Source organism: Pinus tabuliformis, chromosome 5_1 (assembly GCF_031772625.1).
Source record: "Pinus tabuliformis cultivar Carrire ecotype Pingquan chromosome 5_1, CPIR1, whole genome shotgun sequence".
Taxonomy (NCBI): domain Eukaryota; kingdom Viridiplantae; phylum Streptophyta; class Pinopsida; order Pinales; family Pinaceae; genus Pinus; species Pinus tabuliformis.
The window spans coordinates 92,716,324-93,293,039 of NC_142305.1; the positions used below are offsets into that span (position 1 = coordinate 92,716,324).

Genomic DNA, 576,716 nt, shown 5'->3' on the forward strand with positions numbered 1-576,716 from the left:
GGGTCTAGCAACAATCAAACAATACTACCATGCAGGCTCCTAATTGCAAATTAAAGGTGGATTACGAGAACCTACTTGGATTCCAACGCTAGTGTTGTAGGAGAGTTGACGCTCCCGTTCCTTTGCTCCAGCCGGTCACGATCCTCACGATCTTCGTGAATGGACACCTGTGGTGGGCCCCAGTATTGCAGCAATAATGTTGCAACTCCTGGGACTCCCTTCTTTAATTTCATCAACCCGGTAGTTCGTAACAAACTTGGAAGCGGCGGTGTTGTATGCACAAGTACTAGCTCTTGCCACAGCTGTCACTTGGTCAGCTGGCACAAGTCCGCTAGGAGCCTAAGCCAACTTCTATGAGCTCTTAGAAGAAGCTTTTTAATTGATGGATGAAATCTAACTCGAAGGAAGCTAATCTATTTGCGAAAAGAGATTGAAAAACTGAAGGAAAACGCAAACCCTAGCAAACCCTAATTCTACCAGCTAGTCCTACTGACGCAAAGGAGAGCATGCAAACTACTAAAAGAGATGTTATTACTTCTATGAAGGTAAAATACATGTGTCTAGACTACCTCTATCTGAAGAAAACATCTTTTTGTATTTTTGTTCAAGTTGTTGGAATTATCATGCATGTGCTTCTAACTGGCTTTTTACTGTGCAGGGGTAGATCAAGGGGAGAAATGCTTGGGAAAGGTTGGGAAGGTTCAGAGAGGGTCTAAGGGGTCCCTAACACCCTTCCAGAGAGTTTCACAAAGTTTGGCTGCCAAGAAACCGCGTTTATGAGCTTCTACAGGAAGTCTGCAGGGGTTCTACAGGATGTTTTGGGATTTCTACAAGATGTTCTGTAATTTTTCTACAGGATGTTTTGTAATGGAATTTTGGAGCATGGATGGAGGGAAAAAGGTGGAGGAATGAGTATGGAGGTGAAATAGGGGTGTAGGGGAGTTCAAGACTTGGAGGATGGGGTTGAGGAGAAGGTGTAGATGGCTGGACTTGTTCCAAGAAGGCTGGAATAATGTTGCACAAAAGGTAGGGTTATGAGGGCAATGTGGCAACGTGAGGCAAGAAACCAAGTTAGGAGATGGAGAAGATGGGTTTGAGGGAGTCTGGGCAGATAGAGAAGTGGTATAGGTGCTCTGCAATTTGTGTTTCCAACTGAACCAACAAAGACATGCAAGAAAACAAAGATCTAGCTATGCTACCCTAATATGATCTGGCTAACAGTAACGAGAATGGACAACAGCTTTATTTGCAAGGAAACCATGTATATTAACTATGAAATGAAGCATTCAAAGATTTGAACATGTAACCAACCTCTGCAAATGAAAACAACACACTAAGGATTGCATGGTAAAGCAAACTAGTGTTTTTGTTTGGGACAGCACGGTTATTCCAACTCCAGCCCCTGATCCAATAAGGAAGAGTTGAAACAAAAAGTGTTTGCTGACCCTTTTTTGGAGCCTTTTACTTGTTATTATCCTACCAATCTATTCTAAACATGAGAAGCTACTTTAACCATCAAAAGAAATCTAAATAACAAAGCAAGATTTAAATGTAAATAGCAGATTTTATTCTAAGAATGCAGCAAAAACACATAAAGATAAACAAAGGAGGTACTGGGCGCTTGAGATGGGCCCAACCGCAAGAGCTATAGCCCCCTAAGAGAGATTTAGAGCTGGTGCAAAGCTGGATTCATCTTTATTGAGAAAGAAAAGAAGAGTTACATCAAGACTGTCCACAAGGAGAACTTGAAAATGAGCTGAAAGCAAAGCTAATCTATTGCCTAAAAATTGAAATACAAACTAGCTAACTTCTGCCTACAAAATGACTAACCATTGGCTACAAAATGACTAACCACTAGCTAACCCAAAATGAGGCCCTAAGCCTTCTTATTTATACAAATTGAGGACCCCAACAGTCCTCCTAAACTTTAGGGACTCGGCTGCCCAAAACTTGTAGTTAACAACAGTCCTACTTGACTTGCTTGGCTGCCCTTGTGCTAATTGATTTGGTGGCCCTTGAACTCCGAGCTGATGGTGGAGAATTCGAGGTAAGGGCCCATAAATGAAGGGGACACCTTCCTACAAATCCTCTCCCTTGTTCTCCCACGAATTTGGCTGCCAAGTGCTCATTAAGACCTTCAATTTTGTCTCCAAATTGACCAAAAAGGCTACACAAAGCACCCATTAGACTTGTTGGCATAATGACTAACCCAATTCACTCTATTAACATAAATATAATCAAAAACATGCAATAAACTAATGAGAATGGTGGATTAAGTCGAATTAGGAGGTTGAATGAGCCCAAATAATTATCCATTTTTGGGGCTCATCATCACCCCCTACTGAAAGTGTTGCTCATCCTTTGAGCAACCAACCTATCTCCTCATCTTTGTTGGCCCTGGTGGCCTCCTTGTCATGCCAAGCTTCTGAAGTGATGTCCCCTTCTCTGTCATGAAACCATGCTTTTCTCTTTGCTTCTTTTCACTCCCTGTGCTTCTTTTCCTAGAGAATTCTCAACTTTGGTATGATTGTGCAAGTATATTCAATATGATGGTGGAAATGGCGGTGAAACGAGATGAAACCAGTGGAGGATGGAAGAAAAAAGTGGTTGCATGCCTCCTCAACAGACTTCAAGCTTCAAATCCCTCTCCATAATTGATTCTGGCCTGCCCAAAGGCTTCTACAAGATGTTTCTGGTAAAAATACAAAACTTCCTGTAGAAAGTTCTGTAGCTTCCTGTAGAAGCTTGAACCGTGACTAAATTGTGTCTGAACCCTGAAAAAAATGAGTGTTCATGGAGGGGATGGATGTGCTTAGGGTGGCTAGCACAGGTGCTGCCTCCCTAGCTAAAATCTCGGTCAATTTCTCCTTCTGCTGCCCTCTCCCCAAACTTCCTATAGTGGCCTTTTTTGGCTTCCTGTAGAAACTGTTTCTGTCTACTGTCACTAATATCTCATGGTGTGTCTCTTCCCCCTTTTTTTATCTTCTTTGGTCTTTTCTGCCTCTGTTAGCTTGCTTCCTCATGCTCTGTTTTGGCTTTCTTCTCATCTTGTTTAGCTTCTGCCTTCTCTACTGTAGCATTTTTTCTCTATTTTGCCTTTGTTTTGCCCTCTGCTTGAAAGATTTGTGCTCCCTCATCATTGGTTTTTTCACATTCTCCAGGCCTGATTCTTCCCTAGAATTGCATCGCTGCTTTTGCATAAACATGCAACAAATAAAACTATTTGTTTTCTTCTTCTCTTGAAGCCAAGAATTTTGCAAAAACCTGTGTTTTCTTCTAAAAAGATAGCTCATTGCCCCTCTTGTAAACTTGTTATTGCTCCTGGAATTTTCGTGTTTTTCACAACAACAACTTCCAATTTTTTCTCTCTTCAAACTTTTCCAACCTGAATTTGCTCCTTAGTTTTTGAAAAGAAATCAATTTTTTTTTGACAAAACAGAGACCAAATAACATAGTTTTCTTTTCCTTCTAGAAAGTGGTCAGTCTTGCAAATTCATTCTTTCACACAAGCCTAGTTCCTATGGTTGCATCTCTCTTTTCAGAAGAAGGTGAGAAGGAAGAAGCCAGGCTTCGAATGCAGAGGAAAAAAGTACTGTGTAGAACTCAGAAAATATGCAAGCAGACTTTTCACATTTTTTCAATGTGCAGGCAGACTTTTCCTCTCATTTTTAAAATTTAATTCCATGTTCAATTCACCATTTTGCACCAACAAATCATGCACAACGAAGCTTCCCCACTCCTACCTTGTTTGGAGCTTGAAATTCGCCGAAAATCCCAGGTTTTCTTTTTGCATGGTTGTTTTCTGCGTTTCCTGTAGAAGACTTCCTATAGAAACGCCTGTAGGATGTCTCTGCGCCTTTGAATGATCTTGGTATGCGGGAGAATTTTTAACAAGCCGAAAAACTTGGCGAAGGACGTTAGTTTAACATAATTCAGAGGCAGAGGATTCAGCCAAAGAGGTTTGCAAGTGTAAATGAACAACAGTTAACGTGAGTCTTCAGCCGAGCATTCCTTTAATTACTGCGTGATTTGTGGTGAGGTGGCAAAAACGTGTGCTGTCTTCATTTGAACTACAGTGATATTATAAACTGTATGTTCTCCTCTATCTGTTAATTATTTGACGTCCTGTGCACTGGAGTTCAACGGATCTACCACTAACTATGTTTTTCAAATTTCTCATGAATGACCATACACGTATGTTGCGTGATTTTTCCTTGAGCACTAGAGAACTGGATGTCAAGTTAACCTTGCTATATTCGTGGCTTAATTTCACCATTCCATTTGTTCATGCATTTCTTTAATTAGATTCATGCAATAGAGGAACAGGTTTTAGTCAAGTACCTGAAGTCAAATGGCTGTTGTGAAGTGCTTTTTGCTGTTGCATGCTCATATTCTGTTGCTGCATGCCTGGATCCTTTGGTTGCATGAGGGCTTGGCTGATGATTTTTGGTTGTTTTTCCTTGTGCAGGTGTCCTCTGACCAGATCTAAGCTGCAAGCATTTGTTTCCACGTTCAAATCTGCACCTTCAAGCTGCTGCTGCTGAATTTTCACCGGACCAGGACTTGTTTTCGCCATTGCTTCCAAACGGCGAACCGGATTAATCTGAAACTTGCTGAGCATGTTCCTATCATCATGATGCACCTCCCATAGCAAAATCGTGATCAATGGATGCACAAATTTCGAGAAAAATGGAAAATGGCTGAAGATTTCAGAGATCAATTTCTCAGAAACCGTGCATCGGAATTGGCTGAAACTGCTTGGGTAGGTTACTATCACCCATATGCATCTCCCCATGAAACAGGTTTTGAAACGGATGCACGGATATGGAGAAAATGCAAAAATGGCTGATGGTGATGGAGGTTGATTTCTTGGAAACCGTGCACCGAAATTGGCTGAAACTGCTCAAGCATGTTTCCATCACCCCTGTATGATTCCCCGTAAAATGGTTTTCCAAATGGATGCATGGTTTTCAAGTTAGGGCAAAAATAAATTTTGTTCTAGGTATTTTTGCTTCAAGGCATTCTGCAGTTTTGTTGCATGGTAAGAGAAATGAACTTGGGTTGTGATGCAGGTATGGAGATGATGGAGGAGGAGTTTGAAAAGTGTAGGAGGACTTCTGAACCCTTGAGGAAGCTACCATGTTCGCCAAACCACCTTTTTGAAATCCATTTCTAGCTTCCTACAATTTCTACAGGAACTTCCTGTAGAAGCACAATGAGGTGGAAAAGATGATGGAAAAGGGTGAGGAATGGGAACATGGATGCTTGCAGGCATAACCAATGGATTCCAAGCTTTAGATCCCCTTCCAAAATCGAATCTGGCTCGCTTGAAGGTTCTACAGGATGTTTCCTGTAGAAATATAGAACTTCCTCTAGAAGGCACAAAAACTCCTTTGTCTTTGTTTTGAGTGTTCCTCCTGAACTGCAATGTCATTGCTGCAACTTGAGATTATTCAATGGAAATTAGATTTATTTTTCTTTTTCTTTTTCTCTTTTTTTTTTTGAAAAACAACTAGGGCGCCTCATGGAGGTCTTCACCCTAATTGCCTGCCCTAGGCGCCTCCAAGGGAGGTTTTCACCCAGAGATCTTATTCTCTTTTCTCTTTTTTCCCAACCCATTGACCGCCTCATGGAGGTTTTCAATCAATGAGCCAATCTAAGGCGCCTCCGAGGAGGTTTTCACCTTAGATTTTTATTCTCTTCTTATTTTCATTTTTTCTCTTTTTTTTCTTTTTTTTTTTTACCCTACCCTACTTGAAAAACAAAATCATTTTCAAGTGTAAGAATACTTTCAATGGAGCCATGTGCACATCGAGATTAGAGACAAGATGATGTGAAGGCTCGAAATGCATGCTTTGACAGGTACCCAAATTTCAGAGACCAAATGATCTGACTTTGAAGGGATCAAACATAGCTGAAGAAGATAGTACCGCTGCAACTTAGTGACCGTCTGAAACCATATCTCAATATAGCTCTGATATCCTTGGTCCTTTTGATGATCTGGATCATTCTTCATGTCACCTTCTATCATGACCTTCTCATCTTCCTCTTTTTGCTGATCTTTCTCTTGAGTACATGGAGGATTTGATGGTAACCATGAGGGAACTCTCTCGATCTCTAATTCTGATCTCTTCTCTTCATCAAGTGCAGCCCATGGTTCTCTGATCTTTTCTTTTGAATCTTCTTCTGCTAGATGTGGTCCTTTAATGCTTGCAATATAGTCTCTTTTTTGCAATACTCTTCCTGAGCTATGGTGAAGATCATTGAGCTCAAGAGGAGTTGTTCGGACATGTTGTGCCTCAGCTTTGCAATTAGGTTGAGCTATTCCAATGTGCGGGTTTGGAAATGGTGGTATGGGTAGCTGAGTGGGGGTGTATATTTGAGATGGATGTGGATGGGGTTGTGGTTGGGCAGGCATTTGGGGGTGCCTTGGTGGAGTAGGAGGTGATGGTTGCGGTTGAGTAGGTGGTGGAGGAAAAGAAGTGGGAGGAGTGTTGTACTGGGGCCTCCACCCCTGATGAGGTGCATTCCACTGAGGTTGTGGCTGAGCATATGAGTGAAACGAATGAGTAGCTGGTTGGGCATAATATGGATCTATAAAGGAACAAGGAGGAGGTGTGAACCAGGAAGGATGAGCAGGGGGACCCCAAGAAGGCATGAAAGTGGCTTGATATGGGTCATAATAGGTCTCAGATGTCCCTTGCAGTTCCTGTTGATAAGATCTAGGTTCATGTGGCCTCCTTTGGTTCATATAATAGAGTGATTCAGTGGCCCCTTTGGCTCTCTGATATGCAGCTTTGATTCTGGGTAAGGAGGGGCACTGATCTGTAGGATGGTATTCTTCACATACAAAACACACTTCTATGGAGTACAATGGACATTCGTTCCTAGGATGCTTTCTAGCGCACCTAGGACAAAAAATGACCAAAGCCCTCTTGGCTTCTTCTTGCTTCTTTTGGATCCGCAAAGTATCCAGTTGCATGGCAAGAAACTGCCTTACCTCGCACTTGAAATCTTCCATCTGATTTGCAAATTCATTTTTGGATAAGGTATTGCTCCCAACATTTCTGCTTGTAGCCATTTGCTCCAGAGGAATGGTTTCTTCCTCTTCTTCCCTTGAGGTTCTTCAAATATGTCTTGCTGTCCACCTAAGGGTTCTTTAATCACAACCATCGAAGAAGAGAGAATGTTGGCTGTGTGAAGTAGTGGGGGCGTTGTGCAACCATTTTTCTAACTTATCTCTACTCCTACAAGGCATGAAATGAAATCTTTTTGGTTGATTTTTGTTTTTTTCTACTTCTACCTGCAAAACTGAAATAGATTGAACTGCAACTAACTATCTTGCGAAAATGAAAATGCGGAATTGAAGAAGGAAATGACTAATCTATTTTGCTCAAATGAAATTGCAGGAATGAAATGCTAGGTTACGCTTGCGGAATTGAAATGCTAATCTACGCTTGCAGAAATGAAATTGCGGAATTGAAATGCTAATCTATGAAAGCGAGAAATGCTAATCTATGAAAGCGGGAAATACTAATCTACTTTTGCAGAAACGAAATTGCATAATGGAAATGAAATAAACTACTTAGCAGAAGAATGTAGTAGAAAATAGAAGAAAAGCGGCAATCACCAATACTCTGACGCTTCCCCGGCAACGACGCCAAAAAGATGGTGGGCCCCAGTATTGCAGCAATAATGCTGCAACTCCTGGGACTCCCTTCTTTAATTTTATCAACCCGGTAGTTCGTAACAAACTTGGAAGCGACAGTGTTGTATGCACAAGTACTAGCTCTTGCCGCAGCTGTCACTTGGTCAGCTGGCACAAGTCTGCTAGGAGCTTAAGCCAACTTCTATGAGCTCTTAGAAGAAGCTTTTTAATTGATAGATGGAAGCTAACTCAAAGGAAGCTAATCTATTTGCGAAAAGAGAATGAAAAACTGAAGGAAAACGCAAACCCTAGCAAACCCTAATTCTACCAGCTAGCCCTACTGACGCAAAGGAGAGCATGAAAACTACTGAAAGAGATGCTATTACTTCTATGAAGGTAAAATACATGTGTCTAGACTACCTCTATCTGAAGAAAACATCTTTTTTGTATTTTTGTTCAAGTTGTTGGAATTATCATGCATGTGCTTCTAACTAGCTTTTTACTGTGCAAGGGTATATCAAGGGGAGAAATGCTTGGGAAAGGTTGGGAAGGTTCAGAGAGGGTTTAAGGGGTCCCTAACACCCTTCCAGAGAGCTTCACAAAGTTTGACTGCCAAGAAACCGCGTTTATGAGCTTCTACAGGAAGTCTGCAGGGGTTCTACAGGATGTTCTGGGATTTCTACAGGATGTTTTGTAATTTTTCTACAGGATGTTTCGTAATGGAATTTTGGAGCATGGATGGAGGGAAAAAGGTGGAGGAATGAGTATGGAGGTGAAATAGGGGTGTAGGGGAGTTCAAGACTTGGAGGATGGAGTTGAGGAGAAGGTGTAGATGGCTGGACTTGTTCCAAGAAGGCTGGAATAATGTTGCACAAAAGGTAGGGTTATGAGGGCAATGTGGCAACGTGAGGCAAGAAACCAAGTTAGGAGATGGAGAAGATGGGTTTGAGGGAGTCTGGGCAGATAGAGAAGTGGTATAGGTGCTCTGCAATTTGTGTTTCCAACTGAACCAACAAAGACATGCAAGAAAACAAAGATCTAGCTATGCTACCCTAATATGATCTGGCTAACAGTAACGAGAATGGACAACAGCTTTATTTGCAAGGAAACCATGTATATTAACTATGAAATGAAGCATTCAAAGATCTGAACATGTAACCAACCTCTGCAAATGAAAACAACACACTAAGGATTGCATGGTAAAGCAAACTAGTGTTTTTGTTTGGGACAGCACGGTTATTCCAACTCCAGCCCCTGATCCAATAAGGAAGAGGTGAAACCAAAAGTGTTTGCTGACCCTTTTTTGGAGCCTTTTTCTTGTTATTATCCTACCAATCTATTCTAAACATGAGAAGCTACTTTAACCATCAAAAGAAATCTAAATAACAAAGCAAGATTTAAATGTAAGTAGCAGATTTTATTCTAAGAATGCAGCAAAAACACATAAAGATAAACAAAGGAGGTATTGGGCACTTGAGATGGGCCCAACCCTAAGAGCTATAGCCCCCTAAGAGAGATTTAGAGCTGGTGCAAAGCTGGATTCATCTTTATTGAGAAAGAAAAGAAAAGTTACATCAAAACTGTCCACAAGGAGAACTTGAAAATAAGCTGAAAGCAAAGCTAATCTATTGCCTAAAAATCGAAATACAAACTAGCTAACTTCTGCCTACAAAATGACTAACCATTGGCTACAAAATGACTAACCACTAGCTAACCCAAAATGAGGCCCTAAGCCTTCTTATTTATACAAATTGAGGACTCCAACAGTCCTCCTAAACTTTAGGGACTCGGCTGCCCAAAACTTGTAGTTAACAGCAGTCCTAATTGACTTGCTTGGCTGCCCTTGTGCTAATTGATTTGGTGGCCCTTGAACTCCGAGCTGATGGTGGAGAATTCGAGGTAAGGGCCCATAAATGAAGGGGACACCTTCCTACAAATCCTCTCCCTTGTTCTCCCACGAATTTGGCTGCCAAGTGCTCATTAAGACCTTCAATTTTGTCTCCAAATTGACCAAAAAGGCTACACAAAGCACCCATTAGACTTGTTGGCATAATGACTAACCCAATTCACTCTATTAGCATAAATATAATCAAAAACATGCAATAAACTAATGAGAATGGTGGATTAAGTCGAATTAGGAGGTTGAATGAGCCCAAATAATTATCCATTTTTGGGGCTCATCAACCTGCACATGCAAAGAACGATACGAATACAAGCATAAAATCCAATAGATGCAATTATATATCGGTCAGAAAACATATAATTCAATCATCATTATAATGAACAGCAAGAATGGAACCATAATTATAGTCATCTATTATTGATAATCAACAAAGGAGTATACAACCGAAGTTCTGACATCAAATCCTCCTTTGGCTGGGTGATCAGCTACACATGTCTTGCAAAGCTTGTCGGGATCAGGAACAAGCCTCTCTCTCTCTTTGACTATGAATGCAAAGAAGACTCAACAACAATCTCTCAGACTTCTGACAGTATCATTCTCCCTCTATTCAAAACTAGCTTGTCAAATGCACCAGAACAAGCTTTTATAGATGGAGGAGGAGGAAGAGATACAATGAATCCAGACACTCATGGGATAAGCATTATTCTCGAAAAGCTATTGTGGATGATGATTCTCGACATCCATGAGATTGACATTATCCGTAAAAAGCCACATGAGTCGAAAGGAAAAAACTCTCGAGCGTGCGTTTGTTAACAAACTTTTCCAAACTTGGTTGGCGCAGGTAAGACTCTGAGACAGAGCGCCAATGAGCGCGCCCTCTTTGGAGAATTTCCTTCATTGGTGCGGGTGATACACTGTGGATCCGCGCTAATGGAAAAAGGGGACTTTTAAAGGATATTTTGCAGGAGATGTCTTCAAGGCATATGAAGTCCATACTTAGGGGAACATAATGCAAGTGTTTTCAAGTTATGTCACTGCTCACAAGTCCCGGAATGAGTCCTCCAAAGTGCGGGAAAGGGGTAACAGGGACGGTGATCAATGGTGACAAATTACTGTGTAACAAGCCAATGAAATATGCAAGTTCAATATTTTTCATTTGATTCCTTAAATACTTATTTTAACCCTGGTAGCAATCTTACTCACAAATGTTACAAATTGCATTTCACCTATTAAATGATCTTTCCCACAAATGTTACAAACTCCCAAATTATTAAGTGGGCACTCTCTAAGGGGGTGCTTCTTCCTATGGTTGGGGCATAATATTGACAAATTTTTTTCAACTTTAATATGCTTATGTTTCACCTATAACATATCTAATTGAGAAGATAGAGAACTGATGATATAAATTTTAAATTTTGCAAATAAATTGCCTATTTTTCCCCTATCACCATGTCGTTAGTTGATTTATGTATTATAGTAGAAACATATTGTGCTAAAGTTTTGTTCCTTGTTGATCCTCTTGAGCTCCTCAAATCGAGAGCAACTATATCATCATAGGGTTCCTTTGATATGTCCCCTTTCCACATGAGGTTCAACATGTCCAGATAATCATCCTTCATTTCCTCGATCATAATTTTCTTTAAGATATCTTTATCCAAATCACTATGGCTAGAAATATTGAACCTTTGTAAATTATATTGGAGGTGTTCAATAGAAATATTTTATTCATGTCATCCCATGAATAAATAGATGCACCACCAAGTCCCATGAAACATCTCAACGTAGCTAAACTTCAAAGTAGTAAGGAATTGCTTTAGTTTCTAAGCATCTGAGGTGTAGTCATAACTATGGCATAAAACATTGAATTCAAAGAAAAAAATATTTATATCTTCACTGGTCGTGCCTTGAAAGTTTGGGAGGGATGATAAAGAAATGTTCTTTATGAGGGCTTACCCTTAAAGGTTCCCAATAGAGAATTCAAAGGTAGTAATCATGTCATATGCATTTTCATTTTCCATTTGATTGTTCCACAAAAAATGAGGGTTTTGCAAAACTAATTCAAGTACTCATTATTCACCTAATTATAAAAGGTTTTTTAATGCTCATTCAAGTTGCTTTACAACAATCCCTCAATCTAGAATAAAATTATCGAGTGGTTACTTGTTTTCTAGACAAGATTCTCGATGTCCCAAATTATGTCCATTTGTATCTCCTTGTCCTTCTAAAAATTCATCTTATTCACCTTCTATTGATGTAGATGATTCAAAGATTTTTGGGCTTGCTTCTGAGGCAGAGGGTTCATGATATTCTTTCTCCAAAATATTTGCTCCCAACACAGATAACCCTCGAGATTTCATCCTTTGAGGGATTGTCCCAAGAGTGGATGATTTATGAGATCCTATTTTATGAGAAATTACTCTTAGGGCAAGTAAGTTTTCCTCCACTTTTGAGGTCAATTCCCTGAATAAATGTCGCCCATCTTAAATCTTGAATTTTCCTTCCTCCACATCCCCTTCTTCCTACATGGTTAGTATAATTTTTGGGGGCACCATGTTTCTCTTCTTCTCTATTCATGCAACCTATGTGTCTGGAATCTTTATGAGGTTAGGCCCGCCTAAGTTTATCAAAGTGATGTGTAAATTATTACATCATGTCTTACCGTCCTATCACCTCAGAGTAAGGAACACTTCTAATGCACTCCAGTACATCTATAAAAAGAAACAATGTCAATTATTCTCTTTCACCTTTAATTACCTCCCCTATAACGGTTCCAAATGTTGAGGAAATTAATTGTCTTAATAAACAATTGAATTTCTCACACACAAACTATTGAATGTTTTAACCTTGTACAAATAATACTAGCAAACAAATTCTTAAAAGATAGAAAAATATACAATGGCGAGAACATAAAATATACACAGAGATTTGTCTCCTATAACCCAACATCGAGAAAACCATATTGATTTTTCATTATTTTCCTTTCAATGTTACAATACATCATATACATTTTGAAGCATTCATAAACACCCAATCCACTAACCCTAGATTCAAACATAACCATAGTTCCTTTGATGAGATCTACAAAACCATGGGAAAAATGACCATGTGTAAAACCATGGATGGGTCCACCCAAAATAACAATTGGGGCATTGCCTCGAACCTCGTTGCAAAGGGGCTACTTCCCCTTTGCAACCCCCCTAATGCAATTTATTATGCATCACCCTAGTCGTGCAAAGAGTATAACACATACCCAACATTCTCCCACTTGTTGTTTTCTTTGCACATAGGGGGCCATAGAAATACACAATCATCGTTCTAGGTCTACAATGCCCATTGTTTATTTACCAAGAAAACTTCTTAGTGCTCATAGATTTTTTCAATGCATTTGCAACATTCTTCAAAGTGTCCACCTCTACCAACAACACCTTTTTGTCTTCAACCTCATCCCTCACAAAGTTATACTGAACATCTATATGTTTTGTCTTTGAATGATAAGCAAGGTTCTTTTCCAAGAAAAATGCACTTTGGTTGTCACAATCTATCCTTATATATTGTTTTAAAGGCCCCATACTTAACAAAATATTTGTAACCAAAATTCTTCCTTGCTTGCATTAGTGACTGCCATATATTCATCTTTTGTAGCTTAAAGTACCACTACAAACTATCTCTTGCTCATCCAATTAATTGCTCCTCCAAATAGGTTAAACACATACCCAATTGTAGATCTTCTCTGATCCAAATATCCAACGTAGTTTGCATCAACAAAGTCGCGTATGTCTAAGGATATATCCAATCTTGGGCTTCCCTAGTAGCACAAACCATAATCACAAGTGCCACATAAATACCTGAAAACTCTCTTTATTGTTGTCCAATGCTCCTTCCCTAGTTTTGACATAAACCTATTCAATAATCCCATTGCATGTGCAATATCTAGTCTAGTATATACCATTGCATACATTAAATTTCCAATTGCAATCACATGTGGAACACGAGACATGTCTTCATCCTCTTCCTATGACTTGGGTCATTGTTCTGCAAATAACTTTACACCTACAGGAATAGGAACCTTTACATTTTTACTATCATGTATATTAAACATCTATAGTATTGTCTCTAAATACTTCCTCTAATTTAACCAAAGTTTCCTCTTTGCCAATCTCTTTTAATTTCTATGCCCAACATAAAGTTTGCAACATTAAGATCCTTCATGTCGAATTTAGAGGACAATTGGATCTTCACATCCTTGATAATTTATGTCATTTCCAATCAACAACATATCATCCACATACAAGAGCAAATAAGTAACATGATCAAAAATGAATTTAAAATACACATAGTGATATAGTTTGCTCCTTGTGAATCCAATTCCCTTTATATATAGATACTTTTTTAATTTGCACGCTGGTCCTTTCTTACCATTCACTGCAAAGCCTTATGGTTTCTTTATGTAAATATCTTCTTCCAAATCCCCATGTAGGAATGTTTTATTCACATCCATCTGTTCCACCTCAAAATAAAAAATAGTAGCAACAGATAAAAGTAATCCAAAAGAAGCTAACTTGGAAATGGGAGAACAAATATCACCAAAATCAATTTCCGAACACCTAGTAATACCCTTTTGCTACTAGTCGAGCTTTGAATTTCTCCACTTTGCCTTCAACATTCATCTTCTTCATAAATACCCATTGTTGCTAGTGAGTTTTCTTCTCGTCAACAACTCCACCAGATCCTAAGTCTCCTTCTTGTACAAGGAGGCCATTTCTTCAACCATGACCTTTTTCTAGAGTTTTCCATCCTCTTAATCCACTGCTTACCTGATAGTTATAGGACAAGCATCAGTAATAGTTAAAGCAAAATTTGAATGGAAATAAGATGGAATAGGCATCTATGGCTTCCTTCTTTCTCGAACCGATCCCCTCAAAACTAGAGTGTGTGGTTCTTATTCTTCTGTGGTTCTTATTCTTCTTATTCGTGTTCTTCTGTGGGGTTTGAATCTCCATCCTTCATATCAAAATTTATCTTCTATGGGTCCTTTCCCTTGGTAGGACTTCCTATTTCATGACTTCCTTCACTTCTCTAAATACCACATCTCATTTTTACACAACATTCTTTATTTTTAGGTTCCGAAACTTGTAACCTTTTAAACCATATTTATACCCAATAAATATGCACCTTTCAGATTTATTATCCAACTTGGCTCTTTTCTCTTTTGGAACATTTACATATGCATCATAGTCAAATACCCTTAGATGTGAGAAACGAGGTTTCTTACCAATCGATACCTCATGTGGAGTCTCGTCCTCCAACATTAATGAAAGTGATCTATTAAACATATAACATGCAATATCCATTGCCTCTACCCAGAATTATTGTCCTAACCCATCACTATTAAGCATGCTCCTTGCCTTTTCCATCATCGGCTTTTTCATCCTTTCTGTGACTCCATTTGGATGAGGTGGCTGTGAGTAGTATTCTTCCATGCTATACCAAACTTCTTACAAAACTCTTCAAATTATTTCTTGCAGAACTCTACACCATGATCTATTTGTGACAACCTCACCCATGGTTCTCTCTTAAAATACATTGTAAATATTTTACAAATATCAAAATTTAAAGAGGGTACTGAGTCGAAGGGACACAAATTCCAAAACTAAGGAGGGGGAATTGCTTGCTTGGGATGTTGATGTTTTATTGAGCAGAAAATTTGAATTGTTGGATATCCATTAAAGGTTGGGTGGTGCATGAATTTAATGGAATGGTTCTTAGATTGAATGAACTATAAAATAAGGTACACAGGTTGATCCACTTTACAACCTTCATAAGGAAAATAGGACATGAAATTTATGGAGAACAAGACTAGGTGAGGCAACAAGGATGAGGACGGAACATCCATGCAAAACAACGAAAATAAACAACAGAGAAAAAGAGGGCATGGACCCGAAGGGAGGGGAGACTCTCATTTGTTCCTGCAAGAGTAGCGAGCATAATAGCAATCATCAAGCATCATTGAGTAAAGCAACAACTCACAAAAAAGAACATAAGAGAAATGAAGGGATTGGTCTTTGGCTCCTTGGAGGCTATGGGTTGGGATACTAGTCTCTGGAGCCTTGTAATAGCTTGGGTACCTTGAAGGCTGTGGGTTGAGATAGGAATATCTGGAGCGCTACAACATCATGGGTACCCTAGAGACTATGGGTTGAGATAAGAATCTCTGGAACCCTATAACAACTTATGTACCTTGGAGGATATGGGTTGAGATTAAAATCTCTAGAGCCCTATAACAAAGTGGGTTCCAAGAGGCTATGGGTTGAATCCCTTGAGACATGGACAACTTGGGAGGAGATCAATCTTGTGTTAATGTTTGCAATGGATTCTAGACTTCCTGGAGGAGGTGAATCATATGTATTATTCTTGAGGGTGGAGGTGGTGAACCTTTGGATTCCCTGTGCATTTTTTATTACAGAAGGCAGCTGGTGGGATTGAGGAAGAGGTACTTTGGAGTCCTTGTTTTAGCTGACAAATTTGTGTTACAATCCTCCAAGCAAATCCCCCCAAGTCTCTAGAAATTGGCTCGAGGGTGGCAACTGCAAGTGAGCTTGGTTACAATTGTCTATGGTTGGGTGGAGAGTCTTTTTCCTAGACTTAGTTGCCCTGCAAATTCGAAGATAAGTATTTTTTTCTATATTTGTTTAAATGGTAATGAAAGTATGATGCATTATGGTAGAATTGGCTCTGGATTTCTAGATTGTAACAGTGCTACTAACTTTATGAGTGTGTGGTTGCACTTTTTTTATCCGAATTGGATCCTAAAGAACTCTCTAAGTTTTTATAACTCTGTAAAATTCATGCCAAAGTTTCAAAGACTTACAAAGGTCGAGCTTATCAGAAATACCCTCGGAACAGTTGTAATTTGTGAGCAGTGCAGAGCAACGAGGACCCTCGGTCAAGTGCGCAAACCATTGGCCCATGGTAATGCGCGCTGCCACAAAACAACAAAACGGGAGGTCTTTTTGTGAAACGGGGGAGGTTTCTGATATGTGATTAGCAAGTCGCTAATCACATATCGCTCGGCAAACCCCTCAGAGAAGAAAAAGACCTGAGCGACCGAAACCGAAAATTCAAAAACCATACAGAATTCGTCGATTCTGTCAGAGGCAGGTCCCACGTGAAAACCGATAGGATATCGGAAGGGCTTCGAGCGATAAGCGGTTTCAACCGAGTCCCGCCCTATGCCACGCACTGGGTGCCACGCGTTCGACGGAAGAGAGAGAAAACCGCTCACATCAGACGGGTAAACGGCATGCAACTTACTCGCCCGATATGGACGGAGATTGTAGGATCCGGAGGCTCCAGATCGATGGCAGACATGCGATTCGACGGATGACCAGATTCAACGGGGTAAATAGGTCGAGTTATATAAAGCTTGAAGTCTGGCATGAATGATGAGTTAGAAGAAGAATCATGTTCACGGGCAATCTGGGAGTTAAACGGAAATAATGAACGTTCGAACATTTCCAAGAGAACTGACACTCAGTTCGTTATGAAACAGGTGGCCACCTCCCTGTGAAGCGTTACACAGTGATGATGACACAAAACAAGGGAATTCAAACGAACGGAGGTAGAAGAACAAGAATGCCGGGAAGTAGAAACGAACAGTCAGAAAGTAGATTGGCTTTAAAGCCACGAACTGACGGAGACAAAGTAAGTAGTAAAGCAAGTAAGAAAGCTAAGAGCAGAGAACAGAGAAAGTAAGTCGAGCTGACCTGTAGAGCAAAGGCAGCATCGAGACAGAGCCATAGAGAGTCAGAGAATCTGTGCACTCCATAGAAGGCTTTAGAGGTTCAAGCGAACTCCTCGACATAGGCCTGTCATGTATGAGTCTCAGATTGGGCTCATACTACTGTGACCAGTAGAGGTTAAGTTTCAGTAAGGAGAGTCTGTGTACTCTAGTCCTAATGATTTATATCTGTTGAGTGAGACTCAAATTGAGCTCACTGTTGTAAAAACTCTGCTTTGAAAACATAATAGAGAGGCCACCACTGAAGGCTGGACCAGGAGATGTAGCCCAGGAGCATTGGGTGAACTCCTTATTAAAATTGTTGTATTTACATGTTTTCCTGTTGTGTTTTCTCTAACTGCTTCAGTGTCTATGTATTTCGCAATCTTATCGATCCGTTGCATAAAGTAACATAGGCACATCCATGCACATGAGTCTGTAATACCTTTAATTCTTTGTCCTAGATAAATTCCAGATCAAGTGGTATTAGAGCTCTAGGTTACTAAGGTGAGACAAGATTGTGCTGGATTTTGTTGTTGAATGCTAACTAGATCAAAGATTAAATTAGGAGAAGAAGAATTGGTTGAAGCTAACCCGGAAATTGGAAGAGTCTACCCTAAGAGGAAAATGTCAGAAGAAAACCCCTTGGAATCAAACTCCCAGTTCATGGATGGTTTCATGACCATGAAAGCCATGGTAGAGGAAATGTATAGAGAATTTAAGAAAGGTAGAGAAGAAGATTCAACAAACTCCAAACGAGATAAAGGAGCAGAAGAATCTCTCCTCCATGACCACTCTAAAGGCAAAGGGAAAGAAGAAAAACTTCCCACACCTCCTAGTAGCCCTGAAAATAAAAAGAAAACATCTTTGATTAAATTAGATGTTAAATTTGATTTGTCGATATATGATGGAGAGTTGAATGCAGAGAAGCTAGATAATTGGATTAGACAGATTGATGTTTATTGCAGAGTGCAGAGCATTGATTCAGACAAAAGTAAGATTCAGCTGGCCAGCCTACGCCTTGGAGGCACTACCTTGGTATGGTGGGAAGGCAAGGCAGAAGCTGACATGAAGAAGCATGGTAAAATCTTTCTGTCTGGAGTGAATTTGTTTCTGCAATTAAAAAGAAATTCTATCCATTAGCCTATATGCAGCAAGCCATGATGGCAAACTCTTTGCCAATTAAAAGGGCAAAGTGTACAAGGGTATACCCAAGAATTTAGGAAAAGAGCTTTGATTCTAGGAATTTCTTTAGACTCACCTGAAACTTTGCTGAAGTATATAGCTGGTCTACACATCTACTTAAGGCACACTATTCTCATGTTTAATCCCGCTAGCATAGATGAGGTATCCGTTAAGGCTACACATCTAGAGGCTAGAGGCAAGAATGTGAACCCAGAAGTTGGGGGATCAAAAAACCCACTGCAAGCAAAAGCAAGGGAAAGAGAAAACAGAAATGGAAAGAGAGGAAGACAAATAGTGTACAAAAGACCAAATCTTCATGCACTCACTGTAAGAAGGATGGGCATGATGATGAACACTGGTGGATCTTGCATATGGAGCTGAGACCCAAGAAGTTCGAGGGCAAAAAGAAGAAGACTACTGCAACTATTCAAAAGGATTTGGGGTCAAACTCAGGAGATGAAACAACAATCGCAGCCACAGGTATAAAAGGTAAAAATTTTGAAGCATCTACTAGCAATTTTGCACAATCTGCTGATAATGAAGAAAATGAGAGGAAAAGACATGAGCTTTTTCATATTCGAGTTATTTCCAAGCATCAAAAGGTTGATACTTTGTTTGATAATGGCTCACAAGTAAAATTAATTTCTGAAGCAATTGTAAAGAAGTTGGGATTACTAACCACACCTCACAAGAAACCATATCCATTAGGTTGGTTATGTGATAAAGCAAAGCTACAAGTGACTAGACAGTGTAAACTTAAGTTTTCTTTTGGGTCAGTATTTGTAGATGAGGTTGAGTTAGATATAGTTCCTTTGGATATATGTGGAATTGTTTTAGGAAGTCCTTACTTGTATGATAGGAAAGTTATTTTCTATAGAGCTGAGAACAAGTATCAACTCGTTAAAGATGGAATCGAATATATTGTAAGAGCTCATAAACTCAAGAATAATTATACTGTCATAAACTCAGAGCAGATGAAAAGAATTGTAAATTCATGCAAAAAAATTTTACTGATGGTTGTAAAGGAAAAGAAACCTGATAAAACCAATGTATTTGAGAGCTGTGATGCTAAACAGCGAGCTAATTTAGAAAAAATTGTTTCAGAGTATGATATACTATTTTAAGAACCTAAAAGTCTGCCACCCAAAAAGGAAATAGTACATGATATTAATTTGCAGCAAGATGCTCCATTGCCTAACATTGGAATGTATAGGTTGACCGCTTTAGAGAATGCAGAAATCAAGAAGCAGGTACAAGAGCTGCTCGAGAAAGGGTTCATAAGACCTAGCACATCACCATGTGGGTTTCCAATTGTCTTGGTGAGAAATAAAGATGGCTCATGGAGAATGTGCATTGATTACCGAGCACTGAATAAGATAACGATAAAAAATCGTTACCCTCTTCCTCGCATAGATGATCTATTAGATCATTTGAAAGAAGCTGTTTATTTTTCCAAGTTGGACTTGCATAGTGGTTATCATCAAGTCAGAGTTGCAGAGCAAGATGCATGGAAGACTACTTTCAAAACAAAGCAGGGATTGTATGAGTGGTTGGTTATGCCTTTTGGCTTAACTAATGCTCCTGCTACTTTCATGAGAGTAATGAATGATGTACTTAGACCTTTTCTTGATGATTTTGTCATTGTATATTTGGATGACATTCTTATATTCAGTAAAACATGGGAAGAACATTTAAAGCATGTCAAGCAGACTCTAGATGTTTTGGAAAGACAAAATCTTTATGTTAAGCTCTCAAAATGTGAATTTGGCAAAACATCTTTGAATTATTTGGGTCATATTGTAGGGGGTGGTGAATTGAAGATAGATCCCTCTAAGGTTGCAGTCATTGTAAACCGGCCTAAACCCAAATATGCTACAGAAGTTAGAAGCTTCTTAGGAGCAACACAATATTGGAGAAAGTTTATTTCTAACTTTTCCTTAATTGCATCTCCCTTACACGCTTTAACAGGATTGAACAAGGTGTTTCAGTGGGGAGGCAAACAGCAGAAAGCCTTTGACACCTCAAAAGAAAAGATTAGTACAACACCAATACTAGCACTGCTCGGTCTTCAAAGACCGTTTGAGATTGAAATGGACGCCAGTGACTATGCCATGGGAGCAATGTTGATGTAGCACGGTAAACCCATATGTTATCATTCTGAGCCATTTAATTCTGCAGTAGTTAAATATCCCACATATGATAAAGAATTGTATGCATTAGTACAGAGTGTGAAAAAGTGGAAACATTATTTAATGGGCAAAGAGACAGTTATACATACTGATCATCAACCACTTCAATATTTACACTCCCAAACTAAGTTGCAGCAATCAAGGCACTATAGATGGATGGGTTTTCTACAACAGTTTCATCTAGTCATCAGATATAAAAAGGGCATACACAATAAAGTTGTAGATATGTTGTCCAAACCAATCATAAATGCATCTACTATGCTTAAGCATAATTCAGTATTGCATGAAAGCTACATTAAACAATATGCTCAAGATATAGATTTTAAAGATGTATATGCAACTTTAAGTCATAGCAAACAAGTAGAAGAATTGGATTATCATGTTAAGGACCAACTCTTGTATCATTTTGGAAAGTTATGGATTCCACAAACTGAAAGAGTAAAGATAATTCGAGAAGCACACACTTCTCTAATATCAGGTCACTTTGGTGTAAGTAAAACAATTGCACAGCTGCAAAGATTTTGTCGTTGGCCAAAAATGAATGAGACAGTGTCTAGATACGTAAGAGGATGTACCATGTGTGCTAAAAGCAAGCCCAACAATAGAAAACTAGGCTTGTACACTCCACTACCAGTTCCTTCTCATCCATGGGAAAGTGTTTCCATGGACTTTGTTGGGGGACTGCCTAAATCTAGAAAAGGTCATGACTATTTATATGTTGTTGTGGATAGGTTCAACAAAATGTGTATTTTAATACCTTGTAACAAACAGATTACAACTGAACAAACTGCAAAGTTGTTCTTTCAGCATGTATGGGTTCATTTTGGATTGCCCACTTCCATTATATCTGATCGAGATACCAAATTTATTAGGAAATTTTGGTCAAGTTTGTGGGAATTGATGGACACCAGACTGAAGAAGAGCACCGCTTTTCATCCGCAAACAAATGGCCAAACAAAAGTGGTCAACAAGACAATGATCCAGTTGCTCAGAGGCTATTGCAGCAATCATCCCAAGCTTTGGGATGAACATTTATGTTATGTGAAGCATGCTTACAACCAAGCTTCTACACAAAGATCTCCTTTTGAGACCTGTTTTGGTTTCACACCAAGGTCTCCCTTGGATTTGACACAGTGATGTGGACAAGGTAACCAAGTTCATTGAACAAATCCAAGAGATTCACCAGGAAGTACAGGAACAGCTGGAAAAGAGCCAAGCCAAGTACAAGGCAAGGCATGATAAGCATCGGATGGAGCATAGTTTCCAAGTTGGTGATCAAGTCTGGCTGTATATCAGCAAAGACAAAATGCAAGGTGAAGGTAAGAAGTTGAATCCAATAAGGTATGGACCTTTCAAGATACTTGAGAAAATTAGTGAGAATGCCTTTCGCCTTAATTTACCAACTTACATGTACATCTACTCAGTTGCCAATGCATATAGCTTGAGACTATTTGAACCTTCATTGATTGAAGATCCTGAAGAGCAGAGTCAATTGCCTTCTATTGATGATCTGTTGCCTGAATATCTTAATGAATTGCAAGAAGATATAGTTCTAGACCGGAGGTGTTAAATTGGCAACTAGGGCCAAACTCCATGTGGGTCGGCTTATTTATGGCATCTGATATTTTTATTGGATCCCTCTCGTCGAGAGGTGTAGGATTGATCCAAAGATCATCCGATTTCGATAAGTATTCATGGAGATATGAATTTATTTTGTTTATGTAATTATTATCAAGCCGACCAGCTCTTATGTAGGCTCTAGAAGCCCATCCGACGTGTCTATTCATCATCCTTATTTTAGTATAAATATAAGAGGATTTTATGTCATTTAGATACACTCTTCACGTGATCTCTTCTCCACGTCTGGGTTTTTGGAGAAGGAGAAAACGCCAAGAGGATTTTCTATGATGCCCTAGCCGCAGTAGCATAATGATCTAGAACTAAACACTGCTATGGAAGAAACCCTAGAAGCTGTCACTAAATACGCAGCAACAGGAAGGCTCAAGATCTCATAACGCAGTCCAAGAAGAAACAACGTAGAACAACAGGCAGCGTGTAATTTGGGCAACCGTGGCATTATGGTGAGTGATGAAAATACCGCAGATAGCATGGTAAGACCTATACGCTGTAACATATGTATGCAAACGTTGTTCTTGTTATATATCAAACGTTGTTCATATAAGTTGTTCACGTTAATTTATACATAGTCATATGATAATGGAATCACGTTATATGAAACCACGGAACCACGCTATACCCAATCCATACAGCGCACAACACTACCACGCAGTCTCAACGTTCACGCTGGATAGCTGTACGCAGTCATCACGCTGTCTGCAGTTAATGCTATACGCAGCCCTAGCTCATACACTGTAGTGGATCTGGCAGCACAACACTTATACGCAATATGTGAGGTCATATACACAATGTATGTTATACGTTGTTCATGTTTGTGGATGATTATACACTGTTTTCATGCAGTCATGAGATCATATTGTACATGATACGCAACCCTAGCAATACGCAGCAATTAATGCGATGGAACGCAACAATACAAATAGCCCTTAACTCAGTCATAAACGGAGGCATAGTACACTATCCAAGCAGCCCTTAACTCTGTTAATGAAGGCACTAAATATGCACAGTCATGGAAACTCATACACTGTTATGCAGAGGCTGATATATAACACTGTCATGGCAGCAACATTCACTCTGGTCAATATGCAGCAAATATATATATATGCTGGCAAATATATATGTTGTAAACATCTAGAATGTATTAGGTGTAGTTATAAGGACACATTTGTGAGCTATGTATGTATTGGCTCAATACTCTCATAGTCTAGGTCGTGGATGATATATATGGGCAATAAGAGCAGCATGATTTAGAGGGGCAGTGTGAGCAGCATGATGCATGATGTATGAGATCATGAGCATCATGATGAATGAGATCATGGACATATAGGACAGCATAATGATGATGCATAGGTAGCATTATAAGATCATAAACATGAAGGGCAGCAACATGATAAGATCATGTGCATGGGCAATACAATAATACATTAGCAGGGGCAGCAGCATGATGATGATGCACATTAGTTTGAGCAGCATTATGATGGATAAAATCATGGACATGGACAATTGCATGGTGCAGTATGCAGTGGTGCAACTAGAGAACCAGATGCAACATGATGATTGGTATCAGTTGAAGCAGAATGTCTTCAACTGATCTCATCGTTATAGGAGATGATCTATGCTTAGATCTAGATAAGTCAAAGTGTTGACTTTTGTTGTAAATGTACTCTCTCTCTCTCTCTCTGCTGAACTTTGAAGATAAAAGAAGATTTGATCAAAGGGTTTCCCCAAACATTGTGGGGTTTGTCCCTGGCTCGCGCCATATCTTGTGTCCTCTTGTCTTGGCTTGTCTTCTGCGTATTATATTTATGTTCTATCTGCAGTTTATCTTTATGCTGATGTGATTGCTAATATGGAAAAGAAATTAAATAAATTGCTCCAGCATAGAACATACCTAAACTTAACATGGTATCGGATCTGAGGTGAAGACAATGCCCACGCAAGAGTGAAAGAACTATCACCGAAGACAGTTGGGACAGGACAAAAGGATCAATGGGTTCCTCACAATTCACCTAGGGTGAATTCGAAGTAGAGAATGTTATCAGAATGGCGCAGCGGAAGTTTTTGATGGCCCATCTAATGATCACTTTATTGGGAAGTTCGGATCTACGGGTGATGACTTATTGACATAAGTTCGGTCGTTATGCGAAGGAGTGTCCGAATGGCAGAGACACATCTCTTGATGAAGATAACAATCATTCCTGGGACATTTTCAATGATCAAAGGAATGACTGGTAATGCAGGTCATTAAGGAAATGGTCGACTCTTCCACGAAAGCAAGGAACGCCAAAATCTCTTTTATGTACCTGATCGCAAGAAGAACCTGATGTCCATATTGGAAATGGAAGACAAAGGTTACAGGATGGCACTTATCAATGGAAAGGTACGTATCTGAAAATAGATCTCTCAAAGATGTTTTTGAGTTTAGGGTTGTATCAAGTTGCAGGAAGTCCACTAGGGACCATGTCCATTAACTCAGCACCGGAGGTCTGTGAGTCAGATGGTGACTTGAATGCCTGCATTCAAAAAGGAGCATGAAGGTACATAAGGGGACCATTCCCCTCATGCAGCAGGTCCAGAGGCTTGGAACAACCCTAGGAGTTTGAGATTCATGTTCGGGAATCTCATGTATACAGGTGGAAGAAAGCCCTTTATGGCTTGAAGCAAAACACCTCGAGCATAGTATGAGAGAATTGATAGCTGTCTAATGCAGCTGAGATTCACTAGGAGTGAAACCGATCCAAAACATTACTCGAAGGTTGTGGATGATAAACCTCTCGTACCAGCACCTATGTCTGACAGGTGCAAACCCTCTCATTTATAGGAGACAGAGGGAGTTGGATTCAGAATGTGGGAAGATAAGCTGCAAGCTTGTGACTGCCTCGAGGATCTTAACTTTCAGAAGTTATATGGTAATGATGTCGGACCAGATTTGGGAAATACATTTGAGTTTCATAAACTCATTCGCATTGATGTTCTTGGAGAACCTCCGTTCGAACATATGTGTTGCAGTTAGCATGGTGAGCTCATATTTGGTTGAGCCTCACTGGATTGGTACCAAGAATCTTTTGAGATATCTTCAGGGGCACAATCTCTCATGGATTGATGAGTGGGCAGGCAGTGTGGAGGATCACTAGAGCACTTTTCAGTGTTGGTTCTCTTTGGATTCTGCTTCGATGCAGAAAGCAGAAGTCGATCACTATAAGCACCGCCAAGACCGAATACATGGCTACGAGTATGATCTTGTATGAAGCTGCATGGTTGCGGAATTTCTTAGCTGTTTTCGATTATTGAGGAATCCTGTATTCGACAATTGCTCCAGCGGACAGACATCAGATACTGCCTTATCTGGGATATGGAAAGTCGACGAGCAAGGAGGCTCCATCGCACTGAGATGATATACAGGTCGCTAAAGCCCCGGGGGGAAAGATCAAATTTGTGATTTTCTCGAATGACTTGGAATCATCAAGAGACCTTTGTAAAAGGGTCCTGCATGTTGCATACATTGAGCTCTGGGAGCTCTGTGGGACTTACAGAATCTACTGGAGCAACATACGACCACAGGGTGACTCACCCTCCCCTGGTGGTGCGCACTGGAACAAGATGATTCGCTCTCTTGTGGAACAGGATGATTTGCTCTCCTGTGTAGCAGGATTGACGTGTTCTCCTGTGAGGCCTAGATTGATGTGTTCTCCATGGCGACCTGGATTGATGTGTTCTCCATGGCGGCCTGGATTGATGTGTTCTCCATGGCGATTGTAGTAGGATTGATGTGTTCTCCTGTGAGGACAGGATTGATTAAGTTCTCCTGTCGAGGCATCCTACCCATGCAGTCTGGGACTCATGGGAAGTACCTATCATTTGATCAATGAGCAGGGAAATGAAGTTAGGGACCATAGTAGTACCGATGGACGCATCGTTGTATCTACCGTACTCCCTACGCTAGGATGTCCTCCATTGATCTGGGATCAATAGTACTGGTCTGGGACCAGTGGTAGGAGTTGTACATACTATGACGCTGACTTCGGGTTGGTTGAGACTGGTCTAGGACCAGTGGTACATACTCCGAGACTGACTTCGTGTCAGTGTAGGACAGGCTGGAACCAGTGAGAGTGGTACATACTATGACGCTGACTTTGGGTTATTTGAGACTGGTCTGGGACCAGTGGTACACACTCTGAGTCTGACTTCGGGTCAATGGAGAATGGTATGAGACATTCTCGATCAATTCTTCTTCTTCATAGTTCAACAGAGCCAGCAGAGTAGAGCTAGCAGAACCAGCAGCGCTGAGCAGAGCAGAGCTAGCAGAGCCAACAGAGCAGAGCTAGCAGAGCCAGCAGAGCTGAGCAGAGCTAAGCAAAGCCAGCAGAGCTAAGTAGAGTAGAGCAGAGCCAGCAGAGCTGAGCAAAGATGAGCAGAGCAGTGCAGGGCACTGATGGCAGAGAGTACAGTCGGATATATGGATCAGCAGATGGAGTTCCCCCTAGTTGAGAGGGAGTGTTAAATTGGAAACTAGGGCCAAACTCCATGTGGGTCGGCTTATTTATGGCAGCTGATATTTTTATTGGATCCCTCTCGTCGAGAGGTGTAGGATTGATCCAAAGATCATCCGATTCCGATAAGTAATCATGGAGATATGAATTTATTTTGTTTATGTAATTATTATCAAGCCGACCAGCTCTTATGTAGGCTCTAGAAGCCCATCCGACGTGTCTCTTCATCATCCTCATTTTAGTATAAATATAAGAGGATTTTATGTCATTTAGATACACTCTTCACGTGATCTCTTCTCCACGTCTGGGTTTTTGCAGAAGGAGAAAACGCCAAGAGGATTTTCTATGATGCCCTAGCCGCAGTAGCATAATGATCTAGAACTAAACACTGCTATGGAAGAAACCATAGAAGCTGTCACTAAATACGCAGTAACAGGAAGGCTCAAGATCTCATAACGCAGTCCAAGAAGAAACAACGTGGAACAACAGGCAACGTGTAATTTGGGCAACCGTGGCATTATGGTGAATGATGAAAATACCGCAGATAGCATGGTAAGACCTATACGCTGTAACATATGTATGCAAACGTTGTTCTTGTTATATATTAAACGCTGTTCGTATAAGTTGTTCACGTTAATTTATACATAGTCATATGATAATGGAATCACGGTATATGAAACCATGGAACCACGCTATACCCAATCCATACAGCGCACAACACTACCATGCAGTCTCAACGTTCACGCTGGATAGTTGTACGCAGTCATCACGCTGTCCGCAGTTAATGCTATACGCAGCCCTAGCTCATACACTGTAATGGATCTGGCAGCACAATACTTATACGCAATATGTGAGGTCATATACACAATGTATGTTATACGTTGTTCATGTTTGTGGATGATTATACACTGTTTTCATGCAGTCATGAGATCATGTTGTACATGATATGCAGCCCTAGCAATACGCAGCAATTCATGCGATGGAATGCAGCAATACGAATAGCCCTTAACTCAGTCATAAACGGAGGCATAGTACACTATCCAAGCAGCCCTTAACTCTGTTAATGAAGGCACTAAATATGCACAATCATGGAAACTCATACACTGTTATGCAGAGGCTGATATATAACACTGTCATGGCAGCAACATTCACTCTGGTCAATACGCAGCAAATATATATATATGCTGGAAAATATATATGTTGTAAACATCTAGAGTGTATTAGGTGTAGTTATAAGGACACAGTTGTGAGCTATGTATGTATTGGCTCAATACTCTCATAGTCTAGGTCATGGATGATATATATGGGCAGTAAGAGCAGCATGATGTAGATGGGCAGTGTGAGCAGCATGATGCATGATGTATGAGATCATGAGCATCATGATGAATGAGATCATGGACATATAGGACAACATAATGATGATGCATAGGTAGCATTATAAGATCATAAACATGAAGGGCAGCAACATGATAAGATCATGTGCACGGGTAGTACAATAATACATTAGCAGGGGCAGCAACATGATGATGATGCACATTAGTTTGAGCAGCATTATGATGGATAAAATCATGGACATGGACAGCCGCATGGTGCAGTATGCAGTGGTGCAACTAGAGAACCAGATGCAGCATGATGATAGGTATCAGTTGAAGCAGAATGTCTTCAACTGATCTCATCGTTATAGGAGATGATCTATGCTTAGATCTAGATAAGTCAAAGTGTTGACTTTTGTTGTAAATGTACTCTCTCTCTCTCTCTCTCTCTCTCTCTCTCTCTCTCTCTCTCTCTCTCTCTCTCTCTCTGCTGAACTTTGAAGATAAAAGAAGATTTGATCAAAGGGTTTCCCCACACATTGTGGGGTTTGTCCCTGGCTCGCGCCATATCTTGTGTCCTCTTGTCTTGGCTTGTCTTCTGCGTATTATATTTATGTTCTATCTGCAGTTTATCTTTATGCTGATGTGATTGCTAATATGGAAAAGAAATTAAATAAATTGCTCCAGCATAGAACATACCTAAACTTAACAGAAGGTGAGAACTACGCGCAGAGGGGATGTTGAGTACCTCAGGATTGGACTCAAAGGCCAAGCAGTTCAAAATGGATAGAAATTGGGCAAGTGAGGAATTAGTACCCTCACTTGATGGATGCTTAAAAACCAGCTTTTGGTGGTCCAAAAACTTTTTCAGTGGGAAGGTTGTGATCCTAATTGGATCCTAAAGAACTCTCTAAGTTTTTATAGCTCTGTAAAATTCATGCCAAAGTTTTAAAGACTTACAAAGGTCGAGCTTATCAGAAATACCCTCGGAACAATTGTAATTTGTGAGCAACGCGGAGCAACAAGGACCCTCGGTCAAGCGCACATACCGTTGGCCCATGGTAACGCACGCTGCCACAAAACAGCAAAATGGGAGGTCTTTTTGTGAAACGGGGGAGGTTTCTGTTATGCGATTAGCAAGTCGCTAATCGTATATCACTGGGCAAACCCCTCAGAGAAGAAAAAGCCCCGAGCATCCGGAACCGAAAAGTAAAAAACCGTAAAGAATTCGCTGATTCCGTCAAAGGCAGGTCCCATGCGAACATTGGCAGGATATCGGAAGGGCTTCAAGCGGTAAGTAGTTTCAACCGAATCCCACCTGATGCCACACATTGGGTGCCATGCGTCCGGCAGAAGAGAGAGAAAACTGCTCACATCGGATGGGTAAAACCCATGCAACTTACCTGCCCGATATGGACAAAGACCGTAGGATTTGGACGCTCCATATCGACGGCGGACATGTGATCTGACGGATGACCGGATTCAACGAGGTAAACAAGCCGAGTTATATAAAGTTTGAAGTCCGACATGAATGATGAGTTGGCAGAGGAATCATGTTCGCGGACAATCTGGGAGTTAAACGGAAATAACGACTGTTCAAACATTTCGAAGAGAACTGACACTCAGTTCGTTATGAAACAAGTGGCCACCTCCCTGTGAAGCGTTACACAGTGATGATGACGTAGAACAGGGGAATTCAAACGGACGGAGGCAAAAGAACGAAAACGCTGGGAAAGCAGAAACGAACAGTCAGAAAGCAGACTGGCTTTAAAGCGACGAACTCACAGAGACAAAGTAAGCAGCTAGAAAGCAGTAAAGCAAGTAAGAAAGCTAAGAGCAGAGAACAGAGAAAGTAAGTCGAGTTGACTTGTAGAGCAAAGGCAACATCAAGGCAGAGCCAGAGAGAGTCGGAGAGTCTGTGCACTCCATAGAAGGCTTGAGAGGTTCAAGTGAACTCCTCGGCATAGACCTGTCATGTATGAGTCTCAAATTGGGCTCACACTACTGTGACCAGTACAGGTCAAGTTTTAGTAAAGAGAGTCTGTGTACTCCAGTCCTACTAATTTATATATGTTGAGTGAGACTCAAATTGAGCTCACTGTTGTAAAAACTCTGCTTTGAAACCATAATAAAGAGGCCACCACTGAAGGCTGGACCAGGAGACGTAGCCCAGGGGCATTACGTGAACTCCTTATTAAACTTGTTGTATTTACATGTTCTCCTATTGCGTTTTCTCTAACTACTTTAGTGTCTATGTATTTCGCAATCTTATCGATCCATTGCATAAAGTAACATAGGCACATACATGCACATGAGTCTGTAATTCCTTTAATTCTTTGTCCTGGATAAATCACTGATCACTTTTGCTTGAAATGGCACTTATTGCTGTGTTAAAATCTTGCATATGAAACACTAACAATGGTGTGCTTCTGGGCTAAACATAACATGGTGTGTCATATTTGTACTGGTGTTGTTTACAACATATAATAAGCATTAAAACGTGTCTTGATTTACATGATAATAAGGACCATGTTATGGCCATGGGCTGAACAATAATATGTTTGAAACGTTCCCCTATATTGCTAACAACGCGTGGGAAAAATGATACAAAAATATTATGAAATACTACAAGCAGTAGATCCATAAGGAAATTGGTTTAAAAACCCGAAAACAATGGATTTGTAACCCTTTCTATTAATATGAAATGATTACATGGAATATTGCTTGCTTAACAAGGTCTATGTCTAGACATGAATAGTTATTCACATAACAACAAGCCCATGAATTTATACGAGAGGCATAACATTAACTCTGGAAGAGTTATTCTCCTTTAAGTATAAGGATAGTTGAAACCCTAACTTGCAATCTTAGTTAGCCTTACATCTTAAGCAACCTATATGTCTTCCACTAGCCTCCAAGTGTAGCTAGTTAGGTCCGGGAAGCCCCTGCATAACACCATGGAATTGCTCACAAACATGCTTTAGAGTCTGGAACCCTAGGCGTGTGGCAGGAGAGGTGGAGCTCTTCGAGAGATCATTGCAGGTCCATGGTAGAGTGTGGTTGCACGAGCACCTACACCCACACGTCGGGAAATCCCCTATTTTGTCGCATGGAATGTCCGAGATCTGGGAACTAGTTGAAGAGGCCTTTAACCAAGCTCAAGAGGGGTAGCACCGTGGAGTGCGTTAGCAAGCCACTTTTGCCATCATCGTCTATAAGCGAAAATGTTATTCTCGATGTTTTTTGATTCCCTATGACAAAACCCTGATCAATATAACGAGTGAGAAGAGATTGGTGAGGGGTTAAAGTAAGCTCTTGAGGAACTTGTCGAAGTCAAAATTGGGCTCATCGCACAAACCTTGACAAGGTTTCCTTGGTCGTGCCATGGAAAGGATCAAGTGTAAGCTCTTATGTGGTGCACGGAGGAACAAGCCACATACTTATAATATAGACTAGGGAAAACTTATCTATAACTAGGGGAAACCCTAGTCATGGAGGATTCTCATTGGCGCGACTTTATTTCCCTTTAACACGAGTGAACAAAGTTGTAATGACGAAACCTAGAATAATTAGTTTGCGCCATAGGAGGGTTGGTGGGTGATGTAAGTAGGGATGAATTGGTTGACAAGCCAACTTACCAACCATGCTATTGGCTAGGGGTGGACTTCTGGACAGGTCATCCCATTGGGCTCACTCCAAAACATTTACAAGAGTGCAAGTGGAAGAGAGTAGGATGAGCAGTGCGAGATGACGTGGCAAAGCTTCCACATGCACCAATTGGAAGCAAGGGGCATGTGAGGGGGTGACCTCACCTGACTTACTCAAAGAACAACGGTCTGAGACACCGACTCAATGTGTCGGGATGATGTCGGTGGGATGACATGTGCCCGATAGTCACCCCATTGGCTGGAAGGGTGGCCTATAAGATTTAGCTCGGAGGAAAAGAAGAAGGCACAAAGGAAAGCATTAGGATCATATGTGCGGGATGACGTCACCTAACGTCACCCCAGAGATTTCATCGCGGAGGAATCTCGGGTGGAGGAAACAAATGTGTTCAGAGGGTCCCAACAAGATGACGTGAGATGACGGTGGTGGAAAGACACACAAGCCCGACAACATTCCCATTGGGGTAGGTGGACCCATGGTCATGTTAGCTTGTAAGCTCTAGTCGGAGTAGCAAGTGGAGCAACGTTAGGATGGGTGAGGCAGGTGACGTGGTATGGGATGCGGTGTCAACTAATGGTGGAGTAGCAAACTAATAGGAGGAGGTCGTGTGACACCACTCCACACATAAGCCCGACATTGAAGCCCTGGTGGTAAACAAGGTGAATTCTACAAAGATCGTCGAGAAAGCCAAAGAAAGATGACGTAAGGAGGTGTGGGGAAGTGACCACACAATATGGATGGCCATCAGTGGGAAGGTTGTCCCACTTGATAGGTTAGCCCGTTGTTGAAGCCCCATAAGTGCAAAACAATCTAAAAAGAAATGCGTCGGGCGGGTAAGTTGTGGAACTAACCTGAATGGTCCAAGAGTCGACAACCACGTGAACCAATGGTGGACTGTCACATGGCAGAGAGATGATGTGGTAGGGCCTATTCTTGAGAGGTGATATCTCCCAATCCAGATGTCGACTTTAAGTAAAGTTTATATCACAAGATTCTTTTTTATGAGATGAAGCTAATTATGGAGGTTATTATGACTTTAGCGAAGTTGGAAAAAAAAAAGTGTTGGGTAAGAAGTGTTGTTACAGAGTGGTATAAGAGCATCCAGGTTCCACACTTGGAATGGATGGGCTCTATCATGAACAAGTAATGATTATTAGAAGGCTAACCAATAAATTATTTAGGTGTTAAAAGCTAGTTTAACTAATTAGTTGCAGGTCTAATGGGTGCATTAACTTCGCAAGCTATGAGCCAACAATACCCTGTTGATTTGAGATAGCAGGCTTGAATATGCAACTAACAACTGCTACTTATTTGACAACTATGCACTAATGTGGACTATTTTATTGCAAAGGTGCACAATTTGGTTGCTTGTCTGTTAATCAAAATAAATGTTGTGTGATTAATGCATATGATCAGTAAATACAGTTAACTTGCTAACATGGTCATTGTGTCGTAGGTAGATTGTTCGGGAAACACTATAAGAGCAGAACCCTATGTTAATTAGCTGATTATTTTATTGATGATGCACTAACAATTTAGATGGCCGAATTACAATTGGTGCATCTCATGAATATGCTAACATAATTGCTCAGTCACAACATAATTCTCCATGACAATTCCATGAATGCAAGGTTCATGATTATTATGATGTTTAATTGATTATTACATGAAAAATATAACATTATGTGTGATTGACATCATATCACAAGCAAAATAAGACAAAGGCAAGACATGAATGGTGACGATAATGGTTGAGTATAGTTATGATCCATCACATCATGGAAGTGATTGGGTCAGAGTTAATGAAGAAGAAAGATTAGTGGGCCAAGGGGGAGGGAATTGCTCCCCAGATTGGATGGACACCTTGAGAAGCCTGTGGGCTGAAGTGAGAAGCTTCAAGGTCGATAATGAGAGGCTAGTAAGAGCTCAAGAAAGGCAAGATGAGATCAATGTAGTTATTCTGCAAAGCCTCTCGGATTGACAAAGGCAGAGACAATCGGAGATGAGGTCCAACCACCAGGATAGGGAGAGCCATCATGAGTCAGAAGAGAATACCAATGGAGCAGATGGTGGTAGGTCTAGGAAAAGGCACATGCGAGGAAGTGAGCATACAGTTCTAGGAGATGTACCTTTGAGTACCCCAAGAGGAAGACCCAACACATAGGTGCATCATTCTAACAGACCATCTAGTTCTGTTACAAGGAGGAACCACCACCATTCTCACCATTATCATCACCATCATTCAGGAATCAAGGGAAATGATTACATGCTTGAAGAATTTAAGAAAGCTAAGCCACCCACATTTGATGGGGATATGAAGAAAGTAGAGGATGAAAAAGCTTGGTTGTTGGGTATGAAGAAGTTTTTCAGAATACACGAATATTAGAATTTCCACCTATAACTTGAAGACAAAAGCAGATATATGGTGGGAGGATTTGAAGAACATTAGAGCCATTGTTGAAAAAGAATTGATCTAGGATGAGTTTGAGAAGCTCTTGAGAGAACAATACTTGTTTGGATGTTATTATGATAGCAAGGAAAAGGATTTTTAAGAAATCAATATGGGGCAGCTATCATATGAGGAATATGTCACCAAATTCCTAGGTCTATTGAGGTATGTATCATATCTCAATGATGAGAAAGCTAAAATTCAAAGGTTTATCAGTGGGATGCCTATGGCATTCCAAAATAAATTTAAGTTGTTGGAACCACCTATGTTGAAGGATGATATTGAAAAGCTGAAGCACTGCTATGAGAAAAAAAAATGTTGGCCAAAAATCATAATCAACTGGCAGACAAAGAACAATTTTGGACATAAGAAGAATTGGCTCAAGAAAAGCTCAGAAAAGAGAGAAGGTAAGTAACCAACTCATGCAAGACAACCTCAACAAAAAACTATTGTTGGTGTTAAGAAAAATGTGCAACAACCAACATCAAGACAACCTAAGTTAGAAGGCCAAGAGCCACTCAGATGTTGGATTTGTGGGGAAAACCATAAAATAAGGGACTGTCCACATTAGTAAAATGTGGGAACAAAGATATACAGTGTTTAGGAGGCTTGCATGGTGGGTGAGGTAGATCAGTGTGTGCTAAGAATTTACACAGTAGTGGACAGCTGCCAAGCAGATCACTAGGAATCCATCATTGATATGGAAGGTAAGTTACATTATCAATTTGTTCCATTTTAATCAATCCAGGTTTTAATTATAGTTATGTCAACCCAGAACTTGTTGACAAATGCAACCTAGTTAGGGAATTACATGAAGAAACATGGCTAGTTCAGCTAGCAACTGGAACAAAAAGGAAGATCAACCATTTGGTAAGGTCCTGCGTATTTGAGCTTAGTGGCATGCCCATAAAATCCCACTTTAATGTATTTCCATTGGGTGTGTATGGCATCCTCATGGGCATGGATTGGTTGTACTTACATCAGACCAAGGTAGACCACTATGAAAAATTAATTGAATGCTTGGATGAGAAAGGAGTGAAAAGAGTGTTGCAGGGTAGGTAAAAGCCCATTTCAGTAAGGTTGATCACTGCTATGCAAGCCAAATGCAACAATAGAAAAGGATGCATGTTGTATGCAGTGCAAGTTTCCAAGAACAAGAAAGCTGGAAGTGAACTTGAAGGTGAGGAAGTTGAGCTGCTAAAGAGGTATCCTATTTTGTATTAGTATGCATATGTCTTCCCAATGGAGGTTCCTGGATTACCACCACACAGAGAGAGAGATTTATCTATTGAGTTGGTACCTGGAGCAACACCAACATCTAAGGCATTGTATAGGATGAGCACCCCATAGTTGGTCGAGCTGAAATTGCAGCTAAAGAAATGGTTGACAAGAACTACATAAGACCAAGTATGTCTCCATGGGGAGCATTGATGTTGTTTGTAAAGAAGAAAGATGGAACCCTAAGATTATGCATTGATTACAGGAAACTAAAAATGGTAACCATAAAGAACAGGCACCCACTAGACAATAATTGATGATCTTTTTTACTAGTTGATAGGTAGCAGTTTTCTCCAAGATCGACTTGAGGTCAGGACAACATCAAGTAAGAATCAAGGAGGAGTACATTCATAAAATTGCTTTCAAGACAAGATATGGGCACTATGAGTTCGTAGTGGTACCTTTGGGGCTTACTAATGCCCCTACCATATTCATGTGCCTGATGAATAGTGCGCTTTGTCCATATTTGGAAAAGTTTGTCTTGTGTTTGTTGATGACATATTAGTGTACTCAGTGATAGAAGAAGAGCATGAGAAACATCTAGTTGCAGTGCTACAATTGTTGAGAGAGCACAAACTTTATGCAAACCTCAGTTAGTGTGATTTCTTCCAATCACAAATACATTATTTGGGCCATATTGTCTCCAAGGAGGGGACCTCAGTTGATCCTGAAAAGATCAAGGCCATAATGGAGAGGCCAACTCCAAAGAATGTGAATGAAGTTAGGTCATTCATGGGATTGGCAGGATACTACAAGAGATTTATTAGAAATTTCTCCAAGATAGGCCATCCAATTATAGCTTTGTAGAGAAAAGGAAAGAAATTTGAGTGGACTGCACAATGTGTCGAAACATTTAAGCAGTTGCTCACCAACGCACCAGTGTTGAGAATTGTAGATCCTGACAAGGATTTTGTGGTGTGTACAGACACCTGCAAAGAAGGGCTCAATGGAGTCTTAATGCAGGAAGGGCAGGTAGTATGCTATAAGTCCAGGAAGTTAAACAAATATGATGTGAATTACGTAACCCATGATTTAGAATTGGCTACAATCATCCATGCGTTGAAAATGTGGAGGCATTACCTCCTCGGCAGAAAATTTACACTCATGACAGACCATAGTGGACCTAACTATTTATTTGGACAACCCAAGTTGAATGCTAAGTAAGCAAGATGGTTGCCCATGCTTAATGAATTTGAATTGGAAAGTAAGTACATAAAGGGTAAGTAAAACAAGGTTGTCAATGCTTTGAGCCAAAATTCAAGTGAACCACTTAATAGTTGTAAGTTCCTATAAAACATACTTGATAGAAAGGGTCAAAAGTGTTGGGGAGCAAGATGAAAAATATCAACAAGTGAAAGAAAAATTGCTACAAAGCGGTGAGGATGAAGAATATCACCTTACTAAGGATAGCCTAATTAGGTTTAAAAACATAATTTATGTGCCAAACATTGATGAAATAAAAAGGATGGTAATGAAAGAGTTCCATGTTAAACCTTATTTAGGCTACCCGGGGTATTAAAAGATCCCTTGAGTTTGTGGTAAAATGCATAGAATGCCAGTAGGTAAAGGTCAACTACAAACATCCAGTAGGTTTGTTGAAGCCCATTCCCATTTTGGAATGGAAATGGGAGGTAATTTCGATGGACTTCATTATAGGATTGCCAAAAACATTTAAGTTGCATGATGCAATCATGGTAGTGGTGGATAAGTTGAGCGAGGTAGCTCATTTTGTAGTAATCAAGTCCACTAACTCTGCTAGCAACACAACACAAATCTTCATAAAGGAGATTGTGAGGCTACATGGTATCCCTAAGAAAATTGTGTCAGACAGAGATGCTAGGTTCACTTCTAGGTTCTAGAAGAAATTATTTGTCGGATTGGGGGCAAAATTGGCATTTAGTACATCATATCATCCACAAACAAATGGGTAAACAAAGAGGACTATTAGAATCCTCGAGGGCATGTTAAGAATGTATGTGATGCACCAACCCAAGAAGTGGGAAGAATGTTTTCCACTCGTGGAATTTGTTTACAATAATGGATATCAAGAATCCACAAAGATGAGCCCATTTGAGGCATTGTATGGTAGGAGTTGCAACACTCCTATTAGCTAGAGTGATCTAGTGAACAAGGTCCATGTAGGAATTGATATGCTCAGGGATATGGAGCAACAAATTCATATCATAAAACTTAATTTAAAAGTGGCATAATATAGGCAGAAGAGCTATGCAGGTCAAGATAGGGTGCACAAAGAGTTTTAAGCTGGGGAACATGTCTATCTGAGAATTATACCCAAGAAGAGTTCCTTGTTGGTTGGGACATTTGTCAAGTTGGCACCACAATATTGTGGGCCTTTTTAGATCCTAGAGAGGATTGGACCAATGGCATATAGGCTGGCTTTACCTCCATTAGTTAGAGTTCATGATGTTTTCCATGTCTCTTAGCTTAAAAGATATATGCAAGAATTTAATCATGTGATTGATTGGTCTGTGCTACAGGTGGAGCCAGAGGGAGAGTTCCAGGCAGAGCCAATGTCCATTCAAGACCGGAGGAGTCTCATGCTCCGAAATCAAGCCATAGAGCAAGTCAAAGTGTAGTGGAAGCACTTTGGGTTGGAGCAGGCCACGTGGGAAATGGCTAATGCCATGAAAGCTAATTATCCCTTCTTGATTGTTGGTTAAGGTAATGTGTATATGATTGTAAATACTGTATAAAGTTGTGTATATAAAGCTCCATAAAATAATGTGTTGTGTTTTATTTCTGGTGTTGCATATGGGCAAAAGAACACTAACTGCAATGTTCTCTCAAGGGGGAGGGTTTTGTTATAACCCCACCCATGGTTCTCTCATAAAATGCATTGTAAATGTTTTACAAATATAAAAATTTAAAGAGGGGATTGAGTTAAAGGGACATGAATTCCAGAGTTAAGGAGAGGGGATTTATAAGTTAAGTCTACTAGTGATTAGGTTTGGCTACCTTAACTCTTAACCATAGTTACAATATGGATTCTTCTATAATCTTCTTTATAATAAGCACGTGGCTAGCCCCTTTACTATGAATGGTGGGGCTTGACTTGGCATCCTCCTGAATTATGGTGGTGAAAATAGGAAGGTCAACTTTTGAGTGGCATAACTTTTTCATACAAATTACGATTGACATGATTCTTGCATCGTTGGAAAGGTTTCTGTGCGTATAATATGAAAAAAGGTGTGACGCTTAAGCGGCAAAATTTTACCCAAAAGAACATCATTTGATCTCTCAAAATGCTCCACGAAGGTTTCAAACCCCAATTTGCTAAGCTGAATCCTACACATAAAAATAGTCTACACGTAAAAATAGTCTAGTAAGTTGATTCCTACAATTTTTTCTATTGTAAAAACATTAAGACGAATATCAAACAATATAATGATCCAATCTGAATTACCTAAACACAAATTACTTTGAAAAAGCCCAAATAATAAAAACACTTTTATATTGAAAATTAAACCTAAAACAAAAATAAGAATATACAAACTAGTTATCACTTTTTTTTTCTCATTCGGAAAAATTTAAAACCATAAAATATCTTCTAATATCATAAAAATATATAATAAATAAAATATATAACTTTTTATCATAAAAATATATAATAAATAAACATATATAACTTTTTATTGTAGAAGTACATAAATAAAATCCCTTCTCACAATTTTTTGGTACAATTTAGAGCTCACAATTAAAACACATCTCTTTTTCGACCACCATTTTTTTCATACACAACTCATTAAGAGAGGCTATTTTTGGAGAATCCCAAATAAGTCTAACCATTTGACTTTGGAAACGAAACCTAAAACAAAGAATGTAGACTAAAACTAGCAGTAGTTTACCAAAGTGCAACTCACAAACAAGTATCTGAACTCTGTACACCAATGCCTAGGATAGATTTCTCTAAATTAGCAAAGTTAATAACGCATGCATAAACCCCTCACCCATGCAAGTCTCTCCTCAAGGAAGTGTCGAGAATACGCTATTTATATTTGAACACTTGCATCCTTCGTTCCATTATTTATTTAAATTTAATAGAATGGAGTGAGGTGCCTCCTATCATTCCCCAGAAATTTCTGCTACACCAATTATCTTGGCGAGCGTTCAAGATCAGTAGGGCGTGAACTCTTGCCCTGAAACATCCAAGGATTCAATGTGCGAAACGGCAGTTTCCAAGTAAGTAAATTTCGTTCCTCGTTCTTCAGAGATTTTTATCTTTCGCCTTTCTGGAAATAATTTATGCACTATATCCAGCTTCATGGCTGGTTTTACAGAGATTATTATACTTTATTTAAACTGAACTCCCCCTATGAACACAGCGTATATATTGAGAAAACATTCAGTGATTCTCAATTTGTTTCCTGTTTAACAATACCCCGTTCCTTGCCTGTCCGAAGGATTCTCGAATTCAAGTAAAACTGAGTACCAGATTGTAATATGCGGCCTTCAAAGGGTTTTCGGGATTTGGTTTTGGCGTAGTTGTTAATGTGTAGCATTTGACAACAGATGATTGTTAGATGGATTGCCACACACAACCCTAAATATAATGGTGGGTTATCATGGCTGTATTATTCCATTTCACGCGTGTTGTATAATATCATTTCTTTCATTGATGGAATGGATGCAGCTTTCCACTACATTGGGTTTCTTCTAGGTTTTAGCACTTTTTACCTCTTGGCTTGCCAGTGCAAATTCAGCTTAAAGTCGTTTTAAATTAAATTCATGGCCATTTTGGGCAGGCTTATCTTTTAAATGAAATTAAAATATAATATCTGGAGCCGTAGTGTTGGGGGTGGGGGTGATACGTCAACTCTTGGTATTCCGTTTAACAGTGCTCTGGAAGCCTTGAATATGGACAGTAGCACATATCGATTAAATCTGGGTCTGATATGCACGTCGAGGTCTCGAAGTTTGAGGATACGGGTATTGAATTCTTGAAATGGCTGACGTATCAAATATTGGAAGTCTGAGATATGCGTTCTTGAGCTGTATATATCAGACCTGCGTTTAGAATGGGTTTGTGCTAAAAAGTAAAGTAAAATGGCAGGAGCAGTAAAGTAGAATTTAATTTTTTTGAGTACGGCAGCAGCAATTATAGAGAGAAGTAAATTGTGTAGCATACAGTTGACCAGTTCACATTAACATTGACAAAAAATATGGATAACATGCTATGCAAGCTTGATACATTTTGCTCAGGAACATTTTTCATTTCATATACCTGCGTGTAGTGGCCTTAATTTAATGATTTTATGGAGAGACTGATATGGAGAGTGATCAATATTCACTATATGTTGATCTGTATTGTCATAATTTGTTGTTTTTTTGTTGTGGCCAGGTCCCGTATGTCTTTTTGACGACGTCGGTGGATGTGAAATGATATTACATCGCAGCACGTCATCAAAGCCCAATTCAATCAAAGAAGCTGCAATGTATGCAAGAAGATTCAGATGTAGACGTCAAAATGCAAGTATAACATTTCATGAAGCTCATAATTTGATTCAAAATGCCTTAGACACAAGGGCCTGTAGGCAATTTCATGGATCTTATAAACATAAACATAGGCAAGGAGCTCCAAAATTTCTGTTCCCAAGATGCAATAGCCAGACAGGGTTAGATACCCCCAATCGGGATACAGAACTTTCCCTGGCTTCAAAGGAAGATGGCTCATTGACTTCTGTCAATCCAAGTTTTAGCTTTGGAAGAAATACATTCTCCAGTGGTCCGTGTGGAACCTATTTCTTAAGTAAATTATTTGATTGTGGGTTGAAGCCTAGGTTTATTTCATTTCAAGAGATTCAAAGACACACCCACAATCGACATCTTGTTAGACACTTTAGTTCAAAAGGCAATGGCCGAAATAGCAATGAGGAGAAACATGTTCCTGTAAACAATGGCGGGGAACCAGATAAAAATAAGAGAGAGGTTACTGCTGATTCTGTTGGCAAAACACAAATCGAGAAATATGAATTGACTAGTCCTGGATCAAATGATCATGCTCGTTTGGGGGAACAAGATCAGCAGGAATGGCTTCAGAACGAGAGACTCTTTTTTCAAACCAAGAAGCGGGAGTCACCCTTTCTATCCAAGAAGTCAAGGTTTCGGAAGGAAATTTTGCGCAGATTGGTGCCCTGGCAGAATATCAATGTGTCATGGGAAATGTTTCCCTACTTCTTGGAGTAAGCTATCCTTGTTATTTTCCCTTTTCTATACTTTCTTGAGTGTTATGAGTTTGAGAAGAAATGGGCTTATGAATTACATAGTACTTTCTCTCTTTTATTCAAAACAAATCTTCAAGAACCAGAATAGTGAATTATCAGGGAAAAGAGCGCTTTGTTCAAGTGTGCTTTATACTGTTGGTAAATATAATATTAGTTGTTTTGTATTTTTGCAGGGGACATATTAAAGATACTTTAAAGGAATGTGCAATGGCCCATTTGAAACGTCACAAATTTGCTGCTCATTATGGTTCACGTTTGAGTTCTTCAAGCTGCAGGATCCTATTACAGAGCATACCAGGTCTTCTTCTAGTATCCTCAATATTCTAAGTTTCTAACCTTCACTTTTTTCCTGTGCGAATGTTGGCATCAGCGAAATGGGAGAACTAACAGAAAATTTCTATTATTGCTTGCAGGAACAGAGCTATATCGAGAGAGATTAGTGAAGGCCCTTGCACATCATTTACAAGTGCCATTGTTAATTCTTGACAGTAGTGTCCTTGCTCCCCATGTATGTATCTTGCAACATACCCATGGTTTGTATGGCATGTCATTATTTCTCACGTATTTGTGATAATTGTCGTTTGCTAGAAATGGTTGTTTTTTCTTTGTTTCTGTTTGGTTAATTTCTTTGCCGTTTTCTATGGATTTATAGCACTTGTAGCATTCTCCTGTGTAATGGGCTCGATGCTTCCTTATGCATAGCTTTTCCTTAATATTTGTTTCAAAGTCTTATGTGCATTATTTTGTTTAGCAATATAAAGTTATAAACTATATGGCAGTAGGCTTTCCTTCTCTCCTTGTTTATAATCATATAGCGTATCCATCTTGACAATGCTTTCTGTGTTTTGGTATGTTTCCTGTTATGAGATGCAGGATTTTGGTGAAGAAGGTGCATCGGAAGCTGAGACTGATGATGAAAATGAAACTGGTGAAACTGGGGAAGAATGTTCATCAGAGTCAGAGGTAGATGATGAGAATGATGCAAGCAATGAAGAAGACTGGCCAAGCAGTGAAGCAAAAGAAGATGGTAGCGATGTAGATGACAATGATCCAAAATCTGTTGTCACAGCTCTGAGGAAACTTGCTCCTTATGGATTGGAAGATTTTGAAAAGGTGATGCAAATGCAATCCCTGTTTCATACTTCATGCTTTGTCTTACCGCCATGGAACCAATGACGAAATCCTATCATCGTGAAATTAATGCCATAATTATAAATTGTAAGGTAGAGTTACACAAAAGTTATTAATGCCATTTTTGTCATAGTTGGTAACTTTACTTGGCAGTGCAACTTTGTATTCTCTTGAAGATGGAACATATGACTATATTTTCTCTAGATAAAACAGTAATATGACCAGAATTGAAGCTATGCTCAAGTATTTTCCCCATTCATTCGCAATTGCCATTTTCTGTTGCTTAAGAAGTTGGTTATATATGTTTATTTTTTCTGTGAAATACACTCTCTAGGGAAACCCACTGGTTGTTGATTTTGGGTAGCATCGGATGTGCTCTAGCTTTGAAATTTTGTGGGGAGCCTAGAATACATAAGATCTCCAAAACCCATAAATCGTTTGGAGAAATTCCACCCGGGTTGTGAGTTATTAAAATAATTAATATTTTTAATGGGGTTCCTAAGTCTAAACTTAGGAAAATAAAAATATTAATGAGTATTAATAAAAATATGGTCGAGAAGCTTCTAAGAGACGAGGGTCAAGTCTGCTTTAATCTTAGCCATTGATTCATCAACAAAAAAAGTATAAGAGGAGGCTTGAGGGTCAGTTGGAGAGACACCAAGTTGATCAGCGAGTTTGATTTTTTTGGGGCGTGGTTTGTTGAGAAAACCTAACAAGTGATCTGAGTTGCAGTGAGAGGGAGGGGTAGAAACAGAGATTTGGATCGGAATGGAGTTCCGAGCCAAAGAGTACGTAGCAGAGAGGTAGCAGTAGCATCAGAGAGGCAGCGCAAAGGCCTACACAACCCAGGAGGGGCTCATGCAATGCTGACGCATGCCAGGAGGGTCTCTTGTAGTGGCAGTGCAGAGTATTTGTCAGAAGTTTGAGATTTTGCCAAAGAAGCGAGGTTTTGAGTCAGGAGGGTTGAAAAACAATCTTCCTTCAACAAATCGATCCAGCAGAAGGGGTGATGTAGTCTCCAAGAGGCAAGACACTGGCCCAAGCAATGATTGTTCTGGGATTTCACATTGTTTGCCAGGAGCTAGATCGCTCATTGGATCAGCTGTGACTTAGAGAACGAAGTAAACCCTCATATGTATTTCTTGCTGCCGTGATTTCTCTGTAAGGTTAGTGGTGTGAGAGACAACCTGTTGTACTCAGATTCTGCTTGCTTAAATAATAAAAACCCTTTATTTGCTGCATCAGTTTTCCCGCATTGGGTTTTTCTGGGCACGTGTTGTCCAAAAATAATGGTGTCCCTTGTGTGTTTGTCTCATCTATTGTTTCAGTTTATGATCTGTATGTCAATGTAGTCTGTAATAGTGTTTTTCATCACTGTTTGTAAATTAAATAACTGTTGAATGAAATAACAAGTAGGAGATGCTAAACCATAACCGTAGTAGGATTTCTGTTTGCAAAGATTCAAAAATTTTCACATGGTATCAGAGCATTGTAGATCATAGGACACTGAGGCCATCAACCGGGAGATTCAGCAAATCTGCTGCAGAGCGGCAGCTGTCCCGAGTAACAACGCTGTTTCAGAGCCAGAGGAGCATCTGAAGGAGTGATGCAGAAGCTCACCTTTATGTAATGTTCCTTCCTAAATTAATTTGGAACAAGACTAATTATTACATTTTGGGGCCAATTTTGGAGATAGTGGGGCCCATTCGATTTTTATTAGGAGATTAGACTTAGGATAAGTTATTTTGTTGTGGTTAAATTACACATGGGGGCCACCCACACTAGGGAAATACGCACTCCCTAGTTCAGTTTGCATGGAGGTGGTTAAGTGAGGGCCCACGATGGAGGTAAAATTGGAGGGAAAAGTGCTCCACGAAATCTATATAAGGAAGGCAACTCTCCTCATTTCATTCATCTTTGGCATATCGAATTTCTCTTTGGTTGCTCGAGCTGCTTAGCCGAGTCACTTGCTGTTTAGCAAGAGTTCTTCAAGCGAAGAGCTCACCCTTTCTTTGGGGGACTTCGAGCGCCACACTAGGAAGGTTTTTCTTCATTTCTTCAGGAGGAGGATCTCATTATGATTGCCAGTGATTGCATTAATCTCTGGGTGGTGCGTATTACCCGAGGGTGCTGTGAAGAGGAGGTTGATTTTGCTTGTGGTGTCTTGTAGTGGATTTTGGGTGAGAGTTTTTTTGGAGAGGAGAGGCATCAAAGGATTGTTGGCATTTGGGAGAGTTTCAGAGGTGGAGGAGTGTGCTACCTTGCAGGGTGACTTTTGCACTGCCTGGCTAGCGCAGAGGCAACACTGGGTGCTCACGTGGAGGCTAGAGTATCAATATTTGAGGTTGAACTTCATCGTGGAGGATAAGGGAAATATTTGGAGAGGTGATTGCTGCATTTTTGGAGCTTTGAGGAGGATTTTGTTGGTGTTCCTTGCAGGCTGTTTTCCTTGAGTAGTTTGGAGGGTGTAGGGCCTATTGAAGGCCGAATTTGGAAGGTCAAAAGGTGGCCAAACCACTTCTGAGTTTTTTTGGGTTTTTAACAAGGATCCTAGATATAAAGTTTCAAAATTTTCTGAGCATCGGAAGTGGGGTTTCTAGCTGTATCTTTGCAGCAAACAGTGTAGAATTATGGGGGTTGCACAGTGCCTTTGGGGGTTGATTTTGGGAAGTCAAAATCGGGCCAAACCATTATGGTTTTTTGTGGGTTTTGGTCAAGGAGCTTGGGGTTGAATTTGTAGCATTTTATGAGGAGCGAAAGTGGAGTTTCTTGTAGTTCCTTTCCAGCCACCAATGTAGTTTTCTGGGCAACGCAAAACATTAGAGGAGCAGACGTTTTCCAGTACTTGATATCATTGTCTCATCACCTGGATTTTGTCATGCTTACCACTGAGGCAAGCCCAGGTGCATTCATCCATACTATTTTACCGCTCCATTGATTAATAATATGGCTCAGCTGGTTCTACTTCTGGAGTTTTTATGAGCATGTGTTGTTAAATTTTTTTGTGTTGAGAATTGTTCTTGCTTTATATATCACTGCTTGTTTAAGTTAGGAACATTACATTGCGTCAGCTTTCTGAGCCAGGAGGAGGAGACGCAGTAGCGCTAGGAGCTCACATAGTGACTGCGTTAGCTCTCTAGGCTAGCGCAGGCCCTGAGGGGCTTAGGTCAGTCAGTTGCCAGGGCAGAAGGAGCAGTATTGATTTGATTTGTGGTGCTAGTGGGACGCTGTTGCTGTTGTTGCAGAACAATGTTTGTGGAGAGAAACCGAGGTAGAGGGAGTCACTGCCTTGACATATTTCTTGCCAAAGAAATCTAGATCCAGGTTGTTGAGCAACAACAAATGAGGATCGAGAGGGGTGATTCAACATTATTTGGTAGAAGGATTTTCGTGAAGGAAATCAAGACTTAGAGGGAGTCTAGAGGAACTTGTTCCTTAGAGGATTTCTAGCGCCAAAGAAATCTAGATCCGAATTTTGCTGGGCATCAACGAAAGAGGGAGAAGAGAACCCGTTCGACACTCATTTGAGTAGAGATGGCAGTTAATGGACTGAGGGATCATGATAGATTGGATAGAGCATCTAACTTTGTTATCTGGAAGGCCAGGATCCTCGCAGTCTTGGACAAGAATCACATCAAGGATTATGCCTTGAAGGTGGTTGCTATTCCGGTCGATGCTGATCCTCTCAAGAAATACGAGGAGGCTCAAGCAAAGGTGAAATGCATGATCTTGGACGGGGTCAAGGATCATGTGGTCCCACATATTGCTGAAAAGGAAACAACAAGGGAGATGTGGGAGGCCTTGACCACCTTGTATGAGGGAACTTCCGTCCAACGGAAGATGTTGCTTGAGAACCAACTAAGACAGTATCAGATGCAGAAGGGAGAAGAAATCGATCCCTTCCTTCTCAGGTTGCAAGGGATTCGAGACCAGCTGACTTTTGTGGGGTCCACACCAGATCCTGAGTTCATGGTCAGGATTGCCCTGAATGCAGTCATTGAAGACTGGGATACCTTTGTCCAGAGCATCTTGGGCAGGGCGTCTCTCCCGAGTTGGAAGGGGATGTGGGCAGCTCTTCGATAGGAAGAGATCAGGCGGTTAACCAAGGCAGGAAGTAGCGGCAAAGGAGTCAGAGTCAAGAAGGAGGAAGAGGAGGATGTAGCTCTCGCATCAGCGGGACAGCAAGGGCAGTAGAAGAGGAAAAATAAAGACATATCCAAAGTCAAATGCTTCAGATGTGGGGAACTGGGACATTTCGCCACTCAGTGCCCTCAGAAGAAGGGCAAGGAAGAGAAGTCTGACTCTAAGGTTGCTCCAGCGAAAGCTAACAAGGAGGACGATGACGAGGATTGCGCCATGAGTTCTCATGCACCTCTAGAAAAGAGGTGGGGCGATATTGAGCTATAGTCGGGAGAACTACACTAGGGCAGGATCCTTGAGGTGCCCAAACTCTTGGATCACATATGGCTACGAGAGCCCTTAATGACAGTAGTAGAATGATGGGAGTCAGTTGTGCGAGGGATGATGGATTGACAGGGGCAGAGCTAGAGTGCCAAATTCTGAAGCAACATAGTAGAGTGTTGAGCAGATGCAACAACATCGTAGAAGCATCAGAGGGTCAGCACAAATTAGCAGCAGAGGTAGCTTCAACATCACGGAGTATCTAGACTGACCAACATTTTAGCTTTTGGGTGACTTTTTTAGTCGCGTACTTTTCAGCAATTGAGTTGCATTGTAGCAGTTAGCAGTGGCAGTGCTATGGGCAGCATGATGTAACATATTGAGAGGGCGGTGTAGTACAGATGCAACAGTGGCAGTGTCATAGGCAACAATACAGGGTGCAGTAGTGTAGTGGATGAAGGGCAGCAGGACGAGCATTAGTAGCACAGAGGACTGATGCCATGGATCAGTGTGATACTTCTGTTGGGAAGTATTGCTAGAGCACATTCCTCGCTACGAGGGAGTGTTGATTTTGGGTAGCATCAAATGTGCTCTAGCTCCGAAATTTTGTGGAGGGGCTAGAATACATAAGATCTCCAAAACCCAGAAATCATTTGCAGATATTCCACCCAGATTGTGAGTGATTAAAATAATTAATATTTTTAATGGGATTCCTAAGTCTAAACTTAGGAAAATAAAAATATGGGTGAGGAGTTTCTAAGAGACGAGGATCAAGTCTGTTTAAATCTTAGCCGTTGATTAGGGACTTAATCTCAGTTGTTGATTCATCAACAAGAAATGTATAAGAGGAGGCTTGAGGGTCAGTTGGAGAGACACCAAGTTGATCAGTCAGTTCGATTTTTCTAGGGTGTGGTTTGCTGAGAAAATCGAACAAGTGATCTGAGTTGCAGTGAGAGGGGCAAAAGCAGAGATTTGGATCGGAAAGGAGTTCTGAGCCAAGGAGTACGTAGTAGATAGGCAACAATAGCATTAAAGAGGTAGCGCAGAGGCCTACGCAACCCAGAAGGGGCTCACGCAGTGCTGATGCAGTCCAGGAGGGTCTCTTGCAGTGGAAGTGCAGAGTATTCATTAGAAGTCTGAGATTTTGCCGGAGAAGCGAGGTTTTGAGTCGGGAGGGCTGAACAACAGTCTTTTTCTAACAAATCGATCCAGCAGAAGGGGTGATGTAGTCTCCTAGAGGCAGGACGTTGGCCCAAGTAGTGATTTCTCAGGGATTTTGTAGTGTTTGCCAGGAGCTAGATCTCTCATTGGATCAACTGTGACTTAGAGAATGAGGTAAACCCTCGTATGTATTTCTTACTACCGTGATTTCTCTGTAAGGTTAGTTGGTGTGAGAGGCAACCTGTTGTACTCAGATTCTGCTTGCTTAATAATAATACAAACCCTCTATCTGTTGCACCGGTTTTCCTGCATTGGGTTTTTCCGAGGACGTGTTGTCCAAAAATAATGGTGTCCGTTGTGTGTTTGTCTCATCTATTGTTTTAGTTTATGATTTGTATGTTAGTGTAGTCTGCAGTAGTGTTTTTCATCACTATTTATAAATTAAATAACTTGTTGAATGAAATAACAAGTAGGAGATGCTAAACCAGTAACAACAGTAGGATTTCTGTTTGTAAAGATTCATAAATTTTCACATTGGCTACTTCCCTTCATTCCGATTCTGTGCCCTCATTCTGCTCTGTGGAAGCTCAATGCTTTGTTAACAATATACTTATTAAGAGCTCAGCTTGTCAGTTGCAGGAGTTGACCCTGGGCAGGGAGAATAACAGTTCTAGTCTCCTCTCAACCACCCTCGCTAGACTCATTTGACACATACATACCATATCTATATTATAGATAGCAATATCTATAGTATAAGGTGGAAAATTTTGTATACTCATAAAGGACACACTGTAGGCAGTGTTATGCTTCTTATAACTGATAACTCTCCCACTGTTACAAAATACTAAATTTCCGCAACCACACCTAGAACTTGAATAATTAATGTAAGTGTAGTAAAAACTAGCTTTCTCAACAGATTTTCACATTTGAAATTTGACAATATGGTTTCTTGTGATAGTGACATGGTAGTTTTTTGCTTTTTCAACGCATTGTAACATTCAAATTTCTGTGGACAGTTGTTGCCAAGCTTGCCATATCCATTCGTGGATGCTTGAACCTAAGATCATGAAAGCACAAGCTCCACCAACTATATCACTGTTCCCAAAAGGAATGAGGATGCTTGAACCTAAAGTCTTGAAAGCACAACTATATGAATATCACAGATCCCAAAAGACCTTTTATGCTTCCTGTATGAGTTTTATTTGGATTTGGGGATGGACAATTATTCTGCTAAGGGTCCTTTCTTGTTATGGCCGACAACCCATTTAGTTGCAAAATTGCTGCTTGAGCTCTATTACACCTTATATTGTATGAGGTTTCGCATTGTGATTTTCATGACATTGATGGAGATTTGCAGCTGGTATCATGGAGCATTGAACTAATTTGGGTGGATACATCTTCATGGCATTTGATCCTTTTATGAAGGTCTTTGGTTGGGGGAGTGTCACTTCTCCTTGGTTGGATTATTATGCTTGTTGGTTTGGTGGTCTTCTCAAATGTGTTTGCCTTGTATTTTTTGTTTGTTTGTTAGTGATTTGCAGGATTAGCTTGTGGCCTAAGAAAACCTGATCCAAAGGCAAATAACCCATCAAAATCACCCGGGGATCCTACTCAACTTGGGCCACACCAACCATTAACATGGTTGGATTTATGTCTCTCCCTACTGCGGAGTTTTGGACTTGGGTCACCATATAGAACAAGGCCCTTAGAAACCAATCACGCTAGCATGATCTAACTAAAAAGTTGAAGGACATGGGGGCAGGCTTTGATCCACTTATGCATGCACAGGTAAATGTGCTTACCTTATTGATCACCCCTTGGTTTCATATTTGATGGTTATGAAGCATGCTATCTCATTATGGTATGCTTATGGAGAACTTGTTTATTTTGGATGTGCTACATGTTGTTCTTCGAGAAATGGTGTAGCATCCTGTAATGTCCCTTCCTAAATATTTTTCAAGGTAAAGAGCCCAATTTTGTAAATTTTGTCATTTTTGGTCTAAAGGTAAATTTTGGAGGCAAGACTTAGGAAAAGTGGGTCAAAGAGCTTTTTAGTGGAATGTGGGGGCCACCCACCCACAAATAATCCGCACCACTTAGTAGAGAAATCGAATTCCTAAGGGAGTTCAAAAGTCATAGGAGGGACCCACATGAGACCAAGGGCCAACAAGTATAAATAAGTGGAGAGAAGCATCATTTGGTGCTTTTTGACATTTTATTATCCATTGTTACTCTAGCTATTCGGCTGAGTTACAAGTGCTGCTTAGCACAAGAGCTTGCTAAGGAGTGAAGCTCAACCTTCTCTTCGATGGACCTTGAGTGCCACCCTAAGAAGGATTTCTATCTTATTTGGAGGCTTGAGAGAGGAATCACACAACACTACACCATTCTGGTTCAACTGGGATGTAGAAGGAAGAGCCACGTAGTCATAGAGGTAGATTGGTGCCGGAGCTGGAGATTGTATTGTTGTTGGGGTGTTTCTTGGCCAAATTCGAAGTAGAGGATGATTTGCAGGTGGAGAGAGAGTCCCTTACGCAGTACGGAATTTCTGGGCATGGACACTGCGTCATCACCTACAGACTTGCGCAGTCACTTGTGGGGGTCAAGTGAGTGGAGTTTGTTGGAAAATGTAACTATGTTCGGTCTTCAATAATGTACTTGAGTCATTATGTAATGTAATTGTCAAAAGAATAAAGAAAATAATTTTTATTATTATTATTGTGACTTATTAAAACATGGGTTTCATGCTTGGGTCACCATGTTTTAGGTCAAAGTCCCCATTGAGGACTTCTAGGATTTATTCTGAGTCTATAGAATTATTGTCCATTAAAGAGACCCTTCTTGGGCTTTTGAATCATATAAAAGGTTTAGTATTGAGTCAAATATGAATTATGTAACCTCCACACCATGTTGGCCTAAGGGAAGATCAAGTCGGCCTAAGACCCTATTCAACCCCACAAGAAGCCTATAAAAGGAAGGACATCGAATTCATTTGGTGCATCACTTCTCATCAAGTTCGAATTCTCTCTACTGGGTAGAAGTGTGAAAATCTTGTTGCTGGGCAAAAGTGCGAAGTGGATAGCTGGGAAAGTCTGTTGCCGGGAAGCCGAAGTGAATGCGAGTTTGGGTGAGTCTAAGGAATCAAGGAAAATCGAAATATTGGTGGTGGCCTCTCTCTATTTCGTGCTTTGGATTGGGAGATTGAAGTCTTCCAAGTTGGATTGTTGCTAGAAGCTGTTAGCTGTTGTATAGTCGAAGTTGCTGGGAAGAGGTCAATCTTCTGGAGGCTGACTTGGTGTGGAGGGAAGGTCTAGTCTTGGTCTAGGGTGAAGAGTCTCAAAGAATACTATTGAAAGGAAGAATTATTTTCATTGGGTTTTCCCCTCGAGGGGGGTTTTGCCCTGGCATGTGCCTACGTCTTGTGTTCATTGTTTTATGTGTTGTTGCTTTTGGTAATTGCTTAATGAACTAAAGAAAGAAGATATAACGATTCATAATAATAAGGAACATCACAAGTAATTATCAAGATTGAGAAAATCTTTATTGCCTTTTTGATTTTCCAACACGTTATCAGAGTTTTCGTGAAGAAGAAAGAGGCAGATCCATTCATAGGCACTATCTCAGGGAAGGAGTCTATCATATTCAAGGAAGATGTCTAACTCTATCAAGGCTGAGAACAAGCTTGAAGGAGCATCAAACTTCAGATCTTGGAAGAAGAGGATTGACCTAATCCTCGAGAAGAACAAGGTGATGGATTTGGTAAAAGGAAATGTAAAGAAGCCTACAGAAGAAGCCAGTGATGCCGACAAAGTGAATTTCAGGGATTTAGAATTGGTGGCTATGACTCTGATGGTAGAAGTGATAAAAGACAATCTTGTCCCATTCATAGCTAACATCGATCATGCTGAGGAGATGTATGAAGCCTTGTTGAAGTTGTTCACTATTAAGAACATTGGTCAAGTAGCATTTGAAGAATGAGCTGAGGACTACGAAGATGACTAAAGAAGATACTATGGAAACCATCTTTGTGAAGATAGCTAGACTCAGGGATGATCTTTTGGCCATCGATGAGATTGTTTTAGACAAAGGATTGGTGATCATTGCTATATTAGGATTACCACCCTCTTGAAGTGCATTTGCTTCAGGGCTCAATAGTTGGAAGGTAGCTCCCACCTTTGAAGAATTATGGACCACATGTAGTCAAGAAGAATTAATGATCTCTCTAGTTGACAATACTGAAGGAGTATCAAATGCTTATGTTGCTCATCATAAAGGAAAGAGATCGAAGGGACCAAGGAAGAAAGTTGACATGTCTAATATAGAGTGCTATCAATGTCATAAGAAATGTCACTACAAGAGTGATTGCCCTGAGAATCCATAAGAAAAGAGGAAGAGATCAAGCCAACTTTGCTGAAGAAGGAGACAGAAAGAAAGTCAAACCCGAAGAATCCGACGTTAGGGACTTACACTATTAAGTCATTTGCTTTACATAACTTGTTTTATATGTTTTAGAATTTATAGGTTTTTAACATATCTTTGGAAAAGACATTTTTGTATTGCTTTAAGTTTGTAGGTTTCCCTCAAGCTTTGGAGGGAGCTCCCAACAACTCTCAAAGATAAGTATCTAATGTCTTTTCAGTTTTGGGTTCACGTACTCATTTAGTTTTGATTATATTAAATACTAATCACCTTTCTCCCTCTATTGTCTTGTTAGGAAAAACATCTGCAAGGAGGAGGATCTCTCAAGACAAGGTTAGTCAAGAAACAACGGTATGCTTTGAATACATTGATTATTCATTTGATGATCTATTACTAACTTTGTTATGACTAGCTGTTTTGAATCTTAGTGATTCTTGTTCGGGTGATTCATCTCTCGACGAATCTACCCACCCCACTCATATTGTTGATTGATTGTGAAGAACCCTAGACAGGTTCTGGAAAACCCTAACCGAAAGGTATGCTAATTTGAATGCTTGAAATCCTAAGCTGCTTAGGGTGATTGTGAAATGATAGTTGAAGTTTTATTGATAATGTATTGTTTGGGATTTTGGTGTGATCAGGAAATCCTAACTTGTTAGGGTTGATTGATAAGGTCTAAAATCCCGGAACCCTTGAAGTTTTGGTAATGTTGGGTTTGCTGTGTTCTACATTGGAACCTTAGCACATTAAGGTTTGGTGGAATGTGTGTTCTACAGTGAAACCCTAGCTCATTAGGGTTTGGTAGAATGTGTGAGCAAGACCCTTACATTGTCTTAGAAATGTTTTCTTTAGTATGTATGTGTTTGTCTGGTCAAACCCTAGTTTAATCAAAATGATTGTGTGTCTAACTCTTATTTGATATTGCTATGAAGTTGGGTTTGACTAACACATGATATGAAATATAGTTGCATGATGATGAAATCTAGGCATATATAGATATGTCCTTTTGGTTGAAATCCTAGGTTGGTCTAGGTCAAGATGTATTAATGATGTTGAACATATGATATGCTTATGTATGGTTATGAATTCCTAGATATGTGTTAACCTAGTCATTGATGGTCATGAGTTTTTAGGATTTAATGAAAGTCCTTGTCTGAGATTCTAGGATGATAGTCTAGCTAAGTTGCAGGAAACGTGGCCCTAGGGGGCGTTTCGCCAGGGGAAACGAAACGAAACGCGTTTCCCCGTACCGTACGGCCTGGAAACGCGTTTCTGGCCGTACGGCCACGTTTCCCGAAACGGAAACGTGGCCGTATGGCCAGAAACGCGTTTCCAGGCCGTACGGGCCACGTTTCCCCCAAAAAAACATTTGTTTTTTTTTTTTTTTTTTTTTTTCTAATGTAGATCTCTTACATTTGTTTGCCCTAGTGTTGATATGCAGTTCATGGTAATGTTAAATTCTTAAAGTAAAAGTGATATTCTCCTTTATTTTTCATTTTCATCCTTTTACTTAAATTTTTAACATTACCATGAAATGACTCAGGATGTTTGAGAGTGGTTTCGCCGTCATTGGATTTCATATGGAGAAAGTAGAATTTTAGATCTTATTCAAAATCCAACAGACTTATCTGTTTTTCAGGATTTCAGGATTGGGGGGATTTCAATGTTTCCATTGGATTTTATCATGTACTAGGGTATGGAACTTGTATTTAATCGAGAGAACAAAGCCCTCTATGCAGGGGAGACTCCCAATAATCAAGAGAATGTAGGGTACTAGGGTATGAAACTTGTATTTAATCAAGAGCACTAAGGTCATTCGACTATGTAGGAGGAGACTCCCAATCAACAACGAGACAAAAAATTAGAAATTTCTCGTGGCTGATTTTGGATATTTCTATTTTCATTATGTGATTATTCATGAGTAAATGTGATGTAAATTTAGATACTTATAGTCTATGCATTGACAATTGACAATTTTATCATAATGTAATAAATTAGAATGTATCATATATGCTTTATGATTGCACATATTTCTTAAATTCCTAATATATATATATATATATTCGCGTTTCCCCGTTTCCAAAATTTGGGGAGGTCGCGTTTCGTATCGCTTCCTGTTTCGGAAACTCGTACCCGTTTCCCCGTTTCGTGCAACCTCTAAGTCTAGGGTGTTATAACTAAACCCTAGTGAAGTTAAAATTGTCTAGTATGTGTGATATAACAATCCAAAATCTATTAGATGATTATTGAAATTGAAAAATGTAGGGTTTGGCAGTTAAATCTTAGTAGTGACATTGTCTAGTGTGAAATGTAACAATTTGAGAGCTATGTATTTAATGCTTGTTGAGATTATGAAAATAGAATTCTAGGTTTTGGAGTTAAACTTTAGTCAAAGTGAAATCTCTGAAATATGATGATTTGAGATTTGTAAAGAGATTGTTGAAATTTAAATTTTTGGTTGAGTTTGATGATTGCTCAAAAATCTAGGGTTTGCAAACTAACCCTAGTAGTAGCTGGTCATGTTAGTGATCGTTTAATGGTTGATTGAAAATCTAGGGGTTGGAACTAACCCTAGTGGAAGCTGATCAAGTTGTGATTGACTTTGATTGATTTGTTTGCATGAAATCTAGGATTTGTATGAATCCCTAATGAGAAGTCTAACATATGTATTTTTGAAAGGGTGATAGATGCTTTATAGATCTATCTGTGTTGAGAATTATTTCTAGGGTTTACTATATGTTGTAGTAAGGTATGTTATACCTTTGGAAGATACATTGAAACCCTAGATGGAATGGATGTTGTTATGAAGTAGTCTAGGTTATATGACAAAGTCCCTAGTGAGATGTTGAAGAGTGTATGTCTCTTGTTTGTAATTGAGTTTGGGTATCTGATATAAATAAAGTTGAAATGTTTTCGTGATTTTGATATGGCTAACATCATGCTTCTATAGATTTGGTTGTACTTGCTATTGAAGTTGTGCGGGTACACAATCTTCAACTTGGTGAAGATGCTTATTGATGTGATAAGCATGATGGGGATGATGATAACTCTGATGAAATGGTTGGAAGCTACGAAAGATTCTTCGATGTTGAAAAGAAGAAGCTGATCTCCCAGAGGAAGCATGAATAGAAGAGATCTCCCTAAGATTAAGAGGGAGTCCAGATAAAGAGGTGCTTCCTGGGCCCAGGTTGACTTCAAAGGAGAAAAAGGCCACAGACTTGGCTCATTATGCACTAGAAAACTTGTGTGTTTAGCTGAGCAGGAAAAAGGTGTTCAATTCTGTGCCTAGGGTTTTCAGTTCAACACAACTAGGGCAAGGAAAGAGAGGTCAAACAACCCTAGAATTTTCCAATGAGTGTTCATCGTCAGCCAGACCGATTTCAGCAACGCAAAGGGGCCATACTAAAGATGTATAGACCTGTATGATTTTCTTACAGTGCGCAGGCAGCCGGGCCGAGAGGAAGAGAAGGGCACAAATTAATTTGTGTTGAGGGATTTGCTGAGTGAAGGGAAGTTGTAATGGTCTAGGATAATTTTGCCCTAGAGATTCTTAGGGCCCTTGGGTTTCAACATAATTTCTTTTCCCAAACAATAGTTAATTCAATACAAATGATGTCTTCTTCAATGGACAGTTCCAACTTCTCAATAATTGAACAGAACAATGTAGCATTTAATACATTCAAACTCCCAACCAATAAATGAAATAATCCCAACAGTACAGTGCATTGTTCATCAAGTCCATACAACAATATAGTTATAGATCCACACAATATGGTCCACGTTCAGTTATACAATCTTCATTAGATTCATAAAAAGTGATCTTCAGTAGATTCATAAGAAGTGATGTTTGCATGCCCCAACATAACTAGACCATGATACCACCATTCATGCACTTCTCCCTCTAGATGTAGTGTGGCAAATTGGATAGCGTCTGCTTCTAACATAGGGTTGAGCCTGAAGTAGATGTCCAATTTTTGCACCCAAGCTCTTGTCGTACACTTAGGTGATCCATCAAATGAGGGAAGTGGAAGTTTACTTACCTTGCATATTAGATCAGAATTAGGCTGACCTTTGGGTCTATTTCTGAATCTGAAGTTATTGTGTTCATTGAAAGTCATGGTTGCTTGAGTCTTTTCTTCTAGTGTTGCATATTCTTGGAAGTATTTGTCAAGGAGTCTATTTAGCTCAATTTCTTCTTGGGCTGCCGTTGCTTGATTATTCATGAATTGAGGAAGTAACTGTTGGTGACTTCTTCAGCTTCTACTGGTTGCCCTGGAGTTAGTAGGATCAGGGTTATGACTCCCGCTACCTTCAGTGGTGGTTCTGTTGTTGCCAAGAACATTTTGATTTCCTATGAGATGAGTCAACAATTGAGTAAGTTGTTGATATCCTTGAGCTAATGTATGAATCATTTGTTGTCCTTGCTGTTGCCCTTGTATTAATGCATTAGTCATGTGCTCTTGTCTCAGAAGTATCGCTGTTAGCATGGCGCTAGGATGCTGTGGAACCACTTGTTCTCGTTGACCTATTCTATCCCCCATGGCTGAACAATGGGTATCCGTTTTTTCTTACTGTGATGTTGCTTGTATCTTCAGGAAGCATGCTTGGCTCATGTACTCACAAGCTAGTAGGATGTTTGCTCTAATACCACTGTAATGGTCTAGGGTAATTTTGCCCTAGGGTTTCTTAGGGCACCAGGGTTTCAACATAATTTCTTTTCCCAAACAATAGTTAATTCAATACAAATGATGTCTTCTTCAATGGACAGTTCCAACTTCTCAATAGTTGAATAGAACAATGTAGCATTTATTACATTCAAACTTCCAATCAATAAATGCAATAATCCCAACAGTACAATGCACTGTTCATCAAGTCCATACAACAATTTGGCACAATATTATAGATCCACACAATATGGTCCACATTTAGTAAACATTTAGTAGATACAAACATAACCAGTTTGATAACGAAATGATACCGTAACTTGAGATTTCAGATGCTACAAATTGCTAAAACCGTCCACGAGGTCTTATCTGCTCAAAGTATTCAGGTTTTGCCTTAGGTACATACTTTGTTCTTGCCTCTGTCTACTCCAATGGGCTTGACTCTATTTCAAGAACTTGTCACACGCTGTTACAGGATCCACAATTTATTGAAGGACCTTGGATCTGCTGTATGAATTCCGAAGTTGTCTCTGAGGGTAACTCGACCTTCAACTTCATTTTGAACACCCTCAGAAACATTGTGGAAACCTAGACCTGTCACAGAACCCCTCCAGGAGCTTGGGATGGAAACAAATGGCGTTGAACTCATATGATGCCCTCAGATTGGTTGGATTTGATCTTTGATGGGCTTTAGACACTTCTTTTCCTTAGCAGCAATGTCTCTTGCTTCAACGGTTGCCTAAGAAGAATTATTTTGACTTGATTTCCTCAGACCATAACTTCTTTAATAATCTTGTGCCTGAACATAGTAGAAAGAATAGGAAAAATAGAAAAGAAAATAAGTTGTCAACTAGGGTGGAATCTTTTACCACCGAAATTGATGAGAGAAGGGGTCTTCAAACCCTTAGCGATGATTTGATCCACAAAATGATGATGATGATTTGATCTCAACTCCTCTCTATTTATAGATTTCTCCATGGGCTTCAAGATGTGAGGGGTTGTGGGTGCAACCCCTAATTTTGGGTTCTTTTTCCCCAACTGACCCAACTTTTGCCCCAAATTGGGAAAAAATGGGTTTTTTACTCCTTTATCAAGACTATAGCCTATGGGGCTAGAAAGGCTATTTCGTCCCTCATTAACCTTCAATTTGAAGAGGACATTACAAAAGTCTTCCCTCTTTGTAATCATTTTTTGAATATTTCATTGAAGCATAATAAGAACACATAAGTTTGCAGGTTTTCCCCATTTGGGTTTTCCAGGGTAAATTTCTGGTGTTGAATATTTTATGGGCTTGTGTCTTCAAGTTTATTTTTCCATTGCAATATTCAGTTAGGAAACTCAGTATATTTGATGAATCCTTTTGAAAGTTCAGGTTTAACTCTTTCATTTTTGAAATTTCATTAATTTAGTTGCTGGGTTTTAAAAACTAACATGGTGTTAGATATCAACCTCTAATTGAAGACCAAAAAGTGTGTTTACTTCATCAGGAACAGGTTTAAAGCTAGAGAAAATGCAGTTTATTAGTGAGCATCTGCGCTAGGGCTTTCTAGATAGAGCTTTGCGCAAGGATTTTCTCCAAGCAAGTTCTACGCTAGGATTTTTGAGCAGATCGAATTACGGCATGGCATATTTGGGGCTGAGATTTGAGGACCTCCTTGATAGAGCCTCAAACTTTTGTTCTTGGAGAGAGATGATTGATGTAATGTTGGAGGAGCAAGAAGTTTGGGAGTTTGTGGACAACCCAACAACCCAACCTACAGACCTCAACAGTTGGCCCAACACAATAAGGACGCAAATTCCAAAAGAATTATCCTTGAAGGAGTCAAGTATCATATCATACCTCACCTCTCTGGCGAGAAGATAGCTCAGGCTATGTGGGTAGCCGTCATAGCACTGTACCGAGGTTCAAGTGAGGCCAGGAAATTGGTACTCAGAGACAAAGTCAAAAACATCAGGATGGCGAAGTTTGAGTCCGTGGTCTCATTATCTCACCAAATTCACCCAAGTTAGGGACGAGTTAGCTGGAGTTGGGGAGACAGTGTCAGACAAAGACCTGTTAGTTTTGCACTGTTGCGTTTTTCTAAGTCATGGGAAAACTTCACTGATGTAATGAGCGACAGATAAAAGCTTCCAGATTGGGAGCGTGTATGGAGTGATTGCGTCCAGGAGGAGATTCAAAAGCATACTAGATCTGGTTTTCATGTCAAGATAAAGGAAGAGGAGAAGTTTGCCCTAACTTGCAAACGGGGCAAGGCCAGGGGAAATAAAGGCGTAGGAGGGGTTGAGTCTAACTCCAAAGAAGAGAAGAAGAAGAAAGATCTCAGTAAGATAAAGTGCTTCTCTTGCCATCAGTTTTGACACTACTACACCAAATGTCCAAGCAGGAAGAAGGGGTCCAGGAAGGACCACTTGGCAGCATCAACAAAGGTGGAGGAGTTCACTTCTCACTTTGAGAGGGATTTCTCGTTCATAGCTTGCATGGAAAGCTCAGTGGCCCATTGGCCAATAGCGTGTAGTATGTTGACAATGGAGCATCCTGTCACATGACCGAGAATAATGATTATTTCAACCAATTGACCGAAAAGGACATGTAGTTTCACATAGAGCTGGGAGATGATGGTAGGTACCTAGCCAAGGGCATCGGTATTGTCAAGTTTGAGAGGGAGTCCGAGATTCCTCTCTACCTCAGAGATGTCCTCCATGTCACAGGTTTGAAGAAAAAACCTTGTTTTAGTCTCAACCTTGGAGAACAAGGGTTATGGGGTTATCTTTAACAGAGGAATGGCCTTTATCAAGCCTTTCAACTCCGGAGCAGCTAAGCAGATTGGAGTTAGAGTGAAGAACCTCTAGAGGCTTTAGTTTTAGATAGTCGCAACCTTGAGCAACAAAGGAGTTAGTGAGCAGAGCGGTGACTTTGGGGAGCTTTGGCATAACCGTATGAGTCACATACACCATGGAGTGCTGAAGATTCTTAAAGATATTTCCACGGGATTGCCACAGGGCAGTGTTGACCAACATGACGTGTGCAAGGGTTGCACGCTCGACAAGTATGCCAAGACATCCTTCCCCAACAGAGACAACACGGCTGAGAGCATCTTAGCGTTGGTGCATTAAGATGTCTGTCGACCATTTTCCTCTCCATCTTTTGTGGGATACAAATATTATGTCACCTTCATAGATGACCACTCGAGAAAGACGTGGATCTTCTTCATGAAGAAAAAAGATGAAGTCTTCTTGGAGTTCATGGAGTTTAAAGCCTTGGTGGAGAACCATACAGGTGAAAAGATCAAGGTGCCGAGGTCCGACAACGGTGGGGAGTACATCTCCAATGCCTTCAAGGACTTGTGTGCCAAGGAGGACATCAAGAGACAACTCACCAAACCCTATAACCTTCAGCAAAATGGGGTGGCTGAGCGCAAGAACCAAAGCATTGTTGGAGCGGCTAAGGCCATGTTGCATGACCGGGGATTGCTTATGTTTCTTTGAGCAAAGGCATGCAACACTGCAATCTTTTTGTAGAATTAGGAGCCGACACAGGGTGCTAGGCAGAGTCACACTAGAGGAGGCTTTCATAGGAAAGAAGCCTAACGTGTCTCACTTTCGGATTTTTGGCAGTCTTGTTTACTGCCATGTGCCTTATGATTACCAAAAGACGCTAGAGTCCACAACAAAGAAGGGCATTTTCGTGGGCTATAGCGAGACATCTAAGGCGTACAGGGTGTACATCCCAACACTCAAAAAGATGGTGATCAAGTGTGATGTGAATTTCAAGGAAGAAAGGGCTCTTAGGAAGTCCTTGGAGCGTGAGCAGGGTGCATCACAGGAGGAGCAACAGTATCCCAAGCTGGAGGCCCAATCAACTCCTTAAACTTCATTACAACCGGTTATTGGGCAGGCTGAGCAGCACACAGATGAGGAAAAAGCGCAGGAATAGGAGGAAAGAGTAGAGCGAGAGGGGTCCATTCAGCCAGTGACTTCCAGTACAGGGAGAGGACGAACCAGTGGGAAGACTAGTTGATCAGAGAGGCTCAGGAGAGAGTTGGAGCCCCCAACTCCACATTCAGATGGAGTAAACAACAAAGATACACAGGGTACATGGCATTGATGATTGAGTTAATAGACTTAGAGCCTTCTTACTACAAGGAGGTAACCTCTCGGCAGGTATGGCGAGATGCCATGGTGGAGGAATATTCCTTCATCATGAACGATGTTTGGGAGATAGTGCCGAGACCAGTTGGAAAATCAATGGTTGGTTCATGTTGGGTGTATAAGATCAAAGCACGCAACTGATGGGAGTGTGGAGAAGCGCAAGGCTAGATTTGTGGCCAAAGGGTTCTCTTACGTTGAGGGTATAGACTATGATGGGACGTTTGCACCCATGGCTCGGTACTCGTCCATTAGGATCATATTGGCGATTGCAGCGCATATGGGGTGGAAAATCCACCAAATGGACGTGAAAACTGCTTTCCTTAACGGAGTTGTTGAGGAAGAGATATATGTTGAGCAGTTTGAGACTTTCAACAGAGACACACATGTTCGCAGGTTGAAGAGAGCTCTTTATGGGTTCAAGCAGGCAACGAGGGCATGGTATGCCTGGATAGATAGCTACGTTCTAGGATCTGGCTTCACTAAGAGTGAGGCGGATCCCAACCTGTACTACCTTCTAGGATTGGGCTTCACTAAGAATGATGCGGATCCCAACATGTACTACATTATGGTTGGAGGCTAAGTAACCGGATTCGTTATATAGGGGCCACGTGTCTGAATCCGGCATGTCGGACATGATTCGTCCCAAAAACATGTCCCAAAACAGGATTTGTTGAATCCTATCAGGATTCTTCGAATCTCCAATGTGTCTCGATTTTTGACTGCGTGTCCTATTTTCCAGGATTCGTATAGCGGAAAAGGGACTCCCACGGGTTAGAAAAGGCCGCATTTCCTCATTACAGTCACGCTGTTTATCATTTGGCAAGCATTGTTTGAGCTGTTTGCAAGTGGAGAAGGGCTTGTTTCCATAAAATTGTCTTGAAAGTGAGGGACTGACCAGGGCAGCCAAAGAAAATGCTTCAGTCTTTTAGAAGTTGCTGCCTGAGAATGTTTGAATATGCAAGATTTGGATCAAGGAGGAAGTTCCACATCATCTCTGTATTCTATTATTCTTAATACGAGAAAGGAGCATACCATAGAAAATTGATTTTCTCTGGCAGCTTTTAATCGTGTATAAATATATGGCCCCTGTTTTGGGCTAAACTGTGGCACACAAGAGCAAAATGCAGTCTTGTGATGCAGTGAACGCGAAAGACCCATATTTTTTACTGGGGTGTTTTTTGCCAAGAGAGAGTTGGTATAGAATTTGAAATTTTGATATTATCATTCAGAAGTTGGGATATTTAAATTCCCAGATTTGATGCAATCTATGTCTGTTTAATGAATTATGAATCATGATTTATGTGACCACTGACATGTATTTGAATTTTGTATGTACTATGCATGCTATAGATGAAGATCTATGTTTGAAATCAATAAATTTGTATCATTATTTAAAATTTGTGTAAGAAATATCTAATTTTTAATATATATATATATATATATATATTTTAATAAAATAATATATAACGAATCCTACGTGTCCTGTTCCGGGGGGTCAACGTGTCCGAATCTGACACTATGAATCCCGAATCCCTGTGTCAGGTAACTTAGGTTGGAGGTGTTACGCTCATTCTAGTGCCGTATGTGGACGTCCTGATATTGACAGGAGCAGACAACCTGATCTAGGATTGCAAGAAGGACTTAGGGCTGATGCACTATTATCTTGGGTTGAGGTATGGCAGGGTGATGGTGAGACCTTCTTGGGATAGGTTAAGTACACGTAGGAGATTCTCAATAGTTTTCACATGTAGGATTGCAAGCCCATAACCACGCCTCTAGTCACAAACTGGAGGAAGGTGGATGCTACCAAAGCAGAGCGAGTTGATGCCACTCTTTACAAACAACTTATTGGGTCGTTAATGTATTTGGTGAATACATGACCTGACATTTGCTTCGCAGTTAACCAATTGAGCCAGTTCATGGTTGAGTTGACCAGAGTGCATTGGGTTGCTGCCAAGCACATGTTGAGGTATCTTAGGGGCACAATAGATTATGGGTTGTTGGATAGGTAGGCTGATGGTGTGAGCCTTCAGGGCTTCACAAATGCAGATTGGGCAGGGGGTTCAATGGACTGGAAGAGCACTTCAGGCTGTACTTTCATTGTTGGGTTTGCAGCTGATTCTTGGTTTAACAAGAAGTAGAGATCAGTGGCACTCAACTCAGTTGAGGCCGAGTACATGGTTGCCTGCCAGGTAACCTACGAGGCCATATGGTTGAGGAGACTAGTTGCTGGGTTGTTCAATAAGAAGTTGGAGCCCATAGTCATACACTGTGACAATCAGAGCTGCATCAAGCTCGCTGAAAATCTAGTGTTTCATGACTGCTTCAAGCACATCGAGATTCGGTACCACCATCTTAGAGATTGTGTTCAGAGGGGTAAAGTCAGACTCTAGTACGTCCCTATAAAAGAGTGGAAAATAGATATTCTGACCAAGGCAATGCCAAGGGGCAAATTTGTCTACTTTAGAGATAAACAGGGTGTAGGACCGAACACCTTCCTGTCTAAGAGGGAGTGTTAAATGGAGTTAGAGGAGGAAGGGTTCAGCTAAATTTAGAGGTGCGCTAAATTTAGCAAGGGGACCCACAGGTGGGCCAAAGGTGTAGTTTACACTTTATCTCATTATTTTGACTTAGTTAAATTTTAATTTAACTACAGTAAAAAATTAAATGATCTCAGCCATCCATTGAGATCAAATCTCAGCCATTCATGGAAATGGTGGGCTCAGGTCGACTTCGAAGGAGAAAAAGGGCGCAGACTTGGTTCATTATGCACTAGACAACTTGTGTGTTCAGCTCAGCAGGAAAAATGGTTCTCAGTTCAGCGCGTAGGGTTTTCAGTTCAGCACAACTAGGGCAAGAAAGAGAGGTCAAACAGCCTCAGAATTTTCCAGCCAGCGTTCATCTTCAGCCAGGCCGATTTCAGCTGCACAGAGGGGACATACTCAGGCCGTATGGACCTGTACGATTTCTGTACAGTGTGCAGGCAGCCAGGCCGAGAGGAAGAAAAGGGCACAGATCAGTTTGTGTTGAGGGATTTGCTGAGTGAAGGGAAGTCTTCCCTCCTCTTTGTAATCATTTTCTGAATATTTCACTGAAGCATAATAAGAACACACAAGTTTGCAGGTTTTCCCCAGTTGGGGTTTCTTGGGTAAATTTCTGGTGTTGATTATTTTATGTGCTTGTGTCTTCAAGTTTATTTTTCCGCTGCAATATTCAGTTAGGAAATTCAGTATATCCTATGAATGCTTTTGAAAGTTCAGGTTTAACTCTTTCGTTTCTTAAATTTCATTAAATTAGTTGCTGGGTTTTAAAAACTAACAGTTTATGTTTCCAGACTTTGTTGTTTGTTTCCCAGCAGGTTTATGTTGTCCAACTTTTTTCTCTGTTGTCTTCCAATGAGTTCATGTGATCCATTTTCTTTGTTGTTGTCTCCCAACGGGTTTTATCCCATCCAACCTTGTTTTCCTTTGGGTTTGAGGGTACTAAATAGCTCTTACTCCCACCATTCCTTAATTATCTTACCATCTCACTTGATCATATTAAAATCACCTCCAAGAATTCAGTTGGCTGTTGGAATCACTGCATTTTACCAGCTAGAGTAACCATCATCTGTTATGTTTGGTGATGGCATTCTTTGGAATGTGAGAGCAGCCTCTGGGGATTGAAATTGCTCTCTTCTAAAACACTATCCATTAGCTCAAACCAGAAAATCACTGGTTTTTTCAGCTATGATCCATATTGAACAGCTGTTGGAAAGGCGATTCTAGATATAGCACTCATGAAGGGGGGAAGGAGGGGCAGTGTGTGGAGTGGCTGTCTCCATTTTGAGGTTAGACAACATTATTTTGTCATGTTTCCTTTCACATGAATTTTGTTTTTGAGTTTACTTATCTGAACTATTTCTAATATCCTTTTTTCTATTAAAAGTTTGAGCAAATGTTAATAAATTGTCTTAACTGGGATAGAAATTCATATATACTGATTTCTATTTATGGTCATGGCATATTTATAGCCATGTGAAAGCATTAGTATATACAAGGAAAATCGATTTTCTTTTTCTTTCAAATCTGTAAAAGCTTGGTTTGAGATTTTCAAAAGCCTAGAAATAGTTTGGTCATCAAGTCTTTTCATTTTCTCTTAGTGTTAAAGTAACCAAAAACACACTCATAATGTTGACTTTTTCATAACCAGTCATATAATCTATTTACTGTAAATTGTTGTTGCAAATTTGTTTTGTAATATTTTTATACTATCTGGACCATAAAGTTACAATCTGCAACTTAATGTAATTGTTGTAAATCCTGTAGAAGTTTTCAGTATAATATTTTCTTCAATGGTCAGTTACTCTGTAGTCTTTCATATTCCTATGAGGAAGTGGGAAGATGGTGAACAGCCTTTGCTAATAGCTGTTTTGAGTTCTAATAATAGCTTTGCATTTGCTTGCAGAGAGTTTCAGGTGAGGATTGTGAAGATAAAAAATGTTCTTCAAAACAAAATGACGATACAGAGTCGTCGCAGCAATCAAAATGTGCTTTTAAAAAAGGTAGATCTGCATCAGTGCATACTTAAGTTTGTTTTGTCATTTTCATTTATTGGATTATTTTTTGAGCAAATGGTAGGAGCTTGATTTGATAATGGTCCTGCAACATTTTTGGTTGCATTCTGTATTCTTTTATGTAATTGCCTCTTTCTTCAAATCATTCTCATCACACTAATGATCTTGACTATTCCTCGTGAATTCTCCAAAATGAATATATGTGTGTGCGCATGTATTCTCATTGTTTAGATTTAAAAGAGAAGAAATTTCATTAAACTTAAGTGATTATAGCTCATCAAGTAGACAGTAAAAAATAGTACAATGGGAAGCATTCAATATCTTCTTTTTGGTGCAATGAACCTAATTGGGTCATTGACTAAATATCCAAAATAAATAGGATAACATAAAGCAACCCATACAGATAAAAGTAATGTTATGAATTTAAAATATGAGAGATGATTATGATAGTAGCTGATATGTGTACAATTATACATTGAATTATTAATTGGGTTCATCTCGGGTGGTTGAGTGGAATGATTGCTATCCTATTCCTACCCACCCAGGTTGAAATCCCTACTAGTGACACGTTGAATCTTGATGCCTTGAAGAATATGATTGTAATGGCCTCGAGCTTGAGAAAAATATAACTGTGGGCTGGCCTGGTACCAACAACCTCACTCTTGCCTTCGGTCTGAAAGGAAGGCCGATTTCTTTCCTTGGAAAAGAGAAAAACATATACATTGAATTGTCACATATTTGAATGGAGATCTTTATGGACATGTGACCCTTGGTTATTTAATACTGTTAATTTGGTGGTCATATTCATCGAGGGCCATGCGCTAACTAGTCATAGTTTGATCAGTGTCAATGGGTATTGTTACCGAGGGGTAACAATAGGAGAATTTTCTCCCATTGATGAAAATTTCCAGCCAACAACCTCATATGATCCTCATGTTGTAGAATGTAGCTAGGTTCAGTGTTCATAATGACTTGTAATTATGAATTTATGTAATGAAGAAGACAAGATAATAAAATGAATTTTGTAATACTTGCATCATGGGTTTCATGAGCAAGGAGTTTTTATTATAGCTCAAAGACTTCTTCCTGAGGTCGTTAGGAATTTGTCATCTTGTCATAAATGTATAATACAGAGTCATGTATATGAAGTGTTGGTACACTTGTAAGAGTCCTCCAGAATAGACAAGCACAGTCATCCTATGTCAGCTTCAATATACACATGACAGAGACTTCATGTCGGCGTAAAATAGAGACAACCTTTGATAAATACCGACCTCAATAAATATATATATATATAACTCATGTCGGATCAGAATAAAAGACACATCGGTTCACTGATTCATGTCGGCTCCAATATAGGCACCAACAGCTATATAAAGGCAGCTCGGATCACTTCCATAGAATACAGAACTCGGAAAACTTCTCTGAGATTTTCAGAGGTATGGTACAGGAAGGCTGAGGCTTCAGATAGTACATGTGAAAGGGTCAGCAAGTGAAAGGGACAGCGAGGAAGTGAAAACTGAAAACAGTTTGGATGCCAAGATAGGTGCAGATGTCTCTGCCATGTCGGGTGTCAAGACAGTGGACTGGTTTCGATGGAGAGACAGATCGTGGATCAGATGTCTCTGCCAGTTCGGGTGTCAAGACAGTGGATCAATTTCGGATGGAGAGACATATCGTGGAAAGGTGACTTGGTTCAGCGGAAGATGAGCAGTTATAGAGATATCCTCAGAGCTAAGGAGAAGTCAAGCTATCAGTGCTACATGGTGCAGAATGAGCAAGAAAGAAGGGTGACTGTGTCTTGGTCTAGGAGAGGTAGTTTAGGTCAAGGTTTTGTCATGGTCTTTGTACTCATCTTGTGAAGAATCTATAAGAAGAGGTTTGCGGGTTTTCCCCTCAAGAGGAGGGGTTTTAGCCCTGGCTTAAAGCCTAATTATTGGTTTGATTGCTATTTTGATGTATCGAACATGAACAATAATAAGGAACAAAGATAATGTTAAGAAGTACACAAGTAGTAATCAATGAAAGAGAATTTAAATTAAATGTTGCCCTACCTAATTCTCAACATGGCATTGGAGCTATGGTTACAGTCTAAGGAAAATAAGGGCATCAAAGTCAAGGTAACAGTGATATCAAGCTCAGATCACAATATTAATGTCTCGGCACAATCACAGGTAGGAGGACCTCAGTAAATCTCGGATAGGAAACTCAGTTTTTGTTGGGCAAAACTGCAGTGATTATAGTGTCACTCTATGCAGCAGTTCGAAGGCTCTGCAATACATACCTTTATAATTGGATGACATACCACGGATGTGCCAAACAGTGATTGGTTCAACCTAGATTACAATACACAAAACTTGGACAAAGTTTCGACGCTAAACCACAGTGCACAGAAGCGGATTACAGTAAGGATAATAAAACAGAGTTTTATTGACAGATTATAGTATGGTTCAGTGCTGAAGTTATCAACACAGAAAGGACATCAATAGTATGGTTCAGTGCTGAAGTTATCAACACAGAAAGGACATCAATAGTATGGTTCAGTGCTGAAGTTATCAACACAGAAAGGACATCAATATCATCATAGTCACATGTTCTTGATCCTACATTTTGGTGATACAATCTTGATGGAATCCTGGTAAGAGTCTCAATGCTATCTAAGTCAAGCATAAGGGCACAAGTAATCTCGGTTCAGTGTAGAATGGTACAAATAATGCCACAGTAATATGCCTCAAGGATCTACAAATCAAAGTATCTAGGATTCTATACCAGCAAGGAGGATTAAACTCTATAACAAGACCACAAGGATCTACAATGTATAGAGAAACAAAATCACATCAACTTGAAGATCACCCGGAGGAAGCATCAGTGCATCTTCAACGTGATCAAGGTGAAGATTTCATCTTCACTTGCCAAGTAAGTATTTTTCATTCTATAATCAAGTTTGGTTAAATGACTTCGTGTTTGCAAGGAGATCTATAAACTGGTTGGGTCATCAAAATTCCTTGCATGAGAAAGGAGGATAGATATAGTCCCCAAAAGAGAAGTCATTGATATCTATGGAAAAGTCTCTGAAGGTCAAGCATTGTTTGAATGCATGGAAAAGGATCAAGGGACTCATAGGATTCTGATGAAATCAGTCAAAGGTCCTCTCATCCCTATGTAGCAGGAGAGGAGACATCAAAGAGATATATGAAATGCTAGAAGATATATTCTCTGGAAATGCAGAAAAGAAGGTCATATCTTCTAGACCTGATCTACACAAAAGTAAAGGCATCAAAGAATGAAGGGATATCTTCACAAGATCTCAATTGGGAGATCTGGGGTAGATGATAAGAAGATAATAATCATTGTTCTTAAATACACCAACTGATAAGCAAGGTAACAAGTGTCCTTGGGACAAGAAAGTTACCTCATTTATCAACTTGTGGTATCAATGCAAGATAGAAAAGGGAAAAATTATGGGCAAAATTGTTAAAAGCTAAAGGACTCGAACATTTGTAGAAAGGAAAGGTAAGTTTCGTCCTCAAGCAAGACAGAACAGTATAGCTAAGATTCAATGCTATGGAAAGATTGTGGAAAGAAAGCTCATATCACCGAAAAGATGGAGGTAGCTGAAAAGGACCAAGGAAAGAGGGAGTAAGAGATCTCTACTAGGTTTGAGATGGTCTCCTTCACAAAAGGGTCTTATCATAAGCTCCTAAATATTTTGTTATGGATATGACGATGATAAATAATAAGATGCATTACGACACCATGAAAGCATTAGAAACAAGAGCTCGTGACATCAACATGGGAATCATGAAAGACAAAATCCATGGTAGGCAAACATGAAGAATAGAGCTCTTGGGAACCCCATTGGACATTGAAGAAAAGGATGAAGTCATCTAGGACAAGGCTCATCATACGTCAAGTCAAAAAGGAAACATCTGCCAGATGGAGATATGCAAGATCCTCAAGATTCTCTGATGGAATCCTCATCGAAATGTTCAATAATCTAGATTGAAAGCAAGTGTTTCATCAGGAACTCCAACTTATGAAATTTATGGGATGATGGTATGATGACATGAGAAATGAAGCAGATCAAGGGATTGAAGATCTTTTCAATCAAGGAAGCTGCTGGAAGAAGCCTAGATGACCTAAAGGTAAATGAAGTATGTATGCTTGTATAATATTATAATGTTATGTCGCATGGTTGCAGGTAACATGGATCACTACTTCTATTTTGAGAAGCATGATCAAAGGAAAAGGATCTCCTCCTCTGAAAGGATGCATGAAGGCATAAGTCACACTAGATGAAATCAACATAATATGTCCTCATATGAAGTATGAGGTGGTTGATTATAATTAAGGAACTCTGATTGGAAGCTCCTGTGAATGGAATGTGTAAGAGGAAGATATCATGAGATATGCAACCATGATAAAGGCAATCAACATCCAAAAGACCAAGAAGATTTGACTAGGAAATCCCCTGGAAAGATATGAACACTTTGATGAGAGTCTGAAAAAGATGGAGACCCTTGACAATGGATATCTTTGGGAGATGTCTCTGTTGAAAACTTGACTAAACTGGGGGGGGGGTGAATTAGTTTAGTATATACATGGACATTAATTTGCTTTTCAATAATATCATTAACTGATAAATAACATGAGCAGCTTAACAAATAATAACCAGCATATGAATATGTGATCAGCAAGTAATAAGCAAACCACACCAGATACATGAGCACATAATAACAACACACATTGACACCAAATATATGTGGAAACCCATAAAGGGAGAAAACCATGGTTTTATTATTAATGTGATGGAAAGGCAAGCTCCTACTCCTTATTACATCTGATTTTTTGTAGGCCCCAACTTACAGGAGGTTGCTACCTCCATTTTTTGCAAGCTGCAACATGCAAGGAAGCTCCAACTTCCATACGTTTTCTGTAGGCTACAACCCATAGGAGGGTCTTACGTCAACCAGATTCAACTGGATATTTGTCAAACTTCAACTTGAAAGGAGACTATCATCCCCTTATGCAAACACGAAATAACAATGTACTGGTTTACCTGATCATAAACTTTACGTATCTCCGTCTTCATTTCTGCATCTTCTTCCCTTTAAATGTGCTTCACATCAGCTTCATAAATGCTTGGTAACTAATGCATAATAGTTCAATAAGCTCCCCCACATTCATCCATTCTCTAACATCCCTTATGCCTTCCAAAATCACATATTTTATAGAGATAGTTTTCTGGATGTTCGTATCCCACATAGGAATATGAAGTGAACAGGCTTGAATCTTTGCCTTCCACTCATTCGTTTCCAAACTCTTCATATCTTGAATACTATAACAAAAATAATTCATCAAATATTAATTTTAGCAACATGTAATCATTAAATGAATCAACCTAATGCCAACATCAAATACCAATCTTTGTCATTACTGCATCACAACAATCTTTGCCTTTGCCTTGGAGTCTTGCCTTTGCATCACAACAATTAAGCTTAATGAACAGTTTTACATCACAACAAATTCTTTAATATAGTAACATCAACAACATTATCAAAACATTTTAATGTATCAAAACTCTTACTCCTTCTTCTGCTCCTTTGCCTTCTCTTGCTGCTTGCTGCTCCTTTGCCATCAATGACAATATTGCCAACATGTTCAAGATGTATGCAGGATGCTGATACCCACAGGAAAATGTCATGATGAAGAGCCATCTCGTAAGGTACTATGTGATCTAATGTTATGTTTTGTTTTCTTGAATAATACTTGGACGAGTTCATGCAGGGCTACTGGAACAAGAGTTGTAAGCGCAAATACAACTAGCATTCATGTGGTGGATGGAAATGCTTGAAAGAAGCATGATGAGAAAGAAGTAGCCATATGAAGAAGGTTCCAAATATATACCAATAAGGCCACTTTCCATGAAGAAAGAAATGACATGACGGGCCAAGGAGGAAAGTGGTTCATGGCTAATGCCCTACAAGGAAGAAGCTCGATTGAATTTCATGACATCAAGAAAAGAAATTGATCAAGCAGCTGAAGGACCCACGAAGAAGAAGTTGTTGACGAAAAGGAGAGTCCCTAGTTAAGAGGGAGCTCTTACAAGTCCCTAATTAAGAGGGAGCTTGGGCAAGTCCCTGGTCAAAAGGAGCTTGGGTACATTCCTTTATAGGAATGGTCATATCTTCCCTAGTTGAGAGGGAGAGATAGACACAACATTCTTGTCTTCATTTTTCATTAGGTCATATCATGTTGATTTCATCTTGTCAATATGTAGAAGAGTTGAAGGTACATTGTATTCATACCTTCATATAACATTCATAAGGAATATTCCCTTCTTCTTCAATCATGCTCATAAGATAGAGCATTCAACTATTTTATCTACAAGTATATGATGACATGACTTTACCTATCTATTACCAAATATATACATACCTCTTTATTCATGTGGTCATCTAGACTTTCTTCTAGCAACTTCCATTCCTTGGTTGAAGATGAAAATACTTCGCCCAATTGACATGCTGCACATCTTTGTCATCATACCATCATCCTTCTAAACTGTGGATCCCACACAAGGTGGATTGTGACATTTGCTTCTTCTAAGTAGAGATGAATCTCCTAACAAAGATTCCAATGGAGGATCTTGATGATCCTCATTTTGCAAATGCTTCTTCTTAATGATGATGATGCATAATGATCTCTTTATCTTTCTATCTTGCTAGATGACTTTCTTCAACCATTACTACTTCATTTATCCTTCTATGCTTTTAATGAAGATACCATGAGCCACTTACATTCTATCATGTACTATGACTACTTCAACCATATAGACTTCTACTGCGATTATCCTTCCATGCCTTTATGATGATGTCATCTCAATATGATGCATTCTATCATAATTGTGATGCTTTCCATCATGATTGCTCTCTTCTTTAAACTAAAAAGAACTAAGCAAAGGAGGTTATCTCAGTCATAATAAAGGTCTTTCACTTCCTCCTTTGATTTCTTCTTTTCTGGTTCTTCTACTTCTTTAGTGAGACAAGCTTCATTTCTTTCCTTTCTCTTCTTGTTGTCCTTCTTGAGTTTAGGACAATTCCTTTTTAAGTGCCCATATTCATTACATTCATAACATTGAATCTTAGACATGTCAATTTTCTTTCGAAGTCTTTTTTGAGACTTCCCTTTCTTCCTTGCCATAGCTACATATGCTTGAGTTTATTCACTTGATCCGACATCATTCTTTATCTTCAATCTTGCATAATGACCATCGATCATTGAATGTAGTTTCTTTCTTTCCATAATTACTTGATACAAAGTTGCCCCATTCATCAGGTAGTGCATTGAGCATTATGGTTGTCATTTCTCGATTAGACGTTACTTCTCCTAGCTCTTGTAGTTGATCTCTTATTTGAGATACCTTCATACGGTATGAGGCGACCCCTTCTTCCTTTGATACCTTCATGTTGTATAGTTCAGTTCTTAACAATATAATTTCTCCTTCAGTATTTACAGAGAACAATTCCACCAATTTTTCATAGATCTCTTTCGTTGTCTTCAATTTTGTTATGAATATAATTTATATAAAAATAATGTAAATATAGTAATGATTAATTAGTGAACATTAACTGGTGATTACTATCGAAGAGGCATGTCTCTAAAGACATGACAATTCGTGAAATGTTACCTAACTAGGTATATATATGGGACCCTAATTTGTAATCACAAATATCTCATTTATATTAAAATATTCTAATATATCATTACTTTTCCTACAATGGATGTCTTTGTCTTTGAAGTTTTCTGAAGATTATTGCAGAGTACGAACTTCATTACATTGGTATCAGAGCTATTTGATCCTCTGGCCTCTCAACCACTACGTAGAGCCAGTCTGATTTGACCTTTGGCCATCAAGTCTTCATCAACTTTGTTGCTGTCAGATTGAAGCGTTTCACTACATAGTTTTGGAGTTTCTACATTCTGCCATCAGGCCTTTGGCCATTAAAAAGAAAAAGATCATATATATATATATATAGATATATATATATATATAAAATAAAAAAATTCCAAAAAAAAGTATATATATGAAAAAAGATATAAAAAAAGAAAAAAAAATACAAAAGAAAGAGGAAAAGATATTATATATTAGAAAAAAAATTATTTGAAAAAAAAACAAGTCAAGATTAAAAAAATTAATAAAAAATTATATAATTTTTTTTATTATATATATATATATATATATATATCATTAGAAAAAAATCAAAATATATACATTAGAAAAAATTCAAAGATATTTAAAAAACAAAGACAACAAAACAAAGTGTAAAGACACATCAGTCGAAGCCACCTTCCTAGCCACCATGTCTTTCTGAGTTCTGCTCAACCCGTGCAACCAACAACAACCGCTGTTGCATTGTCCCTGCGACACTATACAAGCCACCAACAATCGCCTCAAGGAATGCAACTGCAACTGCATTAGCCACAATAACGGAAAAGAAAACAACAACCGCTTCAGCGATCACAACCACAACTGCATTAGCGACAACAACTTGCGTCGATAGTCTGCGACAAACAATAACCTCTGCCATTCGAACAACCACGTTTGCCTCCACTAAAGCTGTTCGAAACCAACGTTGGCAGCCGCTTGTAATCCTCCACAATGTCCCAAGGCTTAGAAAGGAGATTGACAGAGGTAACCTCAAACCACTTAGGGTTCAACAGCTAGCCCTGCTAAACCAGAGAGGGCTCTCTCTATAAAGCTCACAACCAAATATGATTGAAATGGGAAAAATATATTAGGCTAGGTATGTTTAGCTCTAGGGTTTTGAAATTTAGAGTTTGCTGGATCAAGAGTCAAAATCAAGGAACTAGGTCAGGTCTCAAGGGTTCAGTTGCAAGAGATAAAGAGGAGCAGGGTAGGTATGCCTTTGTGATACTTTGGGGTTTTGTCGATGTAGTGTAGGGTGGAAAAGCAAAGGTTCAAAATGAGCATGGCAAGCATGAATTCATTTGTTAGAAGATAGATAACATAAACATGAAATTCCTAACAAAACAGAGCTTAAGCTTAAGAATTTTGTTTAAAACCTCCTAGGAAAATCACTGAAAAGCATAGATATGGAAAGGAGATGAATATATCATTCATATAAGATATTAACAGAAGAAAAATATTATCACAAACCCATACCACAAGAATTCCTAAATAATAGCTACAACTGGCCTTTGATTTCCTATAAAAAGATAATGAATACAAAGCTCCAAGCCTTTCACTCTCTAATGTCCAATGCCTAATACTTCGAAATTTGAAGTATTTATACAATGGTTTACAGAAAAATATCTTGAAACAAATTTCAAGATTTATTACAAATATTCACAAAAATAGTTCGACACTGCTAAAAATATCCTTGGGCTGAGCTTTGGTGCTATTCTGGGCATTCTGGTGTAACTGAGGCCTTGAATAAACACTTCTGTTAGTCCTGCTGATTGATTGATGTTCTATTTTTTCTGCATTCTGTTCTGAAAGCTGTTGTAATGAATTTGCAATGTTGGCTCCCTTTGCTGCTTAAAACGTGTTGAATAGGTCTTCATTGTCCTTCAAGCGGTGGTGAAATGTGTGATCTGGTGCTCTATGAATGGAGGCCGTGATCTTTCAGTTGAGAAATTACATAAAAGACAATGAAAAATCGTGGCCGAAGGCGTGAAAAACTGAACTGATATTGACTATCGGGAAGAAATATGAGTCGTTGATTTGAATTGTTTGATCCAGGCTGATGAGATCTGGGCCGATTATATATCGCAATCGCAGCAGGGAGAGGGGTTCTAAACCATTTTCCATAGTGTTTTGCCGATGGCCTGGACCTGATACTTTATAAGAACCATTTTATAATTTATCGCATCTGGCCGGGGCTTAACCACAAATCCGGACCCATAGTTTTTCAAAATACAATTAAATATCCTGGCAGGTCCAGAAAGGGTGCTTTCACCATATCGCAATCGCAATCGAGAGAAGGGCCTGCGGAGAAATTTTTTTAGATGGGTGCGATCACCGGGGGTTGAGACCTATCGCAATTGGGAGCTAGGACCTACCGCCAGGGGCTGGGACTCATAATTGGGACTTATCACAATCGGGGGAAGGACCATGCGGGAATAGGGACTTAACGTTGGTGCGATCGACGATTGTGGGGGAAATCAGCGGGATTGATTGGAGAGCGGGACCGATTGCGGGATGCGGGATATCGCTGCGGGACTTAATGGTGAGACTTAATGCGGGATGCGAGACTGTTGCTGTGGGATAGGTCGATTGTGGGATGGGACCGATTGCGGGATGTGGGACTTAATCACAATCAACAGACAAGAAGGGGTGAGGAGCGTTATTTTGTAGTTTCATGTGATATACGCCGACGCGGGCTCCGACCTTTAAAGAGATTTCAATATAGTTTAATGGGTGCGGCTAGAGTTACTATAAATGGACTTTCGGCTAGAGTTTTGGAATTTAAAAGGGATTTTGGCTAAGTTTCAATGTATAACAATGGAAACACAGTTAAATGAATATACAAAGGATTTTTGGGATAAGGCTAGAGTTTGGGAATTAATATGAAATATGAGTGTTTCCAAGGGAAAAATGGGTTTTGACTTAGGATTTAAGGATTTTCTCAAGAAAAAGGGGTTTTGGATGGAATGAGGGGATTTATGAGGGAAGGTTGAGGGAGGTATATGGAGTATGAATGGCGATGTTTAAACAAGCTGAAATCTCCTTGAACACATTATTTCCCCTAATTAATATTCCCATAATGATGAACCATAAGTGATGTCAGGACTCTTTTGACCATTTTGATGACTTGACCTATTGATGACATCTAATGGAGTATGAAACCGACTATGGGATGAGATTGAGATGGTGATCAAGATATTTACTGATGACTCATCATAATGAGTGATGACACGACCAAAATGGCATTGGACCATGAAATTGAGGGAGGAGTAACATACTTAGACATACTAACCAGTGATCAAATTTTATTTGAAAATATAACAATTTGACCTAATAACCCTATCAACAACTTTGAAAGAGTACATTTGATCACTGGTGACTGGCAGGACTGGAAGACATTAACATTGGCTCTAGCTGGGGATGGTAGCTCCTTTAGGAGGTGCCAAGAACACCGTAGACCAAGTAGCCTGATCCATTGGGCATAGAGTTAAAAACAAGAACACCAAACTCAAAACTGAATATTGACAAACTGAACTGACTTCGACAATAGAAAACAAACTGAACCTTTCAAACCAATAGCTGGTTAAAGAAACCTTAGGGCCTTCTCCTCGGGCTTCAAGCTCCCATGATAGTTACTTCACACTCTGATAGGAAAGTAAACTGGTATTTACAATGATAATGATTTTTTTTCAGAAATTCATCAAGTAAGGTAGTGCTTGAGAAGCCTACCATTGATTGCTTCCCTTGAATAATCTTGTCCATTCATTTCTTCTAGTAGATAAGCATTCTTGCCTCTCAAAGCTGAGATTTTGTATGGCCCTTTCCACAGATTTTTAAACTTACTGTGCTTGCCCTTCTCTTCATTCCGTGCATCCCGACGAAGAATTATATCCCCCATATTGAAATCATCTGCTTTAGTCTTGCGGTCATAAATCTTCTTTATTCTTTTCTGAAGTTTAGAAGTATTCTGAAATACTTCCTCCCTGGTTTGTTGCAAATGAATCATCTGATTTATTCTTCGTTGTACATCATTTGGTTCACTGCCAACTTCCTACAAAATCTTCATGACTGGGACAACAAGAGAAGAAGGAAAGACAATATCAATCCCATACACCAACTGAAAAGGTGACATACCTATGGATTTCTTGTTACTTACTTTGTCCGTCGATAAAGCATTGATAATATTTTTATGCTAGTTCTTCATGTTGACCTCCAACATCTTCATAATTATATTGACCAATGATTTATTGGAAGATTCAACCAGTCCATTACCTTGTGGGTAATAAATAGTTGAATTCTCCAATGTGATATGATACTTTTCGCAGAATTCCATCATCTTTTTAGATTTGAAGGCAGTAGCCTTATCGATGATTATCTTTTTGCGGGCAACCAAATCTTGACAAGATATTAGATTCAATGAATTGAATGACTACCGAATCAGTAGCTTGCCTGGTTGGGATCGCTTCAATCCATTTTGTGAAGTAATCTGTGGTTGTTAGGATCCATTTGTGCTGGGCTGAAGATGAAGGATGGATCTCCCCAACAAAATCAAGACCCCACTGCTGGAATGGTGCTGAGACTGAAATGGGCTGCAATGGCAATGGTAGCAGTTTCCTTTTCCCCTGAAAAATCTGACATTCATGACAACTCATCACAATTTTATATACGTCAGCAAAAAGAGTTGGCCAATAAAAACCAACCCTCAAAATTTTGTTGGCTGTGGTTTTCTAGAAGAGGTGACCGCCACAATCTCCCTTGTGAAAGTCATTCATCACTTCTTTTGCCTCACTTTCGACAAGACAATTCAACAACACACCACCCGGATCCTTCCAAAATAAGACACCATCAAGGATGCAGTATTTTGAAGCTTTTAATTTCAATGATCTACTCTTACTTCTTGGCACTTCTGGCGGAGGATTCAAATGCTGGAGTACATAGACAATGTCAGAATACCAAGGAGATGAAGTAAAAATCTCTTATATTTGTATCAGCATGTCTTCCACTTCTTCTTCAAAGATGGAAACAATTAGATTGATATCCAATGCATGCAAGTTAGATTCGGCCATGAGCTTTGCCAAGCCTTGTCCCTTGATCAACTTTGTTGGTTTATCTCCAGATCATATTCTAACATCGCTGCGATCCATGTTCCCCACCTACCTTCTGGATTTGTTTGCGTGAAAACATCCCTCACTGCTGCAGTTGGAACATAATTGAAAATGTGCGAATGAAGAATGTATACCCGAAAGTCCTTTAGAGCTTTCACCAAGGCTAAATCTTGTTTGTCAATAATGTTATACTTTAGTGTTGCATCTCTTATAGGTTGACTGATAAAGTCTATGGACTGTTCAATTTTTTGGTCCTTTTTTTGCATTAGGACAACAACCAAAGTGTGCTTAGAAGAAAGTGAAAATATGATGAAATATAAAGTATAACCAGGGCTGATCAAGATGGAAGCACAAAACAATGAAAAATTAACTGCATTGAATGATTTCTTTGCATCTTCTGACCATCTTACGTCACTGTCTTTCTTCAGCATATTAGTCATCTCTCTCAAGTGTTCACCAAGATTGGGGATGAATCTCCTCAAAAAGTTGATTTTTCCATTGAAAGATTGAATCTCTCTTTTGTTTCTTGCGAAATCTAACTGTTGGATTGCTTCCACTCTTACGGGATCAATGCAAATACCATCTTTTGAAATAATGTGCCCCTTGGCAAATAAGCTCTTCTTTGGATTCAATGAAATGCCGTACTTCCTGCACCCCTGAAAAACAATCCTTAGATGATGCAAATGCTCTTCATCAAATTTGGAAAAAACTGTAAGGTCATCCAAGTAAATAACTAGAAATACACCTTTTTCATTGGCAAAAGCAATGTCCATTGCTCGCTAAAATGTAGCCCCTGCCTTCTTCAACCCAAATGGAATCTTGGCATATATAAAAGTAGCCCACAGTGTTGTAAAGGTTGTTTTCAATTGATCATCTTCATGCACCAAAATTTGGTTGTATCCAGAGTATCCATCAAGAAGTGACATCCTTGAAGCCCCAACTACCCTCTACAAAATATGGTCCAACTTCGAAAGAGGATAATGTCCTTCAAGGACACTTTGTTCAAATTCCTGAAATCAATACAACGACTTGTCTCCCCCGTCTTTTTCCTTACCGGCACAAGATTTGATATCCATTCAGAAAAACAAATAGAACTATGATACCAACTTTGTAAAGTCTATTTACCTCTTTCTCAATGGATGGCAACAATTTGGGATTAATCCTTCTCAGCTTATGGCGGAATGGCTTCTGATGAGGCTTGACTGGCATAGTATGCTGGATGATGTTCTTGTCATACACGTTTAGATCTAAATAGTCCCAAGCAAATACATCAGAAAATTTTGCCATTAAAGCAGTGTATTTACCTTTCATCTCAGGGAATAGAGACTTCGACAACTTGAATATTTTTGGCTTGTCAACTGTGCCAAGGTTTATATTTAAAACACCTTTTTTTGTGGGGACCATTGTTGTCTTTTTGGTGACATCATAGCGATCAAATAACTCTTCCAAAGGTATGAGACATCGTGGAATGTTATTGTGTTTCAGTTGCAACACTTCAACCTCGGTGGCTTCAATTACCCGATCATTCTCATCATACACATCATCAATATGGGAATGCAAGAATTCATCCTCCATTTGTAGAAAATTATTAATTTGCTTATCATCCCAAAATACCTGCCAATATCTCAGATTGTTAGGGACAGCTGGACGATGCTTGACATGAATTGAAAACTTCTTATTAGAGTGGATGGGGATCTTAAACATACTTGCTGCAGTGGCAAGGGAATCAACCATAAAATTCTGACTTTTAGGAATCAAAGACAATGTATATTTTGAAAAAGTTTTGAGAATATCAAGGACAACATTTCGATAAGCTCGCATCCTTGGATGCTTGGCCTAGTACTCCCCTTTTACTTGTTTAATCACCAACTCGGAGTCACCATAAACTGAAATCTTCTTTGCTCCCATCTTTTTGAGAATTTTAAGGCTGACAATCAATGCTTCGTACTCTGCCTTGTTATTTGAGCAATCAAAAGCCAACTTATATGAGCTTAATCTTACATTGCGAGGGACTTTACCTGACTGATGCAAGGGACCATGAATCCACATGCCAATCCCAACTCCTTCCTTTCCCAATGCTCCATCAAACTGTAGGGTCCAAAGACCATCTTCTTCATCAGAAAACTGAAATTTGGAGGGCTGATTTATTTTACTTGTTGGAGGATGACTCGCTGTTTCGACAATATCTGTTTCTTGCACTGATTCAACAGTCTTTTCAGGTGAACTTTCTCGCTGTAAACAGTGTACATCTTGTTTCTCTTTTTGTGCAATCAAATCCTTATGCACACTACTTATAACTTCTGAAACTTCTAAAATTTCAACAATCTGACTATCATCATTGACTGAAGTCATTTATCACTATACAAAATAAAAGTCTCTAAGTCGGTATGTATTAGGTCTCTCTTTGCTACTAATCATAAACTTCATCTTTTTCTCTCGTTACAGTTTTCTAAGTTGCCCAAACACCGATATAGTAGTGTAAGAGAAATCAAGTAGTAGGGTGCCTTTCAACATTGCTCCCCAAGACCGAGAGAGCAACATGCCAAATTGTGGAGGAATATCAGCAACAACCACATCCATCAACACATTCTTGGCCAAAATCTGGTCTAGAGACACTACCCAGTCTTTAATAAGACTGAGACACTTCACTCTTCTCGAATAAAAAAGAATAGAGGTCATAATATGGTTGGGTGATATCTAATCCCAATTTGTCCATAATGGCTTTAGGCATAAGGTTGTGTGAGGCCCCAGAATATAACATGGCGTTATGAAGGATAAATTCACGAATTTTCAGACTAAGGTAGAATGGTGGGACTTCACTATCTTCTGGACTCCCATCTACGACTAGACCAAACAGAATTGCGAGGTCATCATTGGCGACATTAACCATATTTGACATCTGATCTACCTTTAACATCTTGGGCAATCTGAGACTTATATTTATCATTCTTGACTAGTTCAGTTAGAGGGATAGAAACTTTCAACTTAGAAATTTCATTCTCTAAACTAAACAAGTTAGATTGCTTCTCTACCTCTTTTGAAGTGGTATCCTTCTTTTCGGGCTATCCTTTGGTATAAGACTCCTTTCTCTGACCTTCACTTTGAGTCTCCTTATCCTTCCTTGCATTGCTGGTAGAGGCTTCATTGGTCTTTTATCGACTTAGAATAACAATCTCCTTTTCTTTGTTTTGATCCCTTTGAGCACTTTGCTTCTTTTGATTCAATGTAACAGGCACATTTCTGCTCCTCAAATTGTATTGCTTTTGCATATGGCTAAGAGCATTCTGATAACCCCTTTGATATTCTTCGGTCTGCACTGCCCATACATCATCATTTGAGAGGACAAGTTGCTAATCACTTGGTGCAAGAGAATCCTGAGAGAATTGATCTTCCTCAGTTAGAAAAATAGGTAGTTGAGCATGCTGATCCTCCTCAAAGAAATGGTTTGCTTCAACAATCTCTTCTTCTTCTTCTTTTGGACCCTGAGTTTAATTTTGCTGAAATGAGTTCTAATTTGCTGCTGTCCCTGAGAATCTTGATTCTTTTGCTCTCTCTGCTTATTTCTGAATTGTGACTGTTGCTGACCCCTATAATTTGGATTCCTTATTAAAGGCTGTACCTGTCGGTCTGCAATGGTCATTCTCTCCATCATTTTTCCATGATTTTTATAAGAGTGTCAAGTTTACCATTAGAAGACGAGGATGACTCCTCCTTTATGGTAAGTGTCTTCTCCGACTTTATCTTGGATTTCTTAATCAACAAATTAGCTTCAACACTCACTACATTTCTCTGCATGTCTTGTAAGGTGGCAGGATTTCTCTCCCCAAGCTTATAAGCCACGTTTGGGTCAAAGGCATGAGGATAGTGGAGGAGTGCTAAACCAGGGGGTGGTTTCATGTCATCAGGGATATAACTGTACCCCTTATTGAATCTGGTTGTGAACTCTTGCGTTGTTTCATTTGGATTTCTCTTCATGGAGTTGTATTCAGCGAAAATCTGTAATGTATTCTTCTTTTCTTCTCATCGGGCTAAAAACAAGTTTGTTAGCTGCCAAGAGATGTTGATGGAACCAATTGCCAAACCACGAAACCACTTCTTAACCTCTTTGAAAAAGCTTTGTGCTATAATTCTCATTTTAGCATCCTCATCATCAACTTCTTTGAGATTGATGAAATCCACTAATTTGTCAATGTGTTGTTGAGCTGTGATTTTTAAAGTTCCATCAAAAAGAGGAAGCCTTTGGCCATAGTTTTGAGGTAGGGCAACAAGTTGACCAGGTAATGCTAGAGGGGCAAACCTTGCCATGACTGCTGGAGGAAGTTGTACGGGAACTACAACTGGTTGTGTTGATGGGGATGATGATATCAATGGAGGTGGTGGTGGATTAACAATGACAGATGATGTGGCTGATGTATTTGGAGGTATGGTAGAGGAAGTAGCAGCAGACAGATTCTCAATTTGATTTTCGATGGTGATTTGAAGCTGGTCAGCTAGACTTTGGAGCTTATTAAAGTTTGACCAAAGCTCATGATCAGATTTAGAAAACAGGGATTTAGAAGAAGGAAGGTAAGAATCAAACTTGATAGGGTCGAATACTACTTCTGAAAGGAAAGATTCAGACTTTGATCGGAAAAGAGATAGCTCAAAATGGATATCAAAAGAAAGATCTTCGACAGTAAGCAATTGATCAGGCAAAGAAGTAGTTCTTACCAATTTACGAGCTCCACTTTCAGGAAGAGGAGATTTGAGTTTCCTTAGCAGTTTCTCCGGATCATCAACAACAAGAGGTGGATTTGGGTCAGGGTTTGACCTCGTGTGTCTTTTAGGAGCCAGAGTTTTACACCTTAACTTGATGTGATTTAGATCAACCTTCTTCGAGTACTGGAACTTGTCACCCACAAGACTAGCCTTGAATGCACTTGTAGAACTAATCCGAGGGAGGATACATCACTCGTTTCCCGGGCAATGGCACCAAAATGTTATTCTCCATAATGCCCCAAGGCTGAGAAAGGTGATCGATAGAGTAACCTCAAACCACTTAGGGTTCAACAACTAGCTATGCTTAAACTAGAGAGGGCTCTCTTTATAAAGCTCACAACCAAATATGACTGAAATGGGAAAAAGATATTAGGCTGGGTATGTTTTGCTCTAGGGTTTTTAAATTTAGAGTTTTGTTGGATCAGGAGTCAAAATCTAGGAACTAGGTCAGATCTCAAGGGTTCAGTTGCAAGAGATAAAGAGGAGCAGGGTAGGTATGCCTCTGTGATACTTTGGGTTTTATCGATGTAGTGTAGGGAGGAAAAGCAAAGGTACAAAATGAGCATGATAAGCATGAATTCATTTGTCAGAAGATAGATAACATAAACATGAAATTCCTAACAAAACAGAGCTTAAGTTTAAGAATTCTGTTTAAAACCTCTTAGGAAAATCACTGAAAAGCATAGATATGGAAAGGAGATGAAATTATCATTCATATAAGATGTTAACAGAAGAAAAACATTATCACAAACTCATACCACAAGAATTCCTAAATAATAGTTGCAATTGGCCTTTAATTTCCTGTAAAAAGATAATGAATACAAAGCTCCAAGCCTTTCACTCTATGATGTCCAACCCCTAATACTTCAAAATCTGAAGTATTTATACAATGGTTTACAGAAAATATCTTGAAACATATTTCAAGATTTATTACAAAAATTAACAAAAATAGTTCGATTCTTCTTAAATTATCCTTGGGCTAAGCTCTGGTGTTGTTTTGGGCATTCTGGTGTAACTGAGGCCTTGAATAAACACTTTTGTTAGTCCTGCTGACTGATGAAATGCGCTGCTGTTTCATTTTTTCTACATTCGGTTTTGAAAGCTGTTGTAATGAATGTGCAATGCTGACTCCCTTTGCTGCTTAAAATGTGCTGAATAGGTCTTCATTATACTTCAAGCGACGGTGAAATGTGTGATTTGGTGCTCTGTGAATTGAGGTCGTGATCTTTTAGTTGAGAAATTACATAAAATACAACGAAAAATCGCAGCAAAAGGCGTGAAAAATTGAACTGATATTGACTATCGGGAAGAAATATGAGCTGTTGATCTGAATTGTCTGATCCAGGCTGATGAGATCTGGGTCGTTGATCTAGGCTAATTATATATTGCAATCGCAACAGGGAGAGGGGCTCTAAACCATTTTCCATAGTGTTTTGCCGACGCGCCGGACCTGATAATTTATCAAGAACCATTTTATAATTTATCGCATCCGGCCGAGGCTTAACCACAAATTTGGTTCCGAAGTTTTTCAAAATCCAATTAAATATCCCGGCGGGTTTGGAAAGGGGGCTTTCACCATATCACAATCGCAATCGGGAGAAGGGCCTACGGGGAAAAAACTTCATATGGGTGTGATCACCGAGGGTCTGGACCTATTACAATCGGGAGCCAGGACCTATTGCCGGGGGTTAGGACCTATTGCTGGGGGCCGGGACTCATAGCCGGGACTTATTGCAATCAGGGGAAGGACCATGCAGGAAGAGGGACTTAACGTTAGTGTGATTGCCAATTGCGGGGGCAATTAGTGGTATTGATAGAAGAGCGGCACCGATTGCGGGATGCGGGATATCGCTGTGGGACTTAATGGCGGGACTTAGTGAGGGATGTAGGATATCGCTGCGAGACTTAATGGCAGGACTTAATGTGGGATGCGAGACATAATGGTGGGACTTAATGCGGGATGCGGGACTGTTGCTGTGGGATAGGCCGATTGCGAGATGGGACCGATTGTGGGATGCGGGACTTAATCGCAATCAGTGGACGGGAAGGGGTGAGGAGCGTTATTTTATAGTTTCATGTGATATACGCTGATGCGAGCTTCGACCTTTAAAGAGATTTCAATATAGTTTAATGGGTGCGGCTAGAGTTAATATAAATGGACTTTCGTGTTGAAATTTGGTACCGGAGGACAGGTGGTTCCCTTAGGCTTTGATCTTTGGCCTAGGGAAAAGTGTCCAAAAGAATTTAATTTTTCTCCTAAAGTGACTTTATAATTTTATAAAGTTAAATCTAATTTAAAAGTGACTTTAAGTGATAAAGTTATTAAGTCTAATTTTAAAGTGACTTTTATAAAGTCAATGAAAAATTAGAAAGGAAAAGTGACTTTGGAAATAAATGACTAAGTGGGTCTTTATTAAAGTGGGGTGAATTAAAAAATAAAAAGTGAGATTTAAATGAGCATTTAATCTCAACCATTGATCTAAATCTATTTCAGCCATTGGATTTAGAGATCACCCAAAAGTCACTTGGATCACCCAAAAGTCACTTGGAGTTATATTAAAGGAGGAAAAGGAGGAAAAGGTCATTCATTCTTTCATGAGCAGATTGGGAGAAGGAGAGCAAGAGAGATTTCTGAGCAGGAAGGAGAAGGAGACAGCAGCTTGGCACACATTCCAAGGCAGCAATTGAGCAGATTTGTACAGCTGATTCAGCACATAGTGAAAGGCAGATTTTTGCACAAAAATCGAGGAGCAGTTTGCTGATTTTTCTGCACACAAAACGGAGGCCGTACAGCATTTATTGCTGTCCTGTTTGCTGTAATTTCCAGATTGCTGTGAGGCACGGGAAAGGAGATAAGTTGTAAATTTGCTTGCTGATTTTTTGCTGAATAATTCTCACTGTAAAAAGACAATTTTCAGAAATAAAGAAGAGCTCTCAAACTGGTTTTCCCCAAGAGTTGTAGGGGGTTTTTCCAAGGTCAAGTTGACCAAAAATATCAGTGTTTTAATGGCTGTTTTTGATTGCTGATTTTTAATTCTGCAATTTCCAGCATTCTGAAAAATTTCCAGAATTTGTGTTTTCAGCCATATTTATTTTTTTCAGTCTGTTAAATGTATGGTTATGGGAATGGGCATTTAACTACATGGGAGAAATAAGGTGAAACTGAAAACCGGGGTGGGAAAACAGAAATTTTTACATTTCGGCTAGAGTTTTGGATTTTAAAAGGGATTTCAGCTAAGTTTCAATGTATAACAATGGAAATGTAGCTAAAGGAATAGAAAGGATTTTTGGGGTAAGGCTATAGTTTGGGAATTAATATGAAATATGAATGTTTCCAAGGGAAAAATGGGTTTTGACTTGGGATTTAAGGGTTTTCTCAAGAAAAAGGGTTTTTGGATGGAATGAGGGGATTTATGAGGGAAGGTTGAGGGAAGTATATGGAGTATGAATGGGGATGTTGAAACAAGCTGAAATCTCCTTGAACACATTATTTCCCCTAATTACTATTCCCATAATAATTAACCATAAGTGATGTCATGACTCTTTTGACCATTTTGATGACTTGCCCTATTGATGACATCTAATGGAGTATGAAATCGACCATGAGATGAGATTGAGATGGTGACCAAGATATTTTCCGATGACCCATCATAATGAGTGATGACGCGACCAAAATGGCATTGGACCATGAAATGGAGGGAGTAGTAACATACCTAGACATACTAACCAATGATCAAATTTTATTTGAAAATATAACAATTTGACCTAATAACCCTATCAACAACTTTGAAAGAGTACATTTGATCATTGGTGACTGGCAGGGTTGACAGACACTACCACTGCTGACACCCAAAGTAGTAGCCCGACAAGTGTTGCCACCATCTAAGAATAGCTACACACCAACAACCAACCACTATCGAATTGTTGCCCTGAAAACGATCCATTACCACCACCGCTGCAAATTTGCACTTGTCGTATATACCTCGCGCATTGTTTTGCCTTGTTTTTCTTTGTTCCATGTCCATTAGCTTTCCACCACCAACGTTGTTAGATTGCTGCCACGTGACTTGCAAGAGTCGTAGCTCTGTGTTATTACACCCCTTCGGTCATAGCCGTTAGCCATGTCTGTACAATTTTTTTACTACAATCCAATTCTATCATTCAAGATAATTCCAACTGCTGGAGTGGACGCGACCCATCACGAGAGTCACATGTCATCATTTCTATTAAGTTTGGAGAAAACGTGTAATATTAAAGTTGCCACTAAAATAAGGTGAAGATTACTAGAACTATTTACTAAGTACACAAAATTAAGAAGTATTAAAGAGAATTAGTTAAACATATATATATATTTAAAGTTAAATACATTATAATAAAAAAAATAGGAATAGAGGAAATTCGATTAAAAGAGAATATTAAGGTGTTATATATATATATATATTAAGAGAGAATATATCTCAATTTTTTTATTATAAAAAAGCAAAGAAAAGGAAAAGAAAAGAAAAGGGATTAAAATAGAATGGGGTCAATCTCTGAAGAAATAATAATGGAGTCTAATTCAGAATTGAGGGAAGGAAGATTTTTAGAAACCTCACTCGACTATGCTAAAGTGATATTTAGAATTAAGGGTATTGTTGCAGGAAAAGATGTTACTATTTCTATTTCTCTTGTTGAAAGTAAAAACTATATAAACCCTAAAATTGCAAACTAATTGGTGATTCCTAAGTCAAATATAATCGAAAAATTAGACTTGGACAAAGAAATTACGAAATAACTGATTTACAATTAAACATTGGGGATTATACATTTATATTGCATTTTTTTGTTCAATCCCTATGGAATGATCAAGATGACATTATTTTGGGATCACCTTGGATGGAAACACAAGGATGCTTTATCCTAAATGTGAAGAAGTTTTTAACATTTTCCTATAGGAAGAAGAAAATAACACTCGACGACGTTACACTTAAGCCAAATTTAGTAACACCAGAAGACATACAAGATATCCAAAAGTAATTTTTCAAGAAAATAAAAAGGCAATACAAAATATGCAAAGGGAAGTTGACAAAATCACCGTTGACAAAAATAAAGAAGTTTCTCTGCTTAAAGACCATAGTGAAAAATCACTAACACAAATTAAGAAGTTTAAGAAGGACAAGAAGTGGTTGGAAAACAAGGTACAACAACTTACTCAGAAGGAAGCATTGAAATTTTCAAATGTGAAAATTCAAATTGAAGAGAAAAGAATAAATACCGATCCAGTGAATATCACAACTCAAGAAAAGACAAGCCAGTTGAAAAAAAGACACTCAGATGTTGCAGTTTAGATGATGAACATTACAAGTGAAGGTTTTGTAACCAACTCAACAACATTGTCACCTAAAGTAAATCCAGAAATTGCAAAACACATGATAAGAGAAAATCAAATCACCAGTATTCCTTATCGACATCCGAACCACACGAGCCGACATCCCAATCAGTCTGCATATTTGTATCACTCAAAACAAAAACAACAAACTTATGTTTTGAAGAATTGATGTCGGCACAATATGTACTGGCGATAACAAATTATTCCAAGTATCAAGTAATTGCCAAGTTTCACAAAAGATTAATTGGGGATGGTCTGATCCTTTCTTAGTACGACAATTTATTTTATCACTTAGAGGATCCTATCATCTTGTATCAACAAAGATGACAACTCTGAGAATTCTTAAAAGATGCGAACAAATTACAAGGTAAGAAGCATGTCTTGTCAACAATAAGCTATGAGGACAAAGCTTTTTGAAGAGGAAGGCAATGTCATGAATATAATTTATATAAAAATAATGTAAATATAGTAATGATTAATTAGTGAACATTAACTAGTGATTTATCGAAGAGGCATGTCTCTAAGGACATGACCATTCATGAAAGGGTACCTAACTAGGTATATATATGGGACCCTCATTTATAATCACAAATATCTCACTTGTATTAAAATATTCTAATATATCATTACTTGTCCTACAATGGATGTCTTTGTCTTCGAAGTGTGTTGAAGATTATCGCAGAGTACGAACTTTGTTTGTTACATTGGTATTAGAGCATTCCTTTGAGTATACGAACTTTGTTCATTAAATTGGTATCATATTATTCCTCTGAGTATACGAACTTTGTTCGTTACAAATTTTATTGAATAGGGAATGAGGGAATCCTTGATTGACTCAATAAGGATTCTTTGAGCCCTTATTTCTCCTTTCATGTACTTTGATAGTGCTTGAGATTGCTCTTGTGAAGGTTTGGAGATTGATCCCGTGACATATTCACTAACTTCATTTTCTATGAGGATCAAATCTATTCTCTTCTTCCATGCAATGTAATTCGATGACCCAACAAGTTTGTTGTTCTCTTTGCAGAAAGAAGTCATTGTAGACTGAGACAAAAATATAAAATACTTACTTGTCAAGTGAAGATGCCTCCTTGATGGTGATTGCTTGATGATCTTCTTCAAGGATGATTGAGATGTGATCCTTTCTTCAATGAGAGGGAGATCACCTTGATTTGATGATGAAGTGCTCTTCTTGCTTCCTTTGATTGATGATTATTGAATGTGTAAGCTTCCAATAATACTTCAAGTGTAGAGTCCTTTGGATGGAGGTAGGGTCTTTGAGATCCACTTCTTCTTAAGAGTTCCTTTGTTCAAGATGATATGTAGACTAGATTTCTTTGATGCTCTTTAGCTATTCCTGATGACCTCCTTGTGCTCGGTCCTTACGTATCCTTCTTCAATTGGATGATCTTCAAGCCGCCTTTTGTTGTCATCGTAGCTCTAATACCATGTTGAGAAATCAAGTCTAGCTAGATTAGGGTGATTCCTCTTACTTTGGTAATTGCTTGTGATGTTCTTTTACTTAATTTTATATACTCGTAATTAGCTTCTTGTTTCCCTTGATTATTATTACGTTCTTATCATTAAACAACTATGAAACTATGAAGATCAATGAGACAAGAGGACACAAAAATGTAAGCTGCTAGCCAGGGCCAAAACCTCTCCTCTTGAGAGGAAAATCCACAAGAATTCTGCTCTTCTTATAGAATCTTCAAATGATGAATTCCAAGACCTAAGAGTCTTGTCAAAGACCCTTCCAAGACCAAGTCAAACCTCTTCTTGATGAATTTGCTTCTTCACTAAGTCAATCGAAGTTAGATACCTCCAAAACTGCTTCAACTTCACATATTCAGACCTGCACTTCTTGGACTGCAATTTGGGCCCTTACTGCAACAACTCTAGCTTGCACGTGTGAGGGAAATCTGGTATAATAGGTCTCTTTCCTCCTTCGCTGGAGGATCTCCTTTCTCCTTAGTAACTCGACCTTCAAACTAATTCTTTTGACACCTGATTTTGGTCTCCCAAGATGACTTTAATATTCGGTCTTGCTATAGTAGAATGGTTCTCTAGTTTGCTTGCATGTGTGAGATAAATGTGGCCGAAAAACAATCTTTAAATTGTTTGACTCTTCTCCCTTTGCTTCTCATTTTCTTCACTTGCCTTGTAGGTCTTCTTCTTGTCTTGATCGAACTTGATTGATGCCATCTTCAAATGAGGTCGAGCTCCTATATATAGGCTTCTTTGAATAGCTCTAGTGAGGTTGACTTGTCCTTTGCTTAGGTCAACTTGTCTTGGAGGGAGTCTTTGACACATTTATGACTCAAATAAATTCTCTAAACATAATACAAGATGCCCAATGGGGTCTTTCATTATATGACAATGACTCAATTGACTTCTTGACTCTATGACAAACCCTAGAAGCACACAATGGGTGCTTGACCTATAAATAAAATTGATCTTGAGCATGAAACCCATGCTAAAATATTAATAATAATTTTTCTTTCTTTTTACAATATACAAGAATCAATGGTACATTTCATATTTATGAAGATGGAACCTAGTCACCTATTTCAGCACTAATGCTATGCAATTCATGGTAATGTTATATTCTTAAAGTAGAAGTGACACTCTCCTTTCTCTTTCATTTCCATTCTTTTAACATTACCACAAAATGACTCAAGATGTTTGAGAGTGGTTCTGACCTCACTGGATTTCATATGGAGAAAATAGAATTTTAGATTTCACTCTTTTAAGTTATGGTATGTTCTATGCTTATAACAGTTTACTTCTTTTCCTTATTATATTCCGCAGATTAGCAATCACATGTACATAAAGTAAAGTGCAGATAGAACATTAAACGATTGACAGAAAACAAGCCAAGACAAGAGACACAAGATGTGGCGGCTAGCCAGGGACAAACCCAACAATATGTGGGGAAACCCTTTGATCAAATCTTCTTTTATCTTCAATAATTCAACAGAGAGAAATAGTACAATAAATCTGATTCATATCAGCAGCAGCAAACCCTATATCAGCAGCATCAGCATCAGCGACTTCATCATCAAACTAGGGCAGACTATATCTCACAAACCGACCGTCGAATCGGCTTGATTCCACCACCAAAAGTTGCGGCTTTCAGAGGAGGTTCAGATGAACCTATAGCGCAGTTTAGATGAGCAGATCTTCTAGTCCACGCAGGTCAATCTTTACTTCTGCAGTTGCAGCTTCAGTTTCAACAGCTTCCGGTTTCAAACTAGGGCAGTCGATATCTTGCAAACCGTCCATTGGACTGACTTGATTCCACCACCAAAAGTTGCGGCTTTCAGAGGAGGTTCAGATGAACCTACAACGCAGTTCAGATGAGGAGATCTTCTAGTCTACACAGGTCAATCTTTACTTCTGCAGTTGCAGCTTCAGTTTCAGCAGCTTCCGGCTTCACATGTGTGAGGGAGAGAGCCTTTTCTGCACAGTAGAGAAGAGACTGTTTTTTGTGCAGTAGAGAGAGAGATGTGATGAGATGAGTGAGTCCAAATGAGGAAAAGTCCTCCTGTATTTATACACAATGTTGGTATTTGAATAGATGCGACTGTTGGGCTTCTGAGCCTACATGAGTTGTAGGTCGGCTTGATAATAATTCCATAATCAAAATAAATTCATATCTCATGAATACTTATCGGAATCGGATGATCTTTATATTAGTCCTACACCTCTCGACGAGAGGAATCTAATAAAAATATTATCAGTCATAAATAAGATGACCCACATGAAGTTTTGTTCTAGTTGCCAATTTTAACACTCCCTCTCAACTAGGGAGAACTTCATCTGCAATCTATCTGTCGGTCATTACTATTCATCCATCAAATGCATTGCCCTGTACACCCTATCCCTTGCTCTGCTCTGCTCTATTTTGCCTGTTTTGCTTTGTCTTGTTCTGCCTTGTACTGATCTGTATTGGTCTGCTCTGTTCTGCTCTGCTCTTGCATTGTTCTATTCTGCTCTGCTTTTGTCCGAATTATGAAGAAGAAGAAATGATCGAGGATGTATCATACTGACTCAAAGTCAGTCTCAGAGTATGTACCACTGGTCCCAGACTGGTCTCAACCAACTCGAAGTCAGCGTCATAGTGAGTACAAATCCACTGGTCCCAGACCAGTATCATCCTCCACTGACTCAAAGTCAGTCTCAGAGTGCGTACCACTGGTCCCAGATCAATCTCAACCGACCCGAAGTCAGCTTCATAGTAAGTACCACTCCTACCACTAGTCCTAGACTAGTATCGCAGTCTCAGAGAGTGTACCACTGGTCCCAGACCAATTTCAAACGACCCGAAGTCAGCGTCATAGTGTGTACTACTCTCACTGGCCTTAGACCAGTACTGCACTGACACGAAGTCAGTCTCAGAGTATGTACCACTGGTCCCAGACCAGTCTCAACCGACCTGAAGTCATTGACATAGTATGGTACAACTCCTACCACTGGTCCTAGACCAGTATCATTGATCCCAGATCAATGGAGGTCATCCTAGCATAGGGAGTACGGTAGATACAACGTGCGTCCATCGATACTACTATGGTCCCTAACTTCATTTCCCTGCTCATTGATCAGATGAGAGGTACTTCCCATGAGTCCCAGACTGCATGGGTAGGATGCCTCGATAGGATAACTTAATCAACCCCATCCTCATAGGAGAACACATCAATCCTGCTACAATCGCCACGGAGAACACATCAATCCAGACCTCACAGGGGAACACATCAATCCTGCTACAATTTCCATGGAGAACACATCAATCCAGGTCTCACAGGAGAACACATCAATCTTGCTACAATTGCCATGGAGAACACATCAATCCAGGCCTCATAGGAGAACACATTAGTCTTGCTACAATCGCCATGGAGAACACATCAATCTAGGCCTCACAGGAGGACTAATCATCCTGCTACAGAGGAGAGCGAATCATCCTGTTCCACAAGAGAGCGAATCATCTTGTCCCACAAGAGAGCGAATCATCTTGTTCCAGTGCGCACCACCATGGGAGGGTGAGTCACCCTATGGTCATATGTTGCTCTAGTAAGAACCGCAAGCCCTCAGAGCTCCCAGACCTCAATGTATGCAACATGCAGGACCCTTGTACAAGGGTTTCTTGACAACTCCAAGTCGTTTGGGAAAATCACAAATTAGATCTTTCCTCGGGGCTTTGACAAGGTGTATCGACCTGTACATCATCTTAATGCGATGGAGCCTCCTTGCTCATTGACTTACCATATCCCAGATGATGTCTATCTGTTGGAGCAATTGACGAATACAGGATTCCTCAATAATCGAATCCCACCTTTGGTTGCTATAGAGAATCACAATGGTATGTGTTCAAACAACGCACTGAAGAGCTTCCCCAACCAGGCAGCTTCATACGAGATCATACTCGTAGATATGTATCCGGTTTCGGTGGTGCTTATGGCAACCGACTTCTGCTTCCTGCTCATCCATTATATTGAAGCAGAATCCAAAGAGAAACAACACTAAAAAGTACTCCAGTGATCCTCCACACTACCTGCCTAATCAACATTCGAATAATCATGCAGTTTCATATTTTTGGCAACGTATCTCAATCCATGAGAGATTGTGTCCTGAAGACATCTCAGAAGATTCTTGGCACCAATCTAGTGAGGCTCAACCAAATATTAGCTCACAATGCTAACTGCAAAACATATGTTTGGACAGAGGTTCACCAAGAACATCAATGCAAATGAGTTTTTGAAACTCAGAGGCATTTCCCAAATCTGCTCCGACATCACTACCATATAACTTCTGAAAGTTAAGATCCTCGAGGTAGTCACAGGCTTGCAGTCCACCATACCAAATCTTTTCAGAATCTTCACCACATATTTTCCTTGAGATAGGAAAATTTCCCTTGGCTTCTGCCACACTTCAAGTCCTTGGTTGTTCATTTCAAATTCAGAAGCCAACTCCCTCTTACATTTGTGAATGAGAGGGTATGCACCTGTTAGAAAGAGGTCATCCACATACAACACCAGTATGAGAGGCTTGTCATCTTCAACCTTATAGTAAAGGTTAGGATCGGTTTCACTCCTAGTGAATCCCAGCTTCATCAAGTAGCTATCGATCCTCTCATACCATGCTCGGGGTGCTTGCTTCAGCCCATAGAGAGCCTTCTTCAACCTGCATACATGAGATTTTCAATCATAAATCTTAAATCCTTCGGGATGCTCCACATAGACCTCTTCTTTGATCAAACCGTGCAAGAACGCGGTCTTGACATCCATCTGATGTAGGTTCCATCCTTGTGAAGCCACAAGGGCTATGATCAAGCGAATGGTCGTATATCTGGCAACAGGTGCAAATATCACATCATAGTCTATACCTTCCTTCTGGGAGAAACCATGAGCATTAAAACGAGCCTTATACTATTCCGTACTTCCTTCTGCTGTAGCTTTATCTTGTAAAGCCATTTTGAAGTAACAATTGTCTTGTCCTAGGGTCTGGGAACTACTTCCCAGGCATCATTCTCCATAATGGTCATAGCATCCTTCCATACTTGATGCTTGACGGCATCTGAGAATGATGAAGGCTCATTTTGTATGATTGTGCTTATACTGGTCAGGGATCCCTGATACCTGTTAGGTTTCTTACTTTCACAGAAGGTTCCTCAAGGTGCAACATGTCCTTCAGCATCATCAAGTATCCCCCTAAGCCATGAAGGCCTCTTCCTAGAAGAGGAAAGCTCAGGTGGATAAATAGGATCCATGGGTTCCTCCACATCAGGCATTGTTACATCATCTACCCATAGAGACAACTTCTAGAATCGTACAGTTCTTCCTTTTCGCCACACCATTATGCTCAGGAGTATGTGGTGTAGTAGTCTCCCTCTTAATGCCAGCCTCAGATATCCCTGAGTGAAACAACTGTAATATATCGAAGGTCTTGCTTTGGCTTGAGGGGAATGGTCCCCCTTTTGAGCTTTCCTTCGACACATCCTGGACATGCACCTTCTTTCTCTACTTGGAATTTGGGAATCCCTGTCACCATTTTTCTTATACCGAGTAGAGCTTTATAATGAAGGTGGGAAAATCTCCGATGCCAAAGTTCAGACTAAAGAGATGTGTCATAAGACATGACACCTAGCGGACTTCCATCGACATGATATAATGAATCAACACGAAACCCATGAGTAAAGGCATCTTTAACATTATTTTTCGATACATGTACTTTGCCATCGTTGAAGGTTACCTTGTAGCCTTTGTCTTCCATTTCCGAGATGGACACCAGGTTCTTTCGGAGGTCAGGTGCATTTAATACATCTTGGAATTTCTAGCCTTCTTGAATGGTTTTCCTCTTCCTTGATTTCTAGCATTCCTTTTACCTTTGCTATTGAATTTTCCATCCCTTCGATTACCATGAGAGGGATTTTGATCATCATCACGGTGAGAGTCCTTTCTATCAGGGCATTCCCTTGCATAGTGACTTGCTTTATTGCAAATGTAACATCGTCCTTTTATTTCACCCCTAGGTCCAACCTTTCTTTTTGATTTATACTCGGAATTATTTCTTTTCTTAGCATGAGAAGAAAAAGTAGCAGGAGGACCTTTAGGCAAGGGCATTTCTTTCTCTTCTACCCTTGTTTCTTCTTGAATGCATCTAGCCATTAATTCCTCGAAACCAGGAATTACATTATTGTTTAGAAGAGTAGTCCTGAACACGTACCATTCGGATGGTAATCCTCCAAGAGTTGTGAGTGCCATTTTTCTATCAGTAATAGTCTTCCCAATAGATCGGAGATCGTTCTTGATCTCGGTGATTCTTAAGAAGTATGCTTGCATACTCTCATCTTTACCCTTCTTGATTTCCCTTAGCTTATTTCTAAGAAACAAGACTTGATTTGCATCATTAACTTTAAATAAACTCACCAGTCTATCGTAGATTTCCTTGGAGGTGTTTAGTTCAGAGATGTAGGCCACCAAGCGCTTGTCGATAGAGTCCCAGATCATCTTCTTCGCTTTAATTTCTCCGTTCTTCCATTTGTTCCTGGCAGTAGGAGGTGCATTTGATGGAGGCTCAACAATATTGCCTCTCACACGATCCAACACTCCTTGATCCTCAAGGGTTAGATCGATAAACATCTTCCATCCGTGATAGTCAGCTTTCTTACGGAGCTTGTCTTCGGCAAGAAAGAGTGTTGAGGACTCCATCGTTCTTTTAGGATAGCCTTGCCAATCTTCTCTTCAGTGATTGCTCTTGCTCTTGCTCGGGGTTTGTCTTCACCTCTTCTCTGATCCCATGTTAAGTAATGGTATGTTCTATGATTATAACAGTTTACTTCTTTTCCTTATTATATTCCACAGATTAGCAATCACATGTACATAAAGTAAAGTGCAGATAGAACATTAAACGATCGACAGAAAATAAGCCAAGACAAGAGACACAAGATGTGGCGGCTAGCTAGGGACAAACCCCACAATGTGTGGGGAAACCCTTTGATCAAATCTTCTTTTATCTTCAATAATTTAGCAGAGAGAAATAGTACAATAAATCTGATTCATATCAGTAGTAGCAAACCCCAGATCAGCAGCATCAGCATTAGCGACTTCATCATCAAACTAGGGTAGACAATATCTCACAAACCGATCATTGGATCGGCTTGATTCCACCACCAAAAGTTGCAGCTTTCAGAGGAGGTTCAGATGAACCTTCAGTGCAGTTCAGATGAGGAGATCTTCTAGTCCACGCAGGTTAATCTTTTACTTCTGCAGTTGCAGCTTCAGTTTCAATAGCTTCCGGCTTCAAACTAGGGCAGTCGATATCTTGCAAACCGTCTGTTGGATTGACTTGATTCCACCACCAAAAGTTGCGGCTTTCAGAGGAGGTTCAGATGAACCTACAACGCAGTTCATATGAACCTACAACGCAGTTCAGATGAGGAGATCTTCTAGTCCACGCAGGTCAATCTTTACTTTTGCAGTTGCAGCGTCAGTTTCAGCAGCTTCCGGCTTCACATGTGTGAGGGAGAGATCCTTTTCTGCGCAGTAGAGAAGAGACTCTTTTCTGCGCAGTAGAGAGAGAGATGTGATGAGATGAGTGAGTCCAAATGAGGAAAAGTCCTCCTGTAGTTATACACAATGTTGGTGTTTGAATAGATGCGACTGTTAGGCTTTTGAGCCTACATGAGTTGTAGGTCAGCTTGATAATAATTCCATAATCAAAATAAATTCATATCTCCATGAATACTTATCGAAATCGGACGGATGATCTTTATATCATTCCTACACCTCTCGACGAGAGGAATCTAATAAAAATATTATCAACCATGAATAAGATGACCCACATGAAGCTTTGCCCTAGTTGCCAATTTTAACACACTCAAAATCCAACAATCTTAATAGTTTTCTGGGATTTTAGGATTTGGGGGATTGCAACAGTCCAATGGATTTTGTCACATACGAGGGTATAGAACTAGTATTTAATCAAGAGCACCAAGCCCTCTATGTACTTTGATGTTAGTGGCATTGGTTGTCAAACTCCTCTATCATGAGCCAACTAAAAAAAGTACCCATCACTCAAACAAAATCTTGAGGGTGATAGAGGGTGCATCATGCTTTTTCTATCTTATTTCAATGCTTAGAGGGTGACATTGATGACGAAGATCCCAATATAGGCAATGATTTTGATGATATGTAGGTATTTGTTGTAACATGATTTTTTTTTTGGATGCTAGAGGTCATGTGGAGCTTGGTTGGTGATGTATTTTCGGTTTAAAGATGGATTGCACAAGGTGCTATATTGTTTATGTGCACCCTTAGATGCTATATAAATGAGAACTTTTTCTTATTTGTGTATAGAGTTTGAATACATATGTTTTTCTTTAAAATTTGAATATTTTATGTGTTTTTGGTTGACCCTTTTTTTGGTTCGGTTTTTTACCGATTCTGATACATTCTTGGACTGGGGGGTCTACGAGTCCGGTTCTGATAACATTGTTTTAGACTTCAACATAATGTCGTTGTGATATGATGAATTTACTTTTAGATGTTCATTGCATAGTTTCAATTGTCAATTGATGAATTTAATTTAGATGTATCTTGCATAATGCCAAACGATAAATTTAGATGGCACATTGCATAATGTCAAATGATGGATTCAATTTACTTTTAGATGTACATTGCAGAAATGATAATTAATAATAGTATAATACGAAATGATGAATTTCGATTTAGATGTACATTTCATAATTATTAAGATTTACTATTTAGTTACTGACATATTGTTGGGATTTTATATTTTATTTTTATATATTAATTTTTTAATAATTTTGTAATTTTGATGGCTCCAATGTCCTCCCGTTTCCTTGAAATTTTCCTAAATTTTGAGGTTTCTTATTTACACCCCCCTTGTGCATATCCCCACTCCTGCAGTTCCCTCTCCTGGAAACTCGGTGGAACAGTTGGAGAAAATACACTAGCTCTGACAACATGTTGAATTCATAAGCTAGTGGGTTTATTTGAATTCTTCAATCAAACCTCCATCTGATTATAACAGAAACAATAGAAATATAAAGCACTATAATGATGAACTTGAGAGGGACAAACCTATCTTCCAGTGTCCTTGAGCAAGAGGTAAACACCAAAACATAGGTAGAGCAAAAATTTATAAGTGCCCTATTGACATATTATTCTGTTTTGAACTCTACATGCCATTTGGCCGTAGTTTTAAAAACCGGCCAGTCAGATGCAAAAGCTTGCCAACTGGAGCAATAAACCCGATTCATTGCTGGTTAGGACTGGTTAGGTACCATACCGGCCGGTTTAGTACCTAACTGGTCCTAACTGGCCGGGTTTGTAAAAAACTGGCCACCTTAGAATAAGCATGAACTGGTTTTGTAATTCTGAAGCAAAATACTTGTTGGTGAGAGGGATAACAAGTCTAAATTTTCCACTCCCAAGGTGCTCCCTCACACTTCCTAGATACTCCCTAATGGTAATGTTAAAGCAAAAGTGACATTCTCCTTTATCTTTCATTTTCACCTTTTTATTAAATTTTTAAAATTACCATGAAATGACTTAGGACGTTTGAGAGTGGTTTCAACCTCATCAGACTTCATATGGGGAAAATAGAATTTTATATCCCATTCAAAATTCAGTACAGTTAATGGTTTTAAGGATTTCAGGATTAATGGGATTGTGGCATTTCGTTAGATTATATCATGTGTGAGGGTATGTGGTTGACATTTAATCAAGAGCACCAACCCTATATGTACCCCAGTGTTGATGATGTTGATTGTTGAACTCCTATGTCGTGGCCTTAGCAAAAATGTTATTATAGGGAAACTCGATGAGTTTTTATCAAGCAATCAAGTTAATGTGGAAGCCTGAGTTTGATTAGTGATCATGTTGATCAGTCATTTGTAGTAGGGTAGTGGCCTATTAGCTTGAGTTGTAGCATTGTTTTGGGACTCTAGAGGCCATTTAGAACCTCATTGCTTATATTTTTTTTTGATGATATTTAGTGCAGTCACTGCCATTTTGATATATACACCCGTACATGGTATATAGATGAGCAGACTTTGCATATTTTCTCTAATGGTTTGGAATCATGGTTTGTAATCATCATTTTTTTTCATTAAAAATTAATTATTTTATGTATTTTTTCAATTCTGGTTTATTGGATCCGGTTCAATCCGGTTTGATCTGGTTCCTGTTTGAATCACGGTTAGATAGGCAGCCGGTTCGAAACCCGGTTGCGGTTTTTAAAACTATGATTTTGACCCTTATTGTTTATGTATTTGGATTCTATTTTTATTACATTTGATGCCATTTGGTTATATTCACACTTACATGCTGTATACATGAGCAAACTTTGCATATTTGGTGTCTAATGGTTTGGATTTACAGTGATGCATATATATTATTGTATCTATTTTTTTGTACAAATGGTTTTTTCTTGGTTCTGGTTTGGTTTGAGATTCTCACAATTCTAGTTCTGGTTCTGATAACATCGCTCCAACCTATGACTTTGGACCAATGTGTTTGATCATAGTGAATTCATAGTATAACAGCCCTCTTAAACACTCCTTCATCTTATTTGTAACAGAGATGGAACAAAGTAGCCTTTTCCTAGAGTCAGAGTCCCCTTGAACTTACAACTGGCAGCAGTAGCAGTCTGCAATTCTGAAATTCTAATTACATCGTCACTAGCCTTATATGCCTGGATCATAAACAACCTTTTGCAAATAGCTCTTCTTCAGGGCCCGTGGAGCATATGCTTCCCTTTGTTTTCTAACTAGTTCCAAGGTCTTCAAACATGTTGTTGTGAAACCTTTTACAAATCTATCAGGGTTTCTAATTAGTAATACTCACCATTTTCCATCAGTAAGCATGGATTTAGAGATTTTGATAGGAGAAGCACTCCCCACTGTGTGCTGTGCTGCAGCTTTAACAATAGTGCAATCATTGGCATGCAAGTTATAGAAAATTGTTGAAGTTGTTCTGAAGTTTGACATGACAATAAGTTATAACCCTTCCAAGCTGCCCCTTTTATGACATACAGTTGAATAATCTGCTTGTTAAGCATAATGGATGATAATGTGCTGCATGCTACCTTTGAAGCAAACTTTGACTTGTCAGTTAGATTGTAATCCAGCGTGTCAAGTGGGGGTATGAACTACAAATGGCAAGAGTCTGCTGTTTTCCTTGCTTGCTTGGGAGCGGACATGGGAATTTCATAAATTTTATTAATGTTCTGTTCATTCTGTTGGTAGATTTGTCTAAGATGATATAACATCAATATTGACACGAATACTTAATACTGGCCAGTTAGCTTTTCATATAGGTGCATAAGGTTGATCTAATTGGGAGAGGTTGTTAGCAAATTTACTGTGTTTTACATTTTTGAATGCGGATTGCATTCCTGTAGTTGCAACATTGCAATAAAATAGATGGTAGCAACAAGTATCTTAGCTTATGTAACTAGCAAAATATTAAACACACCTTTCAATAATAAATATCTATATCATGGAAAATATATGGTGGTTTCTGTCAACAAGGAAAACAACCATGTCAAGCTGTTGTTTCTGTACTATTGTGTATTACTTTAATATCAAGTGATTACATTGCAATTTTATTTGTCGTTACAGGTGATCGAATAAAATATGTTGGAGTGCATGAACATGGCAAAGAGAAGAATAGGTATGTTCCATGTATTCGACATCAGTTGTAAGAGTTAATTGATTTTTGATGATCTTATAACCTCAGCTGTATAACCCAGATTAATTATGTATTTTCTTTCAAGCCTTATAGACTGCACTATTGGCTTTTGTCTTCATTTTTTAGAGATTGTGTCCACAAGAATACGATTATCAACTGTCACAGGGAAGATAGGAAAACACAATGGTGAAAAGAAAGGTACAGGGAGTCAGTTGTAAAACTTGTAAGTTTGCCTTAGAATTGCTGAAGGCTTGGAAGCCAGTGTGGGAACTACTGAAGTAGCTTTGTGACATGAACCTGTCTGTTATATGTCAATCTACAGTGAAGGATGTCACTCTGTTATTGTGCAAATAATCCTATAGATGATTATATCTGACGTGTCAGGATTCATATGTATAAAAAGATAAATGTCTCATTTAATGCAACTAGTGATATTTCTGCTTGTTCTCTTTGGAAACCTCTTTTTGGCACTTTTGTGCAAAACATATAATGCTTAATTGTAAAGGAGATTGACCTGTCCCAGAGGAAAGCTCAGTTTTTTTCATCAGGAAGTTGTTGCTATCTGGTCCAGAAGGCAACTTAAACTGACCCCTCAGGTGATACCTGGGCTTGTATAGGCAATTCTGGTTACCCCTGTATCCTAGTCCCGTGGGATCTCCTTTACTGGCCATTAGCTTTAGGGTTGGCACTACATGGGAAATCCCGTTTTTGGTTTCGTGGTCCCGCTTCTCGTCACCACTTACATTGCTCATTTTCCATTCATTCAAGCCCCATTCATCTCTTTTCCCATCCAAGTCCATATGTGTTCATTGGGTCCACATAGGGTTAGAACTTAGACTCCCCCTCCCCGTGTCCACACCTTGGGTTGGGCTTGGGACGATGCCTCAGAGGTTGATGCAGCTAAAAAGAAAATAAAAAAGCATATTTTGGCCCCTCTCAACCAATGTTTTAAAAACCGGAACTGGTGAGCGGACCGGTCCACCTAATGAACGGGTTTCGAATTGGAACCGGTCGAACCGGGACTGGTCAGGTCTAAATGAACCAATTTAAAAAAATACATTAAATAATTAATTTTTAATGAAAAAAACTATTTTTAAGATTTAAAACCATGATTCCAAGCCAATAGAAACAAAATGTGCAAGGTTTGCTCATCTATATACCATGTAAAGGTGAATATATCAAAATGGCATCGAGTGCAATACATATCTGCAACAGACCGACGGATTTGACTGGTTACTGGTTCAGACCGACCAATTCTTAAAACACTGCTCTCAATAGGAAATGTACCACAAAATGCAAAAGATGGCCGGGACATACAAATTCAGCACATGGGCAAAAGCCAAGCATGAGCTCTACCCCTTATCTATGGCCATCACCCTGGTTCCTATGGGCCCGAGATGAACCCCCTCCATCATTAAGGAACCCATGATTGTCCCAACCGTTGGTGGACGATGAAATGCCCCACCTCAAAGGGGGTATCCACTGCTACATATTTCACATCATGCTCTCCATCCCTTGGAGCCCTGAGCAGTTATGAAGAAAAATCAATCAAAGGAAAAAGGCATATGAAGAAGGGTGGTAAAACAAAGGTCGGGGTAGCTCATGTACCATGATTTTCTCCCAACTACACTCATGTACCCAGTTGTGGGCTTCCCTTATCATATTTACCCAATGCACCTTGACATGTGGTCTGGATGATTCCCCTGATCCCCACTCCATTCCATCATTATATCATTTGCCACCTACCTCTTAAAGGATGTACTATGGACATGCCACCCCCTTCAGAGGTTGAAACAACCTAATAGGGTCTTTGTTAACCCCCTTTTGAGCTTGGAGACACTTGTACTTCCCAAAGCCCACTATGGAAGGGCATGCCACCATGAAGTGCCCCATTGATCCCATGACTTGTAAGCATTATTACTTGATTATTCTAATGATTTGTTGTATTGGAGGGCAAGGGGATGCATTGGATCTTATGCAAGATTGCAGGTGGGTTTTCATTTAGGGTATGGTCTCTTTATACGGGGTCCTCACCCTCCAGAGGGCCACATTGGCATTTGTAGGGTGAGCGTTGAGAGCCACGGGTCTCCATCATAGTAGATGTTACTTCATGGATCCTCAATAATGTTTATTGGTTGCTCGTGTCCACCTTTGGATAAGGATGATGCACTTGGCCCACCATGCCCAACCGACTCCATAGTCGTACCATACATTTGACAGATGTTCCAAGATGCCTCCCACTGTAGAGGGAAGGCTTATGTCATTACTGCAACCCTTATAGATGGCCTACAAGCATATTTGACCCATTTGGAGACCCATGAGGATGTCCTTGTGCCCCCACACCCACTTGGGAGCACCACAGGTTCTTGATTGGATAACACGGGGCCAACCCTTTGTCCACTATGTTGGGAGTCGATTTCTTTATCATGGCACCCCTTGGACTTCATCAAGCCTCCTCAATGGCCCAACGATTACTTTGTTGATCATTCAACCCTCTTGAAAGTCTTATCTTTACATTACTGAGCTATTTGGTGGGCTTGTCACCAAAAGTTTGTCACTATGCACATTATTTTATTTTAGGGGCTTAATTAGGCCTAGTTACCTAAATCGAATTCATTATGAAGTGTATAAATAGAAGTGAGATGAATCACTTTGATTATCATCACTTGGATTTGATCATTCTTTGTTGTGAGATTTTCGCTATTCTTTTTGGAGGACGAAATTGGATGAATGGAGGAATTTTGATGTTTGGATCTCTTCATTTTTGTCGTAGAGCTTCACTATTGGCATATAATGATGATTGGATATACTTTTTCATACATGTAAGTACTCTTTTAATGCTATCTTGTCATTTTTCTTATGTCACATGCATGTTGCTGGGGATTTTCATTATACTAGGCTAAAATTTGTTGCTTTTGTTATGTGAAATTGTGGAAGTTTTTCTTTTTATAGCGTTACATTATGTCATGGACCATGTATGAATAAGTGAATGTTCCTAGAGATACTTTATTGAAATTTTATCTTGATAAGTCATCATATATTGCATATCGAAGTGTAAAGACCTTGAAGCAACTGTCCCATGCCATAATTTCCATGTGAAATTGTTCTAGAGGCCTTCTTGACTAAGTGAATTCATCTTTACATTAGAATCTTCTTGACTCCATTTCTCCTAAAGGATTAGGCACTGATCCTTTATAGGTGATCACCTTAGAGCATATTTTTCTCACCCTTCTCTCTTCTTTTCTAGGCCTAGCCTACATAGGTCACCTAGGCCATCAATTATATCACAATGTAGCCATCCAAACACTTGATTTTTGGTCCACAATTGCACTGGAGTTTGCTCTAGAGGCACTCCAAATTTGAAGCAAATCCGACGGCGGGATCTCGAGATATTGCAAGCACTAGCTCGAGGACCTTTTATTGCCATAGGTTTCCCTTGGCTAGTGACCTCATTTGTGTAGAAATTCTCACTATAGATTAACCTGATAATGCAATATAACTAAAGAAAAATACTTGATCTACTTCTACAATCAAACTTTGCGGAAGCTTAATCAATTTGAGCAAGTTCAATCAGAACACATATAATAGAGAATAGGAAACCATACACATGAAACATGGAAGAATACTTTGGGGAAAGCCTCAGCTAAAAACCCCACTATCTGTATTATCATACAAGTGGAAATATATCAAGATTACACACAACTTTAGCTTTCACAGCTATCCAACTCTCAGTACAATCCCTCACTGTTGCTCATAGACAGAATAGACACATATGCCTTTCCTCTGTCCTCCAAGCCTCCTATTTCCTTGCGCAGTTTTCCCTAGGTGCTCCAGCTGTAACCTTGTGTGACACTGATCTCACACATTGCTCCAACACACTATAAAACTGTGCAAATCTCAAGGAATGAATTCCTTTTGCATGCAAGAGATTTTCTTATAGGAAAATTCTTGCAACTGATAGTACACTGTCGCTGCCTTTAATCTCAACTGGGTCTTTGTTTGTACTGACATGCATGAGTTATTTATGAGAGAATATTCAATTATCTAGAGTACACTAGTTTCATGCATGCATGCATTAACTAACTGAATTCACAATCAATTCCACAAACTGTTTGGAACTAATCTAACTGGACTTAACTCAGTTAACTGAGCTAACTAATTACAACTCAAATACAACTTATCCTTATCTTCTTAATTTAGGGAATAACTGTTGCATGACTTCACAAAGACTTCTAGCTTGAATTTCTCCAACTAATTGATCCAAGATGATTTAATTAATTATTTTTCAAACAGCTAGTGAGACTAAATTCGAATTTAATTCTCAATTTTAATTCAAGGACAAACTAAAATTGGAATATATTGAATGCTATTTTTAGCATTTCTTGTTCCTATTTTCAACACTCCCTCTCAACAAGAAAGGTATTCAACTCGAACCCGATCTTGAACCTTTGGAATGTTCTGCATGCAACACTTCTCTCAAGTGTTGTTGCTCCAGCAACTCCAGAAACAAAAAAAAAAAAACATCCAGCCTGAATCAGAATGATGCCATTGTCATCAAAGTCTCTGACTGCTATTGCCTTTGTTGATTGAAAAGCCTGCACTTCTGCTGACTCAGCCTTTCTGCACTGTTGTCAATCCTTCTCTGCGCTTTTCAGTATTTGACTGCTCTAGCCTCTGTCACTTTGATATCTGACAGCATCAATCCCACTGATTCCTCCTGCCACTCTAAACTTTGGGCTCCCGTAGCAAGATACGATCCATGAGATAAAACCTCTCCATGGACCTTGCCCAATTTCAGTATTCTTGAGACTATCACTTCACATCGCCCCACCTCACACCTGGAGGTGTGGTTGCATGTGATCCCTCTGCTGATTTCTCCAATTGTGGCTCCTCCACAATTGTCTAAGACTTCTTATGGTGTTGCATGTTGAGAGGTAATTTACTCTCCCTCTCAACCACCAAGTCTTCAACATTTGCCTTCATCCTCAAGGCTTTGTATGCATCTTGAACCTCAAGAGCATATAGGTTCTTGATTCGTGAATTGATCTGCTTCATCTGTCTCATGGTGATGTGTCTAAGGAAAACCTTTCCCTTACTGAAGACAACATTGTAGCCTTTGTCCTCCAGCATCGCGATCGATACCAAGTTCTTCTTCAGTCTAGGCATATACTTCACATCTGTTAAGGTAATAAGAGCTCCATGCTCCCTCTGAAAAACAACCATGCCCACTCCTAAAACACTATACCTTTCATCATTACCCATCTCTATGCGAATCTTGAGGTCTTTCTCCTCCAAGGTACTGAATAAACTTTTTATCGCCAGTCATGTGGAATGAGGTTCCACTGTCAAGATACCAACCATAACCCATCATTGCTGACACTATGCATGCGATAAGGGTAAAGTCCATCTCGAACTGAGAGGCTAATGCCTCACCTTCCGATCCTACCGAGGATCCCTTCTTGGACTTCTTCGATGGGCAATTAGTCTCATAATGACCCATCTCGTGACAATTAAAGCATCTCACTTTAGATTTGTCACCCTTCTTTCCTCCATGAGAAGAATTCGATTTGGGATGAGAATCCTTCTCCTTCTCTTTACTTGCCTTACTTGCTAAGGCCAGATTTTCTTCATCCTCCTTGGATGAAGAACTATCTCGTTTGCTCCTCTTGATCTCCTCCTCTATGAGATCCGACCACAGTCGATCCCAATCCGACAGTTTCTCCCTTCCATTCACAGAGTCTTGGTAGCTATTCCAGCTCTTTGGAAGGCCAAGGAGAGCGAGGCTCACCATATCATGATCGACAGTAGTTATTCCCACACTGCGAAGCTCATCTCTACAGGTGGTGAGCTTGTTCAGATATGTGGAAATAATATCACCGTTCTCCATCTTGATTCTTCGAAGCTTGTCCTTGAGCGCCAATTTCTAGTGGTCGCTACTGTTCTGGTAGAGGTCTTTCAATGTCTTCCACATTGAATATGGAGTATCCTTCCCATGGAGACTCGAGACAATATGGTCTCGAACTCCCTCAAGGATGATCCGTTTCGCCCTCGTGACGCACTTCTTTCATTCAACCAACTCTTGTGCATTACTTGAAGCTGGCTTTGGGATTTCTTGGTCAATGAAATCCTTCAAACTGTTGTCTTCTAATGCAGCCTCCATGCGATCTTTCCATGCTATGTAATTCGAGCTGCCATCCAAGGCATACTCAAGTCTCAAGCCATAGAACGCCATTGGTGAACTTTGAAGTATGATAAGAATTCGATTTTGCACCTGCAACCAAGAACTTCAAACTTCGAATTTTCCTTTTCAATATACTGTTCACCGCTTTGATCACCTTTGCTCTGATACCATGTAGAAATTTTCACTGTAGATTAACCTGATAATGCAATATAACTAAAGCAAAATACTTGATCTACTTCTACAATCAAACTTTGCGGAAGCTTAATCAATTTGAGCAAGATCAATTGGAACACGTATAACAGAGAAGAAGAAACCATACACATGAAACATAGAAGAATACTCTGGGGAAAGCCTCAGCTAAAAACCCCGCTATCTGTATTATCATACAAGTGGAAATATATCAGGATTATGCAAAGCTTTAGCTTTCACAGCTATCCAGCTCTCAGCACAATCCCTCACTGCTGCTCATAAACGTAATAGACAACACATATGCCTTTTCTCTGCCCTCCAAGCCTCCAATTTCCTTGCACAGTTTTCCCTGGGTGCTCCAGCTGTAACCTTGTGTGACACTGATCTCACACATTGCTCCAACACACTGTAAAACTGCGAAAATCTCAAGGAATGAATTCCTTTTGCATGCAAGAGATTTTCTTATAGGAAAATTCTTGCAACTGATAGTACACTGTCCCTGCCTTTAATCTCAACTGACATGCATGAGTTATTTATGAGAGAATATTCAGTTATCTGGAGTACACTAGTTTCATGCATGCATGCATTAACTAACTGAACTCACAATCAGTTCCACAAACTGTTTGGAACTAATTTAATTGGACTTAACTTAGTTAATTGAACTAACTAATTACAACTCAAATACAACTCATCCTTATCTTCTTAATTTAGGGAATAACTGTTGCATGACTTCACAAAGACTTCTAGCTTGAATTTCTCCAACTAATTAATCCAAGATGAATTAATTAATTATTTTCAAACAGCTGGTGAGACTAAATTCGAATTTAATTCTCAATTTTAATTCAAGGACAAACTAAAATTGGAATATACTAAATGCTATTTTTAGCATTTCTTGTTGCTATTTTCAACAATTTGGATAATTGCATTCTATTCCTTGAAGATTTGTCCATTGATCCTCTTCTCTTCCACAATTAGGTCAAGCCCCTCCTTGAGTGACCAATTCCTCTTACTTGACCTAATTTTGGGTCCACTTGGTCCCGTGTGTTCCCACAACTTTTCGAAGATAATCTCGCAAAGACCATTTGGAAACCAAGTTTTCACAAGGGTTTTTACGACTAGGTCCCTCCTTTACAAAGCTTATTTGCAAAACCTAGCCCTTGAAACTCCCTTGGCCCTTCTTAGAGAGCCGTACACCTTGCTTCCCAAGCAAGCAAACCATACAATTGAGTCTCTTTCATGAATAGGCCTTAAGAATCACTCCTTGTCTCTTCATTGATTCATCCTTCTAAGTGATTCCTTTTATACTGGGTATCCTCCCATCGGTGAAAGTCTGTAAAGAGCAGGGAGCTTTAGCTGAGGTGACAATGGGCTATTGCTCCATTGTTTCCCTTGACCCAATAGTTTCCCTTTTAAGATCCCCTCCTAGAACCCTTGCTAGTTCGAGCGGTAACAATATGTTTACTGTGCATGATCTAATTGCTGGTTTTATAAGTTCCTTTGTGCTAAATTTGTTTATGGTTAGATACATTTGTTACTGGATCTAGTGTGGTGTGTGTGGACTGAGTTTAGTGCCCAAAATCTAACATGGTATCAAAGCTTGGTCTTTGAGAAGGGCAGTTGGATTTGAGATTTGCACAAGTGACAACTTTGATAGGGAGTTGTAGGTAGCAACAATGGTTTGAAGAACCATGCCAAGAGAGTTGGCTAAGTATGACAAACTACTTGTATGGGCCGTGAAGGCTAGGATCAGCAAACCTAGTGAGACATGGAGTAGATCGTTCAAAGTGTTGAAATATGTAACTAGGTTTGGTTTTCATAATGACATATGTAATCATGATTTTATGTATTTAATGAAAAGAGAAAAAATAAATTTATTATTGTTATTCTTGAGGCATGGGTTTCATGCTCAAGGGAAATTTAATTTTAGGTCAAGCAACCATTGAGTGCTTCTAGGGCTTTTCATCGAATCTACAAGTCAATTGAATCATTGTCATGTATGAAAGACCCTTTTGGGCATGTTACATATTGTAAAGAAAATTTATTTGAGTCAAAAGAGAGTCAAAAGACCCTCCAAGACCTCATCATGATGCAAAGATCAAGTTGGCCTACATGAATGGACAAGTCGGCCTAAAGATAACAATTCGTACCCCTCAAAAGCCTATAAATAAGAAGGAACTTGACCTCATTTGGACACACTCTCAAGCAAGTTCGATCTCCTCAAGATAGAAGCTGGAAAAAGGACGAAGAAGAAGAAACAAAACAAGATCAAAGTTTTGGGCCTTTCTCTCTCTCTCTTTTGTTAAGGTTTCTACAGGTATTAGGGCAAGACGAAATCTTAAAGCTGCATCGATGCTGTGAAGCTGCATCGAAGTTGCATCAAAGTTGTGAATATCTAGGTGGAAGCTGTGAAGCTGCAGCTAGGTCGAAGCTGTGAATCTGCTGGAGAGGTCGAAGTTGTAGTAGAATCTACTAGTCGAAGATGCAGAAGAATTTGATGGAGGTCGAAATTGCAGTGGTTGTTAAGGAACTGCTAGAAGGAAAGCTTGTCATGGGACTTAGTCTTGGAGGGTCTTGGTCAAGGGTCATAGGTCAAGGGTCAATGTTTTAAAAACATTTTATGGCTCAATGCATTGTTTCAGTTTTCTAATTCATGCCACTAGGATAACCATACGCTGGCCTTGTAATTTTCAAAACTTTCTCACAGTGATAGATTACTTTAGGGCTATAAATATGCAATAAAAAACAGCCCAACCATTGATATGTCGGAGGCAAAACAACTTTTGAAAAATGTGCTTCAGGATTTTTGTCAAAGAGCTGAGCAGGCCGAGTTGTTACTGAGTCGACCGAGTCAATGACTGGCTCGGTAACAACCTGGCCAACCGTTCCGTTTCAGCCACTGAGTCGACCCGACCAGGCATTGGCTCGGTCTGACTCGACCGAGTCAGAGTCGACTCGACTGTTGTTTAAAACAATGATTATGAGTACAATAATTTAGATGCCCAACTGGCAATCTAATTTGAGGAAAACACTGGCAAAAATATTGTGAAAATTTTCTCTCACCCCACAACTATTTTCTGCCTCCAAAATCGCCTCCCTATCCTCTGCGCTGAGCTCCTTGCGTCACCGTTCGCGCAGAGCTTACGCTGGCCCTCTGCAAATTTCACCTTTCCTTCCTTTGCCTCTTTCGGGGATTGGAAATCTTCCTCCCGAAATGCTGCTGCCCTCCTCTTCCACCTGCTACTCACCCTCTGGCTCTATCTTCTCTGCTGAGAAAATTGAACTGCCCAGGCAATTGAGTATCTACACTGGTGTCTTCCCCATCACCACATTGACTTCCTCTTATAACCCAATGTTGGAGCACCAGCGACCAAGATTAAAACTTAATCAGTGGCTAGGATCATCTCTGGATCGATTGGTGTGAGTTTCTAGATGATTCTCACTTTATCTCAATTAATACTGATTAATTAACCATTTTCCCTAAGTTTAGACTTAGGAAATATTTAAAAATTAGTTAATAATCTAATTGAGACACTTCTAGGTGGAATTTCTAGAAATGATTTATGGGTTTTGGAGATCTCAAATGCATTCTAGCCTCTTTATCAAATTTCATTACTATAACACATTCGATGCTACAAAAACTAACACTATGTTTTAGCGAGGAATGTGTTCTAGTGCTACTGCACACCCTGTCTCTGCATCATCTCTTGTCACACTGCTAATGTTTGGCCATACTACCCACCAACCACTGCGCAACTTTGATATATGTTGCATTTGTGCTGCTGCTGACACTGCCATACTGCTGCCAACACTACATCTGCACTGCAACTCCCTCTAATCTGTCGCTGCTGCAACTGCAACTGAAAAACATCCAAAATAACCTGCCTCTGCTACTGAAACAGGTGCTCCACCATACTCATCTGTTCTCTAAAATAGACGAACTTAACTCTCCCTAGAGATTTCGTGAGTATATCTGCAACCTGCTCTTCTGTGTGAACATATTGTAGCTGGACTACTCCACGTTGTACACAATGTCTGATGAAGTGACACCGAATATCAATGTGCTTCGACCTGTCCTGAAACATTAGATTTTCAGAGAGCTTTATGCAACTCTGGTTATCACAATAGACATTGGTCGCCTCCATCCTTTCTTGAACAAGCTTACTAGCAGCTTCTGAAGCCATAAAACTTCGCACATCGCTGTGGTGGCTGCTTCTGCAGAGCTCAGTGCTATTGACTTCTGCTTCCTGCTACACCAAGAAACCATCCCTGATCCAACAATAAAGCAGTGCCTATAGGTACTTTTCCTGTCCACTGAATTGTGTGCCCAATTTGCATCTGTGTACCCACAAAGTCTGACGTCATCCCCTCGAGTATATTTCAACCCATACTCGACTATGCCGTGAATATACCTCAAAATATGTCTTGCTACTGCCCAATGCACCCTCTTCGGTTCTACCATGAACTAACTAAGGGTATTCATTGCGAAGCAAATATCTGGCCTAATGTTGACCAAATACATGAGAGACCCAATGAGTTGTTTATACAAAGTGGGGTCAACATCCTTGTCATCTGATGCATCTATCTTCTTCCAGTTGGTAATCATGGGCGTAGACATGGGTCTGCAATCTTGCATTCTGAACCTCTTTAGAATATCTGTAGCGTATCTCCCTTGCCCAAGGAAGATCTCTCCATCCTTCTGCCACACTTCCAATCCTAGGAAATAGTGCATCAACCCCAAATCCTTCATGTCAAATTCTATTGCCCGGTTCCTCTTGCAGTCCTCTATGAGCCTTGATGATCCTGTCAAAAAAATATCATCCACATACAAAACTATAATGAGTGGCTTACCCTCTACCATCAATTAGTAAAGGTTGGGATCTACGTTACTCTTGATGAATCCCATCTACTGCAAGTAGCTGTCAATCCTACCATACCATACCCTGGGAGCCTGCTTGAGTTTATACAGAGATTTCTTCAATCTGCACACGAGTGTGCCTCTCATGAGTCTCAAAGCCCTCGGGCTGTTTTTGTACACTTCTTCCTCTATCACCCCGTTCAAGAAGGCTGTCTTGATGTCCATTTGGTGAATCTACCATCCCATCTGAGCTACTAGAGATATAACTGAATGGATAGAAGTGTATCTGGCAATTGGGGCGAAGGTCTCCTCATAATCTATCCTTTCTTTTTGTGCATACCCCTTTGTCACGAATCTAGCCTTGTACTTTTCCACACTGCCGTCTGCCGCATATTTGATCTTATAGATCCATCTAGAACCTACAATTGATCTATCTTCCGACCTTGGCATTACCTCCCAAACATCATTTGTCATGATAGAGCTATACTCTTCTACCATGGGATCTACCCACACATGATGTTGTGTAGCCTCCTGAAAGCTAGAAGGTCTTGCAACTTGAGCCACCAATGCTTGGTCCTTGTCAAGCTGTTTGTGCTGTCTTTTTCTCGTCCTAGGAGTTCCAATAAACTCCTCTGCATCTCTCAATGTTTGACAAACCTCTCTGCTGGCTCGACCACTAGTCATTGGAGGCTCTGCAAGCACCTCCTCATTCCGTCTCGGCTGCTCCATCTGCTGAGAACTCCCTGGATTTCCTACACCTGAGAAAATACTGGTACTCGTCACAGTACTTGATCCTTGTGACGGTCCTCCTTCCTGTCCCACTGGCTGCCCCTAGTGCTGGACTAAAGGAGCTTCTGCTGATTGATTCTGATCACCTGCAGACTGTGAAAATTCCTAATCCTCAAGGAACCCCAACTGCAACAAGTCTGAATCTACTTCACCTACTTGATTTTAATATACATTCATCAAGTTATTCTCCGAATACTAAAACAAATTACTTCTACAACGTACACTACTTTAAATTTGATTACATGAAAAAAAATGAGCAAAGAACAAGATACATAAGACAATTATTTTTGGACAAAATAGTCCCCGGAAAAACCCAATGCGGTAAAACCGGTGCAACAACTCTTAGGGTTTATTATTATGCAGGAGAAAATTCTGAGTACAAGTCTAGGATGCTCAACTAGCAATCCTTTACAGAGAAAATACTGGACAAAACACTGGTGAAATGATCTCACCCATCACTGGAGAATCATTGACTGATCCTTCAGCTTTGGAGGCTCTGCATCACCCTCTGCGTGGCCTCTACGCAGAATTGCGCCATCCTGGGCAGCTTCTGCGTCACTCCTCTTGGATATCACTGTTAAATTATGGTATGTTCTATGCTTAGAGCAGTTTACTTCTTTTCTTCTTATTAACCATTGATTAGCAATCACATATACATTAAGTAAAGTGCAGATAGAACATTAAACTATCGACAGAAAACAAGCCAAGACAAGAGACACAAGATGTGGCGGCTAACCAGGGACAAACTCCAATGTGGGGAAACCCTTTGATCAAATCTTCTTTTATCTTCAATAGTTCAGCAGAGAGAAATAGTACAAAATCAGGATTCTGTAATTTTATATCAGTAGCAGCAAACCCTAAATCAGAAAAGCCAAACTGAGTCAAACGAGATGAAATCGACCTCAAATATTCTTGGTCAATTTCCCGGTCAACTAGACTTCGAACAACCTGAAGAATCAGCTCTTAAACTGCCCCAAATACACAGTGAAACTGCAGTTGACTGAAGTCAACTTGTTGCCCCAAACTAGGGCAGTGAACGCTGGTCAAACATGAGGTCAGATTGCCTCAATTTTCGTGCCAAAAAATGCGGCCTCCCTAGAAGAGGCAGCCACACCAAAACCGCACTCTTCTAAAGTCAACGCTTGGTCAACGTTGGTCAAAGAGACCTTTAGTAGCTTTTGCGTCCTCCTTGCCCTAATGTGTCCTCCTTCCCACATGTGAGCTGCTCCTTGTGTAACCCAAAGCTAAGGAGAGAGAGAGAGAGAGAGAAGAAATGAGTGAGATGAGATGATGATAAAATGAATCAACCTCACTTGTATTTATATGATTCACTAGGCATGTGTGCCAAACATTTAACTGCTGGCCGACCTTTACAATTTGTCAAGTAAATACAAATAAATTCATATCTCCATAAATACTCATCGGAATTGGATGATCTTTAGATCAATCCTACACCTCTCGACAAGAGGAATCTAGGAAAAATATCAGCTGCCATAAATGAGATGACCCACTTGGAGTTTTGCCCTAGTTGCCAATTTTAACACTCCCTCTCAACTAGGGAGAACTCCATCTGCTAATCTGTCTGACCGTCGGTACTGTCCCAGGATTCAAATGCATTGCCTTGCACTGCTGGCTCTGCTCTGCTATGCTCTGCTGAACTATGAAGAAGAAGAAATGATTGAGGATATGTCATACCATCCTCCACCGACCCGGAGTTAGCTTCAAAGTGTATCATACCACTCTCACTGATCCCAAATCAGTATCATTGATCCCAGATCAATGGAGGTCATCCTAGCATAGGGAGTATGATAGATACAATGATGCATCCATCAATAGTACTCCTAATGGTCCCTAACCCCATTTCCTATTGATCAGATGAGAGGTACTTCCCATGAGTCCCAGACTGCATGGGTAGGATTCCTCGACAGGAGAACTTATCATCCTGTCCACAACAAAACGAATCATCATGTCCAATAGTTGTTGTAGGAGAACTAGTCATCCTGTCCACAGTCGCCACGGGAGAACTAATCATCCTGGCCCACAGGAGAACTAATCATTCTGTCCCACAGTCGCCACGTGGTGTCATAGGGGAAGGTTGAACCTTTCACCCTGTACATAGTGTAGCACTAGGGGATGGTGAGTCGCCCTGTGGTTACATGTCGCTACAAGAAGTACCCCTCACCCCCCTGGAGCTCCCAGAGCTCAATATATGCATCATACACGACCCTCATAAGAGGGTCCCTCAACGACACCAAGTCATTCTCGGAAAGTTAAGAATTTGACCTTTCCCAGGCGCTTCGTCAAAATGTTGGCGACCTCTTCATTTGTACCGATATATTGAAGCCTTATTGCTCCCCGTTGTACCATATCTCGGATATAGTGGTACCTGATATTGATGTGCTTGGAGCGATCATGAAATACAGGATTCTCTGATAAACGAATCCTGCTCTGGTTGTCACATAGGATCACGGTAGTATCCAATGTGAATCCAAACAGCTCACTGAAGAGCTTCCGCAACCAGACCGCCTCACAAGAGGCCATACTAGCAGCAATGTACTCTGCCTCGGCGGTGCTCAAAGCCACCAACTTTTTCTTCCAGCTCATCCAGGATATCGAGGTAGATCCCAAAGAGAAATAGCACCTGGAAGTGCTCTTTCGGTCCACCACACTGCCTGCCCAATCAACATTGGTATATCCAAGTAGTCTCACATCTCCGATAGTGTATCTCAACCCATGAGTGACTGTGCCACGAAGATATCTCAACAGATCCTTGGTACCAATCCAATGTGTGTGGTGAGGCTCAACCATATGTTGACTCAACGTGTTGACTGCAAAGCATATATTCGGACAGGAGTTCACCAAGAACATTAATGCTCTGATGAGTTGATGATACTCGGTAGCATTTCGTAAAACAGGTCCGACAACACTACCGCTTAACTTCTTGAAGTCAAGCTCCATCGGGGTAGTCACGGGCTTGCTGTCCACCATACCGAATCTCTCCAATATTTTCACCACATATTTTCCTTGAGATAGGAAAATCTCCCCTGGTTTCTGCCAGACTTCCAGTCCTAGGAAATAGTGCATCAGCCCTAGGTCTTTCATCTCGAACTCGAAAGCCAACTCCCTCTTACATTTGAAAATGAGAGGGTCTGCATTTGTTAGAAAGAGGTCATCAACGTACAACACCAGTGTGAGAGGTTGTCATCTTCAACCTTAAAGTAAACGTTAGGGTTGACTTCACTCCTAGTGAATCCTAGCTTCATCAAGTTGCTATATATCCTCTCATACCACGCTCGGGGTGCTTGCTTCAACCCATAGAGGGCTTTCTTCAACCTACACACATGAGATTCCCGATCATGAATCTCAAATTCTTCGGGTTGTTCCACATAGACTTCCTCTTTGATCGAACCATGCAAGAATGTGGTCTTGACATCCATCTGATGTAGGTTCCATCCTTGCGAAGCAGCAAGGGCTATGATCGAGCGGATGGTGGTATATCGGGAAATAGGTGCAAATATCTCGTCATAGTCTATAACTTCCTTCTGAGAGAGGCCACGAACGACAAAATGAGCCTTATACTTTTCAACACTTCCATCAACTGCATGCTTTATCTTGTAAAGCCATTTCGAAGTGACAACTGCTTTGTCTTGGGGTCTGGGGACCACATCCCCAACATCATTTTTCATGATGGACTCATATTCCTCAGTCATAACATCCTTCCATACTTGATGCTTGACAACGTCTGCAAATGATGAAGGCTCATTTTGGATGATCGTGCTCATGATGGTCAAGTATCCTTGATACTTGGCCGACGTTTTACTTTCCCGAAAAGTCCCTCTAGGTGCAATGTGTCCTTTAGCATCATCCAGTGTTCCCCCAAGCCATGAAGGCCTCTTCCTAGAAGAGGAAGGCTCTTGTGGAGGGGGATCAATAGGATCCATAGGTTCTTCCACATCGGGCATTGTCTCATCTTCCTTTTCCTTCGGTTCCCTGGTGTCAGCTTCTTTAGATCCCCTTTGAGTAGGAAGATTGTCAACTTTGCAAAGAGGCATATCTTCGTCAAAGTGACATCATGGCTAATTTCGATTTCCCTTTGACCAACCACATAGATTCTATAGCCATTAGTATTTTCGTTATAGCCCACGAAGATTCCTTTCTTTCTAGATGCACCCAATTTATTGCTTTTCTCCTTCGGCACATGAAAATATACAGGACTTCCAAAGATTCTAAAATGAGATACGTTAGGGTTCTTACTAGTGAACATCTCTTCGGGAGTCTTGGAACCCAATGCTTGGTGAGGGCATCGGTTTTGCACATATACGACGGTATTCGCAGCTTCGGCCCATAGAAACTTCGCAAGTCTTTGATTATGGAGCATAGCACGGACAACTTCCACAATCGTACGATTCTTCCTTTCCGCCACACCGTTCTGCTTAGGAGTATATGGTGTTATAGTCTCCCTCTTAATGCCAGTGTCTTTGCAAAATTCATGGAACTCATTGGATTCATACTCAGTCCCATTATTAGTCCTTAAGATCTTGATTTCCTTTTCGGTTTGATTGTTGATCAAGGCTTTGAAGTGACGAAACCAAGTGAACACTTCATCCTTCTTGTTCAAGAAGTATATCCAAGTCTTGCGAGAATAGTCATTTGTAAAAGTGAGGTAATATAAATATCCTCCCAAGGAGTTCACAGGCATCATACTAGATATGTCTGAGTGAACCAACTGTAATATATCAGAGGTCTTGCTTTTGCTTGAGGGGAATGGTCCCCTTTTGAGCTTCCCTTCAGCACATCCAGGACATACACCTTCTTGCTCTACTCGAAACTCGGGCATCCCTGTCACCATTTGTCTTGCATTGGGTAGAGCTTTATAATGAAGGTGAGCAAACCTCCAATGCCATAGTTCGGACTGAAGTGATGTGCCACAAGACACGATACCCAACGGACTTCCTCTGACCTGATATAATGAATCGACTCGAAACCCAAGAGTGAAAGCTTCTTTAAAATTCTTTTTCCATTTACTTACCTTGCCATCGATGAAGGTCACCTTGTAGCCTTTGTTTTCCATTGCCGAAACAGACACCGGGTTCTTTTTGAGATCAGGTACATATAGGACTTCTTGCAAATGAATTGTATTACCTTGATTCAATTTAAGAGTGACATTCCTTATGCCTTTCATGGGATATTTTACGTTGTCCCCATGAACAATTTCCAGGTTGGTCTCCTTCTCTATCAGATTAGAGAGAGCTTCTTTGTAACTAGTGAAGTCCCTTGAGGCACCACTATCAATAAACCAATTTCCCAGCGAGTCCGGGGTAGCAGTAGTAGAGAGGGCTACTGGTAGACAATATTCATCTTGCTTACTGTTAACAATGTTAGATTCATACCTGGAGTTTCTTGCCTTCTTGAAGGGTTGTCCTCTTCCTTGATTTCCGACATTTCTTTTACCTCTGCCATTGGACTTGCCATTCCTTTGATTTCCTAGAGAGTGATTTTGATCATCGTCATGGTGTGAGTCCCTCTTATCAGGGCACTCCCTCGCATAGTGGCCCATTTTGTTGCAATTGTAACATCGTCCTTTTCTTCCACCCTTTGGTCTAGCGTTTCCTTTGGATTTAGCCCCATAATTGTTTCTTCTTTTAGCATGAGAAGAAAAGGTAGAAGGATTGCCTTCAAGTGCGGGCATTTCTTGCTCTTCTATCCTTGTTTCTTCTTGAATACATATAGCCATCAATTCCTCAAATCCTGGGATGACATTATTGTTGAGAAGAGTAGTCTTGAATATATACCATTCAGGTGGCAGTCCACCAAGAGTCGTGATAGTCATTTCCCTGTCAGGAACTACTTCCCCGATAGATATGAGATCATTCTTGATCTCGGTGATCCCTAAGAAATATGCTTGCATACTCTCATCTTTGCTCTTCTTAATTTCCTTCAGCTTTTTTCTAAGGAACAAAACTTGATTTGCATCATTAACTTTAAATAAACTCACCAGTCTATCGTAGATTTCCTTGGAGGTGGTCAGCTCGGAAACATAGGCCACCAGGCGCTTGTCGATAGAGTCTTCGATGATCTTCTTTGCTTTGACTTCTCCCTTGGTCCACTTGCTTTTGGCATCAACGGATGCATTTGATGGAGGCGCAACAATATTGCCTCTCACATAGTCCAACACTTCCTGATCTTCTAAAGTCAAATCGAGAGACATCTTCCATCCGTGTTAGTCAAACTTTTCACGGAGCTTGTCTTCGGCGGGGAAGAGTGTTGAGGACCCCATGAAGTTTTTAGGATAGCCTTGCCAACCTTCGGTGATTGCTCTTGCTCTTGCTTGGGCTTTGTCTTCACTTCAGCTTTGATTCCATGTTAAATTATGGTATGTTCTATGCTTAGAGCAGTTTACTTCTTTTTTTCTTATTAACCACTGATTAGCAATCACATATACATTAAGTAAAGTGCAGATAGAACATTAAACGATCCATTGAAAACAAGCCAAGACAAGAGACACAAGATGTGGCGGCTAGCCAGGGACAAACCCCAATGCGGGGAAACTCTTTGATCAAATCTTCTTTTATCTTCAATAGTTCAGCAGAGAGAAATAGTACAAAATCAGAATTGTGTAATTTTATATCAGCAGTAGCAAACCCTAAATCAACAAAGTCAAACTTAGTCAAACAAGATGAAATTGACCTCCAATATGCTTGGTCAATTTCCCGGTCAACTAGTCTTCGAACAGCCTGAAGAATTCGCTGAGTAGAAAATCGACTTCCCTTCTCTCACTGCGCTCCCTCTACGTCAGCATTGCGTAGGCCAGTGTCAGCCTTCCTTTGGATGTCTTCTGTCCTCTCTCTGCATTGTTTGGGGAAAAGGCACTGATTCACTCATTTCCAGATCTGTGGATCACTTGAGGTAGTATCAGTGATTATCAGCAAGTTGAGGGTATTTTTTGTGGGTAGTTTAGCCCAGATTTTGCTGCCCTATCTAACACCATTTTTTTTCTCAGCAGTTTGAGGCATCATTGATTGGGTTGTGGCATCAAAAGGGAGGGTTATACAGACCATCAAATCTGCTCTAGTGTAGTTATTTACATGAGTGTAAGGGGACATTTTAGTGCTATCATCATCTCTTATTTGCCCAACAAATCATGCCACTAGCCATGGCCGCTTATGGGCTTCCAAAAATCTATTTTTGTTACTCAAAAGGTTGCTCCAGCATGTAATTCCAAGTTAGATTAATAAAACAGATCAGATTATATGGGCTGAGTTTGTTCTTGTGGTATGATGGTTGAGTTATTTGTTTAGCAAGGAGGGATTTTACAGAGGTATTAATAAACATATTTATTATATTGGTTGAATTTATTTTCCGTGTTATTTTTTTTTGGGATGTTGGTTGAGTTACTTGTCTAGATAGGGGGGATTTTACATTTTTCTTTTTCAAGTTTTCCATTTCAAAACTTGTAATCTTTTATTTATAACATCCCATTGGTGGATAGATTGTGGCGCTAAGGCACCACGAGTACAAGAATTTGCCACCAGAGTTCTAAGTGAAACCTTACAATGCTTTAGATTGTGAGTGCAATTGGTTAATGTTTGAGGGCATCTATTATGAATAATTCGTAACAAAATAATAAATAAAAATAAATGTAAATATTAAATAATCAAAATAAGGATTATGTTCATTGTTAAGTAGTCATTAGGTTAAGTGACAAGGCATGTCTAAAAAACATGCCCAGTCATGAAAGACCACCTGCCTAGATATATAAGCAGGGTCCTCATTGTAACATTAAACATCACTTGTACATTTTTTAATATAATATATTATTACAAATACCTTTGTGTATTTTTACGTTAAAGACAACAAGCTATAAGTTTTGTTGCTTCAGTTGTATCAGAGCCATGCCACACAATATAAATATGTGAGTCCTTGAATGTTGTTCGCCACACGATATGCCGTTAAGTTTTCACGTTGAATACATTGAGCAATTTAATAAAATTCAAGAAAAGCTTCAGCAATGGGAAAAATCATATGCAAAAGTTAAAGCATGTCTAAAGGAAATCAATACTAAGGAAGATGATAGCGACAATAAAGAAACATAACAAGGTGAAGTAGGAGAAGAAGATTTTGATCAGAATGATGATAATGAGGATGTGGATGAGGATGATCTAGATCAAGATAATGATTCCGATGAAGCTGATATAGATCAAGATGAGGATTTCAATGAAGTTGGTGTTGATATGGATGAGAATGATATACATCAAGATGATGATCCAAATGAAGATGATGTAGATGAGGATTCCAATTTCCAATGACGCTGGTCTTGATATGGATGAGAATGATATAGATCAAGATGATGATCCAAATGAAGATGATGTGGATGAGGATTATCTTGAGAAACAAGGAGATGTACAATATCATAACAATGAAGAAGATGCTGTTAATGAAAAATTACCATTTGTGGCTTTGGAGAAAGAGCAGGCTGTTGTAGATATTGACAATGAAAGGATATTAGATTTGTCCTTGTTGAAAGAAGATGTCAATGAAAAATTGCCATCGGCGGCTCTTAAGAAAAAGCAGGTTGTTGGAGATACTGAGAATGAAAATTTATTAGATTTACCCAAGCTGAAGGAAGATGATGTTGTCAATGAAAAACTGTGATCAGTGTCTATGCTGTCCCAAGAGTAAAAGCAGGCTTTTGAAGATGCGAAGATTACTCATTATGATGATGAAAAGAAAGTGAAAATGGCTAATTCTGATAATAGCAAAGGCTCCTGTGTTCTTCTTCCCCATCCTCCTCTGAAGCTACTCAATCCCTCTGTATGGTACTGCAAAGTTATCACCCTTGGGCAAGGTACCTATGGGACTGTCTACAAGGCCTTCGATACTGTGACAAACAAAACTGTGGCAGTAAAGAAAATCCATCTGGGTAAAGCCAAAGAAGGTGTTAATGTAACTGCTTTAAGAGAAATCAAATTATTGAAGGAGCTTTCGCATCCAAGTATAATTCAACTAATAGATGCATATCCACACAAACAGAATATACATATTGTCTTTGAATTCATGGAGAGTGATCTTGAGATTGTTATAAAAGACAAAAACATAGTTCTCTCCCCAGCTGATATAAAATCCTATATTCAAATGACGTTGAAGGGGTTTGTTGTTTGTTATAAAAAATGGGTTTTGCACAGGGATATGAGCAAAAAGTGCAGTGTGTTGGAGCATGAGCAACTGGGGAAGTTGGTCTTCATCAACTACAACATTTGGATGCTCACAAAACAATTGCAGGCAAAGGATCTAGATCCATGTGTGGTTGTATCTTCCGGATCCATCGCATTTTATTGTTTTTATGCGTCGACGTTTCGAACCATCCTCTGTGGTTCATCATCAGGATTTATTTGATAAGGTCCAATTTTATTTGATAAGGTTGATCTAGTCTTTCATTGGGTCTTGGAGGATGAATCTCCTACTAATGATTTGAGTTGGCTTGATTGAAAACTCTTGGGATTTCTCTAGTGTTTTGTTATCTCAAATAGAAACACCACATACATTTGTATTACAATTGTTGCTTTTGTCTAGCGATGTGGTCCGTAGCTTCTTCTTGAGGACTTATTCATGCATGAGACTCGAGATTGGACTTGGAGCGACTATTTATTTTGATTTTCTAATGTTATGAGACTATGAGTTATGTAGTTGAATTGGGCACTATTGGTTAATTTTATTCTGAAATGATATTTTAGTTCATTATTTTGCATATAAATATTGAGTGTCAAATGTTGTATTATCATGCTTTATGAGATGATCTTACGGATTTCTTCAGACTCTGGTTTTGTAACTTATATGTATTGGAAATGTCATTAGTATATTGTTTGTGCTCAAAATCTACCAGATTTCAAATCCTTTTTTCTTGTTTATTTATCATGTCTTTGCCAAGTCCTTGTTAGCGATTAAATCAACAGTGTTGCTAAGGCCTTGACAACCTTCTTGATGGGCACACATAGGGAAGGGACTGTCGAAGTTTGTATCTTGGGCAAGTACTTCTACACAGGCCTTGCGTCTAGGTGTGCAAAAGTCGCCCACATATTCTCTTAGAACAGTTGCTCTAGGTTGAGCAAGTTGTTGATGTAAGTTAGCCTATTACTATGTTGGCTTATTGAGCTGAAATAAAACTTAGATGAAGTAAATTATTTACTTTAGTGAATAAGTTTTAATCTTAACTATTTATCTCAAGTGAGGTGAGATTTATTCTCAGCCGTTAATCACTTCGAGATTAGGGTTAGGGTTAGTATTAGGGTTCTGGCTAAATGTAAGGTTATAAAAGCAAGGCTAAGGTGATGAGAAGACACATAACATCAACACGAGATTGAGAGCGTCATATTAGTGTGTGTTGGGTCCGAGCAAGTGCAGAGAGGCCGAAGATCCAAATCTCCGAGAGAGAACAAATTTGCTGGATCAGATCCAGATTTTTGTAACCTGTATTTTTTCAGTTGGGCCGTTATCCCAGGATGAGAGCCTAAGTAAGTTCTGTTTTAATTAATGAAGAACCGATTTATTTGGGCAGAAATCTGTTTATAATTATGTGATTTAGATCGAATTTTGCTTCCGCTGAATTTTTTGTGTTAGGAACTTAGCTTTGTATTTGTTCAATTATTGATTACCGGGAATTAAATACTGGGTGTTGGGTTCGGGATATTCTAACAAGGACTCATTGTCACCTCGGCCCAAGCCCCCGCTATAGTATCCCTAAATTAATTCCAAGTAGCTCCAAAATAAGATCAATGCTTTATATGGAGTCACCTAGAGTGGAGGTGTTTGCTTCTATGAGCTGTCTAGCTGTAAAATATGTCTATGTCTACTATAGCAGCCGAAAACTAAATAGCAAAAATTAGTAGCACAAAACCATTGAAAGTATGTCCTGTAAACTATGGATTGTGGTCTACACAAAAAATCCTAACTGGAAATGTGATTATCTTCTGATTTGGGTCATTGGTTAAGGAACTATGATTCAAAACATCTTGCTGTCGTGTGTATCAAACTGCAAACTCTGCAAAAATGCAGGGACAACAGTCTGATTTGGTTGTGGCAACCGTCCTACAAGTGGCTGAGCATTGCTAGATGATTAGACTAGGGGTGGAGAAGGAATGAGGGTGAATATAGAGGCTTTTGGGACCACCCCTCAACTTAAATTGATAGAAAAATGGATTTTCAGCACTTTTTAGTTTTTTTAGGTAAAACCCTCTTAAGAAATTCACCCATAAATTTTCAGATTTAGATTTGCATGTTAAAGATGGTTGGGTATCTAAAATTTACTCTAAACACAAGAAAATGTAGAATTGAAATACAACAGAGTAAATGGAAGAGGTTTGATGATAGATAACCATAGTTTTAAAAGTCTGGAACCAGGTTTTTATCCAACCACATAGCTAACTGGAATTGGAACTCGAAGCAAATTCAATGAACCAGATTTGAAAAAAATACATAAAATAATTAATTCTTAATGAAACAAATTATTTTTATGATTTCAAACCATCATTCTAGAATCTACACCATTAGAGACAAAATATGCAAAGTTTATTGATCTATATATGTCATGCAAGAGTGAATATATCTAAATGGTACCAATTGCAAAACAACTTGCTTAACCAGTCATGTGTGAAGTACATCAACACATAGTTGCGCCATGAAGAGCATTAAACCATGACAAGCAATATTTGCACATGAAAACTACAGACCTACTCTGTCATTATCACCATGAAAATATCAAATGTAAAAGATTATATGCTAGGAAGATTGGACTACTGCTAGTTCAATGATTAATGAGCCCAAACTTCACCTTAACGATTATTACAATTATCCAAAAATGAACATTCAAACACTCAATATTATCAGTTGACACTGACAATGATCTTATCATGCGCTAATTCTCAACAAACGATGGCCATTAGAATCAACTTCAACCTTTAATAAACCTCCAGATTATGACATTTATTAATGATCAATGAGCTTAAATGTCAACTTAATGATTATTACAATTATCCAGTAGTGACAATTCAGACACTCAACATTATCATTTGATAGTGCTGATATCATGCACTAATTTCAACCTTCAATAAACCCAGATCAGATTATGATAGTGATTAATGATCAATGGGCTTAAATGTCACCCCAACGATTATTACAATTATCCAATAGTGAACATTCAAGCCCTTAATATTATCATTTGACAGTGATCGTATCTTGTACTAATTCTCAACAAAAGACATGCATCAGAATCTATTTCAACCTTTAATAAACCTAGATTATATTATGGAAATGATTTCCAATGACACTTAGAGCATTTCAAAGATATATTCAATGCATCAATGGACATACAACAATATTCGAGGGCCCTTTATTAAAGTGTTTGAGACTTTAGTGCTAGATTTAGACATAAAACTAGATCCTTAAGCAATGTTACCAATACTACAACCTTATTTAGCCATGGGAAATCCTTAAACCAAGGCATTTTCTGTTAGTGTTCAAAACAACAAAAATCAAGTCTGCAAAATATCTGCAGACCTCTCTAGGAAGATATCCAACCAATTAGCATCAAAACTGTCTGATTAGGGCCGGTTTTTATTGGCTAGGTACCATATTAGCAAGTTTGGTACCTAACTGGTAGCAATCGGCCCTTCGGTTCGATTTCTCTGCCAGTGCATTACCCAAGCATATCCACCAAGCTAGTTTGAACAGTTGCCGTTAAGATCGACCAGTTTTTAAAACATTGAGATTAACTCACTTGGATTGATGAAGCCTCCCTTTATTTGCAGATCCAATTTATTACAATCAGAAAATTTTCAATTATGCAAAATAAATCAGCTAGATACTGTTGAAATTCTGTTGTTCTATGCTGAAACAATTACTTATTCCAAAAAATTATTTCTGCTGCAATATTGCTTAAGCAATTGTAGATAGAACATAAACCAAATGCACAATAGAAGACAGCCAATAACAAAATGAGGCACAAAGAACTTAGGTTCAATGACCAGGGATAAACCCACAAAGGGAAAACCCAACCAGATTCTTCTTCTATTAGATATTAATTGTTCAACAGAGATACAAAGTACAATGAGAGATCAAGAGAATGAGTAAGTTCACCCAAATCTGAACAAACTGTAGCATGAAGATCACTGGGGGGAGCAACAGATGCAAACATTGAATCAACCTTCCCTTCAACTGAATCAACACTAAAACATTGAAGCACTGAATCAACCTTGGCTCACCAAGTTCTGCTCTTACTCCCCAAGTCTCTCTTTCATATAATCTTCTTCAAGTCTCTCCAATTCCCTCTCTCAAGTTCAAATTCTTCTTTCACAATGCACAAGTAGTAGTAGTCAAGTGAGAAGACATGAGACACATATATAGGAGGAGCAATAAATTCTTGTCGTAAAGGAGCAATACACATGCCTTGAGGAAGAGTAATATATGCCATTTAGGGAAGTGTAACTCATGCCATTAAAGGGAGAAACACATTCCATTAAGGGGAGAAACACATTCCTTAGTAACTTATGCCATTAAGGAGAGGTAAACATGCATTAATAACTTATGTCATTAAGAGAGGTATGCATGCCTTAGATAGGGAAAGTAACATATGCATTAAAGAGAGCGTAAGAGGAATCTTTTATGAGGTGCTGTTAATGAGTGTAAGAGTAATATGCCATGTCTTTATTGAGTGCGTAAGAGAGAGTGTAATGTATCATTAAGAGAGAGGAAGAGTTATGCATGCCTTGAGGAAGAGTAACATATGCCATTTAGGGAAGTGTAACTCATGCCATTAAGGAGAGAAACACATGCCTTAGTAACTTATGGCATTGAGGAGAGGTACACATACCTTAGTAACTTATGTCATTAAGAGAGGTACACATGCCTTAAATAAGGAGAGTGTAACATATACATTAAAGATAGCATAAGAGGAATCTTTTATGACATGCCTTTAATGAGTGTAAGAAGAATATGCCATGTCTTTGATGAGTGCATAAGAGAGTGTAGCATATCATTAAGAGAGAAAGAGAGTTATGTAGTGCCATGTGATTCATCAAGGGTTGAGGTGCGAAGTCATTGAGATGATGAAGGTAAGGTGACTTGTAATTCTTTTAATAATAATATTATAGTATCATAAAGGATGATAATAATAATAATATTTAATAATATTGATGATTAAGTCTAGATTGAACTATTAGAAATTAGAATTGATTAATGATAAGTTAAGTGATTTTCCTTCAACTATACTTGATTACCAATAGATGCAAGGTGATTTACTATTTTTGGAGAGTCATACTTGAGATGCTAGACATGACTTCCAATTTTTAGAAAGTCACTCCAAAATTGTCAGAAATGAGATTTTATCTCAGGAAATTCATCATTGAGCTGCCAATTTTCAACAGATACAAGTGTAAAATATACTAGAAATGATACTTGTACAAACCCTTGGTCAGATTTAACAATTTGCACAATTTTCCTTAAGGAAAGCCTGATAAATAAAATAAGCAATTAAAAATATGCAAGTTAATTTAATCTAATCTAATTGTAGAAATTAAAATATTCTAGATTTTTAAAGTAAGGAGTGGTTGTTGGATGATACTTGTTTCTTTACTTAGCTCACCCTTGTTTAAGCACAAAATTAACTCCCTCTTAGGTCGATATAGTGGGTTGGAATCAAGGGAGTGGGTCTGGTCTTGGACAAAAATCGCCCACACTATTGACTTAGTTCTTTGGTAATTTTCAAACATGCTTAGCAGTGGCTTCTCTTGAAGCGACATCTCTAGCCTTCAAATCCTGTGTGTGATGAATACAATACTCTGCATAATCTGAAGCTCCCTCTTGGAATGGTTTGGTTGCTTGGATCAATCTGCCTGTAAAACAAATTGACAAAGTGGGGTTGCTCCTAATTTTCCCCTTCCATGTGACTATGTAGCCCCTCAATGGCAGGATCTATTAGCTTTAGCATGATTTTACTTATTACCAAAGAAAATTAGCATAAAAATCCCAAAGCATATATTAAGAAAATGAATGAAAATAAGAATCATTCCACACAGTGCATATTAAAATCATATACAAAGGTTTGTAAGAATGAGCCCCTTTCATGTGACTATGTAGCCCCTCAATGGAAAGATCTATTAGCTTTAGCATGACTTTACTTATTACCAAAGAAAATTAGAATAAAAATCCCGAAGCATGTATCTAGAAAAATAATGAAAATAAGAATCACTCCACGTGGTGCATATTAAAAGCATACATGAAGGTTTGTAAGAATGAGCTCTTTTATCATGATAACCCATATCTCAATTCAAAACAACCATACAATGAGGGGAGGCTAGCCCTTTATAAATCAATTTGCAACGACTAGATAACTACTAGTTTTGACTCCTCAAAATAGTAATTTTCTATTCATATACAAATTGGAGACTTAGTTATTTTTCCATAAAATATTACAATATAATTTTTAATTCACCCACTAGGGGGTTGATTTGGAAAAATTTCCACAATTTAGCTCAAAATTCCCTTTGCTTGTGGTCCATGATGGTTAATAGTCAAAATAATAAACATTAGTAGCTCAATGTTCCACATGGCCAGCCTTGAAAAATTTGACTTGCTCCTTTGGAGGAGAAATTTATCTTCTAATGACTGCTTCCTTTGTCCATTTCTCAACTAATTGGTCCACCAGGTCTCTAGTGGGTAGTGAGATCCTCTAACGACTAGTTGACTTGACTAACGACTATTTTGACTTGACTTTTCCTGTTAGTAATTCGAATTGGCCACATGGAAGATAAATATTCAATGGCCTTGACTTTCAGACAATTTTGGCACCTAGGTATGTTGAAATCATCTTGGGTCTGAATCGGGTATCTCTTAGAATCTTCATATCTTGCCCAACGTTGCTAGATCATCACTTGCCTGCCACAACATCATGGCCTATGCTGAACCTCTAACGACCTTGGAAATTTGAAGAAACTGAGACATAAATTTTGTTACTCTAGTTCTGTAGGCTAATTTTGACATATTACTTGTCAAATTTTGTCAAGATTTCCTCCTATTATGCATCTTGGAAACCTGTCCAAGTGGATGATCTCTAACACCCTTGAGGACTTGCAAAATTTGAAACATGGGTTTTGTTTCTCTCATTGAGTAGACCATTTTTTACGTAATGCATGTCACAAACAACCCAATGTTTCTCCATGTTCTATCACCTGGAAACCTGTTTTTGACTTGGTGACTAAGCTTGACCAATCTTTAACTAGTCACTTCCTTATTTGATTGAAAAATTTCGACGTCTCATGGATTTCTCTCTTCAAACTACACATTCTGAGACCAGGTTCACTTTTTTACTATTGGGACCACTTTGCATTGGGCATTTTGAATTGCCTCGAGAAATGTGAAAAGTTGTCAAATGAGACTGCGATGCTCTCAAAGTTGTTTGAGGAATATTACACTAAAGCCAAGGGCACATACAAACTTTGTAGACCATAACCATGTGGAATGACATAGGTTCACCTTGACGCCGACTGGATTGGTTCATACTCTGTGGATCACCCCTACAAATGTAGGCTCCCGTACAACCATGAGTCCACAAGAAAGTTCATCAAAGGCCCTCCAATCCTATAGAGGATGAGAGTAAGCCAAAATGATGGGGCTAGCCATGGACCGACCAAGACAACAAAACACAGATTCAATGACAAAAACATAGGCCTAGGGTGCCTAATACATGGCCTCACATGGTTTTTGCATCACTTATGATTTGTGACCTTGGGCTTACAATGGTGATGAAAGATGTGAAAGCTTTTATGTGACCCTGCTGACGTGCAGGGTAATAGTTTCCAAGTCTTGCCAAGTCCTAGGCCAACCAAGCCTTTGCAGAATCTTAATCAGATAACATTGGTTCTTCTCTCCGAGTGTACTTTTTATGCCTATGGACTATCTTTATATCACTTGTTGGACATTAATAATGGTATCTTATCTTATCTTATCAAGCAATTTTGCAGATGGAGGTGTTCTTGGACACACATCAATCAACAAATTTCCTTCAAATTGAAGAAATCATCGCTTGTGTATTGAGAACTAGATTAATATATAGCCTTCATGTCCCACCGAGTGCTTACTGTAGGCAACCTCTATTCCTCACTCCCCATTCACATCATTTCTTAATTTGCGGTCATGGATGGTTCACCTGTCTCCTTTTTAGTTTGTTTGTAAATTTGTCACTGCAATGATCCATTTCAGTGCCAATATCGACAAATTTCTCCCCTAGCTTAAAAGATAGGCTTTTGGATACAATTTTTTTCTTCTGATAGTTTTTTTTTGTGTATGCATTGATGTCCTTCTTTCACAAGATTTGTGATTATCAGAGAAATTATTCCTTTCTAGATATTTCCATTGTAGGCTTAATGAGATTTCTTATTCTCTTTTGTGGTAAATGTAGTGAGGATGAAAAACAAAGTCTAAGATTGAACGTCTGAGAACACATCCAAAAGCCAAGTGCCCCTTGAAAGAGGGATCTTGAGCCCTACTCTAGGATGCTTCTCCCCTAAAATTCTTTTCACTCTTGTATTTCATTAACCATTCATTGCATAAGTATATTGGTGTCAAAATTGTTGTTGCATTTGTTTCAATTAGGAATAATTTTTCTACTTAAATCTAAAATACAGATTGTTTAATTTTTCATTTTTGCTTGCCTTTGAATTTATATGGTAATGAAAATAACTGTATTGTTCGGTTTCAGAGATCTTTGACTTTGTATGTTATGAATATAATTTAGATAAAATTAAATAAAAATCATCGTTATATTTTAAATAGTCATTAGTTAAAATGGGAAGGCATGTCTAAAAAGACATGTGTAGTCGTGAAGGGGCACCTGCCTAGGTATATAAGTGGGCCTTCATTGTAACATTCATCACTCTTGTACATTTTATTTTATTAATAAAAATATTACTTACAATGTATTGTGTATTTAAATTTTAAAAGCACAAACAACTCTAAGTTTTGTTGCTTTAGTGGTATCAGAGCATTACTCTAACTATATAAGTGATCTGAAATGGGGCACTAAAGGCTTCTTGTCAAGCTTACAAGAACCTCTCCCACTCCAAAGTTTATATATTCCCAAGATCTATGCTTATAGTTGATAAATGCGGAATTCAAAGTGCTTGAAAGAGGTGTATGCTTGTGTTTGTCCTTAACTGTTTATGTGTTTTGAGTTTATTTGCTTATGCTGAAATAAAACTCAGATAACAGTGAATAAAAGCAACAAATAATCAAACATATGAGACAACAATGTAATATGGAGTTCACCATGATATCTTGGGCTACGTCTCCTTGAGCTCTAATCAACTCGACTAGGCTCTTTGGGATTATGGCTTAAATTCTTTTACAAGCTCCACGCTCAACTCCCTTGGTTTACAATTGAACCTATGGGTTTAGAATGCCATCTTATTCTGTTGGCTGTCCATACTCTGCTGACAGATCTAGGCTTCTCTGGACTAGATTCTTTTAATCAGCGCTCTGAGCTATCTTGAGCTCTAGTTTGCACCAACTCCCTCAGAATTCTTTCATTGTCTCTGGGATATCTTCTTCTATCTTCAGCACACTTTGGACACCAACAACAGTTGGATCATTTGATCTCTTTTCTGTTCTCTCGGCTTTGGCTCTGGCTCCCACGAGCCTCTGGGTTCGCTCGACCTCAAAGTGACTCCCATCAGTTGAGCTCTCTAATTTCGCTCGACCTCCAAGCGACTCCAAGCTCCCTCACTTTCAATTGTGCTCTCTGGATTTTGTGAGGCATCCTTCCGGCTCTGCGGCTGCCTGTTCGTTTCTCTGTGTGTAATCATCTCTTTGTTTCTTCGACTGGCCCTTTGGCTCTCTGCGTTTGTGGCTCTGCGACTGGCCATCTGGCTCTGTGGTTCTCTGCGTATAACGCATTCCTGTTACAAAACACCCGCTTACAACGTGGCATAGGTGATTCAATAACAGTGATAGTTGACAAAGGAATCGGTGGCCCTTTCTGTGGCCTTCACTCCTGAAATAGCCTAATAATGGAAATACACAGGAAAAGCATGGAAACACATCATTGAGCGTTTAACCGGACTTCAAATATATGCAATCGTATCTGTAAGCCCATTGGGTCTGCCATTCTATAACAAATCGCAATTGCATAGGCGTAGGGCCAAAAAACCCAATACACGGGAAATACATAGAAATCCCGTAAATCCGGATTTCAAAAGTTATGAAATCGCGCTTATAAACTCTATCGGATCTGCCTTTTATCGGCATATCGCATGTCGCATATTGCAATGTGCATTGGCCCTTTGTATCGGGGATCACTGATCTCCCGATCTCCAATCACTTCGATCAGCGCCTCATCGACTATCGGCCCATCGGCACTTCGGCTATCGGCGCATCGGCTATTGGCATATTGCAATATCTCTGTCGCAACGGCCCCGGGGGTCTTCCCTTTGATTGTGCCGATCGCAATCGCAATCGCTCATCTCAATCACTAATCACCTCACCCAGGGTTCTGATATTGCATATAGACCTACCTCTGATGCGATATATCGGAGATCGTTGATCGGGGGTCCGTCTGGCCTTTGGTCTAAGTCCACCCTTTGCACCTCTTCCGATGTGATATTTATATAGAAAGCCTTTATTTCTCCTAAGTCCCATTTAATAAGAAAATGCCTCCTTTTCAAAGGACAATGGGCAATTTTCTTTTTACAATATCTCCTTCATCCGAAGTCCGTTTTAGCCCATTCAAATTGCGTTAGATTTAGAATGAAGAGATCTCTGCAATGAGACTATTTCCAAGAGCATCCTTTGAATTTCATTTTTCCTCTGTGAGGAGAATTCATAGACTTAGAAGTCTATGTTAGATCCATTTTGGATCAACGAGCTTTGTTCGTTACAGTGGTATTAGAGCCGTTCGAGCCTTTGGACGTTATCGACTACACAAATCTTCCATTAAGTTTAGGTCTTGAAAACCATGGAATTAAGTGTATCATAAATCTAAACTGTTAAAGGCAATTGGAGAAGCATTGAAAAAAAAACACACACACACACACACACACATTTGCAGAATCATTAAAGACTTTCAAAACACCAGATTCAACATCTAAAATGAAAGAGAACATTGAAATTGAAAGAGACTAACAATAAAGAATGCTCTAACTAAGAGAAAGATGTTGAACATGTTGAACTAAGATCTCCTTTGGGTGACATGAATGAGAATGATAATCAATGAGGGTATATGATAGTTGAGGATGAAAGCAGTGAGAAAGAAACCTTTGAAAATGATGAACAAATGAAACCAAAAACAGTAACCAAGATCCAACGACCAACAAAAATTGCCAAGAAAGAGAGTAGTGAAGAGGGCAATTTAGATGAGAGTGACGATGAGGCAAAGGCAAAGAAACAAAATACTAGGGTAATTCAAACTCAATAACCAACAAAAGTTGTAAAGGAGGGGAGTAGCAACATGTGATGTGATAGTTATGAAGAAGTGGATGCTATTAAAGACAAGTAAAATGTAGAAGGCCATGATAAAAATGATGAGAATAAGACACAACACATTACATTTAATAATGATGATCAGTTTGATCATGATGAAGAAGATTTGCAAGAAAATGAAGATGATCTTTGATTACGATTATGATGAGGAGAAAGGTGTTGGAAGTGAAAAAGACCTGAAGGAAGAGAAACATATTTCTCCAGCACAAGAAGCACTTCTTCTTGTTTATGATAGAATATTGTGAAGAGAATCTGATGTAAAGGTGAAAGAGGAGATTGATAAAAGGAGAACTCCGACAATTAATAGATTGTTGGTGCCTACTAATTAAGCTGGTTGTGTACTTAGCAAAGGTGGAAACCTTGTAGCATTGACCAATGGTGATGGTAACCTATCTCCTAGAGCCTTGCCACCCATATTGTTTGAGGTGATGTGTTTCTTCGCAAATCGGCACAAACCCATGATTCTTGCCTTATCTAGACCTGATCTAAAAAAAAAAAAGAATTTCAGCCCCCACTTTGGTTATCAGTTTTCCTTCTCACCAGTTTTCTTATCACTCCATGCAGTTAGTTTTAAATCCAAGCATGATAAAAATTCTAAAATTTGGAAATGACAATATTTTCTGAAAACACAAATTTAGAGATTTCACAAAGGCTGAAATTGCAGAAATAAAACACAACAAAATTATGAAAGCAACACACAGAAAATAACACAGTGATTTTTGGTCAATGCGACCTTGGAAAAAGCCCCCTACAACTCTTGGGGAAAGCCAGTTTGAGAGCTCTTCTTTATTTCTGAAAATGCTTTTACAGAGAAACTGAAATACATAGTAAAAATTCCAGCAACCACAAATTACAACTTATCTTGATTTTCGTGCTTGAACTCCGCCTTGAAAATCGTGCCAATTGCAATCTGCCAAAATAGAAATTTTTCCAGCAATAAAACAACATTAAATGTTGTACGGCTTGCCTCGAAAATCATGCCTGAAACCCGCTCTACGGACCATATGGATTTCAGCAGTATGACTGCCTCGAAAATCGTGCCCAAAACCTGCGTTGAAATTCATGCCCTTGCTGCTATCCCTTTTTCTCGATTTCTGTGCCTTTCTCCTGATGTATGATTTTGCCTTGGGATGCGTGCCAATAAATGTTGCTGCCCAGATTTGCTGAAATGTCTTCTTACTGCTTTCCTTCACTTCTCACTGTTGAGAAATTTTCTCCTTGCTCTCTCTTCTCTTTCTCGCAAATGCTCATGAAAGAATGAATTTATATTTTCTCTTCTCTTCTCCTTTTACTCTCTAAATGACCTTTTGGGTTACCTTAAGATCTAATGGCTGAGATTCATTTAGATCGAGGGATGAGAATAATGTGCATTTAATTCTCACTTTCTATTTTTTTAACTCACCCAATTAAATAAAGATCCACTTAGCCTTTTATTTCCATAGTCACTTTTTCACTTTCTAATTCTTAATTGACTTTAATAAAGTCACCTTTAAATTAGAATGTAACTTTACCACTTATAAAGTCACTTTTAAATTAAATTGACTTTACCACTTGTAAAGTCACTTTAGGAGAAAGGTACTAATAAATTTGGACGCTTTTCCCTTGGCAAAAGATCAAAACCTTAGGGAACCACTTGTCCTATGGTACCCAAATTTTAACACTCCCTCTTACCGAGGAAAGTGTTCCTCACTACTCCCATCTTGTCTCTGAAGCAGACATGCTTGCCCTGTGCTAAGGCTTTGGTGAAAATGTCCGCTACCTGCTCATTTGTGGAAATGTACTCAAGCTTGACAACTCCCTTTTAGACATAGTCTCTAGTGAAGTGATACTTGATCTCATTATGCTTTGACCTGTCATGAAAAATTGGATTTTCCGTGAGTTTTATGCAACTATGATTATCACAGTAAATTACTGAAGGTCTCAATGCTTGACCAAATAGACCAAACAACATCTTGCGAAGCCATATGGCTTCACAACTAGCCAAACTAGCAGCCATATACTTTGCCTTAGCTAGTTTAATGCAACTGACTGTGTTTCTCGCTGATCCACGACCCAACTGCCGAACCCAACCCAAAACAACACCCGGAAGTACTCTTCCTATCTGAAGCACAACCTGCCCAATTTGAATTAGTGTACCCTACAAGTTTCACTCCATCAACCTGTCTATAATCTAGGCCAAAATCCACAGTCCCCTGCAAGTAACGAAGAATGTGTTTTGCAGCCACCAAGTGCACTCTCCTAGGCTCACACATGAACTGACTCATAGTGTTAACTGCAAAACATATATCTGGCCAAGTGTTGACCAAATACATCAATTTACCAATCAACTGTCTGTATAGAGTAGGATCCACCAACTCGGATTCAGAGGCGTGAAGCTTCTTCCAGTTAGTGATCATAGGTGTAGACATGGGTTTGCAGTCCTCCATGTGAAATCTGCTAAGAACATCCACAATGTACTTCCCTTGTCCCAGGAAGAAATGCCCTTGCTCTTGCCACACCTCCAGTCCCAGAAAATAATGCATCAAGCCGATATCCTTCATCTCAAACTTTGAAGCAAGATCTCTCTTGCAGTCGTCAATGAGTCTCTCTGCACCAGTGATGATCAAGTCATCAACATACAACACCAGAGTGAGAGGCTCCTCACCCACCACAATGAAGTATAGGTTCGGATCAGCCTCACTCTTCGTGAAACTCCACTGCTGCAAGTATGTGTCAGTCCTCGAGTACCAAGCTCTAGGAGCTTGCTTTAGGCCATAGAGTGCATTTTTCAATCTGCATACATGGGACTCCTTCCCATGCACCTCAAAGACCCGCGGCTGCTCAATATAAACCTCCTCTTGAATGAGGCTATTGAGAAATGCGGTCTTCGCATCCATGTGGTAGATCTTTCAACCCATCTCTGCTGCAGCTTGCAATCGATATAATGGAGCGAATAGATGAGCTATGGGAGCGAAGGTCTTCTCATAGTCAACTCCCTCTACCTGTGAGAACCCTCTCACTACAAATCGAGCCTTGGACTTCTCGATGCTTCCATCTGCAACATGCTTTATCTTGTAGAGCCCTCTGGAAGTAACAATTGATATACTTTTAGGCCTCGACACTACCTCCCAAACATTGTTCTTCATAATAGAAGAATACTCCTCCATCATGGCCTCTCTCCAGACCTTCTGGCTGGCTGCCTCCTCATAACTAAAAGGCTCGGAGTCAACAATGCTTGTTACAAATGCCATGTAACTACAGTACTGCTTAGGTGTTTTACTCTCTCTAACTTGTCTCTCTGGTCCAGCAACGGATGTGGCCTCGCGCAAGGTATCTTGAAGCCACTTGGGCTTCCTGTTCCTTGAGCATACTTTTCCCACCAGAGTGAAAGAATCCTCATCATCATCAGAAGCCTGAACTCTTGAAGGCATGCCAAATGACCTCATGCTTGAATCTATGCCTGTAGATGCTGAAGTACCGTGCGAACTGTCCATTAGTGGACTACCTTGTGAACTCCTCTGTGGACTGCCCTGCATGCTGCCCGAAGAACAACCCACCTTATTTTGAGAGCCATTGCTCACTGATGGACCTGACACTGTAATCGATGTACCCCCTGATCCCTGACCATTGGATCCCTCTGATTGACTCAGTGGCTCCTGAGGGTCCGGTGACTCTGGATACTCTAACTCCAGTGACCTCCTGAAAGCTCTCTCTTCCTCGAACTTCATATCCTGCCTGACAACCACTTTCCTTTGCATAGGAATATAAATCTGATAAGCTTTTAAGGTCTTGCTGTAACCCACAAAGATGCCCTTGTCTGCAGTGGGCTCTAGCTTGGTCCTCATAGGAATATGTAAGGCACCCAAAGATATGAAAGTGCCAAACATCAGGCTTCTTCCCAGAAAAAGCCTCCTCCGGATTCACATTCCCCAAGGCACAATGTGGACTCTTGTTTTGCAAGTATACAACAATGTTGCAAGCCTCTGCCCACAAAAATAAAGGTAACCCCTGATCATGAAGCATGGCTTTGGCAACCCCTACAATTGATCTGTCTTCCTATCCGAAATCCCATTCTGCTGGGGGTTGTAAGGAACTATGAACTCCCTCCTAATGCCTGCTTCAGCACAAAAATCAACAAACTCACCAAGGGTATACTCCCTTCCATTGTCTGACCCGAGGACCTTGATCTTCCTACCTGTCTGGCTCTCCACAAGAACTTTGAACTCTTGAAACCGCTTGAAGACCTCACTCTTGGTCTTCAAGAAATAAATCCAGGTCTTCCTGGAGTGGTCATCAATGAATAAAACATAGTACTCATAGCCACTCAAGGATACATGAACCATCCGACCACTCACATCGATATGAATTAAGTCAAGGATCCTGGTTGCTCTGTTGTCACTGCTGGGAAAGGGGATCTGGCAAACTTCCCAATAGCACATCCTCTACATACATCAATGTGATTCGAACTGAAATCTGGCACACCAGTGGTGATCTCCCGCAATGTACTCAAGGCCCCATTCTCCAGTGCCAAATCTCACAAAACTCTGAACTGCTAGATCTGTTGTCGGTCTTGTCTCGGGTGTTGCTACCATCAGGGGCTGGAATGAGAACTTGTACACCTTGGCATGGCGCACACCAATCACTCTAGCTGACGAAGCCAGAGTTCCCCTAGAATATATAAGCACTTGCCCTCTCCTGAACAACACATCATACCCTCCGTCCTCAAGTGCTGAGACGGATATCAGGTTCTTCTTCATTTCAGGTACATATAGAACATCTGACACTTTCAAGGGAGGTTTGGGTCCCCTATCAAATGTCAGTGTCCCCACACCGACTGCTTTAACCATGCTGTCATCACGAAGTACTACCTCCATATCAATATCATCCTCTGAAGGCTCTAAGAAGTATTCTCTGACTCCTGTCATGTGGCGGGAAGCGCCATTGTCAACATACCAAATGCTGGGAGATGCTCTGGTAGTAGTGGAGAGTGCACACTCCCTCTGAACCTGTATGACAGGTGATTCTGCACTAGTGGCCTCACAATCTATGAACCCAAACTCTCGATCAAAGCTCTCTGAGAAGCTCTCTATCTCTGCAAAAGCTGCCATGGGTTTGTCTCTCCCTTTCTTGTTCTTCTTCTCCGAACACACAACAACATAGTGTCCCAACTTTTGACAATTCCAACATTTGACTTTGGAATAGTCCTTCTCCTTGTTCTGTTGCTTGCCTTTACCTTTGCCTTTGCCTCCACTGTTGGAAGCTTGCTTCTTTGATCTTCCCTGCTTGCCTCTTGCTAACAATGCCACATTGTCATCCTCCTCCACCTGTTTGGCTGCCTCAAGATGGTTCTTTCTGATCTCATTTTGAATGCAATCATCCCACAACCTCTCCCATCTAGGAAGGTTTTTTCGTGCAACAATGCCATCCACAAAATTCTTCCAAGTCTTGGGAAGACCATTCAAAGCAATTCTCACCAACTCAGTGGGTGCAATGATCTCACCTACGACTGCCAACTCATCTCTTACTGAAGTGATCTTTGTGAGGTATGTTGTAGCACTGTCAGCCTTAGCCATTTCAATGGCCTTCAGTTTCTCCTTTAGAACCATTTTTTTGTTTTCATTTGAGCTCTGGTAAAAACTGGTCAAGGCTATCCACATCTCATGTGCATAAGTCTTTCCTCTCTCATGAGGAATGACATGATCTTTGATTCCTTCCGGAATCAATCTTTTTGCTTTCGCATTCTTTTTGTTAAACTCTGCCAACTGTACAAGGTCAACATGTACTGCTACTGGGTTCTATGTGGTATTTACCATAATGCCCCAGACTTCTGCTTCCTCAAAGATGCTCTGGTCTCCTTCCATGCATTGTAGTTATTCTGCCCATCCAACCTGTTTTCAACTCTCAAACCCAAAGACATGTTTCACTGTCCTACCAAACTGAAATTTTCAAATCTGTGGTAAAGGTCTCTATTTTATGTGTAAAAATCAGCTTGCTGTAATTTTCACTTTGCTCTCCGAAATTGCACTTTTTCAGCCAACGAACCTCTGATACCATGAAGAATTTCAACCCCCACTCTGGTTATCAATTTTCCTTATCACTCCATGTAGTTAGTTTTAAATCCAAGCATGATAAAAATTCTAAAATTTGGAAATGACAATATTTTCTGAAAACACAAATTTAGAGATTTCACAACTGCTAAAATTGCAGAAATAAAATTCAACAAAATTATGACAGCCACACACAAAAAATAACACAGTGATTTTTGGTCAATGTGACCCTGGAAAAACCCCCCTACAACTCTCGGGAAAAGCTAGTTTGAGAGCTCTTTGTTTTTGAAAATGCTTTTACAGAGAATTGAAATACACAGTAAAAATACCAGTAACCACAAATTACAACTTATCTCGATTTCCATGCTTGAAGTCCGCCTTGAAAATCGTGCCAATCGGAAAACTGCCAAAATAGAAAATTTTCCAGCAATAAAACAACATTAAATGCTGTATGGCCTGCCTCGAAAATCATGCCTGGAACTTGCTGTACGGACTCTACGGACCCTACGGATTTCAGCGATACGACTGCCTCAAAAATCGTGCCCTTGCGGCTATCTCTCTTCCTCGATTTCTGTGCCTTTCTCCTGCTGTACGATTTTGCCTTGGGATGCGTCCCAATAAATGCTGCTGCCCAGATTTGCTAAAATATCTTCTCGTTGCTCTCCTTCACTTCCTCACTGCTTAGAAATTTTCTCCTTGCTCTCTTTTCTCTTTCTCTCAAATGCTCATGAAAGAATGAATTGATCTTTTTCTCTTCTTTTCTCCTTTTACTATCTAAATGACCTTTTGGGTTACCCTAAGATCTAATGGTTGAGATTCATTTAGATCTAGGGATGAGAATAAATGTGCATTTAATTATCATTTTCTATTTTTTTAACTCACCCACTTAAATAAAGACCCACTTCGCCTTTTATTTCCATAGTCACTTTTTCACTTTCTAATTCTTCATTGACTTTAATAAAGTCACCTTTAAATTAGAATGTAATTTTACCACTTATAAAGTCACTTTTAAATTAAATTGACTTGACCACTTATAAAGTCACTTTAGGAGAAAAGTACAAATAAATTTGGACACTTTTCCCTAGGCAAAATATCAAAGCCTTCGGGAACCACTTGTCCTCTGGTACCCAAATTTTAACAAAAAATTCTCATTGCCCTAGTCAAAAAGTTTAGAGAATCTCGACCATTAATAGGTAATGCCACTGTTCTAACAACAATTTTGAAGCTAATAGATAAGTATGACTTGTATGGACAAGTTGCTTACCCAAAGCGTTAGAAGCAATCAAAATATCCAGAGAATTTAGACAAGGTGAAAGATGATGAAAATTTAGGTACTAATAACAACAAAGGTACATTGCCAGGATCCCCACAAATTGATTTACCGAAGACAGAGGAGATCCAAATGACCCTAGGGTGAGATTGAAGTGGGATTGTGTTGGATTGTTAACAACATTCAAACTTCTAGAGCTCCCGCACCATGTGATTGTTCTTGCAAACACACATATTTACTAGGATCATGATTGGGCAGATGTAAAGCTTGTTGGACATTAGATAAGCCAACACTCCTCGTGTGTTTCACTACATGGACTGACCGCCTCTCTTGGATCGTTATCTTTGCCGATGTGATCGTTGACTAATACCTATGGGTTTTGTTCTAACGACAATCGTGATTCCCAACAAGTGGTATTAGAGCGTAGGTCACGAGTTCGATACACACCCGACTCGCGTTGGGGGGAGATTGTTGGACAGTGGATAAGCCAACGTTCCCCGTGTGTTTCGCGACATGGACTAACCACCTCTCTTGAATCCTTATCTCTGGCGATGCGATCATTGACTAACACCTGCGGGTTTTGGTCTAACGACCATCATGATTCCCAACAAAGCTTGCACAAGCAAAGTATCTTTTATTACGTGTTACCCAATTTAAGGGTGCTATCTTAGAAAGATTTAGTTGTAAATCTATAATTATTGTTGTTGGTGACTTCAATTCTCCACCAAGAGATGATATGTATCAATATCTGACATCAGGAATTTCGGAGTTGAGTCAAGGATATTCTTCCATTCACAACAAGCTAGAAGCACTTGAACAAAGCCCAATAACATTACACAATCTTTATTCATTCATTGGAAGGGAGCCTCCATTCACAAATTACACGCTTGGATTCAATGGAACACTCGATTATATTTTGTTCTCGAATCTTGAGCACATGCAGCATGCCATTTTTCTTAAACTGCCATTTGCGAAATCATCTGACATACAGGGTGGATTGCCAAATGAAATTCTTCTTGGTAATAAAATTCTTGAAGATGTAGTTAAAGCTGGGTACTTGAGAACAAATGATGAATTTTTGAAATTGGGTCTTCACAGCGGTACTACTTGTGTGACTTCTTTCATTTTTGATGGCAAATCACAACACGATCCATTCATTATCCCTCCACAGTCTCTGTTATGTGTCCCTTGCTCCTCACTGTTATTATTTTGCTGTTAATTCATCGCTCCCGACACTCTGTTAATACCTGTGTTTCATTGTTTGCCCACTTCCGCATTCTCCAATTCACAACATCATCGTCCCCAAACTGTTGACAGTCCCAATGCGTCCTCAGTTAAGTCCACTGACGGACTTTGGTCTCGACTTCTATTTGTATCGCTTCCGGTGACTCCAAACCGGAAGTCACACAAACAACAACAATTCTGTGCAGGTTTCGACCGCCACAGTAGTGACAACATCATTGGTATCAAATCAATGGTGGTTGCATTAGCCGCTATCTAGATGTGACTTTAAGTCCATTAAGCGAGCCACCGTCATCTATCGTCAAACCACGTGAGCCGCTATCAAACAACACCAACAATCAATGGTATTCCTTCATCTATGATAAAAAGACACGACGGTCCCAAAAGGACTTAACAAATTAAAACAAATTATAAGTTCTTTATAAAAGGATTATAGTTTAACTTTATTAAATTATAAAGTTAAATTATAATAAAATTTTATAAAGTTACTTTATTTTTTAATAATAATAATAATAATAATAATAATAATGTATATTTTAATATAAAAAAATCGAGAGGAAAATGGATAACGCGAGATAATGTTACCGACAAATATACATGCCGAAATGACGTGGGCACATGGAGAAATTTTCAACGATTAAGTTTTGAGGACAGCTCCTTGAAGAGGGGCAATGTTATGAATATAATTTAGATAAAATTAAATAAATGCAAATAAATAATAAATAATCGTAGTTATATTTTAAATAGTCATTAGTTAAAATGGGAAGGCATGTCCAGTTGTGAAGGGGCACCTTTAGGTATATAAGCAGGCCCTCATTGTAACATTCATCACTATTGTACACTTTATCTTATTAATAAAAATATTATTTACAATACATTGTATATTTTACATTTTAAAAGCACGAACAACTCTAAGTTTTGTTGCTTCATTGTACATGTTTGTGCAAACTATAAATTTGCTTAATGCATCTTGCCATGTAAATCAATTTGGTAAATTCTGCTATTCTGTTACTTTTAGATGGAGGTTTCTGTTTAGTGATTCTCACATCATACATATAAATATGAACCTTGCAAAGTTGTACACTGTTGTTTTCCTGCCTTTTAAATAGTTTGAGAATAACTTCTCAGCTGTGCATAGGCTCTTTAATTATAAGTATCACTAACTATATGAACCATCTTTTCCCCATTGACTTGAACCTTTGTTGAGACCAACTTGATCTAGTTCACGGAGACACCGCAGAAATGTCTACTGTATATGGTCTAAAGATACTATAAGTTAAAAAGTATTATGATTTAATTTAGTCCAGTTCAGGTCTGTACACATGAACGAATAGTTTTCTTATTGTTTAACTTTTACGTGCATTGATCTGAATTCGACAGTAGTAAACTTTCTTTTCAAAGTTCATGATTTCCTGTTTTTATAATCCCAGCACAAAATTTCTATGTCCCAACTTATTCCATGTGAAATCGTTCTGAATCCCTCTGTCTAGTCATCGTATTCTCTCGATATCTGTATTATGGTTTGTTCATAAAATTCGTTATAGTACTTTTAAGAATGAACACTAAATTGGTAGTTATTTCCATGTTTATTCACAGTTGACATCATAGGCTGTCTTCTCAAAACTCCAGGCATAACCTTCTTGCTGTGATAAGAGTTAGCAGTAATACCTGTTTATGTGAATTGCCCTCTTTTCTCAGATATCAGACATTTTCCTGGGAAGTAACTTTTTTGTTGAATATATCATTTCTCTCAATTACACTTTCTTGAAAATATACATGACTTCCTGAAAGATCTCAATCATCTTGCCTCTCTATTATTTACTCAATCCCCATGATGTCTTTATGTATTGGACTTATTGTCGGTTTTTGGAAGCAAACAAAGAGAAAAATTACTAAATTATGTTAGCAATGTTCGATTAAGAGAGTTGCTTCAGAAATTTCTTACTTTATAAACAGTTTCAGTTAATCAGCTTTAGGATGTGATTGACTGAGACTATAAATTTTCAAGGAGAAAATAGAGTTGAAAATGTAAGATAGAAATTGTGGAGGGTATTAACTAGCATTTGACCAGTAATCATCAATAACTCAGTCAAAATTCTGAGTTGACCATCTCAACAACCCATATTAATACTCATAAATTCACACCTGATTTCGAGAATCATGCATGCATGGCAGGGTAATTTTGGGGAAGATACCTACGCGGCTTGGTCCAACCAATGCTTACACTTACATCAATGGAAGGTGGGTTGGTAAGTTTCTCCTATGTGGATGGAGGATAACTCTTGGGTAGCTACTAGCTACATAGTCATGTCATCTCCTATTCTCGAAATCATAAATATTTCCTTTCCGTTGAAAAGTTTCGAGGTCATTTACTTTATTCTAGACAATTTCTTGTAGACATTCCTGTAAGAAGAAAGAAATATAAAAATACATCATGATCTGTCCAAGTTTGTCATTGCTGAGAAAGATCAGGTGTTTGGTTGGAATCCTTCTGCAATTTCTTATTCTATTAACTGTGTCGCATAACATCCTTATATCATGAAAGACTGGTAGGCATGCCTTCTTATGCAGGTTTGTGGAAAAAAGGCTAACCAAGAGCAGATCCACATTAGGGAAATGTCAAGCTGCGCGGTTGAAGATTTTGTTGGAACTGAAAGAATGCTAAGTAGCTTGTAGGATTTGTATGCCCCTCCCTGAAAAAATATTAGGAAGTGTTGGTTGTTATTTACCTTGCAGAGGTACAAGTGTTGGATTTTGCACACACAAATCATAGACATGAATTCATGGAAGAATAAGAGAGATAATATACTTCTTCACTATCAATTCATGCAATGTGTCATTATATAGTAGGAAACAAGGAGTACGTTATGTTACTCCCAAATACCTAATCTTTTAGTGACTGCATTTAATAGCTTATTGTTACATCACTTGTAACAAAGTATCTGACTTAAGATTTTATTCCACATCTTAAGTCTTAATTATGACTGTTATATTTAGCATCATCCAATAATGGCCATATTATATAAATTTGCTTGTTTTAAAAACAAAAGTGAGTCTTTGGACAAACAAGATTATTGCAGCTCACTCTTAAAAATGGTAGACTTCAATTACCGACTGGAAGTGCAACATATCTGGTAAGGTTGATGAAGTACAAATGATGTCTGTTACAACAAGATCTAGTACCCTCAAATGATGTAAACTCCCAAACATCAAGGGGCTAGTCTTGTGCAACTTAGAAAGGCTGCCCACCATCATTGTAGTAGCTCTTCCTTCGTCTCTAGGTTGGCTCTTCTCTAACTTGGGAATTCCCGAAAAGGTAAGATTGCAAAGGCTATAGAGTGGAGGCTTGAGGTGATTTTGTGAATAGTTAGCCAAAACAAAACTAATGATTGTGGTGAAATGGAAAATGAATGGAAATGGGAATGAAAAGAAAGGAAGAAGAGGGAACAAGGAAATGAGATGATATGTGACCAGTGCCTATCAATGTATGGGTTAATGGAGTCATGAAATACTGCATGAATGAAGGAACTAGTTTGTCATCATCAAGTACTTTGAGGTAGGCTATGAGGTAGAAGATATAGTTGGATAGCTTCATCAACTAATTGTGTACCTAAAATAAAGTGTTCTCATTTGATACATTGACCTCAAGATGCTTCTTGGAAATTATGATATGGAAACTAGTCTTGGAGGGCTTGATTTGCAACACATTAACTCAACATAAATGTGTCGTTTATCAGCTGAATTATTTCCAATCAGCAACTAGATATGATACAAGAAAAGTAAATAAGAGAAAAAGTAAAACAACAAATAGACAAGAGGACAAATTCCTCAAATTGCTTATTACTGGAAGAGTAATGTTCTCGTTGCTAGGTCTTTATGTTAGAGTGAAGACAAAAAGTTTCGATATCAGATTAGCAGCAGATGAATACCAGAAAGAATAGCCACACTATAAAGAATTTGATATACAAGGGAGTTCCACATCAATCATCTCCAAGCTCTAGAATCTCTTATCATTTCTAACTTTGATAATCTTGAAATTGGCAATTACAACTGAAAATTGAGAGAAACTCCTCTTTATATGGAGTGAGTTGAATCTCTCCGAATGTTACCGGACTCAGAATCAACAAGGTAAAAGAGCGAAGAGTTTTAGTTGGATCGGGGAAAAATTGGGAAAAAATCGGTTAATTCAATAAATAAAGATATACACATATATTGAATTAAAAAAACATTTTTCATTGATATTCAATAAAGCCATGTCCAAACAATGCATAATATCAATAGATGTCCAAAATATCATGAATGAATAAGTATCTCATATATGTTATGAGTCCAAACATGATTCAAAGAACTGAGTCCTAACTCCTAACCAGTGACTACATAGAACTTGAAGCATTTGCTTCTAATAGTTTATAAAATACTGCATACTAATCAGTAAAAAAGCAGTAACTAAAATCTCTCGATTGCTGCTGAAATGATACAATAATGGTTTGCTACTGAAATCTCTGACAAAGCACACACTGAAGCTACACTGGTCCACACTGCACATTACGCCTCTATTACATTACGACTTTATCATGCAAAGTAAATTGAAATTGAAACCATGCCTCTATTACCTTCTTGGCGTATGAGTTGTGGGCATGAGCAATGAGAAGTCAGTGATGGACCGACATTTAATTTTTAACCTACTAAACCATGCAATGAAAAACACAGGAACCCTAAATGTTAAAACCCGTGCTTGCCGAGTTGAGGGCTGAAAATCACCTCAATGACCTAACACACAATTAATCGGTGAGTCCCAAGTCAAACTCGCATTGACCACAAGTCAAACTTGGTCAACACAAGTTTGACTCTCCCAGAGTTGAATCAGATCGATTGAGGGAAGAGCAGAGTTTGACTCGCGATTAATTGCGAGTGATTGGAGATTCATGTTTCATTGGTCTCTCCTACAATAATATGTTTCACTGATCTCTCCTACAATAAAATATATCCTGTTTTTATCTAACTCCATGACAAGTCAAAATGATATTATAATAATGGAGGAGTTAGATCTCTCCTGAATCCATGTTTGACCTGTTACATGTGGAAAATAGCCTCTCTAAGGTAGTTCATCCTCCTCCATAAATAGTAAGAGTATGCACCAAAAAATGCTTTTGAAGGGGATGCACCACCAAAAGTAATCATTAAACCAAGTTGAATGCCAAGTGTCCACATGAAATGCACCCTCCTAGAATGTGCATGCATGCAACCACTTCACATGTGTGAGTTTCGGGGTAACAGGGATGAATGTGCTGGATGCCAAGTAGATGGAGCGGTCCGTTACCCCTCATTTTGTATGAGTGTTGTACTAGTGAATTTTTTCATTGCCCTTGTGATTTTCTTCATAGAGAGCTTTGGACAGTTCGTTCATTCACTTGGTTCAATTGATTGTTGATGACGTGTGTGATGATGTGCTAGTGGTTTCAATGATCTATTTCTTACCTATATGGCATAACACTTGATCATGTGTTGTTTTAGTCCGTACTCTTTGCTAGATCATTGGATATCATGGTGTATAGATTTGTTGGTGGAGTGCTCTAGCATTTTGGGGCTAAGTGGGCATTGCATTGTCTTCATCATTACATTTGACATTTTCACACCATTTGAGGAATCTTGACAACTCTCGAGACATCTTGACAACTCTCGAGTCATCTTGACAACTCGAGGCATTATTCACATTCCTTAGGAACTCGAAGGTCCTTCCACATCCACTTGGACTATCCATTCCATGCCACAACACATCTCACACATATGGAGGCTCTTCTCCTTGAAAAGGTTGGTGGGCTCTTTATGACCATGAAGATGGGCTCACGACATATTTTGTGTTGCTCTTAATTGGATCAACTTCTCCTCATACTTTATTGGTCCACACATGTTATTCAAGGGGTTATTGTAGAGACACGTTGAGGCACATTGTTGGATTAAAGGGGGTTGGCTTGCTTTTCATCGAGATGATTGAGTGTTATTCACACTCCTCATGTTGAGGCCTTCTCATGGATCCACTTGTTTGACTTGAAGATGATCTCCACTTTGGAGGTATGTTTGCATGTTGTATTATGCTTGTTGGTGGGACATCTCTCCTTGAGTCCTTAGAGAATATTTGGGAGGTTTCAAACCCTAGATCTAGGGTTGCATTGCATATTTTGAGGGAAACCTAGCTTCAGGAGTAGTTATCTTATAATAGAGTGCCCATAATTCCACAAGATGCCATTAAATGCAAAAGGATTGTGGGATTTTCAAAATGTGTTTAAAATAGAAAAACAGATTTTTTTTATCACAATTATAGTTCATTTAAAATCTATAGCAAGTTTTTTTTTGCCAAAATTTTGGCCAGCCATTGGAGGAATGCACCATATCTTTTGCTTGAGCATTTTGCTTATTTTGGGAGGAAAATGTTGATATGTGTCTGTGATGAAGAGCACCCTAGCTCTTTAGACCAAATGGCTTGTATTTTTGTGTATCTAATGGAGTTTGTCCTTTCTTATAGAGCTACACATCCGCCTTGAAGGAGATCTAGGAAGTTTTCATTCCCCTACTTTGAGGAGTTTGTTGTTGATCTATATCTTCTTAGAGGGCTTTGGAGTGTAGATGTTGCAGCTTTTGATTCATCTTGTTCCGTATTTGATGGAGATGCCCCACTATCTTGGGTCTGTTTTGCTTGGAGGATTGTACATGTGGTTGACCACCTGAATTTTTATGTAATTTTGATTTGGTAGTTGGAGGAAATAATTCTTTACTCCTCTATAGGTTAGATCTAAGGATATAACATGAGATATATTTTACTTTTTTGTAAAGGAAGCTGAGCTAGAATCTATTCCTTCTTCTTTTATACTCATGGTTGGATTTTAAGGCCTCCACTCTCATTGAAGCTTCATTGACATATCTTTCTTGAAACACATGGTTGTGTAAAGGTTTTTTTCTTTGTGATTATTGTTTTCAATTCCTGAAGCTTTTGTATCTTGCTTCTTATTTGGTGCATAAGTATTGACACCAAATGCCCAAATCTTCTACAAGCTTATTGGATCAATCCATTTGAAAGGGTAAAATCTACCACTTGGAAGGAAGACGTGTTGGGGTAACTCATCTCCTTTTTCCTTTGTTAGTTTGATAATTATTTGGTGCCCTAGCAAGGGTCTTGAGTACATTCATCAAGCCCTTGCTGATCTTGTTGGTAAATGTTTGCTCCTTTGAGGAACTCTTCTTGGAGGGCCTTGGTTTCCCTGTCTAATCTTGATTGGACAAGACCTTATTCTTCCTCCTTGTTTCTGATGTTTTATTCCTAATCCTCCTTAAGCTAGACTCTATATAAACAATGGCCCTTCCTCATTTGTATTCATGGTCGGATTTTAAGGCTTCCACGCTCGGAAGGTATTTCCGAGTGGTGAAAACCATAGTGTTGAAAACATCAGCATCGACAAAATATTGGGGAGGGTCCTGAAAACATCTTTTTGGCAAAATCGACAAAAAAATCAACAAACATCAGCGAACATCAGCAAACATTAAAATACGCAATATATATTCTGAAGTATAAAACTTTCGTAAAAAACAGAATTAAGTAAATATTTTATTAATAATTGAATGACGTTTACATTTTCTGAGAGGCCCTAGCTATATACCGCCTTAGGTGCCTCTTGGTGAATGGGCATGATCTTTGATCATGCCCTTTTTGCTAATAAACTACAACTAACTAATTTTTACATAATATTAACTAATTTTTACATAACATTGCCTTCCTCTCGAAAGAATGCTTTGTCCTCAAAGCATACGCAACGACGGATGTTGTTGACAAAACGCTTCGATCTCCCAAGAAGCTTCTTCTTCGAGTAAGCCCTTCCACTTGATCAAGTATTCCTTGATTGTATGACGCCGAAGCGTTCTTTCTCTAGTAGATAAAATACCTTCTGGTTCTAGAATGACCCTTCCTTCATCCTCCAGGGATGGAAGCATTGTTTGCGCCGATTGATGGTCGCCTAGTGCACTTTTAAGGCAAGAGACATGGAAGATGTTGTGAACACGACTTTTCTCTCGAAGGCTTAAACCATACGCAACTTGGCTGATCTTTTTGTTGATCTGATAAGGTCCATAGAACTTTGTTGCCAATTTTTTTTTCCTTTCTGTTTTAAGGACAATTGTTTGTATGGTTGGAGCTTGACAAACACCCATTCTTCGACTTCAAACTCTCTTTCAGTTCTGTTTCGGTCTGCTTGTTACTTCATACGATTCCTCACATTATTAAAGTTTTCTTTTAGTATTTGGACGATTTTTTGGGTTTCTTCTAGTTGATTTTTAACAACATGTAGATTTATCTGGACAATAGCTAGATCCTTCCATTTTGGGGTTTCATATCCATACAAAGTTTGAAATGGCATCATTTTTGCTGACGTATGATAAGTAGAATTATACCACCACTCAACGAGATGCAACCATTGAGCCCACTTATTTTGTTTTTTTGTAGCGTAGCAACGTAGGTAGGCCTCCAAACATTTATTGACAACCTCTGTTTGTCCATCTGTTTGAGGGTGATAAGCGGAACTCATATGTAGGTAGGTTCCTATGTGGTTGAACAACTCCTTCCAGAAATTACCCTTGAATTTGGCATCTCTGTCACTCACAATGACTTTCGGAAACCGTGTAATTTATATATATTTTTGCAAAATATTTCAGCGATTTGTTTAGCTGAGTATGATTTCTTTATTGCCATAAAGTGAGCATATTTGGTGAGTCTATCGACCACTACGAAAATCTTGTCCGTGCCTTCAGATACGGGTAATCCCTCAATAAAGTCCATCGAAAATTTTCCCCATTTCTGATGCGGAATGTTTAAAGGGTGAAGTAATCCAGGTGTCATAATATTTTCACTTTTATTCCTTTGACATGTGTCACACTCTGCTGCATACTTCTGAATATCGCGACTCATTTGTTTCCAAAAGAAGGATTGACGTGCATTGTAGCAAGTCTTAAAGAATCCTACATGTCCGGTTGACGGTGAATCATGTGACTCGTTGAGTATCTTAAATTTAAACATGGAATTTGCATTCAGATAGATTCTTCCCTTGTACCATAGAATATCATTCTTCCATTCAAATTTTGAGTTGTTGGGAAGGTTATTGAGTATCGCTGTTATTTCTGGATCCTTGGCATACTCACTTCGAATCTCATTAATCCATTCAGGAACAACAACCGAGATTGCAAGTAGTGTTGGTTCTTCGTCTTTCCTAGATAGGGCATCTGCTACTACATTGTCTTTTCCCCTTTTATGTAGTATTTCCATGTCAAAGGCAACAATTTTTTCAATCCATGTTTGTTGTTCTTCGGAAAGTGTTTTTTGTTGAAGGAGGTACTGGAGACTGTTATGGTCTGTTCAAATGGAAAACTTACTTCCCAAAAGATATTGCCTCCACTTAGCTAGCGCGTGCATAATAGCGAGCATTTCTTTGTTGTATGTGGACTTGAGGCGTTCTCTTTTATTAAGCTTCCTGCTTTCAAAAGCTATTGGATGCCCTTCTTGCATTAACACTGCACCTATACCGAATCCAGAAGCATCACACTCGATGATAAATGGTTTAGAAAAATCTGGTGTTGCCAATACTGGGGCATTAGACATAACTTCCTTTAATTTTTCAAAACACCTTCCTGCTTCCTCATCCCATAGAAATGAATTCTTCTTTAAAAGGTTTGTCAGAGGCGCAGTTATATGTGCATAGTTTTTAATAAACCTTCGGTAATACCCAGTCAAACCTAAGAACCCTCTTAGCTTGGATACATTAACTAGTTTGGTCCATTCCTTTATAGCTTTGATTTTATTAGGGTCCACCTTTACGCCTTCATGGGATATAATGTGTCCAAGGTATTCTACTTCTTCCTTTCCGAAGGTGCATTTGGATTTTTTTGCATAAAACTGATGCTCTTTTAGTAGTGTAAGAACTTTATCCAGATGTTGTAAGTGCTCCTTCCAAGTTTTATTGTAAATTAAAATATCGTCAAAGAATACTAATACAAACTTCCTAAGATGTGGACGAAATAATTCGTTCGTAGTTGCTTGAAATGTTGCTGGTGCATTGGTTAACCCAAACGACATTACTTTAAATTCATAGTGACCTTTGTGTGTTCGGAATGTCGTTTTTGGTATGTCTTCCAACCTGATTCTAATTTGATAATAGCCTGACCTTAAGTCCAATTTTGTGAAGTTTATTGTGCCATGTAGCTCATCCAACATTTCGTCAATAAAGGGAATTGGGAACTTGTTTTTAATTGTTATTTTGTTTAATCCTCTATAATTAATACATACCCTGAATGAACCATCCTTCTTCCTTAGCAATACCACTGGAGCAGCATACAAACTTTTACTTTTCGAGATGATCCCACATTTTAAAAGGTCTTAGATTAATCTCTCAATTTCCGTCTTTTGGTGATGTGGATATCGGTATGGCTTGATGTTGACGGGGTCTGACCCTGCTTTGACTTCTATTGTATGCTCAATTTCCTTGTTAGGAGGCATTTTCATAGGTAGGTCTTGAAATACTTTTTCATGCTTTTGAATTAGATCTTGTATCTCTGGTGACTCTTCACTGATCATATTTGTAGATAACATTTCTAATTGGTGATATTGTACTACATAGCCGGGTGCTCCTTTTCGAATCATCTTCATCATATGAGATGATGATACAATTTGATTCTCTGGTGCTTGGAATTCGTGTAATTCGTACCTCTGACCTCCCCATTTAAATCTTATGAATTGTACTTGATGGTTGGCAGCATAAGTGCCTAGAGTTCGTAGCCATTGGATACCTAAGACTACATCTTACTCCACCTAATGGTACAATGAAGAACGGAGATTCTAATTTAAAGTCTTGAATCTGCAATTTGACCTTATGGCATTTCCCTACTTTTTCAATCTTCTTACCATCAGCTACCATCACCTTCATGTTTGGTAAGGGAAATGAAAAAATATTGAGTCTCTTTGCCACGGTTGCATCTAAAAAATTGTGTGTGCTACCAGAGTCAATGAGAACCACTACGTTGTTCTTCTTTATATGTCCTTTCAACTTTAAAGTCTGAGGTTGTGATATACTTGTCATCGCTGATAGTTACACTTGCGGAATACTTCCGTCATCTAATTCTGGGGCATCTTCTGTTTCTTCTATGTTAGAATTCTCATTGTTTGAATCATTAGTTGCTTCACAATTATATAGGTTCTTTGATTCTTTTCCTTTAGCACACCTATGTTTGGGGTCCCACTTCTCACCACAGCGTTTGCATTTGCCTTCTTTTATCCTTTGTATTTCCACATTAGATTTTTCACCTTCACGACGATGTGGTGGAACATATCTTGTATTATTTGAATCCACAAACTGGGGCACTTTTCGTCTTGAATATACTTTTTCCGGTTTTGACCACAATATTTGTTCAAATTTCTTTTCAACAGTTTTTTCTTTTCCTTTTTCTACTTCTATTGACTAAATGTCATGAAGGTCAAGTTCTACTTGTAAATGAGTTTTAAGTCCGGAGATCTATGATTTCGCTAGACGAGACTTTGATAACCCAGGTACTCGTGTCACTAAGGTCTTCCATTCTTGAGTGTACTCATCCACACTTCCTTTTTGTCGTAATTTGATGAGTGCCGAAAAAAACTCTTCTTCCCTTAGACCTTGGAATCTTTTAAAGAATGCATCTTTAAATTTCCTCCAACTGATGGTGATTGTCGTCTTCTTCCACCACATATACCAATTATATGCTTCTCCTTCCATTTTCATGGATGTGTGCATAAGCCTTTCGTCATCATCGTTGATGTCATAAATCTCGAAGTATTCTTCTGCTTTATTTGTCCATGCAACACTGTGTTTTTTGTTTCCATCGAATTTAGGCATCTCGACTTTTGCCCTTCGCTGATATGTCTCTAATGGTTGAGCGAAAAAGGATGTTGATAGGTAAATGTATCCCAGAGTTGCTTATTTGAAAAAGTCACGTTACTATTTCCTTGGTGGGGCGTCGCTGATTTTTTTGGAGATTCAGCTTTTTCTTGAGAATTTGTTGATTTTGTTGAGTCTTATGAATTGTGCTCTTGATTTCCTCCATCTTCTTGGAGTAGTTGTTCGGGTGTAATATCATTCTTTCTACACAAGTAGTTCAACAATGCCAAGGTTTGGTTTTGATTCATTTTGGATTGGATATGGTTTTGCCCCATCCGTAGTTCTATTCGATTTGTCGTATCCTGAAGCCTCTTGATATCGTCAGAATGCTCATTAAACTTATTCTCGAAATCAGCTAGTTTTTTATTCACATCATCGGAGTGGCTAGTAATCCTATTCTCCAATTCAATCAATCTTTTATTGAAATCAGCCATTGACATTGACATGGAGCGAGTTTGTGGGGGTGTAATTTGTCTGCCAGCTTCAGTTATTATTATTATTATTATTATTATTAGTTTAATAATTAAATTAAATTAATTAAACTAATTATATGACATAAGTTTTTTTTTAATAAATTAATTAATTAAATTTATTTAATTAATAAAATTAAAGCTATATATGTAATTATAATTATATATAGTTTTAATTATATATAATTTAATTAATATATCTATATATATATATATATATATATATATATATTATATACGTAACGAAAATTGCGTATGGACAGTCACGTCCCACCTCCAAAAAGTCGCGTTGGAACAATAGTCGTATTAACATGGTGTTGCGGGCGGATGGTCAACGGACGGAACAACAGTCGATAGAGTACGCAACCGCAGGCAACTGTTAGGGTGAGAGGTGGCAGCGGCTTTAGACAACGCAAAACCGAGAGCGTTGTCGTGGGAGGACCGAGCAGATGGGATGGAGGAATGCGGACGCTGCAACAGAACGAAGCAATGTGGGTGTAGACGGGGGATCAATTCATGCTTGGACAGCCGGTAGTGGAAAAGGAAGCATCAGAAGCATAGGACAGAGGTTTGCGTGGGGGAAAACAACAAAACAGGGACAGACAACGAAATCTGGAACAGGTGGACAAATGGTGACAACAACGATGGGGACAATGAACTGAAACACAGTGGAATGGGCATAGCATAGGTTGAGAGAATTAACCGCTCTGATACCAGATGAAGTATAAAACTTCCTTAAAAAACAGAATTAAGTAAATATTTTACTAATAATTGAATGATGTCTACATTTTCTGAGAGGCCCTGGCTATATACCGCCTTAGGTGCCTCTTGGTGAATGGGCATGTTCTTTGATCATGCCCTTTTGCCTAATAAAGTACAACAAACTAATTTTTACGTAATATTAACTAATTTTTACATAACATATTCATTTTTATAGGTTTTTAAATATATAAAGCAACAACAACATGAAATAAACACATTGGCACATAAATATGAAGAAAGCACTGATATATATATGATGTAGTGGATGTCAAATAAAGATGATACATCAAGGGTGATATCAAATCCTGCTGATCCTTGATAATTGTCCAATCAAGGACTCTACTTTGGAGAGCCAATGCAAAATAACATTAGATATAGTAATGTATCTCATGAGTTATATGTAGAAAAACAAACAAAACTAGCAGCTAACTATCTGAGATTAGTGCCCTCTCCCCCTTTTACGGGAAAAGATGATGTGCTGTTTGCCATGTTGAGAAATCTAGGGGCAACAAATTCGGTGATTTCTCTTAATTTGATATGTGCTTGTGATGTATTTTAAACTTAACATGATTAACTTCTTTCACTTATTATTATTATGTTCTTATCATCAAACAACTACCAAACCATAAAGAACAATGAGACAAGAGGACATGAGATATAGGCTATCAGCCAGGGCCAAAACCTCTAATTTTGAGAGGCAAACTGACAAGAAATATTCTCTTCATATAGAACTTCAAATGACGAATTCCAATACCTATTACCCTTGACCCTTGACCCTTGACCAAGACCCCTCCAAGACCAAGACAAAGTTCTCCTTGAATCACTTTCTCAACCCAAGTCAAACTTGCCTTATAACAACCTCCACTTCTGCTTTGACCGAGAATTCCAACTTGCAACTTTGACTGCAACTTCGACCTCTTTTACTTTCAACTTTAGGCTTCCTTGTTATCCCTACAATTTTGCATGTGTGACCAAACTAGGGCAGATTGAAGTGATTCTTTTCTTCACTTGACTTGGGCTTATCTCCTTGGAACTTCAACTTGTAAGAATGATCCTTCACATGCTATATTTTAGCTTCTTTAAGGTCTGCAATATTCCACTTCAGAACCCTAATTGCAGTAACACGTGTGAGAGATCCTGCCCAAAATAGTCTTCCGAAACCTTCGTTCTTCCTTCCTTTCATTACTCCTCTTCCTTGCTAGCTATTTCTTGTCTTCTTGTCTTATGATCAAAATTCTCTGATTTGATCTATCCACAATGAGGTTGAGGTCAACCTTATATATAGGCTTCTTAAAGTTGTTTAACAATCATTCCAATAGGCCGACTTGTCACTTTGAGAGCCAACTTGATCTCCTTGAAGGCCGACTTGCCATAACATGTTTGACAAGGTCTTGGAGGGTCTTTTGACTTTAATTTGACACATATAAATCTTTCTTTACAATATGTAACATGCCCAAAAGTGTCTTCCATACATGACAAATGACTCAATTGAATCATAGACTCAATGACAAGCCCTAGAAGCACTCAATGGGTGCTTAAGCTATAAAATAAATTTCCCTTGAGCATGAAACCCATTTTACAACAAATACATAAAATGATGTTTACATATGTCATTATGAAGACCGAACCTAGTTACATATTTTAACGTGCCAGGCCTTCCCCTAGTAGTAGAAGACCTTGGCCCTGCACCTAATGTCAAACTATGATTGTTGGGTATGGAATTGTGCTCTCTTATATTTGTAGCAGATGTTGCTGATGCTCCCACATTCTCCTCCTCCTCCTCCTCCCCTGAGTCCACCTCCTCTTGCTGCTCTTGTACTAATGGTTCCTCTAACCATTTAGGTGACTCCTCCATGATGGGAACCTTAGACTCCACACTCCACTTAGACAATATACCAACATTGTCCAAGGAAATGGCATCCACATCCAGTGGTTTCTCTATTTGCTTCACCCGTAGTCAGAAATTGTAATGGACATACACCAAGTCATTAAGGCGTGAGAACTCCAATCTGTAAGAGTGTCATAAAAATTAATGAGTCTTGACACTTGAGGGTCATAAATTACATTATATGTAATTGCTCAGTTGAAGGCTGAAGCTCAAAGTTAATCTGTTATGCTTCTTTGAGTGTATTTTCTCAAATGCACTCCAATTGCTCTCACACTCCAAAACTCTACAAGTATGATTGAGGATTCTGATGGCTAATTTCTGCAAATTTGGTGCCCTTGCACCATAGCTTCACCACAAAACATCTGCAACAAAATAAAGAAAAGTTAAAAACTTAAAACATAATTAAACTTTCAAATAAAACATAATTGAATTTAAAAAATCTAGAATTCTAAGTTAGTAAATTCTAATGAGTAATGACTTGTCACTTACATGGCATGAAGATGGTCCTTTCACGAATAGCATCACCACAACGAAATAGTCCAACATCATCATGATACATTTGTATCTTGCGATTGATTTTGCTGTGAATATCGGGATCAGGTACCATACTATGAATATAGGGATGGAGCCCTTCCATTACCTCACAATCAAAATCAAAGTTGCATTTGTAGGAAAATGCGGGGTTGGGGAAACATGTTGCTGCATGAATGGGTCGATGAATCATCCCTGTCCACCGACTACCAATCACACCCCATAACATCATCTGTCAATTAAACATGGATAATAAGCATGAATGGTCTCTTTGGTCCTATCCATGGTTTCTTTCCATTGGTAACTATGTTTTGCCATTTTTTAATAAAACAAATATGTGTGTTATGTGCCGCATTCCAACCTTGGAATGCAACAAAAATGTTCCATTTTATTCACCCGTAATATTCACTTTTAATACTTGGTGAATATCCATGAATTTTAACCCATTTTTTTCATATTCACCCCAACTTGAACTTCAAGCTTGGAATTCAACAAATCATGTGGCTTAGCTATAGATGCTTCACAACATTCGAAAAAATGTCTCCATTTTCTTCTCCTGATAGCATCTAATCTATAAAATATCCTTAAGAATCTGTTGTGTATCAACATAGGATCTAGATCATTTGTCCTAATCCATTAAAGGTATGTTACACATTTTACTTAAAGGAACCCTTAGTAATGATACTACTACTATCTATTAATCTATGGGAATAGCTATAGTTTATTAGAAGGGCCTGTTACCCACTAAAATGGGTAACCCCATAGGAGAAAAATTTTCTCCTACATTTGACAACCAACCTGACAGCCAGCCAGCTAACAACCACTTACAACCATTATTTGACGATGATATGCCATGTGCCTCCGTCACTTCTATCAACCATATGCCTCTCCCCATCTGATGTTGCCACTTGGATGAAGGTGCACTATTATTCAAAAGGTATGTTGATCATTTCGTAGTTGAGTGCTTATACTTGTTTGTTTTGGGCTTATGTGTGGGCATTTATGGCTTATTTTGTCGCTTGGCTAGTGGGTTGACTTGTAACCAAAGGTTATTTTGTGTCAAACTTGATTTAGGGGCTTCATTAGTCAAAAATTAGTTGAGGTAGACCTCATATAAATAGAGGTCACCTCATTTGTCTTTTCACCATCACTTGTGGATCAATTTAGCCTCACTAAGAGTTTTTGACCTAGTTGAAATAGACTTGTACCTTGTGGGGATGTGATTATTTTGTGGAGTATTTGCTTGCAAAGACATTTACTTGCTTTTGAGACATCATTTTGGGATGATAAAGGATTGGTTCATTTCTTTTCTTGTAAGTATTCTATATTGTTGAATATCTTTTATGGCTATTACATCGAATGGTTATCTTTAAGGTTTCTATGTGCTGGTTTTTATTGAACAGTTTTCTATGAAACCTTGGCAATGGTCCAACCAACCTTGTTGGCTGTCACACTACTATCCACTTAGTCATGGACATGTCATATAGTAACAATGTATGCATTACACTTAAGAGTATCCCTTGAGTGTTGCTTCATGTTAAGCTCTCCTCACTGATTGTATCCCCTCTTAAATTGATGGCTAGGGTTTTGAAAACTAGGGTTTTTCAAGTTCCCTTACCCCATTCTAGGGTTTGATTTTTCTATAAGTAGTTCACCCTCTAGACTCCATCACCCAAGATAAAGCATAGGCCTTTCCACATGGGTGATCCCTCCATAAAACCCTTCTTAAACCTAATTTTTCTCCCTCTCCTCAAAGTTTTGGCCCTTTAAGGCAAGTCGCTAGGCTAGGGCTAGGGCCAAATTCAACTAGGGGAAGTGTGTTTTTCTTTTAGAAGGGTTCTACATTTGGTTTGTAACTCATTGCCTCAAAATCACCACATTTCCGCATTGAACTCTTTCATTTTAGGAGTAACATCACAAACCCAGACAATTTTGCACTAGGGTAAACTCTAATATGGTCCTAGGCTTCAACTTGGTGATTTTTGAAGGCTTGTTGTCCCAAATATATCATATTCATCTTGTTAAGCCTTTTCTTGGTCTAGTGTACCTTGGTGAGCTTGTTATCATGGCTTATTCACTAAACCCTAGGTCACTTGTGCCCTAGATAGTACTTTGGAGGGCACACTTTGCCTTGTCCTTACTATTTTGAGTCTTGTCCTTAAGCTGAGTTTCTTTCCTTAGCTTATCCTCGTCACCCCCAAGCCTTAGACTTGAATATCTATCAGGTGACCTACATGGGGAATCCTCCCTTGTGATGAAATTCCACTAAAGAGCAAGAGGTGGTGGCTATGGTGACAGTAGGCCTACACTTCATAGTGTTGTCCTTTGGTTTGGTCCTTGTGTTGTGAAGCTTCTCACATGACCTGCTAGATTTTTAGGCAACAAGTCCAAAGCAAGTTTAGCTATGTATGGTGACACTTAAATGTATGCATGTGTGCTCCTATGCATCTGCATTCATTAGGAAAAAACCTATGTTGCATGGGGAACCATCCCCACCAAAAAATTGCTCGCACTCGACGTTCTGGTGTACCAGGGACTTTTACAAGGGTTGGGAACGTCCCCAATTCCTTGGGCACTGGGGTTGGGAACGTCCCCAATTTCTTGGGAACATCATTGGGGACTTGGGGACTTCCAAGCCATTCCCAATCCGTCTCGTGAAAATTTTGGGGACTTTTCTGGTACTATTCTATGGTCCTCGAGGAAAAAACAGTGTCTTCCTCCAATTGATAATAAATCACAAAATCCAAGTAACGAAAATGAGGACAATTCATCGGCTGGTTTGGGTATTGATTCTCTCATTGGACAAACTGTGCATGGAATACTCGATGGATCATTTCGTGCAGGATATCTCATTATTGTTAAGATTAGAGGAAGTGATACACCTCTCAAAGGAGCGGTATTTGGACCTGGCATTTCAATGCCACTTCCACAAACAAATGATGACGCAACAAAAGTAAAACATACAAATACAAACACAAACGCTGGTTTTTCTTCACAATTATCTTTGCCTCCACCATGAACTCCAGTTACCTTGTCAGAAGTATATGAGCCAGCTTCTATTATAAAAAACCACATCAAAGCCAACTCTCATGACATGTGGAAATAACCTCTGAAAGCAAACATGAAGATCCATCTTCACCAACAACATGAATTTTTGCGTGGAGAAAATGTTGTTAATGAAGATATTCGTCTTCCCCAGCAACATGGATTTGTAAATGGAGGGAATGCTGTTAGTGAGACGCTGGAATCTGTTACTTAGGATTACCTCCGTCATTTATAAATTATATGGCTAGATGATGGGGGTGAAGATGCCTGGAAGTTATTATTTTATAATATATATATATATATATATATTTTGGTTTTCCGTCCCCAACTTGTGCCCTAGAAAATTTGGGAGTGCGCTCTCTAGCTGTATCAGAAACTTGTCCCCCCGTCCTGGCCGTCCTCCAGTCCCCAAGGCAATGCAACATAGGAAAAGTCTTTACGAAATTGGAAGTTTATTGCTTTGCACCATTGCTATTTTCTCTTGTTATAATGATTTGATCAATAATCCTACAACCCAAAACCCAAAAATGATTTTGAATTTAATTTCTAGCCATTGCAGAGTTGTATACATATGGGATTCTAAACTTTCAATGATTTGAGTGCGTTCTAGCTGTATCAGAAACTTGTCCCCCAGTCCTTGACGTCTTCCAGTCCCCAAGGCAATGCAACATAGGAAAAGGCTTTACGAAATTGGAAGTTTATTGCTTTGCACCAATGCTTTTTTCTCTTGTTATAATGATTTGATAAATAATCCTACAACCCAAAACCCGAAAGTGTAATTTCTAGCCATTGTAGAGTTGTATACATATGGGATCCTAGACTTTCAATGATTTGATGTTGTACTCGAGAGGCTGACTATTTTCAACATTTTGAATGGAGGGAACAGTTCCATTGATTCTGACTAACTTAAGGATCTTGATCTTAGGGCATTTGAGGAAAGTTTTGCCTGGTATCTTGTTTCTGGTCCTTTCAAGAACTGTTACTATCCACATTTGTTCCATTCTCTGTATTTGTATCCTTGTTCATGTAAAAGCCACTTGATATTAATGTATGCCTTTAGAAAGGAGGGATTGGTACTATGTTATTTAGTAAGATATATATCACACCGATCCCTGTGATTGAGAGAAGTTGTGGGGATGGTGCATTGTCTTTTGAAATTTGAGTGTTTCTTTCTGGTCATCTGTCGAACATCCATAAAATTATCTTATTTTATCATATCATAGTGAAGTCATGTAATTTGTGTTGTAAATTTGTTTCAAGGTAATTGCTGTAACATTTTATACTCTTTCATGATCATGTTTTTATAATTTATATTTGGTTGATGAGCATATGTAATATGGTGATTCTTTTTGTGCCTCGTGTCTCTTTTTATTTTCACATGTAAAGGTTGCATGAATGTGTGATGGAATAATGTCAAAAGTGTTTTTGAGATTCTAACATTTGTATGCGTATGAATTTTTCTTGTCCAATAATGCTTAAAATGATAATCATACATTTATCTCTAGGTGTAGTTGGTATTCTTATGACTCATAATCATGCCTTTTTATTGTGTCTAAACAGCTCTTTGAGTAAAGGTCAACGTGCAGAGGTGCATGAAGTAAATGGTGATAAAGTGTCTGTTATACTTGACAATGACGAACTCTCAAAAGAGAATGCGTCAAAGGGAGGGAAAGATTCTAGCCAAGCTGGAGAGCCTTCTATAGTCTGGGTAGATAGTAAGTACTTAGTTCATATAGTTCTTACTATTAAAGGAATATGTGATTTTAGTAGAGGTATAGAGAAGTTTCATTATTTCGTTATTTTTCATCTTCGTAGGTTCTACATTATTTATCTCACTATTGTTGGCAAAATAATTTGAGTTGGTTTGTTATAAGCTCTGTCTGTCTCTCTTGCTTGTGTTCACTATTTTTAGCCTTTCTAGTTTAGTATTGGAGTGGTGTGATGTATTTGCCTTCCAATTTATTTTTACTGAAACATTTTCCTACCATCTTTCTCATTATTTCCAATCCTTGCTGTTCAAACGTTTTAATGTTTTTCTTTCCATTTTGGGTCTTTAATTAGGGGCTTAAGGTGACATGAAAATAATGGGATTTCATTTAGTCAACATGGATTAATCCCAAATTTGGAATTTTAATCATGCTGCTGAATGATTATGCATATAAAAACATATTAGTAAAGTACTAGTGATGAAGTGTCAATACAAAAATTGGAATGAACCAAGTAACAATTATCTTGGTCAGGTATTTGGTAACATAGGTTTCGATATCAGTGCATTGTCTTGACTCCTACTGTATTTTTCATGCGTGATTTAGATGCTTTACACCTCCCTGTTTTGTTGTATTTGAATCTAAATGAAGCTATTGAGAGCGTTTGCCAAGATGGACCATTTTAGCCTATGGATATCCGTGCTGTTAATGTAGTGCAAATCATGGATATCAAAGAGATAATATTGGGGCAGGTATGACTGCATTAGGCTGTGTTCTGCCTGAAATGCTTTCGTAGGAATGATAATGTCATGGTCATAATACAAGACCAAGATTGTGGGGAGTGCCCCCTCGCCCCCACCCTTTTGAATCGCTCTTGAAGAGCGCTCTGCTCGAAAGCGCTAGGGTCTTCCGGTAAAAAAAATTCGCTCTCCGATTTCCAAGGAGTGATTGTTCCCGTATCGCTCCGGGAGTGAATTTTAAATGCGGGGAGCAATACGGGAGCAATCACTCCAAAATTTTTGCTCCTGCCTCATGAAAACTGCACATGGCCAAGGGAGAGAGGGCGTGACTTTTTGGAGGGAAATGGGAGGGGAAAACAATAAAAGGCCTCATCCCTTCCTTACAATCACCATTTCATTTGTGAGAAAGAGAGATTGAGAGCATTTGATAGGGTTTGAGCTTGAGGAGCTTGTGGGAGATTGTTAGAGCTTGCAAGCTTGGGCTATTGTAAGGGAGATTGTTGGAGAGCCAAAGGGAGATTGTTGGAGAGCAAACGAGGTAGGGTCTAATCCCATTGTTTTTCTTTTCATGTAACGTTTGTGTAAAAATATGCTGAATGTTCAAAGCTTCAATGAATCTAGAATCTAGATGTTCTTCTTTTCTCCTACTCTTTCCAACTCCCCCCTCATTTTATTGCAGGCAATACTCTCAACCTTCAACAAACATGATGGGTATATGGCTTAGCCTTATCTTGTTGGTTCCAATTTTTTTGCTATGATGATGGTGTTGGGAAGTGGAAGAAGAATAAATGATGAAGATGATGAAGAAGTGGGTAGTGGTGGAGGATACCCTAGGGAAGAGTAGTACCAAGAGGAAGAGGAGAAGGAGGATAATGGGATTGAAGATTATGGAAATAAAATCAGGGTAGACCAAACACCCTTGTGGAAATGTGGCAAAAGACGTGGAGGGAAGGGGGGTGGAACCACTAAATTTGTATGCCCCCATTGCAATTTTACTTACATAGGTACATATATGTCTGCCAAAAAGCATCTATGTGGGAAAATGGCATGGGATGGGAATAAACAAATAGGAATCAAAATCTGTGCAAATGTGTCTGCACAACAAAGAACCAAATATATAAGGGAAAAGAGCAAGCACAATACCAATCAAAAAGATCAAAGGTTGAACATGACACCACTAGCACACATAAAGCAACTGTAAGAACCCCAACAGCATCCACACATGTTAGTGTATTTGCAGCCCCAGGCATAAATATCCCTTTAAAGTGTAAACAACCTTAGAATTCCTTGATCTATGTTAAAATTGGACAACTAGGTCCAAACTCCATGTTCTGATGCTCAGATTAAGAGGCTAATATTTTTGTTGGATTCCTCTTTCTGAGAGGTGTAAAATCCATATAAAAATAGTCTTAATCCGATGAGCAGAACTTATATTTTGAATTTATTATTCTTAATAAATTATATGTGCAAGGTCAGCCAGTTTTGTAATGTAGGCTCACATGCCCAACAAATGTGTCACACACCCTCATTGATGGATATATATACAGGAAAAATTGGAGAGAATAATACACATCTTCCTCTCTCATCCTAAAAGTACGAGCTACCAGGAGGGTTGTTGTGACACATGCTGGGCTGGCTGACCAAAGGAGACTTTGCTGGTTGAAGCATCCTGTTGACCGCCGAAACGAACACAGTCATCTTTCTTGTTTCTGATTTGTCTTCTGTAAGATCTGCTTATATGTTCTATCTGCATTTTGCTTATCTACTTGTATGATTGCTGTGAGAAAAGTGAAATCGCTCTTAGCATAGAACATCTACAAAACTCAACATGGTATCAGAGCTGAGGTGAAGACAAACTCTATCTATAGCAATCATCATCGAAGAACAGGTATTCTTGAGGTGATCTCCTCTCCACGTCTGGGTTTTTGGAAGGAAAGAACCAACAGATACGCTGGCCCAAGGGTGATGCCCTAACCGCAGGAAGCCGCAGTCATATAAAGAAAAACCGCAGTAAGGTTAAAGGTTAACGTGTGTTCATATAAGGGACAAACGCAGTAAGGCTAACGTAGCTGCAGTCAAGCCGCAGTCATGTCTTACAAGGAGGTCTGGACGCAGTGCAAAAGGAGACCTGTAGCTGTCAAGAGGAGTACTAATACGCAGTTGAAGAAATAATGAAGCCGCATATAAGTAAACACAGGACATAAAGAACAGTTATGATACGCTGTTCATATACCCAATATTGTTTATGTTGTATACGCAATATGGAACCACTTTATACGCTGGGAATGGTTATACATATATACGCTGGAATAATGAAGCCGCAGTCCATACAATATATACGCTGGAATAATGAAGCCGCAGTCTATATATATATACGCAAAATTAATGAAGCCGCAAACTTTGGAATGAAGACGCAGTCCATACATATATACGCACAGTTAATAAAGCCGCAGTGAAAATCTATGTGCAGTCACGGAGACAGTCATATGAACTCCGATACTTCTGATATTTTGAAGAACAGTTACATGATAAATGTCGGAACTCTGTCCACTATAATAATCATACTATTAAGGGAATGAAGCAGTAGTGGAGCCGCAGTCTAGAACGCAGAAATCACACATGCTAGATCTCGCATGGAGAAGCTGGATCTGACTGCACCTCGGTTAGGGTATGAGGTGCATTCATGACCAGAACTCGAAGGTATGATGAGGACGCAGAATTGATCCATGAACTGGGCTAAATATTCTCTCGGCATACCTATGAATTAAAGGCACAAAACTCGGATGGATAAGGAAATGAAGATCTCGGATAAGGACACTGCAATGAGGTCTGAGCTATATAGATTCTCAACAGAGACCTAATCCTTATAATGAAAGTCTCTGCATTACATGAATAGATTGATATGACAATCTCAGCATAAAGATATCTCCGCTCTTTCAGAGATATTCCTGTATCAGTCTCGGCATATAATCTCGTTGAAGAGAATTTCAATAATGACTGTGTCTACTGCAATCTGAGCAGTGACAATCAAATCAAGAGCTGCAGTCTCGAAGGGAGCAGTGATGGATCTACTCTCTCGGATCAACGAAGGTCATTTTGAATATTATCTCTATTTCATATATATTACTGTCTCAGCATAACCAGATTAATGAAGTATGTTTCGGTGATGACATTGATTCTTGGCATCCCTGAAAAAGGAGATATACCATATCAATAGTCTCCATTGTATTCGAATCTAGTGATCTCGACATGAATATGATCTCAGAAGCAGTCACAATGACAAGGATCACAAGAAGTAATAACATGATTATTACAATTTAAGTATAATGAAAGAAGCAGTACAGCGAAGTGTTGTCGTAGTCTTTATGGTGCAGAGATCCTAAGGGCAACCATAGCGTAACAATGATACACTTAAAGATATTGCGACAACAATGAAGTTCTTGGTGATGCAATAATGTTAGAGGAGCAGCAAGATGGTGATCTCAGCAGTGCTCAAGAAAGAGACTCATAATCCGCAGCTTCAGAAGGCCTGAATCCGCAGTCTGTTGACCCTATACGCATTCACAGTATAAGGAGGTCTGGAAGGACAGTGTTTCGGTTGCTATAAATAAAAGAAGCATGGCGACAGCACATTGATAAGGGCTGTTCCTTAGGACTGTTTCAAGGTTGATAAGTCACTGTCATCAGATCAGCATATGTTATTAGTTGCTGACTGTTTGAGGATCATAGGCCTATCTTGCTGCTGGGCTAGGCCGCAGGCCATAGCGAGCAGCATAGGTTGTTCTATCAGTCTTGGACTGCGTGGCCTACTGCAGACTTGAAGGCCTTCATTATTGATGAAAAGGATAACTGTTGAAGCAGTGTCAGTTAGTACAGCAAGAAGATCACAGTGTTCTGGAAATTATATTGAGTCAAGGTTTGACTATGTTCGACACAGTTTGATGAGCTTCCTATTGATGCCACCTGGATGGACATCAAATGAGTTCAAAGACTTTTGCAGAGAAGCTGGCATTAAGAGGGAGACTACCACTGCATATACTCCTGAGCAGAATGGTGTTGCTGAACGCAAAAATAGGACTATTGTGGAAGCTGCCCGTGCCATGCTGTGTGACCAGGGTCTTCCAAAGTTTCTGTGGGGAGAAGTTGCAAATACTGCTGTGTACATTCAAAACCGATGCCCTCATTCCGCTTTGGACTCCAAAACTCCCGAAGAGTTTTTCTCTGGTAAGAAACCTGATGTCTCACATTTTAGAATTTTTGGATGTCCTGTCTATTTTCATGTGCCGAAAGAAAAGAGAAGTAAGCTGGATGCTACTGGGAAGAAAGGAATGTTTGTGGGCTACAGTGAGACTTCTAAGGCATATAGAGTCTATGTACCTGATCAAAGGGAAGTAGAGATAAGCCATGATGTCACTTTTGACGAAGATGCTTCCCTGAAGAAAGTAGTAGATCTTCCTAGATCTGAAGAAAACCATGAAGAAAGACCTGGAAATCTGGAAGAACCCCAGGCTGAGACTATGCCTGATGTTGAAGGGCCAATGGACCCGATTGATCCTTCCCCTTCTCTAGGAAAGAGGCCATCATAGCTCAGGGACACCCTCGAAGATGCTGAGGGTCATGCTGCCCCAAGGGGAACATTCCGAGAAAGCTAGAAGCCGTGTAGATACCAAGGGTATCTAGCTGCCATGAGTTCTATTATACAATCTGAACCTGGATCTTTTGAGGAAGCCATCAAACATCAAGTCTGGAAGGATGCTATGAGGCTATTATGAAGAATGATGTCTGGGATGTGGTCCCGAGACCGAAGGACAAATCTGTTGTCACCGCTAAATGGCTCTACAAGATTAAACATGGATCTGATGGGAGTGCTGAAGAGTTTAAGGCAAGATTTGTTGCCCGTGGCTTCTCTCAAAAGGAAGGAATTGACTATGACAATATATTTGCACCTGTGGCTCGATATACCACCATCCGATCCATCATAGCCCTTGCTGCTACGCAAGGATGGAGTCTTCATCAGATGGATGTCAAGACCGCTTTTCTGCATGGTGCAATAAAGGAAGAGGTGTATGTAGAACAACCTCTGGGATTTGAAGTTCAAGATCAAGACACTTATGTCTGCAGGTTGAAGAAAGCCCTCTATGGGTTAAAGCAAGCACCCAGAGCTTGGTATGAGAGGATGGATAGTTACTTGATGAAGCTGGGCTTCACTCGAAGCAATGCTGATCCAAACCTTTACTTTAAGGTTGAGGAAGGAAAGCCTCTCATTCTAGTGCTGTATGTGGACGACCTCTTCCTGACAGATGATGACCCTCTCATTCATCAATGTAAGAGGGAGCTTGCTGCTGAGTTCGAGATGAAAGACCTAGGACTGATGCACTATTTCCTAGGCCTGGAGGTCTGGCAGAGACCTGGAGAGATTCTCCTTTCTCAAGGAAAGTATATTGTGAAGCTTCTGGAAAGATTTGGGATGGTGGACTGTAAGTCCATGTCGACACCAATGGAACTCAACTTTAAGAAGTTGAGTGGCAGCGCTGCAGGGCCTATCTTGGCCAATCCTACTGAGTATCGTCAACTCATAGGAGCTTTGATGTTCTTAGTGAACACCCGTCCGGACATATGTTTTGCAGTGAATACTTTGAGTCAACAGATGGTTGAGCCTCATCATTTTCACTGGGTTGGTGCCAAGAATCTTTTGAGATATCTTCGGGGCACGATAAACCACTGGCTGAGATACACTGCCGGGAGTGTGATACTCCGGGGATATACTGATGCCGTTTGGGCTGGCAGTGTGGTGGATCGTAAGAGCACATCTGGATGTTGTTTCAATCTTGGTTCTGCTTCGATCTCATGGATGAGCAGGAAGCAGAAGTCGGTGGCTTTGAGCACCGCGGAGGCCGAATACATTGCTGCTAGTATGGCCTGTTGTAAAGCAGTTTGGTTGAGGAAGCTCTTTAGTGAGCTGTTCCAACATGTGCTAGATACCACTGTAATACTCTGTGATAATCAGAGTGGGATTCGTATGACTGAGAATCCTGTGTTCCACGACCGATCCAAGCATATTGATATCAGGTACCACTTTATCCGGGATATGGTACAGCGAGGCGCCGTAAGGCTCGATCATATAGGAACTGATGAGCAGGTCGCGGATACTCTCACTAAGCCCCTGGGGAAGGTCAAGTTCCTAACCTTCCGTGAGAGTCTTGGTGTCGTGGAAAGACCCTATGATATGGGTCCTGTTGGACGATGAGCTCTGGGAGCTCTGGGGGGCTTTGGGGATAGCTTCTCGGAGCTATAAGCACTCATAATGCTTCTGCCCCACCCTTGTGATTATTGAGCTGGTTCGCCACTCATTTAATCTGTGCCCCGTATGCATCCTACCCATTGAGTTCAGGGCTCATGGGAAGTACCTCTCATTTGGCCAATGAGGTGTGGAAAAGCTAGAGACTATTAGCAAAGACTGATGGACGCATCAGAGATTGCCGTACTCTCTATCTAGGATGGCACGGTCCAACCACTTGATCTGGGATCAAGATTTGTGAGGTCTGGGACCTCTGGACTGATTATGTCAGTCGGGGAATGATGTCTTTGTGACTGACCCACTTCTGTTCTGAAATAAAGAAGCCAGCAAAGCAAGTTTCGGCAGGATGACTCACGATGTTAATTGCACTAATAGATGGAGTTCTCCCTAGTTGAGAGGGAGTGTTAAAATTGGACAACTAGGTCCAAACTCCATGTTCTGATGCTCAGATTAAGAGGCTAATATTTTTGTTGGATTCCTCTTTCTGAGAGGTGTAAAATCCATATAAAAATAGTCTTAATCCGATGAGCAGAACTTATATTTTGAATTTATTATTCTTAATAAATTATATGTGCAAGGTCAGCCAGTTTTGTAATGTAGGCTCACATGCCCAACAGATGTGTCACACACCCTCATTGATGGATATATATACAGGAAAAATTGGAGAGAATAATACACATCTTCCTCTCTCATCCTAAAAGTACGAGCTACCAGGAGGGTTGTTGTGACACATGCTGGGCTGGCTGACCAAAGGAGACTTTGCTGGTTGAAGCATCCTGTTGACCGCCGAAACGAACACAGTCATCTTTCTTGTTTCTGATTTGTCTTCTGTAAGATCTGCTTATATGTTCTATCTGCATTTTGCTTATCTACTTGTATGATTGCTGTGAGAAAAGTGAAATCGCTCTTAGCATAGAACATCTACAAAACTCAACAATCTAGGTTGTAGGGATGACGTGGATGCAAAAAATTTCTGATTTATCTATGCATGTGGCATACCATTCAATGTTCTTAGCTCACCTTATTGGCATGAAATGGTTGCCGCTGTCAATGATGCTTTTAAAGGATACAAGGGCCTTGGCCATGACAAAGCTAGAACTGTGGGACTTGACTTGGAAAAAAGGCAAAATAAAAAATGATTTGGGTAAATTCACAAATTCATGGAATGAATATGGGGTAGCCATTGTATTTGATGGTTGGACAAATGTAAAAGGCAAGCCATTGATAAGTGTTCTTGGTGTGTCCGCTATTGGTGCAACCTTCCTTTCATCTCATGACTACTTAGATAAGTTTAAGACCGACATCAACATTGTAGAACCATTAATTCAAACAACTGAAATTATTGGGCCATACAATGTCATCCAAGTCATCACTGATAATGCTTCTAATTGTCAGGCATTGTGAGTAATTATTGAGGATATATACTCCAACATATTTTGGTTTGGGTGTTTGGTTCACACAATGGACCTTTTGATGCATGATATTATTAAGATAAAGGAACCTCAGTACAAGCAAGGCAAGAAAATGATAAGATTCCTTACTAATCATAGCAATAGCCATGGCATTTTTTGTAGTCACTCGTGGTTGGAGCTATTGAAGATAACAAAGACTAGATTTGCTAGCTATTACCTCACTTTCAGGCGCCTTTTGAAGGTAAGAGAGTCGTTGTCTAGCATGATATCAAGTGAATTATGGTAGATATTAAAGGACGAGGTTGCAACAACATCTTACAGGGACACCGTTCTTGATGGTTAGTTTTGGATAGGTGTGAGGAATGTTTTCCAGTTCACCAAGCCCATTTAAAACATGATTCGTTTTGTAGATACAAATGCGCAAGTGATTAGGGAGGTGTATGAGCAAATGGATAGCATGCTAGGACAAATAAAATATATTGTTGAGTCGAAGGATCCCATCTTGTATGATTATATTCACAAACATGTGGTCAACAGGTGGGATAATCTTAATGTTCCACTCCATGCCTTGGCATATGTCCTTACACCAAAACATGTTCAAAAGGTGGGATAATCTTAATGTTCCACTCCTTGCCTTGGCGTATGTCCTTACACGGAAATACTACTCTCCATCTTGGATGGCGAAACTTGCACTTGGGGGTGGGTTAGGAGAAAACCATATACAGATCCAGAGGTACAAAATGGGTATATGGTAGCATTAGACAAGCTGGTCCCTATGAGGGAGGAGTGTGCAAGATTGCGTGGAGAATTAAGCAAATATGTCAAACTAGAGTGTTTGATTCTTTGCATGCTATTGGTGATAGAGATACAATGAATCCTGTTGAGTGGTTGAACATGTATGGCTGGCTCCGGGGGGGCTTTTGCAAAATTGGTAGTGAAAGTGATTTCACAGGTGGTTAATACTTCTTTTGCAGAGAGGTGTTTGAGCACCTATAATTTCATCCACAATGTCAAAAGAAATTGCCTTAATGAAAACTAGGTAGAAAACTTGGTTTATGTACACTACAATTTGAGGTTGTTGACACATTATAGTGATCAGGCTCGATATGGTAAAGCATATGTCACTTGGGACAACAAGGCGGAGGAGGACAATTTGGAAGGTGGAGCCTTACATTTGGAGAAATTGGAAGCAAAACTTTTGAAAGATGAGGTTGAAGCAACAACAACAACATCAACAACCATGCCACCCCCATAATCCACTAGCAATGTTCACATTGCACCAGCTTTGATACCACCTCCATCTGCAGCCTCACGTGGAGGTCATGTGCCTTCTAGTTTTGGACATGTCGTCCAACTATGCAGAAGGAGCGTAGAGCATGAGAAAATAAATTAGAAATTTCTCGTGGCAATAATTAATTTTGATTTACTCGCCTTTTCTAGTTTCTAGTACTTTTTATGAGTATTGATTCTTTCATATTTACCATGGTATTTTTTGTAAACAATATATGACAATTTAAGTTTGAAGTTTGAAGTTGGCAACTATAATTCATTGGTAATGATTCATGAATTATGAATATGATGCTTTGTGAAAGTTGAAATGTTTCATTTCATGTTTGATTTTCTTTGTTATAGTTTGGTGGTGGTTACAAGTACAACTTTAGTGATGACAAATGTTATAAATTGAATTTTCAAACTTTGAAATTTTAAGATTGATGAATCATGAGAATCAAGATGTTGTAACTTGTAAGTAGCGGACCAGTGGTTGATGAAGATTATAACTACTAGAGGATTGATGTTATATGCATCAAAATATATATAATGTATATTATAGAAAAATCACTCTTGATTTGCTCTGACCTAGAAGCTTCTGAAAATTGTCGCTCCCCATTCCTGTTTTCGCTTCCGCTTCCCGCTTCCACTCTTGCTTCCAAGCAGCCTTGTCCAAGTTCAATAGATACACAAATGTAGCTTTGTAGAAGAGCGTTGATCTTAAAGGCATTATCTATCTATGGTATCTTCTTCAAAGTTATAACCAGATGCACCCTGAACTTGATTCAATTTTTGCAATTTGTGTTATTGTAATGTTCCTTGCCAAGATATGCTAACTCAACTTGCATAAATTTTAATTTTCTCTCTTATGCATTTTGACAAACGCTTTGTACGCAAACAGTTCATCAAACACTTGTATGCGAATTAAATGAAACATTTACAACAAAGATATTTTCTCAAACATTGTGCATGCAATTAAACATGTAACCGTTACTCAATAAAATTCCCAGAACATAAGGAAATTTTTATTAAATTTAATCAAGAAATTACATGCAAAATATTAATTTTTGGAAGCTGGTAATTGCTTTAGCAACTTTTGCACAATTTGGCTTCAAGACTGAGATGAGGAGTATGGCCTCCAAAAATACCATTGTGATCTTCTCAAGTCAATTCGGCTCTCCAAGAAAGAACTTGATCCCTGAAGATCAACTCGACTGCCTCCAAGAATTTGACCCTCAATAAGGCACTCGCCCCCCTCAAGATCAATTTGGCTATCCAGAAAAGAATTTGACCCTTTGAAGTTTAACTTGGTTGCCTCTAAGAATTTAGTCCCCAAGAGAAACTCAACCCCTCAAGATCAATTTGACCCCTAAGGAAATACACCCCCCTCCAAATTAATGCAATCTCCACAAGGCAATTCAGTCTCTCCGGACAATTTTAACCTCTCTCAAGAAAATCAACCTCTTCCAAGTCAATTTGACCTTCACAAATTCTTCCCCATAGAGGAGCTGTATTCCAAATGGAGATAGTTATGAGAATGAAGGATTAGAGAGCAAATCAAGAGGCCTAGTGGCATTGTGGATGACTAGAGAGGCTCCCAATGAACTTGACTACCTACAATCACCAAGTTAGCACTAAAATCACTGCAAAACCAAATGTTAGAGACAAAATACTAATGCAAACTAAATGAATGACTGAAGAATCAATGAATGAGGGCTAGGAGGATAGGCTAGGGCTAGGAAACCTTAACACTAGAGATAGAAAGGGAAAATGAAAGGCTAGAAGGATCAAGCATGGGTAACGATGAGGGGGGAAAGGGCCTAATAGGCCAATGACTAAGGAGAAAATCCCCTTAAGGTTGACGTCAAGCCCTAGAGGGTTGACGTAGGGCATGGAAAGGCGCTGTATGGGCATGCGGCTAAGGGAAAGTCCAAGGGAAGGATCCCATGCCTGCGACTAAGGGGAAAGAGGGGGCCGAGGGCCAAACAAGACAACCCAAGGCTACGACTAGTGTAAAAGAAGGGGGCTGAGGTCCCTAGAGGGCTAGACGACTAGGATTAAGGCCTAAACAGGTCACGACAAGCCCAAATGGGCTTACAACCAAGGAGAGGAAGTGGGATCGAGGGCCTAAAAAGGCCTCTATTGTTCACAACTAAGGCAAAGAAAGAGGATGGATAGGCCTAAAGGCCTCGAAATTTTTCTAGAAACCTACAATTACACAAAAATGCCAAAAATCACTGCTTTGGGGCCTCAAATGCTGGACGACTTCCCTTCTTCAGTTGGACGTTGAATTGCTAGAGGCTGGGGAGGCTAAATCTTCCCCCAAGGGCCTAGATTAGCCTTCCTTGCTTGGATGAATATCCCAGAAAAGTTAGCTGGTTCAAACCCTTGAGCTATCACTTACACAAATAAATAAAAGAATTCCAAACTCCAAGTCTATATACAAAATTATCAAACCCCAAATAGCCAAGCACTGCAAAATAACAAGGGTTAAAACAATATTTTACAAAATATTTACAAACTTAAATTACAAGCTCTCATTAGCATATAATTTTTTTTATCCCAAGATCAAATAAAAAATTTGAAAATATTTTTTAAATAAATGGCAATGGATGAACATTTTCGAAAGATAGATTGGCCAAAACCCTTATGCGAAATTAATTACCACAACAAAATCTCAGAGCCCAAACAAGGTCGGCTCTTCCCCACAGTTTGTGAACTTGGAGCCCAAGGGTTAGTGTACCAATAAATTTCTATAATTTTCTCAAGATAAAATTGTTAGATCATAAGGTGAATTAGATCACCTGAGATAACATGTACCAATAGAATGTTCTCATCACTGAAAAATGAAATAACAATTTGTAAAAATTTATTCAACACAATATAAGATAACGCATAGCCAACACATGCCATAGATCAGCAGAAGAAGAACACCATGAACTGAACCCCAAAGTTTTTCTATTATGATAAAAAATGTTCCCAATAGAGCAACAACTCAATATTAGCGTTTACAAAATTTTCTCATCCATAGATCATCCAAAGATATCAAATAGAAGCTCAATAACTTCTTTATGTAGACAAAGCCCTCCAAGTGGAAAATAACGGCTAGTTTGCTTGATCCTTGTCAAAATAATCTTGATCGTTGAAAATAACTTGATAATCTTTTATTCTCCATCGTCGAATTTTCTGTTCTGAGGAAAAATTCGAATTTTTCTTAAAAGCCACTTTGAATTGATCCAAAATTTAATATTTTGGACTAATTTCCTAAAAAGGTTGATTTCGAGTTAACCACCAAGGTCCAAGGGTCCAAATTTTCTCAAAATATCATTTTTTCCCTTGTTGGAGGACCTCCAAAAATATTTGACCCACAAATTTTTTATTATTTTCCACTAGAGAGAAATTAATTTCTATATAATTATTTTTTTGACTCAAAATTAATTAATTTGTTGGCTTAGGATTTTTATTTAATTCAGCTAAAAAATTAATTAATTGACTCTAGAGGGGATTAATAATTTTTCTCACTCTCAAATATTTTAGACATGGTGTCTGACTGCAAGGGACCATGCAATAAAATATTTTTTACATCAAATAATTACAATATCAACCCTTGAAAGGGGAAAACACCATTACACATAGACCCTTAATAATTTACCCAATTCTGTGACACAATATGATCTAGTATGAAACCAAGTGTGCTTGTAATAAATTAATTTAGCCATGGTTTCTGACTATGAGGTACCATTCACTAAAATTATTCCCTTACAATAGACTTGATATAACACTAGGACTCACTTAAGACCTTGTCAACGAATTCCACCCTAGCTTTGGGGTTTAAGTTGTAAGAAAAATTACGTCGATAAGGCGTGTTTACAAACACACATAATTCGGAGAGGTTAAAGAACTTCCTAGGATGAAATCCTTTGCCAAAATCAGAGGCTTACCTAAATGTTGTTACATAAATAAATGGTCATACTAGCATCATTTACAGTAAAACTTGCAGAAATTGGGTTTACAATGACATATTTATGTTGGCTGATGTCTTTGATCTTTGAAATTTTTTCCTCCACTTTTTTTGTACTGTGCTTCCTTGGATTGTTGACAAAGTGTGGTCAACAGGTCCTTCATCCTAAATATAAAAAAAAGTTTGTAACGAACAAGGTTCGTATACGTAGCAAAATAATTCAGAAGAACTGAAATATGTAAGTATCCATCATAGGATAGTTAGTAATTGTATGTAAGTATCCTTATATACTTAGGCAGGTGCCCTTTCATGAATGGTCATGTCTTTAAGACATACCTCTTCATTACTAACTAACTAACTATTAGTTAATTAATTATTATTTATTTATATTTATATTTATATATATTATTTTTATATGAATTATATTCATAACATTGCCCCTCTTCAAAAAGCTTTGTCCTCAAAGCTTATTGATGAAATGGCCAGATCTCTTTTCGCGTTTCGAATATCTTTTTGTCTTAGAACTTTCATCTTTGTTGATACAAGACGATACGATGCTCTGAGTGATAAACAAAATTGTTCGACTGAGAATGGATTTGACCATCCTAGATTAATCTCATGTGGAACTTTTTGGTGACTAGAAATTTGTAGTGAATTGTTATCATAGGATTGGATTACGCAAACTTCAGTATTCCTTGGAACATTAATCTGTTGCTTCCTTTTTCAATGGTTCAAATATGTAGACTGACTTAGTTGTTTGCTCTTGTGATTTGGGTGTCGATAAGGAGTTCTTGTGGTTTGATCTCTTTTTGATACAAAGATTGCTTGATTAATTGCGAGATCTTCACTTGAATTTTTTGTTGTTTGGACTGCGACTTCTGAGTATGTATTCATTTGAAAAGATTGATTTATCCTCTTCTGAGTATCTCTTCACTTCAAAAGATTGATTTATCCTCTTCTTGAGTTGTGATATTGACTGGATCGATATTTGTTCCTTTATCTTCAACTTGGACTGCTACGACTGGAGACTTCAATACTTCTTTTTGAGTAAGTTGTTCTAACTTGTCATTTAGCAACTTCTTGTCACTTTTTAGCTTCTTTATTTGTGTAGGAATGTTTTGGCTATGATTCCTTAGACGTAAAAGCTCTTCGTTTTCTGGATTGTTGACTTTATTCTTAGTATGCTCCTCATCTTTTAGATTTTTGATTTGTTCTAATAACTTTTGATTCAGGGTTTTTAAACACAAATTTTCTTCTTTCTTTTCTGATAGATTCTCATGTAATTTCTTTTCTAGACATTCATTTTCTTCTTCTAATTTTTTCTTTGTAGCTTTGCACTTCTTAACCTTCTCAAGTAATTTTTGATTATGGTCCCTTAGACACCAAATTTTCTTGTTACTTTCTGTTGATTCTTTATAAAATCGATCTTCGAGTTCTTTATATTTCTTTTCCGATGATTCGTTCTTTTGTTGTAGTTCGGCGAGTTCTTCCTTTAAACTTTTCGTTTGCGACTGCTCATTATCTTGACGTTCTTCTGTACTAAATAATCTTCCACACACTGGACAACTTAATTTGCAACTTCCTTGAATATATGTATGTCCAATTTCATTTAGACAAAATGAACATTTAGTCCAAAATGTTGACTTGGATATAAGACTAATCTTTTCTTCCTTCATCATTTTCGAATTAGGCTCCATTCTTCTCTCTTAGAAATTGACTCCTTTTTGTCTTTGTCAATAATTTTATCAAATGATATTTGACCAAGGCCTAGGGTTTTTTAAAAGAGACCCAATTTTCAATATATAATTGATATTTGCCTACTTTATTTTATAACTCGAGTATATACAACCTTGAATACCCTCTTCTTCTTTTCTTTTAATTAAATAATACTCCTTTATTTTTGTTTTACCCCCTTTTTTTACTCAATACTTCAATTATTTAGTGGATCCTTAAACCTTTCAAGATATAAATTTTATGCCTGCTTTTCAATGGAATTTGAATCTATATATATAATATGAAATATTTCAACACCTTAATTTATTATTAATTTTTGAACCTTAAGACTTTAACTTTACTCTTGCTAGAATCACCCTTCAAAATATAAATTTTTAAAAATAATATAATATTCTCCTATTTCTTTTTTGAATAAATAACCATGTATATCCTTCTGCTTTTAAATTTAAATGATTTATTTAATAAAATCCTTCCCTAAGTTTCATGAAAGGATGAGTGATGTTAGTTTGAATTTCTTCTCCAATTTAAAAAAAAATGTGATAAAGCGTGTCTTTTAAAAATGATCGTGACTGTTTAATAGTGTCTCTTCTTCACAACGTTTTCAACACTACTAATTTGAAACACCCATAATTGCCCGCGAATTATAAATCGAATTTTCCTTTGAATATATCGTACACAGGATGATTAACTTCTCACAAGCATTGATCAAATTCTCTAATGTTACTCGGCAGATCTGTTTGTGGGCACTTGAGTTGGTTCGACGACTTTTCAATCTATTTTTCAAAAAAACACACGACCCACAAATTCTTTCCAAGCGACGACTAAATGATGGTTGGTGAGCGGTTTTGGCAATCGGCAAGCCATGACGACAATGGCAGAAGATGGCTGATAACAGGTGATGAGAGGAACAGGTGGCGTGTATAGCGTTCTGGCGGAGGGTTGTGACAGCAAATGTGTTGGATGGAGGTCGGTTCGACGATGGGTGGATCGAGCACGGTGCATGGAGGTGTTTCTTGGAACAGGTTTGCGGCCGATTGGGCAGGGAAACAAGGAATACGAGAATGGTGTCGGAACTGACAGGGAGAAACGAAGGGTCAAACAACGGACGAGTCCAACAGCGGGTAGACAAATGTATGAATAACAAATACCAATGGATGAATTGGTCGACGACCAACACGACAACGACGGATGCAGGTACGTGGACCCCACTGCATTTTTATTTTTAAATTATAATTCCATTTTTTATATATAAACTTTTTTTAAATATATATATATATATATATATTTTTTTTTTTTTAATATAATTTTTTTCTTTTTCTTTTATTTATTCTTTTTAATGGCCGAATGCCTGGTGGCAAATTTGGCATAATGGAGAACATTGAATTCCATAGCGAAATGCTTGATCGCGATGACAACTACGTTGACAAATACTTTCATGGCCAATGGCCGGGATCGGAGAACGTGGCTTCGATACCATTGTAATGAACAAAGTTCGTATGCTCAGTGGAATAATTTAGAAGAACTGAAATATGTAAGTATCCATCGTAGGACAAGTAGTAATTATATATAAGAATTGTTGAATGTATAAAAGGTGTTTGTAATGATTACAATGAGGGCCTGCTTATATACCTAGGCAGGTGCCCTTCCATTAATGGTCATGTCTCTAAGACTTGCGTCTTCATTACTAACTAACTAACTATTAGTTAATTAATTATTTATTATTTTTATATGAATTATATTCATAACAAAGTTGTTAACATTTCCCTACAAAAAGAAAGAAAATAAAGCTCTAGGATGTTACATTGAAGCTAGGTTGAGTAACTCCAAAAAACGTAAAAGGTATCTCAAAAATAATTCTTCAAGAAAACCAGAAGTTAATGCAAAATATGTAGAAGGAAGTTGAAAAGATTATCGCGGACAAAAACGAAAAAGGTACTCACCTCAAAGACCACAATGAAAAATTACTGGCGCAAATAGAGAAGCTTAAGAAGGACAAGAAGTTGTTCGAAAACAAGGTACGATAATTTATCAAGAAGGAATCGTTGAAATCTTCAAATGTGGAAATTCAAGTTGAAGAAAAAGGAACAAATATAGATCCTGTAACTTCACAGTTCAGACAAGTCCAAACCCGATTGAAGCCAAAACATACTTAGATGTTACAGTTCAAACAATCAAAATACCAAGTGAAGATTCTGTAACCAACTCAACAACATCAATATCTCAAGTAAATCAAGAAATCGCCACAAACAGGAAGTAAATCAAGAAATCGCCACAAACAGGAAAAGGGGAAGTCAGATCACAAGAACTCCTTATCGACACCCAAACCCTAAAAGTAGACGATGGTGGAATGAGCTGAATAATCAACGCCCATTTGGTTTCAGTTTTTCTCACTAGTTTGTGGGGCTTATCCTTCATATATATATATATATATATTATGTATTGAATTTTCAAAACCTATCGTTTGAAACAAAAAATTAGTTAAAGAGATTATTATTATTATTATTAAAAATAAAAAAATTTAAGAGCCCAATATTAATTAAATAAAAAGGTTGAATAAAGATATAAAAGGGGGATTTAAAAAAAAAGTGTAGTCGGACAAAGAAGTGAAGAAAGGACGAAAAATGAGTTCCACAAGATAGTCAACATTTTGGACTAAATGTCCTTATTGTAAAATGGAATTTATGTTTCCGTCCATATGTAAAAATGATAACATTGACCAAGTGCCTACACGATAACATGCAATATATCCATCCATTTTCCAAAGAATAGCTCCAAAGACAATCCAAATTTAACTTCGACACATCAAAATGCATTCCAAGAGTCTCTAATCCACCCATAAGAAGCAAGTGCGAGATTTCCAAGAGGTTTGAAATTCACAAGTTTGATGATGAGAGATATCAAATTAGGTCTCTCTAATATATGTGTCCAATGATGTCTAATTTTAGCCTACAAGCCCCTTAAACGATAAAATAGTGGGAAAAAACTAGGTAAGGTTGCAAGCGGACCTTATAGCCAATGTAAAATCATAAATGATCACACACTAGAGGGCCGAAATGCTGATGTCATGCATGCATATGCCTCTTGATGGCATGCCTTGGGCTCCTCTAGCGCCAAATCGAGTGTAGAGGGCTCCAAAAATCATGATCTAGGGGTTGGCCCCTAGATCTCCATGCAAATCATCGTGTGGACCCCAGTTTTGTGTTTGGGACATAAAATGGGTCTCATTGGTCTCATGGCTATAGAATAGCTTGATTTTACTCCAGTGTTGAAGAATCTGAGGATGGTGCTAGCCCTTACATGTCTCAAGGAGTGAGACAAATCTCATCTGGGCCTTGGATCAGTGTCCAAACCATGTGTACATTGCTAAGATGGCTGAGGCATGCTAATCCAAGTGCGTAATCTCATGAATAATGTGGGGCAAAGTGCAGACTGTTGGGGGTGTTGTTGGTGCCCATGGAATGGAATGATGCTCTGAAGTGATAGGAGTCCCATGGCTCTTGACACGTCACCTGTAGCATGTCAAAATGCTCCTCTAGTGGGCTTGGACCATAGTTCAGTTGCCCAACCCATGATGAAAACCATCGGCCAATCACACATAATGTCCAACATTACATTTTCACCGTTAGGTGCAATAATCATTAATGCGTCTAAGTGGACCAAGCTTGTTAGTCAAAGGCTAATTGACGCTTCATACAAGGCTTCCCTTCCAAATTTGGGGCTTTGATCACATAATAATGTTACCTCCCTAGGTAGGAGTGGCTAGAGGATGATCGTATTAGGTGTTGCCAACCCTTAAGGGGAGAGATAGGTCCCTGGTACATCCCTCAGTCAATAGGTTTCATGTGAATAATGATGGAATGAAGGGGGCAAAAAAGGATCTCTGAGCCAAATGCCATGGTCAAGGGGGTGGCAATAATGGGGAGATCCATATTTTGGGCATACAAATGTGAGAAGGGAACAATCATGGGTGCATGAGTTAACCCAGGTCCCAACCTTTGTTTTTTCACCCCTCTTAACGCCTTTTGTTTTTTCTTGATTTTTCTTTGTATCACTACGCGAAGCTCTAGGAAATGAGAGCATGCTGTGAATGATGTGTAGCATTGGTTCACCCCCTTAAAGGTGGGGCAATTCATCGCCCACCATGGGTTGTGACATGCAAGGGTTCCTTTTATGACTTGACAGGGAAACATTGGTGCTAGGAACTGGGTGATAGCCCTAATTAGAAGGGGTAGAGCTAATGCTTGGCTTTTGTCCACATGCTAATATTAATGTCCCGGCCATCTTTTGAATTTTATAATCTTCTTTTTCTTCCGTTTCTTGCTTGTGGCCATGATATGCTTTTTACTTTTAGCTGCATCAACCTCTTGGGGCAAAGATTCCAAGCCCAACCCAAATATGTGGACAAGGGGAGGGGGTGTGCTATAAGCTGGTGGACCCATGGTCATGTGGACTCGGAGATAGGAGGTGGAGTAAAGGGCTGGTAATGTACAAAGGGAAGTAATGAGTATGGAATGGGAAAGCGGGACTGCACTATCTCAATTGGGGTTTCCCACATAGTGCTCTTCCTAGAGCCATGGGCCATTAGGGAAGGTCCCACTGGACTAGGATTGAAGATTAACCCCCCCCATTTAAGGCGAGGAAACAACGTGAAAATTCCTTGAACTCCAACAACTAAGTATTATTCTCCTAACTTAACAATTTATTTGTCTTCTTTTAAATTGTTAACTACAAATATCAAATGAACCACATTGCAATTCTTTACCAATTGAAATATGCTGTGGAAATAAAATGTGGAACTGAGAAATAGATGCACACACACACAATAAAATTGACACAATTGTTTTTGGACACTTCTCCTTGGAAAAACCTCGAAAAGAAAACCGATGTAGCAGATGAGGGTTTATTTTATTATGCAGAAAATATAGAGAATTACAATTGGATGCCCAACTGGCTATCCTCTGACAATTTATCTCCATTGGAAAATACTAGGAAAAATCCTTTTTCCCTCACATCTCCTTGATCTGGCCTCTCTGGAAAACTTGCACTTCCCAGCTAATTCACACTTCTAGATTGGAAACATGCACTGTCTGCTCAGATAAATTCGTTCTGCCTCTGGAACACCTCTAGATGAGATATCCTGCCTCTCTCTACCTTTGGAAACAATTCGCTAGGCCTCCTGGGACTAGTTCTGGGCTCTAGCTACTGATTTGATTCCTCTTCTGCCAACTCGCACTGGCAAATTACACAACACGCATTGTAAAATATGGCCTGCCTGCTGGATAATTTGGCCTTCCTTCCTTGATTTTGGAAACTGAAAATCCACCTGAGAATTTCTCCAGAAATTCTCCTTGCTGTAAACCCCTGCTACTGTCTTTCCCTTGGCTCGAACTGCACCCTCATTGAAAACTGCGAACTGGGTAGCTCGATCTGCCTTGCTCACAATGATCACATTGATGCTATCCCCAAGCCCTTCGATCTGCTCGTATAATCTCTCATTGGAGTCTCAACGACCACAGTTTAATCTCCAATGACGACTAAGATCAATTAGACTTCATCAATAGAAGCCTCTTGAGCAATCTTGAACATACTTAATTAATTAATTATAATTTACCAATTTTCCTAAGTTAGACTTAGGAAATATTTTAATTATGGCAAATTAATTTAATTAAGGTCTCTCCCAAGCTTATCTGGCGAAAGCTTCTCTTGGTTTTGGAGATCTAGTGTTCCTTAGCCTCTTAGCATCATCTGAAGCTAGAACACCTATTCAATGCTACCATATCCATGAAAAAACTAACAAACCACGGTCAAAGCCCTTTCCTTTTCCAAGTTGCCCAATAATCCATGCGAAATGTCCAAATGAAAAACAAGCACAAACACCCGATTGCACTATGAATAACATACCTTTTAGATCGGATTGCCCACCTTCTAACATGTGCTCTTGACAAATGGGTGAGGAAGCATATCGCTGATGTAGGTAGCGGAGATAAAATGACACATCACATCGGCTACAAGGTGGGCTGTCAAGGAGCTGCTGGCTGCCAGCTGGAAGAAGATTGTTAGGAGAAATTTCTCCAAGGGTTACACACTTTTGGTGGGTTACAGAGACAGAGTTGCATGAACTTGATGAGAGTGACTTCTAATTCTCACTCACAAATTCACTCAAATCAGTTTGACATGGAAAGAGTTCAGAGGAATGGAAATGGAGTAGTCAAGAATAACCAGTGATCTTTCTTTTCTGTACTGATTGATTTCAATTAAATGAATTTTGGTTTTTTGGTAAAATTTTACATTTAATTTACTGAAAATCCCTCGTGTTCTGGTCTCTGCAGTTCAAGACATTGAGCGTGATGTGGATACACAGACAGAGGAGTGGTTTATTGCAGTGGAAGCCCTTTGTGAGGTAATAATATTAACTGGAACACTTTAACTGCTGTACATGAGATGGTCAACTTATTTTTTTTGTTTTCAAACGAATTGAGTTGTAGGCTTAAGATTGTTAAAACAATCTTGTATGTCTCTACTCTGAGAGTGACCAATGCTGCTTATTCTGTGTCTTTGACTTTTTAGTGACATTCTATATGAAGTAATTTTTACCATTGGTTGATTGATGACAGTTGTTTGCTACTTATTAAATATATGAATCTGAGACTTTTTTAATGATTGTATTTGCTTTACTTGCAGATCACTTCTTCACTGCAGCCAGTAATTGTATATTTCCCCGACTGTTCACAGTGGTTAGCAAGGGCAGCTCCAAAATCTAAAAGAAAAGATTTCATTAAAAGTGTCGAGGAAATGTTTGACCAAATATCTGGGCCAGTAATTATGATTTGTGGTCAAAATAAAGCAGAAGCTGAGACAAAGGAGAGAGAAAAGCTTGTAAGTGGGTTCCTGCCCCTTGGTGGTCTCGTAAGCAAGGATAGTGCAGTAAAGTTGCTATAGATGTCTCACTGGGCTATAGAATAGTTTAAGGATATTTCTTTTTTGATGCATGGCAACTTGTATTATGGTTACCTTCTAGCCTTTGACAGTTTCCTGTCTGTGTTTTCTAAACAATGTCAGTGTTTGTGTTTGTGTCCACAGACGATGGTTTTGCCTCATTTTGGACGACTTGGCCGACTGGTACTATGCTCTGCTGGATATCAGAAATTTGCATGTGATTTTGTTGTATGCACTAAATGGTGATTAGTTTAATGGTCATTCTCTGAAATTAACAGCATATTATGTTTCGAACTGGTAAAAACCAAACAATCTGCTAGAAACTAGTGTTCTGTAACTGATGAAAGGTTAAATTATGTACGACACAAGGAATAGAGACAACAGTATTAATAAATGTTCTGTTGTAACAGTGAGTGTTTTTGTGTGGTGTCCTAACCTTAGGGAATGTGTACAAGCAACATATGTTTTTTAAAACTCCATTGTAATTTGTAAGAGTTCATGAAACTTGGCAATTATTATTTGTTTTAATTTTTTATCCTGTTTAGTCTGGTAGAAGTAGTTTTAGAATTGGGGGGATCATATCGAACATGTGGGTAAAGTATTGCAAGTACTTGAGGACAACAAATTATATGACAATTAGTTTAAGTCTACAATTGGGAGAAAAGAAGTAGAGTATTAGGAAACCTTGTTTCTAAAGAAGTCAAAAGTAGATTCAAATAAGATTCTAGTAGTGGTTGAATATACTAAATCTAGAAACAGTAAACAATTGAAAGGATTTGTTGGATTGATAGGATATTGTAAATTTTTTATTGATTGATACATCCTACTATCCTCTCCTTTGACAAAATAATCGAATGAAATGGCAAACTAGGCATTTCAAAATTGTAGGAAAGCAATGAAAATCACTATAGTATTAGCAACAGTAACAGTTGGCTCTAGTTCAACTTTTACAGGCGAATGTCATTCTTCACAACAAGGAATAACAGGAACTTTCCTCTCCCAAGGAAAACGTCATGGCATCTCCTCCTCTTTCCCAAAATATATCAATGGAGGGTGGCTCAACCGGAAACACAATAACAGTTGTTAATTTTGAGGGACTTGATCAAATTTGAACCTTTTCTTATGGCCTCCCCATAGGCAACATGATCTGGGTGGATGTCTCCACTGATTGAGCTGATCATTGGGGTTTGTTACTGTCCAACATAGCCCTCGGTTGGTAAAACCCTTGAGTACACGTGTAAGCTTGAGGGAACTAAGAGGGGTTGCCCATTGCAGTGCATCAAAAATTGGTTGACTTGGAATCAGATTCAGATTCATTGATAGAGTGTAAGATACCTGCCTCGGGATATCTCAAAATCCCCACTAAATTTCTGAGTTTGTTTGAGTTTTCTTATTGAGTCATTTCGTCAAACGGTTTGCATGTACATGGCTGTAGGTGCACTTTTAATATTTTTAATTCCAAACAGAGATACAGAGTGCCCAAAAGAGACGGATAAAGACTTCAAACCAGAAACATGTTGTGAATAAAATATAGATATAAGTAATGTAAATATAAATATTAATAACACATCATAAATAATAATTAATTAGCGATTAGTTAATGAAGAGGTATGTCCCTAAGGACATGACCAATGTTTTAAAAGTCCGACTCCGACTCGGCTGAGAGTCAACTCTGACTCCAACTCGGTATCAACTCGGCCGGCTTGATTTCTATGACTGGGTCGTTGTAAGAAATACATTAAATATTTATTTTTAATAAAAACACATAATTTTAAAGATTTTCATTCATGTTTCCAAACACAGCATTAGAATATAGATAGAAGACAACATATGATCAAAGTAGGCTCATGAATATATCCATTATATCAAAATGGCACCCAGTGCACTCTACAATACATACATGATGATGATATAGAGATCAAAACAAAAACACATAACCAAGGAGGCTAGAAATGGCCTCTACAATAAAAGTCTGTGACCAGTACTACTGGCCACTACTAGAGTTGCCAACATCATCTGGCTCAACCTCTGGATTAGAGTCAGATAGGGAAACCCATGAGTCAGACAGGGAAGCCCAGGGAGTCCCCAAAAGTGAAATTTAAAAAAAAAATGCTGCTAAAGTGACTTGACCGGCCATTGTTACCGAGCTGATTGAGTGGGCTTGGACTTGGCCGAGCCGACCGGGGTGTTACTGAGCCGGCTGAGTCGTTAGCCAACTCTGCCGGCTCGGTAACAACCTGGCTGGCTGGTCCGATTCAAAGGCCGAGTCGACCCGGTTGGGCTATGAATCGGACCAACTCGGCTGAATCGAAGTCGAAATGGCCGGTTTTTAAAACAGTGGGCATGACCACTCATGAAAGGTTACCTGCCCAGTTATATAAGCGGGCACCTTCATTTGTAAATCATCATTCTCATTCATACATTTTAATTTATATTCTTGTATCTTCAATGAAGATCTTCATATTCCAAGTCTTCTGGAGTATTTAACTTTTGAGTATACGAACCTTGTTCGTTACATTGGTATCAGGGCTGTTCGCTTCTCTGGCCGCTCAACCGCTGCACAGATCCAGTCTGATCTATGAGGGTGTATTTATAACAAGAGGAATGACTTTTCATATCCTCATGACTCTTGAACTACCCTTACGACTCTTGGATTTCTAATATGACCTTTTGGTTTTCGTAAGACCTTTGGACTTATATTTAACTCATTTGTCTTGATGTGACTTTTCATATTCCACATGTGACTCTTGGAATTCCACACATGACATTTTTTCCTTCTCCTTTTGATAATTACATCATTACATCCACAATGATGTGGTAAGATACATGGACACACAAGACATTATGATGACACTTGTACAAGTCACAACTTAACAATGATGACATGGACTTCATGGTGCAGTGACAATGCAAAGTTGTTCCCCTTGCTACTATATCTTTGACTTCTTTATGATAGATCTAATATGCACTCCATTTTCACCCTCCAAAGGGTCATGGATCCGCATTGGAATCCTCTGAGTTGTCATGAAATGTCTCCATTCTGTCTTGGTCCAAGATCCGCCTGATGTCTTCATGATGGTTCTTCTCTGCAAGTGCTTCTTTGCTTCTTCTCCTTGACATCTTCCTTGAACATCACTTTGTCATATTGAGAAGATACACCTGCCAATTAAAATCACTCATGACCAGGCAAAATCAGTCTTGAAATCATCTATCCTATCTCTACCTTGCTTGTTATATAAAGATTTAGTATTTTGTAAACGATTTAGTTAATTAGGGCACAGGGCATGATCAAAGATCATGCCCATTCACCAAGAGGCCCGTAGGGCTGTATTTAAGCTCAGGCCTCTCATCCTGTAAACCATCAATTTTATATTCATTATTAATAAATACATATTTTTATGTCAATTTCGCTGGTTTGTCTGCACCATCTGGTATCAGAGCGGGTCGTTCTTCTTTGCTTGAAAGGATCACAATTTTTTCCAGCACTATTATCCCTTCCATGTGCGCTATCCAGTCCGCCATCATTCGTCGTCCCTTCTGCTGCCCCCGCGTCCATGATCACTGCACTCTCTGTGCAACCTCTGTCCACAACCCCTATCCGCAACACCGCCTGTAACTCGCCGTCCTATTCGTAGTCAACCCTTACCTTGCTGCCAGAGCCCTACACAAAAATCTTGCTCCGCTGCTTGTCGTTCCCCTGCTGCTTGACACCATGCTCCCCACTGTAGTTGTCACCCTCGCTGCGTTGTCCTCACATCCCACAACACCCATACTCTGCCGCCTTCTCCATTGAGCGTCTGCCATACCCCTGCCGTCACACCTTGCCGTCATAAAACTCGACAAGCCAGTTGCCCCCGCTACCTGTTATCGGGTCTCCTCGACCAAACTTCCCACTTGGCTGCCCCTCTCTGTCATTTTCATGTGGTTTCGGGGTATCAAAAGTCGTATTGTTTAATACATATGATTTCATAACTGTAACCCGTCAATCCATTTAAAAAAAATAAAAAAATTCAGTTGGTTAAATATAATATAACTTCATAACATAGTTGTTAGACTTATTAAAAGCAAATATGTTCAAATTTAGGAAGAAACTTTAAAGTTGGCGGACAAATATACACCCCCACAAACCTGTTCAATGTTGGCGATGACAATGATCGATTTCAACAAAAAATTGATTGATCTTGAGAATACGATTACTAACCATTCCGATGATTTTAACCAAAAATTAGTCGATCTCGAGAGTAAGGTTACTGGCTAAGTCACCTAACACGGGGATTCGGGATTCGTAGGATACGGGGATTCGAGTGTCGGATTCGGACACGTTGACCCTCCAGAACAAGACATGTAGGATTCGTTATATATTATTTTATATATAAATAGTGATACAAATTCATTGATTTCAAACATAGATATTCATCTAGATGTTAGTTTTACTGTTTACGAAGTAAGTTAGTAACATTATAGCATGAATAATACATACAAAATTCAAATATCTGCATAAATCCTCACAAACCTCATAAACCCTCCCAAACCTCATAAACCCTCATAAACCCTCACAACCCTCATAAGCCCTCCCCCATAAACCCTCACAAACCTTATAAACCCTTATAAACCTCATAAACCCTCCCTCATAAACCTCATAAACCCTCACTTTTTTGGGATTCGAATCCCAAAATTGGGACACGAAGTGTCCTAACGGGACACAACTGAGATTCGATGGTGTCCTGTTAGGACACGTGGTGTCCCATTTTAGGATTCGAATTCCCATCGAATTGTGTCGGATTCGTGGGATTCGGACACGTGGCCTGTTTTGGACGAATCCAGTTTCATAGGTTACCGGACATTCCAAAGACATCAAGAAGCTTCAAGATACGACAAATCAGATAGAACAATAGCTTGGGAAAAACCATATCAAATCCGAAATGAATCATAATCAGACAATGACAATGCTGACCGTTATGTGTGACAGGATGAAGATTACACCCGAACAACTATTCCAGGATGATGGAGGTAATCAACAACACAATTCGTCAGATTCAACAAATTCAACAGATTCTCATGAAAAATCTGAGTCTCCAAAAAAATCATCCACGCACCATCAAGAAAATAGTAACGCCACTTTTTCAAATAAGCAACTTTGGAATTCATTCCCCAATCAATACCCTCTTTTCGCTCCACCGTTAGCGACGTATCAAAGAAGAGCAAAAATCGAGTTACCCAAGTTCGACGATAACGGAAAATGCAGTGTTGCGTGGCTGAATAAAGCAGAAGAATATTTCGAGATTTTCGATATTGATAATGATGACGAAAAGATTAGGCATGCTTCCATGAAAATGGAAGGTGAAGCATATAATTGGTATATGTGGTGGAATAAGACGACACTCGCTATCAGTTGGAGAAAATTTAAGGATGCGTTCTTTAAAAGATTTCAAGGTGTCAAGGAAGAAGAGTTCTTTTCAACAGTCATCAGATTGAGACGAAAAGGAGATGTGGATGAATACACTCGAGAATGGGAGACCTTAGCAACACGAGTACTTGGGTTATTAGAATCTCGTCTAATTCAAACATACATCTCCAGACTTAAAACTCATTTACAAGTAGAACTTGAGCTTCATGACATTACGTCGATAGAAGTAGCAAGACAAAAAGCAAAAGTTGCTGAAAAGAAATTTGAAAATATACTGTGGACGAAACCAGAAAAAGTATATTTGAGACGAAGAATTCCCTAGTCTGTGAATACAGATAATACAAGTTATGTTCCACCACATCTTTGTGAAGGCGAAAAATCTAACGTGGAAATGCAAAGGATGAAAGAAGGCAAGTGCAAAGGTTGTGGCGAAAAGTGGGACCCTAAACATAGGTGTGCTACAAGAAAAGAGACAAGGAACCTATATAACTGTGAAGCAACTAATGATTCAAATAGTGATGAATCAGAGATAGAAGGAATAGAAGATGCCCCATAATTCTCTCCATAATTAGATGACGGAAGCATTTCGCAAGTGTCATTATCGGCTATGACAGGTATATCACAACCCCAAACTTTAAAATTAAAAGGACATATAAAGAAGAACAACGTAGTGGTTCTCATAGACTCCGGTAGCACCCACAATTTTTTAGACTCAACCATGGCAAAGAGACTCAACATTTTCACATTTCCCATGCCCAACATGAAGGTGATGGTAGCCGACGGTAAGAAGATTGAAAAGGTAGGGAAATGCCATAAGGTCAAATTGCAGATTCAAGACTTTAATTTAGAATCTCCATTCTACACTGTACCATTAGGAGGAGTAGATGTGGTCTTAGGTATCCAATGGCTATGAACCCTAGGCACTTACTCTGCCAACCATCAAGAGCAGTTTATAAGCTTTAATCGAGAAGGGAAAAGGTACAAGTTATACGGATTCCAAGCACCAGAAAATCAAATCGTGTCATCATCCCAGATGATGAAAATGATTCGAAAAAGGGCGCCAACTTATGTAGTACAATGTCACCAATTAGAAATGTTATCTGCAAAAGTGATTAGCGAAGAGTCACCAGAAGTACAAGAGCTAATTCAGAAGCATGAAAAAGTATTCCAAGACCTGCCCATGAAAATGCTGCCTAACAAGGAAATCGAGCATACAATAGAAGTCAAAGCAAGATCAGACCCTATCAACTCCAAACCATATCGATATCTGCATCACCAAAAGACTGAAATTGAGAGATTAATCCAAGACATTTTAAAATGTGGGATAATCTCGAAAAGTAAGAGTTCGTATGCTGCTCCAGTGGTATTGGTAAGGAAGAAGGATGGAAGGCCTTGTGAAAGGATTTGAGAAGGTAGGGCTTGATGAGGAGAGCGCAATTGAGCTTAACAATGGCTCAGGAAGGCACCATCGTTCACTAAGACCTCATCCAAAAGGAGGCAGTGTCTCCTTGTTGAAGTAAGGACCTCCTTATCCTTAAAGAGGATCATTCGAGAAACATCGAGTCATCTTCATCGATCATCATCAACAGAGGAATGAAGCTGAAGATCTCATCTTCACTTAAACAAGTAAGTATCTTTTATTCTATAATCTAAATTTGATAAAATGATTTCGTTCTGCAAGGAGATCTATAAGCTGGTTGGGTCATCGAACTTCCTTGCATGGAAAAGGAGGATAGACATAGTCCTTGAAGAAAGTGAAGTCATTTCAACGGAAATGTCTCCAAGCCATCCGAAGGTTAAGCATTATCTAAATACATGGAAAGGGATCAAAGGGCTCAAGGGATTCTTATGAAACCAGTCAAAGGTCCCCTCATCCCTATATAGCAGGATTGGAGACATCAAAGAGATATATGATAAACTGGTAGAACTATTCTTTGAAGATGTGATAAAGAAGGTCATATCACTTAGATCTGATCTACACAAATTGAAGGTATCAAAGGATAAAAGGTTATCTTCATAAGATCTAAATTGCAAGATCTGGGATGAGATAATGTTCATTGTTCTAAATTCACTAACTGATGAACAAGGCAACAAATGTCTGTAAGGATAAGAAAGCTATTCCATTCAACAACTTGTGATTTCTATTCAAGATAGAAGAAGACAAGTTGAGGGAAAAAAGTAATCAGACATTTGTCGAAAGGAAAGAAGAACATAGCTAAGATTCAATGCTATGAGCATTACAAGAAAGATTGTTCTGAACTCAAGAAGGGCAATAACAAGAAAGATAGAGAAGAAGTTCATTTCACTAAAGAAGTGGAGGAAGTCCAAGGAAGATGAAAAGCATTAGAAGTAAGAGCTCGCGAGATCGCCATAAGAAACATGAAGGATGTCTGATAGTCAACTATGAAGGATATGGCTGTTGGTGACCTCATTTAAAGTTCAAGTAAAAAGGAATAAGTCGTCCATGACAAGTCTCATCATACATCAGTCAAAAGTTAATGTCTGTTGGATAAGGGATATGCAAGATCCTCAAGTTTCTTTGATGGAATTTTCATCAGAAGGTTCACCAATCTAGAGAAGAAACAAGTGTTTCATCAGGAACTCCAACATGTGAAATTCATGGGATGATGGTATGAGAGATGAAGCAGATCAAGGGATTGAATCTCTTTTCAATCAAGGAAGCTGCTGAGAGAAGCCTAGATGACCTAAAGGTAAATGAGGTATGTATGTTTGTATTCGATATTATAAAGTCATGTTGTATGGTTGTAGGTAAAATGGCTCACTGCTCTGTCTTGAGAAGCATGATCAAAGGAAAGGATTCTCCTCCGATGAAAGGATGCCGGAAGGCATCAATCACACTAGATGAAATCAACATAATATGTCTTGATATGGAGTATGAGGTGGTTGACTACAATTGAGGAACTTTGATTGGAAGCTCCTGCGAATGAAATGAAATGTGTGAAGGAAGGAAGGAAGAGATCGTGAGATATGCAACCATGGTAAAGGCAATCAACATCCGGAAGACCAAGTAGATTTGACTAGGAAATAACCTGGAAAGATATGAAGCCTCTGATGGAAGTCTGGAAAAGATGGAGACCCTTGACAATGGATATCTTTGGGAGATATGTCAACATGTATGCAGGATGCTGATGCACACTGGAAGATGTCATGATGAAAGACCATCACAAAGGTAATTTTGATTTAAGTGTTCATTTCTTATTTTTGAACAAATATTTGGATGGGTTTATGCAGGTCTGCCAAGGGAAGAACTGTGGATGTCTTCCAAGAGGACCATATAGAAGGATGTAAGATCCTTCTGGAAAATATGGCATGAAGAAGGCAACATGACATGAAGCAAGGCCAGATGAAGACTAATGGATCACTTTCTGATGAAAGGAATAATGACATGACTGACTCATGGATGAAAGTGATGGATGGTTTGTGCCCTATGAAGAAGCCCCAAAAGATGAAGACTCCTTAACAAAGAAATTCATGACATCGAAGGAAGGAGCTCTTCAAGCAGCTAGTTGAGGAGCTGCTATAGGTCCCTAATTAAGAGGGAGCCTGAAAACAAGTTTCTTACTTGGAAGAAACTTGGAAATTCCTAAGCCAAGAGGGAGCTTAGGTACATTCCTTCTGTAGGAATGAGTACATTCCGTTATTGGAATTGATATGTCCTCCCTAATTGAGAGGGAAAGATAGACACATCATCCTGGTCTTCACTTGGGAAGGCAAAATCGAGGATTGGGTAAACTTCTGGCATTCGATGCTCTTTGAGGATGAGATAGGGCATCCAAGATAAGAGTAGTTGTAGAGGACCAATATTCTTTGAGGATTGGCTATCGAACATAAGAATAGTCCAAAGTAGGTCATACTCTCTGAACACCCGGGTGGAGTATGTACCTTGAGAGACAATGATTAGGGTGTTTATAAATCATTGGTCTCGCTAACATTGTGCTTTGATCATGTGGATAGAGATGTTAGTCAAGGCCTTGCTATGTGACAATGTTGGTTAAATATGATGCTAGACATATGGGTTACCAATCCGATTCTTCTTATGAGAAATTCTTCAAATTGAGAATGACCAAGTACCATTATGAATACCTCCCTAGTTAAGAGAGAGTGTTGAAAAGTGTAACTAGGTTCGGTCTTCATAATGACATGTAATTATGATCTTTGTAAGTGATGAAAAAAAGATTTTTTTTTTTTGTAATGCTGTTTCATGGGTTTCATGAGAAAGAGTTTTATTTTAGATGGCTCCCATTGAGAGCCTTTAGGATTTGTCATAAAAGTCATATAGAGTCAATGCTATGTATGAAGAATGTATATGAGTCTATAAAACTATCTAATAGCCCTCCAATGACAAGCACAAGTCCTCCTCTTCATGTCGGCTTCAAGATGAAGTAGCCAACTCATTTCGGCTCACCTATTTGGAGACACACCATTTCGAGATCACAAGTCAGCTTATTTATGGGTCAACAAATATATATAGGCGTGAATGCACTTCGCATTTCTACAATGAGAAACTCACATATCTCTTTGAAGTTTCAATGGACAATTACAATGAGGAGTTCAGATGTAAAATCTCTGAACAAAACTCAGATGGGTAGGGACACGAAGGATGTTTAGGAATAGAAGTTCGGATGTCTATGTGACTTCATATGGATAGTGGCAGAGTGAAGTTCTCATATATCTCTGATGTTCGGATATGGATACACAATCAGACTATGATTTGATGTCACCAATGCTAGGAGAATTTGGAAGGAAGGTCACAAGAGTGTGATAAGATCTCAGTGCTGTTACAAGGAAAAAGGTCTTAGTGGTGTCTCAGAGGGCAGCGAATATGGTTGAGTGATATATCTTCAGGATTCGATGTTGCAATTGAAGGATAGGTTTGGTATCCTTGAATAACACAGTGACCACAGTTCGATGTCATCACTTATGGTACAAAGTTTGAAGTAGAAGGAACCTAGAGAGAGTAATTGAGGAGGAGGAAGAGGACTTATGTCTTGGTCTTGAAGTGGCTAATAGGTCAAGGGTCTTGGTCTCGATATTCGTGAATTGGAATCTCTATAAGAAGAAGTTGTGCGGGTTTTCCTCTCAAAGAGTGAGAGGTTTTGGCCCTCGCAGATAGCCTACATTCTGTGTCTCTTGTCTATTTATGTTCATGCGTTGGTTACTGTTTGATGAAGAAAAACACTAATAGTCTAAGAAGAAGGAGATTTTAATATAAGAAGCAAAAAGCATTAACAAGTAGTTACTAATTGAAGAGAAATCACCTAATGCTAATGCCCTAGATTTCTCAACAAAGAGGGGTTAGGTGACTATGCTTTGAGGATTCAGAATGTGTAGTCGTGAGAAATGTCCATGAAAAGGCTCAGTGTACAAGTTTGGGAAGGTGATATTTCTTCAGTAAGACTCATGAATAAGTAGTGCTCATCACCTAGAGAAGGGTTGAAGCTTTCATAACTTGCACTGGGAAGTAGGACCAAGAAGAGCTCCAAAATGGCTAAGTGTGGGATCAATAGAGTAAGAGAGGGAAATGCATCCTAAACGAGACCCAAACATGGATCACACACATGAATGCCATTGATACAAGCCATGGAAATGCACAAGACTCGTGAACAACAATCACACCTTGAAACGACAACAAGGTGACACTTATTTCAAAGTGTGACAGTTAAAATGCCACATTGCGACACTTAGAATACATGTTACTATGCAAGTGTCGACCATGACCAGAAAGTGCGTTAAGCTGTAGGAATGTGTCTAGCGCATATTCTTATAGTATATAAGACCATCTAATGTTGAAGAGTGTGCTAGAACTGACTCTAGTGATGTGCAAAGGTGCAACACATACGAGAGTTGAAACAGTGAGAAGCGACACTTGCGACCATAAGAAAATGTGAAAATGACACCTGCAAAAGCTAAAGAAATTGAAAGCAACACATGGCAGAGTGAAGATAACATGAGAATGTCAATCGTTAAAGTGAAAGCAAACAAAAGTGACAGTTGTGAATGGGAAAACGACACTTATGAAAGCAAAGGTGCGCAAAAGCGACAATCGGGAAAACTCACCAAAATAGAAGCACAATTGCAATCAAAGTGAGGGAGACTATAAATATAAAGTGCGCACTGACTGTAGACATAGGTTGAGCATTGCATTCTTGATGGTCTGCGCTATGCCTATCTAAGCTTGCATAAAGGAAGTGCGCTTATGAATTCATCAAGCATGTGTGAGCAAGTGACTTTAACAGCTAGAAACTAGGAAGAAGACTTAAACATTTAGCACAACATCAATTGACAATTTGACAATGAAGTGACCATAGGATGATAGATTGTGAGATCCCCAGTAGGCTCCAAAATTCAAGTGTAAGCAAAATTTTGGAGGGAGTTGATTGCAGCGTCAACAAGATAATTTAAAAATACATTTTCAACCATAAAAACATAATTGTTTTCCTAACCCTTTCTTGCCTCTTCAATAGCCTTTGTTCCTTTGTTGATCTTACCCTTCATAAGTTCTTTCTTAGGCTCCTATATGCCATTATAGACCCTAAATCTGCATATCACACAACTCTAACTTATAAATCAAAAAGGCCTTGGGAAAGTGTACTTGAACTCTTAACAACTGTTATCTCATCCTTTCATGGTTTGGCCAATACATTCACCTTCAATTATTATACCTTGCATCATCTTTGAGCCCTTATCAGTTGAACATCTTGTTGGTGATCCTTTTAGGGAAGCCTTCCTTTTGGGGATGATTTCTTCCACTAAACAACTGGTGAAGAGCCACTAAGGTGACAATCATGGTAGTGAGGCTTTGCACTAGACTTGTTAGATTTTATGGTAACAGGCATTGTTACCCACCAAAATGGGTAATGTCATAGGAGGAAATTCTCCTCCTATATTTGAAAACCATACAGACAATCAACAACCCCTGCCAACCACAATTAGACGATGGTATGCCATCTCCCTCTGCCATTTGCATCAGCGAAATGCTTCACTGTTCGACATCTACACTTACTAGAGGAAGGTGGGCTGTTGTTCAAAAGGTAATTTTACGATTTTTCAATCAGGTGCCTTTACTTGTTTGTTTTGGGCATTTTGTATGGATAATGGGGTGATATGGAAGATTGACAAACCTTGATTGTAAGTTTGTTCTCTCACCTTACTAGGGGGTTTAATCTTTGACCCTAGTCCAATGGGACCTCCCTTAACGCCATATGGGTTATAGGAGGGGCCCTACTTGGAAAACCATGATTGAGATAGTGTGTTCCATTTTCCCTATATCACACTTAACACCTTCCGTGCCACATTACAAGCCCTATATCTCACCTCCATTCTTCTTTTACAACTTGCCATTGGTTCTTGGAGATTTGGCACTAATATATTCACATACCTTGAGTAGGGCCCAAAATATTTTCCTTGGGAGATTCATGTAGCTAAAAGAAAATAAAAAGCATATCATGGCCACACTTAAAGAAAAAGAAAGAAAATCAAAATGCAAAAGATGGCCGGGACATAAAGGTTAGGACATGGGCAAAAGCCTAGCATGAGCTCTACCGCCCTCATATGGCCATCACACGGTTCTTAAGCACTTCATGCTCCATTACATCAAAGAGAAACCTTTGCATGTCCCAACCCTGATGAGTGATAAACTAAGTCATCCTAAATGGGTAATAAAACTACTGCATCATACAAAGCAAGCTCAAACCCTTGAGCTATAACTTGTAATACAAAGAATGATAAAGAAGTAAAAGGCACACAAGGTGGGTGGAAAAATTAGGCCAAGCTAGTAACTCTTACATCCACAAATTTTCCTCCTTCACATCTATACACACAGGATGTAGACACCTCGATTAGTTGGCCCCTTTGACCATGGTGCTTGACCATGAAGTTTTCTCCCCTCCATTACTACATCATCATACACTGACACCTATCAATTGAAGGGTGGACTAAGGAAATGTTACTTTCCCTTATGGGCTGGAAGCACCTAATAGGGTTGACTTTAGCCATCCCTACCATGGGAGAAAACACCTTTGTGAGAACTTGGTCCTGATTTTGGAAGGGGATCTTTATTTGAAGTATTAACATGACCTAAGCATTCAAGTTTGGTTCACTTAGATGCATTATTGATTTTAGTCTTTGATGGATGGTTGCTTTCGCTAGACTCCATGTCATTTTAGTCAGGGATCACTATAGCCCAGGCCTTGGGCGCCCGCTCCACAGTTACCCAGGCCCTTCAGAGAATATATTGGCTTAAATAGGTGCAACACTGAAAAATTGGAGCCTCCTTATAGCACTAGTGGATGACACGTCTCAGAGTATCTATAGAACCTAGGACATTGGTCAACTTTGACATGGTTTTAAGGATTCTTCAAGTTGACACCATTGGACCCAACAAGTCCTTAAGTTGGCCTTGACAAAACCCGATGGTCATGAGTTGATTCAAAGCCGAAATGAGGATGGTCTCGCATTCAAAGACTAGGGATGGCTTGTTGCACCAGAAGAAGCCCTAATGCTAGAGAGGAGGCGACCTTGTTTGACAGTTGGAGACCCATGGAAACCACTTTATGTCCTCTAGTTGGATCTTGGGACCCCATAGGAGATATTGAGGTGGATTTGAGTGCCATCCATCAAGGCGTTTACACATAATTTGACACCTCATCACTCTTTTGCATGGCATTTGGAACATAAATTAGGTATGATGTTAGCAATTAATGAGGCTACGACTCACACGTGGGCAAATTAGGCATATTTTGTTGTTAGCTAATGCGCTGCCTTGTAACCCAAGTATATTTTAGGATCAAACTTGTTTTTAGGGGCTTTTTAGGTTAAATTAGGAGACCTAATCCTCATATAAATAGATGATAGGCTCGTTTCATTTGTCATCATCCCTTGTGACTAATTCAACCTTCTTACAGGATTCGGCTTAGCTGAATTTGTGACTTGTATCTTGTGGGGATGTGATCTCTTCAAGATATTTGCTTATGGGGCTATCCTTTGGCTTTGGAGATGTCATTTTGGAGCAATAAATGACTTGTTCATGCTTTTTATCGTGTAAGAGTACCTTGTATTTGATAAATCTTTGCATTATGTGGCTATTGTATGGAATGGTTGATTATCTAGGGTTTCTATGTGCAAGTTATTGTTGAATCTTATTCTATGAAGTCTTCGTAATAGTATTGCATTCATTACCCACGTATAGAATATTTATGACAAATCCCATGGGTGAATCTTTCAACTAACTCTCCCATATTGACTTTACTCCCACCCAAAAGTGATCACTAGGGTTTGAAACCTAGGGTTTCATATTCCCTTACTCCTTGTCAGGGTTTAGTATTTTTCCTAAGTTAAGAATCCCATAGACTCCATCACCCAAGGTCAAGCCACTAGCCTTGGTCACATTGTTGAACACCTTGAAAACTTTCATAATTTACCCTTCTTTACCCTAACTCTAGAATTTTAGCCTCTTAAGGAAAGTTGCTAGGTAGAGCTAGGGCATCTTTTCCAACGAGTGTTGAAGACTTTGCTTTGCGAAGGGCTTGTGTTAATTTTTCATAGGGCTACATTGTTCTTTGCTTTGATAATTGCATTTCTTTATTAATACATTAAGTTCACCGCATATCATCATTACATTATTCAAATATACACCATTGTTCATCAACATATGCAATTATATAGAAAGAAAAATATCATCATCATCAATGCAATGGAACATAAAGGAACAATAGAAGAAAAGCATGCACACACAGAGACACCAGGATTGGTCCGAGACCAAGGAAAAACCCACTATGGGGAAAACCCTTGCAAATCTTCTTCTTCTTAGATCGTCATCAAATGATTTAGCAAAAGAGAGTACAATGATCCATAACTTTATCTATGCAACAAAACAACTATGATATCCATGAAACAAATATAATCATGCTTATAATCAAAACCCTCATTCTGATGGTTGTAGTGTGCTGTCACTAATTGTAGTCAACTGCTGGATATTGTTGTCACTGTGCTGAACACTGTTGTCACTGAGTGGAATCTTCGGAATACTGAAATCTCATATTTGAGTCTTGGATGTAGGGAGGAGGAGTTGTGCGAGCATCTATAACAATCTTGGACGCTCTTTGTGAACTGTATGCCAACGTCTATGGTAGCCCGGATGCTCCCTAGACCATTATGTGTGTGCGTCTGGGGACCAACTCACGAAATCTACTCCAAACCCCTAGACGCTCCCTTCCAGTTATTTTGCGTGCGTCGGAAACAATCTGGATGCTCTCAGGACCACTCTGTGTGAGCGTGCGGGGATCAACACCTCCAGTTCTGCCTTTGAAACCTTGGATGCTCCTATAGGCTTCTGTGCTAGCGTCTAGGGCTCTCTAGACACTGTCTTGACCACTGTGTGCCAATGTAAAATGCCCAGTTTTGTGCCTGTGTCGAGGAATCAGAAAACTCTTGATCGGTGCGAGCTTCATCCCTGAGATTTTAGACCCTTGCGGGCACTTTCCTCCCACAAACCTGTGTGAACCAAGACAATAAGAGAAGAGAAGATGGCTTGATCAAATGTGTCGAAATGAGCTTGAGGTCTCTTCTATTTATAGGCTTTCATGAGGATCCACTTGGTGTTGAGGCCAACTTGTCCAATTTAACATGTGCTTAGCGCTGACCTAACACAATATACATGAGTGAGTAAATAAATTCAAAAACCAACTTTCGCTTGTCCAAATAAGGTGATCTTTAGGTTGATTTTGGTCCTCTCGAAAAGGGGAATCTAATGCAATCATCATCTCGGTCATCTGAGCTGCTCCATGGTGGAATTTGATCGCAGTTGCAAAAATTAACAAGTTGAACATGTGGATATAAAGTATTTGCCTCAAAATCAAATCATTCCAGTGGCTAATTTCTCCATTTTAAGGCTGACATCTTCTTCCCTAGGAAAATTGTGCCCTATAAGGCCCTAGTTTGCCCTAGGCTTCAACTTGGATCTTATTGAAGGCTTCTTGTTCCATAAATTGAAGATACACACCTATTGTAAGTCTTTTCTTAACCTTGTCATCCTAGATAATCCCATTAACCTTGTTTATTCTAAGGCCCTAGGTCACATTGTGCCCTAATTAGGCCCCTTTGGAGGTTGCAAATTGCCTCATTGTTTTAGCTAAGGCTTGTTCTTAAGAGGAGCATCCCTCCTTGGCCTAACCTTTGTAACATTTATCCCTAGTACTTGATAAATCCCCTAGGTGACCTATGATAGGGAAGCATCCCTTGTGGTGAAGGTCCACTAAAGAGCAGGAAGTAGTGGCTGTGGTGACAATGGGGCACACCTTATATTGTTGTCCCTTGGTCTAGATCTTGTCTTGTGAGTTACTCTCACAATACCTGCTAGATTTTGAGGCAACAAGCATGAAAGCAAAATATAATTGAAGGCAATGCTTAAAAGAAATCAAAATGTAGCATTGTACTTGGTTTTGGTATATACTTTGTTGTTTCAAAAAATTAGACTATGTGGATCAATGTTTTTAACCTCGACCAACTTGGATGTGGACTCAATAGAGTTGATTGAGTTGACCACAAATGGAGTTATCTCGTCCCTCTGCTTGGTTTAGTGACTAGTTTGTTATCGAATCGGTACAATTTGGTTCACCATGGCACAGTTTTGATTCTTGAAGGAAAAGTTATCTTTAAGAAAATTCTATCTAAATCATAAATCCTAGTGCAAGCTAATCCCTAAATGTAAACTATATAGAGGTCTCCCATTTCTATTTTCCTCGCACCTCTCTCATTGAGAATTTGCGGGCATTTGGGGTTTTTGGGCAGCGTTGAAGCAGGGTTGCAGGGGAGCATAACTGCCCCTCCCCCACTTGCTTCCTCTCCTGAAATGCGCTCTGAATGGAATTGATCATGGAGCGCATTCCCAAATCGCTGTCGTTGGGGAGCGATTTTTGGGAGTGCACTCCCTTAAAAAGATTTCCACTCCCTCGTCTGGAATGTTTGGTTCTTTGCAACCTTTGGATTTTTATTTTTTATTTTTTATTTTTTTTGTAGTCAAACTGGAATGTTCGGTTCTTTGCATATAATTGATGTTTGAGATAGTTAGGATCCTGTTGAATGGTGGAACATGCATGGCTCCAGGGGACCTTTGACGAAATTGGCAGTTGAAGTGCTTTCATAGGTGGTTAATTCGTCTTTTGCAGAACTTATAGCTTCATCCGCAATGTCAAGAGAAACTCCCTCTATGAAAACTAGGCAGAAAGCTTGGTTTTGGATGTGGTTCATGAACATTGCAGAGTTAGAATATGTGGGAGGAGACTCCAATTGTTCGTAGATCACGAGAAAATAAATTAGAAGTTTCTCGTGGGAAGAAGAAATTTTAGTAGATAGCAGATTTACTTGTCTTTTCTAGTTTCTAGTACCTTTTTTCATAATTATTGACTTTCATATTTAATATGGTATTTTTTGTAAACAATATATGACAATTTAAGTTTGAAGTTTGAAGTGGGCAATTATAACTCATTGGTAATGAACTATGAATATGATGTGTAGGGGCCTAACACATAAAACATTTCATTTCATGTTTGATATTTTTGTTATAGTTTGGTAATGATTACAAGTACAACTTTAGTGATGAAAAATGTTATATATTGAATTTTGAAACATTGAAACTTTAAGGTTGATGAAATTCGAGATGCTGTAACTTGTGGACCTCTGGTTATGAAGATTATAACTACTAGATGATTGATGTTATATGGTTTAATCCATGTTTTTATGCTTTTTATAACTAAGTCATCATTCTGCATGCTTTTGTTGACATATATCTATCAAAATATATATTATATAAAAATGCAGTGTTCCACGGGGACTCGCACCCCCCCCTAGGGGTCTAGTTTCCTCGCTCCCCCGCGCTCCGGGGACTTGGGGACGAGTAGGAGACGTTTCCCCACGCTCCCAAAATGGAGGAAACTCGGGGGGACGTGCCAGGGAAACGTTTCCCTTCCCTGAGGGGACGTTTCCCCACGTTCCCAAAAAAATGGCCTTGCTTCTAGTTTATGATTTAATAGACCTAAAGTGGTACAAAGCTACTCATGTTCTGTATGGGGATAACGTCTTGTGCTGTCTTTTGGTTTCAACAAGCGTTATTTTAGAGGGTCAGTATCGTGGAAATTTGCTAGACCATATAGCACGTACATGAATTTTCCCTTTTAAAACTTCTCCTTTTTTTCTCAAGTGATGGCTGGATTACAGTGGGGAGATAACTGGAGTGACAGGCAAAGAATATAAGACATTCAGATTGTGTTTTTAATTTGCATGACATTTGACATACAAACTATGGAAGCAACACCTATGTCATGTGGGAAATACTATGGGCAACAAGAAATCTCAGGAACTGTCGTTATATATGAATTTATACAGTTACAAAACTTACACAGAGCACAGTGGCTCAGCTTGAATTCTCAGGTCTGAAAATTATTTTCACCCCTGAAATACACTGCTAGTTTGAAGTTTGAACTGCATGGCATTGCTCTAATAAGGTAGACAAATTATCCATGCCATCGTTGGTCACCCAAGTTGGTTCGTAGATGGTCATCCTGCAGTCAATGTCATTTGATAGTAAACTGTCAGAAACTCTTTCATGTGATCTTCTCATCTCTCCTGGAACTAAAACTCTTCTTTCAGCATACGTTGTACTGTCTATATTATATATAATATAACAAACTTTCTAGTTGTTGGATCCAATACAGCTGGACAACCCATTGTAGTTGCCCCTTCTACTGCCAATGCAGTGTTCCTAATCTGTTCATTTAACTTTTCACAGAATTCAGTGGCTACCTTATCAAGCTAAAGCTCTCCCTCTGTCTGACCAAAATCTAAATTAGAATTTGACTAAGCTGAATTAGAATTTTAAATTTATTATTTTATATGATATTATAAATTTGGATAATGTCAAATGATATTCATATCAATGATCATGCTTTGCAGCTTTTCAATTCAAACCAAATTGTCATAGTGGACTCAACTAACAAATTATATTTTATATTTATAAATTTTTAAGACCCTGACGCTCCCCCACGTTTCCTAAAAAATGGTAGGGAGCTTTTGCATAGGCCGCTCCCGCGCCCCCTCGCTCCCTCGCCCCCTCGTCCTGGAACCTTGGTGGAACATTGTAAAAATGTTCCCAAAAACGCTCCCGACCTGGAGGCTTCTGAAAATTGTCGCTCATGCTCCTTCTTCCAAGCAGCCTTGCATTTTTTTTTTTTTTTTTTCATTAGAAATTAGATATTTTATGTTTTTTTAATAAATCAAGTCATTAAATTCAAACTTGCCCAAGTCATGGCTGAGTCTGAGTGTAAAACATGTATCTGCACCAGAAGCAACTGTTTTAGCTGCTCTGAATTTGCCTAGACAGGTGAAGTTGTGAAGTCATGAAATGCAGCAGAACTAGAACCACTGGTTTCTAGTGACAATTTTGTATACTGTGAAGTTTTGAAGGGCTAATGTTTGATTTCCTTATATATCGCTGTTGTTCTCCCATCTGTTTGATTCTCTTTGTTGACAGACTTCATAATGATCTTTGCTTTTTCTGCAAAGTTTATTCTTTTTAGTTGTCTTTTTAATCATTTACCACTTTACTTGCTGTGGCATTTTTGATGGTCTATTTTACTACATTGGTATAACTGTTGTCAGCTAAACACTGTCACTGTGTATTGCTTATTGCATTTCTGAGTTCAGTATTCTCAGGTCTGTTTATGGTGTTTATGTCACACTGCTTAAATACCTAATTTCAACTTTGTAGGTTTTTGTTAAAGTATTTATGCAAGAAATTCGTGCTGCATTTAAAATTTCTGTTGTTCTTATGGGTTGCCGCTTACCTCCTTTTTATATGTCTATTTAGCTCTCAGGCATTTTGGGACACCTTTGACACTGGTGTATGTATAAAACTTACTGTCATGTTGGTACATGTTTTATTCTATCCTACTAAAATATATTATTTTGATTATTGCAGCCTATACCCTTAAGAAGACTTACTGAGGGATTGAAGCCTGAGAAAGCTCTGAAGGATGATGATATCAGCAAACTCTTTGTCAATATTCTCAACATTCATCCTCCAAAGGTATATTTTTGGTTGGCGAAATAATATAAGTTTGACTGAACATAACATTGTAAATCTTTTTTATTCTCATTTTTTGTTTTATTTACTAGAATAGTTATATTTTCTACTAAAAACTTGCTGCAGTGTCACTGGTTAGCATGATAATACAAAATGAAGGGCTGCTCACAGGCCAATTGTGCAAAAGCATTAGCAGTCCCAAAACTGTGGAACATACTGCTGTAAATATTGTTTTTCCCTTCGTAGAGGATTACAAAAAGGACTGACTGCTATAAACCTGACAAAATGATCCTAAAATAAAAAGTCTGTAAAACTTAATAAAACCTAAGATCAAGATAAGAAAAGAGATAATTTTCTTAGTGTCCAACAAGTCACCACAAAAGTAGGTCAATAGGATTGAAGAAGAGTACAATCAATATTAATCCAATGTGGAGGTGCAAGTGCAGCTCCTAAAAATGTTGAAAAAACATAAAGAAAGAAAGAAACAAGATTTAGTGATGCCGCAATGTGCAAATAAAGGACTGTGTCACAATACAAAAAATCAAGGAAAGAAATGATCATTGTGTGCTTCATTCTGGTTCTCTTATGGTGTTTTGGCTTCTTGTTCTATCCATTTCATGTCCATTTTCCCAGGAGCATTATCCACTGATTCCTCCTCTTGTTCTTCATGTGGAACTGAAGCAATTGGCATTTTTGAGAATGAAAATGCTGATTGAGAGCTTTTAGCCAAACTTGTTATCATTTGCTGAAGCATATTGCACTCTGCCTTTAGTTTCACTATTTGACATTTTCGCTGTGTTACTGTGTTATCCATCGCTATGTTAGGGTAATCCTATGAGAAACTTCTCCTAGGATGCAGTTTGCCAGTCGGCAGCCCTGTCATGATCCACAGATAGGCAACATAGATGTCTCTCATCAACTCTTCATTCAGTGCATTGTTTCTTCTAGTCTGTTCATCTGATAAATGTCAGTTATCTATTATGAGGTACATGAAGCGAACAAAGTTTGTACTTCCTGTTAACTACTCCAGAAAACTTCGAATGTAAAGATCTCCATTGAGATATAAGAGTATATTAAAATGTATGAATAAGAATGATGATACAAATGAGAGTGAGGGTTCTGTATATATAGCTAGGTAAGCACCCTTTCACGAGCGGTCATGTCTCCTTAGACATGCCTCTTTGTTCAACTAATTATTAATTAACTAATCATTATTACAATTATTTATATATTTTATTCGTAACATTGCCTTCCTCAAAAAATTTTTGTCCTCAAAGCTTGTTGATGCAAAAGGCTTGATCTCTTTTTCGGTTCTTGAATGTCTTCTTGTGTCGGCACTATCATCTTTGTTGATACAAGTTGATATGATCTTCTAAGTGATAAACAAAAATGTCGCACTGAGAAGGGATCAGACCAATGTTGCACGAAGCGGGGGCGAAGCGGAAGTGTTTTTTGGAAGCAGGGACGCGGAAGCGTCATTTTCCAAAACTCTAGGAAGCGAAGCGTCCGCGGAAGCGTCTGCTATATATATATATATTTATATTTTTTTGCATTTATACTCAAAACAAACATCCCAAATAGCAAATTAATTGTAGAAGACATGAAAACATGCATATTTTTGCATAAATCAAGATAGATATAACATCCATTGTACATTAATGATTAATGTTTCGAGCATCAACCATTTAGATGCATCAACCATCTAGAATCTAGATTCTTTTTCTCTTGTCTAGCCTTTGCCTCTACCTCGACTATCTAGGGATATTAGTCAACATTGCCCAATTTTGATCAAACTACCTAATTCAAGACTTAAAATATGGTAGAAAAAGCTTAACATGCTTGATCGATGATTTTGACTTGATTGAAAGGTAATTTTTTGCTAAGGGCGTGCCATGTGACAAAGGAGCTCAACAATTAACACCACCAACACTAGGGTACATATAGGGCTTGGTGCTCTTGATTAAATGCTAATTGCATGCCTTCATACTTGATATAATCTAATGAAATGCCACAATCCCATTGATCCTGAATTCCTGAAAACTGTTAACTCTGCTGAATTTTGAATAGGATATGAAATTCTATTTTCTCCATATGAAGTCCAATGAGGCTGGAACCACTCTCAAACATCTTGAGTCATTTCATGGTAATGTTAAAAATTTAAGAAAAATGATGAAAATGAAAAATAAAGGAGAATGTCACTTTTACTTTTAAGAATTTAACATTACCATGAGGGAGCATCTGCTATATTTATATTTTTTTTTGCCTTCATTCGTCACCCTAACCCAAGGTGGACCCACCCCCAACAAGCAAACTCATCTAAAATAAAAAAAAAATTGAAAAAAAAACGATTTTCAAAACGCTTTTCTAGAAGCGTACAGGAAGAGTACGCTTCCTCCTCTGAAGCGCCGTACGAAGCGCGCTTCGGAAGCAGTGCTTCCGTATCACACTTCTGAATTTCTAGGAAGTGGCAAAAAATTCGGAAGCGGCGCTTCCGAATTTCGGAAGTGCGCTTCCAGCCAAGCTTCCTAGGCGCTTCCGTACGGGACGCGCTTCGGGGCTTGGAACCGTGGGGGGGGGGCACTTCGTGCAACATTGGATAAGACCACCTAGATTAATCTTTTGTGGAATCTTGTGGTTACTGGATGCTTCGTGTGAATTGTTATCACAGGACTGAATTGTCTTTGGAACATAAGTTTGTCCTTTATGTTTTGATTGGTACAGATTCGTAGATTGATTGTGGTGTCTATTGACGTGATTCAGATGTAGATAAGGGGTTCTTTTGGTTTGGTTTTCCCTTATCATGCGTCTGGAATTTTCTTGATTTACTTCAAAAACTGATGTTGTTAATTTAATTACAGATTCTTCACTTGAAATTTCCATCGTCTGAATTGCAACATCTGAATATGTTTTCCCTTCAACTGGGTTGTCATCTTCTTGAGTTCTGATATTCACTGAATCAATATTCATTCCTCTTTCTTCAACTTGGTCAGCTACATCTGAAGACTTCGATATGTTTTCCGTGTTGAGTTCTTCTAGTTTTTTTTTCAATATTTTTTTTGTCATTTTAAAGTTTCTTAATTTGCGTCAATAATTTCTCGTTGTGGTCCTTGAGGCATGTAACTTCTTCATTTTTGCCAATGACGATTTTGTCAATTTCCCTTTGCATATTTTGTATTACTTTTTTACTTTCTTGAGAAATGACTTTTCTTTTTGTATGAAAATGTCAAAAACTACTTCTTCATATTTAGGATAACAGATCCAAGTGATTCAATCTAGGGCGAACCCAAAATTATATCACTATTGTCGCAAAATAAGGTTTTAACAGTGAACTGCGATACAAAACTATAGTCTCCAATACTTAGTTGTAGATTGCTTATGTTGTATTGTTTGTCACTGGTGTCAACAAAACTCGCTTCGATTATATTTGATTCATGAATCACTAATTGGTTAGCACATTTAGTACTAACATAATTATTATTTTGAGTAGGAACAATACAAATGATAACATCATTTCCCGCAAGTGATCCGTTGAGTTTGAATAGCGCACCGAAACATATACTAAAAGTTTTAGGAAATCTTCCCTCTTTCATTTCCGACTTTGACTCAATTGTTGATTTGGGGTAGCATTGGATGTGCTTTAGCCATGAAAATTAGTAGAGAGGATAAGGCACATGAGATCTCCAATACCCAGAAAGGGTTTGGGGAGTTTCTAAACAGTTTGGGAGATATTAAAATAATGAATATTTTTAATGGAGTCCCTAAGTCTAAACTTAGGGAAAATAAAATATTAATGTGTATTAATATAAAACTGTGTTAGAATGAATCAAAAGTCATGGATCAAGCCAGATCTAATCTTAGCCGTTGATTAGGGACTTAATCTTGGCCGTTGATTTGTCAACGAGAAAAGTATAAGAGGAGGCTTGAGGGTCACTTGGAGAACACACTGAGGGAGACCAGTTAGTTCAATTTTTGGAGCGGGGTTAGCTGAGAAATTGAACCAGTGGTCTGGTGAGCAGTCAGGAGGCAGCAAGTACGGACCAAAGAGGCGGGATCAACCACCAGAGATCAGCGCTGAGGCAGGAGGGGCAGACGCAGGGCTTTTCAGGCAGAGGCAGAGGCAGCAGAAGACTGCACAACCACTTGCTGGGCTTGCGTTAGTGACGGAGAGAGGCCCAGGGCTAATGCAGTCAAGCAGGGGCTAACGCAGAGGGTTTGAGAGCCACGCAGGGGTCAGTCGGGCTTACGTTGGGATTGGAAGAAGTGCTGGAGAATTATTTCTCTTTGTGGGTAAGCCAGTTTGGCACCCTATTGTACAGAAAAATTGCTGAATAATAAAATCCTCCCTTGTTGCACCGGTTTTCCCATATTGGGTTTTTCCCGAGACTGTTGTCCAAAATATCTGTGTCAATGCTTGTGCATATGTTTGTTTCTGTATTACGATGTGATATCTGCAACAGTATTTATTTTAATGTTTATTGAAGTAATTTCCTAAATAACTTATTATGGAATAAGTAGGAAAAATAAATTAGTTGCTGCAGTGATAGAATTTTCACATGGTATCAGAGGGAGTAATCAAAGACAGAAAGGGAAAATCAGTTATGGGTCGAGATCAAGATGCAGAGGCATCCACGTCAGCGGACTCACACAGATTTTCAGAAGATTGCACAAGAGAGAAATTTCGATTTCTCTATGTTGGCTTCCAGGCTGGAAGAAGAAGTGATGCATATTACTACTGTTGCATCATCAGAAGTATGGTATATAGACAGTGGAGCTTCATGGCATATGACGGGAATCAGGGAATGTTTCTCAGAATATCGAGAAGAGAAGATGAACTTTCAGATCACCATGGGGAACAAGGCAAAGTGTACCGCAGTAAGGAAGGCTACAATAGTTTTTCAAACAGAATCGAGAGAATGGTTCCATGCTACAAATGTACTGCATGTACCAGGATTGGGGATGAACTTACTTACCGTATCGCAAACACAAGGCAAGGGCTATGGCGTCTACTTCATCAAGGAGAAGGTATACGTCAAACACCTGAGCTGGAAAAAGAAAGTGCAGATCGAGATCAAAAGTAATGGGTTGTATATATTGCAACTAGAATCACCAATGGCACTAATAGGTAGTCATGGAGACAAGGACTTGAACGAACTATGACACAAAAGAATGGGTCACATGCACCATGGAGCTCTAAGAATTCTTAGGAGCACTATAACAGGAGTTCTGGATCTCAGTACAAAACGAGATGATGTATGCAGTGGATGTGTTCTAGGAAAGTATGCCAAGGCAACATTTCCTAGGAGCAAACACAGGGCCAAGAGTGTACTAGCATTGATACACTCTGATATCTGCGGACCTATGTTCATCAATGCTTTTAGTGGTGCCGAGTATTTCTTTACTGTCATTGATGACCACTCAAGGAAAACTTGGATTTATTTTCTGAAAACCAAGGATGAGGTTTTCTGTCGATTCAAGGAGTTCAAGGCTCTAGTGGAGAATTTGATTGGGAATAAAATAAAAGTTTTGCGCTCAGATAATGGTGGAGAATATGTCGATAAGGACTTCACTGATTTTTGCGCTAAGGAGGGCATCAGAAGAAAGTGGACAACTCCATATAATACGAAGCAGAATGGGGTAGCAGAAAGAAAGAACAAGACTATTGTAGAAGCAGCTAGGGCCATGATGTATGATCAGATATGCCAAAATTCCTATAGGCAGAAGCATGCAACACAATAGTTTATGTTCAGAATAGGACTCCTCATCGAGCAGTGGGCAAGATTACTCCAGAGAAAGTCTTCACAGGGAAGACACCTGAAGTGAGTCATTTTAGGATATTTGGGAGTCTAGCATATTACTGCATACTCGAAGAAAAGAGGAAGAAGCTGGATTAGACTGCGGAAAAGGGATATTTGGTAGGATGTAGCGAGAATGCTAAGGTATACAGAATCTATCTTCCAGGGAGCAGGAAGGTAGTAGTACGACAAGATGTAAAGTTCATGGAGGACAGGGCTTTTAGAAGATCTTGTGAGATGCCTTCCGAGGAGCAATAGTTTATGTTCAGAATAGGACTCCTCATCGAGCCGCTAATCTTAGTATTGTATGTGAAAGATCTCTTTTTGATAGGATCATCCAGACTCATTGGGCACTACAAGAAGAATCTAGCGACAAAATTCGATATGAAGGATTTGGGATGAATGCACAACTTCCTAGGGTTGGAAGTTTGGCAGCAGAAGGGAGAAATCTTCCTTGTGCAAGGGAGGTATGCTACAGAAATCTTGAAAAGATTCAGGATGGAGGACTGTAGACCTATGGCTACACCAATGATCACCAACTGGAAGAAGATTGATGCATCAGAAGACAAGGATGTCGATCCCTCCCTATACAGGCAACTCATAGGGTCCCTAATGTCTTTGGTCAATACCAGGTTAGACATTTGCTATTCTATCAACACCCTCAGTTAGTTCATGGTGGAACCGAAGAGGGCGCACTGGGCAACAACCAAACATGTTCTCAGGTATTTACAGGGAACAGTCGATTATGTACTCTTGTACAACAGGAATAAGGATATCAGATTGAGTGGATTTACTAATGCAGATTGGGCAGGAAGTTCAGTGGATCGGAAAAGTATCTTTGGGTACTGTTTCAACATTGGATCAGGAATGACCTCCTGGTGCAGTAGGAAACAAAAGTCCGTGGATCTGAGGCAGAATATATGGCGGCAAGCACAGCTTCTTATGAAGCCATATGGCTAAAAATTCTTGTGAACCTATTCAAAAGGAATATGGAGGCGACTAGGTTCATGTGTGATAATCATAGTTGCATCAAGCTCTTTGAGAATCCAGTGTTTCATGATAGGTCGAAGCATATTGATATCCAGCGTCACTTTGTCAAGGAATGTGTCCAACGAGGATCTGTAGAGTTGAGCTACACTCCTACAAGAGAACAGGTGGCAGACATCTTCACCAAGGCCCTTGGAAGGACAAAATTTGACTACTTCAGGGAAAAGATGGGGATGGTAAAGGACCTGTTTCAGTAGCAGAAATGGGAGTGATAACTGCAAGGATGCAGAGGGAGTTGCAGTATGGGTGTAGTGTTGGGAGAAAGGACCAACAACAACACAGATGCAAAGGGAGTTGCAGTGTGGGTGTAGTGTTGGGAGAAAGGACCAGCAGCAACACAGATGCAGAGGGAGTTGTCATACAAATGCAGCAGTGGCAGTAGTAGAGCCATGGGCAGCAGTACAAGATGCAACAACGCAGAGGATGTTGGGCAGGGAGGCTTAGCATCAACACAGGGACCGATGCTGGGTGATCAAGGTGATACTCAGTGACAAGTATTACTAGAGCACAGTCCTCGCTAAGAGGGAGTGTTGATTTGGGGTAGCATCGGATGTGCTCTAGCCACGAAAATTATTGGAGAGGCTAAGGCACATGAGATCTCTAATATCTAGAAAGGGTTTGGGTAGATTCTAAACAGTTTAGGGAAAATAAAATATTAATGTGTATTAATATAAAATTGTGTTAGAATGGTCCAAAAGTCATGGATCAAGTCAGATCTAATCTTAGCTGTTGATTAGGGACTTAATCTTGGCCGTTAATTTGTCAACGAGAAAAGTATAAGAGGAGGCTTGAGGGTCACTTGGAGAACACACTGAGGGAGTCCAGTCAATTCAATTTCTGGAGCGGGGTTAGTTGAGAACTTGAACCAGTGGTCTGGTGAGCAGTCAGGAGGCTGCAAGTACGGAGCAGAGAGGCGAGATTAGCCATCGGAGATCAGCGCTGAGGCATGAGAGGCGAGATTAGCCACCGGAGATCAACGCTGAGGCATGAGAGGCGGATGCAGGGATTTTCAGGTAGATGCAGAGACAACAGAACACTGTGCAGTCATTTGCTGGGCCTGTGTGAGTGACGCATAGAGGTCCAAGGCTGACGCAGTCAAGCAGTGGCTGACTTAGAGGGTTTGAGAGCCATGTAGAGGTCAGCCGGGTTAACGCTGGGATTGGAAGAAGTGATGGAGAATTATTTCTCTCTGTAGGTAAGTTAGTTTGGCACCTTGTTGTACAGAAAAATTGCTGAATAATAGAATCCTCCCTTGCTGCACTGGTTTTTCCACATTGGATTTTTTCGAGGACTGTTGTCCAAAATATCTGTGTCAATGTGTTAATGCTTGTGCATATGTTTGTTTTTGTATTACGGTGTGATATGTGTAGCATTGTTTATTTTAATGTTTATTGAAGTAATTTCATAAATAACTTACTGTGGAATAAGTAGGAAAAATAAATTAGTTGCTGCAGTAATAGAATTTTCACATCAATTTCTTTCTTGTCAACAATTGTCTCCATTTTTGCTTTTGTCAAGATGAAATTGGGGTTTTTTTTTTGTTAAACCTTTTCAAAAATATTACTCCCTTTTTTTTAATAATCTTCTTCCTTTTAAAAGGAATCTTAATGTCTTTTCACAGTAGGGTATAACTTGGCACTTTAATCCCTTTCTAAAAAGTGTTTGAACCTTATAACTCCTTATGTTTTTCAAAAAGATACTTTAAATATTGTTTCAGTTGAATTTATATATATAAAATTATACTTCACTTAGTCCTTTCCTTATAATTCTTTTTATAGCTTATGATTCTTCACTGTTTTTTTTCAACGTATTTTAATATTATTTTAGCCGACAACTTAAGTATAATATGTTCATAAAATGATGAGACGTGATTCTTGTGATGTTAAGTTATGGTATGTTCTATGCTTACAACAATTTACTTTTCTTTCTTTTTATTATTCATAGATTAGCAATCACATGTGCATAAGTAAAGTGCAGATAGAACATTAAACGATCAATAGAAAACAAAGACGAGACACAAGATGTGGCGGCTGGCCAGGCACAAACCCCACAATGTGTGGGGAAACCCTTTGATCAAATCTTCTTTTATCTTCAATAATTTAGCAGAGAGAAATAATACAATAAATCTGATTTATATCAGCAGTAGCAAACCCTAGATCAGTAGCATCAACATTAGCGGCTTCATCATCAAAACTAGGGCAGTCAATATCTCGCAAACTGACCGTCGGATCGGCTTGATTCCACCACCAAAAAATGCGGCCTTCAGAGGAGGTCCAGATGAACTTACAACACAGTTCAGAGGAGATCTGATGGTCAACGCTAGTCAAACTTTGGATCTGCAGTTGTAGCTTCAGGTTCCACAACTTCCTTCCACGTGTGAGAGAGGGTCTCTTTTTTGCGCAGTAGAGAAGGGCCTCTTTTTTGCGCAAGAGAGAGAGAGAGATGTGATGAGATGAGTGAGTGCAAATGAGGAAAAGTCCTCCTGTATTTATACACCACTGTTGATGTTTGAATAGATGCCATTGTTGGGCTTCTGAGCCTACATGAGTTGTAGGCCGGCTTGATAATAATTCCATAATCAAAATAAATTCATATCTCCATAAATACTTATCGAAATCGGATGATGTTTAGATCAATCCTACACCTCTCGACGAGAGGAATCTAATAAAAATATTATCAGCCATGAATAAGATGATCCACATGAAGTTTGGCTCTAGTTGCCAATTTTATCACTCCCTCTCAACTAGGGAGAGCTTCTTCTACAATCTGTTTGTCCGTCGCTACTATTCAGCCATCAAATGCACTGCCTTGTACAACCTGACCCTTGCCCTGCTCTGCTCTATCCTGCCTGTTCTTCTTTGTCTTGTTATGCGCTTTACTGATCTGTACAACTCTGCTTTGCTTTTGTCCGAATCATGAAGAAGAAGAAATGTTCGAGGATGTATCATACTGAGTCAAAGTCAGTCTTAGAGTATGTACCACTGGTCCTAGACCAGTCTCAACCAACCGGAAGTTAGAGTCATAGTGAGTACAACTCCTACCGCTGGTCCCAGACTAGTATCATCCTCCACTGACTCAAAGTCAGTCTCAGAGTGCATACCACTTGTCCTAGACCAGTCTCAACCGACCCGAAGTCAGTGCCATAGTAGGTACCACTCCTACCACTGGTCCTAGACCAGTATCGCAGTCTCAGAGAGTGTACCACTGGTCCCAGACCTGTCTTAACCGACCCGAAGTCAACGTCATAGTATGTATTCTCACTGGTCCCAGACCAGTACTATACTGTCCGAGGTCAGTCTCAGAGTATGTACCACTGGTCCTAGACCAGTCTCAACCAACCCGAAGTCAGCGTCATAGTGGGTACAACTCCTACCACTGGTCCCAGACCAGTGTCATTGATCCCAAATCAATGAAGGTCATCCTAGCATAGGGAGTATGGTAGATACAACGATGCATCCATCGGTACTACTATGGTCCCTAACTTCATTTCCCTGCTCATTGATCATATGAGAGGTACTTCCCATGAGTCCCTGACTGCATGGGTAGGATGCCTTGACAGGAGAACTTAATCAATCCTGTCCTCACAAGAGAACTAATCATCCTGCTACACAATCGCCATGGAGAACAGATCATCCAAGCCTCACAAGAGAACTAATTATCCTGCTACATAATCGTCATGGAAAACACATCATCCAGACCTCATAGGAGAACCAATCATCCTACTACATAATCGTCATGGAGAACACATCATTCAGAGCTCACAGGAGAACCAATCATCCTGCTACATAATTGTCATGGAGAACACATCATCCAGACCTCACAGGAGAACCAATCATCCTGCTACATAGTCGCCACGGGGTGTACATGTACACCACCAGGGGATGGTGAATCACCCTGTGGTCATATGTTGCTCCAAAAAGTACTCCGCACCCCCCCGGAGCTCCTAGAGCTCAATGCATCATACAGGACCCTCATCAGAGGGTCTTTGATCAACACCAAGATGTTCTCGGAAAGATAGGAATTTTACTTTCACTGGGGGCTTTGTCAGAAGGACGACGACCTGTTCATCTGTACCGATATGTTGGAGCCTGATAGCTCCCTACTGCACCACATATCGAATATAGTGGTACCTGATATCGATATGCTTGGAGCTTCATGAAATACAGGATTCTCTGACAGATGAATCCCACTTTGGTTGTGACATAGGATCACGGTGGTATCCAATGTAAATCCAAACAACTCAATGAAGAGCTTTTGCAACCACACTGCCTCACAGGAGGCCATGCTAGCAGCAACATACTTTGCTTCGGCGGTGCTCAAAGCCATCAACCGAAGTGCTCTTACGGTCCTCCACATTGCTTGCCCAATCAGCATCAGTGTATCCAAGTAGTCTCACATTTACGACAATGTATCTTAACCCATAAGTGATTGTGCCACGAAGATATCTCAACAGATTCTTGGCATCAATCCAATGTATGTGGTGAGGTTCAACCATATGTTGACTCAACGTGTTGACTGCAAAGAATATATCTGGACATGAGTTCACTAAGAACATGAATGCCTCGACGAGTTGCTAGTACTCGGTGGCATTTCGTAAAACAGGTCCAACAACACTAACACTTAACTTCTTCAAGTCAAGCTCCATCGGGGTAGTTACAGGCTTGCAGTCCACAATACCAAATCTTTCCAGAATCTTCACCACATATTTTCCTTGAGATAGGAAAATTTCCCTTGGTTTCTGCCACACTTCAAGTCCTAGGTCCTTCATTTCAAATTCAGAAGCCAACTTCGTCTTACATTTGTGAATGAGAGGGTCTGCACCTATTAGAAAGAGGTCATCCACATACAACACCAGTATGAGAGGGTTGTCATCTTCAACCTTAAGGTAAAGGTTAGGATCGACTTCACTCCTAGTGAATCCTAGCTTCATGAAGTAGTTATCGATCCTCTCATACCATGCTCGGGGTGCTTACTTCAGCCCATAGAGAGCCTTCAACCTGCATACATGAGATTTTCAATCATAAATTTCAAATCCTTTGGTTTGCTCCACGTAGACCTCTTCTTGATCGAACCATGCAGGAACGCGGTCTTGACATCCCTCTGATGTAGGTTCCATCCTTGTGAAGCCGCAAGGGCTATGATCGAGCGGATGGTCGTATATCTGGAAACAGGTGCAAATATCTCATCATAGTCTATACCTTTCTTCTGGGAGAAACCACGAGCAACAAAACGAGCCTTATACTTTTCCACACTTCCATCTGCTACATGCTTTATCTTGTAAAGCCATTTAGAGGTGACAACTGTCTTGTCCTGGGGTCTGGGAACTACTTCCTAGACATCATTCTTCATAATAGACTCATATTCTTCGGTCATAGCATCCTTCCATACTTGATGCTTGACGACATCTAAGAATGATGAAGGCTCATTTTGTATGATTGTGCTCATGATGGTCAGGTATCCCTGATACCTGTTAGGTTTCTTACTTTCACAGAAGGTTCCTCGGGGTGTAGCATGTCCTTCAGAATCATCAAGTTGCCCCCTAAGCCATGAAGGCCTCTTCCTAGAAGAGGAAGGCTCAAGTGTATAAATAGGATCCATAGGTTCCTCCACATCAGGCATTGTTACATCATCTACCCATAGAAACTTCGAAAGTCTTTGATCATGGTGCATGGTACAGACAGCTTCCACAATCATACGGTTCTTCCTTTCTGCCACACCATTCTACTCAGGAGTATGTGGTGTAGTAGTCTCCCTCTTAATGCCAGCCTCAGGGATGCCTGAGTGAACCAACTGTAATATATTAGAGGTCTTGCTTTGGCTTGAGGGGAATGGTCCTCTTTTGAGCTTTCCTTCGGCACATCCTAGACATACACCTTCTTTCTCTACTCGGAATTCGGGCATCCTTGTCACCATTTGTCTTACATCGGGTAGAGATTTATAATGAAGGTGGGCAAACCTATGATGCCGAAGTTCGGACTGAAGAGATGTGTCATAAGACATGACACCTAGTGGACTTCCATTGACCTGATATAATGAATCAACACGAAACCCAAGAGTAAAGGCATCTTTAACATTATTTTTCCATACACGTACCTTGCCATTGCTGAAGGTCACCTTGTAGCCTTTGTCTTCCATTGCCGAGATGGACACCAGATTCTTTTTGAGGTCAGGTACATATAATACATCCTGTAAGTGGATCGTATTACCTTAATTCAATTTGAGAGAGACATTGCCTACACCTTTCACATGATATTTCATATTATCTCCAAGGACAATTTCCAGGTTAGTTTCTTTCTCTATCAGATTATGGAGAGCTTTTTTGTAACCTGTGAAGTGCCTTGAGGCACCACTATCAATGTGCCAAATTCCCATTGAGTCTGAAGGAGCAGAGGTAGATAGAGCAGCTGGTAGATAATATTTATCCTGCTTATTTTCAACAATGTTGGATTCATACTTGGAATTTCTAGCCTTCTTAAATGGTTGTCCTCTTCCTTGATTTCCAACATTCCTTTTACCTTTGCTATTGAATTTTCCATTCCTTTGATTGCCATGAGAGGGATTTTAATCATTGTCCCGGTGTGAGTCCTTTCTATCAAGGCACTCCCTTGCACACTGACCTGCTTTATCACAAATGTAACATTGTCCTTTTCTTCCACCCTTAGGTCTAGCCTTTCCTTTTGATTTAGTCCCGGAATTATTTCTTTTCTTAGCATGAGAAGAAAAGGCAACAAGAGGACCTTTAGGCATGGGCATTTCTTGCTCTTTTACCCTTGTTTCTTCTTGAATGCATCTAGCCATAAATTCCTCGAAACCAGGAATTACATTATTGTTCAGAAGAGTAGTCTTGAACACGTACCATTCGGATGGTAATCCTCCAAGAGTCGTGAGTGCCATTTCCCTATCAATAATAGTTTCCCCAATAGATAGGAGATCGTCCCTGATTTCAGTGATCCTTAAGAAGTAGTGATCCTTAAGAAGTATGCTTGCATACTCTCATTTTTACCCTTCTTAATTTCCTTCAGCGTATTTCTAAGAAACAAAACTTGATTTGCATCATTAACTTTAAATAAACTCACCAGTCTATCGTAGATTTCCTTGGAGGTGTCCAGGTCGGAGATGTAGGCCACCAAGTGCTTGTCAATCGAGTCCCAGATGATCTTCTTTGCTTTGGCTTCTCCGGCTCTCCATTTGTTCCTGGTAGCAGCGGATGCATTTGATGGAGGCTCAACAATATTGCCTCTCACATGGTCCAACACTCCTTGATCTTCTAGGGTTAGATCGATATATATCTTCCATCCGTGATAGTTAGCATTTTCATGGAGCTTGTCCTCGGCAGGAAAGAGTGATGAGGACCCCATAGTTCTTGTAGGATAGCCTTGCCAATCTTCTCTTTGGTGATTGCTCTTGCTCTTGCTCGGGCTTTGTCTCCACCTTAGCTCTGATCCCATGTTAAGTTATGGAATGTTCTATGCTTAGAGCAATTTACTTTTCTTTCTTATTATTATTCATAGATTAGCAATCACATGTGCATAAGTAAAGTGCAGATAGAACATTAAACGATCAACAGAAAACAAGCAAAGACAAGAGACACAAGATGTGGCGGCTAGCCAGGGACGAACCCCACAATGTGTGGGGAAACCCTTTGGTCAAATCTTCTTTTATCTTCAATAATTTAGTAGAGAGAAATAGTACAATAAATCTGATTTATATCAGCAGTAGCAAACCCTAGATCAACAACATCAGCATTAGTGGCTTCATCATCAAACCTAGGGCAATCGATATCTCGCAAACCGACCATCAGATTGGCTTGATTCCACCACCAAAAAATGCGGCTTTCGGAGGAGGTCCAGATGAACCTACAACGTAGTTCAGAGGAGGAGATCTGATGGTCAACGCTGGTCAAAATTTGGATTTGCAGTTGCAGCTTCAGGTTCAGCGACTTCCTTCCACGTGTGAGAGAGAGCCTCTTTTCTGCGCAGTAGAGAAGAGCCTCTTTTCTGTGCAGGAGAGAGAGAGAGAGATGAGATGAGATGAGTGAATGCAAATGAGGAAAAGTCCTGTATTTATACACAACTGTTGATGTTTGAATAGATGCGACTGTTGGGCTTCTAAGCCTACATGAGTTGTAGGTCGACTTGATAATAATTCCATAATCAAAATAAATTCATATCTCCATAAATACTTATCGGAATCAGATGATCTTTAGATCAATCCTACACCTCTCGACAAGAGGAATCTAATAAAAATATTATCAGCCATGAATAAGATGACCCACATGAAGTTTGGCCCTAGTTGCCAGTTTTAACATGTGATGAGTCACATTCACTACAACGGTTGGAATTTTTAATGATGGGCAGAATTAGTAGTATTGTATGTTGTAAAACCTAGATTGTGTCAATGGATAAGAATTGTGACAGATTCATTCACAATTTGGCGGTGGCAATGGAATAAGAATGCCGTACATAAACTAGATATGCAGCGTGCAACAAGAGTTGGTGGTGGTTGTCGTTGCGTGGTTATGGTAGGAAGGCCTACGTGCATCTGCCAATGATGAGGTTGAGGCTTCCACCGATTGGGATGGATGGCTGCGATAGCGGTGGGCCAAGACAACTCGAGGGCTAAAGGTAGCGTGAGGGAAGACATGTGCTTCGGGTGGAGGCAACGGTCTAAATAATCTGAATGCGGCTTGATGTGCTGTGAGGAGCGATGGCTGCATGCGGCTTGGATGAGGAATGGTGATCCTGAGAGGTGGAAGGATGCATAGGTGACTGCAATGGTTAACAGTGGCAATGATTGGGGAGTCGGAGGCAAGGCGAGGATGTGGAGGACGACTATAGAAAGCAGCAAAAATAATCTTCAGCGTAGATGGGCTGGTTGTGTGCAGTGACAACAAAAGGCTAAAAGCGCAACAATGATGGATCAACGAAAGGATGGATGGACGAGTTGGAGGTAGCATAGGTGGTCTGGCACTACAAATACGTACGTCGCCAATCTGACATTGCTGCTAGTTTTGCGGTATTTGTGGTACAACGAATCGACAATGATTGTGTGTCAGAATCGGTGAGGAGCAGCAGCCGATGTGTCAGGCGTGAGTGACTGTGTGGCGGGGTTGTCGACCCTTTTAATGTTTTTTCTTTTTTTGGTTATATATATATTTTAATAATTTTTATTTTCTTTTATTATTATTATTATTTGGTAATTATGAATTTTTTGATTTTTTAACTTTTATTTCAATTTTTTTAGTTTTTTTTTTTATATTTACTTTCAATTTTTTTCCTATGTATTTCTTCTCTTTTTATTTTTATTTTCTAATCAATCTATCTATATGGCCAAAAGTTTGATGACGAGACAGAGAAACTCCAAATTGTAGCGAAACACTTGAACTGCAACAACAATAAAGTTGATGAAGAGTCGATGGCCAAGGGCCTGGATCGAAGAGTATGACTCTGTGCAGCGGTGGAGCGACCAGAGGATCGAACTGCTCTGATACGAAATGAAGCGAACAAAGTTCGTACTTCCTATTAACTACTCCAGAAAACTTGGAATATAAAGATCTCCATTGAGATATAAGAATTTATATTAAAATGTATGAATAAGAATGATGATACAAATGAGAGTGAGGGTCATGTATATATAGCCAGGTAAGCACCCTTTCACGAGCGTTCATGTCTCCTTAGACATGCCTCTTTGTTTAACTAATTATTAATTAACTAATCATTATTACAATTATTTATATTTATATTATTTATATATTTTATTCGTAACAATACACTAACCTTTTTTTCTATTCAAGTGCTTTCATTTAATGTTTAAAGGCATTCTAGTATGGATCACAGGTTGAATTGGATGATAGAACACGATTGATTATACACGAGCTTCACCACGAGGCCTTTCTTTCACTATCTAGGAGGGGCTCAAATAGGAGGCTTTGATGACAATAGTGTTCCATGAATAAATACAGATCCAAACAACATCAGAACTAAGAACATATTTGGATGCTAAGAACATATGTGAGCCCTATTACTGTTCAAACTAGCAGGGGTCCTAGGAGGGGTTCCTATAGAGTAACTATTAGGCCGAGGGTAGCAATATAGCGATAGCCCATTGTCACCTCAGCTAAGGCTCCCTGCTCTTTACGGACTATCATCGATGGAAGAAGTCCTGGTATAGGAGGAATCAAGAGAATGTATGGTCAATGATAAGATAAAGAAGTGACTCTTAGGCCTATTCACAAGAGAGACTCAACTAAATGGGTTTCTTGCTTTAGAAGCAAGGTGATGGGCGCTTTAGGAACGGGTAAGAGGGCCTTTGAGAATAGGGTTTGCGAGTATGCTTTGTCAAGGTAGCCCATAGTCTCAATAAGCCTTATGGATGCTTGACTTCTAAGTGATCTTTGTGGAATTGGAGTCAACAAGTTGCGAGACCACAAAGGGCCAAGTGGACCCAAAAATAGGTCAGGGATATGGAATTGATCAATCAAGGATGTGCTTGACCTAATTGGGAAAAGGAAGAGGATCAAAGAAAAAATCTTTTTTTGATTATTTAATGCTATGATCCCAATGAGGTCACTAGCCAATGGGAAACCAAGGGCAAGAATTGGTCTTCGAGCTAGGGCTTGCGATATCTCAAGATCCCACCGTCAGAATCTCGTGAAATTTGGAGGGTTCTTGAGGACACACCAGCGCAATTGTGGGCAAGAGATCAAATTATTTTGATGGCTAAATCGTGAGAAAAGTGATGCCCTAGGTGACCTATGGAAGCTAGGCCTAGAAAAGAAGGGAAGGTGAGAGGAATTCTCTTTGAAAATGATCACCTATGGAAGGATTAGTGCCTAATCCTTTGGGAATATGGAGTCAAGATGAAATTTGTGATTTATAGGAACTCTTCACCCAATCAAGAAGCCATCTAGACAACTTTGCTTGGCTATAAGGGCATGAGAGCAGTGCAAAAGAGTTTATACTTCAATGTGCAATAATTTATGACTTATCAAGATGTATTCAATAGAAATAATTGAAGAAATTTCAACTCTGACTTCGGTTATCAGTTTTCCTTATCACTCCATGCATTTAGTTTTAAATCCAAGCATGATAAAAATTCTAAAATCTGGAAATGATAAGAATTTTCTGAAAACACAAATTTAGAGATTTCACAACTGCTTAAATTGCAGAAATAAAACACAACAAAATTATGACAACCACACAGAAAATAACAATGATTTTGGGTCAATGTGACCCTGGAAAACCCCCCTACAACTCTTGGGGAAAACCAGTTTGAGAGCTCTTCTTTATTTCTGAAAATGATTTTACAGAGAAACTGAAATACACAGTGAAAATTCCAGCAACCACAAATTACAATTTATCTCGATTTTCGTGCTTGAACTCCACCTCGAAAATCGTGCCAATCAACAAACAACCAAAACAAAGCTTTTCCAGCAATAAAAAAAATTAAATGCTATACGACTTGCCTTGAAAAACGTGCCTAGAACTTGCTATATAGACTGCATGGATTGTACGAATTTCAGCAGTACGACTGCCACAAAATTCGTATCCAAATCTGCCTCAAAATTCGTGCCCTTGATGCTGTCCCTCTTCCACGATTTTTGTGTTGTCCCTCTTCCTCGATATCTGTGCCTTTCTCCTGCTGTATGATTTTGCTTTGGGATGTGTGCCAATAAATGCTGCTGCCCAGATTTGCTGAAATTTCTTCTTGCTGCGCTCCTTTACTTCCTCACTGCTCAGAAATTTTCTCCTTGCTCTCTCTTCTCTTTCTCTCAAATGTTCATGAAAGAATGAATGATCTTTTCCTCTTCTCTTCTCCTTTTATTCTCTAAATAACCTTTTGGGTTACCCTAAGATGTAATGGCTGAGATTCATTTAGATCTAGGGATGAGAATAAATGTGCATTTAATTCTCACTTTCTATTTTTTAACTCACCCACTTAAATAAAGACCCACATAGCCTTTTATTTACATAGTGACTTTTTCACTTTCTAATTCTTCATTGACTTTAATAAAGTCACCTTCAAATTAGAATGTAACTTACCACTTATAAAGTCACTTTTAAATTAAATTGACTTTATCACTTATAAAGTCACTTTTAAATTAAATTGACTTTACCACCTATAAAGTCACTTTAGGAGAAAAATAAAAATAAATTTGGATACTTTTCCCTAGGCCAAAGATCAAAGCCTTAGAGAACCACTTGTCCTCTGGTATCCAAATTTTAACACTCCCTCTTACTGAGGAAAGTGTTCCTCACCATTCCCATCTTGTCTCTAAAGTAGACATGCTTGCCCAGTGGTAAGGCTTTGGTGAAAATGTCCGCCACTTGCTCATGTGTGGAGATGTACTCGAGCTTGACAACTCCCTTTTGGACATAGTCTCTAATGAAGTGATACTTGATCTCAATATGCTTTGACCTGTCAAGAAAAACTGGATTCTCCGTGAGTTTTATGTAACTCTTTTTATCACAGTAAATTACTGAAGGTCTCAATGCCTGACCAAATAGACGAAACAACATCTTGCGAAGCCATATGGCCTCACAACTAGCCAAACTAGCAGCCATATACTTTGCCTCAGCTGAGCCCAACCCAAAACAACACTCGGAAGTACCCTTCCTATCTAAAGCACAACCTCCCCAATCCGAATCCGCGTACCCTGATAGTTTCACTCCATCACCCTATCTATAATCTAGACCAAAATCCACAGTCCCTTGCAAGTAACAAAGAATGTATTTTGCAGCCATCGAGTGCACTCTCCTGGGCTCACACATGAACTAACTCATAGTGTTAACTGCAAAACATATATCTAGTCGAGTGTTGACCAAATACATCAAACAACCAATCAATTATCTATATAGAGTAGGATCCACCAACTCGGAATCAGAAGCGTGAATCTTCTTCCAGTTAGTGATCATAGGTGTAGAAATGGGTTTACAGTCCTCCATGTGAAATCTACTAAGAATATCCACAATGTACTTCCCCTATCCCAAGAAGAAATGCCCCTCCTCCTACCACACCTTTGATCCTAGGAAATAATGCATCAAGCCGATAACGTTCATCTCAAACTCTGAAGCAAAATCTCTCTTGAAGCCGTCAATGAGTCTCTCTGCACTAGTGATGATCAAGTCATCAACATACCACACCAGAATGAGAGGCTCCTCACCCACCACAATGAAGTATAGGTTCGGATCAGCCTCACTCTTTGTGAAACCCAACTGCTGCAAGTATGTATCAATCCTCGAGTGCCAAGCTCTAGGAGCTTGCTTCAGGCCATAGAGTGCCTTTTTCGATCTGCATACATGGGACTCCTTCCCATGCACCTCAAAGCCCTGCGACTGCTCAATATAAACCTCCTCTTGAATGAAGCCATTGAAAAATGCGGTCTTCACATCCATCTGGTGGATCTTCCAACCCATTTCTGCTGCAATCAATATAGTGGAGCGAATAGATGTGTACTAAGCTACGGAAGCGAAGGTCTCCTCATAGTGAACTCCCTCTACTTGTGAGAACCCTCTCGCCATAAATCGAGCTTTAAATTTCTTGATGCTGCTATCTGCAACATGCTTTATGTTGTAGAGCCATCTGGAAGTAACAACTGATTTACCTTTAGGCCTCGACACTACCTCCCAAACTTCGTTCTTCATAATAGAAGAATACTCCTCCATCATGGCCTCTCTCCAGACCTTTCGCTGGCTGCCTCCTCATAACTAAAAGGCTCAGAGTCAATAATGCTTGTTACTAATGCCATGTAACTATAGAACCGCTCAGCTGGTTTACTCTCTCTAACCTGTCTCTTTGGCCCAACAACTGATATGCCCTCGCGCAAGGTATCTTGAAGCCACTTGGGCTTCCTCCTTGAGCAAACTTCTCCCACCGGAGTGAAAGAATCCTCATCATCATCAGAAGCCTGAAATCATGAAGGCCTGCCAACTCACCTCATGCCTGAATCTGTGCCTGTAGATGCTGAAGTACCGTGTTAACTGTCCATTAGTGGACTACCCTGTGAACTGCTCTGCGGACTGCCCTGCATGCTGCGCAAAGAACCACCCACCTGACTCTGAGAGCCACTGCTCACTGATGGACCTGACACTGTAATCGATGTACCTCTTGATCCCTGACCACTGGATCCCTGTAATTGACTCAACTGCTCCTGAGGGTCTGGTGACTCTGGATACTCTAACTTTCGTGACCTCTTGAAAGCTCTCTCCTCTTCGAACTTCACATCTCATCTGACAACCACTTTGCTTTGCGTAGGAATATAAATCCGATAAGCTTTTGAGGCCTCGTTATAACCCACAAAGATGCCATTGTTTGTAATGGGCTCTAGCTTGGTACTGTTCTCCTTGGGGACATAGGAATATGTAAGGCACCCAAAGATACGAAAGTGCCCAACATCAGGCTTCTTCCTAGAAAATGCCTCCTCCGGAGTCACATTCCCTAAGGCACAATGTGGACTTTTGTTCTGCAAGTACACAACAGTGTTACATGCCTTTGCCCACAAAAATAAAGGTAACCCCTGATCATGAAGCATGGCTTTGGCAGCCCCTGGAATGGATATGTTCTTCCTCTCTGCAACCCTATTCTACTGGGGGTAGTAAGGAACTGTGAACTCCCTCCTAATGCCTGCCTCAACACAAAAATCAACAAACTCACCAAGGGTATACTCCCCTCCATTGTTGGACCTGAGGACCTTGATCTTCCTACCTGTCTGGGTCTCCACAAAAGCTTTGAACTCTTGAAACTGCTTGAAGACCTCACTCTTAGTCTTCAAGAAATAAATCCAGGTATTCCTTGAGTGGTCATCAAGAATAAAACATAGTACTCATTGCCACTCAAGGATACATGAGACATCCGACCACTCACATCGGTATGAATCAAGTCAAGGATCCCGATTCTCGGTTGCTCCGTTGTCACCATTGTGAAAAGGGGATCTGGCAAACTTCCCCATAACACATCCTCTGCATACATCAAGGTGATCAAAACTGAAATTTGACACACCAATGGTGATCTCCCGCAATGTACTCAAGGCCCCATGATACATGTGCCCCATCCTGCGGTGCAAAATCTCACACAACTCTGAACTGCTAGATCTGTTGTTGGTCCTGTCTCAGGTGCTGCTACTCAATGCCATCAGGGGCTGGAATGAGAACTTGTACACCTTGGCATAACACACACCAATCTCTCTAACTGAAGAAGCTGGAGTTCCCCTAGGATATATAAGCACCTTCCCTCTCTTGAACAACACATCATATTCTCTGTCCTCAAGTGCTGAGGCGGATATTGGGTTCTTCTTCATTCCAGGCACATATAGAACATCTGACACTTTCAAGGGAGGTTTTGGTCCCCTATCAAATGTCAATGTCCCCACATCGATTGCGCTAACAATGTTTTCATCACCAAGTACTAACTCCATATCAGTATCACCCTCTGAAAGCCCTGAGAAGTACTCTCTGACTCTTGTCATGTGGCGGGAAGTGCCACTATCAACATGCCAAATGCTATAAGATGCTCTACTAGTAGCGGGGAATGCACACTTCCTCTGAACTTGTATGGCAGGTGATCCTGCACTAGTGGCCTCACAAGCTATGAACCCAAACTGCCGATCAAAGCTCTCTGAGAAGCTCTCTATCTTTGCAGAAGCTGCCATGGGTTTGTCTTTCGCTTTCTTGTTTTTCTTCTCCAGACACACAACAACATAGTGTCCCAACTTTTGACAATACCAACATTTGACTTTGGAATAGTCCTTCTCCTTGTTCTGCTGCTTCCCTTTGCCTTTGCCTCCACTGTTGGAAGCTTGCTTCTTTGCTTTGCCCTTCTTGCCTCTTGCTAACAATGCTACATTGTCATCCTCCTGCACCTGTTTGGCTGCCCCAAGATGGTTCTTTCTGATCTCATTCTGAATGCAATCATCTCACAACCTCTCCCAATTGGGAAGGTTTTCTCGTGCAATAATGCCATCCACAAAATTCTCCCAAGTCTTGGGAAGACCATTCAAAGCAATCCTCACCAATTCAGTGGGTGCAATGATCTCACCTACGACTGCCAACTCATTTCTCACTGAAGTGATCTTTGTGAGGTATGCTGTAGCATTGTCAGTCTTAGCCATTTTAATGGCCTTCAGTTTCTCCTTTAGGACCATTTTTCTGTTTTCATTTGAGCTCTGGTAAAGACTGGTCAAGGCTGTCTACATCTCATGTGCATGTGTCTTTCCTCTCACATGAGGAATAATATGATTTTTGATTCCTTCCAAAATCAATCTTTTTGCCTTAGCATTATTTTTGTTAAACTCAACCAACTATACAGGGTCAACAGGTACTACTACTAGGTTCTGTGTGGTATTTACCATAATGCCCCAGACTTCTGCTTCCTCAAAGATGCTCTGGATTCTCTCCTTCCATGCACTGTAGTTTTTCTGCCCATCCAACCTGTCTTCAACTCTCAAACCCAAAGACATGTTTCATTGCCTTACTAAACTGAATTTTCAAATCTCTGGTAAAAATTTCTGTGTTTTGTATAAAAATCAGCGTGCTGTAATTTTCACTTTGCTATCGCAAACTGCACTTTTCAGCCAACCAAGCTCTGATACCATGAAGAAATTTCAACCCCCACTTCGGTTATCAGTTTTCCTTATCACTCCATGCATTTAGTTTTAAATCCAAGCATGATAAAAATTCTTAAATCTAGAAATGACAATAATTTTCTGAACACACAAATTTAGAGATTTCACAACTGCTGAAATTGCAGAAATAAAACACAACAAAATTATGACAGCCACACATAGAAAACAACACAATGACTTTTGGTCAATATGACCCTGGAAAAACCCCTACAACTCTTGGGGAAAACTGGTTTGAGAGCGCTTCTTTATTTTTGAAAATGCTTTTACAGAGAAATTGAAATACAGAGTAAGAATTCCAGCCACAAATTACAACTTATCTCGATTTTCGTGCTTGAACTCTACTTCGAAAATCGTGCCAATCAACAAACATCCAAAATAGAACTTTTCCAGCAATAAAACAACATTAAATGCTGTGCGGCATGCCTTGAAAAACGTGCCCAGAACTTGGTGTATGAACTATACGAATTTCAACAGTACGACTGTGTCGAAATTCGTGTCCAAATTCGCCTCGAAATTGATGCCCTTGCTGCTGTCCCTCTTCTTCGATATCTGTGAACTTTCTCCTGCTGTACGGGTTTGCCTTGGGCTGTGTGCCAATAAACGCTGCTGCCCATATTTGCTAAAATCTCTTCTTGCTGATTTCCTTCACTTCCTCACTCCTCATAAATTTTCTCTTTGCTCTCTTTTCTCTTTCTCTCAAATCCTCATGAAAGAATGAATTATCTTTTCCTCTTCTCTTCTCCATTTATTCTCTAAATGACCTTTTGGGTTACCGTAAGATCTAATCGCTGAGATTCATTTAGATCTAGGGATGATAATAAATGTGCATTTAATTCTCACTTTCTATTTTTAAACTCACCCCACTTAAATAAAGACCCACTTAGCCTTTTATTTCCATAGTCACTTTTTCACTTTCTAATTCTTCATTGACTTTAATAAAGTCACCTTTAAATTAGAATGTAACTTTACCACTTATAAAGTCACTTTTAAATTAAATTGACTTTATCACTTAGAAAGTCACTTTAGGAGAAAGGTAAAAAATAAATTTGGACACTTTTCCCTAGGCGAAAGATCAAAGCCTTAGAGAACCACTTGTCCTCGAGTACCCAAATTTTAACAATAATCTCTAGGAACATTCACACCTTTACACATGATACATAAGCTGATGCAACGTTATAGAGACTAAATTTCCACAATGTCGCATAAGAAAAGCAGTAAATTTCAGATCTAGTATAGCGAAAATCCCAACAACATCAATGTTATAAAGTAAATAACAAGAATAAGCATGAAAAGAGTACTTACATGTGCAAAAAGAGTATATCCAATCATCATATTATGCCAATTATGAGGCTCCAAGACAAGAGGGAGATATCCAAACATCAAAATTCATACATTACATCCGAATTTGTCCTCCAAAAGGAATAGCAAAAATCTCACAAGAGAGAGAGAGAGACAGTCCAAGTGATGATGATCTGAATCATCTCACTTCTATTTATACACTCTCTGATGAATTCGATTTAGTTAAATTGACATAAATGCCATAAAATAAAATAATGTGCATAATAACAATACTTTTGGTGACAAGCCCACCAAATAGCTCAATAATGTAAAGATAAGCCTCTAAAAAGGGAAAAATGATTAACAAAGTGAGTCGTTTGGATTTTGAGGAGGCGTACAGAAGTCCAAAGGGTGCCATGATGTAGAAATGGACTACAAATATAGTGGACAAGGGGTTGGCCCCTTGTTTTCCACGTAAGAACCTGTGGTGCTCATAAGTGGATGTGGGGGCACAAGGACATCCTCATGGGTGTCCAAGTAGATAGAAAATTCTTATAGACCATATGTAAGGGATAGGATGGTGATGTAAGCCCTCTCTCTGTAGCGAGAGACATCCTTTAAAGCTTGGAAGATCTGCCAAGTGTATGGTGCAAGTGTGGAGCCGATTGGGCATGGTGAACCAGGTGCATCATCCTCATCCAAAAGGTGGAACATGAGAAATCAGTGGTTGGTGCTAGGGATCCATGAAGTAATCTTTGCTATGGTGGAGGCCCATGGCTCTCAATGCTCAACTTACAAGTGCCAATGTGGTCCTCCAGAGGGCTAGAACCTCGTATAAGGAGACCAAATACTAAATGAAGACCCACCTGCAATCTTGCATAAGATCCAATGCACCCCTTGCCCTCCAATTCAATAAGTCATTAGAATAATCAAGTAATAAAGCTTACAAGTCATGGGATCAATGGGGCACTTCATGGTGGAATGCCCTTCCATAGTGGGCTTTGGCACGTACAAGTGTCTCCAAGCTCAATAGGGGGTCAATGAAGGACCCTATTAGGTGGTTTCAACCTTTAAAGGGGGTGACATATCCATGGTACATCCCTCAAGTGGTAGGTGGCAAATGATATCATAAAGGAATGGAGTGGGGATCATGGGAATCATCCAGACCACATGGCAAGGTGCACGGGTAACTATAATAAGGGAAGCCCACACCTGGGTATATGAGTTACCTCGTCCTTTGTTTTTCCACCCATTTTCATATGCCTTTTGCCTTTGAGTGATTTTTCTTCATAACTGCTCGCGACTCTAGGGGATGGAGAGCATGATGTGTAATATGTAGCAGTGGATACCCCCTTGAGGTGGGGTGGTTCATTGCCCACCAGGGGTTGCGACAATCATGGGTTCCTTAATGATGGAGAGAGCTCATGAGGGGTCATAGGAACTAGGGTGATGGCCATGGATAAGGGGCAAAGCTCATGTTTGGCTTTTAACACGTGCTAAGTTCGTGTGTCCCGACTATCTTTTGCATTTTGTGGTACATTTCCTGTTGAGAGTGACCAAATTATGCTATTTATTTTCTTTTTAGCTGCATCAACCTCTGGGGCATTGTTTTAAGCCTGACTGAAGGTGTGGAAAAGGGGAGGGGGGAGGCTAACCCTATGTGGACCTAGTGGACACATGTGGACTCAGATGGGAAAAGAGATATGGGGCTAAAATGAGTGGAAGGGGAGTAATGTAGGTGGTATAGGGAAGCGAGACCACACAACTCAAATCAAGATGTCCCATGTAGTTCCAGCCCTATAGCTAATGGCCAGTAAAGGAGAACCCACGAAACTAGGATGGAGACAAGAATATAGACTTAATCTACTCTTTCGATCGAATCCCCCCACCAACCCATGCCCAAAAGTGCCCATGACAAGTAAGAAAAATCACTCATCTATACCAATGAAAAGCCATACCTTTGGGGTCGGGAGGCACACCTTCAAACATACGTTCATAACAAATTGGGCGAGGGACCACATGGCTGGCTCAGGTGGCGGAGAAAAATGGCACATCGAGCTATCTTAGGGCTGCAAGGGGTTGCTAGCTGCCGGCTGAGGACCATCTAGGCTATTTTTTTTTCTCTATGCACACTACCCACAGGTGGTGGGTAACAAACCCCATTGAAGTAAGACATTTGGATGGACCAATGTTGCATGAAGCGGGGACAAAACAGGGACGTTTTTTGGAAGCCGGGATGCGGAAGCGTCATTTTCCAAAAATCTAGGAAGCGAAACGTTTGCTATATATATATATATTTATATTTTTTTGCATTTATACTCAAAACAAACATCCCAAATACCAAATTAGTTGTAGAAGACATGAAAACATGCATATTTTTGCATAAATCAAGATAGATATGGCATCCATGATTCCATTGTAGTTACTAGTATGTACATCAATGATTAATTATTCGAACATCAACCATCTATATTCTAGCAATTACAAACATACATCAAATTTTTAAGCATATTATAAAACATAAAACATTTAAGCATATTATAAAACATAAAACATAGAGCATATTATGATTTATCTAGCAAGTGAGGAACTGTCAACATTTGTCATGTCCAAAATTCAAATAATAATAATACAAAACATGTCACTTGGTCACCGCCAAGACAAAAAATGTTCAAATTCACAAGCCGACAAGTCTAATGATTAATCTATGAAAAAAGTAGTAAATTGTGAATATATCTACTAATCTCTCCTCCTTCCACCATGAAGAGAACGTGGCGGCGGGCCTCCACGTGGTGGCAATGAAGAAGATGGTTCCTGTGGAAGTTGTGGCACTGAAATTGATGAGGACGGACCCCCTGCTGTTGGTGTTGAACCATGGAAGCTAGGAACCAAGGGACCAGATGCGGGTGGCATCTCAACACCATCATCATCATCCTGGAATCATTCAAAAAATTCATACAAAAAAAAAACACTAGTTAAGAAAAAAAATTAAAAACATGAATTAGAGAAATGCTTTATAAGGAAAATTCATACCACAATGGACATACCTGGATAAGAGCATCCTCTAATCGCAGCACTCCATCCTCCAAATTGGGCTCCTTTGGATTTTTGTCCCAAATCTTAAGGTCTTTATTAGTCTTTGCATCATCACAATAATGGGACAACAATCGCAAGTTGTAATGAACATAAACCAATCTCTCTACCCAGTCTAAACTCAACCTGTTCCTTTTAACACTGTGGATGAAAGAATAAGAGCTCCAACACCTCTCTGCAGAAGAAATGTTTACCACCTATGATAGCACCCGCAATGCCAAAGTCTGTAGAAGTGGAGTAGCACCTCCATGCATGTTCCACCACTCAAGAGAAGAAAAAGTCTGTCGATCTCTAATTACATGCATGCTCCCAAATGGACCAGTGTTAAGCGTATAGTTGCTCAACTGTCTCCGTACCATGGCAACCTCCTCCTCATTAGGGACTAATTTAATCAATGCAATCATATATTTTTTGTGAACCTCTTGATCTTGGTGTGGTTTTCTCCTGCTTCCCCCCCCAGGTGTTGGGGTTGAAAGCCATGATGGATGATAGTATTTAGGTGTCAAAACATATGCTAATGCATGCAATGGAACATTTAGCATTTCCCATCGGTTTTCCACCTTTGCACGAATATAATTGTACAAGGTGATATCTCTAGGCTCAACAATGTCTTTAATCTGCCCCAACATGCTATCCATTTGCTCATACACCTCCCCAATTATTGGTTGATCTGAATCTCCAAACTTGATCATGTAATAAATTGGTTTGATGAATTGCAAAACATATTTAACCTGTGACCAAAAGTACATGTCAAGAATAGTGTCCTTGGCTACATTAGCACCATCTCTATCAATGTTAATTTCAACCCATGTTTCAGCACACACCATATTAGTTAAAGCTTGTCTTACCTTCACTAGCTGCCTAAAGGTGAAGTAATAACTGGCAAATCTTGTCTTTGCAAGTTTAAGCAACTGCAACTTGGAGTAAGTGCCATAGAAGTAGTTTTCCCTTGTATGCCCTGTGATGAATTTAATGAGTTGCTTCCCTCTCCTGTAAAGCTCTTTAATCCACCCGCATTCTTTATGCTTCACAATATCATGCATCAAAAGGTTCAATTTGTGAACCAGGCACCTAGACCAAAAAATGTGTGGATGAGTCCGCTCAATAATTTTTCATGCTGCCTTACAATTTGTTGTATTATCTGTGATCACTTGAACCACATTATTCGGACCAACATCTTTGATTCATTGCAATAGGAGATCTGCAATGTTTTGTGAAGATGCACTGATGGAAGAGGAGTCATGACATGTAATAAATACTGCACCACTAGCAGAAACACCAAGAACATTTATCAAATGTTGGTTTCTAATATTTGTCCACCCATCTGATACAATGGATACCCCACAATCTACCCACTCATTTGTAAAACGTGTTAAAGCTCTTTGAACCTTTGCTTTTTCTCTTTCTAATAACAGTGTTCTAGCTTTCTCATAGTTGGGGGACTTGTATCCTTTAGGGGCTTCATTGATGGCCTTTACCATTTCATGCCGATAGGGAGAGCGAAGCACATTGAATGGTACACCGCAAGCACAAAGAAATCAGACTATCTTTCCATTCGCATCATCCCTCCCAACAACATTAAGGAAATCCCCTATTGTCCTTTTACCTCTAGAGCTTCCAGAAGTACCATGAGGAGATGAGCTACCAAATCTAGGGGTTGCACTTGATTCAGAATGAGTTTTTTGTTTCTTGCTTTTTTTTGTTGTGCAACCTCCTCTATTTGGATGTATTTTCTTCTTTGTTCAGATGAAATTTTTGGGCAAATTTGTATCCCCACAACGCCCTTTTTATCATCACTGTCCATCACCCCACAAAGATGCCTCCTCACACGGGTATATGAACCACTAAATGTTCTCCTCCACGACAACCATGAGGGCACAAAAATTTGTAGCTTCCACCACCCTTTCCCCCTTCAAGTTTGGTCACATAGTTTCACAAGGGTGTTAATGCAGCTTTCCCCTCTAGTGTTTCAGTTTCCCCTTCAGGTTTAACTTCATCTCCTTCTCTTCAAACCCTTCCTCCTCATCATACATTAGGTCACTCATATCGGGACAACTGTCCTCTTGTGCTTCTTCCCTTCTATTCCTACTCCCTCTTGCCATCATTAAAACCAAAAGTGGAATGATACATAAAAGCCAAAAGAACACCATCTTGGAATATGGATATAGGTGGTGGACAACCTGCAGGTAAATGAGCAAGTAGAAACAATGGGAAAGACTAGGAGAGGGAGGAGAAAAATACAAAAGCAATGTCAAAAAAATAAGGGAGTTTGGGGTTTGCACTTACCTCTTTAGCTCCTGTAGATGAAGTCCTCCAAGCTTCTACTCCAAGCTCCTCCTCCTTCACTCTTCCAAGATCTCCTCTCTTCTCCTCTCTTCTCTTCTCCAATTCTCATAAACTCAAGTGAGAAAATGAAAGATGAATGGGGGCTTTAATCCCTTCATTCCTCACCCTAACCCAAGGTGGACCCACCCCCAACAAGTCAACATACACAAAAATAAAAAATAAAAAATAAAAAAAAACAGCAATTTTTTGGCCACGCGGCGGAAATGGATAAAGCGTGTATGGAATCGTACGCAATCCATACTCTTTGTCCTCCGAAGCGAGGCGTTGCGTACCGCTGAAGCGCTGTACGAAACGCGCTTCGGGCACACGCTTCCAGAATTTCCAGGAAGTGTGTTTATCAGTCCGAAACGCTTTTCGGTTTTTCCGGAGCGCGTTTCAGACGGCGCTTCCCCCACGCATCTGTACGGATCGCGTTTCGGGGTTTAGATCCCCGGGGGGAGGGGGACGTTCGCTGCAACACTAGGATGGACAAAGGAATAAATACAGATCCAATCATCATCACAACTAAATCCCAATGAAGTAAGAACATATTCGGATGCTGAAGTAGAAATGACGGAAATTCCAAGTGAAGATTTAGCAAGCAACCAAGCCACTGTGTGAAGAAAATCTTATGCTGAAAGTTAGCCAAGAAAATGCTAGAAGCATGATAATGGAAAATCATGTTACCTGAACTCTTCATTGACCTCCAAATCATAAGAGTAGATAACTTAACCAGTTAGTTCATTAATATCACTCAGGCCAGAAATAAGTAAACTATCTTTTGAAGAAGAATGATAACAGTATCATTAAGTCATATAATAAGAATTCATTTTGGAAATCATATAAGCGCAACATTCTGCAAAAGATTGAACTAGGATTGTTAGACACTTCTACAGTCTGTCAATTCTGCTTAGAACTGAGAAGTTCATATCCTCTCATATCATCAGCTATAGCCTATGACAGCTCCATGCGACGACATTATGAGCCAGTTAAAAAACATCAAGCCCTTCCATAAATATGCTTCGGAGGACAAGACATTTCTAAAGGGTAAGGAAATGTAAGATATAGGTGGAGACACATCCTAATCAATGGACATGACTCTTAATGAAAGGGAACCTACTTATGATGTATATATACCTGGTCGTCACTTAATCTGAATGTATTTTTTTCTTATATACGTGTGTGTGTGTGTCAATGTTTTAAGACTCCGACTCCGACTCCGACTCGGTCGAGGATCGACTTCGACTCTGACTTCGAAACGGTAATGACTCGGCCGGCTCGATTTCAATGACTCGGTCGTTGTAAAAAATACATTAAATATTTTTTTTTTTAATAAAAAAACATAATTTTAAAGATTTTAAACATAATTTTAGAGATTTTCATTCATGTTTCCAAACACACCTACAACTGGAGTCCTTGCTGGCTGTGAGACTGAGGATGGTGGATTGGGATCTGCATTCAACTGAACAGCATGTTCAAGTTCAATTGATGTCTTGATATCTAAATCTAAATCAAGATCCTCATCAAGATCAAACTCTGCTGGACGACTCTCCACTACCCAATCTCATGTTGGATCAATGTCTTCCAACACAATGGGATCTGAATCAGGTCTTTTGTTCAGCAAATGGTTTCGTCTGAGCCGGAGGTTGTATTGGATATAAACTAGATCATTTAACCGTTTTTGATCCAAATGGTTTCTCTTCTTTGTGTTACTTGGGAGCAGGAGCGAAAATGGGAGCGGGAGCGACATTTTCAGAAGCTCCTGGTTTGGGAGCGAATCCCAGAGGAGTTCGACAACCAATGTCACTAACATCAAGGTACATAGAGGGATTGGTGCTCTTGATTAAATAAGAGTTCCATACCCTAATACATGACAAAATTCAATGGAAACATTGCAATCCTCCAATCCTGAAATCCTGAAAAACTGATAAGTCTGCTGGATTTTGAATGAAATCTAAAATTCTACTTTCTCCATATGAAATCCAATGAGGCCGAAACCACTCTCAAACATCCTGAGTCATTTCATGGTAATGTTAAAAATTTAAGTAAAAGGATGAAATTCTCCTTAATCTTCATTTTCATCCTTTTACTTTAAGAATTTAACATTACCATGAAATTTGAATAGCATATCAATAGTAGAGAGCATTTGAGTGTGTTAAATAGGGTTTGGGAGGGGGAATGGACCCCAAATGACATTTAGCAAATTCATATAACACCTTGAAGTCCAAACCAATCAGAAATCACCTTAAAAATCCATTAAAAAAATATTAAATTGTTGTTTAACGTGTTCTGGGCCGGCTTTTTGTGACTCGGCCGAGTCATAAGAGAAACGGCCGAGTTGGCCGAGTCAGCCATGACTCAGCCAAAAGTACCGTTTCAAAGGCCGAGTCATGGCTGAGGGTATCGGCTCGGATCAACTCGGCCGTTCCGGTATCGAAACAGCCGTTTTTTAAAACAATGGTGTGTGTGTATTGACGTTATGGATTTCTTTATATTCGAAGCATTTTGGATATTTAATTATCAAGCAAATCGAGCAGAGAAGAATACGAAGTTAAGGATTTGCAAGTAACAATTGATGATTATGAATATACTATTTAACCAGAGATGTACAAATGGCCCACGTGTCATGTATTTTGCGTGTTGGACATGAATACATGAGAACATGTGTTTGGCTGTGGCATATGTCTTGTTCACAGGGCTCGTGCCAAACACGTATGGCACGTTTCCTCAACATGTCTTCAAATGCGGACACATGTTCTGTTCAAAAATGGCTTATGGCCCATAAAATGACACTTTCCCCCTCATCAAGCTCATTTCACCCACAGGTTGGAGGTCTAAGAGGTTTTAGAGCACATCAAAGGGTTATTATGCAGTGTTAGTGTTGGACATAATCGTTCAGGATTTTTGTCCTCTAAATAAATTTGTACATAAATAAGATAGGAGAATGTGAAATGATCCTCAGAAAATGAAATGAAGAATCCGTTCATTGTATATATTATATACCACATTAATGAAATATCATCACTTGGGTGTTATCTCTGACATGGTGTTAGAGTGAGGCTGGTTGTTTGTAACTGCTTTCTGTGATCTGCTCAGTTTTTGGCCTGCCCCCCTGTGCATCAGAAACGTGTCCTGGCCTTTCCGCCATTTTGGTTTTCATATCTGCCATTCTCCTACTGCAAGCAGACTGGATTTTTCTGCTGAGCCCTGGTGCTTCTCTAGTTTGTAACCATGCATGTCAGATCTCTCTAGCATACACCTGGTAATTCCAGCCAGTGTTACTTATTCTAAGTCTTATTGAGATTATGATAATACTAGACAGTTACAATTGACTAAGGATATCTCAATCTCAAGCATTGGTTGAAATTAGCAGGGGTAAACCAGTGGGTTACCTCTGGTTTAGTGTACACTTGGGTGTTACCTCTGACATTATGTTAGAGTGAGGTTGGTCTTTTGTAACTGTTTTCTGTGATCTGCTCAGTGTTTGGCCTGCTCCTCTGCCCATAAAAAATGTGTCCTGGCCTTTCTGCCATTTTGGTTGTCATCTCTGCCATTCTCCTACTGCGAGTAGACTGGGTATTTCTGCTGAGCCCTGATGCTTCTCTAGTTTGTAACCGTGCATGTCAGGTCTGTCTAGCGTACACCTGGTCATTCCAGCCAGTGTTACGTATGCTAAGAGTCTTATCTAGATTATGATAATACTAGGCAGTAACAATTTTTTAAGGATATCTCAATCTCAAGCATTGGTTGATATTAGCAGGGGTAAACCAGTGGGTTTTACATAACTTTCCATGCAAATGTAAACGATCTATTGGTTCAATGGTATCAGACATAGTTATGTAAAAATGTTGAAAGTAGAATGACAACTTAGAAGAGTTACAGATAAACACAAAGGGAAGGAAAATGGTTTTCCCAGATTGCCTTGTTAGGTGTTCTTTTGGAGTGCAATAATTATGAAATAGTGTGGGTAGGAAGGGATACATTCAATAGGAATTTGAAAAAATGCCCAACCAATTATAGTGGTGTTATCATGCAAATTTGGCAGATTGGCATAATAACTGTAGGCAAACCAACCCTAGTCACAGTTGGAAAGCCTTTCTATTCAGATTGGTATTTTCCAGTCACATGGGTTGTCCCTAAAAGCTGTATTCTGCCATATATTTAATAAGTCTGTACAAAGTCCAAGATAATCAGCACGCAATGAATCCCTCTTGGGCTTGTCCATAAACGGTCAAGAGAATGGTAAGTTTCAAATACTAAGATGGTTGGGATCAGATCCACAAGACATTTATAAAAACAGATCAATGAAGGAAAGTGAACTGGATACACACTTTAGGTAAAGTCAAAACAAAATCAGCACACAATGACTCCCTCTTGGTCTATCTGTAAAAAGTCAAGCGAAGCATGCAGTGACTCCCTTTTGGGCTGTCCGTAAACAGACAAGAGAAGGGTAAGTTTTAAATAATAGTAAATACTGAGATGGTTGGGATCATATCCACAAACACATTTATAACAACTGATCAATGAAAGAAAATGAACAGGATCTGCAATTTAGGTGATTTCAAAACAAAATAAATGCATATAACTACCATAACATTGCAATACCATTCAACCAATGAATGGCTGTTATGAATAAACATATAGGATATAATGTAAATGACAATAATCATAAATAGTCATGATGAAAGGAGATTTTGGCCTAAGGCAATATCCCTTTCATTTACAAAATATCGATCGTGGACCTGTGGGTTAGGGGCCCACGTTTCTATCGGAAGCGTTAATTGGCATTGTTGCCTTAAAAACCCGGACAACACAAATTATCATAATACACTGGAAACCCGCAATCGAATGTCGATTACACTTGACTCATAAAGACCGGACTTCAAAAGAATTAATCCATGTCCATAAACCCTAGAGTCCGTCTCTTCACCCGAACTCTATCGGCTTCAATCTCCACCGTCCAACACTTTCTCCGATCCAATGGCTCTTGCTTCATCGTGTTATCGCTCATCGCAATATTGCAAATCTGGCTCATCGCAATATCGCAATCTCGCCTCATCGTATATCACAGTTTTCCACCATCTACCAACACTTGACTTCTGCCAAATGCGATTTGCGATTATATCTCGACCATCGATCTGACTCTCGATCCGACGGTTGTCGCATTATCGCACGAGAACTTGCGTGATGTTTAGCCGCCTTTCGCAGCCGATAAGATTTTAGATTATGATTTATCAATGTTTGGGTCCGGACATGAGTTTAATGCCCGATTGTTTTATGACCCGATTTCCGTTGGATGACAGAGTTCCTCCAATCCTACTGTCTGCGGTCCTTCAACTAACACACAGGTTAAACACAAGCCTAACCCTGCTGTTGACTATGACGTAAGCCGTTGAAATAAGATCGACGGTCAGGGTTTATTGCGGCACTTCAACCTCGATCAGGACCTCATACACTTCTATTCCCGCAGTCTATTCTTTCTGCCGTTAATATCCGTCGATCTAAGCAATCTGATGACTCCCTCTTCACTTGTTCGCTTATGATGGAATTCGACTTATGCTCGAATTAGCTTTGCGTACACATCCCCGACACTTATACGACAGTTAATGAGTTTTACATTGGATCGCCATCGATCCTTATAGTGATCGATGGTCGATCAACACACCTATAAACGGGATTTAACTCTTGCGACGCATAAACAATATACAATGACATAATTTCCACATAACACACATATATTATATTATACACAGAATTAGATTACATTCTAAGGCATTCCAGCCTTAGTCACACTTTCCCCTCTCGACTACATTGAATCCACACCCTGTTTCACAAATCTCTATTTGTCGCTCTATATCTCCCTCTGTCTCTCTATTGAACACGCAGGTTCATCATTTATAAGAAAACATTGGATCGGATCACTGGAAGGATCCGATCAAATCCTCTCCATGATTTCCTCTCACAAATCACTCAACAACCCCTAAATCTCTCTATATGCATACATAGAAGATTAAGTTACATTAAATAAGTCTTCTAGAGACTTTATCCATTCCATCATTTTAGCCCTGTTTTAACGGAGTTTTCCTCCTGGTTTGCATGTTTGTCCGAGTATCCTCTTTCTCAGCTTTGGATTCTTCTTTTAATGAAGAGTGCTCAGATGCTCCTGCATCAAATTATTAGTTAATTAGTAATTAGGTTGAAGAGGCATGTCTAAATGAGACATTACTCCCCATTAAGAGACACCTGCTTGGTATATAAGCAAGCCTCTCGTTCTCATTGTAAGATCATTCATTCACACATTTAATATATAATATTTGTATCCTCATGGATATCTTTATATTCCAAGTCTTCTGCAGTAATTAAGCTGTAGAAGGAACTTTGTTAGCTTCAATGACAGTGGATTTAGGGAGCTAGAACAAAGCATGATTAGATCTAATCAGATGTTACCCAAGAGTTTGTTTGGATTCAAGTGACAGGCTGCAATTGATCTCCTTGCACACAGTGATGGGAGTGGTGAATTCACTGCTGCTGCAAATGAACTGATATTACAACTTTCCAACCCTTAGTTGTCTGTCTAATCTGAATATAAGTACATCCAAACCCCTTCAAGCAGGTTTCTGTATCAAGCCATCTCTCAAATCCTGAAAAGAGAGGGAGTTTTTAATGGACAGAAAATGAAAGACTTTAGACGGGCTGATATTAGTGATCGCTCTACCTATACAATTCATACTTTACCTTTTCTAATCACCATTGAACCCCAGTAGAAGCATGATAAAAGCTCCTGTTCCTGTAAACAATCTTGACACCACCTTCAGTTTGATAATTTTGTTGGTTATTAATACTACATAGTACTATCACATTTGCCAAATCAAACTTGTTGGAAATACTGAGAAGGGGGTGAATCAGTATTTCACTTACAATTGTATATATATATATATATATATTGGAGCAAGAACAATCAAACAATAATCAACACATCACAAGAGCAGTACACAACAATTTTTTTTAGGTGGAAACCCTTCTAGGAGAAAATCCACTGAACTCTTTTTTAATATAGTTTATGAGTACATAATTTTCCCAGTACCAACTAAGAAGAAGCCCCGACTCCCTAGTAATCTAGAAAAAACATTCAATTTCTCAGCAAGCTCCAACTCTTGAAAGGCTACACCCTGATTTACCAGCTCCAACTGGAAGGATGCTCATACGCCCTAGTTTTATCAGCGAAAATTGATAGGATACTCTAACACTGTGCAAGCTCCGACTTGCCGTAGCACCACCCTGCCACCCTGAAGTAGTTTCAGATTACAACCTGAAGGAGACTTCTTTCTCCTGCCTTGCAAATAACAGTGACTGAAACAATTTGTGGGCTCCGTTTCCAGGGACAATGACCCACTTAGAAGAATGTTCAATGAAACCCTTCCTGCTAAAGTATGCTTCAGATATACAGATAAAAACCAGACTGCTGCTAAATGATGTAATAATATAACTGAGCAACAAGTACCTCAAGTCTCTGATGCAATGATGCCTTCAAACTAGCTGATTTCAAATATGTCACAATTGAGCCTGAATATTCAATGATTCACTGCCTGTCAAGAACATACCTGAAGATGTCTGACCTTTTCTTTCTCTGCCCTTGTACACGCAAATGCTTCAGCTCTTATTTGCTGTAAACGAAGCCTCTGATTCATTGAAACCCTTGTGCACTTAGTAACAATTCTGAACCTTTAATGCCAAGCAAGAATACTTCACTACTTTGTCACTGATCAAATACAATTTATATTAGACAGTATGACTAATATAGCCCTTGCAGGATATAATTCTTATGGTAGTCCTGGATTACGAAGGTCATCTCAAGTAAGGCTATAGCTGTTAGATCTTCAATCTGTACTCTGACAAGATTAGAATAGACTTTGAGCAAGTCTGTCAAGGAGTGCTTCAGATAACTCTGATTAGGGCTTGATGTTTTGCAGAAGACTTGTAATGCCAAACTCAGATTACAAGATCCTTAGTTAATTTTGGTGTGAATCATCCTATTAACAAGATGCCTTAATCCAAAGTCTGCAACAAATATTTGATCTGGTCGGTATCCCGCAGACAATGCCGAAAAGCTCAGATGAGTATGCTCCAGTTCCACCACAAATTAGGCTCTGAAAAGGGGGCCGAAAAGGCCTGTGCAATATGTCTCAGATTAGCCACAACAGACCACAATATATATATATATATATATCCCTGTCTTGTCTTGGATAGGGTTCAGTGAGAAGGCATAGATACTGTGCTTCATCGAACTACAGAAGAGGCTTAGAAAAAGGGCCAAATTCTTGCCACCAGTAGACGGAATCTGTGCATAAAAAGGAGCCACAGAAACTTGCTTCAAAAGAGGTTCGAATGATCCACAATCTGGCTTGGACTTGACCTACCATAGGGCCGAAATTTCCACAGTAAACCTGAGGTATGCGTGTGCGGAAGTGCCCATAAAACGCTTCAGATCAGTCCAGATGGGAAGGCCGAATGACCTCAGAACCCCAGCGAATCCCTTTAACCAAAAGAATTGCTTCAAATAAATATAGAAAATAAACCTCTCAAATGTTCTGCTGCAATCCTAAATGTGTACCACATATGCCAGACGTGTGCCCTAAGAGGGTCAAAAAAACTCGGAGAAGTTAAGGTGGAACAACCTCAGAAGGCCTGAGCTAACGCACAAGCATGCCAATAAAAGAAAGCTTCAAAGTTGTCTCAGAATTTTGAATGATCAGATTTTAAATGCATGCCTTTTGAGGTTAATTCAAACTCCTTTTATGGCGATGAGAGGGGGGTTTGTTTTATGGAGCCGACTTGATCAAGGAGGGAAAATGAAATTTAATTTTTTATTTTCAAACTTTTAATTTGTACCCAAAAACCCCAAATGATTTTAGGACCAATATTAATTTAAATTTTTGTCCTTAATATAAACTCCTTTTAACTAGGGCCATATTATTTTTAATTTTTTTAAACAAGAATAAATTTCTTGTAGCATATCCATGGGGCTTCTTTGACCAAAACTGGGGCTTCAATCTTCAACGAGGGGTAACTCCTCAACCATGAGGAATTAGGAGACAGACCACCTACTGTTGGAAACAGCATGACAAGGACCATCTAATGATGTGATCTTGACCCCAAAAATTGTGATTTGCCTTGTCATCTTTGTCATCAAAGGCAGGGCTTATTCTGGCCCTGCTTGGGTTGACGTCAATGACAACCATTGTTCAACAAAACTCTCCTAGTGCTGATTTGAACTAGCATCCTACTCTGCTCCTGTATCTAATATGCTGATCTCTCATTATTTCCAGACTCATAACTCTTCAAGCGCTGTTGTCATCAACCGCACATTCCTTGATCTCTGTGGCAATGGTTGATTTATCGGATGTGCTCTAGCTTTGAAATTTTGTGGAGGGGCTAGAACAAATGAGATCTCCAAGAGCCAGAAATCGTTTGAAGAAATTCCACCCGGATAAGGAGTTTTTAAAATAATTAATATTTTTAATGGGTTCCTAAGTCTAAACTTAGGAAAATATTTAAAATAAAAATATTAATGGGTATTAATAAAGATATGGGTCAGAAGCTTCTAAGAGACGAGGATCAAGTCTGTTTTAATCTTAGCTGTTGATTGGAGACTTGATCTTGGCCGTTGATTTATCGACATGAAAAGTATAAGAGAAGACTTGAGAGTTATTTGGAGAATCATCGGGAAAACACTCAGTACCCCAAAGGAAATTGATTCTCAAGAAGAAGGCGTTCGATTTCAGAGGGAGAGTTGCAGGGTGGAGGAAGAGGAGGGCATCAACAACAGTCAGTGACTGAGGAGGAGGTAACACAAGGCATTCGAGAGACAACAGAGAGGGAAGAGCAGGAAAAGAGCACCATTGGAGACGCAATCCTCATGCAGAGTGATGCAGAAGTGACACAAAGGTGGGTGAAGGGTCTCCAGGGTGTCAGAACTTCTCCAGGAGGAGGAGAAACTTTGTCTCAGGTGTTTTCTCTTAGAAGTGTCTCAGTTTCTCTGTAATATCATTCCTTGTAAAGCGATTGCTGCTGAAGATTAATAAAACCCTCATCTGCTGCACTGATTTTCCGACATTGGGTTTTTCCGAGGACAGTTGTCCAAAAACAACTGTGTTGATGTGATTGATTCTTGTGCTTGTATATCACTATTATTTTCTCTATGTAATTATGTGATAACTGCAGTAGAATTTATTCTAATTTTTACTGAAGGGTTTTCGTAAATAACTTATTGTGAGAGATAAGTAGGTGAAATAAATCAGTTACTGTAGTAGAATTTCGTATTAGAAATTTTCACATGGTATCAGAGCAGAGGTTGGGCAATAGGGTAAGAATCTGCTATGTGTCAAGAGCATGATGCCGAGACATCAACTCAGAGGGACTCACGAAGATCTCCAGAGAAAGAAGAGAGCACGAAGAACATGGATCACGATTATTTTATGTTAGCTTCCAAACTGGAAGAAGAAGTCGCTTGCCTAGCAAGTTCTGCCTCCTGTGAGATTTGGTATATAGATAGTGGAGCTTCTTGGCATATGGCAGGTATACGAGAATGTTTTTCGAATTATCAGGAAGAAAGGATGAATTTTCAGATCACCATGGGAAATAAGGCAAAGTGTACCCTCGTAGAAAGAGGTATTGTAGTCCTTCAAACAGAAGCAGGGGATCGGCTTCAAGCAACCAATGTGCTGCATGTGCCAGGATTGGGGATGAACTTACTCTTTGTATCCCAGCTTCAAAACAAGGGCTATGACGTTTTCTTCATTAAGGAGAAAGTATATGTCAAACGCCCGACTTGGAAAAAGAAGGCCCAAATTGGAATTAGAAGTAACAGGCTGTATAGATTATAGCTAGAATCTCCAATGGCATTGATAGGGAGCAACGGAGATAAAGATTTGAATGTAGTATGGCATAGGAGGATGGGACACCTACACCATGGGGTCTGAGAATTCTCAGGAAAACAGTATCAGGAGTTCTAGAATTAAGTACCGAACGAGATGGTGTGTGGAGAGGATGCGCACTAGGCAAGTATGCCAAGGCAACATTTTCCAGAAGCAGCAATAGGGCTAAGAGTGTTCTGGAATTGATACACTTAGATATTTGCAGACCCATGTCCACGAAAGCTCTTAGTGGTGCTGCATATTTCGTTACCTTCATTGATGGCTATTCCAGAAAGACTTGGATCTACTTTCTGAAAACCAAGGATGAAGTTGTTAGTCGATTCAAAGAGTTCAAGGCTCTAGCTGAGAATTTGACAGGAAAAAAGATAATGATATTGCGCTCAGACAATGGTTGAGAATACATCGACAAGGACTTCACTGATATTTGCGCAAGGGAAGGCATCAAAAGAGAGTTTACAACCCTCTATACTTCGGAGCAGAATGGAGTAGCAAAAAGGGAGAACCAGACTATTATTGAAGCAGCCAGGTCAATGTTGTATGATCAGGATATGCCCAAGTTTTTATGGGCAGAAGCATGCAACACGATAGTGTATATCCAAAACAGGACTCCTCACAAGGCATTAGGTAAGATTACTTCGGAGAGTGTCTTCACTGGTAAGAAGCCCGAGGTGAGTCATTTCAGGATATTGTGAGTTTGGCATATTGCCATGTACCTGAAGAAAAGAGGAAGGAATTGGATCAGACTGTGGAGAAAGGATATCTTGTAGGATATAACGAGAATGCTAAGGCATATAGACTCCATCTTCTGGGGAATATGAAGATAGTAATTCGACGGGATGTAAAGTTCATGGAGGACAGAGCCTTAAAAAATCCCGAGAAATGCCTTCCGAAGAGTAGTGAAAGGATGATTCATTGGTCCATCCACTTCGACCAGTAGAAACTAGCACTATTATTTCTCCTAAAGACAAAACTCCAGAGGTGGAGCTTCAAGAAGAGGAGGAGCAAATAGATATACCCCACTAACAGTAGTAGAACAAGCATAGAACTTCGACGGATACTACGAGATGCAGAGGATTTTGTCAGGGCGCCCAGGAACGAGAAAAGGGAACATAGACAACCAAACAAATACCAAGCTTTGGTAGCTCCGGTTGGAGAACCCTCCGGTGTATAGGAGGCTGTTCAGCATCAAGTATGGGTAGATGCTATGTTGGAGGAATACAGTTCCATAATGGTCAATGATGTCTTGGAAGTGGTACCTAGGCCTCAGGGCAGGTCAGTTGTAGGGTTGGGATGGCTCTACTGTGAAAATTCTATCACTGCAGCAACTGATTTATTTTTCCTACTTATTCCACAATAAGTTATTTATGAAATTACTTCAATAAACATTAAAATAAATACTGTTGCAGATATCACACTGTAATACGTAAACAAACATATGCACAAGCATTAACACATTGACACAGATATTTTGGACAACAGTCCCTGGAAAAAGCCAATGTGGGAAAACCGGTGCAACAAGGGAGGATTTTATTATTCAACAATTCTTCAGTACAACAGGGTGCCAAACTGGCTTAGCCACAGAGGGAAATAATTCTCCAGTACTTCTTCCAATCCCAGCATCAGCCTGTCTGACCTCTGCGTGGCTCTCAAACCCTCTGTGTCAGCCCTGGACCTCTATGCGTCACGCACGTAGGCCCAGCTAGTGACTGCGTAGTCTTCTGCTGCCTCTGCATCTGCTTGAAAAGCCTCGCGTCTGCCTAAAAAGCCCTGCATCTTTCTCTCTTGCCTCAGCGCTGATCTCCAGTGGCTGATTCTGCCTCTCTGCTTCTTACTTGCTGCTTCCTGTCTGCTCACCAGACCACTCGTTCAATTTCTCAACTAACCCCACTCCAGAAATTGAACTGACTGGTCTCCCTCAGTGTGTTCTCCAAGTGACCCTCAAGTCTCCTCTTATACTTTTCTCGTTGATAAATAAACAACCGAGATTAAGTCCCTAATCAACAACTAAGATAATATTTGGCTTGATCCATGACTTTTGGACCATTTTAACACAATTTTATATTAATTCACATTAATATTTTATTTTCCCTAAGTTTAGACTTAGGGACTTCATTGAAAATATTAATTATTTTAATATCTCCCAACCTGTTTAGAATCTGCCCAAACCCTTTCTGGGTATTGGAGATCTCATGTTCCTTAGCCTCTCCACCAATTTTTGTGGCTAGAGCACATCCGTTGCTACCCCAAATCAACACTCCCTCTTAGCAAGGACTGTGCTTTAGTAATACTCGTCATTGAGTATCACCCTGATCATTTGGCATCGATCCCTGTGCTGATGCTAAGCCTCCCTGCTCAACATCCTGTGCATTGCTGCATCCTGCACTGCTGCCCAGGGCTCTGCTACTGCTACTGCTGCATCTATACAACAACTCCCTCTGCATCCGTGTTGCTATCACTCCCATTTCTGCTACTGAAATGGGTTCTTTACCATCATCATCTTTTCCTTGAAGTAGTCAAACTTTGTCCTTCCAAGGGCCTTGGTGAGTATGTTTGCCACCTGTTCTCCTCTAGGAGTGTAGCTCAACTGTACAACTCCTCGTGGGACATAGTCCATGAAAAAGTGACACCGGATATCAATATGCTTCGACCTATCAAGAAACACTGGATTCTCAGAGAGCTTGATGCAACTCTAATTATTGCACATGACCCTGGTCACCTACATATACCTTCTGAATAGGTTCACCAGAAGTTTTCGAAGCTATATGGCCTCACACGAAGCTGTGCTTGCCGCCATATATTCTGCCTTAGATGAGCTCAGAGCCACGAACTTCTGTTTCCTGCTGCGCCAGGAGGTCATTCCTAATCCGATGTTGAAACAGTACCCAAAGGTACTTTTCCGATCCACTGAACTTCCTGCACAATTTGCATTACTGAATCAACTCAATCTGATATCATTACTCCTGGTGTACAAGAGTCCATAATCAACTGTTCCCTATAAATACCTGAGAACTTGTTTGGCTGCTGCCTAGTGTGCCCTCTTCGGTTCCACCATGAACTAACTGAGGGTGTTGACAACATAGCAAATGTCTGGCTTGGTATTGACCAAATACATCAGGGAACCTATGAGCTGTGTTGACCTCTACTGGTCAACCACCCATGCAGTGCACCCCGTTTTTCTTGACAGAAAGAAGCAGCACCTGATCAGCATGTCCGTGCCATCTTGCCGTCATCAGCAGCTTGATCTTTTTGATTGTAAACCCAGTCTGCATGTATTAATTGTAAATAATCTTAGCAGACATGAGTCATGTATGTAATTTGCCTAGGTGGACCTAACTTTCTGATGATAATCTACATCCCGGAAGGTTTTTCGTCTCACCGATCCACGGATCGGCAGAGTTTTCCTTCAAACCTGACCCCAAAGCCGGGATTGATTTTGTCATTAGAACTTTAGGAGAATCCTAGTGTGTTGATCTGCTAGATTATCGTGGTGTCGCAGAGCTAGGTGATTTATGAGGGTCTGTATTAAGTGGGCTTGTCCCCTTGAGATGTAAATTGTAAAAGTCATGATGTAATGTGTCCTGAGGGTCGAGAAATGTTTTAAATCCCCTCATGAGTCCTAAGTCCTACGTCCTAGGTGATGTTTCCGAAAGCTTAGTTCAGTGATCCATTTTAAATGAATTAAAAAAACTAAAAAATGAATAAAAATAATAAAATAATAAAAAATAATAAAAAATAATAAAAAATTAAAAAATGAAGCAAAAACCCTAACTAATAAAATAATAATATTTTAAGTTAATAAATCGACGGATGAGATCAAGAGATGTCTTGATCCTCATCAACGGTCGAGATCATTTCTACATGGATCACTAGAACTAGCCGTTAGGATCATTTCCTTTATATAGGGTCTTAGGGGGTCATTTCAAGGCATCTGATCTGTGAGTCTGTACTGAGAAAGCTCTCTTGTAATCTGATTTTCTGATTAATAAAAAAGACTTTGGGGTTCAAAACTGGCTGGTGTTACTCTCCGGAATTGCTGTGAGATGATTGTTTTTTCTGCATATTTCAGTTTTCAGCAGTTAATAATAGCTGGTTTTCAGAGTATTGTGAGTACAGGTATCTTGCTCATATGCTAGGGTTTGAATGTTGTAGGGTTTCTGGAATAATGTCAGGTATCTCCATTATTCCTTGAAATGTAGCAGCATTTCTTGCCCTCTTTACTGATGTTTGCTTGAGGTGTGCAGGAGATCTTTAGGTAAAAGGTACAGGTGGGCGTTTGGGGAAGTTCTAGGCTGAACCAGCCGACTCCCACAGGCTTTTCTGTGCAGAGCCCAGCTGATTGTGCCCTGGGTTAATCATTAAGAGTTTCTTTTCTGTTTTACATTGAGAGATTTTCTTTCTGTTCACAGTGAAGTTCAAAATTTCTGATATATTGAAAACAATTACTGCTGTTATTGCTAAATCTGGCATTTCAGGGGCCACAATCTGTAAATTATTAAGCTGTCTTAGGGTTTCATTTTTTATTTATTTTCAGTGAGCAGGTAAACTCTTGTATCATCATCTCCAAGAATCCGAATTTTTTCTCTGCTGCCATCAACTGTGTTTGTATTGCTTGAGGCGGGGTACAATCCTGCGTTCTTCAGTTGCCATTGCAGTGCAAGCGATTCAGTCATAAATAACACAGCCAGTCATCAAGGGTTACGATTTAGTCATTCCCGTGCCACAGATTCGATGATTCATTTCTGCCGCCGACAAATTCTCTGCATAACCAAAAAAAAAAAGGGTGATTGCGTGGGCATAACAAAGCCAGGGTTACGTCAGGTCACGCTTCATCGTTCACGCAGTTGGGACAAGGTGATAGCGTTCCATGTAACTGGAGGTTCATCATCCAGCGCATTCGGTCCAGGCTTTCACGTCTTCGTAGCAGGTAAGACCGATTCTGCCCTTCGTCCAACTGTGCCTTCGAATCCATATCCTGCGACGGGATCGGGCTTTCCTCATTCACGCAGACGGAGGAGGTAGAATCGAAATTTTTTCTTTTTTGTCTGTCATATTTGCGTTGAATATTTTGTGGAATGCTTCAGACTTATTAACCCGCAGGCATAAGCTGAGCCATCATCGCATTGAGTTTTTTGGTTTACGCCATAACATATCATGTCATTTTGCTGGGTCACGTCTCAGCGTTTTGCCTTTTAGATTTTACGATAGCCCGGTTTCATAGCGTAATTTTCCTTTCAGGGTTTTCGTTTCAATTCGGCTTTCCTATGCAATACATGCTTAAACCTTGGCTGCGTTTTTATCCGAACTGGCAATCTGTTTACGGCTTACACTTCAGTTCTTCAAATAAAACTTCGACCTTTGAATCTTGGCATTCATCAATCCGGGGTTCAGTCTTTTCACTCTCATTGCAGATTATCTGATCGCGTTTTTTCTTCGAGACCGTCAGCCTATTCACTGTTATATTTTATCATGCGTAAAACAAAAGGGGCAGCGTAAATGTTAATTAGGTTTTGTCTATTAAAGCTTTAATCTTAGCTTTTGTTAGATTTTAATTTTTGTAATAAATCGTTTTCCTTTTTTTTTAGGATTTTTATCATATGAAAATTAAAAAAAATAATAAAAAGATTTATTTATAATTTTTTAGATTTAGTTTTATTTTTTAAAAAATAATTTAGTTTTAGATTAAATTTTTAGGTTTCATTTTTAACTTTTGTTTAAAAAAAAAAAAAAAAAAAAAAATTCAAAAAAGTATAAAAAAAAAAAAAAATTTTTTGGGAAAATTTCCTTCATGAGATCCAGTCATTTTCAGGATCTGTCATATCTTTCACGCTGAGATCTGAATTTTCAAGCCGAGATGCGAAATTGATATCTGGTTAATGATCTATGATTCGTGGTGGTTTTAAAGCATTCATCCTTTTTTTTAAATTTTCAGTTGCTGGATATCGTTTTGGTCATTTTAAGAGCATTATGATTTAGCTGATGATAAATGATTGCTGTTCATGGTTCATGTTTCTATATCATTTAACAAGTAATCGTTTTTTTACAACAATCTATTAAGGCACTGGTCTGCTAAGTTAATCAAATCCATCTAGTGCTTTTTCATAGCGTGTCTCGTGTCTCCCAACCAACTGGTCGACAGTTGGTCTCATCATCTCACAGGGACTACCCCCCTTAGCCGCGGGAGACAGGCTTAAACGGAGAGACCGGGGATCAGAGTGACAGCCCCCGATCTGAGCGTTGTCGTGCCAATCCGCACGACAACAAGCTGCCCGTATAGGGTGGGATCAACATCCTTGTCTTCTGATGCATCAATCTTCTTCTAGTTGGTGATCATTGGCGTATCCATAGGTCTACTGTCCTCCATCCCGAATCTTTTTAGGATTTTGTAGCATACCTCCCTTGCCCAAGGAAAATTTCTCCCTTCTGCTGCCAAACTTCCAATTCTAGGAAGTAGTGCATTCGTCCCAAATCCTTCATATCAAATTTTGTGGCTAGATTCTTCTTGCAGTCCCCAATGAGTTTGGATGATCCTGTTCGTAAGAGATCATCCACATACAATACTATGATTAGCGATTCATTCTCTACAACTAGATAGTAGAGATTTGGATCCGCATCACTCTTGACAAACCCCATCTTCTGCAATTAGCCATCTATTCGACCATACCATGCTCTCGGTGCCTGTTTTAGCCCTTACAAGGCTTTCTTCAACCTGCATACATGAGACTTCTTCTCATGAGTTTCAAAGCCCTCTGGTTGTTCAATGTATACCTCCTCTTCTATTACCCTATTTAGAAATGCCGTTTTGACATCCATCTGAATGATCTCCCATCCCATCTGGACTATAAGAGATATCACGGTCTTAACAGATGTATACCTGGCTACCGGGGCAAGGGTCTCCTCATAGTGAATCCCTTCTTTTTGAGCATACCCCTTAGCCATAAACCTGACCTTGTATTTCTCAACACTGTCGTCTGCAGCGTATTTGATCTTGTAGATCCATCTTGAACCTACCACTGACCTGTCTTGAGGTCTTGGTACCACCTCCCAGACATTGTTTAGCATTATGGAGTTCTATTCCTCTACCATCGCATCTAGCCAAACCTGATATTGAGTTGCCTTCTTGAAACTGGCAAGCTCTCCATCCTAAGCTACTAATGCCTGATATCTATCTGGTTGTTTTCGCTCCCTCTTATTGTTTCTTGGCGCACTGATGAAGTTCTCTGCATATCGCAGAATCTGACGAAGTTCCCTGCTAGTTCTTCCTCTGCCAGCAAGTGCTTCTGTTTGCTGCTCCTCCTCATCCTGAGAATCTTCCTGTCCTGAGGAAGAATTCTTTACTTTTGTTGGTTGAAGAGGCCTAACCAACGACTCCTCTATCGACTGCGCTTTGGAAGGCATCTCGGGAGATCTTCTGAAAGCCCTGTCGTCCATGAACTCTACATCTCGTCGTACTACTACCATCCTGCTCCCTGGAAGATAGATTCTGTGTGCCTTAGCGTTCTTGCTATATCCTACCAGATATCCCTTTTCCACAATCTGATCCAGCTTCTTTCTTTTTCTTCGGGTATGCAACTATACACTAGACTCCCAAATATCATGAAATGACTGACTTCAGGTGTCTTCCCTGTGAAGACTGTCTCTGGAGTAATATTGCCCACTGCCTGATGAGGAGTCTTGTTCTGAACATAGACTGCTGTGTTGCATGCTTTTGCCCACAAGAATTTTGGCATATCCTGATCATACATCATGGCCCTAGCTGCTTCTACAATAGCATTGTTTTTTGTTTCTGCTACCCCATTCTACTCCGGATTATGTGGAGCTATCCACTCTCTTTTGATGCCCTCCTTAGCACAAAAATCGGTGAAGTCCTTATCGACATATTCTCCACCATTATCTGAGTGCAAAACTTTTATTTTCTTCACAGACAGATTCTACACTAGAGCCTTGAACTCTTTGAGTCAAGAGAAAACCTCATCCTTGGTTTTCAGAAAATAAATCCAAGTTTTCCTTGAGTGGTCATCAATGAAGGTAAGGAAATACTCGGCACCACTGAGACCTGTGACTCACATAGGTCCGTAGATATCAATGTATCAATCCTAGTACACTCTTGGCCTTATGTTTGCTCCTAGGAAATGTTGCCTTGGCATACTTTCCTAGAGCACAACATCCCCTGCATACATCATCTCGTTCCGTACTCAGATCCAAAACTCCTATTACAGTGCTCCTGAGAATTCTCAAAGCTCCATGGTGCAAGTGACCCATTCTTCTGTGCCATAGTTTGTTCAAGTCCTTGTCTCCATGACTGCCTGTTAGTGCCATTGGTGATTCTATTTTCAATCTATACAACCGATTACTTTTGATCTCGATTTGCACTTTCTTTTTCCAGCTCGAGTGTTTGTCATATACCTTCTCCTTGATGAAGTAGACTTCATAGCCCTTTCCTTGTAGTTGCGACACGAAAAGTAAGTTCATCCCCAATCCTGGTACATGCAACACATTTGTAGCACGAAACCATTCTCCTAATTCTGTTTGAAAAACTATGGTACCCTTCCCTACTGGAGTACACTTTGCCTTGTTCCCATGGTGATCTGAAAGTTCATCTTCTCTTCTCGATATTCTGAGAAACACTCTCTTATTCCCATCATATGCCACGAAGCTCTGTTGTCTATTTACCATACTTCTGATGATGCAACACTAGTCATACATGCCAGTTCTTCTAGCCTGGAAGCCAACATAGAGGAATCAAAATCTCTTTCTCTTGTGCAATCTTCTGAAAATCTATGTGAGTCCACTGACGTGGATGCCTTTGCATCGTGGTCTTGACCCATAACTGATTTCCCTTTCTGTCTCTGATTACTCCCTCTGATACCATGTGAAAATTCTATCACTGCAACAACTGATTTATTTTTCCTACTTATTCCACAATAAGTTATTTATGAAATTACTTCAATAAACTTTAAAATAAACACTGTTTTAGATATCACACCGTAATACAGAAACAAACATATGCACAAGCATTAACACATTGACACAGATATTTTGGACAACAGTCCTTGGAAAAACCCAATGTGAGAAAACCGGTGTAGCAAGGGAGGATTTTATTATTCAACAATTCTTCAGTACAACAGGGTGCCAAACTGGCTTACCCACAGAGAGAGATAATTCTCCAGCACTTCTCCCAATCCCATTGTCAGCCCGACTAACCTCTACGTGGCTCTCAAACCCTCTGCGTCAGCCCCTGCTTGACTGTGTTAGCCCTGGGTCTCTTTACTTCACCCACGCAGGCCCAACTAGTGACTACACAGTCTTTTGCTACCTTTGTGTTTGCCTAAAAATCCTTGTGTCTGCCTCTCTTGCCTCAGCTTTGATCTCTAGTCGTTGATCCCTCCTCTCTGCTCCATACTTGCTACCTCCTGATTGCTTACCAGACCACTTGTTCAATTTCTCAACTAACCCTGCTCCAAAAATTGAACTGATTGGTCTCCCTCAGTGTGTTCTGCAAGTGACCCTCAAGCCTCCTCTTATACTTTTCTCGTTGATAAATCAACGACCGAGATTAAGTCCCTAATCAACGGCTAGGATAAAATCTGGCTTGATCCATGAATTTTGGACCATTCTAACACAGTTTTATATTAATTCACATTAATATTTTGTTTTCCCTAAGTTTAGACTTAGGGACTTCATTAAAAATATCAATTATTTTAATATCTCCCAAACTATTTAGAATCTGTCCAAACCTAAGTTGCACGAAACGGGGAAACGGAAACGAGTTTCCGAAACGGGAAGCGAAACGAAACGCGACCTCCCCAAATTTTGGAAACGGGGAAACGCGAATATATATATATATATATATATATATATATATATATATATATATTAGGAATTTAAGAAATATGTGCAATCATAAAGCATATATGATACATTCTAATTTATTACATTATGATAAAATTGTCAATTGTCAATGCATAGACTATAAGTATCTACATTTACATCACATTTACTCATGAATAATCACATAATGAAAATAGAAATATCCAAAATCAGCCATGAGAAATTTCTAATTTTTTGTCTCGTGGTTGATTGGGAGTCTCCCCCCAATCTTGAAATCCTGAAAAACAGATAAGTCTGTTGGATTTTGAATAAGATCTAAAATTCTACTTTCTCCATATGAAATCCAATGACGGCGAAACCACTCTCAAACATCCTGAGTCATTTCATGGTAATGTTAAAAATTTAAGTAAAAGGATGAAAATGAAAAATAAAGGAGAATATCACTTTTACTTTAAGAATTTAACATTACCATGAACTGCATATCAACACTAGGGCAAAAAAATGTAAGAGATCTACATTAGAAAAAAAAAAATTTAAAAAACAAATGTTTTTTTGGGGGAAACGTGGCCCGTACGGCCTGGAAACGTGTTTCCGGCCGTACGGCCACGTTTCCGTTTCGGGAAACATGGCCGTACGGCCGGAAACGCGTTTCCAGGCCGTACGGTACGGGGAAACGCGTTTCGTTTCGTTTCCCCTGGAGAAACGCCCCCTAGGGCCACGTTTCCTGCAACTTAGGTCCAAACCCTTTCTAGGTATTGGGGATCTCATGTGCCTTAGCCTCTCCACCAATTTTTATGGCTAGAGCACATCCGATGCTACCCCAAATCAACATCTACAAAGTCAAATACACTGTATATGGCAGTGTAGAAAAATACAAAGCCATTTTTGTGGCTAAGGGGTTTGCTCAGAGGGAGGGTATAGACTATGAAGAAACCTTCGCCGCAGTAGCTAGGTATACTTCTATTAGATTTGTGATATCTCTTGCAGCTTAGATGGGGTGGGAGATTCACCAAATGGATGCCAAGACAACGTTCTTGAACGGGGTGATAGAAGAAGAAATATACATTGAACAACCAGAGGGTTTTGAGAACATGAGAAGAAATCTCATGTATGCAGATTGAAGAGAGATCTGTATGGGCTTAAACAGGCACCTAGAGCATGGTACGGTCGAATTGATGGCTACTTGCAGAAGATGAGATTCGTCAAGAGTGACGTAGATCTTAACCTCTACTATCTGGTTGTAGAGAATGAGCCTCTAATCGTGGTTTTATACGTGGATAATCTCTTTCTGACAGGGTCATCAAGGATTGCAATGAGAACTGGCCACAAAATTCGACCTGAAGGATTTGGGACAGATGCATTATTTCCTAGGGTTGGAAGTTTGGCAGCAGAAGGGTGAAATTCTCCTTGGGCAAGGGAGATATGCTACAAAGATTTTGAAAAGGTTTAGAATGCAGGACTGTAGACCTATGGCTACTCCAATGATCACTAACTAGAAGAAGATTGATGCATCTGAAGTAAAGAAGTTGAACCCACCTTGTATAGGCAGCTCATATGGTCCTCGATGTATCTGGTCAATACCAAGTTGAACATTTGTTATGATGTCAACACCCTCAGTCAATTCATGGTAGAACCAAAGAGGGTGCACTGGGAAACAACCAAGCATGTTCTCAGATATATAAAAGGAACGGTCGAGCATGGAATAATGTACACCCAAGGCAATGACATCAGGTTGAGTGGGTTCACTGAAGCAGATTGGGCTGGAAGTTCAGTAGGTCGGAAAAGTACCACTGGGTACTGTTTCAGCATTGGATCAGGAATGACCTCCTTGTGAAGTAGGAAACAAAACACCGTGGCTTTGAGCTCAACTGAAGTTGAATATATGGCAGCCATCGCAGCTTCGTGTGAAGCCATATGACTTAGGATATTGCTTGTGAATCTATTTAGGAGAAAGATGGAAGCGACCAGTATTTTGTGTGATAATCAGAGTTGTATCAAGCTCTCTGAGAATCCAATCTTTCATGATCAGTTGAAGCACATTGATATCAGATGTCACTTTATTGGAGACTGTGTCCAACGAGGGTCCAAACATTCTCACAAAGGCCCTAGGAAGAACAAAGTTTGTTTATTTCAAGGAGAAGATGGGGATGGTGAAGAATCCATTTCTGTAGCAGAAGCAGAGTTGCAGTGCAACAGTTAGTAGTGGCAGTGCTATGGGTAGCATGATGCAACATATTTAGAGGGAGCTACAGTACAGATGTAGTAGTGACAGTTGTTAGCCTCACTCTCTTAAAAATCAATAATAAATCCAATTATTAAATTAAATAAATAAAATCATGAGAATTCCTCAAACTAAGGATTCTTGTTTGGATGAGAGATTCTCTCCAATTAGCTCTCCTAAATTAGTGTGTAAGTTGAGAAATTGTCTCAACCAAGTCAGTCTAAGATAGATGCACTATCTTAAGACCACTTGCTCATGTATTTAAATGTATTATTAAATTATTTGAATAAAATGAGAATTACATGAGGATGAGAGACCACATGATGGTTCTCTGCCTTTTCTACCAGTTTATATTTTGTGTGTTAATTTGCTGTGCATATGGTTATATGGCTGTGTGATTCTTCTTCATGTGGTATCGGAGCTGAGTTGTTTTCTTGAATCAAGGCGAGGTTCGGAACTGGAAATTGGCAAGGATTCTTGCTCGAGATAAAAGATTTGGAACCGGGACAGTTCTTCTTCAAGTCGATATACTCATTAACTTGACATTTCCTGTGTAAATTTCATAGGGAGTAACCCTTCGACATCTTTGCAGAGCTGCACAGGATTCAAGTGTAACTTATTTTGACGTAATATCCCAAGAGAATAACCAGCTGAAGGAGGTGTCCTCGATGAATCCATATGGCTTGCTAGCAAGGGTGCAGTGGATACGGTAAAAGATAAACCTTTCTATCAGGATCGATGCAAGGCATGAAATAAACATCGATTTCTCTCACATCTCTGTCTTCCCCAAGTTGAGTAAAGACAGGGGACATTGGCTCGTCTTTAATCTCCACCTCCTCCTCCTTGATCTCATCCATGGAAACAATATAGGTTGCAGCAGCATAGTGGATGAGGGGTAGTTGGCCGAGCGTCAACAACGCAAAGGACTGATACTGTGGATCAGTGCAATGCTTCTGTTGGGAAGTATTGCTAAAGCACATTCCTCGCTAGGAGGGAGTGTTGATTTTGGGTAGTATCGAATGTGCTCTAGCTTCGAAATTTTGTAGAGGGGCTTAGAACACATGAGATCTCCAAGACCCAAAAGTAATTTAGAGAAATTCCACTCGGATAAGGAGTTATTAAAATAATTTAATGGGTACCTAAGTCTAAACTTAGGAAAATAAAAATATTAATGGGTATTAATAAAGATATGGTTGAGAAGCTTCTAAGAGATGAGGATCAAGTCTGTTTTAACCTTTAGTTGTTGATTAGAGACTTAATCTTGGTCGTTGATTCATGAACAGGAAAAGTATAAGAGAAGACTTGAGAGTCATTTCGAGATACACCGAGCAAATACTCAACACCTTGAAAGAAATCGATTCTCAAGGAGAAGGAGTTCGATTTCAGATGGAGAGTTGCAGGGTGGAGGAAGAGGAGGGCATCAGCAACAGTCAATGACTGAGGAGGAGGTAACGCAGGGCATTTGAGAGACAACGTAGAGGGAGGAGCAGGCATACAACACCATTGGAGACGCAGTCCTCACGCAAAGTGACGCAGAAGTGACGCAGAGGCGGGTGAAGGGTCTCTGGGGTGTCAAAACTTCTCCAGGAGGAGGAGAAACTTTGTCTTAGGTGTTTTATCTTAGAAGTGTCTCAATTTCTCTGTAAAATCATTCCTTGTAAAGCGATTGTTGCTGAAGATTAATAAAACCCTTATCTGCTGCATTGGTTTTCCCACATTGGGTTTTTCTGTGGACAATTTTCCAAAAAACAACTGTGTTCCTGTGATTGATTCTTGTGCTTGTATATCACTTTTATTTTCTCTATGTAATTATGTGATAACTGTAGAATTTATTTTAATGTTTACTAAAGGGTTTTCGTAAATAACTTATTGTGAGAGATAAATAGGTGAAATAAATCAGTTACCACAGTAGAATTTCGTATTAGAATTTTTCACAGCAACTAGGATCTTTTCCCAATATTGAAAAGTGCGTCATACAAAACTCGCTATTAATGACTTTTACAACGGTCATTTCATCCATGTCTTCTTGTTTGATGGCAATTCCACATAATCTTCCTGGTGAAAAACAATCTGGACACCGTTAATACGATAAGGTAATCGCATTAATGTCCAATGAATGACCACAAATATAGGTCAATGGGACTGCTGAGTACAATGATGTCAATATAGAGCAGAACTAAAGTGTCTCCTATATAAATAACAAGAAGTAAGATATAAATATAAAGTCTATATGCTAAAACATGGAAAAACTGTTGAATTTGAGTGTGGGCGGCTACAATGGAAGGGATATGCACAGAGGGAAAGGATCTAGGGAGTGGGTCCTGGTTGATTAGATTGATCTCTCATAACATTCGAGCCTGAAAGAAGAAAACTCAAGATATAATGATGCCCTGAGGAAGAACTGAGGCAAGATTTGGACCCTGTACTGCACTGCTGCCTTGAAGATGTAACACGCTGTTGATGTCTAGGTGATCTCATCTGCCTGCTGGTAAAGTATATGGTTTGGAAGCATCTTTGAGGTCTCTGGGAAGGGGTAATGGTCCCTCTGGTCTACACTGTTTTTGAGTCCGAAGCAGTGCTGTCATCAACAATTCTTTTGGTGACCCTAGCCAATGGGAGCCCCTTAAAGGAGAAGGTGATGCACTAGATGGGTTGTCTGGCTTAAGAGGAGGATGGATAGTGTGAGCACGAAGTCTGAATGCCTCCTGCATGTAAAGGTCTAGGCATCTCTAGTCTGAGTACCAAAAGAAACTGGATAGGGTTTGGATCTCCTTGAACAAGCAATGAAATCTCCTATGAATGTCATAATAAATGGGGAGACAAAAATAGACATGCTCCTTCATGTCAATCCCTCATAGATGACACAATTGGCAGATCCTGTGTGACTTGTTGATTTGGTGGTCCATCTCAATCCACCATCTATGGAACCAACTTTGAACTGTCCCAAGGGGATCAAAAGGGGGTGCATCCAGTGGCAAAGTGTGTAATTGCAACAAAGAATGAGTCTATCGCTCATCATCATGAAGTGCTTATCATAGAAAGACATCTTCGGACATAACCTACCTTGAGGGTTTATCCAAGTAACCTGTACATATTTCCTGTAGATATCTTTCTGGATAATTGTATGCATCTCCTATTTGGTTCGTAAGAGGTGGCCAGGTGCACCAAAGGAATAACTAAATGGAGGAAGCTGGTCCAATGTAATACCAACTGAAGCAAGAAGATCCAAGACTGCTGTATACCAACATTGAGAATGAGCTGAAGGACTAGCTGCTGCAATGAACTCTGATGAATAGTAGGCCAAGTATGGACGCTGGATAGGCCCCTTAGATGTATCAGCAAAGCTCTGAAGATGGTGTTCAAGGGAGATGAGACTGAACACTGTCTTAAGTTGGAATGGGTGAGCGGCAAACTCTGCAAGGATGCTGAGTTGATGAACAGTCTGTTTGCACCTTTATCCTTAATATGAATGAGGTAGTGTTCTGCTTTGCAAGCACAGTTGGATTAGTTTTCTGGAAGGCACTTCCACCTGCACAAGAGTGGAATGTGTACCTCTGATGAGGGGAAAATTACACCATTAAACAGAGCCTCAACTCTATAGTTGTACCTCAAGGCATGATTTCAGGCCTCTGTTTATTTGCAAAGCAGCAATATATGCCTAGGTTTTAAAGAATAGGGAATAAGTTCAAAATGGAGTTAAACACTAAACTTGCCAATCATTACAACATAGTAAATCTAAAGTTTTGGAATAACTAATAGTCTGGAATCGTGAAATATGTATCATCAGAGTGAGGTTGAATTTCTGTTTGAAGCCTCTTTTTAGTGTTGCAACAAGTCAAAATAGGCACCAAACACTTGCTGGTATATGCACTGATATAGGGATCATCCCAAACCAACGGCACTAAACTGATTCCTCTGGTGTTGTTTCCAAAATTATACCACATATTGGTGCTGATTTTTTAATGATTCAAATTGCTAATTGCTAGCTGGGTTGGTACTTTCCCTGGCTAAAATGATCCAACATCATCTCTCTCAGTTCCTCTTGTGAACTGGCACGTGCCAATGAATGGAAAGAAATTTGACCTGACCCCTTTTCCTTGAGAGAATTAGCATTTAGGAAGTTTGACTTGCATTTCCTGCTTTTCTTTTAACAAACAGAAACTCAATCCTTTTCCTTTTTTTCATTGCATGGCAGGATAGATATACAAAGCCAAAGCCAAAGCCAAGCTTTGAGGCTTTTAATGAAAGTAGAAAAATTGCCAATTATGCCTATGTGGTCTAATTATCTTTCTTTTTTTGTAAGAGTAGCAAAAGCACAAAGTGTGGATAATGAACGAGCAAGGATATTAGGCTTGACCATGATGACAAGACAACTTGGTCAGCCACTTGGAACCTCATATAAGTGGATAATCCTCAACCCACGTGTTAATAAGTGGTACTGGTCATGGACATTATAAAAGAAAATCATAAATTGGGAAGAAACTTTGGTAATATATTGATTTTTCTAGACGTTTCATCATGAAAATGAGTAGGTCTGATTTGATAGTTGCAGATTTATTTGGATAGCACTCGATGCAAAATGAGTGGAAACATCTACTCTCGCTTTCAAAATTTTTCCTAGCTTTTGGCTAAATTTCATGGACTATGCCTTTGGCAAATGAGAGTGAAAGTGTTTTAAGTATTTCTTTCATCTGTAATGCCTTACATGCTCCCAGGTGGCAGTTGGGGAGAAACACTCTGTAAATCGGATATCCACTGTGATGGTTATGTATTATGTGGGTCATTGCTAGCTTTATTTCATGTATTGTAAGGTCTCACGTGGGTTTATATTTATATATATCTGATTTAATAATCGTGGATGGCTCATTTTATGTTAATAATAGAATTATCATGAGACATAGCTAACTAGAGAGACTAGTTGACTTTCATGGAATTTTAGGTATGAAATATTGCATCGTAGTTAACATTCAATGCATGGTCCCTATTTATCAATCTTATAGCCTTTGGACATTGTGTCCATACACCTAATGCAGAGTCCAATACTTCACTATTTATAGATTTATATCATAGAATATTGTTCTATAAAGAACAGTTGGTAAATAGTTGTTGTAAAAGTTATGGGTATGTGCTTAGTTGGCTTGATGTCTTTGTGTATTATGTCATACATAGTTTGTTTTCTTGTGACATTTATTGTGTATCCCAAGTGGGGAACTCATTTGTCATCTCTTCTAAGTAGTAAAGATAGATGTCTATATTTGATTGCAGGAGGAGGAGGTTCTTAAGACATTCAATCAACAATTGGAGGAAGATAGAAAAATTATCATTTCACGAAGCAATCTGAGTGAGTTACATAAGGTCAGGCCCCCATAATCCTTTTAGATTTAAATTTGTGTCTTGTGTTCAATAAATAGTACTTGGCATAATCTTTGTAGTGAAGCAGTATGCCTGGGATATATATTGGGTCATATGAATAGCAGGGCAATAAAGTCAATGTTTACCACTGCTTGATTTTATCTGTTAGCAGAATTATTTTCCAAGATGGGATCTTGTTCATGTTTCTATATACCTCATTGTGAAATGACATCAATACCAATGTGCTTCACATTTTTCTATGACTTTGTAGTGTCCCATGTTGCTTTTTTCTAGTTTTTAAATCTCCTGGCTTAAAACCACACCTCTGTTGCTCTAATGGCTAATTAACATGCAACTTGTGGAACGTTATGTAAATTTCATTGAAGTGCCATTCATCTGTTGTTAATTTTGTGTAATTTGTTAGATTGCTCACTTTTGTTGACTGGTTGACATGGGAATCCGTTGGTCCAGGTACTAGAAGAACACAATCTATTTTGCCCAGACCTTTTGCAAGTTAAAACAGATGGTGTAATACTGACAAGTCAGAGTAAGAATTTCGTGGGCCTACTTTTGTTCATTTCTTTTTGTGTGTTATTCTGTATAATATAGTCTGATTTGAAATAGTCATATATTTGTAGAAAAACAGGGTTATCCGGCAGCTGGATCCATCTCTGAAACTAGATTAGCAATGCTAGCCTTTACTATTGTAAATGGAGCCAAGTCTTATTTGATAAACATATGCAATGAAGGCCAAATCTCATTTGATAAACATATGCAATGAAGATATGTTGATCCCTCTTAAAATTGCTTGGCACATGATATATATATATATATATATATATATATATTCATTGTCAACTTCTGCCAACCTTACAAAGAAATTTAATGCAAATATGGTAATCTGACTAGTGTGTGTTATTCTGTATAATATAGTCTGATTTGAAATAGTCATACATTTGTAGAAAAACAGGGTTGTCCGGCAGCTGGATCCATCTCTGAAACTAGATTAGCAATGCTAGCCTTTACTATTGTAAATGGAGCCAAGTCTTATTTGATAAACATATGCAATGAAGGCCAAATCTCATTTGATAAACATATGCAATGAAGATATGTTGATACCTCTTTGTAAGGTTGGCAGAAGTTGACAATGAATATATATATATATATATATATATATTCATTGTCAACTTCTGCCAACCTTACAAAGAAATTTAATGCAAATATGGTAATCTGACTAGTGGGTTACATATCAATTTCTGGTGAGATAGTTGGAGTTAGAAGTAGATACAAGTATTGGTTGTATAAACAATCTACCCTTCAAATATAATATGAGGTCTATGGAAGATCACCCATGTTTTGGTTTTAGATTTCTCGTTCTTTGGAATCTGGGCCATTAATAATAGAACAGTATTGTATTATCTACAAACATAAAATGTAGGTAAAATTGAGGGAAAGAGTTATGAAAAATGATATAATTATTTGCATGATCAGTCTCCTGTAGGTGGTGCAAAAGAAAATTTATTGGAAATCATAAGTAGTCTGTTCACATGAACAAACACCGTAGATAAATAATTCACACTGATCAAAGATAAGACACCAAGATTGATGTAGCAAAAGTTAAAACCCTCAAACAGGGAAACATACAAGGAGCAACATTAAAGCTATATTACTGCTCAGTAAGGCTTACATGTAGTACATTACTATTTGTCACTCTGGCATAACCATACTCTGTCATTTTGGCATGACTGACAAACTCTGTTATACCATTGTAATCGGCAAATGGACCTCCATGATATTTAAGTAGAGATCATGGGCCAATGAGGTGATAAGTTGTTAACACAGAATTGCATCCATACATTTCTTGTGCTAACCTCCAAATTTGTTCATTCACATTGTTCATTGGGGGGAATCTTGCAATGATTATTTGGATACGAATTCTACATCATTCATGTTAGAAATTAACTCAATTTGGGGACCATTTCTAGTGTTGCAATTCGATATTTAGAGATAATTCATGATGGTTTATAGGTGCGTTTAAGTTTATTAACAGTTTGCATGTGACATTCATGCAATTCTGAGACACTACCAGTTTTAGTAGTTCTCCTACATTGAAGGAGACCGAGTTTTGAGGACTGCATGTGAGAGCTACCTACATATTTAGATTCCTTGTAGAGAGGTGAATTTAACAAGACATGTTTCTGATCCATTTAGTGAATTGCTAAAGATCGTACAATGTGCTATGGTTTGCAAACAAGCAGGACAGAGATCCACTATCACCTTGGCCTAGTCCTCACTCTTCAAGACTTAACTTGCACAACAAGGCTATGGGGGACTTCCGATGAGACACTCCAACCAACCCACTACAATACCAAAGCCTTATAATGGGGACTAATTGGTTGAAGGGAGTAGTTTTTGTTGTTGTCCTTGCTTGTTTGAATATAAAATCTGTAATAATAATGATAATTAAACCAACGTTTAAGTACACTTAATCTTAATAGGATTTAACAAATAACTAATGGAAATTAGTGTGCAGTGCACAAAATGTGTTATAAGAAAAGTCTTTATTTTGTAAATTTGCCCCTGGTGAGACAAGTTTCTGAACAAATACACTTGCTATCTGTTGGCATTATGTTTTCTGGTATGACTGTATGTTACAGATGTTGTACTTGATGGCAACTCCAGTGGTAAGGCTCTCAGTTTGTTGAAATTTAAGAAGGACGCAGGCAATCGGTTCCGAAAGTGCGTCCCTGCAGGTATACCATGCAGAACCCGCGTCCAGGGACGTCGGCCAGCCGTTCAGGAGGTGCGTCTACCCAGTGCACACATTTCAAGGCAGAGAAAAGCACGTGGGGGTTTCTTGTGTGGTATCTAGCCGACGGTTTTGTGTTTCTATTGTGTCGGCTCGTGGTATTGTTCCATGTTTTGGGGAGGAGCTTGCCTATATAAAGCAAAGGAGTTCATTTGGATCATTCATCGTCTTGGGTTGAATATCTTATTTGGTGAGATCTAGTCCAGATCTAAGAGGGCGAATCTTCTAATGGACTATGATCTCTATGGCGCATGATCAGATCTGTAGATCTGACTGTTTGGGTCTGTTCTGAAGTCTTCATATCATTTACATCTGAAGGGTCGCAGGTTCAGTGAAGGGAAAGTGCGCCGGGACGCTGATACTGTAAAGGGCAAGTGCGCCGAGACGCAGTACAGTAGAGAGAGACCTGCGTGGGGACGCAGGGCGATCAAGGTTCAGGTGCGTCTCTGTAGCGAAAGACGCGGCGCGATAGTATCTTTGGGTGCGTCCCTGAAGCAACAGTACGCAGAGCAGTCACAAGAACAGTGCGTGGGCACGCAGCGGAGCAGAAGGATATCTGCGTGTGGACGCAGAGTAGCAGAAGGTTAACTGCGTCTGGTCGCAGGCCACTGAAAGAAAAACTGCGTCTTTGTTTTAAGATGTTCTGTTGATTGAATTTCTCTGTTGATAAGGTGTTCTGGGTTGGTTCTGTTATTGCTGATCTGATATCTGTAGTGGTCTATATCTGTTATGTACTTGTTGATCATCTGATGCTTTATGAAAAGAAGTAGGGGGTTGTTGCTCCCTTCCAGGAGTAGATTGGAAAACGAGAAAGAGAGAGAGTTGTAGCTCTCTGCAGGTTGCAGCCTGCGTACTAGTAAAGGACTGCACCAGTACAAAATCATTGTAAAAGAAGTTTCTAAATTGAAAGAAGATAGAGACATATTGCAGCAGGTGGTTTTCACCCACATTGGGTTTCCACCTTACATCTTGTGTTCTTTGGTGTGATTATCTGTTTTTCATGCTCATTATTTTATGGTACTGACATGCAAAAATAATTCAAAGATCAAATAAGGAAGATTTATTAAATTGCTTGATAATACTGATTCACCCCCCCTCTCAGTATTATTTCCAACAATTGGTATCAGAGCAGGTCCTTCAGAGAAGCTTGATCGCTTGAAGGTAGATCGTTCATCATGAGCAACTACGAGAAAGAAGCATCAATCAGGCCACCGATTTTTGATGGGACAAATTTCAATTATTGGAAGGTAAGAGTTACTGCATATCTTCAATCTCTTGGTACAGAAGTTTGGAACATTGTAGAAACAGGCTATGCTTTTCCTTCAGCTACTCCTACAGATCCAGCTGAGAAAAAGAAGTATGAAACAAATGCAAAGGCAGTCAGTACTCTATTAGGAAGTATATCCCAAACAGAATTCATGAAGGTCATGCACTTCAAATCAGCAAAAGAGATATGGGACAAAATGATCACTAGCTATGAAGGAGATGAACAGGTAAAACAAGCTAAACTTCAAACTCTCAGGATTCAATATGAGACTCTCAAGATGTATAATGATGAAAGTGTGGCTAATTATTTTCTTCAGGTAGATGAGATTGTTAATTGTATGAAAAATTTGGGTGAAGAAATAAAAGAGACTATAGTAGTTCAAAAGATACTAAGATCATTATCCCCCAAGTTTGAATCTAAAGTATCTGCAATAGAAGAAAAGGAAAATCTCCGTGTTCTCACTATGTCTCAGCTACATGGAATTCTAACTGCTTATGAAATGAGAAAGGGAGGGCCATCAGACAGAAGGGAAGCTGCTTTTAAGGCATCAGGCAAAGAAGATTACTATGAAGCAAGCCATGTTCCAGAAGAAGAGGAAGAAGAATCAAACTTTGTCAGAAATCTTCAAAGGGGTTCTAGAAGGTTCAGAGGTAAGCTACCTTTCAAATGCTTTGCTTGTGGAAGAGTATGTCATTATGCTGCAAAATGTCCTTATAAGGATAAAGGAAAAGAACCTGCTAGATGGAACAAGAAACAAAGTGCAAATAAGAAAAGCTACTACACCCATGAAGATAGTGATGGCTTATCAAACAGTGATGAAGATGAACAAGGTAATAAATATAAGCTGTTAATGGCATTTGAAGATGATGATTATGAGGATGCTGTAGATGTGGATAATCTCTATGATGAAATTACTAGACTCAAGAGATGCATAGAAGAAAAGAATGTGATCATTGATACTTTGCAATTTCAAATTGATGAAAAGGAAAAACATCTTGAAAAACTAGAAGGTGAAATTGTTGGTCTCAGAAAAGAAATTGAGAAAACAAAAGCTATTAATCTTAAGTTTGTCAAAGGATCTGAAACTTTGGATGAGATTATCAATGTGCAGCGGTCTCCTCTAAACAAGACAGGTTTGGGCTATAATGGAGAAACCTCTCAAGCATCCACCTCAAAAAGTTATCTTGATGCAGCAAGAAGAAATGAGCAGAAGAACAATGAAGATAATCAGGTAAAGCAGGGACGAATTACAAACAGAAACTATCAGGGACAATCCATCTTAAGGGTGAACAAAAGCTACAACCAGCCACAGGTAAAATCTTCTCAGTTTGGTTCAAGAATAGATGAAAATAGAAATTACAATCAGTTGGCTGGTAGATTCAATAACCGCAGAAGCTTCTTCAATGGACAATGCTTTTCTTGCCATAACTTTGGTCACAAAGCAGTTCAATGTGTTGCATATAAAACAATCATGACTAGGGAAGCTCAAAAACAAAGAAGTATGACAGGGATTACAAAAAGGACCTATAACAACTTTTCGGTTCTTGAAAATGAAGTTGAATGTTCTATCTGCAATAATTTTGGTCATGAAGACTCTGAATGCAGGAGCAGGTTTCAGGAGAAAAAGGAACAAGCCACAAGCACCAAAACATGGAGAATAAAGGAACCTCAAACAGAAAGATGTGGGATAGCATTTTATGCAGAAGGACAGGAAAATCTATGGTACATTGACAGTGGATGTTCGAAACATATGACAGGTGATAAAGAAAAACTTGAATCTTATTCTACTTTAGAAAAGGGAAAGAAAGTTTCTTTTGGAAATGATACTCCTGCAACTATAAAAGGAAAAGGTATTGCTCCTTTGAAAGAAAAGGTCAAGGCTGGAAATGTTTTGTATGTTGATGGATTGAAGCATAATCTACTAAGTGTCAGCCAGATGTGTGATCAAAAAACCGAGGTTATTTTCAGATCGAATGGATGTCTTGTTCGTGATCTTGATACAGGTAAAACAGTACTCAAAGGCAAAAGAACTCCAAATAATCTGTACATATTTGAAGAAGGAGAACAACAATGCTATCTTAGCAAGGATGAAGAGCACTGGTTATGGCATCGAAGGTTGGGACATCTAAGCTTCTCTCAAATAAGGAAAGCATGCAAATATCAGGCAGTTCGCGATCTTCCAGATATCAAAATTCCTGACAACACCATATGCAGATCATGTCAGTTTGGAAAACAAACCAGGACTAACTTTCCAGAGAAAGAGGGATCAGCTAGCATGCCTCTTGAGCTAGTACATACAGATACATGTGGCCCATTCAGGAAAAGAGCACCTAGAGGAGAGGAATACTTGATATTATTTATTGACGATTTCTCCAGGTTTGTCTGGTTAGGACTTATGAAGCACAAAGATGAAGCATTCGAAAAATTCAAGACCTTCAAAGCCTTGGTTGAAAATGAATCAGGTCACAAAATTAAGTGCCTCAGATCCGACAGAGGTGGGGAATTTACTTCAAATGAATTTTTCGATTTCTGTGATGAACATGGGATAAGGAGAGAATTCTCTACAGCTAGAACTCCTCAGCAAAATGGAGTTGTTGAAAGAATGAACAGAACAATCCAACAAATGGCTCGTGCTATGCTTGATGAATCAGGAACTCCCGCAACTTTCTGGGGTGAAGCTGCACATGCTGCGGTTATTATTCTCAACAAGACAAATGTCCGGGTGAACAGCACTCAAACTCCTCATGAGCTCTGGAGTGGTAAAACTCCTTCGGTAAAGCACTTCAAAATCTTTGGGAGCAAATGCTATATCAAGAATACTGATGAGCAGCTTGGCAAACTTGAACCTAGAGCAGATGAAGGCATTCTTCTTGGCTATTCTCCACATAGCAAAGCATACAAATGCTACAATAAAAGACTTGGCAGAATTGTTGACAGCATTGATGTAGTGGTTGATGAGAAGGGATATATTCCTAGGCAAGTACATCATGAAGATATAGAAGAAGATGAAGGCTACCCTCAAAGACAGAATGATGAAGAAGAAGAACCCCAAGGAGAACCTCAAGAAGAACCAGAAAAGCAAACAAGAATAGAAGAGAAAACTCCATCCAGATATGTTCAGAAGAATCATCCAGAATCTCAGATTGTGGGGCAGAAAGAAGCAGGTGTACAAACAAGAAGAATAGTTGCAGAAGCCTCAAGCTATTTGGCATTACTCTCCTCTACTGAACCACAAAATGTGAAAGAAGCATGCAAAGATGAATGTTGGGTGAAAGCAATGGATGAAGAACTTGAGCAAATCGAAAAGAACAACACTTGGGAGCTGGTTCCTAGACCAAAGGATAAGAATGTTATCGGAACAAAATGGGTCTTCAAAAATAAATTGAATGAAAATGGAGAAGTAATTAGAAACAAAGCCAGACTTGTTTGTAAAGGGTATGCGCAGCAAGAAGGAATAGACTTTGAAGAAACTTTTGCTCCTGTTGCAAGACTTGAGGCCATCCGAATGTTCCTTGCTCTCTCAAGTTTTCAAAACTTCAAAGTATTTCAAATGGACGTGAAATCAGCCTTTCTGAATGGAGACTTGGAAGAAGAAGTGTACATTGAACAGCCAGATGGGTTCATTCTCGGAAATGATCCAAATCTTGTATGCCGATTGAAAAAGGCTCTCTATGGTCTCAAACAAGCTCCAAGGGCTTGGTACTACCGGTTGGACAAATATCTTCATCAACAAGGCTTCTCAAAAGGTTCAGCAGATAGCAATCTGTATATAAAAATTGAAAATGACAAATTACTAATACTTGTTGTGTATGTAGATGACATTATTTTTGGCAGCAATGAAGAAGCTATGAGTCAAAGCTTTGCCTCGGTCATGCAGAAAGAATTTGAAATGTCCTTGCTAGGAGAACTGACATATTTCCTTGGTTTGCAAATCCAACAAAAGGAAGGAGGAATCTTTTTATCTCAAACCAAGTATCTCAAGCAGATTTTGAAGAAATATGGCATGGAAGATGCAAAACCAGTATGTACACCCATGGTCACAGGATGTAGTCTCAGTGCAAATGATGAATCTGCAGCAGTACATCAACCAACCTACAGATCTATGATTGGAAGTTTACTATATTTGACAGGTACCCGACCGGACATCATGCATGCAGTTGGAATAGTTGGAAGATTTCAGGCAAATCCGAAGGAGACTCATCTTCAGGCAGTAAAGAGAATTTTCAAATATCTTCAAGGGACTCAAAATTATGGCTTATGGTATCCTAGAGATACAGATCTTACTCTTCATGCTTATACAGATGCAGATTGGGCCGGAAGCGTGGATGACAGGAAAAGCACAAGTGGTGGTGCGTTCTTTATGGGTTCCAGACTGGTATCTTGGTTCAGCAAGAAACAGAGTTCGATTGCCTTGTCTACAGCTGAAGCGGAATATGTTGCTGCTGCATCTTGTTGCACTCAACTCCTTTGGATGATGCAGACTTTGCAGGATTTTCAAATCACTTGTACACCACCTATCCCCATCTTATGTGATAACACAAGTGCAATCAGCATCTCAAAGAATCCGGTTATGCATTCAAAAACCAACCACATACCAATCAAGTATCATTTTCTCCGGGAACAAGTGCTTGAACAGAAAGTCAAGTTGGAGTATGTTCCTTCCAAGGAACAAGTTGCTGATATTCTTACCAAACCATTGCCCAGGGACACGTTTGAATACCTCAGGCAAAAGTTGGGAGTTGTTGATGCATCATCTTGTTGAACCTCTTCTTATTGGTGGTACAGACTCAGGGGGAGCACATAATGCATTGTTGGCATTATGGAGAAGGAGATCTTGGAAATAGCTGCAATATGTCTCTATCTCTTTCATGGTGGTGCGTTGCTGCAGATCTGGTTCATATTCAGGGGGAGCATGAGCTTAGGGGGAGCATACCCTTTGCCCTTGATGTCAAAGGGGGAGAATGAAGCTGAAGTTTGTGAGGTTGCCATCAAGTCCAAAGGGGGAGATTGTTGGCATTATGTTTTCTGGTATGACTGTATGTTACAGATGTTGTACTTGATGGCAACTCCAGTGGTAAGGCTCTCAGTTTGTTGAAATTTAAGAAGGACGCAGGCAATCGGTTCCGAAAGTGCGTCCCCGCAGGTATACCATGCAGAACCCGCGTCCAGGGACGCCGGCCAGCCGTTCAGGAGGTGCGTCTACCCAGTGCACACATTTCAAGGCAGAGAAAAGCACGTGGGGGTTTCTTGTGTGGTATCTAGTCGACGGTTTTGTGTTTCTATGGTGTCGGCTCGTGGTATTGTTCCATGTTTTGGGGAGGAGCTTGCCTATATAAAGCAAAGGAGTTCATTTGGATCATTCATCGTCTTGGGTTGAATATCTTATTTGGTGAGATCTAGTCCAGATCTAAGAGGGCGAATCTTCTAATGGACTGTGATCTCTATGGCGCATGATCAGATCTGTAGATCTGACTGTTTGGGTCTGTTCTGAAGTCTTCATATCATTTACATCTGAAGGGTCGCAGGTTCAGTGAAGGGAAAGTGCGCCGGGACGCTGATACTGTAAAGGGCAAGTGCGCCGAGACGCAGTACAGTAGAGAGAGACCTGCGTGGGGACGCAGGGCGATCAAGGTTCAGGTGCGTCTCTGAAGCAGAAGGACGCGGCGCGATAATGTTTTCAGGTGCGTCTTTGTAGCGAAAGACGCGGCGCGATAGTATCTTTGGGTGCGTCCTTGAAGCAACAGTACGCAGAGCAGTCACAGGAACAGTGCGTGGGCACGCAGCGGAGCAGAAGGATATCTGCATGTGGACGCAGAGTAGCAGAAGGTTAACTGCGTCTGGTCGTAGGCCACAGAAAGAAAAACTGCGTCTTTGTTTTAAGATGTTCTGTTGATTGAATTTCTCTGTTGATAAGGTGTTCTGGGTTGGTTCTGTTATTGCTGATCTGATATCTGTAGTGGTCTATATCTGTTATGTACTTGTTGATCATCTGATGCTTTATGAAAAGAAGTAGGGGGTTGTTGCTCCCTTCCAGGAGTAGACTGGAAAACGAGAAAGAGAGAGAGTTGTAGCTCTCTGCAGGTTGCAGCCTGCGTACTGGTAAAGGACTGCACCAGTACAAAATCATTGTAAAAGAAGTTTCTAAATTGAAAGAAGATAGAGACATATTGCAGCAGGTGGTTTTCACCCACATTGGGTTTCCACCTTACATCTTGTGTTCTTTGGTGTGATTATTTGTTTTTCATGCTCATTATTTTATGGTACTGACATGCAAAAATAATTCAAAGATCAAATAAGGAAGATTTATTAAATTGCTTGATAATACTGATTCACCCCCCCTCTCAGTATTATTTCCAACACTATCCAGTTTAACAAGGCTGCATATATGCAAATAAATTTTTAACAGCAAACAAAACACTCAATTTTTTTGTCAGATATAGCATATAAGTAGTGAATTTTGGTCTATTGAAAATATCCTAACCAAATATATGAATTTTCTGAGATTTAACAGCTGGTTAGGGGGTTTCTTTATGAAAATTCCTTGCTGCCCCATTTTAATAGCGCTGTAATTCCCGTAGAAGATGCAGAAATCAGCAAATGAAATTTTTTGATAAGCCAGCCAAAAGTACCATAACACTTCTACATTTAGAGGCTAAAAGACTAAAGGATGGTAAACTGAGACCACCATTAAGCCTTGGACCTGCACTAAAATTGAATTTTCAGAAAGCTGGATTTCAATTTAGAGGTCTTGGGGTCAAAATCCCTTGGATATTCACCCAGAATATTTCAGCATCTAATAAGTATTTTGAGAGGGTGAAATAAGGAAAATCTTGCTGCAGATTTAAGATTTAAACTATATAATAATGTCTGAGCTAAAACGAGATTATAGTGAAGTAGTTATTTAATGTATGAAGTCTTCTTGAGTACCTTTTTGGTGGAAATCTGCAATCTGACCAAGCCTATGTGGCAATGTCTTGAACTTTTTGGGCTGACATGAAGGATTTCAGACATGAAGGATTTTTGGGATGTCTATTTTAGTAGTTCAGTATTAAGCAGGTGGCATGTGACACAAGAGTATGGTGACATTTGACACCTTTTGATGGTTTAGTGGACCTGTCTTGCTATGGTGTGGTTCAATGTGTTAGAAACCTGGAAACTGCTAAGTTTATTGATTTGTGGAGGTGATGTGAAATTCTATTTTCTTCATATGAGGTCAGATGTGATTGGAATCCTTTGCAAACATTCTAAAATAATTAATGATATTGTAAAAATCCTAATTAAAAAGGTAAAAAGGGAAATATAAAGTAAATGAATTTTTTTACATTAAGAAATTATACTATCATTCTATGTTGGCTTGTGTGAAAATCAATTTTCTATTTAGAGGTTGGAAAAGTGCACCTTAGTTGAAGTATTGAATTTCACACCAAGGGCCACAACGCTCAGGGAAGGGGCTGTCACTCTGATCCCTGCCCACTCCGTTCTGGCTATCTCCTAGGCAAGCTAAGGGGGTTAGTCCCTAAAGGGTGAAAGGGTTGATGATGAAGGAAAACTTGTTGGGAACCAACAAGTTCTAGGAGATGCACTTAGCTAACTTATGCATCTGATTATGATTGGTTTGCAAGTGTGATTAACGAGCAATTTATTAGCGATCTTGATTAGACTATATTCTCAAAATAGTTCAAGATTTAATAGCTAAATGACCAGTGCCTTCAACTACAATGCTCACAGAAATTAACTTGCAGAATAAATGGATTATTTTGTCACAAGATATCAAGTGCTGCTTGGAAATTAGCTTGATAATGAAAAGAGAAATTGCAACAATTTCAACCACAAGTGATTTGTAATTAAGATCAAAAGAGATGATTTGAAAAAAAAACTTATAACGAATTGAGTTGTAATTTCGGAGATTAGGCTCACGGTTCCAATCACCAATGAAGATGCAATTTTAAACTAGAATGCAGATGAAAAATGAAGTTAGTTATTTATTCCAATGAGAAGCAAGTCACTTCGATGCTCCAAAGAATACAGTATCACTTGAATGTTTTAAGATGAATAATTAGGCACAGTTTAAGCATGTTGAAAATGGCAACAAGAAATGCTAAAAATAAAAGCGCTAAAAATAGAACTTCTATAAATAGCAGTTTGAGTACCAGTGCTGGATTGAGCAACAGGGAATGAAAAATGGAAGTGCTAAAAATAGCATTCTATTTTTAGAAGTTCAGGATGGATTCTTATTTTTAGTCGGTCCTTGGACTAAAATAGGAAGTAAAATTCGAATTTGAACTTAACCGCTGTTTGAAAATAAATTAATTAATTCACCATGAGTTAATTAGTTGTGAAAAATCAAATATGAAGTCTATGTGAGGACATGCAACAATTTCTCTATTAATTGAGGAATTTATCTATCAGTTAAAGAGATTAGGATAAGTTCTAATTTGAGTAGTAATTAGTTGGCTCAGTCATAGTATTCAAAACCGGCCCAACTAACCGGTTACCGGTCTAACTAGCTGGTTAGCAGGTCGACCAGTTGGAACCGGTCAAAAAACTGGGTTAGACATCCTCTGTGGCCAAAAAAAAGATCTAACCGGTCCTAACCGACCAGTTTAGGACAGAACCGGCCGGTTTGTATCAAACCAGCCGGTTCTGTCCTAAACCAGCTGGTTACTAGTCAATCCCACCATGAGCCCCAGTTAGCGTTTTTTTCAATTTCTTTTAGGGGTTTTGGAGGGAAAGTAAGGGTCCTTTCCCTTCAAAAACACCTTCTCCAAGCCTTTAAGAGGCCCTTCTCCCTCTCATTTGTCTCACACATCTCATTTGGAGTGATTGTGAATTTGCTTGGGAGCTTGGAGAGTGTTGAGTTTTTGGTGGAGTAGTGGAACAACAGAGTTTAAGCTAAGTAGTAGTCATCATGCCTCCAAAATCCAGAGATACTGCATGGGCTCATTGTGATATGATTGATGGCAAAATGATCTGCAAATATTGCTAAAAATCCATTGAAGGAGGGGGTATTAATAGGTTCAAGCAACACTTGGCTAGGATAGGAGGCCATGTAAAGCCATGTGGAGCACCAAATGAAATAATAGGGCATATTAGGGCAGAATACATTCAGAAGTTTGAGACAAGTCACTGAACCAATAGAGAAGTTTGTGACTGCAAAGTTTGGGAGTCGAGACTCAACCAACTGAGTTTGATCATGATGACTCATGAGAAGTTTCAAATGATAATGTTGATCACTATTATCATATATGTAGACTTGAGTCTTGTAGTAGGCCACTGGCCCCATAGTTTGTAGGCTTTGTTTTTGCACTCTAGAGGCCATTTAGAGCCTCATTGTTTATGTATTTTGTTGATGATATGTATTGCACTTGGTGCCATTTTGATATATTCACATTTAGATGGTATATAAATGTGCAATCTTTGCATATTTTGTCTCTATTGGCTTGGAATCATGGTTTTAAATCTTAAAAATAGTTTTCTTCATTAAAAATTAATTATTTAATGTATTTTTCTAAAACCGGTTCGTTTAGACCAAACCAGTTCCGGTTAGACTGGTTCCGGTCGGTAAACCGGTTCATTAGGTGGACCAGTCCAGTCACCTGTTCTGGTTTTAAAAACATTGGGCTCAGTTAACTGAGTCAAGTCCAGTTAGATTGACTTAAACAGTTTGTTTAAATTAATGCGAGTTTAGTTAGTTAATGCTTACATGCATGTAACTGCTGTTCTTTAGATAACTGAATATTCTCTTATGAATAACTCATGCTTGTCATTTCAGACAGAGACCCAGTTGAGATCAGAGGAGGGACAATGTACTATCAATTGGATGGATTTTTCCTATAAAGGAAACTCATCCATGGAGAAGGATTTATCTCCTTCAGGACTGCGTAGTTGGATTAGAGGTTAGTGAGTGTGTGAAGAGGCCAATTCACACAAGTCGCTGCGCTGGACCCCAATCAAAATTGCGCAAAGAAATAGGATGCTTGGAGGGCATACCAGATATTAGATAGAGGCCTTTGATTGTCTATGAGCAACAGAGGTATTGCAAAGAGAGCATGATAGCTTTTGAGCTGATTCTTTTTGTAATACTGGCTATATTTCCACTTGTATGATAATACAGAGTTGGGGTTTTAGGCTGAGGCTTTCCTGGGTTATATCATTTGTGTTATGTGTGATTGATTCCTTCTTATCAGTTATATGTGTTCTTATTGACGTTGCTCATGTTCGATTAAGCTTCCGCTAAATTGGTTGTAGAAGTAGATCAAGTATTTTTCTTTAGTATATTGCATTATCAGGGGATCTACAGGTGGGAATTTCTACATGGTATCAGAGCTAGCTCATTTGTAGGAAAATTATACATGGTATCAGAGCAAAGGTGATCAAAGGAGAGAATAGTATACTGAGAGGAAATTTCAAAGTTTTGAGTTTTGGGCCGAGAGTTTGCATAGTAGATCTGAAAATTTATGTACAAAAATTTCAAAAAAAATAGCAGATTTGGATTCCTTGCGGAAAAATACCCAAAATCAAAAAAAAAAATCTGCTGAATTGGAGTTCGGAGGAGGGAGATATGATTTAAAATCAACTCTTTTTCCAGAAAATTTTGTGATGGCAGGAAATATGAAACAGATTGGTGTGCTAGCCAAGAACCTGTATGCACTTGAGGTACAAGATGCATGCAAAGCCTTGAGGAGCAAGGCAAAGGTTAGATACTTGGTGGTGGAGAGGGAGAGTACATTACCTCTTAACATGCAGCGCCAGAAGAAGTCTCAGACAATTGTGGAGGAGCTACAATTAGTGAAGCAGCTTCAGGAGGTTCTGGAGCAGCCACAACTGGGGAAGCCGAGAGGAGACCAATGGAGGCCTCCTCTCATGCAGAGACCTCCAGTAGGGGGAAATTTCGAGCCAACTGGGCAGAGGGATCACATGCATCCATACTTCCAGGTCGGAGGTGGGGCGATGTGGAGTGACAGCCCCAAGTAGGCTGGAATGTGGGCATGATCATTGAGGTACCCAACCTTTTTGATTAGACCTTGCTACGGAAGCCCCGACGAGGAGTAGCAGGACTGACTGATTGGGTAGAGACAGATGCGGATGGAGCGGTAGAGAGAGTTACAGTCCAGGAATCCCAAGACAGTGAAGAGCTAGCAAGCTGCAACAATGCGAGAGGCACATGAGTGTTGCATCAATGCAGGATGGCACAGAGAGGTGTGCAACGGTGCGAGATGCATGGAGTGTTGCAACAGCTCAGAGGTCAGAGAGGGAACACTTGTCAGCAACAGGTAGAGCTTCAACATCAGAATATGTTTCTAGCCCAACAGAGGTCAGTTGGGAGTTTTTTTGTTTCTAGAGTTGTTGGAGTAACTACACTTGGTAGGAGTGTTGCATGCAGAACATTCCAAAGGTATAGGATCGGGTTCGAGTTGAAGCCTTTCTTGTTGAGAGGGAGTGTTGAAAATGGCAACAAGGAATGCTAAAAATAGAAGTGCTAAAAATAGCACTACTATAAATAGCAGTTTGAGTACCAATGCTGGATTGAGCAACAGGGAATGAAAAATGGAAGTGCTAAAAATAACATTCTACTTTTATAAGTTTAGGATGGATTCCTATTTTTAGTTAGTCCCTGGACTAAAATAGGAAGTAAAATTTGAATTTGAACTTAACCACTGTTTGAAAATAAATTAATTAATTCACCATGAGTTAATTAGTTGTGAAAAATCAAACATGAAGTCCATGCAACAGTTTCTCTATTAATTGAGGAATTTATCCATCAGTTAAAGAGATAAGGATGAGTTCGAATTTGAGTAGTAATTAGTTGGCTCAGTTAACTGAGTCAAGTCCAGTTAGATTGATTTAAATAGTTTGTTTAAATTAATGTGAGTTTAGTTAGTTAATGCTTGGATGCATGTAACTGTTGTTCTTCAGATAACTGAATATTCTCTTATGAATAACTCATGCATGTCAGTTCAGACAGAGACCTAGTTGAGATCGGAGGAGGGACAATGTACTATCAGTTGGATGGATTTTTCCTATAAAGGAAACTCATCCATGGAGAAGGATTTATCTCCTTCAAGACTGCGTAGTTGGATCGGAGGTTAGTGAGTGTGTGAAGAGGCCAATTCGCACAAGTGGCTGCACTGGACCTTAATCAAAATTGCGCAAAGAAATAGGAGGCTTGGAGGGCAGACCATATGTTAGATAGAGGCCTTTTACTGTCTATGAGTAGCAAAGGTATTGCAGAGAGAGCATGATAGCTTTTGAGCTGATTCTTTTTGTAATACTGGCTATATTTCCACTTGTATGATAATACAAAGTTGGGGTTTTAGGCTGAGGCTTTCTCCGGGTTATATCATCTGTGTTATGTGTGATTGATTCTTTCTTATCAGTTATATGTGTTCTTATTGTTGTTGCTCATGTTCGATTAAGCTTCTGCTAAATTGGTTGTAAAAGTAGATCAAGTATTTTGCTTTAGTATATTGCATTATCAGGTGATCTACAGGTGCGAATTTCTACATGGTATCAGAGTTAGCTGATTTGTAGAAAAATTCTACAAAACATACTAATTGTAAGAGTTATCAACCAATTATTTTTCCCTTGGATTTATGAGTGCCTATAGGTAATAGATGAGAGAAAGTGAAACCTTCAACTATTGTAAGCAAATTTACTGAGTGACTTGATAAGAAGTGTAATGAGACCAAGATTTGAAATCTAATTTGAACTTTAGAAATAAAAATATCATACCATATGGTCACTATATATGAGTCCATTATTAAGAAATATCAATCACAATCAAAGGAACTCACAGTTATTCAACAGATAGAGATACTTACTGATTTCTTATGATTACTTTGTGTTCTTTAGGCAACAAGCTTGTGTGTGATTTGAATTAGGAATTTAGAAAATTGAAAGCACCAAAATTGCTGATGTAAATAGTGACCTTCTTTTGAATTTCAAAGGCAATTTCATGACAACAATAAATTGTTTTATAACAATAGTGAAATTAAGATGCCAAATTAATGCCAAACCAGAGAACAAATATGTCAAACAATTCCCAGTTAACTATCTCTTAGAAAGATGCAAATTTCTGTTATGATCAAGCTTTAGGAAACATATGACAGTTAACATAAATTATAGATCTATACCAATGACAATCTTGCCAATGTCTTTCTTTAACGTCACTGTTATGCAAATTTATTAACTTGATTGATTGGATAGTGAAGGAAATAAGGGCTTAGGAAATCAAACTTGAGGCCCTAAGACTAGAAGATATTCCCAAATCACCCTCAAGTTTGAATCAAACCTTTATCAAACTTTTGATTTTCCTCACAACGAATAATGTTCCTGGGTGTGCGTCAAATTTGAGGGCTGCTAGAAGCAACAAGATATAGAGTTAAGGTCTGAAGGGCTGCTGTAGGCAATGTTTGAAGGTCTTAAGGCCATGGCACAACAAGGGAAAGCAGCTGAAAGGAGGCAGCGGCAGCAAGGAAGGGGCTGCAGATGGAGGATAAGGAGGCAGTGGAAGAGGAGATGATGGGATGCGGCAGTAGGAAGGGAAGTTGCTATAGGCAGCGGCTGGAGGAAAGGGAAGGCTGGGTTAGGAGAAGGCTTAGCAGAGGAAAATAAGGGGCAACATAAGGCTTAGAGAAGCCTTTTAGGGCTGCGGCAGGAGGAGATGAAGGAAAGGGAGCTGCGGATGGAGCGTGAGGGTTAAGGGAGGCTGCAACGAGGATAAGGAGGAGGGATGCAAGAGTTAAGGGATGTGTGGAGGAGGAAAAATGGTAGAGTGAGGGCTTCCAAGACAAAGTAATAGCAGCGGAAGGATGCAAGTTTGGACAGGGGTGCCAAAGAGGGTTTGAGGGCTGTTTTTGGCAATAAATATAATTTTTTAACCTCAAACTTTTGCTCAACAATTGGATTTTTACTTCAGATTGACATATTTTTCTTTGAATCAATCTTAGAAGTTTATGAAACCCCAGATCTGAATTTCCACTGAATTATCTTGTTGTTTATCCCTGCAAACAATATTTGAGAGAAGATCTTGCCGGGCTGCGGGTGGAGGACAAGGATGCAGCGAAAGAGGAGATGAGGGGCTGAAGTAGCAGGAAGGGAAGTTGCTACAGGCACCGGCAGGAGGAAAGGTAGGCCTGGGTTAGGAGAAGGCTGAGCGGAGGAAATTAAGGGGCAGTGTAAGGCTTGGAGAAGCCTTTTACGACTGCCGTGGGAGGAGATGAAGGAAAGGGAGTTGCGGATGGAGCGTGAGGGTTAAGGGAGGTTGTAGCAAGGATAAGGAGGAGGGACACAAGAGTTAAGGACTACGTGGAGGAGGAAAAATGGTAGAGTGAGGGCTGCCAAGACAGGGCTTTGGAGAAGGGTGCTGTAGAGTGTTTGAGGGCCGTTTCTGGCCCTAAAAATGATTTTTTAACCGCAGAAACTTGTGCTCAACAATTGAATTTTTACTCCAGATTGATGTATTTTTCCTTCAACCGATCTCAAACATTTATGAAACCCCAGATCTGAATTTCCACTGAATGATCTTGTTGTTTATCCCTGCAAACAATATTTGAGACAAGATCTTGCCCTCTGGGGCCTAGATCTGTCTCAAAACTCCAAAATTTCCTTGAATAATTTCAGATCTCCACCTGCACAAGTAAAAAATGAAACACCCAAGACTCAATATATACAAAAATATAACTAACCCAAAACCCAGTTGTTAGAACTTAAAAATAATCTTACAAAGACTTCAAATTTATACAAATAAAATACAAATCTACTAGATTTGAGGAGTACGAGTCTGACTCCGCTCCCAGATATGTAGATATAAGCTATTTCTAGCCAGATTTATCAATTAAACTCAATATACGAAAGATAAATTATTTTAAATGAGGCACTAGTCAAGAAACCTTGCAAGAGAAATTTCGTTAGATAAATCTTGGGGTTTCAATCAAAAAGGCTCTTTAGATCTTATCTCTTTGGAGTTGGTTGGTCCAATCGAGGTCAGATCTTATGCCTTTGGAGTTGGCTGGTCTAACCGAGGATTTCGCCTCACGCCTAAGTTTTCAAAACCAAATGATTTCTGCACACTCAAGATCATTTCGTCAGATTGATATAGATATAAAATAACAGTGAAATCTTCTAGAATTAGAGATACTTGCTAATTCAATTAAATTTAATGCCATTTTAAATACAATAAGCTATGCAAGATATCTGTGCATTCGGTTATTGCACGAAGGCTAATAATCAACAATTTATAAAAATATTATTCAACAGAGCATTAAGAACAATATTACCATAAGCAGTATAAGAGGAACACCACCATCAATGAAAACCCCAAAGATTTTGCGTTATATTCCAGAAAAGATTAGAAGAGAGCTTCAAGAGCTAATACACGATTTAAAGATCGGATCCTTTGTGAGACAAATGACCTCTAATTTATAGATAAATTCTCCAAATGGTTAGTTGCCTTGATCCTTGTCAAAGTAATCTCAACCGTTAATAAAGATTTAATTATATTTTAATCTCTATTGTTGAAATATTTATTTTTTGAAGAATTTTCGAATTTCTCTTTTAATTCCTTATTAATTAGTTCAAAATTAATTATTTTGCGCTATTTTCCTAAAAAAATTGACTGAATTAACCACCAAGGCCCAAGGGTCCAAATTTCTTGAAATTTTCAATATTCCCTTAGTGGGGGACCTCCAAAAATTAATTTCTCTAGAGCCCATGAATTTTTTTTTTATTTTGGAGAATTTATTTTTAGACTTAATTTCGACTCAAATTAATTAAATTTATGGTTTAAGATTTTTTTTTTTTTAAATTTATGTTTGCCAAAAAATTTAATTAATTGACATATGCGGGGATCAATATTTTTTGCAACCCTCTAATATTTTAGCACTATGGATAAAATATTATTTATTTAAGATAATTACATTTCAACTCTCTATTGAAAAAAATAACTATGTTTGGTCTTCAAGAATGTACTTGAGTCATTATGTAATGTACTTGTCAAAAGAACAAAGAGTCTTGTTGAAGTTTTATTGATAATGTCTTGTTTGAGATTTTGTTGTGATTTGAAAATCCTAACTTGTTAGGGTTGAATGATGAAGTTTAAAATCCCGAACCTTTAAAGTTTTGGTAATATAGGGTTTTCTATGTTTCCACATTAGAACCTTAGCTCATTGGGGTTTGGTGGAATGTGTCTTGTACATTGGAACTCTAGCTCATTAGGGTTTGGTGGAAGTGTGAGAAAGACCCTTATATTGTCTTAGAATTGATTTAGTTGGTATGTGTGTGATCACTGATCAAACCTTAGTATAATCGAGATGATTGTGTGTCTAACTCTTATTTGATATTATTGTGAAGTTGGGTTTGACTAACACATGATATGAAATGTAATTTTCGTGATGATAAAATCTAAGGCATATACATGGATATGTCGTAGGTTGGTCTAGGTCAAGATGTAATAATGTTGTTAGACATATGATATGCTTATGTATGGTTATGCATTCCTAGATATGTGTGTTGACCTAGTTATTGATGGTCATAAGTCTCAGGACTTAATGGAAGTCCTTGTTTTAGGATTTAATGGAAGTCCTTCTGTGAGATTCTAGGATGATGATATTTGGAAATCTAAGGTTGTTGTGGCTAAACCTTAGACAAGTTAAAATATCTAGTATGTGTGATATAACAATATGAAATCTATTAAGTAATTGTTGGAAAAATGAAAATCTAGGGTTTGGTAATTAAATCCTAGTAGTAACATTGTCTATTGTGTGTAATATAACAATCTCAGATCTATGTATTTAATGATTGTTGAGACTTGTGAAATTCTAAGGTTTGGGAGTTAAACCTTAGTCGAAGTAGAAATACTGATCTATGACGACTATAAGATAATTTGAGATTTGTGAAAAAAATTGAATTTTTGGATGTGATTGATGATTGATCAGAAATTTAGGGTTTATGACTAACACTAGTAGTAGTTGGTCATGTTAGTGACTGATTGATGGTTGAGTGAAAATTTAGGGGTTGGAACTAACCCTAGTGAAAGATGGTCAAGTTAATGACTAAGCTGTGATTGACTTTGATGAATCTGTTTGTATGAAATCTAGGATTTATATGAATCGCTAGTGAGAGGTCTAAAATGTATGTTTTGAAAGGTTGTTAAACACTTTGAATATCTATATTTGTGTGAGTAGTTTCTAAGGTTTGCTATATGTTGTAGTAAGGGATATCATACCTTTGGAAGATTTATTGAAACCCTAGATGGAATGAATGTTGTTATGAAATAATCTAGGGTGTATAAAGTCCCTAGCAAGAGTATATGTCTCTTGTTTGGGTATCTGATATGGATAAAGTTGAAATGCTTCCGTGATTTTGTTATGGCTAACATCATGCTTCTGTAGTTTTGGTTGTACTTGCTATTGAAGCTATGCAGGTACACAATCTTCAAGTTGGTGAAGATGCTCATTGATGTGATAAGCATGATGGGGATGATGATAACTCTGATGAAATGGTCGGAAGCCATGAAAGATTCTCCGATGTCGAATAGAAGAAGCTGATATCCCAGCGGAAGCATGAATAAAAGAGATCTCCCTAAGATTAAGAGGGACTCCAGATAAAGAGGTTCTTCCTGGTTGAGAGGGAGTGACAAATATGGTTCTCTCCTTCATTTTTCATGTAGCCGTAAGTCTGAGTGAAGGCCATGAATATGAAAAGGAAATTGGAGAATACATTTTGAAGTGTTTTTGAAAGAAGGAAAGCAGGATCCGACTGAAGAATATCTTGTTGCATATGAAGTAGGAAGAAAAATGTATTATTGAGGAATCTTCTGTCAAAGATTCAACTGATAGTCCTATTATGGAAAGTTGAGAAGCAACATCTGTTGCCTGGAAAACCCTGGAGGTTGGTATTTGGTTAAGTACATGCAGAAGTATATTATTGATTGGGGTTGTGTTTGTACAGGTGAATCTCTCGAAGGATTTGATAGCATGCTGGTTATCAATCAGTTTCATTGGGAGAAATTGGTTATTCTTGATCTGTTGGATCAAGGGGTGTTGAGGCTTTATGTTAAAATTGGCAACTAGGGCCAAACTCCGTGTGGGTCACCTTATTCATGGCTGATAATATTTTTCCTAGATTCCTCTTGTTGAGAGGTGTAGGATTGATCTAAAGATCATCCGATTCCGATAAGTATTTATGGAGATATGAATTTATTTTGATTATGGAATAATTATGAAGTCGACCAACAACTCATGTAGGCTCAAAAGCCCAATAGATGCATCTATTCATCATCAACATTTGTATATAAATACAGGAGGTCTTTTGCTCATTTGGACACTCACATCTCATCACATCTCTCTCTCTCTCCTGTGTAGAAAAGAGGCTCTTCTCCTACTGCGCAGAAAGGGACTCTTCTCTCACACGTGTGGAAGGAAGAATGCAAAATTTAGGGCTGCAACTGCAGATTGGAAGTTTGACCAGCGTTGGCCATCAGACTCTCTCTCAGAACTGCGTTGTAGGTGGAACTGACTCTCTTCAAAAGGCCGTACATTTTGGGGAAGGAATCAAGGCAATCCAACGGTCGGTTTTCAAGATATTGTTTGCCCTAGTTTAGGGTTGATCTAGGGTTTGCTACTGCTAATGCAAATCAGATTTTTGTACTATTTCTCTCTGCTGAATTATTGAAGATAAAAGAAGATTTGATCAAAAGGTTTCCCCATATTGGGGTTTGTCCCTGGCTAGTCGCCACATCTTGTGTCTCTTGTCTTGGCTTGTTTTCTGTCGATCGTTTAATGTTCTATCTGCACTTTACTTTATGTACATGTAATTGCTAATCTGTGGATAATAATAAAAAAAGAAGTAAATTGCTGTAAGCATAGAACATACCATAACTTAACATGGTATCAGAGCTAAGGTGAGGACAAAGCCTGAGTAAGAGCAAGAGCAATCAGCGAAGAGAAGATTGGCAAGGCTATCCTAAAAGAACTTGGGGTCTTCAACACTCTTCCCCGCCGAAGGTAAGCTCTGTGAGAGGTCTGACTATCACGGATGGAAGATGTCTCTCGATTTGGCTTTAGAAGATCAGGGTGTGTTGGACCATGTGAGAGGCAATATTGTTGAGCCTCCATCAAATGCACCCCTTGCTGCTAGGAACAAATGGAAATCTGGAGAAGTCAAAGTAAAGAAGATCATCCAGGACTCTATCGACAAACGTTTGGTGGCCTACATCTTCGATCTGAACACCTCTAAGGAAATCTACGATAGACTGGTGAGTTTATTTAAAGTTAATGATGCAAATCAAGTTTTGTTTCTTAGAAATAAGTTGAAGGAAATTAAGAAGGGCGAAGATGAGAGCATGCAAGCATATTTCTTAAGAATCACCAAGATCAAGAACGATCTCCTATCCATTGGAGAAATTATTATTGATAGGGAAATGACGCTCTCAACCCTTGGAGGATTACCATCCGAATGGTATGTGTTCAGGACTACTCTTCTCAACAATAATGTAATTCCTGGTTTCGAGGAATTAATGGCAAGATGCATTCAAGAAGAAACAAGGATAGAAGAGCAAGAAATACCCATGCCTAAAGGTCCTCCTGCTGCATTTTCTTCTCATGATAAGAAAAGAAATAATTCAGGGACTAAATCAAAAAGAAAGGCCGGACATAAGGGTGAAAGAAAAGGACGATATTACATTTGCGATAAAGCAGGTCACTATGCAAGGGAATGCCCTGATAGAAGGAACTCTCACCAGGACGACGATCAAAATCCCTCTCATGGCAATCAAAGGAATGGCAAATCTAATAGCAAAGGTAAAAGGAGTGCTGGAAATCAAGGAAGAGGACAACCATTCAAGAAGGCTAGAAATTCTAGGTGTGAATCTAACACTGTTGACAATAAACAGGATGAATATTATCTACCAGCTGCTCTATCTACCTCTGCTCCTCCGGACTCGCTGGGAAATTGGCTTATTGATAGTGGTGCCTCAAGGCACTTCATTGGTTACAAAGAAGCTCTCCATAATCTGATAGAGAAATAAACTAACCTGGAAATTTTCCTTGGAGATAATGTGAAATATCCTGTGAAAGGTGTAGGCAATGTCTCTCTTAAATTGAATCAAGGTAATACGATCCACTTACAGGATGTATTATATGTACCTGACCTCAAAAAGAACTTGGTGTCCATCTCGGCAATGGAAGACAAAGGCTACAAGGTGACCTTCAGCGATGGCAAGGTACGTGTATGGAAAAACAATGTTAAAGATGCCTTTACTCTTGGGTTTCGAGTTGATTCATTATATCAGGTCAATGGAAGTCCGCTAGGTGTCATGTCTTGTGACACATCTCTTCAGTTCGAACTTTGGCATCGGATGTTTGCCCACCTTCATTATAAAGCTCTACCCGATGTAAGACAAATGGTGACAGGAATGCCCGAATTCTGAGTAGAGAAAGAAGATGTATGTCCTGGATGTGCTGAAGGAAAGCTCAAAAGGGGACCATTTCCCTCAAGCCAAAGCAAGACCTCCGATATATTACAGTTGGTTCACTCAGACATATCTAGTATGATGCCTGTGAACTCCTTGGGAGGATATTCATATTACCTTACTTTTACAGATGACTATTCTTGAAAGACTTGGATATACTTCTTGAAAAATAAGGATGAAGTGTTCTCTTGGTTTTGACACTTCAAAGCCTTGATCGAGAATCAAACCGAAAAGAAGATCAAAATCTTAAGGACTGGTAATGGGACTGAATATGAATCTAACGAGTTTCATGACTTTTGTAAGGAAGTTGGCATTAAGAGGGAGACTACTACACCATATACTCCTCGACAAAATGGTGTGGCAGAAAGGAAGAACTGTACGATTGTAGAAGCTGTCTGTGCCATGCTCCATGATCAAAGACTTCCGAAGTTTCTATGGGCCAAAGCTGCAAGCACTGCTGTATATGTACAAAGCCAATGCCTTCATCAAGCATTGGGTTCCAACACTCTTGAAGAAATGTTCATCGGTAAGAAACCTAACGTATCTCATTTTAGAATTTTTGGAACCCCTATATATTTTCATGTGCTGAAAGAGAAAAGGAATAAATTGGGTGCATTTGGAAAGAAAGGAATCTTCGTGGGCTATGGTGAAAATACTAAGGGCTATAGAATCTATGTAGCCAGTCAAAAGGAAGTCGTGATTAGTCATGGTGTCACCTTTGACGAAGATATGGCTCTCAGCAAGGTGAACAATCTCCCTACTTTAAGGAGCTCTCAAGAAGCTGACACCAGGGAACCAAAAGAAAAAGATGATGTAACAATGCCTGATGTGGATGAACCCATGGATCCTATTGATCCACCTGAGCCTTCCTCTTCTAGGAAGAGGCCCTCTTGGCTTAGGGGGCTACTTGATGATGTTGAAGGACACACTGCACCCTGAGGAACCTTCCGTGAAAGTAAGAAACCTAACAGGTATCAGGGATACCTGACCATCATGAGCACAATCATACAAAATGAGCCTTCATCATTCTCAGATGCCGTCAAGCATCAAGTATGGAAGGATGCTATGACCGAAGAATACGAGTCTATTATGAAGAATGATGTCTGGAAAGTAGTTCCCAGACCCCAGGACAAGATAGTTGTCACTTCTAAATGGATTTACAAGATAAAGCATGTAGCAGATGGAATACGGAAAAGTATAATCCTTGTTTTGTTGCTTGTGGCTTCTCTTAGAAGGAAGGTATAGACTATGACAAGATATTTGCACTTGTTGCTAGATATACCACCATCCACTTGATCATAGCCCTTGTGGCTTCACAAGTATGGAACCTACATCAGATGGATGTCAAGACCGTGTTCTTGAATAGTTCGATCAAAGAAGAGGTCTACGTGGAGCAGCCGGAAGGATTTGAGATTTATGATCGAAAATCTCATGTATGCAGGTTGAAGAAGGCTCTCTATGGGCTGAAGCAAGCACCCCGAGCATGGTATGAGAGGATCGATAACTACTTGATGAAGCTGGGATTCACTAGGAGTGAAGCCGATCCTAACCTTTACTTTGGGGTTGAAGATGACAAACCTCTCATACTGGTGCTGTTTGTGGATGACCTCTTTCTAATAGGTGCAGACCCTCTCATTCACAAATGTAAGAGGGAGTTGGCTTCTGAATTTGAAATGAAGGGCTTAGGACTGATGCACTATTTCCTAGCACTTGAAGTTTGGCAAAGGCCAAGGGAAATTTTCCTATCTCAAGGAAAATATGTGGTGAAGATATTGGAAAGATTGGGTATGGTGGACTGCAAGCCTATTACTACCCCGATGGAGCTGGGCTTTAAGAAGTTAAGCGGTAGAGCTGCTAGACCTGTTTTACGAAATGGCACCGAGTATTGTCAACTCGTCGGAGCATTAATGTTCTTAGTGAACTCCCGTCCAGATATATGCTTCGCAGTCAACACCTTGAGTCAACATATGGTTGAACCTCACCACATACATTGGATTGGTGCCAAGAATCTGTTGAGATATCTTCGTGGCACAATTACTTATGGGTTAAGATACACTGCCAGAGATGTGAGACTACTTGGATACACTGATGCTGACTGGGCAGGCAGTGTGGTGGATCGTAAGAGCACTTCCAGGTGCTGTTTCTCGTTGGGATCTGCTTCGATATCCTGGATGAGTAGGAAGCAGAAGTTAGTGGCTTTGAGCACTACCGAGGCAAAGTATATTGCTGCTAGCATGGCCACTTATGTGGCAGTCTGGTTATGAAAGCTCTTCAGTGAGTTGTTTGGATTTACATTGGATACCGCCGTGATCTTGTGTGATAACCAGAGTGGGATTCGTTTATCATAGAATCCCGTATTTCATGATTGCTCCAAGCATATCAATATCAGGTACCACTTATTCGAGATATGGTGCAGCGGGGAGCTATGAGGCTCCAACATATCGGTACAGATGAACAGGTCGCCGACATTCTGACAAAGCCCCTAGGAAAGGTCAAATTTTTAATTTTACGAGAACGACTTGGTGTCGTTTAGAAACCCTTTGATGAGGGTCCTATATGATATATGGAGCTCTTAGAGCTTCGGGTGGGGGGGGGGGCCGGGTACTTCTTGGAGCGGCATATGATCACAGGGTGACTCACCATCTCGTGGTGGTGTACGTGTATACGGTAAAAGAATCAAAACTTTCCTTGTGACACCCCGTGGCAACTATGTAATAGGATGATCAGTTCTCCTGTGACGTCTGGATGACGTGTTCTCCATGACGATTGTGTAGCAGGATGATTAGTTCTCCTGTGAGGATTTGATGATGTGTTCTCCATGGCGATTGTGGAACAGGATGATTCGCTCTCCTGTGGGCCAGGATGATTAGTTCTCCGTGGCATCCACTAGACATGATGATTCGCTCTCCTGTGGACAGGATTATTAGTTCTCCTATCTAAACATCCTACCCATGCAGTCTGGGACTCATGGGAAGTACCACCTCTCATCTAATCAATGGACGCATCTTTGTATCTATCGTACTCCCTATGCTAGGATGACCTTCATTGCTCTGGGATCAATGATACTGGTCTGGGACCAGTGGTAGGAGTTGTACCCACTATGACACTGACTTCGGGTCGGTTAAGGACTGGTCTGGGACCAGTGGTACATAGTCTGAGACTGACTTTGAGTGAGTGGAGGATGGTATGATACATCCTAGATCACTTCTTCTTCTTCATAATTCGAGTAGAGCAGAACAAAGCAGAGCAGAGCAAAGCAGATCAGATCAACACAAGGCAGAACAGCGCAGAGTAGAGCAGGGGTCAAGCTGTAAAGGGCAGTGCATTTGATGGATGAATAGTAGCGATAGACAAACGAATCGCTGATGAAGTTCCCCCTAGTTGAGAGGGAGTGTTAAAATTGGCAACTAGGGCCAAACTCCATGTGGGTCACCTTATTCATGGCTGATAATATTTTCCTAGATTCCTCTTGTCGAGAGGTGTAGGATTGATCTAAAGATTCTCTGATTCCGATAAGTATTTATGGAGATATGAATTTATTTTGATTATGGAATTATTATCAAGCCGACCTACAACTCATGTAGGCTCAAAAGCCCAACAGTCGCATCTATTCAAACATCAACAGTTATGTATAAATACAGGAGGACTTTTCCTGATTTGCACTCACTCATCTCATCACGTCTCACTCTCTCTCCTACGCAGAAAAGAGGCTCTTCTCTACTGCGCAGAAAAGAGATTCTCTCTCACACATGTGGAAGGAAGTTGCTGAACCTAAAGCTGCAACTGCAGAACCAAAGTTTGACCAACGTTGACCATCAGATCTCCTCCTCTAAATTGCGCTGTAGGTTCATTTGGACCTCCTCTGAAGGCCGTATTTTTTGGTGGTGGAATCAAGCCAATCCGACGGTCGGTTTGGGAGGTATCCACTGCCCTAAGCATAGAACATACCATAACTAAACACTTTGTGAGTGAAGCATTGCCTCAGAGGACATTTGGCCGACACATTGTGTTGATGTCTAGAAGTTGGAAAGACGGTGTTAATCAAAGAGCTCTGTTTTGGATACACACCTGGTTTTTTGGGTTGGTGTTTAGCAAGTAAGCCTGATGGTACCTAGAGGGGCTGAAAGCTTGAGTCCATCTTAGTCTCACCTAGATAGATTGCCCTGGTCAGGAATCTAGTCCATGGCATTGTAATCCCTAAAGTTCTTCATGGTTCATATAGTTTGAGATCTTCCATTATATATGTACATTATGAATACCTCCCTAGTTAAGAGGGAGTGTGTGAAAAAGTAACTATATTCGGTCTTCAGTAATGTACTTGAGTCATTATGTAATGTACTTGTCAATAGAATAAAGAAAATAATAATAATTATTATTATTGTGACTTATTAAAGCATGGGTTTCATGCTTGCGTGACCATGTTTTAGATCAAAGTCCCCATTGAGGACTTCTAAGATTTATTTTGGGTCTAGAGAATTATTGTACATTTAAAGAGACCCTTCTTGAGTGCTTTTGAATCATGTAAAAAGGTTAAATATTGAGTCAAATATGAATTATGTAACCTCAACACCATGTTGGCCTAAGGACCCATTCGACCCCAGAAGAAGCCCATAAAAGGAAGGAAATCGGATTCATTTGGAGAATCACTTCTCATTCTCTCTTTCCTGGGCAGAAGTGTGAAGTAGGAAGCTGGGAAAGTCTGTTTTCGGAAAGCCAAAGTGAATGCGAGTTTGGGAGTCTGAGTGTTCAAACATGATGGAATGTCTTCGCCAAAAAGTGTACTGCTATAGGGTTGTTGACAAGAAGTGGTCAACATTTGGCTCTACTCGGGGACACGTTGCTTCATCGAAGGAATGTGAGAATCCAGAATCTGCACCCAAGCAACACACAAGTTCATATAAGTAGCGTCCATTCGAATATAATCCACAAATCATCATATAATAGTAAGCACATGAAATAGAAGCTCTACTGAAAACAAAATTTAATCTATGAAATAAAATTCTGAAATAAAAACTACTTTAACAACATAAATAAATAACAAGGAATAGAGTTAGAAATACAACACAAAGGATGCTCCATGGCATCAGACGTGTTCAATGAAATCTTTCTTGAGCATCTTCTTGCTCTTTGGCAAATCCATAGGTTTTTTCTTTGATGTGCCATGTGCAATCCTAATCATTTTAGGATTATGACTTATCCCAATATTGTGTGGCTCTCGACCATGAAATGCATCAAATCTCTTCCTTCTTTTTTCTCTTCTTCTGGGTGGGCGGTGATGTCAACAATTAGATCACTACAAATTTTCTATCCTAATCTTGAAGTTGCTCAAACGAAAGATCTGAAGAGTATGAATTATGCCCAATTTTATTTTGAGTATACTTTGTCAATGGTGATACATAGGCTTGGTCTTCGTTTGTAACCATAGTAAATCTGTGCTTAATGGGAAACGTGACCTCCTTACGATGAGATGCGAATTGCTTCAGCAGACTGGGAGGCTTATGATCTATTGATGGCTCTTTATTATATGACTTGGGTTGGAACTTATGTATATGTGATATTTCCATTTTGTTCGACTTATTTTGAATAACAGTGATTTGATCAAAATGCTTGACTTCTATGGCATTGATTTCCTTTGCATGACTTGATTCCATAGCTTTTATTAATTGTACTTGTTTTTCCTCCATGGCCAACAACTTGTTCTGAAGAGATATTTGACTAGTTTCCATGTCCTTTATCATTGTGTTATGATTTACTTGAATAACACTCATTTCTTTCTCATGATTTGCTTCCATGGTAATCAAATGATTCTACATGGTGGCTATCTGATTAGAGTGATTAACTTCCATGATCTTCATTTCCTCAACATGTTTTTCTTCTATAGCCAACAACCTGCTCTGCATAGAACCCATTTCCTTGGCATGATCTGTTGTTAATCTAGCTTGGTTAAGTTCCATATTCTTAATGAGTTGAGCTTGGTTGACCTCCATATTCAGTTGCATTCCTTTAACTATTTGAGTTAATTCCTTGATAAGAACATTTTCAACTTCTTTAGTCTCCTTTACTTCAGTGTTCTCTTTAACCCTTCTCTTATCTCCATATTTATTTCCAAAGGCATATATGATTGATTGATGAGAATCAAAAATGTTATCGGGGAACTCAGTGGACCAATCCAAAGCATCATCACCTAAAGTGAGAATGAAAAGCTGCGTCTTCACATCTTCATAGTCGGTATATGGGTGACGCTTATGCAAAGATTGACATTTTGAATGTGTCTTAGCAGTAATAACTTTGTTACCTTGTAAAGGGGGAACCTCATAAATGGCCTCGCCGAATGAAGGTGGGAAATCGTGGGCAAAACCATCAATGTTGTTGATTTTGGGTAGCATTGGATGTGCTCTAGCTCTGAAATTTTGTGGAGGGGCTAGAATACATGAGATCTCCAGAACCCAGGAATCGTTTGGCGAAATTCCACCCGGGTGAGGAGTTATTAAAATAATTAATATTTTTAATAGGTTCCTAAGTCTAAACTTAGGAAAATAAAATATTAATGTGTGTTAATAAAAATATGGGTGAGAAGGTTCTAAGTGGCGAGGATTAAGCCTGTTTTAGTCTTAGTCGTTGATTAGAGATTAGATCAGAACCGCTGATTCATCAATAGGAAAAGTTTAAGAGGAGGCTTGAGGGTCAGTTGGAGATACACCAAGAGATCAAAGAGTTTGATTTTTCTGGGAGGTGGTTTGCTGAGAAAATCGAGCTAGTGATCTGAGTTACAGTGAGGGGCAGTTCCATAGAGGGACTTCAGTCCAAGGCTGAAGAATACATAATAGAGAGGTAGAGCAGCATTAGGAGAGACAACACAACTCCATAGAGGGTGACGCAGAGGCCAGAAGCGCTGATGCAGGTACGTAGAAGCAAGTGGGGTTGACGTAGGCCCTTGGAGGCGGTGTTGAGGTTTGTCTATGGGGTAGAGAGAGCAATTCATCATATCAACTTTTTGAGCAAGGGAGGCTCACTGAGAGGGTAACACAACTCCAATAGGAGGTGGCGTAGTTCCAACGCAGAGTTTGGAGCAGCCATTGCTGCCCAGCACTGGGAACAACAATTGTCATCTGTGGGGTTTGATCATCTAGTTGCTTGGTTTGCCGAAATATCTGTCTCTAGATTGAGGTGCTCTTGCCAAGGTTATTCTCTGTTGGGTGAGTCGCATTTGACACGCTAGTTGTATTCAATAATCTGCTTAACAATACAAACCCTCTATATGCTGTACCGGTTTTCTTGAATTGGGTTTTTTCGGGGATAATTGTTCAAAAATAAAGGTGTCCCTTGTGTGATTGTCTCAGTTTATTTCAGCTCATGATTTGTATGTATGTGTAGGTTGCAATAGTGTTTTTAATTGATGTTTATGTAATTAAATAACTTGTTAAATGAAAAGAACAAGTAGGAGATGATAAACCAGTGATTGTAGTAGGGGTTTTTGATGTGTAGATTCAAATTTTTTCACAAATGTTAATGAAATCACAAGGGGTGAACAGGCTAAAAACCTCCATGATGTCTTGCTTAAAGGGAAAAGGAGGGGCCAAATGGAGACTAGAGAGAAAGATCCTTGCTCAATAAAATCAATAGATCCATAAGAAGCGAGCTTCTAGCAAAAATTCTTGTAAGAAATGAAAGAAGTGGTGTCACCACTTGAACATGAATCTAACTCCAAGCTCCAAAAGGAATAAACCAAAAGGTTAGTTAGGGAGAAGCAGAGAGATATTAGGGAGTGCTTCTTGTCTGAGAAATAATGGATGAGTGAGTGAAGTCGCCACTCAAACAGGGAACCAACTGAAATCTTCAAGTGCTAAAGGTGAAAATAGAGAAGATGAAAAGATTAGTCAGAGGAAAAAAGATAACGTGATGAAAATATGAAAAAAATACAATGGCACTAGAAAATATGGCGTTGATGGGATAAGAATGATGAAAGATTGAGAAGACGAAGATTTTTTGAAATAATATTGAGAGGGGGGGGGGGGTCAATCAGTATTAGCAAATCACTAACTTTTTCATTTCCATAATCAGATTCATATACGTTACTTCAATTAAGGGAACCCGGGTGTACACGCAATTGTGTTTAATGCAACTAGCGTATATCCAGTAAACTTATGATTCAGTTAATCCATTATATGTTGATCTTTAATCAGTGCATCAGAACTTCATTAGCCATATAAACAGTAAACAGGTGCAGTAAAACAGAACAAACCATCACACATAAGAAACACACATGAACACCATGATATAAGGTGCAAATCCAGTGCGGGACAAAAACCACCTGCTGCCGTCTTCCTTTAATATAAGAAAAGCCTGTTTACAATCTTGTACTGGCATAAACTCATACCAGTACGTAGGCACCCACCTGTGGAAAGCTACAACCTTCTCTCATTCTCCAGTGACTACTGGAAGGGAGCTACAACCCAATGTTTTAAAACTCCGACTCCGACTCCGACTCCGAAACGGTAATGACTCGACCGGCTCGATTTCAATGAGTCGGTCGTTGTAAAAAATACATTAAATATTTATTTTTTTTATTAAAAAACATAATTTTAAATATTTTAAACATAATTTTAAAGATTTTCATTCATGTTTCCAAACACACAGCATTATAATATAGATGGAAGACAACATATGATCAAAGTAGGCTCATGAACCAATCCACTATATCAAAATGGTACCCAATGGCAATACATAGTCAACTGTCATACATGATCAAAGACTCAAAACAAAATACAAATAACCAAGGAGGCTAGAAATGGCCTCTACAACAAAAGTAAACTATGATGGTGACCAGACTGCAATACTAGTACTACTGGCTAGTAGCTACTGCCAGAGGAGCCAAGATCATCTCAACCAATCTCTGGATCATCATCATCAGAGTTAGACAGGGGGCCCCATGGCTCCTCCTCATCATCATCGTCTCCAACTGCAACTGTAGAAGTGGTACCAGTACCACTAGCAGGCTGTGCAGCAGATGTAAGCTGAGATAGAGTAGATATGCGACTGCGCTTCTGTCGTGGCTGAGCAGAGGAAGCACCTACAACTGGAGTCCTTGCTGGCTGTGAGACTGAGGCTGGTGGATTGGGATTTGCATTCAGCTGAACAGGCTGAAGTTGAACAACAGGTTCAAGTTCAACTGATGTCTCCATATCTATATCTACATCAAGATCCTCATCAGGATCAAACTCTGGTGGATGACTCTCCACTACCCAATCTGATGTTGGATCAATGTCTTCCAACACAATGGGATCTGAATCAGGTCTTTTGTTCAGCAATTGGTTTCGTCTGAGCCAAAGGTTGTATTGGACATAAATTAGATCATTCAACCGTTTTTGATCCAAACGGTTTCTCTTCTTTGTGTGAATCCTCTCAAAGACAGACCAATTGCGCTCACACCCAGATGCACTACAAGTTTGACTCAAAATACGAATTGCAAACCTTTGTAATTCAGGGCACTGGCCACCAAAGGCCTCCCACCATTGTGCTGCAAAAAACATAGGAGTGTAATGAATTATGAGTTAGATGAAGGCTGAAGCTCAACAAAATTACAAATTATATCTAACTTTCAAATTATAAATGATTTAACAAACTTTAATAAAAAAAGTAAAACCATTAAGAAATTGAAAATTGAAATTTTTGTTTACCTGGCTCATCTGCTTCTCTTGCAATCTTTGCTAGGTTCTTCCCAAAGGTACCTGATGCATTGCTGAAGGATGTGACCTGTCGATGTATCTCCAGCTGATCAGACTCCGATGGGATCATGCGTTCAATGCAATCAACCAGTCCATCTCTGACCTCCCCCCTCAAAGCTCCTGACTCCTTAGCTTTATAATGATACCGTGGGTTCAAAAAATACCCAGCTGCATGTATAGGGCAATGGAGTTGATTGTTCCATCTTTCATCAATGATTGCCCAAATGGGCCCATACTTTGCCACTCTATCCTTGTATGCTGTCTTTATTTGCTCCTTTGCTTGATCCATAGCCTCATAAATGGAGCCCATAGCCAACCTTTCCCCATCCACCAACCGCAACACCTTAACTAGTGGCTCAGCAAGCTTCACAATCTCTGCTGCCTTTCTCCAAAAAGTTTCTTCATGGACTTTCCTTTTCAATTCTTTGCCTTCTGGTTTGTTAGACCAATTGCTTTGATTCCATTCATCACTGGAAAACATCTTTTGCAAGTTTCTATGTTGGGAAAGCATAGATTGCAATGTCAAAAAATGTGTAGCAAATCTAGTGATGGCAGGCCTAATAATATCCTTGCCTCCAGTGTGTTTCCTCATGAGACTCAAAACCAGTGTATGATTGTAGATAAATTTTGTTATGCTTTTGGCATGATCTACAATGTTTTTGACCCAATCTAATTTTCCAATATCCTCAAGCATGAGGTCTATGCAATGTGCAACGCATGGGGTCCAAACTTTGGTCTTGTGTTTCTCCTCTAACAGTTTACCAGCAAGAACATAGTTAGAGGCATTATCTGTGATGATTTGAACAACATTAGCCACCCCCACCTCCTGAACAACCTGATCCAATAGCTGAAACAAGAAGTGGCCATCTTTTACCTTATCAGATGCATCAACTGATTTTAAAAACATGGTTCCCTGTGGGTAGAAGACAAGAAAGTTTATAATGGTACTGTTTCTTTGATCAGTCGATCCATCTCACATGATGGTACACCCTGTTCTTGCCCATGAGTCCCTGAACTCTTGCAAATACTCATTAATGGATTGAATTTCTTTTTGCAAATGAAACCCCCTTAGCTCATGCATAGTAGGGCCTTTGAAGCCTTTTCCAGCAGCATGTATGGCATCAAACATAGGCTCATAATATGGTGAACGAGCAGCATTAAAGGGGATATCAGCATCATACCACCATCTAGCTATGTACTCACAAGCAGTCTCCCTCAATTCTTTGTTCCAATGGTCATCTAAAGTGGGTTGAATTTGACCTTTACTAACTTCAGGACCATGTGCATCTGATGGAGAGGAGGGAGTGAAATAACTTTTGATAGTCACATCACCCTTTTTCAAATTCATTCTACCCTTTCCCTTATCTTGAACAGAACCAAAAGAGGGAGGAACATAACGGAAAGGGTTGGATGCCTCAGTTTGAGGGATAGAGGAAGAACCCTCAAAATCATAGTGGGGGTTGGTAGCCATCATTTTTTGTGTCTCCCTCTTGCTCCCAATTTCAGCCTGTATCTCTTTTTGCCTAGCCTTATCTTCTTTAAATTTCTCAAAGCTGGCCAACAAATTCTTTCTAATCTCCCCAATTTCTGGTGAGGTACATGGGGTAATTTGGCCTCTAATCCCTGCCAAGTGTTGTTTCAGCCTATTAATGCCCCCAGGACCTTCCTTAATTTTCCTATGGCAAAATTTGCAATGCATTTGACTATCAACCATTTCAACATATGCCCAAGCAGGATCTTTTTCTCTAGGTGCCATTTTTTGACTAGGAAAACAATCTGAAAATGAAAAAAAAATCATTGATTCAATGTTCATTTATTTGACAAAAAACACTCTCTAAGCTTTCTTGATATGCACCTAAAATTTACTAAGCAAAAACAGATTTATAGAGGTGGAAAAAAATACCTCCAGGCACAAACTGCCTCCTCAAGCTTGCTCCAAGAATCAGCTCCTCAATGCTGTTCCAAATGGCTCCCCAAGAAGCTCCTCACTCCAGCTACAATGCTCCTCCAAGACTCCTCATTGCTGCTCCAAAACAAGCTCAAGAACTTCTCACTAATTCTCAAAGAAGACTCTCACTCAAATGCATAAGACTGCTGTGAGTGAATGAGAGCATTTGGGTGTCTTAAATAGGGTTTGGGAGGGGGAAATGGACCCCAAAAACATTTAGCATATTATTATAACAGTTTGGGATCCATAAACTTCATTAAACAATTCAAAAATACCAAAAAAATGAATATTTTATTGTGGTTTACGCGTGCCTGGCCGTTCCCTTGTGACTCGGCCGAGTCATATCGGAACCGGCCGGGTTGACCGAGTCACACATGACTCGGTCAACCGGACCGTTTCAAAGGCCGGGTCAATTCCCTCAGCAATAACTCGGTTCAACTCGGCCGTTTCGGTTTCAAAACGGCTGGTTTTTAAAACACTGCTACAACCCCCTGGCTTTTGTACTAGCCGATATGTTTACTAGTACGTAGGCGCCGGATTGTTGAAGGCTCCAACCTTCACTCGTTTTCCAGCTGCTACTGGAAGGGAGCTCCAACCCCTTGGCTCTTGTACTGGTCGATATTTTTACTAGTACGTATGCGCCAGCCTACAGAAGGCTACGACCTTCTCTCTTTCTCCAGGGACCACGTTTCATAAATTTTTATACTGGATACTCCTGAAGCACAACACCATAATTTGAAGGCCACGTTTCATCCAATTTTCATACTGGACCCCTCAACAACATTGAAGCAGAAAATCAATCACCACTGCAATACAACCATCAACTACACCTGCATCATCAATCTCTGAATCACCCAACACTGAATCACTGAAACCTTGTCATCAAAACACAGTCACTAGAACACATAGCAGACCATAGAATTCTGAAACAACAACCAGATCCAACTGCAACTTCAAATATCATACTTCATACTGTATACACTACTCTGATGAGCCGAACCAGCGTGTATATGCGCTTTTACCAAAGTGAACCTGCGTACAGATCTGCAAATATTTACTCATAACTTTGCAGCTATTCCAGACATCAGTCATACCCAGATCATAACATTTATACAATAAAACATGTGTCAATAATTCAGATCTAGTCTATCCATGATCAAACCACATAATGATAATACATTCAAAGCATTATGATCTCGATCCATCATCCATCATCAACCGCATAGGTGCATCCTTGATCAGATCAAGCAAAACATCACAAACCCATAACCAACATACTAGATCTCACACTTCATCAGATATTCATCACTTGCACACTTGCCCATTGGCCTAATGATCTTCTTCTCCTTATATAGGTTTAAGCTTCTCTCAATACCATGGTCCAAAACCACGTAGCACTGATACCTTGGACCCAATACGTTGGACCAAATACCATGGACCAAATACCAATACCCAATACATGTACACACCTTTCCTTCTGTGAAAGAGCGTGTGTACGTTATATGCGCCTTTGTATATAATGGACTTTCGTGTATACGCGACTTGGTCAATGGTGAACCTGCATATACCTTTCTTTTTTCATTCTTGTTGTTTACCTGCTATACTTTGATCTTTCATCTGAGAGAGTTGCCATCAAGGACAACACTTGTGTCATGCCTGTATCATAATGCGAACAAAGATGATTAAGATGAATGTGGCAAAGCCAAGGTCCAATAAATTGGTCTCCAAAAACGATGCGAAAAAATGGTGTGCCACTTGAGGGGCTAATGAATGGCGAAAAAGATTAGATGATTAGAAAAATATTGTGAGGACCAAGGACAGAAATATTCTATCCCGGGCAACGATGCCAAAAAATGTTATCGCCCAAAGTGTACACCAAGGGCCACAACGCTCAGGGAAGGGTCTGTCTCTCTGATTCCTGCCCACTCTATTCTAGCTATCTCCTACGCAAAGTAAGGGGGATAGTCCCTAAAGAAGGAAAGGGTGGATGATGAAGGGAAGCTTGTTGGGAACCAACAAGTTCTAGGAGATGCACTTAGCTATCTTATGCATCTGATTATGATTAATTTGCAAGTGTGATTACTGAGCAATGTATTAGTGATCTTGATTAGATTATATTCTCAAAATACTTCAAGAATTATTGGCTAAAATACCAGTGCCTTCAACTACAATGCTCTGAGGAATTAACTTGCAGAATAAATGGATTATTAAGTCACAAGATAACAAGTGCTGCTTGGAAACTAACTTGATAATGAAAAGAGAAATTGCAACTATTTCAACCACAAGTGATTTGTAATTAAGATCAAAAGAGATGATTTGAAAAAAAACTTGTAACCAATTGAGTTGTAATTTGGGAGATTAGGCTCCAATCACTAATGAAGATGCAATTTTAAACTAGAATGCAAATGAAAAATGAAGTTAGTTATTTATATGAATTAGAAACAAGTCACTTCAATGCCCCAAAGAATACAATATCATTTGAATGCTTTAAGATGAATAATTAGGCATAGTTTAAGCATAATAATTGTAAGAGTTATCAACCAATTACCATTTCTCCCTTGGATTTATGAGTGCCTATATATAAGAGATGAGAGAAAGTGAAACCTTCAACTATTGTAAGCAAATTGACTGAGTGATTTGATGAGAAATGTAATGAGACCAAGATCTAAAATCTAATTTGAACTTCAAAAATAAAAATATAAGACCTTACTATCACTATATATCAGTCCATTATTAAGAAATATCAATCACAATAAAAGGAACTCACAATTATGCAATAGAAAGAGATACTTACTGATTTATTATGATTATTTTGTGTTCTTTAGGCAACAAGCTTGTGTGTGATTTGAATTAGGAATTCAGAAAATTGAAAGCACCAAAATTGCTGAAGTAAATAGTCACCTTTTGAATTTCAAAAAGGATTTCAGGACAACAGTAAATTATTTATAACAACAGTGAAATTATGATGCTTAGGAAACATATGACAGTCACCATAAATTATAGATAGATCTATGCCAATGATTATCTTGCCAATGTCATTATTTAACATCATTGTTATGCAAATTTATTAACTTGATTAATTGGACAGTGAAGGAAATAAGGGCTTAGGAAATCAAACATGAGGTCCTAGGCCTAGAAGATATTTGCCGGATTAGTGGACCGAATCACCCTCAAGTCAGAACGAAACCCTTATCAAAATTTTTATTTTCCTCACAACGAATAATCTTCCTAGATTTGCGTGTTGTAGGCAGTGTTTGAAGGCCTTAAGTCCATGACATTGTAAGGGAAAGCATCTGAGAGGAGGCAACAGAAGACTGTGGCAGCAATGTAGGGGCTGCAGATGGAGGATAAGGAGGCAGTGGAAGAGGAGATGAGGGTCTGCGACAGCAGGAAGGGAAGCTGCTACAGGGAGTGACATGAGGAAAGGGAAGGCTTGGTTAGGAGAAGGCTGAAGGGAGGAAAATAAGGGGCAGCGTAAGGCTTGGAGAAGCCTTTTAGGGCTGTGGCAGGAAGGGATGAAGGAAAGGGAGCTGCGGATGGAGTGTGAGGGTTAAGGGAGGCTGCAGCGAGGACAAGGAGGAGGGACGCAAGGGTTAAGGGTTATGTGGAGGAGGAAAAATGGAAGAGTAAGTGTTGCCAAGACAAAGTAATAGCAGCGGAAGGATGTGAGTTTGGACAGGGGTGCCGAAGAGGGTTTGAGAGCTATTTCTGGCCCTAAAAATAATTTTTTAACCTCATAAACTTTTGCCCAACAATTGAATTTTTACTCTAGACTGATGTATTTTGCTTTCAATCAATCTCAAAAATTTATGAAACCCTAGATCAGAATTTCCAATGAATGATCTTGTCATTTATTGCTGCAAACGATATTTGAGACAAGATCTTGCCTTTCAGGGCCTAGATCTGTCTCAAAACTCCAAAATTTCCTTGAACAATTTCATATTTCCACATGCACAAGTAAAAAATGAAATATCCTAGACCCAATGTATACAAAAATAAAACTAAAACCCAAAACCTAGATGTTAGAAATTAAAAATTATTTTACAAAGACTTCAGATCTATACAAATAAAATACAAATCTACTAGATTTGAAGAGTATGAGTATGAGTATATGAAAGATAAATAATTTTAAATGGGGCACTAGTCAAGAAACCCTACAAGAGAAATTTTGTTAGATAAAACATTGGGGTTTCAATCAAAAGGGCTTTTCAGATCTTATGCCTTGGGAGTTGGTTGGTCCAACCAAGGGCTTCGCCTCACACCCAAGTTTTCGAATACAAATGGTTTCTGCACACTCAAGATCAGGTTGTCAGATCGAGAGAGATATAAAATAATATTGAAATCTTCAAGAATTATAGATACTTTCTAATTCAGTTAAATTTAAATGTTATTTTAAATCTAATAACCTATGCAAGATACCTGTGCAATAAGTTATTCCACGAAAGCTAATAATCAACAACTTATAAAAATATTATTCAGCAAAACGTTAAGAACAATATTACCATAAGCGGCAAAAGAGGAACACCACCATCAATGAAAACCCCAAAGACTTTGCGTTATTATTAATCCAGAAAAGATTTCAAGATAACTTCAAGAGCTAGTACAAGATTTAAAGATCGGATCCTTCGTGAGACAAATGATCTCTAATTATAGAGATTCTCCAAACAGCTAGTTGGCTTGATTCCCATCAAAGTAATCTTGACTGTTGATATATATTTAGTTATCTTTTAACTTCCACCATCGAAATATTTTTTTTGATGAATTTTCGAATTTATTTTTTAATTCCTTTTTAATTAGTTCAAAATTAATTATTTTGAGTTAATTTTCTCAAAAAATTGACTTTGACTTGGCCACCAAGGACCAAGGGTCCAAAATTTCTTGAAATTTTCAATATTCGCTTGGTGGGAGGTCTTCAAAAATTAATTTCTCTAGAACCCACGAATTTTTTATTTTGGAGAATTTATTTTTCCTAAGACTTAATTTTGACTCAAATTAATTAGATTTTTGGCTTAGGATTTTTTTAATTTATTTTTGCCCAAAAATTTAATTAATTGACACATGAGGCGATTAATAATGTTTTCCAACCCTCTTATAATTTTGCACTATGTCTGAAATATTATTTACATAAGATAATTACATTTAAACCATCAAAGGGGGAAAGCCCGTTCGTTATAAACCCTTAATTTTTTTACCCAATTATGCGACTCAAATATGATTTAGTAGACCAAATGATTTGTAATAAAATAATTTGGCTAAGTAACCAAATATTTTTCTAAATCACTTTATAGAAGACTCAATTAGAACACTAGGACTTACCTAAGATCTTGGCGACAAAATTCACCTTACCTTTGGGGTGAGGCTGGAGGTAAAAACTCTGCCGATCATTTGTTTTTAGAATCATAAATGAATCGGTGAGATGAAAAACCTCCTTGGATGAAAATCACTATCAAAATAATAGTCTTACCTAGGTTGTTTCAGACATTAAGGTCTTACTAAGATCATTTACATTATAAACTTGCAGATTGGGTTTACAACTTTGACAAATTGTCCACTGATGGCTGATGAATCCAAGATGATTTGAGTGTTCGAACATGATGGAATCTCTTCGCGAAAAATGTGTACTGCTATAGGGTAGTTGACATGGAGTGGTCAACAATCCACATACCTTCTCCTGCTTTCTTGTGTATTGAATTTCCACTTGATTGTATTTGAGCAACCAAGATGAACATTATTGATACCACACTAGTTCGAGCAAAAATGGCCAGTTTGGTTAGTTTTAAGGCCACATTGTTCTTATTGAATGTTGTAAAGTCGTTAAGGCTCGTTTCATATCACAATTTGTCATAAATGTCAAAATTGGCTAGTTTTGTATGACGTGGTACACCTTGTTGATTTTTCCTTGGCGCTTCAACTACATGTCTATGTCTAAGAACATGATCATAAATGCATTGAAATACCACAACACTATTACTTTGCACAACGAGAATCGTACAATAGTGAATCAACTTAGTGCGCAAGACAATTTTTAACCCAAAACTTGTTATATTACAAACTTTAATACAACAAACATAGGGCTCTTGTACCAAAGATCATGAGCCTTACAAATACACGTGATACAAGAGCAACTAGGACTTGAGATCGACAAGTTATGATCATGAAACTACCCTGAACAAAATACACTTGACTTGCTGAAGGAGCACTCAACTCAACCCTTTCGGTCCACATACCTTGAAAACATATGGCAGGGCCTTTACCACCTCTTTTGTTGCTCACAAGACTTCTGCAACTTCATAATGCTTGCATCTCTAGCTGACCAATCTTTCTCAGCCAATAACTCCTGCTACTCTAAGAGGACTGATCTTAGATCTTCAACCAACTGCCTTCTAGTAATGTTTTGCCATGTTGAAAACTGGGGCAACTACGGGATGAATTTCCCATGAGAAACCTATCTTGCCCCAAGGAAGTATTTGAATTGGTTAAAGGAAATTATTAATAATTTGGTTTGGCACTTCTCTCTTTATTTTTTAATGAGGTGCAAATTTATTTGGGTAAGCAACATCATGATAGGTGTTAAATATATTTAAAGCAAATTTAAATTTTTGTTTTCCCTCCAAGTTACAAGTCAGTCTCATAATGTTGTCTTCCTTAATAGTCATGACTTTTCGCTCAAAGGAACAACTATAAATCAACGCGTATCCTCCAACAGTTTTGGCAACGAAATGGTGTTCTCTGAGGTAGATCAACTTAGGTTTGTGGCTCCCAATGTCTTCGTGTGGTTCACATTTCTTTCAGTGAGTTGCATTACATTCTCTATGGCTCGTTGATATTATTTCTGTGGCTTGCGTTCTGCAATGGCTTGCATTACATTTTGTATGGATCATTGATGGCTTGCATTACAAGCATCTGAGATTCAAAGCATCAATGGATTGTTGATGGTTCATTGTCGGAGAATGTAACTAGATTCGGTCTTCATAGTGACTTTTGTAATCATGACATTTAAATAAAAAGACAAAAATAATTTTTATTTCTTCAAGCATGGGTTTGATGCTCAAAGTCTAGGTAAAAGCATGTTCTTCATGCTTCTAGGGCTTATTGAGTCAAAGAAGAATTTTTTCCATGTATTGTAGACCTATTTGGACTTGTTGTAACAAAAACAAATCATTATTTTTGGGTCTAGTAAGTCAATTTGTCTTCTAAGGCCAAGTCAACCCTGCCAAGGAAAATTCAGTGTAGAAGAGGTTTGTTCGACTTCTTGAAGAGTGTATATATAGCTGCTAGCAAAAGAATTCAACTCATTTGACACAGTTCACAAGTTCGATTTGCAATAAGACAAGAAGGCAATCTAGATTGAGAAGACAGGGAAGAAAGGAGAAGTCAAAGTGAAGGAAGAAAACATGAAAAATTTGTCTTTTTTGTCCACACATGCAAGCATTTTTGGTTTTTTGTGCGAGTTACTGGGGTCGAAAGTTGTAGGCCGAATTGCAGAACTGAAGTTGCAGGACTGAGACTTTCACTGGAGCAGATTGTGAAGGTCTTGACCTTTGTTGACTTTGGTAGACTTTGACTTGTTTGGAAGAGATCTTGTTGGAGGGCTGACTTGGTGCTTGGCGGGAATATTAGCTTTGGTAATTGGGTTTTGGAAGACTCATTTTGATTTGATTCTATAGGAAGAGAAGTATTCTTTCCGGGTTTTCCCCTTGGAGGGGTTTTTCCTTTGCTTGGAGCCTATATCTTGTGTACTTTGTATCTTTGTGATCTTCATTGTTTTGGTAATTGCTTGATGAAGAAGAAATAAAAGTAATAAAAGGCCAACTAATATCACAAGTAATTATCAAGTAAGGAAAGTCAACTCTAATATACAAATACTTTGATTTTCCAACATGGTATCAGAGCTAAGGTGAAGGAAGGAAGTTGGAAGATCACATATTTGTTGGCACTTTTGTTGAAGAGCAATCTAGAAGTAGTCATCTACTCTTTCTTCTCAATGGCAAGCTTTATGAAGAAAGGTCTCAAGACTCTTGGGAGTCTCCTTGTAACTATCAAAGGATACATCTTGAAGCACATTTCCAAGCTAGCAAAAAGAATGATGGACGAAAGCTTCTCTCCTCTCTAATAGGTGCTTTTAAGGGTGATAATGTACGGCTTATTGCTAGTGGAGCTTCTAGACATATGACAGGCGAATACAATCAACTCTTGACGTTATCAAAATGGACCTCTTGTCTTTCAGTTGAACTTGGAGACAAGAAGAGATGCCCGGTGAAAGGGATTGGATCTGCTTCGTTGGAGCAAGAAACTGGTGGAAATATTCATCTCAATAATATACTATATGTTCTACGTTGGAAGAAAAAATTGCTTTCTATTTCTTGCTTAGAAGATAAAGGTGTTAAGATTGCTTTTGTTGATGGAAAATTTTTGGTTTGGGGAAAGGGCTCTCGTATTGAACATGATAAGATATGTCGTATAGACTTCTTACGCCTCTTCCTCAAGCTCTAGTACACTTAGATGTTAGCTCTTATGAATTATGACATAGAATGTGTGGGCACCTTCACTACAACATATTGCCATCGTTGAATCAAATGGTCACTCTCATTCTTGAATTAAAGGAAGAACATGAAGGAATCTATAAAGGATGTGCTATAGGTGAAAACTACAAACTTGAAATCTTCTTCTCTTGTTTGGCTTTTCCCAAATTTGAGCTGTGTGTGGTTTTGATCCTATTCATTGCTCTGATACCATGTAGAAAATCCACAAAATTCTACAACTACTAATATGAACGATTTGAAAACTCGTTTCTTTTCATATAGACACAAAATTTCTCTACTTATTTTGTAATGGAATAGGAACATAAATAAATAAACATTCACACAATTCAACAACACAAAAATTCTAGGGAACCTAACTGGGAAAACCCTCTGTTTGCTTGAGAAATTTATTGAAGAAGAATGAGCAATAGATCTCCTACAATACAATATAGTTTCACTAGATAACGACCTTGTTCTCTTTGCTTGTACTAAGTTGAAACACTCTTGCTTGATCCCTAATCCTCCCTCCTAAATCTATGTGCATTAGGAGATCCTATTTTCTAGCGCATCAGTAGCTCCTATTAAATAGGAATTTCCTCCTGATTCGATGTGCACTCCCAAGGAAAATTCTTCGTCTTTCAACTCGCACAAGCCTCCTGCTTGGCTTGCTCTCTCACAAGCTCACACACAAAACTAGTGCATACAATAATGATTACAATTGTGCCTTCGCTCCTCCTTTTAAGCAATTCGAATCGGTAAGTTTGGAAAATTATATTTTAGGAAATTGATTTTATAATGATGAGTTAACTGAGTTGAACTAACTCATGCTACTCGTCTCATCTCAATTCTAGAAATTGAGACTTCGTCACTTGTCCGTTTCTTAAATGAACTCACACTAGAAGACAATAAGCTCGACCTTCCAGTTCTGCTCATTAGTTAATTGCCTCGTAACTCATCCCAACGTTTAGGAACACATTCTAAATTTTAGGAGCTCATCCTAACTTATATGAACGTTGTGGTCCCTTTCATTAAGGCACAAGTCAAAGAACCCTTCTTCGTTACAATTTTCAACAAAGATTGTTGTGCAAGTCATCACAAGATAATGTCTCAAACTATGCTCTTGATGGAAATATGCTAGAGCCCAAATATAGCACCATATTTTGGACTCCATGTGTTGCACATTATATAGGCCTCATGCTTGAGGACATAGGCAAAGTTGAGTGGGTAAAGAACGTAGTATTTCATGCCAAGTGCATCGCAAAATACATCTACAAACACTCATGGGTATTGAGCTTGTTAACCACCAAAAGTGGGTGACCCCTAGGAAATTTTTTTCTCCAATTCATCTCTTCCAGTTGGTAGCCAACAACCCTTGACAACCACCTTGTAGCCGATGTGACGTGCCATTCATATCTCTGACACTTGTATCAGTCATATGTTTCCTCACCCATTTGTCAAAAGCACATGTTGAAAGGTGGGCTTTTGATTAAAAGGTACTTTATTCATTATGCAATCACATGCATATGCTTGTTTATATTTGGACATTTTGTTATGGATTATGGGTTAACTCAGAAGAAAGAAGGGTCTTGGCTATAGTCTTGTTTCCTCATGTTAAATGGGGGGTTAATTTTCAATCCTAGTCTAGTGGGACCTCCCATAATGGCCCATGGCTTTAAGAAGGGTCACTACTTGGGAAACCATGATTGAGATAACGTCCCCCATTTATCCCTTTTCCATACTTACCACTTTCCATCTTACATCATGGGCCCCCATTCCACCTCCCTTTTATGGGTCAACTGACCATTGGTTCTGTGGGATGTGGCACCCACACATCCTCATACGTGGGTAAAGGCCTAGAAATCCACCCTGAGAGGTTGATGCAACTAAAAGAAAAGAAAAAGCACGTGATGGTCGTAATAAAACAAAACAAAAAATCAAAATGCAAAAGATGGTCGGGACTTATAAATTAGCACGTGAGCAAAAGCCAAGCATGAGCCCTACGTTTATCATATGGCCATCATCTGGTTCCTAGGTCAGTGTTTCCCTACCTCATAGAAGACAAGGAACCCTTGCATGTCCCAATGCTTGATGGCTGATGAATTGCCCCATCCTAAATGAGATAATAATTGTTATACATCATACAAATAAAACTCTCATTCCTTGAGCTACGAGTAGTTATACAAAGAAAAATTTAAGAAAAAGTAAAAGGCAATATAACAAGGTGGAAAAACAAAGGCCGAGGTAACTCATGCATCCACGATTGTTCACTCCTTATATTTATACACCCAGGATGAGGCATTCCACCATCGCCAGTCCCTTTGACCATGGCACTTGGTCATGAAGTCTTTTCCCCTTCTTTCCATCATTATTCACATGGCACTTATCGATTGAAGGGTGGACCAAGGACATGCCACTCCTACCTAGCAAGGTAACCCCATTATGTGACTAAATCCCCAATGTTAAAAGAGAAGCCACATATGAAGTGTTATTATATCCATTTCTTTCAAGCTTGGTTCATTTAGATGCGATAATCATTAATGTACATGGTGGTGAAAGTTATAACATTGGATATTGTGTGTAATTGGCAGATGGTTCCATCTATAGGTATGGGCAACTTTGCAAAGTCCTCTAGAGGGACATATGAGACCCATAGGTGAGCCATGGCCCATGGGACTCCAGACGTAGAGCATCATTTGTATGCATAGGCACCTTTAACACTCACAAAGTGGAAACCCTTTGGGGTTTGAAACATCGATAGAATGAACACAAAACTGTGGATAATCTGGATCATGCCACTGCAAAAAACTACCACAGAAGCTTAAAATCTAACATAAAACAACACTCACAAAGTTCTTGCATTTTGCCCTATATGATTTATGGGATGATGCAACTAGACCAATATACCCCCAATTGGCTTAGCAGTACTTCAGGGTCAGGTGGTTGATCCATGGCCCAAATGAGGTTATCTCATGCATTGAGACATGGTAGGGCTAGCACCATCTTTAGTGCCTTTAATGTTGGAGTAGAATCAAACTTATTCATGACTTGGAGACCCATGAGACCCAATCTTGTGCCCCAAACTGAAGGGGGAAAATTGGCCATGGGATACATATGGTGGAAGGGGGAAAATTGGCCATGGGATACATATACGAGGTTATAGATCATGCAGAGGAGTAGATACAGGAAGCTCACAAGGATAAAGTAGGTAAATATGGGCCTATTTGGAAGATCATTGATAATAAATGGAACAATTAACTCCATCGTCCTATACAAGCAGTCAGGTATTTCTTGAACCCAAAATATCATCATAAATCTTGGCTAGGAGAAGAGCACACTAGGGAGGTCAGAGATAGGTTGTACGAGTGCTTGGAGCAGTGGTCCCTAATCTTTGTGACCAATTGGAAATACATAGACTGCTTAGTCTTTTCAGTAAGGCTACAGGTACCTTTGGCAAAAACTTGGCAAAGATGGCAAGAGATGTGGATAAACCAGGTAAGAAATTCCAAGTTGTTTTTCTTTCAAAGTTCAATTGTTTACCATTCAAACTGTAAATACTTGTTTTTTTTAGTCAAATGTAGAATCTAAATAGTTGTGCAAGGAAGTAATGAACTAACTTATGTGTTTGTCTTTGTAGCACATTGGTGAGAGTCATTTGGCAGCCAATGTCCTCAATTGCAAAAGTTTGCAGTTAAAGTTCTCAACCAAACTTACTATGCTTCTGGTTGTGAGCACAATTGGTTTGTTTTTGAGCGGATACAAATGAAGAAGAGAAATCGTTTGGAACAAAAACTATTAAATGATCTCGTCTTTGTGCAGTACAACCTTTGACTAAGGCACAACCAGTTGATGAACAAAAAACCTGATCTAGATCCCATTGTGTTAGACGATATTGATCCAAGATCAGAATGGGTGGAGGAGACTCAACCAACTGAGTTTGATGCTGATTTTGATATTGATGCCATGGACTCAGGGGGTTGATCCGAATGCACATTTGGTAGTGCCAATGGAATCGGGACCAGTTGCTGAATCAAGCAAAGGAAAACAATGAATGGAAGGCACTAGTCGTGCAACTCGACCAACTCATGCTTCGTTTAGGTCTAGTTTTGCTGCTACTACTACTACTAAGCTTGCAAAGGAATCTGAGGAGTCCTTAGACTCTAAGCTAGATGATGTTTATGTAGCTCCTATTGATGATCCCATGTCTAGTAGTGGTGATGAGTTTGATCATGATGAGGAGTGATCATGTTGATCACTGATATGTAGACTTGTAGTAGGCCAGTGGCCCCATAGCTTGTAGCATTGTTTTTGGACTCTAGAGGCCATTTAGAACCTCATTGATTATGTATTTTGTTGCTGATATGTATTGCACTCGGTGCCATTTTGATATATTCACCTTTACATGTTATATTACTATATAGATGAACAAAATTTTCTTATATATTATTTTGTCTCTATTGGTTTGGAATAATGGTTTTAAATCTTAAAAATATATATTTTATCATGAAAAATGAATTATTTCATGTATTTTCTTAAAGACCGGTTCATTGAGATTTGACCAGTCTGGGATTTTTGGTTCTTTTTCAAAACTGATTTGATAGGTGGACCGTGTCGGTCACTGGTTCCAGTTTTTAAAACTATGACCGTACCCGTAAGTAGGTTTAAGCTGTGGTGATCTCAATCTTGACACCCTGATAGTAGAAATGTAAGTCTGGCAAGCTGAAACAATGGGAGAAAAAATCTGGAGTCTGGACTGTCTCATAGCAAAACCAGTCCCCGTGAACTGTACCCCCAACTAGGTCTAAAGCTGTGGTGATCTCAATCTGAACACCAAATACTGGAAATGTAAGTCTGGCAAGCTGAAACAATAGGAGAAAAAATCTCTTAGGGGTCACCCACTTGGGTATGTAATTGTGCCTTTTCTGTCACATTAATAAAGCGTTATCAAATAGGTTGAACTTAGTCAAATTATTTTAGGGGAGAGGACATAAAAATTATTTTACTAACAGTGTAAATACTCATAATATTCTAATGCCCTAAGGTTGAGAACTTATAATGTTATAGTTGTTATTGATCATTGTAAATGCGTTGAGTCATCCTTTTACCAACAGGCATGACTAATCACATTTCACTTGTATTTGTTCCTGCCATTGAAATTCATATATACACTTCTGCACTTTGTATGCAATATGGGCTATAAACTATCTGATTTATAACGTGTTCCAATCTGCAACTATACCAAAGGAAATCCTGGAAATGTCTAAAAATCAAAGGAGGCAGCCTTTTATTATCTTCATTCAATGTCCCGATAATATCTTTAATTTGCAAACATTTGGTAACCTTGTAAGCCAACAACATACCTTTTTGCTCTCATATTTTGGGATGACTATCATACCTGTAGAAGTTGATTTATTCTTAAGTGCTTGGGCAGGTGTTGTAACCTGTCTTAGGTGTTTTACTATTTTATTATGAGCACTTTGATATGTAATATTTAGTTTCTCTATTTGAAATATGATATTTATTTTGGGTAATAGATGTTTTATTCTTCAGAAACGTACAACATCTTATTAAATGCTGTGGAAGATTCTATGGTTTGATAATAACGTTCTTGTACTGATCATTTTCTTCCAGAAGCTGAGAAAGTGATTGGCTGGGCTAGGAATCACTATCTATCGACTTGTTGCACCCCTCCCGCAGTAAAGGGTGAAAATCTCACTCTTCCCCAGGAAAGGTAACCTTCTTATGTTAGTACAAGTGTAATCTGCCACTTTTCTTAATCACTGACGATCTAGAGTTCTCATTTGCACATTTACTGTCATGCCGTACAGACTTGCTTATCGAGTCTTTGGTTTTTGCAGCATAGAAGTAGCCTTCTCAAGGTTGAAAGAAGAGGAGAGTCTTAATAAAAAGCCTTCTCAAAATTTGAAGGTATGTAGTCACTGTTGCTTTTCAATTTTAAAATGTGGAGTCCTATGATATCATAATTTATCTTTCATTGTTCATACAGTTTGATTTTTTTTTTTTTCCTTAAATTAAAATTGTCAGAGCCTGGCGCGAGATGAGTATGAGAGTAATTTTCTGTCGGCTGTGGTTCCTCCAAATGAAGTTGGTGTAAAATTTGATGACATCGGTGCACTTGAAGATGTCAAAAATACATTGAAAGAACTAGTTACGCTTCCAATGCGTAGGCCAGAACTTTTTCGTCATGGAAACCTTTTAAGGGTAAGCTTGGAGGTGCTGCTGTGATCCCACAAAAGAAATAAAAAATAAATTTCTAAAATGTGATGAATAAAATATATGAAAAGTTGGATCAAGCAAATAATATATAAGAAGTCGACATGTACATGTACCTCCAGATTCTAAAATCTAGATGCTCTTAATTCATTTTGTACATTGTATTTCTAAATCAGTTTATATGTTTCTTGTAGTGGAATTTATCATCTAGAAATATGACATTAAATTTGGCTGTTTATGCCTTGAGTCGTTGTCTTTAGTGTGCTTGATATTTTTAGGCTCAGTGTTAGGTTGGTTGCTTTTGTGCTTATTCAACTATATCATGTACTACAAAGAGTGGTTGACAATTGGTTTTCCATCTGTTTGCAGCCTTGTAAAGGGGTTCTGTTGTTTGGTCCACCTGGAACAGGGAAAACACTTCTGGCAAAAGCACTTGCCACTGAAGCTGGTGCAAACTTTTTAAGCATCACTGGTTCAACTTTGACTTCAAAGGTAAATATTGCTTTTGGGAATGATATATAGCATGGCACTAGTTTTGTATTGAACTCTGTGTGATAACTCCATTAATAAAAAGTAGGCAAAGTATTAACCTTAAGCAGTAAAGTTTTGATTGAATAGACGTCTGAAAAATACTTTAAAAACAAGTTATGATAACTCCATTAATAAAATGTAGCCAAAGTATTAACCTTAAGCTATAAAGTTTTGATTGAATAGATGTCTGACAAATAGGTTCAAAACAAGTTATGCAATGGCTGCCTCTGGAATATTGTGTTGTCATAAAATTGTCCTGCATGTTATCTGTACTTGGTCTTTTCTGGTTGTTGATATATAAACAATAAATATACAGCATTCTTGTGGTTTGAAACTTTGAATTGAGATAGTGACTTTAAGGAGGTGTGTATGTAGTGTCCTGCATGTTATCTGTACTTGGTCTTTTCTGGTTGTTGATATATAAACAATAAATATACAGCATTCTTGTGGTTTGAAACTTTGAATTGAGATAGTGACTTTAAGGAGGTATGTATGTAGTAATGTACGTGCACACAACCTTTCTTCAAAAATTTACTCCGTCAGTATGAACATGAATTCACACGAGCAGAAAGGATTGGTTAGGACGGTAAAAACACCTTCCTCAGTTCAAAGTGCAGGACCCATGATCTCCCATAAGCAAAATGAGTTCCACAACATAATACAAATAGTTCCCACAGTTGCGACACAACATCCTTGAATTTAAAAATTATGAAATTAGATACCAAGGACTTCATTTGGAGTAAAAACCAGTTAGATGCTGAAAAGAAAGTTCCACAAGTCCAAATAATGTCTGCCCAGGACTTTGACGCTAGTTAATGTCAAAATGGAGCACTACAGTTACTTTAATTATTGGTGTTCTCTTTAGGCATTTTTATTAGTATATATCTGTTTACCTGGTTATTTATTTATTTATTTTATTTCCATATGCCTGGTTTTTTTATTTTTTTTCCCTTTTTTTCTGGTCTTTTCCTCTCTGAAATTTTGGGAGGGACGGATAGTAGTATCTTTAGGATGTCCTGTATACCATGGAATTTGTTTCTGAATAAGTACTATCCTTTTTGTTTCTGAATAAGTACTATCCTTGTGTATCAAACACTCGTGAAGATTGTGATTTTCCTTAATGCAACGTGTGTGCATTTAACCAAACATTGAGAAATATTTCATCCATAAACAATATCGCAGGCAAAAACATAATGGAAAATAGACACAGCCTACAAATTGTTTCTGAATAAGTACTATCTTTGTGTGTCGAACACTCATGAAGATTATGATTTTCCTTAATGCGATGTGTGTGCATTTAATCAATCATTGATAAATAATTTATCCATAAATGACATCTCAAGGAAAACATGATGGAAAATGGAGAGGCTTAATGCAATGTGTGTGCATTTAACCAATATTTGATAAATAAATCATCCATAAACAACATCCCAAGAAAAGCGTGATGGAAAATGGAGAGAGAGGGAGGCTACCCCTATGTAGACCCGGATGGGAAAAATGATGAATCGGGTTAAAATGATTGGAAGCGAGTGATGTGTAAGGTGTCAGGAAGCGGGACAATGCAACCAAAATTGAGATTTCCCAAGTAGTGCCAGCCCTAAAGCTAATGAACAGTGAAGGAAATCCCATGGGACTAGGATACAAGGCTAACCACCGAATCAGGTATAAGAGACAAGTAAAAACCTAGCGCTCTCTTTCTGTCGAATCCCCCCACCAATCCATATCCAAATGTGTCCTTGATAAGTAAACAAAATTACTCAACTAAACCAACAAAAAATCATACCTTTGGGGTCGGGAGGCCCACCTTCAAACATGCGATCATAACAGATGGGTGAGGGAATACACGACGGGTTTGGGTGGCAGAGAAAATGGCACATCAAGCTGTCTGGTGGTTGCAAGGTGTTGCTGGTTGCCGATTGAGCACTGTCTTGGAGAAACTTTTTCTCCTAGGTATATCACCCACAAAGTGGTGGGTAACAAGGATATCCTCACTTAGTTGAGAGGGAGAGATAGACACATCATTCTTGTCTTCACTTTGGAAGAAATAATGGAGGATTCGGTAACCATTGGGTATCCGATACTGTTTGAGGATGAGATAGGGCATCCAAGATAAGAGTAGTCGTAGAGGACCGATATTATTTGAGCACTGGGAATCCAAGATAAGAATAGTCCAGGAAGGACATAATCTATGAACACTTGGGTGGGGTATGTGCCTTGAGAGACAATAACGATGGTGTTTATAAGTCGTTGGTCTCACCAGCATTATGCTTTGATCTTGTGGAGAGACAGCGCTGTTAGTCAAGGCCTTGCTATGTGACAATGTTGGTTGATATGATGCTAAATAGATGGCTTACCATTTCGTCTCTTCTTATGAAAATTCTTCAGATTGAGAATGTCCAAGTACCTTGTATGGATTATGAATACCTCCCTAGTTAAGAGGGAGTGTTAAAATATGTATCTAGGTTCAATCTTCATAATGACATATGTATTGATGATTTTATGTATTCAATGAAAAAAGAAATATAAATTTATTATTGTTATTCTTGAGGCATGGGTTTCATGCTCAAGGGAGATTTATTTTTAGGTTAAGCACCCATTGAGTGCTTCTAGGGCTTGTCATTGAGTCTACAAGTCAATTGAGTCATTGTCATGTATGAAAGACCCTTTTGGGCATGTTACATATTGTGAAGAAAATTGATTTGAGTCAAAAGAAAGTCAAAACACCCTCCAAGACCTCGTCATGGCCCAAAGATCAAGTCGACCTACATGAAGGGACAAGTCGACCTAAAGATAGCAATTCGTGCTCCTCAAAAGCCTATATATAAGAAGAAACTTGACCTCATTTGGACACACACTCAGGCAAGTTCGATCTCCTTGTTGATTTATGTAGCTTGGGAGGCACTCCAAGCCTTAGGGGTCAAGGTTTGGAGGGAAAAACACCACAAGGGCAGCTCATGGGCTTGGAACCAAAGTGTGGGGTTTTGTACCCATCGTGATTTGGGTTGAAACCATGATGAAAAATCAACATGTGATGGATGAGGATGATAGTGCTTGGCGAGATGATTCCAACGCATTGAGAATCATCCGATTTCAAGTTGTCGTTAGAGAGAACTGAATCTTTGAAGTTGAGAAGGTAATTATTGGTTGTCAAGTCATGTGGGCTTGGTATAAACAATTCCATTAGATGTGTCTCTTCAAGATTCGTTAGAGCCCCTGATTTATGCTATAAATAGAGGGTGAAAGATCATTGTTTGAGCATCCATTGTGTGGGAAATACATCTCCAAAGGAGCTCTGAAATTCTAAGGGAAGCCACAGCCAAATTAAGAAGGCCGAGAAGACTTGGGATAGAGTGGTGAATCTGCTCCAAGAACAACATGGGAAAAGGTCGAGTTGCTATTGGTGCACCAGATGTGTTTTAGGGTTAAAACAAGGTTGTTTCAAGTGCGTTTTAGGGCCAGATTACAAGGTTGTGTGGGTTGAGGAGCTAAGGACAAATCAGTTGTTGGTTAAGGGCTGTTTGGATAGAGTTTGGAGGAGGCTGAAGGCCTACAACAACTGTTGTGCTAGGCCGCAGGCCATAGCCAACAACTGGGTTGTTTCCAAGGGCAGCGTTGAAGTGTCAAGCCCAGATTGGGGCAGCGTAGGTGTGGAGGAGTCTCTCCTTGGAAGACCGCAACCTTAATAGGCTTGTATTGCTGATTGTGTGTGGGTGGAGGGAAACGTTGTGTGCCCTAACCAGTGGTGCAGTGACAACAAGTGAAAGAAGAGGACACCAACATTTTAGAGAAGTGTATTGGGTCAAGTATTGACTAGATTTGGATCAGTTTACCTTGCAACCCGAGGGATCCAATTTCAGGACGAGATTCAGTGATCGAGTGTCTTCATCAGTTCAGATTCCGCAGTGGTTGGATTGGGTGGCATAGATATGATTGGAGGGCAGTGTGTTGGCTACCCAAAGTAGCCCTAGAGAAGCAGACAAGAAGGATGTTGTTGTTGCATTATTGGGTGAAGGATTGTAGCCTTATGAGTAGCTCTTTGATGGACGAAAGATGCTATTAGAAGGCAAATTGGAGTTCAAGTATTGGCCAGCCTAGAGACCAGTTTGATGAGCCTGTGTACACTCTACATAAGTGACTTTCATTAGTGTTAAGAGGCAGCCCTCTTGGAGTCTCGATGTATAGTGGCCTTGATGGACTAAGGCACTACTAGTGAGCACTACGGGAGCGAAGGACTGACAGGACAAGATACTACATCGAAGTTTTGCAATGAAGTTTGTTGTTGTATCTTGTATACCATAGATTGTTGTATTATTCAGATTGGGATTGTACAATATTGTACAATTTTGTTAAAAACTGTGTATATTTGTGCACATGTGATTTACTGCTTTATATTTCCACCATGCAAAGTAGTTTATGGTTGAGATTCTTGGTTTGGTAGCATTAGTGATTTTAAGACTCTAACCTAGACCCAAAGGTCGTGGAAATTCAACATGCTATCACAGCGTGTTTGAGCTACTTTGGAAGTAAGTAAATCAGAGTTGTGTGCAACAAAGTACAACATCAGAGGGAGTTGGTCACAGTGTAAGTGAAGGGCTCACTACAATGTCAAAGTTGCAGGCAGTTCTCCAGTATGAGGACAAGTTGGAGGGGTTGTCGAACTAGAGTCCTTAGAAGGAAATGATCAAGTTGGTCTTATAGGTCAACAGGCTCTGGGAGTTTGTGTTGATTTTTGGTAGCATCGGATGTGCTCTAGCCTTGAAACTTGGAGGAGAGGCTAAGGCACATGAGATCTCCAAGACCCAAAAATCGTTTTGAGAAATTCCATCCGGATGAGGAGTTATTAAAATAATTAATATTTTTAATGGGTTCCTAAGTCTAAACTTAGGAAAATAAAAATATTAATGGGTATTAATAAAGATAAGAATGAGAAGCTTCTAAGAGACGAAGATCAAGTCTCTTTTAATCTTTTAGCTGTTGATTAGGGACTTAATCTCGGCCGTTGATTCATCAACGGGAAATGTATAAGAGAAGACTTGAGGGTCATTTGGAGACACACCGACATATACTCAGTATCTCAAGGAAATTCGATGCTCAAGAAAGAGGAGATCGATTTCAGAGGGAGTTGTAGGGTGGAGGAAGAGGAGGGCTTTAGTAGTAGGTAGTGATTGAGGAGGAGGTGACGCAGGGGCAGTGGAAGACAATGCAGAAATAGAGACGCAGTACAGAGGAGAGACGCAGGGCCTATGCAAAAGGACGCAGAGCCACACAGAGGCATGCTGGGTCAATCAGAGTAACACATAAGTGGGAGTAGGGTCTCCGAAGTGTCAGATGGTCTCAGAGGGAAAGTCTCAGGTGTTTTCTTTTAGTTTCTATGAAAAACCATTCCTTGTAAAAGAAATTGCTACTAAAGATTAATTAAGCCCTCATCTGCTGCACCAATTTTCCTGCATTGGGTTTTTCCGGGGACAATTGTCCAAAAATAACTATGTCGATGTTATTGATTCTTGTGCATGTATTTTTCTCTGGGTAATTGTGTGATAACTGCAGTAGAATTTATTTTTTATATTTGCTTAAGGAATTTCGTAAATAAGTTATTGAGAATAATAAGTAGGTGAAATAAATCAATTGCTGCAGTGATAGAATTTCAATTTAGAAATTTTCACATGGTATTGGAGCAGAGATTCAACAACAGGAAAGGAAATCGATTATGGGTCAAGAACATGATGCAGAGGCATCCACTCAAGGGGACTTGCATAGATTTTCAGAAGAATGCACAAGGGACAAATATTCGATGTTAGCTTCCAGATTAGAAGAAGAAGCCGCTTGCCTTGCAAGCTCTGCCTCCTCGGAGGTTTGGTATATAGACAATGGAGCTTCCTAGTATATGACATGAATCCGAGAATGTTTTTCAGATTATCAGGAAGAAAGAATGAATTTTCTGATCACCATGGGGAATAAGGCAGAGCGTACTTTAGTAGGAAGAGGTACCATAGTTTTTCAAACCAAAGCAGGATAGCGAGTTCAGGCAACCAATGTGCTACATGTGCTGGGATTGGGGATGAACTTACTTTCCGTATCTCAACTTCAAAACAAGGGCTATGACATTTTCTTCATTAAGCAGAAAGTATATGTCAAACACCCAAGTTGGAAAAAGAAGGCTTAGATTGGAATCAGAAGTAACGGGTTGTACATGTTACAGTTAGAATCATCAATGGCACTAATAGGGAGTAATGGAGACAGACTTGAATGAGCTATGGCACAGGAGGATGGGACAATTACACCACGGGGCTCTGAGAATTCCGAGGAAAACAATAGGGCGAAGAGTGTGCTAGGATTGATACACTCAGACATCTGCGAACCGATGTCCACAAAAGCTCTTAGTGGTGCCAAGTACTTTGTCACCTTCATCGATGACTATTCTAGGAAGACTTGGATCCACTTTCTGAAAACCAAGGATGAGGTTTTCGGTTGATTCAAAGAGTTCAAGGCTCTAGTGGAGAATCTGACATGAAAGAAGATAAAAGTGTTGCGCTTGGACAATGGTGGAGAGTATGTTGACAAAGACTTCACCGATTTTTGCGCTAAGGAAGGCATCAAAAGAGAGTGGACAACTCCCTACAATCCGAGGCAGAATAGAGTAGCAGAAAAGAAAAACAGGACTATTGTGGAAGCAGCTAGGGCAATGTTGTATGATCAGGATATGCCTAAACTCCTATGGGCAGAAACATGCAACACGACAATTTATGTCCAGAATAGGACTCCTCACAGGGCATTGGGCAAAATCACTTCGGAGAAGGTCTTCACTAGGAAGACACCTGAAGTCAGTGATTTCAGGATATTTGGAAGTTTAGCATATTGCTGTATACCCGAAGAGAAGAGAAAGAAATCAAATCAAACTGCTGAGAAAGGATATCTTGTGGGATATAGCGAGAATGCTAAGGCATATATAGTATCTTCCAGGGAGTAGGAATGTAGTAGTTCGGCGGGATGTAAAGTTCATGGAGGATAGAGCTTTCAGAAAATCTCGAGAAATGCCTTCCAAGGAGCAGTTGAAAGATGATCCGTTGGTTAGACCACTTCAACTAGCAGAAAGTGGTACCAGAAATCCTCTTGAAGACAAGGCTTCAGAACAGGAGGAATCTCATGAAGAAGAGGAGTTGATAGATGTACCTACTACCAGTGGAAGAATGAGTCGAGAACTCCGATAGATTCTAGGGGATGCAAAAGACTTCATTAGTGCAACCAGGAATAGTAAAAGGGAGCGAAGACAGCCAGACCTTAATACCTCAGGTTGGGGAACCTTCTAGTTTTCAGGAGGTCGTTCAACATCAATTATGGGTAGATGCTATGGCGCAGGAATACAACTCTATAATGGTCAATGATGTCTGAGAAGTGGTACCTAGGCCTCAAGACAGATCAGTGGTAGGTTCGAGATGGATCTACAAGGTCAAATATGTTGTAGACGACAATGTGGAGAAATACAAAGCCACGTGCAGGTGCAGGCTTCAGAGCAGAAGGTACAGGTTCCCAAGAAGAAGGTACACCTTCCTGCGAAGGTCCAGGTTCCAAAGACTCAAAAGGAGTCTAGTTCGAGAGGGAGCTTGCCGATTCAAAAGGAGACTTTGCAGCCCATGAAGAGCATATGGTTAGTGGGGAGCAAGGGTGCTTCTACAATTGCCAAGAAGGAATCATGGAAAGAGTGGAAGACGTTACAAGATAAGAAGAAGAAGCAGGGTGCTTCCAACAATGACAATAACACTTCTGAGAAGGGTGTAGTTCACTGTATAGGGATTGCTGTGATTGTGAGCCCCAGGAGTTGGGCAAGTGTTGCGAGCAGTGATGATGATGACGAGAGACTTCCTAGTATTGGAAGTACCTCCCTCGCTAAGAGGGAGTGTTGATTTATGTAGCTTGGGAGGTACTCCAAGCCCTCGGGTTTAGGGTTTGTAGGGAAAATCACCACAAGGGCATCTTGTGGGCTTGGCACCCAAGTGTGGGGTTTTAACCCATCATGATTTGTGTCAAAATTGTGATGAAGAATTGACATGTGATGGATGAGGATGATAGTGCTCAGCGAGACGATTCCAACACATCGAGAATCATCCAATTTCGAGTTGTCGTTAGAGAGAAATGAATTTTTGAAGTTGACAAGGTAATTATTGATTGTCAAGTCATGTAGGGTTGGTGTAAACAATTCCAATAGATGTCTCTTCAAGATTCGTTGGAGCCCCTCATTTAGGCTATACATAGAGGGTGAAAAATCATTGTTTGAGCATCCATTGTGTGGGTAATACATCTCCAAAGGAGCTTTGAAATTCTAAGGGAAGTCGCTGCGAGATTAAGGAGGCTGAGGAGACTTGGGACAACGTGATAAATTTTCTCCAGAAACAACGTGGGAGAAGGCCGAGTTGCTCTAGGTGAAACATGTGCGTTTTAGGGTTAAAACATGGTTGTTTCGAGTGCGTTTTAGAGCCAGATTATAGGGCTGTGTGGGTCGAGGAGCTAAGGACAAATCAATTGCTGGTTAGAGCTGTTTGGACAGAGTTTGGAGGAGGCCAAAGGCCTACAACAACTGCTATGCTAGGCCACAAACTATAACCAACAGCTGGGTGTTTCCAAGGACAACATTGAAGTGTCGAGCCCAGATTGGGGCAGTGTAGGTGTGGAGGAGTCTCTCCTTGGAAGACTGCAACCTTAATAGGCTTGTATTGTTGAATGTGTGTGGGTGGAGGGCAACGTTGTGTGCCCTAAGCAGTGGTACAATGACAACAAGTGCAAGAAGAGGACAACAATGTTTTGGAGAGGTGTATTGGGTCAAGAATTGACCAGATTTGGATCAGTTTACCTTGCAACTTGTGGGAGCCAATTTGAAGACGAGATTGGGTGATCGTGTGTTTCCATCGGTGCAGATTCTGCAGTGGTTGGATTGGGTGCCATAGATCTAATTGGAGTGCAGTGTGTTGGCTACCCAAAGTAGCCCTAGAGCAATAGACAAGAAGGACTTTGTTTGTGTGTGATTGGGTGAAGGATTGCAACCTTATGAGTAGCTCTTTGATGGACGAAAGAGGCTATTAGAAGGCAGATTGGAGTTCAGGTATTGGCTAGCATGGAGAGCAGTTTGATGATCCCGTGTACACTCTACAAAAGCGACTTGCAGTAGTGCTAGGAGGCAACCCTCTTAGAGTCTCGATGTGTAGTGGCCTTGATGGACTAAGGTACTATTAGTGAGCAGTATGTGAGCGAAAGACCGATAGGACAAGATACAACATTAAAGTTGTGCAACGAAGTTTGTCATTGTATCTTGTATACCATAGATTGTTGTATTAATCAGATTTGGTTTAATATAACGAAGATTGGGCTTGTACAATATTGTACAATTTTGTTAAAAACCGTGTATATTTGTGCATATGTGATTTACTGCTTTATATTTCCGCTGTGCAAAGTAGTTTATGGTTGAGATTCTTGGTTTGGTAGTGTTAGTGATTTTAAGACTCTAACCTAGACCTAGGTTTGTGGAAATTCAACACTCCTAAGATAGAAGCTGGAAAGGGGACGGAAAGAAGAAGAACAAGATCGAAGTTTTGGGTCACTCTCTCTCTCTCTCTCTCTCTCTCTTGTGTTAGGGTTTCTACAGTTTATGGGCAAGGCAAAATTTTGAAGTTGCTACGCCCAAATTGTGAAGCTATAAGGTTAAATCTGTGAAGCTGCTTCTGGGTCGAAGCTGTGAAGTTGCAAGGTCGAAGCTATGAAGTTGCTTGTAGGTCAAAGTTGTGAACCTACAAGGTCGAAGCTATGAAGTTGTTTCTAGGTCAAAGCTGTGAAGCTGCTTCTAGTTCAAAGCTGTGACACTGTTTCTAGGTCAAAGCTGTGAAGCTGCATTAAGGTCGAAGGTGCGAAACTATTAGGTTGAAGTTGCAAAAATTGTTGCTGGGGGTCGAAGTAGCTGAAGAAGTTGCTAGAAGGTCGAAGTTTGTTTTGGAAGTTGTTCAAATCAAGAAAGGTTGACTTGGTCTTGGAGGGTGTTGGTTAAAGGTCATACGTCTTGGAATTCGTCAATTGAAGATTCTATAAGAAGAGAAGAATTTTTGCTTATTTTTCGATCATTTGTCTTATTGTTCTTTATAGTTTGGTAGTTGTTTGATGAAGAGAATACTAATAATAATCAAGTGAAAGAAGAAGCTAATCAAGTTAAGTAAAAATACATCACAAACAATTATCAAAGCAGGAGAAATCACCTAATCTAGTTGCCCCTAGATTTGTCAACAATGGTAGCACAAGAGGTAGTGGGGAAACCCAAGTGCTCAGTGAGGGAGAGCAGACCACCAGAGAGGTTGGGTGGCTATGTGGCAGATGTTGTGGAGACTGAGCCAGGTAGCCACAAGGATGCTACTAGTCTACAAATTTGGAGGGATGCCATGATGGAGTATGCCTCCTGTTGACCACACTTTGTCAACAGTCCAAGGAAGTAGAGTAGAAAGATGTGAAGGAATTTTTTCAAAGATCAAAGTCATCAACCAACACAACTATGTCATTGTCAACCCAATTTTTGCAAGTTATATTGTAAATGATGCTAGTATGATCGTTTAAATATGTAACAACACCTAGATAAGCCTCTGATTTTGGCAAAGGATTTAATCGTAGGAGGTTTTTTAACCTCCTCGAATTATGTATGTTTCTAAACATGGATAATCGACAAAGTTTTTCTTCTAGCTTAAACCTCAAAGCTAGGGTGGAATTCGTTGACAAGGTCTTAGGTGAGTACTAGTGTTATATTGAGTCTATTCTAAAATTGTGTTTGAGTATAATTTTAGCTTATTTGGCTAAATTATTTTATTACAAGCACACTTGGTCTATACTAGATCAGATTGTGTCGCAAAATTGTCTGATTCTAAATTTGTATTCCCCCTTTCAAGGGTTGATATTGTAATAATTTGATGTAAAATGTATTTTAGTGCATGGTTACTCATAGTTAGACACCATGGCTTAAATATTTGAGGGTGGAAAAATTATTAAATCCCCTTTAGTGTCAATTAATTATTTTTTTTGGCTAAATTAAATTAAAATCCTACTCCAAAAAATTAATTAATTTTGAGTCAAAAAAAACTATAGAGAAATTAATTTCTCTCCAGGTGGAAAATAATAAAAAATGCGTGGGTCAAAGAGAAGTCAATTTTTGGAGGTCCTCCACCAAGGGAAAAATGGATATTTCAAGAAAATTTGAGCCCTGGGACCTTTGTGGTTAAGTCAAAGTCAACTTTTTGAGGAAATTAATCCAAAATGTTAATTTTTGGATTAATTAAAATTTAAAAGTGGGTTTTAATAAAGAATCGAATCTTCCACAAAATAAAAAATTCGACGGTGGAGATGAAAAGATAATCAAGTTATTTTCGACGGTCGAGATTATTTTGATGAGGATCAGGCCAACTAGTCGTTATTTTCCACTTGGAAGGGTTTTCTCTATATAAAGAAGCTATTGAGCTTTTGTTTGATATCTTGGGATAATCTTTGGATGATGTAATTTTTGAACGCTGGTATTGAACTACTTCTCTGTTGGGAACATTATTTTATCATAATACAAAGACTTTGGGGTTCAGTTTGTGGTGTTCGTCCTCTGTTGATCTGTGGTATGTATTAGCTATGTATGATCCTTTATTGTACCGAATATTGTTTTAAAAAATTGTTATTTCATTTGTCGGTGATAAGAACATTCTATTGATACATGCTATCTGTTAACACAACCATGGCGAAGACAAGAGATAAGATAGCACATTCATTGCATTTATTATTCACAAGATATACATTTATAATACATTTATGTTGCTCTTGGATTCATATTCTAAGGTTTCTTGGACTCCCTTTGACTGTTCAACTTTCACACTATAACCCTTAGCAGATTAGGTGTCCAACATTCCCCCCCTTAATCCAAAGGGGTATATATGAGTCCAAGAAAAGAGTTGTAATACAAAATACAATAATGCATGACAACAATAGGTTGAATGTGCTCTCTGAGATGACGGCATAAGGTGGGAGAACTCGAGGTTTCAAACGACAATGGTTTAAATATTACCAACAACACTTGGAACGCTTAGTGCAGTTCCTAGAACTCTTCTAAATTTGGCAAGAAGTTGAGGTCTTCTGCTAGAGGACGTGCTCTTAATGCTTTGAAGAGCGAGACCTTCAACCTGGAAAAGTGAGGTCTACAACCTGCGGTGGTTTAAGGAAGGCTACCAACCAAAGGAATGCTTACTGCGATTTCCGGACCTCTTCTAAATTTGGCAAGAAGCTGAAGTCTTCTGCTATAGGTAGTGTTCCTAATGCTTTGGAGAGGGAGACCTTCAATTTGGAAAAGGGAGGTCTGCAACTTGCGGTGGTTTAAGGAAGGCCACAACCAAAGGAATGCTTAGTGAGATTTCCAGACCTCTACCAAATTTGGCAAGAAGTTGGAGTGTTTTGCTAGAGGAAGTGTCTCGAATGCTTTGGAGAGGGAGATCTTCAACCTGTAAAAGGGAGATCTACAACTTGCGGTGGTTTAAGGAAGGTCACCAACAATAGGCATGTTTAGGGGCTTCAGTGTCTCTGGCTACAACTCTGAATCTGGGTATGGTTGTCTCTGGTTATAGGCTCAGGTAGCAGGTTAAGGTTGTGGCTCAGGCTTGCTTGATTTAACTTTGAAACTTGTAGATGACCATCAATTCCCCCCCGTCAGATACAAGGTGAGAAGACAGAGTAAACTCAACTACAAGAATTTTTAATACTCTAGAAGAAATTTGGACTCCCTTTGACTGTTCAATTTCCACACCATAACCCTTAGCAAATTAGGTGTCCACACTATCTTAGGTGATCTGATTCACCATATGATCTAACAATTTTACTTTGAGAAAATTATAGAGATTTACAAGCACGCTAGCCCTTGGACTCTAAGTTCACAAACTGTGGGGGAGAGGTGACTATGTTTGGACTTTGAGATTTCATTGTGGTAATTAATTTTGCAAGAGGGTTTTGGCCAATATTTATCTTTCGAAATTAATTCATCCATTGCTATATATTCAAAAAATATTTCTCCAAAAAATTATTATTTTGTAAATATTGTACATTTGTAGATAATTTGCAAATTATTTCTAACCCATTGTATTTTGCAGCACTTAGGTATTTGGGGATGTTTATTTTTCTATATATATTTGGGGTTTGGCATTCTTTGATTCATTTTTGCACATGATAGGTCAAGGGTTTGAAGCAACAAATTTTTCTCGGCTATTCAACCAAGGAAGGCTAATCTAGGCCCTTGTGGGTAAGATCTAGCCTCCGCAACATCCTCCAAGCTCAATGTCCAACCTAAGAAAGGAAGTTGTCCAACATTTTGCAGTTATTTGTGGCGACTTTTTGTTTTTGTAGGGGTTAGAAATTTTTTTAGGCTCAAAGCATAGCCACCCTCCATTTTTGGCCTAGCCATGAGGCCTTGTGGCCTCCTAGGTCCCTTGGCCCTCCTTTTTCTATTGGCCGCAACCCTTTAAGGGGTGGCCATGGCCTCTTAAGGCCCTCGACACCCCCGTAGGGTAGCCGTCTATCCCTCTATGGGTCGCTACTCCCCCTCTCTTGCTTGGCCAGCCTTGGGCTGCCCTTAGAAGCCCTCAACCCCCCTTGTTTGCCCTTCCTAGTGCTGGTTTAGGGTTTTCCTAACCCTAGCCTCTCATTCTTGTCCTCTTTCAGCCATTGTTCAGTTATTGATTTGATTTTTCATCTCTAACTTTTGGTTTTGCAGCAATCCTAGAGCTAACTTGGTGGTTGCAGGTTCTCAAGTCCATTAGAAGTCTCTCTTGCCATCTACAAGCCCACTAGGCCTCTTGGTTTGCTCTCTAGCCCTCTCGTTTCATCACTATCCTAAATTTAAATTCTGTAGTATTTTTTGACAACAGTATATTGAAGGCCTAAACACATTTTTAATAAGCCTAAATTCACTTATAATCAATCTAAGACATTGAGAATTAAGCCTAAGTCAATTTAAATGCATATAAGTGGTTTTCTTGTGGATTGTTGGATTTATTTTAGATATGATATGTTTCCTACAACCACATAAAAAGACTTCCATTAGTTATAAAATTGAATAACAATGGGATAATAACTCATTGGTAATCATATTTCATCATTATATTGTCACTTGCACTCATTGGGGTTATATTTCTTGGCATATTTGATCATTTTTTGAAGGCTGAAATAATAATTTTAAGGTCTGAAATTTACTGCATAAAGTCTGATATAAAAATTACAGTGGTTGGAAAAAGTGCTGAAAGTCATCTAATTCCACTTAGCTCTTGTTTCCTGCATCCTTAAGATCCCGGGTAAGTGTTTAATTGAGCAATTGGGTGATTTTCTTATTACTGCAATCATATGTTTCTTGGCTGATCCATATTGCATTTCTGCAACATTGACATCTATTTGCACTCTTGCATTAACACGCGTAAGTGCTCTAATTGATTTGATGATTGTCTAATATGAGTGGCGTGACATTGTGATTGATGTTTTTATTTATCACTGCTATCATTGCTATTGGATAAGTGGATTCATTTGTTCTTGTGGATTTTATAATCTAGGAGACTCTTGAAGCAGATTAATCGAATCTAATCATAATTGTGATAAGAGATCTAATTGTGTCCATAAGGAATCAAATCTCTCCCTTGTGTATCTAATTAGGATATTGAAAGTTCACTGTTATAATCTTGAAGATTGCTAATTGTGTTAAGAAGCATTGATCTTGTTTATCTCTTAAGCAATTGTCTTTTCGTATTATTGGCAACATTTTCAAGCACCGTTGAATTTGAACACTTTCTCTTGTGGTGAAGATGTCATTGATATATTGTTTAAGTACTTCATTGTTCTGAATTGAGAATCGTTGTAACTTATTTAAGTAATTAAGAAGCTATAATAATCTCACCTTAAGAGTACTCACTTATACTTTGCACTTGCATCTTAGGACTAGCCTTTTACATTAATTAATTAACTTCCAAGCATAAGTTTGGTCGATAGAGAGATAGGCTCAACTTTGTCGTCTAGCTTGAGGAGTCTAGAACCTCTTTAGTGGTTAACACAGTGACCTTGTAGTCATCAGAACCACAATCTTTGTAGCGCAGGAGGCATTGGGTGGTTAGAACCCAAGGGGAGGGATCGTTAATGAAGCCCTAGCTTGCTTCCCCTTAGTTTCTCTCTCAGAACCTACTCTAGAAACTAGCTTCAAAATAGTTGAGAGGAATAATTCACTTCGATAGGCATATAACTTAAAATAAACCAAGATTTTGCATCTCACTTAGATTGTAAGATTTGCATGTCATATAAGATAGTGAAGCATCTTCAAAGCAACAATTGTTCATTAGTTGACTTGGTAAATAAGTTATCTTAAGCAAGTAATTGATTCCATTAAGACATTGGTTTTCTGAGTCAAACCTAATCTAATCTTTAACTTGCTAAATTGACCAAGTTGCTAGGCCATTCAGTTGTGTCTCTCGGACTTGTTGGTTGCCAACAAGTCTCTCATCTTCACATTTCATAGGGACTACTCCCATAGCTTGTCGTAAGGAGGCAACTAGAACAGAGAGGGGTAGAGATTAGAGTGACAGCCACTGCCTTGAGCGTTGCCGCACACTGCTTGTATAATTTGAGCGACAACACCTCCATCATGATGAATGATGTGTGGGAGATAGTGCTGAGACATGAGGGGAAGTCTGTGGTGACTTCTAGGTGGCTCTACAGGAACAAACATGCTGTGGATGGCCGTGTGGAGAAGATCAAAGCTCTTTTTGTGGCATGGGAGTTCTCACAGGCAAAGGGAGTTGATTATGATGAGACCTTTACACCAGTTGCTCGTTATACCTCTACTAGAGCAGTGAACTCCATGACAATTGAGATGGGTTGGAGGATTCATCAGATGGATGTGAAGACTACCTTTCTCAATGGGATCATACATGAGGTGTACATTGAGCAACCATAGGGCTTTGAGGCGCATGGGAAAGAGTCTCATTTGTGTAAGCTTAAGAAAGCCTTATATGAATTGAAGTAGGTGTCGAGAGCATGGTACAAGAGGATAGGTTCCTACTTGCAACAAATGGGTTTCTAGAAGAGTGATGCAGATCCGAACCTATAATTATCATGTTTGGTGATGATCCACTCATTCTGGTTCCGTATGTGGATGATTTGTTCATTACAGGAGAGGACAAACTTATCCAACATTGCAAGAAGGACCTTGCTTTAGAGTTTTATATGACTGAAATGGGATTGCTACATTACTTTTTGGGGTTGGAGGTTTGGCAGGAGGATGGGCATATCTTTGTGGGTCAGGGAAAATATGCAGGGGATACTTAGGAGATTTTGTGTGGCGGATTATAGGCCTATGGCTACTCTGATGATCACTGATAGGTACAAGCTACATGATTTTGTTTCCGAGTTGGTGAACCCCACTCTATATCATCAGTTGATCGGTTTGTTGATGTATCTGGTCAAAACTAGATCGGATATTTGTTTCACAGTCAACACATCGAGTCAGTTTATTATGGAACTAGGGAGAGTAAACTGGGTGGTTGCAAAACATGTGTTAAGGTACCTGTTGTCGCACAAAGTGTTTAGGCACCATGACAATGCTCAGAGTAAGGGCTGTCACTCTAATCCTTACTTTGTTTAGACTCTTTCCTAGACAAGTCAAGGGGGGTAGTCCCTGGGTGAATGAGTGAGGATAGCCTGTGAAACACAGGCTCGAGGAGACTTAAAGATGGACAACTTGATGAATGTAAACGAGTCCTGGTTAACTGAGATGGATGGATCTAATAAAATAAGACACAACCACAAGATAAAACTGATTTTAGACCAGTGCCTTACATTCAATTAACCATAAACTACATAAAAACAAGTTATCCAAAGAAATTCATGAATGTGGCGAAAGTGACGATCATGAATGATTAAATGTAAACACGCAAAACTTTATCATGCAAGATTTTCTAGCAATTAAATCCCAATGAAGAATTATGAAACTTAAGTACTAAGCAGTGATTCTAGATTTAGAGTTTATCTTTCTCATATAGTCAATCTTTAGATATGATTCTAAAACATCAAACACACTTGACAATAGAGAAAGCACTACCACAAAATTTAAAATTTTACACCTAGCACAAAAGACACCAAGGAACTTTAGGTTAAAATTAAAATTATCCCTTAGGTAAGTTTAATGTGCTAAGCTTATGAAACAAATTTAATGTGGCAATTTTTTTTTTTTTTTTTGTGACCCAAAAATAAAAATTAGAAGTACCTAGTTAAATTTAAATTTTTATGGGCCATAGGCCACATAAAAATTTAAATTTTTTAAATGTGAAAGCTTAAGTTCTGCTTTTGATTTATTTCATTAGCAATTCTAAAGTCACCAAACAATTTTTAAATTTTTTTAAATATTTTAGATTTTCAATGTTTTTTTTGAATATTTTTAAATCTTTAAAGAAAAATAAAAAAAAGGAAAGGAAAAAAACCACAAATAAAAATTAAAATAAAAAACATGTGAAACACAAGAAAACAAAAAATAAAACAAATTGAAAAAACAACAACAAAAAAAAATAAAGATAAAAGATCGAATGTAAAAATAAATGTAATAAAAATAACAAAGGTAAAAAAAATCAAATTAAAAAAAATGAAAACGCAGTAACCCTAACTCATATACAAATAACAAAACAAATAAAAAAGAGGAAATTGAATGAAGAAAGAATAGAAAGCGTTTGCAGTTTTGACAACATTGAGGGAGCAAGTCAATGGTGAGAGGGAAAGGGCTCGAGAAAGGAGATGCAACTCAAGTGGATGGTAGAAGGGAGCTTATGCTAGCCGGGAAGAAGAACATGTAGATGGGAAGGGACTGACGTAGAGGGAGGTTGGAGTTGTAGTGAGGAAGGTCGCCGTGGGTTTGGAGATCGAAGGAAAAAAGGGCAACAATGCAAGGTGACAGAGGAGATTGGAGTGGGCAGTATACAGGGGATGAAGGCTGCAACAGAAAAGAAAAATGCAGTCTTGGACGACAGCAAAGAAAGAGTTGCTTTGGCAGCTGGTTTGTAGGTCGAAGGAGGAAAGGGTGATGGCCGCGGAAAAGAGAGAGAGCTGGGAGGAAAAACACAGTGAAAAAGAAGACTGCGATTTGGCAGAGAGAATTTCAGAAGTCGACTTGCAGGTGCAGCAAATAGAGTCTGGCAGAGGATGGGGCAATAGAGGGTTTTCTAAAAAAAATTCGAAATTTTCCGAGGCAAGAAAGATAAAAACCCTAGGCAGCAGTCCCAGGCAGTTATCGGTAGCCTCAGAAAACCCGAAATAAACCAAAACCCGAAATAAACCCAGAAGAAACGAATTTGACACCAATATATTTATATGGTTAAGATTTGGCCTTGAAACCCTTGTAAAAGTTCCATATCTAAGAATTTAAAAGCCTTGTAAAATTTCCAGATCTAAGAATTTAAAACCCTTGGACTGCTAAAAAGTTGAATAATATCCCTGCAAAGTGACATTGAAGCCATATCTTACCCTCCAGGGCCTGGATCTGGCTTCAAACAAAAATCTTCCTTTAGATTTGCCGCTGCAAATGACATAACACCCAAAAACTATATATACAATGATGAAATTTAAAAATAAAATAAATAACCTAGTTAAATTACAATAATTACAAGCTGAAGGCTCTAAGTAGTCAGATCTATCATTATGTTGCACAAAAATTAAAAGATTTTAAAAATTTTAAAGGAGGTGCTAACTCGAAACCTTTCGTGCATTACCAACAAAAATTCTTATGATAAGCCCAGAGCTGATTCAGCTGGGCTCTTCAGGAAACACAGATCGAGAGTTGGCTGGTCCAACTGAAAACTTCCCCTAACACCCGAGGATCTAAAATCAAGATTTCCCTGTAAAACTCGATCCAACCATAAAAAATAGAGCGAGAAAATAATAATAAAACTTAGACAAATAGAGATACCTGCTATTACGTTCAAAATTTAGATTACTGTTCAAACGTCAGCGGATGAGCAAGATACCTGTGCTCAAATCACTCTTCAGAAGCTATCATCAATGGTTTTTAGAAAAAATCATGCATGAAAGTAAAACATCTTACAGTATTCCCATGAAGAGTAACATCAACAGAATTTAACCCCAAAGTCTATCTTTATTATCCAGAAAAATATTACGCAAGAGCTTCGTGCTAAGCCCACAACTCAGAGATCAGATTGATCAACTGACAAATGACTTCCTATTTAAAGATAATTCCTCCAACGGCTAGTTCGAGTGATCCTCGTCAAAACAATCTCGACCATTGATGAAGATTGAAATTTCTTTTAATCTCTTCTGTTGAAATATTTAAATATTTGGGGAAATTCAAAATTTTGAATTAAATGCATTTTAATTAACTCAAAAATAGAATTTTTGAGTTAATTTCTCCTATAATTTGACTTTGACTTAACCCCCAAGGATCAAATGTTTAAAAATGATCAAAATAATTAATTTACCTTACTCCCAAGACCTTTTAAAATTTAATTTTTTAGGACTGACGAATTTTGCCTTTGGAGAATTTAAATTTACCTAGGACTTAGAATTAATTGAATTTTTGGGTTAGGATTTTAATTAATTTTTGGTCAGAAAATTTAATTAATTAACCTATGAGGGGTTATATTATTTTTCCAACCCTCAAGACACTTTACATCATGATTTTCATATTTTTTACATCATAAGGGGGAAAACCCATTTGTAATAGACCCTTACAGACCACCCATTTCTGCGACATAAATATAATCCAGTAGACCAAACAATTTGTAATAAAATAACCTAACCAAATAGTGAGGATTATTCCCAAATCACTTTTACATAGACTCAATCTAGAACACTAGGACTTGCCTAAGATCCTAACGACAAAATCCATTCCAGCTTTGGGGTAAGATTGGAGGGGAAAACTCTGTCAACCATCTGAGAATGGATCGGTGAGACAAAAAACCTCCCAGAATAGAGATCGTCACTAGAAAGGTAGGTTTACCTAGGTTCTTACATACATGACACGGTTTTGCTAAGATTATTTACATCATATACATCCAGAATGGGTTTACATTATAACATGATGATCACGTTGAAGATGATAGCTGGACGACACAGACACATAGATCAGGCACTATCCCTTTTGCTAAAAAGGGGGTGTACTGCTATGGGTCGTTGACACGTAGTGGTCAACATCTGGCTCTACTTGGGGACATGTTGCTGCACCGGAGGAATGTGAGAATCTAGAATCTGCATCCATGCAACACAGAAGATAGCATAAGTAGCGTCCATCCAAAAATCATCATATAATATGAAGCACAGGAAAGATATAAGCTCTTCGTTTATTAACTATCCTAATAACATGAAAAACATAAATCTTCCTACGAAATGAGATACTGAAGTAAAAGGGCGTAGGGTTTGGAATACAATACAAAGGATGCCCCATGGCATCAGATGCGTTCAATGTAGTGCATGTTGAGCATTTGCCGCCTTTTAGGCAAATCTGTAGGCTGCTTTTCAAACGTGCCATGTTCAATCGTGCATATGATAGGACTCTTCTCTCTTTGAAAATTAAGCCGTTTGGATCCGTCTTCCATAGAATTTACCTGAAAACCCTCAAACTTATCCAAATTATTTAGAAAGTGAATAACATGTGTTTCATTATCAAAGGTCCGCCCCTGTTTAGATTTATCTAGGATAGAAGGTTTAAAAATGATATCCGTCTTAGTTTTATCTTCAATTAATTTATCAGACAACTGCATGGTAGAAGCAACAACAACTAACTCATCAGCTAAGCAATTTTTCTCTCTTGGGATAGCTTCAAGACTGATGGCACCAAAATATTCCATGGTATCCCACACAACATTTCTATAATTTTTTAATCTTTGATTTTTACATGTAAATTTATATTTGCATGATAACTAAATCTGAATCACCCTTTATACTCAGCGATTTGACTTTCGAAGTTTTTTCCATTTCAATACCCAACAACAAGGTTTCATATTCAACCACATTGCTGGTTGCTTCAAATTCTAAGTGATAGGCAAATTTTAAAATATGACCAAGGGGAGATTTCACGACAATTCCCGCATCTTTACCATGCCTAGATGGTGCACCATCAAAGTACAAATGCCAAACATTATTTTTTAAGTTGCCCTATTTTTTATCAACCTTGACCTCTACGGGAATGATTGAATTAGATAAAATAGCATGATTCCTAGGGTTTGGTCATTCACATATTATCTCATTAAGGGGATTTTTAGGATCTTCGACATGGAATCTCCTTTCGGGCTCTCTGTTTAAATTAAGAAATCTTTGACCATTAGGGTAAGGAATCGTAGCATATAACCAGTTCATTTGTATGCTTCCTCCTAAAACAGAGGCCCATTTTCTAGACAACAACATCCTCCAAGCATCAGGCACATCAACCACAACTATGCCCATGACAATCATGATATCTGGGTACACTGACAAATGGACTTGTAAGTCCTTAATTAATACATGAAATTCAATTTTCTTCAAATCCATGGCACATATGTTATAGTAAGGCCTAGATATCCTTAAAATAAGTTGTTCCATGACACTCTTAGTCATCACACAAGTAGAAGCACCATAATCAAGCGTGCAGTTATATAACTGATAATTATTAACAAGCAAAGTAATGAAAAAATGAGAATGCCCTTTGTTATCAGACTCCATACTTTGCAAATACACGGGAGAATCCTGGTAGAAAGCCTCTTGAGTTTCCTCTTGAGTTGCATTCACCTGGGCACTGCCAATAACACTTAGTAACTTGGTGTTATGTGAGAGGCTCTTCACTATTTCGGTGACAGGAACCAATACTTTAGAGTTATTAAACCAACCTTCTAAATCAATATTCATACCAGAAGCTGATCTGAAGTTAAGACTTTGAGAATTAATTTGATTATCATTTTGACTTCTTCTCTGATAGGTTAGCCCCTTGTGCTTAGAAATTTCACGAATTCTCTTAGGAGGAGGCTCCTCACGAAAAAATTTAACCAAGGCATTGGTTTCTTGACCAAAATTATTAATGCTATATGAAGATGTGAAAGTTCTGACATGTTGACTATTTCCCTTGACCTCTTCCCAATTATTTTACAATAGATGATATTCTTTACCAACCACATTTATTTGATTATGTCCAAAGCATCTCATGATGCATGATTCTCTTGATAATAGGACAACTAGCTTCTTCATGAAGCTCATCACAAGCCCTATAGTAAGGCGGGGTATCCTCCACAAGATTATTGGGAGGCCTCTGCTCACTGGTTTGACCTTTTTTCCGCCAATTATTTCGATTATTATTAGTATCCTGATGCCTAGGTTGATGATTTTGCATTTGAGCTCTTTCCATTTTAATCAACCTAGACTGTAATGTAGTTATTTCCTTAGCATGATCAACGATCATCCTAGCTTGATTTAACTCCATATTTTCTAACTTCTTAAGCAATTTTTTCATAGGTTCTTCTTTAGATTCTGTTTCTTTTCCTTTAGGTTCTTTTAATTTAACATGAGATCTATCAATCCCAGGAATTTCAAATTTGCCAGAAGCCTTCATATCTTTTTCTAGCTGTTCAGCTGTGATTTGACAAACCTTGTAGCCACCAAACTTGGTCCTTCTTTAGCTCATACGAAGTGTTAGGATTGAAAGCATCGAGATAATATTCTAGAAGCATTTTCTCAGTGGTTTGTAATCAGTAGATATTTCTTTAAGCATACCATTAAACCTTTCATCAAATTCTTCACACATTTTCTTTCTTTTTGATGACGCTAATGGCTTTTGCTAGAAATCGATCTTCTTTCTTATCACCAGATTTCTCTCCAAAAGCATTAAGGGGGGAATTAAATGATTCAATGCTATGATCAGGCATATCCCTAAACCAATCCAGAGCATCTTGCTCAAGGGTTAAGACAAAGCATTTCATTTGCACATCCTCATAATTATGAGCATTAGCAAATTTAGCCCACCAAGTCTGAAAAGAAAATAAATGATTTTTAATAGTGATTGCATTATTTCCTTGGAAAGCGGGTAACTTGTCTAGACCATTATTAGGAAGGTTATGGGGATAACCATGGATGTTAGCAAAGTTAAGAGGCTCATAGATATCCGTGATGTCTGGAACGAGAGGATTCAAGAAGAGTGAATGGATGTCACAAAGAGCTTCTTGGCTGAGATTGTCAAGGAGTGTACGAGAAGAGAGCTCGTGTAATCTAGCTCTGAGAGCACTTTTAGAATCTGGAGTAGGATTAACCAAGCTGCTTGGGTTCCTCCTAGTACATGCCCCTCTAGAAGATGAAGGCAGTGGAGTCGCCAATCGAACATAAATCTATCTTAGACACAAAAGATGATATGATGAAAATGAGATGAAGATGAATGGGTGAAGATGAAAGGATCAAATGATGAGAAGAGATTGAGAGGACCAAGGACAGAGAAACTCTGTCCCCAGCAACGACGCCAGAAAATGTTGTCGCACAGAGTGTCTAGGCACCATGACAACGCTCAGAGTAAGGGCTGCCACTCTAATCCTTACTCAGACTGTTTAGACTCTCTTGTAGACAAGTCAAGGGGGGTAGTCCCTGGGGTGAATGAATGAGGATAGCTTGCAAAACATAGGCTCTTGGAGACTTAAAGATGGACAACTTGACAAATGTAAACGAGTCCTGGTTAACTGATATGGTTAGATCTCATAAAATAAGACACAACCACAAGATAAAACTGATTTTAGACCAATGCCTTATATTCAATTAACCATAAACTAGATAAAAACAAGTTATCCAGAGCAATTTATAAATGTGGCAAAAGTGACGATCATGAATGATTAAATGTAAACACCCAAAACTTTATCATGCAAGATTTGCCAGCAATTGAATCCCAATGAAGAATTATGAAACCTAAGTAATACTCAATGATTCTAGATTTAGAATTTTTCTCATAGTCAATCTTTAGATATGATTCTAAGACATAAAACACACTTGACAATAGAGAAATCACTACCACAAAATTTTAAAATTTTACACTTAGCACAAAAGACACCAAGGAACTTTAGATTAGAATTTTAATTATCCCTTAGGTAAGTTTAATGTGCGTAGCTTATGAAGAAAATTTAATGTGGCAATTTTTTCGTTTTTTTGTTTTTTGTTTTGTTTTGTTTTTTTTTTTTATGTGACCCAAAAATAAAAATCAAAAGTATTTAGTTAAATTTAAATTTTTATGGGCCATAGGCCACATAAAAATCTAAGATTTTTAAATGTGAAAGTTAAGTTCTGCTTTTGATTTATTTCATTAGCATTTCTAAAGTCACCAAACAATTTTTTTAAATTTTTTAGATTTTTAATGTTTTTTTTTTAATATTTTTTAAATGTTTAAAGCAAAGTAATAAAAGTAAAATAAAAGGAAAGGAAATCAAAATAAAAATAAAAAAAATGTGAAACCACAATAAGATAAAAAATAAAATAAAATCAAAAAAATAAAACAAATTGAAAAAGCAACAACAAAAATATAAAAAAAATAAAAAAATCAAATGTAAAATAAATCTAATCAAAATAACAAAGGTAAAAGAAATCAAATTAAAAAAAATGAAAACGCATTAACCCTAACTCATATACAAAGAATATAACAAATAAAAAAGAGGAAATTGAATGAAGAAATAATAGAAAGTGTTTTGTAGGTTTGACGGTAGCGAGGGAGCAGGTCGATGATGAGAGGGAAATTGCTTGAGAAAGGAGATGCAGCTTGAGTGGCTGGCAAGAGGGAGCTTACACGGGCTAGGAAAAAGAACACGCGGATGGGAAGGTACTGACGTAGAGGGAGGTTGGAGTTGCATCGAGGAAGGTAGTCGCGGGTTTGGAGATCGAAGGAAAAAAGGGCAACAATGCAAGGTGACAGAGGAGATTGAAGTGGGCAGTACACAAGAGATGAAGGTTGCAGCAAAAAAGAAAATCACAGTCTTGGACGACGGCAACGGAAGAGCTGCTTTGGCAGCAGGTTTGCAAGTCAAAGGAGGAGAGGGTGATGGCCGCGGAAAAGAGAGAGAGCTGGTAGGAAAAACACATTCAAAAAGAAGACTGTGATTTGGCAGAGAGCATTTAGGAAATCGACATCCAGGTGCAACAGATAGGGGATGGCAGAGGATGGGGGAATAAAGGGTTTTCTTAATTTTTTTTTCAAAATTTTTTGCAGCAAGAAAGATAAAAATCCTAGGCAGCAGTCCCAGGCAGTCTACGGTAACCTCAAAAAACCCAAAATAAACCAAAACCCAAAATAAACCCAGAAAAACAAATTTGACACTAATATATTTATATGCTTCAGATTTGGCCTTGAAACCCTTGTAAAATTTCCAAATCTAAGAATTTAAAACCCTTGGACTGCAAAAAAGTTGAATAATATCCCTGCAAAGTGATATTGAGGCCAAATCTTACCCTGTAGGGTCTAGATTTGGGTTCAAACAAAAATCTTCCTTCAGATCTATAGTTGCAAATGACAATAACACCCAGAAGCGAATACAATGATGAACTTAAAAAAATAAATAAAAAGCCCAGTTAAATTACAATAATTACACGCTGAAGGCTTTAAGTAGCCAGATCTATCATTATGCTGCACAAAAATTAAAAGATTTTTAAAATTTTAAAGGAGGTGCTAACTCGAAACCCTTTGTGCATCACCAACAAAAGAAATCTTATGATAAGCCCAGAGCTAATTTCGTTGGGCTTTTCAGGAAACACAAATCGAGAGTTGGCTGGTCCAACTAAATACATCCTCTAACGACCGAGGATCTAAGATTTCCCTGCAAAACTCGATCCAACCATTAAAAATAGAGCAAGAAAATAATAATAAAACTTAGACAAATAGAGATCCCTGGTATTACATTCAAAATTTAGATTATTATTCAAACCTTAGCGACTGAGCAAGATACCGGTACTCAAATCGCTCTTCAGAAGCTATCACCAATGGCTTCTAGAAAAAATCATGCATGAAAATAAAACATCTTATAGTATTCCCATGAAGAGTAGCACCAACAGAATTTAACCCCAAAGTCTGTTTTTATTATCCAGAAAAAGATTACACAAGAGCTTCTTGATAAGCCCACGACTCAAAGATCGGATCGATCAACTGACGAATGACTTCCTATTTAAAGGTACATTCTCCAACGGCTAGTTCGTGTTGAAATTTGGTACCGGAGGACAGGTGGTTCCCTTAGACTTTGATCTTTGGTCTAGGGAAAAGTGTCCAAAAGAATTTAATTTTTCTCCTAAAGTGACTTTATAATTTTATAAAGTTTTTTTTTTTTTTTTTTTTTTTTTTTTTCTGAATAAAGACTAATTCTATTAAAAAAAGAAAAGTATAGTACAATCAAGTTTGCAAGCAAGCGAAGCAGAAAAGCAAGGGAGCCACAGGGGATAGGCTACCACCTCGCGCTAAGAGACAATCCAAGAAAGGACTCAGTAGACAAAGGAGAACAAAAAGAAAGAACTCAACTCAGAGAACTACCCCGAGGAAACATTTCCATCCACACGACATTTTTTGCCTTTTTTCTTGTTTACTTTGACCCACCCAGTGGAGTTTGGCTGAGCCAAGACAATTTGTAGACTATTCTGCACTGGCGGCTGAATTTCCTTATCAGAATCTGAGGAAGAAGAACAATGAGTACGTTTCTGAGAAAACTGAGGGTCAGAGGAGACTGCTGGAGCTCCCGAGGGAGTATCTATCGGAATCACATCATTCTGCACATCTGCTACCGTAGCCTCATCCTTCTGCAAAACAGCTTCAGTTTCCTCCTCGTCCGAACTAGAGAAATCTAGACTGCCCATTGAGCGGGGAGGCTCACAAGGATTCCAGCGCTTGGCTTTGGGTTTGCGATTTGGATTCTTCTTTTTTTGGAGGAACTGAGGACATGTATTCTGGAGGTGCCCCGTTTGATGGCAATGGCGGCATCTGAAGGCTGTGTTCTCGTAATCCAAGGTTTGAGTCCAGTGGAAATCTCCAATCTTGAGATTAATCTGATCCGGTAGTCCTTTACTGATATCTATTTCTGCACAAAGTCTGCCGTAGGTGAAGAGACCATTTTCCTTCCTGGAGCTGTCTACAGCCAGGTACCGTCCTAAAGTCTCTCCAATGGCAATGAAAACAGATACATGCCATAGATGAGCTGGAAGATTCGGGAGCCTGACCCAAATCGGAAGCTTGGTGATGACTGCTGTAGAGGGGTCAAATTCTGGAAACCAGGGAGTGAGAAAGAGCCCAGCCGCACCCCAGAACCAAGGGCCTCCCATTAAGGCCTTCTGGTAATCTTCACTTGAGTCAAAAACCACAATGAAGAACCCTTTTGAACATAAGTAAATCTTGCTTTTTTTGGTCCAAGTGGAGTGGATCCATTGGTATAGATCTGCTGTGCGAGGCCAAAGCCCATTAAATCTGCAGATGAGTGCTGATTCTTCAAAAATCTGTAAACGATTTTCAATTTCGGCGTGAGAGAAATTGATGGAAGGAATTTCCTCTGATTTGTCTACCACAAAAGGCTTTGGAGCCGCGTTTGGGTGGGCTGCTTTCGAAGCGGACTGTGGTTGCGCAGCGTCTTTGCTAGCTGCATCTTTGTAAGAGAAAGAAGGGGCAGAGGAGGTCTGCCCAAAGGAACCACCTCTTAAGCGAAAAGAAGCCTCGATAGAGGCGTCCTTATGAATGCTGTAAAAAGAGAGAGGAAGGGGGCTCATTAGTTGCTTACCCTCATATAACAATCTGAGGAAGGAGGAGGGGATCCCCATCCGGCTTTCCAGTTTTTGCAGAAGATCCTGGACTAGATCTGTTGTTCGAACCCAATGCATCCTTGTCTTGCCCAGTAGTTTGACTTGGATTTGAAATTCCTGAGATTCTTCCAACAGATCTGGCTGAATCAATAGAGGAACCTCTGCAAGCAAAACTGGCGAAAATGAGGAGCAGAATCGCTACTTGCTTCCGGCCAGAAGTGCCCTGTCCATATAACAATTCTGCGCATGTCCTGTAAACATGGCAGTGCATGAGACCACATTTCTCTTAGGCATTGCCCAGAACAGTCCCAATGCGTCGTCCTCTCTCCCATTCTTCACAGAACCAGAAAGTGACTCATTCCAATCAGTAGCATCTCGTTCAGGACTTTTCTCAAACACTTTGTATGCAACCTTCATTTGCCCCCATTTGGCAACGAATCTCCAAATGAGCATATTCCAGATGCCCAGGCACCCCTCGGAAGTTACCAGATTCCCATCTTCCCTCGCCCTGAGCCGTAAATCTACATCAACGCGCTGACTAAATCCTGTCGCGCAGCTCGAATGGGCAGACAGGTTTTCAGAAAAGTTAATACAGGCTTTCCCTTTCATTGTCTTCCCGGCTCTCTCGCTGTCCATATCATTTTCCTGAGCACATATCTCTTTAGCACGAGAAAGGATTGCTTGAGAAACCTGCTTCTGTTGAACCAAAAACGTTTCAAGTAATCCAGGGGTTGTTATCCCCATTGGTGCAGCGGTGTTGAAGGCTACCATTGGTTGAGCGTGAAATATCACAAGAGAAACAACGCTTCCATAAAGATGCCGGTTGTTTAAAGCCCATTGCTGAGCATAATGACTGAGTTCACTGTCGTCCACGGCCACCATTATTTTCTTCACTTCCGCCATCAGAGCCCTCGTCTTTTGGTATGTTCCCTCACCATAATTTTATAAAGTTAAATCTAATTTAAAAGTGACTTTAAGTGATAAAGTTACTAAGTCTAATTTTAAAGTAAATGAAAAATAAGAAAGGAAAAGTGACTTTGGAAATAAATGACTAAGTGGGTCTTTATTAAAGTGGGGTGAATTAAAAAAATAGAAAGTGAGATTTAAATGAGCATTTAATCTCAGCCATTGATCTAAATCTATTTCAGCCATTGGATTTAGAGATCACCCAAAAGTCACTTGGATCACCCAAAAGTCACTTGGAGTTATATTAAAGGAGGAAAAGGAGGAAAAGGTCATTCATTCTTTCATGAGCAGATTGGGAGAAGGAGAGCAAGAGAGCAAGAGAGATTTCTGAGCAGGGAGGAGAAGGAGACAGCAGCTTGGCACACATTCCAAGGCAGCAGTTGAACAGATATGTACAACTGATTCAGCACATAGTGAAATGCAGATTTTTGCACAAAAATCGAGGAGCAGTTTGCTGATTTTTCTGCACACAAAACGGAGGCCGTACATCATTTATTGCTGTCTTGTTTGCTGTAATTTCCAGATTGCTGTGAGGCACGGGAAAGGGGATAAGTTGTAAATTTGCTTGCTGATTTTTTGCTGAATAATTCTCACTGTAAAAAGGCAATTTTCAGAAATAAAGAAGAGCTCTCAAACTGGTTTTCCCCAAGAGTTGTAGGGGGTTTTTCCAGGGTCAAGTTGACCAAAAATATCAGTGTTTTAATGTGTTTTAATCGCTGTTTTTGATTGCTGATTTTTAATTCTGCAATTTCCAGCATTCTGAAAAATTTCCAGAATTTGTGTTTTCAGCAATATTTATTTTTTCAGTCTGTTAAATGTATGGTTATGGGAATGGGCATTTAACTACATGGGAGAAATAAGGAGAAACTGAAAACCGGGGTGGGAAAACAGAAATTTTTACAGTTCGAGTGATCCTTGTCAAAGCAATTTCGACTGTTGATGAAGATTAATTTTTTTTTTAATCTCATCCGTCGAAATATTTAAATATTTGGGGAAATTCAAAATTTTTAATTAAGTGCATTTTAATTAACTCAAAAATAGAAATTTTGAGTTAATTGACCCAATAATTTGACTTTGACTTAATCCCTAGGGATCGAAGTTTTAAAATTTAGCAAAATAATTAATTTACCTTAGTCTTGAGACCTTTTAAAATTTAATTTTTTAGGACCGACGAAGTTTTCCTTTGGAGAATTTAAATTTACCTAGGACCTAGAATTAATTAAATTTCTGGCTTAGGATTTTAATTAATTTTTGGCTAGAAAATTTAATTAATTAACGTATGAGGGGATACATTATTTTTCCAACCCTCAAGACACTTTACATAATGATTTTCATATTTTTTACATCATAAGGGAGAAAATCTATCTGTAATAGACCCTCACAGACCACCAATTTCTGCGACACAAATATAATCCAACAGACCAAGCAATTTGTAATAAAATAACCTAACCAAATAGTTAGGATTATTCCCAAATCACTTTTACAAAGATTCGATCTAGAACACTAGGACTCTCCTAAGATCGTAGCGACAAATTCCATTTCATCTTTGGGGTAAGATTGGAGGGGAAAACTTTGTCGACCATCCGAGAATGGATCAGTGAGACATAAAGGTGCCCAAAATGGAGATCGTCACTAGAAAGGTAGGGTTACCTAGGTTGTTACATACATGCCACGGTTTTGTTGAGATTATTTACATCACATACATGCATAATAGGTTTACATTATAAGATGTTGATCATGTTGATGATGATAGCTGGACGATACAGACACATCGATCAGGCACTATCGCTTTTGCGAAAAAAGGGGGTGTATTGCTATGGGTCGTTGACACGTAGTGGTCAATAGTACCTACAGGGCACATTGGACTATGGTTTTTACTATATTCGAGGAGATGGAGTCAGGTTGACAAGTTGCACAGATTCAGATTGGGTAGGTAGTGCTAGTGACTGGAAGAGTACATCCATATGTTGTTTCATGTTGGGTTCAACAGTTGTGTTGTGGTTCAACATGATGCAAAGATCGGTGGCACTGAGTTTCGCAGAAGTTGAGTATATTGTAGCTAGTCAGGTCAGTTGCAAGGCTATTTGGCTTCGTAAGATAATATGTGGCTTATTTAATCAGAGGTTGAGACTAACTACGATATACAATGAGAATCAAAGTTGCATTAAACTCAAAGAGAATCCAGTATTTCATGACTGCTCAAAGCACATAGAGATCAAGTACCACTTCATCGGGAATTGGGTTCAGAGAGGAGCAGTGAGGCTTCAATATATATCCATTGGTGAACACGTTGCAGATATTCTCACCAATTCATTGTCAAGGGCCAAGCTTGTGTATTTCAGGGATAGGATGGGAGTGTTTTATGAATATAATTTAAGTAAAAGTAATAAATATAGATAATAAATAATAAACATAATAAATATGTAAATAAATAGTAATTAGTTAAACAAAGAGGCATGTCTATCGAGACATGACCATTTATAAAGGGGCACCTGGTTGGTATATAAGCAGACCCCTCACTCTCAATTGTAACATCATTCTTATTCATACAATTTATATATATATATATATATACTTGTATTTTAAATGGAGATCTACAGATTCCAAGTCTTTTGGAGTATTTAACTTGAAGAATGAATTTTGTTCGCTTCAGAGTAGTGAGAAACACCTTCCTTGGTAAGAGGAAGTGTTAAAAATAAAGGGTATCAAGCAGGATTTTTAGTGCATTGGCCTTTTTTCCTAGGAAGACGCTTTTCTTACCTTTTTGGCATGTGACTTTATGAGTTATATTAAAGTCATGTTGAAAAAGTCAGTCTATGTGGTACATGTATTAGGTACTTTATAGTAATGTCACTTTATGTTTTAAAGTGACTTTGTGTGGAAAAGTACCAAAGCACCTTTTAACATTAAAGTTATTTTCTATTTTTAAGTTAACTTGATGTGGAGAAAAAGGTACAAGATACGAAACATTAAAGTGACTAGGGAGTTCATTAAATGAGGGGGACGACATGAGAAAGGGGGGTCAAGTGAGGGAAATGATCTCCACCATTGATCTTATGTACTTAGATCTAATCTCAACCCTTGATCAATAGGTGTATGGTTCTCCTATCTAATGAGAAACAACAAGGGAGAAAGGCAAGAGAAGCTCATTAATTTATCACATGAGCATTTGGAGAAGAGAGGGAGCAAGGATGAGGAGGAGGCTGCGATAGCAGGTTTTCTAAGTGTGAGAGACCACCTACAGCAAAGAGATCACACTCAAGCTGAGTTTAAAGTTTAAACCTGTGGGAGCAGCACACACTCCAAGACTGCTTGCCCAAAATTCTACGGAGCTGCTTCAAAACGAGTTTCTAGACTTGCTGAGCTTGTATTTTTTGAAGAGGACGAGCAAAAATTTCGATGAGTACAACTGCAGTTTCAGGTTTGAAATTTAAGGAAGAGGCCTGTCTGCTACAGGCCTGAACTTCGAGGGACTGTGTTGATATGTAAAGGCCCAAAAATCGAGGAAGATGGCAGTAATTTGCGGGCCCAAATTTCCAGAAATGGGGCAGATCACAGGCACAAAGTCTGAGGGAATTTTTTCAGTGAAAGAGCACGAAATTCAAGGCATATCAGTCAGTTGTCAGTGCATTTATTGTGGCTGTCAGAGGTAAACTGTGTGGCACATATTTCTGTTACGAAAGGCTGAACAATGGCAGAGAAAGGGGAGATAAGTACCCTGTTGTTTTATTGTTGTGTAATTAATTTCCTGAGAAACAGATAATAAATCCTCCTGAGTACTAGTTTTCCCCTTGTGGGTTTTTCCAGTGTCCAGTTGGCCAAAATACTTGTCTCAAATTTCTGTAATTGGTTGTTTAATTTTATATCAGCCAAAAGTGAAATGGAGTAGAGTAGTCCTAAATGTTTGAAAAGAATTAGTGTTAAAAGTTACATCAACTAACTACTTTGTGGCTGTGGAGATTAAACATTATGCTAAAACCTTGAAACTGGGAGGGTTACAGATTTGCAAAAATTTCTACACAAAAGCCAAGTGTGGGGGTATCGATGGATTTCCAAATGGATTGGAGGAACAAGTGAAAAATACATTTATTACATAGTACAACTCTTTGTTAACGAGTGTGATTCTCTGCTTCATTTCTTGGTTGATATTATCTATGACAGCTTGTGATGATACATGTTATATGTTGTAACTTGAAGGTTGATGCTATGGTTGATGGTTTTGTGTTATAATTGATAGATGATTGATGTTATATGTGTTTTAAATGGTCATGCTTTAAAGATTATCATTAGTCTGTTATCTCCATGTTTTCTGCAACTAATTGAAATTCTACATGTTTTTTTTTGATTTATATGTAACAAAATATATTAAAACATATACTATATAAAAAATACTCGTAAAATGCTTCACTCCTAAAAGCTTTTGAAAATTGTGGTTCTCTCTCTTGTCCCTATTCCTGCTCCCCAGTAACCAGTTCCAACAGACTCAGGGGAGACAACAAAGTGTTGGATGTGAACGAGGCATGATTTGCAAGGATGGGGGGGAGGGCATGATTTGCAAGGGTGGGGGGCGAGGACGAGAATGGAAAAATGGTGGATGCGAGGAAGTAGCTCCTGCATGGCCAATACATAATCAACCACATTGGTCATGACATTGTGAGGGAAGCACATGAAGCCTCTAAGTTTGGGTAGCATTGTGAGCCCATTTAGCAGTAATAGATCATGGAAATTCATGAGATGTAGAATTTTCCTAAATACCATAAGAGATTAAAGACCATCATCTTGGAATTGTGTAATGAACAAAGTTCATTACTCAGAGAAATGCTCTGATACCAATGTAATGAACAAAGTTCGTATATGCAAAAGTTTAAATACTCCAGAAGACATGGGAATGAGAATGGTGATACAAATGAGAGTGAGAACCCCTTTTATACCCTAGGTAGGTGTCCCTTTATGAACAGTGATGTCTTTTAGGGACATACCTCTTCATTAACTAATTACTAATTAATCATTATTTATGATGTTTTATTATTATTTATATTTACATTATGTATATCTATATTTTATTCATAACATTGCCTTTCTCAAAAAGATTTTTCCTCAATGCTTGTTGATGAAAAGGCTTGATCACTTTTTCTGTTTCGAATGTCTTATCGCCTTAGAACTGTTATCTTCGTTGATACAAGTTGATATGATCCTCTTAAGTGATAAACAAAAATGTCACACCGACAAGGGATCAGACCTACCTAAGTTAATCTTTTGTGAAATGTTGCGGTGGCTGAAAACTTGTGATGAATTGTTATCACATGAGTGGATTGTACAAACTTCAGTTTTCCTTGGAACATACGTTTTATGTTCTGAGTGACACTGGTACATAGATTGATTGAAAAGTCTGCTCTTGTGATTCAGAGGTTGATAAGGAGTTCTTTTGTCTTGACTTTCCCTTATTAGGTGTGGCAATTTCTTGATTTACTTCTGGTATCGATGTTGCTGAATTGGATACAAAATCTTCACTTGGAATTTCCATCATCTAAACTGCAACATCTGAATATGTTTTTCCTTCCACTGGTTTGTCATTTTATTGAGTTGTGATATTGATTGGATCGATGTTCATATATTCAACGTGCACTGAAGACTTTGACACTTATTTCGTGATGAATTTTTCTAATTTGTTGTTCAATGATTTCTTATCATTTTTAAGTTTCTTAATTTGAGTGAGTAGTCTCTGATTATGATTTTTGAGACGTAAGAGTTCCTCATTTTCTGAGTCGACTTTACATTTGCATTCAAACTTCTCACCTTTTAAACAATTAATTTGTTCTAATAACCTTTGATACAAGTCTTTTAAGCGCAAATTTTATTCTTCCTTTTCTGATAGAATCTCGTTGAATTTTTTCTCGACACATTCCTTTTCTTCTAATTTTTTCTTTCTTTTCCCTGGACTTCTTGACCTTCGCAAGTAATTTTTGGATATGGTCCCATAGACGCAAAATTTCCTCGTCTTTTTCTATTAATTTTTATTCTAGTTTTGCAAGTATTTCCTCTCGTTCAGTTATTTGCATCAGTACATCATCTTGACATTCTTCCACATTAAATAATTTTCCACATGTTGGACAACTTAATTCACATTTTTTATGAATCCATGGATATTCAATGTATGTTTACAAAACGGACATTTAGTCCAAAATAATGATTGTTGTAACTTGTGTGGAACTCATCTTCTGTGCTTTTCTTGAATTCCTTTCTTAAATCACTTTTAAAATATTTATATTTATTTTTATTTTTTAAATTAAATAATTATAAGGCAAGGTAAGTTGCAACGAGGAAATTCCGGTGAGAGAATTCTGAACGGGCCAAGATATTGAATAGAGGAGGTTGAATTTGCTGGGAAATTGAAACTCAGCTTAGAGGGTTGTGGACGGGGCCCTACATCCTAGGTGATGGAGTTATTGTTCCAGTGTGCAGGCGTACAGGGCTAGGAGAGAGGAGGTCGAATTGTAGGCCGGAGAGGCCAATTTTTCCAAGGTAAAAAAATTCTAGGAGGCTGAGTTTTCAAAGGGACAAAACTTCTATGGGGCTGCGATCCCCAGGTTCCATTTTGTTGTGTAATTTCTGTATTTCTCCGAGTGCCGTTTTCCTTGAGCGAGCCCTTATTTTTCCTGAGCAATTTAATGAAGGATAAATTGGAGGGCTGAAAAACAAGTTCTGTGGTGTTTGTGGTTGGTTTTCATTCATGTTTCTGCTGCAAATGTTTTTATAAGTTAAAAATTAAAATACCATTATTTTCTTTTCAGCAGTTATTCAGAAAATAATTTACTGGGGTGAATATATTTTTTTGGGAATAATTAAATTGCTAGGAATTTTATTGAGATATGGTATTGGAAATTTAAAACAAGGAATCGTCAATTAAATTGGGATTTTCCTGAACAGGGTTGAGTGAACAGTCCCTGCAATCTAAGTATGAAAAGAGCAAGGTTCAAAATATAATGCAGGTTTTAAAGAGTGATAATAGCAACTCAATATCAAGGGCAGTAAATACTACATATTTTTAAAGAGTCTGTAAAAATTGGGGGTTTTATGGGAAATGATTGACATCTATGAAGCAGTGAGTTTTCAGTTGATGATCGCCTATAGAGAAAGACAGCCTCTCTCTTAATGCAGCTTCCAGGCTTTTGAACCCACATTGGTTTTTATGGCAGCATGGATTTTTTCCGTGCATTTTCCTTTCTCCAATTCAATGTTCTGTTTTCTTATGTTAAAATTGCATTGTGTTTGTGATTGAGGTGGTTATTGATCTGGAGGGGTCTTTCTTTTGATGCAGTGGTTTGGTGATGCTGAAAAGCTGACAAAGGCCCTTTTCTCATTTGCAAGCAGGCTAGCTCCAGTTATCATATTCATTGATGAGGTGAGCTTAGTTGCTTGTATTCCGTTTTCTGCACTCGCAGATGTCTTAGGCTTGCTATGTTTAGTTAGCCTACCTCTAGTTATCTTTTAAATTATGCAGCATTTAAAGTGAGTTACAACATATTTACATTTATTTTATGGTATATTTCGATGTAGTTGTCTCAGGCTTGCTATGTTTAGTTATCCTATCTCTAGTTATCGTTTTAAACTATGAAGCATTTAGAGTTGCACTTTTTTTAGATTTACCTTATGGTATATGTTGCAAAAGGGCTTCTTTAATATAATTTTATGTGTTTATCTGGGATTGCTGTTCATCAGAGATTTCTAGGTCTTCTCCATATAATTCTTTATTTGATGCACTGCATATGGTGCTTAAATTACTTAGTGGTCATTGATTTCTATGGGTTATTGCAGTTACATTCTATCTATTTTGTAGGTAGACAGCATTCTTGGGGCTCGTGGTGGTGCTTCTGAACATGAAGCAACAAGAAGAATGCGAAATGAATTTATGGCAGCTTGGGATGGCCTCCGGTCTAAAGAAAGTCAAAGAATACTTGTGCTGGGCGCTACCAACAGACCATTCGATCTTGATGATGCAGTTATCCGTCGCTTACCTAGAAGGTCTGTTGGACAGAGAATGCTAGGAGTATGATTGCTTGTTTTCTGATTCACTATTTGTGGAATATCTATTATTAGATGAAGGAATTTGTCAGACCTTTATTTGTAAGTCATCATAAATTGCTGTTTTTCTTTTAGGATATATGTAGATTTACCAGATGCTGAGAACCGAGCAAAAATTCTGCGGGTTATTCTTGCTCAGGAGAAAGTGGTGGATGGTTTCAATTTCAATGAATTAGCTTGTGCAACGGAAGGTTATTCTGGGAGTGACTTAAAAGTATGCATGCAATAGTTTCTGTTTTCAATTTGCAAAATTTTCACTGTCTATTTCTTGCACATAGTTTATTCATCTTACAGAAAATTTTAATGTTGTAGAACCTATGCATCGCAGCAGCCTACAGGCCAATTCAAGAACTTCTTGAAGAAGAGAAAAAGGTAAGACTCTATATTCTCATCCACAAATTTAATCCTTCTTAACTGTTGTATTCTCTTCCACTGACTTTGTTTGGTCAGTAGAGAACATTAAAAAAAATTTCTTTCCTTTCATTTCTAATCTTATGCGAGTGAAGATTTCTATCCAGCATTTCTGATGTTGGTTACAAGGAAACTGTTCTGTTACGTGGTGGAAGCACTGCTGGCGGGAATCAATAGTCTGCATGATTTTGGAAGTGAGATTGAGAAATACTGCATTTCTCCCAATGCCTGCCTATATTTTATTTCAATTGAATTCAAAGTGTCAAGTAGTGGTTACAAATAGCTCAGGTTCTGTGAATTACATATGAAATGAGCATGGTAACTTTGTATCAGCTAACACAAGTGCTGCACAGCATTATATTCAATGATGGATACCCTAGTGCTTGGAATTAATAGCCTGCATGATTTAGGAATTTGGATTGAGAAAGCATATTTTCTCTAGTGGCTGCCTATATTAACTGTTTCGTTTGAAATTAGTGTTGAAGTGGTTCGTAGAAATAGCTTGGGTTGTGTAAATTATATATGAAATAAGCAGGCTAACTGGAATTAACTCCTACATGTGCCACACCTGTACCTGATATGTTTTGGGTGCATGGGTCTGCTGATTTGCATCTAAAATGCCTCTGATTGGAGGTGTTCACAAACTAGCACCTTTAATTAAATTAAAAAAATGATACTAGCCTATTGGCAACTAAGAGGGATGCCAATGTCACCTCACCAACGCTCTTAACCTTAGGGTGACTCTTCTCCAACTCATTGGGGGCTTCCCTAAGATAGGATTGCTAAACCCTAGGAAATAACAACTCAATGTTAAAATAAAGTGTGGCTTTAACAAACAAGTGTTTGATTAACTTCAGAAAATAAGATGGGTGAGTAGACTGAGATTTTCTTTCCCTATACACAAAAAGTCATTATACATTTCTTGGGCCAATTAGACAAATCTTTGAGGGAAAACTCAAGTGCCAAAACTATCTAAATGATGAAAATTTAAGCTCAAGCTAGTGATTTTTTTTTTGTTTTTTTGATTTTTTATTTTCAAATAATAATATACTAGGAAATTTGAAAAAGTTTTGAGTTTTGGAATTTTGATGAGGTGAGGATAAGACTTTCCTTGTGCCCTTCTAATTAACTCTTTCAGTGCAAGATTGTGGTTACAACCCTCCCTAAATCAGCCATTTTTATTTGGACAAGTAGTGAGTTTGAAGTGCTTGCGTAAGTCATCCCCAATCTTGTCTAAAACTTTCACCAGCGCCCAAATTCAACTAAGAGCAATTCCCTTTGTGGAATACCTCCAGCCAATGGATCAACTATGAAGCTAGGAGAGATCTAATCCTTTATGGAGGTACCCCCGATAACTGTTTGTCCAGAAATCAGATATTGATAACTGTAGTTGAACAAGGAGAAGGTGAGACCATTAATTCTTGTGGCATTTCATTCTGTTGAAAACTAGATGTTCTATATTGTAACAATTACGTACTACAAAACTTCTTTGTGCTGCAGTATTAGTTAAGCAATTGTAGATAGAACATAAATCAAATGCACAATAAAAGACAACCAAGAACAAAATGAGACAGAATTTATGTCCAAATGACTAGGGAAAAACCCACAACGGGAAAACCCAACTAAATTCTTCTTCTGTTAGAAATCAATTGTTCAACATAGAAACAAAATACAATGAGAGAATGAAGAAGTTCACTCAAATCTGAAAAAGATCTCTAATAACTGCAGAGGATGCAAACACTGAATCACTTTGGCTCACCAAGTTCTGCTCTTACTCTCCAAGTCTCTCTCTCACTCTCTCAATCCTTTGCTAGTCTCTCCAACTCTCTCTTTCACAAGTTTGAAGTCTCCTTTAACAATGCACAAGTAGTGATGAGATGAGATGATATGAGATACATATATTGGAGGAGCAACAAATTCTGGTCATAAAGGAGTAATACACATACCTTGAGGAAGAGTAACATATGCAATTTAAGGGAGGGTAACTCATGCCATTAAGAAGGTATGCATCAATGTTACTTGGGAGCAGGAGCGAAAGCAGGGAGTGGGAGCGACATTTTCAGAAGCTCCCAGATTGGGAGCAAATCCCGGAGCGGTTTTTTAAATATATATATATATATATGTATATATATATATATTATTTTTTTAATTTTTTAATTTTTGATACATATATGTCAACAAAAACATGTAGAATGATGAATTAGATATAAAAAACATAAAAAAACATAGATTGATCATTGAACCATATCACATCAATCATCTAGAAGTTATAATCTTCATCAACCATGTCCACAAGTTAGTAAAATACATATTACAACTACAACATATTGAGTCTCGTGAATCATGATTCATCAAATTCAATCTTAAAGTTTCAACTTCAAGCTTTCAAAATTGAAAATTCAATATATAACATTTATCATCATTGATCACCAAAGTTGTACTTGTAAGCTAAGTTTAACCATTACAAGAAATAATATCTTAGATATTTCTAAGTCCTAACTTCTAACTGTTAACATGAAATGAAATGTTATAAAATGAAACATGAATAATGAAATGAAATGAAACAACTTTAGTCTTTCACGAAGCATCATATTCATAATTCACAATCATTACCAATGAGTTATAATTGCCAACTTCAAACTTCAAATTTTCATTGTCACAGTCATATATTGTTTACAAAAAATATCATTATGATATGAAAGAGTCAAGAGTCAAGGACTCAAGACTCAACAGTTATGAAAACTAATAGAAACTAGAAAAGACAAGTAAACTATAAATCTACATGTGGCCCTTGCCACGAGAGTCTCCAAGAGTATAAGCAGGTCGTGGTGGTCTTGTAGGAGTCTCCCGCACAGACCGACGACCAGAACTAGAAGGCACATGCCCTCCACGTGAGGGTGTAGATGGAGGTGGTGACAACAAAGGAACAAGACTCGGAACTCGAGCACTGCTACTGGATGGTGGAGGTGGCATGGCTGCTGCAACTGCTTCATCTTCATCCCTTATAAGTTCCTCTTGCAGTTCTTCAAGATGTATAGTGCCATCCTCCAAATTGTCATCCTCTGGGTGATTGTTCCAAATTTTATATGTGGGATCCTCCTAAGCTCGATCACAATAATGGCTCAACAACCTCAAGTTGTAGTGCACATAAACCAAGCTTTCTGCTCGGTTTTCATTGAGTCTGTTTCTTTTCACATTATGTATGAAGCTGTAGGTGCTCCAACACCTCTCTGCAGAAGAAGTATTTACAGCCTGTGATAGAACTTTTTTTTGCCAATTTTGGCAAAAGTCCCTGGCCGCCATATGTTTCCCACCATGTGAGAGAATCAAATTTGTCTCTGTCTTCCATTGCATGGAAGTTACCAAACAAACCAGTGCCACTGAAGTATTTGCCTATTTCAAGGCGCACAATTGCACATTCTTCCCTGTCAAGTATCAACTTTTCTAATGCTTGCAAATATCCACTAGTTACCTCTGCATCTAAATGGGGTTTGGTCCTAATCCCACCCCCTGGTGCAGGTTGGCCCAACCAAGATGTAGAGTAGTATTTTGGCGTAAGAATATACGCCAAGCAATGTAGCGGAAGATTAAGTCTATTCCACCGTTCACACACACAATCATGAATCAGTTTGTACAAGTCGGGATCTCTGTTATGAACAATATCTTTTATTTGCCCCAACATGGTATCCATCTGCTCATAGTCATACACCTCGCCAATCACTGGTTTATCTGTAGCTGCAAACCAAATCATGTGATAAATGGGCTTGGTGAAATCCAATACTTGCCTGACACTTGTCCAAAACTGACCATCAAGAGCGGCCTCCTCCACCAGTTCAAAACCTCGCTTGTCAGCTGTATTTGTAGCCCTTTCCTTTAATACCTACCAATGTGGACTTGATACCATGCTAGCCAATGACTCTCTTACCTTCAAAAAGCCCCTGAAGGTGAGGTAACAACTACCAAATCTGGTCTTCGCAATCTTCAACAACTCCAATCTCGAGTGACTGCGGAAAAGGCCATGGGTATTGCTATGATATGTAATAAATTTTATCATTTGTTTGCCTTTCTTGTACAAATTACCAATCCATTTGTTTTGTGCATTTTTGTTCTTGACAACATCATGCATCAGAAGGTTCAATGTGTGAACCAAACATCCAGACCAAAATATGTTGGGGTATTTATCCTCAATAATTGCTCCTGCTGCCTTACAATTAGGAGCATTATCAGTGATGACTTGGATGACATTGTATGGTCCAATACAGTCAATTGTTTCAAGTAATGCTTCTGCAATGTTGATGGCGATCCTGAACTTGTCTGAGTAATCATGTGCAGTTAGAAAGATGGCACCACTAACAGACACAACAAGAACACTTATCAATGGCTTTCCTTTTACATTTTTCCATCCATCAAATACAATGGACACCCCATGGTCAGTCCAAGAACTTGTCATTCTATTCAAAGAATGTGATATTTTTGCTTTTTCATGATCAAGTCCAACGGTTCTTGCCTTGTCATACCCAGGGCTCTTGTATCCTTTAGGGGCATCATTTATGGCAGAAACCATTTCGTGCCAATAAGGTGAGTGAAGAAGATTGAATGGTATCCCACATGCATAGAGAAACCTGTAAACCTTTGAATCCACATCATTCCTACACCCCTCATCAAGGAAATCTGATATGGTTCTACGCCTTAAAGCTGATGACCCTGTGCCTCCATATCCACTACCTTGGGAGGATGCTGATGGAGTTCTTTGTGCTTGTGATTGTGAGCTTGGTTCAAAGAAACCCCTTGATTTTTTAGATTTGTATTGGGCTTCCTCTTCTTCCCTTATGTATTTGGCTCTATCTGCTGCTGACACCGTTGGACAAGTTTTGATTCCTATTTGTTTATCTCCATCCCATGGCCTTTTCCTGCAGAGGTGTTTTCTGGCACGGGTGTATGAACCTGTGTAATTATTGTTGCAATGGGGGTAATGAAATTTAGTGGTTCCACCCCCTCTCCCTGCTTCAGGCCTGTTAACATATTTCCACAATGGGGTTTGGTCTTGTTTAGTTTTTTGAGAGTCATGTTCACCCTCCTCCAACTCCTCCTCACTGGGGTTTTCATCAAATCTACTTTCTCCAGCTTCTTCATCCCCTCTTCATTTTGGCCCCTCTGTTTCCTACTCTCTAGCACCATAATAACCATAAAAGGGACCAAGAAGAAGAAAATGCCAAGAAATATAGCCAGGTCCATGATGTTTGATATTTGTAGGCTTTTGAATCTGCAAAATTTAATGGGAATGGGAATGGGAATATGAATGAGAAAATTAATTTAATTTATTTAGATTAATTAATTTAATTTAGATTCATGATTTTTTTACTAAATAAAGTTAATAAACTAAACTAAACTAAACAAAACAGTGAAACAGGAATCGCCGTTTAATCGGCAAAATCGCGAGTTTCAATCGGCGCGGCGGCTAAACGATCCGATCCAAAACGTTCCGAGTCAACTCGCGTTGACCGATTTTGAATCGTGGTCAACGCGAGTTTGACTCGCGATTCTGAAAAAAATCGCCGGTTCTGCGTTTTTTTGGCGAGTCCCGCCAGTTTTATTTTTTCTCGGGTTTCGGAATGGCGGGTAAATCGTATTTCGGGTTTCGGATTAGTATCGGGGCCGAGGTATTTCGGGTTTCACAGTTCGCTATCGACGCGAGGTATTTCGGGTTTGCTATCGACGCAGAGATTCAGTCTTCGACGCCGCCGGAGATTACGTGAGTTTCACTATCGAGTATCGACGCAGAGATTCGACGGATTGCTGAACGGTGAACCTGCGTGAGCCCGAACCTGCGTGGTTGATGAACGGTGAACCTGCGTGAACCTGTGAGAACGATGAACAAGGTATTCTCTGGAGTCTGTGAATAGTATGTATACTTTAGTCATGCTCCTACATATCCCGACAAAGATATTAAGTGGAATGGATTTGAAGTGAATTCTGTGGTTTTCCTCAATCGTTGGTGCTTTGACTTAATAAATATTGCTTCATAAATAGTCCTTCACTGGAATCTAGCAACAGAATCCTCATGTCTTCTATTTCTAATAACTTAAATTCTAAATTCTGATTTCAATCTATAGAGGACCTGCTTTTTACATCGCATGTATGTGATAAGTTACACAGGATATATATTTCGTGATTGATATTCTTTAGTCGAGGAGGAAAGTACTGTATTTACCATGTCGCCAGGCTGGGCTGAGTTTACTGTGAATTGCTAGTTTGGCTAGATTCCCTAACTCAAGTTGGTTTAACTGGGACCAGTTGATTTGGTCCATAATCAGCTAGACCTGGCCAAGTCTGGTCAAAGTGGTTAGAGCTGGGTTGATCTAATAAGTTCTAGAAAAACTTGGCTAAGTTTGGCAGGTCACACTGAATACAAGTGAAGTTTTTTAATAATCAACGATAAGCAATATAAGTGTGTTATGCATTCTCTCTGATTGCTTGATTTCTGTTATGCACTAACATGGCTTCAGTTTTAATAAAGGCTGAGACATAGTTCCTGCTGTATTTCAGATTTCTTACTGCAGAGCTGCCATACAGGTCTAGCTGAGGCCAAACTTTCATGGAACACACATATACAGTGGAAGCCTGAAGGAGATATTCCAATTTCCTACAGATTGGAGTACAGTACTAGCCCTGTCATCTTGTGTTATGATTTGTTGAAAGAGATATTCCAACTTTACAGACTGGCTAGGCTATTTTAAGTTTTTGGATGATTTTTAAATTTGATTTTTTGTTGTCTTTCACAGGAGCCACAAATTAAATAGAAGCCGGACTCCAAATCTTAACAGAAGCCACAAATTAAACACAAGTTCAAAGCAACAACAATGCCGAGAGAGCGAGACTTTGCTTGGGCTTATTGTGACAAGATTCCTGGAAAAGCCTTGCTCCTTTGTAAATTTTGCCAAAAGGAATGCAGTGGAGGCATTTATATATTCAAGTTCCACCTTGCAAAAATACCTGGCCATGATATAGGTATTTGCACCAAGGTTGACGAGAATGTCCAATACCAAGCAGCCTTGGCCCTTGAAATGTTAGAGCAGCATAATGCCAAGAAAGCAAAGCAAACTGCTGAAATAGGAAATGTTGGAGTTGATACTTTTTCTGTCACTAGCCCCATGTCACCTCAATCTGCTGAATCCTCAATGCCGTTCCCAAGTTTTCCACACATGCCTCCAAGGCCAAGTCAAACTCAAAGCTATGCCAGTCCTTCAACTCCTTCCTTGAACACTGGAGGTGGAAACATAAACACCTTTTTTGCTCCCCGCACAAAACCCGGTTCCCAACCTACCTTGGATGGCACTGGTTGGAAAAAAAATATCCATAGTCAGGCAAGGAAGGCCATTGCTAACTTTTGGTACTATTCTGACATACCTTTCCACTGTGCCAGAAGTCCTTATTGGCAAGCTATGATTGATGCAATTGCTAATGCAGGTCCAGGGTTCAAAGCCCCTACATCAGAGAGCCTTAGGATAGATATGTTGTTAGAGAGTGTTGAAGATGTCATGCTTGTGCTAGCTGAGTTTCGTTCATCATGGGTAGAAACAGGGTGCACCATCATGAGTGATGGATGGACAGATCAGAGGAATAGAACTTTAATAAATTTCCTTGTATCTTGTCCCGCAGGCACAATGTTTATCAAGTCAGTGGATGCTTCAGATAAGGTTAAGACTGCCCAACTTATCTGTGAAATGATGGAGGAAGTCGTTCAAGAAGTGGGAGAAGAAAATGTTGTACAAATTGTCACCGATAATGCAGCGAATTATATGGCTGCTGGTAGACTTTTTGAGATGAGGCACCCCACTATTTTTTGGACCTCTTGTGCTGCCCATTGCATAGATTTAATGCTTGAGGACATTGGTAAGCTTCATTGGATACATGAGGTTGTGGAGAAGGCAAAATCCATAACCAAATACCTATACAACCACACTATTGTCCTAAACACTATGAGAATATACACTGAAGGTAAAGAAATTGTTCGACCTGCAGTGACTAGATTTGCAATAAATTTCATATCTTTGCAATCTGTGGTTGAGCAAAAGATAAATCTGAAGAGGATGTTCTTGGGACCTGAGTGGATGGGATCTAAACATTCCAAGTCCCCTGAAGGCATCGAAATTGTTGCACTTGTGTTTAATGATGGCTTCTGGAAAGATGCTGAACAGATTATTGCTGTGACGGAGTCCCTTGTTAGAGTTCTCAGGTACTTTTAGTCTTTTAACTTTTTCATTTTTTAAATTTCATTTCAAGCTTCTTTTTATTTACAATGTTTCATATTTCTTTAAATTTGAATGCTTGAACTTTCAGGATGGTTGATGGTGACAAACTCGCTATGGGTTACATTTATGAGGCGATGGATCTCGCAAAGGAGGCCATCAAAAGAAGATATGGGGATGATGAGACAAAGTATATGCCTCTTTGGGACATTATAGATGCACGTTGGGATAGGCAATTGCATTCCCCCTTACATGCTGCTGGGTACTTCTTAAACCCACAATATTTTTATGATAAGAGCAAATTTAATGAGGATGGGGAGGTTGGCAGAGGACTTATGACATGCTTGGAGAGGTGCTTCCCTGATCCAGAACAACAAAATCGTGTCTTTTCCCAACTACAAGATTATAGGACACCATCTAAATTGTTTGCCTATACCAGTGCTATAAGACAAAGGTCAAAGATGTTGCCAGGTACCCAGCTTGAAGGCTTCATCAATTCATTAAATTTGTTTAAACTTTATTTTGTATGTTAAATGTTTTATTAAATTTTCTTTTCTTTTTAAGTTTTTACTATTTACTAATTTGGTACTTCTAGTCTTCTACTCACAAACCCTTACCACTTGCTAGGCCTTTGGTGGCAAAACTTTGGTAGTGATACGCCAGATTTGAAGAGATTTGCCATTCGAATCTTAAACCAAGCATGCAGTGCTTCAGGTTGTGAACGCAACTGGAGCATGTTTGAGAAAATACATTCTAAGAAGCGCAACCGATTGACACAAAAGCGCTTGAATGACCTTGTATTTGTCCATTACAATCTACGACTTCGCAACAAACAAATACAAGGTGAGATTCGAGAGCTTGAATTTGAAGGTTTCATAATCTAGTTCGTACTTTAAAAGTTTAAAGTTCAAACTTCAAAGTGAAATTTTAATTCACATTTCAATGTCTCATGATAATGACAGGTATTGATCATTCACCAATTGACCTTGAAGAGTTAGATTTGCAAGCTACAAATGCGGCAGAATGGGTTCAATTAGATGAGCCTCCTCTTTTCAGCCTTCATGACTTGGAGAACTTTGAGAGTCAAGCAAGCGAAGGAGCGGGAGGAATTGCTTCTAGTTCTCACTCTTAAGAGTCTTAGACTCTTAGTTGCTGATTTTTTTCTGATTAGTATGCAGTTTTTAACTTTTTTGTAAACTTTTAGAAGCATATGCTTCTAAGGAGTCAGGACTCAAGACTCAGTGCTTTGGATCATGTGTGGACTCATAACATATATGAGATACTTATTTATTCATGATATTTTGGACATCTATTGATATTATGCATTGTTTGGACATACCTTTACCCAATATTAATGAAAAATGGTTTTTTAAATTCAATATATGTGTATATTTTTATTTAATGAATTTGCCGATTTTTTCCCGATCCGATTAAAACTTTCGCTCTTTTGCCTCGCCGATTTATTGCCGATTCCGTGTCTGGTAACATTGAACTAAACTAACTAAACTAAACTAAATTACTACCTAACTAAGGTTTAAAATAATAAATTACTAAGTTACTAACCTCTTTGCTCCTCGGCGCTTACTCCTCGCTTCTCCTCGATCCTTTGCTCTTGCTCTCTAGCTTCTACTCAACTCATTCAAGTGATAATGAATTTTTTTTGCCCCCAAATGATTTTAAAACATAATTTTTTTTAAATTAATATATATATATATATATATATATATATATATATATATATATATATATATATATATTTTTTTTTTTTTTTGTTTGCGTCCGCGATTTTTTTCCGCGCGGAACGCTCCCGGCATCACTCGAATCGCTCTCGGAGCAAAAATTTAACGCTCGGGAGCTCCCGAGCTGTAATTTTCGCTCCAGGAGTGACTTTCCCGATTTTGGCAGGGAGCACAAATTTTTTTATCGGGAGCGCACTCCCGACCCGCTCCCGCCCGGTGCGCGGATTGGGAGCGGGTTCGAAAGGGGGGGTGCGCTCCTCCACAACTCTGGTACGCATGCTTTTTTAATTGTAACTCATGCCATTAAGGAGTTATGCATGCCTTTGTAACTCATGCCATTAAGGAGAGAATATAACATATGCATTAAAGAGTGCATAAGAGGAATATTTTATGACATGCTTTAATGAGTGTGTAAGAAGAATATGCCATGCTTTTAATGAGTGCGTAAGAGAGAGTGTAACATATGCATTAATTGAGGGGAGTTACATATGACATGATTGAGTCCCATGATTGAGTGACTTGAATTTCTTTTTGATAATAATATAATAATATCATAAAGAGGATAATAATAATAATAATAATGATTAAGTTGAGATTGGACTATTAGGATTGATTAATGATAAGTTAAGTGATTTTCCATCAACTATACTTGAATTACCAATTGATGCAAGGCGATTTACTATTTTTGGAAAGTCACTAGAATTGTTAGAAATGAGATTTAATGCAAGGAGATTCATCTCTTAGCTGCCAATTTTCAACACATTCTTAGGGTTGAATTTGAAATATTATTACAATTGGGTATTTCATTTCTGTCCAACCAAATACAGAAAATAAACACTCAACAAATGTGCCTCGAGGGAAGCATTTCTCCAGTCCTTGGGGCATAATTTCCAGCACATAACAGATCTGAAAATTTTCTATTAGAAAAGACTTATCACAATTCCGTCTTTATGTTTATCAAATCACTTAACAAAATCTGCTCATTGTTATATAAAATCAACATGCATAAGTATCTTTAAAAACTACTCATCATCACGAGAAGATAAGCTGAAAATCAAATTTCTAATTCCAAAAAGGCTGGACAACAAAACATGCTTCATTTATAAATAAAATGAAATTACAAGTGCATACTAACAACTTAATACAAGTTGGTACAGGTCATTTTCTCCAAATCGTAGGTTGGGCATCTACCATAAATAACAAACCCTAGCCATGAATTCCTCCTAAATTGTTGATGTTTGTAGCTCGGGTAGGTGATTCTGCACAAGCCCAAGTGTCTAGGCATGCAAAAGTCACTCAAATTCTCCTTAGGACCCTTTCTCAAGTATGAATAAGTTGCTATTGTAACTTAGGCTTAGTCTTGTTACCACAAAACCTAGCAGGCCTTAGAGAGGGCAATCCTATAGGACAAAAGCTAGAATAAGTGCTAACAATTGGACAATGGCCCATTGTCACCACAACCAAGGTCCCCTACTCTTTACCGACTTTCACAAATGGGAGGAGTCTCGATAAGATGATAATCACCTTTAACTGATATTCTAGGTATAGGGAACAAAGTAATCAAGCTAGAGCTCATTCAGAAGAGAGGTTCAATAAATGTACAAGAATTCAAAGAAGCAAATCACTCTCTCAGGAAAGCCCTAGAAAATAAGGTACAAAACCCAATGTTTTGAGGTTTTTTGGTGGTAATAGGTATTCACAAGGTCACGGCTTGAGAGAGGTCTTCTTGAAATATACTTCAACAAATACTAAGCTCATACAACCTTCAAAGAAGTCCCCAAGTTGGGAGAGAAGAAACTAGGGTTTCTCTCTTGGAGAAACATCTAGGGCAAGAGATTTTATGGATGAAACTCGAGTGGATGCCCACCAAAATTAGAGAATTTCTCGCCTAGACCCTAAGCTTGATGTTTAGGCTCTTGATTCCCCAAAAATCTCCTCCGTAAAATTTCGTTGCAAGCCTTAGATTTTCTCCTGAGCATTAAAGGACTGAATTTTAAGAGGAAAAATTATGGATGAAAAGTAGATATGACCACCAAGGCCTTTAATTAGTGCCTTGTCCATTGGGCATATGGAGTCTTAGGATGTTCAAGATGAGCTAAATAATCTCTAAGGAGGCTTAAAAATGATGCCCTAGGTACCACGTTTAAGCATTTACCCACTTCAAAGATAATGGAATTTCATGGAGAGTTCAAAAATTTCCTCCTCTAGGAACATTCATTACATGCCACATTGAATAACATATGCAATACTCAACTAGAAAGCCTTTCAAAATTAATTTTCAATAATTAGGGCACAATTAACACATTCTAGAGGCAACAATTCTATACTTAAACAAATTCAAGAGAAAGGTTCCATCAACATTAAGCACTTACACGATGACATGTAATATATCCATCTAAGATCCAAGGAATATCTCCAAAGAAGAAATCTGAATTAGCTCCAAATGTCAAAATGCATTCCAAAATATTCTCCAATAGCCAAAGAAACAAGTGCGAGTTCTTCCTAAGAGATCCAATCCAAGTGTGATGATGATGAAAGATTAGAAATGATCTCTCTTATTTTTATGTGTCTAACTAGGTTGAATTATGGCTTCTAGCCCCTTACTTAACATTATAAAAGAGGGCAAGATACATCCCTTGGTCACAAGCTGACCAAGTAGCTTTACAAAATATGAAGTAGCCATCCAAATGAAAGGCGAAATGATGATGTCAAGTTGATGTAGGGTCGTTGCAAGGCAACATTGAGTCCTTTTTGTGCCAAAATGTGTGAGAGGGCTCCATAAATCTCAAACAAGGGGATGGCCCCTCAATCTCCATGTAAATCATCATGTGAGCCCCAATTTGTGTTTGGGGCACAAAAACTGGTCCCATGGGTCTCTTGATGGTAGAATATCTTGTAATGCTCTAATACTGAGGGTTCTAATGATGGTGCCTGCCCTCCCTTCTCTCAAGGAGTGAGACAAACCTCCACTGGGCCTTGGATTAGCTGCCACACCACGTGGTAAATGCTAAGCCGAGTGGGGCACATTGGTCCAAGTGCATCATCTCATGAATAGTGTAGGGCAATGAAAAAAATATTGAGGGTGTTGAAGGTTCCCTTGGCGTGGAATGATGCTCTGCACATGATGGGAGTCCCATGGTTCTCAACGCTTCACTTGGGGGTGTGAATATGATCCTCTGGTGGACTTGGGCCTCAATTAAGTTTTCCAGCCCATGGTGAGACCCCTTGCCAATTACATATAATATCCAGTGCTGCCTCGTCACCATTAGGTATGATAATTCGTTAGTGTATCTAAATGAACCATGCTTGCTAATCAATGGAATATTGAGTCTTCATATAGGCCTTCCCTTCAAAATCCTAGGTCTTTGATCTCTAAGTAGTGTTACCTCCTTGGGTAGGAGTGGTTAAACAATCCTATTAGGTGTTCCTAGCTCCCAAGGGGAAAGACAAGTCCTCATGACATACTTCAATTGATAGGTGGCACATGAATGATGATGAAGTGGATGGTGTCACAGGGGTCTCAAGGTCAAATGCCATGGGTTCAAGGGTGGCAATGATGTGGGATGTCACATGTTGGGTGTATAGATGTAGTAGGGAGAAATTGTGGATACATGAGTTACCTCTGCCTTTGTTTTTCCACCATTTTTTATTTACCTTTTTCCTTTTTTTGATTTTTCTTTGTCTTACCGCTCGGGGCTCTAGCAAATGAGACCATGATGTGTATGATGTGAAGCGGTTATTGCCCCCTTAAGGTGGGATAGTTTATCGCCCACCAGGGGTTGGGACGTGCATCGGATCCTTAATGATGTAGGCACTCATGAGCCCTAAGAACCAAGGTGATGGCCATGATAAAGGGGTAGACCTCTGTGAAAATTCCAACTACTGAAGGAACCCGTACTGCAGCAAATCTGAATCTACTTCACCTACTTGATTTTTTAACTTACATTATCAAGTTATTCTTCTAAATACTGAAGCAAATTACTTCTGCAACCTACACTAATTAAATGTTTGATCTCATGAAACAGAAAACAAAGCAAAGAACAAGATACATAGGACACACTTATTTTTGGACACAATAGTCCCTAAAAAAATCCAATGCGGGAAAACTGGTGCAACAGTGCAGAGGGTTGATTATTATGCAAGAGAAATAACTCAATACAAATCTAGGATGCTCATCTAGCAATTATTTACAGAGAAAATACTGGTGGAAAATCTGAGTGAGTTTTACCTCACTTCATCCAACAGAATTCCAATTGATCCGACACAAGATTGGCTAACCTCGACTATTTCTGTGTTGGCTCTTCGTCAGCCCTATGTCACCTTCTCTGCCCTCTGTGTCAACTCTCTCGGCTGTTTCGGCAGTTCTCAACAATTCTCGACAGTTTCGACTGTTCCAACAATTCTAGATTCTGCGTGATAGGTAGCTTTTTTGCATTAGCTCTCTCAGTTACTGCGCTGCCTCTGCGTCAGCTCTCTCGGCAGTTCCAACAGTTCTCGACAGTTTCGGTTGTTTCAACAGTTTCTAGCAGTTCCCGACAATTTCAGTTGTTTCGACAATTTTGGATTCTATGTGACAGACAACTTTTTTGTGTTAGCTCTCTCGGCTACCGTGCCGCCTCTTTGCAAGCTATCTTCCCCTCTCTATTTTGTATTTTCCGGAAAGTCCTTCTCCCAGAGTCTCTCTGCCTCTTAGTTGCATGATCTCCCCAATTGATTTTCCTCCTGGAAACTTCTCACATTAGAAAATTGATTTCCTCAATCTCTTTGTGTGTGTTTCTAAATGAATCCCAAACTTCCATTTTATACTTTTCCTATTGAGTCTTCAACGACCGAGATTAAGTCTCTAATCAACGACTAAGATTAAAACATGACTTGATCTGCCTTCTAGATCATTCTCACCATATTTTGATTAATACCCATTAATATTTTAATTTCCCTAAGTTTAGACTTAGGAGCTCCATTAAAAATATTAATTATTTTAATAAAATATAATACGGGTGGAATTTCACCAAATGGTTTGTAGGGTCTTTAAGAAAGTGCTCTAGCAACAATGTCCACCTACATGCTGCTCTGTTTCTGAAGCACCTCCTTTCTACACTGCATCTGCCACCAACAATGTGCTATTGCTGTTACTGTACTGCTGCCCATGACACTGCCACTGCCACTGCCACTGCTGCATCTGTACTATAGCTCCCTCTCAATATGCTGCATTTGTTATATTGCTAGCATTGCCACTGCTGCATCTGTACTATAGCTCCCTCTCAATATACCGCATTAGCTATGCTGCTAGCACTGGCATTGCTGACACTGCATCCGTACTGCAACTCAGTTGCTGAGAGAAACATCCAAAATTGACTGAACTTAACTGTGTTCATCACGATACAATGAATGTTGGAATCTGACTGCTACTATTCTCTGACCCTATGAATCTTCTGTGTTGGTGCCGACTTCTTCATTGTGCCATCTACACTACTGCCAACCTTGCTCTACGTTGATCAGTGGTTGGTCCCAAGCTATTGCATCTGTCCTCCAAACAATCCACTGCATCATCTGACACTAAGTCCATCTTGCTATTGTAGAATCTTGGGCTCCTGTAGCAAAGGAATTGATCCAAGAGGTGGACTCCTCAAGGGTCCTGTCCACATGTAGTCCTCCCGACTACAGCTCAATATCGCTCCATCTCCCTCCTGGAGATGCGTGGGCACTCATGGCAAAGTCATTCTTCTCAATCTTTGTTGAAGCAGGCTTAGGATCATGTTTCTCATCCTTATCCTTTTTCTGCAAAGGACATTGCGATACATAGTGGCCCATTTCACCACAACTGAAACATTTCACCTTCGAAATGTCCTTCTTTCGCTTCGGCGTTTGCTGTCCCTTCGATGCTAGAGCTGTGTTTTCCTTCTCCGCCTTTGCCTTTGAGCCACTACCACTACTGTTTCCCTTCTCCTCCTTTGTCTTTGAGCCACTCCCACTACTGCCACTGAGGTTGACCTTCACTAGGTCCCTCCTTAACTCCTCCTATTGAAGAGCCGCCCACATCTCCTCCCATGAAGGTAGTTTTTCTCTACCCAATATGCTTTGGACGAAAACTTTCCAGTCATCTGAGACTCCATTCAGGGCTATCCTCACCATTGCGGTTGGCTGAGGAGTGGACCCCATTGCAACAAGCTGGCCTCTAGTGTCCTGAAGACGTTGAAGATAGAGGTTCACCCCTTCTCCTTTCTACATCAAAGAACACTGCAACTTCTGCTCCAAATACATCTTCTGCTGTTTGGAAGAACCTTCATACAGAGAAGACAAGGCTTCCCACATCTCTCGTGTTGTATCCTTGCCCTGCAAGTGTGAGACCACATGATCTCGAACTCCATCAGGAATGAGCCTCTTTGCCTTCCCTTGCTTTGCCTTGTACTTCTTCTTCTGATCGTTGTCAGCAGGAACAACTGCAACACTTTTGACGTAGGCCTTGAGATCATATTCCTCCAGAACGACTAGTATTTTGGTCTTGCATATGACATAGTTGGAGGTACCTTCCAAGCTGTCCCGATCTTTGAGCCCATGCGATGCCATCTCACCCAACTGTCGCACTGACTCCTCTAGTCACTGCTTAGCACTTCTCAGTTGCTCAGCAAGTGAGAAATTCAAACTTTTCAACAGAAAGTTCTCTGAGGAGAAAATTTCCCTTCCACGTGTTTTCGTTCTTTTCCAGCAGATTTCTGCCCCAACAGAAACTACGCCCTTCATGCACTGCGCTGAGGCTTTGCGTCATTCCCTCTGCCTCTGCAAACTCACGAACTCGAAATCGTACCTCTCTGTCGTCTCACTCATAGAGGGATTTCCTTAGATCTGTTTCCTGGCAAGGACTACGTAATCCCTTCAAGGGGATTCAAATTGTTGCCAAGTGTAGCTTTTGACCTCACTGCTCAGCACTGGATCTGCTCTTCCTGTTTCAAAATCAATCCTCTGATACCATTTGTTGTAATCACAATTGTCGTTACACCAAAACCCACAGTTGTTAGTAAACAAACTATTGACTAGAGTTAACAAGTCCATGAGAGGCGGTAAAGCCATGTCCCAAAACACACGAGGCCAATGCCCTACAATCTCCCCTTGCGCGAGTCGGGTGTGATTCAAACTCGAGATGTTTGACTTTGATACCATGTGAAAATTCCAACTATTGAAGGAACCCCTACTGCGGAAAATTTGAATCTACTTCACCTATTTGATTTGTTAACATACATTATCAAGTTATTCTTCTGAATATTGAAGCAAATTACTTCTGCAGCCTACACTAATTAAATGTTCGATCTCATGAAACAGAAAACAGAGCAAAGAACAAGATACATAGGACACACTTATTTTTGGACACAATAGTCCCCGGAAAAGCCTTCAATGGCCGAGATTAAGGCGATGGCTAAGATTAAAACATGACTTGATCTGCCTTCTATATCATTCTCACCCAAATTTTGATTAATAACCATTAATATTTTAATTTCGCTAAGTTTAGACTTGGGAACTCCATTAAAAATATTAATTATTTTAATAAATTACAATCCAAGTGGAATTTCACCAAACAATTCCTGGGTTTTTAGAACTCATGTGCCTTGGCCCCTTCACCAATTTTCAAGGCTAGAGCACTTCTGATGCTACTAAAAACTAACAAGCTCATGTTTGGATTTTGCCCACGTGCTATATTAAATGTCTTGACCATCTTTTGTATTTTATAGAGCAACTGTGAAAATTCCTATGCTCAAGGAACCCCTACTGCAGCAAAACTGAATTTACTTCTCCTACTTATTTTAATATACATTATCAAGTTATTTTCTGAAAAATACTGAAGTAAATTACTTCTGCAACCTACACCAATTTAATTTGATTACGTGAAACAAGAAACTGAGCAAAGAACAAGATACATAAGACACCATTATTTTTGGATAAAACAATCCGTGGAAAAACCCAATGCGGGAAAATCGGTGCAACAACTCTGAGTGTTTTATATTATTAAGCAGTAGTTCTGAATACAACGTTGGATGCCCTCCAGAGTCCAGACAATCTAGTTACAAAGAAAAATATATTGGCGGAAAACTAAGTGAGATTACCTCACTTCACCCAACAGTTCCGGATTTTTACGTGAAGCAAGCTTCCCTTCTGCATTGGCCCTTCTGGCTTTGCATCAAGCCTGTGTGGGCCCAAACTGGCCCAACGTCAGTCCCTTTAGGTGTTATGCTACAACCACTGCTAGCTCTTCGCCTCTCTGCCCAGTATTCCTGAACTATCCCTGCCCCTCTACTGCAAAATGATCGCTTAGTTTGAATTTCTCAGCTTCCAAGCCCTAGAAATTTTGAACTCTAGATCAATTCTTTCTCTCGGTGTGTTCCTGAATGAATCTCAAGCCTTCTTCTTATACTTTTCTCGTTGAGACTTCAACGACCGAGATTAAGTCTCTAATCAATGGCTAAGATTAAAAACTTGACTTGATCCGCTTTCTAGAACATTCTCACCCATATTTTGATTAATATCCATTAATACTTTAATTTTCCTAAGTTTGGACTTAGGAACCCCATAAAAATATTAATTATTTTAATAAAATACAATTCGGGTGGAATTTCACCACACGATTTTTGGGTTCTTTAGAACTCATGTGTCTTAGCCTCTCCACCAATTTCCATGGCTAGAGCACATTTGATATTAGCAAAAACTAACAAAATGCTGCATCTACTATGTTATTAGCACTGCCACTGCTAACACTGCATTCGTACTGCAACTCTATTGCTGAGAGAAGCAACTGAAAAACACCCAAAATTACTGAACTAACTATGTTAAACATAATACCATGTGAATGTTGGAATCTGACTGCTACTAGTTTCTGACCCTCTAAATCTTCTGCGTTGCTGCTGCCTTCTGCACTGCTGCCAACCTTACTCTGCGCTGATCAGTGTTTGGTCTTAGGCTACTGCATCTGTCTCTCCAACCAACCCACTGCATCATCTGACACTAATTCCATCTCACTATTGTTGAATTTTGGGCTCCCATAGCAAGGAATTGATCTAAGAGGTTGGTTCCTCAAGGATCCTGCCCACATGTAGTTTTCCCGACTACAATTCTATATCGCCCCATTTCCCTCCTAGAGATGCGTGGGCATTCGTGGCAAACTCATCTTCGTCAATTTTTTCTGGAGCAACCTTAGGATCATGTTTCTCATCCTTATCCTTTTGCTTCAAAGGGCACTGGGATGCAAAGTGGCCCTTCTCGCCACATCTGAAACATTTCACCTTCGAAATGTCCTCCTTCCGCTTCTGCTTCTGCTATCCCTTTGATGCTAGAGTTGCATTCTCCTCCTCCTTCTTGGTCTTCATGCCACTCCCACTATTGCCATTGAGGTTGACCTTCACCAGATCCCTCCTTAATTCTTCTTGTTGAAGGGTTGTCCACATCTCCTCCCATGAAGGTAGTCTTTCTCTGCCCAATATACATTGGACGAAGACTTGCCATTCATCCGAGACTCCATTTAGGGCTATCCTTACCATCACGATAAACTGAGTAGACCCCACTGTAGCAAGCTAGTCTCTGGTGCCCTGAAGACGTTGAAGATATGAGTTAACCCCTTCTCCTTTTTGCGTCAATGTCTGCTGCAACTTTTGTTCTAAGTACATCTTCCACTGTTCGGAAGAACCTTCATACAGTGAAGACAAAGAGTTCCACATTTCTCGGGCTGTATCTTTGCCCTGCAAGTGTGAGACCACACGATCTCGAACTCCATCGAGTATGTACCTCTTCGCCTTTGCCTGCTCAACCTTGTACTTCTTTTGATCATTGTTCGCAGGAACAACCACAACACTCTTGACGTAAGCGTCGAGATCGTACTCCTCCTGAACAGCTAAGATTATGGTCTTCGATATGCCATAGTTGGAAGCTCCTTCCAACTTGTCTTGATCTCTGAGCCCATGTGATGCCATCTCACCCAAATTGTCGAATTAACTCTAGTCATTGCGCAACACTGGTCTATTGCCCGACAAGTGAAAAATTCAAACTTTTGGCGAGAAAAGTCCTTTGAGGAGAAAATTCCCCTTCTATGTGTCTTCGCTCTTTTCTGACGGATTTCTGCGCTTGCAGAAACTGTGCCCTTCAAGCATTGCATTGAGGTTTTGCATCAGTCCCTCTGCCTCTGCAAGCTCATGAACTGGAAATCGTACCTCTCTGTTGACTCTCTAAGAGAGAGATTTCCTCGGAATCTCTGCTTTTCCAGCAAGGATTGCGTAATCCCTTCAAGGGGATTCGAATTGTTGCCAAATGCAGCTATTGGCCTCTCTGCTCAGCGTTGGATTTGCTCTTCCTGTTTCAAAATCAATGCTCTGATACCATGTAAAAATTCCTATACTCAAGGAACCCCTACTGCAGCAAAACTGAATTTACTTCTCCTACTTGATTTTGATATACACTATCAAGTTATTTTTTGAAAAACACTGAAGTAAATAACTTCTGCAACCTACATCAATTTAATTTGATTACATGAAACAAGGAACTGGGCAAAGAACAAGATACATAGGACACCGTTATTTTTGGACAAAATAGTCCATGGAAAAACCTAATGCAAGAAAACCGGTGCAACAACTCTGAGGGTTTTATATTATTAAGTAGTAAATCTGAATACAATATTGGATGCCCTCCCGCAATCCAGTTATAGAGAAAAATATAATGGCGAAAAACTGAGTGAGATTACCTCACTTCACCCGACAATTTCCAGTTGATCCGGTAGTAGAACTGGCAAAGGTTCTGCATCGACCCTGCGCTGTCTTTTCTGCCTCTTGGAGCTTCTGTGTTAGCCTCTCCCGGTTGTTTTGGCAGCTCTCCAACAGTGTCAAATTTCTGCGTGAAGGTAGCTTCCTTTTTGCACTGACGCTTCTGGCTCCGCGTCAAGCTTGCATGGGCCCAAGCTAGCCCAACGTCAGTCCTTCTAGGTGCTACGCTGCCTTCATTGGTGGCTCTCCACCTCTCTGCCTAGTATTCCTGAACTATCCCAGCCCTTTGCTGCAGAATGATCACTTAGTTCAAATTTCTCAGCTTGCAAGCCCCAGATATTTTGAAATCTAGATTAATTCATTTTCTCGGTGTGTTCTTGAATGAACCCCAAGCCTCCTTCTTATACTTTTTTCGTTGAGACTTCAACAACCAAGTTCAAGTCTCTAATCAACGTCTAAGATTAAAAACTTGACTTGATCCACTTTCTAAAACATTCCCACCCATATTTTGATTAATATCCATTAATACTTTAATTTTTCTAAGTTTAGACTTAGGAACCCCATTAAAAATATTAATTATTTCAATATAATACAATCTTGGTGGAATTTCACCAAACGGTTTCTGGGTTCTTTAGAACTCATGTGCCTTAGCCTCTCCACCAATTTTCATCGCCAAAGCACATCCAATGCTACCAAAAACTAGCAACAACCTCTATCTACGTAAACATGACAACAATGGTTCAGGAAATTAACACATGGTGTTGTGGACCATCAAGATAGTTTGTTGTGTTAGTTTTTGTAGCATCGGATAGTGTTCTAGTCTTGAAACTTTGTGGAGAGACTAGAACACATGAATTGTCCAAAACTCAGAAATCGTTTATGGAAATTCCACCTAGAGATAGCTCAATTAAATTAATTGACCATCACTAAAATTTTTCTAAGTCGAACTTAGGAAAAATGGTTAATTAATAGTAATTAATTGAGAAAGGTGAGAATTCCCAAGAAACTCACATGGATCAACTTGGAGATGATCTGAACCATCGATTAAGTTTTAATTGTAGCGATTGGAGTCCCAACTGGATATTATAAGAAGAGGTTGATGGGCAGATGGTGAAAGACACTTGGAGAGTGAGTTTCCTTGGGTTGTTGGATTTTCCAAAGAAGTAGCATTTTGTCAGAAGAGTTTGAGCCAAAGAGGGGACGCAGAGACAAAGGGGCATAGACAGTGAGTCTAGAGGAAGTCTTCTAGTTCTAGAGATTCAACTACAGGAGGACCGAGTTTCCGAAGAGGGTTTGCGCAAGGGTTGCATAGAAGCGTCAAAGTCAGAGTTCGATTTGGCCAGTCAGAGGGTCGATTTAGTTGCTGGAGGCCGAGAGAATTTCCGGAAGGGACTAGCGTGTCATTCTCAGAGGCTGAGTTGGGAAGACAACTTGATCATTTGAAGTTTCCAAGCAAAGCGTAAAAGAGAATGCACAAGTGTGACGTAGAAGTTGACACGGTTTCGTGGAGACCATAAAGTGCCAATTTTGGAGCTGGATCAATGCTGGGTGAGGCAAAATTTCTCTCACTAATTTTTGTGGCTAGTTTCTCTTGTAGGGGATTGCTAGTTTTGGGCATCTAGTTGTACTCAAAATTTCTCACTGCTGCATAATAATAAAACCCTCTACGGTTGCATTGGTTTTTTTTAGTATAATTGTCCAAAAATAATTGCCATTTTTATGTGTGTGTGCTAGTAATTTCTTAGTTTCTAGTTTATTTTCTGTAATGTTTTATTCAGGAAGAAATTGCAGTGTGAAAATTTCATTATTTTGCCATAAACAAAATAAACTGCATCATTAATTTATCAGATAGAAGAAATATTTCCAGTCGTTGCATTTTGAGGGAATTTTCACATGGTATTAGAGCACAGTTGATCAGATAGGAAGCGCAGAGGCGAAAGGAAAAAATCATCCAGATCTAGAGGGAATCTGGCAATTTGATTTCCATATTTGTGCAAACGCTGGCTAGGTAGTTTGAACTATTGGGCAGAGAGTTCGATTTTTCTGGTGCAGGTGGCAGAAAAATTTGCATACCTAGTAGTAGTTCCATCAGGTAGTGGTAAAGCCGAGAAGAAATTCTGGAGAAGCTTGTTGATCTAAAGATGATCCGAGGTTGTCATTGATGTCAGCCAAGCAACACCAAGGATGACCCTGAACTTCCATGGCACATTGGGCATCATCACTCATGGTTTCTTGTCTCATAAGCATTATATGAATACTCTACTCAAAAATATCTTTCTATCGGTATATAGCTCTCCTCGTAATTCCTCACAGTTTGTAAGTTATTCAATATTGAAGTTAGTAACCCCAATTAGTGGGCTAAAACCCCATGGGGTTGTGGCATGGCATTTATCATTGATTTTGGTCATTGAATAGTCAATAATTAATAATTTTTTAAGCTCCTAAAATCCCTCCAACATTCTCTATAGAAGCCCCTCTCAACTCTATAAAAAGAAAGCTCATATATCCTCCAAAAGTAGTGATTGTGGCATTTTCGCTATAACTTTATTTCTGCGAAGTCTTAGATGTTGAAATTAAAACCCATTTGAGCCGAAACCCTGATGAATGTCGTGACCGAATTTTAGATCTTGGTTCGCTATATCTTTGGAGATATGATCTGTGGAAGTTAGGGTTTTTGCAGGCTCCCGAATTTCATCTCAAAGAGGTGACCTTGGGAAAATTGTGATAACTCTCTCTCTAAGGAGCGGAATGGAACTCTGTAAAAAGTATTAGATAGTGCACGAACTGTAGTTTTATGTGTATCAATTTCAAAGCCGAAGGAGGAAACAGTGACGTGTGGCACCCATACAAGTTCTCTCTATTGAACTAGTCCATAATTATGTCATTATGAGAGATTGGGCATAACTTTGCTTTGAAGAATCCAAATCGGGTCAGACCTGTGGCATTGGAAAGAAGACTCAGAGGGCTACTACATAACCGAAGATCACATATTGGGAATTTGAAATCACAGAGATACATTAGATTCAATATGGTGCTCCTAGAAGGGAAGTAAAGAAAACTAGATCAAGTGTTGTCAAGGGGTGCAGAGGACCAAACTTTCTAGGGAAGCAAAGAGCAAGGTGCAGCAAAATGATGCAGCAGAGGTAAGCTCCAGGTAAGTATCTTTTGTATATGCATGATCATCTCTTAATTGCATTAGGTTCTTTGTATTCTAATTTGTTGTTTTTGTTTAGCACTAACATATGCTCTAAGGTAAGTTTTGCTATTATCATGTCATGGGTATTTCCTTGAAGACATTTTGGAGGTATTATATCTTCATCAAGAGAAAACTTAATGTATAATCTAAAGTTTTGAAGAGTGAGAATGGGTAGCATGACAAGAGCAACAATCAAGGTGTAGAACAATAGCAAGAAGTTCACCACATGAAGTCTTCAAGTAGGCAGCAATGCATACAATCATTGTAAAAGCATCATTGTACAGAGTCATTGTAAAAGCATCATTGTAAAAGTTGTACAAGTGTCTATCTGCCAAGAGTTGAAGAGGCAGTGTTGGGAGGTCTAGGATCATCATTAGGTGGTTGTGTCATAGTTGGGGTTATGGTCTAGTGTGTCTTCTTCTTCTACATCATTCTATATCGTTGTAAAGTGGACCATTTTCCCTAGTACGAGAGTCTATTCTTCTTTTATTCTCCTATAGGGTGGCAGGGTGGTGCTAGGCTGGTGCATGAAGTTACCAATAGGTTCAAGCCTGTGAAAACTTCAGGGTGGTAGGGTGGTGCTAGGGTGAATTGTAGCTCATTGGGTGTTGGGGCATCTGCTCAGTTGACTACTAAAGAACCTCGAGTGTTGGAGCGTCCATCCAGTGGGAGCTAGAGAAGAATGCTTTTCTAGATTCTAGGAAGTTGGAGCTTTCTTTTCAATTGGAGTTGAAGATTAAAGAATTATTAGAAAAGAGTTCAGGTGGTTTTTGTCCTGGAGGGGGTTTCCACCTTAAAAACTGTGTGCATTTGTGTTCCTTTTGTTTACTTCTATCATTGTACAAACACTGATAATAATTAAATATTAACTAATGGTCTGAAAGATTAATAATAATACTAATTGAAAGGAACACTGATTCCCCCCCCCCCCCCCGTCTCCCTCAGTATTTCCAACAATTAGTATCAGAGCTTGGTTCCTTCAATAGCAGTTTAACAACTGGAAGGAGATGATGGAGCATACCAATATTGGTGTACCTCTATTCAATGAAAATAATTATGCACTCTGGAAAGGAATAATGGTGGTCTATCTCTTGGCGCAAGGTTACAAAGTATGGAATACTGTTCAAAATGGCTTTACACCAACCGCGGATGAACAAGGTAAGAAGAATTTGGTAAATGATGCAAAAGCAAAGAATATTATTATGAGTGGACTTATTGAATCTGCTTATCATAAGGTGTTCGGTTGTAAAACCGACAAATATGTATGGGACAAGCTTGAGAATATATATGCAGGTGACTTGGATGTCAATAGAAGCAAAGCTTCAAATCTATAGAGCAAAATTTGAGCAACTTAGAATGAAAGAAGATGACAACATTGCTGCATACTTCCAACACGTTGATGAAATAACCAACACTTTGGAAGGATTGGGAGAGCCTGTTGACGAGAAGACTATTATACGAAAGAGTCTTAGAACATTACCAAGAAGATTCAACCCAAAGGTATCGGTCTTAGAATACAGTGCAAATATGGCCAAATTCAGCAAAGAGGAATTACATGGAATTCTCATAGCATATGAAATGAGACTTGATGAAGAAGACGGTACTTCGCATCTAGAAACTGTGTTTGCTGCATCTAAGAAAACCAATAAGGACAAACAACCTTCAAAGGCAAAGATTTGCACCTGCAAGTGTGAAGAAAAGGAAGATGATGAAGGTGGTCTTTCAGATGGAGAATATGCTTACTTTACCAGAAAACTAAAACTTGGTAAGGGAAAATTCAAAGGTAAACTTCCATTGATATGTTTCAGTTGTGGTGAGGTTGGGCATTTTACACCAAAATGTCCGAACAAAAGTGATGGAAACTCCAAAGGAAAGAAAGGCTTTAAGAAATTCAACAAGCAAGGCAAGAAGAAAGAATCGAAAAGGAACTTTCTCTCCAAAGAAGATAGCTCATCATCCGATGAAGACAATGACAGTGAAGAAGAAGCCAATGAGAGAGTGATGTTTATGGCCAAGCACAATAAACAAGAGGTATCAAACAACGAAGAAGAAGGGTTGACCATAGAAGAATTTTCTAAGGAGGCAATCAAGCTTATAAAAGAGCTCACGGATGAGAAGATCTGTTCCAATACTCTTGAAGAACAAGTTCAAGGTCGCAAAATTGAAGTTGAAGAACACAAATGTATTGAAGAGTCACTTCAGCTTCCTAGGCCTTTGGGTCAGACACGCTGGCCTCTGTGGTGCTCTGCGCAGCACTTGGCTTCCTCTGCGTGGCCCTGCGTGAGCCCTTGCTGGCTCTGTGTCACTCTCCTTGGCTGCTGCGCTACTCTCCTAGTGCAATCTCTTCCTCTTTGTTTCTCTGTACTCAATGCCTCTCAGCTGCTCTCTCAATCACTGATTCTATCTCTCTTAGCAAACCCCGCTCTAAAGAATAGAATCACTGATCATTCTGCTGTGTTCTCCAAGTGACCGTCAAGCCTCCTTTTATACTTTTCCTGTTGACATCTCAACGACCGAGATTAAGTCCCTAATCAACGACTAAGATTAGATCTAGCTTGATCCATGTCTTTTGGACCACTCTAACACATATTCATATTAATACACATTAATATTTTATTTTCCCTAAGTTTAGACTTAGGGCCTCCATTAAAAATATTAATTATTTTAATATCTCCTGATTTGTTTAGAATCTGCCCAGACCTTTTCTAGGTATTGAAGATCTCATGTGCCCCAACCTCTCCACCAAATTTCGTGGCTAGAGCACATCTGATGCTACCCCAAATCAATAGGTACCACATATAGCCGAGAAGGAAACAGCATTTAAGATTTTGGAGACTCTCAAGACGCTGTATCTGCATACTTCTTTGCAGAGAAGAATGCTGCTCGAGAATCAGATGAGGTTGTATCAAATGAAGAAGGGACAATCGATTGACACCTTCCTCGGAGGACTGAGTGAGATCCGAGACCAGTTCACTGCTATAGGAGCGACACCAGATCAGGTGCTGATGGTGAGGATTGCCTTGAATGCTGTCTCAGAAGGCTGGGAAGTATTTGTCTAGAGTACACTGGGCAGAGGGACACTTCCACCATGGGACGAGATGTGGGCAACTCTTTGCTAGGAAGAGATCAGATGGCAGTCGAAGACAGGTAGCAACAGTAAGGGGATCAAAGTCAAGTAGGAGGAGGAAGATGTGGCCCTAGCATCTAAGGGAAAGTAGGAAAAGCGGAAGAAGAAAGATCTCTCCAAGATCAAGTGCTTCCACTATGGGGAGCTGGGTCATTATGCGAGCCAGTGTCCAAGGAAGAGGAGTAAGGGAGAGTCTTCCGAGTCTAAGGCAGCGCCGACACGGGCGGAGAAGGAAGTTTTGACAGACGATGACTGTGCCATGAGTGCACATGCACCACTTGAGCGGAAGTGGGGAGACGAACTATAGTAGGTGGACTACATGCGATGAGGGGCAGGATCCTCGAGGTACCCAGCCTCTTGGTTTAGACCTTGCCATGGGAACCTCGAAGAGGGTTAGCAGGACTAGCTGAGTCGGGTAGAGACGGATGCGGATGGAGCGACAGAGAGAGCTACAGTGCAGGAGTCTCGAGACAGTGCGAGGCTAGCAGGCTACAATAGGGCGAGAGGCACAGGAATGTTGCACCAGTGCAGGACAACACATAGAGGTGTGCAATGGTGTGAGATGCAGGGAGTTGTTGCAGCAATGCAGAGGTCAAAGAGGGAGCACTACTCAGCGGCAGAGGGAGATTTAGCATCAGTGGGTGTCTTTAGCCCAATAGGGAGGTCAGATTGGGAGATCAATTACTTCTCAATAACTGAGTTGTAGTGCAGCAGTGGGCAGCACGATGCAACATGATGAGAGGAGGTGCAGTGCGGATGCAGTGCTGGGAGAAAGGACCAGCAACAGCACAGATACAGAGGGAGTTGTCGTATAGATGCAGCAGTGGCAATGGCATAACCATGGGCAACAATACAAGTTGCAACAATGCAGATGATGTTGAGCAGGAAGGCCTAGCATTAACACAGGTACCGATGCTGGATGATCAGAGTAATACTCAGTGAGGAGTATTGCTAGAACATAGTCCTTGCTAAGAGGGAGTGTTGATTTGGGCTAGCATCGGATGTGCTCTAGCCACGAAATTTGGTAGAGAGATTAAGGCACATGAGATGTCCAATACCCAGAAAGTGTTTGGGCAAATTCTAAACAGATCAGGGGATATTAAAATAATTAATATTTTTAATGGTGTCATTAGTCTAAACTTAGGGAAAATAAAATATTAATGTGTATTAATATGAATCTATGTTAGAATGGTCCAAAAGACATGGATCAAGCCAGATCTAATCTTAGCCGTTGATTAGGGACTTAATCTCGGCCGTGTTGGAAATACTAAGAGGGGGGGTGAATAAATATTCCTTTTCAATTGTTATTTTTATCACTTAAATCATTTATATTTAGAACACATTATGAACAACAAGAATAAATGCTTTTATTAATATAAACTTTACAATAAGTCAAGTACAATGTATGTAGGGCTTCAACCAATTGCTAAGCACCAATTTGGACTTTCTGTGAGGCTCCAACCTCTTAGGGCACCAACCATGTCTTGTCAAGGCACCAACTTTGGATTTAGGAGCACCAACTCCAAGGACACCAATCCTTCCAATTCTGAGGCACCAACCCCAAGGGTTCCAACCCTTTGCTATATATTGTCTAGATATGTTTTGTAGTTGTTCTCTGCTCCCAACCCTGCTGGACCTACGACTTACTTCTGTCCTCCGGCTTACATCTCTCTCACTTGATCTTCGGCTTCTTTTGTACCTTCATCATCTGCCAAACCTTTGGCTCTTCGACCTTTCGACTTCTTCTTTCATTCGCTTGACCTTCTAGCTTCCTTTGTTCCTTCAAGTTCACGAACTGTTACCTGTTCTCTGTGATAGATGCCCGAGATACATTACCCATATGGAGGTCCCACATGCCATGTCATCACCTTTAATCACAATCGCAACTTCCAGAGGTATTCTCATAACATAGTTGATCCCCTACGACCGATGGAGCGAATGTGGTATGATCTTAAGCAGTTGTTAATAAACTCGTCGGGTCCACAACCTTATCGCAATTGGAGGTTTGACATCCCTTAGAAACTAGTGATACTGCAGATGCGAAATTGTATAAAGTCATGTTATAGTGGTGCAGGGGGTCTGCAATATGATATCGCAATCGGAGGTTTTACCATCGTTACATCTCTTTAAGACTTGTGATATGTGACGGATGCGATATTTCTTTAGGACATATTATAATGGTGCAGCGGGTCCACAATGTTATCACAATCGACTGTTTGCGGGACTTCCATTGGTACATGGATTAAAACCGACCTTAAGCCCCGCAGTTTACCATGATCTAAGGGTTGACTATGAGATCGATGGCTAGGATTGAGTGCGGCAGCCACGATCAAGGATGTCTATACTTTCCTACCCCTGCTCTTTTGATAGCTGTCTTCTTTACTCCTCTGTTATCGTTGTTGCTCTTGCTCCGATGACTTGTTTCTTTGATGACTTTCGATAAACTCTTCATCTTACTCTTTGGCTTCTTGTTCCTGTTGCTTTACTGAATCTAATGCGTCATTTGCTGTTCAATTGCTAATCAATTGACCTCCTGCGTCATTTGCTGTTCAATTGCTAATCAATTGACCTCCTGCGTCATTTTCTGTTCAATTGACCTCCATCTCATCATATCATCATATATCAAACTTTCATCACTATGCTCATTATGATCAATGGGCATGAATGGGTAATCATGTATCAAAGAATTTGCCATCACAAACACTGTTATATTGGCATCAATGACAACCTAGAATAACAATCTCCCTCTTTGTCATTGATGGAAATATTCTTCTTCTCTCTCCCTTTGGCATCAGTGGTAAAGGAGTGCACAAGGACTCCCCCTGTCATGCAACATCTTTATGAATCAACTTAATGTAATGCTAAAGAAATAAGCCCCATCTTTTGACGAAGATGTTCAAATGCTTCTCGAGGAAGAGGTTTTGTGAAAATATCAACTCTCTGCTCCTTAGTATTGATATATTCCAAGATGATGTTTTGTTCAGCTACTTGTTCACGATGGAAATGATACTTGATTGGTATATGTTTGGTCTTTGAGTGCATCACTGTATTTTTGCTGAGGTTGATAGCACTTGTGTTATAACAATAGATGGTGATTGGTTGATTTGTACCTATGTTGACATATTTCAGAGCTTCCTCCATCCATAATATTTGAGTACAATAATCTGCGGCAGCTATATACTCGGCTTCAACTTTAGATAGTGATATGGATGTTTGTTTTTTGCTTAGCCAGGATACTAGACAATATCCCAGGAAGAATGCATTTCCACTAGTACTTTTTTGATCATCGACACTTCTGGCCCAATCAGGATCGATGTATGCAGTCACAGTAAGAGTTGAGCTCTTAGGGTACGAATGACCGAAATCAGGAGTTCCTTTCAGGTATCTGAGAATTCTTTTTACAGCCAACAAATGGGATTGTTTAGGAGCTGATTGAAATCTTCCCACCATTCCTACTGCTTGCATAATGTTGGGTCTCGTAGCAGTGAAGTATAGAAGGGCTCCAATTATTGACTTGTAATGAGTTGCATCTACCGGAGGAGAGTCATCATCTTTGCTTAATTTGCAATCTGTGGTCATAGGTGTGCTCATGGGTGCACAGTCTTCCATTCCATATCTTTTAAGCATGTCTTTAAGATATTTGGCTTGCGATATGAACATGCCTGCCATGGTTTGAGATACTTGTAGTCCAAGGAAGTAAGATAACTCTCCTGTCATTGACATCTCGAACTCTTTTGACATATTTTGAGCAAACTCATGGCTCATCTCATCACTATTACTAGCAAAAATCGGATGATCAACATAGACAAGTGTGACTAGTAACTTATCCTCATCTGTCTTTACGTAGAGATTACTTCCTACCACCCTGTTCTTGAAGCCTTGTTGTTGTAGATAGTGATCCAATCTTGCGTACCAAGCTCTAGGAGCTTGTTTCAACCCATATAATGCCTTTTTCAACTTACAAACAAAGTCTTTTCCTTCTGCTAGATTAAACCCTTCTGGTTGCTCCATGTAGACTTCTTCCTTGAGTTCCCCATTAAGAAAAGTTGATTTTACGTCCATTTGATAAATTTTAAATCCTTTTGAGCAAGAAAATGCCAAGAACATCCTTATAGCTTCCGCACGAGCTACTGGTGCAAAGGTTTCTTCAATGTCAATTCCTTCAATTTGTGAATAACCTTTACAAACAAGCCTTGCCTTATTTCTGATGATTTGTCCATCTTCATTCATTTTGTTTTTGAACACTCAATTGGTTCCAATTATATTTTTATCCTTTGGACGAGGTACTAGCTCCCATGTCTCATTCTTCTCGATTTGAGACATTTCTTCTTCCATGGCTTTTACCCAATGAGGATCCTTTCTTGAGTAAATGTTTTTGGTTCTATCATGGATAGAAGAGCAACATCATTTTTTTTGGTGTACTTGTCATCCTTCTTCGGGTTTGCATCCCTTCATCTATATTGCCAATAATCTGCTCTTCTGGGTGATGCTTTTGGAGAAACTTCATCTTTGAAGGGGTTTCAGATGGTTCTTTTTCATTGTGTTTTTTTTTATCCTTTTCCTCTTTTTCAGGTTCTTCTTCAATGAGAGGGTCAACTTCATGATCTTCAATTTATTTATTTATTTATTTTTTTCATTCTTCTAGAAGGTCTTCATCAATCTTCACATCAATGCTTTCCACTATTTTCCGTAGTCGATTATTGTAGCACTTGTAGGCTTTGCTCTTTGTAGAATATCCAAGGAATATCCCTTCGTCAACCCGAGAATCAAATTTTCCTGGTGAGCCATCATTGATTTTTATGAAGCACTTGCTTCCAAAAATCTTGAAGTATTTTACTGAAGTAGGTATTCCTTTCCATAATTCATAAGGAGTCTTCTCATTATTTGTCTTACCTGAGTTCGATTCAAGGTATAAACAGCTGTCCCGACTGCTTCTCTCCAAAATTTTGGCTGCAAGTCAGTTGCGATTAACATTATTCTTGCCATTTCTTGAACTGTTTGGTTTCTTCTTTCAACTACCCCATTTTGCTTGGGTGTTCTGGCAGCAGAGAGTTCTCTTTCGATTCCATGTACTTTACAGAATTCATCAAATTCTTTTGATGTGAATTCTCCCCCTCTATCTGTTCTAAGACATTTAATCTTAGAATCCTTTTCATTTTCTACAAGAGCTTTAAGATTCTTAAAACACTCAAATGCTTTGGATTTATATTTTATGAAATATACCCACATCATTCTAGTATAGTCATCAACAAATAAAGCAAAGTACCTTTCTCCTTGGAGTGCCAGAGTTCTAGTTGGTCCACATAAATCAGCATGGATGATCTCCAAAGGTTTTGATGTAGAAAACTCCTTGGTCTTGTGGCTAGTTCTAGTTTGCTTTCCATGTTGACATGGACCACATACTCCTTGATTTGGCTTGAATAACTTTGGGATGTATCGTATTGCATTAATCTTGCTGATATTGAACAAGTTATTGAAACTTGTATGTCCAAGTCACTTGTGCCACAACCAACTTTCATCTGTTTGACTTAAGTAACATTTATCTTCTTGAATTTTGTTTAGAATGTAGACTTTATCTGATATTCTAACCCCTTTCGCCACAAGTTCCCTAAGGAAGAGTTTCTTATTTCACAATCTTTAGTGCTTAAGACAACATTATGTCCTTGATCACAAATTTGGCTAACACTTAGGAGATTGTGTTTGAGCCCATTTACTAGCAAAGCATTTTGAGCCTTTCCTTTTCCATTAATAAGGGTAACAATGCCTTTTCCAACAATTTTGGCAGATCCATTTCCAAAGGATACATTTCCTTCCTTTTTTTCAATGGGACAAACTTCCTTTTGTCCCCTGTCATATGTCTGGAGCACCCACTATCCACAAACCAATGATTTTCATCACTGTGAGCACATAGAGCTAGGCCACATTTATCCATGTTGGGATTCTCATTTTTTGCTTTTCTTCTTTTGAGGGGGCAATTTTGTTCATTATGTCCATTATCATTACATAATGAGCAAATTGGATCAAATTTGGCCAAGGGATCAAAAGGGTTGTAGGTTTTGATTTGTCCTTGCCCTTTGAGACCATATGGTTTGTTTGTTTGTTCCTTCAATTTTGGTGTTTCATTCTTACGGGCCATGCATTGTCTAGCTTGATGACCAAAATTTTTACAATAAAAACAATGCCCAAGAAGGATAGTTTTGTACCTGTTGTAATAGCCATGATTTGAATCAACATTCTTCCTTGGAGTTACTCTCTCTTCATTCTTTGGATTTGAGATGGGCTTTTGATGAAATAATATTTTTTCTTTTGGGTTGCTGGAAAGTACGTCGGCATAGCTTTTCTCATTATTCTTAGTACTGGATGATTCTCCTTTAAAACCTATCCTAGATTTGTCATGTTGAGGTTTTTGATTATTTAGGATAATGTCAAGTATTTGAGAGCTTTCCCAACCCTTTTTGACTTGCTCGAATTCCTTCCTCAGAGATACTATTTCGGCTTCACGTTCTTCACAAATTTCTTCTTTCTTTTTTAGTTTATTTTTCAGGTCTTCCCTTCTTTTTGTTTTCTCGTTTTCTACCTTGAGAGAGATGATTTTGTTTCGTAATTTCTCATTTTCTTCAATGGCACTCATTAACAATTCATCTACATTTCCTTCTAGACCTGAATCATCATCATTTGTGAATGCCATGAATAATACTTCTTGGCTTCCAGCATGGTCATTTTCTTCATCTGATTCATCATTACATCCTTTGTGGTGAGGGAACTGATTAGTTGATTTCTTTTTGATGACTACAAATTCACCTTCATCAGACTCATCTTGCTTAGAGAAGAAATTCCTCTTATTGAACCCTTTCTTTTTGTATGCCATCCTTTTAGAATTTTCCTCACAATCACTATCATGCTTAAGAGGACATTTTGCAGCATAATGACCTATTCTTCCACATTTGAAAGAAATAAGAGGGTACTTACCTTTTAGCTTATATCCTTTCTTTAGTCTTCGTACAAATTGTGCCAATTCAGATTCAACATCGGAGCCATCACTACTGGTATTCCATTCTTTCCCCTTTTTTGATTTCGAGGCCTTGAATGCTGCATCTTTGGAACTTGGGCTTCCTTTTCTCATCTCATAGGCAATGAGGATTCCATGAAGTTCATCCATCTTCAGAGTATCTGGGTCCTTCATTTCTTCTATAGCACTTACTTTGGAGTCAAATCTGTCTGGGAGAGATCTTAAGACCTTTTGAACAATGGTGCTTTCTTCAATGTTTTCTTCCAATACATTAAGAGAGTTGACTACTTCAGCTACTCATAGAAAGTATGATGCAATATCTTCTTCATCATCCATTTTCAGACTTTCAAATTTTCTTCTATGAGTTTGAAGCTTTGCCTTCTTAACTTTGGAGTCCCCATCGTATAAGCTAACTAGCTTACCCCATACTTCTTTGGCCGAGTCACAATTCATGACTTTTGTAAATTCAGAATCAATTATTCGACTAGTGATGGAATTTAAGGCTTTTGCATTTGCAATGTAAGCTTTCCTTTCGTCTTGATCTGTTGGAAGAGTGGAAGGAGCTGTGTACTCATTTAAAATCGAATGTCAAACTTCAGGGCCAAGGGACATTAAGTAGTAGGACATTCTTTTTTTCCAAAAACCAAAATTTGTGCCATCGAACAAAGGAGGTCTTCCTGACACTTCTTGATTTTTCATTGTGACTAAGAATCCTTCTTCTAGCTGTTAGGCTAATATGAAGACGCTGGCTCCAATACCAATTGTTGGAAATACTGAGAGTGGGGGTGAATCAATATTCCTTTTCAATTGTTATTTTTGTCAGTTAAATCATTTATATTTAGAATACAATATGAACAACAAGAATAAATGCTTTTATTAATATAATCTTTACAATAAATCAAGTACAATGTATATAGGGCTTCAACCAGTTGCCAAGCACCAACTTGGACTTTTTGTGAGGCTCCAACCTCTCGGGCACCAACCTTGGATTTAGGAGCACCAACTCCAAGGACACCAATCCTTCCAATTTTCAGGCACCAACCCCAAGGGCTCCAACCCTCTGCTATATATTGTCTAGATATGTTTGGTAGTTATTCTCTGCTCCCAACCCTGTTGGACCTACGACTTACTTCTGTCCTCCTGCTTACATCTCTCTCACTCGATCTTCGGCATCTTTTGTACCTTCATTGTTTGCCAGACCTTTGGCTCTTCGACCTTTCGACTTCTTCTTTCGTTTGCTTGACCTTCCAGCTTCCTCTGTTCCTTCAAGTTCACGAAGTATTACCTCTTCTCTGTGATAGATGCCCGAGATATGTTACCCATATGGAGGTCCCACATGGCACGTCATCACCATTAATCGCAATCGCAACTTCTAGAGGTCTTCTCATAACATAATCAATCCCTTATGGCTGACGGAGCGGATGTGATATGATCTTAAGCAGTTGTTAATAAACCCGTCGGGTCCACAACTTTATCACAATCAGCGGTTTGACATCCCTTAGAAACTAGCGATACTGCGAATGCGAAATTGTATAAAGTCATGTTATAGTGGTGCAGCAGGTCTGCAATATGATATCGCAATCGGAGGTTTTACCATCGTTACATCTCTTCAAGACTTGCGATATACGACGGATGCGATATTTCTTTAGGACATATTATAATGGTGCATCGGGTCCACAATCTTATCACAATCAACGGTTTGCAGGACTTAGACTGGCACATGGATTAAAACTGGCATTAACCCGCACAGTTGACCGTGATCTAAGGGTTGACTATGAGATCGACAGCTAGGATTGAGTGTGGGACTTCAGTCACGATCAAGGAAGTACGTACTTTCCTATCCCCGCTCTTCCAATAGCTGTCTTCTTTACTCCTCTGTTATTGCTATTGCTCTTGCTCTGATGTCTTGTTTCTTTGATGGCTTTCGATAAACTCTTCATCTTACTCTTTGGCTTCTTGCTCTTGTTGCTTTACTAGATCTACTGCATCATTTGCTGTTCAATTGCTAATCAATTGACCTCCTGCGTAATTTGTTGTTCAGTTGCTATTCAATTGACCTCTTGCGTCATTTGGTGTTCAATTGACCTCCATCTCATCATATCATCATATATCAAACTTTCATCACTATGCACATTATGATCAATGGGCAATCATGTATCAAAGAATTTTCCATCACAAACACTGCTATATTGATATCAATGACAACCTAGAATAACAAGCCATTGAGATGTCAACAAGAAAGGTATAAGAGGAGGCTTGAGGGTCACTTGGAGAAGACACTAGAGTGATCAGTCATTCTATTCTCTAGAGCGGGGTTTGCCAAGAGAGATCGAATTAGTGATTGGGAGAGCAGCTGAGGGGCATTGAATACAGAGACATAGAGAGGCAAAGATAGTGTCGGGATAGCAGCAGAGCAGCTAGAGAGAGAGAGAGAGAGAGACACATGAGCAGCCAATGCTAACGCAGGGCCGCGTAGAGGCAGTTAAGTGGTGCGCAGAGCACGAGAGGATCTAGCGTAGCTGACACAGAGGCTCAGAGAGCTGATGCAAGGGCTCCTGGGGCTGACGTAGGGCCAGCGCTGGGCTAGGAGAGGTTGGCGCAGCCCAGATTGGGCAGACGCTGAGGTTTCTGGGGCAGATTGGTGCTGAGTAGTCACCGGAAGGATTATCCAGGGTTTCATCCCGTAGATTTGTCAAAAACCAAGAGGTATTATTGTTAAGGAAATTCTTTGTTGGGTAGGCCAGTTTCGACACCTAGCTTGTACTCTAATATTGCTTAATAAGAAAACCCTCAGATAGCTACACCAGTTTTCCCACATTTGGTTTTTCTGGGGACATTAGTCCAAAGATAATGGTGTCGTGTGGTGTGTTTGTTCTTGTTTCTTTTAGTTGCTGATCTGTAATATGTTGAGCATGCACTAGTGTTTATTTTTAGTATTTACATTGTAAATAACTTCTTAAGGAAAATAACAAGTAGGTAGGAATAAGTTAAATAAAGTGCATGGAGGGTTTCTAACTAAGTAAACTTAGAAACTTCAACAGAAACAAAGCCAGATTGGTTTGCAAAGGCTATACACAAGTGGAAGGAATTGATTTCGATGAAACATTTGCACCAGTTGCTAGAATGGAAGCCATCCGGATGCTTCTTGCCTATGCATGTTCAAGAAAAATAAAAGTCTACCTAATGGATGTTAAGTCAGTGTTTCTGAATGGCGAATTAGAAGAAGAAGTTTACATCGAACAACCTGAAGGTTTTCTACTATCAGAAAAAGAAGGCTATGTTTGCAGGTTAAAGAAGGCTTTGTATGGTCTCAAGCAGGCTCCCAGACCATGGTATGCTCGTCTTGATAGCTATCTACGTCAACAAGGGTTCAAGAAAGGTACTGCTGATAGCAATCTTTACGTACAAATAGATAAAGATAATTTAACAATCATTGACGTATATGTGGATGATATAATCTTTGCTAGCAATGATGATTTACTAAGAACTTTGCTACATAGATGCAAAGTGAGTTCGAGATGTCTTTACTTGATGAGTTGACATACTTCTTAGGGCTTCAAATATCTCAGCAAGAGAAAGGAATATTTATATGTCAAGCAAGTACATGAAGGAAATGCTCAAGAAATTCAAAATGGAAGATTGCAAATCCGTCCTTACTCCGATGGTAACAGGCTGCAAATTGAGCATAGACGACTCATCTAAGGATGTGGATTAGAGGTTGTACAAATCTATGATTGGTTGTCTTCTATATGTAACAACCTCCCGACCAGATGTTATGCAAGCAGTCGAACAAGTAGTAAGATTTCGAGCAATACCAAAAGAATCACATATTATTGTCGTCAAAAGAATTCGTCGATATCTAAAGGGCACAACAGAATATGGCTTGTGGTATCCCATGGGAAACAATCTCATTATTCAAGCCTTTACAGATGTAGATTGGGCAGGAAGTGTTGATGATAGTAAGAGTACTAGTGGAGCAACATTCTATCTAGGTGGTTGTCTCGTATCATGGTTGAGAAAAAACAAACCTCAATCTTGTTATCTACAGTGGAAGCAGAATACATTGCAACAACAGCTTCTTGTACTCAAGTCCTTTGGACGAAACAAACTTTGCAAGATCTCCAAGTACAATTCAGTGAGCCTATTCCCATCTATGATAACACCAGTGCCATTAGCATCTCCAAGAATCTTGTCATGCATTAAAAAACAAAACACATTCCGGTCAAATATCATTTTGTTGGGGAACAAGTCGCTGAAAAGAATATCAAACTTGAATATGTTGGTACAAAAGAACAAATAGTTGATATCTTCACTAAACCTTTACCTCTCCCAAGTTCTCATTAGATTTTCCTTATTCAGAAAATAAAGGGGGAGTGGAAGTGTGTACAAGTCCACAGGATGGTTGTGTGTTAGGGGGAGTTACCCTTTGCCATTGATGTCAAAGGGGGAGAGAAGGCAATAGGAAGAGGTGCCTTGATCGCAGGGGGAGTACTTGTTGCCATCAGTGCCAAAGGGGGAGATTATTGATCTGAACATGATCTGAGGTTGTCATTGATGTCAACCCAAGTAGTACCAAGGATGACCTTGAACTTCCATGGCACATTGGGCATCATCATTCACGGTTTCTCGTCTCATAAGCATTATAGGAATACTCTACTCAAAAATATCTTTCTATCGGTATATAGCTCTCCTCGTAATTCCACACAATTTGTAAGTTATTCAAGATTGAAGTTAGTAACCCCAATTAGTAGGCTAAAACCCCATGGGGTTGTGGCATGGAATTTATCATTGATTTTGGTCATTGAATAGTCAATAATTAATAATTTTTTAAGCTCCTAAAATCCCTCCAAGATTCTCTATAGAAGCCCCTTTCAACACTATAAAAAAAAATCTCATATATCCTCCAAAAGTAGTGATTGTGGAATTTTCGCTATAACTTTATTTCTGCGAAGTCTTAGATGCTGAAATTAAAACCCATTTTTGCCGAATTCAGATCTTGGTTCGCTATATGTTCGGAGATATGATCTGTGGAAGTTAGGGTTTCTGCAGGCTCCCGAATTTCATCTCAAAGAGGTGACATTGGGAAAATCGTCATAACTCTCTCTGAGAAGCAGATTCGAATTCTGTAAAAAGTGGTAGATAGTGCACAGAATCTAGTGTTCTATGTATCAATTTCAGAGCCGAAGGAGGAAACAATGACATGTGGCACGTTGTACAAGTTCGCTCTACTGAACTAGTCCATAATTAGGTCATTGTGAGAGATTGGGCATAACTTTGTCTTGAAGAATCCAAATTGGGTCAGACCCGTGGCATTGGAAAGAAGACTTAGAGGGCTACTATAGGACCAAAGATTACATAATGGGGATCTGAAATCACAGAGATACATTAGATTCAATATCGTGCTCCTAAAAGGCAAGAAAAAAAACTAGATCAAGTGTTGTCACGGGGTGCAAAAGACTAGACTTTCTAGGGAAGCAAAGAGCCAAGGTGCAGCAAAATGATGCAGCAGAGGTAAGCTCCAAGTAAGTATCTTCTGTATATGCATGTTCATCTCTTAATTGCATTAGGTTCTTTGTATTCTAACTTCTTGTTTTTGTTTAGCATTGACATATGGTCTGCAGGATGAGGTAAGTTTTGCCATCATCATGTCATGGGTATTTGCTTGAAGACTTTTTGCAGGTATTATATATTCATCAAGAGAAGATTCAATGCATAATCTAATGTTCTGAAGAGTGAGAAAGGGTAGCATGACAAGAGCAACAATCAAGGTGCAGAACAACAACAAGAAGTTCACCACATGAAGTCTTCAAGTGGGCAGCAATGCATACAGTCATTGTAAAAGCATCATTGTAGAGAGTCATTGTAAAAGTTGTACAAGTGTCTATCTGGCAAGAGTTGAAGAGGCAATGTCGGGAGGTTTAGGATCATCATTAGGTGGTTGTTTCATAGTTGGGGTTATGGTCTAGTGTGTCTTCTTCTTCTACATCATTCTATATCATTGTAAAGTGGACCATTTTCCCTGGTACGGGAGTCCATTCTTCTTTTATTCTTTTATAGGGTGGTAGGGTGGTGCTAGGCTGGTGCTTGAAGTCACCAATAGGTTCAAGCCTGTGAAAACTTCAGGGTGGTAGGGTGGTGCTAGGGTGAATTGTAGCTCATTGGGTGTTAGGGCATCCATTCAATTTACTACTAAAGAATCTTAGGCATTGGAGCGTCCATCCAGTGGGAGCTGGAGAAAAATTCTTTTCTAGATTCTAGGAAGTTGGAGCTTTCTTTTCAATTGGAGTTGAAGATTAAAGAATTATTAGAAAGACGTTCAAGTAGTTTTTGTCCCAGAGGGGGTTTCCACCGTAAAAACTGTGTGCATTTGTGTTACCTTTGTTTACTGCTATCATTGTACAAACACTTATAATAATTGAAGATTAACTAATGGTTTGAAAGATTAATAATAATACTAATTGAAAGGAACATTGATTCCCCCCCCTCTCAGTGTTTCCAACAAAGATGGGGATGGTAAAGAATCCATTTCAGTAGCATAAGTGGTTAAGTGTTAGGTGCTGCAATGCAGTAGTTAGCAATGCTATTGGAAGCATGGGCAACATATGGAGAGGGAGCTGCAATACGGATGTAGCAGTGGCAGTGGCAGTGGCAGTGTCATGGGCAGCAGTACAGAAAGTAGCAATGTAGATGATGTGAGGTGGCAAGCCAAGCGTCAACACAGGTACTGGTGCAAGATATATTATCGCAATCAGAGGTTTCGAGGGTGACAACCCTTTATAACTTGTGATATGAAAGTTTCGATAGGTGGATGCGATATATCAATAAACAAAAGTTAATACATTGGTTATATAAAATTTAACCACATGAAATCTTTATATCCGCGCTCTTTCTGTTGTAATGTTTCTATAATAGAAATACACAATAATCATGCGCAGCTTACCTTTTCCACCTTTTTATAGTCTTTGCACATTTTTCGATGTTTGCCTTTTTTCGGATCAATCCTCCACCGTAGATCTTACCATCCCATCCGACGATTGATACTTCACCCGACCAACAGAGTTGCTCAAAAGATCTCCGCCATTCAATCAACCTCGCTTGATCCGACGGTTGATATTGATTTCGGGTGGATAACTTGCGAGAGGAATACCCGCCCGATAAAGCGGTTTTCTCTCTCCAGTCTCCTGCTATGCTTCAGTCGATGAATGGTATCAGGTGATCAACCCTAAATACCACTTATAGCTTCTTTCTCGCCCGATAACCCGCCTTTGTTTATAAAACTGCCTTCCTTTGCAACTAATGATTTCAATGTGGACCCCGCCGATGTGATTTCTTCGATATATATATATATATATATATATATATACTGCTCCGCTCTTATCTGCTCTTGGCTTGTTGCTCCTATGGCTTTCGATACACTGCTCCAATAACTCTTCTCTGATATTCCTCCGATATCTCATGATATGGTTCCTCTGTTAACTGCTCTTCCGCTGGCTTCTCCTCCTGATGCGTGTTCCTCTTTGTTCCTTCTCTTTTGATGATTTCTTCCTCTTTGTGAGACTTCTTGGGCATATAATACGTGCCATACTCCCGATATGGCTGTTTATGCTCCTCCGCTATGTGTTCCTCTTTGTTTCTTAGTTCTTACCTTTTTCCACTATGTGTTCCTCTTTGATTCTTCCATTGAACTTCTTCCTCTGGCTTTTCTTTAACTACCCCTGTTTTGAGCTTCCAATGAGCTCTTCCGATGGTTTCCTTGATGGCTTTGCTCCTTGGCTTCTTACTCCTGTTTCTTCATGGATTTGCTCTGCTTCTCCTTGAATATTGCCATATTGACATCAATGACAATCCAAGTCAACAATCTCCCCCTTTGTTATTGATGGCAATATTCTTCTTCTCTCCCCCTTTTGACATCAATGGCAAAAGGAGTGCTCAGGGACTCCCCCTATCAAACTGCTACTCTTCTTCATGAATAGTAGATCTTCATGGGTATGTTACTCCCCCTGTCATAGTGCTCTTTTTTTTACTCAAGATAGAAGGATTGATGCTTTATCATCAATAAGCACATTATCCCTTCTTCATGTCTCAGACCAACTTTATCATGGCTTCAACAATGCTTAAAGATGCTCCACTTCAATGCTTTCAAACAGATTTCAAATAGCCACACACCAAATGTTCAAGTCCACGTTTTTATGCTTCAATCCATATTTTGTTGTCTTCCACAGTCAGAATTAAGGGGCCTTCATAGTCCGATCAAGAGAAAAAATTGCCACTGAAATTGCTATCTTTCTTCAGATCCAAGTTTTTTCTTGTATCTCTATGCTTCTTAAGTTACTAAGCTATATTCCATTGCACAACATTCTCCTTTCTATAGTCTTTTTGATGAGACATATTTTCCTTGTGTTCTTGTAAAAGTTTCTGCAAGTTATCTCCACAAGCAGATTTTGATATCCAATCTGTGACTGTCTTTTAAATTCTTTTTACTGATTGGCATCTTTTTGCAATGCTTCAGTTTTGTTAGATGCTGCCAACTGCTCTTGCTTCATGCTTCATTCCCAGATGTATCTGTTTGTTTGAATGTTGCCTCTATTTGTGTCCATAATCTACCTATTCTCACGTCAAATCCCTGAGTCGAAACATTTAACATCTGTAATATTAGCACCATAGTTATTTGCCCTATTTCTCTAGTATTAGATGACCTTCTCTGTTGCTCCAATTACTACTTAGTGATCAAGTGGAAAAACATCTCCAACAACAATTCAAAGAATAGTTAAGAGATCAATTCTTCAATGGAGTGCTCCTGAGAGATGATCTTTATCAAAGAATGATTGTTAATATAGCTCAATAAGGATTTCATAAGGACCCTTTCACGAATAGCTTCTGCAATAATGATCAAGAATCACAGGGTCCCCCTAACTATATGTATCATCTCTTTCTGCAGAGTCTTCCCATCAAATGCTTAGATTGTAAAAAATCAGGCCAATAACATGTGTTGTTCGCTAGAGAGTTCAAGGGACTTTCATATTGTATTTGCTTCCTTCTCCATACTTGTGTAACTTTCATCTATTGCATAGTTCTGGCTTGTGTAAGAGCCCAAGTTAAGTTACAATCACGTGACATATGACCAATGTTATGACACTTGAAGCATTCTACATTGTTCATGAATAAGAATTCATGATTTCTTCCTGCAAAATTGTTCCTTGGAGATTGTTGGGGACCATAATGTCTATCTTTATGATATGGTTGGGGACCATAACATCTATCTTTATGATATGCTTTACAATCTTTTGCCATGTGACCAAAGTTTGTACAAGAATAATAATAACCAAGAAATAAACTTTGGTACTTGGGAGATGGAGATTTCCTTAATGTACTTCTGAAGTCTTTCTGTCTTGAGATCCTTTGATAATAACCATTGCTTCTAGCATCCTTGACATTTATCTACATTTCTTCTTGGAGCAGGATTTCTTCCATTGTTGCCTTGATTTTTCTCCTTGCCTTTGTTGAAACTGGGAGCATCACCATTTCTTTCTGGCTTCTTCACATCCTTTTTGTTTGAAGCATTATCATTCTTGTTTGAGGGTTCACCTGCATACCCGAGACTTGATTTATCAAATGGACATCTTTGATGGCTGAGCATGTCATCCAACGCTTGAGAGCTCTTCAAGGTTTTGTTCATCCCTTAAACCTTTTTCCTGAGGATGACAATCTCTTCTTCCAATCTTTCACACTCATTATTCTTCTTAGCAAGTTGTTTCTCAGTTTCTTCCTTGATATGAGCAGCTTCATTTGCTTCTATTTTAAGGGAGATGATATCTGACTTCATTTTGAAGATTTCTTCATTTTCTTTTGCTAGATTTCTCTCCATTTCTTCCTTGATCCTTGTAGCTTTACATGTTTCGGCCTTGAGAAGTTTGATGTTAGATTTTAGTTTGAAGATTTCTTCATCCTTTGCTTTTAGTTGACATATCATGGTGTTTCTCTCCTTTTCTGCTTCATCGACCTATTCTTCTATGATTGCTAATGCTTCCATTGTCTTCTCAGCTCCTTGTGCTAACTTTCTTGCTTCTTGTAGTTGAGATTTGAGAGAGGAGACCTCTACCTTGTACTGACCAATCTCTTCTTCAAGTTTGTTCAAGCTATTGTGCCTTTGTTCAAGTTGACTTGACAAGGTATCTTCCCATTTCTTTGTTTTATCCAATTGATTTGTCATGGATATGACTTCTTCATGCTGCTTTCTTTTGCTTTGATGAAATTCCTTTTTAAGCTTGACAAGCTCTTCATCCCTTTTCTGTATTTGAAGCTGGACAAGGTCAACTTTCTTCCTTGTTTGGTCTTGGTCACCAACTAGTGCTTTCTTCTTAAGTTCCTTGTTTTTCTTTTTCAAATTGATAATCTCTTCCATGGCATCTGTAAGTTGAGCGAGGAGATCTTTTGCAAAATCTTTTTCATTCTCTTCATCTTCTAAATCTTCTTTAGCCTTGATATCATCATTCTCATTTTCAGCTTTTGTGATGGGTTCTGGATTTCCTTCTTGATTTCCATTATCTTCTTGACTGATGGTCATGGTCAATGCTCCTTTTGAGTGAAGGTCATGAAGTTTGTCCCATATACTGTTTGCTGACGAACTTTTTCCTAAATTTTTCTTTATAGAATCAGGTAGCCCATTCAAGATTGCCTTCATTGCTTTTGCATTGTACTCCTTGGATTCTCCATCCATCATGCTATCAACAATCACTGATTTCCAGATTTCAATGCCTTGAGTCTTTAAGAAATTCCTCATTCTTGCTTTCCATATATTAAAGTTCCCATTGAACCATGGAGCCTCCTCAAATTGATTGTCTTCTATTTTAGTGGTAGAGGGAGACACATCTTTAGGAGGATTGGAGACTTTCTTCCTTGACTTCGCCATTTGTGTTCTAAAGATCAACCTTCAAGTTGTTAGACTTTGAATGAAGGTACTGGCTCTGATACCAATTGTTGGAAATACTGGGGGGGGTGAATCGATATTTCTTTTCGATTGTTATTTTTACCAGTTAAAACATTTATATTCAGAACATAAGATGAACAACAAGAATAAATTATTTTTTAATATAATCTTTGCAATAAAATAAATACAATATATATATGATTCTAATCTGTTTCCAAACAGCAACTTGGACTTTTGTGAGGCTCCAAACTTCAGAGCACCAACTCTATTTTGTTAATGCACCAACCTTGGACTTAGGAGCACCAACTCCTAGGACAACAATCCTTCCAGTTTTGAGGCAACAACCTCAAGGGCTCCAACCCTCTACTGCAAACTTTCTGGATTTGTTTTGTCAAGGCACCAACCTTGGATATAGGAGCACCAACTCCAAGGACACCAATCCTTCAAAATTATGAGGCACCAACCCCAAGGGCTCCAACCCTCTTGTTAAGGCATGTTTGATAGTAATATTTTGCTCTCAGAGCTCTTCTTTACTGAGTTTTGTCTGTTTATAGCTTCACTGTAGTCTCCATGTTACAACATCAATGGCAATCAGTTTTCATATGAAGAAGTCTATACAACTCTTCATACTGTCGACATAGAGTCTGCAATAGCCATCATGATCTCTGATAATGTCTCCACACAACTTTAGTGAGTCTACTATTAGCTGCAAAGCTCTGATTAATTCATTGCTGGTCTGAGCCTTTCATAGGTTCGCCCGATCAACAGAGTTACTCGTCTGTCAACTTCCTCCTGTACTGTTGGACCTTTGGCTTCCTCCTGTCCTGCTGGACCTACCACTGCCTATGTTTCTTCCAATTTTTCCAACTTCTAAACTTTCCTTGTTCTCTGTTTTATATGCTTGATACGCCTCACTTTTGGCTTCCTCCTTGCTTGCTTGAGCTTCGGCTTCCTCAACGCTCGCTCGACCTTTTGGCTTCCCTCCTTCGGTTGCTTTAGCTTTCTCTGTGCTCACTCGTCCATCTATGCTCGCTTGATTCTTCGGCTTCCCGGTCCATGGCTTCCTCTGTCTATTCGAGTGTTACAATCGCGCGGACAAATGCTTATTCGACAATATGGGGAACTCAAAAATGCTTCTTCGACAGTTAATATCATCAATTCCCAAAAAGACGACAACAAAACAAAGTTTCTAAGACTGTGTCCGGGATTCGAACCTTCTCTAATTCGTTGTAATTACTATCCAATTCATGTCCGTTCAGCCCCTGCTCATTTGGTCGGATTTCCGTCAATGGTTGGAAATAAATGAAGTACTTGCCAAGGTGATGATGGACAAGCAGGCCTAGAAGGAAAGGTCTTACAAGCAAGAAGCGCTAGAAGCAAGCGGAGATAGCGAAGGGTCAAATTACAAGCAAGCAGAGAGAGCTCTCTATAAGGTAAGGTTATCACGTACCAGAAAGGTCCTTACAATACTGTCTTCAGATCAGATAGGTCCGCCTAGTCTGAACTATCTTACCACCCGAGAATCTCAGGAGCGGATCCCGCCTTCCTGAAGATCCGATAAGATAAGGATAGATCGATATAGATTAGGTCCGCGGAGAATAGGTCCGCTAAGGATGGATAATGGAGAATAGGTCCGCTGTATTGCTGGGGTCACAGGACACGTAAATTCAGACGAGAGGCTGAATTACAAAGAAATGTTGCATATTAAACAATATCAGAGAGGCCCTTTTTTCTTTAATATTTATACAATAGACTCAATAATTATTTACATAGGATTTCATTGGAGACACTGTACCAACAGAGAGGTCCCACATGCCACATCACTATCCAATTGCAATCGCAACTTTCATATGACAAGGTCTTAAGCCTTTAAACCCGGGACCATACAATATATCGAAATACAAAGATGCACAGGAAATACACGAAAAACCCCGCTCCGAAGCACTTAGCCGGACTTCAAATGTATTACGCTCGCATCTATAACTTCATCGGGTTCGCTCCACAACTTTATCGTAATCGGCAGATTTGCACATAACATAGCCAATTCCCCGATACCCGGACGCGATATTATTTTAAACTATTTTAATAACTCCGTCGGGTCCATATATCTATATCGCAATCAGCGCTTTCATTGTGGCAAGGCTTTACAAGAGGCTTGCAATATGCGACAGATGCGATAATATATTAAATCATATTGCAATGGTCCAGTTGGGTCCGTAGCTCCATTGCAATCGGCGGATTTAACATCCATTAGAGACTAGCGACACAGTGGATGCGATATTATATTAGGGCGGTTTATAATGGAGCCACGGGTCCGCATATATTACCGCAATCGGGGGTGACAGCCCTTTATAACTTGCGATATGAGAGTTCCAATAGGCGGATACGATATATCAATAAACAAAATACACCCGTCGGGTTCGTATATATATATATATATATATATATATATATATAACCTTCCCACTCTATAACATTGGTTATATAAAATTTAACCACATGAAATCCTTATATCCACGCTATTTTTATTATAATGTTTATATAATAGAAATACACAATAATCATGTGTAGCTTACCTTTTCCGCGTTTTTACAGCCTTTGCACATTTTCTGATGTTTTCCTTTTTTCGGATCAATCCTCCACTGTAGATCTTACCATCTCATTGGACGGTTGATACTTCACCCAACCAACAAAGCTGCTCAAAAGATCTCCGCCGTTCAATCAACCCCGCTTGATTTGACGGTTCATATTGATTTCGGGTGGATAACTTGCGAGAGGAATACCCGCTCGATAAAGCGGTTTTCTCTATCCAGTCTCCTGCCACGTGTCGGTCGATGAATGGTATCGGGTGATCAACCCTAAATACCACTTACAGCTTCTTTTTCGCCCGATAACCCGCTTTTGTTTATAAAACTGCCTTCCTTCGCGACTAATGATTTCAATGCGGACCTTGCCGATGTGATTTCTCCAATATATATATATATATATATATATACTGCTCTGCTCTTATCTGCTCTTGGCTTGTTGCTCCTATGGCTTCCGATACACTGCTGCAATAGCTCTTCTATGATATTCCTCTGATATCTCATGATATGGTTCCTTTGTTAACTGTTCTTTTGCTGGCTTCTCCTCCTGATGCGTGTTCCACTTTGTTCCTTCTCTTTTGGTGACTTCTTCCTCTTTGCGGGACTTCTTGGGCATATAATACATGTGATACTCCTGATATGGCTATATATGCTCCTCCGCTACGTGTTCCTCTTTGTTTCTTAGATCTTACCTTTTTCCACTGTGTGTTCCTCTTTGCTTCTTCCATTGAACTTCTTCCTCTGGCTTTTCTTTGACTGCTCCTGTTCTGAGCTTCTAATGAGCTCTTCCGATGGTTTCCCTGATGGCTTTGCTCCTTGGCTTCTTACTCCTGTTTCTTCATGGATCTGCTATGCTTCTCCTAGAATATTGCCTTATTGACATCAATGACAATCTAGGTCAACAAGTTCCTAAGTCTAAACTTAGGAAAATTAAAATATTAATGCGTATTAATATAAAACTAGGTGAGAAGGTTCTAAATGACGAGGATCAAGCCAAATCTACTCTTAGCCATTGATTAGGGACTTAATCTCGACTATTGAAGACTCAATAGGAAAAGTATAAGAGGAGGCTTGAGGGTCAGTTGGAGACACACCAATAGATACTTAGTATCTCAAGGAAAATCGATTCTCAAAGAGAAAGAGATCGATTTTAGAGGGAGAGTCACAGGGTGGAGGAAGATGGGGGATTAGCAATAGTCAGGGAGCTCATAATAAGTGATGCAGGGATGACGCAGAGAGGGACTAGAGCTGTGCGGAGTCACGTAGAATGACGTAGTAGAGAAAGGAAGCTCTCCAGGGTGTCAAAGAGTCTTAGAGAAAAGTCTCAGGTGTTTTATCCCAGTGTCTATGTAAATTTCTCTGTAAAAGTGATTGTTGCTGAAGATTAATAAAACCCTCCTCTGTTGCACCGGTTTTCCTGCATTGGGTTTTTCTGGGGACAATTGTCCAAAAATAACTGTGTTGATGTGATTGATTCTTATGCATATATTTGTTTCTGTATAATGGTGTGATATCTGTAGTAGAATTTATTTTAATATTTACTGAAGGGATTTCGTAAATAACTTATTGGAAATAATAGGTAGGTGAAATAAATCAGTTGCTGCAGTAATAAAATTTATGCTTAGAATTTTTCACACTAAGTACTACTGTAGTGGCCAAACTTGTCACACCTAAAGCACTTGACCTTAGATAGGTCCTTCTTTTTCTTTTTCTCCCCCTGCCCCTAACTGGGACCCTTTGATGCAAGGGACACATTCTCTTCCTCCTCCTCACCTTTTGAACCCTCGCTGTTGTTGCTGCTGATCGAGGTGTTCACGAGTGCCCAGCTTATCTCCTGCTGCAGTTCTGACGACATCCAATCCCACCTAGTTAGAGTATCTCGTCCCAAAATGCCTTGGACGAAGATTTCCCAATCCTTTGAGACACTGTTTAGTGCCAAACATACAATCTCTGTGTCTTGGCACGCCTCTCACACGACTGCAAGCTGATATTGGATATCCTGAATTTTGGTGAGAAATGGATCAATGCCTTCACCCTTATACATCTTGATGTTTCTTAGCTTCTCCTTTAGGAATATTTTCAAAAACTTTAACTTTTTTCGGTAAAAGTGATGTCTTGGTCCGAGTGGAGGTAGGGGTAACAATCCTTTTCTTTCTCTTTTCCACATGTCCATAGAAACATTTATAAAAAAGAAAGATAGATATCTATTCAATCTATTTTATTAGAGAGGTAATAATTTGTAAAATTAATCGCACTTCTTCCCTTCATAAGGGGTCCATTGATGAAAAGAGACTGGAAAAAGTAAAGTTCGGACCCAATTCCTACAGTTATGGATATAAGCACAATCCAAATTCCTGGAGAGTTATACATTTGTGTATCTATGAGATCATTTACTATTTCTTGAAGCTAAATCTTTCCACTGGATAGACCATATAGCTAGAAAGACCATAAAACCAGAATGGAAGAAAAGCAAATGAAACTCTTTCAAACGATCTCAGGGTATAATTGAAAATGAAGTTTTCACTTTGTACATGTCAGATCATGAATTAGTAATTTATTTCAATCTCCGAAAGAGTAGAAAAAGTTTCTAACTTCCAAGTTTAGGAGATTTACATAATCTCATGAATAGGATCGAATATTCCTCCATAATCTATCTTCTTTTTCCTTAAGGAAGCCTTCCCAAGAGGACATCTTTCGCTGCTTGGAAGGATTCTGGTATAGCTATGCAAGAGCATCCCACATCTCCTTGGCAGTGTTCTTGCCAGATATATGTGAGACTATATGGTCCTCAACTCCATCCAGGAACATCCACTTCACTTTGGCCATTTCTTTCCTGTTCTCTTTCAGCTGATCTGCATCAATCGATAGTGCCACAATGCTCTCTACAAAGGTTTTCAAGCCATTCATCTAACATGAAGGACATCTTGTCCTTCCAAATGACATAGTTGGAAGCTCCCTCCAACCTATCCTGATCTCTAAGCCCAGTTTTGACCATCTTTGAAACTGAAATGGAAATCTTCCTCTTTCTCTTGCTCAGCTATTGATTCTGCTATTAACACTCCCTTGTAGAGCAATGCTTTAAAACTCCAACTCGGACTTTGACTCAGTTGAGGGTCGACTCTGACTCGGTATCGACTCGATCGGCTCGATTTCAATGACTTGGTCGTTGTAAAAAATACATTAAATATTTATTTTCTTTATAAAAAACATAATTTTAAAGATTTCATTCATGTTTCCAAACACACAACATTAGAATATAGATAGAAGACAACATATGATCAAATTAGGCTCATGAATATATCCATTATATCAAATGGCACCCATTGCACTGTCCAATACATACATGATCATGAATCATGATATAGAGGTCAAAACAAAAACACATAACCAAAGAGGCTAGAAATGGCCTCTACAACAAAAGTAAACTGTGACCAGTACTGCTAGCTACTGCCAGAGGAGCCAAGATCATGTGGATAAATCTCTGGATCATCATCAAAGTCAGACAGGGGGCCCCATGGCTCCTCCTCATCATCATCTCCAACTGCAACTATAGAAGTGGTAGCACTAGCAGGCTGTGCAGCAGATGTAAGCTGAGATAGGTGAGATATGCGCTTCTGTAATCTCTGGATCATCATCAGAGTCAGACAGGGGGCCCCATGGCTCCTCCTCATCATCATCTCCAACTGCAACTATAGAAGTGGTAGCACTAGCAGGCTGTGCAACAGATGCAAGCTGAGATAGGCGAGATATGCGCCTCTGTCGTGGCTAAGCAGAGGAAGCGCCTGCAACTGGAGGACTTGCTGGTTGTGAGGTTGAGGCTGGTACAAGTAGATCAAGTTCTGCATTCAACTGGACATTATGTTTGAGTGATGATATTGTCTGTAATTCATAATCCATATCCTCATCAGAAGCAAACTTTGTTGGATGACTCTCCACTACCGAATCTGATGTTGGATCAATGTCTTCCAACACAATGGGATCTGAATCAGGTCTTTTGTTCAGCAATTAGTTGCGTCTGCGCTAGAGGTTGTATTGGACATAGACTAGATAATTTAACCCTTTTTGATCCAAACGATTTGTCTTCTTTGTGTGAATCCTCTCAAAGACAAACCAATTGCGGTCACATCCAGTAGCACTGCAAGTTTGACTCAAAATACGAATTGCAAGCTTCTGCAATTCAGGACAATGGCTACCAAAAGCCTCCCACCATTGTGCTGCAAAAAACATAGGAGTGTAATGAGTTAGCTCAACAAAATTACAAATTATATCCAACTTTAAAATTATAAACGATTTAACAAAAAAAGTATTAAGAATTTGAAAATTGAAATTTTTGTTTCCCTGGCTCATCTGCTTCCCTTGCAATCTTTGCTAGGTTCTTCCCAAACGTACCTGAGGCATGGGTGAAGGTTGTGACCTGTCAGTGTATCTCCATTTGATCACACTCCAATGGGATCATGCGATCAATGTCATCAATCAGTCCATCTCTAACCTCCACCCTCAAAGCTCTTGTCGCCTTGGCTTTATAATGATACCGTGGGTTCAAAAAAATACCCAACTGCATGTATAGGGCGATGGAGTTGATTGTTCCATCTTTAAATCAATGATTGTCCAAATGGGTCCATACTTAGCCACTTTATCCTTGTATGCCCTCTTTATTTTCTCTTTTGCTTGATCCATAGCCTCATAAATGAAGCCCATAGCCAATATTTCCCCATCCACCAACCGCAACACCTTAACCAGTGGCTCAGCAAGCTTCACAATCTCTGCTGCCTTTCTCCAAAATATTTCTTCATTAACTTTCTTTTTCAATTCTTTTCCTTCCAGTTTGTGAGACCACTGGCTTAGATTCCATTCTTCACTGGAAAAAATCTTTTCCAAGTTTCTATGTTGTGAAAGCATAGATTGCAATGTCAAAAAATGAGTAGCAAATCTAGTGATGGCAGGCCTAATAATATCCCTGCCCCCTGTGTGTTTCCTCATGAGGCTCAAAATCCATGAATGATTGTAGATAAATTTTGTTATGCTTTTGGCATGATCTACAGTGTTTTTGACCCAATCTAATTTTCCAATATCCTCAAGCATGAGGTCTATGCAATGTACAACACATGGGGTCCAAAAGATGGTCTTGTGTTTCCTCTAACAGTTTACCAGCAAGAACATAGGTAGAGGCATTATCTGTGATGACTTGAACAACATTAGCCACCCCCACCTCCTCAACAACCTCATCCAATAGCTGAAACAACAATTGCCCATCTTTTACCTTATCAGATGCATCAACTGATTTTAGAAACATGGTTCCCTGTGGGTAGAAGATAAGAAAGTTTATGATGGTACGGTTTCTTTGATCAGTCCATCCATCTGACATGATGGTACATCCTGTTCTTGCCCATGAGTCCTTGAAATCTTTCAAATAGTCAATAATGGATAAAATTTCTTTCTGCAAACGATACCCCCTTAGCTCATGAATAGTAAGGCCTTTGAAGCCTTTTCCAGCAGCATGTATGGCATCAAACATAGGCTCATAATATGGTGAACGGGAAGCATTGAAGGGGATATCAGCATCATACCACCATCTAGCTATGTAATCACAAGCAGTCTCCCTTAATTCTTTCTTCCAATGGTCATCTAAAGTGGGTTGCATTTGACTTCTACTAGCTTGAGGACCATGTGAATTTGATGGAGAGGAGGGAGTGAAATAACTTTTGATATTCATATCACCCTTTTTCATTCTACCCTTTCCCTTTTCTTGAATAGACTCAAAAGAGGGAGGAACATATTGGAAGGGGTTGGATGCATCAGTACAAGGGATAGAGGAAGAATCTTCAAAATCAAAATGGGGGTTGGTAGCCATCATTTTTTGTATATTCCTCTTCCTCCCAATTTCAGCCTCCAACTCTTTTTGCCTAGCCTTATCTTCTTTAAACTTCTTAAAGCTGGCTAACAAATCCTTCCTAATCTCCTCAATTTCTAGTGAGGTACATGGAGTAATTTGGCCTCTAATCCCCGCCAAGTGTTGTTTCAGCCTATTAATGCCCCCAGGACCACCTTTAATTTTCCTATGGCAAAATTTGCAATTTATTTGACTATCAACCATTTCAACATATGCCCAAGCAACATCTTTCACTCTAGGTGCCATTTTTTTTGACTTGGAAATGAAAGCAAAAAATATGAAAATGAAAACAAAAAAAAAACATTGATTCAATGTTCATCTCTTTCACAAAAAACACTCTTTAGGATTTCAAGATTTGCACATAAAATTTAATAAGCAAAAACAAATTTCTACAAGTGAAAAAAATACCTCTAGGCACAAATTGCCTCCTCAAGATTGCTCCAAGAAACCAACTCCTCAATGCTGCTCCAAATGGCTACCCAAGAAGCTCTTCACTCTAGCTACATTGCTTGCCCAAGACTCCTCACTGCTGCTCCAAAAACAAACTCAACAACTCCTCACAAACTCTCACTGAAATTCTCACTCAAATGCATGAGATGGCTGTGAGGAAATGAGAGGGGTTGGGTGAGTTAAATAGGGTTTAGGAGAGGGGAATGGACCCCAAAGACCAAATAAACAAAAACTAAAGTGCTTTGGAGTCCCCCACACTAAACAATTAAAAAAAATCGTTGTTTTTTTGGGTTGTTGGGCCGCTGTACATAACCTGGCCGAGTTAATACAGACTCGGCCGAGCCGGTCGGGTTAATACCGAGCCGTCCGAGTTGTTAGACAACTCGGCCAGCTCGGTATTAACCCGGCCGGCCGAGCCGTTTCGTAGGCCAGGTCGTTGTTGGGAGGCTTGGCTCGGACCAACTTGGCTGAGTCGGTTTTGAGCCAGCGGTTTTTAAAAACAGTGTTTTAGAGTGAGAAAATCTGCTTGTAGCTTCTGTCAACTATAACTAGAAATTTGGATTTCTAAACTCGAAACCCTATGAGAGAAATTCCCTTTGTGTGTGCACTTTTCTCTTCCACCTAACATTGATTTTGCTCTAGCAAAACTATTGCAAAGCCCTACTGCCCAAACAAAAAATTTACTCAACGAAAACACTGATCTGCTCTATTGGAATTGCTTCTCGACTTTACTGCTGCCTACTGGAACTAATACTTTTCTTTGTGATTTTTTTCTGCCAACAACACCGAAAATATCGAACCCTCTTCCCAACAGTGCAAACTACCAAGCCAACCATTGCGAAACTCTGGAAATCGAATTGCAAGACTCCCTTTGAATCTGGACAATTTCTTCCTTTTGCTTCTGAGTTTCCTGTCTAATCAAATTTGCTCTAATACCATGTGAAAATTTCAACTATCGCATCAACTGGAAATAGTTCTTCTAACTGTAAATTAATTGGCGTTTTATTTGCTATGACAAACAATGAATAATTCACAATTACAATTTTGACCAAAATAAATATTGTGGAAGATAAACTGGAAACTGAGAAAATAACAATACACACACAAAAATATAACACCGTTATTTTTGGATAAAAGTCCCCGGAAAAACCAAATGTGGGAAAACTAGTGCAGCAACTGAGGGTTTTTATTATTAAGCAGCAGTGAGAAATTCTAAGTATCACTGGATGCCCAAACTGGCAATCCTCTATAGTAGAAACTGGCCACAAAAATTAGTGACAAATTTTCTCACCCAACACTGATTCATCTCCAAAACTGGGAAATAATGGGCTACATGAAACCCTGACATCAAATTTGTGCAAGCACTTGTATGCTCTTCTTGGAACTGCAAATGATCATTCTTTCTGCCTAGGGTTGCGTAGGAGCGCCCTCCCTCCCCGAATCCACTCTCGAAGTGAGCTACCTTCGGGAGTGATTCACTCCCTAGCATTTTTCGCTGATTGTTTCTGCGAACACGTTCCGAACGCAATTTTTTTTCAAAGGAACAAGAATATTTTAGTGGGGCAGCCTAATGATGAAGTCTATGGCCCTAGTATTGATATGCAATTCATGGTAATGTTAAATTCTTCGTTGGATTTCATATGGAGAAAGTAACATTTTAGATCTCACTCAAATCCAACAGACTCATCACTTTTTCAGGATTTCAGGATTGGGGGTATTCCAATGTTTCCATTGGGTTTTATCATGTACTAGGGTATAGAACTTGTATTTAATCAAGAGCACCAATCCCTCTATATACCTTGATGTTAGTGACATTGGTTGTGTAACTTCTCTATCATGACCTTACTAAAATTGTATCCATCATTCAAACAAAATCTTGACCTGACGTGCTATGTTTTTTCTATGTTATGTTAATAGTTAGAGGGTGATATTAATGACAAAGATCCCAAGATAGGCAATGATTTTAATGATATGTAGGTATTTGTTGTAGCATGATCTTTTTTGGGTGCTAGAGGCCATCTAGAATCTGTTTGTTGTTGTATTTTCAGTTCAGATATGGATTGCACTTGATGCTATTTTGGTTATGTGCACCTTTACATGCTATATAAATCAAAACTTGTAGCTTGTGGCCCTGTGCTTGATGAAGATTGTAACTACTAGATGATTGATGTTATATGGTTTAATCCATGTTTTTATGCTTTTTATAACTAATTCATCATTCTACGCGCTTTTGTTGACATATATGCATCAAAATATATACAAATATATATTATTTAAAAATTCGCTCTTGCTTCGCTCCCTAATCGGGTGGTTCTGAAAATGTCGCTCTCTACTCCTGCTTCTGCTCCCAAGTAACTTGACCTCTGAGAATGACTCGCTGGCCCCTTCCGAAAATTCTCCCAACCTCTAGCCACTGAATCGACCTTCTGACTGGCCAAATCAAACTCTGCCTTTGAAGCTTTTGCACTTGGAACTTCGCAGCCTCACTGAGAAAACTCGGCCCCCGTGACGCTGACTCTCCGGAACCAGAAAAATTCCTTCGGAATCGCTGTCTCTGCCCCTCTTTCTCTGCTTCCGTCTCTGGCTCGAACTCTTCTGGCAGAGTGCTGTTGCTCGAACTGCCCAATGAAATCGATCTTAATTGTGTTCCTCTATCTACCCATCAACTTCTTCTTATAACCTCCAGTTGGGACTCCAACGGCCAAGATTAAAACTTAATCAATGGCTGAGAGTATTTCCTAGTCGATCCATTTGAGTTTCTAGAGAAATCTTACCTTCCTCAATTAATTGCTGCTAATTAATCATTTTCCCCAAGTTAGACTTGGGAAAAATTTAATCACTGATAAATTAACTTAATTAAGGCACTTTTAGGTGGATTTTCCTTAAATATTTTCTAGGCTATGGAGTCCTAGTGTGTCTTAGTCTCTGACAACTGTCGAGACTAGAACACCATCCAATGCTACAAAAACTAACAACATGAAGCACCCCAAGGATGGTGCAAACACTTTCTGAGTAACTCCAAAAGCTACCATTTTACAGAGATTCTCTCTTAGACTTGATTGTGTATGATATCCACTACCACCTATTGATGTAGAGCTCAAATGTGAGTTGTTCCTTTAAGAGCTAATGGTCGAGGATGGATACCCATGGATATGATTACATTGACCTTATGGTCGGGGATGAATACCCATGGATATGATTACAATGACCTTAGCTTTATAGATGACCTGGATGGACCATCTACTTTTCAGTCTTCTTTTGTTTTCACCATACATTCGTTTTCATAAAGATTGAACACAAAACAATAATGTTGTTAATGTGCCTAGTACACTTAGTAGTTAGTACATTTGTTTTGGCATTGTGCCTTAGCTTATAACATAGCAGAGAAGAGAAGCACTTTTAAATTTTTCCATAGATGTTAAATTATAAATTGTAATACGAGTATTTTGTAATTATCATTCTTTTGATTCTTGAATCTTAAATTTCAAAGCTTTATTTCAAATTTCATATTTTCCTGTGTAAAGTTTGTGTGCGTTAATTACCCTCATAAGTAGTGTAAAATGTGCCCAGATGACAATGTAGCTAGTGTTTGGGAATTTGCGTGCGTTAGTTACCCTCATAAGTAGTGTAAAATGTGCCCAGATGACAATGTAGCTAGTGTTTTGGAAATTGCGCAAGTTATTAGTATTACATATCGAAATGTAATGTTCTCCATACCCACATATCCAGGAAACCTTGTCTGGGAGAAAGGTCAATTGATAAATACTAGACACTAACTTGGAAACATATTTTGAGATTGCATAATATTCTCAGTAGGCAATCTAGCTGTGCAACAGTAGCAAATTTTCCTTTCATGTAGTTGTACATTGTAACCATATTTTTTCTTTTCAGGCTGGACAAAGAAATTCAATACCTGCTCTACGGATGCTTACTTTCAATGATTTTATTCAGGCAAAGGCTAAGGTAATACGTCTGACATTTTGAGCTTTGGAAACTATAACATAAAGGATAATTTTGAGCTCGTTAAGTTATTATTTGTAATTTAAACTATAAAAGTAAAAGTATATCTACTAGTTACAAGCAGCTTGTATTAGCAGTGCAAATGATGTAATAAAACATATTCTGATTCAATTCAAATTTTCTTTTCTTATCAGGTCGGTCCATCAGTTGCCTATGATGCTGTAAGCATGAATGAGCTGAGAAAATGGAATGATCAATATGGTGAAGGTGGTAGCAGGAAGCGGTCACCATTTGGTTTTGTTAATTAGAATATGAGGTGAATTGTGAGTGGGCTATGAGGTTACAGTTATTGTTGTTGTGAATCGATAGGCTGTTTGTTTCGGTTCTTATGTCTAGATCCCACAAAGTGTATCTCTGAAGTGTGTTGTAATGTATTGTAATGGCAAGTGGGCTTTGAGGACTGGAGTTTGTTTCTCCCAAGGCAAAGGTTGGCAATTATATTTACAGAATTGTTGTGCACTTGGGAGTTTGTAGCATCAAGCTTGCTGCACATGCGGCTTATTCACAACAGCTTAAAGGAAAATTGAAGGCCTATACCTAATTACTTGACAGTCTAACAATGCAATTTTTAATTGCCTTATTTTCTTATTTATGTAGAAAGGATCAGTTGATCAAATAGTGTACAATTTTTTCAGGCAGTCTTATGATTATCCTTTTCCTGGAAAAGTACCAGTGCTGGAGAGTATTCACGTGTATACTATTTCTAGCAATTGTGCTTGGCTGTGCAAATAACCAGTTTCTATTCAGGCAAACCATACTTCATCACAATGAGTGATGGAAAGCTTGTCATATAATTTCTATAATTTTCATTATTATAAGTTTTAATTTATATGAACGGAGGTCAAAAGATCAGTTAGTGTTTCGTATATCATTGACTAGTTTGATTATATTCTTTGTCCTGGAGTCTTATTCTGAACGGTACCTGTTGAGTACTAACTGACAAGACATAGAGGTTGGCAATGCAAATAAACGATATTTATCTGGAAATATCTGTCATATAACAGGATAATACCTAGCATTTGGAATGTGTCCAGAGCTTAGTGTTGCTGCATTGCCTTTAAATTTTTATTCTAAGGAAAAATAAGTTTGCATTATCGAAAATTCACATGAGGTGATGCATAACTTTTGATGTTAGAATATTGTAGCAAGTATCAATACCCGTGCAAAGACTACTCCTGACATACTTGCAACAAGGAATAAGAGTACAACCCATACAGTTTCATGGCCTCTGAATGCATACATTCCCTAAATTTCAAAAATTACAAGAAAAACCTAACCTAAGTTACCGGGATTCGGATTCTTTGCTTTTTTGAAAAGAAAATATCTCGATACGGCGGGGAATGGCGAAGTACAAACAATATAAATATACTTCTATAAATTTGAAAAATAAATTTATTTAAAAGCTGTAAATTTTATAGCTATTTTAATCTTTATATAATTTAATTAATATATTTAAAATTAACCTATTATATTATATTAATGAATTTAGAATAATAAATTAATCACTCATATGAACTATTAATTAATAGATTAATTCCAGTCACATTTAGATTACTATTGTAATAAATATAATGTGAAATGCTTAAATTATTAATAAACTTAGAATTAACTTTTAAATTAATAATTTTAGATTGATAATTACTATAATATATTTTTCAACATTAATAAATCAATATATTATTTTTAATCATGTTAAAGATTTATATGTTATATTGATAAAGCAAAAGAATTGTTAGCTTTAATGGTCAGTGTAGTTGGTCAAATCTTTGTCATTAAAACATTTTTGCTATTTAGAGATCACATGTTCAATTTTTTTGACACTCTTGGGATCAAGCTACGTAGTTGAGTTGGCAGGAAGTAATCATTTCAAGTAGATCTCCTTGTTACAAATATTTCGTAGACATAGCAGATACCAATCTTTGGGGACCTTGAACTACATATAAAAGAAATTCAAAGGAACTAATGATCGAAATAATAAATTAGATTGATAAAACCAAAACCCTTGCTCTTTTGGCATGAAACTAATCAATGACAAAATGGAGACCCCACAACTACTACATGTAAACATTTGAAGCATTTATGTACAACTGACAATTTCGAGAACACAATCTTGAAGCATCTACGGATATAAGCACTACAACCCCTTTCAACTTTCAACATTGGCAGCGTGAATATAAGTTGGCCTTAATCATCAAGCTTGATGGTCCCTTGGTCACTATCGAAACAAACCAACCTCCTCTCGTAGGTTACCTTTAAATGATGTGGGTTAAAATGATTGGCTTTCCTTCAGGTTACATTGCACCGACCTTTCAAATGTATGTTAACCGAGTGACATTGCCACAAAGCGAGTCCTTGAAAGATTTCGATCCAAACCCATATTTGATATGGGGATTCGTGTAATCAACCACCATGTGGCCACCATAGTTTAAAGCTTAAAATGATCAAAATTCCTTACGTAGATCCACATCGACTAGTACCATTCTAGTGCAGCTAGAGGCACCCTGCATCTCCATTAAACTCCTCTGCTGAGGTTGACAATCAGTGTTGAGCATATTGAGCCAAAAGCACTTCATCTGTTGATAAAAACCTTGACTCTATGCTAACGATGTTAACTTGGATCTGCCTCATATTAGAGTTGTCAATGCCCTAATCTGGGGTGGGACAGTTAAGCTTGCTATTCACGTTAGTGAGTCCTCTCCTAGGCTTGCCCCAATTGTTGCAATTTTCCTCTTAGGGATCTCCACATTCTCTTCTACAACATTCTTAGGACCTTTGATTTGTAAAATATCTAGATTTTTATTATAATATATTAGCGATTTCTAAGGTAAATTATTTTCATACTATAAAACCTGGTCAAATCATTTTTAGGAAAAAATGGAAATTGGCGAATCCTTTTTTTGGAAAAAGTATAGAAAATTAGCCCACCTGCGAATATTGGCCCTACCACAAATGCATGGTGTTGCGTCTTATGATTAAGCTCTAGGACATTATCAACCTCATCCCAACTTTCCCCATTGTTATCTCCATGCCCCCTCAACTTCAACACCATTTCATTTCAAATCATTTTATATCCTTTCTACAATTGTATTAGGGTAACCACTGGGAGGCTTCTTGCTTCATCCTTGTTGATGAGAGAAGGATCCATAGTTCTTTTGGTGTTGATATAGCTTTGGACTATTCAAGCAAAGGGAATTAACATAAAAAGGTTATAACCAGGTTACCACGTCTTGTTTATTAGTGACAACAAATATTGAAGGACAACCAAATTGTCAATCTTGGCTCGCGTGCTACTCAATTCACATTTGCGTTGACCAAATGCATCCCTTTTCCCCTCATGGAAAATGATAAATCTAAGGAGGATCATGAATTAATGAAGGGGTAAGGAGAAGAGAGGAGGCAATTTATTTGATCCCTAATCATTTTGTTTCCTCAAGTATTGCTTCAACTGTAATAACCCTTAGATCACTTTCTCCTTTAATAACCTTATTTGTTAACCAATTGGCTACCTTGTCGCTTGTCTCCCTGGATGGACAAAAAATAAAGGTTGTCAGTTATGTGATTTATCCATTCGATTATCCTTTGTTAGACTAATCATTGCATTTGGCCTTCCTATTGAGTGTATCTATGAGAATTTTATGATCTCCTTGGACATTGTCGGCATGAAAACCTTGTGAGATACATGTTGTAACATGTTCAATCAAGACTTCAACCTCAGTTTGATTAAGGGCTCTATTAATGTATTTGAGATATATAGATAGCAACATTGCATCCATTGTCCGTATGACTCATCTTGTAATTGCACCATAAAAAAATAATTTGAATCAATATGCTTTGGATGGAAGCTAGAGCACTGATGCTCTTGGGGTGCTCCATATTGGTTCTCTAATAGGGTCATTGTGTTTCCATAGATTGCTATGCTTCAAATAAATAATTGTAATAGATTTGAATGCATTCACTCTAAAGTATAATGTAGAGATACATAAGAAGTAAGTGTAACAGATTTGAATGTGTTCACTCTAAAATATAACGTAAAGATACACAAGAATTGAAGTTGATACACAAGAAATAATTGTAATAGATTTGGATGCATTCACTCAAAAATATAAAATAGAGATACATAAGAATTGAAGTTTAAAACTAATTGGTCCATTAGTTTTTACCGGGAAAGAAAGTGGCTTATTCAAGGGAGCTCTTGCATGGACTATGTAGAAATTTCTGTTTTCCCACCCCGGTTATCAGTTTCTCCTTATTTTTCTCTTATAGTTAAATGCCCTTTCCCATAACCATACATTTAACAAGCTGAAAAAAATAAATTTGTTGAAAACACAAATTCTGGAAATTTTACAGAATGCTAGAAATTGCAGAAATAAAAATCAGCAGTAATAAACAACCATTAAAACACATTTAAACACTGAGATTTTTGGTCAATGTGACCCTGGAAAAACCCCCTACAACTTTTGGGGAAAACCAGTTTGAGAACATGAGCAGATTGGGAGGAGAGCAAGAGAGATTTCTGAGCAGGGAGGAGAAGGAGACATCAGCTTGACACACATTCCAAGGCAGCAGTTGAGCAGATTTGTACAGCGGATTCAGCACACAGTGAAATGTAGATTTTGGCACGATTTTCGAGGAGAGGTTTGCACAAAAATCGAGGAGCAGTTTGCTGATTTTTCTACACGCAAAACGAAGGCCATACAACAACGTTTAATGCTGAAAGTGGGCACGAAAATCGAGGAGACCGTACAACATTTATTGTTGTCTTGTTTGTTGTAATTTCCAGTTTGCTGTGAAGCATGGGAAAAGAGATGAGTTGTAAATTTGCTTGTTGATTTTTTGCTGAAAATTTCTCACTGTAAAAGGCATTTTCAGAAATAAAGAAGAGCTCTCAAACTGGTTTTCCCCAAGAGTTGTAGGGGGTTTTTCCAGGGTCACATTGACCAAAAATCTCAGTGTTTAAATGTGTTTTAATGGCTGTTTATTACTGGTGATTTTTATTTCTGCAATTTCTAGCATTCTGTAAAATTTCCAAAATTGGTGTTTTCAGCAATATTTTATTTTATTTTATTTTATTTTATTTTATTTTCCAGCTTGTTAAATGTATGGTTATGGGAAAGGGCATTTAACTATATGGGAGAAATAAGGAGAAACTGAAAACCGGGGTGGGAAAACAGAAATTTCTACAGACTATTTAAATTCCAAAAAATATGTCATAACGGTTCCTATATAACCATTAATTTTTAGAGATAAGTTCTAAATAAATTGGTGCTATATACATATGATTCATTTCTGATACTTTGGGGAAAGTTAATGTCTATAGGTAAAACTAATCAGTGATCATTCATTAGTTTTTACTAGGCAAGAAAGTGGCTTATTCGAGGGGGCTCTTGCGTGGACTATTTGAATTGCTAAAAACATGGCATAAAGATTCCTATATAAGCATTAATTTTCAGAGACCAATTCTAAATAAATTGGGTGCTATATATATGGTATTTCCAATGTGTTCGGACATATGTATATTGCTTACAACATCATCTTGCATTTACCAAATTTTCGGTGAAGTTTAGATGTCACCTTGGTTATCAAAATCTCAAACAATATTAATGGAACTTGTAGATATAATTCATTACGTGCCAGCAACTTCAATATGTACCCATCTTGTAAATGAGTTAAAGAGAATACTCTTTGTATGGGAGCTTGATGTCTTTTATTAGGGATATAACCTCGACCAACTAGGGAATGTTTAAATGAAATATGTCCATACAACCCCATTCAGAATGAGGTATGTGTTAAACTACAAGACATTTTGACTACTTGGTTATGGAGTTTGTGTCTTGTACCTCAGAATACCTAGATATAGTTGAAGTTCATAATTGCAGATCACTTCACATATCAGGGTCAAAATCACCATCTCTTTTAGTTCATTAAGTCATTATGTTTTCATGCAGATTTATTTATTTCATTTTATTTTATTTTATTTATTTATTTGTTTTATTATTATTATTATTATTTATTTATTTATTAATATTTATTTTTTTCCTGGTTGAAATTCAAAAAACTCATTTTGATGTTTAAATAGATTGGTAAAGCACTATTCTCATCATGTTTTCTTGTATGTTAAAGAGTTATGCTTACATTTGGAACACTCAAATTTCTCTTGCAAACACTCCAATTTCTCTTGCAAACAGTTTGTTATGGCAAATCATTAACATGGCAACACCTTCTTTGATAAACAAATAAAAAGGCTATGGACAAATATAGACATGTATGATTTTAAAAATAGGTCAATATGTTGGTCCAAAATGGTAGACAAACCCCGTTCTTCGCCCCTATACTTCTACATCTATATTGACAATCTCCATGTATTTTAGATAAATTTTAATTTTGAAGATGATATTATGAACATAATATATAAAAATAATATAAATACTAATTATCATAATAATAATTAGTTACTAAAGAAGCATCTCTTAGAGGACACGACCATTAATGAAGGGGTACCTGCCTAGGTATATAAATGGGCTCTCATTTTGTAATTATCTCATATCTCATATCAATTGTACATTCGAAATTCTTATATAAATATTGTTTAGCCTATAATGGATACTTACATATTCCAGATATTCTGAATATTTCCGATGTGTATAGAAACCTTGTTTGTTAATATTGTTTGTTAATATGTATCAAAAAACAACGTTTGTATACACAACATAAACATTCAAAATATCTGAAATATCTAAGTATCTATTACAGGGCAAACTATGTTTATATAAGATTGCCAACTCTACAATTGATATGAGATATGAGATAATTACAAAAATGAGGGTCTGCTTATATACCTAGTCAGGTCCTCCTTCATGAATGATCATGCCTTTTAAGACATGCCTCTTCAGTAACTACTTATTATTTAATTAATTATTATTATGATAATTATTATTTTTATATATTATATTCATAACATTGTCTTTCTCTTTAGAAAAGATTTGTCCTCATTATTGTTGACAAGAAGTGGCGTCTGTTTCTTTGACTTCTAATTTATTCATATCTTTCGGAGTTCTTGAAGTTGTGTTCTTCGATGATACAAGATGATATGATTTTTTGAGTGATAAACAAAATTGTTGAATTAAAAAGGGATCTAACCATCATAAATCAATCTTATGTGGAACTTTGCAATTATTTGATAGCTGGAACATAAGATTGTTATTTCTATTATGAGTGATACAAATATGCAAACTGATTGAGATGTATGCTCTTGTGATTCAAATGTTGATACACAATTTTTGTGATTTGATTTTCCCTTATCATGCGTGGGGCAGTTTCCCCGAGTTACTTTAGGTATTGATGTTGTTGAGTTGATTGCATAATCTTCACTTGAAATTTTCATCATCTAGACTCCAACTTGTGAATATGTTTTTACTTAAACTGGTTAGTCATTTTCTTGACTTGTGATATTGACTGGATCAATATTTGTTCATTTTTCTTCGACTTGAACATCTAAAGATTTCGATGCTTCCTTCTTAGTAAATTGTTATACTTCATTTTCCAACATCCTTCTTAAGCTTCTTGGTTCGTGTCAATAATTTCTCGTTGTGATTCTTGAGGTGAGTTAACTTCTTCATTTTTGTCTACGACAATATTTTCAACGTCCCTTTGCGTATTGTGCATCGATTTCTGGTTTTCTTGAATAATTTCATTTGAGATATCTTTTACGTTTTCTAGTGTTACTGAATATGACTTCAATGTAACATCATGTAGTGTTATTTTTTTCTTTTTGTAGGAAAATGTCAAAAACTTCTATTTGTATTTAGGATTGAGGACCCTAGTGACTCCATCTAGGGTGAACCTAGAATTATATCACTTTTGTCACAAAATAAAGATTTAAAGGTGAACTGTGAGAGAAAAGGATAGTCTCCAATACTTAGTTGTAGATTTCTTATGTCATTGCTTTTTATTCATCGAATCCAGCGTTTTAATTATTTAATTAAAAAATCACTAATTAGTTAGCACATTCAATACTAACATAATTATTATCTTGAGTAGGATCAATGGAGATTATAATATTATTTCCTACAAGTAATATTTTGATTTTAAATAGCACATTAACACTTTTACTAAAAATTTTAGGAAATCTTGCATTACTTGTCTCCATTTCACCTTCGTTGATAATTCACAATTTTTTTAAAACTTAAATTTGATATTTCAAGTATTTGTTTATACCTTTGAAAATTTATAATGTATATATATATATATATATATATATATATATATATATATATATATATATATATATATATATATATATAATGTGTAACTTTGTTTTGACCCTTAAGTCCAAGTCCATTTATTTCGTTGAGAGTGGAAATGAAAGGCCACAATTTTCGAATTGACATTTGGGGTTAATGGCCTCTCACAAATTAATAATTGGGCAAGAACACAACTACAATTGATTACGAATTTTAATATGAATGAACTAGGCATGATTTTTCAGCAGTAAAATCACTTCTTTTTTTTCGCAGGTTGAACCCAAATAAAATTAACATGAGTGATTGTTGAATCAGGACAACGACAAATGGTGTTTATAGAAGGGTGGTGACAAGTGGTTGCAGTGGTGATGTTTTGGTTGAGGGATAGCATGTGGAGACAATACATTGGCTGGGGGTGAGAGTGAGAATGGAATTGGTCGGATGACACACTGGAGATGAGACAATGGTTACAGTGTCATAGTGTGGTCGACAAGACAAAGGAGGTGACAAATGTGGCGACGTTGTATCATGACATCTGGATGTAGACCAACGATGGTTGGGGCATCCGGTTGTCGAACAACTGCAATTGTGACACCTTATATTTTTAATTAATTAACTAATTAATTTTTTTCATCTTTTTTTGTTTAAATGGCCAAATGCTTAACGACATGTTGACGGTGCTAGCAATCTGTCAACCAAGGGGGTTTCCCCGATGTGAAGTCCTAATTAGACTTTACATCATTTGAAATAGGAGCCCCATTCGAAGTATCGACTCGGCTACCATAACTCTAAGATTTTCCTTGGTTGTAATAAACAAGTTAAGAGATTACACACATCCTTTGAAATCAACAAGTAAGTTGACACTGTGAAACCAATTATAATGCGTAAAAGAAGACTTTCACGAGAGGGAAGTAAGAGAGTCTCTGGAAGGAAAGTAATAGTACTATCATAAGAGAGGCACACAATAGGAAGAAAATATCCTTTAGTTATCTAGCAAAATAGTTCACTTAGACACAATGAACATTAAAGCAAATACGACACACATTCAGCAAGATAAGTACTAAAGCCAATGAAGTAGTTCAATTTCCTTAGTACATATGAACAGAACATATACTGCAAACATATAAATAAGTCATACAATATTCACAATACATACATAAAAATGTCTTGGCTCAACGAGCTTTTGATTATTGAGTGAAAGATACAAGTATATTGTTACAATGTTGAGACACTGGCACTAATAGTGGAACTTTAAGTCACTTCTTGCTTCTCTAAGGAATGATCTTCTCTCCTATGCCAAGCTAGAGAAACCAAGGTTGGCTCTCCAAAGGCTAAGGCTCTAAAATCCCTTTGCTTGAGTTATGAGGGTGTGTTTATAACAAGAGGAATGGCCTTTCATATCCTCATGACTATTGAACTTACAAGTGACCCTTGAACTCCTACAAGGCTCTTAGAATTCTCCTAGTGACTCGTTAGTCTGTGACTTTTCATACTACAAATGTGAGTCTTGCACTTCCACACAATACATTTTATCATTTTCTTTGAAAATACATCATTACATTCCACATGATGATGTGGAAAGACACATGGATGCGTATGAAATTACGATGAGATTGGTACAAATCACAACTTGACAACGATGCCATGGAATTCATGGTGAGATGGAAATGCCAAGATGTTTTTCTTTCTAGTTTGTCTTTAATCTTCATGAGAGGTCTGTACAAAACTTCATCTTCATGAAACATCAACTTTGTTCTTCTTCTTCACCCTCCAAGGGGCTGAAAATAGGGAGCCTTCACTACGATTTTGATCTTCCAACTTCTGTCACAATCTAGTGTCCCTTCATCTTCTTGTTCAATAATCAACCTGTCTTTACCGCTTCACAAGTGTCTTCTAGCATTGTCTCCTTCTCCTTCTCTTCGATCATCATTATGTCATGTCAAGATATAGTACCTACAATTAAAAATCACTCATGACAAGACAACATCAGTCCAAGAAACTCCTAGTCTAGCTTGCTTCATGAAAATCATTGATTGAGTCGGAATTGGGTACTAAACAAGGAAGAAGGCTCAGGGATTTCTCAATGCAGAGTTCCAGAGGCCAAGAGTGAGGTACTTATGCTTTTGACTGCACAATGCATATTATTGGAGGCCCAAGAGGAAAAACTATGTAGTTGAGGGTTATAGTGAGGTTGGATTGCCCACTGTAACTATGCAATGTGAAATTCAAGAGAGAGAGAGGGCCAGTGGATTGCGCATTTGTGTAGTTCAAGAAGGAAGGGAGAGAGACTGTTGCCTACAACTGTGCAATGTGCAAAAGGAGATTGGTTGGGAGGCAAGATTACATAGTTATGGAGGTCATGAGGTAGTTCTTGGGCACTGTGACTATGCAATGCACAGTCGTTGGAGGCGGATCCTGTACATTGCGTAGCTCCAAGAGGAAAGTGTAGATGCTTGAAGCTTGCAATTGCGCAATGCGCAGTTCAAGAAGGGAGAGTGAGCTTAAGTTGGTCGGGTATTAAAATTTCTAGAATTTGACTAAGTGTGGGATCAGTGAGGTAGATATGAAACCAAGGTTGGGTTTGAACATGATCAAACACTCAGAACAATCGACGACACAACATAGAACACTCATCACCAAGAAACAACATGATCCCCTTATGTGACGACAAAACAACAATCTCCTCCAAGTGTGACACTTAAGATACACTTTGCTGCGATATTGACGACACTAGTACAAAAATGCATAAAAATTTGGAGATGAGTCTAGTACATGTCTCTATGATAGATAGGACCCATTGATGCCTAAGTTGCCTCTTAGAATAGACCCAAAATTTTCTTTCACATTGTGCGACACTTTCCACGTTGAAACATCGCACTTGCAAAAGTAAGCAAAAAGTGCAAACGACACTCGCAAAGTCGTAAAGAAAGAGAAAGAGACACATGTTAGAGAAAAAATATCATGAAAATTTCACTTATTAAAGGGAATGCAAGAAAAAATGATAGTTGTGAACATGAAAGTGATACTTGCGAACACAAAGGTGTGCCGGAACGACAGTTTAGAAAATTCACCGAAATAGAAGTATAATTGCAATCGAAGTGAGGAAGATTGCCAATAGAGAGTGCTCACTAATTGTCAATATGTATTGTGCAGTACATTGTGCTTATGGATTGGGAAGTCACTATCACTAGTGATTACACAAACCTTACCTTCAAGATTTGTGCAATACCTATCTAAGATTACATTGAAAGAAGTGTGTTTGTGAATTCATCGAGGACAAAACATGTGTGAGGAAGTGAATTTTGTACTTAGAAGAAGACTTAATACTTTGAAAAACATTAGACAACCATGAAGTGATCATGGAATGAAAAATTCCAAGATTCTTAGTACACTCCAAAATTCAAGTGTAAGCAAAATTTTGGAGGGTGTTTGTAGCAGTGACAACACTTGGCGACACACTTGTAGAACTCCATATTCTCTGTTTAGGTTCCACCTTTAAGTGTAAGGTCTCATTCTTTGAGGAAATATTGATTCATCAAATGGATTACCTTGGTTTCCCCATCTAGCCCGGTGATGGATATAGTTTCCTCTATTCCTTTTCTCAGGTAAACATATTTACAAAGCTTGCAGAATCACAATTGTTTCGATCCAGGAGAGGGAAATATAGTAATGCGAGTTAAAGATAATCAGAGTATGGATTTTCATCTCTAGTGTTGCTCTGCTACTAACATCCATGGACAGTACCCCAGTGGAGTCACTACAGGAAAACAAGCATCGCTTCATTTCCAGTGAGCCTGTACAATACCCCGACAAAGTTACTTGCTTCACCCCTTTGTATAGGAATCCTTTCTCTTCTTTCACCCTATATTTATTTTATTTATAGAACTGTGCTTAGGCACTTATTATTTCACTAGGGCAGAAGAGGGATCCCGACTTATTGAGACCAAAAGGGGTTGTTCCTTCATATATATATATATATATATATATATATACCTTTGATATTGGTTTGCTCTCTATTGGTTTTCCCCTTTCCCTTCTCTGCTCAATTGGATTCAACATGCAAAGCACCATTTAATAACACCAAGTTAAGGAATGAAGATCTTAAAATAGATACACGTGTCATGGTTCTACTCAAAGCTTTCCATTTGAATGGATCATATTTTCCATCCAGACATCATATACTTTAAAGATATGTAAGCCCAAGATAGAGAAGAGGATAACAGACAAGCCAAGCATTTATGTTTGGAGGTTTATGTGGATTAGTTTTGAAGAGTTAAGAGTCAGAGATGAATCCACAGTATCCATTTTTGAACCAAGATGGGTAAACCCAATATAGGCCCTGATTATGACTCGAAACGTAGATAAAAGAATGCATATTGTGGATTCATCTCCAACTCTTAAGCCAAGCATTTTTTGTCATCACAATTTCCCTTTTCAAACTTTGCCATATTTTGTTTGGAACCGACAAGAGACATCTTTCATGCAAAGTATTAAATCAAAACACGAAAGAAAAGATAACACAAAGAAACATGACAAAAAGGACAAGAGAATGGAGATTGAACATAAAGTGACTTGCAGATAGAAGTAAGAAAAAGAAATAAAGATAGAGACTAGATGGAGAGAAAATGCAGGGCAAGTGCAAAAATGGAAACTAGAATACAGCTAGACCTACTTTTAACCTAACCAGCTAGAAGGCCAGGGTCAAGTGTAATGATATTTCCAATGTAACCACCGTAACTTCTATCGACCTGCAAACATAGAGGTACCAACGATTAAAATCGACATATAACGATGTGGAAAAGAGTAGATAAGAACTTGAATAACGTGCACGAAATATTGAAGGTCTTTCTAAAAGGAAAAAAGAGGTGTAATAACAACTAACCTTGACCATCCTAAAACATTACCTTTTCGATGAGAACAACAATCATACAAACCTTAAAGGCTTCTTGTGGATGGATTTTCATTAGTGATGTCGTCAACAAGCATCAAGAAAGATTGAAGCTTATTATTAGCAAACGAGCTTGCTAAGTAAGATGTTTCCAAACATTTATAGATTCGGTTATGAAATTCAAAACAATCCTTTTGAAACCTCTGAAATTATTGAGAGAATGATCTTTCAATCAGTGTACTCAAATTATAAGGAGAATCTACAAGATCAATCAATGTAGGACAACTATCATTAGAGGTGCTAATGAGAAGACAGTTGTAAGGACCAATGTTAAGACCCGCTTGATGAATTAGCATATGAGATCCTTGATTCTCCATTGGTTTACTTTGTGTCCAATTCCATACTAGACTAGTAATGCAAAAGCTTGAGGAATTAGAAACAATTGTTGGCCTTGTAAATCTAGGGAATTGATTAAAACAACATACTAACAAAATGTTAGAATGATATGAAAAATCAAATCTAGATTCCATGTCATCATGGGCATTTTGGTCCACTAAATGATTAAAGATTTGAATGCTGCTCAAAAGGATAGATTGGAACCAAACAAAAATTATTAGTTTAACAACATTCATGATGAAGATTAGGAGTTGATTATTTACCAAAGCACTTAACATATATGAATCCTTCGGTCAATGTTGATCTTTGTCTTGACAATTAAAATTGTAGGCTTCATAGCTCTGGGCATGCATGAAGGATATACATTCCACACTCGAATTCGATACAAGAGATTTTCATGGAGATTTATCAACTAAAGCAAAACATTTTATCTGATTAGAAACCAAATCTTGAAATTTAGAAAAACTATATCCGTAATACCGAAAATATTTCAAGAAAGAGTTTATATCCAATGAAACAATATGAAGGAAATAATTTTGTGAGGAAATCCAGATCTGACACGGTTCGAGAATCTCATGAGGATTGTGAAAATCTAACATAATCATCAATGAAAGTTGAAGTGCATCGACTTCTTGATAAGTTCCAAAACTTTGAAAAGTTGGATAACTACATTTTGATAAGTGAGCTAGATTGCAAATTGCATGTAGAAAGTTGTTATCGGTTAATTTAATAGGATCATTATTATCTGGATGGAAATCATCTACACCACTGGTTTGATTAAAATTTTCAACTTTAAGAAATAGATTATTCAAATCATATGATTCTTCTAATTGCAAATCTGGAAATGTATAAATTGGAGAAATCTCATGAGAAACCTTATTTAAAGGGGGAAAGGAAATTTCCATAAGAACATCTTCTTTGACCAAATTAGATTCTAGATTGAGATCTTTAAAATTAAATTCTGCTTGAGAAGACAATAGATCAATTGGTGCACTTTATCATTCATCATCATATACTACAATAGAGTCATCATCATTAAAATGATGATTATCCAAGGCTTTAGCTAGATTAGGCAAATTGATTTCATTTGATTTATTGTCGAGATTAGTAGATTTTAAATTAGATGAGAATGAAGGAACATTATCTTGACAGCTTTGAGAAAGAGAAGAAATACTGAAAGAATCTTCACCTTTTTGCACCTCTATCTGCGAAATTTGACTACCTTGCACTTGATCACTGTTTGGATCTAGAAAAGAATGATCAAGCAGATCAAGGGACAAGGGATCATGATAAGGAGATGATAGAGGATTTAGAATTGAAGTTATGAGTGTTAATACCTTCTTACATAATGGAGGGATCAATTTTCAGCTTAGGCTTCATAAACCATTCCAAGGTTTCATCCAACATATCTGATTCATTGAAAGTAGATGAAGATTGAAGAGATGGATCAACAAATTTATTTTCATATTTCCCAACTTTCATGTCATCACAAGGAGGCACCCACATCAGGATTGAAGAAAGAGGACAAGGAACAAAAAGAATAGTAGGTTCCTCCTATGAAAATAGAGGTGTTTCATGATTTACAAAAATTGGGGAAGAAGAAACATTAGGGGGTTTAGATTCACCATGAAAAGAGACATTAACCAAATTATCAAACTTTTGTTTAAATAAATCTCAATCCATATCTTCTTCAAGAAATTCATAACATAGTTGAAGGAATTGACTAGCAAAATCCTCAATTGATTCATCATGGTTCATTCTTAGTTGATTAATCCTTTTAAGGACATCCCGGAAGTCATACTTGTCGAAGGATAAATGAATCTCCTTGATGAAGTGTTTAAAAGGATGGATGGACGTAGGTGGTAGGGTATGACACCATCAATTAACTCGACCTTCAAGTGTGACGAAGAAAAGAACACAAACCACATCTTCGCACTCGATTTCATTGTTTACAAAACTTAAGAGAAAGAGATGCATGCTTGGTTATGGATGTATCAATCTCACCATCAAACTTGAATTGAGACAAGTCATAAAGAAGTTCATTGGGGATAAATTTTTTACCATTGGATTTATTGGAAAAACACCCCGAGAGTATAATTTGAGGAAGAGCCATTTAAGATAAGAGATCCAAAAGAGACTCAACATGCACAACTTATCATCTGGCCCTCCTTCTAGTGCTAACTGTTGATGGTGATGGAAATCCATCAACCAAGGGGGTCTCCCCGATGTAAAATCACAATTATATCTCATACCATTTGGAGTAGGAGCCCCATCCGGAGTATCAACATGACTACCATAACTCTAATATTTGCCTTAGATGAAATAAATAACATAAGAGATTACACACATATCCTTTGAAATCAACAAGTTGACACTATGAAACACCAATTGTAATGTGTAAAAGAATAATTTCATGAGAGGGAAGTAAGAGTGAGTCTCTAGAAGAAAAGTAATAGTACTATCCTAAGAGAGGCACATGAGAGGAAGGAAAGATTCATTAGCTATCTAGTGGAATAGTTCACATAGACACAACAAACATTAAAGAAAATACAACACACATTCAACAAGATAAGTACCAAAGGCAATGAATTAATTCAATTTCTTTAGTACATATGAACAAAACATATACCGCAAACATCTAAAGAATAGTCATATAATATTCATGATACATGCATGAAAATGTGTTGGATCAACGAGCTTCTGATTATTGAGCGAAAGATCCAAGTACATGATTACAATGATGAGACATTATCTCTAATAGTGGAACATTAAGTCACTTCTTGCTTCTCCAAGGAATGCTATTCTCTCCTATGCCAAGCTAGAGAAGCCGAGGATAGCTATCCAAACGCTAAGCCTCCTCCCTTTATTTGAGTTATGAGGGTGTATTTATGACAAGAGGAATGACCTTTTATATCCTTGTGAACCTTGAACTTCCTTCATGACCACTGAACTTCCAAGTGATTCTTGAACTCCTCCAGGACCCTTGGACTTCTAGTGACTCTTTAGTCTAAATGTGACTTTTCATATTCCACGTGTGACTCTTGGAATTCCACGCATTACATTTTGTCATTTTCCTTGAAATTGCATCATTACATTCCACATGATGATGTGGTAAAACACATGGACACATGACATTGTGATGAGATTGGTACAAGTCACAACTTAACAATGATGACATGGATTTCATGGTGAGATGGCAATGCCAAGTTGTTCTTCTTGCTACATTTTGTTTAATATTCATGACAGGTCTATACAAAACTTCATCTTCATGAAAGATATTTATTCTTCTTCTTCATCCTCCAAGGGGTTGAAAATAGGGAGTGTTCACTATGATCTTGATCTTCCAACTTTTGTCACAATCTAGTTTCCCTTCATCTTCTTGTTCAATGAACAACCTATCTTTACCACTTCACAAGTGTCTTATAACATTGTCTCCTTCTCCTTCTCTTCAAATATAATCCTATCATGTCAAGATATAGTACCTGGAACTGAAAATCACTCATGCTAAGACGACATCAGTATGGAAAACTCCTAGTCTATATTGCTTCATGAAAATCATGATTGAGTTAGAACCAGGTACTGGATAAGGAAGAAGGCTTAGAGATTACACAATGTGTAGTTCCAAAGGCCAAAAGTGAGGTACTAATGGTTGTGATTGTGCAACATGAAAAAATGGAGGCCCAAGAGACAAAACTGTGCAGTTGAGGGTTATAGTGAGGCATGCTTTCCCATTGTAATTGCGCAATGTGTAGTTCAAGAGAGAGAGAGAGCCAAAGGATTGCATAGTTTCACCATTTAGGAAGGTAAGTAGACAAGTTTTGTCTTGCAACCGTGCAATTCTTTAAAGGATATTGACTAGGAGGTAGGATTGTGCAGTTCTAGAGGTCGAGAGGCAGTTCTTGGGCACTATGACTGCACAATGTGTAGTCCTTGGAGACATAGGTTGTGCATTGCACAGTTCCAAAAGGAAAGGGTGCACGATTGAAGCTTGCAACTACTCAATGCATGGTTTTAGAGAGAAAAGTGAGCTCAAGTTGGCCAAGGATGAAACTTTATGGAATTTGACTAAGTGTGGCATCAATGAGGTAGAGATGAAACCAAGGTTGGCCTTGAACATGATCACACACTTAGAACCATCGAAGACACAACATAGAACATTCAATAACCAGAAACAACATGATCCCCTTAATGCGACAACAAAACAATAATCTCCTCCAAGTGTGACACTTAAGATACACTTCGTTACAATAATGATGACACTAGTACGACAATGCATAAAATTTGGAAATTTGTTTAGTACATGTCTGTATGATATATAAGACCCATTGATGCCAACGTTTCCTGTTGAAATAAACTCAAATTTTTCTTTCACAATGTGCGACACTTCCCACACTAAAAGACAACACTTGTGATAGTAAGTGGAAAGTGAAAATGACACTTGTAGAGGCATAAAGAAAGTGAAAGCAACACATGATAGAGCAAAGATATCATGAAAATAACACTTATGAAAGGGAATTGATCTAGATTTATGAAGGAACGAAATGAAATATAGATATAAATAGAAACATAGAGATAAAAAGAAACATAGTGATACAATGAAAACATAACTTCAATTCATTAATAACAAAGTACTAAAAGTTGTCTACATGCAGAATCGAAATAAACTAGCTCAGATGATGGTAGCTTATATCTGGGAAGAGATGTGTCGGCTACATGCCTTCTGAACTATGTTATGATGATGCTCGAAGGCCTATTTATTATTGAGAAACAATGGAAAACCCTAAACATACAAAAGCCTAACCCTAGGAGATGAAGCACCAAAACTCTGGGCACCATTGGGGTAAATTGATACATCAATTTTCCAGGGTCATAACTTTGACATACAATCTTCATTTGATGCAAACGATACGTCTTTAGAAATATCTATCCGAGGATTACAAATTTCGACTACATTTCAAATGTTTTCCCTTTAAAAAAAAACTTCGTTTAGGGCCTCAAAACAGCTTCGGAATTTCAGGACCCAAAAAATGCTAAAAATAGTAAATTGTGCTACAATTAAGGAATCTAAAAGAAATAATGTTGGGGGTTCAAGTAGAATAGGCAGGTGGCCACCAATATCCACTTGGACCAATCCTCCCTCCTTAAGAAAAAATGGTCCCCATTGCATTGAGTGCCTCCATGAGATGGGGAAACTTCCATTGAACTTGATCTCTAGTGAGCCAATTTCCTTGGTGTAGGAGTTGACCAACTTTTACAACCTGATATAGTTGGAAATTATGTTGGAAAGTGTTCGCGATTCGTGTATCCATGATCTGATTAGTTTTGGGTTGTTCCATGTAGTCTAGATTTAACTCTATTGTTGTGATATGTTCTGCAATGTCTGATGTGTCCAGTAATAGTGGAAAGTTTGGCTGAAGGCGGTCCACATTGAACACTAGGTGTAGGAAAAGGAGTGGGGGAATGTGGAGATGAAAATAATTTTCTCCCATAGCCTTGGTAATGGTGTAAGGCCCATATATGAGTGGTTTGAGTTTCCGATGGGCTCTGGTAAGACATTCTTTCTACAAACGAAACCAAACTTTATTGCCCACCTGAAACTCGTGTGGCCCTCGATGTTGAGCATGTTTCTCCTTGTACTTGGTATTGGGCTTCTCCAAGATGTCGTGAACCTATTGATGATTTGCTAGATCCGTTTAATAAATATGGTTTGTTTATCAACCTAAGCATGTACCTGTGAAGACTCTGCCTGTGTAGTTGAATGAGGCATGGAAACATCAATCAAACAAAATGGTTGAAATCCCATACCCACTTAAAATGGATTGTGACCAATTGAGCTATGGAAATATTTGTTATAGATGTGTTGAACATAGGGAAGGCTCTCACCCCAGTTTCGTGGATACTTGGAGTTGTACATGCAGAGTATGTGCACTATCATCTTTTCAACGACCTCTATTTGGCCATCAGTTTGCGGATCAAATGCAGTCGACTTGGTAAGCTTGGTGTCCAATAATGTCCAGAGGCTCGACCAGAATATGCGTAAGAACCTATTGTCAATCTGATAATGGTCTGTAAGATCCAAAAATGTACCCACACTCATTCAAAGAAGAGCTTGGCAATGTCCTCTACTGTAATACTCTTCTTGTAGGCCACCAATATAGCCATCTTGAAAAATTTCTCCATGACCACAAATGCACAATCATTACCATGCTTGGTAGAAGGGAGGCCAAACATATAGTCCACAGAGATGGATTCTCGAGGCTAGTTGGGAGTGGGAAAAGGAGTGAAAAAGTAATATTTTCCATATTGGAAAAATCATGGACCGAAAAATATCCTTCCAACAGATTTAACCATTTATCTACGACATCTTCAAATATCTGGCCTTCAAATATGGGAAGTTTATTTGTACCTCAAATGGAGTGGCACCTCCAATGTAGCTCATAGATGAATATGCGTCACCTGTGGGCATATGCAAAAAGATCGGGGAAATTTTTTCATCACCGTGTTCCTTTGTTGCTCGAGGGCGTATTCAAGAAATATTTTGAAAGGATCTCCTACTCCCTCATATTTCTTTTCTTCCGCCATGGGATGTTTTCGTGTTCGGCGAGGTTGGTCTTGTAAAGTTTCAACCAGTTCTATCCCTAATTCCTTATACCCCGACCTCATTGGGGACATGTAAAGAAACATAGATAAAGAGAAAACCACTCTGATACCACTGATCCAGATTTATGAAGGAACAAAATGAAATACATATATAAACAGAAACACAAAGATAAATAGTAACACAAAGATACAAAAATAAAAAATCAAAACTTCAATTCACTAATAACAAAGTGCTAAAAAATGTTTACATGCAGAATGGAAATAAACTAGCTTAGGCAATGGTGACTTATATCTGAGAAGAGATGTGTCGGCTACATGCATTCTGAACTTTGTTACAATGAGGCTCGAAGGCCTATTTATTATTGAGAAACAATGGAAAACCCTAAGCATCTAAAAACCTAACCCTAGGAGATGAAGCTCCAAAATTGTGGGCCCAATAGGGGTAAATTGTTACATCAATTTCATGGGGTAATAACTTTGGGATACTATCTGTGTTTGATACGCACGATAACTCGTTAGAAAGATCTATCTGAGGAATACAACTTTCGACTACAAATCTTATTTAAAGACTCAAATTTTTCTATGTTCCCAAAAAACGTCGTTTAGGGCCTCATAGCGACTCTGAAAGTTCAGAAACCAAAAAACTGCCAAAAATAGTAAACTATGCGATAACTAAAGAAACTGAAAGAAGAAATGGTGGGGGTCCAAGTGGAATAGATGGGCGGCCACCAATATCGACCTAGATCATTCCTCCCCCCTTAAGAAGCAATGGTCCCAATTGCATTGAGGTCCTCCATGAGAGGGGGAAATTTTTGCTGAACTTGGTCCCTAGTGAGTCACTTTCCTTAGTGTAGGAGTTGACTAGATTTTACAAGCCAATACAGTTGGATCTTCTTCTAGTGAGCATTCTTGATTTGTGTTTCCATGATCCGATTAGTTGTGGCCTATTCCATTTAGGTTGGGTTTAGCTTTGTTGGTGTGAGTTATTCTGCAATGCCTGATATGTCCAGTAATGGTGGAAAGTATGGATGAAGGTGGTCCACATTGAACACTAGGTGCATGCCAAGGGGTGGGGAGATACTGAGCTCAAAATAATTGTCTCCCATAACCTTGGTAATGGTGTAAGGCCCATATCAGAGTGGTTTGAGCTTCCGACGGGCTCCGGTAAGGCGTTATTTCTGCAAATGCATCCAAATTTTGTCGCCCACCTGAAGCGTGTGTAGCACCTGATGTTGATCATGTCGCTACTTGTAATTGGTATTGGACTTCTCCAAGATATCATGAACCTGCTAGTAGATGTCCTAGATGTGTTCAACAAATATGGTTTCTTTATCAGCCTCAAATTGTACATGTGTGGATTTTGTTTGTGTAGTCGAATGAGGCATGGCAACATCAATCAGACACAATGGTTGAAATCCTAGACCCACTTGAAAGGGACTACGACCAGTCGAGCTATGGAGAGCTCTGTTATAGTTGTGTTGCACATAGGGAAGGCTCTCATCCTAGGTTCATGGATGCTTGGAGTTGTACATGTGGAGTATGTGCACTATCATCCTATTGACGACCTCTGTTTGACCATCAATTTGGGGATGGAATGCAGTCAAATTGGTGAGATTGGTGTCCAATACTGTCTAGAGGTTCCACAAGAATGTGCTCAAGGACCTACTATCCCGATATGATGTAATTGTTTACGAGATCCCAAAATATACACACACTCGTTCAAAGAAGATATTTGCAGTTCCCTCTACTATGATACTCTTCTTGTAAGCCACCAATATAGCCATCTTAGAAAATATGTCAACGACCACAAATACATAATCATTACCATGCTTGGTAGAAGGGAAATGATACCACTGATCCGGATTTATGAAAGAATGAAATGAAATACATATATAAAAAAAGACAGATAAATAGAAACACAAAGATACAACAAAAACATAAATTCAATTAATTAATAACAAAGTATTGAAAATTGTTTACATGTAAAATGGAAATAAACTAGCTCAAAAGATGGTAGGTTATCTCTGAGAAGAGATGTGTCAAATAAATGCCTTTTTAATTGTGTTGCAATGAGGATTGAAGATCTATTTATTATTGATAAACAACAGAAAACTCTGAACATCCAAAAAACTAACCCTAGGAGATGAAGTGCCAAAACTGTGGGCCCCGTTGGGGTAAATTGGTACATCAATTTCCAATGGCTGTAACTTTGGCGTACGATCTCTGTTTGATGTGCAGGATAGCTCATTAGAAATATCTATATGAGGAATACAAATTTCAACTACAAACATGAGTCAAAGACTCATGTTTTCTTATTTTCCAAAAAGGCGTTGTTTAGGGCCTTAAAACAGCTTCGAAAGTTCAAGACCCAAAAAACTGCCAAAAATAGTAAATTGTGGTACAATTAAGGAAAATGAAAGAAACAATTTTGGGGGTCCAAGTGGAATAGGTGGGTGGCCACTAATATCCCCCTGGATCAAGAATGCAAGGAAAATTCACAATTTCAAACTTGAAAATGAAACTTGCGAAAACAAAGGTGTGCGAGAGCAACATTTGAGAAAACTTTGTTAGACAAAAGTAATACTGAGATGGGGGGGGGTGAGTCAATATTACAAAAATATAAAATGAATTCTACAAATAAAACTTTTTCTGCATATGAAAAACACAAAAAATCATCACATGTAGACACTTGGACTTTAGATGGAGAAACCACCCTCCAGGGAAAAAAACCATCAAACTATATGCTGCTGCTTCTTATTATCTATTGCTTCAAAATATTCTCATTTACATTACATCGGCTAACCAACACTAGCAATGGAGCACCCACCCCTTGACTGAAATGAAAAATGTTGGCCACAAACAACTTGGAGCACACACTCCTATAATAGACAATTAACATGCACTTAGCTTGAAGCCCCCACTCCAAGTACAAACAATTTAATAATAACATAATGAAATTAAGAATTGAAATTATTGTTGGACAAACAAACTGTCAATAAATAAGCACAAACACATATCTAAAATATCCACACTCCAAATGAGAGAACAAATATATCTATACACACTCTCCAAATTGATCTTTAATCTCTACACAAAACTCTAAAACAATGTTGAAGAATAATATTTGAAGCACACTACAATTTTGAAACTCTGAACTCACTGCAAAACTCACTGGTTGTGCACTAGTAACTCATGCACACTCACTCACTCACACTGCAAGAGAACCAACCAAATGAACTTCCTGCCTTCACATATTTGTAGAATTTGGAGATGGTTAAGTCAATTAATTTTTTAGATGATGGAGCTCACACAAAACATTTTCACATGCTTTAGATATGATTGAGATTGGCATCTTGACCAAATCAAGCCACTCATTCCACTAGCCCTTTGATAATTTCAACTTTAACTGCCTTCTAGAGGCCCCACGACTTATTTCGACCTTTTTCTAGAAAATTATGACAATAGACAATAGACTCCACCAAAAGAAATTTAATTCCAAAGGAGAACAAGAAATCCAGAGAAAAACTCATAAATCCTCTTGGTTGCATGCACATGCCTGGAAAAAATTGACTAGAAGATATGGTCACTCGCATAGGCTTGTCCTCCAATCGACTATATTGTTGTAGTCGCTTTGATGAGCCTCCATCCATGTGAATGGGGTAGAGCATAGGTTGAAAGAAGAGATCCAACCCTTAAACTTGCAACAAAACATTAGGGGAGTGAAATGACCTATAAACCATCCTTCCAAACGCATCCTGATATTAGGAACTCAGTTGCATAACTTCAACAAGACATCACATACATCATCAACTAGACCTCTAGGAAAAATGTAGCTCAACTTCAGATGAGGCCTTTTTACCTTATGACATATCTCCTACAAAAATTCTGAGACTTATTACAACATTTACATCAACATGAAAACCTTCAACAAGTATACAACAGACTCAAGTCTGACATATAGAATCATGAGTAAATGACTTCAAAAGGTGACATCAATGGAAATACAAACATGCCAACAAACTCACCAAAATAGAAGTACAACTGCAATCGAAGTGAGGAACATTTTCAATGGAGAGTTCACATTAACCATCAATATATATTTCATAGTACACTATGCTTATGGATTGCATAATCACTATCAATAGTGATTGTGCAAGCCTTAGCTTCAAGAGCTACAAAATACCTATCTAAGCTTGCATCCAAAGAAAGTGTATTTCTGAATTCATCGAAGACAGAACATGTGTGAGCAGGTCACTTTGTCACTTAGAAGAAGACTTAATACTTTGCAAAACATTAGACAACCATGAAGTGACCATGGAACGATAGATTGCAATATCCTAGGTAGGCTCTAAAATTAAACTTTAAGCAAAATTTTGTAGGGTGTTCATCGTAGTGACAAATAGACAGAATGGAAAACCTCCAAAGAAACTATGTGGCTAACAAAATTAATTGCAACAACAATGAACTTGAAGAAGAGTTGATGGTCAATGGATGAGATCATGGAATGTAGATCTGATACCAATGTAAAGAACATAGTTCGTATATGCAACTAAAATATTCAAAATATAATGGGTTCAATTCTATTGACACTCTCGGGGTCAAGATTTGTTGTTGAGCTAGGAGGAAGTGATTCATTTGGGTGGATTTCCATGGTACAAATATTTTCGTGGATATAGTGGTCAATAATCTTCGGGCACTGTGAACCACATTAAAAAATTTTCCTCAAAAAAACGTCACAAAGTGGAGTTTGGATATGAGATAACTGGCAAGACTTTTTTTTATTTTTTATTTTTGGTGGTGGGAGGGGGGTGGTTTAGCCACTCGAGCTATATCCAACTAACAAAAATATTATGGATTTATTAAATTACTATGTTAATTAGTGGAAAAATTGAACCACTTTTCATTGAAAATTTCCCTAAATTCAATAGGAATTTTGAAAAAAGTTATAGTTCCACCTAATTGTGGAAATTTTAACCATAAAAATTTTGCATTAAGAGTTTTTTGGAATTAATAATATGTAAATGACCAAAGTTGATATGGTCAAGAGTTATTTCATAGGATCAGTTTGGTTTTTTTTTTCAACAATCAAATTCATGATGCAATGGGGACAAACTAGGAAGGAATGCATTCAATTAAGTTTAAGAAATAAGCAATTTTTTTCTTGAAAATTGACTTGGCCAAAGCATTTTACTTGGATATATTGTAGATTGGTTCTTTTACAAATACGATTGAATCTTCAAATTGTGAACTGGATATCAAGAATTTTATATTCAATTTTTTTTTTGATATTGATAAATAGCCCACCCTCAAACTTTTTCCAAGCTTCTTGCAAGTTAAGAAAAAGTTGTCATACATGCAATGCATCCTACCCTAACACGCATGTGATAATTCTAATGATAAGTGTAATCATAAAGCCAGTGCAATCAACATATCATCGTATCAATATACATATCCCTATTAGTATGACTACTTATGTAGCGAATCCAAAAGTGAATGCAAGTCAAAACACAGGGAGGATGTTGTGGGCAGGAGGTGGGAAAATATGATGCCCACACATGGATGATTATGTGAGAAGAGGTGAGAAAAGGATGTAATCTGTTTCGTGAGATCTTATCTTGCAACCAAAATATAAATATGTCAACAACCAAGCTCATAAAATTTTGATGGACGACGACCTCTAGAATATCACTTCTACAATTGTCCTTATTATTTACATCATGCTTATGGCCTTCATCAAGTCATTATTATCTGGAAAGGGTGGCCGACCACATGGAGAAACAAAAGTAGGTTTCGTATGATGATTACACTAGAGAGGCGGGACTATGGAGTGGTCAAAACCCTGAGGGTGTTTCCAAGGGGGAAACATATAATCAATGATGGAATTTTCCTTAACACTATACTCGGGAGGGGAAAGGGGCTCATATTTACTTGAGATCATATGACCAGGCATGAGGGAATAACCTGATGAAGACCCAAGATGATGACCAATAGGAAACAGGGAGAAATAAGTATTGTATTCAACAGGTTGTGCTTTCCCAAAGTCATAGTCTAAAGGATCAAGTGATTTGAAATAGAATCATACTCAAGAGAAGTGGGAACCTTATCAATTCCCTTAGTATCAAAGATCGAGTCCCTCTTAAAAGGAAATTTGATCACTTCCAACTGACCCTCTTTATGCAAAGGAAAATGAAGATTCTCCACCACAAGGGTATCAATGGGTATGCCATCATAAATAGTGTCTAAGGGGAAGGAAATACCAATATCATCCTCATCCTCCTTGTTAATGTCATAAATGGGAGCACAATCAAATTGAAGGCCAATAATTTCCCATTTCTCCTTTTCAATGTGGAAATAATCTTCAATGTCATCTTTCAAGAGGCTACTGGGATCATCTCTCTCAAGGTTTTCAAAAGAGGATTCATTGGGAGTAATATCATTGAGAAAGGTAGGGTTGGTCTCCATTTCACTTTCCATAAATTCATCCTTCCCAGCACATGTGTCCTCAAAATAATCATTTTCATCATGTGGACCCAAGGAGGACTTGTCTTCTTGCTCATTTCCTAGATTCTCAATGTCTTGATGATGCTCGATGAAATCTTCCTCTTGGATGCTTAATGTAGGGTTTACTTGAAAATATCTAGGAAAGCCCTCAATGAACTCTTCAATAGATGAAATTCTCCTAGGTTCGTGATCATGCAGCCATGAGTTATGACCACTAAGCAACCCCATGATCAACAACATAAGGTCATCACGGTGTAAAACCTTATCTCTTGAAGAATTCACAATAAATATTTCTACGTGTTTAATTGTGGAGAGTGGATCACCATTGAACATGAGCATCCCATGCAGCATCCTTCCCATGACATGATTAGGATGTCCAGGGATGTTATCAACGTCCAAAGCGGGAAATTTATGAAATGAAAACCTGTTTGAGGTATACATGGAACATATGTAGGAGTCGCTATGGTGAAATTAAATATGCTTAGAAAAATGCTTGCTTCACCCTAGAAGTATCAACCTTAAAGTTCAATGAAGATCTACGACTTCATTCTTCCAATGGAGTCACTAGTAATGATATGTCAATATGTCGTATGGGGAAAACTGTAGACATTTCGTGTCCCTGGAAACAACATCAAAATGTTACTGCTCAAACTTGCAGGGGACCTAAGGGGGATCCCTAAAGGGAAAATGCTAGGCCAAGGGAAAGAAATGGGTACTTAGCTCACTTTCACCTCAGCTAAGGCTCCCTTCTATTTACGTATTTCACCGATGGGAGGAGACCTGGTATGTATGGAGTCACCGATGAGTGATAATTTCATGGATATGAGTGACCCAAATAAACCCTTTCCCTGAAGGGTTTGAAGGATGGAGCTTGCTTTCTTTCTAAGCAATGTACTATGTATTCTAGGTAAAGGAAGAGAGGGTTTGAGGGTTAGGTTTATGGGATAAGACTTGTGAAGGAGTTCCCCAATCCCTAAAATCCTTGTTAGAATTGGTATCCCAGATGGTTCTTCAAGAATGATCTTTTAAAGGAGCAGGACCACACGGAGTAGTGGACTCGGTCTAGGGTATGAGGAAAGTATGTAGCAACCAATGATATTATTACCCTAGACAAGGTGGGGGAAGGATCAAAAAAAAAAAAATTCACTTGAAGATGTTATTTTGATCGTATGAGGTACTAACGTTGGGGATGGAAGGGCAAGTTTTGATCCCAAAGCTAGGGCATGGATTTTCTCCTAATTCCAGCATCATAATGGCTTCAAAATTGGAGGAAATCTTGAGGAAAGGCTAATGTTGGAGACCCTTATAGATCAAACTTTTTTGGTGGCTAGCTTGTCAGGAAATTGATGCCCTAGGTACCCCAATGTGGCTAGAACTAGAAGGAGGTGAAATAATGTGATTTTTAGTGACCACCCTTGGTAGATCAGTGCCTTAATATTTGGGAGAATGGAGCCTATGATCAATATGAGTAGGATTTATTGGTTCCCAGTCAAGGAGACCTCAAGATCACTTCGCTAGCCTTTCTAGGTCAAGAAGAAGCAACCTTGCAGCTTTTATAATTCAATGTAAAAAAGGAATGGCTTATCAAGGTAAAATTAATTAATATAATTACCCTAGGATATTTCACTCATACTACATTGCCCACACTTTCAGAAATGCTATAATAGAGACAAATTCCACAATTTCAAGTAGTAAATGCATGCAACAATTAGCCCTAGAACAATGAAAATCCTAGTCCAACGTATATGACAAAAGTAAAAACAAATGACATCAAAAAACATGTACTTACATGTAACAAAGTATATTCAACTATTCAAAATTGACTAGAGAGAAGCTCCAAGGGAAGATAGAGCAATATCCACACATCAAAAGTCATCCACAAATCTCCAATTCATCCACTAAGAAAAAGTGGGAAATTGTCAAGAGAGAGAAGAGATCTAATCCAAAGTGATGATGAGAAAATGAGCTAACCTAACTTGTATTTATACACAACTTAGGAGTTTGAATTAGCTTCCTTGGCCTACATAAGCCCCAAAAATAAAATAATGTTCTAATAATTCAACTTTTGCTGACAAACCCACAAAACTGGCTCATAAATGAAAAGGTAAGCCTTTCAAGAGGTCAAATAATAATCTATGCATGTAGTAGGGCCCTATAAGAGGCCTAATGAGGCCCATGGGTTCCACAATGAAGATTATTACCCTTAAAAGTAGTGGACAAGGGCATGGTCTCTTGTAATAACCTATGGTGCTCCAAATAACATGTGGGGGCACACAAGTGTCCTCATGAGTCTCCAACCAAATCGAAGATGAATGTAGATCACCTATAAGGGATATTATGATGGTGTAGGTGATGCCAAATCATCCTGCAAGTCTTGGATCATCTACCAAGTGTGTGGTGCAAATCTGGGGCCAGTTGGGCGTGATGGATCAGGTGCATCTCCCTCGTATGATAAGTGAACTACAAGCAATCTCTGAATCGCTGTGGGGATCCATGAAGTGCTATCTGCTAATGTGGAAGCTTATGGCTCTCAACACACAACGTACATGTGCCAATGTGGTCCTCTGGAGGATTAGGACCCCATATAGGGAGACCAAACCCAATATGGACCATCTATTATCTTGCATAAGATCCAATGCGTCCCCTAGTCTTCTAGTACAACAAGTCATTGGAAAAATCGAGTAAATGAGTTTACCAATCATGGACCAGAGGTGGGGACTTCATAATGCTCTTCCCTTCCATAATGGGCTTTGGGATGTGCCAGTGTCTCCTAAACTCCAAATGGGGTTAACCAAGAATCCTATTAGATGGTTTCTACTTCTAAAGGGGATAATATATTCAAGGTACATCCTTTAAAAGGTGGTGCCATGTGACAAATAGGTGAATGGAATAGGGAATGAGCAAGTGCATCCCTGGGTCACATGTTGGGGTACAAGGGTAGCTAATAAGAGGGAAGCCCACACTTTGGGTTTATAATGTGTAGGAGGGAGAATTCATGGTACATGAGGTGCCCCAACCTTGATTTTTCCACCCTTATTCATATGCCTTTTTATTTCTTGTGATTTTCTTTGATTAACTACTCGAGGATAAAAGCGGCAAGAGCATGATGTATAAGATATAACAATGAATATCACCCTTTTAAGATGGGGTGGTTCATTTCCAACCAAGGGTTGGGATGATTATGGGTTCCTATATGATGAAGGAGGCTCATAGAACCTATAGGAACAAGGGTGATGACCATGATGATGGGGTAGAGATCATGTATTGGATTTTCCCCATGTGCTAAATGTGTTTGCCCAGACCATGTTTTGCATTTTGTGGTACATTTTCCTGTTGAATGTGGCCATATATGTTTTTATATTTCTTTTCAGCTGCATCAACCTCCAAGCTTCATTCCAGGCCATGGCCCAAGGTGTGGGAAAGGGGAAGGGCCATACTAACCCTATGTGGACCCAGGTGGGAGAAATGACAAATGGGGTAATAATGAATGGAAAGAGGGTAATATAAGTGGTTAGGTGAGTGAACCCATGAATTACGATCCCTAGAACCAAATGGTTAGTAAAAGAGATCCCGTGGGACTAGAATCTAAGGTTAATTCCTAAAAGGGGTTTGGGGGACAAAAGAACAGACCTAGCCCATTATTTCTGCCAAATCCACCAAAACCCATGTCGATAAGTGTCCATGATAAGCAGACTACAATACTCAATTTCCAAATGATAAGGCACACCTTTAGATTCGGGAGGCCAACCTTCAAACATACGATCATGGAAAATGGGAGAGGGACCACATGGTTGGCTCAGGTGGTAGATAAAATGGCACAATGAGTTAGCTGGTGGCTATAAGGGGTTGCTGGCCACCGGTTGAGGACCATCTTGGAGAAAAATTTCTCCTAGGGATATTACCCATAAAATGGTGGGTAACAAACATCACTTGTTTTTTTATTATGGTTAAGGAAATTAGCAAAGGCTTTGGAAAGGGAAAGTGGTAATTATCGGCATTTATTTATGAAAATAAAGGAAAAAAAGAGAAAATGGAGATGAAAAGGTCACATGTTTGCATGAGGAGGAAATTGAAGGAAAATAGAGGAAAGATTAAGAAATTAGAGGCCTCAATGATAAAAAGGCTTCTGAGGATCAGTTCGTAGCTTTTGTCAGCGTTTGTAATTTTACATTTGGAGTTAGTTGGAGAGAGGAGAAAAACACCAAGAAGAGAAAGAAAACAAGAAACCAAAGGGAAGACAATGAAAGAAAGGAAAAGCAAAGGAAGGACAAGGAAAGAAAATGACAAGAAAGAAACGATTGGATCAAGTAACTTCAATGGGAGGAATTGCAGGTAACAGGTTGCATGTGTGATTTCCTAGCTAAAGTGTGAATCCATGATGCATGCATTTTTGTATTTGGTTCATTTGTTGTCAATGGCATGAGTTTTACCTAGTTTGATAGTGGTTTCAACCTTGCCTTGTCAATTCCTAGATAACCATGGTGTAATGGGATTCATTCTTGGTTGTTCTTTGGAATGCCGAAAGGTTTTGGATTTGGGTGAAGTGGTCTCAGGAAAATTCCAAGGGTTGGAGGTGGAAATGGTTTTATTTGGGAAGCCCTAAATAGGTGTGTGGAGACAAGAAAATTCCTTAAGGGATGGTGAAGGAATTCTAAGGCAACCAATCTTGGTTTGGTTTTGTGATCTCATTACCAGTTTAGGTGAGATCACGATATCGTGAGGGTGGAGGTGGTTTAACTTTAGGATTCCCTTGGTTGTTTATGTCTTGATTTATTCCATGAAATCCCACATTCATGCTTGGAATATGGTACGAGGGTGATTGGCTGAAAGAAATATTTGGTTCAACCTAATCTATGGTTGGTTGGTACGTGGAAATCCTTGACTTGGTTGGATTTTGCATAAATGGGAGATATTTCTCTATGGAAGTCTATGAAGTATTTGTACTGGTTAATATGATGATTTTTATGTCATGATTACTGTGATGATTAATGGTTGGCTATAAGCATGGATCTATTATATACTCTAGCTATGTATTGTTCATGAATTAATATGTATTTGGTTTCTTGATGAATGTTTGAGATAAAAAAATGTTATTGCAACTATTAAGAGAGGCCATTAGACCTTATTGGTGAATCTCAAATACGTTTTAGACCCCTTTGTTCATATATGCATTCATGGCCTATAGATTTCATGTTCACCATATGTTTGACGAAATGAATGTCATGGTTAGTCATGGTTAGCTCAATTTTTTGACTAAGTTTTATATGAATGGCTTTGCCTTGATGTTATATATCATTATATAAAGTTTCATTAAATTTTGGGCAATGGTTGAGAGTCAGTCCCTGAAAAGGTGGCATTTATTTCAGGGTTGAATGCTTAGAAATGGAAATTATGGGTTGTAGTCACTACCTTCTAGGCTTATGCATGTGACTTGAGGTCTACGGTTGCATGGAAGCCTTACAATGCATGCGACTAGGGGTATAGATCACTAAAAGGGCAGGTTAGCTCAGGGTTTGGGCTCTTGTAGTGGTTGTTTAGCTCCTAGGGGTCTTGTAGCTCCTGAGGGAGGTCAGTAAAGTTTTAGTTTGTCGAATCCACTTCCTTAATGAAGCAAGGAGGTCAGGTCATTTTATAGTGGCCCTTAGCTCATTTTACCCTAGCGGGCTAGTTAACGTGGCTAAATGTGGGAGGGGTGGTTAGATATTGGTATCAAAGCATGGTTCAAACACTTGGATCAAATGGGCTAGATGCATGATGTTATGAATGCATTGTTATGGTTTTGGTTACCATGCATGAGGTCATTGTATGTAGCTAGTGTTGTCATGCACAATGCCGTTATATTTATATGATTATGTATATACATGGATTGTGCTAATCTGGACTAATTTTGCAGATGAGATAGACTCCCATGAACGTCATTGAGGTATGATTTTGATTATGGTATATATTTGGTTTATCTAACATGGAATGTTTTTAAGAAGAAGAGGATCATAGATGACGTGAAAAATGGTGGACTACAGTTCACATGACTCTCCCTACAGATCAATTGAGCAGCAAGGAGATGATTATTCTCTTCATATAACAACTACATTGAGGAGTTTGAGTGTAGAGATTAGAAGTTTCAAGGTAGAAAATGATAGGTTGGTTGAGGCTCATGAAAGACTTTCAAGGGATCAAGAAAATAAGAAAGGAAATGCAGTTATCCTTCAAAGTTTTTCAAAATTGTAGAGATAGGGACAATTGAGGATTATTCAAGAAAAGGAAGAGAATACTAATGGGGAATATGGTAGCATGTCTTGGCAATGATACATGTTGGATAGAGGGGACACAATCAAAGGTAAAAGATCATTGGATACACTTGACATGAGGACTAGTATGTATGGGTTTCATTCTAGTTGCTCATCTAGGAGACATCATCACCATCATCATTGCCATCATCCTTGTAGGAAGAGTGATTAATTTCCAGAGGAGTTCAAGAAAGTCAAGCCTCCTACATTTTATGGAGAGATGAAGAAGTCATAAGATGTAGAGGCATGGTTTCTTGGAAAGAAGAAAATATTTAGATTTCATAACTATTCAAGGAACATGAAAGCCAAAATATATACCTTTACTCTTAAAGGGAAATAAGGTATCTGGTGGGAAGATGAGAAGAATGTCAGCGGCATTCGAGAAAAAAAGTTGATTTGGGATGAGTTCAAGAGACTCTTCAAGAAGAAGTACCTATCTTAAAGATATTATGGTGATATAACTAAGACAATTTATGAGTTGCAGATGGGTTCTATGACAAATGATGAGTATACTAGCAGGTTCTTAGAGTTGTTGAGGTATTTTCCTTACCTCAAGGATGAGAAAGAAAAGATTCAAAGGTTCATTAGTGGGTTTCTAGCAACATATAGAGACCACATTAATTTTGATGAGCCTTAGTCATTGGAGGAATCCATAAGGAAATTGAAGAATTGTTATGAGAAATCAAAGAGTAAAGTTGAACCTAAGCGTGATTTGAAGGTGAATGAGAAAGCTAAAGGGAAGTGGCCATAGAAGTGGGGAAGACTTTAGGATACATGTGATAAATAAAATGTTTCTCCTTACAAGAAGCATAATGCAACTGAGAAGGGACATGGACCTTAGCTTGGAGAGCAACAAAATATAGGTGATGGTAAGGGACCATTGTAGTGCTGGATTTGTGGAAAGTATCATCATAAGAAGGATTTCCCATTGTACCAAGGTGGCAAGCCTAAGATCTACAATGATCAAGAGGCACAAAAAGTTGGGGATGTTGGTCACAACACTTGTTGGATTTATGCAACTATGGAAAACAAGTAGTCAGATCACCAAGCATCCATTATTGATATGGAAGGTAAGATATGTGATCGAGTTGTTTCTATTTTGATTGACCGTGGATACAATTGTAGTTATGCTAACCTTGACCCCGTGGATAAGTGTGGTCCAAGAAAATAAGTGCATGCAGAGTCTTGGTTATTGTAGTTGGCTATAGGTACTAAGAAGAGAGTGCATCATTGGGTAATAGTGTGTCCATTTGAGTTGAATGGTATGTCTACATCACTGCATATAAATGTTCTTCCATTGGGATCATACAATATGTTATTGGGTATGGATTGGTTGTATCTTCATAAGACTAAGGTGTATTGTTATGAAAAGGCTATTGAGTGCTTAGATGACAATGGAGAATAGAGAATCTTGTAGGGTAAGAAGAAGGTGACATCAATTAGGATGGTTACAACTATGCAGGCTAACTGCATTTGCAGGAAGGGGTGTGTACTGTTTGTAGTTCATATTTCTAGTGACAAGGGCAAGGATGTTGAGGATGTGGAATTATTCAAGAGATATCCGGTTTTACAACAACTTCAAGATGCATTTCCAGTAGATAGTTTAGAGTTTCCTCCCCACATGAAAGCGAAATTTTCTATTGAGTTGGTACCAAGAGCAACTCCCCAAGATAGTGGAATTGACATTGCAGTTGAAGGAAATGATTGACAAGGGATAGATTAGGGCAAGTGTGTCACCTTGGAGGTGTGTTATGAAACCAGCGCAAGAAAAGATAGAAAAGATAGATCAACGCCTTAGAATTCAGTCTCTTCGAGGGGGCAACCTCCTTTACATTACATAAATGAACAATTATTGGATGATACAAATGACAAAACCTCCTTTCTATATATAGGAGTCTAAGGAGTCACAATATAATCCAACCGACCTAACAATAATAATATAAAGCCACAAAAATAACAATAGAGGGATTCTATGGGGCACAGAAATAACAATATGGGGGTAATAGGGGCACAACAATATAAATAAGGGGTATAACTACAATAGTAATGGGGTAATCACTAGTATTATAGGGACCCAACATGCCCCTCTCCTTCAAAAAAGTGTTGTCCTAAACGCTTGAGTAGTTCTAGATACTTCTGCATAAAATTCTCATCCTCCCATGTGGAATCTTTAGTGGATAAGTTCTTCCACTTGATAAGATACTCTGAAATTGATCGATTTCGTAGCTGTCGAGTTCTTGTTTCTGTGACTGCTTATGGTTCCAATATAATTTTTCCTTCCTCGTCAAGTTCTGGCAATATTGTTTGAATTGGGAGCTTGTCGCCTATAACCTTCTTTAAACATGAAACATGGAAAACTGGGTGCAATCAAGAAGCTGCAGGAAGCTCCAATTTATATGCCATAGTACCAATCTTTTGCAACACCTTGTACGGACCATAATACTTTGGTGATAATTTATTATCCTTCTTAGCTTGCTTTAGGGACATTTTCTTATATGGTTGTAGCCGTAGGAATACCCAATCACCTACATCAAAACTTCTTTCACTGCGATGTTGATCTGCCTGTTGTTTCATTCTATTTTGTGCCAACATGAGGTTATCCTTTAAGAGTTGGAGGACTTGTTGTTGACGTTCGATGTGATGTTCCACTGCCTGAACCTTAGAATTTTCTCTTAAATATGATGTGATGGATGGTGGTTGATACCCATAAAGTGCCATAAATGGGGTCATTTTTGTTGCTGTATGGAAGGAGGTGTTGTACCACCATTCAGCCAGAGGCAACCATTTGACCCATTGTGTCTGGTTATCAGATACAAAGCAACGAAGATATCCTTCCAAACATTTGTTTACTATCTCAGTTTGCCCATCAGATTGAGGATGATAAGATGAGCTATGAGCTAACTGAGTACCAAGACAAGAAAATAATTCTGTGCAAAAATTTCCAGTGAAAATGGGATCTCTGTCACTTACAATAATCTTTGGGTTTCCATGTAGCTTTTGAACTGTTTCCATAAATGCAGTAGAAACTGTACTGGATTTAAATGGATGTGATAATGCACAAAAGTGTGCATACTTGGTAAGTCTGTCAACTACCACCATGATGACACTCTTTCCCTCAGACTTGGGTAAACCTGTGAGAAAATCCATTGAAACCTCCTCCCAACGTTGGCTTGGAATGGATAAAGGTTGTAATAGACCTGATGTCTTAATTGTTTCAACTTTATTTTGTTGGCAAACCAAACATTCCGCCACAAACTTTTGAATATCTGATTTAAGGCCATCTCAAAAAAATTCCTTCTTAACCCTATGGTAAGTTTTTAAAAATCCTAAGTGCCCTCCTAAGGGAGAAGTGTGCAATTCCATAAGAATCTTTTGTTTTAGCTGGGAATTCTTACAGAGGTATAAGCGATCTTTGTGCCATAACGAATCATTTTTCCAGCTAAATGTATCAGAAGTACTGGAATCTTGTTGTAGCTTTTGAATAAGTGCCCACACTTCTTCGTCATTCTTCCATTCCTCCCTTGCTTCGTTTATCCAATCTGGTTGGATAATAGAAATGGCACACAACAATGCTTCCACATCCTAATCCTTTCTTGAGAGTGCATCTGCCACCACATTTTGCTTCCCTTTTTTGTAGATGATTTCAAAGTCATAACCCAACATCTTTGTGACCCACTTTTGTTGCTCTTCAGAGGATAATCTTTGTTCTAAAAAGTATTTAAGGCTATCATGATTCGTTTTTACCTTGAAGTGTCTTCCCATTAGGTAGGGTCGCCATTTCTTAAGTGCATGGAGTATTGCCAACATTTCCTTCTCATAAATAGCTTTGCTTATAAACTTTCCCTTGATTGGACGACTTTCAAAAGAAATGGGTCTTTCATCTTGCATTAGAACAACACCAATTCCATTTCCTGAAGCATCACATTCCACAATAAAGGTTTTTGTGAAGTCCGGTGTAGCTAAGACCGGTGCTTGTCACATTGCCTCTTTAAGATGTTCAAAGGCCTTTGTTGCTTCCGGAGTCCATGAAAATGAATCTTTCTTCAATAATGTTGTTAGAGGTGTTGCTATTCTCCCATAGTTCTTAACAAACTTGCGATAATACCCTGTCAACCCAAGAAATCCTCGCAGATGCTTTATGGATGTGAGGATTTTCCATTCCTTAATGGCTTTAATTTTGCTAGGGTCTACCTTAACTCCTTCATGAGATACAATATGACCCAAATATTCCACCTCCTGGACTGCAAAGAAACATTTGGATCTTTGATGATATCCCGAACGAAGATCCAACTTGGTGAAGTAAATTGATCCATGCAATTCATCCAGTAATTCCTCAATGACAGGAATGGGGAACTTATCTTTAATAGTGAACTTGTTGAGCTCCTTATAATCTGGACACATGCGCCATGATCCATCCTTCTTGTGCACCAATACTACTGGAGTTGAGAAAGAACTTTGACTTGGTTGAATTATACCAGCCTCTAGCATTTCTGCAACCATACATTCAATTTCACTTTTTTGGACATAGGGATATCTGTACGGCCTGATGTTTGGAGGAACACTTCCTGGAATCAGATGAATAGCATGATCATGATCATGCATAGGTGGGAGACCTTTGGGAGTCTCAAATACCTTGGAATGATTGTCCAGGACTTTTTGGAGATTTGGAGAAATAGATGATTCCAATGTGGAAACATCTAGCAAACATAATTGTGCAATTACACATCTTTGCTCCTTTTTTAGAAGCTTTGTCATGCCATTAGAGCTGATTATCTTTCCTGGTTTCCCTGCAATACCCCTTAATTCAACTTCCTTTCCTTTCGTAGAAAATTTGATGAAAAGTTCTTGAAAATTAAAAGCTATTGTACCCAAGGATTGTAGCCATTGGACTCCTAGTACAACATCAACACCTCCCATTGGAATGGAAAGCATTGGGCTAGTCAATACATATTCTCCCATGGATAGCTTGATATTATGGCACCTTCCAGAGCAATTTATTGTTCCTCCATTTGCAATCATCACTTGAAACTCTGGTGCTGGATATAGGAAGCAATTCAATTCTTTTGCTACCCTACAATGAACAAAATTGTGGGTGCTTCCTGAATCAATCAACACTATTACCTTTTTCTTCTTGATTTGTCCTTCTATCTTGATGGTTTGAGGAGTGGTAATTCCCGCCAATGCATTACAAGAAATGGTCGGATTTATTTTTTCTTCATCTAGGCTTTGTTCCTGGAGTATATCCTCTTCTTTTGACCTTTCTTGCTCATTTTCTTCTTCCTCTTCACAATCTATGTAGAATAATTTCTTCTCAGCACACTTATGACCTTTTGTGTATTTGCTATCACAATTGTAACAAAGCCCTTTTTCTCTTTTTTCTTCCAATTGTTGTGGTGTCAACCTTGTAGGTTGTGGAAGACTAGGGGCAACAATACTTCCGTCTTTATAGTTGTGAATGGTATGCTTCCTAGTTGCCATAATTTTGCTTTCCATTTTTCTTGTTAACCTAAATGCCTTCTCTAATGAATCAGGTTCCCAAAGGCGAACATCATGTTGGATATTATCCTTTAAATACCCTATGAACACATCAATCCTATGCTCCTCTAGAATATCTTTTACCCTTATGTTCAATTTTTGGAACTCCTCAATGTGCTCCATTCTTGAACCCTTTTGTTTGAGACTTATCAATTGGCTAAAAAAAGTGTTGCTTTTTGTATCCTCATAATGTGTTATCAATTCTTCCGTAAAAATTGCCCAAGTGATAAATTTTTTACAAGAACAAAGCCATTGATACCATACAAACTGATTTGGTTCCAAATATACAGTTGCCATACATACCTTTTGTGCGTTTTGCACATTATTGAGATCGAAGAATTGCTCCATCTGTAATATCCATGTGGCGGGATCCTTGCCATCAAAGTTCCTCATATCGATTTTTGGAATATGGTGATTCTTTGATGCAACATTAGCATCTATGGAATCATGATTAACATTTCTTTTGTTCTCATCATGAGTTTCCTTTACTACTTTTTCACCATTAGTAAGTATTTCTTGTAGAAAATTTGTCAAATCTTTCTTCAAATCTGCCATGCCTGTCTTCAAATTTCTGTTCAAATCTATCTTCAAATTGTCCATCTTAGCTTCCATGCCATTCATCTAAGCTTCCACGCCATTTATCTTAGCCTCTGTTAACTTTTATGAGCATGACATTTGTTGCACTTGTTCTTGTAATTTTGATATATCATGTAGCATTTCTTCCTCTTCTTCATGAGTCATGCTAGAGCTTTCAGGTTCCTTACTAGGTGTTTGCATTTTCTTTCCTCGGGGTATCAGTTACCGATAATAATGCTCTACTATTCCCTTTGAATTCCTTCAAAATAAATTTTCAAACCAAGCTTAAGCAAAAATTTAAAAAAATCTACACACCTTTTTTCACTTTGTAGGAGCTTGATATTGCCTCTGATGTATCTCTGTACTTTCCAATCATCTAGTTTTGAATTTGTGATCTGTAGTAGCTCTCTATGTCCTCTTTTCAATGCCACCAGTCTGATCCAAATTGGATTCTCCAAGAAAGAGTTATGCACAATATCCCAAGATGACCTGATTATAGACCTTTCCAGAAAAGTGAACTTGTATGAAGTGCCACGTGTACAATTTTCGATCTTTGGTTCTAAAAAATATTTACAAGAAACTACACTCCATCCTCTTTCTATACCTTCTTACGAAATTTCAATCTGACTCCCAGAGAGAAAGTTATGACTATTTTCCCGAGGTCACCTGTTTTGAATGTAATTCAAGAGTTTGCAAAAATACCAACTTCCTCAAATCATATCTCCGCACATATCGCGTGAAAAGCTCTGAAATTCGGACCCAAGGTTCAACCCGATTTTTTCTCAAATGGGTTTGTTTTGAAAGTTCTGCAATGTCATAGAAAAAAAGTTATAGCGAAAATGCCACAATGACCTGTTTGGAGCAGCGAAACCCTAGAATCCAAAGCTCCGATACCAGATGTTATGAAACTAGCTCAAGAAAAGATAGAAAAGATAGATCAACGCCTTAGAATTCAGCCTCTTCGAGGGGGCAACCTCCTTTACATTACATAAATGAACAATTATTGGATGATACAAATGACAAAACCTCCTTTCTATATATAAGAGTCTAAGGAGTCACAATATAATCCAACTGACCTAACAATAATAATATAAAGCCACAAAAATAACAATAGAGGGATTCTATGGGGCACAGAAATAACAATATGGGGGTAATAGGGGCACAACAATATAAATAAGGGGTATAACTACAATAGTAATGGGGTAATCACTAGTATTATAGGGACCCAACAAGGTGTACCAATATTGTTTATGAAGAAGAAGGATGGTACTCTTAGGTTATCCATTAATTATAGGTAGCTGAACAAGGTGACGATCAATAACATGTATCCATTTCCGAGGATCGATGACTTGTTTGAACCGCTGAAGGGAGAAACAATGTTCTTGAATATTTATTTGAGATCAAGATATCTTTAGGTATGCATCAAAGAAGAGGACATCTACAAGATTTCTTTTCAGACCAGATATGGGCATTATGAGTTTGTTGTAGTTCCTTTTGGTCTAACTAATGCTCCAACTACTTTCATGTGTTTGATGAATAGTGTGTTGCATCCTTATCTGGACAAATTTTTGATTGTATTAATTAATGATATATTGATATATTCTAAGAATATGTTGAACACTTAGCAATAGTATTGAGATTTCTAAAAGAGAATCAATTGTATGCCAACCTTAGTAAATGCAATTTATTTCAGAAAGCGGTACATTACTTGGGACTTGTTGTTTCCAAGGAAGGCATAACAATGGATCCAAAAAAGATAAGAGCTATCATGGAATGGGAAACTCATAGGATGAGGTCATATCATTCATGGGGTTAGCAGGTTATTACAAGAGGTTCATCAGGAACTTCTCATGGATTTCCTATCCTATTACATCATTGTAGAGGAAAAGAAATAAATTTAAATGGAAAGAGGAATGTGCTACTAGTTTTGAGTAGTTTAAGTAGTTGTTTACAAACGATATAGTTCTAAAGATTTCAGACATAGATAAATATTTCATGGTGTCTACAAATTATTAAAAGGGAGGACCTGATAGAGTCCTGATGCAGGAGGGATAGGTGGTATGTTACGAGTCAAGGAAACTAACTGAGCATGAGCATAACTATGTGATGCATGATGTTGAGTTGGTAGTGATCATTCATGCATTGAAGAAGTGGAGGCATTATCTTCTTGGTAGGAGGTTTATATTGATGAGTGATCATAGTGGTTTGAGATACTTGTTTGACCAACCTAATCTGAATTCTTGGCAAGTTATACGGCTGGCTATGATCAGTGAGTTTGAATTTGAGATCAGGTACATTAAAGGAAACGAGAACATGGTTGCATATGTTCTTAGCAGAAGAGTACATGTATATCACATAGTTCATATGGGACATATTTACAAGATCAGAGCTTGCAGGCAGAACAATGGGATGGCAAGTACCAACAACTTAAGCACATGTTACAACACTAGGGTACAGGTGAACATGAAATGGATTATCATCTCACAACATATGGTTTGGATAGATTTAAGGACGATATCTATGTGCTAGAAAACAACGAACTCAAGAAGCTTATCTTGCAGAAATTTCATGTCAAGCCATATTTAGGTCACCTGGGGTGTCATAAGATATTGGTGGCAGTTAAGAAGTTATACCATTGGCCAAATTTGAATAAGGAAGTGGCAGAGTTTGTTATGATATGTATGAATTGTCAATAGGTGAAAGTTGAATGTAGATCCCAACTGGTTTGTACAATAGATTCTAATTCTGGAGTGGAAATGGGAGGTCATTTCCATGGATTTCATTATAAGTTTTCCAAGGAAGCAACATGATTCCATCATGGTTGTGGTTGATAGGTTAAGAGAGGTAGCTCAATTGATTCGAATGAAGACTATTAATTCAACTAGTGAGGTAGCACAACTATTCATCAAGGAGATAATGAGATTGCATGGTATTCCTAAGAAGATAATATTATATAGAGATGCCAAGTTCACTTCTAGGTTTTGGAAGGAGTTCTTTGCAGGTTTGGTTACAAATTGTCCCTTCATTACAACTTATAATCTGCACACTAATGGATAGAGAGAGAGGTTCAACATGATACTGGAGGATATGCTAAGGATGTATGTCATGCATCAACAACAGAGCTAGGAGGAGTATCTTCCACTTGTGGATTTTTCTTACAACAATGGTTATCTGGATTCACTGACGATAAGTCTATTTGAGGCACTATATGGGTGGAGTTGTAATACTCCCATCAACTGGAGTGATCTAGTGAACAAGGTACTGATTGGATTAGATATATTTCCAGAGATGGAACAATAAATACAACTTATCAGGTAGAATCTAAAGGAAACACATGATAGACAAAAGAGTTATGTATATCAACACTGTTAACACCCAGGTTGTTCCCTATGACTCCCAAGGGAATACGGCCGGGGTAACCACTAACCAATCTTTGGATCACAGTTCCTAGCCAAACTATAATCAGAGAGGGCTCTCTCTTTATGATTTGTCTCTGTTTTGATGGTGTTTTTAGGCTAGCTATTATGCTCAGGTTTTGGTTGAAGGATTTCTTTCAGGGCTTAAGATGTAGTGTTCAGAGAATAGTATATCATTGGGCAATGGAGTCTAGAGCTATGAAATTCTTTGAAATGCTGGAGTGATGATGTTCAGACTGCAGGGCCTATTGTGTATGTCAAACGAACAAATTTAAACTTAAGTGGTGATGCATGATCAACTAACAGAAAGCAATTAAGAATTTTCTATTAAGCTGGTGATGTGAAAGTGAAACATGTTGCACAGGAGCAAACTTGAATTCCTGAAACAAAGGCCATTGTGAAAGATATATTCTTAAAGTGCAACAATTAAGAATTACACTTATCAAGAGTATAGCTGAAGAAAAACATTCATTAGCAACAAAGATTGAACTCAGGGTATTGCATGAATAAGTCCTGAAGGTTATTCTTTTTCTTGGTTGTCAAACACTTAGAAATTAGAAACATATATGGATTTTAATAGATCGAAAATACATAACAGAGAGAGTTACAGAAACTTATTGTATTGTGAAATACACAGGAATCCAGCAGTTTTCAACAGGCACCAGAACGCATTCAACACTTCAGAAATCCGAGAAATTCCATCACTTTCTTTATTAAACTCTGAAAGGATTACAACATAAGAACTTCTTCAGGAGAAATCAACAACAACCCCTCAAGCTTATGCGAGAGGCAAATATATGCAAAACGTATTACAAAATATCTGAGTGCTAGGTTATCTCAGAATTGAATATCTTCACCAACTTTTCAAGATATTTAGATCAGAAAGTTATTACATCATTGAATACAAAGTAAATGCATCTTTATGCTTGTCAGAAGATATTTTGGCCTTTGGAGGCCACTGAGTCGGTTGAAATGATCTGCGTTAATGCTGAAGAATGCACTTTTTGGAGCTGCTCGGCTGTAGCTTCTTGGTCTGGACACCTGTAGCTTTTCATCTTGCTTTGTTAGCTGTAGGTTCTGCTGAGTTGGCTCAGCTTTCATCTTTAATGCATGCTGATTTTATTAAACTGTGCTGTGCATGACAATTCATATTTTTATGAACAAAATTTGGTGAATGGTTCATTGTTTACAAAATCATTTGTATTGCCTTGGTCCACCAGTCCTGTGTAGGTAATTGATGCCTGAGGATTGCATCCATAGTCTCCTCCACCTCTGTATACTTATAAAAATTTGGAGCTACTGCAAACAAGTGTTCGATTTCATTCATTATAAAAAACAAACTTTCCACTTTGTTGTAGAGAGTCTGTCCTGTAGCTGGCCCTGTTTCTTCTGAGGTGCTGGGCTTCTCATTGATCTGACTTGTGGCAAATGCATTCACCCTTTTGGCATACTGTTCATGTGTGAATAGTCTCCCTGAGCTATTCAGTAAGCTAGGAAGCCCTCTGTTTTGTAGCACCTGAAACTTCTCCATGAACCTGTTCACCTCAGTCTGCATGTCTTGGGTTCTTCTCTCTAATGTCTGCACTAGATTTCTCAGAGTAAGAACCCTCTTGATCAATTGAATGGTCTCAGTCCTGTTGGGAATTCCCATGGTAGCTAACTGAGAACTTGTCTTATGATTAAGCACATTAATCATTCTGGTGGCAACTTCAGGCATATTGCTCAGGGCATTCCTTGATCTGTGAATCTCAGCCTGTGCCTTTGGAATGAGCTCTAGCTGCTCATGGATGGTTTCAATATACGGCCATTGGTCAGTAATAGACTAGCCAATATTAGCCCACAACACTGTTCTAAGCTCAGCCACAATTTTATCTAACTTGAGCTCATTTTCCAGCTCTTTGATCTTATCTTTGAGGGCTTTTACTTCCCTACCCTTTTCTGCCACAGCCTGCTTTGATTTGTCATATCTATCATTGACTTTGGCCAATTTCTCCCTGGTCTCATTTAATTCTGTCATTTGAGCTTCCAGGGCTTGAATCTCAGTCCTTAGCTTTTGCATATCCAGGCTTTGGGCCTGTTCTGTTGTTGGTGGTGCTGAAGTAGAAGGTGCTGCTTGATCAGTCTGCTGAGGAGGAGGAGTAGTAATGGGAGCAGTTTCCTCAAGATTAATGATTTGAGGAGGAGGCTGAGAGGTCTGGCCTTCTTCTCTTTGTTTCAAGGTTGCCTGTAATGCTGCCTGTGCAGCCTCTGATTCTCCCAGCTTTTCTTGTGCCTGGATAAGCTGCTAATAGAGAGTCACCAGCAGAGCTGTGGCATCTTTATCATGCCTTTGTTGAGCTACTTCATCTGTTTGAGGGTGAATCCTGGCTAGGAGTTTGATCTTTCTTCTTAGAGCTGCCATATCAGCATCCCTTAATTTCAATATTTCCTGTATTCCCTTGATATCTTTGGGATCATGCCCAATCTCAATAATTATATCCTCTAAGGACCTTATTCTGTTGTCCTTTTCCTGGGATGACGCTCTCTCCAACTCTAGCTGAGAGGCTGTATTGTTAAGGCTACTTTGTAGCCTGTAGTTTTCCAATGTTTGGTCTGCCAGGGAAGCATAGACCATCTCACCTGTCTTCTTGTGCAATTCAATTTTATCCATTGGGTGAATGTCCTTGGCAAGGACCTCGAGATTGGTCCTTATATAATCTGCATAAGGCTGGGGCTGTGCTACAGCTGGTAAGAAATGGCTCATGATCATCTTGCCTTCACTGACATCAAAAGCAGACATTAAGCGTTGCTGGTTGGTGGGAGCCATTTTCAACAGATGGTTATATAGCTGTATTTTTATCGGCTCACTCCTCTTCTTAATTTCAATGAACTGTTGCTTAATGCTCAGTTCTCCCTCTCTCTGCTGGCTAGAGGAGCTGACTTCTCCTCCTATTGTTCTGTCTTGTTCCTGCTGAAAGGAACTGGCGGATGCTTCTCTGCTTGGTGGGCCCATGCCTAATGACTGCCTTATTGTCATATCTTCCTCAGAAAAATCGTTCAATCTTTGCCTTTTTTCTCCCTGATTTATAGAAGATGTTAGGGGAGTCTCTCTGTCTCTCTTTCTGCTTACATCCTCCTTTTGTGGAGTTTGGAGGATTGATGCATCAACTGATGTTTCTTGCCTTGGAGGCACAGTTTGCTGTGGCTGTTGCTCAGTGGATTTTGGGGCTTCCACTGTTTGTTCTGGCTGCACAGGCTGTTCCTGCCTTTGTTCTTCCTGTTGTTGCTGTTCTTCTTGTTGCTGCTCCATCTCTTTATCTGTTTGTTCTTGAGTCATAGGAGGTAGCTGTTCCTCCTCCACATGCTTTCCTTTGTCTTTGCTGGATGCTTGCTGAGTTTTCATGGCCGCTTGCTGATGTGTTGTTGAAGATGAGGCAGCTTCTCCAAGTTGCCTTTGGTACGAGAAAGAGACCTGTCCACAAGTTTCCAAGTCAGCCTCCTTTTGTAGATTTCTAGCTTCATTCTCTAGCATCTACTCTTTAGTAATTGGCTCTTCTAGAGTGCCTTCTTTCCAGCTCAAGGCATTAGCATACTTCTCAATATGAGGCAACTTCAGATGTGAATATGTGCCTAATTTGTGTTTTATTCTCCTGAGGGAAATAAAGTGATTACGGTCATAGGGTAACCATCTGAAGCTGGTTTGAAATCTGAGGCCCTCTAGGATGCTATCTGCCTCCCTCCATCCCTCTTCTCTTTTGTTATATAAGAAAGGACCTAGCTGGCTCCTTACCTTCAGTTGCACCTTCTTGTTTTTACTTTGGAAATGGATGTAGTCAGCATTTCCAAACTGTCTGAAGTATTCTAGGGCAAAGAGCCTCATGGGGACATACCTTGGAAGCCTAAAAGGGTCCAACTCACAGCCATAAACTCTGATTACTGTGTGGTGTTGGTAGAAGTACCAATCACCAATGCTGTAGGCTTTAGAGAGGTGGAGGACTCTTTGCATCTCATCAGTTAGCCTTGGAGGAGGTACACCATATAGCAAGGTCATTGCTGGGAAAATGAACAAGTCTATGAACTCACAGTATGTGTATGGTGAGAGAGAAGCACTATGAAAAACTGAAGACCAAAAGACAACTGATCTTGGAACTCCCTGGGCATTTAGTTTCTTGAGGGGAACAGGGAAGCTGTCTGGTTGATAGAACAAGAACAGATGGTAGATGTATGAGGTGAATCTGAACACTCTTTCCCTTGGTAGATTCATTAGCTGCTCATGAATCTTTTCTGCAATATAGGTAGCATAGTCATAGTGTACAGCAGGAGGCATTCCCGGGGAAAATATGGACAGCATTGCCATTATGGTGTCATCAACATCTTCAATTCCTTTATACCCCAGGACATAACTGATCAAGTCCACTAGCATTCTGCCCAATTCATTCAGGTACTCATATCCAATAGGAGGAGTTCTTACAGTTTCAGAACCTGAATCTACAAACAACTAGTTGATCTTGACAATCTGGGCATGTGACAAATTAGTTCCCTTCTTTACTAAATCCAGCATGGACAGGGGTGTCAATGGTCTTGCAGAGTGGAAGTGGAGCATCTCATTAATGGTTTCTGGAGTGATGTAGAACAACACTGAACCTGTAGGAGTAAGAACAGCTCTTTGGCAAGGATCATAGCATTCCTGGCAATTGTGGATCAAGTCTGGAAGGGGATTGACTTGAGGGAGGTTGTAAATGGGCAAATTTGAATCCCAAATCCCTAAAATATCAGCCCCACTAAGGTGCTGGGCTTTGATTTGATTGATCATATGAATATTATACTTGGAGCCCATTGGAAACCAATCTAACATTTGATAATCCAGGTCCCCTAGGGGTTTCCAATTTATCTCTTTTTGAGGGGCATTCAGAGGCTGGATGTTTAGAGCTATTGGTGTCTCCATGGCTACTGAGGCTCTTGATTTGTATGTAAACCAGTTCCACTTGAACAGAACGACACAGAGGAGTGTTTCTTTGCGAGGGAGGTGAAATATTAGAAACAGAAGGCAAATTGAGTAAAACAACAATTGAAATACTGTTTAAAGGACTGATAAAACAGTAGCAGGACTGAGCAAAGTGTTTTCAGTGGTGAATTTGGTCAGTTAAGGTTCCTAGTTCACGACTGTGCGAACTAGCTGTGAATTTCAACTCAATTTGTCAAATGCGGCCCTGCAGGAGTTTAATGGCTTCACTGGCTGGATATAAGTGCAGGTCACTGTGTGTTTAACGGTGAAAACAGAGTTTTACAGTCTGTTAACAGTTTATTTGCGGAATTATGGATAAAACCAGGCTTATGGGATGATTTTGAAGAATACCTGGTGAATTCGTCGGCAAGAGTTGCGAATGCAGGTGCAATGGAGGCTCTGGCGGTCTCGGAATCGACTTTAGCAGGCTGGTGCTGGTTTGGACGTGAGCAACATGCAAAAATAGCAGTAGTGTCTTTTGCCAAAAGTGGAAAAAACATGAGATTTTGGCCTAAAAATGGATTTTTGGTAATATTGGCGCGTTTTTGGGATGACATCAGCGTGACGTCATCGGGTGGGGTCGGAGTCGGATGACGTCAGCATGACGTCACTGGGTGATGTGGCAGGTCCTGGTTGGTCCACGGATATGCTGAAGTGGCGGACATGTCAGCGAAGGGACGGACGAATGAGGTGATGCGACGGCGGGGTGGCAGCGACGTGGCTCTGACGTGGGCATGACATGGGACCAGCAAAACCAGGTGGTAAGTGAAACAGCGGTAACGGTTTTCTCGGACCGCTTACAATACGGCCCCGGTTTTGTCAGAGGCCGACCCGAGAAGCTGTGAGGGCGACGCGTGGCGGAGGCCTGACGTCACCCTCTGACAGTTTCTCGGGTGCTAAACGTCGGACCTCGGGCCCAACCCGATATGGATAATAGCCGTCCGATTAATGTTGCCCGATCAGACGGTTGTCGGGTTGACGATGTGATCGACCGATACGGACGCGGGCGGGGGATTTAAATATTATTTGTTTTGGAATTTGCGCCCGGCGGAAAACATTAGGATATGGTGTTTTACAATGTTTTTCAATGTATTTTGGAAATAGAACAATGCGGGCGGATACTTTGGTTAAGCGGCAAAAGGTGGGTTTTTGGGTTATTTCACAATTTCAAAGGGGTTTATGGGTAGGAGGGGGTTTTCATAAGGTTTTTCTTTACAAACGAAGGTTTAATGGGCCAAATGGATTCAGAAGAGGGGAGGGGGTTAGACTTAGGTTCAACAAAGTGACCAGATGCCATTTTGATCCCTGACAGAAGACATATGGCTATAATGCCAAGAGGAGGGATATTTATACAAAATTTGGGGTTTATACACCATGGTGTTATAATACTAGGGAAAAGGGAATCATAGGGGAATTATATAATAGAGTTAGGGTTAAAATGGATGAAAGGAGTGGATGAGGGGGAGATGACACTAAGTCTTTTTGAAAATAACTTAGCTTAAGGAGTAGATCAAAATGAAAAGAGTTTTAGACAAGAAATGTGGCTTCTAATAGGACTAAGAACCACTAAAACCAACAATTCTTTCATGAATATCAACTGATGAGGGGATGTTAGTAATGAATGGAGAGGGAAAAATGTGGGAAGTTAGACATGCTTCTTTGCTTGCTGCAACCTAACAGAGAAGAAAGACTTCCCAATCCATTGACTTTGCTTTGTAAAATAGGTTAGCATACCTTCAATTGTAAGGAATGATACTTCTGCAACCCCAACTGCCTACCCATCTACTTGCCTAGCATTTTTTGTTTCTTCTTGGAGGGTGCACTTAGGCTTGTAGACCCTTACTTGCCTTTTCTTTTCTTTGGCTTTTTCTTTTGTTTCTCTATCTACTTCTACCCTTATTTCTTCCAAGGTCCCAGATTAAGCTTTTGGGAACCTTTCTTCTCTACCTAAACTACTTGTTTGCCAAGATTAAACAGTTTGGACAGACCTCTTTCTCTATTCTACAACTGAAAATTCAAAACATGGCATGATCCAGATTAGGCTGTTGGACCATCCATCAAAATTTGAGTCTACATCAAGCAATAAGCACAGATTGTATTCTCTTGGAAATATGTGATCTTTGCATCATCAAAGCAGAGCATATTTGGACCTTTTCAATGCCAATCATGAAATATGAAACCTATTGGTATAGGTAGCTAATAGTGGCTCCACATGGGGATGGTTTTTCTTTTGAAAGACCAAGAACAGCAGGTCAGATTGCCTTGCTCCTTGACTGCTCTTGCCAACCTTGAAGTTTGCTGCTTTGAAATGCCAAAATTGTGTGCTTCTCTTGTTGGTAGACCCCTGAACCTATTTGCCTTTTGCTGATAGTTAATAAACTTGGAAAACTGCATTTTTACATGTTGGCAGAAAATAATATATACATCTGGATATGTACAAGGGAAAATTCAGGCTGCACTTATGGATGGTAGTCAAAATAGTGCTTCAGCATCCTGCCATTCACAGGACCTTCATCCAAGTCAGTTTCATTGAGACTTTTAAGGAAATAAGTGTTGTTTCCTTGTACTGCTTGGACAACAAATGGTCCTCTCCAAAGGGAATCAAATTTTCCATGTTTTCCCTTATCCTATCTTCTTGAATCCCACTTGAGGACTTTGTCACCAATGTTGAAATCTTCTGCCTTAGTTCTTCTATCAAAAGCCTTCTTTAATTTTTCTTGTAGAACTTGAACTCTGCTGAAAACTTGGTCTCTAGTTTGCTGTAAACATATGATTTGATTGATTCTTCTTTGCATATCGTTTGGTTCAGCTTGGCTTTCTTGAAGAAGTTTCATAACAGGTACCCCTAGTGATGAGGGAAATTTGGCTTCCAATCCATAAACCAACTCATATGGGCTGGTCCCAATTGATCTTTTGGTTGTTAGTCTATCTGCCCATAGAGCATTTACAAGCTTCTTATGCCAATTCTTTTTGTTCTCTTCTAGCACTTTCTTTATGATGTTTACCAGGCTTTTGTTTGATGACTCAGCAAGGCCATTTCCTTGAGGATAGTATGCAGTAGAATGGCCTAAGGTAATGTGAAATTTATGGCAGAAATTCATCATCTTCTTGGATCTGAACGCAGCAGCATTTTCTGTTATTATTTTGTCAGGACAGCCAAATCTAGCCAATATGTTGTTCTCCAAGAACTGAATGATAGTGGAATCATTTGCTTGTCTCCATGGAACAGCTTCAATCCACTTGGTGAAGTAGTCTGTGGCTGTTAAGATCCATCTATGTTGGCCTGAAGATGAGGGATGAATCTCCCCAATGAAATCCAGGCCCCATTGTTGAAAAGGTCTCTCTGTTGCAATAGGCCTTAAGGGAAGTGGCAGCAACTGTCTCTTTCCCTCAAACACTTGACATTTATGACATGAGGTTGTGAATTTCTTGACATCAGAGAACATGGTGGGCCAGTAATAACCAGCCCTTAGTATTTTATCCACAGTGGACTTCCAGTACAAGTGTCCACCACAGTCACCTGCATGAAATTCCTTTATGATATTGTCAGTTTCATTCTCAATTAGGCAGTTTAGCAATATTCCTTCATGGTTTTTCCACAATAAATTTCCATCCATAACACAGAATTTAGAAGCTTTCATTTTTAAGAACCTACATTTAGTTCTGGACAATCCTGGGGGAGCACACAGGTTTTGCAATACATAACATATATCAGAGTACCAAGGGGATTGTTCAAAGGCTACATTGATCTTTGGAGTCGCCAGCTCCGGTTCACTGTCTAGCTGGTTGATGTCTAAGGCTTGGAAATTTGCTTCTGTCATTAGTTTGGCCAAACCTTGCCCTTTTATTAGTTTTGTAGGTTTTATCTCAATATCAAATTCCAAGATGTTGGCAATCCACTTTCCTCTTCTGACCTCTAAATTTTCTTGGGTGAGAATGTCTTTGACAATAGGACTTGGCACATATGCTATAACATGGGAATAAAGGATATAAATCCTAAAGTCTTTAATGGCTTTGACCAAAGCATAGGCTTGCTTTTCCATGATTTGATACGTTAAAGGTGCATCTCTGAGAGCTCTGCTAAAGAAAGCAATTGGCTTCTCATTTCCTTGGTCATCCTTTTGCAACAAAACAGCAGCAATAGTATGCTGGGAGGCAAAAGAGAAAATGATAAATTCTCTGTCAAATTGAGGATTGGTCAAGACCGGGGTTTGGGTAAGGGCCAGTTTTATACCTTCAAAGGCTTGATTGGCTTCAACAGTCCATTTGACTTTTGAATCTTTCTTTAGCATGTTATTTAATAATCTGATCAGTTCTGCTAAGTTTGGGATAAACCTTCTCAAGAAATTGATTTTTCCCAAGAATCCTTGCAGTTCTTTGACATTTCTTGGCTGAGGCATTTGTAGGATAGCTTGTATCTTGTCTGGATCAATTCTAATGCCATCTTTAGAAATGATGTGGCCCAAGAGTTTACCTTCCTCTAAACCAAACAGGGATTTCTTGGGATTCAAGGAAATCCCATATTTCCTGCATTTTAGGAAGATCTGCCTCAAATGTTTTATATGTTCTTGGTCCGATTTTGAGAAAGGTGTAAGGTCATCTAAGTAAATGACAAGGAAGTCATGAATCTCTTTGGCAAAGGCAATATCCATTGCTCTTTGAAAGGTTGCCCCTGCATTTTTCAATCCAAAAGGCATTTTTACATATTTGAAGGTTCCCCATGGGGTTGTGAATGCTGTTTTGTCTTGATCATCAGGGTGCACCAGGATTTGATTGAAGCCTGAAAATCCATCCAGTAATGAGATCCTTGAGGCCCCTACCACTCTTTGGAGAATGTGATCCATCTTGGGTAAGGGATAGTTGTCTTTGAGGGATACTTGGTTCAGATTTCTTAAGTCCACACACAGCCTTATTTCACCAGTTTTCTTTCTTGTAGGGACTAAGTTGGAGATCCATTCCGAGAATCTGATTGGTGCTATGATACCTGCCTTGAACATTTTCTGTACCTCTTGTTCCATTGCTGGGAGAAGCATTGGATTGATTCTCCTCAGTTTTTGTTTAAAGGGTTTTTGATCAGGCTTGAGAGGGATAGTATGCTGGATAACAGAGGTGTCATAGGATTTTAGGTCCTCATAACTCCATGCAAAGACATCCTGGAACTCTTTAAAGAGGTCAATGTATTTAGGCTTTTGATCAGGAGGTAGAGATGCAGACAATTTTATTATTTTGGGTTTGTCAATGGTACCAATGTTGCATTCTTCAATGGCTGCATTTTTGGTTTTCTGGGAATATCATTTGAGTCAAAGATGTCCTCTAGTGGAGTTAGGCCTGTTGGTAGAAAATTGTCTTTCAGTTCTATGATGTCAGTTTCAGCATTGGCCACTTTTTCACAACTGATTGGTTGGATTTGTTGAATGTTTTCCTTGCTGAAAATAGTTGGATGTAGCATTTGCTTTGCTGTTCTAGGTGATATTGGGTGAGTAATCTTTTGAAACTGTATTTTTGATTGACTTGCTGTATCAAGTATTTGTGATTGACTTGCTGTATCAAGTATTTGTGATTGACTTGCTGTATCAGTGTCAATATTTAATCCTGCAAATTCTTGTTGCAGAGTTAAAAATTGGTTTATTTGCTTGTCATCCTCAAAGACTTGCCAATCATTAACATTGTTTGGAATGGAGGGTCTGTGTTTTACCTAAGCTGTAAAACAATGATGGGGCTCAAAAGGCAGCTTGCAGGTACTTGCAAAGGTAGCTAAACTATGAGCATGCAAATTGTGGGCTCTGGGAATTTTAGTGATTTGAAATTCAGAGAAAAAGTTTAATACTTCGGCAACAGCAGACCTATAAGACCTTAGTCTTTTGTCATTAGTGAAAAAGTTTCCCTTCACTTGTTGGATAACTAAATCTGAATCACCCATGATTGAAACCCTGGCAGCTTGTAAGAACTTTACTAACTTGAGGCCTAGTAACAGAGCTTCATACTCTGCCATGTTATTAGTACATTTGAAGTTTAATCTATAGGCTTTGCCTTCTGCATGACTGTTTTCTTTATTGTGTACCCAAACTCCAGCTCCTGCCCCGAACTTGTTGACTGAGCCGTCAAATTCAAGGAACCATAGAATATCCTGTTGGGAAGGAGATTTAATGATCTGTTCATGGGCTGGCAATGTAAGTAGAAGTTTTGGTTTTTCATCTGGCTTGTCTTCTAGGACAGTTTCATCATTTGATTGGGTATGCTTGGTATTTAGAACAGCAGCAGTGTCTAGCGTTTGATTGACTGTTGTTTCATGGGTGGTAATTCTTTCATTAGAGTCTTCCTCCTGTATGAGTATTTTGGTTTCAACATCATTTTTTGAGAGAATTGTGCTGTTATTAAAGAGAATGTATGAGTCTATGTCTGAATGGACAACATATATGGGAAAGTTTTGAGGCTTTTCTTCACTGCTGACCATGTATTTCATGAGTGTTTCTCTGTATAGTCTTTTTGGTTGCCCAAAAACAGAGATAGTGGCGTATTGCATGTCTAACTGTAAGGAACCTTGGAGTTTAGCTCCCCATGATCTTGATAACAACATCCCATACTTAGGTGGGATGTCAGCAACTACAACATCCATTAGAATGGTTTTGTTTGGGTATTGAACCAGAGATACACATAAATCTTTTATGAGGCCTAAACACTTGACTTGGCTGGAGTCAAAGGAAAACAGGTCCTTGTATGGTCTTGTTATATCTAGATTCAATCTCTCCATGACCGCTTTTGGCATGAGATTGTGAGAGGCACCTGAGTCAAACATTGCATTATGTAATATTTTATCATGAATATGTAAGCTGACATAAAAAGGTAATACCCCTGTGACTACCGTTTTTCCATCCACTTCTGGGCCGAACAGTAATTCTGGGGTGTCATCCAGCACATTGACATCATCTTTGTTGCTAGTGAGTTGAAGTGACTTTTTGATCTGTAGTTTATAGATGTCATGCTTGGCTAGTTCTGAGAGAGGAATTGCTATATTTAGTTTGCCAATTTCAGTTTCTAGGTCAAAGGGTTTTTCAGATTGGGTCTTAGAGTTATGGATAACAGTCTTTTCCTTGTTCACTAGATCTTCTTCCTGATTTTTATCTTGACTTTGGGACTTGCCTCTTTTACTCATCTCTTGGGGAGTAACATTTAAATTAGGTTGAGAGGGTGAAGTGGCCACAGGCTGTTGTTTTAAGGACAGTGGTTCAATGATCTCTTCAATAATCACTTCTTCTGTAGGTGGATTTGTTTTGTCATTAGGCTCTGTGACTATGACTCTTTTAGGCTGCTGATTATCCTTTATCTTTTCAAGTTGATTTACGTTCACAGTTCTGCTCCTTAGCTTGTATTGTTTGTGGACTTCATAGATAGCAGTGTCATAGCCTTGTTTAAAGTCAAAGGATTCACCTGATTTAGTTTGGAACAGTTTGATTTCATCATCCTCATGATCTTCTTGTGTTAAGAAAACTTGACTTTCACCATCTAGACCCATTAAATTAATCTCAGGATATTCATTGGACTCTATTGATGTGGAAGTTTCTGCATAATTTTCCTGGAAAGGGGGTCTTATGTCTTGGTCAGCACTGGCCTTGCCAACATTTGGGTTTTGAGTTCTCCTAAAATTTGGATTCCTAGGAGGGTTGTTTTGTGGTGCTTCCCATGATGATTTTCTCTCAACCGATTCCACTCTATCACCTAATCTCTTCATTCCAGTGAGTATTGCATCCAGCTTTTGATCAAAGGCAGAGGGTTCCTCTTTGAAAACAGTCCTCTTTTCCAACCTTGCTCTGTTTCTTTTGGCAATTAGGTTGGCTTCCACTGTAACAACAACCCTTTGGGCCTCTGCAAGGGACTGAGGATCTCTTTCTTTTAACTGATAGGCCATGTCAGGGTCAAAACCATCAGGGAACTTGTACAAAGCTAAATCAAGAGGGGGTCTTAAATTTTGTGGGATTGCGTTATATACATTGTTGAATCTTGCACAATACTCCAAAACAGTCTCTTGGGGACCTCTTTTGATAGTGTCATATTCCCCAAGTATGTGCAGAGGATCCTTCTTCTTCTCCCATCTGCTAGTAAAGGCTTGATACAGTTCATCAGGGGTTGTGATGGAATTTGCATTCAGGGATCTAAACCAAGTTCTTACATCCCCAGTTAGGCTTTGAACAAACATCCTCATTCTCACACTGTCATCATCTATTTCATAGGTCTCAAAATGGTCTTGCATCCTCTTAGCATGCTGGACAGCTGTCAGAGGGCCATTGGAGTCAAAATATGAGATTTTGGTTTGGTAATCTTGGGGTAGAGCTGCAGCATTAGCTGGTATCTGCAAGGGTGCATATCTGTTAGCCATACTTATAGGGTTTAGAGGATTAACGGGTGCAGCTGGGATAATAGGAACGATGGGTGCCACAGGGGTGATAGGTGAGGGTGAACCTAGAGTGTTGGTCAAGGGGATATGTGTAGTGGATGAAGATGTGAGAGGAGGACTTTGAGATGTGGGTGGTGAACTAGGGGAACTAGGGGTAGACCGGAAAAGGACCTTGCATGGAGTAGAGATAAGGCTGGGATGATCTGAATCTGAGGTTAAATCAGCAGGCTGCTCCTGCCTTTGCTGTCTCCTAATGTTTCTAGGGATGGTATTTGGGTTATCAACAATGATGGGTGGATTAGGGTCAGGATTTGCCCTAGTATGCCGTGGATTTTTCTTGGGAGCCAGCTTCTAACTATTTTTTAGGATTTTATAGGAAGTTTTTTATATTTGCAAGGACTGGATAAAGATTTTGGAATGGCTATATATATTTCAAAGCTGAGATGAAGACTCACTGAAAAAGCTCTTCCCTAAAACTGTCAATGTGACACAGAAACAGTTTTGAAGGCCTCCTGACTGATTTCAGGCTTGATTTGCAGCTTTGAGAGATGTATAGAAATGGGAAAATCCTAAGAAGTCCCCAGTGGAGTCGCCAATTATGTTAACACCCAGGTTGTTCCCTATGACTCCCAAGGGAATACGACCGGGGTAACCACTAACCAATCTTTGGATCACAGTTCCTAGCCAAACTATAATCAGAGAGGGCTCTCTCTTTATGATTTGTCTCTGTTTTGATGGTGTTTTTAGGCTAGCTATTATGCTCAGGTTTTGGTTTATGTTTTGGTTGAAGGATTTCTTTCAGGGCTTAAGATGTAGTGTTCAGAGAATAGTATATCATTGGGCAATGGAGTCTAGAGCTATGAAATGCTTTGAAATGCTGGAGTGATGATGTTCAGACTGCAGGGCCTATTGTGTATGTCAAACGAACAAATTTAAACTTAAGTGGTGATGCATGATCAGCTAACAGAAAGCAATTAAGAATTTTCTATTAAGCTGGTGATGTGAAAGTGAAACATGTTGCACAGGAGCAAACTTGAATTCCTGAAACAAAGGTCATTGTGAAAGATATATTCTGAAAGTGCAGCAATTAAGAATTACACTTATCAAGAGTATAGCTGAAGAAAAACATTCATTAGCAACAAAGATTGAACTCAGGGTATTGCATGAATAAGTCCTGAAGGTTATTCTTTTTCTTGGTTGTCAAACACTTAGAAATTAGAAACATATATGGATTTTAATAGATCGAAAATACATAACAGAGAGAGTTACAGAAACTTATTGTATTGTGAAATACACAGGAATCCAGCAGTTTTCAACAGGCACCAGAACGCATTCAACACTTCAGAAATCCGAGAAATTCCATCACTTTCTTTATTAAACTCTGAAAGGATTACAACATAAGAACTTCTTCAGGAGAAATCAACAACAACCCCTCAAGCTTATGCGAGAGGCAAATATATACAAAACGTATTACAAAATATCTGAGTGCTAGGTTATCTCAGAATTGAATATCTTCACCAACTTTTCAAGATATTTAGATCAGAAAGTTATTACATCATTGAATACAAAGTAAATGCATCTTTATGCTTGTCAGAAGATATTTTGGCCTTTGGAGGCCACTGAGTCGGTTGAAATGATCTGCGTTAATGCTGAAGAACACACTTTTTGGAGCTGCTCGGCTGTAGCTTCTTGGTCTGGACACCTGTAGCTTTTCATCTTGCTTTGTTGGCTGTAGGTTCTGCTGAGTTGGCTCAGCTTTCATCTTTAATGCATGCTGATTTTATTAAACTGTGCTGTGCATGACAATTCATATTTTTATGAACAAAATTTGGTGAATGGCTCATTGTTTACAAAATCATTTGTATTGCCTTGGTCCACCAGTCCTGTGTAGGTAATTGATGCCTGAGGATTGCATCCATAGTCTCCTTCGCCTCTGTATACTTATAAAAATTTGGAGCTACTGCAAACAAGTGTTCGATTTCATTCATTATAAAAAACAAACTTTCCACTTTGTTGTAGAGAGTCTGTCCTGTAGCTGGCCCTGTTTCTTCTGAGGTGCTGGGCTTCTCATTGATCTGACTTGTGGAAAATGCATTCACCCTTTTGGCATACTGTTCATGTGTGAATAGTCTCCCTGAGCTGTTCAGTAAGCTAGGAAGCCCTCTATTTTGTAGCACCTGAAACTTCTCCATGAACCTCTTCACCTCAGTCTGCATGTCTTGGGTTCTTCTCTCTAATGTATGCACTAGATTTCTCAGAGTAAGAACCCTCTTGATCAATTGAATGGTCTCAGTCCTGTTGGGAATTCCCATGGTTGCTAACTGAGAACTTGTCTTATGATTAAGCACATTAATCATTCTGGTGGCAACTTCAGGCATATTGCTCAGGGCATTCCTTGATCTGTGAATCTCAGCCTGTGCCTTTGGAATGAGCTCTAGCTGCTCATGGATGGTTTCAATATACGGCCATTGGTCAGTAATAGACTGGCCAATATTAGCCCACAGCACTGTTCTAAGCTCAGCCACAATTTTATCTAACTTGAGCTCATTTTCCAGCTCTTTGATCTTATCTTTGAGGGCTTTTACTTCCCTGCCCTTTTCTGCCACAGCCTGCTTTGATTTGTCATATCTATCATTTACTTTGGCCAATTTCTCCCTGGTCTCATTTAATTCTGTCATTTGAGCTTCCAGGGCTTGAATCTCAGTCCTTAGATTTTGCATATCCAGGCTTTGGGCCTGTTCTGTTGTTGGTGGTGCTGAAGTAGAAGGTGCTGCTTGATCAGTCTGCTGAGGAGGAGGAGTAGTAATGGGAGCAGTTTCCTCAAGATTAATGATTTGAGGAGGAGGCTGAGAGGTCTGGCCTTCTTCTCTTTGTTTCAAGGTTGCCTGTAATGCTGCCTGTGCAGCCTCTGATTCTCCCAGCTTTTCTTGTGCCTGGATAAGCTGCTTATAGAGAGTCACCAGCAGAGCTGTGGCATCTTTATCATGCCTTTGTTGAGCCACTTCATCTGTTTGAGGGTGAATCGTGGCTGGGAGTTTGATCTTTCTTCTTAGAGCTGCCATATCAGCATCCCGTAATTTCAATATTTCCTGTATTCCCTTGATATCTTTGGGATCATGCCCAATCTCAATAATTATATCCTCTAAGGACCTTATTCTGTTGTCCTTTGCCTGGGATGACGCTCTCTCCAACTCTAGCTGAGAGGCTGTATTGTTAAGGCTACTTTGTAGTCTGTAGTTGTCCAATGTTTGGTCTGCCAGGGAAGCATAGACCATCTCACCTGTCTGCTTGTGCAATTCAATTTTATCCATTGGGTGAATGTCCTTGGCAAGGACCTCGAGATTGGTCCTTATATAATCTGCATGAGACTGGGGCTGTGCTACAGCTGGTAAGAAATGGCTCATGATCATCTTGCCTTCACTGACATCAAAAGCAGACATTAAGCGCTGCTGGTTGGTGGGAGCCATTTTCAACAGATGGTTATATAGCTGTATTTTTATCGGCTCACTCCTCTTCTTAATTTCAATGAACTGTTGCTTAATGCTCAGTTCTCCCTCTCTCTGCTGGCTAGAGGAGCTGACTTCTCCTCCTATTGTTCTGTCTTGTTCCTGCTGAAAGGAACTGGCGGATGCTTCTCTGCTTGGTGGGCCCATGCCTAATGACTGCCTTATTGTCATATCTTCCTCAGAAAAATCATTCAATCTTTGCCTTTTTTCTCCCTGATTTATAGAAGATGTTAGGGGAGTCTCTCTGTCTCTCTTTCTGCTTACATCCTCCTTTTGTGGAGTTTGGAGGATTGATGCATCAACTGATGTTTCTTGCCTTGGAGGCACAGTTTGCTGTGGCTGTTGCTCAGTGGATTTTGGGGCTTCCACTGTTTGTTCTGGCTGCACAGGCTGTTCCTGCCTTTGTTCTTCCTGTTGTTGCTGTTGTTGCTGTTCTTCTTGCTGCTGCTCCATCTCTTTATCTGTTTGTTCTTGAGTCATAGGAGGTAGCTGTTCCTCCTCCACATGCTTTCCTTTGTCTTTGTTGGATGCTTGCTGAGTTTTCATGGCCGCTTGCTGATGTGTTGTTGAAGATGAGGCAACTTCTCCAAGTTTCCTTTGGTATGAGAAAGAGACCTGTCCACAAGTTTCCAAGTCAGCCTCCTTTTGTAGATTTCTAGCTTCATTCTCTAGCATCTGCTCTTTAGTAATTGGCTCTTCTAGAGTGCCTTCTTTCCAGCTCAAGGCATTAGCATACTTCTCAATATGAGGCAACTTCAGATGTGAATATGTGCCTAATTTGTGTTTTATTCTCCTGAGGGAAATAAAGTGATTACGGTCATAGGGTAACCATCTGAAGCTGGTTTGAAATCTGAGGCCCTCTAGGATGCTATCTGCCTCCCTCCATCCCTCTTCTCTTTTGTTATATAAGAAAGGACCTAGCTGGCTCCTTACCTTCAGTTGCACCTTCTTGTTTTTACTTTGGAAATGGATGTAGTCAGCATTTCCAAACTGTCTGAAGTATTCTAGGGCAAAGAGCCTCATGGGGACATACCTTGGAAGCCTAAAAGGGTCCAACTCACAGCCATAAACTCTGATTACTGTGTGGTGTTGGTAGAAGTACCAATCACCAATGTTGTAGGCTTTAGAGAGGTGGAGGACTCTTTGCATCTCATCAGTTAGCCTTGGAGGAGGTACACCATATAGCAAGGTCATTGCTGGGAAAATGAACAAGTCTATGAACTCACAGTATGTGTATGGTGAGAGAGAAGCACTGTGAAAAACTGAAGACCAAAAGACAACTGATCTTGGAACTCCCTGGGCATTTAGTTTCTTGAGGGGAACAGGGAAGCTGTCTGGTTGATAGAACAAGAACAGATGGTAGATGTATGAGGTGAATCTGAACACTCTTTCCCTTGGTAGATTCATTAGCTGCTCATGAATCTTTTCTGCAATATAGGTAGCATAGTCATAGTGTACAGTAGGAGGCATTCCTGGGGAAAATATGGATAGCATTGCCATTATGGTGTCATCAACATCTTCAATTCCTTTATACCCCAGGACATAACTGATCAAGTCCACTAGCATTCTGCCCAATTCATTCAGGTACTCATATCCAATAGGAGGAGTTCTTACAGTTTCAGAACCTGAATCTACAAACAACTAGTTGATCTTGACAATCTGGGCATGTGACAAATTAGTTCCCTTCTTTACTAAATCCAGCATGGACAGGGGTGTCAATGGTCTTGCAGAGTGGAAGTGGAGCATCTCATTAATGGTTTCTGGAGTGATGTAGAACAACACTGAACCTGTAGGAGTAAGAACAGCTCTTTGGCAAGGATCATAGCATTCCTGGCACTTGTGGATCAAGTCTGGAAGGGGATTGACTTGAGGGAGGTTGTAAATGGGCAAATTTGAATCCCAAATCCCTAAAATATCAGCCCCACTAAGGTGCTGGGCTTTTATTTGATTGATCATATGAATATTATACTTGGAGCCCATTGGAAACCAATCTAACATTTGATAATCCAGGTCCCCCAGGGGTTTCCAATTTATCTCTTTTTGAGGGGCATTCAGAGGCTGGATGTTTAGAGCTATTGGTGTCTCCATGGCTACTGAGGCTCTTGATTTGTATGTAAACCGGTTCCACTTGAACAAAACGACACAGAGGAGTGTTTCTTTGCGAGGGAGGTGAAATATTAGAAACAGAAGGAAAATTGAGTAAAACAACAATTGAAATACTATTTAAAGGACTGATAAAACAGTAGCAGGACTGAGCAAAGTGTTTTCAGTGGTGAATTTGGTCAGTTAAGGTTCCTAGTTCACGACTGCGCGAACTAGCTGTGAATTTCAACTCAATTTGTCAAATGCGGCCCTGCAGGAGTTTAATGGCTTCACTGGTTGGATATAAGTGCAGGTCACTGTGTGTTTAACGGTTAAAACAGAGTTTTACAGTCTGTTAACAGTTTATTTGTGGAATTATGGATAAAACCAGGCTTATGGGATGATTTTGAAGAATACCTGGTGAATTCGTCGGCAAGAGTTGCGAATGCAGGTGCAATGGAGGCTCTGGCGGTCTCGGAATTGACTTTAGCAGGCTGGTGCGGGTTTGGACATGAGCAACATGCAAAAATAGCAGTAGTGTCTTTTGCCAAAAGTGGAAAAAACATGAGATTTTGGCCTAAAAATGGATTTTTGGCAATATTGGCGCGTTTTTGGGATGACGTCAGTGTGACGTCATCGGGTGGGGTCGGAGTCGGATGACGTCAGCGTGACGTCACCGGGTGATGTGGCAGGTCCTGGTTGGTCCACGGATATGCTGAAGTGGCGGAAATGTCAGCGAAGGGACAGACGAATGAGGTGATGCGACGGCGGGGTGGCAGCGACGTGGCTCTGACGTGGGCATGACATGGGACCAGCAAAACCAGGTGGTAAGTGAAACAGCGGTAACGGTTTTCTCGGACTGCTTACAATACGGCCCCGGTTTTGTCAGAGGCCGACCCGAGAAGCTGTGAGGGCGACGCGTGGCGGAGGCCTGACGTCACCCTCTGACAGTTTCTCGGGTGCTAAACGTCGGACCTCGGGCCCAACCCAATATGGATAATAGCCGTCCGATCAATGTTGCCCGATCGGACGGTTGTCGGGTTGACGATGTGATCGACCGATACGGACGCGGGCGGGGGATTTAAATATTATTTGTTTTGGAATTTGCGCCCGGCGGAAAACATTAGGATATGGTGTTTTACAATGTTTTTCAATGTATTTTGGAAATAGAACAATGCGGGCGGATACTTTGGTTAAGCGGCAAAAGGTGGGTTTTTGGGTTATTTCACAATTTCAAAGGGGTTTATGGGTAGGAGGGGGTTTTCATAAGGTTTTTCTTTACAAACGAAGGTTTAATGGGCCAAATGGATTCAGAAGAGGGGAGGGGGTTAGACTTAGGTTCAACAAAGTGACCAGATGCCATTTTGATCCCTGACAGAAGACATATGGCTATAATGCCAAGGGGAGGGATATTTATACAAAATTTGGGGTTTATACACCATGGTGTTATAATACTAGGGAAAAGGGAATCATAGGGGAATTATATAATAGAGTTAGGGTTAAAATGGATGAAAGGAGTGGATGAGGGGGAGATGACACTAAGTCTTTTTGAAAATAACTTAGCTTAAGGAGTAGATCAAAATGAAAAGAGTTTTAGACAAGAAATGTGGCTTCTAATAGGACTAAGAACCACTAAAACCACCAATTCTTTCATGAATATCAACTGATGAGGGGATGTTAGTAATGAATGGAGAGGGAAAAATGTGGGAAGTTAGACATGCTTCTTTGCTTGCTGCAACCTGATAGAGAAGAAAGACTTCCCAATCCATTGACTTTGCTTTGTAAAATAGGTTAGCATACCTTCAATTGTAAGGAATGATACTTCTGCAACCCCAACTGCCTACCCATCTACTTGCCTAGCATTTTTTGTTTCTTCTTGGAGGGTGCACTTAGGCTTGCAGACCCTTACTTGCCTTTTCTTTTCTTTGGCTTTTTCTTTTGTTTCTCTATCTACTTCTACCCTTATTTCTTCCAAGGTCCCATATTAAGCTTTTGGGAACCTTTCTTCTCTACCTAAACTACTTGTCTGCCAAGATTAAATAGTTTGGACAGACCTCTTTCTCTATTCTACAACTGAAAATTCAAAACATGGCATGATCCAGATTAGGCTGTTGGACCATCCATCAAAATTTGAGTCTACATCAAGCAATAAGCACAAATTGTATTCTCTTGGAAACATGTGATCTTTGCATCATCAAAGCAGAGCATATTTGGACCTTTTCAATGCCAATCATGAAATATGAAACCTATTGGTATAGGTAGCTAACAAACACAAGGAATTTAAGGATTTTCAGGTTTGGAATCATGTGTAATTGCACATCAAGCCCGAGAAGAGATCCTTGAGGATTGGATTTTGTGCCAAGTTGGCACCCCAGTATTGTGGATCTTTCGAGGTCCTTGAGAGGCTTGGACCAGTGGCCTACAAACTTGCACTACCTCCGACGATGAAAGTCCATGAGGTTTTCCATGTCTCATTTCTTAAAATATATGTGAAGGATGTTGATCATGAGATTGATTGGTGTGTATTGCAGGTGGAGCCATAAGGAGAATTAAAGCTAGAACTTTATTGCATATTGAAACAAAAACAACTCATGCTCTGGAACCGAGCAATCGAGCAAGTTAAAGTGCGGTGGAAAAACTTTGGGCCCGATGAAGCTACATGGGAGATGGTTGATCAGATATGGGTTATGTATCCATCATTATTTTACAGTTGATGCAAAGGAGCTTTGGTATATGTGCATATGTATGTGTGGGTGTTATTGTAAATATCGTAATGAGTTTTGTTATAAAGCTCTAATAAGTGATATAGTTGTCATGTTGGTTTTTATTTTCAATAGGTACATTGTAAATACTACATCGAGCTAAGTTATAAAGTTCCATGGGAAGTACATTTTGGTTTTCAATGGTCTTACTGGTCATAGGTGTCATAGAACACCGAGGATGGTGTTCCCTAAGGGGGAGGGGTCTATAACAACCCCAGGTTAAAAGTTCATGTAATAAAGTTAATAAAGGAAAAATAAGAGCAAGGTCATGGGACACTTATTCTAAGATGAATGGTGGGAAACCAATACTAGTGGGAATCACTTGTCGTTTATTATTGGCTCAGGAAATTGGAAAAGGCATTGGCAAAGGCTTCGAAAAGGCAAAGTGGCAATTATTGACATTTATTTATGAAAATAAAGGAAAATGGGAGAAAAGGGAGATGAAACGTCCATTAGAGAATTTTGAGGTCTAAAATGGGCCTCCTAAGGAAATTATAAAATAATAATGGAAATAATAAAATAAGATTAGATTACATCATCAAATTTTAGAGGGAAATTAGAAAAAAACTACTTTTTCAACTCGTATTTTCAACTTATCTCCCTATAGGTTTACTCAAATTTCGAGTGGGAACACTAATTGGATGCAAAATTTGATTCCTCATCCAAGGAGTACCCATGTTGCATAATTTCGATGGACTCTGCTACATGAAAAATGAGAAATACATGAAAAATGTGATTGTAATCATGTTTTTTCATGTATTTCTAATTTTTCATGGAGCAAGGTCCATCAAAGTATGTAACATGGTACTCTTTGGATGATGAATTAAATTTTGCATCTAACGAGTCCTTTTGCTTGAAATTTGAGTAAAAAATTAGGGAGATAAGGTTAAAATATGAGTTGAAAAAGTACTTTTATTATTTTATTATTTTTTAATCTTTTTTCTTTTTTACTCCAAGAATGGCGAATCATCCCCCATGGTTGACATCATCATATTGAATCCTATTGGTTCTTATAATGTTTATTTTTGTTGTATATTTTTCTTAGGAGACCCATTTTAGACCTTAAAATTCCTCTAATGATGGATTTATCTAGGAAAACCCTCAACAAGTGGGTGGAGACAAGAAAATTCCTCAAGGGATGGTGAAGGAATTCCTAGGCATCTAAGCTTGATTTGGTTTTTTTATCTCAGGATCAATTTAGGTGAGATCACAGTAGCATGAGGGTGGAGGTGGTTTAACGTATAGATTCTCTTGGTTGTTTATGTCTTGGTTTATCCCATGATATCGCACATTCATGCTTGGAATATGACACGGGGGTGATTGACTAAAAGAAAGATTTGGTTCATTCCAATATATGGTCAGGTCGTACATGGAAGTTCCAACTTGGTTGAATTTTGCATCATTTAATAAGATCTATTTATCTATGGAAATCTATGAAGCATTTGTACTGGTTAATATGATGATTTTATTGTTGTTATGTCATGGTTACTATGATGATTATTTGTTGGTTATAATCATGGACTTGCTATACTCTAGCTATGGATTGTTGATGAATTTCTATGTATTTGGTTAGTTGACAAATGCATGAGCTAACAAATGTTATTGTAGATATTAAGAGAGGTAATTAGACCGTCTTGGTGAATCTTAGATAAGTTTCATGCCATTATGTTCAGATATGAATTCATGACCTGTATATTTCATGTTCACCATATGTTTGACGAAATGACTGTCATGGTTAGGTCAAGTTATTAACTAGGTTTTGTATGAATGTATTTGTATTGATGTTATATATCATTCTAGAAAGTTTCATTAAATTATGGGTAGTGGTTTGGAGTTAGGCCCTGAAAAGGTGGCACTGATTCTAGGGTTGCATGCTCAAAACTGGAAATTCTATGTTGCATTCACTACCTTCCAGGCTTATGCAGGTGACTAGAGGCCTACAATTGCATGGAGGCATTTTCATGCTTGTGAATGGGGTCCCATATCACTAAAAAGGCAAGCTAGCTCAAGGTTTTGGTACCTAGAGTGGTTCTTTAGCTCCTGGAGGTCTTGTAGCTCCTGAGGGAAGTTAGTAAATTTTCAGTTTGTCAAGTCCACTTCCTTAATTAAGCTAGGAGGTCAGGTCATGTCATAGTAGCCCTTATCTCATGTTTAATGTGGGTAAATGTGGGAGGGGTGGTTACATGTAGTCAACCCCTAGTTGCAAAACTAACTACTGTTTTCAATTCTTATGGCCACAAGACCTTCAGATGGCCGCAAATGTACAAAAATGATACAGAGTTAGCCACCACATACAAGATGCTAGTGGTTGGAAATAAAGCTCTATATTTCCACCTCTAAGACACACTATTATGCTACTTAGACCACCTTTGTGTTCCTTCAAGTGAGCGTGCCAAGTTGATTGGGGAGGCACACTACAATCAAGTTGCATGACACTTTAGTGTGGAGAAAATTGTGGTCATACTACATAAGTACTTTTATTTGCCAAAACTCTGATGGGACATTGGAATATATATCAGATCCTACGCTACCTCATCACCAAACCAACCATCAAGAAGCAATTCATGTACACTCCTCTACCTACTCATAGCTAGCCTTGGGAATACATCTCCATGGACTATCTGTGGGGCATCCATTATACTAAGCATGGTAATGATGGTGTATTTGTGGTCATGGACATATTTTTTAAGATGGTTATATTGGTAGCTGGCAAGAAGACTATCACATTAGAGGACACTACCAAACTCTTCTTTGAACGAGTATGGGTACATTTTGGGATCCCATAAACCATTATATCAGATCAAGATAGCAGGTTTCTGATCACCTTTTGGTCAAGCCTCTAGACATTATTGGACACCAAGCTCACCAAGTTGACTACATTCCATACCTAGACTAATGGTCAGACAAATGTCGTCAATAGGATGATAGTGCACATACTTTGCATGTACAAATCCAAGCATACACAAACTTGGGATGAGAGCCTTCCTTATGTGCAACACAGTTATAATAGAGCTCTCCATAGCTTGACTGGATGCAGCCCCTTTCAAGTGGGTTTTGGATTTCAACCATTGTGTCTAATTAACATTGTCATGCCTCATGCGACTACACAAATATAATTTGCACACGTATAGTCAAAGGTTGATAAAGAAACCAGGTTTATTGAACACATCCATCACATCCACCAGTAGGTGCGTGACATCTTGGATAAGTCCAATTCCAAGTACAAGAAGTTTCATGATCATAATCGGGTGCCATGTAACTTTCAGGTGGGTGACAAAGTTTGGTTTCATTTGTAGAAAGAATGCCCTGTCAGAGCCCATCAGAAGCTCTAACCACTTCGATATGGGCCTTACACGATTACCAAGGTTGTGGGAGATAATTATTTTGAGCTCAACATTCCCCCATTCCTCATTCTACACCTAATGTTCAATGTGGATTGCCTTTGTCCATACTTTCCACCATTTCTAGACACATCAGACATTGCAGAACAACTAACAACCATAAAGCTCAACCCAGAATGCATGGAATAGGCCACAATCGATTGGATCATGGGCACATAAATCAAGAACAGTCACCAATAGAAAATCCAATTGTATCAGGTTATCAAAGTTGGCCAACTCCTGAAACAAGGCAAGTGGCTCACTAGGGACCAAGTTGAGTAGAAGTTTCCCCATCTCGTGGAGGGACTCAATGCAATGGGTACCATTGCTTCCTAAGGGGGGAGAATTAATCCAGGTGGATATTGATGGCCAGCCACCTTTTCCACTTAGATCCCCACCACTGTTTCTCTTAGTTCCCTTAATTTTAGTGCAATTTACTATTTTTGGCAGTCTTTTGGGTCCTAAACATTGTTTGAGGTCCTAAATGACGTTTTCTGGAAAATGAAAAAACTTGTAGCCAAAGGCTTGGGTTTGTAGTCGAAAGTTTTTGTCATCAGATAAATATTTATAATGAGGTATCATACACATCAAATGGAGATTGTATTCCAAAGTTACGACTCCAGGGAGTTGATGTACCAACTAACCCCAACAAGGCCCATAGACTTTTGGCACTTCATCTCCTAGGGTTAAGTTTTTGGATATTTAGAGTTTTCCATTGTTTCTCAATAATAAAAATGGCTTTGAGCCTCATTGTAACACAGTTCATAAGGCATGTAGCTGCCATATCTGTTCTTAGACATAAGCTACCATCACCCAAGCTAGTTGATTTCCATTCTGCATGAAAACAATTTTCAGTACTTTGTTATTAATGAATTGAAGTTTTGTTTCAATGTAGCTCCATGTTTCTGTTATATCTGTATTTCATTTTGTCCCTTCATAAATCTGGATCAATAATATTAACTTATATTTAAGAATATATTAATAACAAAAATTAAAAAATGTATATGTATAACCTATTAACTATGGATCTATCAAGTACCAAAAGGGATCAAATCTCTCCAAGTGCAAACTCGTTTCTAGGTTTTTCATTTGAAAAAAGGTTTGCGCCATAAGAAATTTGATCCTTCTCCGTGCTTGCTAGATTCATGGTTAATATGGATCTATATTGGTCACATAAATACAGGGGGTTTCATACACTAATTTGATGTCCACCTTGGCCATGAAACTAAAATTAGATTAAATAATAATAATAATAATCTAATTTTAAGGTCATGGTCAAGTGAGACACAAAATTGGCGTAATATGAATATATAGCCTATTAATAAAAACAAATTTTCAATTTTCAATATATGTATATGTATATATATATATATATATATATACATTAAAAATAAACATAAATTATTAATCATAATTATAGTGTTTAAATAGAGAGAAATTTCATTTTTTTTAAACATAAATATTTGTTCTTTCAATTTATATCAAATTTATGTATGGAAAAAAGAAGTACAATAACATAAGGATAAATAAAAATGAGTGCAAATCATTGGAATTTCCCTTATACAAGGATAATTACCAGTATAAATTCATCTTAACCATAGATTTAATAAGGATCGAGAGGAATCAAATCCCTTAAGGTGCAAACCTGTTTTAGACAGAAAAAATTAACTATGAATTTTCACATCACATATTTGATCCCTCTGAATACCTAATTGATGTGTAATATATATATATATATATATATATATATATATATATATATATATATATATATATATATATACCACAATTACTAAGAACATGAATACGAAGAATATGGATAGATGAAACACAGATTTAATCTCTTGAAAATAAACACAAAGCTTCTATTTCATGCAAATCTCAGTAAAACCAAAGATGTCTTGGACAAAGGCTCTTGCTTCCATATATAGGAAAAAAAAGAGGTCTCCCAATCATCCTTTCTCAAACTACGAAACTTTACTAAAGATATCAATAGTAACATGATATGAAACAAAGTGGAGATTCCTGAAAAGGGGAACCCACGAAAGCCTGTACAATAATGGAGAATTTTTACAAAAAGTAAAGTGATGGGATACAAAGTGGAGATTCTGATAAGGAGAATCCATGAAAACCTGTACAATAATGGAGAACCTTTTATGGGAAGTAAAGTGATGTGATACAAAGTAGAGATTCCTATCAAGGGGAACCCACGAAAGCCAAAACTTATTTATTAAAGCTTTGTACTAAAATTTATATACATAGGACCTCCAATAATTACCATTCTCCTTCAGGACTTTTGTCTGTATCATAATCACTAGTGTCAGGACTAGAATCATATTCTTCGAAAAACCTGTCTAAATCCAATCCTGGTAGATTTTGTAACCATGGAGGTTTGCTACCCAAGATGGCAGAAAAATCAGAGAAGCTCATGTATGGATCTAAGGAACTTGGAGGGATGCCCACTTCTCCAAAGTAGTTTAACTGCATTCTAAAAGAACCATCTTCTAATTCTACTAGATCTATACCTTTGTACAACAAATCAAACTCAAATATGTCATATCTTTCAGCCCCATCTTTCATATCTTGATGGAGAATTGACAGAGCTGTAAACTGAGTTAACCTTCCCTGGTCTTCTTTTCTTGGAACAAATGAAGCCATTAGCAAATTCATCCAGTTGCTCCAAATACAAAATGGGGACACAACGTCCTCACAATACATAATTATGGAAATTCAATCATAAATTTGGGTTGTCTGTAGAATACAGTAATAATTAGATCAATTCAATGCTGGGTCAAAAATATATACAATTCTTTTGTATGGATGCATCACTGACCCAGAATAAATATGAACATTATTTATACTGGCAAGAGGAAGACTGTAACCCATCTTGGCATCAATAGAGCAAAACCATTTCTCTATAATAATCTTTTGAATTTTAGTGGGAAATCTTCTAATTTTAACCAAAAGGAAATCTGTGCAAAATGATTAATGACATTGGGGAGATAATTCAACACAAGATTTTTTAGAGGAGGATGAGCTTTTTCCAATTTCAAACTTATTGATTTCCTTTTCTTCTGATTTATCTGATCCTTCCCTTGTCATCAGATTAACAAGATAATTTTCTTTGCCTGCTTTATAAATTATATCAAAGTCATATCCATCTAGCCAAAGAGCCCATCTCATGATTTTGGAGTTACTTTGTGCTAGAAGTCTTTTGTTTTGGAGCATTCCTTTCATATGCCTGAGGTCAGTTTTGACTGTAAAAAGAGTGCTCTTAAGGAACAATCTGAATCGTTTAATTCCTTTCTTTACAACAAGAATTTATTTGTCTGAAGAAGGGTAATTTAATTCTTGACTAGAAAATGTACCTGAAGTATAAGCACAAACTTCTCTTTTCCCATGTTTTTGTAAAAGGATTGCCCCTAAGCAACAATATGATGCATCTGTTTCTAGTATAAAAGGAAGATTTTCTTGAGGAAGAGTGAGAGGTGGTAGCTGCTCAATCTTTTTCTTGATATTTTAACTCCTTGAGTCATTTGATCAGACCAAATACTTCACTTTTTTAAATGTTGTTGTAGAAATTTGTATCTATTGCTTGTCCAAGATAGAACTGTCTTATGTAATTCAAGAATCCAAAAAACCTTTGTATAGTTCTGATGTCTGGGAGAATATTAGGAAAGTTAGCTAATGAACGTAGAACATGAGGCTGTAATTCGACTTTCCCCTGCGATATAAAAAATCCAAAATATTCAATACGAGTTTTGGCAATAATGAATTTATTATATGAATTAGAGAGGGAAAGTCCATGTTGATGGATTGTTTGATAAAAACTCTCTAAATGGCTTTTATGTTTTGCAATATCTCTGCTATACACAAGAAGATCATCAATATATACAATAATAAAAGATAAATCTTTTAAAATATCTTCCATCCTTTTCTGAAACTCTGAGGGAGCATTCTTCAAGACAAAAGGCATGATAGTCCATTGAGACTGTCCTCCTGGTACTACAAAGGTTGTTTTGTATCTATCCTCTGGGATAATCCCAAATTGCCAAAATCCACTTTTCAAATCAAATTTTCTAAAAACATTTTCTTTAACAATTTGAGATAAGAGTAACTCTTTATTGGGGAGAGGATACCCGATTGACGTTAGTGCTTCATTTAAAGCCTTGTAATTTATAACCATTCTCTTTTTCCCTCGTTTTTTCTCAGAGTGTTTGTTGACATAAAATGAAGGACAAGCCCATGAACTTTTACAAGGTTTAATAAGCTTTCTGAGCAATAGATCTTGGATTTCTTTATTACACAATTCTTGTTATGAAGGGCTCATATGATTTGTAGATGCTTTCTGAGCCATAATTGTGCCTTATTTTTTGAATGGAAGAGAGATAAAATATTTCTCCCTGGACCAAAATGCATCAGGATGAGCAGAAGTAAATTTTTCTTTGATTTTCTGACTAATATCTGCAAGAACAGTAGCACCATGTGTATCAACATGCTTAACAATTTTCTGGATTTTAGTTAGATCAGCTAGAGTAGTCTCTTGATTAAGAGCTTCATCTGGCTTAATCTTTAGTGTATATCTGTTCTTGGCTAGTACTGGAATCTTACTTCCTTGTACATTAGAAATGATTAGATTTTTGTCAATTGTAATGGGCATGAGCTTTTTCATAAAATCTTGTCTTAATAATATATCTACTATATCATAATTAAATAGAGTCATAATAATTTCTGTTGCTCCAAGCAGTACAGGAAAATCTAGAGAAATATATGAAATCTGGATAAGCTGTTTATTAACTGCTCTGAACTGAATTTGAGTAGGCCTCCAATAGTAAGCAGGGATTACTTTGTATTTACAACAACTACTCATAGCGCTTGTATCAATCTGGGCATCCATAGCATATTCTTTATATCCAGGGACTTTTATATTTACTGGGATTACCAGCCTATCATTAATCCCACTGATATCTTGGATATTTTCATTGTTGGCTTGATTCTGTGTGGTCAAAGCTGTTTGAGAATCTGTAATAGAGAGAGAAACAAACTTGGAGTTTAAGTCATCTAATTCTTGCATTTGAATTTTGATTTTGTGAGCAAGATCCCTCATCTGTGCCCTATGTTTTTTTAAACTTTTTTCAACCTGGTGAATTTTGTCCAATATTTTCTCTGTAATACTGGGGGTCAAAGGAGGATCCCAATCTTGGAAATAGTCTATGTTAATAGAAGTTTTGAGGGAGATCATTTTTCAAATGATTTATTTTCTCTTGTATCCTTCTTTCGGGTATGAGTAAACTGGGATGTAGAGATGCTTTATCCTTTTCTAATTCTTCCACATGTTGTTTAAGAGTCAAGAAGGAGAACATTAAGAAATCATAGATATATGTACAATCACTCTTATTATCATATAAACGATTTTTTTTGAAATATTCATCTAGATCTGAGGAACTGTCTGTTTGAGTAACAAAAAAGCATTCAAAATCATAATCAGACTGAGAAACAAGATCCCATTCTACTGGATCATGTGCAAATTTAAATATAGAAGAAATTTTCTTTTGAATCTTTTTCTTTTCTTTATTGGGACAATTATTTGCCCAATTACCAAGCTTACCATAGATAAAACATTTTGTTTGTTTGGCTGGATTATTCCTCTTTCTGAATATAAATCTAGATCTTTGCTTTGGAGATGAGTATATTTTCTTTGATCTAGAGGAATATTGCTTGGTTTTTCATTGAAATTTATCAATTTGGTTTCTTTGAGAACCCTTCTTGGAGGTTTTCTTATAACATCAAAAATGATATGTTTCTAAAAAGGAGTCACAAATAGCAAGACTGAAATGTAACTATTTTTTGACAGTTTTCTTGGTCTTATATGATGCACATTCATTTCTTAATATTGTGAGTATATGCTGGTGTAATGCTGCTAATGATAATGTATCAATAGAAATATCATAGGCCAAAAGTGACTGATGAAGCAATTCTGAAATCTTACCAGGCATAGATGCTATGTAAGCCTAAGATATGCAGTGTTGCGATGATTAGGAATCTTATAATACAGATCCTGCATGGTGCAATAGTATTCTGATAGGAGATCTAAAATGCACAGTCTTTGACTCATAGACATTTGGGCGAAGTGCTTATTATCAGAAGATATAACTCCCAAAAATTCATGGGAGAGAGCCATCAATATTGCTTGGAGTGGATCATCACCTTCTAGAATTTCATTTAGTTCATCTTTTTTGATAGTTTCCCACCATAGTCTTGCATTTCCAATTAAATTCCATGTGAGGAGAATTACCATATCCTTCCATGAATCTTTGTATCAACTTTCTTTGGGGAAGCCCAAGCATTTATCTATTGCAAAAGAATGAGGGTTTGATCCCTTGTTCAACAATCAAAATTTTTAAAGAAAGTATTCCCCTGCTTATCAGACTTGAAGGTAGAAGATGGATTGTACCTGAATTCTGTAGAGGCAAGATTCTGTGTCCATGTGCTAAAGTGACTATTATTTGATTGTGATCCAATGTCAAGTCCTGTTGTTCTTGCATTTTTGTTTGAAAAATTAAATCTTTAATTACTTTTGTTCTTTGGGGGATTTGATGATCCTTCATCTCCTGAATGGCTTGCCATCTTGATTTCTATAGTACAGAAGTTTTCAATTTTTTGTTTTAGTAGATCCAGATTTTCCTAGGCTAGGCTAGTGCTTTGAACTAAAGTATATAGCTTGCTATCATTTCCATTCATCATTTTAAGTGAGGGTTATTGTGAATTTCCAATGACTTTGGCCAATGTGAATTTTGGGCCTTCTTCTTTTATCTTAGAGTAATTGGGGGGACTGTCAAACTTGACTATAGATGCTTCAAAGCTGTTACAACTCTACTTATTACTCCTAGTTGATCATTGATTATTCTGAGCTGGTTTCATATGTATCTTGAGAAGCATACATGGTATCAATACTTTGGTGAATTTTTTTGCCATGTTTTTTGACTTCAACCACTTCCATGGCTAAGTCATCTATGTTTTGGGCTATACAAACTGACTGATAATTACCATAGTTTTTCATTTTAGTGAATTTAGAAGGTTCTAGATCTATAGCTGTTCTATAATGCAAAAACTAAAGGTCAATTTGAACAACACCATCCTTGAATTTAGGTGTATTATTACTTGGATCTAATCTTCTTTCTGTTAATTCCATTCTATTTCCTGGAATCTCTCTGGGGAGGAGATCATACATAAATCATTTGCTGGAGGCATGATACATTCAGGACAATTCAAATGCTGTCCTAAATGGTGAGTTGTTACCACTATTTGGTACTGTTTTTTTGTTTTTTCTTCTTTATCTCCATCGCAGTAAATGCAGTCTGCTAACGGATTGTTTTTATGCTTATTCAAATAATTAGAAACTGATGATGAAATATGTACTTGGCGAGGTAATCTAGAAGACTGAATTCTAACTAATTTTTTTTTTCCGAGGAGTCCGATTGGAACATGAGACTTGTACTACCATCTAGTCTTTTTACAGTTTTTAACTGTTTAGAGGAAGTATCAGCCAATTGTGGATATTTCTGTGACATCGCAGTATATTGACTATTCCATTCAGATGGTAAAATTAAATCTCAAAACCTTACCTGTAAGGGAGTTGTGTTTCTAGGGCCAACAATAATACCTTCTTTTAAAGCTTTTTGTGAAAAACTAGGATTTAAAGGAGGCATACTTGAAGAAACAAATCGAATACATACATGTGACTGTAGTTGTGCTATCTGTGACTGGGGAGCATTGTCATACCCAAGAAACTGAATATATGCTTGCAGAAAATCATTTATATATGGATCTGTTAATGACACTTAGTATCGCAGAACCATTGAAGATCAGACTGGACCATTATTTAAGGGGTTTTGAAAACCGCCTATTAAAGCATCTTCAAACTTATTGTGTTTGGTGTCAAGAACACATGTAAGACATGAATTGTTTAAACCTGGTCTGACTAGAGGGTTGATACCAAATTGAATGAGTCCAATATGAATGTACTTATATCCATGACTCAAACCCCATTCAATATCTTCTTTTCTGTTTAAAGGAATCTGATAGACACTTTGCCCTACTGAAACTGGAGCATTTATAGAAGAAAACCTGAAAAGAGTAGCAACACGACACTGGAAGATGGGTAGTTTGTAAATTTTATTAGTTTTTATAAAAGGTAATTCCCAATTGGGTTGGGGATTGAATTCTTGTTCAAGTACTTTATCATCAAACAAAACATCTTTCTGATCATTACTAGTATACTTAGTTAACCATGACCTCTTTTCTCATGAGCTACTTTTTGTGACTTAGCTGAGAAACCAAAATTTGAATTACTAGCCATATCGATGAGAATAAAGGAAAAAGAAACACCTGGTGGTAGAACAATAATAGGAGTAATCTGCCCAATTCTCTAATGCTTATCCTTCGGCAACAACGAGACTTATCTCAGACTTACGAGCTCCCCGTGGTTCTCCTACGGACCGATTCTTCTTTTCCTTCATTCTGAAAGAATATGGATGATGGCTCTGACACCAAAATTACTAAGAAGACTGATACGAAGAACACGATAGATGAAACACAGATTTAATCTCTTGAAATAAACACAAAGCTTCTATTTCATGCAAATCTTAGTAAAACCAAAGATGTCTTGGACAAAGGCTCTTGCTTCCATATATATGAAAACAAAGAGGTATCCCAATCATCCTTTCCCAAACTACGAATATTTACTAAATATTTCAATAGTAACATGATATGAAACAAAGTAGAGATTCTTGAAAAGGGGAACCCATGAAAGCCTGTACAATAATGGAGAATTTTTACGGAAAGTAAAGTGATGGGATACAAAATGGAGATTTTAATAAGGAGAATCCACGAAAGCCTATACAATAATGGAGAACCTTTTACAGAAAGTAAAGTGATGTGATACAAAGTGGAGATTCCTGTCAAGGGGGACCCACGAAAGCCAAAACTTATTTATTAAAGCTTTGTACTAAAAGATATATACATAGGACCTCCAATAATTACCATTCTCCTTTAGGAATTTTGTCTGTATCATAATCACTAGTGTCAAGACTAGAATCGTATTCATTGACAAACCTGTCTAAATCTAATCTTGGTAGATTTTGTAACCATGGGAGGTCGCTACCAAAGTTGGCAGAAAAAGAAGAGAAGCTCATGTATGGATCTAAATAACTTGGAGGGATGCCCACTTCTCCAAAGAAGTTTAATTGCATTCTAAAAGAACCATCGTCTAATTCTACTAGGCCTATACCTTTATACAAGAAATCAAACACAAATATGCCATATCTTTCAGCCCCATCTGTCATATCTTGATGGAGAATTGACAGAGCTATAAATTGAGTTAACCTTCCTCGGTCTTCTTTTCTTGGAACAAACGAAGCCATTGGCAAATTCATCCATTTTCTCCAAATACAAAATGGGGACACAACATCCTCACAATACATAATTATGGAAACTCTATCATAAATTCGGGCTGTCTGCAGAATACAGTAATAATCTGACCAATTCAATGCTGGGTCAAAAATATATACAATTCTTCTGTATGGATGCATCATTGACCCAAAATAAATATGAACATTATTTATACTGGCAAGAGGAAGACTGTAACCCATCTTGGCATCAATAGAGCAAAACCGTTTCTCTATAATGATCTTTTGAATTTTAGTGGGTAATCTTCTAATTTTAACCGGAAGGCAATATGTGAAAAAGGAATAATCACATTGGGGACATAATTCAACACAAGATTTTTTAGAGGAGGATGAGCTTTCTCCAATTTCAAACTTCTTGATTGCCTTTTATTTTGATTTATCTGATCCTTCTCTTGTCATAATATCAGCAAGATAATTTTCTTTGTGTGCTTTATAAATTATATCAAAGTCATATCCATCTAGCCAAAGAGCCCATCTCATGATTCTGGAGTTACCTTGTTCTAGAAGTCTTTTTTTTGGAGCATTCCTTTCATATGCCCGAGGTCAGTTTTGACTGTAAAATGAGTGCTCTTAAGGAATAATTTGAATCTTTCAATTCCTTTCTTTACAACAAGAATTTCTTTGTGTGAAGAAGGGTAATTTAATTCTGGACTAGAAAATGTACCTGAAATATAAGCACAAAATTCTTCTCTTTTCCCATGTTTCTATAAAAGGATTTCCCCTCAACAACAATTTGATGCATCTGTTTCTAGTATAATGGAAGATCGTCTTGAGGAAGAGTGAGAGGTGGTAGTTGCTCAATCTTTTGCTTGATATTTTTAACTGCTTGAGTCATTTGATCAAACCAAATGCTTCCCTTTTTTAAACATTGTTGTAGAAATTTTGTATATTTTGCTTGTTTAGGATAGAACTGTCTTATATAATTCAAGCATCCCAAAAACCTTTGTACAGTTTTGATGTCTAGGAGAATATCAGTAAGGTTAGCTAATGAACCTAGAACATGAGGTTGTAATTTGACTTTCCCCTGGGATATAAACAATCCCAAATATTCACTGCGAGTTTTGGAAATAATGAATTTATCATATGAATTAGAGAGGGAAAGTCCATGTTGATGGACTGCTTGATAACAACTCTCTAAATGAATTTTATATTCTGCAATATCTCTGCTGTACACAAGAATATCATCAATATATGCAATAATAAAAGAGAAATCTTTAAAGATATCTTCGATCCTTTTCTGAAACTCTGAGGGAGCATTCTTCAAGCCAAAAGGCATGATAGTCCATTGATATTGTCCTCTTGGTACTACAAAGGTTGTTTTGTATCCTCTAGGATAATCCCAATTTGCCAAAATCCACTTTTCAAATCAAATTTGCTAAAAACATTTGCTTTAGCAGTTTTGGCTAAGAGTAACTCTTTATTCGGGAGAGGATACTTGATCAACATTAGTGCTTCATTTAAAGCCTTGTAATTTATAACCAGTCCCTTTTTCCCTCATTTTTTCTCATAGTGTTTGTTGACATAAAATGAAGGACAAGCCCATGAACTTTTACAAGGTTCAATAAGATTTCTAAACAGTAGATCTTGGGTTTATTTATTACACAATTCTTGTTCTCAAGGGCTCATATGATTTGCAGATGTTTTCTGAGCCATAATTGTGCCTTCTTTTTTGAATGGAAGAGAGATAAAATATTTCTTCCTAGACCAAAATGCATCAAGATGATCAGAAGTACAATTTTCTTTGATTTTCTGACTAATATCTGCAAGAACAGTAGCACCATGTGTATCAGAATGCTTAACAATTTTCTAGATTTTACTTAGATCAGCTAGAGTAGTCTCTTGATTAAGAGCTTCATCTGGCTTAATCTTTAGTGTATATCTGTTCTTGGCTGGTATTGCAATCTTACTTCCCTGTACATTAAAAATGATTAGATTTTTGTCAATTGTAATGGGCCTGATATTTTTCATAAAATATTGTCCTAATAATATATCTGCTCCTATATCATAATTAAATAGAGTCACAAAAACTTCTGTTGCTCCAAGTAGTAGAGGAAAATCTGGAGCAATATATGAAATTTGGATAATCTATTTATTGACTGCTCTGAATTGAAGTTGATTAGGCTTCCAGTAGTAAGCATGGATTTCTTTGTATTTACAACAGCTACTCATAGCACCTGTATCAATCTGGGCATCTAGAGTATATTCTTTATATCCATAGACTTTTATATTTACAGGGATTACCATCCTATCATCAATCCTACTGATACCTTGGATATTTTCATTGTTGGCTTGATTCTGTTTGGTCAAAGCTGTCTAAAAATATGCAATAGAGAGAAAAACAAACTTCAAGTTTAAGTCATCTAATTCTTGCATTTGAATTTTGATTTTGTGAGCAAGATCCCTCATCTGTGCCCTATCTTCTTTTAAACCTTTTTCAACCTTGTGAATTTTGTCCAATATTTTCTCTGTAATACTGGGGGTCAAAGGAAGATCCCAACCTTGGAAATATTCTAGTTTAATAGAAGTTTGAGGGAGATCATTTTTCAAATGATCTATTTTCCCTTGTATCCTTCTTCTAGGTATGAGTAAAATGGGATGTAGAGATGCTTTATCCTTCTCTAATTCTTCCACTTGCTGTTTAAGAGTAGAGAAGGAGAACATTAAGCAATTAGAGATATATCTACAGTCACTTTGATTATCATCTAAACAGATTTGTCTAAAATCTTCATCTAGATCTGAGGAACTGTCTGTTTGAGTAACAGAAAAGCATTCAAAATCAGAATCAGACTGAGCAACAAGATCCCATTCTGTTGGATCATGTGAGATTTAAATATAGAAGAAATTTTCTTTTGAATCTTTTTCTTTTCTTTATTGGGACAATTTTTTTCCCAATGACCATGTTTACCATAGATAAAACTTTTTTTTTGTTTGGCTGGCTTATTCCTCTTTCTGAATATAAATCTAGATCTTTGCTTCAGAGATGAGTATCTTTTCTTTGTTCTAGAGGAATATTGCCTGGTTTTGCATTGACATTTATCAATTTGGTTTCTTTGAGAACCCTTCTTGGAGGTGTTCTTATAACATCCAAAATGATATGTTTCTGAAAATGAGTCATAAATAGCAGGACTAAAATGTAACTGTTTTTTGACATTTTTCTTGGTCTTATATGATGTACATTCATTTTTCAATATTGTGAGTATATGCTGGTGTAATGTTGCTAATAATAATGTAGCAATAGAAATATCCTGGGCTAAAAGTGACTGATGAACCAATTCTGGAATCTTACCATGCATATATGTTATGTAATGCCTAAGATATGTAGCGTTGTGATGATCAGGAATCTTATAATACAGATTCTGCATGGTGCAATAATATTCTGATAGGAGATCTAAACTGCATAGTCTTTGACTCATAAACATTTGGGCGAAGTGCTTATTATCAGAAGATATAAGTCCCAAAAATTCATGGGAGAGATCCATTAGTATTTCTTGGAGTGGATCATAACTATCTAGAATTTCATTCTTTTCATCTTTTTTTGATAGTTTCCCACCACAGTCTTTCATTTCCAATTAAATTCCATGTGAGGAGAATTACTATATCTTTCCATGAAACTTTTGTATCAACTTTCTTTTGGGAAGCCCAAGCATTTATCTACTACAAAAGAATGAGGGTTTGATACCTTGTTAAACAACCAAAATTTATAAAGAAAGTATTCCCTTGCTTATCAGACCTGAAAGTAGAAGATGGATCGTAGTTGAATTATGTAGAGGCAAGATTCTGTGTCCATGTGCTAAAGTGACTATTATTTGATTGTGATCCAATGTCAAGTCCTATTGTTCATTTTTGTTTGAAAAATTAAATCTTTCATTCCTTTAGATCTTTGGGGGATTTGATGATCCTTCATCTCCTGAATAGCTTGCCATCTTGATTTCTCTAGAACATAAATTTTCAATTTTTTGTTTTAGTAGATCTAACTTTTCTCGGGCTAGGTTAGTGCTTTGAATTAAAGCAGATAGCTTGCTATCATTTCTATTCATCATTTTAAGTGAGATTTGTTGTGAATTTCCAATGGCTTTAGCCAATGTGAATTTTGGGCCTTCTTCTTCTACCTCAGAGTAATTAGGGGGACTATCAAACTTGACTATAGATGCTTCAAGGCTAGTTACAACTCTACTTATTACTCCTAGCTGATCATTGATTATTTTGAGCTGGTTTTCATATGTATCTTGAGAAGCATACATGGTACCAATACTCAGGTGAATTTTTCTGACATGTTCTTTGACTTCAACCACTTCCCTGGCTAGGTCATCTATGTTTTGGGCTATACAAACTGACTGATAATTACCATAGTTTTTCATTTTAGTGAATTTAGAAGGTTTTGGATCTATAGTTATTTTGTAATGCAAAAACTGAAGGTCACTTTGAACAACACCATCCTTGAATTTATGTGTACTATTACTTGGATCTAATCTTCTTGCTGGTAATTCCATTATATTTCCTGGCTTCTCTTTGGGGAGGGAGATCATACATAGATCTTTTGCTGGAGGCATGATACATTCAGGACAATTTGAATGATGTCCTAAATGGTGAGTTGTTACCACTGTTTGGTATTGCTTAAATTGGTGATGAAATATGTACTTGGCGAGGTAATCTGGAGGACTGACTTCTAACTAAATTTTTTTGTGAGGAGTTTGATTGGAACCTAAGACTTGTACTACCATCTGGTCTTTTTACAGTTTTTAAGTGTTTAGAGGAAGTGTTATCACCATGGAAAATTTTAGGGGCTAATGTTCGCCCAATGGGCTAATTTTCCATGATTTTCCACAAAAAAGATTCGCCAATTTCCAATTTTATAAAAGACGATTCGCCCAAATTTTAGAATATAAAATTATTTTACCTTAAAAATCGCCAACATTATATAGAGACTATATATAAAATAATTATAAATTTGAATAATTTTACAAATATATCAATAAACATTTATAATTTGCATATTAGGGATTAGTGAGATTCGCCAATGTTTTAAACTTCAAGAAAATTTTCCATCCTTAAAATTTTCCTTGGTTATCACTTAGAACTAAAATTGATACATGTGATTTTTTATCTTAGCCCGATGACAAAGGTCAGTGCTGGTTTAATTTGGTTTTAATTTTTTCCCTTAGAATCTGGAGTTTTCAAGAGTTTTTGAGTCAAGTTGTTCTAAACTCCCATTGGTTCTCCTCCATCTACCATTGTTTTATAGCCACCTGTTATCTTATATCAGCCATCCTCCATCTACCATTGTTTTATAGCCACCGTGTCTTTTTGTAATTTCGCAGCGAAATCATGATTAGGCAGTTTCACAGCGAAATCATGATTAGGCAGTTTCGCAGCGAAATCATGATTAGGCAGTTTCGCAGCGCATCATTCAAATTTAAAACTGACCGCGCTGCGAAATCATGGATTCGTACTTTTCGCAGAGAATCTTTCCCGAAATATCAAATCCGTTGGGTGAGTCATAGGCTGTGTCCTCTCATGTCAGCTCATGTACCCCGCTTATCACATTTCACCACTCCTTGCCACTATCACCACCACTAGTCTGTTGATACTCATGAATTATCATTCCCAAGAAAGACAACCGTGCATAAATCTTAATGATGGCCGTAAGTCTTGCATGAATGATAAATATGCAAGGTTACATCTTGAAAGATTTTAAACGGAAAAATTTAAAATTCAAGCGAGGTTGATAATCAAGCGAGGCTGAAACACAATTCCAACCGGAGCTGGTAGTTATTGTTTGCGAGGATTTGGAAGAATCAATGGAGAAAAAGGAGCACAGATCCGGCAAACCTCTAAGGACTGAGCCTGAAGGCCTGGATATAACGCTGAGAAATGAAGAGGTGAAGAAAGCATTTAAAAAGGCCGGGTGCTGGAAGTTTTGCAAAAAGTTACAAGGAGGACATGCACAGGTAACTAAGGAATTTGCACTTAACTTCACAGGCTTGAATTCAAAGGTAGCCATGTTAGAATTGCAGGTTTCTCCAGAAGTGATATCTACTGTGACAGAGATCCCACGAGGAAAAGAGGAATGGTTTAAAAATTTCAAATTTGACATGAATCCTTGCAAGGATTTTTTGAAGGATGATTATGTAAATGAAGATTTAAGTAAGGCAGTGCCCAGGAATTATGTCAAAGAATATTATGCTCACTTACTCACTTGCATACAGAAATATCTGACTTGTGAAGGAAGGTATAACAAGGTTTATTCTTACCATTTCAAACTCCTTTTGCATTTCACCGGGAAGGTCTCCATAGACTTACCTTTTTATCTGTTCCGTAGTTTGAGTAAGATGTGTGATAAGGTACAGCTGAGGAAAGAGGATTGTGAAACCTCTTTGTTTCATCATGGTTTGATTAAACTACTGGTTTTAGATGGGCTCCAAAAGATAGAAAGGAATTGGAATTCATTCATTTTTATGGTTGGATTCAAAAGCCAGACTGGCCTCACTCCACCACCTGCTAGAGATTTTACAATAGCTGAGCTCCAAACAGAAGCAAGAGCTAAAAGAGTTCCAAAGTCACAAGTAAGAAAACAAGTGAAGCCACTTATCATCCAAGATCAACCTCAGCAATCAACTAAGGAAAAAGCTCATGGTAAAAAGACTGTACCTGAAACAAGCACATCTGAAGCAGTCTCAAGGGTAAGAACAAGAAGTCAGATAAATAAGGAAAAAGGTAAAGCTATAGCAGTTGAAGAAAGTCCAACGTCCAAGGCAAGTTTAAATGATTTATTACAGGCTATTGAATTCGAGCAGTCTCTACCAGTTCAAATCGAATTGATGCAGTTAGAACAAGAAAGCACCAAGAAATCCAAGGCCTCAAAAAGGCTTAGATTTGATGTGCCAGCTGAAGAGTTCGTTTTTAAACCTAGAAGACCTATGACAAGGAGATTCCAGCAAGTACAGGAAGCACTGCCAAGAACAGAGGAAACAGGGGAAGAGACACAGAAAAACGCAGGCAAAACAGTCATCAGATCTCAAGGAGATAATATAGCAGCCATAAAGAGACAATTGGAATCAGCTAAATATGAGATTGCCAAATTGAAGAAAGCCGCTAGAAAACATGCAGCCATACATGCAAAGTATTATAAAACTCTATGGGAAGGGAATGCTGCTGTAGAAGATCAGATGAATTCAGTGGTTGATGGCCATTCACAATTTCACACATGGACAGTACCAGCAATCAAAGAAGCCAAGTACATCAGAAGGATCAATATGCAACTGAGAGCTGGGAATAAGGCTATGAAGAAACAAATTGAAGATCTGAAGGCACAGTTAAGTCAGCTACCTGCTAAATGAGTTTTCACTGCAAGTAAGATTTTGTTTTAAAGTTTTGACAAATTTTCTTGATTTTATCTTTCTGAGGAAATATAAATCCCTATTCGACATGTGGAAAGTCTAAAGGAGTTTTGGCAATCAAGTACTCGGCTAATAAAGGTCTCGAGTTAAAAGCAAGCTGTTTTAAATAACTCAGCAGTTTCGTAGCGCGCTACGAAACTGCTGAAGGTGATGATTTTAACACAAATCAAGCAGTTTTGAATTATAAGCGAGAGTTTTGAAAGGGAAACGTCTAAAATGCATACAAGGCATCACCTAAAGCTATCAACAGTCAACCAGGTCAAGACAGGTGGAGAAAAGATATATTCAAAATCCAACTTTAAATTTTTGTCGTAAAGTGAGCAATTTACCACAGTTCAGGATATGTTAAACAGTTCACAAGAAACTTTTGCCTGCACACATGTACATGGGAAAAAGCTTACAACGCATCAAGGACGTGGCAAAATTCTACATTTTGGGTGATTAAAAGATAAAGGACCTGCTTCTTTGCATTCAAATATTTTGGGGAAAACAGAAGCCGAGAAGCAAGGATAGTCTCCTAATATTTCTGGGCAGTTAAGAAGATTCAGCATCCAAGGTCAACATGGAGCATTAAACACCCATCTCAGCCAAACTGAAAGAAAACCAGATGTCAAAGAACGAGGAGAAGCCATCATGCATGTAATATGGAGTTAGAGTCATAGTTGATTTAGATCTCTAAAAAACTCCAGTCAACACCTTGTTGTATTTATTAGTTAGTTAAAGGGTTAATAGGTGTCATTAGAAGTAGTTTTCGAATTCCCCTCATGCTGGAGGAGGAATCTCTATCAGTTAGAATAAGAACTTTATATATAGCTGAAACAGCAATGGAATCAGGGTTGGAAAATTTTATGATACAACTTGTATTTGGCTTATGTAAAGACTCATTTTCAGTAATATAATTTTGACTTTACTTCTCAGGATTCATGAAGGATTTCTTATATTCAGAATATGTGATCTTGTCCTCTCCATAATTTTTATAGTGGTATAGATGTATAATCACTCAGAATTCACTGAATGTGCTCTGATTTCCTGTATGCATTTATAAACTGTGGTCCCATATGAGTTATGTTCTGAATGTCTAAATGCTGAGTGCCCTGACTTCTATGTAAGGTTGAGTTCACTATTACATTGAGGCGTTGTTGACTCCATTAACCCAATGGATAGTTGTTTAATGTGTTTCCAGCATTCATATTTATCACACTTGTTCTATAAGAGTTAGCCATCTTAATCTTTATCAAAATCATTAACCTTTGAGAGAGCCCTCTCAGGTTGAGGAGGCTAAGCCTCAACCAAAAGTTGGTTTGAAATAGTTACTTAGAGTCAACCTGACCAGCAGCCTATCAGGGTCTGATTTTGAGATAACAGGAAGTATTAGCCAATTTTGGAGATTTATGTGACATCGCGGTATATTGACTATTCCATTCAGATGGTAAACTTAAATCATAAAACCCTACCTACAAAGGAGTTGTGTTTCCAGGGTCAACAAACTAGGATTTAAAGGAGGCATACTTGAAGAAACAAATGAATACATACATGTAACTGTAGCTGTGCTATATGTGACTAGGGAGTAGTGTCATACCCATGAAACTGAATATATGCTTGCAGAAAATCATTTATATATGGATCTGTTAATGACACTTGGTATCACAGAACTAGTAAAGACTAGATTGGACCATTATTTAAGGGGCTTTGAAAACCGCCTATTAAATCATCTTAAAACTTATTGTGTCTGGTTTCAAGAACACATGTGTTATCGGGAAATCTAGTGTCTATGCAGAGTTGCTAGTCCCACTAAGGCTGGTAGCTACCTTAGAAACAAACAAACTAAAACCACTTTCATTTTCCTTTATGAGAAATAGATAAGAGGGGAATAAAGGAGACCAACCTCTGTCTTGCGCTTGGTTCCTTGTTTGATTCCTCTCCCTTCTGATAGATCTCTGCCACTCGGTTCCTTGTCTACCCAGCTTCAAAGAGCACCTGTAGAATCAAAGCAGCATAACATTATCCAAGAACATAGATCTATTATCATAAGCAATATAGGACCATATATATATTGACCACACAAATGCATATATCATCAATCATACAAGAATGTGGAGGAAAACTTGAATAACTTTATTGATAATCAAGAATAGCAAAGAGGATTACAACCAATTGTTCTGACCCAGCATCATCCTCTCAGCAAGAAAGCCCTTCTTCACCTCATGAAAATATTAGATCACCCAACACTATGATGTTGCACTAAGAAACCAGCAGCACTTCCTTACAAGATACAAAATTCCAACCTCCGGATCTCTGGGATGAGGGATCCATATATAGATGTTTGCAAGGGGGTGAGTCATCTTTTGAGATTTGATTAATGTCCTCTCTCTGATAGTTCTTGATTCCACTTGGAGATTGATGATCTCTTACTCATCCCTGGGCGAATGCAGAGAGGCAAGTGTCACGGGAGAAGTTTCTGGAAGATTCCATGATCCTCCACCTTGTAGATTGACCCTGCCATTTTTCCACTCTCACCCATCGCACCCCATAGAAGGGATTTTCAAGATGCATCGCACCTCCCGTGTGTATTTAGGTGGGATGCAGCACACTTCGACCATGGAGCAGGTGAGATGGTCCAGTTTTGACCAGTTCTGAGTAGTTTTTCATGGAGAACTTCTGGGAGAAGATGTAATCAGTTGACCTTGTTATTTTAGAGGTTGGAACAACACTTTTAGGGACTTAAGATCCCTTGGTTTATGGACATTTATGATTGGGGTTGCAGTGCCCAAAAATGTCTATAACAACATGTAAGACATGAATTGTTTAAACCTAGTCTGACTAGATGGTTGATACCAAATTGAATGAGTCCAATATGAATGTACTTATATCCATGACTCAAATCCCTTTCAATATCTTCTTTTCTGATTAAAGGAATCTGATAGACACTCTTCCCTAGTGAAACTGGAGCATTTACATAAGAAAACCTGAAAAGAGTAGCAACACGAAACTGGAAGATGGGTAGTTTGTAAATTTTATTAGTTTCTATAGAAGGTAATTCCCAATTGGGCTAGGGATTGAATTCTTGTTCAACTACTTTATCATCGAACAAAACATCTTTCTGATCATTACTAGTATACTTAGTTAACCATGACCATCTTTTCTCTTGAGCTGCTTTTTGTGACTTAGCTGAGAAACAATACCACTGTTTGGTATTGTTTTTTGTTTTTTCTTCTTTATCTCCATCGCAGTAAATGTAGTCTGCTAACGGATTGCTTTTATGCTTATTAAAATACCTAGAAACGGATGATGAAATATGTACTTAGCGATGTAATCTAGAAGACTGACTTCTAACTAACTTTTTTTTTCCGAGGAGTCTGATTGGAACCTGAGACTTGTACTACCATCTAGTCTTTTTACAGTTTTTAACTGTTTAGAGGAAGTATCAGCCAATTGTGGATATTTCTGTGACATCGCGGTATATTGACTATTCCATTCAGATGGTAAAATTAAATCTCAAAACCCTACCTGTAAGGGATTTGTGTTTCTAGGGCCAACAATAATACCTTCTTTTAAAGCTCTTTGTGAAAAACTAGGATTTAAAGGAGGAATACTTGAAGAAACAAATCGAATACATACATGTGACTGTAGCTGTGCTATCTGTGACTGGGGAGTAGTGTCATACCCAAGAAAATGAATATATGCTTGGAGAAAATCATTTATATATGGATCTGTTAATGACACTTAGTATCGCGGAACCATTGAAGATCAGACTGGACCATTGTTTAAGGGGCTTTGAAAACCGCCTATTAAAGCATCTTCAAACTTATTGTGTCTGGTGTCAAGAACACATGTAAGACATGAATTGTTTAAATGTGGTCTGACTAGAGGGTTGATACCAAATTGAATGAGTCCAATATGAATGTACTTATATCCATGACTCAAACCCCATTCAATATCTTCTTTTCTGTTTAAAGGAATCTGATAGACACTCTGCCCTACTGAAACTGGAGCATTTATAGAAGAAAACCTGAAAAGAGTAGCAACACGAAACTGGAAGATGGGTACTTTGTAAATTTTATTAGTTTTTATAAAAGGTAATTCCTAGTTGGGTTGGGGATTGAATTCTTGTTCAAGTACTTTATCATCAAACAAAACATCTTTTTGATCATTACTAGTATACTTAGTTAACCATGACCATGTTTTCTCATGAGTTTCTTTTTGTGACTCAGCTGAGAAACCAAAATTTGAACTACTAGCCATATCGATGAGAATAAAGGAAATAGAAACACCTGGTGGTAGAACAACAATAGGAGTAATCTGCCCAATTCCCTAATGCTTATCCTTCGGCAACAACGAGACTTATCTCAGACTTACGAGCTCCCCGTGGTTCTCTTACGGACCGATTCTTCTTTTCCTTCATTCTGAAAGAATATGGATGATGGCTCTGACACCACAATTACTAGGAACACTGATACGAAGAACACGATAGATGAAACACAGATTTAATCTCTTGAAAATTACCACAAAGCTTCTATTTCATGAAAATCTTAGTAAAACCAAAGACGTCTTGGACAAAGGCTCTTGCTTCCATATATATGAAAACAAAGAGGTCTCCCAATCATCCTTTCCCAAACTACGAATTTTACTAAATATTTCAATAGTAACATGATATGAAACAAAGTAGAGATTCCTGAAAAAGGGAACCCACGAAAGCCTGTACAATAATGGAGAATTTTTACGGAAAGTAAAGTGATGGGATACAAAGTGGAGATTCTAATAAGGAGAATCCACAAAAGCCTGTACAATAATGGAGAACCTTTTACAGAAAGTAAAGTGATGTGATACAAGTGGAGATTCCTGTCAAGGGGGACCCACGAAAGCCAAAACTTATTTATTAAAGCTTTGTACTAAAAGATATATACATAGGACCTCCAATAATTACCATTCTCCTTTAGGACTTTTGTCTGTATCATAATCACTAGTGTCAGGACTAGAATCGTATTCTTCGACAAACCTATCTAAATCTAATCTTGGTAGATTTTGTAACCATGGGGGTTCGCTACCGAAGTTGGCAGAAAAAGAAGAGAAGCTCATGTATGGATCTAAATAACTTGGAGGGATGCCCACTTCTCCAAAGAAGTTTAACTGCATTCTAAAAGAACCATCTTCTAATTCTACTACGCCTATACCTTTGTACAACAAATCAAACGCAAATATGCCATATCTTTCAGCCCCATCTTTCATATCTTGATGGAGAATTGACAGAGCTATAAATTGAGTTAACCTTCCTCGGTCTTCTTTTCTTGGAACAAATGAAGCAATTGGCAAATTCATCCATTTGCTCCAAATACAAAATGGGGACACAACGTCCTCACAATACATAATTATGGAAACTCTATCATAAATTCGGGTTGTCTGTAGAATACAGTAATAATTTGACCAATTCAATGCTGGGTCAAAAACATATACAATTCTTCTGTATGGATGCATCATTGACCCAAAATAAATATGAACATTATTTATACGGGCAAGAGGAAGACTGTAACCCATCTTGGCATCAATAGAGCAAAACCGTTTCTCTATAATAATCTTTTGAATTTTAGTGGGAAATCTTCTAATTTTAACCGGAAGGCAATATGTGAAAAATGAATAATGACATTGGGGACATAATTCAACACAAGATTTTTTAGAGGAGGATGAGCTTTCTCCAATTTCAAAATTCTTGATGGCCTTTTCTTTTGATTTATCTGATCCTTCTCTTGTCATAATATCAGAAAGATAATTTTCTTTGTGTGCTTTATAAATTATATCAAAGTCATATCCATCTAGCCAAAGAGCCCATCTCATGATTCTGGAGTTACCTTGTTCTAGAAGTCTTTTGTTTTGGAGCATTCCTTTCATATGCCCGAGGTCAGTTTTGACTATAAAATGAGTGCTCTTAAGGAATAATTTGAATCTTTCAATTCCTTTCTTTACAACAAGAATTTCTTTGTGTGAAGAAGGGTAATTTAATTCTGGACTAGAAAATGTACCTAAAATATAAGCACAAAATTCTTCTCTTTTCCCATGTTTCTATAAAAGGATTTCCCATCAGCAACAATTTGATGCATCTGTTTCTAGTATAATGGAAGATCTTCTTGAGGAAGAGTGAGAGGTGGTAGCTGCTCAATCTTTTGCTTGATATGTTTAACTGCTTGAGTCATTTGATTAGACCAAATGCTTCCCTTTTTTAAACATTGTTGTAGAACTTTTGTATATTTTGCTTGTTTAGGATAGAACTGTCTTATATAATTCAAGCATCCCAAAAACCTTTGTACAGTTTTGATGTCTGGGAGAATATCAGTAAGGTTAGCTAATGAACATAGAACATGAGGTTGTAATTTGACTTTCCCCTGGGATATAAACAATCCCAAATATTCAATGCGAGTTTTGGAAATAATGAATTTATCATATGAATTAGAGAGGGAAAGTCCATGTTGATGGACTGTTTGATAACAACTCTCTAAATGACTTTTATGTTCTGCAATATCTCTGCTATACACAAGAAGATCATCAATATATACAATAATAAAAGAGAAATATTTAAAGATATCTTCGATCCTTTTCTGAAACTATGAGGGAGCATTCATCAAGCCAAAAGGCATGATAGTCCATTGATACTGTCCTCTTGGTACTACAAAGGTTGTTTTGTATCCTTTAGGATAATCCCAATTTGCCAAAATCCACTTTTCAAATCAAATTTGCTAAAAACATTTGCTTTAGCAATTTTGGATAAGAGTAACTCTTTATTGGGGAGAGGATACTTGATCAACATTAGTGCTTCATTTAAAGCCTTGTAATTTATAACCAGTCTCTTTTTCCCTCATTTTTTCTCAGAGTGTTTGTTGAAATAAAATGAAGGACAAGCCCATGAACTTTTACAAGGTTCAATAAGATTTCTAAACAACAGATCTTGGATTTATTTATTACACAATTCTTGTTCTCAAGGGCTCATATGATTTGCAGATGTTTTCTGAGCCATAATTGTGCCTTCTTTTTTGAATGGAAGAGAGATAAAATATTTCTTCCTGGACCAAAATGCATCAGGATGATCAGAAGTACAATTTTCTTTGATTTTCTGACTAATATCTGCAAGAACAGTAACACCATGTGTATCTGAATGCTTAACAATTTTCTAGATTTTACTTAGATCAGCTAGAGTAGTCTCTTGATTAAGAGCTTCATCTGGCTTAATCTTTAGTGTATATCTGTTCTTGGTTGGTACTGCAATCTTACTTCCCTGTACATTAAAAATGATTAGATTTTTGTCAATTGTAATGGGCATGATATTTTTCATAAAATCTTGTCCTAATAATATATCTTCTCATGTATCATAATTAAATAGAGTCACAAAAACTTCTGTTGCTCCAAGTAGTAGAGGAAAATTTGGAGCAATATATGAAATTTGGATAATCTATTTATTGACTGCTCTGAATTGAAGTTGATTAGGCTTCCAGTAGTAAGCAGGGATTGCTTTGTATTTACAACAGCTACTCATAGCACCTGTATCAATCTGGGCATCTAGAGTATATTCTTTATATCCATAGACTTTTATATTTACAAGGATTACCATCCTATCATCAATCCTACTGATACCTTGGATATTTTCATTGTTGGCTTGATTATGTGTGGTCAAAGTTGTCTAAAAATCTGCAATAAAGAGAAAAACAAACTTCAAGTTTAAGTCATCTAATTCTTGCATTTGAATTTTGATTTTGTGAGCAAGATCCCTCATCTGTGCCCTATCTTCTTTTAAACCGTTTTCAACCTGGTGAATTTTTTCCAATATTTTCTCTGTAATACTGGGGGTCAAAGGAAGATCCCAATCTTGGAAATCTTCTAGTTTAATAGAAGTTTGAGGGAGATCATTTTTCAAATGATCTATTTTCTCTTGTATCCTTCTTCTAGGTATGAGTAAACTGGGATGTAGAGATGCTTTATCCTTTTCTAATTCTTCCACTTGCTGTTTAAGAGTAGAGAAGGAGAACATTAAGCAATTAGAGATATATGTACAATCACTTTGATTATCATCTAAACAGATTTGTCTAAAATCTTCATCTAGATCTGAGGAACTGTCTGTTTGAGTAACAGAAAAGCATTCAAAATCAGAATCAGACTGAGCAAAAAGATCCCATTCTTTTGGATCATGTGAGATTTAAATATAGAAGAAATTTTCTTTTGAATCTTTTACTTTTCTTTATTGGGACAATTTTTTCCCCAATGACCGAGCTTACCACAGATAAAACTTTTTTTTTGTTTGGCTGGCTTATTCCTCTTTCTGAATATAAATCTAGATCTTTTCTTCGGAGATGAGTATCTTTTCTTTGTTCTAGAGGAATATTGATTGGTTTTGCATTGACATTTATCAATTTGGTTTCTTTTAGAACCCTTCTTGGAGGTGTCTTATAACATCCAAAATGATATGTTTCTGAAAATGAGTCACAAATAGCAGGACTAAAATGTAACTGTTTTTTGACATTTTTCTTGGTCTTATATGATGCACAATCATTTTTCAATATTGTGAGTATATGCTGGTGTAATGTTGCTAATAATAATGTATCAATAGAAATATCCTGGGCTAAAAGTGACTGATGAACCAATTCTGGAATCTTACCATGCATAGATGCTATGTAATGCCTAAGATATGCAGTGTTGTGATGATCAAGAATCTTATAATACAGATTCTGCATGGTGCAATAATATTCTGATAGGAGATCTAAACTGCATAGTCTTTGACTCATAAACGTTTGGGCGAAGTGCTTATTATCAGAAGATATAACTCCCAAAAATTCATGGGAGAGAGCCATTAGTATTTCTTGGAGTGGATCATCACTATCTAGAATTTCATTCTTTTCATCTTTTTTAATAGTCTTTCATTTCCAATTAAATTTCATGTGAGGAGAATTACTATATCTTTCCATGAGGCTTTTGTATCAACTTTCTTTTGGGAAGCCCAAGCATTTATCTACTGCAAAAGAATGAGGGTTTGATACCTTGTTAAACAATCAAAATTTATAAAGAAAATATTCCCCTGCTTATTGGACCTGAAAGTAGAAGATGGATCGTAGTTGAATTATGTAGAGGCAAGATTCTGTGTCCATGTGCTAAAGTGACTATTATTTGATTGTGATCCAATGTCAAGTCCTGTTGTTCTTTCATTTTTGTTTGAAAAATTAAATATTTCATTCCTTTATATCTTTGGGGGATTTGATGATCCTTCATCTCCTGACTGGCTTGCCATCTTGATTTCTATAGAACATAAATTTTTGAATTTTTTTGTTTTAGTAGATCCAACTTTTCCCGGGCTAGGTTAGTGCTTTGAATTAAAGCAGATTTCTTGCTATCATTTCTATTCATCATTTTAAGTGAGAGTTGTTGTGAATTTCCAACGGCTTTGGCCAATGTGAATTTTTGGCCTTCTTCTTCTATCTCAGAGTAATTAGGGGGACTATCAAACTTGAATATAGATGCTTCAAGGCTAGTTACAACTCTACTTATTACTCCTAGCTGATCATTGATTATTTTGAGCTGGTTTTCATATGTATCTTGAGAAGCATACATGGTACCAATACTCAGGTGAATTTTTCTGACATGTTCTTTGACTTCAACCACTTCGCTGGCTAAGTCATCTATGTTTTGGGCTATACTAACTGACTGATAATTACCATATTTTTGCATTTTAGTGAATTCAGAAGGTTCTGGATCTATAGTTATTCTGTAATGCAAAAACTGAAGGTCACTTTGAACAACACCATCCTTGAATTTATGTGTACTATTACTTGGATATAATCTTCTTGCTGGTAATTCCATTATATTTCCTGGCTTCTCTATGGGGAGGGAGATCATACATTGATCTTTTGCTGGAGGCATGATACATTTAGGACAATTTGAATGATGTCCTAAATGGTGATTTGTTACCACTGTTTGGTATTGCTTTTTTGTTTTCTCTTCTTTATCTCCATCATAGTAAATGCAGTCTGCTAACAGATTGTTCTTATGCTTATTCAAATACTTATAAATTGGTGATGAAATAAGTACTTGGCGAGGTAATCTGGAGGACTGACTTCTAACTAAATTTTTTTGTGAGGAGTTTGATTGGAACCTGAGACTTGTACTACCATCTGGTCTTTTTACAGTTTTTAACTGTTTAGAGGAAGTATTAGCCAATTTTGGAGATTTTTGTGACATCACGGTATATTGCCTATTCCATTCAGATGGTAAACTTAAATCACAAAACCCTACCTGCAAAGGTGTTGTGTTTCCAGGGTCAACAAACTAGGATTTAAAGGAGGCATACTTGAAGAAACAAATGGATACATACATGTAACTGTAGTTGTGCTATATGTGACTGGGCAGTAGTGTCATACCCATGAAACTGAATATATGCTTGTAGAAAATCATTTATATATGGATCTGTTAATGACACTTGGTATCGCAGAACTAGTAAAGACTAGATTGGACCATTATTTAAGGGGCTTTGAAAACCGCCTATTAAAGCATCTTCAAACTTATTGTGTCTGGTGTCAAGAACACATGTAAGACATGAATTGTTTAAACCTGGTCTGACTAGAGGGTTGATACCAAATTGAATGAGTCCAATATGAATGTACTTATATCCATGATTCAAACCCCTTTCAATATCTTCTTTTCTGATTAAAGGAATATGATAGACACTCTGCCCTACTGAAACTGGAGCATTTACATAAGAAAACCTAAAAAGAGTAGCAACACGAAACTCGAAGATGGGTAGTTTGTAAATTTTATTAGTTTCTATAGAAGGTAATTCCCAATTGGGCTGGGGATTGAATTCTTGTTCAACTACTTTATCATCAAACAAAACATCTTTCTGATCATTACTAGTATACTTAGTTAACCATGACCATCTTTTCTCTTGAGCTGCTTTTTGTGACTCAGCTGAGAAACCAAAATTTGAACTACTAGCCATATCAACGAGAATAAAGGAAATATTAACACTTGGTGGTAGAGAAACAATAGGAGTAATTTGCCCAATGCCATAACGCCTATCCTTCAACAACAACGAGACTTATCGTAGACTTACGAGCTCCCAATGGTTCTACTATGCATTGATTCTTCTTTTCCTTCACTGTTATATATATATATATATATATATATATATATATATATATATATATATTAGTGTGTGTGTGTTTTTGGGTGGGGGGTTAATATTTCATTGTTTAAATTACATGGGAACATGGATTGCTTACACTACACAACTTAAACTTGTAATCATAACACATCTTTGCTTGATCTTAAACAAAATTGACCAAAAAATATACTTTTTTAAAGTCCATAATGAGATATTTTAGCCATAAAATTTTATTTTTTCAATCTATATATATATATTCATATTCTTGAAATATTTTATTTATGGACTATACTCATGTTAAAATAAATTTTTTTGTTATTAATATATTTTTAACATTTCAATATTAATTAACCCCTCATATTAAAGTATTTATGATTCACATTGAATTTTTTATTATTAATATTATTTTTAAAATGCTACATATTAATCTGATATTAAGAACTAAATGAATTACATATCCCCTTGAATTTTTTTACTTTTAACTACTCATTCTCTTTAAGCATTGAAATGTTTTATTATGACCATCACTAAAATAAATTTTCATTTACTTTCTCTCTAGATTCATATACATGAAATTGAGATTGAAATAAATTAATCAACATGCATGTATTATACCCGCTGCAAGCAGGATATATTGTGTTCAGTTTTGAGTTGACTGCTTATTAATTTGCTTTGAGGAAAAAATTTACATCTTTTTCCACAGTTGAACATTATAAATTAATATTATTATTTTTTAAAATTGTTTAAATCTATTTTTTTCAATATAATTGGTTTCACTCTTATTATACAATTATTACATTGTAAACTCAAATATTTATGAAATCTTAATGTCATATGTACCATCACTATTATTTTTTCTTTATTTTGACAAATACTTCCTTATTTTGACAAAGCCCGCTACTGTTTGCTTGTCCATTCAGTAATATTTTTAAACTTGTTGCTACACATGGGAATAAAATATCGAAGTGACTCTCATGCTCTATGACATCATCTATGACTCACTGGTAGGCTTCCTGCTCTTTCTAGTGCTTCGATTTGGTATCTCCATCATTCAGGATGTAGTCAACGACATACTCAGAGACAACCTTTTGGTTTGTCTTGATTCGTGGACCTAAGTTACACTCCATCTCTTGATCATATTGAATTGAATTGGGAAGCTACGTTCTCACCTCAACCAACCAGATAATACAAAGCCATTTAATAATAGCCCAATAAAGTCATGGTTTAACATGCCTATGGAACAACTTAAGAAAAAACAAATTTATGCATTAATATGTTGATGTTCCAAACTTAAACAAAGAATATCACATATTTGTTATTTATTATTATGTGGTATTTTATTCAATTTTATTTTATTTAAATATTTTATAAATTTAATTTAAATATTTTTATAAAATATTTAATAATGTATTATAAAATATTTTCTTAAAATTTATTTTGTTTATATTTATAATTTATAATAAAAAATGTGAATTTTATTGTAAAATAAATTATATATTTTTTTCTAAATTGGAATGAGATTTTTTGGAGGAGAATAGGTGACCTCGATAAGATTGGCCACCAATATGACACTGTAGAAATTCCTTGTAGATTCAAACTGCTTATATAATTTGCTAAAACAAAAGACTTAAATCTACTCTATTCATCAGCAGAAACAATTAAATGATCAAGAAATCACAACATAAACATGAGACAAGATTCAATCTTATATGCTCAGAGATTTATCTAAGGGGAAATCAACTGCTCAAAACCCCTTCCTATCTGTATTGCATTAGTTAGAAAATAGAGAAGAAATATAATGCTTTCTCAAGCCCGAGCAACCTCTACATTAGTATAATCTATCTCACTACCTCATAAGCTGACTCTGGCCAATACTTAGCCAATTCTATTGCATGCCAAGCTCCTATTTCCTTGTGTTATTTCCTTGGGAAGTAGCCCCCAATTAATTATGGAAATTCGCAATTAGAAATGTGCAATCCCTATAAGCCCTTCTCTAACTACATGCACCACCTGTACAACTCAGAAAATTATACAACTTATAGCACACTGCCCTTGAACTCCAATCTCAACTGGGTATCTGGAATTTCATGGATGCATGATTTAATTATGGCTAATTTATTAGTTAACTAGTTGAACAATGAAGTCGCAGTCCACTGCTAGACCTCTTACTAGTTCCTCCAACAATTGGAACTAGTTTAATTGACTTTAACTAAGTTTCACTAAATTAAATTATTACAACTCAAATTAAACTCAACTTAGGATCCCTAAATTTAGGAACCACTCTACATGACTCAATTTAGGCCCTCAAATCGATTAATTGAGCCAACTAAGTGAAACTAACTTAGTTGAATCATTCTTGTCATTTTGTGATGTGGAAATGCAATTTTCTTCTAATTTAATTCAGAGGAAAATTAAATTAAGAATTTCTTGCTACATTTTCAACACTCCTCAACAAGAAATGGATTCACATCGACACCGACCCAACACCTTTGGAATGTATTGCATGCAATACTTCTCATTGTTGTTTTTTCTACTACAACATCTCCAACTGAAGAACATAAGAAAAAAAATATAAAAAAAAATTACTGAATCAATCTGCAACTATATATTGAGAAAACTATGCTACTGCTGACTCTGCTACTAAGCCTCCTACTCTGCTGTCAAAATTGATCTGAAGTCCTTAGTATTTGACTGACATTGATCCTCTTTCTACTGAATACTATGGCCCCCATAACAAGGTAATGATCAATGAGACAAAAACACCTCAATGGACCCTGCCCAAAGTTTTTCAACTCTTGGGACTATTGCTTCACATCACCCCACCTCAAACCTGGAGGTATTGCTACATGTTCTCCCTATTCCCACTTTGCTCGAAATTTGCCCCTACTAGAGGTCACTTCTTGAGTTGATGTTTCCACTCTGTCTCCTCTCTGTTTCTCCAATTGTGGCTGCTGCACAACTTGTTGAGGCTGCTTCTAAGGATCCATTTTTGAGATGTAAATTATTCTCCCTATGAACCACCAAGTCTCTAACCTTTTCCTCACTCCTCAAGGATTTACATGCATATTTGACCTCAAGTGCATACAGGTTCTTGATTCGCACGCTGATTTGCTTCACCTATCCTGTGGCGATTGTCTAAGGAAAACATTTCCTTTGCTAAATATCACAATGTAGCCACGGTCTTCCAATACCTCAATGGAAACAAGATTCTTCTTTAGAACCAAAACAAACATCACATACTTGAGTCTGAGAGGGGATCCAAAATCCTTCTGAAAAGTAGCTGTACCGATACCAGTTGCATTATACCTTCCATCATATCCAAACTCAATGTTCTACTTGAGGTCTTTCTCCTCCAAGTCATTGAAGAGATATTTATTCCCCGTCATATGGAACGAAGTACTACAGTCGAGATATGACATGCTTCCCATTACTCTGCATTCCATGCATGCAAGGAGATTAAAATCAAGCTTGATTTGGGAAGCTAGAGCTTTAGCTACTGCTACTACTGCAGAGTACTTCTTGCTTTCCTTTTTTTGTGGACATTTCATGGCATAGTGATTGAATTCATGACAGTGAAAGCACTTGATGTTGGAAAAGTATTTCTTCTTACCCTCCTCGCCTTGGGACTTATTTCCCTTGGATTTATTTCCTTTGCTGGCTAATGCAAGGTCCTCTTCCTCTTCTTTAGATGAGGTCCCATCTCGGTTGTCCCTCCTTATTTCTTCCTGCACTAGATCAGACCATAACGCTCCCAACTCGGTAGATTGTCTCTACCATTCACGCAATCCTGATAACTGTGCCACCTCTTGGGAAAAACCAACATAGATAGATCTACCAAATATTCTTCTGGGACAGCCACATCGGCCCTGCCAAGTTCATCACGACACTATATAAACTTGCTCATGTATTGCAAAATTGTGTCATTCTTTTGCATCTTGATTTTCCGAAGCTTGTCCATCATTTCCAGCTTCCTGTGGTCACTATTATTCTGAAAAAAGTCTGTCAAGGTTTGCCACATTTCATATGGGGTATCCTTCCCATGGATATTTGAGACAATATGATCTCAAACTCCTTCTAGTATTATCCTCCTCGCCTTTACCACACATTTCTTCCACTCTGCCAAATCTCGAGCATCAATTATTGGAGGCTTAGGAATATCATTGTCTATGAATTCCTTCAGCCCATTATCTTTGTTGGGGTGCTTAGTTGTTCCTAAAGGACCAACAGACTTCTACACATTAAATCATCAACCTGGAGTTTTGTTTATTTATTTCAAGGCTATCCACACATTTTGTGCAAGAGGTAGTGCTAATATTATCTAATGTGCATGATCCTCATGAAAAGTAAGAACATGTGAATTAAAGGAATAAATCAGACTTACTAAAAGAAACAACTCACTCTTAAATTCTAGACTTCAAGCTAAAATAATCAAGACTGATAAAAGAATCAAAGCATTAATTTTCCTACCAAAAACAATGAAGTAATTCAATTAAATTCAAAGTTGTTTCCTAGGAAAATGCACCTGCAAGAAAATAACAACACTATGACTAGAAATGAATTTGTCAAAAATAATATCAAATCCTCAGAATTAAAAACTCTACATTAATCATAGGAAACAACTAGGAAATATAATACTCGAAGAATCAATTGTAATAAATCTAACTCTATGATATTCCACTGTAGATGTTGCAAAACTCATACTGTAACAACACATCCGATAACCAACAATTAGATCTAGAGCACAATTGAATAATTGTAGAAAAGACACTAAAAGTAAAATATGAATTTAATAATACAAGGAAGGACAATAGTAGTTCTAGGATTGGGCCCAATATCGTTGGAATTCAAATGCCCCATAGATAACTCAAAGGTCGAACCACAAAAGTCTCCATTAAATTTACAAGGAATGTCTATAAAAATTTATAGCATAGATCAAAATGACTATAGCTCACACTCTAATTCTATTACCAAGGTTCAATTCCTCCTTTTTTAATTACAAACGAGTATATTTTAAAATAGAAAATCTATCCTAAGAATTTGAAGATTCTCATGATGCTTTAATCAAATTACAAAATCTCCAACGTTTCCCCAGAATAGCAGGGCCAATATCTCTTCTTCAACTGATCCATACATAATAGAAGTCAATCTCGTTCAACTGGTTATAATTAACCCGAACATCTCCTCATAATTTGTTCTTCCTCAAATATTATAGGGAACTACATCCGATATCAAATACCCTTGTTCAATTAATGGTTCAAATCATAAGTAAACAATTCCTTTCATGATTTAAATTGATTCATTAAATAGGAAAAGTAATGAAAAGCCATTGAATCCTATCTAGAATCTATATCACATGAATTATCATATTCTACACACAATTTTTTTAGAAAACTAATATAAAGATAAGAAAATAAGGTAATAAATTTTATCAATTCTGAAGCCCAACATCACCCCCCAACTTATTGTTGAAGGCTAGAAAATATTTGCCTCAACATTGGGGAATACCACTTGTTATAGACATTTTTGGGCACTGCAACCCCAATCATATATGTCCATAAACCAAGGGCTTCTAAGTCCCTAAAAGTGTTGTTTCATGCCCTAAAGGAACAAGGTCAGTTGATTACATCATCTCCCAGAAGTTCTCCACAGAAAACTACTCAGAACTGGTCAAAACTGGACCATACAGGTTGCTCAGTGCTAAGGGTGCGATGCATCTCACCTGCCCAGTGTAAAAGGTGCGATGCATACTGGAAAGCCCTTCTATAGGGTGCGATGGGTGAGAATGGACAAATGGCAGAGACAGTTTGCGAGGTGGATGATCATGGAATCTTCCAGAAACTTCTCTTGTGACACTTGCCTCTCTGAATTCGCCCAGGGATGAGTAAGAGATCATCAATCTCCAAGTGGAATCAAGAACTATCAGAGAGAAGACACTAATCAAAATCCTAGAAGCTGACTCACCTCCCTACAATCATCTATATATGGATCTCTCATCCCAACGATCCAAAGGTTGTAATTTTGTATCTTGTAAGGAAGTGATGTTGGTTTCTTGGTGGAATAACATAGTGTTGGGTGATCTAAGCTTTTCATGAGGTGAAGAAGGGATTTCATGCTGGGAGGATGACGCTGGGTCAGATCAATGGGTTGTAATCCTCTCTTCTAATCTTTATATCAATAAAGCTATTCAAGTTTTCCTCCACATTCTTGTATGTCTGATAATATATGAATTTGTGTGGTCAATATATATCTGGTCCTATATTGCTTATGATTGTAGATCTTTGCACTTTGAAGGTATTATGTTGTTTTGACTTTACAGGTACTCTTTGAAGCGGAGTGGTTAAGGGAGAAGCAGCAAAGACCTGTCAGTGAGGAGAAGGAACAAGCGAAGAACCAAGCGAAAGATCGAGGTTGGTATTCTTTGATCCTCTCCTATCTACTTCTCATAAAGGAAAACGAAAGTAACTTTAATATGTTTGTTTCTAAGATAGCTACCCGTTTTAGTGGGACTAGCATCTCTGCATAGACACTAGATTTCCTGATAAAAAAATGGCAACTCCACTGGGGAGCGAATAGCTTGTTTGCTTTTTTATACTTGTTTGCTTTATAAACTTACAGACGGAGCGTAAATTTAAGCCATCTAGCCTTCGAACTGAATTTTCTATGCAAGTGAAAAGTTGATCAATGCTGCTTCTGTCTATCTCCAGGTTTTGTTTATAAAATGAACAATCGATTTGTAAACATCCTAATTTCCCTAGTGGTGGCTCTAGTAACCTTATTACATCAGCCTCTGTGATTTCTATTTACTGACTATCATTAGCTTGGCCTAAATCCCTGAACTAAATTGCAAACTGTGACCAAGAACCAAGTTGAAGTCTCGTCCCTGGACCATCGCACCGTCTCCTCTTGGGAATCTGGATGCATCACACCTCCCGTGTGTAGTAGGTGCACTGCATCGCACTTTCCCTATGTTGCAAGTGCGCTGATCAGATAAGACCTCTTTTGCTTCCAGATTTTGGTTTCTTTGTTCACTCTCTTCAGCTTTATTCAACAGTTTTGCTGTCTGTGATTAGTATACCACTGTGGAAAATCCCTTCCTTTGCATGATTCTGCCTCCATAGTACAAAGAATTGTGAATGTTTTTATGTATTGTGCGCCATTTATAGTTCTCTTTTACAAAAAGTAGCGTAATCAAACTGTCGTCTTTTGATTTGGAAGTGCCGCAAGTGTTGTTTTCAATCAAAGAAAAGAATCCTATCGTTCTTGATGGTCGATTATACAGTTACTCTTGTATTTGATTTGAATTAGTAGTTTTTCAAGTGTCAAAAGCAGTTTTCAATTCAAAGTTTCAAAGTGTTGTCATTATCTTCCTTTCGTTTTTGAAGAGAAATTTGTTAGTACTGTCGCTTTGAAAAGATAATTCAGATTTGTACTCAGCATTATTTATGTCATTCACACATTAAGAAAGCGGAAAACAAATATATGCATGTGCATTTTCATTTAGACTGCTTGTTGGTTTGATTTAGGATAGTGCATCTAGTGTGTGCTCTCTGCTCTATGTTGAAAGAATATCATCTCTCTTTCTTTAGTAGCTAGGATTTTCATTGCAAAAAGAAGATTAAACGATTGTTTATCATCTCAGATTGCATTTTATGAATTGTATATCTACATCACGCGGTGAACCTGAAAGGAAAATTTCTTAAGAAAGATCAACTGTAAAATAAATTCAATGTACATAAAAACGCTTTGGAACCTAACACACAACATCTAGAAGTCTAGGCTAGAGACGTATCTCGGCGTCGTAAAGCCTGGTAACTATCGCTTTCATCGTAGGTTGGGTGATTCCTCCTCTTTGAGACGACAAGTGCCAGTATGGACTTGTGCTCCCACGTACCGTCGAGTATATATTGGGAGACCACAATAGGCTATATCATTTATCCATAGGAAGCCGTGTTTGCTGCCCTATCGATCGCAATGCACTGAACACAACATTCGGGAAGATTGACTGCCGTACCGTAAAAAGTATTCTACAGTTTTTGGTTTGGTAATCCCTCTGTCTAGATTTCTAGAGTAGTCTCTTTCGTTCCTTTTCAGACTCCTTAAAGGAAAAGGTCCATCTGAGCACTTGTCACTTCAGGCTCATTAAAAATTGAAGGCGACTAGAGTCATCTTTTGTTTTTTCTCGACTCTTAAAAATTGAAAAAGAAAGTTGTGTCAAAGCGTCTAAAATTTATTTTAATCGGAATAACGTCACTGTTCCCTCGTTGGTCTTAGGTTGAGAAAATGGAGTCCACCAACCAAGGATTTCCCCTTGGAGGAAATCCTGGTCCTTTCTCCTCTTGGGGAGATGTTGGTGCACCTCATATGGCCACATTGTCACTTCCAGGATTGACGATTGGCTTGCCAATGTGGCTCTTCTCGACCTCCATCATTCAAAATATCGTGATTCCTGAACAATCAAGTCAACAACTAGACGATACTAGAGTTACCCCTCGACCTTCTACTTCGTCCGTTTCTCCCTCTCCTCCTTCCTCTTCGCTTGATGAAGTTAGTAAAGCAAAAAATCAAGTAACTAAGAAGGATAAGAAGGGGAAGGAGAAGAAGGAAAAGAAGAAGAAGGAGCCAAAGGCAAAAAGGGGTAACCATGCATCATATAGCGAAAATCCACACACAGCACCATCCAGACCTAAATCTCCATGTGTCATTTGCAAAGGGGACCACTATCATCGAGATTGTCCTTGTATCCCCCAGATCTTAAAGGACTGGTCTCCTCGTTTTCACAATCCGGTGTCATCAACCTCTGACTATCATGTTGAAAGCACACCATCAATAGTGAAAATGAAGTCTCTGGATAGAAAGAAAGACGTAAATTTCCTTGCAAATTGTGCGAAGGCAATCACGCCGTCCACCGTTGTCCCTTCCTGGATGAAGCTAAAAGAGTCTTGGATAATCTTCCCCCTTCACCGCTGCAGCTTCCTCCTGGATACAAGAAACTCTTGCCGAGTCCATCGCTAGTTGAAAATCTGATCGACACAACTTTGTGGTCGGTAGAAGCATCTATCGTTGAAGATAAACCCGTTGAATCCATACCAGACGAAAGTCAAAAGGTTGAGGCGGCAGTCGACCCGGTCTTGTCTTCAAAAGGTCCATCTTCAGATGATACAATCACCGAAGAGAATGAGAATGACATTGTTCAAATTCTTTTCGTAAACACAGACTCCGATGAACATGGGAGAAATTTACCCGTTCCTTTACCACAGGAAGGAAGTTCATTAGAGTCATACCCGACCGTTTATTCCGTCCCACCTCCAAGAAACCTAGTCGTTTCCTTCGATTGGAATCTACTAGGCAGACCCTGTTTACCGGCTAGTGTACCATCCCGAATCATTGTTCAAACCTACAGAATGGTCATGGTCGATACTATCATAGATGAGAGGGATTTTGTGAGTATCCTTTCCTCAACTGCTTTGAAAGCGCTTGGTTCTCCATCTCTTCTGCCTAAGATGCGGAATCTAACAAGCTTTGATAAAGGAACAGGTCGACTGTTAGGGATCCTTCCAAGTTTGCCTATAACTTCGAGAAGGAAAACCGTTTATATGAACGTAATGGTAGTTCAAGGACCTTTAGATTATAATCTGCTCCTTGGGCATGACTATATTTATAGCATGGGAGCCATTGTCTCCTCACTCTTTCGAGTAATGTGTTTTCCGCATGAAGGCCGAGTGGTCCAGCTCGTAGACCAACTTTCATTCCTCGGCTCACACATAGCTAATAGTCAAATACCATCCCTAAATGGTCTTTTTATGAAAGGAATGTCTCATCAATCTCCAGTCCGTCCACCGGAAGAACACAAGTAATTCGGGGGTCAGGACTGAAACCTAGGGGGCATGCACCCTGGTTTGCTTCGATAGGAAAACTCTGGGTATAGAGTAGGTTTCCACGGAGGAATGTGATTGGTCTGACGCCCGTCCATATAGGAAGAGGGTATTAGACTGGAATGAGATACCTCCGTCAGAAGGTAGGCCTTTCCTGATAGAACAAATTTTTTGTCTGCAAATTGAAGGGTAACTTGGAAACTCTTCTTCACTATACGTGGGGCCATGCAAACCTTTTTGTGTGCAAGTGAAGAACGACCATTTATTTTCTTAGTTTGTAGATTCTGAAACCCTTTAAACTCATAGGATTGGTCGTTCGTAATTTTCATAATGAAAGGATGCGGAGCAAAGCTTCGAAAGGTGCAAGCTCCATAAAAATGGAATATACCAAGGAGATGTCCCTATCATACGATTGGCACGAGCAGGTTTTATGTGAAGTTCAAGCTCGTTAGAAATTAAACCTAAGCAATGAGCAAATGTTTCCCCCCAGAGTTTAATCTCATTAAAAAATGAACCAATTTTCAGTAAATAACCATTGTGAATGCATTATCACCAGCTCTTGAGCCTTGGTCGTGTTCTCATCATCACCTCCACTCTGTTTTAGCCGATCATTCGCCCCCATTTGATTGTTTACCCCTTTTGAGGAACAGTCACAAAGAGTGATTATATTAGCCATCCTTGTGACACTGCTGTGATTGGAAAATTCCAAACCTTACCTGGAATCAATTGCTACCTGAAATTATCACTCGTTCCTCAAAAAACGAGCCTCCTTTAAGCTCTTTTTGTCTGACTCGTAAAATATGAAAAGATTGCCAAGCAGTTGGCCTCTCCAGCTCGTTAAAGCTACTGGGAGTGCTATCCCTCCTCTAGATTTAAATCTTTTTGGACCTGAGGGATTATTACACAAAAAGATCAAGTGCTTGTCTTGTTCGACTCGTTAAAACTATCGAAAATTCATCCCTTTCGTATTATTTTATACTTTTTCAGACTTAAGGGATTACATGACGAAAAAGGATCACTCAAGTTTCCTTTCTGTCCCTTTTCAGACTCTCTAAAATTGAAAAAGAACCAAGTTGTCTTTGTCGTTAAACTCGTTAAAACCAATAGCGACAAACTTGTCCATGCAAACAAGAACGAGTTTCACTGTCGCTAGGCTTGTTAAAACATAGCGACGGGTTTTCCCGAAGGGAAAATTATAGAAAAAGCATATGTTATCCTCCTCAATCTTGATAAAAATAAAGAGGTACTGATCAGCAATGATTGGAGAATTCACCAACCCATCTTGTGTCTCATCCGCTGCAATACCTTTACGCTTCATTATTTCATGACCGCCGCCCTGAACCCCGTATCATCAGATCGTTTTCACCTCCAAAAGTCATTTGCTCCAATCCGTGTCATAGATGTGGGATTCATTAAGGCCCTCCTATGACATGTCACTTCTTGTCGACATCAACTCATTATCCAAGAAGTCGACCTAGGAACAACCCTTTCAGTACTTTGAAGCTTGCATGCCTCAATGGCAAGTTTCTCACTTTAGGTGACAAGTTTACATCAATGGCCTTCGACCGAGAGATTTTGCGTGGTGTTCGATGCCAAGTCCCATTTTCACACCACAAGAATTGTACTGTTGTACCTTGAGGGTCATCATCATTATCGGTGATTCCTCTCGCGCCTGTTAACAGCTTACATCATTGGCTGGTAATCAGGCGATGTCTTTCCATGTTCGACTCTAGAACATTTTTCACATGGATCGACTTGTACTTTGGGCAAAGATTGGACGAGTTTGAAGACCCCAGATCTAGTTTCATCCATCCGGGCTGCGATATATTCAGGAAAATAAAGACATCAAATGTACATCATCGCTGCACAGATGATCATCTGAATCAAAGGATGATGACTTTATCAGAATCATCAGTCTACCACACAGACGGTTGTCTGTCCCATGTACACAAAAATGAATTTATAAAGCTAAGCATGGGAATGCCCACCTTAGCTAGATCATGAAAATATTATGAAGATAATGTATTGTATTGTATCTTATTACAGGTCACCTTGCGGTTCGAAAAACCTCGGATCCTCATGATAAAGCATTTCACCCGACATCAAAAGATTAATGACCTCATGCTTTAGGGGGCAACTGTTATAGACATTTTTGGCACTGCAACCCCAATCATATATGTCCATAAACCAAAGGCTTCTGAGTCCCTAAAAGTGTTGATTCATGCCCTAAAGAAACAAGGTCAACTGATTACATCATCTCCCAGAAGTTCTCCATAGAAAACTGCTCAGAATTGGTCAAAACTGGACCATACAGGTTGCTCAGTGCTAAGGGTGCGATGCATATCACCTGTCCAGTGTAAAAGGTGTGATGCATACTAGAAAGCCCTTCTGTAGGGTGCGATGGGTGAGAATGGACAAATGGTAGAGATAGTTTGCGAGGTGGATGATCATGGAATCTTCCAGAAACTCCTCCTATGACACTTGCCTCTTTGAATTCACCCAGGGATGAGTAAGAGATCATCAATCTCCAAGTGGATTCAAGAACTATCAGAGAGAAGACACTAATCAAAATCCCAGAAGTTGACTCACCTCCCTGCAATCATCTATATATGGATCCCTCATCCCAAAGATCCAGAGGTTGGAATTTTGTATCTTGCAAGGAAGTGTTGTTGGTTTCTTGGTGGAATATCATAGTGTTGGGTGATCTAAGCTTTTCATGAGGTGAAGAAGGGCTTTCATGCTGGGAGGATGACGCTGGGTCAGATCAATGGGTTGTAATCCTCTCTTCTAATCTTTATATCAATAAAGCTATTCAAGTTTTCCTCCACATTCTTGTATGTCTAATAATATATGCATTTGTGTGGTCTAAATATATCTGGTCCTATATTGCTTATGATTGTAGATCTCTGCACTTTGAAGGTATTATGCTGCTTTGACTTTACAGGTACTCTTTAAAGCGGAGTGGTCAAGGGAGAAGCGACAAAGAACTGTCGGTGAGGAGAAGGAACAAGCGAAGAACCAAGCGAAAGATTGAGGTTGGTATTCTTTGATCCTCTCATATCTACTTCTCATAAAGGAAAATGAAAGTAACTTTAATATGTTTGTTTCTAAGATAGCTACCCATCTTAGTGGGACTAGGAGCTCTGCATAGACACTAGATTTCCCGATAACACCACCCAGTCTGGAACTTAAGACAACTTCATTTCCGTTGGAATTGGTGGCTTCGTCTAGGGATAAAGGGACAAATTTCCCATTAAAGAAATATAGCTGAATAATCGAAATAAAATGAGAAGAATGGAGTAATTTAAAACAAAATATGATATTAATCAATAAACTTATTCTACGTATCTCTTGGGATAATATCTCTTTATATGTGATTCATAAACATATTTCACAAAGCATGTAACAATATAGATCATTAAACACTTTATGAAAAGAAAATAGATAACATGAACTAAATTAATTAAATAGTTAATTAATTTAGTTGGTTAAAATAATCACATATAAGATCTCATTATTTCATGTACAATCACAAATAATACACTCCTACATATGAATAGTGACAATGTCTGAATGTTTACAAAGCATTCATATAATGAAACAACTTATAAGAAATTCACTATCTATCTCGATGAAACATAGCAACAATATAAAGATAATAATACCCAATACATCAAGGCTATTCTCATGAAAAAGATAGCTTCCAGTTCAACTTCTTCAATTAGATAACTTTGGAATAAAAAATAGTGCAAGTTCAACGCTGTCTATCAAGAATTTAGAACCCATTTCTAAATACATGAGAGGGGTTTAAATAATCTATTAATATTACAAAAATAGCAAAATAAAAATAAAAGTCTTCAAACAAGCTCCAAAAAACTAAGCTAGGATAAAGAAAAGATAAGACAACATTATGTTGTAACAAGAAATTTATGACTGTGTTGCAGGTTGATTGTTCATTCATTCTATGAGTCCACTTATGTTCATCATTGGCTTCAGTTGGGGGGATGAATTGGTTGCATGCACATCTACCCCGTAAATACCGCATCACTGAGTGCTGGGAGGAGTTGAGCTGTTGCATTAGAAAGACACCTCAACACAAGCCATTGACTATGTGGCTTTACCAAGAAATGCCAATAACTTTTGAGGTTTACTTTTGATAAAATTTGGATGTCTTCAACCTTCTTCTTTGATGTTTCTTGCCAAGACAACTTCAGAGGTTTGACATATGGTAAGGTTTCCTTAAGGAATTTTTGTATTAGATTGGCCTCCAATAAGGTATTGGTGATATATTCAGTGAAATTAGAAGCAAGATTTCTGGCCCCGATGATAACCATTTCTAATTGCTTCATCTTGATGTCCTAATCATTGAAAATGATATCCTTTTGAGATTCTTCAATTCGAGGAAGATCAACTGATCTTCCTTCAACACTGCCTTTCCAATCTATATGATCGGAGATTTTCTCATTAATTTATTCATAGAATGTCCTCATATTGGACAACTAGTTAACCAAATAATCACTGGTCTTACACAAATCATGAATTAAAGTTAATTTATGACAAAAGATAACCTGTTGTTTAGCAAGCAGTGTATCGAATTATCGTGCTTATTTATAACTTCATTTGTTTCTAGATTTTCTTTCAACTGATTAATCGTTTGTTATAACTTTTGTACCTGTGCAGATTTATCTTTGATTTCAAATTAAAATTGTAGTTTCAAGTGATTGAAACTTTTCTGTAATTCAACAAGGTTTGCTTGCCATTGTTGCTCAATCACTTGCCTTTGATTCTAGAGACTTTGTTCTAATTGAATAATCCTCTAGTCCTTTTCCTTCATAAGTAGTTGAATTTCTACTTCTTTATCAATAGTAGCACTAGCATAAGCTCTTGAAAATTGTGAGAGTCTGTTTAATCCTTCGTCAGGGGATGTTTGGGCTCCTTTCCAGAGAACTTGAAAATGAGTCCCATTTGAAACTAATGCTTGTGTCTGTTCCATCTTTCTCTTCTTTCTTGAACTGCTCACAACTGATTTGTGTTTTGGATGGTAAAACATATCTAAAGGAGGGATTTCTTCAATTTTTAGAATTGCCTTTGATGTAAGAAATTCTGGGATGATTTCCAGCTCTTTAGCAACAATAGTTTTATCAGGAGCCTCAACTGTGAATTAGGTTGTCCCTTTAGTCTGTGGAATCTGCGTTATTTCTTTGTCGACTATAGTGTTTATATCCTGAGTCTCTTCAGTTGATAGGATGTGATTAAATTCCTCCCAAACTTCATCCAATTTATTTTCTTCTTGAACTTTGTTTGCTCAACAACTGCAATAGCTATCTTGGAGACTTGAGAAATAATTGGATCCTTTGATGAGGAGGTTGATGTATTTGAAACTTTAGGATTCTGTCGAGAATGTCTTAACAAAACTTCTGGAAAATGGACTATTCTTTGACTACCATATTGATTGAACTCAATCAATTCTTGAGGTGTTAGTCAATCTACAACTAACTTTTCAACCATGTAATACTTTGGAACCATCACAAATAAATCATCAAATTTATCAGGCTCACTTACAAATTTCCTGATTCTTTCTTGTGCTGTGACATCTTTTTTTACCCCATGTGGATTGTATTGTTTTCTTGGGATGGTTGGAAAACTTAAAGCTTTAATTTGGTCAATTTCAAAAAGAGCATGTCTGAAAATTTCGAATGCATATATACCACAAGAAATAGGAAAAGAAGGACATGTAGTTTTCTTGGGATTTTTGAGTAATTTAGTCAAAACATTCCCAATTGTTTGGTATGCAATTTCTTTGGCCAATAATTTATCAGGGTCAAAACGAGGAAAAACATGAGGATGGGTGAGACTGCCAAACACTCGAATATAAGTAAATGACTCTTCCTTGAACCACCTTCCTAATGACATTAAGTCATTGTTAGCTTCTATAGAGAGTCTAGGAACTTTCCTACCAAAGACCTCTTAGTGAATGGGGAGGATAATTTCATGATTTTTTTATAAAATGAGAATGATACTTGGATTCCCACAAGATATCAAGGTAAACATGGATGGGGGTAGGGTATTGAATTGTCCACTTCCATCCTATAGATGGAAAATCATAAGAAAAATAAATAGCGTCCATGACATAGGCGCTCATAAAGAAAGGAGGAGGAGTTCTATTGTTAACATTGTGCTTCTGTCTGTAACTATGAATTTGAGTAGTTAAATTATTAGACAATATATTTTCCCAATCCATAATATAACCATCAGAAGAAACCTCTATTAACGGTACCCATTCTTCTGAGAACTTCTGCATTAGGGTAATCGTATAAACGACACATCATAACAACAACATGAGGGAAAGGGCCAACAATAGAAGCTAATGAATACATACCCCTATCCTCACGCTTGTGGTCACTTCTCCATTCTTTGATAAGCTCTACTGAGTTTTGATTCTCATGCATAAACTTATGAACAAATTGAGTATCATACTTTTTATTTGGTAGTGGAAAATGGTACATTTTCCTCAAATCCTTGACCTTGAATGATCCTATGATTGTCTTCTTCAGAGTTATAAAAACTCTACCCATAATATACAGATGGTTGATGACCCATCTCACCATATTTGTGTAGGGCAAGATTTTGGGACGGGCAACAATTCTATGAAAAAATGAATTGGCCACATCATTCCATATAGCACCAACATTCGGAGCAGGAGCATATACAGTAGCACTTTGTTTCTCAATCACCCTTGACTTTTAATACTCGAATAGTTTGTATATAACCTCCCAAGAGGAAGACCTTGTTGGGTTGTGTTATATTCTTTCCACGACTAGCCTACATAGTGAATGGGGGGGTCACAGGGGGGCGGCAGCCCCCCCATGTCTGAGGGGTTTGAGGGGGACGGGTAGCCCCCCTCTATGGGGTTCGGGGAAGCACCTTGGGAATTTTTGTTTGGACTCTATATTAGGTTGGGTGGACCTACATATGGTTTTGTGCATGGTTTTCGCACATGGTTATGGATGCTATGGTTTTCAGTCCATGGTATTGGATGCTTCGGCATGTATAAATACGTATTGTAACATTGAAAGGAACATAATGAGAAATCAATCTGGTAGTCCTGGTTTTGGGATCTAGGGGAAAATATCTGTGTATATGTGTTTTATGTGTTATGCTCTCGCATTGTTTATTTTCTATGTTTTAGAATTTGTATGCAGTTAATTTCTATATGGGGTTAAAACCTACATTTGGTATCAGAGATGTTTTGGCTTCAAGGGGATGCCTTTGTTGCTGAGGGGTTTCACTCGAGCCTGTGGTAGACCCTGTTCAGTGGGAGATATGCGGGATCGATTCTAGTGGTGAAAGAATATGGCAAGCAGTGGAAATATAGAGATCGAAAAATTTAATGGTTAGAGTTTTGAGTTATGGAAACTCAAGATGGAGGATCTGTTGGTAGATAAAGATTAGTGGATCGTAGTAGATCCAGGTACTAAACCAACGGGAGTGTTCGATGAAGAATGGAAGAAGTTGGATCAGAAGGAAAAGAGCACAATACGATTGTGCATCTCAGATTCAGTATTGCTGAATGTATCAGGGGAAGCTACGCCTAAGGCTTTGTGGGACAAGTTAGGGACTTTGTACCAATCTAAGCCTTTGGTGAATAAACTGGTCCTATGAAAAAAAGTTGTATAACCTGAGTATGAAAGATGGAGACTCGGTGACAGAGCATCTGAATGCATTTAATACTATGGTAAGTCAATTATTATCTGTTGATATTAAAATTTCAGATGAATATAAGTGCATCAGTTTGTTGTGTTCTCTACCAGATTCGTGGGATATTCTGGTTATTGCAATAGGTAGCAATGAAACTGCCTTACAATTTGATGAAATAGTCTCATCCTTGCTGACGGAGGAGATGAGACGGAAAAATATGGAGAACCAAAATGGTGATGCCTTGTCTATATGAGGACAGTCCCAGAATAGAAACAAAAATAAGTCATCGAGTGGGAGATCTAAATCTCCAGGAAAACTTGTAAAGGTGGTGTGCTAGAAATGCGGAAAGGAAGGGCACTACAAAAGGGACTGTAAATCTAAAGCTCCTAATAAAGGAAAGGGATCTGATGATGCTCCTTGTGCAAAGGTGAAAACCACCTCAGATGAAGGTGGGGATGTGTACTTGGCTTCTTCAAGTACACAGGTAGATCATGAGACATGACTGATTGACTCAGGTGTATCCTTTCACTTCACTCCCCATAAAGAGTGGTTCTGCGAGTATGAGAAATATGATGGTGGTGATGTCTTCTTGGGGGATTACAAGAAGCCTAGAATAATTGGTTGCGGAAAAGAAAAGTTGAAGTTGCAAGGTGGAAGGGTTAGAACACTTCTGGGTGTTCTACATATTCCTGCATTGGCCAAAAATCTAATTTATGTAAGCAAGCTAGATGATGCAGGTGTAAAAACAATGTTTGAGAAGGATACCTGCAAGATGGTTCAAGGAGCACTAGTATTGATGCGGGGAGTTCGAATTGGAACTCTGTACAAGATGCAAGGTAGCATTGTTGTTGATGGGTGCAATAGTTCTGTGGTTCCTGAAACTGGAGTAGAAAATCTAGTGGTCTCTAGAGAGAAGACCATGCTGTGGCATCAAAGGCTTGGACATATTTGAGAGAACGGCCTTTGAATACTTCATGGCAAAGGTATGGTAGAAGGTATGAGTAATAACTCTCTAGATTTTGATTTCTATGAAAATTGTGTATATGGGAAGCATAATCGGGTAAGTTTCCCCTCTGGTGGTAAGAGGGCGAAACATATATCAGAGATTGTGCACATTGATGTGTTTGGACCTGTGAAGGTTCCATCACTGGGTAATTCTGTGTACTATCTTTCATTTATGGATGACTTCTCAAGGAATACACAGATATATTTCCTTAACAAGAAACCTGAAGTCTTTGACAAGTTTAAAGAATTTAAGGCTCTGGTGGAAAACTAGATAGAGAAGAAGATAAAGGCGTTGAGGACAAATAACGATGGAGAGTTTTGCAGTAAGGAATTTGAAGAATTCTGTAAGAAGTGTGGTATAGCAGGACAAAAGACTACTCCATATACACCTGAGCAAAATGGAGTTGCAGAAATAATGAACAAGATGTTGATGAAAAGGGCATGAAGCATGCTCAGTGGTGCCGGGTTAGGACAAGAATTATGGGCAGAGGCATTGGAGACAGCATGTTACCTGGTCAATAGATCACCTTCATCGACGTTGGAGGAAAAGACTCCAAAAGAGGTATGGACTGGTAATAAACCGTCTCTTTCACATCTGAGGGTATTTGGATGTGATTCATATATACATGTTCCAAAGGAGAAAAGAACCAAGTTGGATAGTAAATATGAAAAGTGCATCTTTATTGGGTATAAGGATGGTTTAAAGGGTTATAAGCTTTGGAACCCAGTAATAAGGAAGGCTGTGTACAACTGAGATGTGGTGTTCAGAGAGGTGAAAGATGTTATTAAACATGAAGTCCCATCAAAGGAACTTAGAAGATAGAGTTTGAGCTTAAGGAGGAAGAATCAGACTCTATAGCAGAAGAGGAATCAGAAGATGAAGAGACATAAACTCCGGGTGTGAGAAGATTAGTTCGAGAAAGAAGGCAACTAGAAAGGTATAGTCCATTTGCTTTCTATTCAAATTTTGCTTTATCTATTACTGATGATGATCCTAGAACTATGAAGGAAGAAGTAGATTCAGAGGATGGCAAACTATGGAAAGAGGCCATGGTTGATGAAATGGCATCTTTGCACAAAAATGAGGCTTGGGATCTGGTGGAGTTGCCGGCTGGAAGGAAACGCATTGGAAAAAAATGGGTGTTCAAGAAGAAGACAAATGCAGAAGGAAGGGTGGAGAAATACAAAGCTCAGTTGGTAGCAAAAGGTTATTCTCAGGTGTCGAGAATTGATTTTGGTGATATTTTTTCTCCTGTTGCCAAGGTAACTTCTATTAGATTACTTTTATCTGTTTCTTCTGCTTTTGATTTTGAGGTAGAATAGATGGATGTGAAGACAACATTTCTTCATAGGGATATGGAAGAGGATATCTACATGAAGCAACCTGAAGGTTTTGCGGTGAAGGGTAAGAAAGAAATCATATGCAAGTTAAAGAAGTCTCCGTATGGGTTAAAGCAATCACCAAGGATGTAGTATCAAGAATTTGATACATTTATACAGGGACTTGGCTTCACTAGAAGAAAAGCAGATCACTATGTGTATTTTAAATTTATTGGTGACTGTGTTATTTATCTGGTCTTATATGTGGATGATATGTTGTTGGTTGGAAATGACAAAGAAATTATCCATGATTTGAAGACCCAATTGTCCTCCAAATTCGACATGAAATATCTTGGTGCTGCAAACTATATTTTGGGCATGGAAATGAAAAGAGATCGGGCAAAGAGGAAGCTCTGTTTTAACCAGAGGAAGTATTTCGAGACAATACTATAGAGGTTTAATATGCAGGATAGTAAATCGGTGAAGGTTCATATTCCTGTAGGTTAAAGTTATCTGTTGAACAGTGTCCCAAGACACAAGAAGAGGAAGAGGACATGTCTCATGTTCCATATGCAAGTGCAATCGGTAGCTTGATGTATGCAATGGTCTGTAATAGACTAGACATTGCACATGCAATGGGAGTATTTAGCAGGTTTATGTCAAAACCAATGAAGGAGCACTGGACAACAGTGAAGCGGGTTTTCAGGTATTTGCGTGGCATTAGTGATCATGGTTTGTGCTACCAAGGAAGACTAGGATTACACAGAGTGTTGGATATTCATTACTTTGTTGATGTAGACTAGGCTGGAGATCTGTATCACAAAAGATCTACAAGTGGGTATGTGTTTAACCTATTTGGAGGTGCAGTCAGTTGGATGAGTAAGAAACAATCTGTAGTGGCACTATAAACTACAGAGGTAGAATACATGGCAACCACTCATTCAAGTAAGGAAGTAGTTTGGTTGTATATATTGTGTTCAAGTATGGGGTTAGTACAGGGAGCTATAAGGATAGACTGTGACAACCAAAGTGCAATTTTCTTGGCAAAGAACCCTGCTTACCATTCAAAGACAAAGCACATTGATGTCCTGTATCAATTTGTGAGGGATATGATAGAAGACAAAAATGTGTTGCTGGTAAAGATGGACACTTTAAAGAATACTGCAGATGCGTTGAAAAAATCTGTGAGCTCTGAGAAGTTCTCTTGGTGTAGAGAAACAATGGGCATTGCAGGGTTGGATAAATGACTAAGCTCTCCCGTGGCCCCTTGTTGAAAGAAAACAACAAGTGGGAGAATGTTGGGTTGTGTTATATTCTTTCAATCACTAGCCTACGTAGTGAATCGGGGGGTTAGAAGGGGGGTGGAGACCCACCTTCATTTTACAGATTGCGTAGTGAGAGGGTTTGAGGGGGATGGGGCATCACCCCGGGAATTTTTTTTTTTTGGACCCTATATTAGGTTGGGCAGACCTACCTATGGTTTTGTGCATGGTTTTCGCACATGGTTTTGGACGCGATGGTTTTCTGTCCATGGTATTAGATGCTTTGGCATGTATACATATGTATTGTAACATTGAAAGGAACATGATGAAAAATCAATTTGGTAGTCCCGGTTTTGGGATCCAAGGGAAAATTTTTGTGTATATGTTTTTTATGTGTTATGCTCTCACATTGTTTATTTTTTGTGTTTTAGAATTCGTATGAAATTAATTTTTGTATAGGGTTAAAACCTACATTTGGTATCAGAGTTGTCTTGGCTTCAAGGGGACGCCTTTATTGCTGAGGGGTTTTTCTTAGATCTTGTTTAGTGAGAGATCTGCGAGATCTATTCTGGTGGTGAAAGAAGATGGCAAGAAGTGGAAAGATAGAGATCGAGAAATTTAATGGTCAGAGTTTTGAGTTATGGAAACTCAAGATGGAGGATTTGTTGGTAGATAAAGATCAGTGGATCACGGTAGGTCCAAGTACTAAACCAACGGGAGTGTTCGATTAAGAATGGAAGAAGTTGGATCGGAAGGAAAATAGCACAATACGATTGTGCGTCTCAGATTCAGTATTGCTGAATGTATCAGGGGAAGCTATGTCTAAGGATTTGTGGGACAAGTTAGGGAATTTGTACCAATCTAAGTCTTTGGTGAATAAACTGTTCCTATGGCAAAAGTTGTATAAAATGAGGATGAAATATGGAGACTCGATGACAGAGCATCTAACCATATTTAATGCTATGGTATGTAAGTTACTATCTATTGATATTAAAATTTCAGATGAAGATAAGTGCATCAATTTGTTGTGTTCTCTACTAGATTCGTGGGATAGTCTCTACCCATAATATACAGATGGTTGATGACCCATCTCACCATATATGTGTAGGGAAAGATTTTGAGACGGACAACAATTCTATGAAAAGATGAATTAGCCACATCACTCCATATAGCACCAACATCCAAAGTGGGAGCATCTATAGTAGTACTTTGTTTCTCAATCACCCTGGGTTTTAATACTCGAATAGTTTGTATATGACCTCCCAAGAGGAGGACCCTGCATATGGTGTGCATGTAGTATCTGTAAATAAAGGTGACATCTTGGCAACTTCTTCAGGAGGTGAAATTGTCTGTGACTGAATTACAAACTTCTTCTTTGCCTTGATAATCCTTGACATTTCCTTTAACTTTTGTTTATTGAAATTCACCTATTAAAAAGAAAACAAGGATGAGTGGCAAGAACTCGTGAATGAAAATAGTATTTTCAATTGAATGCGAGTTTTAATGAAGAAATCCTTCTGCATTACATCAAAATTATGACAAATCGTTTAAAACCTCAAAACTATAAATCACACAGGGTGGCCATTTAATTTTTGAACATTTGTTCACGTGGATTTGACACCTGTCACTGTATCGACAAATCGCTTTTCGACAAAACGTTATCGACGTTTTGGTAACATATGATATGAATAAAAACACGCAACATGCAAACTCTGATATCACAAGTCATTTGATAGTTCGCAAATTGGGATGCGGGATGTCTAATATCGGAGTGTCAAGACTTGATGGAACACGATAACAATGATCGACACTTAACATAATGTGATATCGGTGATGTTACTTGACAGAATGCGATATCACTATTGGAAAATTTCTTATGGTACTTGCTTTGAAACTGCTAATGTCGATAAGCCAATTAGCGCTTCACGTGTGGTTTTTTAGTAGGGCAAAATTTTATAATATTTTCATTTATTTGTGTAAAAGGCCTTTAAAAACTTTGATAATTCTTTTCAAAGGTTTTATAATGGAAACATAGTTATCGAGGATTTTTATACTTGCATATTATTTCCTAAGAAACTATGGAAAAGTACCTTAAGCCTAAAGAAAAAATTTCATTTCGCTATATATGCCTTTGAAAGAAATTTTGTTTTATTTATTAAAAGGTAAAAATATGAAACTTGTCCTATTTTATTAAAACAAAAAAGGATTATTTCCTCCAAAATTTAAAGGTTCCCCATTATTTATTATTCTAAGTCTAAGGATAATAAGGGGTTGTTGAGTACTACAACAATTGGCAACACACTGGATGAAACAAGTAATCACTTTAATAATAGATAAGATCTTGACCTTATCAAGAAATATTAGAAAGTTTAAAAATGATTGAAATTTAGATCGATAGGGATAACTTTGAAGTGAAAGAACTTATTTCATTGTAAATATTTTCAAAGCTTGTTATAGATGAAAATATTTATTGTGTAAATTAGTCACTAATAGGTTGAAAAAGTAAAGTAAAAATTATTTGAAGCTTAACATATAGATAAAATTATTTGTCACTGGTAGAGCCACTGTTTCCAGTAGGCATTCATAGCCTCAACAAGATTATCATTTAACCAAAATAAACCAGTGTCCCATCCACTTTCTCGTAGCATTCTTAGAGGAAATGAATGGTTTTTTTCTTTTTTTGAAATTATATATATTCTTATATTTTTTTCTTTGTTTTACTCAAAATCCATTGTCTTGGTTTGGTGGCCAGATTATGATAATTCTACTCACAAGTTATAATAAAATTGAACAAGCTGAATCATAATGAGACCCTTTGTCTTACAGTCTTGTAACTATAAGCCATCATCTTGGTTTGGTTTCCAATAGTGATAATGTCAATGTTATTAGTTTCCCATGATCATGGTAAGTAGGCTCATGATGAGACCTCTTATCTTTTAAGTTTTTTATATTTTTGAATTACACTAAAAAATTTAAAATTAATGGATGGGGAGGTTTCATTTACTCAAGAGTTTTGGATGACCATTTAAGTGAAAGATGCTAAAGCTTCATAATAATTTCTGTTTTTTAAAAATAAATTTTCAAAATTGATTTAAAAACAAACAGATTCTTTAAGAGTTCCAAGCCAAAATATTTTACAATTAAATGGTTATCATGTTTCAAAGTTTTTAAATAAATACAATACCAAATTTCAATTTATAATTTCTCTTTCTTAATTCTTTATTGAGTAAGTTAACACCTTAATAATGGAGAGAAACTTCCAATGTAGACTTCAAAAGTGTACTACTTAACATTATTTAAAACTAAAAAAGCTATTTTTCCTATAAGATTATTTACATATTTTGCAAGAGAACATTCGTTCTATTTAAGAAAAATATCTTTTGAGGAAGAATATCCTTCCTCCCTTGTAAATCTTGCAAGATAAAAGTTGATGTACCTACCTTCTCAAAGATATGAAAGGGACCAAGCTAGAGTTTTTGAAATTTAATATGTTTTCCTTTATCCTCATGCACTTTATCCCATTTCAAAACCAAGTCTCCAATTTCAAATTTTTTATCCTTGACTGAATTTATATCAAATGAAGCTTTGAACAACTATTAATGATGGGCATGAACCTGTTTTGCTTTATTTCTTTCTTCTTCCAATTTAAGTATTTGAGACATTCACAATTGTAGAGCGGAAGAAGGATTTTCTTCAATAAATTGTATTAGGGTTAATGAGGGAAGTGTTAAATTGGGAGGAAAGATAACTTCTTTCCCATACACCATATGAAAAGGGGAAGTACCTATTGAGGTATTCTCAGTTATTCTATCAGCTCATAAGGAAAATATTAAAGCCTCGTGTCAATTCTTTTGATTTTGGTCAATGGTTCGTTTAATAATTTTGATAAGGTTCTTATTAGTAGATTCTGCTAAACCATTACCCCGAGGGTAGTAATTTGCAGAATACTTAAGTTTAAATCCTCTTTTCAAAGAAAATTCAGTCATTGTATTTCCAAAAAAATAAGAAGCATTGTAAAAAATAAGAGCATGAGGGACACCAAACCTAGTGATGATAAATTGATCAACGAATTTAGTAATGCTCTCATAATTGGCTTGCTTCAAAGGTATTGCCTCTACCCATTTTGTAAAGTAATCTGTTGCAGTGAAAATGTATTTATGTTTTTTGGAAGAATGAGGAACAATATCACCTATTATGTCCAGTCCCCATTGTTTGAAAGGTTGTTCGATGTTGAATGAATGCAAAGGCATAGATGGTTTCTTTTGTCTTCCTGAAGAAGTTTGAAAATTTTTGCATATTCTCACATACATGTGAGTGTCTTTGAATAGGGTTAGCCAATAATATCCAACATGTAGGATTTTGTGAGCAGTTATATCTCCGCTATAGTGCCCACTAGTTGGCCCATCATGAAGTTCCTGTAAAACCTTTTCTTCTTCAGCTTATTCCAAACATCTTAATAAAACAAAATCGTAGTTTTTTCTAAACAAAACATCATTGATGAGTTGATATTGATTAAATTTCAATATTAATGCCCTTTTTATTTTATAATCAAGCTCGGATGGAGCATAACCATTTTTAAAATAAAATATTAAGTCAACATATTGAGATTTAGTATCAATAGGATGTACCTTTGTGATTTGATCAATATTAACTGTAGCTTCATCAATTGATGGATCATTAATTCCGGTGATCAATCTGCAAAAACCTTGGCATCTCACAATTTTAGTAGGTTTGATTTCTAGGTCATATTCTTTCACAACATTAACCCAGTTAGCCCTTCTTTTCTTCCAATTCCTTTAGAAAAAGTAATTGCCTAACTGTTGAGAAAGGCACAATGACTTTAGTATGAGTTTTGTGGTGTGGGTAAATTCTCAATGTGGACAAAGACAATTTCTCTAGCTCGAGAGAGCGGGTCTAGACATAAACAAACAATTTAATGTAAACTTCCTTAGACTAGAATCGAATAAGAGGGCCTACCTTTTAGAACTCTAATCCACTTGATGATGATCCCGCTTCCTTGATCCAACTTCCTTTCATTTCTTCCTTTAGATACCTGAAACAAATACACAAGAGACAACAACAAACGTGATATCATACAATCACATTAAATCTACTTAAAAAGCCAAGGAGTCTTAAGCAATTAAATGTAAGATAACACTCAATGTAGGAAATAAACCATTAGTTGTATTGATATAACTTCAGAAAGAGATATAACCAAAGCCTTGACGTTGCAGGTCTCCTCTGAGGTATCAGGGTTCCCACACCTCTACTAGCATTTCATGGATAACCTCTAAAATGGAAGTTTAAGGCTTCTTCCATTTAGTTCCAAACCAAAACCAAATACACTATTCTCCCTTCACAAACATAAACTAGAAGGCTACAAGCTATAGATATCTTTTTGGTTATTCAAGCTCCAAAAAATACTAGTTGAGCTTGGAAAAGGAGGAGTTTATAAAACTTTGATGGAGGGGAGATGGTTCCTCTTATTATGGGAGAGGTATTATTTCTTGGGTTTGTTCCATCTTAATAAGGTAAGGGAGCCCAAACTAAATTTCTCAGCTCTATCCAGCCCAACAATTTACCAGACTTCCGTTACGAAGCTGCTAGACTTGGAAGCTTCGACTCCATATTTAAAAAAACTAGCCAAAAAAGGATCGACACGAGTTATGAAGGGCTCACTTGCACCATACGACACTAATCCTGGTTTCAAAATCTGCAAATCGACGTGAGGAAGGAATGGAGCACTAGCGGCGATCTTGAAAACTGGGATAAAAGGAATATTCTTGGGAAATCATGCAAAAGCGAAATGTTCTGCTCATGAAGAGGGACATAATGGCAAGCTCTTCATGATGGGAAAGCATGTAGGGCTCACTGTAGAGGTCCTCCAAGATCGAGGAATGGGGAGTACAGGGACAATGACAAAATGTTGTTTAATACTAATGAGTAGACTAGATTCAAGTCAGTTATTTTAGCATATTACAATCTGCAGTTTGAATCTACAAGAAAATTCTACAGATTTGGCCACAAGGGTCTAGTGAATGACTGATTTATCCAAGATGGTGTGGAGTATGGCTAATATTTCCAAGTGGTATTAAAAGGTTGTTGACCCTACCATGCTGATCCAGGAATCTTTTGTCGAGCATATTGTCTTGAATAAAATAGAGTAGGATCTTGCATCATACTTGGAGGGAGAGTCTCCCACTAACATCATTTTGCCATGAGATACAGTGGCTCTAGATCTTCCTTAGCTTAATTGAATACATCCTTCAATCCAAGGATTGAGGGAAAAAATTTCGTTGAGTGATATTTAGCGCACATAGCACATATTTCAACTATGTCCAATGGGTACTCTTTGCAAATTTTCTTCTTTTGACAGCCAGGACAGAAAATAGGCAGGGTCTTTTCTGCATCAACCTGTTTTTTATTTATCTTTAGGACATCTAATTGTGTAGGCATTTTACTCAAAATATTAGTTTTAAAATATTCTAAGAGATTATCAATTTCTACTTGAGTTACTCCTTCACCTACATTTCTGCTGAGAAGATCCCAAATTCCAAATTTGGTTCATATACTTCCTCGTGAGCACCTGGTACATAGTTTTATGATATTTTCATATTCTTCTTTGGAAATATCACCTTTTCCCATTAGATTAAGTATTTGTATAAATTCATATTTCATGCCCTTAATCAAAGTAGTTTTCAATACTTCTCTAGGTAAGGTAGTGTAAGGTGATCTTTGAAAATTATATTGAAACCTTTCAACATATTCTTCGAAATTTTCATCTTCTTTTGGTATCATTTTAAATATTTCTTCTTTTAAATCACTATATTGGCAATAGTCCTAATATTTAGTAAGAAATGATTCTTTCATTTTATCCCATGAGGTTATGGTACCGCCTCCTAATTCCATGAACCATCTTAAGGCTGTTTCCTTTAAGGTATAAGGAAATAGTTTAATTTTTGAGGGTCAGTGGTATAGTCATAACCTCGGCATAAAACACCAAACTCAAAAACAAAAGTGTCAGGATCCTTAGAAGCCATTCCATGGAGATTTGGATGTTTCTGTAACATGATAGCCTTCATTGGTGTATTGGCTCGTGGATCGACAATGGGATATTCTATGGTCGAAGTTTGTGTTCCTGGAGCTGCATTTTCCATTTGGTTAAAAACCTGCCATTAATCCTCAGGAATTTCTTGATCAGGAGGTACTATCTAGAAAGTGATATGCTTCTTAGAGTTCAAACCTTGAGTAGGCCTCACAAAACTATTTAGATCAGGAACTCCAGGTTCTTTCCTTACAACATGTGTTGCAAGAAATTTTGGCTCAAAACGTCATGGGTATGGCTCACTCATTTCACCTTCCCCCTCTCTTAAATTGCAAGAATTCCCCCCACTTTTACTAGAAGGTCTGAGATGCCTAATAGATGTATATTGAAAGCTTTTCTCAGATCCTTCGGTTATGTCGTGAATATCAACGTGAGCTACAATGGATGACCCTGCTACTCAAGGGGAAACAATAGAACCCTTCCTAGATATTTTTTAGGGACCTACCAATGCTTGAGACTCTGATTTACGAATGATTTCGTCTATAAAGTTCATTCTTCCAAGGCTAGGTTGACCTTGGGTTTTAGTGGTTGTTGAGGTAGAGTTTTTATCTATAACTATCTAATTTGTAGTCCTAGGCTTTTGCCTAGTCATACACACTAAGAGATCTAAATGTATCAGCTGCGGGTAGGCACTGGCACAAGCCTTTTTACTTAGTGCATGCGCAAGTTCTTACCTTTTGTCTTTAATACCCAACCCTTCAGAGATACGGCTAACACTTCTTTGATAACCTCCCTAGCAACGACGCCAAAATGTTGGGGTGCTTAGTTGTTCCTAAAGGACCAACTGACCTCTACACATTAAATCATCAACCTAGAGTTTCGTCTGTTTATTTCAAGGTTGTCCACACAGTTTGTGCAAGAGGTAGTGCTAATATTATCTAATCTGCATGATCCTAATGAAAAGTAAGGACATGTGAATAAAAGGAACAGCTTGGACTTACTGAAAGAAACAATTCACTCTTAAATTCTATACTTCAAGCTTAAACAATCAAGATTGCTAAAAGAATCAAAGCATTAAGTTTCCTACCAAAAACAGTGAAGTAATTCAACTAAATACAAAGTTGTTTCCTAGGAAACTGTGTCTGCAAGAAAGGAACAACACTATGACTAGAAATGAATCTTTGAAAATAATATCAAATATTTAGAAGTAACAAATCTACATTAATCATAGGAGACAACAAGGAAATATAACACTCGAAGAATCAATTACAATAAATATAACTCTATGATATTCCACTGTAACTGCTGCAAAAACTCATACTGTAACAACAAATATGATAATCAACAATTAGATATAGAGTGAAATTGAATAATTGTAGAACAAAGACTGAAATCAAAATACAAATTTTTTAATACAAGAAAGAATAGTATTAGTTCTAGGACTAGGCCCAAGATCATTGGAATTCAACTGCCTCATAGCTAACTCAAAGAAATAAGTTAAGGTCGAACCACAAAAGACTACATTAAATTATAATGAGTAAATTATAGGGAATTTCTGTAAAATTTTATAACATAGATCAAAATGACTATAGCTCGCACTCTAACTCTATTACCGAGGTTCAATTATTCATTTTTATATTACAAACGAGTCTATTTTTAAATAGAAAATCGATCCTGAGAATATAAGGATTCTGAGGATGATTTATTCAAATTACAAAATCTCCAACGTCTCCCCAGAATAACAAGGCCAAGATATCTTCTTCAATATATCCATCCATGATAGAAGTCGATCTCGTTCAACTGGTTATAATTAACCCAAACAACTCCTCATAATTTGTTCTTCCTCAACTATTCTAGGGAACAACATCTGATATCAAATATCCCTGTTCAATTAACTGTTCAAATCATAAGTAAATAATGCCTTTCGTGATCTAAACCAATTCATTAAGGGGATAAAGTAATGAAAATCCATTGAATCCTATCTAGAATCTATATCACTTGAATTATCGTATTCTACACACAAAAATCTTTGAAAAATAATATAAAGATAAGAAAATAAGGTAAGAAAATGTATCAAATCTGAATCTAAACAATCTTCTAACACTGCCTCCATCCTTTCCTTCCAAGAAATATAATTTGAGCTTTGAGTATTAATCCATAGAACAACATCCTACTGGCTCTAAAGAATGATACTGCAAATTCGATTCACCTTCACAGACAAACTCAATTTCTACTCTTCTATTGTGATTCCTGCTCTGATACCATGTAGAAATTCCTTGTAGATTAAAACTGCTTATGAAATTTTCTAAAACAAAAGACTTGAATCTACTCTACTCATCAGTGAAAATAAGTAAATAATTGAGAAATCACAACATAAACATAAGACAAGATTCACTCACATATGCTCTGAGATTTATCTAAGGGGAAAACAACTTCTCAAAACCGCTTCCTATCTGTATTGCATTAGTCAGAAAATAGAGAAGAAATACAATGCTTTCTCAAGCCCGAGCAACCTTTACACTAGTATAATCTATCTCACTACATCACAAGATTACTCTGGTCAATACTTAGCTAATTTTGCTACATGCCAAGCTCCTATTTCCTTGCATTGTTTCCTTGGGAATTATCCCCCTATTAATTAGGGAAATTCCCAATTAGAATTAGGCAATCCCTATAGGCCCTTCTCTGACTACATGGGCTAGCTGTACAACTCAAAAAATTATACAATAGATAGTACACTACCCTTGACCTTCAATCTCAACTGGGTAACTCGAATTTTATACATGCATGAGTTAATTATAGCTTATTTATCAGTTAACTAGTTGAACACTGAAGTTGTACCCCACTGCTAGACCTCCTACTAGTTCCTCCACCCGTTGGAATTAGTTTAACTGACTTTAACTCAGTTTAAATGAATTAAATTATTACAACTCAAGTTAAACTCAACGTAGGCTCCTAAAATTTAGGAACCACTCTACATGACTCAAGTTAGGCCCTCAACTCGAATTAACTGAGCAAACTAAGTAAAACTAACTTAGTTAACCTCAACTCGAATTAACTGAGCAAAATAAGTAAAACTAACTTAGTTAACTCATTCTTGTTGCCTTGTGATCCGGAATTACAAATTTTTCCTAATTTAATTCAAGGGAAAATTAAATTATGAATTTCTTACCACATTTTAAACATACACTAGATACAAATATTTCATACATACCATTAACAATCTGATTGCAACATGTCTCCATAGACCTTGACCCATCTAGTTGGGAAAACAAATTATTCACCAAACTACTCAAGCCAAAATCCTTTGATGAAAGATAAATTACACAATTACTAATTTAGATATTAGGCAAGCCCAAAGGATTCTCTTTGTCCTTGTTTTTTGATGTTATCTACCATCTCTATTTTGTCGATAACATAATGATATTTGGTGCACAATTAAACCCTTTAACTTTATTATAAACACCTTCCTCCTAGACTTTGGTGGACGATTCAATTCCTCTAAATCCACAATATTATTTTTGCATACTTGATATATCATCTCAATACACGTATAAGATATTAATGTTGAGCCTGCTTTTCGATATCTAAAGTCATCCAATTTTTCCTCTACTGACACCTATTTTTTCCATAAATATTCTATCCTTCTAGTGCACCATGGACTATGCCTTGTTTACCTTTTTTGTACATGAGGTATAAAACTCTTTAAGCATAATTTTATATTTTATTAATGGTTAAAGTAGTTATTAAATTTCTATAAATCTTTGATTAAGTGATGATGGAATTTTATTAGACAGGGACTTCAGTCATGACCAACCCATCATTCAGTATTCATGGTATAGCTGGCAACAAGTGTTCCCACACCACACAGCAGTAATCTAGTACATGTACCTCATATTGGCCATTTGGTACTCCTAATAGGAGTTTTGGAACATTCCAGTAATGAGATTGATGGTGATCCAATACCCGTACCAGGAGAACAGATAATGTGGTTTTGACCAAGATCTCTCTTATGTATTTTTAAAGTAGATAATCAGGTGTTCAGTTTTTAGCTTAAAATTAAGAGTTCTCATATTGGCTTGAAAACTATATGGCTGCGTCCTTCTCATCAAGATGATTGCAACACAATTTGTTTCATCGAAAACAGAGTCCGGATGAAGGAGAAAATGCATGTTGTTTGTTTTCCTAAACAACTAAAAAAATTGTAGAATGGGACAAAATGAGGACATGGTAGTCCATTCAGCAGTCCAGTCAGCAAGGGGAATCTTCTTCAGTTTTCACCCAATGGGGCTGTGACAAGTATCACCAACGGATTCTCCATTGTGGTTGTGTGAAAGGGAAATTGCCTAATTGGCTCCATGTGGAATTCAAATTTATTTTTATTTATATATATATCAACTATTAGATCCACATTCAATATTAACCAAAGTACGAATGGCATAATAATGTTAAATGCTATAGTTCCAAAGTTTCAGACTAATGATGGTGTATATTAATATGGAAAAATATGTGATGGGGTGAGGGTGAGTTTGAACCCGTGACCTCCCCCTCATAATTCCCATGTATTACCAATAGACCACCGAGGGTGCGCTTTAAAGGAGGGTCGCACACATTGTTTTATGTCCTAGTTTGATGCCGATAGCAGTGTGGTGGGAGCCATCCCTTCAGGTAGCCCCCACCCCATATGACCTCAACCACGCGTCCAAGGGCCAACCAGCGGAAGTGCTTAGCGCTACTCACACTTTAACTAAATTAATTCCGTTTAAACATTAATTAATCATGCTTAAAATTTGGATTAAGTTGGTGGCGATTTGACGGCGCAAAATTAGGCGGAAAATACTAGTTTTGGTGGACTTAACTGGAGTCTCACCAGATTTAGCGGAGGTTTCCTAGGAAAAATTGGATGAAGCATAACTTGCTCAGTTTGCGATCAAATTGAGATAAAAAAGAAGTGTTCTTGGCTAATTTGGACCTTCTAAACACATTGGTGTAGGTATTAGGAGCCATAGAGCTTTGTAAACAACATTTTTGCCATATTGAGCTAATATAGAGGCCCAAGCCATGGAAGCTCGATAAAAGAGATGTAGCTTAGGAGGGGTGAACTCCTTCATCAAAACACTGTGTTAATGTGTCTTTTTGATGGGTTTTTGTACTATACATGTTTTTTGTTCATTATTAGTTTCTGAAGCTATTTTTTCATGAATGTCTTGTTTAACTTAAGGAAATTTACCTGTTTGTAAGCATCAACAACTAAGGAAACCTCAACAAAAAAAGAAAGAAGCAAGCACATGTTTATAAATCTATAATTGTTATTAGCACAAAAAAACTAATGATAAAAAAATAGATCAGTAGCAGTTGGTAAATGTGCCAAAATTACAAAGATATATTTTATCCTCATGCACTACGTGTCATGAGGATAAAACCTGAGATGTGAAGAATAATGAAACTGATCTCCATGAGATTTGTCTATGATTTTTATATACCAGGTCGTTTCTCTATTTAAGGAGGACCTGTAGATGTTAGGAATAGGGTAGATATTTCTAGTTTGAACACTCGTATGTAACATTTTATTATATTGTTAAGTTCGTTCAGGAACTAGTTGTAAGCTCTTCTTCCAAAGGTTAATATAGATACGACCATTATGAAATTGTGTTTTACATTTCAGTAGACTGTAGGTTTCTTTAAGATGTCAGTTGGTCTTGGAAAGGGCCCAACAACATCATCCCAATGGCCTTTTTATGTAGTTAATTGTAGTTGGCATTTTGTTTTAATAGTCGTGTGATCTAATTTATCAGTATCATTCATTACACAGTTTTTTATTTTTTTATTTATTTTAATTTTTTATCTTTTATTTTATTTTATTTATTTATTTATTATTAATTAATTAATTAATTAATAATAATAATAATAATATTATTATTATTATTATTATTTTACTTTATTTTATTTTATTTTTCTTATTTTATTTTTATTTTATTTATTTATTTATTTAATTTTTATATATTTTAATTTTTATATATTTATTTATTTATATTTTATTTTATATATTTTATTTTTTATTTTTTATTTATTTTATTTTAATTTTATTTTTTATTTATTTATTTATTTTGGTTTGATTTGATTTTTATTTTTTATTTTATTTTATTTATGTTTATTTTTTTATTTTTATTTATTTATTTATTTATTTTTATTTTTTTTCAGTACCTTACTAATATTTTTTTTATGAATCAACAAATAGTTATGTTTGTAGCGTGAAGAAGTAATTTCTTGAATACATGAGTGTCTAAAGAGTTGTATGAATTAATGCTTTAATAAATAATGTTATCAATATATTTATAGTTGTGTGTATTTCTCCTAAAGGCTAGTAGATTGATTTTCTATGTTATAGGTAAATGAGATTGCGTTGGTTTTCAGGATAAAGTTATATTTACTAAGCTTGTCTATTTGCAGGTTTATACATCTTTTAGAACATGCAATAGTCCATCGTTATAGTTCATAATCTTGCTTGGATTTCTGTTTATTCTAGCAATAGTTAAATTCATACACTAATTAATTCCTATAGCAAATAGATCCCTGTACCAATTCTATATCATATAGTTTCCTATACTTGTTAATGATTGATTTACGGTATGAATTAAAGTTGTGTATTAGTTAACATGTGGGAGCATGTATTTCAGTAGTGAAGTATTCTAATGATAACATTTCTTCTTTAAGTTCACAATAATATTTTTCATTATTTCCCAACAAGTTCTGGGTAAGCTTTAAAACATCTAAGGGTTGAGATTAGTTTGACTTAAATTACTTTCTTTTCCACTATGCTAGAAAAGTAGATAGACTACATGTTTCTTTCACATATAGTGCATCAACTCAACTAATTATGATCCCTGGTTGATATTTTGATGTTTGGTGATGTATTATGTATATAATTGTACCAACATTTTTGGTGCCGTTGTCGGGGAGCTCTAAACGATAATAGGTAATGGTTTAGTTTTTTTTATGGTTTTTGAGTGATATTGAGGATGACCTAAGGGTGGAGAGAAGATGGTAAGATGAGAGGTAAGAACCTACGCATCCGCTTTGGTGGGGTTTCTCCGAAGTTAGGTTTTCCTCTCTTTCAGTAAGTAATTAAAATTTCATTAGAAGAAATAGAGATAGGAAAGGTAGGTTTGTTTCATAAAAAATCCCAAAAAACCTATATGATCCCAATATTGTTAACCCAACTAATTCTGCTAATTGCTATGCAGGAAAAACTCTAAAGGAGAAAAATCCGGTGGCAGTAATGTTAGATAGAAAGAAAAACGGTGAATCTGAAGCTACGATACAAATTGAGAATACACCTCATCAAGTAGCAGAGGAGACATTAGTAAAGCAGCCTAAAGAAAAGAAGGCTGGAAGAGAAACAAAGATAGTAGTAGAGGAAGTTTAGAATGCAGTTGGGATAGTACATTGGTACATTCTAGATAACCTAGTGGTTGAACCATCATCCAGAGGAGAGACATCACCTACTTCCACAACTTTCAAATTATGGAATGAGAAGATGGATGGAGAAGGAGAAAGAGTTGAAAATCCAGAAACCAGTGAAGTAGACATGTTTTGATTTTCAATTCTCGACATTACCAGGAATGTCACCATGAAGAAAATTATGTTGTCATCGTTACCCCTCCACGTTACTTCATTCTAGGATCTTGATTCATTTCTATTCGAATTTGATATGCCATGTAGAAGTTATAATTATATGGATAATGCTCAAAAGCTAAAACTTTTTCCGGCCACCTTAAAAAACTCAGCATTAGGATGGTTCATGAGTCTAAGGGAACACACTATTTTATCTTGGGATGATATGAAAGCAACATTTATTCATAAATAGCAGGATTACTGTAGGGCTAGGGATGTCAAGAATGACATCTTTAAAATGAAACAAATCAAAGAAGAAAGCCTAGAAGACTCCTTGGAAAGGTTCCTTTACAATTACCAAAAGGCCAAGCAAGTTTCTCTCGACGCAACCACCGTTAGAACCATATTTCTGAAAGGTGTAAGGGATGACTGCATAGAATTACTTATTCTCTTAAGCTCTGGTGATGTTTATCAAAAATCATTTACCAAGATTGCATATTACGGTAAGAAGTACTGTCGTAGTCAAGCCAAAGCTAGGAAAAGTCCAAAAGAAATTACAAGTTGAGTTGTCAAACCAACCACAAGTGGTGTAACTAGGATAGGGTTGGGATATCTATTGGAAAATCTTAAAACTGATATTGTAAGTACAATTAGTAACCAGCTAGATACCCTCAATAGTAGCAAGAAACAATAAGAGGAAATAATTACTTCAGCCATATTTTGTCCTCATTGTAGGAAGAAACATCCTGAAAATGAATGCCCTTTTAATGTCATAGAGGTCTACGGAATTTGTATGACTAATCACCCAACTGATAAATGCCCTTCATTTCCTGGGTTACAAGCTATTTACAAAGGGGGAATAGAACAAAAACATTCACCTTATCCCCCTAGGAGACCTTGGAGGCAATGAAAGCCCTCCATGTTCCAAGACCCTCCCATACAGTATACACAATAGTAGTGGGCCCCTTAAATTCCTTACTCTCAATGGGTGCCTCAACCATCATAAGGATATTCTTGTAAAGAAGGTTGGAAGGGGACTACCTATGGGAATATCCCTCCACAACCATACCAAACACCTTCTTATCCAACATACACAATATCCTCCAAATATTTCTCATCTATTGCCAGGGTTTAATCCACCCCTACTGCCTTCATTTCCTCAACAACAACTTCCCATGAACCAAAATCCACAACATCTTACTCTACCCATGAATCCAAACCAACAAGAAATGCCAATGAACCCAAATCCTTCTTGACCTACTCAATTGCCTGCACAATTGATTCTAATAATAATAAGCCAGCTCAACATGTACAAAGTATGGAGCTACGAACCTTCCGTACCTACACCATCACTTGAGTCCCATTCAATGAAATTCAACTAAGGTCTATAAAGGTCTTAAATAAAACAATACCTACAATTATCATTCAGGAAGAACAACCAGAGAGTGAACCTCCCAAAGATAAAAAAAATACCTAGTGAAGAGGAAAATTATCCTCCTGATGAAGAAGAAAATCCTCCTCCAACACCAATCAATTCTACCACCCAACATAAACCATCTCATGAGGTTACTCAACCACCCTATCAAGAGATATTACGTTTCAAAAATCCTGTGGTCCCACTAGGATATGATTTAGAAGCTAAATTATGAAATATTTGTATAAGGATACCCTTTCTACAAGCTATCAAAGACATTCCTATTTATGCCAAGATTGTAAGGGATATTTGCATAAAAAATATGGGAAGAAAAAGGAAGGATCCCCCTATTATAAGGTAGTTGGCCAGTTGTCATATAGCATATCAGAGATGCCTTCTAAATACATAGACTTTTGGAATCCAATAGTGACTATACATATTAATGACATATCTTTACCAAACACCCTTGTCAATCTAGGTGCAACAATACATGTCATGACTGTGGACATTATGCAAAAGCTGCAACTAGAAGGCTTGAGGTCAACTCAAACACTATTGGAATTAGCAGATAAATCCATCCTTAGAATTGCATGAATCCAAGATGACATCATAGGCGTACTAGCTTCTAGGGAATATCATGTAGACTTATTTGTGATCCATCCAAAATCCTCCAAAATTGGACATCCATTAGTACTGGGCTGACCCTAGTTAGCCATTGGTGATGCATTTATTTCATGTTGGTCTGCAGAGATGACAAATTCCAACGGATTTCAAAACCAAAAGATTTTTTTATTTCCTCCTGGCCAACCCACTACAAAAATACCTTTATATATAGAAAACCCATATGGTGAGGAGGAATGTGCTCAACCCTTGTTAACAATAGAACAATCTAAAGGTCTTCCAGAACAAATCGAAGATCAAGTTTGAACTTATTTTTAGTCGCAATAGGATGTATTGATTTCCCACAATCCTTTCAAGAATATGAACACATTTTTAGCTCTGAATTTTAGGAAGCATGTCATCCTTCTACCTCCAAATTGTTTGCCATAACAACAATAGGTGAAGGTAAAGAGTCTCATGTCCATGTTGTTGAAATTAACCTTGGAAAGTATCTATGTATTAACTCTGGTCTATAAATAGAGCAACAAGAACAATTGATTCAAATGATTAAATGACAATATGGTTCTTTTGCATGGGATTATTCTAACGTGAAAGGGATCCACCCCAACACATCCATGCATCACATCTATACAGATGATGAGGTTAGACCAGTTAGGAGACCTCAAAGAAGGATTAAACCAACCCTAAAAGACATAGTGAAAGAAGAACTTCAAAGCTCTTAAATGCCAACTTCATTTACCTTATTTTTTATAGTAAGTGGGTGTCACTGCTAGTTGTTAGCCTCCTGTTGCAACAGGGTATCATTTTTCATGATTGACATTTTCACATGCCAAATATGTCATACTTTGCAAGCTGCAGTGTTCCATATTTCCAGAAGAGACCAAAGAAGAAAGCCATGAAGTGTACTAGTCCAAATGCCACTGCTAATTCCAATTTTTGGTGAGTTGTTCCAGTTTTGAAGAGTTTTCATTTAATGGAGGTCCAAACAGTTTAATCTTGGTCTCCCTAGGTTTCAATTTCCTGTTTTAGAATATAGAGAATGGCATCTGTCCAAATAGTTTAATCTTGGCAGATCTGTAGATAGGTAGAGAATCAAAGGGACCCAACTGCTTAATCTGGGCCTTGGCATAAATATGTGTAGATTTAGATAGGAAAAATTCAAAAGAAAAAACTGTAAATCTGGGTTTGCAAGTCTAAGTGCACCCAAACCAAAAAGAAGAATTTTTTTTAGGAGAGTAGGCTGGGTAGGTAGCTGTGTGGTTGCAGAATGATAATTTATGATCAATTTTGTGGTACAAAGTGTTATATTTTTACAGATCACAGTGCAGGCAGTGTTCATGCAAAGGATCTCAAAGGTAGACATAACTAACTCCCCCCTTCTTCTAATTCCCCAAGTCCCTTACTAACTTCCCAAAGAGGTCAAGATCTGCTTGATTCCTCTTAGATTCATCATCATCCATATCAGTTGCCTTGGTGAAGATCAGCTTCACTCAAGGATTTTTATTTCTTTTCAAGGTCTTTTTCCCAAAATAGCCTAAGGTCCCTGACCTTAGTGCTTGCTGATCACCGTCATATTAACTACTAACAGTATTATATAATTCCCTATCAGTCTTCCCCCTTCCCCTACTAAAACTTTGTATATAAAATTCCCCTATGTGAATATCCCCTCCCTCGCAATATAGCCATATTTTTATAAGTTCGGGAAAAAATGGTCCATCCGGGGCTGTTTTTAGCCCATCCGTGTCTTAAAAGGGATTAATCCGACACCTGGCCAGATTAATAGCCTTTCCCTAGCCCTAAACCCTCAAAAACCCCCTTTTCCGCCCCTAAACCAAATTTTTGTGCATAAATACATTGACCCGCACGTATTAAACCCATATAACCCCCGTAACCCGCATAAACCATTGTTTAGACCCACCTGTGCGCATATTAAAAAGAGAATATTCTCTGTATATTCTCCGCCCATATCCCCCTGCTGTATTATCTTGGCCGCCATTCGTCGGATCGTCCGCCCCGCAGATCGACGGTGGGCAGGCCGTCCCATCTCCAAAACGCCTGAGCTTTAGCGTCCGGGAGATGGGCGGTATTACCGCCGTACCTCCCGCCACGCGTCAGCTCCTGGGTTGTGGCGGAGCCCCCTCTGACAAAACCACTTCCCCCCCAAAGGTGGTGCGCCACAAAACCACTTACCGCCTCCTGCCCGGTTACGTCACCGCTTATGTCACCCCCTCTGCCCAGTCACTGCTTACGTCACCCCCGTCTGCCTAGTCACATGTCGAGTCATCTGCCTGCGTGGCCCCTTGCCACGTGTCATGCCACGTCACCATCCGTACATGATGACATCATGCTGACGTCATCCTGCCACGTCATCATGCTGACGTCATCGCTGACGTCACCCGCCGTACAACGTCACGTCATGCTGACGTCATCAGCACTTTTTTGGCACGAAGGGCAAAAATCGCACTTCGGAGCCCCGAAATCAGATTCTGAGGCAGTTTTTGATGAGCGATTTGCAACTAGATTTTTTGGGCCTGAATGGGGAATCTTTAGGGAATATTTTCATTCTGTGGCCCCCAGCAGGCCCGAAAGGCGCCGAATGACCCATTTTTCTTCGCGAAGCTTGCCGGGAGGACCAGAAAACAATTTTGAAGAAAACAGAGGCCGAAAAACAGCCATTAAATGATGATTTAACACACAGCACGCCAGTACAACATCTGTTTATTTCCAAAGAGTATCAGCCAAAGATTTTTAGGGGCTCGAAGCACCTGAACATTGATGAGCCCCCCCACAGAAAGTCAAATCAAGAGGCATAAGCCCATCCTTGCCCTCAAATCACAGTTAAAGCTTTAAATGTAGACAGACAGCAGAGATGCAGAAACCCATACACATTTATTTCAGAAAACACTACAGCAAGCCACCAAGGATATCATCATTTATTCAGTTTTGATACGGCGGCCCTGAGCGCAACCCGAGATATTTTTTGCATTTATTTCTGGATAGGATTAGGTTAAGTAGTCATTTTTCTTTATGACCTAATTAGGTCAAGATGTAATAAAGGAACTCTGTAGATAGTTTTGCCCTATATATACGCCCTCTACATTGTTTCAAGTGTTGGTTGATTGAGAATTTTCACCAGAGACTCGCATTGTATACCTGAGTTTTTTCTATAATCAAAGATTGCTGAAAGCTTGGAGAGAAAACTGTCTGTTGTAAATGAATGTTTTTGGAGATAGGAAGATGGAATTGTTGTGCTGCAGCCTGAAGCAATAAGTGCATCTCACCTCTGTTTATTATTTACCACTATCTAAATAGCAGAAAGAAAGAATAGTCTAGAATTAGTTTAAATACTCTCTATGCTCAATTTCTGCTATTTCTTTATGTTTTCCTCTGATTGAATTGGTTATGAATATGAATTCCTCCTGGCTCATGTTTACCCCAATTCACCTGTGTTTGCCAATTATCTAGGGATTCTTTACTGCCCCTAGGTAGCGCTCTGTTACCTCCTCTGTTAAGTTGACTGAGAGATTCTTAACTGCCTCTCATCACTTAGCATTTTTCCCATCATTTTAACCTGAAAATATTATTTCATGCTCAGCTATCTTGCTCCACTTTCCCTCTCTTGCGACCGAAGAAATTCTCCAGCAGTTCTCCTCCTCGACTCCATGCCCAATGGTTTGAAACTTCCAGACTATGCCTTGCCTCTCTGTCTGAAAACATCAATTTTCCCACCAAAAACAAAACAAAAACCCTCTAAACCCGAGACCTAGCCTAAAATCCTTTTCAACAAAGCTAAATCTAAAAGAGAGAGCCCTCTCTAATTGCAGGTTGTCTAGAACCTGCAGTCCAAAGTTGGTCTATGGTTACCTCGGCCGTATCCTTTTCCAGAGCTTAAGGACAACCTGAGTGATAACACTAGTCATTGTTCCTAAGAAAAATGGTAATTGGAGGATTTTTGTGGATTTTAGGGAACTAAGTAAGGATACCTTTAGAGGCTACTTTCCCTTTCCTTTCATCTATCAAGTATTGGATACTTTATCTGGGAAAAAAAATTTCTCCTTCTTGGATGGATTTAGAGGCTACAATCAGATTCAAATTGCACCGGAATACCAAGAAAAGACTACATTCACTTGTCCATGGGGTACTTATGCCTACAAGGTGCTTCCTTTTGGGTTATGTTGATCCAAATTGGATCCATGAAGAATTGTTAGAGGACCATGACCGTATCAGGTCGGGACAAACATCAAAGAATTAAGAAACAATGATAAAAAAACCTCTAAATAGTGGCAGTTAGCAGCAAGCGTGGAGCGATGAGGACCTCGGTCAAGGTGCGCTGATCGAGGACCATGGAGATTGTGCAGGAGGCGAAACTAGCCCCTGGGAAGCCCATATCAGGAAACAACGACAGATTTTGATGTGCGATTAGCACTTAGCTGGGCAAAAACCCTCGAGAACAAGAGGCCCTGAGCACTCGGTCGCATGGAGAGCCGGGAAAACTATGGGGAAAAGGCTAAAATTAATGGCGGGACCTGCACTCTAAAAACCGGTGGTATTGATTGGGGGCACCCTCAAGAGGTAAGCAAAATTGGTGAAAACAGAGTGATTCCACTCAGCACCCGATTCGTGGAAAGCGGAGGAGAGAGAAAACCACTGTTGATCACGCGCTAACGGTCGACCAAGTCAACTGCGTGAAACGTGCGAATGGCGTCGGATCTGGAGGCCCCAGATCTAACGATTAAGATCGTGCTGGATGGGAAAGAAGAAATGATGGGGGATTAAGCCGTGATTTATAAGAATTTGACGTCTGATTTGACTACCAAGGTGGCAGAAGACTCATTCCACAACGTAATAGAAAAACCAAACCGATGAAGCGAGTTGGCACCGTTGCAGGAGGACATGTGGCCACTCCCTGTGAGTTTGATGATGATGCTGGAACAAGGAAATCCAAGAGAAGCTGTAGCAGGTAAACTGACAGAAGTGGAAGGGGAATCAAACAGCCATGAGCTCGAATGGCCTTAAAGCCATGCGCAGGCAAAGCAGAAAAAGAGAGAAGAAGAAGAAGGGACACAGAAAGGAAGGCTGAACACACAAAGAAGAACAGAGAAAGGAAAGATAGTGAAGCAAAGCAGAAATAAAGACAGAGGGCCGAGCTGAACAAAGGCAGCATCGAGCACCAGAGAGCTTGAGAGATTCAAGCCATCCTTGAGAGGATCTGTCTGGACTGAGCACCACATTGGGCTCTCTCCATTGAAGACCAGAAAGGTCACAGAGTTGGTAAGGAAAAGAGTCTGTGTACTCTAGTGGCTTGGGGCATCCAAGGACCACACTGCCAAGAAAATTCTGTTCAAGAGACTCACATTGAGCTCCTTCATTGTAATTCTCTACTTTAAGACACAATAAGAGAAAGCCAACACTGAGAGATGGACCAGAGACGTAGCCCTAGAGGATAGGGTGAACTCCTTATTAAATTATTGTGTTCTTATAATGGCTTACTGTATTTCTCTGTTGTTTTCCATTTCAAGTGTCTGTTGATTTGCAATCTGATCGATCTGTTGCCTAAATAACACAGACACACACCAGCACATGAGTCTGTAATACCTTCATGTAATAAATCTTTAACTGAAGTCATTCATAGGGTGATTATCAAATAAAGTGGTATCAGAGCTCTAGGTTATAAAGGTTAGACAAGGTTTTGTTGGTTTACCTGTTGAATGCTCACTAGATCAAAGCTCAAAATAGGAGGAGGAGAGTTGGTGGAAACTAATCCTGAAACTAGGAGAGTCTATCCTTGGAAGACAATGTCAGAGGAAGGTTCTGTGGGGCCAGACCCTCAATTCATAAAAATTTTCCTAGCTATAAAGTCCATGGTAGAAGAAATATATACGGACTTTAGAAAACATAAGGATGAAGACTCATCAGGCTCTAAACAAGAAAAAGAAGAAGATGAGGCTCACTTCCATGACCACTCCAAGGGAAAAGGGAAAGAGGAAAGCTTTATCACACCTCCTAATAGCCCTGTGCATAACAAGAAAGCATCCTTAATCAAAGTAGATGTTAAATTTTATTTTCCTATATATGATGGGGAGTTAAATGAAGAAAAGTTGGACAATTGGATTAGAAAAATTAATGTTTATTGCAGAGTACAGAACATCGACTCAGACAAGAGAAAGATTCAGCTAGCAAGCCTACGCCTAGGAGGCATTGCCTTGGTTTGGTGGGAAGGCAGAACCCAAGTTAATATGAAAAGACATGGTAAGACTATCTCTATCCGGAATGAATTTGTTTCTACAATCAAAAAGCAGTTCTACCCATTGGCCTACATGCAACAAGCCATGATGAGTTGGCAAACTCTTCGGCAGTTGAAAGGGAAAAGTGTGCAAGGATACACTCAAGAATTTAGAAAGAGATAATTGATTATAGGAATTTCATTAGACTTACCAGAAACCCTGTTGAAGTACATTGGTGGTATACATAGCTACATGAGGCATACCATCCTCATGTTCAATCCCACTATTATAGATGAGGTATTTGTACAAGATACTCATTTAGAAGCTAGAGGAAAGAATGGAAATCCAGAAGTTGGGGACCATCCCAACCCACTGCAAGCAAGAGCAAGGAGAAAAGAAAGCAGAAGTGGAAAGCAAGGAAGGCTAACAATGCACAGAAAAGCAAAGATTCATGCACTCACTGTAAAAAGGATGGGCATGATGATGAGCATTGTTGGATTCTGCATCCAGATCTAAGACCTAAGAAGCTTGAGGGCAAGAAGAAGAAGATTGCTACAACTATTCAGATATATTTGGGGTCAGACTCGAGAGATGAAACAACCATTGCAGCCACAGGTATCAAAGGTAAGAATTCTGAAGCATCTACTAGTAATTCTCTCAAACTGTTATTGATGAAGAAAATGAGAGAAAAAGACATGAGCTTTTCCAAATTTGAGTTATTTCCTAGCATCAAAAGATTGATACTTTGTTTGATAGTGGATCACAAGTAAATTTTTTTTTTGAAGCAATTGTAAAGAAATTGGGATTAGCAACCACACCTCACAAGAAACCAAACCCATTAGGATGGTTGAATGATAGAGCACAACTACAAGTGACTAGACAGTGCAAACTCAAATTTTCTTTTGGGTCAGCATTTGTAGATGAGGTGGAGTTAGACATAATTCCTTTGGATATATGTGGAATTGTTTTAGGAAGTCCTTACTTGTATGATGGAAAGGCTATTTTCTACAGAGCTGATAACAAGTATCTACTTTTTAAACATGGAATCAAATACTTTGTAAGAGCTCATAAGCTAAAGAATAATTATACTCTCATAAACTCAGGGCAGATGAAAAGAATGATAAATTCATGCAAACAATTCTTACTGATGGTTGTAAAGGAAAAGAAACATGATAAAACCAATGTATTTGAGGGCTGTAATGTTAAACAGAAAGCTGATATATAAAAGGTTGTTTTAGAATATGATATATTGTTTCAGGAACCTAAAGGTCTACCACCCAAAAAGGTGCAAGCCCCGGAAGTGATGATTGATGCTATGTGATTCGTTCTCCACATTTCACTAGTTTCAATCCCACTTCTTCACCCCTGTGAGCATCACCCGATGCAATGAGTGCTAAGTGAACTATTCAAAAATCATGAGAAATTAGTCAGTTACGACTACCTCTCATGGAAATGGTCATACGTTTGAATGACTTACTTAACGCAGTTGAATCCCAAAAATGATATCTAATATAATGCACTGCGTAAATCCCCCATACTTAAATTCAAAAAGAGTCAAGGGATCTCTACTTGAATGGTTCATGAGGCACAATACTTGCTAAGGTTTTGCAAATGGGGTAGCAAGCTAAGTGGGCTTGATTGTGGGGAAAAACTCCACAGTTAAGCGCGCTTGAGCCAGAGGAGTTCTGGGATGGGTGACCTCCTGGGAAGTCCTGGTTACCGGGTGCAAGCCCCGGAAGTGATGATTGATGCTATGTGATTCGTTCTCCACATTTCACTAGTTTCAATCCCACTTCTTCACCCCTGTGAGCATCACCCGATGCAATGAGTGCTAAGTGAACTATTCAAAAATCATGAGAAATTAGTCAGTTACGACTACCTCTCATGGAAATGGTCATACGTTTGAATGACTTACTTAACGCAGTTGAATCCCAAAAATGATATCTAGTACATGATATTATTTTGCAGCAAGATGCTCCATTGCCTAACATTGGGATGTATAGGTTGTCATCTTTAGAGAATGCTGAAATCAAGAAGTAGGTGTAGGAGTTGCTTGAGAAGGAGTTCATCAAGCCTAGCACATCACCATGTGGCTGAAAAATCATTTTGGTGAGAAAGAAAGATGGCTCGTGGAGAATGTGCATTGATTGCCGAGCACTAAATAAGATAAGAATCAAAAATCGTTATCCCCTTCCTCGCATAGATGATCTTTTAGATCAATTGAAGGAAGCTGTTTATTTCACCAAGCTAGACTTGAACAGTGGATACCATCAGGTCAGAGTTGCAGAAAAAGATGCATGGAAGACTTCTTTCAATACAAAGCAAGGATTGTATGAGTGGCTGGTTATGCCTTTTGGCTTAACTAATGCTCCTACTACTTTCATGAGATTAATGAATGATGTACTCAGACCTTTTCTTGATGTTTTTGTTATTGTGTATCTGGATGACATTCTAATTTTTAGTAAAATGTGGGAAGAACACTTAAAGCATGTTAAGCAGATACTAGATGTTTTGAAAAGAGAAAAACTTTATGTTAAAATCTCAAAATGTTAATTTGGCAAAAACGTCTCTAAACTACTTGGGTCATATAGTAGGGGGTGGTGAATTGAAGATAGATCCCTCTAAAGTGGCAGTCATTGTAAACTGGCCTAAACCCAAGTCTGCTACAGAAGTGAGAAGCCTCTTAGGAGCAACATAATATTGGAGGAAGTTCATTTCTAACTTTTCCTAAATTTTAGCTCCCTTACATGCTTTAACAGGATTGAACAAGGTGTTTCAGTGGGGAGGCAAACATTAGAAAGCCTTTGACACCTTGAAAGAAACGATTAGTACAACCCCTGTACTAGCACTGCCTGATCTGCAAAGACCATTTGAGATCCAAACTGATGCCAATGACTATGCCATGGGAGCAGTGTTGACATAGCATAGAAAATCTGTATGTTATCATTCTGAGACTTTTAATCATGCAGTATTTAACTATCCTACATATGATAAAGAATTGCATGCATTAGTTCAGAGTGTGAAAAAGTGGAAACATTACTTAATGGGAAAAGGGACAGTAATACGTATTGATCATCAACCACTTCAATATCTACACTCCCAAACTAAGTTGCAGCAATCAAGACATTACAGATGGATGGGTTTTCTACAATAGTTTCATTTAGTCATCAGATATAAAAAGGGCATACATAACAAAGTTGCAGCCATGTTATCTAGACCCATTATAAATGCATCTACTATACTTAAGCATAATTTTGTGCTACATGAAAGCTATATTGAACAATATGCTCAAGATATAGACTTTAAAGATGTATATGCAACTTTGAGTCAAGGCAAGAGAGTAGAAGAACTGGATTATCTGTTATAGACATTTTTGTGCCTTACAACATTGAGCATGAAATGTCCATAATCCAAGGGATCCAAAGTCCCTAAAAGAGTTGTTCCTACCCCTAAAGGAACAAGGTCAACCAATGACAGCTTCTCCCAGAATTTCTCCACCAAAAACCGCTCATAAACAGTCAATTCAGGATCAATTCAGATGCTCTACTAGCTGCCTGCGTTGCAAAGCACCCAAATGCACTGGCTAGGTGCGTTGCAACGCACTTGGATGCACTACTAGGGTGCGCTGAGCGGGAAATGACAAATGGCAAGCTCATTCAACGAGGTGGAAAGACCATGGAAGCTTCCAGAATCTTCTCCAGTGACACTTGCCTCAATGAATTCGACTAGTGATGAGTAAGAGGCTCTCAACCTCCAAGTGGAAGCAAGAACTGACAGAGAGAAGCCACAAGTCAAAACATAAGCCGACTCATCCTCTCTGCTTACATCTATATATGGATCCATCATCCCAGAGATCCAGAGGCTGGAATTTTGTACTTTGCAGAGAATTGCTGTTGGTTTGAGATTGAGATTAGTACATTGGGTGATTTATGCTTTGTTGGAGGAGAGGAAGGGATTCCTTTGTTGGGAGGTAGATGCTGGATCAGAACTCACTTGGTTGTATCTCCTCTTGGACTTTCTTATTCTATCAATAAACTATTTGAGTTTCTCCTACATGCTGTGTATCAATGATGTTTTATTATGCTTACATGTTTAGCTTAATCTGATCTTGAGCTTTTTATGAATGTATATCTATATCTTCGTGTAGTTTCTCTCTCTTGTGATCTTGCAGGAATTCAGTGAAGCTGGGCCGGTGAAGGAGCAAGGAGCTAGGAGCCACTGAAGAGAGGAGCGATTGGATCAACAAACTAGTGGAAGACACAGGTTAGTTACATCCTTTCTCCTCATTTACATTTCATAAAGAAGAATACTCAATTAGTTTTCCTTGTTTGTTGCTAAGGCACTATCACACCTTAGAGTGGGATAGGGGCATTCCGAATGGATACTTTTCCCAACAAAAAATTGGCGACTCCACTGGGGAACGTATCTAGTTAGTCTATTTGTGTTTCTATTGTTGTTCTTCTCATAAACTTAGGAGTGTTGAATCGAACTGCATTTGCCATTTACAAATGCAAAGTAGAGATCTGTCACTCTAGTCCACTCACTGGGCCTGTTTATGATCTGAACAAACTGATCCACAAGTGCTCTAACAGCCCTTTGTGATAGATCTTAGTCCTCCTTTAAATCATCCTCCTAATTGTACCTAATTGATAGCTTTTATCCGGCCAAAAACTGTAGATTAAACTGCAAACCGTGACCCAGAACCTAGAGACAATTCTCGTTTCTGCTTCAGCGCAGGCTCTGTGAAGAGGTTCTGCATTTCAACGCAGGTCCCGAGAGGGCTACCTGCGCTGAAGTTCAGTTTCTCTGTGTTGGGGGTGCGCTGATCAGCCCTTGCCTTGTGCAGCTGTGGTTCCCTGCTTCCTTTTGCTCAGTTTTGTCTCTGTTTTTTGCAGCCTGTTATCAGTGTGTGTACCTATCTGAAACCCCTTTTCTTTGCCTCAATTCCACCTCAGTTGTATAAAGAAATTGTATTTTTTCTTTGTGTATTTGTTACATCATTTGCAGTTTCCCATTACAAAAGTAAACTAGTCATACTGTCGCTCTTAGATCTAAACCTGTCATAAGTGTCGTTTTGATCTTAGGAGTAAGTTTGTTTGCTATTGACAGTTGATTGCACTTTTACTTTTATCTTTTGGTTTGAATTTATGCATTTCTAGTGTCGAAACAAGTGTTTACTTCAAAATCATAAAGTGTCGTAATCGTCTTTTTGCTTTCAAAAAGAAACTTGTTTATGTTTTCACTTGAAATCGAATTCAAATTTGTACAACAGCTTTCTTTTTAGGCATCAATATTAAAGCAAAAACAAATACATGCATTTGTGCATTTGCATATTGATAGTTTGTATGGTTTGATTTAGGAAAAGTGCATTTATAGTGTGCTCTATGCTCTTTGAGAAAAGTTCGTGTCTTCCTTTTCCCCTTGTCGCTAGGATTTTCATTGTTGAAAAGAGATAAATGCTTGCTTATCATCTTTAGACTGCATTTAGGAATTGTATCATACATCTCGTGGTGATCCAAAAAGGAAAACTTCTAAGAAAGATCAACCTAAAATAAATTGAATGAACTTAACAACGCATTGGAACTTAACACACAACATAGAGGTCTAGGCTAGAGACGTGTTCCGACGTCGTAAAACCTGGTGATTGTCGATCTCACTGATGGTTGGGTGATTCCTCCTGAGAGACGATAAGCGCCAGTACGGATTGTGCTCCCACGTACCGTCGAGTATATATTGGGAGACCCCTATAGGCATAAAACCTTTATCCATAGGAAGCCGTGTCGGCTGCCCTACTGATCGCAATGCACTGAACACAGCATTCGGGAAGATTGACCGCCCGTACCTTAAAAAGTATTCTGCGGTTTTGCGAAAAGTTTGGCACACCCTCTACCTAGAACTCTAGAGCAGTTCCTTTTGGCCTTTTTCAGACTCTATAACGGAAAAAGTCCATCCGAGCATTTGTCACTTCGGGCTCGTTAAAACATCGAAGGCGACTAGAGTCATCTTTTGCTTTTTCTCAACTCTTTAAAATTGAAAAAGAAAGTTGTGTCTAAAGCGTCTAAAATTCATTTAATTCGGAAACAAATTTCCCCTTTTTGTATTTTGGTTGATCGAGTAATCCACAATCGTGGAATAAAGTTAATTGAAACCTCGTCATTCGCGGAGGCTTACGAGTCAACCGTCTTTGTCTCCGGAATCGAAAACAGTACGGACAAAGCGAACTCGTTTAACCGGTTCGAAATCTCCTATTAAAGTTAGAAAAAGTGTTCCAACAACATCCGAGATTCCGGTTACTCCAAACATTTCTGGAAACCCTGCCTCTACAGAAGAAGTTCAACAGCCACAGAGGGACAGTGATACTGATCCTAGTATGAGAGCAAACACTTGTGTTACTGAACCAGTTCCATCTGTAACCAGTTCGGAGAGTCTTGCTCCTCAAACATCTGTCGCTGTTGATTCAACCCCTTCTTCAGCACCAGAAATATTTTACGGACCTGACGGTCTTCCCCTTCCACCTGGTTTGATTGCGATAGAGGAAATTGTAGAAGATCCGCAAGCAAGTACTCCAACACATTTTGGAGTCGGGGTCACTCTATTTCCTTCGACATCAGAAGTTAGTCTACCACCAGTGGAAGTTCCTGTAGAATCGCTAGGAAATCTTTTGGATAGACTCAAAATGTCTGAACAACCGTCAAAATCTAGGACTGTGTCGGCTGACACAACGACAGCAGAACTCCCTGCCGTCACTCCGACAATGTTTGCCGGCGTACCATCTGTCCTGACTAGCTCACAACCGCTAGAAGGAGTCCATCCAGGGACTATTTCGACAGTATGGTCCGTTCCTGTTTGTTCCTCCGGAATAATATCCGGCAACTCTTATGTTGAGACTCGCCAAATTGATCCATTTGGAGGTCAATTTGGGCAATCCAGTCCCCAAGGGCAGACAATTCCCTTGAGTTCCGGATTGCCACTGTATGGGGGGTAGTACGCCCTTTCATTACCCCCTCCGGGAGGATATCCATACGGGAGTTCACAACAGTATTCAGGTTATACTGGAGTTACATCAAGTGGTTGGGTACCTATACTACCCCAACAACCAAGGGTTGTATATTCTATGCAACAATGTGTACCTATGTCGAACATCCTGACTACACCTGCTATTGTGACAGTGTCACAAGTTCAATCGTTGCCTGTTGTATGTCAACCTCAGATTTCTCAGGTTGTAATTCAACAGCCCCTTGACCTTGTGACTCAACCACAATCGCCAACTGGTGGAGCGACATAGGTCCAAACGGGTACAATTACCCCACACCTTGGTCCAACGGTTAGTATAGCGCAACAGAACATGGCTTCACAACCGTGGTTGGTGCAATACTAACAACCGCAATTCCAACAAGTGTACCAGGGTTCTGAGCAGCAGATCTTTGCGAATAGTGGACAGCCGTACATTCAAAACGGTCAAAATCAACCACTTTATAGTGGTCATGTCCACCAACCATATCAGTCGTACTAGCATCAACTACATTATGCTGGTATGCAAAGGCCAACTGCTCAGGCAATTCATCGTACCCTGGGTATGCTTCACCTAACCTGAATCAACAGTTACCATTCGTGGCAACTTTAGAGTTACCCGATTTACACCAGTTAACAAACGATCCAATTGCTTACGCCCCTTGGTGGCCAGCGATTCCTCATAAACTTCCATCAGACATTCCTAAATTTAATGGAAATCCAGGTGAAGATCCATCGAATCACGTGATGACATTTCATCTATGGTGTTCATCAAACACCCTAAATGATGATTCGATAAGGCTTCACCTTTTTCAGAGGATGTTAACGGGTCCAGCGGAAAAATGGTATATTGAATTGCCTAGAGCCTTGTTTGACAATTTCAGTACCTTAGCCACGACTTTCTTAACCCATTTTCAATCCGATAAGGTATGAAACGGGAACGGAAATCCTAACCAACTTCAAACAGACAACGGCCACTGACATATCTGATCATATACATGATTGGCGACGTCGTCGTAGGATGGTAAAAACGTACATTCCCGATCAGCTATTAGCTGAATGGTTTATCAAGTCGTTACTTCCTACTATAACGGAAGATGTGGCAAAGGGGGGAGTCGTAACGGAAGAGCAAGTCATCGCTCGTGCACAATATCTAGACCTGGTCTATACTCAGTCTGGCATGCTCTATGACAAAATACCTGACGCCCCTAGACCAGAATTCTCAATTCCTCCTCCTCCTAAATCAAACAATGACTCTCACGTCGGCGATGGCGTGATTGGCACGACAAACGCGAAATCAACAAAGGCTACGTCCAAGAAAGCCCGTAAGATTTCAGATCAAAATGCAAAAGACGAAATTCTTGCTTCGGAAGTAAATGCCGTATCAGCAGATAAGGGCAAAGAAACCAAACAACCAGGAAGCAAGAAGAAGCAAAGCAAAGGTAAGAAGAAGAAACAGGATGAGTCGTCTCCTGAAAAACTTCTTCGAACCCTCCTGGAAATAGGAAACCAAAAAATCCATGTTATATATGTGATGAGGATCATTGGATTGCAGAATGTCCGTACAGAGCTGAGCTTAAAATATTCTTTAAGAGTTCGAAAACCTCAGCTGTGTTAACTGATCCGTTTCCAAATCCGGGACAAAATCTGGTTGATAGTGGAAATGCTTCCCCGTCGCAAGTGCTAATGTTGTCGATTTCGAACAAGCAGAATGATGCTTTGATTTTGACAAGGAAAAAAGATTACAGGAATCCGCAGCTGTCGAACAACAAGGATAAAGATCAACCAAGTAGTTCGACAACAACTTCGACAGAAGTTGTACCACCCATCATTCCTGAATTAACAATAAAATCGCCAAAGGGAGTAGTACACAAGTCGACGTTTAATCCCCGCGCTAGAGCGGCACAACATTATAACATAGTGGCAGATTTGGCACAATCGCCATCCACTATGTCGACTCTTGAGGTCCTACAAAATTACCCATCCCAAAGGCAGGCTTTGTTATTAGCCATTGGTGGGGTTGATCCTAAGGATTCCAATCTTGTATCCTTCGACCACAAAGGATACGATCCTCAGTTACCAACCCAACTAGCTTTCCTTATTCAAGTGAAAGCCCTCAACAAAATTGTTCATCGAACAATTATTGATGAGGGGGCATCTACATGTATTATATCGATGAGTTGCTGGAAAACTTTAGGATCTCCAACCTTGTCGCGATCTTCAACGACATTAAAAGCATTCGACGGAAGGACATATACCCCGTATGGTATCCTAAATAACTTGAAGGTTGAACTAGGGGGAAAAACAGTAGAAATAGATGTTGAAGTCATCGATGGGAATCTTGATTACAACATCCTACTAGGAAGACCATGGATATATGCCATGGCAGCTGTTGTGTCGACCTATTTCAGAAAGATTGCATTTCCCTTTCAAGGAGGGATTACAATCGTCGATCAACAAAACTTCCTCCCTAATGGTTCTCAAGTTAAAGGAAGCATTCCTATGATCCATGGAAGCCCCCATTCACTTCAGAATATCGGAGTAGGCCTACTAAAAGATCCTATACTAATGGGAACTTTCGCTCTTCCGGCTCCAATCGATCTGGCGGAAGTAGCCTCGATAGGAACCTGCAATATGATATCTTCCGCAAAGATTTCACAAAACGATATCAACATGGATCATGGAATGGTTTTGCCCCCAAGCCCAATAGAAATATTGTAGCAATCAATGTTTCTAGCATGGGAGGCAAACCCGAATCAACGCTCGTCAAGCGTTTGGGTAGATAGGTCTAGAGAATATGGTACGCCTTCAGATCCTTGGTTGCGAGTGCATGGAACCGACGAAGGAATCGTATAATCAATGTTGATTGAAGGGGCACCATGGAATGATTGCCACCATCGTTCCCTTCTTCCGGATTATGAAGAAGATACTCAAGATGACCTTTATCATCCTTCAGTTTTTGAATTTCTTTCAAATACTGTAAATACAGTGGATTCCGAGTGAAACTTATCCAACATTGAAGAGACTATAGCCATAAATATCTCGACTAAAACAGATGTTGTAGAGAATATTTATGTTGGAAAATGTTGTTCTCCTTCAGAACTGGAAATATATAACGCTCTTTTTCGCGAATTCAGAGATGTCTTTGCTTGGTCATACAGTGAAATGCCAGGCATCGACTCAAGTATCGTTGAACACGAAATTAAGATGTATCCAAATGTCAAACCGGTAAGACAACGGCTCAGGCAGGTGCACCCCAAGAAAGCCGCTGCCATTAAGGCAGAAGTTGAAAAACTTCTCCATGCTGGTTTCATCTACCTGGTTCCTCTAACCGATTGGGTATCGAATATTGTCCCTGTTATGAAGAAACAAGGGACAATTAGAGTGTGTGTCGATTATAGGGATGTAAATCGGGCTTGTCCAAAAGACAACTACCCTACACCCTTCATCGACCAGATAATTGATGAATGCGCCGGATGCGAAATCTTTTCATTCATGGATGGATTTTCCGGGTATAATCAAATAAATATCCGCCCACAGGACCAGTCAAAGACTGCATTCATTTGTTCGTGGGGCACATTCGCATATCGAAAATTACCCTTTGGTTTAAAGAACGCGAGGACAACGTTTCAGAGGGCAATGAATTATGCCTTCCATGACATCAAGAACATCGTTCAACCTTACCTCGACGACCTTCCGGCTCATTCGTGAAAGCGGACTGATCATCCGCAGCATTTAAGAGCGATATTTCTACGTTGCCGACACTACAAGATACGACTCAATCCACACAAATGTGTATTTTGCGTCAGTTCTGGTCGTTTACTAGGCTTTGTAGTCTCCAAGGATGGGATTCGTCTTGACCCGTGCAAGGTACAGGTAATCATAAATTTGCCTCCACCTTCAAATTTGCTTCAGATTCAGAAACTCCAAGGGAAAGCAAACTTTCTGAGGAGGTTCATTCCAAATTACGCCGAACTTGCTAAAGGTTATACACGTCTTTTGAAAAAGGAGGTACCCTTCGTCTGGGATCAGGTTGCGCAAGCTTCCTTTGATGCTTTAAAATATTCCTTGATGAAAGCATCATTAATGTACGCCCCCGATTATCAAAGAGATTTTAACCTGTATCTGGCTGCAGCAGATACGACCATCGCAATGGTTTTAGTTCAAGAAGTCGATGGAATTGAACATCCTATATATTATTTAAGTAAAAACTTAAATGATACAGAAAGTAAATATTCTTATGTTGAAAAAATAGCGCTTGCAGCTGTTCAAGTGATACAAAGGTTTCGACACTATGTCCTCTTTCGGAAAACTACCATTCTGTCTGATTGCAACCCCATGACTTATATATTGTCGCGACAGTTGCTGGGGGGAAAATATTCAAAATGGATAGCAATCCTTCAAGAGTTTGATCTGGAATTCGTAAAATCCAAATCAAAGAAAGCTCTAGTTTTTGCAGAATTATTATGCGATCTCCCATCTTCGTCCAACGATGAAACATCCGAAGAGTCAATCATGGACGAGAATTTGTTTCTGATATCCACAAGCAATGAGTGGTATGGAGATATAATAATTTATCTCCAAACCCAAAAGTTTAGGCCTAACACCTCTCACTCAGAACAGAAACGTATACGATACCAAGAAAAAGACTACATGATCATCGGTGATACACTTTATCGGCGTGGTGTCGATACAGTTCTGAGAAGGTGCCTCACCCATGAGGAGGCCGAGAAAGCTCTGAATGAGTGTCATTCAGGAGCTTGTGGGGGGCATCAATCTGGTTATGCTACAGCACAAAAAATCTTACGAGCAGGATACTTCTGGCCAACCATGTTCAAGGATTGCATAACCGCAGTCAGAAGTTGCCATGCTTGTCAAATTTTTGATAGCAAAACCAGAAGACCAGCCGCACCTCTACATCCAATAGTTGCTATTGGGCCGTTCGCCAAATGGGGCATCGATTTCATGACATGTAACCCCACCTCGACCGGGGGGCATGGGTATATCATAGTCGCAGTTGACTATTTTACCAAATGGGCTGAGGCGATGCCTACATTAGATAACACTAGTGAAACAGCTGCCCTTTTCTTTTCCAATCATGTAGTCGCCAGATTCGGCATACCACAGGCTATAGTCACAGATCATGGATCGCATTTTCACAATCACATGATGCTTGAATTAGCTGCCAATCTAGGATTGTCTCACGACAGCTCTACTCCGTATTATCCGCAAGCCAACGGACAAGTTGAAGCGATCAACAAGGTCCTGAAGCGTATGTTACAAAGGATGATCAGAGTTCACAAAAGAAGGTGGCACTTAATCCTGTACTCAGCCTTGTGGGCTTACCGAACATCGGTAAGGAATGCAACCGGGTTCACACCCTTCCAACTGGTATATGGCCTCGAAGTAGTCTTACCAGTCCAGTGTGAAATCTCGTCTCTTAAACTCGCAATTGATCTCCTCCCCGGAACTTCAGAAGAAGAGGCCCGTTTCTTGGAATTAATCCAATTGGATGAAACCCGTCGTGATGCCGCTCTGGCTAACGAAGCCCATAAGAAACAAGTTAAGGCGCAGTTCGACAAAAATGTCAAACCCCGTGTCTTCTTAGAAGGTGACTTGGTCTTGCTTTACGACCAAGAATCCAATAAATTGGGAGTAGGTAAATTTAATTCTTTATGGATGGGCCCCTATATTGTTAAATGAGTGTTAACAAAAGGAGCCTACGAGTTAATGGATTATGACGGAATTCCACTGGCGCAACCCCGTAATGGGTTGTACCTTAAGCGTTACTATGCTTAAATAGTAACCAATATGCTTTTGTTGTATTTTGTTTTCGCTAAAGTGTTCGTTTTGGTTGAGTAATCCACCTTTTTACATTTATTGCAGATGTCAAACCTTTTGGAGACATGTGTTGGATATGCCGACGGAGCGAGTCGTAGCTCGCGGAACCTGTCCTCCGCGGCCTGGGCCATTTTTGATCCAAGTGGCGAGTTAGTAAGTTTCAGAGGTGTATGTATCGTTCGATCAACGAATAACATCGCTGAGTATAGCGCATTGATAGAACTTCTCTCTGATGCCATCACCCATGGTATACGCCGACTAATCGTCAGGCTAGACTCACAACTCGTAATACTACAACTCAATGGTATATATTCCGTCCGAAATCGAGCTATTTATCGCATGTTCCTAAGAGTTAAGATTTTGGAAAGATAATTTGATTTTATTCAATACCAACATATTTCCAGAAACTTAAACACATTAACCGACTCATTAGCAAACTATGTGTTAGATAGACATTTGCGACATTTGTAAAAAGAAAACACATCATCAATGTTTTACATGTGGATCATATAACTCAACCGGAATAAAACCCAAAAATCAAAATATATATATAACTGTTTATGGTTTACATATAATGTTCTGTAACCTAGACAAAATTGGTCACATGACCCAAAAACTCAAAATGCTAGGGGGCACCCTAGTCTAATGATGCTCGTGATAGCACGTCACAGCCTGTGCGATCATGCGTAAGAGACGAGTCCATCGTCTAGGCACACCAGTAGTATGCCGCTGCAACTGTAAAGGTAACTCGTTGATCCTCACATCTAGAATACAGAGAGTAAGGCTCTCAACCTGCTCCTGCACAGCTGTGAGGGTCTCGGCCACATCAAGGTCACGAAGGATAACCCTATCGGCAGTCTCTCCTGCTGGGGCAGCGACCGACACTCTCAGACGGACTACTGGACGAACAGGACCAACATCTGCATGAACACAAGAGTTTGATTAAAAGTCTTGATAGAATAAAGCACAAGGACATTATAAATAAAAACAGTAAATAGTGACATGGTCAAAGATTTTACCAATAGCGCCCCACTGCTCGCCATCCAGTAGTACTAAATCCGGATCACCCCGGAAATCCATGCCAGCATATGGATACTCGGCATAAGCCATCTCCTGCTGATCGAACCACCTGAAGAAGGTATCAGAAAAAGAAATCTGAGACTGACGAGCATGCCTAGACATGTGGTCAACCCATCTCTGCATGCGTGGTTCAGTAGGAGAAGGTATGTCGAGTGCAATGTACTGCGGCTGCATCAGTGGTATTTTCTCCAAGGCAAAGGCGGTCAAAATAGAACCAAACCCAAAGTTCTTCAACTTCCCATCCTTTATCTTGGTCAACTGGCTTTTCATCACCAGAAGTACTGCATCACACCAGTTGAATATTTTCGGTTGGAGACACTCCAAGGCATGCTGCATATAGGACCTGTTGGCTACATGAAGAGATGCACTCCCGGCCATCCTACCAAAAGTGAACAGGATAGACTTGAGGGACCTGTCAGCGACGTCTCGGATGATGATCTTGCCATCTTTACTCGGCTGAGATCCTTCCCTGCAATACTGGCGGACATAATCTCTCACAGAGTCACTCCCTTGGGCCGAACATAACAAAGAAATAGGGGCACCCCGCCGCGACAAGCCAGTCAAGAAGTAAACATCTACTGCAGTCAAGGGGATGGATTTGCCCCTAATCTGGAAAACTTGGTTGATAGGATCCCAAGCATCGAGCAAATACTGCAAAAGGTTGATCTGCTGTCTCATGCTAGAGATGCGGAAGAACTTCAGCAAACCACAGTTCCGCAGCGCGTTCACTGTAACAGGATCATGTAGGGTAATCATGTCCTCTTCTTCATGTTCTCATTCTCGCCATGTAAGGGTCATTTTGCTCCAATATCTCTGCAAAGACAAACATGAGAGGAGTTAGATCCTGGTTTTGATGAGAAACAGGAAAAAATTTTCATCAAAAACTGTGCAACAAAATCCTTTTCTACGCCGAGCGCACCTGCACAGTGTTCCACCTGCGTTGAAGGTCAAACTGCCTTCATACTGCTTGACATTCAACGCAGGTTTCGAGTGCCCAAGGTGCGCTGATGGTAGAGCGACCCCATCAAACCCCAGGGGCTCAGAAAAGCAAATAAAGAAGCACAGAATGCAGAAAGGAAACCATGAAATGAAAGAGCTCAGGTTTAGCTCCTACCTGGTCCAGACGGCGCCGAGAATCGTCCACAGAATCTCCAGAAATCAGCTGATGAAAATCAAGGGGGAAGAGGCACCTCCAAAGCTCCAACAAACCAAGTTCAAATGAAATGATAAAATGAGAGGTAAAAAACACTTTTTATTGCTTTTTACTTAGTTCAAAGTGAAATATTAGTGTTTTAATCTCATTTTCAAACAAATGTTATTCATTTCTAACTAGTTTGATGCAGCAATTGAGGGTACAGTACTATCTTTGAAAAGGCAAAGCTATTTATGGTAAGAATCAAAACTAGACCATGTTATCGAGCAGTTTTAGCACATAGTTCATGCTCGTTAAAAAATAAACATAAGATCAAGCAAGTGTTTCAACCCGCGTTTAAGCTCGTTAAAAAATGAACTATCCTCTGGTAAATAACCACCGTGAATGTAACATTATCAGCCATTAAAGCCTTGGTCGTGTTTGCACCGTCACCTCCACTTTTCATTGGCCGATCATTCACCTCCATATGATTGGTTACCCATTTTGAGGAACAGCTGCGAAGAGTGATTTCACTAGCCATCCTTGTGACACTACCATGCTTGGAAAATTCCAACCCTTACCTGGAATCAGCTGCTACCCATTTTATCACTCGTTCCTTAAAAGAAGAGTCTTCTTTTAGCTCTTTTCATTTGACTCGTAAAATATGAAAAGATTGCTGAGTTTTGGCCTTCCAGCTCGTTAAAGCGACCGAAGGAGCTATCCCTCCTCTAGATTTTAATCTTTTTGGACCTGAGGGATTATTGCACAAAAAGATCGAGCGCTTGTTTTGTTCGGCTTGTTAAAACTATCGAAAATTCATCCCTTCTGTATTATTTTATACTTTTTCGGACTTAAGGGATTAGATGACGAAAAAGGACTTTTGGAGTTAACTTTACGTACCTTTTCAGACTCTCTAAAAATGAAAGGACCGAGTTATCTTTGTCGTTAGACTCGTTAAAAAACATTAATAGCGACAAACTTGTCTTTAGACGAGAACGAGTTTCACTATCGCTAGGCTCGTTAAAACATAGCGATGGGTTTGCCCGAAGGGAAAATTATAGAACAAGCATATGTTATCCTCCTCAAGCTTGACAAAAATAAAGAGGTACTGGTCAGCAATGACTGGGGAAAAGGAAGAAACTCAAAGAACTTTTATTGGTAGCAAGTCGCTCTTGAACATGACACTTCCGCTCCGTGCCTGAGTCAGGTTGGGTTGTTCCATTCACCGGTCACATCGCCATGGTCTCGCCATACCATCCACCTTTGGGGTAAATGCTACCAATCTATCACATAAGTGTCGCTGATATGTTCAAGAGAAGTCATCCAGAGAAGTCAATTGTGTCCCATCCACTACCATACATTATACTTCATTCTTTCATGACCGCCACCCTGAACCATATATCATCAGATCGTTTTCACCTCCATCAAAATAATTTTCTCCGTTCCGTGTCAATGATGTGGGATACATCAAGGCCCTCCTTTGACGGATCGCTTCTTGTCGACATCAGCTCACTATCCAAGAAGTTGATCTAGGAACACCCCCTTCAGTACTTTGAAGCTTGCATGCCTCAATGGCAAGTTTCTCACTTCCGGCAACAGGTATACATCAATGAACTTCGACCGAAAGATTTTGCGTGGTGTTCAACGCCAAGTCCTTTATTCACACCACGTGAATTGTACTGCAGTACCTTGAGGGTCATTATCATTATCAGTGATTCCTCTCGCGCTTGTTAACAGTTTACATCATTGACTGGTAATCAAGCGATGTCTTTCCATGTTCGACTTCAAAACATTTCTCACATGGATCTACTTGTACTTAGAGTGAAGATCGGACGAGATTGAAGACCCTGGATCTAGTTTCATCCATCCGAGATGCGATATATATTCAGGAAAAATAAAGACATTGACATGTACAACATTGCAGCACAGACAATCATCCTACCAAAGGGATGATGATTTCAGCAGGATCATCAGTCTACCATCAGACAATTGTCTATCCTATGTACATAAAAAATGAATTTATAAAGCTGAGCATGGGAATGCCCGCCTCAGCTAGATCATGAAAATAGTATGAAGAATAATGTATTGTATTGTATCTTATTACAGGTCTCCTCCCAGCATTGAATGAACTTCGGATCCTCCTAATAAAGCATTTCACCCGATAAACGGCCTCATACTTTAGGGGGCAACTGTTATAGACATTTTTGTGCCTTACAGCATTGAGCATGAAATGTCCATAATCCAAGGGATCCAAAGTCCCTAAAAGAGTTGTTCCTTCCCCTAAAGGAACAAGGTCAACCAATGACAGCTTCTCCCAGAAGTTCTCCACCAAAAACCACTCAGAAACAGTCAATTCAGGATCAATTCAGATGCTCTACTAGCTGCCTGCGTTGCAAAGCACCCAAATGCACTGGCTAGGTGCGTTGCAATGCACTTGGATGCACTACCAGGGTGCGCTGAGCGGGAAATGACAAATGGCAAGCTCATTCAATGAGGTGGAAAGACCATGGAAGCTTCCAGAATCTTCTCGAGTGACACTTGCCTCAATGAATTCGACTAGTGATGAGTAAGAGGCTCTCAACCTCTAAGTGGAAGCAAGAACTGACAGAGAGAAGCCACAAGTCAAAACATAAGCTGACTCATCCTCTGTGCTTACATCTATATATGGATCCCTCATCCCAGAGATCCAGAGGCTGGAATTTTGTACTTTGCAGAGAATTGTTGTTGGTTTGAGATTGAGATTAGTACATTGGGTGATTTATGCTTTGTTGGAGGAGAGGAAGGGATTCCTTTGCTAGGAGGTAGATGCTGGATCAGAAATCACTTGGTTGTATCTCCTCTTGGACTTTCTTATTCTATCAATAAACTATTTGAGTTTCTCCTACATGTTGTGTATCAATGATGTTTTGTTATGCTTACATGTTTAGCTTAATCTGATCTTGAGCTTTTTATGAATGTATATCTATATCTTCATGTAGTTTCTCTCTCTTGTGATCTTGCAGGAATTCAGTGAAGCTGGGCCGGTGAAGGAGCAAGGAGCTAGGAGCCACTGAAGAGAGGAGCGATTGGATCAACAAACTAGTGGAAGACACAGGTTAGTTACATCCTTTCTCCTCATTTACATTTCATAAAGAAGAATACTCAATTAGTTTTCCTTGTTTGTTGCTAAGGCACTATCACACCTTAGAGTGGGACAGGGGCATTCCAAATGGATACTTTTCCCAACAACATTATCATGTAATGGACCGACTCTTATACCATTGTTGGAAACTTTGCATTCCACAAACTGAGAGAGTAAAGATAATTAGAGAAGCACACACTTCCCTGATATTAGGTCAATTTGGGGTAAGTAAAACAGTTGCACAGCTGCAAAGATTTCGTTATTGGCAAAAAATGAATGAGACATTTTCTAGATATGTAAGAGGATGTACCATGCGTGCTAAAAGCAAGCCCAGCAATAGAAAACTAGGCTTGTACACTCCTTTACCAGTACCTTCTCATCCTTGGGAAAGTGTTTCCATGGATTTTGTTGAAGGACTGCCTAAATCTAGGAAAGGTCATGATTATCTATATGTTGTTGTGGATAGGTTCAGCAAAATGTGTATTTTGATACCTTGTAATAAACAGATTATAGCTAAACAGATTGCAAAATTGTTCATTGAACATGTATGGGTTCATTTTGGATTACCCACTTCCATTGTATCTGATCGAGACACCCAATTTGTGGGGAGGTTTTGGTCAAGTCTGTGGGAGCTGATGGACACCAAACTAAAGAAAAGCACAACTTTTCATCCACAAACTGATGGTCAGACAGAAGTAGTTAACAGGATAGTGATCTAGTTACTCAGAGGATATTGCAACAAACATCTAAAGCTTTGGGATGAACACTTGTGCTATGTGCAGCATGCTCACAATAGAGAAAAACTTTCTTCTACATAGAGACCTACTTTTGAGACTTGTTTTGGTTTCACACCAAGGTCTTCTTTGGATTTTTTCTTTGGTAAAGATACCATAGTTGAGGGATACAGTGATGTGGATAGGGCAACTAGGTTCATTTAACAAATCCAGGAGATCCACCAGGCAGTACAGGAACAGTTGGAGAAGAGCCAAGCCAAATATAAGCCTAGGCATGGCAGGCATCAGATGAAGCATAGTTTTCAAGTTGGTGACCAGGTATGGCTGTATATCAGCAAGGACAGGATGCAAGGTGAAGGTAAAAAGCTAAAACCTATCAGGGATGGACCTTTCAAAATACTTGAGAATATTGGTGAAAATGCTTTTCTCCTTGATCTCCCAGCTTACATGCACATCTACTCAGTTGTAAATGTAGATTGCTTGAGATTGTTTGAACCCTCAATGATTGAGGATCATAAAGAGCAGAGTCAATTGCCTTCTATCGATGACTTGCTACCTAAATATCTTAATGAATTACAGGAAGACACAGTGCTAGATACGAAGGTGAGGACGACACGCACAGGGGATGTTGAGTACCTCAGAGTGGGGTTCAAAGGTTCAAAGCCAAGCAGTGCAAAGTGGATTGAGATTGGGCAAGTGAGAAAACAATACCCTCACTTAGTCGATGATTGAAATGTTAGGTAAACTTGACTCAGGAGAGAGTCAAAGTTGACCAGGTTAAACAGTGATGGTTTTGGGGCACATGGTATTGTGCACCCATAGTATTCTGCCTGTAGTATTATATGTAATGGAGCTTATAAAAGGCTGGAAGGACTTCATTATAATGCAAGACCTGGAGGTGAGTGGTGAAGGCTCACTTGGTCGGATTGGCCAGGGTTTTGGCCAATGATAATAAGATCTTATTAGGTTGGGTTTTTCCCCGGATTGTTGTGTGTGGAGCATGATTGTTCAGAGGTCTTTGTTTCAACCAGATGTATACCCCAGGAATTTTGTACACCCCTCCACGCGGGGGGGTGCGGGGCGGACTTGTCCCCCCCGCGGGGGTCCGAGGGGGCTGATCCCCCCCAGCTGGGGGGTCTGGGGGCCAGTGGTCCCCCAACGGGGGCTCGGGGGCAGCGCCCCCTAAGCTAAAAACAAATGTAAAATTGCCTTGTAAAAGTAGAGTAATTTCTAGTCAATCTAGGTCATTCATTAGGCGGATGATCTGACGGTAGAACTTATGTTTAGTTTAGGGTTTTTTTCCCTTGAAGGCAACCCCTCTCTTTGTATGAGGGAATTGTATCTGAGGCTATGTAATATATGTGTATTCTGTGATCGAGAAACAGAGAGGTGAGACTGTGAGACAAAATAGAGGATATTGCAGCAGATCTGTTGTAGGTTGTGTCTCTTCATTTTGCTAGATAATAGAAAGGAAGGACTAGCTGTTCGGGGTGGATGTAGCCCAAACTGGGTGAACCACGTATATCTGTGTCTCTCTTGTTTTATGCGTTTTTCTATGTTTGTATTTTTGCAATATTTTATGTGTTCCATTGCTCCGTAATATATAATTTTATAACATGAAAACCAACTTTTGGTGGTCCAAAAGCTTTTTTCAGTGGGAAGGCCGTGATCCGAATTGGATCCATGAAAAATTGTCAGAGGACCATGACTATATCAGGTCGGGACAGACATCAAAGAATTAAGAAACAATGATCAAAAACACCCTTGAACAATGGCAGTTAGCAACTAGCGTGGAACGACGAGGACCTCGGTCAAAGTGTGTTGACCGAGGCCCATGGAGACTGCGCAGGAGGCGAAACTAGCCCTTGGGAAGCTCGGATCAGGAAATAGAGGAAGATTTTGATGCACGATTACCCCTCGAGAAGGAGAGGCCCCGAGTTCTCGGTTGCATGGAGAGCCGGGAAAACCATGGGTAAAAGGATAAAGGTCAAGGCAGGACCCACGCTCCGAAAGCCGGTGGTATTGATCGGGGGCACCCTCAAGTAGTAAGCAGAATTGGCGAAAATGGAGCGATTCCACTTAGCGCTCGATGCATGGCAAGCGGAGGAGAGAGAAAACCACTGCTGATCGCGTGCTAATGGGCGAGCAAGTCAACTGCATGAAATGTGCGAATGGCGTCGGATCTGGAGGCCCTAGATCTAACGGCTGAGATCGCGCCTGATGGGAAAGTGGAATCGATGGGGGATTTAGCTATGATTTATAAGAATTTGACATCTGATTGGACTGCCAAGGTGGCATAAGACTCATTCCACGACGTAACGAAAAAATCGAACCGACGAAGCGAGTTGGCGCAGCTGCAGGAGGACATGTGGCCACTCCCTGTGAGTTTGATGATGACGTCGGAACAGGGACCTCCAAGCGAAGCTGTAGCAGGAAAACTAATGGAAGTGGAAGGGGAATCGAACAACCTTTTAATGCTCAAATTTGCCTCAAGCCGAGGAAGGCAAAACTCAAGGCAACATCAAACCACGCTCAGCCTCGTAGCTAGCCCGACAAGGACAGGAGAGGGCTCTCTTCGGGTCAGTCTCGAAAAAATATAATCAATGAGGCTCAAGATGACCGAAATTTTAACTAATCTTAGGCTAGGTATTAAGTGCAGAGGTTTAAAGGTGATTTTTTGGGGTTTTTGTTGAATCAAAGGGAAAGGCAATTTTGGGTGCGGGGATGAGACACAGCTTCTGCAGAGGTCTGATTGGAGCAGGGTAGGCAATTGTTTTGATTCTTTAAAAGCAATGAGGTGAATAGATTAGACAGGTGAGTAGCTAAGGAGAGCAAGAAAACCTCAAGATATCTCCTTAAACAGATGAAAACATAGGATATCAAACAAACTTAAAGGAAGAGCATTACAGATTATGAATTCTACCTTAACACTTCATTTGTTCAATTGTAGAAGATGAGAGAAGGAAAATGATACACATAAAAAACTTACAAGTACTAAAAGAAGCACACCATCAAGACATAAAGCCACAAGAATTCCAAACAGTGCTACAAAACCCTGGTCTTTCCTTTGCCAAAATGCTGAAGTAAAATGTACAATAAAGTCTCAAAGCCTCTTCCCCAAGAGTCCAACCTGTGCTACTGAATGAAAATTTACATATATATATCAAGCTAACCTCATTCCCTAACCTATAGGGGTCGAGCTCCTCCTTCTAGGAGCTGTTTCAACCAATTCTAAACAAGGAACTGAAAACTAGGTAGTCAAACAACTAACCCCTATATGCTAGGAAACTGATTCATTCATTAAATTTTTTCTATTTTGTGAATGAGTCATCTATAATAGGTAATATATTGCCGAAATTACATCATATACATCAAATTACATCAAGGAAAACCAAAAATTACATCAAGAGGTGAAACTGGTCAAAACTGGCTGAAATTCTGAGCTGGAAGGTGAAAAATTGGCCAAAATCCTCAATGCGCAGCGCACTTTTCAGTCTGATTTTGAGGCAATTACCGGCATCCAAATTGAGCTCAAGTTGGCTTGTTGGAAATCCTTGTATGTCTACTTTCCAACCCAAGTGGAATTTTTCCATTTGGTGTCCATTTTCCCCTCCAAAAGATCATTCTCCCAAGACTGCTTCCTGTGTGTCCAACAAGGGGCAGTGAGGTCATTTTTTGCATGTTTTTTGACCCTTTGGGGACCCAAACCTTGATGAAATGCATTGTGTTAGATACCTATACCAATAGGTTTCATATTTCATGATGGGCAAATAAAAGTTCCAAATATGCTCTGCTTTGGTGATGCAAAGATCCCATATTTCCAAGAGAAGACAATGTGTGTACATAAGCTTGATATTGACTTAAAATTTGGATGGGTGATCCAACAGCTTAATCTGGATCATGCCATGTTTCAATTTCTTGTTGTAGAATAGAGAAAGAAGTCTGTCCAAACTGTTCGATCTTGGCAAACCACTAGTTAGGTAGAGAATTAAGGTTCCCAACTGCTTAATCTGGGGCCTTGGAAGCAATAAGGGTAGTTCTAGATAGAAAATCAAAAGAAAAAGTCAAAGGAAAAGAAAAGGCACATGAGGGTCTGCAAGTCTAAGTGCACCCTCCATCAAGAAACAAAAAATGCTAGGCAAGTAGATGGGTAGGTAGATGGGGTTGCAGCAATGTCATTCCTTTCAGCTAAATTTTGCTGGTCTAACATAAAGGAAGCATCAATGGATAAGAGAAGCTCCTCTTCCCTATCATTTGCAGCAACACAATGGAGCATGTCTAACTTCCTAGTCTCCCCCCTCACATTCATTGCTAACATCCCATTTCCAGCCATGTTCATGAAAGTAACCAAGGTCTTATGGTGGTTCTTGTTTCTTTAAAAGCCACATTTCTTGTGTAAAATTCTTTTCATTTTGATCTACTCCCTAAACTAAGTTGATTACATACAAAAATTAGTGTTTCCCCTCCTCATCCACCTCTTCTACTCATATTAACCCCTAACTTCTACTATTTAACTCCCTATACCCCCTATTCCCCCTATTACTATGTAAAATATGCAAAAAACCCCAAAAAATACCTATGTATCCCCTTCCCTGAGTATTATAGCTCTAAGTTTGGTTTCAAATGTTTTTAAGCGCTAAAACCATTGAGCGCGACCCAAAGAGTGCTGGAAAATTAATTGTGGGATTAATCCGGGATTCGCCTGGATTAATAACCTAAACGCGCTTTGTAAATAAATCTGTGTATAAACCCATTTAACACGTAACACTGCAAAAAACCATAAAAACCCACTTTTTAAAAAGTTCTGCCGGGCACACAGTTCAGAGAATAATAATATTTTATTGGCCCCGCATTCCATATTGTCCTTACATCTCATCAACCCGTCGACCGTCGGATCTGGGCTTTCCCATTCGACGGCCCATATCCATATCGGGTCGGTCCCGATGTACTACCTTTATCGCCCGAAAAACTGTCAGAGGGTGACGTCAGGCCTTTGCCACTCGTCACCCCCAAATTCTCTCGGGTCGCCCTCTAACAAATCCACGACCGTATCAATAGCAGTCCGAGAAATACCATTTACCGTTTCTGGTTTACCGTTGCTCCCATTGCGCCCACGTCATTGCTGCATCATGCCCACGTCAGGCCAACTCACCGCCGCATCAGCGCCCCCGCCCGCTAGCACTCCGACATGTCCGCCAGCTACGCATCCCCGTGGACCACTCACAGCTTGCCACCTCACCCGATGACATCATGCTGACGTCACCCGACCCTGACCCCACCTGATGACGTCATGCTGACGTCATCCAAAAAAGGCGCCAATGACCCAAAAGTCCATATTTTTGCCGAAAATTGCGTTTTTCTCACTTTTTGCAAAAACAACTATTGCTCCCCCTGCATGCATTTTACGACCAAACAAGCGCCAACCTGCAGAAATCGCTACAGAGACCGTGGGCGCGTCCATTACACCTGCATTTGTAACTATTGCCGGCAATTCATAAGGTATTTATCCATATTATTCCCTCTGCGCCTGGTTTTCTCCATAATTCTCCAAAGCTAGTTAAAAAGACTGAGAAAACACTATATTTACCAGCAAACTCCAGCAATCAGTACCTAGTTTCAATTGTTGGGTCGAAAACTCCCCTGTAGAACCTGCATTTAGCTGAATTTGCCTAAAAACACAGTTAGTTCACGCATTCCTGAACTCAAGACCCAGCTGCTCTAATTCACCGTGAAGAAAGTTTTTTAGGCTTGACATTTACTCTATCAGTCCTCTGTGCAGTATTTCAATTGTTGTCACTGCAATTTTCCCTCTGTTCCTCTGCAATTCACCTATCTATTCCAGAGATACTCCTATGTGTTGCTCTGTTAGTAACACCAGTTCTAATACAAGTCATTCTACTACTTAACCATGGAAACACCAGTAGCCCTGAATATTCAACCTCTAAATGCCCCACAAAGAGAGTTAGAATGGAAGGCCCTAGGAGATATTGATTATCAGATGTTAGACTGGTTCCCAATAAATTCTAAGTATAATATTCATATGGTAAATGAATTGAAAGCTCAACACCTCAGTGGAGCTGATATTTTAGGGATTTGGGACTCCAACTTGCCCATTTACAACCTCCCTCAAGTCAATGCCCTTCCAGACTTGATCCATAGATGCTGTGAATGCTATGATCCATGCCAGAGAGCTGTTCTCAATCCCTCAGGTGCAGTCTTGTTCCATATCACCTCTGAGGCCATCAATCAAATGCTCAACTTTCATTCTGCAAGACCATTGACTCCTCTCTCCATGTTGGATTTACTAAAGAAAGGGGGGAACCTGTCCAGTGCCCAA

At 38.7% G+C, this 576,716-nt stretch overlaps 2 protein-coding genes across 3 annotated transcripts; both read left to right on the forward strand.

Moving 5' to 3' along the window:
- The first annotated feature begins 39,476 nt into the window (after positions 1 to 39,476).
- On the forward strand, positions 39,477 to 412,479 carry LOC149163603 (uncharacterized). 2 transcript variants are annotated; one of them, XM_089431784.1, is made up of 25 exons: positions 39,477 to 39,736; positions 40,896 to 41,736; positions 41,952 to 42,076; positions 42,192 to 42,286; positions 42,652 to 42,891; positions 66,150 to 66,246; positions 102,342 to 102,393; positions 145,659 to 145,724; positions 163,685 to 163,839; positions 185,574 to 185,644; positions 185,926 to 186,120; positions 186,325 to 186,363; positions 206,580 to 206,687; positions 265,086 to 265,175; positions 265,644 to 265,719; positions 315,542 to 315,641; positions 315,769 to 315,838; positions 315,956 to 316,132; positions 316,514 to 316,636; positions 352,743 to 352,826; positions 353,262 to 353,446; positions 353,582 to 353,720; positions 353,819 to 353,878; positions 411,717 to 411,788; positions 411,980 to 412,479. In XM_089431784.1, the coding sequence occupies exons 2-25, from the start codon at positions 40,934 to 40,936 to the stop codon at positions 412,091 to 412,093; spliced, it is 3,336 nt and encodes a 1,111-aa protein (XP_089287910.1). In that variant the 5' UTR covers positions 39,477 to 39,736; positions 40,896 to 40,933; the 3' UTR covers positions 412,094 to 412,479. The 2 variants fall into 2 exon arrangements, with proteins under 2 accessions (XP_089287910.1, XP_089287911.1); XM_089431785.1 differs by lacking the exon at positions 145,659 to 145,724 and having other exon boundaries at positions 39,480 to 39,736.
- LOC149163604 (uncharacterized) lies at positions 359,530 to 363,338 on the forward strand. The gene is made up of 3 exons (XM_089432491.1): positions 359,530 to 359,669; positions 362,762 to 363,009; positions 363,129 to 363,338. Exons 1-3 carry the CDS (start codon positions 359,530 to 359,532, stop codon positions 363,296 to 363,298), a joined length of 558 nt encoding a protein of 185 aa, XP_089288617.1. The 3' UTR covers positions 363,299 to 363,338.
- Positions 412,480 to 576,716: the final 164,237 nt, after the last annotated feature.

Coding starts and splice junctions, on each gene's coding strand:
- LOC149163604 (XM_089432491.1), top strand. CDS start 359,530: ATGGCGGGTAAATCGTATTTCGGGTTTCGGATTAGTATCGGGGCCGAG. Junction 359,670..362,761: donor TCGACGCCGCCGGAGATTAC/GTGAGTTTCACT, acceptor TGGTACTTCTAG/TCTTCTACTCACAAACCCTT. Junction 363,010..363,128: donor TCGCAACAAACAAATACAAG/GTGAGATTCGAG, acceptor TGATAATGACAG/GTATTGATCATTCACCAATT.
- LOC149163603 (XM_089431784.1), top strand. CDS start 40,934: ATGATATTACATCGCAGCACGTCATCAAAGCCCAATTCAATCAAAGAA. Junction 42,077..42,191: donor CCTATTACAGAGCATACCAG/GTCTTCTTCTAG, acceptor TATTGCTTGCAG/GAACAGAGCTATATCGAGAG. Junction 66,247..102,341: donor AAAATGTGCTTTTAAAAAAG/GTAGATCTGCAT, acceptor TTGTCGTTACAG/GTGATCGAATAAAATATGTT.